Genomic DNA, 576,716 nt, shown 5'->3' on the forward strand with positions numbered 1-576,716 from the left:
AAATCCTAAAGTTTCATGATGGATTCCTTGGAACACTGAGCCAGGTTTTGGGCTCCAAAGGGCTAGGGCATTTTTACCTCTAGAGCTTTGCTGGTCACAACTCATGTTTCGTTTCTCACAAGATGGAGTCTTTTCTGAGCAGCTCCTCTAAGTGTTGCCCTAGTGGAGACTTTCTGTAGTGGCTCTGACCCTGTGACAGGTCTATGCATGGGCCCTCAAGTTTTCTGTGGTACCCTTTTAAATCTAATTGGAAGCCTCCAGGCTTCTGTGATTCTGTTGGTCTCTGTTCTCATGGCTGTCCTCTGAGGCAGTACACAGATGTCTGCAAATATCTGAGCAAGTATGGCTTGGTTACTTGTGCTACCTTCCTGATGTCTCCAAATTGGGTTCATTCCCATAATTTCACTTCACATTACTCAAACAGGTGCCCCAGGCAAAGGTTCCACCTGTGTGGTATAGCACCTGCCTTTCCAGACTTGCTTTCTGCAATTTTACTGGAAGCACAATGACCCCAAAACATTCTCAGCACCTGAAAAAACACCATCATGTGGATGAAGTCAAGTCTGGATGGCAGCAAAAGCTGCACCTGGATCTAGTTGAACCATTACCACAGCCACAGAGGACTTCCCTGGAGAAACAAATCCAAAGGAGGTTTTACCTGAGCCCTTGAAAAGTACCCCAGGATTCCATAAAACAATTCTGCCTATCTAAGTCACTAAGCCTTTAGTGGGAGAGGCGGCCTCAGAGATTTCTGAGATGCCCCCAAGGTTTTATCCCCATTGTTTTTGCTGACTAGCATAAGGCTCTCTTGTATCTGCACTAATCTATTTAACAAGCTGCTTTTCCACGGCTTTCTCCTGTCCCAAACATGGTTTTCTTTACTCCTCTCTCCAGGCTACAATTTTTCAAATCTTTCCATTCTGTTCTCTTTTGCTCCTTTTTCTCACTGTAGAGTTCTACAAGTGACCAATAACATTCATGCTATGGGCCAAAATCTTTTCTGCCTTGTAATTTATTCTGTGAAATGAATTAGTCTACCATCTTGAAGTTTGATTTTTCCACCAGTCTCATGGCATGGACACAATAGAGTCAGGTTCTTTACCTTCAGTTGTCTTCACTGCCCTCTGAAACCTTATCTGTGTGGTCTTTATTATCCATGTTCCTATCTGTATTCTGGTCTTCTAAGTACTCATCAGAATCACCTGTAACAATCTGCTAATAGTATTCTAGGCTTTCTCCAACCTAGTCCTCCAAATTCTCCAGCTTCTTCCCATTAACCAATTCCAAAGATAATACACTACCCTCAGGTATAGTTATATTACTGACCCTACTGCTGGTACCAATTTTCTATATATTTTTTTTGTTACTATAATGAAATACCTGAGGCAACTAACTTTATAAGGAGAAAAAGGTTATTTAGCTCATAATATTGTTGCAAATTCAATTGCAGCCTCATTGGTATGACTTTTTGAGTCTTGTGAGGGTAGCAATGGCAATGAATATGCTGAGGAAGAATCACTTGGTGAGCCGGGAAATAGAGCAAGGCTAGTCTGTCACATGAGGTTTATTGACAACACTTTTATTTTTATTTTATTTTTTTTGACAGGCAGAGTGGACAGTGAGAGAGAGACAGAGAGAAAGGTCTTCCTTTTTGCTGTTGGTTCACCCTCCAATGGCCGCCGCAGCTGGCGCACCACGCTGATCTGAAGCCAGGAGCCAGGTGCTTCTCCTGGTCTCCCATGGGGTGCAGGGCCCAAGCACTTGGGCCATCCTCCACTGCACTCCCTGGCCACAGCAGAGAGCTGGCCTGGAAGAGGGGCAACCGGGACAGAATCCAGCGCCCTGACCGGGACTAGAACCCGGTGTGCCGGCGCTGCATGGCGGAGGATTAGCCTGTTGAGCCACGGCGCCGGCCCTTGACAACACTTTTATAAAAACCACATTCTGAGTTATGCCCTTAATGACCGAAGGAACTCCATTTAGGACCTAACTTCTAGAGATATCATCACCTCCCACTAGGTCTACTGTAGTGGACAAAGCCTTTAACACATGGACTTTTGGGAGATATCCAAACTAATAGCCAAACCATAGCAACAGAATATCAATGTTTATCTAAACATTCCAGAAAGATTACTCACGAAGTAAATACTATTGTTGTGGGACATGCATTATTTTTATATAACTACTATGAATTAATCACAATTTTTTTCTTTTTTTTTCACTTTTATTTAATAAATATAAATTTCCAAAGTACAGCTTATGGATTACAATGGCTATTTCCTCCCATAACTTCCCTCCCACTCGATCCCTCCACTTTCCCACTCCCTCTCCCATTCCATTCACATCAAGATTCATTTTCAATTATCTTTATATACAGGAGATCAATTTAGCATATATTAAATAAAGATTTCAACAGTTTGCACCCACACAGAAACATAAAGTGTAAAATACTGTTTGAGTACTAGTTATAGCATTAATTCACATTGGAAAACACATTAAGGACAGAGATCCTACATGAGGATTAAGTGCACAGTGACACCTGTTGTTGACTTAACAAATTGACACTCTAGCTTATGGCGTCAGTAATCTCCCTAGGCTCTTGTCACGAGTTGCCAAGGCTATGGAAGCCTTTTGAGTTCGCTGGCTCTGATCTACTTAGACAAGATCATATTCAAAGTGGAAGTTCTCTCCTCCCTTCAGAGAAAGGTACCTCCTTCTTTGATGGCCCATTCTTTCCACTGGGATCTCACTCGCAGAGATCTTTCATTTAGGGTTTTTTTTGGTTTTTTTTTTTTTTTTTTTTTTTTTTTTTGCCAGAGTGTCTTGGCTTTCCATGCCTAAAATACTCTAATGGGCTTTTTAGCCGGATCTGAATGCCTTAAGGGCTGATTCTGAGGCCAGAGTGCTGTTGAGGAAATCTGCCATTCTATGAGTCTGCTGTGTATCCTGCTTCACATGTTGGATTGTTCTCTCCTTTTTAATTCTTTCAGTTAGTATTAGCAGACACTAGTCTTGTTTATGTGATCCCTTTGACTCTTAGACCTATCATTATGATGAATTGTGAACTGAAATTGATCACTTGGACTAGTGAGATGGCATTGGTACATGCCACCTTGATGGGATTGAATTGGAATCCCCTGGCATGTTTCTAACTCTACCATTTTGGGCAAGTTAGCTTGAGTTTGTTCCAAATTGTACATCTTCTCCCTCTCTATTCCCACTCTTATATTTAACAGGGATCACTTTTTAGTTAAATTTAAACACCTAAGAATAATTGTGTGTTAATTACAGAGTTCAACTAATAGTATTAAGTAGAACAAAAAAAATACTAAAAGGGATAAAGTATTAAGTTATACATCAACAGTTAGGACAAGGGCTGATCAAGTCATTGTATCTCATAGTGTCCATTTCACTTCAACAGGTTTCCTTTGTGGTGCTCGGTTAGTTGTCACCGATCGGGCAGAACATATGATATTTGTCACTTTGGGACTGGCTTATTTCACTCAGCATGATGTTTTCCAGATTTCTCCATTTTGTTGCAAATGACAGGATTTCATTGTTTTTTTTTTTTTTTACTGCTGTATAGTATTCTGTAGAGTACATGTCCCATAATTTCTTTATCCAGTCTACTGTTGATGGGCATTTGGGTTGTTTCCAGGTCTTAGCTATTGTGAATTGAGCTGCAATAAACATTGAGGTGCAGACAACTCTTTTATTTGCCAAATTAATGTCCTTTGGGTAAATTCCAAGGGGTGGGATGGCTGGATTGTGTGGTAGGGTTATATTCAGGTTTCTGAGGAATCTCCAGACTGACTTCCATAGTGGCTTCACCAGTTTGCATTCCCACCAACAGTGGGTTAGTGTCCCTTTTTCCCCACATCCTCACCAGCATCTGTTGTTGGTAGATTTCTGAATGTGAGCCATTTTAACTGGGGTGATGTGAAACCTCATTGTGGTTTTGATTTGCATTTCCCTGATTCCTAGTGATCCTGAAAATTTTTTCATGTATCTGTTGGCCATTTGGTTTTCCTGTTTTGAAAAATGTCTATTGAAGTCCTTGGCCCATCTCTTAAGTGGGTTTTTCGTTTTGATGTTGTGGAGTTTCTTGATCTCTTTGTAGATTCTGGTTATTAAATTTTATCAGTTGCATAGTTTGCAACTATTTTTTCCCATTCTGTCGGTTGCCTCTTCACTTTCCTGACTGTTTCTTTTGCGGTACAGAAACTTCTCAATTTGATGCAATCCCAAATGTTAATTTTGGCTTTCCCTGACTGTGCCTCTGGGGTCCTTTCCAAGAAATCTTTGCTGGTGCCTATATTCTGCAGGATTTCTCTAATGTTCTCTAATAATTTGATGGTGTTGGGTTGTAAATTTATATTTTTAATCCATGTTGAGTGAATTTTTGTGTAAGGTGAAAGGTAGGGGTCTTGCTTCATGCTTCTGCATGTGGAAATCCAGTTTTCCCAGCACCATTTGTTGAATAGACTGTCCTTGCTCCAGGAATTGGTTTTAGATCCTTGATCAAATATAAGTTGGCTGTGGGTATTTGGATTGATTTCTGGTGTTTCTATTCTGTTCCATTGGTCTATCCATCTGTTTCTGTACCAGTATCATGCTGGTTTGGTTATAACTGCCCTGTAGTATGTCCTGAAATCTGGTATTGTGATGCTTCCGGCTTTATTTTTGTTGTACAAGATTGCTTTAGCTATTTGAGGTCTCCTGTGCCTCCATATGAATTTCAGCATCATTTTTTCCAGATCTGAGAAGAATGTCTTTGGTATTTTCATTAAGTATCACATTGAATCTATAAATTGCTTTTGGTAGAAAGGGCATTTTGATGATGTTGATTCTTCCAATCCATTAGCATGGAAGATTTTTCCATTTTTTGGTGTCCTCTTCTATTTGTTTCTTTAATATTTTGTAATTCTCATCGTAGAGATCTTTAACGTCCTTGGTTAAGTTTATTCCAAGGAATTTGATTGTTTTGTGACTATTGTGAATGGGATTGATCTTAGAAGTTCAATCACAATTTTATTTTGAGCTTTCTAGCAGTCAATGCAAAGTAGAAGCATATTTTGATATGATACTCAGATATCGTAAAATAGAAGCTAAATAGTTGCTAAAAAATATGCTAATGCTATGATCAGAAAAAAGATGTCCCCTGAATGTCTCTAAAGAACACAGCAACAATAACAATACTTCAAAATCATCCTTACTGTGGATCCAGTGATATACTTTCCAAGGCTTTATAAAGACATGAAAATTTGGGTGAAATAGTGTAATGATAACCATTTAGACTACAAAAATAAATATATCAGCTGAAACTAATATTATGTCATGTTTCAATTGTTTTTCATGATCTCTTTGACATACTTTTATATGTAAATAAAAGTATACCTTTAATATATACTTTTGAATAAATGGTGATATTTTGCTTTTAGACATTTAATGATTTGTGGACTTTCTGGTATTATGTGTTATAATTTTTTTTTTGACAGGCAGAGTGGATAGTGAGAGAGAGACAGAGAGAAAGGTCTTCCTTTTTGTCGTTGGTTCATCCTCCAATGGCCGCTGCGGCTGGCGCATCGCGCTGATCCGAAGCCAAGAGCCAGGTGCTTCTCCTGGTCTCCCATGCGGGTGCAGGGCCCAAGGACTTGTGCCATCCTTACTGCACTCCCGGGCCATAGCAGAGAGCAGGCCTGGAAGAGGGGCAACCGGGACAGAATCCGGCGCCCTGACCGGGACTAGAACCCAGTGTGCCGGCACTGCAAGGCGGAGGATTAGCCTGTTAAGCCACAGCACCAGCCTATGTGTTATAATTTCTAAGGCAAAACTTGAGCACTTGCTATTAAAACAAACACTAGCAAAATTATTAGCATGCTTTAAAATGGTTTATAAAATACTTTATATAGACATTAATGCAGGACAAATATATAAATATATGGAAAGCATTTTATTTTTAACCCTTAGAGTTAAATCAATAATTACAATAAGGACCTGACCCAAAATTAAGAGCTGAAATACTTAGTAACCAATCATTAAGAACTCCATATAACCAGAAGCTCTTTTCTTTAGCAGGCTGTGTCTATGTTGAAATCTGTAATTGGCGAAAACAAAGCAGAACACAATTACATGTACAAGGGAAAATAGTCAGCCAACTGCGAGTCCTTTGTAGCTTACAGACTTTCACTCCCTTTGTTTTACATATCCTAGAGCAGAAAATCATGAGTTGGTAAAATTTCTGACTTGGAAATCCTAAAAACAAATAAGAAAACTATAAATAAACAAAAATAAATCATGCTAATTTAGAAATCAACTTTCTGGGAAAAGTAGATGGTGCTTGTGAATCTCTCCAGTGACACCAATACTTAGTTTGGCTTAATCCGATGTATAAATCAGCTTTTCCTCCAATCTAATCTTGTTTACCACCACTGAGATGGTCTTTTACCCTCAAAGCTAATACATCTCCTTCTCTTTATATCTTTTTACTACTACAGGTACCTTTCCACCTTTAGAACCAAGCCCCAAAATTACTTTTGTCAAGTAGTCTCTGACTGACTGTCTGTGACCCTTGCCTGTTGGTAGGTGTCATTTCAATTTTTATGGGTTCATAGTGCTGTTGCTTTGCAATATTTTTTATCTTTTTACCATTCTCATATCTCGAATTCCCTTTTAAATATGAAATTGAAAAATAGCATTTGAGAAGACAGAAAAAATGATGTATAGTTTAGTGAATTTTGCTTTCTAGGATTATCACTTGGTTATTCTGATTTAGCAGAATGTTCTTAGAATGTATTAGAGCAGTGGTTCCTGACCAGGCATGCTGGGAACACTAGAGGTTTTTTCCTTTCTTTCTTTTTTTTTCCCCTAAGATTTATTTATTTTCTTGTAAGTCCAGAGTTACTTGGAGAGAGAAGGAGAGGCAGAGAGAGAGAGAGAGAGAGAGAGAGGTCTTCCATCTGCTGGTTCACTCTCCAGATGGCCACAATGGCTGGAGCTGAGCTAATCCATAGCCAGGAGCCAGGAGCTTCCTCTGGGTCTCCCACGTGGGTACAGGGGCCCAGGAATTTGATGGTAAAAGGACTGACTATCATTTGAATAGGCCCTCTTCATGACTTTGTTATAGGTTTCATATATTCTGCAGTTTAGATATTTGATATGTAACAATTTGTGTTTAAAAAGATGCTTCAACTCAAAAATTGCTTTCTATAAACATAACAGAATAGAAACATGACTTTAAAGTGTCTTCTCTAATAATCATCACACGTTTAGATTCTTCTGTGTGATAGGTATTCTTAGACAACACTTCACTAACAGTCTCATTAATCTTTACAGTGATTTCATGAAGTTATTATTTGTGTTTCAGTATTATACCGATGCAAGCTGAGATGACATGTGTAACTTGTCCTAGTTTACTTAGTAAGTGAGAAGCTCTAGGATTTGAAAGCAGAACTGAATCGAGAATACTTACTCATTTAAGTATTCCACACTATCTTCTATGAAAAGTGAATAGAGATACAAATTATGATAAGATTTAGAAGAAATATAACATGCAAATAAGAGGACAATTTGATTAGCTTTAAACTTATTTTTTATATTTGAATTTAATATTGCTTTTCAATCAAGAAATTTAATTTAGAGTCTGCTTGTGCACTCTGAATGAACATTTTTTTTTTAAAATTTAATCTTATTTCAAGGCTGAGAGACACAAGGGGTGAGAGAGAGAGAGGGAGAGAGAGAGAAAGAGAATCTTTCATCTTCTGGTTTACTCTCCAATTGTTTCCAATGGCTAGGACTAGGCCAGGCAGAAGCCAGGAGCAGGAACTCAAACTTGGTCTCTCAGGCTCGGGGAAAGGACTTGAGCCATCATCTGTTGCCTTCTCAGGGCGTGCATTATCACTATGCTGAATTGGGAGCAGAGCTGGGACGCAAACAAGGCACTCAGCTATGGGATGCAAAATGTCCTAAGTGGCTTCTTAACCATTGTGCCAAACATCCACCCCTGATCTCTTTGTCCTTTAAAAGCAGTTTTCTTTAACTCTGCCTTTTCCTGGATTTAGAGCTCTAAGTGCATGAGTGATTATTTTATCCCCATACTCTTTCTATTAGTGATTGATTATATCTAGACCCCATGTATGACATTTTGTTCTCAGTTTTGTTCTCTTTTATATGAAAACTAAAAAAATAAAGGAAAAAAATGTGTTTGGTTTCAGTCTTTATTGGAGCAACTTTCATCAGTGTGATTATGTTCTCCAAAAGATTTTTGATTGTTGGATGACTAACACCCATGGAAATATGTATTTACCACCCAAAAGTACAATAATCATTCATTATAGTAACAGCACTCTCTTTCTCTCATCAACTCATTATGTCTGAGAAATGAAGCTCTGTCTAAAAATGAAAGTTTTCAGCCCATTTTGAGCTCAATGGTTCCAGTGTTTTACAATCTTTTTTTCTTCTTGTGAATTAAGTGAATTTTTAAAAACATTTATTTGAGAAGCAGAATGATAGAGGGAGAGAGAAGAGAGATCCTCCATATGCTGATCTCCACAAACGCCCTCAACAGCCAGCCAGGACTGGATCAGGCTGATTAACCCAAGTCTCCCGCATTGTGTCATCTTCCATTTCCTTCCCAGGCGTGTTCACAGCAAGCTAGATCAGAAGAGGAACTACAACCAGCACTCCTATATGAAACACTAGTGCTGCAAGTGGCAGCTAAACTGGTGGCACCACAACGTTGGCACCATAGGTGAATATTTTTTATGATTCCATTTCATGTTCATTTTGCCATGTTCTTTCACTTTTTAAGTTGATAGTTGCTTAAAGATTTACAGTATACAACTTTAATTTACATCAATCCACCTTAAATAATACTATTGACTTCACAGAGTGTAAAAAACTTGGAGATATATAATAGTATATTTACATTTCCTTTATTCCATACATAGTCCTGTTCATATATTTTACTATTATATTTGTTTTAAGCCATGGAATACATTATTTTTATATCAGAAAATTATCTTTTAAAATATTAAAATAAGAATGAAATATCTTCCTTATTTAAAATTTTTAGCATTTCCAAAATATTTTATTCTTTTGTATAAGTCCAAATTTGCCTCCTGTACCATATCTTCTGCTTGAAAAATTTTCTTAAACATGCCTTGTAGTGTAAGTCTACAGAGGTGAATTCATTCAGGTTTTATTTGTATGAATAAAATCTTTATTTTGAAAGATATTTTCCCTTGATGTAGAATTAAAATCAACTATGATTTATTGATTTGTTTTGTGCTTCAAAGGTATTTTTCATAGAGTTTAGGCTTTCAGACTTTCTTATGAGAAATATGTTGTCATTCCTTTATTTGTTTGCCTTTTATATAATGCTATATTTTTCTCTGGATGTCTTCACAATTTTCTATTTATTTTGGATTTTACTGTGCACAGATAGGGTTTTCATTGTGATTTTCCTTCTTTGAGTTCCCCAAGACTCTTGGAACTCTTGTTTGTTGATTTTTATTAACTTTTGGCTTTGGAACAGTATTTGTTGATTTTTATTAACTTTTGGCTTTGGAACAGTATTCTGAAAATATATTTTCTGTCCCAGTCTTTCTCCTTTTTCTTTAGTTACACAAGTTTAACTCCTTCTGATATTGTCCCAGAGAAATTGAATGTTAAGTTATAGCTTTTCCACTTGTTTTTCTCTTTGTATTTCAATTAGGGCTTTGGCTATTTTCAACTGACCTGTCTTCAACTTCCCTGATTTCTTTTTACTTTGCTTTGTCCAGTCTGCTAACAAACATAAGGAATTCTTCATTTCTGAACATGTCCATTTCTGTATTTTCCACTTCATTTTATTTTCTATCCCTCTGCTGAAATTATCCAAATTTCCATATATACTTTCCACCCTTTTTACCATTATTCCATTGCATGGGACATCTGGATTATTTTCTGTTTATTATTGTATCTATTAATATTTAGTGATTTTTCTTCTTAGTCTTTTTTTTTTGACAGGCAGAGTATATGTTAAGTAATTTTTGCTTAAGTTTCTGGCACTATCTATGAAATGACAGAGATAAAGTAAACAATATTTTAACAGAAATAGGAATACATATTTTCCTTTCAACAAAAATTTGAATTTATATAGTCAGGAGTTGAACAAGATTTGGATTTTGTTGTTGTTCTAGTTATTTTTAGGACATCACAGTCTTCATATTACTCATTGAAGATTATTCCTTCCATAGTAGGCTGCTGTTTCTTGTAACTTTTTTTTTTCCACTTGTGGACTACCTTATCTTAGTCAGGTCCTATGTGCCTAAAAATTGAGGCTCCTTCCACACACAACTCACTTTAAACAGAGTTGATTTCTTTCAAGGCCTTTTCTCCTCCTTTTGAAGCTTTAAAATGTAAAAATAATCATCATATTAAATAATAATTTGCATGTTCTTACTGGTTTTATCCTTTCCAAAAATCTGAAACTAGGTCCAGGCTATAGGTCAGTGCTTAATCATTCTTGGTTCCAAATACACAACTTTACCTCATCTGCTTTGTCACCTTTTTTTGTCTTGCCATTTTTCTTTTCAGCACCTTAATTTGGATGCTGCTCTGTGAAAAAAAAAAAAAAACCTTATATATTGGTGCCACAAATTTCATGAATTCTACGATTAATTGAATCCTTATCACGTCTTCTGTTATCATCACATATCATAATTTCTTTCTATAGAGTTCTGTAATTTTCATCATAGAGATCTTTTGACCTCCTGAAGAACAAAAATGATATGGTTATCTCAATAGATACAGAGGAAGCATTTGATAAAATGCAGTATCCTTTTATGATGAAAATCTTAAGTAAATTGGGATAGAAGGAACATTCTTCAACACAATCAGGACAGTTTGTGACAAACCCATGGCCCACATCCTATTGAATGGGGAAAAGCTGGAAGCATTCCCTCTAAGATCCGGAACCAGGCAAGGATGCCCACTCTCACCATTGCTATTTAATATAGTCTTGGAAGTTTTAGCCAGAGCCATTAGTTAAGAAAAAGAAATCAAAGGGTTACAAATTGGAAAGGAGGAAGTCAAACTATCCCTATTTGTAGAAGACATGATTCTATATACAGGAGATCCAAAAGACTCCACTGAGAGAGTTTGGTAAAGTAGCAGGATATAAAATCAACACAGAAAAATCAATAGCCTTTGTACATAGACAATGCCATTGCTGAGTAAGAACTTTTAAGATCAGTACCATTCACAATAGCTCTAAAAAAATAAATACCTTGGTATAAATTTAACCAAGGAGGTCAAAAGATCTCTACATTGAAAATTACAGAACTCTAAAGAAAGAAATTTCTTTAAAAAAAAAAAAAAAAAAGGGACGGCGCAATGGCGCAGTGAGTTAAAACCCCAGCTTGCAGTGCCGGCATCCCACATGGGCACCAGTTCGAGTCCCGGCTGCTCCTCTTCCTATCCAGCTCTCTGCTATGGCCTGGAAAAGCAGTGGAAGATGGCCCAAGTCCTTGAGCCTCTACATTGGCATGGGAGACCCTAAAGAAGCTCCAGACTCCTAGCTTCGGATCAGCTCAGCTCTGGCTATTGAGGTCATTTGGGGGTGAACCAGTGGAATGGAAGACCTCTCTCTCTCTCTCTCTCTCTCTCTCTCTGTCTCTACCTCTCTCTGTAACTCTTTCAAATAAATAAAATAATTCTTTAAAAAAAAGAAATTTAAGAAGACACTTGAAAATCTTCCATGTTCATGGATTGGAAGAATCAACATCATCAAAATGTTCATAATAACAAAAGCAATTTACAGATTCCTTGCCGTACCAATCAGAATACCAATGACATTTTCCTCAGATCTAGAAAAAAATATGCTAAAATTCATATGAAGCCGCAGGAGACCCCGAATAGCTAAAGCAATCTCATACAACAAAAACAAAGCCAGAAGCATCACAATACCAGATTTCAAGACATACTAAAGGGCAGTTATAATCAAAACCGCCAGGTGCTGGTCCAAAAACAGATGGATAGACCAATGGAACAGAACAGAAACTACAGAAATCAACCCACGCATATACAACCAACTTATCTTTGACAAAGGAGTGAAAACAATCCCTGGAGCAAGGATAGTCTCTTCAATAAATGGTGCTGGGGAAACTGGATCTCTGCATGCAGACATATGAAGCAAGACCCTTATCTTACACCTTACACAAAAATCCACTCAAAATGGTTCAAAGGCTTAAATCTATGACCCAACACCATCACATTTTTAGAAATCATTGGGGAAACCTTGCAAGACATTGACATAGGCAAAGACTTCTTGGGAAAGACCTCAGAAGCACAGGAAATCAAAGCCAAAATTGACAAATGGGAGTACATCAAATTGAGAAGCTTCTACACTGTAAATTGTTTTGTGATATATTGCTATTATAATATTAAAACTACCTTGCATAAACAAGGAGTGTCTTCATTTATTTAAGTCTTCTTCTTCTTTTTTTTTTTTTTGACATAGTTAGACAGTGAGAGAGAGAGACAGAGAGAAAGGTCTTCCTTCCGTTGGTTCACCCCCAAAATGGCCACCACAGCCGGCGCGCTGCGTTGATCCTAAGCCAGGAGCGAGGCGCTTCCTTCTGGTCTCCCATGCGGGTGCAGGGCCCAAGCACTTGGGCCATCCTCCACTGCCTTCCCAGGCCACAGCAGAGATCTGGACTGGAAGAGGAGTAACCGGGACAGAACCGGCGCCCCAACTGGGATTAGAACCCGGGGTGCTGGCGCCGCAGGCAGAGGATTAGCCTAGTGAGCCGTGGCGCCGGCCATATTTAAATCTTCTTTGATTTAATTTAGTAATCGTTTCCAGGTCCATTTAATGTATTTTGCTTTAATAATTGAGGTTTTATAATCAATCTAGTTTAATAATTATTTTTTTCCAGAAAATATTTTTAAAATACTAGTTATTATTCCTTTGAGGACCATAAGTTGATATTTTAGAAATTGATGTATAAACTCATAGAATAATGTAATTTATTACATGAAAGATAAATTTAGCTATAATGTGGATAACTAATCCATTGTTTGCATTCATCTCTGAAATTGGTTGCCTTTTTGTATTTAGCTCAAATTTGTACATTTTTCTTTCTTTTTTGAAGATTTTTTAAAGTTTTATTTATAAAGATTTTTAAAAACATTTATATATTTATTACTATTTATTTTAATGTTTTATTTATTTATTTTAAAGAGTTACCTGAGAGGCATAGGCAGAGAGAGAGAGAGAGAGAGAGGTCTTCCATCCACTGGTTCACTCCTAAAGTGGCCTAAATGGCCAGAGCTGGGCCTATCCAAAACCAGGAGCCAGGAGCCAGAAGTCAGAAACTTCCTCCAGGTCTCCCTTGCGGGTGCAGTGGCCCAAGGACCTGGGCCATCTTCCACTGCTTTCCCAGGCCGTAGTAGAGAGCTGGATCAGAATTGGAGCACCTAGGACTCTAATAGGTACCCACATGGGATGCTGGCACTACAGGTAGTGGCCTTACCTGCTGTGTCACAGTGCTAGCCCAATGCACCTTTTTCATGGCTTGTTTTCAATATTTCTTTTGTCATAAAATACTAATACATCAAATGATGATACAGTCACTTGGGTATCCATATCCACATATCAAGAAAACAAGTTAAAAGCCAACAAAACATGTTATTTGTACATTATTTGCATCAGTGAAGATGTACCTTTATATAGGCTCTTCTTCAAAGTGCTATTAAAACTGACTCATCAAATCACTTGCAAGGTAATTAGCTCCACAAAGATAAGAAAATAAACATGCCAGTATTGTTTCAGAATCAAGGTTAAAAGTGAAAGCCCTAACTGAATTGGACTCAGAAGATTTGAACTTCTCAGTATAGCTAAATGCTGCTTTAAAATAAATTAGGAATCTTTATAAAGGCTTCTTAACTTTGGGAAAACTTAAAAACAACACCACTTTCTTAAAATGGAAGGAAATCTAGACATTCTTTGTATTTCAGATTTAGGGCTTTTCTCCAGTGTTGTTCTCAGATGTGGGTCATGGGAGTCTTCAGCAGTGTCTTAATCAGTAGGACAATTGCCCAAATATGATCTAATTCCTAAAATTAAGACTAATGTAGTCTTTCTTTTCTATGTAAGACAAGTACAATATAGATATGAGTTCTTGCTGTAAGTTCAAGTGGCAAAATTTAGAAGACCTCAGAAAAATGCAGCAATCATTGCATATCTCCAAGCAGAAGCTGAGACTGGAGCTGGGCTTTCCAGGATGGATCAGATCAGTTTGGCAAGAAGACAAATCTGAGTAACATTCATGGGCACATTGGAGAGATGCAATGATGAGTGAAGATTAACTGTGAGGTACAAGTCAGGACAGAGAGCTCTGTGTTTAAATCATCGTAGAAGTACAATGTTGTACTCTTTAAATCTTATGGAAGATTAATTCTTTGTTAATTGAAAGAAACTCATATAGAAAATTCCTTTAAAATATGATCTTCAGATTTATAAAATCTTGGGAACGAATTATTATTATGTCTAATTAGATTTGCATGTATGCTACATATATCACAAGCCGCCTTTTACAGATACCAATATACTTCATATTCATTGGGACTGGTAACTTCATTTTTGACATTTAAATGCACTCTAGTTCATGTGATCTCACTCTCCTACAACTTTTAAATTGCTATTTACTTAATTAATTGTGGCATTTGCTTTTCAAATTTATTCTGTATCTTTACCATTATTTATATTTTCTTATCTCTTTGTGGGAATATCAGATGGTAGATTAATCTACCGGTGATTGATTTCTGTCCCCCTTTCTATAAGAGTCTCCAGATAGTAGAAGACATTCTTAGGAGTTGTAGGATGTGATCTGGGAATTGTGGCCTGCAAAATTTCCATAACTCATTAATATCCCTGTTAACATTTATTTTTATTACTACCTGGGACAAAAGAGCAATTTTCATTTAATTCTTGAATTACATGAGGAATGTGGGAAGTTAATCTTATTGGCAGTGATTTTCTGAGTATGATGAGATGATGAGAAAGATCTACAGATTAAAAAATAGAAATACCTTTTACATTTGATCTACTCTCAATACAAATTTTTAAAGTGCAGAGATCCTATGATGTTTCAGAGCTGCTACAATCAAACTAAAAAAAATAAAATAAAATCAGACAGAAAATGTGGGCCCGATTTTCTCAAGATGATTGCTCCCTGTAAAGATGAATTATTCGTGGACACATATTCAGTTGCAAATATATGTGCTGAATGTAACAGAATCTTTTAACCAGAAGGTAAAAGACGTCTGACTTGCCCTTGCATTCCCTGGGCTACAGAAAAACATTGTCAGGGCAATTTGTTAATCTTTCTCCAAGGTACACAGTGCACTAAATTCTCCTGGCTTTCTATACCTGACAACATGGCCATTCAAACCAGGGCACCTTTTATCTTCAAAGATGGTGCTAAGCAGATTAGAAGTAATTAAAAATCAGTAGGAGACATCTTCTGAGGCCATTGTCATGGGATAGAGGGTAAAGCTGCCACTTGTGATGCTGACATCCCAATGGGAGCCAGTTCATGTCCCAGCTGCTCTACTTGGAATCCAGCTACCTGCTGATGACCTGGGAAGTGCAGTGGAGGATGGTCTGAGAGTTTGGGCCCCTGCCACTCACATATTAAATCACGATGATTCTCCTGATTCCTGACATTGGCCTGGCCTAACCCTTGCTGTTGTGACCATCTGGGAAGTGAACCAGTGCATGGAAGATCCATCTCTCTCTAACTCTGATTTTCAAATAAATAAATAAAGCTTTAAAAAAAAAAAAGAGGCATCTGTTAGGTGTGTTCTTGGAAAACCTAATATATAGACATCCTCTGTTCAGACAAAGCCTCTTCCATCATCAATTTTCTCCCAAATTCTTTTCTTCTCTCTATTATAAGTGTGATACACACTGGCACAAACTTCACTATGATCCTCCAAAACTCTTTAGAGCATGATTTAGAGTTCTGAATCTAAGTTTAACAAGCTTCTTCCACTCTGTTTAAGTGCTCTCTTCCACCAAAAAAGCTGATGAGAAGCTTCAATGTTCATTGGATGCTTCTCAGTGCTATTTATTACAGAGTATTTTTTTTTCTGTTGGGGATCCTCAATATATGCATTTTTTGGCTTTTTTTTTAGCCATAAGATAATCTGAGAAACATTTTCCAATCCTCTTCACAGAAGTTGTAAACCTGGTCCATGGCCATATTGCCCTGAATGTGCCTGATTTCTTCTTGTCTGGGAAGTAAAGCAGGGTTGGGCCTCGTTAGTACTTGGCTGTGAGAAGATATAAACCTAGATGCTAAGTTTCAGAGATGAGTAGGGAAAGAGGGTACAGCATCAGGTGTCATCATTCAGGGAGTTTTCCCTTAACTTTTTTGTTTTTAGTCCGGGAACAACCCACTCAGCTATGCCTGATCTTTCCTGTCCGAACATCCTTTGTGTTACCCTCTCCAGAGAAGAATCTCCAGATCTTTCCCCCTATGTTGACACAAGAGGGGAGTTATACTTAATTGACTCTGTGCGGTCAGTGGGGACATTTGAGACTGTTTTTGAACCTTTCAGCTCATTCTCTGCTTTTTTAAATTTAAAATATTTTTGATTTAGCACACTTTTAAAAATAAAATTTTGATTAACAATAATTATACATAATAATGGGACACAGTATGACTTTCAAAATGTGATTGCACTATATATTGATCAAATCAGAGTAATTAATATTTCTTTCCTTTTGTTATTACTTTATAATTGGAGCCTTGGAGGTTCTCCCCTCTGTTTCTCAGGAAATATGTAATAGGTTATTGTGGCCCATAGTAGCCCCACTGTGCTGTGTAACACTAGGAACTTATTCCTTCTATCCTACTGTGGTTTGGCACTGGTCATCCAGTCTCCCTCCATAGTCATTAATAATTACGATTTTATATTCATTTTGACCTTTTTAAAGCTTCCATGTATGAGGGAGAACATAGAACACATATCATTTTGTGACTGGCCTATTTCACTTAACATAATGTCTTCCAATAAACGATGCTGGCAAAATTGGATATGTAGAACAAAATTAATTGGATTCCTATCTCTCACTATATTAAAAAATCATCTCAAAATGGATCAAGACCAAAATGTAAAACTCTTTAATTATGAGATTGCTAGAAGAAAACATATGGGAAACACTTCAAGGCATTGGCATAGGTAAACATTTTTTATAAGAACCCCAAAGAACAAGCAACAAAAGGAAACAAAAGGACAACTAGACAAAACGTATTATGTCAAATTAAGGATTTTCTGTATAGCAAAGAAAACCACAGAGTGAAGAGATATATTATGGAATGGGAGAAAATATTTGCAAGCTATTTATCTAGAAAATGATTGATATTCAGATTTTGTGAGGAATTAAAAAACTCAAAAACAAAAAAATCAATCCAGTTAAGAAATTGTGAAAGGCTCTGAATAGACATTCCCCCCAAAAAGAAATGCAAATGACCAATAAATACATGAAAAAAATGCACAGCATCACTAATCATCAGGGAAATGTAAATCAAAACCACAGTGAAAACCACCCTCTCCTAGTTAGAATGGCTATTATCAGAAAGACAAAAAGTAACAGATGTTGGCCAGGATGATGAGGAAGGGGAACTCAAGTTAACAGTTGATGGGAATGTAGATTAATACAACCATTACAGAAAACAGTATGGACACTCCTTAAAACTAGAAATAGAACTTCCATATGGGAGGCCAGCGCTGTGGTGTAGTGGATAAAGCCACTGCCTGCAGTGCTGGCATCCCATATGGCCACCGGTTGGAGTCCTGGCTGCTCCACTTATGATGCAGCTCTCTGCTATGGCTTGGGAAAGCAGTGGAAGATGACCCAAGTCCTTGGGCCCTGGCATCCACATAGGAGACACTGAAGAAGCTCCTGGCTTCGGATTGGCACAGCTCTAGGTGTTGCAACCAGTTGGGAAGTGAACCAGAGAATGGAAGACTTCTCTCTCTCTCTCTCTCTTTCTCTTTCCCTCTCTCTCTGTGTAACTCTTTCAGGTAAATAAATAAATCTTAAAAAAAAGAAAGAACTTCCATATGATCCAGCAATTCCACTATTGGGTATATGTTCACAAGCACATGAAATTGTTGTATCAAAGAGATAACTGCATTACCATGTTTATTGCAGTGCTGTTCACAATAGTGAAGATATGGAATCAACCCAAGAGTTCATCAACAGATGTGTAGATAAAGAAAATGTGGTATATATACAAGGTTTACAAGGTTATGTTTTTAGCTTTACCTTCACTTCTACTTTTAGAGAAATACCTGCTTTCAATTCTCAATCTGAGATCTGTAGGATATGCTACACTTTGTCATAGCCTGAAAATTGCTTATAGATTTTTCTCTTTGCAACCCAATATTTGACTTGCTTGAATCTTCTCAATCACTTGCCTCTCCTTCTTAAGCTCTTTGGCTTATTTTCTTTCCTGCTTTCTCATTTCCTGTTCTCCTTGCCTTATAGATTTGTGACTTAAAAGCTCCTTATTGTTACTTTAATGAATTCTATTGAGGGAACAAAATTCTATTGAGGGAACAGCGAATGTATTTGATTTTCTTCCTTTACCAAATTTAAACAATTTTTAAACTGGATTTTTTCTGTTACTTGTTAGTACTTAGGAAAGCAGTAGGACTTGGTGTGTTGGGATTATATGTAACACCTTTACTGAACTCTTTTTATTAATTCTGAAAATTGGTCTGTGAATTGCTTTGGTTTATTCTGTGACTAATTCATGATTCAAACTACTTCAGTCAGTCTGTTGCTCCCAATACTGATGAAAATTGCTCTTGTTGGGGCTCCTGATTTTCCCCATGTTGCTAAATCTGGGGGACTACTTCCTTTCAGTTGGTGTTTTGCTACAGCACTTTGTACAATTCATCTATTCCTCCTTAAGACACTCTTTTTTCTTGGCTTGCTTGCTTTCTGTTTTTTTTTTTCTTTTTGTAGCATCTTTTCCTTCCAATTTCTCTCCTTCTCTTTTTAAAGATTTATTTTATTTATTTGAAAGACAAAGTTACAGATAAAGAGAGAGAGAGAGAGTCAGAAAGAGAGATCTTCCGTCCGCTGGTTCACTCCCCAAATGGCCACAACGGCCAGGACTGGGCCAGGCTGAAGCCAGGAGCCAGGAACTTCCTCCACAATGTGGGTGCAGGGGCTCAGGGACTCAGGCCATCTGCAACTTTCCCAGACACATTAACAAGGAGCTGGATTGGAAATTTGGAAGCTGGGACTCAAACTGGCACCCCTATGGGATGCTGGTACTGCAGGTGGTGGCTTAACCCACTATGCCAAAATGCTAACCCCTTCAATTTCTCTTACACTTCTTTGGAAACTTAGACTCCTTTCATGGATTCTCGGTTTAAAGCACTTGGATTTTCTTAAATTTTATTCCTCAATTCTTTCCTGCCACCATTGTTAGCCTCACTAAAACAACAGCAACAGCCGTTAACATCATACTAACAAATAATTACTATTCACAACTCCCACAATCTGCAGCCCTTTCAGAATACCATGTTTCTGTGGATTTGAGCTTAAAAATCAATCCTGCAAAATTTTTATTTAGTCAAACAATTGACAAATCTGTAAGCATCAGAAAAATGAGGTGATATACACAAAAAGCTATTAAGTAAAACAAATGCAGAAGACTTCTAAGAAATTCTCATATTTTAATCTTCAGTAATTATTCTTCAAATAAGAATTTTATTTCAAAGCTCCACTCCTTGTTTATGGCTAGCCAACTAAACTAGACAGTATGATTTTCTGAGGTCAGACACCAGAATCAATATGAACTGTTCCAGCTATATTAATTATACAACATCATGTATTGATTATTAAGTACTTCTATGTAGAACTGGACTGACTGATTTGACCATGTAAAGGTCACCTAATAGAAATTTAACATATCTGAGTGTCTGATAGAATCTTCAAGTAGGGAAAAGAGATGTTATTAGTAATCCTGCAGAGCTTTTCTTTTTTTTTTTTTTCCAGGAAAAATTTGAACTTCAATGAACTACCCATACTAAAGGAACTGATTTGTTTCCACCAGATGCTACCTTTTCTAGTGCCAAAGAACAGCATTTATTACTAAAGAATTTGTCCTACTTGTCTTTACATAACAGAATCTATCATTACTGTTGAAAATGATTAGTCTACCAAACACTCTCATTTAATGCTCAAAATAACTCCAGCAGTGTAAAAATGATTTTCCCAAATTCTTGGTGAGCAATCTGAGATTTGGAGATATTCTCACTTTCTTATAGCCTCAGAAATAATATGTTGAGCAGCTGGGATTCAAACATAGTTCTGATCTGACTAAAAATCCTGTGCTTTTCATTTCATAAACACACACAGACACACACACAAATCTATGTGTACATATTCCCAGATAATCAATTTATATTAGAGGCTGTTTATCTTTTTTATACTTCTGATTCAAATCTGTAATTTGATATTAATTTTGTGTTTTGAAAATGATCTAAATTTCTCAGTAATCCTATTGGCATATGTATAAATTATACTACCACAGTGTTTTCCTTGGAATGAACGTTTTCTTTAAGGGTATTTGTAGAAGTATAATCCTAAATCTCAAACAATAATTACCATTTATGTTAAGGATCCTATGCACACATGCATGCACACATGTGTGTATATGTGTGTGCTTGCAATAGTTCTTAACATATTTCACTAATACATGGGTATATGTGAAAGGATTCAGATTTTGAAGACAGGCATGAGAGCACTTTTTCACATTCCCAATCTCATTTCATTCCTACTCATAAAACTGCTTTGGTACTGGCACACTGAGTTACTTTTTCTTAAGTGCAATACTATAGTTTTAGTCTCTGTGATCTTACCTCTCCCCTTAGCCCTTACTACCCTTAGTCTCTCCTGTTTTATTGAAGGACTCTTTCTCAATATTTCTTTTGTTTATTATTATTATTATTTGACAAGTAGAGTTATAGACTGTGTGAGAGAGAAAGACAGAGAGAAAGGTCTTCCTTCCGTTGGTTCACTCCCCAAATGGCCGCTACCGCCAGCGCTGCGCCAATGCGAAGCCAGGAGCCAGGTGCTTCTTCCTGGTGTCCCATGTGGTGCAGGGGCCCAAGCACTTGGGCCATCCTCCACTGCCTTCCTGGGCCACAGAAGAGAGCTGGACTGGAAGAGGAACAGCCAGGACTAGAACCCGGCACCCATATGGAATGCCGGCACCACAGGCAGAAAATTAATCAAGTGAGTCACGGCGCTGGTCCCCCCTCACTGTTTCTTTACCTTTACAATTGTTTATTTTCATCTATTTCAGTTCCTCCTTCTCAATTGACTTTTTGGGCCACAATCTCTCTGATTTTACCATAAATGGCATTTGTTTTTTCTTACTCTGGACACTCTGTAGGCCATCATATCAACTTCCGTGATTCACTTTATGTAAAGGCCCCCACAGATATTTCTTTGATACATATCTTAATTGTGACTCCTACTCTTGTATGCAAATTGCATTGCTTTGGAATTTCTCAAAAGCTCTTTAATGGATCTTGAATAAAATTCATCACTTCTCTCCACAATTGTTGCTTCTTCTGTGTTTTCTATTTTAGCAGATCATATTGCTATCTGTTAAGCTGTGCTTAATTCCAAACTACGGAACCGTATTTGATTATTCCTCCATGCTCAACCTCCGCAGCATCCCGTTTCTACGGCTGTTCTTCCGGTTTTTGCGTTTACCAGTTCTCACTGCTAATGCCTTAGTTTCGTTCATCATTCTCCACCACTTCTATGACTGCAAACCACATTTTAATTAACTAATTTTATAGAGATATAATTTACATTCAGTAAAATGCACAGGTCTTAAGCATATGATCTCTAGAATGTTGAACAATGCATACACACAATCTAAGTAACACTTCTATCAAAATATGGAACATTTCTATCATACCAGAACATTTTCCTATTTTCTTTCCAGTGACTCTTCCCAACCTCACCCAAAGGCAATAGCTCTTTTGATGTCTATTTATGTAGATGAGTGTGACTGTCCATGAACTTTATATAAATCAAATCAAATGGTTTGTATCCTCATGTCTTATATTCAAAATGTTTTTGAGATTCATTCATGCTGTTACATGTATCTGAAGTTTGTTCTTTTTCTTTTTCATTATAGAATAGTGTTCTGTTGGATGAAGATAATATAATTGGTTTATCCATTCTCTTGATTGTAGATATTTTGGTTTCCACTTGTTGTCAACTGTGAATAAGGATGCTATGCACATTCTTATAAAAGCCTTTCTGTGAAATAATTTTTATTTCTTTTGGATAGTTAAGAGTGAAACTGCTGGATTATGTGACATATATTTTTTAAATTTATAAGAAATTATCAGGGCTGGTGCTGTAGTGCAGTGGGTTAAAGCCCTGGCTTCTGGCACCAGCATCTCACATGGGTGCCTTTTCCAGTTCTGGCTGCTTCACTTCCTATCCAGCTCCTTGCTGGTGCACCTGGAAAAGCAGCTGAGGGTAGCCCAGGTCCTTGGGCCCCTGCAACCATGTGGAAGATCCTGAAGAAGCTCCTGGCTCCTGGCTTTGGATCATCCCAGCTCTGGCCATTGTGGCCACTTAGGGAGTGAACCAGCAGATGATAGACATTTTACCCTCTGTCTCTATCTCTCTCTGTAACTCTCAAATAAATAAAAATAAATCTTAAAAAAAATTTTAAGCAGTTGTTTTTTCAAATTGCTTCGATCATTTAATACTTTCTTCAGAAATTTATGACATCTCTGGTTCATAATCTTTTCACAATTTGCTTTCTGTCTTTAAAATCTTTATAATTTTTATAATTTCCATGTGTGTGAAGTAACAACTTATTGTGATTTTAATTTGCATTTCCTGATGACTCATTAGTCGTGTGGAGCACTATTTAATAAAATGTGTCTACTAGCAATTTGCCAATTTCTATATCTTTTTTAAAAAATAAAGTTGATGTGAATGGAAGGGGAGAGGGAGTGGGAAAGGGGAGGGTTGCGGGTGGGAGGGAAGTTATGGGAGGTTGGGAAGCCATTGTAATCCATAAGCTGTACTTTGGAAATTTATATTCATTAAATAAAAGTTTAATAAAAAAATAAAGTTACTATTCAAGGTTTTAGACCATTGTAAAAATATTGAACTATTTTCAGACATAGAAAGAGAAATACTAGGTTATCTTTTATACATGGAAGTTCCAAAAAATCAGTCTGAAATTAGAATAGTGATTACTAGAGACTGAGAAGAGTATAGGAGAGGGAAAAAGAAGGTTGCCTAATAGTTACCAAGCCATAGTCAGATAGTATATTAAATTCTGGTGTTCTATAGTGCAGATGGGGTGACCTAATATAAAATATACTAAAATGAAAATGGGTGAATAAATAAATAAATAAATAAATCATATACTGTATAGTGAACAGGAACAGTGATGTTGTTAAGCTCCAAACATGAAGAAGAGATAAGGAAGTAAAAATGATAATTGTCTATTTGGTCAGTTCATGCTGTATAAATGTGCTAAAAACCTGCATTCTACCATATAAAAATGTACAAATATCACATTAACCAAAAATTTTATAAATTAGAAGTGAGCTATTAGCCATGTTGCTATAGATTTGTGGAAATTCTGCACATGATCTAGGTACGAGCCCTTTATCATATACCAAAGGTTCATGAAAAATGTCTATTATGAAAACTCTATGTATGGTTTTCAAATTTTTTGCACCCCAAAAAACTTTTTAATCACATTCTTCATAAAGAACTACCTGTTCTTCTCTATATCTGTAACAGATTTCCCCCATTTGTTGCTTACATTTTTATTTTGTCATCGGTATCTATTGAAGAACAGAAGTTTTGAATTTTGGTGAAATCCAATTGTCAGATTTTTGTTTTATGTTTTGTGCATTTTGTGTCCTGTTCAAGATAAGTTTTCATATCTCAGGGTTACAAAGACACTCCTGTATTTTCCACTAAAATCTTATTGATGTCTTTTCAACTGATCTCTTTGAGTTTTATAAAATGCAGGCCCATAACTTCTCTTCAATTTAGTCTGTTGATTTTTCCAAATCTCAAATATTAAGATGTTATCTTTATGCCACCAATTTCAACCTCCTTTGTGGCTGTTTGCTGCCATCTCTCCAAACTCCTTAACCTTGTTCCAAAGTCCTTTAAGACATCGTTTTCTGTTAAAGGAACTCCTACTTACCATCTCCATTCTCTGCTAGTCTCAAGATTGTCTTTGTCAAATCATTTATATTTCTATTAAGGCACCAAAGTTTCTTTTCCTTCTGAACTGTTGTAGTTTGTTAGCCAATCCATTTCTCTTCTCATTTAGGCAACTTCTGTTTGTTCTCACTCTTGATTTCAATGTCTCTCTTTCATAGGAAGTCTTTTCTCTGAAGACAGGTGCCCATCTCACACAATCTCATAGCTCTTTGGGGATCTCCCTGATTATGGAAGTTTACTGATTATTCTATACTGGCTGTGTGCCAGTGTGTCTCTCTCTAGACTGCAAATTTCTGGAAGGCAATGGCTCTATCTTGTTTACTATGGTGTCTGCAGGACTCAGTGGGGTCCTTACTGCATAAAAGGGATAACTGAATATCTAAGTGAATGAATATGGTAGGAGAAGATAGCATATGTAGCCTAGCAAATCTTGATGCTTTGGATCCATCATCAGTAATAGAAGACATTTATTTCACACTTTATTGTAATATTTTAATACTGAATACATACATATTACAGAAATTTTAGGAGAGAATAGAGAAGAAGATGAAATTATTCCTTATACTGATTTGTATAGTTAATAACTTAAAATATTTTGAATTAACTTCCTAAGAGCCTTTTTAGCTCTCTATGTGCTCTGCATGCTATTTAAAAATAAAATAAACCAAAGTGTGTGCTTTGAAAATTTTAATAAATCTTTCTTAAATGACCATCAAAATAAATTCAAACACGAATGTAATGAGAAGCATTGATGGATTAACAAATAATCATATTTCTATATTCAAGATATTGTTGTTCCCTTAGAAAGCCAATGATGTTGCAATTGCTCAAATATTTTTAACCAATTTCCAGAATCGGCTTCAAGGCCAAAGAAATATAATTTACTCAGAATCACAAGTCATTTTTTTATCCAAAATTTGTCCATTTAATCATAAGTACTTATTGAATTCTGAACACTATTTTAGGATCTGGAGATTCAATTGTGAGCAAGATTCTGTTCTCTCTTTTCAAAGATCTTGATGACTTTTTGTTATTTAAGAATTTTGAGGATGAGTGCCCATTATCAGAAAATAAAATTCACACCAAAAGGGTGATTATTTGCTATAATTAGTGATACCAAAATTAATACATGCAAGTTATGAAAACATTTTTGTAATTATTCTAAAATATTTTCAGTAAAGGGAACTGAATAAGTTGGAACAAGTCACTCTTTTAAAAGTGATCATATTGTGACCATTGATTGTGAATTAAATTAGGTAAAATACAAATTTTTAAAAAATCAGTAATGTTGTTTTACTGCATCACCTCATTTAAAAGTGCTCAAAAACCTTTCTGAATGATTTTCTTCATGACTTGAAGCTTTAATTGATAAACTGTATTTGCAGTGATCTTTGAAGAAGGGCAAATATATATATATATAATAAATGAAAAATGAGTGTATAATTTTGTAGAGAAATATGAGATGAGGCACGGGAAAATAAGTTTGTTTACAGAAAGAATGAGTAGGAAATGGGATGAAATTTTATCAGTGGCTTTCTTTCTTCTTTTTTTTTTTTTTGACAGGCAGAGTTAGACAGTGAGACAGAGAGAGAAAGGTCTTCCTTTTCCGTTTGTTCATCCCCTAAATGGCCGTCATGGCCGGTGCGCTGCGCTAATCCAAAGCCAGGAACCAGGCGCTTCCTCCTGGTCTCCTTAGCTGGTGCAGGGGCCTAAGCACTTGGGCCATCCTCCACTGCCTTCCCAGGCCACAGCAACCAGGACAGAATCTGGCGCCCCAACCGGGACTAGAACCCTGGATGCCGGCGCTGCAGGCGGAGGATTAGTCAAGTGAGCCATGGCGCCAGCCTCATCAGTGGCTTTCAATAGAGGTCATATATAGAATTACGTAGGAAGGCCGGCGCCGTGGCTTAACAGGCTAATCCTCTGCCTTGCGGCGCCGGCACACCGGGTTCTAGTCCCAGTTGGGGTGCCAGATTCTGTCCCGGTTGCCCCTCTTCCAGGCCAGCTCTCTGCTATGGCCCAGGAAGGCAGTGGAGGATGGCCCAAGTCCTTGGGCCCTGCACCCGCATAGGAGACCAGAAGCACCTGGCTCCTGGCTTCGGATCAGCGAGACACGCCAGCCGCAGCGGCCATTGGAGGGTGAACCAACGGCAAAAAGGAAGACCTTTCTCTGTCTCTCCCTCTCTCACTTACCTAGGAAACTTTCAGAAAGCTTTGAACTGTTTCTCCAATCAACAGACTTGGGTGCCAAATTTTTGAACTTAGACATTATTTTATTGATGACTAATACGCATTGTAGGTTTTTTGGCTTGTAGTTGAAAGGATAAAAGCTTTGTTTTAGGTAGTTAAATGTTTTGGTGATGTGCTGGGTGAATGACGATCATGTTGTATGTTTTCTGTCCCAGTGAAGAAGGAACACAGTGTATTGCTGTTTGACCAGGAACAATTAAATTTGTTGTAAAGGTGAAATTGTACTAATATCAAGCCTCTTCTAATGAAAGTATTTATTGGAACTGCAAATCTAGATACTTTTCTTGCTTAATTGTTCAAAAGTTGCCTATGAGACTGTGCAAGTAGGTTACTGCCTTTATTAGAACTGTTATAAAAGATGGCTATTTTAAGCAAATAGAACAATCACCTGTAATGTTTATGCCCTCAACAGATAAAAGTCTTGAAGGAAAGGAATTCAAATTCATTTTCTTTATTACCCAAGAATTTTCAGAGAAAAGAGCATCAGTTCAAAGCTTAAGGAAAAATGAAAATAAATAATAGTTCAACTCACATATTTGGTTTTTTATTACACTCAGTTTATGAATTTGGAATAAAGGTAGTTTGATGTTACACTGTCCCCAGTTTGTCCTCTAAGATCAGGTAAGGCACAGATTCTTGGTGTTTCAGTTTTGCCTTCTTTAGAACTACAATAATATGACTATTTTACCCATCTCAAAGGATGGTTGTTTTCCAAAGATTACTTTCAAATCATAGAGCTACATTAGGTAAAAGTTAGTTGTCATTTATCTATTACTTTCTTTTTACTTTTATAAAACCTCTGTTTCATTTTTTATGGTTTAACATATACAGGACAGTAATAAAAATGATTTTTATCACATATAGAGACTATTTGGAAATGTAATAAAGTTTGTGGTATAAATATTATCTAAATGGTTTAAAATTAATTATATTAGTGCTTACTCTTGAGAAATAGTTGCAAAATAATTACTCTCTCAACAGTATATGAATGATAATTGTGAAAAGTCTGTAGACTCCCTGACTTTTATCTTCTAATAGGATGAGATTAACAATGGATGATAATATTAGTGTTCAGGGAGAACGGATTCATTCATTTATTCAACAAATATTTGTGCACATACTATGCACAAGACATTATTATAGGCATTGGGATACAGCAGGAAATAATACACCAATGATTATAGCTCTTTTTGTGCTTTCAGAGCAATTGGGCTTGCTTTATCTCCTCACTTATACTTTAATACTTTAAAAATAAGTGTTTGGACAATTGTGGCAGAACAGTATGTGGTCAAATGTATGTTCCCAGTCCATTTGCAGGAGTCCCCAGTAGGTCCCTTATGATTTCCAACTGCTTAGAAATTGATGTCTTTGTTTCTTTCTCTATATCTAGTCCTATATATGGTTACAGTCTAACTGCTAAGGCCAATAAAACAACTAAATATGTAATATATTTGCTTTTAGGTATTATCTTTGAAAGATGGTTGCCTTGCTTTGGAATCAGCCAAGTTTTATAAAAATATTTTAAGTTTCTAAAAGGAAGAGGTTTCATTTTATAACTTTTATTGCTATTGGTTCAGAGCACCAAGTCCAATGAAAATATGACAATTTCCCTCTTGATTTAGGCTATGTAGATAATCATATTTGATAAATGAACTGAAAATTCTCACTGAGGTTTGAAGTATCATGCTGAATCCATGAATTAAGTGTAAGAATGTAAGACAAGTAATAATGGATTCAATCAATTGTTCATGGAGCATAGTAGTTTATGGACAAGCATGATATTTACTCTATACGACAGTGATATACCTTGAACACCCATTACATTCCCTTAGTAATACACTACATGTCAATTTTCCAAAAATCAATTTTTCTACAAAGTTCTTCTTTGATTCCATTTCTGTTTTCAGTCAGTACTACCTCTTTAGTAATGAGTTTATTCTCTCTTGTGTATACTTTGCTTCCATATTCCAGTGACTGTGTAAATTTTGCTTTTAAAAAGACTTACTAGAATATACTATAATTTGGAATACATGTTTCACTCACTCATTTCTTTCTTTTATCTTATTCTTTCTTACTTTTAGCCTTTCTCATTTGAACTGTTTGAATTTTGAACTGGTTTCACATGGAAAACTGAATGTCCTTTTGCTCATTTATAACCTATACTTTTCTCTATCTTTGATACCTTTTATGATGGAAAACAATGAGAACTGTGCACATATTCTCAAGGAATCACTTGATCACAGTGCAGTTTGTGGATGCATTTGCTTTATTACCTTCTATAGATGATGAGCATTCTATTGTCCTGATTGTTATACACATTAAATCATTGTGTTGAGATAATAGTCACGTGTCAGAATTTCCTCTGCTGAATTGCCACTGTATTTTGCACTAAATATATTTCTTAATCTAAAATATTGTTGACGCTTATTACAATATTACAAATCACATACTTACTATAGTTTACTATCTATCAGTACTGAATAAATAAATATTCACAGTACTTCTGGATTCATGCACCTTTAATATTTTTTCAACTCTTAGTGCATTGAAGTATCTTTGATAATTTGTATGTAATCCATCCTTTTAATAATTCTCTTCAATTTTACTGATAGAATCATACGTTATATAACTATACATGTATCATGCTCTGTCTCCTTTGATAAAACCTTTATTTTTTTTCAAAAAAGTATGTTTGTGAGATCTTATCTCCTTTTGTGTTAATGCAATCTATTTTTCCTGTTTTTGATCCCATGTCATCTAAAGTTCAGTGTAAATTAATTATATGTTAATTTAGTTTATAATTTTATATTGTTACATTTGAAATTAAAATTTTCCTTTAACCCCTCTAGCATAAACTATGTATTGTTATGATACTAAAGTTTATCTTCATTAAAATTATTTATTTCAGATGGCTAAATGTGTAGTTTGTACTTGGACTGTAAAATGAACTTGAAAAATAATACATCTGAACATTTAATTATTTCTTCAATATCTGAGTCTTTTTTAAACCACAGTAATGTGAAATATTAAAGTATTCAAATAGCTTTCACTTGGACATTTGCCCCAGTGTTTGAGATGTCAACTGGAACACTATCATTCCATACAGAGTGCCTGAGTTTGAGTCCTGGCTCTGCTTCTGATTCCAGTTTCCTGTAAATGTACACCCTTGGCGGCAGCATGTGATTTTTCAAGTACTTGGGTTACTACCATGCACAAAGGGGACCTAGACGGAGTTCTAGGCTTCTGGTTTTGGTGTGGCCAAGTCCCAGCTTTCACAGGAATTTGAGGAGTGAACCAGTGGATGGAAGATATATCGTGTCTCTATGTATCTTCATCTCTCTCTCTCTCTCTCTGCTTTCAAGTAAAAATGCAGATAAAAAATAAAGAAATTTAATAAAGGCATTCAGTTTTGAGGAGTATATATTAAAGGTAAATATGGACTTCACAGACATTACTTTCTCTAATGTTAATTAATATTAATGGTTCATTTATGCACAGAAATAATGGCACATTTACTATATCTATAAAATATTCCAAGAAAATTATCTTCAGGGATCTTAATACTATAATAGCTTTATCCACTTTATCTACAACTGAACTTAAGTAGCTACTAGAGGAGTGAGATACTATGGGAAACTGTGAATACCCTCAGCTTGCCCTTCACCCAACACACACAGGCACAGAATCATTTTAGCCTGTATGGGCAGAAACTTAACTCTTCCCATTTTTGGTGAGTAAGCATGTAACTACTTCCAGAACTGATATCTTTCAGTTTAACAAGTGTGCACATGGTTCAGTGTATTATTGGTGGAAAAAGGAAAGAAGAATCTATTGTCTATAGATTGTCCAATAAGAAAAATTTGATACTTGCGAAAGAAGACCAGGGCCAGAATGAGAAAGATCTTCTGTTCCTGACTGGGGGCATTGTTTCCTTTCATGGAACACAGAGAAGAGTATTTGAAACTACTTCATGTGATTTGTGCCCTCCAGCCTTACATGGCATAATCCCATAGTGTAACAATGACATGAGAAGGCAATTACAAAGAGACCCACAAGAGCCAATCCCTCTGCTCTGTGGATGACATAAATAGAAAACTTTGAACAGGAGTGGAAAGGCACACTGTCATTTGTCTTTCCCGTTTGGAAAAGCCAGGACACATTCTGCTCAGCCAACATGTTCCCAAAGGAATGTGATTTAACTTCCACTTTTGACACACTAAGAAGCAACACCCATCAACCTGTCGGGAGGGTGGTGGCAGCCTGGGAGGAATGTAGATAGGTGTTTTTCACTCCAGTGTTTTCATGTGGCCTGACTCTCATTCTCAGTTTAGTTACATCTTGACCTGGAAAATGAAGCCACTGTTTACCTTCTCTTCCTTTGGTTTGTCTGGATTTGTGACAGGCATGTCCTTCCTTCCACTATTCTCACCCTACACCGCCTCTTCCTCTTCCCTTTGAGACCTGTGCAAGCAACCTACCTCTAGATGTAATGCACATGCATTGGCACTCTGCCTTTCTTGGTAGGGACCTTACTTCCAGAGAGAGAAAATATATTTAAGTCTCTGAGATGCATACAAATACATCCACCCAAAATCAGCGTAAGAAGCTCTCTACTCCTTTTGCTACATCTGACTGTTCATATATCTGACAGTTTCTTTAAGACCCCTCCAGTAGTAATGGAATACCACTTCTCCCCAGTTTTCTCCACTTCCTCCTCTATCAAACGACTGGCTTTTATGCATGAGATGATAGACAAGCCTTGGGTGACCTGTTTTTTTTTTTTTTCCTCCCCCCCCCCCCCTTCCTTTTTCCCTTGCGGTAAAACAGTGCTGAAGAAAGAGGGCACTAGTGTACAGCCCAGATCGCATCCTTTCACCGCCTGGATTAGAGCTGAGGCGTCTTCGAACCGAGCGCCGCCGCTGTCCTCTGGCCCCGGGGACTACAGCACTGTCAACCCCAACCAGGTAAGTCTCAAGTCCACATCTTCCAGAGTCAGGTGAGTGGACCTCCCTGCCCTGAATCCCACTCACAGCGGCCAAGTCTCAATCTATGGCATTTCCTCCACAGCTCCCAGGCGCATCCTCTGCTATTGCCTTTAGTCCTCCGTCCCCGGGGAAGCACTACGACCCGTGGGGGTATCTGGGCTGTCTGCCCTCTTTCTTAACCTGATCTGCACTCTCACACTCCCGGTGTGCTATCTTAGCCGCTTCCTAGTCCAACGCTCATCCTGAGAAAGGGATCCGAGGAGGGACAGGAGAGGGAGCCAACTTCAGCCTGCAGGCAGCTGAGATTTGGCGCCTCTGCCCCCGAAGAGGTGGGGTGTGAATGTGTACCTGCAGAAGAGCTGCGAGGCGCGGAGACTGAGGGTGCAGGGGTGGTGGGGAGGCGAGGGGAGGGGTAGGGAGGAGGTGTGTGTGTGTGTGTATGTGTGTGTGTCTGTGTGCGCGCGCCCGCGGGTGTGAAAAACGCGAAGGAGGGAGGATGAAAGAGCCAAGGACGGGGCGGGGGGGGGGGTGTCAAGGAATTGCAATTTACTGGACAAAGCGTCCCTGGCAGGCCCAGCGGGTAGGTCTCAGCGCTGGACCAGCACTGTCCAGGGTTCTGAACGCGGCACTGCTCAGGCTGCTTCTGCAGGAGCGACCCGAAGCCCCGCTCCGTTCCCTTTTTAGCAACCATTCAAAGTCAAAAGGTCCCAGGATAGGCAGGCAGGGGCAGGAGCCCCTCCACCCCCTCTCCCATCTGGGGAAACAGGTACCGCTGTCTGCACCTGTCCACATGACAGTAAGCCCGATTTCTTATGTTGGGAAACATATGAAACTCCAACGAGCGGAGACTTGGCCAGGCGTTGCCTTAGTAACTAATATGGGATTTCTTCAAGCTGGTAAATTTATATTTACTGCTGGTATTGTGGATCAGGGTCTCTCCAAGACCTCAAAATTAAAACAAAAGATGTGCCCCCTTGTTTATGTACGTTTTAAAGTGGCGCTTGCATCTTTAAGATGAGTTTCTAAATTTTCTTCTGGGAAAAAGTTGATTTCTTCAAATCCGGAAAGTTCTCTTAGGTTTGAGGACCTAGCTCCTCCCCTCCTCTTTTCTCCCTTCCTCCACCCCCCTTTTTCCTTCCCCCACCCCCACAGTCAGAAAGTACGGTGAGTATTTGGGGATGGAGAAAAGAATGGAGGCTGGAGGAGGGGACAGGTCGGCCGGGCTCTGGCCGCCAGGGACCCAGGAGCGCAGCCTTCCTCATTGACCAGAGCTGCATCTCTGGCTGGCCCTGCGGCCCAAACCAGAATGGGCTGAAATAGAATGGATGAGGCAACTATTAACATCATTGACCCCAGTGTTCTTACCCAGGTCCTCTGATGCTGGGGCTCTGATTTTCTCCCCCTCCCCCTTTTTTCCAGCAGCATCCAGCTCTCAGCTGCCAACAGAACGTTGTCTTTGTACCCTTGATCAATTTACCTTTATGCACCTGTGAAGAACGGGAACTCTGACTCTCCTAAAAACGCCCCCGGGGCGTGGAGGCTGCGGTGGAGGATCGGGAGGAGGTGGCGGCAGACGGAAGGAGGCGGTGGTGGAGGTGGCCAAGGCTTTGGACAAATCGCGCTAGCCTGAGCGACCAAGCCGGGAGCGGCAGCATCGCGCTGCTAGGTGTGCGCACGGGACCAGCGTGGGAACGCGGCTGGCGGGCTGCGGACCGCGTCTCCAGCACCATGGTCAGGCTCCTCTTGGTTTTCTTCCCAGCGATCTTTTTGGAGATGTCCCTTCTCCCCAGACACCCCGGCGGGAGAGTGTTGCTGGCGGGAGCCTCGTCTCAGCGCTCGGTGGCCAGAATGGACGGGGATGTCATCATTGGGGCGCTCTTCTCCGTGCACCACCAACCTCCAGCGGAGAAGGTGCCAGAGAGAAAGTGTGGGGAGATCAGGGAGCAGTATGGCATCCAGAGGGTGGAGGCCATGTTCCACACGCTGGATAAGATCAATGCGGACCCGGTGCTCCTGCCCAACATCACCCTGGGCAGTGAGATCCGGGACTCCTGCTGGCACTCCTCTGTGGCTCTGGAACAGAGCATCGAGTTCATCCGAGACTCTCTGATTTCCATTCGGGACGAGAAGGACGGCCTCAACCGGTGCCTGCCTGAAGGCCAGTCCCTCCCCCCAGGCAGAACTAAGAAGCCCATTGCGGGCGTGATAGGCCCAGGCTCCAGCTCCGTGGCCATTCAAGTGCAGAACTTGCTCCAGCTCTTTGACATCCCCCAGATCGCGTATTCCGCCACCAGCATCGACCTGAGTGACAAAACTTTGTACAAATACTTCCTGAGAGTTGTTCCTTCCGACACATTGCAGGCGAGGGCGATGCTTGATATAGTCAAGCGTTACAATTGGACCTATGTCTCTGCAGTCCACACGGAAGGTAGGCATTGCATCTGGGAAGGAAATGTATCGAGAAAGCCAGGGCGTTGCATGATGTGCTCTTGGGATTGTAGCACAGTCGCTGTCTATCTCTAGCACTCTGAGAAACACACTTCACCTCAGAACACACACACTCAGGCATTGCCTTTTGCCTTCATTCCCTTACAGTGACAGTGCAGGGAAACTGTATCCCATGGAGTTTCTGGGGACAGAGCAGAAACGATATCCAATTCTCCATGCAAGGTGTCCAGCTGTGGATTTGAGACATATGCTATTGTTAACCCCATATTTTGAGTTTCAGTTTGAGCGGTTCATTTGGCCGAGGGGTTATAATACCCTTCAGTGACTGGGTATGCTTTTCCAAGGTTAATAGGTCAATTCAGTGTGAGTAATCAGCAAAAAGAAGGCAGGGTCACATCAATTGGACTTGAACGTTTGAATCTGTCTTGAACAGCTAAAGGTGTTTCTTTGTCCTTTTGTACCCCTTCTTACACATCCTCAACTTCCCTGTGGATGTATGAGCATCAATCTCCTTCAGTGTATCAGACACAGGCTCTTAATTCTGAGGCACCTTAGATGCAAAAGACAGGTAAATGACTGAAACTATTTTTTCCTTACTTGAATTGTTAACGTTATCCAGAATCCCCCTTCCAACCACAGATAATTAATTATCTATCTATCTTATGAGGAATAGCAATGATGATCTCTTGGATCTGGGTTTTGGTTTCTAGTCCTTTTCTTCTAATACAATGATGTTGCTCATTAGGATTTAAAGTAAGACCAATTATAAATAAAAGGATAGCAGAGGTTAGGTTTAAAACGACTTTTTAAAATGAGATAGATTTACCTGAGGTTAATAGCTTTGAGTTTTTTTCTTGAGACATATAGAAGTGAATTCTCAAATAATGTCTTAAACAGTTCCCTTATTCTCTTCTCCTTGGCCAGTTTAGATTTTTAGGCAGAATGAGATTTTTGAGCTCATCTGCTCTCAAGTCTCGCAGTAGGTTTATGAAGACACTGGGTCCTGGTTATAAATTAAGGTCTGGGGCAATCCACATTTATTTGTGCATATGGAAGAGAATCTTGAGGGTATTTCTGCATTAAAATTTCATAAAATCAAAGTATTAAAGAAAAGGCCATAGGCATGGTTCCATATTCTTTTAATATTTGCACAATTTTCAGTTACTGGTGTGAGGTCTGTTTGTGAAAATTAACTAATATTTTTACCGAAGTGGTTCTATGGTTATTTTTAGTGAAAACAGATACTTTAACTGATAAAGGGGTCAGAATTTTCAGAATAACCAAAAACAATGTGGAATCATACATTATAATTTCAGATTTTGCTTTTGGGAAAAAAAAAAAAAACTCTTTTTGCTGCACTATTAAGACTTCTAGAACCTGAGTCATGTTTCTAAATCTTGAGTTTTAATGATGATCTGCCTACCTCTCTTACCAAAACTTCATTCCTGCCTCTGTGAACAAAACTTCATTCCTTTTACAAGACACAGATTTAAGTTCAGAAGTTAACTCCTTACCTTTATTGCTTAGTATTCACCCTATATTCTGGTGTCTAGTATGGATTTCTCTAGTCTTAGATGGAACATCCTGAAAGTACAAGTTCAAAATGTTTCAAATAACAACAATGTAGAGAGCTCTGCAAAAGAAATGATAAAGCATAGATTGACTGTGATTTATATAAATATTTAATAATTCTCCATCTATTGAGCTAGGCAATTGATTATTGATATCTGAATGGTAAAGTTTTTATTTAGGAAGAAATAATACTTCATCATTTTTATACAGTAGTTTTATTTTCTATATTTTATTACAAGTTTATGTTATTTTGGGGGAGGATAGGAGTATAACCATGATCCCTCAACCCCAAATTTGTTTTTTGATTGTACCACTTTGCAAAAAATAACTTCTACTAGGGGTTTCTGTCTAACAACTAGAATTATATTTTTGTAAAATTAGTTAGACTTGTGTTTGTTAATTTTGTTGAGGAAGGAATGATTATTTCATCCATGTATTAGTTTACGTTACTTTATTTCCTTCTTACCCTCTGACTAATGTTGTATGGCAGAGAAAATATCTTCATACAATTGTAGACATTGATTCTAGACTGGATTGCATACCTAGAATAGTGTTATCATTAATTTCAGTGTTTATTTTATTGCCAAGAGATTCCACCACTCACTGTGCCTTTCATATGTGATATGAATGTCTCTTCCCAAAGAGAATTAGAAACTTGTCTTATTAGACATAACATCTGTGAAAACTAGATTGTTTTTATTTTCTTCTATCTGCAAATAATTTTTGCAGTTTACACAAGCTACATTGTGTAAACTCCAACTAAAAATTCATTTTTCCTGAGGCTTTGCCTTCCTGCTTCTCAGGGACCCATGGTATACTGGCCTATAGGCATTTTCTTGGCTCATTTAGTAATTTTTCTGCCTTCAGACTGATGGGGTCACCTACTGGTGACAGGTCCCTGTCAACTAGCAGCTAAGGCCACATATCAATGTTGTCTCTGCCATCTGGGCACTACTCAGGAAGGAAGCCAGTTTGTCTGCATAGTGGCAATTTGGAGATAGGAAATTCTAGGACCGTCAGTGACCTTCACCTCTCCTTTCCAAATCCATCATTCCATAGTCAATTTATCATCATTTTTTTTATTAGAACTTAGCCTGGTATGATTACTATCAATAAGACTAAGTCACTAGACATATGAACCTTCATTGTTGTAGTTAATTTTCATGACTTTAAGATCTTACATGAGGTATCTATTCTTTGCCCCAATTGCTTAAATATTCCTGTATAACTTTATTTTATGTGAAAGAGAGATATTTTCTGTTTTTTGAAATGACTTAGAATTTTGTTATATTCTTTTACATTCTTTTCAATTTTGTGTTACAATATTTGTGCTACATTTGTTCTCTAGCCACAACTGGCAGTTTACCTGACATAAAAGACCATCAGTGCTTATGAAATTATCAACTGTCGACTCTTCAGAAATTGTTCATGATTGGTTCCTGAGGGGAGTATTGAGATAGACTTGTCAAAGGGGGAAGGGAGGCACTGAAGAAATAGCGTCTCATCTGCAAACAAAATTCAAGTGCACTTTGGAACAAGCTACTCACCTGGAATGTGTATCTTTAAATATGCTAAGCATAGAGCACAAAAATAGCCTACTTCTGAGAAGAGTATCTGGGCCAAGGACAGTAAATTCTAGTCTTCTGATACAATTCAGATTCCTCATCAAAAACTGAGTTTATCATTTAAAAAGGATACAGAAAACAACACTTTAAAATAATTCTGATTGATTAAAATTCAAAGCATTGAACATGTACAGTAAAGAATATTCTTTGGGTTTGTATCTTCAAAAAGATTTTTTTGGTTGTTATTTTCATTTAAGCCTTTCTTAGTCAAGTGAATATCAATAAGATAAAGGGTTTAATGATTCTAATTTTGTTTCAAACATATTCATACAAAGGTGGTCTTTTTGTTTACAGTTAGCTTTTCATTGTGGTGCAATTCTTCCTTGACATTTTCTTTCATATAATCTGAAATGGACGTTTTGAGTTCTTTTCATAATCTGATCCCTTTCTTTTTATAAACCTTATTTTGCTTAACATGAAACTTAATTTAAAAGTCTAATAGTATCAGATCAAAATCTTCCTAAGACATAAACACATAAGCTTACTAGGACTTTGGCTACTGCAGTTACTTATTCTCTACTAAATATCATATTTCCTATATTTGCACCAATGTCTTTCTTTGTATCTGTTTCACTTGATTGTAACCCATTTCACAGGAAGCTACTTTAATGAATTGCTCTATTTTATTACATAATAAAAAATGGGAATATGTTGTAAGACTATTTAGGTCATCCAATTAAGGATGCTTAAAACAATACTATCACATCCTTGCTCATGCCCTGTGTTTTACAATTCTGATTAGAGTTTCTAGGGAGCAGGGAGACTATAGTAGTTACATTCAAAAACGGAATTTCACCTGACTCTTAGTTTTTCTGACTCCCTCAATTTTCAGCCAATTCTCCTTCAACTACTGGGCTTCAACTAAAACAATTCAAACTCCCCTTCTTTGTGATATTTGTCATCAATGACTCTTGTCCTCTTTATACTGTATCTCACCAATTCCTTCACCTGTATATTATGATTTTTAGTCCTTCGCCATCATAGCTGACTCAAATACCTCTTGGATCAAATAATGTGCCAAAATCTTTTAAAAGTTGTGTTTTAGTGTTATGGCAAGCTTCTTTCCATTTATGCCTTGGCAAGAATTAATATTGTTATTATTGCTGGTGTTATTAAATCCAACAATACGATTTTAACTTGTTTCTTTTAATAGTGAAATGATTAACTTAAATTTGCCTTTATAACATATAAGTAAGTTCTAGGATTTTTATCTTATTTTATTTTAAAGATGTATTTGGAAAAGAGAAAGGGTCACATACATACACATACACACACACACACACAGAATGAGAGAGATCTTACATCTGCTGCTTCACTCCTCAGATAGCTGCAATACTGGGGCTGGGCCAGGAAGCCAGAAGCCAGAAGCCAGAAACTCCATCTTGGTCTCTCACATGGGTAGCAGGGGCCTTAGTACCTGGGCCATCCTCTGCTGCTTTCCCAGCTTCATCAGCAGAGAGCTGGATCAGAAGTGGAACAGCCAAGACACAAACCTGTGGTCCTAAGGATGCCAGCATCACAGGCAACAGCTCAACCCACTATGGCACACTTCCTGGCCCTGGAATTTTTATTAATTTGACTTAATATAGCAGCTTTGTATCATTAGGACTGAATAATATACATTAAGAACTGATTAATAGGGTCAAGGGCAAAGTCCCATACTCCCTCATCAGCAAACCACTTCCTGAATAATTCTGGTGATCACTCAGCATGTTATGAATTTACTTGACAATATGCTTCCCCTTGCCTTTTATATCACCTTGTACATTTAGAAATAACTATCAGATGATTAAATTAAAAGCTATCCAAGCAGATGTTCAACTTTGCTTGAAGATTTAATGCATAAAATCTATATATTAGAAATCTGAAGATTTAGTGTCAGTTACTAGCTTACACATGTGCAATTTGAACACATGTAAACATAAGTAAAACTAATCCATTACTATCTAGTAATGTGCAGACATTTAGAAACATGAATTTTTAATCAATGCTTCGGAAACATGGAATGATAATAGTGGTGGTGTAATTACCTAGAGAAAAGGGAATTTTGGTTAGTGTTTTGTTTAGGAACAAGGCAGTTGTGAAAATTAGAAGGTACATTGAAAGTGTCCCCATGGCAGGAAAAATAATCAGAAATGCTTAGCTGAAGTGGAGACTGTGAGCTAGGAACCAATATCAAAGACAGAGTGAGTTCTGATACATAGTCTGTGATTCCATGAGCATTATGTACATAAGTGACAAGTGCTGGCAAATGTAGAAGCATGTTCAAATGGGTTTTGTGTTTAAGAAAGATATGTCTAAGATGATTTAATTTATTTATTTTTACTTTTTAAATTTATATAAAGGGAACAAATTTCATATACACAGTTTTAGCAGCATAATGATACTTCCCAACCTATCTTCCCTCACTCCCTTTTTCACTTCCATCTTCCCTTCTCCTTTTTTCTTATCTTTCTTTCAATTTTTACAATGGCACACTTTCAATTTACTTTATAATCACAAGTTTAATGCTTGACTAAATGGAGTTCAACAAGTGGTAAGCAGCAAAACTGCTGTTCATCAAGACTATAGACAAGGGCTATAAACAATAATCAAATCTCAATATGTCTATTTTGCTAATATACATAACATTTTTGGTACTATATATATTACTACAAATCAGGGAAAACATATGATGTTTGTTGTTTTGAGACTGTCTCATTTTACTAAGCATAATGATTACCAGTTGCTCCATTTTGTTGTGAAAGACAGGATTTCACACTTTTTTTACAGCTGAATAGAGTTCCATCAAATATATATATATATATATATATATACACACATACACACAGATATATATGTATATATATATATATACATACACATATATATGGCATATATCCCTCAATTGTTTCTTTTTTTTCTTTTTGACAGGCAGAGTGGACAGAGAGAGAGAGAGACAGAGAGAAAGGTTTTCCTTTGCCATTGGTTCACCCTCCAATGGCCGCTGTGGCCGGTGCGCTGTGGCTGGCGCACCATGCTGATCTGAAGCCAGGAGCCAGGTGCTTCTGGTCTCCCATGCAGGTGCAGGGCCCAAGCACTTGGGCCATCCTCCACTGCACTCCCGGGCCACAGCAGAGAGCTGGCCTGGAAGAGGGGCAACCGGGACAGAATCCGGCGCCCCGACTGGGACTAGAACCTGTTGTGCAGGCGCCGCAGGCGGAAGATTAGCCTATTGAGCTATGGCGCTGGCCCCACATTTTTTTCTTTATCCAGTTATCAGTTTATGGACATCTGCTTTGATTCCATACCTCTTAGTGAGTTGAGCTGCTATAAACATGAGGGTATACTTCCATGCTTGTCAGCTTTTTCTATTTTCTTTTCTTTTCATTCCTATTTTTTTTTTTAAATAAAGGCAGAAGAGACAGAGACAGATCTTCCATCTGCTAGTTCACTCCTTGGATGCCTGCAATACCCTGGGCTGGATCATTCAAGATCTCCCATGTGTGTGGCAGGTACCCAAGTACTTGAGTCGTCATCTGCTGTCTCCCAGAGTATGCATTATCAAGATCAGGAGCAAAGGATCCAGGGACTTGAACCAGGGAACTCTGATATAAGCTGAGGACATCCCAGGTAGCTATTTAAAAGCTGTACCAAATGCTTGCTCTTGCTCATCTCCAAGAAGATTTTTACATGATTCAAAGATAATTAAAATAAAATGAATTCTTACTGAATTGTGCAGACTAGATCTATTGGGTGGAAACTGGAAAAATCAACTTTAAAAATGTCGCTTACTGTAAAACTTTAGGTGTTAAAATAATTTGGAAGTATGAAAAATGCTCCAAAGGAGTACTTCATAAAACTATTTGATATGGTAAAGACTTAGAGACAATCATAGAGGAATTGAAGATATTTTCATTTATGTAATCCAGGACCTCCTGGAGAATTTTGGTTATAATTAACTGGTGTGTGATAAGTAAGTTTCAAACACTTGATTTTTTTGGTTTAAAGAGTTCAATCATGGATTTAATAAATTCAATTTGATTGAACTTTGACCGAAAAGAAATGCCAAGGATAGTCATGAGGTATTTACTTTGTGATTAAAAAGTGTTCACCTCCAAGTAAAATCTTACTTACCCATAATCCTATATTCTTGATTTCTAAATAATCTATTTATTTGCTTCATACTTGAGAACTGACCTATTTAAACACCAATGTTTTGGGGTATGCATATAGCACAGTGGTTAAGTCATTGCTTGGGACATCCACATCCCATATTGAAGTGCCTGGGTTTGAGTTCTCTTTCAAATTCTGATTCCAGTTTCCTGTTAATGCCTACCCCTCAACCCCTGGCCCTGGAAAGCAGCAAGTAATGGCTCAAATAATGGTGTCTCAGCCACCTACATGAGAGATCTGGAATGCAGTCCAAGATCCCAGCTTCAGTCTGGCCCACTCCTGGCTATTGTGGGCAACTGGGGAGTGATCCAGCAGATGAGAACACTGTATTTTCTTTTCCTTTCTCTCCCTTTCTGTTTTTCTGCCTTTCAAGTAAATAAATAAATACACTCCAATCTTTCATAATGAAAATAGTTTTATATGGTGATCTTTACAAACTGTATTATATAGTTTCTTAACTTCTTTTAAAGAGTGTTCCATTTAATAGAGATTTTTGAATATACAAAATATTCATGAATATATATTATTATATTTGTCAGGAGATAGTGGTGATCCTGCTGCCTGAATAAAGGCAATTATTCCTATCCAAAATGGTCCTAGATTGTCAAATCTTTGATTTCTTATCTTAAATTGGTTAAATTCATAAAATTAATTTTCTAAGATATTAATTGGTATTTAGTGAACAGTGACAATGTGCTATAGAAGAATGATGTTTGACCCAACAGCTTCATTGTTGGGTCACATTGGCAGGAAACTGTAAGCAGAAACAAATCCAGGACTCTAACTCAGACACTCAGACATGAGATGTGGGCGTCCTAAATGGTGTCTTAATTTTTGCACAGAATGCCTGCTCCAAGTCAAGAAATGTGGGTTCTATATTATAAACATGCAGAGCTAGAGAATAATTAAGTGTGGAGGAAACATAATCCAATTTCTATGTTGGAAGGGGCACTCGAAACCAAGGAGGCCACTTATCTTTGGGGAAAATAATGAAGAAATATCAATTTAATCAAACAATCAACTTGATTATTAATTAATTATAAGTTTGGTGAGAGGATGATGAGAACTTGACTATAGGAAGTGTCAGTTGAAAGGTAAAGGAAAGAACTGATTTGACAATCAAGTAGAAGAGAGACTAGGATTTAATGACTAGTTTGCTGTGAGGACTAAGGAGAAAAAGAAGTCTAGAATGGCTTCCAGGTTTGTACTCTATAGCAATAAACAGAGAATAAAAAAGGAAGCATAAATTAGGGGACAAAGACTCTTAGATTGATTGAGATATCAATGGGGCAATGAAATTGAAAGATTTTATAGGACAAATATCTGGGAAAGGAGGTATTTTGAGATTTCTCAGCAAATAGCTGTGGTTAAAACTGGAAGTGTTGGTGAGATTGCCAACAAGCAGGATATAGCGTGATAAGAAAAGATCAAATGAAAAATTTTACAAAAGTGAAAAATGAGAAAGGACCCAGAGATGTAAAGAAGAAACGACAGTCATAACAGTAGAAAGACAAAGAGGAAGGACAAGGAAAGAACCAGGTGTCAAGGAAGAGAGTTCCAAGAGGAGAAGAGAGCAATGATCATGGAAGCTGTGAGGAAAGGGAGAAGAGACTACAGAGACGGTGTTCTGTATTGGTAACGTCTTAGTCTGTAGGTGGTGCTGTAACAGAACACTCAAGACCAGGTAATTTCATTTATTAACACCAGAAATTTATTTCCACTGTTTTAGAAGCTTGTAGTTCAAGATCAAAGCTCTAGATTGTCAGGTTTGGGGTCTAGTAAGCTCTCTCTGCTTTGAAGATGGTGCCTTGTTGCTGTGTCTTTACATGGCACAAATGGATAGGCAAAAAAGGCCTACCCCAGTTCCCTCCAGCCTTTCTACAAGCTTAACTCCATTCACGAGAGCAGCACTTTCCAAAAGGCATCACCTCTTTTTAGAAACACAATGGGAATTAATTTGTAACATGCATTTTGGAGAATATTCAGATCATAGCAAATAGTTTCTACTTTCTCCGAGCTTCTACTGCTCCAATTTCTAAATGCACAAGAAGGGCAGAGGCCAGGAGGGAGTGGTGAATACTAGTATGCACATTGTTCCTAGAGACTGAGAAAGGAGGGAGGGAGATATGCTATGTAGCTAGAGAAAGATGTACTTCTGAATGAGTGAAATTCTCTAGGATGAGAAAGTCTTACGCAGGTATTAAGACTGGTGCAAAAGGATGAGTAGAAAGAGGAAATTTGATGAAGTGAGATTGTTGAAGATGCCAGAAGACACCATGGCAGAGATGACCTTGAACACAAGGATGTTCTCAGGGTGGTGATATCATTACATCTGGGAAAGAGCCTGGCTACTCTGCTTTTGATCCAGCTCCATGATCTGTATATACTGTAGAAGGCACTGGATGATGACCCAAGTTCTTGGGCCCCTGTCACCCTTGTGGGAGACTCAGTTTCTGGCTCCTGGCTTTGAGCTGCTCAGCCCTGGTTGTTGTGGGCATTTGGGAGTGAAACAGTGGATGGAAGAATGATCTCTCTCTCTCATTCAAATAAATTCCTTAAACTGAATAAATAAATAAATAAATATTTAAAAAATACCAATAGAACACATTATGGGGCTCACCTGAGACTGGAAACTACGTATGTCTAGTAGAATCAGTTGATCCAGTTGATATTCTATCCAGTAGTGTGCTCTCCCAGATACAACCAAGGAGTATCAGCTTTCCCAGCAGTGCATTTAGTTGGCTACCTGCTTGCCCCATGTCCAAAATATCAGAATATTTCTTTCATTAATTACACAGGCTAACAGGTGCTCACCAGAAACCACAGCCTAAAATTTTCCTTTATCCACATCCTGCCAAAAAGCCAGATGGGGAAATTAATATTTAAAAAGATCTTCTAAAGGATCATTATCAACCTCTGCAAATTTTACATACCTTACTTTGCTGACTCCTTCTCTAGAATTGTCTTTTATAAATTGCATGTTAGTCGTTCCCTTTTCTCATTTCTTGAAGATCAGAACAAGAATTGTAAATGTAAATAATACTGTATAATTTTCACTATTTTTAGCTGAAGCTATTGCTTATTATCTTGTTGAATGCCCCTTGCATAAAGACTTTTATAAATAGATTCTTTTTCAATTTTAATTCTGGAAAGCCATTTGTTTCTCTTGAAGAATATATGTGGCTCATCTTAATTGATCATTAGAGTATTGGGTTTTCTGTTTTTCTCTTGCCTACCAGGAAGCTCAAAACTACATGTAATGCACAATAACAAAAAAAGTTCTAGCTTACGTGCAGAGCTTCTTCTCCCCCTTACTTCAGTGCCATTATTTTATTCTTTGTATGTTTTACTATTATAAAATGCCTCTATTTTGGGAACAGGCAATATATTAATATGCAAGGGAATCTTCAATAAAAAATTAATCCCATTTTTCCATCAACTTAAAAAATTATTTGTTTATTTGAAAGTCCAAATTACAGAGAGAGAAGGATAGAAATGGAGAGGGTTCTTCCATTTGTTGGTTCACTCGCCAGATGGTTGCAATGGCCAGGGCTGGGCCAGACTGAAGCCAGGAACCAGGAGCTTCATCCAGGTCTTCATATGGGTGAAGGGACCCAAGGGCTTGGGATGTCTTCTGCTGCTTTTCTCAGACACATTAGCAGGGAACTGGATCAGAAGTGGAGAAGCCAGGACTGGAACCGGCACCCATATGGGATACCAGCATCTCAGTACACCACATCGCTGGCTCCTGCATCAACTTTTTCATTGCTTTTGTATGTGAAAATGGAAATGACCCCCTTATAGGTAGAGATCCCTACTGAAATTTCTATATGTTGTTGAAGCAGATGGTAATGGCAGTTTGAAACATTTTTGTTTTTTAAATGTGGAAGGGAAGGCATATCTTGCACTTATTGTCTAATAGGCTGAAAAATGGAGAACAATTTTGTGGTGTACAGAAGAATCCCTGAGTGCTAGTCACAAAATTGAGAATTCATGTTCATTCAGATTGATGAAAAATTCCTTTCCCTGTCTCAATGCTGTGCCCATGACTCTGCGACTTGCAGGCGTTCTGCAGCCGGCTCTGCAGCCACGCTTGGGTATTTTTCTCCATTTTGGCACGGTGAATGTAGCTGAAATATTCTCTCTCTTTTCCACCTTCATTGCTGAGCAGGGCTGCTGTGCCCCTGGGAATTTTTAACAGCTTTCTTCCTGTTTTCCCCTGTTCTCATCCCAAGGGGAAAATAAAGCCTTTTGTAAAGTGACTGTGAGAAATGGAGAGAGAGCTTGCTTTCTGCCCACTTCTAACTTGTCCTGGTGCTCTCCTTATGTGCTTCTCAGACCATAATTGCTTCTAGTCTGGCAGTCAGTCTCGCTTCGGGTTCTGTGTGGGCTCAGGACATACCTATGCTGCTGTCTTAATCATCATCTTTCTGTCTGAGCTAAGGGCAACATGCTTTAACCTGATAAACTGAGCTTGATGTAGGATGAGTTGTGAAAAAGAAGCTTCACATCTTTTCATCCTGTTAATAGGCACTCATTAAATCACAGAGAATAAAGGAGGCAATATGCATTTATATTTTAAGAGAATTAACTACCCCTCCCCCCTTTAGCTAGAAATGTCAGATTTGAAACCATGAAAAAGCAAATTTCATTTTTTTTCTATGTGGGTACACACTGAAAGGGAAGTTAATGTGGACTATCCTTGATCTGACATTTTAATAGTAAAATCTTAACTGAAAAGAAATCTCTTTTTTTAAACAATGAAAAAAAATACCAAGTGATTGGTTTTGAAGTGCTTGGAGTCTCCTTTTCAGTAAGCTGTTTTTAGGTTCTTCAGGGTGCAGAAGAATGCACTAGAGGAGTCTGCTTCAACAGTGTGCATGCCAGTCAGCTGCAGAATTGTTACATTGCAGATTCTTGGTCCTGTTGAGCAGATCTATGGGGCTGCATTTCTTTCTTTCTTTCTATTTTTTATAAAGATTTTATTTATTTATTTGAAAGGCAGAGTTACAGAGAGACAGAGCCAGAGAGACAGAAAGAGATAGAGATAGAGATAGAGAGAGAGAGAGAGAGAGAGAGAGAGAGAGAGAGAGAGAAGTTTTCCATCTGCTGCTTTACTCCCCAATTGGCCACAATGGCTGGAGCTGTGCCGATCCAAAGCCAAGAGCCATGAGTTTTTTCTGGTTCTCCCATGCAGATGCAGGGCCCAAGGACTTGGGTCATCTTCCATTGCTTTTCCAGGCCATAGCAGAGAGCTGGATCAGAAGTGGAGCGACTGGGGTGCCAGTGCTGTGGTGCAGTGTGTTAATGCCCCAGCCTGCAACGCTGCCATCCCATATGAATGCTGGTTCTAGTCTCGGCTGCTCCTCTTCTGAACCAGCTCTCTGTTATGACTGGGAAAGCAGTAGAAGATGGCCCAAGTCCTTGGGTCCCTGCACCCATGTGGGAGACCTGGAAGAAGCTCCTGGCTCCTGGCTTCAGATCGGCTCAGCTCTGGCTGTTGCGGTCATTTGGGGAGTGAACCAGAGGAATGGAACACCTTTCTCTCTCTAGCTCTACTTCTCTCTGTAACTCCTCTGCCTTTCAAAATAAATAAAATAATTCTTTTTTTAGTTGTACTTTTTTAAACTTTTATTTAACAAATATGGATTTCCAAATTACAGCTTATGGATTACAGTGGTTCCCCCACCCCATAACATCCCTCCCACCCACAACCATCCCATCTCCCAACTCCCTCTCCTATTCCATTCACATCAAGATTCATTTTCAATTATCTTTATTTATTTGTTTATTTTTGACAGGCAGAGTTAGAGAGAGAGAGAGAGAGAGAGAGAGAGAGAGAGAGAGAGAGAGAGAAGGTCTTCCTTTTTCCATTGGTTCACCACCCAAGTGGCTGCTATGGCTGGCACGTTGTGGCCAGCGTGCTGCGCCGATCCAAAGCTAGGAGTCAGGTGCTTCCTCCTGGTCTCCCAAGCAGTTGTAGGGCCCAAGGACCTGGGCCATCTTTCACTGCCTTCCCGGGCCACAGCAGAGAGCTAGACTGGTAAAGAATAACTGGGGACAGAATCAGGTGCCCCAACCGGGACTAGAACCCTGGGCTGCCAGAGCCGCAGGTGGAGGATTAGCTTAGTGAACCACGGTGCCAGCCAGTTTTCAATTTTCTTTATATACAGAAGATCAATTTAGCATATACTAAGTAAAGATTTCAACAGTTTGCACCCACACAGAAACACAAAGTGTAAAGTACTGTTTGAGTACTAGTTATAGCATTAATTCACATTGTACAACACTTTAAAGACAGAGATCCTACATGAGGAGTAAGTGCATAGTGACTCCTGTTGTTGACTTAACAATTTGACACTCTTGTTTATGGCATCAGTAATCACCCTAGGCTCTTGTCATGAGTTGCCAAAGGCTATGAAAGCCTTTTGAGTTCTCTGACTCTGATCTTATTTGGACAAGGTCATAGTCAAAGTGGAAGTTCTCTCCTCCCTTCAGAGAAAGGTACCTCCTTTGATGGCCGGCTCTTTCCATTGGGATCTCACTCAGAGATCTTTCATTTAGGTTTTTTTTTTTTTTTGCCAGAGTGTCTTGGCTTTCCATGCCTAAAATACTCTCATGGACTCTTCAGCCAGATCTGAATGCCTTAAGGGCTGATTCTGAGGCCAGAGTGCTGTATAGAACATCTGCCATTCTATGAGTCTGCTGTGTATCCTGCTTTCCATGTTGGATTGTTCTCTCCTTTTTAATTCTTTCAGTTAGTATTAGCAGACACTAGTCTTGTTTATGTGATCCCTTTTACTGTTAATCCTATCATTACGATCAATTGTGAACTGAAATTGATCACTTGGACTAGTGAGATGGCATTGGTACATGCAACTTTGATGGGATTGAATTGGAATCACCTGGCATGTTTCTAACTCTACCATTTGGGGCAAGTCTGATGAACATATCCCATATTGTACATCTTCTCCTTCTCTTATTCCCACTCTTATATTTAACAGAGATCACTTTTCAGTTAAATTTAAAAACCTAAGACTAATCGTGTGTTAATTAAAGAGTTCAACCAATAGTATTAAGTAGGACAAAAAATACTAAAAGTGATAAAGTATTAAGTTGTTCATCAACATTCAGGACAAGGGCTGATCAAGTCACTGTTTCTGATAGTGTCCATTTTCACTTCAACAGGTTTCCTTTTTGGTGCTCGGTTAGTTGTCACCGATCAGGGAGAACATATGATATTTGTCCCTTTGGGACTGGCTTATTTCACTCAGCATGATGTTTTCCAGATTTCTCCATTTTGTTGCAATTGACCAGATTTCATTTTTTGTTGTTGTTGTTGTTGTTGTTTGTTTTTTTAATTTTTTACTGCTGTATAGTATTCTATAGAGTATATATCCCATAATTTCTTTATCCAGTCTACTATTGATGGGCATTTAGGTTGATTCCAGGTCTTAGCTATTGTGAATTGAGCTGCAATAAACATTAAGGTGCAGACAGCTTTTTTGTCTGCCCACTTAAATAAATAAAATAATTATAAAAAAAAAAGTGGAGCGGCTGGAACTCAAGCCAGCACCCATATGGGATGCCAGCACTACTGCCGGTAGTGGCTTTACCTACTATGCCACAGCACTGGCCCTGGGGCTGCATTTCTACAAAAGTGGTGTCCAGGCTGCTGGCCCATGGACAACAATGTGTACAGAATTTCTGGTAGTCCCATCTCTTAGCATACTACTTTTTTTTAAAGATTTATTTTTATTTATTTGAAAGACAGAGTTGTAGAGAGAGGTAGAGACAGAGAGAGAGGTATTCCATCCACTGGTTAACTCCCCAGATGGCTGCAACGGCTGGAGCTATGCCAATCCGAAGACAGGAGCCAGGAGCCAGGAGCCAGGAGCTTCTTCTGGGTCTCCCACGTGGGTGCAGGGACCCAAGGACTTATACCAGGCCATGGCAGAGAGCTGGATCGGAAGAGGTACAGCTGGGACTTGAACCGGCGCCCATATGGGATGCTGGCGCTTCAGGCCAGGGCTTTAACCTGCTACGCCACAGCGCCGGCCCCAGCATATTTCTTATGATAGAGCATTGTATATATTCTTTGTTTACAGTGTATAAAACCACTTATGAATAATTGCCTTCAGTCATTTAATTATGTCTAAAGGCTATGTTCTATATTTTTGACATATGCTGAGAAATGGCTTTTAAAATTCTATATTTATAAAATTATACTAAATGTGTTTACCTATTCATTTTGATATTCAATGATATTTAAAAATATGCATTACCTAACCTGAATAATTGCTGGATATGGTATTACAACTAAGCAAATTTCTGGTTATATAAATGCCTTTTTACACTAGAACACCTGCCTCAATGGACTGTCTCCCTAGGTGGATTTTAAACTGCTGGAGTGTGGGTCATGGCTTTGCTTGTTCACTGATACAATCCCAGCAATTAGAATAGCGCCTTGCGCAGTGCCTGCACTCAGTAGATCTTTGTTACATTGTATAAATAGGTAGGTCTTGTTTCAAACTCCTTTTCTGCTTTAGTAAGGAGTTGGTTGCAGGGTTTTAAATTAATTTTCATTGCTTAGTACTATAAATGCAAATGAAACAAGAAAGAGGGCTAATTATTCAATTTCAAAGAACCAGCAACCTTGAAAATATTTAACTTTTACTAAACTGTTTATAAATTATTTTCTCCTTTCTCATAAAAATGGAATACTATACAAATCCAATTAGTTGTGTGTTTTGTTAGTGGACTCCACTTAATTGATACTATTATTCACCTTTTATCTTTTTAATAATGGAGGAAAAACACTACATTTACTATCAATTAAGCTATCAGATTCAGGGCCAATGCTGTGGCTCAGTAGGTTATTCCTCCTCCTGCAGCACTGACATCCCATTTGGGCACAGGTTCTGGTCCCAGGCACTCCTCTTCTGATCCAGGTCTCAGATATGGCCTGGGGGAACAGTGGAAGATGGCCCAAGTTCTTGGGACCCTGCACCCATGTGGGAGATCCAGAGGAAGCTCATGGCTCCTAATTTTGGATGAGCCCAGCTCTGGTCGTTGCGGCCATTTGGGAAGTGAACCAGCAGATGAAAGACCTTTCTCTCTGTCTTTCCCTCTCTCTGTCTGTAGCTTTGCCTCTCAAATAAATAAATAAATAAATAAAATATTAAAAAGAAACTATCAGATTCTGATTTTTTCTCCTTTTCTTCCATCATATGAATATTGGTCTCCAGTTCTCAGGTTTTCCTGTGGACTTTAGTGCCCATATTTAATGGGAGGTATCTGAGTGAAGTTACTGGTTCTCTTCTATCAACTATGCTTATGACTCTAGAAAAGCCAGTTAACTATCATATCTTTTCATTTTTAAAGAGTGCATTATGCATTTTTCCATTGAGGAGCAGAGGAATCAATTTGATGTGTGTTTGAAACTGTATAATTTAATTTTAAAAAGTTTTTATTTATTTACTTAATTTGAGAGTCTGAATGATAAAGAGATGATGAGAAGAAGAGGGGGAGATAGAGATAGAGATAGATAGATACACACACACAGAAAGAGAGAGAGAGATCCCATCCACTGGTTCACATCCAAAATGCCCAGAAGCTGAGAACTCAAGTTGAATCTCCAAAGTGGGTGGCAGAGACACAGGTACTTGAATAATCACCTGCTTCTTTCTAGGATGCACACGAGTAGGAAGCTCAATTTAGGATTGGAGCTTAGATTTGAGCCCAGGTGTTCCAATTTGGGATGTGGCATCACAAGTGGCATCTTAGCTGCAGTGACAAATGCCCACCCAATTGTATATTTTTATATAAATATAATAGATTGCATTCCATTTACCACAGCTTATATTATTATTTTCTTGCTCTCATTATTTATTTTTGCCTCCTAATCTCTGTATTTCCCAGAAACATAAAAGCTATTACTATTAGTCAGCATTTATTTAAAATGGTAGATTTTGTTCCTAAGGAGATATACATCTAGGTCTCTGATTTGAAGAGGATAATTTGAGGTTAAGTGACTTAACTGAGGTTGCACACAGCTGGCTTCTACTAGATAAAAGCATTCTACGGTAATCCAGTTTTTACTCTACAAACCCTAGAGCTTCTCCCAACCACCGACATTTATCTCTTCCCATTCTCTTTCTACTCTATGGTTTTCATGCATTCTTAGTGTTTGTAGGTTGGCTTAGAGGGTAAGCCTCAGCACAATATCAATCAGCCAACCAATTCATCATCAACCTATCCAACAAATGAAAGCTCCCACTCATCATTAAGCAGTGTGCCAGGCAATGAATCTAGGGGTGGGTGTTTGGCACAGTGGTCAGGGCACTGCTTGGGGTATCCACATCCCATATCAGAGTGCCTGGTTTCAAGTCCAGGTTCAGCTTCCAATTCCAGCTTTTTTCTAATGTGTACCCCAGGCGACTATAGGAAACAGCTCCATGTGGGGAACCCAGATTGAGTTCTGAGCTCCTGATTTTCGCTTGGCCCAGCCCTGGCTGTTAAAGTTTGGGGAGTGTACAAGCAAATCTCTATTCATTTCTCTCTGCCTTTCAAATAAATAAAAGTAAATAAATTAATTAATTAGAAATGAATCCAGCTGTGCAGATGCGAGTCATGTTTAGAAACATAGACATATCTGTAAGAGATTACACAGGTATTGTATGTTGCTATAATATAGTAAGCTTATGTTATCTATACAGACTTCATGGATACCCTCCAGTTCTTGTCATTGCTTACAGCCCTAAAAGAGAGTGAGAGAAATGATTATTGCCTTATCCGTGTTTGAGGGCATTTGAAGGTCAAGAAAGGTAAGATTGCATTTAAACCCTCCCTAGAGGTATCAGGGAATGTCTCTGCTATCAGGGAGGCATCTGGCAGTAAACAAGATTTGCATTGTGTGTGTTTGGCACAAAGGTTAAGATGCCACTTGGGGCCGGTGCCGTGGCTTAACAGGCTAATCCTCCACCTTGCGGCGCTGGCACACCGGGTTCTAGTCCCGGTTGGGGCGCCGGATTCTATCCCGGTTGCCCCTCTTCCAGGCAAGTTCTCTGCTATGGCCCGGGAAGGCAGTGGAGGATGGCCTAAGTGCTTGGGCCCTGCACCCGCATGGGAGACCAGGAGAAGCACCTGGCTCCTGGCTTCGGATCAGCGCAATCCACCGGCTGCAGCAGCCATTGGAGGGTGAACCAACGGCAAAAAGGAAGACCTTTCTCTCTCTCTCTCTCACTATCCACTCTGCCTGTCAAAAAAAAAAAAAAAAAAAAAAGATGCCACTTGGAATGCCAACAGTGAAGTGCCTGGATTCAAGTCCTACCTCTGCTTCTCATCTGCATCCTGGGAGGAAGGAGGTGAAGGCTCAGGTGCTTAGTTTCTCTACCCACGTGTGGGAATTGGATTGAATTCCATTCTGGCTTTGGCCAGGCAGGCACATTCCTAGGCATCTGGGAAGTGAACCAATGGGCGGAAAATCTCCCTGCCAGTCTCTGTTTATTTTTATTTAATATAGACAAATAAAAATGTTAAGAATATTTTAGCATTGTGTCTTAAGTAATGACAAGTCTTGCAAATGCAGAGCTGGATAGAAACAGAATCTCACATTTATGAAATCATATGAATAAAGCCTCTGAGGTGAAGTACTAACAGCTACACAGGGACTGGAGAGCTGTTCAGTTTGTCAAGAGTACAGGTACCTGGAGGAGAATTGTGAAAGAATTGATTGAAAAGTGGATCCAGATGTTACAGAGCTGAGAATGTCAGAGTTTGAGTTTCCATCTGCTGTAGTAGTCAAAATAGAATAGACCCTCATTTGCAAATTTCTAACAAAGACAGATAAATGGGACCTTATTTTTAAGTTATTCCTGACCACTCACTTTCCTGGTCCTTTTTGCCTCAATGTAACACTTATGGTAGAAAGTGACACCCTTGAAATGAAGCCACTTTGTTTGTCTGGCAAAATGTCATTGATCATATATTCCAGTTACATTTCCAGAATGACATAAATATTTTATCATAAGGACAGTGGTGAGTGTATTGCAACATTTTGCAGCTAAGTTGCAGCCTCTGTGGGCATGTGGCCCGCCTCTCCGTGAAGCAAAAGGCATATCACAAGCTGGTTCCTCAGCTGTGAAATGCCACTTAGGTCACATGCCACAGCAGAAAAGCTGCCAGGAGCAACGCCTTCTCCTTGGCGGAGAGGCGTGCCACCTGTCACCCAAAGCTGCTGTCCCCTCTGGCATTATGCACGAGGAACTTTGCTTCATTTCTGCATGTGGGGAGGTTGTGTTCTCTACCTTTTGCAGTGTGTTCCTCCATGTTATTTGTCTAGAGTAAAATTCAGCCTGTTATTCATTGAATTGGGGATTACTGCCCATATTTATCAGGGCCAAATCTTAATCCGGGAGAATGGTTGTAACATTGGGGATGGCATTTTGATGAAAATATGAATCGTCTTTCACTTGAAAGATGGCATATGACAGGCATGTTTCCATGTGACGCCTAGACAGGATGCCACCCTAGTGACATGGCAAGATCACACCTTTGGTACTTCTTTATAGCATGCATAGATTATTGGAAGTCAGCCATAGAGAGTACACATTCTGGAATCAATAAAGAATGTGCTCCATCAACACTTAAGTCAGACAAAATAAGAAATATAAATTCAAGCAGGCAAAATACTCCTTAGAACATATATCTTATTTTAGACTTTCCTTTATCTGTGTAAGGTCTGACATGTTAAACACAAATTTCTTGGTTATATTTGTGGGATGAATAGCCAAATGGTGGTTCTGTTAAAAGGCGATCTAATAAGCACTGGGCTGGCCATGATATCAGGATACTTTGGCCCTCGTTTTCTTCTAAGAAGGACATCTTCAAAAACTGAGTTTGTTTTACCTCTATGAAGAGCTGCATTTTTCTACTGCCATAATAATGCCATTTTGGTACAAGTGGGCATTTGAGAGTTTAAAAAGCATTTCCCTTGCAGTTTTGACTTGTTCAGGAAAAAATATTAAAATGTATACTTTACAGAAATATCTTAAATATGACTCTTGTTTTTGCCATCTGTTCTTATTGTGGGTTTGAACTATGTCTCCCACAAAAAAGATATGTTGGAGTTCTAATTCATGGTACTACAGAATGTGACCATGGGCATAGGAGAGTGGAGATAGGGCACTCACATACGTCATCAACTTACAATGAGATCATTAGGATGGACTGAACCCTTCTACCAGTTCTCTTGTTCTCAGTTTGCAGATTGTTTATCATTGGACTCCTTACCCACCTTAATAGCATGGGCCGGTTCCACTAATAGATCACTTTTCATACATCTTTCTATCTATCTATCATCTATCACCTATCTATGTCCCCCATTGGTTCTGTGTCACTGAAGTACCCTGATGGCAGTAATTGTTATTGGAAAATAATTACAATGCCAGCACCATTGGATGAGCATTTATTGTGGGCCAATCACTATTCTGATTATTTTATGTACTTTACTACATTTAATCCTCCCAATAACTCTATGAAGTAGCTCTTATTATTATTCCTATTATTATGGAAAGATTCAAAATGATTTTATAAGTCACAGAGGAAAAAATGACAGACACAGGGTTTAAACCCAGCCAGTCTCATTTTTAAAGCCGAAGTGTCTGATTCCTATATAATTTCCTTTAGAAACAGGTACTCAAATACTTAACAACCTTGTGACTTTTGGGCTAGAAATAGTTAGCATTTTAATGCCTACTTAAATAGTAAAGAAAATTTGAAAATCCAATGCAAAGACTGTGTTATCATCAGCCAGAAAATATCTAAAAAGTCAGGTCCTGTTGCCAAATGGCATCTTCCATACCTGTTTTTGTCATCCAGGAGAACTACCTGGCTCAATCCATTTACCACTTTTGAACAGGATTAGATAAATTCATAATGGCTTTTTTCCCATTACTTTGTGTTCTGAAATGTATGTTTTATGGAAAAAGCAGTTTTACTCTAATGCTTGCTTTTATTTGGATACACAGTAATAGGCAGCAGGAGACATTGTCAGAGGGTGAGAAATGCTACACACTGATTTATTTTAAAGCACACCTGATTCTTCTTGAGAAACCTTCAATATAATAAATCCTGGAAATGATCACTAAAGTACATGCCTTCTCTTTTATGTATCCAGAAAAACTTTGTGATTGTAAAAAGAGAAAGAAATATGCCTCATATTTGTAACAGCAAGGGGCATCTTTCAGTGGAGAGAGTGGGAAAAAAGCGTTAGTCTCTCTCTGGACATTTCTTGGACTTTAGTACTGGAAAGTTTGCTACATTTTAAAAATTTACAACACTTTTTTTTTTTTTTTTTGACAGGCAGAGTTATACAGAGAGAGACAGAGAGAAAAGTCTTCCTTCTGTTGGTTCACCCCTCCAAATGGCTGCTACGGCCGGCGCGCTGCGCCAATCCGAAGCCAGGAGCCAGATGCTTCCTCCTGGTCTCCCATGCGGGTGCAGGGCCCAAGCACTTGGGCCATCCTCCACTGTCTTCCCGGGCCACAGCAGAGAGCTGGGCTGGAAGAGCAGCAACCGGGACAGAACCGGCGCTCCAGTCAGGACTAGAACCCGGTGTGCCGGCGCCAAAGGCAGAGTATTAGCTTAGTGAGCTGTGGCGCCAGCCTCGACAACACTTTTAAGTAAATTAATTTTTCTTTTTTTAAAAAAGATTTATTTATTTGTTTGAAAGGCAGTGTTGAGAGAGGAGAGAGAGAGAGAGAGAGGGAGAGAGAGAGAGAGAGAGAAAGAGAAAGAGAATCCTCCATTCACTTGTTCACTCCCCCAAATGGCCACAACAGCCAGAGCTGGAGAGAGAGAGAGAGAGAGAGAGAGAGAGAGAATCCTCCATTCACTTGTTCACTCCCCCAAATGGCCACAACAGCCAGAGCTGTACCAGGCTGAAGTCAGAAGCCTGGAACTCCATCTGGGTCTCCCATGAGGGAGGCAGGGGCTCAACCACTTGGGCCTTCATTTGCTGCTTTTCCCAGGCACATTAGCAGGAAGCCAAATCAGAAGTGCAGAGCCAGAACTTGAACAGATGCTCATAAGGAATGCTGGCATTATAGGTGGTGGCTTAACCTGCTGGATCACAATACTGGCCACATAAACAGATTCATTCTCAACAGCAGACTGTGTGCACAGTGCCATTGAATTTCCAGGCAGATGTTAGTTGATGCAAGAGCAAGCCTCCCTTATTTGGTCTCTACTGTGATTATAGGCATACGGTTATGGGAGCTTTTGATTATTGTAGGAAAAACTTGGGTGTTAAGCTCATTTGGATCCTGGGAAGTATCCTCCAATGAAACTGACTTATTAATGAGAGCTAGTAGCCTTTTGAATTTTGGCTCCTTCACTTGTAGCTACAGTACAAACAGATACACAATAAAACATGGGTAAGAGGAGGAAATTAGGGGTTAAGAAGGAGGTTTCTGGAGTCACATTGACCTGGATTTTTACCCCATTTCTCTCCCTTTGAACTGTGATTTTGAGAAAGTCACTTAATCTTTTTAAACCTGCTCCTCAAAACTGTCAACTGGGGCCTGGCACTTTAGTGGGTAAAGCTGCCACTTGCAGTGCTGGAATCCCATCCCTGCTCCTCTTCTGATCCAGATCTCTTCTATGGCCTGGGGAAGCAAGAGAAGATGGCCCAAGTCCTCAGGCTTCTGCACCCACTCGGGAGACCTGGCAAAAGCTCCTGGCTCCTGGCTTCAGAACGGTTCAGGTTCAGCTGTTGGGACCATCTGGGGAGTGAACCAGAGGATGGAACACCTTTCTCTCTCTCTGCCTGTGCTTCTTTGTAACTCTGCCTTTCAAACAAATAAATAAGTCTTAAAAAAAAAAAAGAACCCATACACTGAAGATTATATTTGTACTTACTTCTCATGTGATTATAAAGGAAAATGGTGTATAATAAGGCCTCAGTAGAGTATATAATATATATATATATATATATATATATATATATATATATATACACACACACACACACACACATAGGCTAATGAGGTGGTAATCTGACATGAGCTATCCTGCTATGGCTCGCTTCTGTTGGGGGTGACTTCCTCTCTTTACAATGTGATGCCACTCTCAACCTAGGCCTCTTGCAGACACCTCTGAAGTGAGCACAGAATTTACTGGCAGAGAGATAAAGAGAAATGTCCACATAAAGAATAATTTGAAGGAAAACTACAGAGTCTCTTAGTCATTGAACTGCTTTCCTCCCTTAACTGCTTTTCATTTGGGAAATTGTTGGGTGTTTAGTACAATTCTGTTAAAAGGTAGTATCTGTGGTTATAGCACAGCAGGTTAAGCCACCACCTCTAAGCCTAGGCTCCTCCTCTTCCATCCAGCTCCCTGCCAATGCACCTGGGAAAGCAGTAGCAGATGGCTCAAGTTCTTATACCCCTGCCATTCATTTAGGAGACCTGGCTGGAGATCTTGGTTTCTGGCTTCAGCTTGACTCAGCCTTGGAGGTTGAAGGCATTTGGGGAGTGAACCAGCAGATGTAAGATCTCCCACTCTCTCTGTCTCTTCCCATCTATCTGTAACTCTACTTTACAAATCAATCAATCAATCAATCAATCTTAAAATAAAAAGGTAGTGCCTTTGGAAAGTGTAACACTTAAAGCTATTATCAGTTCTGATGTCAAGGTTATCAGAGAAGAATTTGGGAATAGGCATGGCAGAGTGGTTCATGAAGGGCAGGCCAGTTGGAGGACATCAACTGTTATTCCTGTTTCATAATTTATATTTGACTTGAGCAATGAACACTTGTATAGCATTTCCTGAAGGTCTTGATGATCATCTTTAATAATCATCACTCTCACTTCCTAAGCACCCTTATGCAATCATCTTGGTTTATGTAATTTAGGTCTTCTATTCTACAAGGTTGCCATCTGAAATTGATAGCACTAGGATGCAAACGCTTCCTGCCTGTGGCAGGGGTGGGCTTACCCATGTCAATAGGATCATGAGTCTGAAAGTAGGTACTCGTCCTTCTGGTTGTGACTTTCTTGAAGGCAGGACGTATCTTAGCTTATAATTTCCTTATGATTCCTATAGCATCTATCACAACTCTGCACATAGACTACAAATGTTAAGTCATAAAGTAGGAATGATTTCTTCATTAGTGCTGGGGAAGGATTTAGATATTTGAAAGTGAATTCTGTACCCAAACGTTCCTCAACATTGTATTTACCTTATTATATTCCCATTCCTTAGTCTTTCCTGAGCCATAAATTCAGCATCTCTTTGGTTGACATCTTAAATTCTCATTTTTGTTTAGGATAATTGTTCTCACTTCTTGCTGCATATTGGAATCACTTAGGTAACTTTAAAACCTATCTGTAGATGTTTGGCTTCAACTGTGGCAGTTTCAATGAAAATTGGAATTTAAAGTATCCACAAACTTTCCCATAGAGAGAAGGATTTGCAAGTGTAAAGACAAAGGGGCAGAAAGTGGGGCTGGTGCTACAGAAGTAGAGGCTGGGCTTTCACTGGAATCATCCTTTATAACCAAAGGTATCCTTTCTTTTTCTTTTTCTTTTTCTTTATTTTTTATTTTTTTAAACTTTTATTTAATAAACAAAAATTTCCAAAGTACAAATTTTGGATTACCGTGGCTTTCCCCCCCATAACCACCCTCCCACCTGCAGCCATTCCATCTCCCACTCCCTCTCCCATCCCATTCTTCATCAAGATTCATTTTCAATTATCTTTATATACAGAAGATCAATTTAGTATATACTAAGTAAAGATTTCAACAGTTTGCACCCACACAGAAACACAAAGTGTAAAGTACTGTTTGAGTATTAGTTATAGCATTAATTCACATTGTACAACACTTTAAACACAGAGATCCTATATGAGGAGTAAGTGCACAGTGACTCCTGATGTTGATTTAACAATTGATACTCTTATTTATGACGTCAGTAATCACCTGAGGCTCTAGTTATGAGCTGCCAAGGCTATGAAAGCCTTTTGAGTTCGCCAACTCTGATCTTATTTGGACAAGGTCATAGTCAAAGTGGAAGTTCTCTTCTCCCTTCAGAAAAAGGTACCTGCTTCTTTGATGGCCCATTCTTTCCACTGGGATCTCACTCACAGAGATTTTTTTTTTTTGCCAGAGTGTCTTGGCTTTCCATGCCTGAAATACTCTCATGGGGCTTTTCAGCCGAATTGAATGCCTTAAGGGCTGATTCTGAGGCCAGAGTGCTGTATAGAACATCTGCCATTCTATGAGTCTGCTGTGTATCCTGCTTCCCATGTTGGATTGTTCTCTCCTTTTTAATTCTTACAGTTAGTATTAGCACTCACTAATCTTGTTTATGTGATCCCTTTTACTCTTAATCCTATCATTATGATCAATTATGAACTGAAACTGACACTTTGACTAGTGAGATGGCATTGGTACATGCCACCTTGATGGGATTGAATTGGAATCCCCTGGCATGTTTCTAACTCTAACCTTAGGGGTAAGTCTGAGTGACCATGTACCAAATTGTACATCTCCTTCCTCTCTTATTCCCACTCCTATTTTTTTATTTTTTATTTTTATTTGACAGATAGAGTTAGACAATGAGAGAGAGAGACAGAGAGAAAGGTCTTCCTTCCATTAGTTCACTCCCCAAATGGCCGCTATGGCCAGTGCTGTGCTGATTTGAAGCTGGCAGCCAGGTGCTTTCCCCTGGTCTCCCATGCAGGTGCAGGTACAGAAGCACTTGGGCCATCCTCCACTGCCCTCCTGGGCCACAGCAGAGAGCTAGACCGGACGAGGAGAAACTAGGACTAGAACCCAGCGCCCACATGGGATGCTGGTGCCACAGGTGGGGGATTAACCAAGGGAGCCACGGCGCCTGTCCCCCATTCTTATATTTAACAAGGATCACTTTTCAGTTAAATTTAAGTGACTAAGAATAATTGTGTGTTAGTTAAATAGTTCAACCAATGGTATTAAGTAGAACAAAAAAATACCAAAAGGAATAAAGTCCTTTCTTACACTTTGGTTATAGATTTGCTTGTCAGTCTTGAGCCCCTGAAGATGCCCCTTCATTAATGCCTTGTTGTGAGTTATTTCTTCTTGCTGAAATCCATTTCCTTCAGATCTTATCATGGTTGCCTACTTTTCGTTCTAATCTTAAATCAAATGCAGTCCTCAGGAAGTCCTTTTCTCTCATGGGTGGGGATCGTTCAGTCTATGGCTCTGTATTAGGTCCATGAATGCACTTGGTCTGGTCCTACCAAGGCAACTACAGATAGGAATCAAAATTCAATAAATCTATAGCAGGCTGATTTTTAAGTTGATGATTTTGTATGTCCCAAGAATTATGTTATAAAAATCCAAATGACCTTTGGGGAAAAAAAAAAAGTTCTTACCCCTAAAGCATCATCCTTTCTCATCTCAGATTGCTTTGTTTTATTTATTTTATGCCATGTTGTGCCATCAGAAAAATATCTGATTATGAAATTATTTATGCAATTGTTAATTTAACCTACTAACAGGAAACTATTGTATTTCCAGAGCCTAGAACACAACCTTGCATCTGAAAGCTTGTAATATGTATATTATTTACATTTTTATTTATTTATTTAATTTATTTGAAAGGGGATGAGCAAGAGAGAAAGAGAAAGAGAGGGAGAGTGAACTCCAATCTGCTAGTTCACTTCTCAGATCTCTGCAAGAGCAAGGACTGGGCTAGGCTGAGCCTGGAGCTTGGTACCCAGTTTTGGTTTTTCTTATGAGTGGCAGGGATGTGAGTACTTGAGCTCCAATATGGCACACCAATAAGGGATGTGGGTTACCCAAACAGCATCTTAATTGCTGTATTGAACAACTACCCCTGCATATAGCTTTTTTCTGTTTTCCATTCATTCTTTTATTCGTTTATTAAAAAATATTTATTGGAAATTTAGGTAACAAGAAGCAAGATTTGTGTTTTGACCAACATGTGCCATAGTTAGAATTCTGTGATATGCTGGGTCATATGTTTATACACACACACACACACACATATGTTAGTTTTTACTCAATAGGGAGTTTAAGACAGATACACCAATTACTTTATGTAAGATGATATAACAAATGTGAGCAGGATGATCATAGTGTAGAGTTTAGAGTAGAATTAGAAATTCAGTGGATTTTCATTCTACTAACATTTTACAAATGAGGAAGTTGAAATTCAGAAAAGATAATTGTTTCCTTTTTTTTTTTTCTACTGGTGGTTACTCTGTGGCACAGTGAATATGAGAACATAATTCCTAGTGCAGGATTCTTTCATTCCCAACCTCCCTCTGTGATTCACAAACATGTGTGACTAGAGCCACCTGGGGATATTGAGAAGCATGCAGTGATGGAGTTCTGAACTCAAACTTTTACAACCTCTTCCTCAGTTAATTCTATTGCACAGTCAGATTTGGAGACCACTATATACATCAAATTATTAATACATGAATTTCTCTCACATATAACTGCAGAGATAGGGAGATTCCACATAATGTATGGAAATTACCATTTGTAGGATTTTAAAAAAAACTCTTTAAATTTTGTCTTGCTGTGCAGTACCAGTCTTTGAGTTAAATCTTAGTAAACTAAAGACTTGCTTCTGACATTTAATTAAATTCAACAGTTATTGAGTGTGAGGGATAAAAAGTGAGTAGGACATGCTTCTTAATACAGACTGTTTAAATCCTATTAAAAATAGGGAAATAATTTACAGAGTTCTGATATTCCCCTAAATTTTAGATAACCATAGTTTTTCAGGTTGCTCACAATATGTCTTGTTCTTTGTAAAGTCCATGGGGACATTTAATTTGTTCTGATTTATTGTTAAATGAAAACATCAGCTTTTTGCTTACTCACACTATTGTGGAATTATCTAGTTGGTGGTAAGTACCTAAAATGCTCTTTCAATGTTTACATTCTCTCGGTGACTTAAGGGGAGGAAATGAGATCCAAGTACCACATCTTATTACTTTCATATTTTCAGTTTGAATAGTAATGAGTAGAGTTAATTATGTAATAGATACAATAATTATGTAACAGCTCTAATTATTCCATGGAGAAAGCAGAGAAAACTCTTTCCACAGCAAAATTTTGTTTTTTCTAACCAGCTTTCACTTTTTATCTCTTATATTTTATCCTAAGTTATCTGTTACTAGTAAGAAGCACTATCTAACAATTGTCCTCCATATGCCCCTGATAAAATGTTGGCCCTCATGTGTTTTATGTCAGGAGACATAGATCCATTTCCTACATTTATGGAGAAGAGAAAGGGAAAGACTTCAGAGACAGACTCAAAGAAGCATCGCAAGATTCAAGGTACCCTTGGGTACAGTACCCAGATACTCTTCAACTTGTCATTGGGCTATATATGTATAAATGCATGGCAAGTTGAAAATATCCTAAAATATGCAATTAATATACCCAACCCACTGAACATCATAGCTTAGCAACTCAACACAGTGCAGAGTGTTAGTTGGTTCATGGAGCTAGCTGGGAGCTACACTCCCTGCTACACTCCAGCATAGAGAGAGAGAAGATGAGACCACAAATCACTAGCCAGGGAGAAGATCCAAATACAAAATTGAACATGTATTTTACATGAATATGTAATTCTTTCTTGGCGCTATAATGTTGAAAAATTTTAAGTCGAATTCTCATAAGTTGAAGGCTGTCTGATAGATTTTTTGTTTTCTAACAACTTATCAAAAATGCAGCATAGAAGGTATATGACAAAAATTAAACTACCAGAACAATGGATGTGTATGTATTTTTCTCCTGATAGGTAAATGGGGGTTAGAGAGTTAAAGGAAAGGTCTTGTTCATTATTTATGTTGCTAATGGTTCTTTCTCTCATTTTCTATGGCAGGGGAGATGGGTAGGTAGCTATGGAAGATAAGTGACAGTCAGGGGTGATTGTGGTGGGTAGGCAAGGGTGTGGAAAGAGCTGAGCACTTGTTAGGTGAAGAGATGAAAACAAATTTGTCTTCCATCAGGTTAAGTTTCCAATAAATGTAGGAACCTGCTTGTCTTGTTCATGCTGTGTTGGGAACTAACATGGTGTCTGGCAGATGTCAACTACTTTTAAAAAAAGAAAGTATTAAAAAAAGAAAGTATTGAATATATGAACAATTGCTTACAGAATGATGTCAAGTCTTTTGAGGATGTATAATGTTTAGATGAGCTTGTTGGTTCCAGCATAATACCTTGCATATAATTGGCATATAAAGATGTTTTGATGTTGAGATAAATCTTGTAGTTTTTAATTTTTTCAATACTTCAAAAAGACTGAAAGCAATAGCTTTTAAAATTTTTGGAAGACACTTACTTTTGTTTTAATTTTTCTTTACAAATATTTTTTGAGAGATAGACAGATGGAGGGAGAGAGAGCTCTCAATAACTGGTTCATCCCTCCAATATGTATAATGACTAGGGCTGGGCTGGGGCCAAAACTGGGAAGCAGGAATGCAATCCAGATCTCCAATGTGGGTGGCAGGAGAATAATTACTTGAACCATCATTGCTGCCTCCTAGGGTCTTCATTAGCAGGAAGCTGGAGTCAGGAGCTGGAGCTGGGTGTTGAGCCCAGATATTCTGATGTAGGATGCAGTAGCTTAATGTCTCAGCTAAGTGGCCACCTTCATTTTCCATTTTTTAAGAAAAATAACTTTTCCTGAGAAGGTGAAGTCATTTCATCCAAAATTGAAGCTACTCTAATGTCATTATTCCCAGTTCCTACCATGTTAACTTGATTATTCTTTTTTTTAAAATACCAACTCTTGCATTGGAACTTTTAAGTACAAAACTAACGAATCTATCCTTGAGTTGTGTGTGTTTGTGTCTGTGGGAACAGACTTTAAGGGCTAGGGAGATGTGCTTATTTTCTGACAGCACCTAGGCAGGATGTAGAGCAATAAATAATTTCCCTCAGTGACTGTAAAGATGGGTAATCTGTGGTTTTGCATTTGTAAATAATAAAATGAAATAAAAATGATCGTCAACAAAAATAGAAACTCAACTATAGTAAGATAACTCAGGAAAATGGAAGTTGGATTGATGCTGGTAAAAGAAAAATAAATATCTAGTGAATTTTAGTTTGCATTTAAATCCATACTCTCAGTAAATAAAAAGGCAAAACAATGAATTTAGTCAGTCACTAAGCTGATTTGAAGGGATGCAGTAAGAGACTAATCAGTGAGAAGAATCCTCCAACTGAATCATTATTTTTTTGTCAACATACTTACTATTTATATGAGTGTAGTCTCTCAAAACCATATGAATAATGATTTCAAGCAATAGTTTACAACTCATACAAGTATTTCTTGTCATTACATTTGGAATATAGTATATTTCTATTTAATTGGTAACTTTTTAAATTTGTTCTTCTAAAATCATCTTGTACAGTGACAATCTGGGCATCAGAGACCACACACCCTGATGCTTACAGGGGATAAGCAGGTGAAGCTAAGAGGGTGATTCTGACTGTTGAAGAACCTGAATGAGCAAGAGTCAGTGCCTTCTCTTGTCAAGTGCAATTATGGGGTGATGTGAGCCAGCTCTTCCTGATTTCTTATTCCAAGAAAAGGTAGAATCTAAAAAAGCTCTGTGTTAAATGTTTCTGCCTTTAAATTTCAATTTCAGCTACAATTAGTTTTTTCAGTCACTCTGTAGACCAAACAAAGCCTAGCTGTAGCCTGGCTTCCAGTTTCAGGTCACTACTTTAGATAATCGGATGTATTGAGAAGGAAACATCCCTTAGAGTTGGATTACCTTGGGCCAGAAACTTGGGTCTAAGAACTAAAGGTGGGGCATCAGACAAGTCCCTCTTTTGATCATGGTATTCTCACTTTAAAAATCAGGAATTTGGGTCCGATGACATGACATGTGATTGTGTTTTTCAATTCTCCTATCATCTATGATTTTATAAGGAACAGTAACTACTATTCACATTCATTAATATTCTCATTTTCACTGTGAACTATGAGGTTTTTCTAAATACTTGAAATCTGCCTATTATTGGCCTCTCTGAGAGCTGTTTATGAACATTTGTTGAAACTGACCAGAGAAAATACTGTCAACTTGTCTCTGAGTCTATACAAATTGTTAGCCGAGTTTCAGTACTTGGCTATCTCCTGCTGTAGTAAACAGATTAATAAGCTCTCACCAAAAGAACTGTGAACAGATGCAGTTCTTGAAAACACAGTGTCCTTGTCACATTTACTTGTCTGTTTCTTATACAGAGACAAGATTTGCTTGTGGTATCCTAGTAAACATTCTCCTTTTTGCCATCACCAGATCATAGTTCATAAATGCAGTTGAAAAGTCACTGTGACTGGTATTTTTTATTCACAGAACACAAACCATAACAGAGAATACACAATAACAAGAGGTTTTTTTTAAAAAAAATTTCATCACATAATTTATTTTAATCAATTATACAGTTTTTTTGCAATGAGAAATGAGTAGGGTATTGCTTTTGTTGTCTTTTTTTTTACTTGAACTTTAGGTACTTTATTTACAATAAATGTATCCGCACAACATCTTTACGTGATGAACAGGGAATAATCTCCAGTGTAGCAGAACAACCTCGGCCACACACTCCAACGTCTTTGTTGATAACTAGCTGGGTAACCTTGAAAACTGCATACTTTTCTGAATTTCTATTTCCTCAGCTATAAAAATGCTGTTAAATAAAACATCTCGTAAAGTTGTTGTGAGGATCACAAGGAAGCAATTAGACATGAAACTGCTTTGCGAAACATAAAGCACTGTGTGTGGGGAGATAACACGCTTATCAATCATCTACTTCGTTCCAAATGAGGAGCGAAAGGACATATTGAATAAAGCAGCTTGTTGGATATGGCATGCTGGGGCTGTAATTTGCTGGGATTTGGAACTTGCCTCCCTGTTCTCGCCTCCCATTCTTCTTGCCCTGTTTCAAACCATGTATTATATCACAGCAGTTAGATTTATTTGTGTCACTGGAATCAAACTCAGAATCCCAGAGAAGAATGTTTTTGTCTGTTCCCTGAAGGACCTTAAAAATATGCCTTTGATTTCATTCTTTAAAAAGAGTCACATGTTTACTCTCTATTTTTCTTTCTTTCTGAATGTCTTCAAATTTTTCCACATCACTGTTGGAACTGAGGACCTTCAGTGACTGTGACGTCACATAAGCAATTGCATACAGAACACTTATGAACCTTTATTCTTGCACTAAATAATAAACAATTGTCCTAGTTTATATCCAGTCTTGGCATTTATGATTATGTTGATATGGTGGTCTACATTTGGAATTGCTAAAATTCCTGTCTTGTTACCCCTTTTACGATGTTTCTGGTTTTGTTTTTCCTCAAATCTATCCAGTAGTGTGCTAGTCTCCAAAAACTAACCCTTAAGCAATACAAAAACAACAAATAAGACAAAACAAAACAAAACAAAAAAACCCCACAAAACCATGCCAAGCAAAAAACACAAAAATAAAATTAAATAAAATTTAAAAAGCTCTGATTTGTAGCATTTGTAAACTTCCATTGTGTAAATTCCTCTCACCCTGGCTGATTTTGCGCTATAAATTTATGGCACCAAATGCAAAGTTAGGGTGAGATATGCCTGGGATTTTATAAGACAGTAAGAAGCAATTCCAGTACATCGCTACACAGCACAATGGTGATCATCTTTGTAAATATGGAAAAGAAAAAAATCTTTAAGTATCAGATTTCCTCAGAACTACCCTTTTATTTTTTATAAATGAAAATTCTTGCACAATATTTTATGCACTATATATTTCATAATACATGTATATAAGACAAAAGAGTATTTCAAAAATTCTTGAGAAATGGAATTAAAAGATAAATATATTTTGATGGAAAATTTTTGATATCTGTGCATATAAAAGTCTTCAAAAAGTTCCTGGAAAAAGTGTATTAGGAAAAAACTATGCATGAATTTCAAAATGTTTTGCACCAAAAAAAAAAAAAAACCTTTTTGTTTAGTTCTTTTTCCTTGAACTTTCTCACTTACCCAATGTGTTTATAAAATAACATATCCTTTAGTTAATTTATTTTTGCTTGTCAGTTTCAACCTTTTACTCATTTGTGATAATACCTTTATTAATTTACTATATTTTAAAAATATTCCAAAACTTAGCTTCAGTCATGTTTTATTGCTTCCCTCCTCATATTACAGCTCTTACTCTTTCTTGTGGCATATGTCAGTGAGTAATGTTTGTGTAGAAAAGGTATTTTGGTACCATAGTTTCTAAGATGTTATACATCAGAATCCCTCAAACCACTGAATACAGTCCTATTGTCCTTTTGTTGATATTGTTATGGGAGAAAAACTGTCAAAATCTTGATTTTATTTCTCTTGAAGATAAGTTTATGTCCTTTCTGCCTAGATTTTGTAGTATTCTTTATCTTTATGACAAACATAAAACTTACTAGTGTATATGTGTAGGTTGTGAAGGTTGTGTTTTATTTTTTCTTTCGTGTGTAGCTTGAGGATCCTGTTTCCAAGTCACCCTATGGTGTTGGCTTTTGCTCCTCTATTTGTGGCCATCTCTGTGTCCCTGTACCTCCCCGCCCCCACTGCCCCATGCCATCTGTTGGCAGACATTGCCATTCCAAGTGCTATTCTACATTTATTTTATAACCTTTGTGGCTCATTTTTCAAACTTCCTAATTTATTTTTTTCGACATTTAGTTTTGCCTATTCTATCACCGGTTTAAGTTTTGCAATGCCTGTTTTGCTTTTTTCTTTCTCCAATGTGATGTGGTGTGTGTGTATGTGTGTGTGTGTGTGTGTGTGTGAGACTTTACTTGACTGTTGTCTGTTCTTATCCTCGCCAGCCCTCTTACTCAGTCTATTCCTGTTTCATTGAAGTGATAGCCCTTTAAATACTTTCTAAAATTGCTACACTTGAGTTTCCCTTCAACCACACCATTGCCATCTCTAAAGAGACTTGATTCTTTTTTCTGTGCTATAAATTTTCTGTCATGGTACCATGCTGACTATTTCACCTTTGCTCGTCTTTGAGTGAGACTAACTCTGACCAAATCTAATAATCCAAGATACTGACCTCTCTCAGAACTGTCACTGTCCATTCAGTTTTGCAGATCTGATACTGGAGGACCAGTTGATTTCAGGGCACCTGACATAGACTCTGTGCCAAGAGCCAACCACCACTCAATACATTTTAGTTTATCCTCCTAGCTGTGAACAGATTGTTTAGAATTCTAGGTGAGAGTAAAATTCTTGGACATGAGTGAATAGTCTTCTGAAGGCTGTTTCTTAGTCTAGTTCCAACAGTTTGAGAGTTTGTGGATGCATTGAATGTATTCTAGAAGACCATTTTCTTTGTGTTAATTGACTTTAAAGTTTTTACAATATTTTTTTTCTCAAGTCAGACATTTTTCTCGGACATTTAAGTAGAGATTTGGGCAGGGAGTTTTCTGTTTTCATATTCCTATATACATAACTTGGTATGGTTTTATAATTTAAAAAATCACTGAAATTTATTTGGTTTTCCAACTCATAAATTTTTATTTATTCAGTTTACATACACAATGAATAAAGCTCATTTTTGAACTGTAATTTAGTTATTTACAGAATGCATGTTCATTATATGTATGTCATTATTATAGATACTTATTGTACCTCTCATGTTGCATGCTGAGATCAAGGACAATCAGATGTGCCACATTGGAATCACTGAAATTCCTGCATTAATAGGATAGAAACTAATGATATTTAAATACATCGCATACTCATGTACAGTTAACCTATTATCCATGCCAATTAAGAGGTTCAATGTCACAGAAATACAAAACAATCCAGAACTATTTATGGATTATTTTGGATTTATATTCATTACAACTTTTCCTTGCTGCAGATTTGTATAATTACAATTTCACTTAAACTTGTAAGCAAATTATCTTGGATTCTCTGAAAACATACTAATTTGCCTAGATTAGCATGCTAGTTTCACAACCGTCCTCTCTCCCCACAAAAGACAATCCAGGATACAAAATTTGAAGAAAGTAGTTTGTAAAATAGATAATCCACAAATAGTTCAGAATTAGCAATTCTTCCCGTATGAATCTGTAAAAGTTCCTGGGGTGATATACTCATGTACATTATATTTGCATACAAATGTATTTGTGTGAATTGAAGATGTAATTAAAATGAGAATTGAAGCTGTATTTTTTACATAGTGTTTATTTGAAGGATAGGATTATTATATGATTTTCACCTTCATACTTTGTCTATTTTTATGAGTTACTTTAGTCTCATTTAAAATTAGTTGGCTAATAAATGCTTTCGATAATTTAAGATTCTACACCAAACTCTGAAATTTTGTACTAATAATGTTCTGTTCGCACTTTCTCCAGTTTCAAAATATATTCAAACATGTGACAACATTTGCATATGAATCTACTTGGAATATATTTTACTAAAATGTGATGCTTTTATTTTGATTTTCAGTGTACAATATCTATTCTAATCCTTTATCCCTAATTTTTAAATTCTCACCAAAAAGAGAAGGGTGGATGGTCAAATTTGTCCTTTTTAATTCTTTTTCATAATGAGTATTCAATAATCTGATATTTGTACGTTTTTTAATTCTTCTCAGTAAGTCTTATGTTTAATAAACCATCAATATCTGAATACTGGGAAGCATTTGGATACTGTTTTACTTTATTAAAGATGATTACCAAAGTTGTTAGATGTATTTAAAGCCTTGAATTTTTATGTTAATTTATACTTTACCTTAAATTTTCTTATAAAACTGTTTTACTGTTGAAAATCCTATATGGAATCAGTTTTTAAGCCTGTGTCACTGAAGAAAGCATCTTCTAGTGCTGAACTTTTCATTGGTCTTCAAACAGCTATTTGAAATGAAAGAGAAAGCCTGCTTAATAGTATCCCTGCAACAAATGTATTCAATATTTCTTTATTATCAGGATCTGTATTAATTTTCAGAGATGATTTTTGAGGAAAACTTAATGCTCCTATGCTGACAAAGCCTCAGGCTGTGTGCACCACATTCAGATCTAAGGGCACTCTTTAAAGTGGAAGAGACCTGCTTCAGGAACCAGGCAGCCATTGATCCAAATCCTGACTCTGCTGCTTACTGGTCAATTCTTTAACTGCTGTGTGTTTCCATTTTCTCATGTGTAAAATGGGAGAAATCATCATATTTAACTTTCAGATTAATTAAATGACGTAAATGAAGTAGCAACTGACTCATAGTATATTGCTTTAGAATTTCCTGTAATTATTACTACCCATTCAGTGCAAGTAAGATATACTATGTAAAATATATGTCACAAAAAGGATAAGTATTGATTCATGCTGCTGGGCCTGATCTGTTTAGTCCTGTAAGTGAAAGGAGAGGCAGAGTCTACTGCTCCTACTCCACATGAAAGGAGATTTGCAAAGAAGGGAGTTATCCAGACAGGAGAAGGCAGAAGGAATATTGGGCAACAGGTGTCCTCTCCATAAGGTGTAGTGTTAAAGGACTCACAGAAGACAAGAAAGACTGATTGTCTCCACTAGCAGACTGTTCTGAGAAGGTCTCACTAGTCTTGTTCCATGCAGTTATAGAGATCAAGAATAGGACGTTTGGACAAGAGTTGTAGGAAGTCAGATTCCCATAATTCAGAGGAAAAACAAATCATGACTCTGAGACAGAAACAATTTTATTGTAAAGTTATTAAATGCAGAGTTCTCATGAAGTCTTTTAGATGGAGCTCCAAAATACCTCAGCAGAAAACATTTAACATAATTATAAATAGAGAGAGAAAATAGTAAATAAATCTAATTCTTTGAATCCCTTAAAATATGGAACTTCTAAGGAATGATCTTGGGTCACTGAGAGTTTGCTCTGTTAATAATGGTTATATGATAGTCAATCTTCCAAATTTCTAATGAAAATGTTGACATATTTATTCAGCATTTGACTTTTTTAAACTATGATTTGCATGTAAATTTATTTTTGTTTTTCACACTTATTTTCATTCAGCCTAACTCTTGTTAATCCATATGTACTAGACATTCAGAGTCCAGAAACAGCTAATTCTCAAAGCCCATTTTGACTAATAATTTCAACTATATTAATGATTTTTCTAATGTTGTACCCCTGACTTCGTCATTAATGAATTTAACAAAGAGAATAATATAAAGAGAATTTAAGAAATAAATAAATAACTTTAATTGATTTCAAATTGATGAAATAAATTTGCTCATCAGTAGATTAAATGGCTGGATTAATTCCTTACAAAGAATAGCATATGAATTAGAATCATGTTAATTGCTTTATTTGTTTATACAAGAATGTGTTCAATATGATTTATTCCTTATATATTCTGTGGAAGTAGTAGATTTAACAAAGCATATTGTTTTCATCTAGTAAATATTTGACAACACGGAGAGTCAATTACGAAAAATGTAAGTTTCCTTTTGGAAGGTTTAAAATTACTTGAGTTGCATAGCATGAACTAATAAAATAACTATTATGATTTTCCAGCAGAAAGAGTTAAATAATTAAACATACCCATAAGTGAAGTTATTTAAAAAATCTTTTTAAACTCTTTAAATAGTTTTTAAAATTTTTTATTTATTTGAATGGCAATGTGACAGAGACAGAGTAAGAGAGAGAGAGAGAGAGGGAGGGAGGGAGAGAGAGACAGAGAGAGATCTTCCATCTGCTGGTCCACTCCCCAGGTGTCAAGTTGAAAGCCAGGAACTCCATCTGGGTCTCTGACATGGTTGGCAGGGAACCAAGTACTTGAACTATCATCTGCTTCCTCCCACCATAAATATTAACAGGAAACTATACTGCAATTGGAAGTGGAACAGAGACCTGGATCCCAAGCAGCAACTTTACCCATTATGCGCAGTGCACAATCCTAATTTTTTTAAAAAATGGGTTATAATTAACATATTTACCACAAGTTCATTTTTATAAAAAGGAAATATTATAAAAAGACTGGGTTTAAGCTTTCCTCATTTTAAAAAACCCACTAAATTATTCATAAAAAAAGGAAACAAAACAATATTCCAAAAATTAAGGGCTTGGAAAGAGAATCTCATAAACTGCTCTGCAAACAATTTTCCAAGGGCATTTAGAAAAGTCAGGTTTTTTAAAATGATTTATTTATTTATTTGAAAGTCAGAGTTACACAGGGAGAAAAGGAGAGGCAGAGAGAGAAAGAGAGTCTTACATCCATTGATTCACTCCCCAGTTAGCCACAACAGCCAGAGCTGCGCTGATCCAAAGTCAGGAGCCAGGACCTTCTTCCAGGTCTCCCATGCCAGTGCAAGGGCCCAAGGACTTGGACCATCTTCCACTGCTTTTCCCAGGCCATAGAAGGGATCTGGATTGGAAGTGGAGCAGCCAGGACTCAAACTGGTGCCCATATGGGATGTTGGCACTGCAGGCAGCAGTTTACCTACTATGCCACAGCGCTAGTCCCAAAGTCAGGACTTTAAACCTTATGTGTTTATATTATGAGGTGAACAAATGAAAACTAAGCATAACTGTTCAAATTCTAACAGAGAAAACTGACTTTGTCCCTCTTTTCAATGACTTGATTTTGTTGAACTTTATATTAAGGCTTGAAGAGAAGAAGCAGTAAAACTCTATATTTTAAAGGTGACTTATAGCTTATCCTCAAACCAACTCAGTAATACTCGATTCATGGAATATGTAGCTTAAAAACCAATGCATCTCCAAATAACTTGTATTAGGTTTTATGATTTGTGAAATGATGTCATTTGCATACCATTTTCCTAGCTTTTTCCTTAGTTAAAGCTAAAATCTGTTTCCAAGATAGGAAGAAAAGATCAAAAACTTTGCTCTAAGTTGTGAGGAAAGTATTTTTGTCATGAAAATATAGGCCACAGATAATATACAGGATAGATGATTAGGTAAATTATAGGTTATACAAAAAATTTATTAAAACCCATAGTATTCTACGCTTATTTGAAAGTATTATAAGCAGAGGATCACCTATGTAGTATGTCAGAGAATATGTAAGATGAAGTGAGGTTAGTCATTCACTCGACTATCTTGAGATTCTAATACTTGTGATTGTAATCTTACCTGAACAAACTGCAGCTTTTATCTGATAGTGCTTCTTCACTAAAAAATAAAACATACTTGTTTACTTCAATAACTCTTAAATGTCACCTTATAGGAATATAATTTTAAAAACTTGTACTTTGAAATATAGGCCACACTTGCTTTGAAATTTTTAATGAGAAATTTATGCTTCAGGTAGAATAATGTTTGGGAACCCTAGCACCTTTACAAATCTTAGGAGAGTTATCATATCTTACCTTAGTGGTTAGTTTTGAACATTTTATTAATCTCCTTTATCAGACTGTAAACTGATGGGCGATGCTTATATTACATTACAACTTGCTGAGGTTTATATACTTCATCTTCTAAAGTAACTTTCCACATGTTAAACATTTAAAATATGTCTATGACTGACTCTAGATTGTGTATTGAGTGTTAGGAATATGAAGCATAAAATACATATGGATAAAATTTTAATGTTTCAGCCTTGGTGTTCTTTAAGTAGCAGCAATGACAACAAATTAAATTTAAACACTACACAATATCCCATAAATGTGTACAAGCTTTATAATAAATATGTGAAGTTCTTTCTTTTCAATACTGTCTTATGAAATTTATATTGATTGTGGAAACCATATGAAGCCATCTGCACTGTTCTAGTGTGGTTTCTTTTGTGCCACCTTTACCATTATCTCTACTGTCTTCACTACGACCAATGCAGACTATATTATTAATATAATACAAGGTGTTTTAAGCACATAATCCCACTTGAGCTTTGTAGCAACTCTATTGAGAAGGAGGAATGGGAGCCCTATGGAGTTTCAGTAGCTTGCCCAAGGCCTTGCAGCTGTAGAGGAGTTGGAACTTAAAATGTCATCTCCATGTTTGTCTTCATCTTGTGTGTTCTTCTATTATGACAGAAACGTGAAAAAAGCCCACCCAACAAAAGTGTTTATTTGCTATATGCCGGTTTGTGTTTGGCCTTGAATAAACTGAGATAAATAGGATCTGTTCACTGCCCTTAGGAGATTATAATTTCAGAAAAGCTCCTCAAAACACTTCTTCACCTTCTCACCACTGCTCTTTAAGTTACCAGTTTCTCTAACAGTTTTATTCCTTAGTGGTGGTCACCAGTTTCAATTTTTGATGCTATTAAAAATATCCAAGACAGCTGTCATAAAGCTGAAAGCATAAAGAATATAACTTAGAGAATACATTAAGAAAGGAATGAGCATATTTTAAGTGCTTAATCTACATTATTTCATTTATAATAATCCTGACTATGGAGAGATTTGGGCAAGGTATTTAAACTGTAAGTAAATATTCAACAAATTCAGCTTTATTTGGAGCATTTAGGAGCTTCACATTTCCTTTAAATCACACTGTCTCGGGACCGGCGCCATAGCGCACTAGGTTAATCCTCTGCCTGTGGCACTGGCATCCCATCTGGGCGCTGGTTCTAGTCCCAGCTGCTCCTCTTCCAGTCCAGCTCTCTGCTGTGGCCCGAGAAGGCAGTGGGGGATGGCCCAAGTCCTTGGGCGCCTGCACCCGCATGGGAGACCAGGAAGAAGCACCTGGCTCCTGGCTTCGGATTGGCACGGCACCAGCCGTAGTGGCCATTTTGGGGGTGAACCAACAGAAGGAAGACCTTTCTTTCTGTCTCTCTCTTTCACTGTCTATAACGCTATAGGTCAAATAAATATATTTAAAAAATTAAAAAAATAAAAAAATTAAATCACCCTGTCTCTCACAGGAGTTTGGTGCTTGATTTTTAGTCTGTTAACTTTGAAAAAAGAGGGTTTTCAGGAAAATTAAGGTTTACAGAACAGCAATCTTTTCCATTACATACCAGACAAGTTAGTAGAATTTAAATTAAAATTAATTCACTTTGAAAAGACATGAAAGTAAGAGGTAATCAGACTTAAATAAACTTTATTTGATACTTACCTGGTAAAGTGTCTGCTTAACTTGTTCTGTTGATTCTTGACGCAAAATCCCAAACTTCTCAACATTCAGGCAGGACCCTGTTCACGTGTTCCTCTAAGTGATTACCAGGAAGAATTTATTAGCCCGGGACCTTATAACACAAATATTATTTAAAAATGGCTATATCCAAACAAACAATGGGAACCACAAACAGTTAGGCATAATGATGTGTATCAGTTATACAATGGTACTTCAAAATGTTTGAGGACAAAAGAAATTAAAAGTTATGTTTGTATTGGTGCAAACATTTTTGGAATCCATGTACAGGTTCTTCATAATGCACGTGTTGTATCAAAACTAGAAGTACACTGATAGATGTACTGTAAGGCTGGATTTGACATAAAATTTGAGTTCCTCTTCACTGAAGAAATATTGAAATATTTAGCCTATGGAGCTGGGGAATCAACTGCTTTTGAAATCTGGATTTCTTTTGCAAATGTGCCAGTCATTCTCTTTGTTTATGCTGTGCTTGTCTCACTCTGGGCTGCTTCTTTACATCGAGGTTATTATTACATTGACAGGAAGTTCTTGGGCTCTGTCCATGTGATTATTATTCAAAGGTCACTTCACTACAGATCCCTCTCTATTCGTTTTGTGGAGAACTCTTCTAATACATGTTGTTTGAGGTAACTTTCCTTTTAGATCCTCTTGTTAGTGCTGTGCCCTAGCCCTGCTCTAGGCTGTATCCGACAGCCTCTATGTTGTTGGCAAAAGCAAGGAGTTTTATTTAGCTTATTTTCTATTGAAGAGGAAATTTGGAAAAGAACTCTAAGCTAGAAACGGAACACATGTTATGCTGAACTATGGGTAGTATATCATTTCATGTTTAATATTATATATTTTCATTCACATAGATGGTTCTGGAGTTACAGACTTTAATCATATTTATTCTAAAATTATGTGGGCTCAATTAGCAAGACTTCTTGGAAGTGATAGCATGGTTTCCTTAAAAACAAGAGGCATCACTAAAACCTATTACTTTTTAGTTGTCTCATGATGGGTCCTCAGGAATCAGACTCTGAGACTGATACTAGCCTGTAGGACTTTTTTTTTTTTTAAAGATTTATTTATTTATTTAAAAGGCAGAGTTACAGAGAAGCAGAAGCAGAGGCAGAGGCAGAGAAGGATAGAACTTCGTTGGCTGGTTCACTCACTAAATGGCCACAATGGCCAGAGCTGTGCCAATCCAAAGCCAGGATCCAGGAGCTTCTCTTGGGTCTCTCGTGTGGATGCAGGGGCCCAAGCACTTGGGCCATCTACTACTGCTTTCCCAGTCCGTAGCAGGGTGCTGGATCTGAGTTAGAGCAACTGAGTCTTGAACCAGGGCCCATATGGGATGCCGTCATTGCTTTACCCACTACACCACAGCATTGGCCCCCTGTAGGAAATTTTTCAGGGTTACTCTTGAGACCCACATGCACGTAGAGTAGGGATAAAAACAGAATTGGATAAAAACTGAACTATAATCACAAGAAAGCCTTGATCAACCCAGTGGGGAAGAATATAATTAGGGCAGGGGCTTGGGCCATTATACCTCTGCATTGACCTGTTGTGGGATGCAGGCTACTCTGGAATTCGGCATGACCTTGGCTGATACAACTCTTTCAGTGGAAGCAGTTCTGGGAAAATGTTGACACCTTACAGCTGTCCTGGTAGCTGAGGAACAAACCAATTATTGCTAGAGATGGGATCCTGGCAGCACAACACAGCATCCAAGACATTCATATTTCATAAAGAGGAAATAGTGACGTGATTAAACCAATATTTCTCACTCTTTTCAAATCATTCCTCCTTTTTTTTTGACAGGCAGAGTGGACAGTGAGAGAGAGAGACAGAGAGAAAGGTCTTCCTTTGCCATTGGTTCACCCGCCAATGGCCGCGGTGGCTGATATGCTGCAGCCGGCACACCGCGCTGATCCGAAGCCAGGAGCCAGGTGCTTCTCCTGGTCTCCCATGGGGTGCAGAGCCCAAGCACTTGGGCCATCCTCCACTGCACTCCCTGGCCACAGCAGAGAGCTGGCCTGGAAGAGGGGCAACTGGGACAGAATCCGGCACCCCAACCAGGACTAGAAACCGGTGTGCAGGCGCCGCTAGGCGGAGGATTAGCCTAGTGAGCCGCAGTGCCGGCCAAATCATTCCTCCTTTTGATAGACATAAAACTCAGTTCAGATGTATCTACCTGAAATGTAAGTGACCTGATCCTAACTGATTCTCTGTGCATTTTGTATCTACCCACTAGACCAGAATGTGTCCTGAGCCATGGTATTCATTAAGATAGAATTCTATTCCTTTGCTTTCCTTCTTATCTGATTGCTCTTTTCAGCCTCCCCCATCAGAAATCTGAGCATTAACATTTCTGCACAGCAGTGTTGTGATAACCCTCCACCCTTTTGTGCAGATTCTGTAACATCTTGCATTGAATGCTCACAAAAGATCAAGTAATTGATATGGAAAATCATTGAAGAACTGTATTTGTTCTACTCCTAAAATTTTTAAGCATATTCGCAATAAAATTTAGGTAAATTTCTAAACAAACCATGATTTTTCCCTGAGTAGGACACTAATTCTTTTTTTAAGGTATACATGATTCTGGTCATAATTTTGAAATTAAATAGCATATATATCCAATATATATCACGAAGGAACATTAGATGAAATATGGGGATTATAAATTTGTGCTAGATACAAGAAAGAAGAGATGAAGTAATTAATTCTGATTCCAAAGATGAAGAACAATTCAAGCATCAAAGAAATAAATGTTGATAAAAGTAGGAACTCTTTCTATATATTTTGGAAGATACATATATATATATATATATATATATATATATATATATATATATACCAGTGAAAATTCATTAAGTGTTTATGATGTGCTGGGTTGTATGCTAAGTGCCTAGGATGTACAGATGATTATGGAATTATGTCTACTGTCAACCAAATTTTGTTTGGTAGTAATGCACAGAGAAATGTGCCTAAGGGTTTTAGTGGCTTCAGTATATCTGGATGCTTGATGTCTTAGATAACTCTATGATTCTCCCAGCTCCTATGCTCTCCATTTTTGAAATAATCATTATAGGTTAGTTAAATAGCTATTGAGTAAATGCAGTTATATGATGTAAAATAAATTTAATCACACATCTCAGAGTGTTATTATTGTGACTGTAGATATTTTTTACACTGATTCGAGGGACTGGAATGAAATTGATGGTTTGGTAAGGAAGAGGATAAACTTAACAGGTGCAAAACCTATGCTTGTTGACCTTGTTGGCTAGAAAGAAGTGTATGGTGTCAAATCTTAAGAACTCAAAACATTTTCTTCCTTTTTGATTGTAAGAACCAATTTATTACCTGTGGTGCCGGTACCCCGGGTTCTAGTCCTGGTTGGGGCGTTGGGTTCTGTCCCTGTTGCTCCTCTTCCAGTCCAGCTCTCTGCTGTGGCCTGGGAAGGCAGTGGAGGATGGCCCAAGTGCTTGGCCCCTGCACCCTCATGGGAGACCAGGAGGAAGCACCTAGCTCCTGGCTTCGGATTGGCGCAGCACACTGGCTGTAGCGGCCATTTGAGGGATGAACCAACAGAAGGCAGACCTTTGTCTCTCTCTCTCTCACTAACTCTGCCTGTCAAGAAAAAAAAAAAGAAAAAAAAGAAACTTGATCCATTGTGTGTTGATTTTTGATGAAGGTAAGGATCTTGCTTTATACTGTGCATGAGGAGATCCAATTTTCCCCATACCCTTTGATGATGAGACTGTTCTTTTTCTAGGAACTTATTTTAAGATCATTTGTCACAGATTAGTTGATTGTAGACATGTGAATTAATTTCTGTGGATTCTATTATCTTCCATTGGTCTGCATGCATTATAACATGAAAATTTAGAAGGAAATATTTTTAAGTATACTTTCTTACACAGGGACACTTCTAAAAGTTCATGGAAGTGGAATTTTTATTTTGGCAAGAGAAATTTTAAGTCTGTTTATAGTTATTTCATAATACATAATTTCCATGAACTTTGGGAAGATCACTTGCATGCATGGCTTTAAAATTTTTTGGTACCAAGATGAACTTACCATTTAACTTCATTTTCCATGAACTTTGTGAAGTATCCTCATACAATGAAAGACTTGGACTTTTGAGTAAGGCATGGTATACTAAAATGTAGAACTGAGGCAAGAGTCAAAATATTCCACTGCTTTTTAACTATGTGAATGGGCAAGTTATTAAACTTTATTTGTATTTTGAGACCAATAAACTCACAGGGCGTATGAATATACTTCGTAAACTGTAAAGCACATGAGAACTTAATAAATTATTAATAAATTATTGCATGTAACTATCAAGTTAAATAAAATTTGGAAATCCAGGAGTCATTGTAAATTATTGCCTTTGACACTGGTGATCATGGGAGAGCAACAAATAAAAACTTTACAAGTATTATAATTAATAATTTAAATGGCCAGAGGAATGCTAAACATCTGGAAAAGCTTTGGGAAAAATAACTATAACTGAACAAAATCTCATGCATCATAGCAAAATGAAATTATAATATTAAATTTTGAGAAAAAATAAATATATGGATTTTAAAAGTAACTCACCATGAAGAGACTCAAGTATATATAGAGATTCCCATGTATGTAGAGAAAAGAAATGGTGATATTATTTTGAAATATTGATACAAGTAGCTGAAAGTTAACAGTTAGTATACCCAAGTATTAAATTCTATAAAATCATAGTATGCATAGAAGATTGAAAAAGGTGCCAAGATAAAAAGATGAAAACTTCACTTTTCTCAGGAGGTTGTTATCCTGAGAGCATTTGGACTAAATATTGATGCGGTAAGAGATGTTGAGGGCAGATCCCTGCACACTCTTTCCTTTCCAGAGTGGAGTTTGAGTGGCTGGGGCCAGGCCATGAAGCCGCTATCTTACAAAGGCTAGAAGTGAACCATTCCTGTATTTTTGCTTGGTAGCCTTGCTAGTTACCTGCTTTTTCCCTTGGAAGTTGAAGAAGAGAATACGGCCAACAATGTGTGGGCTACTCACATGCCTGAGATCTTGCAGCATTGTAGGCATTCCTTTGAATTAAGGGCACTATTTTGTTCTGGATTAAACTGTACCCAGAGACCAGGAAATGTTTTAATGAATGAAACACCCAGTCATGGGATATTTTCTCCTGCCGTGGGTAGTGCTTGCCTTTGACCTGAATAGCTTGAGAATAGTTAGCCACTATGGCAAGTTTCTTTATTGTTACTGTTTGCTTTTGTGTCTCAGCAACAAAGGAATATTTTCCAAAAACCCGTTATTATTACTTATTATTAAAATATTTTGGCCCCTTTTAACTGTAATACTTGGCTTTCTCTTTCTTTTCGTCAACAACAATTTTTTTATTGAATAGTTAAGAGTAGTAAATTTGACAAAAAATATCTTTGGGCAGAGACGATTTACTTTCACATATTAGTTTAATGACCTCAGACAATGGTTCTGTGACAGGTAGAGATCTGGAATACCTGCCACAATCACACATAGTTAAAGCTGCAGAAGCTTAGGAAGACAGAGTTCTCTGCAATAAGAGGTTTTCATTCACAGAAACTATAACTTGCTTTTCTTTCATGTCTACTTACATCATTTTGCCTCTTATTTAAATAAGGCTCTATTTTCCAGAATTTATATACTTTACTCTGAAATTATTTAATAATACATACTCAGGTGAAGTTCCATTTATCTCTGATGCCATGCTCTGATGGCTTCCTGATAGTGTTCTGTATGGAAGAACTGTTAGCTCTTTGTAAATGATAGAGATACTTTATGCACTCCAACCAAATCATAAATGATGTATTACCACCTTGATTAACAGAGCAATCCCATAGAACTTGTCATTCAAAAGTCCAATGCCAAACACTAGTAAAAGGAGATACAACTGTTTCTCATTTGTCACAAACATTAATTGATCACCTACTATGTGTCAGACAGTGTGCTGTGCTGTGATAATTCATCAGTGAGCAAAATTATTCTCAGAGAGCTGATATTCCACTGGAAAAAAGACAATGATAATAATAAATAAATAAATTACATGATATTTTAGAAGGCAAATGCTATAAAATTACAGAGCAGGATTGTGGTTATGGGAAGAAACAGTGGGTTATATTTTAAGTAAAGTGATACAAGTAGACTGCATTGAAAAGGTTAAATCTGTGCAAAGTGGGCCAGCATTGTGACATAGTAGGTAAAGCTGCTGTCTGTAATGCCAGTATCCCATATGTGTCCTGCTTGTGTCCTGGCTGCTCCACTTCTGATTCAGCTCCCTGCTAATGGCCTGGGAAAAGCAGCTGAGGATGACCCAAATGCTTTGGCCCCTGTTACCCAAATGGAAGACCTGGAAGAAACTCTTGGCTTTGGCCTGGCCCAGATGTGATCATTGTGGCCATTTGAGGAGTGAGCCAGTAGATGGAAGATCTCTCTGTTTTTCTATTTCTCTAAGTTTCAAACAAATAAATTTTAAAAATCTGGACAAATAATTGAAATTGAGTGCATTATTTTTCCAAAGTTGCCATATAATATCAAGAACTGAGAGTCTTAAAACAACAGAAATTTATATTCTTACTGTTCTGGAGTCTGGAAGTCTGAGATCAAGGTTTTTGGCAAGGCCATTCTCCCTCTGAAACCCTTAGGAAATAAACTATTCTTGCTTCTTCACAGCTTCTGGGGCCTCCTGGAAATCACTGCTACTCTCTCCTTGACTTGTAGCTGTCTCACCACAGCTTCTGCCTTCATCTCTTTAGATGGTCTGCCTTGTCATTTGTGTCTCTGTGCCCACTCCTCTTTTTGTAATCACATTATCTTTTTTGATTATGGCCACTCCCATGACCTCGTGTTAACTTGACTACATCTACAATGATCCTATTTCCCAAAAAGGTCACATTTACAGGTCCTTTGGAAAAGCAATTAGGACTTCAAATATCTTTGTGGGGACACAACACACCTGATCACAAGGAGATAATCAGTCATTCAAATACTAGTGTTTGGAGCCCAGGGGCAGAAGTTCAAAGACTCTAAGCAGAAGGATTACTGGTGTGTGTGTGTGTTTGTGAAACAGCAAGGAGACCGTTTTTCTGGTCACAAGTGAGTGAGGGGAAGAGCGGTACAAGATGAAGTCAGAGAAGAACCAGAGATGATGTATCCAAAGTCTTTTAGGCCATTACTGAGACTCTGCTTTGAAAGATTTATTTTCATTTTGTTTGGAAGGTAGGGAGAAGTGGGAGGTGAGAGAGAGAGAGAGAGAGAGACAGACATAGAGAAAGAGAGAGAATATCCTATTAGCTGGCCTACTCCCTAAATGCCTACAATAGCCAAGACTGGGAAAGCAGAACAAAGCTGAAAACTCAACCTGAGTTTCTCACATGGGTGGCAGAGACCCACTTACTTGAGCCCTCATCTGCTGCCTCCCAGATTGCACATTAGTAGGAAGCTGGATAGGAAGCAATTAGCTGGAAATTGAACAAGGCATTCTAATATGGAATGCAGGTTTTCCAAATGGTGTTCCGATAGCAGTCAAATGCCTATCCTGAGACTTTGCTTTTTAACATCAGGTAGATTTGAAGTCTTTTGGAATTGGATACATGTCTTAAAAAGTTGATTTTGGCTGGTGTGTTGAGAATGAATTACAGTGGAAAAGTAGGATACAGAAAATGTGATTAGAAACCTATTCAACAATCCAGGTGAAAGGACAATGCCTTGGATCAGGGCTGTTACATTAGTGAAAAGTTGCTGAATGTATTACAGATGTATTTTAAATACACAGGTCAAGAAATTCTTGATAGTTTGGATATGAGTGTGAGGAAGATGCTCAAACATTACTCCAAGGATTTTGGCATGAATGACTGGACGGCTGGAGTTGCCTTGGAGGACATAGGTTTTTAGTGAGCAAGTTTAGTGTCTGCCTTCAGCTTGAGATGGAGATGTTGGATGATCAAGTTGTATATGAAAGACAAGTTCAAGAAAGAGAGCTGACAGAAGAGCCACCTCTTCCAAATAGTACCAATGCAAATTAGAGAAAAGCACCATTTCTCTACCAGTAAACTCTCTATCGGGCATGTGAGCCCCTACTTCTTTGCCTGGCAGTTTCTGTCAGTGCTAGCTCTGTTTACACTATTTGCAGGAATGTTTCCAACCTGCCGATTCTTCCCTTCTCTGTAAGAAGCCAGGCTCCAAGTGCTCCTCTCTCTCTGTCAGAATGACCCTGGACTCATGGGGGGAGGGTAGGAGTGTAAAGGCAGGAGAAGAGGAATGTAAAGGCTGTCCTCTGATTTGATCCTGCCAGGTGAGGAGAGATTCCCAATGAAAAACAAATACCCTCCAGAAGACTGAGGATCCAGGTCAAACATGCAAATCTTTGTTCATGCCAATGACACACAGAGTTCCGTATATTCATTGTAAACTATCTGACAGGTTATTTACCAACTGTTAAAAGTATTTTTGAAAATAACACTGGAACTTCTGGGTTTCAGTGTTCATTGGGAACTAATACTCTGTATTCTGCTAAGAATGGTGGTGGCCACTGAACATGTGGTTTCCCTACACTGTCTTTCAGCATGGATTGTGGGGTTTACCACAAATTTAAAAAAAGAAGCTTTGTTATGATTGTATTATTCATGTTCTGAGCTTGTTATGCTTGTCAGTAGCTGTTCTTTTGGCATTTGCATGAATAATAACCATTAATTTGCCTTTCTCACTTTCAATTAAATTTATTATGGATTTTATGATTGAAGCTTCAGTACAGTCTGGAAGATACATATTTAAAACAGAAATATTTAGGGATCAATTTTCCAACAAGTAGACTTGAAGACTGCTGACCATTCTGGCTTAAATACAAATATGAGTTATCCATAGCACCATTGCTAAGGCGTGCAGAAACAGATCCACACAATATACCAATTCCCTCCATGTTTTATTTGGACAGTGGATCTTCATGGGATCACAGGAGGGAGAAGAGGGAACAAGATATTTCACCGTCATCCGGGTATATTTCAGTTAGTTGTTGTCATGTTCCAGCACTAAAGAGATAGATGTTTTCCTCAGTACCAAGACTGAGGAAAGAAGCAGGGTAGTGCTACAGAAAAAGAACTAGGTGGACTGAATGTTAGAGATGTTAATAGATTTCTGTTTATTATAAAAGACTAAAAATGACTACCAACTGCTTATAAATTTTTTTAAGATTTTATTTATTTATTTGAAAGAAAGAGTTACACAGAGAGAGGAGAGGCAGAGAGAGAGAGAGAGAGAGAGAGAGAGAGAGAGAGAGTTCTTCCATCCAGTGTTTCACTCCCCAAATGGCTGCAACGGCCGGAGCTGCGCAGATCTGAAGCTAGGAGCCAGGAGCTTCTTCCAGGTCTCCCACATGCGTGCAGGGGCCCAAGGACTTGGGCTATCTTCTACTGCTTTCCCAGGCCATAGCAGAGAACTGGACAGGAAATGGAGTAACTGGGTCTCGAACCGGCACCCATATGGGATGCTGGCGCTTCAGGCCAGGGCGTTAACCCACTGCGCCACAGCGCCAGCCCTTATAAAAATTTTTTAAAATTGTATTTAAGTTATACAAGTTTCAAGTACTTCATACATGCATATTTAGGAACATAGTGATACTTATCCTCCACCTTCCCTCCTGCTCATGCTACAACACTTCATCCTTCCTGTCATGTTCCCCTCTTAATTTTTACAAAGATCTATTTTCAGTTTACTTAATGATCATTTAGTTAACACTACACTAAGTAAAAATGTTCAACAAACAGTATGAAGTAACAGAAGATACCCTTCCTCAACAGAAGAGACAAGGGCCATAAACAATCATTGAATCTCAAAATGTCTATTTCACTATAACACATTACATTTTAGGTGCTCTATTAGTTACCTAGGATCAGGGAAAACATGATATTTGTCTTTTTGGCACTGCTTACTTCACTAAGTATAATGGTGTCCAATTGCATCTATCTTGTTGCAAAAGATAGGATTTAATTTTTTGACAGCTGGGTAGTACTTTGTAGTGCATATATAACCATAATTTCTTTATCCAGTCAATAATTGATGAACATCTGGGTTGATTCCATATCTTAACTATTGTGAACTGTGCTGCAGTGAACATGGGGCAGATAACTCTTTAAGATGCTGATTTCTTTTGGTTTGGGTAAATACCCAGGAGTGATATGCCTAGATTATATGGTTGATCTATATTCAGAGGTATACCCAGGCTGTCTTCCACAATGGATGCACCAGTTTACATTCCCACCAACAGTGGACCAGAGTACCTTTTTGTTGACATTTTTGCCAGCATTTGTTCTTTGTCAATTTCTGTATGAGAGCCATTCTAACAGCAATGAAGTGAAACTTCGTTATGTTTTTGTTTGCATTTTCATGATGGCTAGTGATCCTAAGTATTTTCTCAAGTTTTGTTGGTTATTTGAATTTCTTCTCTAGAAGAATGCCTGTTCAATTACTTTGCCCATTTCTTAAGTGGATTGTTTTGTTATTGTTGAATTTCTTGAGCTCTTCATAGATTCTGGATGCTAAGCCTTTATCAGTTGTATAACTTGCAAATATTTTCTCCCATTCTGTTGGTTGCTTCTTCACGTTGCTGAGTGTTTCTTTTGCAGTGCAGAAGCTTCTCAGCTTGATGTAATCCCATTTGTTAATTTTGGCTTTGATTACCTGTGCTTCTGGTGTCTTTTCCAAAAACTCTTTGCCTATGCCAATATCTTGCAGAGTTTCTCCAAGTTACTCTAGTAATTTGATAGAATCAGGTCATAGATTTAGTTATTTGATTCATTTTGGGTGGGTTTTTGTGTAATGTGCAAGGTATGGGTCTAGTTTCATATTTATGAATGTGGATGCAGTTTCCCAGTGCCATTTTTAAAATTTTTATTTAATAAATAAAGATTTCCAAAGTACAAATTTTGGATTACAGTGGCTTTTCCCCCCATAACCTCCCTCCCACCCACAACCCCCCCCCATCTCCCACTCTCTCTCCTATCCCATTCTTCATTAAGATTCATTTTCAATTATCTTTATATACAGAAGATCAATTTAGTATATACTAAGTAAAGATTTCAACATTTTGCACTCACACAGAAACACAAGGTGTAAAATACTGTTTGAGTACTAGTTATAGCATTAATTCACATTGTACAACACATTAAGGACAGAGATCCTACATGGGGAATAAGTGCACAGTGACTCCTGATGTTGATTTAACAATTGACACTCTTGTTTATGGTGTCAGTAATCACCCAAGGCTCTAGTTATGAGCTGCGAAGGCTATGGAAGCCTCTTGAGTTCACCAACTCCAATCTTATTTAGACAAGGCCATAGTCAAAGTGGAAGTTCTCTCCTTTCTGCAGAGAAAGGTACCTCCCTCTTTGATGGCCCGTTCTTTCCACTGGGATCTCACTCAGTGAGGTCTCCTTTGCCTCCATGTGAATTTCAGCATCATTTTTTCCAGATCGGAGAAGAATGTCTTTGGTGTTTTGATTAGTACTGCATTGAATCTATAAATTGCTTTTGGGAGAATGGACATTTTGATGATATTGATTCTTCCAATCCATGAGCATGGGAGATTTTTCTATTTTTAATGCCATCTTCTATTTCTTTCTTTAGTGTTTTGTAATTTTCATCATAGAGATCTTTGACCTCCTTGGTTAAGTTTATTCCAAGGTATTTAATTTTTTAAGAGCTATTGTAAATGGGATTCATCTTAAAAGTGCTTTCTCAGCCATGGTATTGGTTGTGCACATAAAAGCTATTAATTTTTCTGTGTTGATTTTATATCCTGCCATTTTACCAAACTCTCTTATGTATTCCAATAGTCTTTTAGTGGAGTCTCTTGGATCCCCTAAATATAGGATCATATCCTCTGCAAATAGGGATAGTTTGATTTTCTCCTTTCCAATTTGTATCCTTTTGATTTCTTTTTCATGACTAGTGTCTCTGGCTATTATATTACATTTCAGTGTTGTAAAAGTGCATCCTTGGCTTGATCCTTATCTTAAGGGGAATGCTTCCAGATTTTCCCCATTCAATAGGACATGGGGTGTGGGTTTGTCATAAATTGCCTTGGTTGTGTTGAGGAGTATTCCTTCTATACCCAATTTGCTTAATGTTTTCATTATGAAAGGATGTTGTATTGTATCTAATGCTTTCTCTGCATCTATTGAGATGATCATACGGTTTTTGTGATGTTTGTTAATGTGATGTACCACAGTTATTGATTTCTGAATGTTGAACCATCCTGGCATCAGGGATAAATCCCACTTGGTCTGGGTGAATGTACTGTTGGATTCAATTAGCTAATATTTTGTTGAGGATTTTTACATCTATGTTCATCAGGAATATTGGTCTATAGTTCTCTTTTTCAGTTGTGTTTTTTTCTGGTTTAGGTAAGGTAATGCTGACTTCTTAGTATTTATTTTTAGGCATTTGAGAAATTGACTGTTGTTTTTCCTTTTGATGACTTTTATCCTTTAGCTATGCCTCTGTGGCTTAGTGGAATGTCTGTACTTTCAGTGAGTTATGCAGAACTGAGTGGTGGGTGTTGCCATGGAGCTCTGGTCAGTGCTCCAGCATGGGGTTAGTATCCAGGGTAACACCTAAGCTGGGCGTTGTATATCCCCTCCACCAGAATCTCTGGATCACATACCTACACAGGAGCCAAATGTTGCTCTCTCCCTGCCCCTGCCACCAGTACTGCTGAGAATATAGTGTCCTGTCTCAGCCAGTTGAAGTGTGCATGCACAAAGTCTTCCACAGCTCCCACCCAAACCCAAAATGGCATCTATCCTTTCTCAGCTGGGCAGCAGGTGTTGTTGTGGGCATGCTGGGACAAGATAAATGTGCCTTTTCTACTTCCACTGGGTCTACAGATAACCACTAGCAACCGCTAGTCCCAAGGTCTCCAGTCCAGACTCTCACACAATACTCTCCCTCCAGCTATATCACCATGGTTTGCTGCAGTCTGGTCTCACCCCCATCTCCAAGCAACCACCTGCTCTGGCTCTCAGTTGATGCACTGTGTTTGTGTTCATGCCACTCCTCTGAATCCTCCATACAGGTCCATGGCATACCTCTTTCTCTTGTAGAATTTCCAGTGTAGTTTCTCTCCAATTCTCCCCAGGGAGTGCACCTCCTACATTTTTTTTTAAAACTATTTATCCCAAGTGTAGTGCAGTATGTCATTCCCTAATTCACTGTCTTGGAATCTCACACAAGAACTTTTATTAATTTCAAAAATTCTTAATTATTATCAAGCTCATTTAAAAAATTCCTGCTAGTATTCAATAATGTCCTCATGTGCTAGTCACCAGAGCTAATTCTCTACTTTACTTTTGCAAAAGGAGTTGGTGCAAGAGGTCAAGGTAAGGCAGAACTCCTTCAATGGGTTGTGCTGCCTCAAATGAGTCAAAAGTGCAGCTAATGAAGATGGCAGATCAGGAGCAGGTTTAGAGCAGAGGAGAACATGGCGACTGCATGACAAAGGTACTCAGTGTTAAGATGAGGCACCAAGTTGTATTTATTTCAGTTCCAGATGCCAGATTATTTGACACACGCAACAAAATGCAAGCAAATGAACATTAGGAAAAAAGGATTTCCTTCTTTGCTCTGTGTTCTGAGAGGAGTCAGCAAAAATCACATCCAGCCTGGGCATGTTTCCTGGTGTTTGGTGCAACATCACATCTAAAGCATCTTCATTACTATTCAAGTTGGGATCTGCTAGTGTGATGGAAGATGAAAGACAGGATTTTTGTTGCTAAATTCTTTTCCTGTGCTGTGTCTGAACTGCTTTCTTTATGTGTTGTTTTTAATGGCTGCCTAAAAGATCTCAAGATGAATAACTCTCTTGAGATTGCAGCTGTGGAAATACATTGTTAAAAAGAAAGAAAGAAAGAAAAAGAGTGATTCTGACTGTTCAGCACAAGTGCTAAGACTGGCATTTAGATATGCATACATTCATCCAATGTCTACTGGGAGTGGTTGATAGCCCTTGAATGCTAAGGCAGAGATGTTGAAGAAAATTAAGGAAATGGGTTTATTAACATTCCGCTAGCATAATATGCAGACATGGAGGTAAAGCAAGATTTAGGGTATCACTAGATTTAATATATTTGAATGCACTAGAAGGCACAATTATTTATTTTTCTTTATGTTGTGCTGTATTGAAAACCAGAAATTTCAGCCAGAAGTTAGAAACATAGTGTGGTTTGAGCATTTTAAACCTCCCTGTCTTATCTTGTATTTCAAAGCAACTGTCTTGTGATTTTAAGAACATGATACCATGTCCATTTTCATTGCTATTCCGCAGAAGTCATGGTGGCAAATATATGGGTTAGAATTCAGCGTGAGTATCGTGCAACTTCAGAGGTGATTTTTGCTTTGAAAAGCGACATCCTATTCCATGCCGTGCCTTGGATATGTGATTTGTCAAAGTTTGAGGTGACATGCAGAATAAGAGGACTATCTGTGAGTTAAATGCAAGGGAAGGAAAGGGGGAAAAAAAAAAGGAGCATTTTCTTTTGAAGAAAGAACCAAAATTTCTCTTTCTTACTGGAGTCGACTTGAGAATAGTTTTTATATTTATTTTTAAATCATTAAAATTTTAAAGGAATACTTTGTTATTAAAATTTTATCTCATCACAGCTGTCTAGAAGATGATCATTTAAAAAAATATTCTGTGAATAAAAACCAAGGTACAGATAGGAATTTGTCCATCATGCCCTTGTCCCATACCTATGGTACCTGGAAATGGAGGGCAAGGAGTGAAATGCAAAAGGCATTATAGTAAATGTTTTGTCCTAAGCGATAAAAGTTGGGGCCTTTTATTCTTTCTCAATTGTAAGCATACATACAATTGATAACCAATGGGTAATCCAAAATGAAAACCAGACTGAAATGGGCTATGAGCAGGAATTTTTATTTTCCTGGTGGGGCACATCCATCACAATTTTAAAGGCATGAGTGGGTTAATAAGGGGTTAAAGGTTTATTTTATTTTTATTTTTATTTATTATTTTTTTGACAGGCAGAGTTAGACCGTGAGAGAGAGAGAGACAGAGAGAAAAGTCTTCCTTCTGTTGGTTCACCCCCCAAGTGGTTGCTATGACTGATCTGAAGCCAGGAGCCAGGTGCTTCCTCCTTTCTCCCATGTGGGTGCAGGGCCCAAGGACCTGGGCCATACTCCACTGCACTCCCAGGCCACAGAAGAGAGATACCTAGATTTCACTTTGCACCTGTTGTCATTCTCTCCAGTGCAATCAGGGCTTGGGAGGCTTTCAAATTCTTCACTAGACATTTGCCACAGTATAAAGTGAGCATAGCACTGGCTGAATGTCACCAATAAAGCACCTAAGTGTTCCATTTTGGTGACCAAAGAATCAAAGAATGTTCAAGAAATTATTAAAGGCAGCATTTTAGTTTTTACTGGGGATGGTGATTTACTTTGTTTCTGTGCAGAGAGGCTTATGTTGAGGTTGCTGTAGCAATTACATTTACCCACCATTTTAGATATTACTCATATAAGAATTACAGATGTACTATTGTGTGGGTGGTGTGACAATGCAATACTTTGAAATACTAATGGATTACTTTTCTCTCTTTTCCTCTTATGGATATCCAAGCTTCTGTTTTCACTGCCTTAAGGCAGGGAAAATACAATAAAACATGAAAACAAAGAAATAAAATCTCATCTTTTGTGCTTCCAAAACCTAGGTCCTGGGGGGACACAAGATCCACAGAGAGCCAGCTCTTCACTGCTGAGAATAGAAAGGGTTCTAAGTAGTGATACATTTGATAGTCACAAGGTAAACAGAAGAGGCAAATATTGAGGGTTGCTGAGACAAGGGCCCCTACCCGGCTGTCCTGGGCCAAACCTATGGCCCTCAGGTAGGTTGGGGGGATGTGAGAGTAGAGATGATCCAAACCATGGTGAGCATGGAAGGGCAAAGGTGGAGGTGGAGAAATAGGGAGGAAATGTAGGCAGCAAGACTATTTTTTGCATTTCAAGTTGTGTGTGGCGGCAGCAGAGAGGAAATAGCTAAGGGTGATCAGGCAGAGCCCGCTCAGTTCTCTGTACTGCAGTGTGAATGAGGGCAGCACATTGCTGTCTTTGTGCTCAGACACAGCATGGAGCTGCTTTACACATCCCCTCCCAATTTTCCACAGTCCTCAGAGGAGTGAGCACAGCTGAATATTTCCCTAGCATCTCAGTATGTGAATGGGGGATAATATTTAGGGTTCTGGGGGATGGTGTACACAATTTCTTTGTATTTTCTTTAAGTCTGAAATTATTTTAAAATAAAAATTTGGAAAAGTAATGAGAGGGAGAGAGGAAGAGTGAGTGAGAGAAAGAGAGATAAAACAGAAAATAACATATATAGAGAGGTCTAGGCCATATCAAAGATCGACTGAATATCACTTATTCAAGAAGAGCAGTCCAGCAATGTTGAATTATTGATCGCTGGCAGCCATACTCTGCACATCTGAAAGGAGAAGAAGAAAAGATGGAGAGAATACAATGACAAGAGGTGATGATGAGTGTCAACTTCTTTTCAGATGAAATTAAAGTGAGCTGAAGAGCCTTAAGCAATCCATAGTTTACAGAAAAATTAATTTGGGAAACTTGAGTTTTTGTTGAATTAGTAAAGCGCAAGATGTCTTTACCTAGAGGTATTTATTTGAAATTAGATATGATGTCTTTACTAATTATTTATTCATTGAAGCAATGCAATGTATTTTAAACATTGAGTGCTAGGTGTTGTGGGGCTAGGTTGAAACTATGAAGATATATTTTCAAGGTATCTGCCTATGACTCTTTATGGATAATAAACATAGAAATACAACCATGGATAAATATAATGTAATAATAACTATACAAACTATGAGTATATACTGTAAATAAAATGCCATAGAAACAAAATTTATTTTCGTTGGTGGATAAGAGACTTTTTGTGAGGAGGTGGGATTTTAACTACAATTTGAGGTCTGTAGGACTCTATAGTCACTGAATGAGAAGTTAATGATGGTCCTTATGGAAAGTTGAGCTCAAGCATGTGTGGGAGTTTAGAGCCTCAAGTGGATGAGATATACTTCACAATGCTATTTTGGAGCTAAAAAAAAAAAAAGCTATATTGGGGTAAGTTTTAAATTGGAGCACCTTCTAAAGATTCATGATTCCTTAAAGGAATTTTGTAGTTTCATCTTTTCAGACATTTATTTGTTTTCTTTTCCCACTTGGAGTTTATTTTGATATCTGTTCTGAATTAATTTCAATGTTATATCCCACCACCAATAGCAACATCACCAATGTAAGTAAATCAGTATCTTTCACTATTTTGTTTCTCTCACACATCTAGTCCTCAAATTTAATCAAATATATCTGTAAATATTTATCACATAGTTACATTATCTCTATCCTTATCATCAATCCATCAAGCTGTGATCCTTTTCTACCTGAAATACTCTAATAGCTAGTTCTGGCACCCACATTTCTCCCCCTCTCTGATCTCGTTCTAAAAAGCATGTTTGACCAAGTCATTCACCTGCTTAAAATTCATCAATAGCTTTCGTTTGTCCTCAGATAAAGTTAAAAATTCCCAATTCTATAACCACAGAACCCAACATGCCGTTGCTCCTACCTACTCTGCAGATTCATTTCTTGCTACATTCTGGTCATTCTATGTATTCCAGCTACAGGGAATGTAATTCAGAGCATCATGACTTTCTCTCAGCCAGGAAGAGTCTTCCTTAGCTACTCCCTCAGAGTTCAGTTTCTAAGTCACTTGTACAAAAGCTTTCCCAGATTCATAAATGCAGGTCAGTTCATCCTTTAAAATACCCCATGAGTATCATAAAAATCTTTAGCATGTGCATAATCATTTGTTTTATGGGGTTGCCATCCCCATTAGTCTGTGCTCTCCACAAGGGCAAGACCTTTCCCGTCTTCTCTTTCCAGCATCCAGATTGGCTTCTGGTACATAATAGGTGATAGGGATAAATTAATTGACTGATCAGAACTGCCCATTCCTCTATTGTTCGTGATCTTGTCTTTTGTCCTATGTTAAGGTCTTGATTTTTCTAACATCTGTTTCTGGGTCACCTTTTCCAGCGGTCATCTATCTGTGTATCATCTAATGCATTTATTTTTCTGACAATATTATATCTAGTCTCATATTCTAGATTACCCTGTAAATCCTTAGGATTTTTGACTAAGATTATGGGAAATTGCCTTTGAAAAGAATACCTGCTTTTCCCATCTAGAAGCATGGTAAACTTCTCCATTGGATCCTGCCTTTCCTTAAAACTTGAGGAATATTTTTAAGAACCTGAAAGAAAATTTAAGTTTGTGCCTAATCTTAGATAGAAAATGATTTCCTAAACATAAAGCAATGGAGAAGATAACAATGGAAATGGCTGATTGATATAACTAGGCAGTGATAAAATAATAATATGTTTAGACACATTATAAATGAAAGGGAGAAATTTGGAGAGTGATTGAATCAAAATGCTGAATAGCTTCTATCTTTACCACATAAATAAATGACACAGAATAATGAGAGATACTAATATCTGTAAGAAAAATGGGCAAAGAATTTGATCCATTTTCAGAAAACAAATTTTAAAAAGCATAGATTACTTTTTAAAGCAATTCTGAATCACTGAGTTGTTTGTAGGTCACTTGTAAGGCGAATGAGTCTCACTAGATTTTTAAAGTGGCTAGGCCTTTGGCTAAATATAGATTATAAGCCATAACAGTTTTATTTTAGGCCAGTGCTGTGGCTTAACAGGCTAATCTTCCGCCTTGCAGCGCCAGCACACTGGGTTCTAGTCCTGGGTGGGGCGCCGGATTCTATCCTGGTTGCCCCTCTTCCAGGCCAGCTCTCTGCTATGGCCCGGGAAGGCAGTGGAGGATGGCCCAAGTGCTTGGGCCCTGCACCCGCATGGGAGACCAGGAGAAGCACCTGGCTCCTGGCTTCGGATCAGCACGATGTGCCAGCCGCAGCGGCCATTGGAGGGTGAACCAACGGCAAAAAGGAAGACCTTTCTCTCTATCTCTCTCCCTCACTATCCACTCTGCCTGTCAAAAAACAAAACAAAAACAAAACAAAACAAAAAAAAACAGTTTTATTTTAGTATGTTATCAATGCTTTTTTATTTAGAATTTCAAGTAAAAATACATAAAAGAGTGACATCTTCTGTATTTCATAAATAGAAGAGAAACGCCTTGGTAGGTAATCAGCTGTGAACATGTACAAATCATTGTTCTTTTCCATTGTGTGTTGATGTAAATATGCTATGAGTCTATGAATATTAGTAAATATTATTCATTTAGCCACTGAATATTGGAACCTGGGTTTTCTTGGACAATTTCTATTTAAATGTACTTTTTAAACTGAGATTGATACTTCAGTGGTAACTGCTGAAAACTCATCATGAAATTAGTGAGATTAACAAAAATCTACAAGTATTTACTTTGTGCTGGCTTGGTCTATATGCCAGTGTTGTTGAAATGGGTGGGCAGTTACCAAGCATGCTGCGTTGTGTGAGTGGTATACTGAACATTGTTATGATGTGTGATATATATCAAGTTTGAAAGGAGCCAACACATAACACACCTCTTCATCCTTCTAGTTCAGAAATGACAATGGAGAAATAAAAATGATAGTAATCAAGCTCTCACTTTTCTTTCTTTAGAGTATTTGGTTTGACACAGGGTGAGAATTTATTATGCAAATTCTGATTTGTCATTCATGCCTATCTTATTTTACTGAATTGAATATGCCCTTCTAAAGCTGCACCCTTCTCCTTGAAGGACAAACCGTAAACCTGTTAGTTTATAGTATACAACAGAACCTTAAACAAATTACCAACAAAGTTTGTATTCCAAGGCCACACTATTCCGGAGAGAATTTGGTTGAATGAGCATGCTCAGTAGCTCCTCAAAACCAGTAATTAAGTAAGTCATCATTCTTACCTTGAAATGGAGTTTTGTCTTTCATATAGAAGTGTAAAAAGTATGAGAGTATGCATATTGAGTTTAATACCTAAGCTTGTGATCCTCCAGTGAGGTGACTGCCTTTTGCAAAGGGAGGAGATCTTACCTCCCAAAACCAAGCATTGATCCTTTGTTTTCCTGGGTCCACCAGTGGGCAGTATAACTATGCCATAGATCAGAATTGCTCATCAATGAGATGGTTCGGAGGTCTTGCTGCTATCTAAGGGTAGTAGTCATTTCCTATTCTTATTTTCACTCCAAATTATATCTAGCCTTGTGATCAACACAACAGGGAGATCAAATGAAAACATAGATAAATTGCAGTCATATTATGATAATATAAAAGTGCCTCCTGCTGGGGATTTTTCTCCTTTAAGAAATTCCTATGTTAAGAGGAAACGCAAACCACCATTGATTATTTGAAACAACGATGTTCCACATTTGTACACTGAAACTTAAAATGGTTTTCAAAAATGATGCCACCCAGTTTCTCTTTCTGTTTATTCTCAGATAGAAGCAGCTATCTACTTCACAGCATGGACAGAGTTGAATTCTTTTCATCAGTTTCTGTTTGAGCTGTCTTACACATTGCAATGAATGAGGTTCTTCCAACTGTCGGCCTCTCCTGTGTCTCAATAATTTTGGCATTTTATTTTGAAATTGTTGTAAGTTCACACGTAGTTGTAAGAAAAAATATGGAGAAGTGCTTGCATGCTTCATCTGGTTTCCCCCAGTGATAATCTCTTACATGACTGGAGTGCATTTCAGAACCAGGAAACTGACATCGACTTTGGTAAAATCCATGGATATTATTCAGATTTCACCAGTTTTACTTGCACATTTGTGTGTGTGTGTGGGTGGGTGGGTGGGTGTAACTCTGTGAATTTTGTCACTTGTATAGATTCATGTAACCACCACCAAAATTAAGACACAGAGTTTTATATCATACTAAAGATCCCTTGTGCTATCTCTTTACACAAACCATGATACTTCATCCTTAGCTTCTGCCAATAATTTTCTCAATCTTTAACTTTGCTAAATAATATCACGTAAGTGAAGTCATACAGAATGTAACCTTCTGAAACTGGAGCATTTTATTGTTCTTGAATGAAATCCATTCAATTTGTTGTTTATATCAATAATTTCTTTTTTTGTGGTCATTTAGTTGGTATTCCAATGTATGGGTGTACACAGTTTGTTTACTTATTCCCCACAGAAGGGCTTTTGAGTTGATTCATTTTTGGCTAGTATATATACAGCTGCCATGGAGTTTGTGTCTCTTTTTCTGTGTAGACAAAGTTTTCACTTCTCTAGACTAGACACCCAAAAATATTGTTGCTCATTCACATGGTGAGTATGTGTATGTCTTTTTAGAAACTGCAAACAATTTTCCAGGTAACTATATCATTTTACATTCCCATCAGAACTGTAGAAGTAATGACTTTTATGTAGATACTCAGAAGTACTTGGTGGTGTCACTATTTTTATTTTAGCTATTTGATATGGTTGTTAATAACTCATTGAAGTTGTGCTGCTTTACTTCTTTTTGGGATGTATATCCTCTTCAGAGTAATGAGTTTTCACATATTTCCCATTTCTAATTGGATTGTATACATATGTAGTACACATATTTGTATACTATATATTGCATATATACTGTATATTACATATATACGATATTATATATTTCATACACATGTTTCATTATATATCCTTATATATTTCATATATACTCTTTGATAGTAAATATATATGTATATATTTATCATTAAGTTTTTGAAAATTTGTTATAAATTCTAGATGAGACATTGTCAGATAAGGAGTTATATACCTCATTTTAAAGCCCAAAATTATTAATAAAGCACCATTATTTTTTAACTTTTATTTACTAAATATAAATTTCCAAAGTACAGCTTATGGATTACAGTGGCTCCCCCCCCCATAACTTCCCTCCCACCCACAACCCCCCCATCTCCCACTTCCTCTCCCATTCCATTCACATCAAAATTCATTTTAAATTATCTTTTTATACAGAAGATCAATTTAGCATATATTAAGTAAAGATTTCAACAGTTTGCACCCACACAGAAACACAAGGTGTAAAATACTGTTCGAGTACTAGTTATGGCATTAATTCACAATGTTCAACACATTAAGGACAGAGATCTTACATGAGGAGTAAGTGCACAATAACTCCTGTTGTTGACTTAACAAATTGACACTCTTGTTTATGGCATCAGTAATCACTCTAGGCTCTTGTCATGAGATGCCAAGGCTATGGAAGCCTTTTGGGTTCGACGACTCTGATCTTATTTAGACAAGGTCACAGTCAAAGTGGAAGTTCTCTCCTCCTTTCAGAGAAAGGTACCTCCTTCTTTGATGGCTGGTTCTTTCCACTGGGATCTCACTCACAGAGATCTTTCATTGAGGTCTTTTTTTTTTCCCAGAGTGTCTTTGCTTTCCATGCCTAAAATACTCTCATGGACTCTTCTGCCAGATCTGAATGACTTAAGGGCTGATTCTGAGGCCAGAGTGCTGTATAGAACATCTGCCATTCTATGAGTCTGCTGTGTATCCTGCTTCCCATGTTGGATCATTGTCTCCTTTTTCTATTCTAACATTTAGTATTTGCAGACACTAGTCTTGTCTACTAGATCCCTTTGACTCTTAAGCCTATCATTATGATCAATTGTAAACTGAAATTGATTACTTTGAATGCTGGCACTTGTACATGCCACCTTGATGGGATTGAATTGGAATCCCTGGCACATTTCTTTTTTTTTCGTTTTTTTAATTAAAAACTTTTGTTTAATGAATGTAAATTTCCAAAGTACAGCTTATGAATTATATTGGCTTCCCCCCTCCCATAACTTCCCTCCCACCAGCAACCCTCCCCTTTTCCGCTCCCTCTTCCCTTCCATTCACATCAAGATTCATTTTCAAGTCTTTATATACAGAAGATCAGTTCAGTATATATTAAGTAAAGATTTCAACAGTTTGCCCCCACATAGCAATACAAAGTGAAAAAATACTGTTGGAGTACTAGTTATAGCATTAAATAACAGTGTATAGCACATTAAAGACAGAGATCCTACATAATATTTTTTTAAAAATTAATTAATTTTCTATGCCCTTTCCAATTTAACACCAGGTTTTTTTTTTCCTTGCAAATTATCTTTATATACAGAAGATCGATTCTGCATATACTTAGTAAAGATTTCATCAGTTTGCACCCACACAGAAACACAAAGTGTAAAAACAGTTTCAGTACTAGTTATAGCATCACTTCACATTAGACAACACATTAAGGACAGATCCCACATGAGATGTAAGTACACGGTGACTCCTGTTGCTGACTTAACAATTTGACACTCTTGTTTATGGCGTCAGTAATCTCCCTAGGCTCTAGTCATGAGTTGCCAAGGCTATGGAAGCCTTTTGAGTTCGCCAACTTTGATCTTATTCTGATAGGGTCATAGTCAAAGTGGAAGTTCTCTCCTTCCTTCAGAGAAAGGTACCTCCATCTTTGATGGCCCCGTTCTTCATTTAGGTCTTCTTTTTTTTTTCTTTTCCATGGTGTCTTGGCTTTCCATGCCTACAATACTCTCATGGGCTCTTCCGCCAGATCCGAATGCCTTAAGGGCTGATTCTGAGGCCAGAGTGCTGTATAGAACACCTGCCATTCTATGAGTCTGCTGTGTATCCCGCTTCCCATGTTGGATCGTTCTTTCCCTTTTTGATTCTATCAGTTAGTATTAGCAGACACTAGTCTTGTTTGTGTGATCCCTTTGACTCTTAGACCTATCAGAGCCATCAATTGTGAACTGAAATTGATCACTTGGACTAGTGAGATGGCATTGGTACATGCCACCTTGATGGGATTGTATTGGAATCCCCTGGCACATTTCTAACTCCACCATTTGGGGCAAGTCCGATTGAGCATGTCCCAAATTGTACATCTCCTCGCTCTCTTTTTTCCCACTCTTATGTTTAACAGGGATCACTTTTCAGTTAAAATTTAAACACCTAAGAATAATTGTGTGTTAATTACAGAGTTCAACCACTAGTACTAGAACAACAACAACAACAACAAAATACTAAAAAGGATAAAGTATTACATTGTACATCAAGAGTCAGGACAAGAGCTGATCAGGTCATTGTTTCTTATAGTGTCCATTTCACTTCAACAGGTTTCCCCTTTGGTGCTCAGTTAGTTCTCGCCGATCAGGGAAAACAAATGATATTTGTCTCTTTGGGACTGGCTTAATTCACTCAGCATGATGTTTTCCAGATTCCTCCATCTTGTTGCAAATCACCGGGTTTCATTGTTTCTTACTGCTGTATAGTATTCTTGGAGTACATGTCCCATAATTTCTTTATCCAGTCTACTGTTGATGGGCATTTGGGTTGTTTCCAGGTCTTAGCTATTGTGAATTGAGCTGCAATAAACATTAAGCTGCAGATGGCTTTTTTGTTTGCCAATTTAATTTCCTTTGGGTAAATTCCAAGGAGTGGGATGGCTGGGTTGTATGGTAGGGTTATGTTCAGGTTTCTGAGGAATCTCCAGACTGACTTCATAGTGGTTTAACCAGTTTGCATTCCCACCAACATCCTCTCCAGCATCTATTGTTGGTTGATTTCTGAATGTGAGCCATTCTCATCGGGGTGATGTGAAACCTCATTGTGGTTTTGATTTGCATTTCTCTGATTGCTAGTGATCTTGAACATTTTTCCATGTGTCTGTTGGCCATTTGTATTTCCTCTTTGAAAAATATCTATTGAGGTCCTTGGCCCATCTCTTAAGTGGGTTGTTTGTTTTGATGTTGTTGAGTTTTTTGAGTTCTTTATAGATTCTGGTTATCAACCCTTTATCTGTAGCATAGTTTGCAAATATTTTTTCCCATTCTGTCGGTTGCCTCTTCACTTTCCTGACTGTTTCTTTTGAGGTACAGAAACTTCTGAATTTGATGCAATCCCAAATGTTAAATAGGGTTTTGACTGCCTGTACTTCTGGGGTATTTTCCAAGAAGTCTTTGCCTGTACCTATATCTTGCAGGGTTTCTCCAATGCTCTCTAATAATTTGATGGTTTCGGGTCATAGATTTAAGTCTTTAATCCATGTTGAGTGGATTTTTGTGTAAGGTGAAAGGTAGGGGTCTTGCTTCATGATTCTACACGTGGAAATCCAATTTTCCCAGCACCATTTATTGAATAGACTATCCTTATTCCAGGGATTAGTTTTGGATCTTTAATCAAATACAAGTTGGCTGTAGATGTTTGGATTGATTTCTGGTGTTTCTATTCTGTTCCATTGGTCTATCCATCTGTTTCTCTACCAGTACCATGCTGTTTTGATAACAACTGCCGTGGAGTATCTCCTGAATTCTGGTATTGTGATGCCTCCGGCTTTGTTTTTGTTCTTCCTTCCCAATTTGTATCCCTTTAATTTCTTTTTCTTGCCTAATAGCTCTGGCCAAAACTTCAAGAAGTATATTGAATAGCAGTGGTGAGAGTGGGTATCCCGTCTGGTACCAGATTTCAGTGGAAATGCTTCCAACTTTTCCCCATTCAATATGTGGGTTTTTCATATATTGCTTTGATTGTATTGAGGAATGTTCCTTCCATACCCAGTTTGCTTAGAGTTTTCATCATGAAAGCATGTCGTATTTTGTCAAATGCTTTCTCTGTGTCTATTGAGAGAATCATATGGTTTTTCTTCTGCAGTCTGTTAATGTGGTGTATCATGTTGATTGTTTTGTGAACGTTGAACCATCCCTGCATACCAGGGATAAATCCCACTTGGTCTGGGTGGATGATCTTTCTGATGTGTTGTTGCATTCTATTGGCCAGAATTTTATTGAGTATTTTTGCATCTACATTCATCAGGGATATTGGTCTGTAATTCTCTTTCAATGCTGCATCTTTTTCCGGTTTAGGAATTAAGGTGATGCTGGCTTCATAGAAAGAATTTGGGAGGATTCCCTCTTTTTCGATTGTTCTGAATAGTTTGAGAAGAATTGGAGTTAGTTCTTCTCTAAATGTCTGGTAGAATTCAGCAGTGAATCCATCTGCCCTGGGCTTTTCTTTGTTGGCAGGGCCTTTATTACTTTTCAATTTCTGTCTCTGTTATGGGTCTGTTTAGGTTTTCTGTGTCTTCCTGGCTCAATTTAGGTAGGTTGTATGTGTCCAAGAATCTGTCCATTTCTGAAAGATTTCCCTGTTTGCTGGCATACAAGTCCTTATAGTAATTTCTGATGATTCTTTTTATTTCTGTGGTGTCTGTTGTTACGTTTCCCTTTTCATCTCTGATCCTATTGATTTGGGTCTTTTCTCTTCTTTTTTTAGTTAGTTGGGCCAATGGGGTGTCAATTTTGTTTATTTTTTCAAAAAACCAGCTCCTCGTTTGGCTGATTTTTTGTAATTTTTTTTTGGATTCAATCCTGTTGATTTCTTCTTTGATTTTAATTATTTCTCTTCTCCTACTGGGTTTGGGTTTGGTTTGCTGCAGATTTTCTAGATCCTTGAGATGACTTGAAAGCTCATCTGTTTGGTGCCTTTGCAATTTATTGATGTAGGCACCTTTTGATATAAACTTTCCTCTTAACACTGCTTTTGTTGCATCCCATAGGTTTTGGTATGTTGTGCTGTTATCCTCATTTACTTCCAGAAAATTTTTGATTTCTCTTTTAATTTCTTCTATGACCCTTTGTTCATTCAGGAGCATGTTGTTCAATCTCCATGTGTTTGCATATGCTCTACGGATTCCCGAGTTGCTAATTTCCAATTTCATTCCACTGTGGTCTGAGAAGCTGCATGGTATGATTCTAATTCTTTTGAATTTGCTGAGACTTGCTTTATGGCCTAGTATGTGGTCAATCCTAGAGAAGGTTCCATGTACTGCTGAGAAGAATGTAAAGTCCTTAGATGTAGGATGAAATGTTCTGTAGATATCTGTTAGATCCATTTGGGCTATAGTGCCGTTTAAATCTACTGTCTCCTTGTTGATCTTCTGTCCTGATGCTTTGTCTATCTCTGAGAGTGGAGTATTGAAGTCCCCCAGAACTATTGTACTTGGGTCTAAGTATCCCTTTAAGTCCCTTAACAAAATAAACTGGTGCCCTGTAATTAGGTGCATATACATTGATAATCGTTATATCTTCCTGTTGAATGGATCCCTTAATCATTATATGGTGCCCCTCTTTGTCTCTCCTGACAGTTTTTGTGGTAAAGTTTATGTTGTCCGATATTAAGATGGCTACGCCCGCTCTTTTTTCATTTCTGTTGGCATGGTATATAATTTTCCAGCCTTTCACTTTCAGTCCGTATGCATCGTTGTTGGAAAGATGAGTTTCTTGTAAGCAGCAAAAAGATGGGTTTTGTTCCTTCACCCAATCAGCCAATCGGTATTTTTTAACTGGACAGTTCAGGCCATTAACATTCAATGTGACTATTGAGAAGGAGTAACTTTGCCCTGTCATTTGCCAAAGATTTTTTCTAATATATGGTTTGAGACTCCTGTGATCTTTTGCTGTGAGATTTCCTTCCTTTATCTTCTTTCATATTGGTGACCGTGTTTCTGTGTTTCTGTGTGTAACACATCTTTAAGCATCTTTTGCAGGGCTGGACGAGTGGCGACAAATTCTTTCAATTTCTGTTTGCTGTGAAAGGTCTTTATTTCACCTTCATTCACAAATGAGAGCTTTGCAGGATATAATATTCTGGGCTGGCAGTTTTTCTCTCTTAGTACCTGGGCTAAATCTCGCCATTCCCTCCTTGCTTGTAGGGTTTCTGATTTGAAGTCAGCTGTGAGTCTGATTGGAGATCCTCTGAGAGTAATCTGACGTTTCTCTCTTGTACATTTTAGGATCTTTTCTTTATGTTTCACTGTGGTGAGTTTGATTACGATGTGTCGTGGTGAGGATCTCTTTTGGTCATGTTTATTAGGGGTTCTATGAGCTTTCTGTACTAGGATGTCTCTGTCCTTCTCCAAACCTGGGAAATTTTCTGCTAGTATCTCACTAAAAAGGCCTTCTTTTTTTTTCTTTCTTTTTTTTTGACAGGCAGAGTGGATAGTGAGAGAGAGAGAGACAGAGAGAAAGGTCTTCCTTTTTGCCGTTGGTTCACTCTCCAATGGCCGCTGCGGCCGGCGCATCTCACCGATCCGAAGCCAGGAGCCAGGTGCTTCCCCCTGGTCTCCCATGGGGTGCAGGGCCCAAGGACTTGGGCCATCCTCCACTGCCTTCCCGGGCCATAGCAGAGAGCTGGCCTGGAAGAGGGGCAACCGGGATAGAATCCGGCGCCCCAACCGGGACTAGAACCCGGTGTGCTGGCGCCACAAGGCAGAGGATTAGCCTGTTAAGCCACGGCGCCCGCCCTAAAAAGGCCTTCTAATCCTTTCTCCCTCTCCATGCCTTCAGGAACTCCTAGAACCCGAATGTTGGGTTTTTTAATAGTATCCTGTAGATTCCTGACAGTATTTTTTAGATTTCTGATTTCCTCTTCTTTTCTTTGATTTGACTGTTTCTATTCCTGTTCTCTGTCTTCTAATTCCGATATTCTCTCTTCTGCTTCACCCATTCTGTTTTTAAGGCTCTCTAATGTGTTTGTCATTTGATCTATTGAATTCTTCATTTCATTATGGTTTCTTGTCACTATCACAGTTTCATGTTCTACTAGTTTTTTCATTTCATTTTGATTCCTCCTTAATATTTCATTTTCGTGCGACAGATTTTTCTATCTTGTCCATTAAGGATTTCTGCAGTTCAAGAATTTGTTTTTGAGAACTTCTTAATGTTCTTATCAATTTTTTGAGATCTGCTTCTTGCATTTCCTCTATCTCTTCTTCTTCATAATCTTGAATTGGGGTGTCTTGTTCATTTGGGGGCATCATAGTGTCTTCCTTACTCTTGTTACCTCAGTTTCTGCGTTTGTTGTTTGGCATGTTGGAGATAATTTATGGTGTTTTTTTTTGTTGTTGTTTTTTTTTTGCTGTGGTGTTGTTTTCTGGTTATACTATGCCTCTAAGTGGGCTGTCTGCTTTGATGGATCCTTAGGCTGTGATGAGTGTGGCCAGAGAGCTCTGTTTGATTCTTCAGGTTTAAGCGTGTGCCAATTGTGACTCACCCAGATTGTTCTCTCCCTTGCTCCTTGCTCAATCTTTCTCTCTCTCTCTCTCTTTTTTTTTTTTTTTGACTCAGTTGGGAAGTAATTCTGCACAGCTGAGTGGAATTGAGGGTATTTGAAATCTGGCCTCTGTGAGTATTCGTTTGATCTACCCCTCCCCTGGCACATTTCTAACTCTACCATTTGGGGCAAGTCCGATTGATCATGTCCCAAATTGTAAAGCACCATTATAAGAGCAACTCCATAGCCATGAAATTTTTTTTTTTTGACAGGCAGAGTTAGACAGTGAGAGAGACAGAGAGAAAGGTCTTCCTTCCGTTGGTTCACCCCCAAAATGGCTGCTATGGCTGGCGCAGTGCACTGATCCGAAGTCAGGAGCCAGGTGCCTCCTGCTGGTCTCGCATGCGGGTTCAGGGGCCCAATGACTTGGGCCATCCTCTACTGCCTTCCTGGGCCACAGCAGAAAGCTGGACTGAAAGAGGAGCAACCAGGACAGAACCTGGTGCCCCAACCAGGACTAGAACCTGGGGTATCAGTGCTGCAGGCAGAGGATTAGCCTATTGAGCTGTGGTGCCGGCCAATAGCCATGAAGTTTTAAAAACCAAGCAAAATTTGGGAGCCAAAGCAGTGTGATTCCAGATCCCAGAGTATAGCCCAAGGCAGATCTTTATTACTGTTACCAAATATTCTGATGGAAATTCTGCAATGTTTGGTGAATAGAAGTTGGACAAAGGCAATCTTCCTTTAGCTCTTATCAGTATGCCAGTACATGTCAGTGAGCCAAACACCAGGTTCTATCAATTTAAACTCAACTGTGATAACATTTTCATCCAGATTTAGCTTGGCAGTGTTCATTTACCATAGGTGAGGGAAAATGTACCATGTATGAACAGTTCTCCTGCCCCTGTGCCCCTGGCTATGAAAGAGGCCTATGAAATCTAATTTGTAAGGGCAGGTTTACCATCCCCAAATCTATTTTTCCCTTAGCTAATATCTTAGGGAAAGGTGCTGTTTTTTCCTTCTAAGAGCTGGGGCCTTAGCAGTCCATGGGTGGGGGGCTATGAATTTGGGAAAATATTATTCTACTCTGTTGTATTTACTTTTCTGTTGCACTAATACTTTTGGAGATCCGGTCAAATCAAATGTGATAACCTTAATTCATCTTTTATAGTGACTGCGTAATAATACAATAGTGAATGGTATAAACATATGACAATTTATTTAGCCTTCCTGCATCAAAGAAATTTAACTTTAGTTGGAGATACAGACCCATGATAATTACACTTGATATTCAGACCTTTGTGTAATACTCTCCTTGAACGCTGGCAGGATCTGTGATTGGCTTCTAATCAGCAGAGTAGGGCAATGGTGATGGGATGTCATTTCTGTGATCATCACATAATGTTAGACTATTTTGCTAGCAGAGTCACTGTAGGGATGGTCCTTGCAGCAGTAATAATAACTGGTATATTGAAGAAGCCCATCTGGCAGACTATAACAGGTCCTACTACTGTGGACTTGCTTTAGGTGATCTTTGAGAGATGAAGGTAGCCTCTGGCCAAGAACCAGCAAGAAGCCAGAGACCTGAGTCCTACCATTCCATTTGTCAACAAACTGGGTGAGGCTGAAAGTAAATTCTTCCTCCGTCATTCTCCTGCCTGAGAATGCAGCATGGAGGACACTGTAATTTTAAGCTTATAGGACCCTAAGCAGAGGATCCAGCTAAACTATGTCTTCAGTCCTAACAGAAGCTATAAGGAATGTTGTTTCATTTCACTAAACTTATGGTGATTTGTTATCAAATAAACTTTCTCCTCCTAGATTTTATTTACTTTTGCTACTAGAAACAACACTGAACATTTGTTTGTTCATATGGTCTTATTTATTAGTGCTTGTATTTTATAGGACAGATTTTTAAGGGTTTGATTACTATATGTTCTTTTTAATTTTAATAGGTAATGCTATATCGTTTTCTGAGGAAATTCTTAGGATTCACATTGCAACAGCAGTATGTGAGTGCATACCTCTTTTGGTGTTCTCATTAGCCATGGGCCCTAATAGAGGTTTCTAATTCTTGTAGTCTCAAAGATTTGAGCATATTTTAATATTTATTTATGACAGGAGTTAACTCTTCGGTGAATTTCTTTTTCATATCCTTTGTGAATTTTTCCTCTCCAGAATTTTTTTGGGGTCTTCTTTTTATTTTGTACTATAATAAATCTTTGTGTATTATAGATATTAACTTTCAGGTTTGTATGTTGTAGGTTTTTTTTTTTTTTAAATCCTAATCTCTGATTGCTATTGATTGTGTTTATTAACAACTTTTGATGGTAAGAATTAAAATTTTTGGCAAAACAGATATTGTTTTCATTAATAACTTCTGAGTTTCAACATCACTTAAGAAGGTGCATTTTTTGAAAATATTTACAATTTTAGGTTTTTATTCTGTTTGGGATTTGATTTTGTATTGTGCATTATTAAGGCTGAGCTTGATTTTTTTCAAAGTGTATAGCCAGTTGTACTTACAAAATATAAGTTGCCAAAGTAACCCAAGAAAATGTAGAAAAACTGAATAACTTAATCCTAATGAAACATTGAAAACTGATTTTTAAAATGTACTATTGAAAAGGATACCAGTCCCAGATGTATTATAGGTGCATTTAATCTAGTAAACCTTTATTACTCAACATGTAATTCTAGGACTAGAAGTACTGATATCATCTGGGAGTTTATTAGTGATTATTGCAAACCCTCTGCTACCACTCTGACCTAATGAATCAGAACCTGCATTTTTAACAACATCCAGGTGATTTGTATAGTCCTGTCTGAGAACAGTTTGAAACTACTGCAGGTGGTAAAACATTAGGAAAATAGAGCTCCAGTGTTCCATGCCATGTTTGTTTGTTGGTTTTCATTGCTCCTGTATTATTGGTATGTTTCATTTCTATTTCCATATTTTGATTATTTTTGCTTATTATTATTTTTCTTAATTATGCATCTTTCCTTAACTATGTTTATAATAAGTTTTATTTGTTTTTCTGGTCTTTTTGAAAGATCCAGCTTTTCTGCCGCTGTATTCCCTCATTTATTTTTAACATTTTCAGTTTCTTATCTAAATAATTATCAGGTTTTTTATTTTACAACAAAAGCTTATGATTGTATAATTTCTGATTTTTAGAATACGTTTATTTTATTTAATCGAAAGGCAGAGTGAGAGTGAAAGTGAGAGAGAGAGGGAGAGAGATCTTTTATTCTGTGGTCCACTCCCCAAATGGCTGCAACTGCTGGGACTGAGCTAGGTTGAAGCCAGGAGCCAAGAACTCCATAGGAGGATCCCACATGGATGGCAGGGGTCCAAATCCTTGTTCCATCATCTGCCACTTTCCCAGGTACAATAGCAGGGAGTTGGTTGGGAAATACAGCAGCATGGACTTGAACTGGTGCTTTGATACTGCATGTTGGCACTGTTGCCTGTGGCTTAAACTGCTGAGTCACAATGGTTGCTCCTTACACATTACTTTGAGCACAAAAGTGTTTTTTTGCTCTTAAGATTTAGCCAGCTTTCATTTTCCTTTGATTTTCTCTTTTATTTTAGTGTAATCAAGAATTATGGACTATAAATTGTAAGTGGAAGAGATATTTTATTGAATATCCTTGTATTAAAATTAGACTATGTCCTTTAACTTCACAAATTTTGAGATCTTGTATGTGTCCAGTTACATAGTTGAATTTTGTCAATATTGCTTGGACATACAAAAATTGAGGTTTCTTTATATTTGTTGAATTAGTGATTATTTAATTCTTTCCTGTGTTTACTTTTTAGTTTTTTAGTTTGTCTCAACTATATATTAAAAGAAGCCTTTTATTTATTACTATTTAAAATTTACTACAAAATATATACATAATTCAAGCTTTGCTGATAACTATTTTTTCTTTTGTCCCGTGATCTCTGCCTTTGTTTTCTGTTAAAGTTTGTTTTTTTCAGTCAGATGGTAACCTTATTGACAAAGCCTCATCTACTACGTTAATAAAAGTGTTTTTTATTTTTTAAAATTTTATTTAAGTAATAAAAATTTCAAGTATTTTATATTTATAGATTTAGGAACATGGTTGTACTTCCCCTCCCTACACTCCTCGCCCATGCTGCAACCAGTCTTCATCCTACCTCTCACATTCCCACTTTTAATTTTTATAAAGATCTATTTTCAGTTTACTTAGTGATCATATAGTTTACCCTAGACTAAGTAAGAGTTCAACAAATAGTATGACAAAAAAACACTGTTCATCACCAGAACAGACAAGGGCTGTAAACCATCATTGAATCTCAAAATGTTCATTTCACTCCGACACATTACATTTCAGGAACTCTATTAGTTACCTTAGATAAGAGAAAACATATGATATCTGTCTTTTGGGGACTGCTTATTTCACTAAGTATGATGGTTTCCAGTTGTATCCATTTTATTGCAAAAGACAGGATTTCATTTTCTTTTTACAGCTGAATAGTATAATTTCTTTATCCAGTCTTTCAGATGGCCATCTGGGTTGATGGACATCTGGGTAAATTCCATATCTTAGTTATTGTGAATTTTTCTACAATGAACATGGAGGTACATTTAACTCTTTTATGTGCCAAATTCTTTTGGTTTGGGTAAATTCCCAGGAATTGGATGGTAGGATCATATGGTATTTCTACATTCAGATTTCTGAGGTATCTCCATACTGTCTTCCACAGTGGCTGTGCCAGTTTACATTCCTACCAACAGTGGATTAGGGTGCCGTTTTCTCAACATCCTTGCCAGCATTTGTCATTTGTTGATTTATATATGGCAGTCATTCTAACTAGAGTAAGGTGAAAACGATTTGTATTTCCCTGATGGCTAGTGATCCTGAGCATTTTCTCAACTGTCTGGTGGCCATTTGAATTTCCTCTCCTGAAATATGCCTGTTGAACTCCTTTGCCTATTTCTTAACTGGATTGTTTGTTTTGCTGTTGTTGAATTTCTTGAGCTTTTTGTAGATTCTGGATGTTAAGCTTTTATCAGTTGTGTAGTTTGCAAATATTTCTTCCCATTCTGTCAGTTGTCTCTTTTCTTTTCCTGAGTGTTTCTTTTGCAGTGCAGAAGTTTCATAGCTTGATGTAACCTCATTTGTCAATTTTGACTTTGATTGCCTGTGTTTTGGGGTCTTTCCCAAGAAGTCTTTTCCTATGCCAATGTCTTGCAGAGTTTCCCCAATGTTTTCTAATAAATTGATGATATCAGGTCATAGATTTAGGTCTTTGATCCATTTTGAGTGGACTTTTGTGTAAGGTGTAAGGTATCAGTCTAGTTACAAACTTCTGCACATGGAGATTCAGTTTCTCCAGTACCATTTGTTGAAGAGACTATCCTTGCTCAAAGGATTTATTTTAGCTCCTTGTCAAAGATAAGTTGTTTGTAGATGTGTGGATTGATTTCTGGAATTTCTATTCTGTCCCATTGATCTACATGTCTGTTTTTGTGCCAGTACCAGTCTGTTTTGATTTTAAGTGCCCTGTAGTATGTCTTGAAATCAGGTATTGTGATGCTTTCTGCTTTGTTGTTATCGTGTAAGATTGCTCTGGCTATTTTGGGTCTCTTGTGTTACCATACGAATTTTAGCATCATTTTTTCTAGATCTGCAAAGAATGTCATTGGTATTTTGATTGGGATTGCATTGAATCTATAAATTGCTTTTGATATTATGGATATTATGTTGATTCTTCCAATCCATGAACATGGAAGATTTTTCCATTTTTTAAATGTCTTCTTATAGATGTAAATGTCTTCTTTCCTTTCCCTTTTTCTATTTTCAGGCCCAGCTTCTGTGTTTTCTAACAGATTGTGCTTCCCTGTGTCCCCGGGTGAATTTCTGCATCTAATATCAGGGTATGTTGTCTCATTAGAACCATGTCTGGATGCAAGTTATTGTCTCACTGAGCTTCCCTTTACTACCACTTATCTTTCCTTGGTCATTGCCAAGGGTCCAAATTCCATCCATTTCTAGGGCTTGTGCCTTTAGGGCATAAGCAACCATTGCTTTTCTAGTATAATAGCTGCCCTGTTATTGTATAATATTGCTTAATAGGTAAGCAAAAAATGTACTTAAAATAGCTATCACAGTTAATGTGATACTTAATGTAGCTACAATAGTTATATCTTCATATAATAGTTATATTATAGATACACTTAAATAATGGTTAATATATTTCTTAATATTGCTATACTATTTTCTTTAAACCTCACATATCTAATTTTCTATAACCACTTAAGATTGTTTAGGTCTTGGGGATGAGTGCCTTCCTGCTTTTAGCGGGTCCTTTTTACCTACATCTTTAAGAGTCTTCTCAGTAGTTTTCTGGGTCATAGTACTTTGTGCGGTAGGCTTCCAAACAGCTCTCTGAGAACTTGACTCTTGCTCTGTCAGATTTCAACAGGCTTGTTATGCTGTCTGATCTAGTAAATGCCAAGACACTTCTTCCTCTGCAAATCCTCTCCTTATGATAATTTTGACTCAAGTTCATCTTTTTTATTCCATGTCTCACTAGGCTTGCCTTTAAGATCTCATTTTTTTTTTCTTGTGGTATCTGGCTAACTTGTACTCTAAGATCAACATTGCATCTAAGGAAATTTTGCTCCTCCAGCTGTTTCAGCATCTTGCTTTTCATTATCATATTGCCTCTGTCCCAGTACTAGTGCTGAAGTGCAGTAAGCTAATGCAGCCCCTCTCTGGCTTCCTCCATCAGTGATTCTTAGCAACAGTGTGTTCCAGGATCAGGCATTTTAAATTGCTTCTCAATCTAAGAGCATGTGGTCATTTCATCTGTGGTTAATTTTTCTTCATTTATGAGGTACTGCTCCTTTTTCCTGTTGGTTAATAGCATTCATATCGCTTCTGAGTGTGACACCACAGTAAACCTCTAAAATCTGAAGTCCTGTTTCCTGGTTATTTGGGGAATTGTGTTTGAGCAGGAGGTTATTCTTTAAAGCTTGTGATTAAATTCCATGAAGACAATAGGTTAGTTTCTCCATAATTTTATTTTAAATTCTTTTATTTCAAAACATCATTGAGAGAAATGCAAGTTTAGGGAACATACTTGCTACTATTTCCTTATACTAGGCATGAGACATATGGTAGTTGAATTCCTTATCCTGACTAAGCTGCCTATGGACCTGAAAGAGAAATTCAATAAAATAAGACATGCTTGATCTCCCTCAAGTGCCTAAAAAGCCTTTCTATTAAAGCTTTGCCTACTTGAAGGTCAGCTTTTGTTGTAGCAAAAAGATTTGCTCACCTATAATGTAATCTGTCTCATTGCCTTGCTTTAAACTATAGCTGCACCTGCATAAATCAGGTCAGTTTCAGCTGCAGAGAACCATACGGACAATGATTACTAAGCCGCCAAGTAACCTCAACAACTGAAAACCAGCCACACCGTGACAATAAAAGCCAAAGAAATCTGGTGCTCTCTAAACCCAGCTGGCCTAGATGACCCAAGGCTTTAAGTCTCCTTCCTTGTTTTTCCATGCATTGCCTACATTTCTGGTTCAGTAACCAATAAGTTAGGACTATAAAGGGCCAATCAATAGCATTTCTCTCACTTCCTGATTTGGACAAAGCTAAAAAGTACATACAGGCATCAAAAAACAGGTGATGGGAAAATATTTTATTGATAACAATGAATTAAAGAATGTTGCTTGATCTATAGCCACTTGCGGTCTGGCTCTCTGCTATGTTCTCCAGCTCCCAACATCTGGCAATGTAAATGCACTCATCTTGTTAATGGTTGAAAAGACAACACATGTATCCTAAGCACTTTGCATTCTGAGAAAGAGAAAGGTTTAAGCTATCTGTGTTTCTCCTGTCTATTGTCAGGTCTCTAATTGGACAGCTGTAGATGAAGGCACAGAAAGGTTCCTACTGGCTGTGGAGGTCCCTATCCACTATTGGAATGTAAGAACTAGGGATTGGGCAAAGGCTACTCAATATTATGAGGCTGAGACATCCAAGATTAAGGTTCCCATAGGTCCTGTGTCTGGTGAAGCCCCATTTCCTGGTTTGTAGACAACTGGCTTCTCCCTGGATCCTCACATGGACAGAAAGTGAGCTACTGCTTCCTTTCTATAAGAACACTATCCCATGGGGGATCTCCATACTTTTGACCTTGTCTAAACCTAAGTATTTCACAAAGGCTCCACCTCCTGTACTGTTCTTCTGAAGGTATATTTTTAACATAAATATATTTAGGGAGACACAGACATGGAATTCATAACACCAACTATGTCCATCTTTTCAGGGCACTCATTACCTCACGTCTTGGTGATTTTTGCCTATGTCAATCATTTGACAGTCTTAACCTTCTTACATGGTTTTGGTGTTAGGTTTTTGGGGATCATATTCATGGCATAGTCTCTCCTCCCCCCATAGACCTGGTTTTGGAGTCTCATGGGCATGGAGTGTTGGCTTGAATCAGGTGTGTACTTGGATTGAGGACTTAAGCACACAATATGACTATTGCTGTGTTGAATTTAACCATCTTGTGACAGGTGAGATACTGTGATGCACATCTGAGAGGGCTTACTACATGGGAATGCCTGCTGCATCAGAAGTAGAACCAAGAGGAAACAAGACAAGAGCATTAGTCTTCCTTCCAACTTTCAAGGCAACATGATGACACTGCTCAAAGGAATTCGGGTTCTTATCAATTTCCCTAAATTGACCTATTTGTCCTCTTCAAGAAGAGAAACAATTTACAGGGTCAAATCTGCAACACTTCTAGTAATACCATCCTTCCTCTTCCCAGAAATCAGAATAAAAATGTCAAGTTCTAGTTGTAGAGAAATAAGGGGTAAACTGAAATAAGATCTTCTACCCCCCTTATTAATCTTATGAAGTCTTTCATAGAATTTTAGGGCATGGCTTTTATTTTTAATGTGTAATCTCCTGGAGGCTAGTGCCTATATATATTGCTTTAGTTTATTCTCACATCAATGAATATTAGGAATAGAATCAGATATAGTGGGGAAATCTGCAAAATGAGCTGTCAGGTGGGAAAGCATTGCTGCCACTCAATATCTAGGTAAGATTGAATTGAACCCAATCATTCCCTATCTTTGGAGATTCCTGTCAATTTTCATGGCTTTAAGTTCTCATGGCCTTTTCTGAATGTTAGCCTCCTGCTTATATACGTTCAGAAACTTGGTTGTGCATGCAATTAACTTAGGGATAACTCTGAGAATATTTCTTGATTTATGTATATCTCAAGGCATTTGCAAATACACAAATGTTGAGTTCCTATTGAGTTCATAGTCCTTGGAAGAGGCCCCTTGATGCATAGTTCAGTCACAAACAATCCATATTTTACTTTCCTATTCTCCAAAATACTTGCATGTCAGCTCTCATTGAAGTTTCCTGTATTAGTCCCAGGCCCATGAAAGATCATGTTTTATATCCTTCTGTGAGCATTGTTTTTTATCCCCTTTTTTGTTTCCCACTTTCTCTTCCTATATTTTTCTAGAAATTGTCAATATTTTAGTATCCCTTTTGCTAAAAATTTCAGCTTTCTTTGGCTCCTTTGCACAAATATGTATATACAAATCCAACAAGACACTCAATAAAGACTATCAGGTACCAAGAGTGAATATCGTTAGGAACTATTTATAAGTAGAAACAGCAGGGTCGTTTTATTTTTTTCTGTTAGAGTTAGGATAATATTCTCTTATTTCTATGCTGATTTGCTCTTACTTGAATAATAAAGGAGAAAACATAAAAATTGTGTTAAGAAATCTCAGTGCTCATATCATAGTAAGCTTCCTAAAATACAGTATAAAAATAGATAAAACTGTGCTAAAGGACTCAGAAGAATTTAAATGCTTTCTTCTGTTGATAGTGCTTATAAAAACTAGCAATAGATTGTAAGTTCTTCTGATATTAATTGGCCATATTCCTTTCCTGAATTTAGATACATTTTGGATACATATAAATAAAGTCTTTAACAGAATAGAATAATTTATTAACCTAATTAAATAAAGGTTAAACATAGTGAATACTAAGTTTCTGCAGACATGAGAGAATGCCAAGTATGAGAGTGCTGCACTAAACTATGGAGGGAGTCATAGTAATGGCTGAGAATAATAAATCTGTGGTGAATATGCCTTTTCCTGACCTGCAGAACCTGCTCCTTCTAGGCAATTGAGGTCAGGGACATAGCCTTTTCTTGTCATTACTACATTAAAAGAGACCTGAGGCCTTGCAATTCTTTTCTGTCATACTTGTACACTATTAGCATTTGTATGCCATAAGTTCCTGGAATTAATTATAATAATATCTTTGCATGACTGCTGCAGGACATATTACTACATTTTCTATACTATATTAATGATTTCATAACTTTGGTAATACTAGGACTTTGCAATTTTGAATAAGATACTTAACTTGCCCTACATATGCATAATTCATCATTTCATTGTTAATAATATAATGTCAACTATGGAAAAATTTATTCCACTTGGTATGTAATCAACCATAGCAAAGATTTGGAAACTCATTTCAGATTATAATTACTTGCAATGGAATGGGAGAATAGTCAGTACTCATTGTTATGTCATTGAGATTCTACTATTGAATTATGACTTAAACCCTCCAATCTCAGTTGCACTAAGAATCATGCAGTAGTTTAAGAGGGAACCCAATACAGTGATTATTTTTTTTTTAAATGTTGAGATCACTTATGTGTTGTAATAAGACAGTTCCTCCAAAGAGCTAAAGGTAAAGTTTCGTAGATAATCCAAATTAAAATTATTGAATCCAGATGTTCAAATAGTATGTTATCAAGCAGATGGAATGCCCATTACCTTGAACATATGACCAGAGATAACCCTATGATGTCTTTATAGAATTTTGTCTTTCCATTACCATAGCATATGAGGCCTTAAGTTTTCTTTCCTCACACAAAGATAATCCACACCCTGTGTTGCTCCAACTTCTCATGATGGCAGGGTGTACCCCATTTATTCTTGTCTGGCTGACTATTGAGTCAAATCTGTGGGCAGATTTAGCAATTGTAGTCAGAAGTAGAAGAAACAACACACATTGTGCTCATTTTCATGCATCCTTGACCAGTGAAGCACATGGAATCTCAGGAATCACAGGGTCTTTTAAGTTTTTATTTTTTCTGTGACTCCTTGTCTGCCTTTAGGTGCTGCTCCCCTTCCCTTCTCCATAAACTTGACATTTGTGTTTCAACTTTGCTTTGATAAGCTCGAAGTAACCTCTTTTCCCTCAGAAGTTCCTCTGTATTTTGTCTGTGTTTCTTCTGGATCACTATGTGCTATGGTGTTCCTGTTTTATCCCTCAGCAGTAAAGTGTGTTATTGGAATCATCGTTCTATGCCTGGTGGGATTTGCACAGTGCCTGGCCTGGAGTTGAGCTCAATAAATGTGTTGAATGAATGATGAGATGCAACTCTTACATAAGCCTCATGAAAGCAAAAGACAATAGACTCTGGCACAATAGCTTACTTTTATGCTCTAAGATTGGAGGGAGCTTAACTTACAGGCTTTTTGGCCTGTCTTTTCTGTCTCTGCTATGTGACCTCCCAGCCTTTCCTTAAACACCTGACATGAGGGTGAATTCATTCTCCCCAGAAGCAGTGCATTACATTTCAGACAGCCTCACGTGTGAGTGTCTTCTCTACCGACAACACTGAGACCTCAAGGCCCAGGTGTCTTATCACCCAGCTAAGGCCTCTTTAGCTTGATTAGCATAAAATATTCTCATTTTAATCAGTTTGAAACCTAGAATTGTCCAGATTCTACCTGCCTTTGCTGAAATCTTCAGATATTTCTTTTTTTTGTCTTAAACAGATTAAAAATAACTGCACATGTTTAAAGTAGGCAATTTGGTGATTTAGGACACTTGCACACATGTGTGATGCTATCAACATTCTTCTTTTAAAATTTTAAAATAAAAAATGTTAACATACATATAAAGATGTGCATATTTCTGGGGTACTTTGTGATGTTTCAGTAGATGTATGTACATTGTGTAATGTCCCACAGGGTACACGTATAGCATTCAAAATTTAGCATTGGTTTTTAGTGAAAACAACCATACACCTATATTCTAGATTTTTTTTCTGACAGGCAGAGTGGACAGTGAGAGAGAGACAGAGAGAAAGGTCTTCCTTTTTGCCGTTGGCTCACCCTCCAATGGCCGCCGCGGTAGGTGCGCTGTGGCCGGCGCACCACGCTGATCCGATGGCAGGAGCCAGGTGCTTCTCTTGGTCTCCCATGGGGTGCAGGGCCCAAGCACCTGGGCCATCCTCCATTGCACTCCCTGGCCACAGCAGAGAGCTGGCCTGGAACAGGGGCAACCGGGACAGGATCGGTGCCCCGCCCGGGACTAGAACCCAGTGTGCCGGCGCCACAAGGCGGAGGATTAGCCTAGTGAGCCGCGGCGCCAGCTTAGATTTTTTTTTTTTTTGACAGGCAGAGTGGACAGAGAGAGAGAGAGACAGAGAGAAAGGTCTTCCTTTGCTGTTGGTTCACCCTCCAATGGCCGCTGCGGCCGGCGAACCGCGCTGATCTGAAGGCAGGAGCCAGATGCTTTTCCTGGTCTCCCATGCGGGTGCAGGGCCCAAGCACTTGGGCCATCCTCCACTGCACTCCCGGGCCATAGCAGAGAGCTGGCCTGGAAGAGAGGCAACCGGGACAGAATCCAGTGCCCTGACCGGGACTAGAACCCTGTGTGCCGGCGCTGCTAGGCGGAGGATTAGCCTGTTGAGCCACGGCGCCGGCCTATTCTGGATTTTTTAATAGAAAAATATATAGTACATTAACATTATCTACAGTCATCCTACTGTGCAACAGACTATTTTACTACTATCTAGCTAAAATCTAGTATCCATCAAGCAAACTTTCCCAATTTCTACCATCTCTGTTCTCTCCCTAGCATCTGGTAACCACCACCATTGTATATGTTTAAAAATATTTTTATTTTCTTTTTTAAAGATGTATTTATTTATTTTGAAATTCATAGAGTTACAGAGAGAGGAGGAGAGACAGTGAGCGAGAGAGAGTTATTTTCCACCTGTGGGTTCATCTCCGAGATGGCCACAATGGCTGCCAGGGCTAGGCTGAAGCCAAGAGCCAGGAGCTTCATCCAGTTCTCCCATGTGGGTTGCAGGGGCCCAAATACTTCTGCTGCTTTCCAGGTGCATTAGTTGGGATCTGGATGCAAATGGAGTAGCCAGGACTCAAACCAGTGCCCATATGGGATGCCAATGTTGCTGGGGGTACTTTATTGCTCTACCACAATGCTGGCCCCTAAAAATATTTAGCATTTAAACTGCTGGTATAGCTTATTTTTCATTTATTTTTATTTTATTTTAATTATTTTAGTATTTAATTAGTTTTTAACAGATTTGATGTGATTTGTAGGTACAATTCTCTTTTTTTAAAGATTTATTTATTCTTTTGACAGGCAGAGTTACAGAGAGGCAGAGGCAGAGGCAGAGAGAGAGAGAGAGATCTTCATCCCTGGTTCACGTTCCAAATGGCCACAATGGCCAGAGTTGCGCCTATCAAAAGCCAGAAGGGTCTCCCACGTGGGTGCAGGGGCCCAAACACTTGGGTCATCTTTTATTGCTTTCCCAGCCATAAGCAGAGGGCTGGATTGGAAAAGAAGCAGCCAGGACACAAATTGGCATCTATATGGGATGCTGGAATCTCTGGCAGATGTTCAAACTTCTGTGTCACAGCGCAGGCCCCGTAGATACAGTTCTTTCTTTCTTTCTTTTTTTTTTTTAAAGATTTATTTATTTATTTGAAAGGCAGAGTTGCAGAGAAGCAGAGGCAGAGAGAGAGGGATAGGGACAGTGGGGGTGGGGAGAGAGGGAGAGAGAGAGAGTGTCTTCCATTCACTGGTTCCCCAGATGGCAACAATGGCTGGAGCTGTGCCAATCTGAAGCCAGGAACCAGGAGCTTCTTCCAGGTCTCCCACGAGGGTGTAGGGGTCCAAGGACTTGGTCCATCTTTCACTGCTTTCCCAGGTCATAGCAGAGCTCAATCAGGAGCAGCTGGCACTTGAACTGGAGCCCATATGGGATGCCAGCACCGCAGGCTGCAGCTTTACCTGCTACACCACAGCGCCGGCTCCTAGATACAATTCTAAGAATGTAATGCTATTCCCTTCCACCCTTCCTCCCTCTCACTCTTTTCTTCTCTCTTTTCTTTTATTAAATTAGTGTTTGAGATAACATATTTTAAAATTACAATACAGTAAAAAGTCTTAATACTTTGGTATAACTTGAAGATTTGTTTATTCTTTTTTTCTTAGAGATTTATTTATTTATTTGAAAGGCAGTTAGAGAGTAGGACAGAGAGACATAGAGAGTGACAGAGAGAAAGAGGGGTTGAGATTCATTTGGCATCTGCTGGTTCACTCCCCAAAAGGCCACAACAACCAGGGCTGGGCTAAGCTGAAGCCAGGAGCCCAGAGTTCCATATGGTCTGGTAGCAGGAGCCCAAGCACTTAGGCCATCCTCCACTGCCATACCAGGTGCATCAGCCGGGAACTGGGTCAGAAACAGAGCAGTCGGGACTTGAACTGGTGCTCAGATATGGAATGCTGGCATACTAAGTGGTGGCTTAATTGTTGGGTAACAATTTAGGGCTCCAACCATTGTTTTTAAAATATCGATGCCATTACCTTCACCTTTTATTTTTCCAGACTCCACATGTGATCGAGGTCATGTGATGCTTGTCTTTCTGTTCTTGGCTTATTTCACTTGATATAATGACATCATCCATGTTGTTGCCAGTGATAAGATTTCATCCACTTTTCCATTGAGTAATATTCCACTATCACTGTACATTTACTTTACCCATTCTTCTTAAACTATTGTTTCCCTCACAGATTCAGAAGGATGGAAGAGATCTGAAGCCAACCTAGTTCAATTTGCTCACTTTTCCAAAGATCAAATTTGCCTTTGAGAGAGGAAGGGGCTTTCTGGAGTTCACATGCCTTAATTGCAGTCCTCAGCTGCACCAAAAAGCAAGGGTGCATGCCCAGTGGCTGACCTGCTTGAAGAATCCAGTGTCTCCTTCTACCACACATCTTGTATGCAGCAATATCACAGATCTGCCATGAAAGAAGCTTGTCATCTTTGACATCGTTATTAATGGCATGAACTTATTCACAAGTATAAAAAATGTATCTCTCCTCCCACGCTCTTCCTCATTCACTTAATGGTATATCATGCATGACCATACACAGAATTGTTTGTCTTCTGTCAACTGAGTGAAGAGTGATATTGGGTGGATGTTAATTTTTATGAAGAGGAGAGAGTAGAAAATTTCTCATAGGAGTAAACTTGAGTTATACGATTTATGATATAATTGTTTAGCTATGAAATTGTTTTGATTCTCAAAAAAAAGGATGATTTTTATAACAGTTAGTAGCATTGAATGTTACACATGAAATGCATTTGATTTTAGTACAGGAAACAGATGATATTTGGTCTGAAAACACTCTGAATTTACTTTTTTTTTCACAGATTGTTGCTTACTTTTAAAAAATTTTCCTGTTCTATGCCAGGGAGTGACAGTTACATTAGATTCTGTAACTGACAATAGTAAAGTGGGGAAATCAAATGGTTTGGGTTGAAAAGTGGTTATGATTTTGGAGAACATTTTTAGGAATATTAATGTACATCTTTTATACACTACACTTTTTTCAGAAAGTAGCATATAGATATTCTGCGGAATAATATGTTAAATTTTAGGGAAACTTTTGCTTGTTGGAGAATTTCCAAAGTAAATTTTGATTTTGTGTTTTTCCTTATCTCTCAGATTTTCACTTTGGAAAACTTACTATATATGCATATAAATTATTTTATTTTAAAACCATGCTTTTTTTTAAAAAATTTTATTTATTTGAAAGAGTTATGGCCAGCGCCGCGGCTCAATAAGCTAATCCTCTGCCTGCGGCGCTGGCACACTGGGTTCTAGTTCCGGTCGGGACGCCGGATTCTGTCCCGATTGTCCCTCTTCCAGGCCAGCTCTCTGCTGTGGCCCGGGAGTGCAGTGGAGGATGGCCCAAGTGCTTGGGCCCTGCACCCGCGTGGGAGACCAGGAGAAGCACCTTGCTCCTGGCTTCAGATCAGCGTGGTGTGCCGGCCACAGCGTGCCAGCCGTGGTGGCCATTGGAGGGTGAACCAATGGCAAAAAGAAGACCTTTCTCTCTGTCTCTCTCTCTCTCACTGTCCACTCTGCCTGTCAATAAAAAAGCCAGAGTTATACAGAGAGAGGAGAGGAGGAGGAGGAGGAGGAAAGGAGAGAGAGAGAGAGAGGTCTTCCTTCTGTTGATTCACTCTCCAATTGGCCGCAACAGCTGGAGCTGCGCCGATCCGAAGCCAGCAGCCAGGAGCTTCTTCAGGGTCTCCCACACGGGTCCAGGGGCCCAAGGCTTTGGGCCATCTTCTACTGCTTTCCCAGGCCCTAGCAGAGAGCTAGGTCAGAAGTAGAGCAGCCGGGTCTTGAATGGGTGCCCATATGGGATGCCAGCACTTTAGGCCAGAGCGTTAACCCGTTGCACCACAGTGCTGGCCCCTAAAATCATGTTTTCATTAGTTAATTTGTGGTGATTCCAAAAATTTTTAAAAAGATTTTCTTATTTGAAAGTCAGAGTTACACAAAGAGAGGAGAGGTAGTGAGAGAGAGAGAGAGAAAGAGAGTTCTTCCTTCCGCTGGTGTACTCCTCAATTGGCTGCAATGGCCAGAGCTGTGCCCATCTGGAGCCAGGAGCCTCTTCCAGGTCTCCCATGTGGATACAGGGTCCCAAGAACTTGAGCTATCTTCTACTGCTTTCCCAGGCCATGGCAGATAGCTGGATAGTAAGTGGAGCAGCCAGGACTCAAACTGGTGCCCATATGGGATGCCAGCACTGCAGGCGGTGGCTTTACCTGCTACACTGCAGCACCAGCCCCCTAAAATGTTAGTTCAAAACAGTTTTATTCTTATGACTAGAACAAATACATGAAATCTAAGATAGGTATTTGCTGGTGGAGGGTAGGAAGTACTCAAAATAACAAGTAAGTATGAGGGTTAAATTTGTTAAATAGGATTTCATAGAGCTTAGTTTTGGAATGTATTTGAAGAACTGTAAGATGGGTTATATGTTTCAATCTCATGTTGAAACAAGTTTACCTTGGTTACTGTGTAACAGTTAAAGCAATTTCTATACTCTCAAAGATGGATTCTTTTGTAGTTTGAATAAGTGTTTGGTAGTGATGCCTAGTAAGAGGTGGTTTGATGGGTTATTGTTGTCATGGGAATGGGTTAGTTGTCACAACCATGAATTGCTCTAAAATCCAGTTCAGCCCCCTTTGGCTTCCTTGCGTTCCCTCTCTCTGATCTTCCACTTTCTACTATGAGATGATGGAGCATGAAGGCCCTCACCAGGTATCAGCACAGGACTCACTGATTTCTGTTTCTAGAACTGTAGCCAACAAATCTCAGTTCTTTATAGGTTACTCAGTCTCAGGTAATTTGTTGCAGCAGCAGAAAACAGTTGAAGTGGAGTTCTAAATTGTTATCTAGTATCTTCTCTGCCTATCATCCTGCATAAAATTAGGGCTCCAGACTCATCAATCTCCTTTACTACCTTCAAACACACATAGGATTTGTATCCCTTGCTATTGCCGTTCCCTCATTCTGGGGTACCCAAGGGACTTGTGCAAATTCCTGCACTGAGCCAAAGCCTAACGTACCTTTCAGTCTCCTTCAAATGATGATTGGTACTGATTTATATATTCTGAACTAAATATTCCTACAACTCATTGTTTATTCCTCCATTTGTGTCTATATCAGTTTTGCTGATAGTTTCATAGTGATCTATCTTGTTGATTTTCATACTGATATAATCAACCTAATTTTTGTGATTTCCTTATTTGCCACTCCTTATTCTCTTGTTTAACAACCTTTACTCTTATAAACTTTTTTGATGAATTAAAGTGATTAGTTCAGTTGCTTTGAGCACCAGAGTAAAATCCAGTTTCTAAAATTGGATATTAAAACATATTGGAAGAAAATGAAGTATCTAGGACATGATAAATTTCGATATATTTGGCAGGGAAACCTTTAGATTATATGGACCACAGCACTTATTTTAACAGAGTGTAGGTAACCAAACGCCTTGGTATACTGCACATCTATCTAGAAAGGATAGTGAAGTTATTTTTCTACTGTAGAAAATCTATACAAAAATACCATGATTACTGGTAACTACAAATAGTCCTAGGCAATGAAAATATCATTGTTTCTGAAAGAAAATAATTAGCATTTAATATTATCTTTCTTATTAGCTCTTATTTCTAGACACTGATATTATAATTGCCATGCCTTTTCTTAATGTCAGGTGTATAGCTAATCATGTTTGATAGATTATGCTAAATTTTCACAACTTACTAAGTGTTATTTTCTCGCTATTAATTATCTTAAGTTAATGTTACAACCCTCTGTTTTCATTGTTAAATGTCAGTTGCATACAGAAAAGTGTGTAATATCCATATGGACAGCTTTACAATTCATCATAAAGCAAATATAAGGTGAAAAAATTTCATATATTTCACACATCCAGATTTAGAAGTATAGTGATCTTCCCACCCTACATTCCTTTCTGCCTATGTTCCCACCCGCCTTCCTCCTCATTGACTTCTTATTCTTTCTTTTAATTTTTACAATGACATACTTTCAGTTTATCTTATGATAATAAGCGTAGTCTTCCACTAAGTAAAGAATTCAACAAATAGTAAGAAGAGAAAAAGCACTTACTCAACACCAGACACAAGGACTATAAACAATAATCAAATCTCAAAATGTCAATTTTGCTCATACACGTTACATTGTTTTTTACTCTATTGTTACCACAGATCAGGGAAAACAAATAATACTTGTCTTTTGGGGACTGGCTTATTTCACTAAGTATAATGGTTTCCAACTGCATCTACTTTATTCCAAAAGACAGAACTTCATTCTTTTTTTTCAGCTGAATAATAGTCCATATATTTCTTTCCTTTCTCTCTCTTTTTATTTATTTTAAAAATTTTAGCTTCCACAGATAAGGGAAAACATGCAATATATGTCTTTGTGGGTCTGGCTTATTTCACTCAACATTACGTTCTCTAGTTGCAGCCATTTTGCAGCAAATGGTAGAATTTCATTCGTTTTATAGGTGAATAATATTCTGTCATATATATACCACATTTTCTTTATCCATTTATCTGATGATGGGCACCTTAGATGGTTAGAAATTTTGGCTTTTGTGAATAGTGCTGTTATAAACATGGTGGTGCAGGTATCTTTTTGATACATTGTGTTCAAGTCTTTTGGGTATACACCCAGTAGTGAGATTGCTGGATCATGTGGCAAGTTTATTTCTAGTTTTTGAAGAAATCTCCACACTGTTTTACACAGTGGCTGCACTATTTTACATTCTCACCAACACTGTATAAATGTTCCCCTTTGTCCACATCCTCCCTAGCATTTGTTACTCTCTGTGTTTTGGATTTTAGCCATTCTGACAGGGGTGAGGTGATTTTGATTTGCATTTCCCTGATGGCTAGTAATATTGAACATTTTTTTCATATATTTGTTGGTCATTTGTATTTATTCTTTTAAGAACTGTCTATTGCTGTCTTTTGCCCATTGATCAACTGGATTGGTTGTTTTTCTGTTGTTTTTAAGTTGCTGATATATTCAGGATATTAAACCTTTGTCATATAGATGGTTTGCAAACATTTTTTCCCATTCTGTTGGATGTCTCTTCTCTCTATGGATTGTTTCCTTTGATGTGCAAAAACTACTTAGTTTGCTATAGTCCTATTCATTTAGTTTTGCCTTTGTTGCCTGTGCTTTGGGGCTCTTGTCCAAGAAATTGTCTGGTACATTAATGTCTTGGAATATTTCCCTTGCATAGTGCCAGGTTTTTTTGCTGTTGTTGTTAAAGATTTATTTATTTATTTGAAATTCAGAGTTATACAGAGAGAGAAGAGGAAGAGGAAGAGAGAGAGAGAGAGAAAGAGAGGTGTCTTCCATTTGTTGGTTCACTTCCCATTTGACCGTAATGGCTGGAGTTGTGCTGATCCAAAGCCAGAAACCAGGAACTTCTTCTGGGTCTCCTTCAGGGGTGCAGGGCCCAAGAACTTGGGCCATCTTCTACTGGTTTCTCAGGCCATAGCAGAGAGCTGGATCAGAAGTGGAGCAGGCAGGAATTGAACCAGTGCTCATATGGGATGCCAGCATTGCAGGTGGTGGCTTTACCTGCTATGCCACAGTGCTGGCGCCAGTGTCAGGTCTTAAATCTAGGTCTTTAATCCATCTTGAATTAATTTTTAAATATGGTGAGAGATATTGATCTAATTTTATTCTTCTGCATATATGCATCCAGTTTTGCCAGTAGCATTTGTTGAAGAGATTATCAAAAACATTTGTTGAAGAGATCACTGTTTGGTCTGAGCACTTTTGTCAAAAATAAGTTGGCTGTATGTATGTGGATTAATTTATGGGCTGTCTATTGTATTCTATTGACCTATGCATCAGTTTTTATTCCAGTACCAAGCTGTTTTAATTACTATAGGAAAGCTCACTCTCTTGATCACTATGGCTTTATAGGCCTTGATATCAGGCAAGTCTTTCCTGCCTTATTTTCCTTCTTCAAGTGTGTCTTGGTACTTTTTGCCTTGTACATATGACATTTTTTTTGACAGGCAGAGTGGACAGTGAGAGAGAGAGAGACAGAGAGAAAGGTCTTCCTTTGCCATTGGTTCACCCTCCAATGGCCACCGCGGCCGGTGCGCTGCGGCTGGTGCACAACGCTGATCCGAAGCCAGGAGCCAGGTGCTTCTCCTGGTCTCCCATGTGGGTGCAGGGCTCAAGCACTTGGGCCATCCTCCACTGCATTCCCAGGCCAGTGCAGAGAGCTGGCCTGGAAGAGGGGCAACCGGGAAAGAATCCGGCACCCTGACTGGGACTAGAACCTGGTGTGCCGGCGCCGCTAGGTGGAGGATTAGCCTATTGAGCCACGGCACCAGCCTACATATGACATTTTTAACAATCTATTTTTTAACCTGCACGCTCATATACAAGAGAGAAATAACCTGTCAATAATATGAAATTCATTGAATGTATACATTAATTTCAGGAGAAGTATTTATACATATAGTTTTCCAATCTGTGAGTTTGGTACATATTTTAGTTTTTGGAGTCTTCTTTAATGCAATCCAGTAATATTTATTGGACTTCTTCTAACTTTTTGTTACTACCATAAATCAACCTTTGCTCTGGATTATACTCCATCTGAATCCTCCACGATCTTATTATTTCTTCCAACTTGTTTCCTCGTTGTTTTTTAAATCACTTGGTCCATTTTTTATAATCACAATTTTTACCCATCTTAAAAATGTTCTTCAAAATTTTTTAGAGGTAGAGGGAATGGGAAAGTGAATGTGACAGAGAGTGTGTATGTGTGCAGGAGCGATCGAGAGAGAGAGAGAGAGAGAGAGAGAGAGAAAACACATGTGTGGTACACAAGCTAGTTCACCCTCTAAATGGCTGCATTAGCCCAAACTGGGTTGGTCCAACACCAGGTGCCAGGAATTCAACCTGAGGTCTTTCTTGTGAGCCACAGAAAACAAACTACTTGTGTCATCACCACTGCCTCCTCGGTCTGCCTTAGCAGGCAGCTGGAGTTAGAAACTGAAGCCAGGAACTAAGTCCAAGCACTACCATATGACCTGTGTGCATCTTAACCAGCATCCTATAACAGGCCACGTGCCCACCCTGTTACAAAGTCCTCCAGCAGCTCTTTTCATGTCCTTCCTTTCATGACTGAAGTTTTAGACACTGTAGTCTGCACTGAGGCCTGTGGTCTGGTTTCTTCTGCATCTGCTCTACCAGAGGATCTCCTGTGCAGCAAAGCCAGAGGCCATTCTCCAACGTCCTTATACTGACTTTCCTGGATGGCAGAACATAGCTGATAATAATACAGTATTAATAATAGCCATAGCGGTAATAAAGTAATAGCATCAATTAAAATTGATTTGGCTCATTGAGCGTATTTTGTGGGACAGCACTTTTTATTATTTTTACAAACTGAATATTATTACCACAGATGCTGTGGCAGATTCCATTGTCCAAGGTCATGATGAATAAATTCTACAGGGAAGTCTGCCTAGTGCAACAGTCCAGCTCCCACAATCCTTGTCTGTTCCTGGTTCTGGGCTCTTCTCTCCTGTTTCTGCTCTTATCTAGTTAGCCTTTGAGTTTTATTCTTGAATTTCTATCCCACTGCTCATATCCTCAATCTGACTCCCCTAAGGGGCTTGCCATTGGTTTTCTTCACACTCTTTCTTTCCTTCCCAAGATGATTTCATCTGCTCCCACAGCATAAACTGTCACATGTCACAACTCCTTTATTTCCAGGACACGGCATGGTGTCTGGCCAAGTAAATGAAAGGAAAAGATGAAAGAGTCTAAAATTGATGTCTCCAAAATTCAGGTACCTAGCCCAACGCTGTCTTGTATTTTCATTGAAAGGAGTCTGTACATCTCAGTTCAGTATTTGCAAAATTGGGCTCCTATTCGTATCCTCTCAAACCTGCTCCTCCTCTTATACATCTTTTTTTAAATTAGTTTTTTTAACAGATTGAATGTGCTTTGTAGATACAATTCTAGGAACATAATGATATTTCTTTCCCCCCTCACTCCCTCTCTCCTCCCCCACCCTCCTTCGTTCTCATTTTTATTTTAAGTTTTTGAGATAACATATTAGAGTACCACCTTCCATCCAATTGTTCATTCTAGAAACCTAGAACCACAGAATTCTTTTTACCATGCTAACTTCAAAAATCTTTTCTACCAATACAGACTACTTGCATTCATGTCTTTGGCAACCCACCTTCTGCTGTTGTCTCTTTTGGCACAAAAAAGCATATACGCTTGATATGTTCTTTATTTGATGAAGTGTTATAGAAGGAGTAGAATAACTGAAGATGGCTAACTTTTTGGAGTAGTGCAACTACTTTTCCATATAAAGATAAATAATCTTTCTAGATTAGTAGTTTTATTTTTTTTAAAGATTTTATTTATTTATTTGACAGAGTTACAGATAGTGAGAGAGACAGAGAAAGGTCTTCCTTCCATTGGTTCACTCCCCAAATGGCTGCAGTTTCTTCCTGGTCTCCCATGCAGGTGCAGGGGCCCAAGCACTTGAGCCATCTTCTACTGCTATCCCAGGCCATAGCAGAGAGCTGGACTGGAAAAGGAGCAACCGGGACTAGAATCAGTGCCCGTATGGGATTCCGGCACCACAGGCAGAAGATTAACCCAATGCGCCATGGTGCCACCCAGTTATTAGCTTTATTATGAGATTTTCCGTAAGAGAGTCCCAAAAGTACTCACATTCCTGATGTATATCTATATCCATATATGTTTTATAAACAAACACTCATATTACACTTTTAGCTATGTAAAATAATGAAGAGAAAACTTATGAAAAAACTGACATTCAATCAGATGCTTTGGAACTCTGTAGAAATTTTGAAAAATTTCCTTTCTAATTTTTACAGAAATTTCACTCAGAATTATGGGTATAATCAAAGATTGAATTTTCTGTCACCACAGTATTTAAAAATGACATCACATGAAATTCTCACTGCAGGTATATATCTGTGCAGCTTCTTGGATGTCCTTAGGGAGACTTTTAAGTGGGTTCATTGTCCTTTTGGGGTGCCTGCAGAAGGCCAGAGCGAACAAAAGTGGTGAAGTTAGAAAGTTTTATACCAAATATGGTTCAGTATTCAATCACCATTTTTCCATATTAACAGATCTGCATTTAATTAATTGGAAATCCTTAGTAACAGGTATTATACGTAACTTAAGAAAATGTTTCGTGAAAATATTTTTTCACAGTACTTTACATTATGGTGGACAGTCTAGTGTTGTATCTATTGCTGGTAATATCACATTTACCTGTCAGCATCCTTCAGCCAAGGCCCAGATCACAGACACTCCATCCCCCTTCTGAGACGATGAAAGATACGAAGACCTCACTTAGGCACACCCCCAGCTCAGCCATCCTCAGAATTCCCTGTAGAATCAGCTAAGGCTGCTGTTGAGAATGCGTCTCAGCTCCCCATCTCCCTGTCCAGTCTTCTTGTTCTTTCTGTTTCCTTTCACAAATGTTGATTCCAAGAGCATTTGGCAATAAACATCCCCATACCTTCACCTTAGAGTCTGCTTCTGAGAGTCCAACCTGCGACACTCACCGTGTAACATTTGGTTGCAGTTTTGCTAGAGAAGTATAGCATGAATTCTGTGAGGCTTCTCCCTAATATAGGAAATTCACAAAGGTTACCAGGTAAACAGAATCTTTCATTCTGGCAACATTTACACATAGAACACTCTCAGGGGATACAGAGATGATTAAGAGAAGATTGCTGTGCTCTGGTGAGGGAGATGAATATTTGCAACATAATAAGGGCTATAGCAGAGGATTGCACAATGTGCTTAGAGGGGCAAATAACATGCCCAGTTGTCCCTGAAGTTTTCACAGGCAGGAAACAAAGACAGAAAAGAGAATTCCAGGCTGGGAGCAGAGGGCATGACAAGACACAAAGACGAAAAGGAATGGCATGACTAGGGTATGGCATTTTTTGGCAGCTGTGTAAAATGAGGAGCAGGGAAGGGTCATCCTCAGCGTGGGGTGAAGAAACACAGGACACAGTGACAAATGTTTCTGGAAAGTAAGCCGGGGGCTGAAGCCAATGAAGGGACTGATGCTAGAGATCACGTATAAAATCAGGAGACTAAGGATACCTAAGGAAGACCAAAATTTCATAAGGGGAGAACTGAAGTAATTAGTGAAAACCACTGAAGGACAATCAAAGTGGTAGAAGGAAAGCTATGAGTACATTGCTGGAGAGAAGAGGTTTTCAAAGAGGCAAGAGTCAATTCTATTACTATGTTTCAGAGACATTCAAAATAAGCCATTGAGCCCCTAGCAGAATTTGTTACTAAATGGTGATATACAAGCAGATGGAATACCAAAATTGATAAGCTACAGTTCATGCAAGAAAAAAGGAAAAAGGTTACCACCTGGTGCTGTGTGAACAAAGTTAAACTACAAAAAACAAGTTTACTAAAGCTTGAGTGCTTAGGGACACTTTTTTAGGTGAAAAAATGTAAAAGAAATCTAAGAAACTTGGCTGTTAACCCTAGTAAAGAGATGAGGATAATGGTTACAAGTGGGCATTAGGGGATCTGCTAGGTTCTGGGAATGTTCTTTTTATTGACCTGAGAGATGTTTTAATGGATGTATCTCTTGGGATAAGTATTCGGGTTGTACTTTTCCATTTTGTAAGGTTTTCTATGATGTCATTTATATCTCACAAGAAGTAGGGTTGAAAGTTCAGCAATTGGAATTTCAGAGTTATTGTCGTTTGCTAAGTGATTTCAGTAGAGTGGTCAATGACTAGCCAAATCATCCTGGGCTGAGAGACTGAAAGAACACCATTTGGACTTTTGGATGATCTGTTTTGTGTATTGATAGAGAACATAAAGAGAGCAAATAGTACTTTACAGTAAGTAGCCTCTAATCTAGATTCATCTAAAGTACATACCTTTGCTTAAAATTTATGAGTTGCAGAGGTCAGAAAATTACTGGAAAGCCAAACTAAATGCAAGGTTTCTCACTTTCAGTCCAGTGAGAATTGCACTACAAACTCCTAGAGAAATATCTCACAGGGCAAATTCTCTCACTGCAAAAGATTCTAAACAGGACCCAGGGCTTCATTAAAATATGATTCACCTCCGCCTGCGGCGCTGGCATCCGGGGGTTCTAGTCCTTGTCAGAGCACCAGATTCTGTCCCGGTTGCTCCTCTTCCAGTCCAGCTCTCTGCTGTGGCCCGGGAAGGCAGTGGAGAATGGCCCAAGTGCTTGGGCCCTACACCCACATGGGAGACCAGGAGGAAGCACCTGGTTCCTGGCTTTGGATTGGCACAGCTCGCTGGCCATAGCGGCCATTTTGGGGGTGAACCAACGGAAGGAAGTCTTTCTCTCTGTCTCTCTCATTGTCTAACTCTGCCTGTCTATCTATCTATCTATCTATCTATCTATACGTAAAATTCGATTTGTATCAGTACAGGGTGTTCATTACTTGGAAACTCTTTTCCTTCATGTTACAGTTTTAAAACGTTTAATACATGCTTTAGGGAAATTTATATTCTCTTGGGTTGCTAACATTTATGTATGGTGAACACAGCTCTTTTATTGAATTTGATTAGGAAGTGGTTTGATTAATGGAAATTCTCTTTAAATGCAACTCATCCATTCTGAGACAGAAGGTCAGCTGCATAATCTTGGCAGCTCCCATTAAAATATGAACACAGCTGTGTTGCCTTATTAGAGACTCTTAGATATCTTGTGGATGGTAAGTACTTCTGTTCTGATCATGGAGTGGGGTTGGAGGAATATGGGGGTGAATCCCTGGTTCCTTTGGTGCTGGACCCAGGTTATAATTTTCATGCAAACCTCAGCTTTCAGGGAGCCTATTCATGGTCTGCTTATAGGGAACTTTTTCTGAAGGGAAAATACCCTCTTGGCAGAATGGTATCCTCTGTGACATACTTTGTGATGCAGGACAAAACTTACCAATTTCTTTCTCAGGAGAATTTTTTTTTTTTAATTTAAACCATTGATTCTGTCATGAGGGTTAAATCTCCCCAAATGAGGAGAACTTTGTGTTCAGACAGCCTGCAGATCTTTATAGCCTTGACCTTGACAGAGACTGTCAATGGAGTCTTTTAGTTTATCACTGCACTGAGCCACTTTCAACACTTAAAGCTCTCTACTCACTTCACTCTCTGTGACCTTGTTGTGTCATTCCTCATATCCAAGGATCTTTATCGGACTGAATTGTTCTTTATGTATAAGACCTAACCCTTTTACCAGATCTGAAGGTAGATTCTAAGACTGCGTAATTTTTATGTTTCCCAATGTACTTAGCATGGTAATCTGCACAGAGTACGTTTTCTACAACTATTAGTCAAAACGCATTGTATCACTTCATTGATTCTATACCATGAAGGGTAGCTAACTTGCTTTTTGACCTCTGAGCAATATTTGATGATATGACTAAATAAAGCTTTCTCACCCCAGCCTCAGTGGCCTCTACTCCAGTGGTCTGTATTAGCAAGGCTGCCCCGGCACCATCCTGCAATGTTTTGTGGCAAGGGAATGACCTTTTATGACTCCTTCTTTGCTTCTCTGAATATTTGTGTTAAGTAGTGTTACTATTCTATATGAGACAGAATACAGAACTATAAAAAAGATGTAACACATGCAATAAATAGGAACATTCAGAACAAGCATATTGTATACTAGCTTACCCATATATTTTCCTGTTGTCTGTTTCTACATAGTTTTCTTTCTGGTTTTAATGTTCACTTACCCACCTACAATGTTTCCAGGCACTGAAAAACAGCCTTAGGTCTTCTTTAGGCTGAACCTCCTGCCCCCCGCCCCTCCTGCCTCCCGTTCCCACCCCTTAGAATCCTCCTGCAGCTTAGCTTCTTACTGGTCCAAGGTGACTGTTCTTACTAGAACCATCACCTTTTAAACTTGAAATTGGTATTATCCCAGAAATTCTGAGCTGTCCTTGCAACTCAAAGTCCCTCTCTGTGTTTTCTGATCTCTCCTCCCTTTAGACACCCATCCAGTATTTTTATCTCACCAAACATAAATTTGCACGTTTGCCCAGTAGATTTTGGGAAAATGGTTCCTTAGAATATTTGAAAGTATAGAAAAAAGAGGTACTTTTCCATCTCTTTGATGAGGGCCTCATTTTCAAATCAAGATTTAGGATTGTCTGAGTGACTACTTTACTAAAACATGGAGATGCTTTTTTCCCCTTGAAAGTCTTCCTCCTGAGTTTTCTAATTGTTGGGTCTTAATCAGAGAAGTTTCTTGTTTATGAAATTGTTTGATTATATTTTAAAGTTGTAGTTAATTTTTCTGGTGTCTAGCTACAATATACTTGCCTCATTTTATGCTGCTGATGTCTTTGGTTTTCAGAGAGATTTACATTTTTAAAATCTTTTCAAATACATATTTTATGAGAATAGTTTCATTAGACACTGTGAAATAGGTAGAGAAAATTTTACAAATGTGGAAACAGAGAAAGTTTGATTGCTTAAATCACCTAGACAATAAAATGGCAGTGTTTCCCTGAGACCCAGCCTTGCTAACACCAGATGAGGAGCTGTGCAGGCAGATAGTCTCCATGTTCTAGAAAGGTTGGCTTATTAGAGGATCAGGAATATGCCCATGTGGTTGAGGCCTGGTGAGCCAATGCTGTGGTCATACTGGTAGGGTGAGATTGCAGCAAGAGTGAGTGATCACATCATGTGGAGATTTTAGGCAGGGGTAAGGAGTTTGGGTTTATTTGAATTGCCATCAGAAGACAGTGGAGAGGAGTGCAGTCTCTCTTACTGTTGTGTTCTGAATGGATCAATACAAAAAACCACATATTTGGTGCTTAAAATATTGTTATTCCTCTTTCACATATAAATTTTGTTGAGGTAACTAAACTGTAAGTTCCTCAAACACAGAGGCTACATATATGTCACACTACTATCTTTGTATCCGGTGTGGCACACTGTGACACAGATCACTTGAGCAGGTTTGTCAGTTGTGAGCATTAACCTCATGTGCCACTCAGCAAGATCCTGTTCTGTGTAGACGACTTGCCTTGTTCTCTGTGATTTGACTACGTGGCTTGTTTCTGCCCCTTTCACATCACCTCATACACATGCAGTTATCTGATGAGTTCTGTGACAGCAGATTGCACACAGTGGACTGTATAAGTGTGCATAATTCTCAGCTTGATCTATATTTAATTGCCATTCCAGAAAAAACATTAACTTTTGTGTGATGATCCAAAAATAAAAAAATTTAAAAAGAACAACATGAATATAAGGGTTGAAGAAGTCACTTAGCATTTTGGAAAGGAAGTATCTTCAGAGAAGTTCCTTTCCTTTTTATTTACCATACCATCTGCTTTTCAGATAAGCAGAACCAGTGAGTTATTTATTGAGATATGTACTGTTAGTTAGACCTTGAAAGTTTATTTTTTTCTTGCAAATGCTAAGCATTAGGATTTTTTTCATGCTTTAGAGCCTGTATTGTTTTTCTTCTGACAAAAGAGAGATCTAGATAGAGACCCTTCTATCTGGACTTCTGAGGTAAAGGCTTTTTCTCAAATGGCAGTTTCCTGAGAGCCATTTGTCACTGTTTTTGTGCATATAATGTAGGAAGATTTTTGTGTTTTTTTTTCTTTGTATGTTTGCATTCAGATCACTCACTCAGGGACATGCACTGATTTTTAAATTGTCTGCTGTTTGGAATTAGAGCTACCTCTTGGGTTTTATGCAATTCCAAACCTGAGCCAATTTAGCTCTCCACTGAATTGGTGGCCCTTTTTGTTGTTTCTTCTCGTTTTCTTCATAGAAGGTCACCTTCAGATGATTAATGGGTGCACTAGCTACAGCTTCAGCACACATTTAAAAACATTTGCTTGATTTTCAGCCACCCAGCTCACTTTGGAAGCAATCAATAGAGAGGGTAAAACATCAATAAGCAAAAGACAATCCATTATTTCATGAAATTCTCTTTCCATTTTTTTGAGTCTTCTAGCCCCATGTTTCTTTTTGACAAAACCATCAAATTAAGTCCAGTTGCAAGAGAGGAACAAAGATATTAAATGAAAAGTACACATTTTCCTTTGATATTCTAAATCTTTAATCATTTTAAGTGTGACTTAAATTTTGCCGATCAATGGAGATGGAAACTTTTTTGGGGAAACAGATCATGCCATGTGGTCCTTTCATCTCCATACTTTCAAAACCTTGATTAGACATCCAACAAACACAGTCAATCAAAGGGATACTTTGAGATGGTTATAGTTGCATTGTTTGATGACTCTCTCCTGCAACTTATCACCTCATGAAATTCTCCCACATGTCACATTTATTAAATCATGACTACCAAGACCATTAAAAGATGGAGTACTAACAGGGCCTTATCTTAAACAGATTACACAGGTGTATTTCTGTTGTACAATTCTAGCTCTCCAGAAAAAAGAATGTATCTCTTCTTTTAAAGATGGAGGATTTCAAAGGAACAATGCAAATAGGATAGCTTAATTTCTTTTCCTCTTACATCTGTGTAGTGCAGCAAGCATCTTTTGAAGCTTTTCAGTGAAGGTCGCAAGTGCAATGCTAGCAATACTTTGATGTCTAGGACGCTGGCAGCTTTTCTTTCCAAGTTTTAACAACAAAGGTTACAAATGACAGTGAAACAAATTATACTTTTCAGAGTAAGGTTTTATGAAAATAAAATATGTGATTCATTTCTCTCAGGTAGATTGTGATATATTTTGACAAGCCATTAGGCTGTAAACATTTCTCACAAGAACATGTGAGAACTGTTGGAGGCAGGTGCTTTGAGCCATCAGTCTTTGGTCCTTTCTCTGGACTGAGAAACACTCTGTGTCAGTTATAATTTCTTATTTCAGTATCAGATTAAGTCATATACTCTTCCAAAATCACCCTCTTTAATAATTTTTAGAATCTGGGTGTGTGAACTCTTCTATATAATAATTATATTTATTGACAGCATGTTGAAACTAGGAAGAGAGTTAGAAGATGTACACTTAACACTTTGACCTGTGGACTTAGCTGCTTAATTTTTTTACCCCAAGAACTGGGAAAAGACTCATGTTTTTACAGCAGATATACTGTAAGAAACATTGTCTTGAGATTTTAGTATAATAATAATTGTTTAGTGTCCATTAAACTGGCAATGGTAACTTTAATAAATACTTAAAGCTGCAGAGGTTGAAACTGATATTTTTTTACATTGCTGGTATGATGGCTTTCAACTTATTGGAAAAGCAATCTGGAATATATTTTATAAATAAAAATGTATAAAATCTTTTTTCTTGGAATTCCATTTTTTGAGAAAATAATTGGAAGTATGGAGACAATTATATGCATGAACAAACTCATTGATTGAGGTTTATGCATAATTATGAAAACCAAACTAAACTGAACCAAGCCCAAATAAGTGAATGGTTATGTAAATTAAGATGTGTTCACTCAAGGGACTTCAAAATCAATAGTTGGCATCATTAATTGGGAAAAATTTTTGTTTTATGGTAGTGAACAAACAGCAAGCTGGCTCCAAAATTGTATTATGCTAGTATTACAACCATCAAACTTGTTAGAAAAGAATATTTTAAAATTATAATATTAGTATAATGTTTGGGTGATGAGATTATTCAGCTAAGAAATAGGCTATAAAATCATGTATATTTTCTTTCACATTATAATAACTGTATTTTTTTCAATTCTCTCCCCATTATAAAGCTTAGCAAAATCTGTAAATAATAAATAGTTTAACCTGCTAAATTTAGGCTCAAAACTTGTCATTTGTTGTTCAAACATCATTCCAATACATGGAAACTGAAGCCATGCCAGGTTCGTTATTTTTCCATAAAAGTGTAATAGTTTTATCAATTGTGTAAATAGGATCTTAAGCACAAGAAAATTGTTTTAGACAACCCAGAAAATCTGCACTTCAGGTACTAAGAACATAGTTCTGATCAAAAACCTGACTGAGGCAATTGCTATTGAAAGAGAAAACTGAATGAACTCCTTCAGCTCTGAAAACTTTTACAGTTCCAGCTATGCCACTGTACATGTGTGACTTAACCTCTCTGTGGCTCTACTTCCCTGTATTTCTTTTTCACATTTATTTGTTTACTTATTTATTCATTTGTTATTTTTATTTAAAAGAGATGGGGAGAGAGAGAAAGAGAGGGAGAGAGAGAGGGGGAGGGAGAGTAAGAGATCCTTCAGTTGACCTCCCAACAACTGCAGCAAATGCCTACTCCCAATTTCCCATATTAAGAGGGTGATAATAATCACAGAGTTGTTGTGAGGATTAAAAATGTGCAGTCACACAGGAACACACACACACACACACACAGAAGAAGGACTTTCAAAAATTCATGGCAAGTGCATGTTATGAAATAACTGCATGGATTTCAAATTTTTTGTTCCAAAATTAACTTTTTTTTAAACCCCATTTTCTCTCAAACTTTAAAAGGTGTATATTAATCATACATGTATGTACATATAGACTCATATATAGAGGATGAATTACCTATGTGTATATATAAAATCTCACACATGTAGAGTACTGCTTGACATAAAGTCTCATAGTTGTAGGTTTTTTTTTTAAGATTTATTTATTTATTTGAAAGTTACAGAGAGAGAGAGAGGCAGAGGCAGAGGCAGATACACACATACACACACACACAAAATCTCCATTCTCTAGTTCATTCCCAAATAGCCTCCAAGGCCAGGGATGGGCCAGGCCCAAGCCAAGAGCCAGGAGGTTCATCTAGGTGAACGTCATGTGGATGCAGGTGTCCAAGGACTTGGGCCAACTTCCACTGCTTTTCCAGGAGCATTGGTAGAGCACCAGATTGGGAGTGGTGCAGCCAGGACTCCAACAGGTGCCCATATGGGATGCTAGGGCTGCAGGCAATGGCTTTACCGGCTGTGCCACAGCACTGGCCTCATTTTTGATTGAGGGCTGAGTTTGGTGAATAATGATCCACAGAACTAGTCTCCCTAGGAAGAAGAGTGAAAACAACAATTCCCTCCAACAATGAACTTAAATTGCAGTTGTAGAGGAGCTCCGTGTAGGTAGTGATGGTGCATTTTTGCTACCAGGCAGATTTTCTTAAAGATTACCCAGAGAGTTTGCTTGATGGAAGGAGGGCCTGAAGTCCTCTCTCTCTTCTGTCCCAATAAAGTCTGTAAATTTGCTATGACAGATCTCCATTTTATTTAGAGAGCTCTAGGCTGGAGGCTCATGGTACAACCATTACAGGATTCCATAGCTCACCCTTTGCTACCCACTTGTGCCACCTGTCACTGCAACCTTTCATCTTAGTATTCTTCTGGGTCCTGAGAGCAACACTTTCTTCTTCAGTAGTCTCCTGTTAGAACCATTGCAGTGCTCTAGGCTCAGCTCTATCGGATTTTTACAATCAATCGGATCCCATCTGCCTTGTGTCTTCTAGAAATCCCCCACTGTTCTGGTCTGTAGCTGGCATCCTTCCCAGGTTTCTAGTGCTACCATGGATTCATTCTTATTTTTAAATCTCTTCTGTTATTTGAGTGGCATCATGGGAGGTAGGAAAGATTGATGCATATGCTCAGATATCCATCACGAAGCAGCAGAACTTAGTTTTTAGCGTCAACAGTAAAAGTCTCTTTTGTCTGAAGAGTCAGCATAGTTTCTACTGCAAAACACATCATTTTTCTTTTGGATTGTACATTGAGTAATCATTTCAGAAATATTAAGTGCTGGATATTTTTGCTACGTGCCTCACACACACTTTTCTATATCTTTATAACCACATAAAATCAATATTATTTTTCCATTCTATCCTCTAAAGTATAAATGTCTAGGGAATTTTTAATTAGTAAGTGCATTTTTATAAATTGTGCCTTCCAAAGTCATACTTTAAAAAAAGACAGCTTGATTTACATATAAAATACTAGAGACTTTATAATGTAACTTAAAATAACAAGTTTTATGGTTTTGTAATTTGGTTCAAGATTTATGTCACATGTAACACTTTCCTCCTTGTTTATTTGTAAGAAGACTTGGCATATTTATACTGATTTGGAAGAGATTTCCTGTAAATCTTCTATATATTTAATTTATATGAAATATATACATATATCATTTGATGATCAGTTTTCTTATTCCTTTGACAACAACAATCATTAAAATACTTTAGCAATGTATAGATGTTTGCAGCATTTATCTCTGAATCAATTATTTGTTAAAATTACTTTTATGACCTATGTAACTGTTAAACCTATTTCTTTTGCATAAGGATTAGCTGTACTGTAAAAACACTTCTAAAAACAAAAATGGTTAAATGATAATGTTTATGAATCAAGATGAAAGTTTTATAACTTCAATACCTGCTATCTTTTTAACAACTCATTTGTGGCCATCTATAATTTTCAGAATTCAGTGCAATGTATTTCTTCAGGCTGATATTTTGTACCACCATGCTCTGGGAGAGAAAAGTTAGGGGTTTTGAATTAAGGAAATTGAAAAGAAAATCTAGTTCAACTAAGCAGTAAGAGACAATTGTTGTCTAATGCCAATGACATCAGTTACGTGACTTAAAAGCATTCTTTAGATGATTTACCATTGGTGTAACTTGCTTTATTGCACCTGGGTCTGAGCTTTAAGACTGATCCAGGCTTGTTTTTGCATGTCATTGGTAACTGGTAGTTGCCAGATTAGGGGAGCCTAGATTTAGATTGAGAAACTGAGGTAGGTGTTTGATGCAGCACTTAAGATTGTATTGGGAATATTCACATCCTGAATTTGAGTGCTTGCATTCAAATCTGAGCTCTGCTTCCAATTCCAGCTTCCTGCTAATGTGCACCCTAGGAGGCAGCAAGTGATGGCTCAAGTAGTTAAGTCCCTGCCATCCATTTGGAGACCTGGATTGAGTTCCTGGCCCGTGGCTTTGGCCTGGGCCAAACTTAGCCATTATTGCAGACATTGAGGAGAGAACTAGGGGATAGAAGATTTGTCCTTCCTCCTGTATCCCCTCTCTCTCTCTTTCATTCTTTACCCTTCAAAATTGAAAAAAAGTTGTTCAAGAAAGAATACATTAACAAAAATACATCTTTACCATTCCCACTCCATAAATAGTCAACTTCACTTTTTTTTCAATTTATAATTCTTTTTTAAAAAATGATTTATTTACTTGAAAGGCAGAGTTGCAGAGAGGCAGAGGCAGAGAGAGAGAAAGAGTATTCCATCTGTGGGTTTACTCCCCAGATGGGCACAATGGCTGGAGTTATGCTGATCTGAAGCCAGGAACCAGGAGTTTCTTTCAGGGCTCCCAAGAGGGTGCAGGGGACCAAGGACTTGGGCCATCCTCTAATGCTTTCCCAGGCCATAGTAGAGGGCTGGAAGTGGAGCAGCAGGGACTCAAACTAGTGCCCACATGAGGTACCAGCACTGCAGGTGGCAGCTTTACCTGCTATACCACAGCACCAGCCCCTCAATTTATATTTCAATTAGGGCAATTAAACATACACAAATAGCATTGTATTTTATTTCAATTGTTACATAATATTTTAAATTTCTACTTTCTGGGCATTTTGTCCATTTTGTAAACTTTACTGGTGGTATATCTGGACTTTAGATTATAGAGATAATTTTTTTTTTTTAGGTTTATTTACTTAAAAGTCAGATTTACAGAGAAAGAGGGAGATGCAGGGAGGGAGAAAGAGACAGAGATTAGAAAGATATCTTCCATCTGCTGGTTTACTCTACAGATGGGTGCAATGGCCAGCACTGGGCTAGCCCAAAGTCGCCAACCAAGAGCTTCATCCCAGTCTCCCATGTGGGTGGCGGTGGCCCAAACACTTGGAGCATCTTCTTCTGATTTTCCAAAGCCGTTAGCAAAGAGCTGGATTGGAAGTAGAGCAGCTGGGACCTGAACCGAAGCCATATGAGATGCCAGTGTCCTGGCTTTACCTGCTATGCCACATGGCCCTGGGGGGATAATTATCTAGATTCCTCTCTTTCCCCTTTTTCCTCCACTCCTCTCCTCCCCTCTGTTTTGAATTCTTCTCCTTTCACTCCTCTTTCCTTCTTTCTACTTTCTGACTGTTGTACTTTATTCTTCGACTGAAGGTATAATTCATATATTGAGCATCTAAGTCTGTATTCTAAATATGTCTGAGGCAATAATTTGGTCTTTATTATCTTCCATAACTCTTTAAACAATTAGGCTCTTGTTATTTTACTCACTCTGAATTGCTGTTTCTCATATTTGCATCTGTTTTTTTCTAATTCACTTATTCAGACTCCTAATTAGTGGTGAATTACTCTTTCATTTTATCAACTGGTTGTTGAAGGAGGCAGCCTGTTTTGAAAATGTTTAAAAGTAATAGAAATCAAAACATAACATGAAAGTAAATTAATGATTTAATTTTACTACTCAGAGTATTTGTCTTAGCTTCTTAAAGTTCGGATTGCTTTTAAGCTTGCTTTCTTCTATTTTCATTCTGAATAAAATAATTTAATCATTTTAAATTATAGTCAGATGAGCGAAAAGCAGTTTTCAGTTCCAAATTTTTTTTGCTTTATATATTTGTGTATACCCTCAGGGAGAGATCTTTCAGTGGAGGGATCAAAAGTTGACAAAAATTATCAAATGGAATTAATTCTAATGAAGCCTCAACCAAATACAAATACTTTAATCACATTCTTGGCAATGAATGTTTGTCTTTTATTTGTGATTAAATGTAATCTACTTTCACTACTTAACATTTCTAAAATAAAGGGTAGACAAAAACTTATCACCAGAATGATACTTAATATAACATTTTGACATGTCACCTTCCTCAAGTTTCTGGCTCAAACATGTTTGTACACAAATGTACACTTTTAAAAACATATTATGCTCATGGATTAAAATGTTGTCAGTTTTGTTGGTTCAAACTAGAACCATACTCATTATCCAAAATGACTGAACTAGAGCATCAAAATGTTCCATGAACTAAATAATTATCTAATTTGAACTGATCTGCTGTGGATGGGCTTTGAAATTCTTCACTGCTCTAAATGGCCCACTAATTGTTCATATGATTTTAATTTGTGATCATCAAGGAAGAGGTGAACAACTCCCCTATGAGTTTAGTTATTGAAATCCTAATTTTATTCATTAATTTGGGAGGCTAGATGAAGTACACTATGGAAAAAAGTTTTAAATACATTCTAAAGACTTGCTTTAAATTCACTGCTGCCAACTATTTTCAGATCACCAGCGAAGCAATAACACTCCAATAGAAATAGTTTAATAGATGTAATGTGTGATCCCTTTCAGAGTAGACATTCCCAACCGCAGGGGCAGATCTATGGCAGTTGGATCTGAGTTGGAGGGCCTTGTTTAAGAAAAAGAACTATAAAATATAATATAAAATTATATTATGCTTATAAAATTTAATAAAAAGATATTTCCATTAGTATACTGCTAGGGCTCTAACAGGGTCTCGGAAAGAGACAGTATCAATGGGTAGTCCTGAAGCTTAAACTTCAGTAACTTCATATTAAATTAATTGGTCTTGGTGCAGCAGTTAACATCAGTTTTCATTTCAGAAGCTAGTTACATTGCACAATAACATGTTTCTTCTTTTAAAAATTTATTTATTTGAAAGAGTTAAAGGGAGGAAGAGACAGAGAGAGAGAGAGGTAGAGAGAGAGAGAGAGAGAAAGAGAGACATCTGCCATCTGCTGGTTCACTCCCCAAATGGCTGCAAGATCCAGGTCTGGGCCAAGCCAAAGCCAGGAACCTGGGACTCCCATGTGGGTCATAGGGGCCTGAATACTTGGGCCATCTTCTGCTGCTTTGCCATGCACATTAGCAAGACACTATCAGAAGTGGAACAGCCAGGACCCCAACCAGGGTCCCTTTGGAATAATGGTGCCAGAGGCAGTGGCTTAATCCATTGTACCACTGCAGGGGCTCCAACATGTTTATTAATATGGTTTCACAGTTACAGTGTCCCTGGGTATCCACTAGGGATTGGTTTCAGGATCCTTCTCAGACACCAAAACCCCCAGATGCTCAAGTCCATTATATAAAGTGGCTTAGTATTTGCATATGAGCTGTGCGAATCCTCCCACATATTTTAGATCATCTCTGGATTCCTTACAATACCTAATACAATGTAGATGGTATGTAAATAGTTGTAATGCTGAATCATTTAAGGAATAATGAGATGAGAGAAGTCTACATATTCAGTACAGATGCATTTTTTCTAATATTTTTAATGGAATGTTCATTCAATCTGTAGATGAGGATCATATTGATGTGGGTAGATACGTGACTGTACTTATTTTCATAGAAAGAAATGGTGAGGCAGGAGTAGGGAGAGCAAAGGCTCTACTGAAGTTTCTTTTTTTTTTTTAAAAAAAAAAGATGTTATTTATTTATTTAAGAGGTAGAATTATAGACAGTGAGAGGAAGAGACAGAGAGAAAGGTCTTCCGGGCCAGCACTATGGCTCACTAGGCTAATCCTCCGCCTGCAGCACTGGTTCTTCGTGTCCTAGTCCCGGTCCGGGTGCCGGTTCTGTCCTGGCTGCTCCTCTTCCAGTTCAGCTCTTTGCTGTGGCCCTGGAGTGTAGTGGAGGATGGCCCAAGTGCTTGGGCCCTGCACCTGCGTGGAAGACCAGAAGGAAGCACCTGGCTTCTGGTTTCAGATTGGCGCAGTGCGCTGGCTGTAGGGGCCATTTGGGGGGTGAACCAACAGAAGGAAAACTTTTCTCTCTGTCTCTCTTTCACTGTCTCTCTCTGCCTGTCAAAAAAAAAAAAAAAAGAGAAAAAAAAGAAAAAAAAAAAAAAGAAAGGTCTTCCATCAACTGGTTCACTCCCCAAATGGCCGCAGTGGTCAGAGCTGCACAGATCCAAAGTCAGGAGCCAGGAGCTTCTTCCGGGTCTCCCATGTGGGTGCAGGGGCCCAAGGACTTGGGCCATCTTCTACTGCTTTCCCAGGCCATAGCAGAGAGCTGGATGGGAAGAGGAGCAACCAGGACTAGAACTGGAGTGCCGCAGGCAGAGGATTAACATACTGCACCATGGTGCTGGCCCCTCTACTGAAGTTTCCATAGGCCAAGTGAAGGCTGGGACTATTGTTTACTGGCATTCCAAGTGAAGGCTGAATCAGTGGCATATATTTAGTGCATGATTAATTCAGGTTCAGAACTCAAAAAGGAGGTCTAAGCTGGTAGTGAAATGAAGGGACGGTTAGAAGTAAAAACAAAAATCCCCATTTTGGCTGCCAAATGATCAGAAACATATTCCTAGAGGAAGGTTGGATGCAGGAGCAGTCTCCCATGGCTGCTCCTTGTTCCAGAAGTCTGGGGCATGGGTGGCAGCTGGGCCCAAATGATCAGAGGTGGGATTTGGTAGACAACAACATGACCCTGAGCCAGACATCTCCTCATTTTAGCAGCACTCTTTAGTGTGACCACTTTCCAAATTTTAAATTGTGGAAGGAACAAGTGATTTGGAATCTGAACATCTGAGTCTGAGATTTTTTTTTTCTCTCCCTTAATAGCTGTGCAATATTTGTCAAAGTTTTAATCTCCCTGAGATTTAGTTTCCTAATTCATAAGGTAATTATATTAAGGATTTTTCTGTTTATTGATATTGCTGTGTAACAAACCACACCCCAAATGAGTGGCTTGAAAATTACCACATTTATTTTTTTCCATGAGTCTGCAATTTGATCAGAGCTCACTAGAGACAGCCAGGATAGCTAAAGGTTGTGGGTTAGAATCATTTTCCCACACTTAACTAGCTTTTATATCTGGTATAAATGCTCGCAAAATCTGGATGCCTTCATGTGGCTTCTTGGCTTCCTTGCAGCACAGTGGCTAGTTTCAAAGAGAAAGCATCTCCAGGGAGCAATCTTAGCTCCAGAAAGTCATCCAGGGTTATTTTGGCCAAACCACAGGCCCATTGGGATTCACAGGGAGAGAACACAGACTTCATTTCTGAATGGAGGAGTGATAATGTCACATTGTAGGAAGAATGTGTGGGATTGGATATATGGCTGTGGCCATCTGCAGAAAACACAATCTGCTGCAAGGATAATAATAGTGAATGTTTATCAAGAGCACTTAATATGTACCAAGTGGTTAGAAACTTAAATATATCACTTCACTCAATTTCTCACCTAATGCTCTGAGGTAGGTACTATTCTTGTTCCAGATGACAGATATGTGATTTGGGAGTCTCATATCACAGAGAATATAACTGATAGACATGTGGTTCAAATTTGAATCCATGTCTATGGAGTCTATGTTTTTAATCCTTCATAACAGAATCATTTTCAGGATTAAGCAAAAGCGTATTCATAAGAATGATTTGTGAATTATACATTTTCTACACATATGTAAGTCTTTTTAATTAAAAGAACCTTGGGAAATTTTTTGGAAATAATAATAGTTTTAAGGCATAGTGGATGTGCCTGGTTGGCTGTAAAATTGATAATATTAATAATTCTATAAGGGAGTTCCCAGAGGGGAAGCTTCCGAGAATTTCTTTTTAAAACATTCTCTGTGATCTTTGGATTCCCTCATGCCAGCTTTCTTGGCCAGCCCTGCCTTCACGATTATAGCCAACTTCCTTTTGTATTCCTGGGGTCATTAGGTGAGGTCTCCAAAAAAAAAATTTAATGGCTTTTAAGAACAAACATTCATATAGAATTTTTCCTGTGACATTTCCAAGTATAAGTATTATCTATAGCAATTTGTGTACAAAGTCCTAAAGAATGAGAGATCTAGTGTGCTATGATCCAAATATGTTCCCCAAAATTTCATGTGTTAGAAATGGAATCCTCAAGTTTACATGTTCATGGTGTTTGGAGGTGGAACCTCTAGAAGGTAAATGATACCAGATTAAGTCTAATAAGGGTGAGCTCCCTACCATCTGGCATTAATAAGGAAAGGAAGACCCAAGTGGTCTCACTACATAGGGCATTTTACCATGTGGAGTCCTTCACCATGCTGTGATGTTCCAAGAGAGCCCTCCCCAGATGGTAGAGCCAGGCTCTTGGGCTTCAGAGCCTCCAGATAATGAGCTAAATAAACCTCTATGCTTTATTACTTACCTGATTTCAGATATTTCATTAAAGAAACAGGAAAGAGTCTAAGACAAAGTGAAAGGTTTATTTTTTATTTTCATTGTTAAGTATTTCAGCATTTTCACAGAAATTTTGTGTTTATAAGTCTATAATATTCAACCTAATAGCAATATCTGCTTAAAGCACATATTTCCTGTAGCTTGCATTGCTTAGGAATAAGCCTGAAGGAACAATGACTATTTCAAAGTGGTAAAGACTTATTATCTAGGATATATGGCTGTTACCTTGAAGGGTAGTGTTTCATTAAACAAGACAAAGGATTCCCATGTGTCTATGTGAGCATGTTTGTGGCAGGGAAATCAATTTCAATTATTCTGTAAAACATGATTCAGCATGGTCCTGCACAAAGGCTTCTATAAAGAGGCTTTGTGCAGGACCAAGCTGGACCTCTCTCGAAAGCATTAGTGTAGATCACTGAGACAGGCTACACAGGCGACTTGAGATGATGGCAAGGATTCATCTTGGTCTCAGCTCTTACTTAAGCTAACCCACTCGTGCCTGTTTGAGATAGGTCATGTTTTGATGACAGCCACATACTGCTAAAGGTCCCAGCACTAGCCCAGGCCTGTCCTACGTGGCCAGTGTTAGGATCCCTATACTCAGAGGCTTCTTCTGCAACACGAGGGCCCTGTTTTATCTCTGAATGTGTGTGTATGTGTGTGTGTGTTTTGTTGGGAGGAGGTTCTTTCTGACTTCTCAGGGAACTTAGGTTATCAGTTCAGAATCATGATTTGGCCTCAGGTAGGACTCTTCAAGGTAGAGTCATAGATGTCAAGTTTTTCTTTTCTTTTTTTTTTTTTTTCCTTCCATTCAGAATCAACATATCTCTCAGAGAATAGGTATCCATTTTGCAAGCTAGACATTTGTGGTGGTCAGCCTCTAAGATATCATATGTAATGGCTTTTGGAAGAGAAACTTAAAGAAAGGGACATCAACCATCAGGACACAGTCAGTGGCTTAGGGATGTAGGAAAGATGGCTCTGGTGCTGATGTCACGGAGAACCCTACCCCAGGACAATTTCAAAGTGCACTGTTGTGGCTCAAGTTCTTCAGACTTGGTTTTAAAAAGTTTAATTTGTTCCTACGGTTGTCTTCCGAGAGGTGAAAGTTTCATTTTGCCTCTGTCTGTTCCTTCTCTTTCTTCCTTTTTGTCCTTTGAAAAGAAAATAAGTTTATCAGGAATCCTATCAGTTAATGAACTTAGGAGTTATAGAATTTGTGCATGTTTATTTCCTGAAAATAGTGAAATAAAATTTTTCAAGAAAAAGGCCGGCGCCACGGCTCAATAGGCTAATCCTCCGCCTGTGGCGCTGGCACACAGGGTTCTAGTCCTGGTCGGGACGCTGGGTTCTGTCCTGGTTGCCCCTCTTCCAGGCCAGCTCTCTGCTATGGCCTAGGAGTTAAAGCTCTCTGCTGTGGCCTGGGAGTGCAGTGGAGGATGGCCCAAGTACTTGGGCCCTTCACCTGCATGGGAGACCAGGAGAAGCACCTGGCTCCTGGCTTCAGATCAGCGCGATGCGCAGGCTGCAGTGTGGCGGCCATTGGAGGGTGAACCAACGGCAAAGGAAGACCTTTCTCTCTGTCTCTCTCTCTCTCTCTCACTGTCCACTCTGCCTGTCAAAAAAAAAATTTTTTTTTTTCAAGAAAAGCTGGAGGATGGGAAGATAGTCAACAGAAAGTGAATGTTGAATATCTGGTAATTAGTTAACTGTTTGATTTTATATTCTTCAGTTTTAATATTATTTAAACAATCATGGTAGATAAAGCCAAAACTATGCTAATATTTAACAATAACTTATGATATGCTAGTTCTTCCCTTCAGTGAACTCACCTTTCACTCTATTTTATTAGTAATGAGTTATGTGATGTTCCAGAAGGTGAAATCCAGAGACTCGTATTTTCTATATTTTAAGTAATCATTTTTCTCAGTAAGAAACATCGGAAACAGAAGGGAAGTAATGTCTGAGAGGTTGAATACTAGGAAGCAAGAGGTTTTATGAAAGCATAGGATGTGACAATATGGTACAAAGAGGTGACATTGCTGGCTAGCTTCCCTCTGAAGTTGCTTATAATTCCAAGAGGGAGATAAATATTTGTGCAAAAATGTTTCTACCATCATAGATCTTTAAATTTCTTGCTCTGAAATGCTTCTTAGAGGAGGACTAGTGCTGTTAGCCCCTGGGACTCACAGTGAAGTTCTTGCCACTTTTCTTTTCTTTTTTTTTTTTAATTTTTGACAGGCAGAGTGGATAGTGAGAGAGAGAGAGATAGAGAGAAAGGTCTTCCTTTGCCGTTGGTTCACCCTCCAATGGCCGCCGCGGTAGGCGCGCTGCGGCCGGCGCACCACGCCGGTCCGATGGCAGGAGCCAGGTGCTTCTCCTGGTCTCCCATGGGGTGCAGGGCCCAAGAACTTGGGCCATCCTCCACTGCACTCCCTGGCCACAGCAGAGAGCTGGCCTGGAAGAGGGGCAACCGGGACAGGATCGGTGCCCCGACCGGGACTAGAACCCGGTGTGCTGGCGCCGCAAGGCGGAGGATTAGCCTATTGAGCCGCAGCGCCGGCCTCTTGCCACTTTTCTTGTGTACCTAACAAGAGGTGATCAGAAGATCCAAGGGTACTCAGTTTCCTCTAAAGTCTAATTTTTCTCCCTGGAAGAAAGTTTCTCTGTAGTAACAATTACAACATTAAGTCATGCTTCAGGCATTACAGAGTTAAAGCCTATCTGCTTCTCTAAGTACCTCTTGGATCAGGAAAGACCTGAGCAATAACAGGACAGCACATGTTCATCACTTACCCCACTGAGCAGTGGGGAGGATATATTTGTCTATACTCTCTCAGAATCTTATGCTCTCTAAGTAGGTTTCAGGACTGGCTATTTTCCTCCTGTTATAAAGCAGAATTCTCAATTGTAACCTGAAGTGTTGAATTCGGCCATGTAGTGTAAAAGTTGGTGTCCCCAAAATTAGGAGCCCTAGGATGCAGCATGGTGCTGCCTTTGTGACCTCAGGCAGGTGGAAAATTGGTGTTCTTAAAATTAAGAGCCCTGGGTTTCAAACTGGTACTTCCTTTGTGACCTTGGATGAGTTCCTTGAATTTTCTTGACCTCTTAGGTATAAAATGAGGATTATGGACAAAACAATCTCTAAAGTTCCCTACTTGTTGACATTTTACATATATACAAATTACACATGCCACTTACACAGGATATAGAGTGTCAGTGAAAAATAACTCCAGAAATCTGATATAATCATACGCCAATGGGACAAAGCATTTGTCAGGCAGACTATTTATAAATTTCCTAACTGAATTGGTCAATAGTTACTCCTGAGTGAATCTATCCATACAGTAAGAGTTATTGAGTTGACACATTGCCCAGATACTGTGTTGGGAAAAGATGATTTAGATATGGCCCTTACTTTCAGAAAGAACATTTACACACACACTAAGGCAATGTGCAGAAGAAAGCACATAACTATACTAATAAATACATGTTTATGTATGATTGGACTTCAAAAAAGTTAGTAGAAAAATAGCATTAAAAGATAATTTATTTTGGTACAAAAAATTGGAAATTTTTGCTTTTTTAATAATATGCATTTTCTGTCACTTTTAAAATACCTTTCACATACATATATTAAACAACAATTTTTATTCTAAAATAAATATTTAATTCAATTTTACATGGACTTTTGAAGTATCTTAATATGTATCCATACATAACTGTTAATGTTATAAAAGTAATTAATAGAGTGTAGTGATGGAAGGCCACTTTTATTCCTCCCTTCCGGTGGCAAGTAGGTCTTGAAGGAAACAGAACTCACTGAGGGCCACTTGATATAGGATGATCAGGGAAGATCTCCATGAGTAAGAGAGAATGGACAGACTGAAACTTAGATGATTATGATGATGGCCATAATTTATGTATTTATTTGAGAGAGTGAGAGGGAGCTCCCATCCCCTGGGTTCACTCCTCAAATGCCCTCAATGGCCAGTACTGTGCCTGGTTGAAACTGTGAGCTAGGAGCCATTTCTAAGTCTCCCGTGTGGGTGGCAGGGACCCACTCACCTGAACCATCACCACTGCCTCATAGGGTCAGTATTATCAGATATCTGGAATCATGAACTGGAGCCAGGTGTTAAGCCCATTACTCTGTATGGGATGTGAATGTCTTAACTGGCACCTTAACTACCAGGCCAAACACATGCCCCAGTGAGGATTAGAAGTGAACCTGGCAAAAGCAGAGGAAAGTCAGTGAGTGAAGGTGCTGAGCAGGGCTTTCCTTACCATATTTGCAAATGGAAAGAAGTCCAGTCACAGTGTGCAACTGTGAACTACTGAAGTGACAAGAAATAAGGCTGCTTGCGGGGGGGTGGGGGGGTGGGGGGGCTGGAGGTCACAAGGGATGCTGCAAGCCATGAAAGGGTTTTAGATTTTCTCCCAAGTGTAGGAGAAACCACTAAAGAGACCTGAAGTGGTATTAAATTGATTCAATTATGTTTACAATAACCATGGTTTCTGGGTTGAGAATGACTGGAGCTGTATTAGTGGATTTGAGAAGACCACATGGAAGGATATTGCAATAGTCAAGGAAAGAGAAAATTAAGACTTTGGGTAAGGGTAATAGTAATGAGCAGATTCAAAATACAATTAAGGTGGTGATAGATTATAGGGGAGCAAAACAATAAAGAAATAAAATGGTTCTATCATTAATCAGCATTCAAAATATATATGAATTAATTTCCAGGAAAGACAACCACTTTCATGTTTCATGCACACACACACATACATACATACACATGTGTGTGTATTTGGAATTATCATACATTTTGTTTATCTCTTTCTTATGTGTATGTTAACTGAAAAGGTCTACAATTACTCCTGTTTTAGAATGGGTGCAAGAAACAGCCATTTATTGAAGACATCCTTTGATGCTCTTACTTTCCGATCTAGTTTTTGTATATTTGCTGCCAAAGCTAGCCCTATTTTCTGATCCTTTAGAATAAAAAAACCTCACTTTTTTAAAAAAAAAACTAGTATAGGTATTTCTTCCTTCAGCATGTCTTTCTTATCCTCAACTCCCTCCTTTGGTCTGCACTTCTCGTACCTGGCACACATCTCTAATAATTCCTTTGCATATCTTTTAGGAACTCCTGACTTTCTCTGGTTCATGAGCTCTTTTCTGTTAATTTGTTTGCCGTAAAGGTCTAACCCTGTCTGGCATGTACATGCTGGAATACATTGAACAATGGAGAGGACATGTTCTCTGATGAAGATAGGAAATTAGGAGTGCCTTATTTGACTTTCTCTAGAGACATTGAGGGCTATGACTTGGCAGTTATAGGGCTTGGCAAGCAAGTCATTGGAAGACCTAAAACACCAATACACATAAGGCTCATTGATTTAGATTTCTTGGAATTGGAAGGAATCTTAGAGGAGATCTAGTCCAACAAAAGATCCACTCTGCATTGTAACATCACAGCCCAAACTTGTGTAAAATGCTTTATTCCTGATACTGTGTTTCTCATAAATAATGTCTTATTTATCAGTTTTTACTGGAGAAAGTATGATTTAATAAAAATGGATGCTGGCATGTTTTCATTATGAGCTATTAATTAAAGTATAAATCATTGATAGATGGGGTGGAATCTTGTGTATAGAGAATGAGCGATAACACAGGCTGGTTTCCACTCAGGTTCTTTGTGAACTCTTCCTTTCTATTTTGTTTATATCTTTAACCCTGGTGTTCTCACAGATTGTGCCCATCTGCAATGCCTGTCCTCTGTGAGGACTCCTAATGCCAAAATGTGCTATGAAGATTTTAAATCATGGAAATAAGGAATAATTCACCTTCAGACAAGGTTTATAAATGATACAAGGAAAGTCCTAGGAAAGTGCCTGGGACTCAGCTATGCTACCTTTGATGCACTGTTTTGCTTTGCTGCTCTGATCGCCAAGGCATCATAATGCCCCTAACTGCCCCTCTGCTTTCAGAAAGAACTGCAAAACTAAGACATGTTAGATGTTAGGGCTTTAAAGTGTTACCTCTCTCAGGATCTTTTTTCAAGAGAAAGAAATGGAATGTCTTGCTAATGGCAGAAATTCAGGTATTGCAAAGGATTCATCTTGAGTTAGATGGGCTGATGCCAGCACTTTTAATAGCATCATGTGTAAGGCTTATTGTGAACATCCTGGCCTGAGGAGCAGAAAAAATGCCCACTGACATTTACTTGGTTGTGTTCTTGGCACTTCATTGACTCTGTCTTGCTCTGCATCACACATAGACAGCTGGCCACTCCTCCTTGCAGTCTCCCTGACCCATCTGATTCACCTCTGCAGGCTCACAGCCTTGAGTCTTATTCCTCTAAAGCACAGTGAGTGAGACTACGTAGTCTGGAATTTGACTGTCGAGGCTATGTTCCCAACCCTCCGTTCACTGCGTATGAGAACAGAAGCAACATTTGCAAGCCTCAGTTTTATCATATGTGAAATGGAAACAGTGGACATACAAGGCTTCACTTGTTGCTTAGCACCTAGAATTCAAGATATTACCTAAATAAGAAACAAACTTGTATAGTGTTTAGATTCTTTAAGTCTTATACCAACTCTAATAGGTGTTTAGTATTGTCTTCATTTTACAGATAAGCAAACCAAAGCACAGAGGAATTAACCAACTTATCCAAAGTCTCATTCCTAGGAGAGTCAGACTTTGAGCCCAGGACTCACTCTCTGGTTCCATTGTGGCTCTTTTTTCCTTTTTTTTTTTTTTTTTTTTTAACCATTCTGCAATGCTACCTCTTCCATAAACTAACAATGTTACTCCAAGAGCATTGGCACAAAGCCATTAGAAAACTCCGCATTATCTGATTCTGGGTGAAATGCAAGTCAAAGTGAGGTTCTGGAATTCAAACTGGTGTCGAACTTTTCCTAGCAAGTTGCAGGAAACCTAGACCAAACGTACAGACCCATAATAAGGGGCCTCAGAAATGATCTAGCAAATCGTTTCACCTTATAGAAATGGAAACTCTAAGCTAGGGCAGCTCAGGAACTTGCAAACTGTCAGAGTTAGGAAGAGGCAGTTTTCACGGACTAACCCAAGGGCTTTTGAAATTTACTACATTACTTCAAGAGATTCTCATGTCCTTTGTATTCAAATAATTTTAATACTTTGATTCAAGGCAAGATCTATCTTGATTTGGTTAAATGATGTTTTTTCACCAGTAACCCAAAAAGATATAAAACTGGGGTTAACTAGAAGGAGACCCAGGGCCTAGTAATGGGGTTTGGTTAATTCTACTGAACTAAATGTGGCTAAAAGTAGCTACTTGGAGGGGTGAAGGGAACAGCTGACTCCTGCTGAATGTCAAGCCAATGTTGCTGGGCAGTATGTCTTTCTATTAGTTCAGGTTCACTAATGAGCCTTTGCTGTAAGTTGCTTTGTTTTCTCTTATGTTGGCTGTTTCTGCAGGGCAGTGTTCTTGCTTTTCAGTGACTACATACTGAGGAGTATTGGCAAAAATGAATCTGCAGGCAAGATAAAATTTAAATGGTTGCACAACAAATGTTTCTCTTCCCCTACAGTAATATACTTGTAAAAAAGAAATCAGATTGGGAAAGAAAAAGCTGTTGAAAAAAATCTGTTAAACAGATGTCTACTTTGAATACTGAGAATATGAAAAATGTTTTGACATGAAGTTCTAGATTATGAAAGAGTGCTGACTCATTCTGTTCTAGAATCACCAAATGCTTGTGCTGTAGGGAATCTTCAAGATCTCCTAGTATGAACCCCACATTTTAAACATGAACAAATAAGATTTATCAATTGCTCAAGGTCACAGCCAATTAACAGCAGTCAAGACGTATGCCTCTCACCCTGGAAATTTTATCATGAAATGTTATATGAAATATTGTAATATTGGCTTGGACTTACATAACAAAATATCACAAAATAGGTGGCTTAAACAATAGAGAATTATTTTCTCACAGCTGGGGCATCTGAGAAGTCCAAGATTAAGATTTTTAGCTGATTTGATATCTTTTCAGAGCTGTCTTCCTGGTTTATATAGATGGTTGCCTCTGGATATTACCTCATACAGTTTTCTCTTGGTCCATATTTGCAGAGACTAAGAGGGAGCCTGAACTCTGGGGTCTCTTCTTAGAAGGACATCAATCTCATCAGATCAGGGTCACATCCTTGTAGTCTCACTGAACCTTAATTACCTCCTTGTTGGCCCCATCACAAAACAACCATATGGGGAGTTAGGACTTCAGTAAATGAGTTTTGAGGAGATACAAACTTTCAACCTAGAATAAGTATCAAGAATATGCCTAATGGCTTACCAGATAACGTTTCATTTTCCTCACTTAAAAAGATACTTACGGACAGGAAGTACAGAACTGGCACACAGCTACAGGTTTCTGGGTTGTCTGTCTTCTGCCTCTCTTGTTTATGTGTACAGATTTAATTCTCGTACTTCACCATTCATTTTTACAACATGGCAATTGCAACTTGAAGCTCAGGTCCATATACTGTAACAAAAGAACAAGGGACTGAGACCTAAGATACATATCTATTTTCAAACTTTTTCAAAACTTGCCCAGCAGCTCCACCTGGAAACTGGTGCTAAAATCTCATTTCTTGGAAGTAGGCCACTTTGCTTCTATAGCTGCAACGAAGTCTGGCAAGATAAGCATTTTTGACCATGCACAACCACACCAAATAAGATTGAGTATTTTTAGTAAAGAAGAATAGGGGAATTGGTAATGTATAAGGATGTATCCACATCTGAGACCAAATAATATGCTATAATAGGCTTCATATAGGGTCAGGCTCATCTGAATTCAAATCTCAGCTGAGAAATCGTTCACCTGCTGGGTCACTCCCAAATGACTACAACAAGCAGAGCTGGGCCAATCTGAAGCCAGGAGCCAGGAGCTTCTTCTGGGTTTCCCACATGGGCAAAGGGGCTCAAGGACTCAGATCATCTTCCACTGCTTTCCCAGGACATGGCAGAGAGCTGGATTGGAACTGAAACAGCTGGGACTGGAACTGGCACCCATATGGGATGCTGACACTGCAGTCACGGTTTTACCAGCCATGCCACAGCTCCAGTCCCTGTAGCACTGTGGTTGTTTTTTTTTTTTTTTTTACAGGCAGAGTGGACAGTGAGAGAGAGAGACAGAGAGAAAGGTCGTCTTTTGCCTTTGATTCACCCTCCAATGGCCGCCGTGGCTGACGCGCTGCGGCCGGCGCACCGCATGTAGCACTGTTTTAAGTTCAGGCAGTATTAGTGTAGTGTATTCTCTCTGGAGTAGATCATAATTTGATTGCTTTAAAACTCCAATGACACCAAACGTTCAGGATATCAGACACAGAACTGGTTAAACAAATTTTGTTTTATTCACCATTATTCCCTATCACGCCCAGATAATATTTAGACATTGTTCATGCTGCTTCTAGCCCTTTGCTCAAAGAGAGCGTCTTCAATGAACCACAATCCTGGCCTCAACCTGAAGTGCTTCCTGGTGATGGAAGAGAGGTGGCCACACTTGCAGGAGATTCCTACTGAACAGAGATGGTGTTCCTAGTCTTTTTCTATCCTTTCTTAGGGGAGAGGACCAGAGGATAATACAAACTTACATTTCTTAGGCTTGATTGGATTGAGTTCTAAATTTAAAAAGAGAGAGAACAAGAGAAGACAAGCTACTTTTTTTTTTAATAGATTAAGGAGACTCAGATCAGATTAAAATGATCTCTCAATCCAAGAAGGTTGATATCACAGGATTTAGCTAACTTTGCTAAAGGGCAGTCACTATAACATTAGTGTCTAATTTTCTTTAGGAAGAAAGTTTGTTACCTGGATGCTATGAGAGGTTCATTTCTATTCTGAAAAATTTCTCAAAATATCCCAAAGTAGCTATTCTTGCCATGGCCTTCAGTTTTCATCCTTATTCATTTTTATTTCAAATTTATTTTTTGTTAGCAAAGTAACATGTGATTATTGTAGATAAATTAGAAAATAAAGATAATAAAATATAAGAGCATAGTTACATGTAATTGTATCATATAAAGAAAACAACTATCAAGATTTTATGCATATTATTCAAATGTTCTCTTTATATATAAAGGTATAAAGATGCATTTTAAAAATGGTTTTATATTCTGCATATTATTTTTAAACTAATTTTTGCACTTATGAGACTGGTGAAACTGGTTACGATTTTGCATCATCCTTAAAAAGTGTTCGCATGTATTCCTCTTAGAATACATAGTGATCATTTATGATCATTCAACCAATTTCCTATTGTTAACCACAAGGTTTTTTTTTTTAAATTTTGTTATTTGAAATTGTATTCTGTGATGAAGATCTTTTTAACTGAAATTTGGACAATTACATTATTTTCTGAGTCAGTCAAAGGGTATGAACATAGTTTAGCATAATTTTAACAATATATGACATTACTAAAAGTGTGAACAGTTCATAATGTCATTGCATGAACACTTGCCAACATTGTATATTCTCCTTAAAAAGAATACATAGTTTATGTGGATGTGTGTATATTTTGAGATGATTTTTCTGAACATATTGTTGCTAGATACAACTGGCAAGGTTTCAATTGTCTATCAACACCACATAGATAGGGATAGTGGACAGGTATGATAAGGGCTGCCTCTGTGGACCTGTTTCCTGCTTGTGGAAACTGCATTGGAAAACATTTGTTTTTACAAGATTGATGATTTCCTTTTGTATTTTTATATCACTCACAGGTTGTCTTCTCTTAACTTTTTTATCCATTTCATAAAGAATTCAAGATAGGGAATCAACTCATTGCATGAAGCTCTAAAATTGATACAATGAGGCATGTAAGACTGTAACTTAAAGACGACTCAGTGACTGAGACTCAATATAGACAAATATAGACTTTAAACACATTTAAAAATACAAAGCCCAAAACTCCAAAAATAAAAAAGGAGGACTTTCTTTGTGCAAATTGGGCAGAAAAAAAAAATCTAAGGACAACCTGGGCACAAGGTGACCATGAGTGGAGAGTGACGCACTGCTGCTAAAGAAACATCGTGAGCTTAGGTTTATAAATAGGAACATGGAAAGAAAGGAATCTAAAGCCCTCTGGTCAATGCAAAAGCCTTATGTCTAATTTTAGTTTACCCAACTACAGAGAGACATGAATATTCCCTGCATTTTTCTACATTCTGGGAAAATTATTTTCATTAACAGATATAAATGAATAATCATGACAAGTCTTTGAGATGCATAATGTGACCTCTATTTTACACAAGAGGCAACCAAAGCTTCAAAGAAGAAAGTACTTTCAGTTGAACCAGTTTCTTCTCTGGGATCCAGGATTCAGACTATGTGGATATTCCTCCAGTGCTCATCTTCTTCTTCAGTCAGCTATGAGGCATAGCTGAGAACACAGTGAGAGTCAAGGACAAAGATCACTTGGCCTCAATCCTACACACATGTTCTTAGCTGAAAGGCAGAGCTGCTGTTGAGCCTAAATCTTATTGCATGGAGAAGACGGCCACTTTGTGGTCCATCTCCTTCTGTCAGGGTGCTATACTTGTACCTGCCCAAACTGGGATAGTTTGGGGAGGGGCTGGGAAATTGCTGGAATGGTAATCCTCTTTGTTCTCTCTGACTGCTCTTGTGAGACAGCTCCTTCACTGACCTTGCAAATAAATTTTCTTACAGGCTCCCACCTGGGGACCTGGAGGCAGGTGATGACTCACTCACCTCTCACTGACCAGATCCTGCTGATGCTGTGTGTTAGAGTGCTCAGCAGGTGTTCGCATGGAGGCAGGGGAGCTGTAACATTTTCTAGGTATTAAGTGAGTGAGCCAGGCAAATCAAAACAAATGCCAGAAAAAGGTAAAGTAATAGTGATTGTTTCTCTGCTGGGAGAAGAAATGCTGAATTCTGACTTCCAGAGGACTCTTCCTGCCCAATGGAAAAATAAGGATTCAAACAAGCTGACTTCTGTCTCCATAGAGAACAAAGAGGAAATGGATTTAGATTTTATCAAAAGGAGTTTAGGCCAGCATGAAGAATGTCCTGATGGTGATAGCTATTTGATAGTGCAAAAGGTTCCCAGATGGTGGTGTGAAATCTATTTCCTTATCAAAATTTTTACTAAAATGGGCTGTTTTCTTTTTTGCCCAAGATGGCCCAAGGAGGTAGTCATTTGACAGGGTCTAGAGATCAGGGAATGAAGGGATTCATCATCTGTGGAGTCTGAGATTGTATGAAAAATAAGACAAGAATTAAGGATTTCTAAAATGTAAGACCAGTGAGTCTTCCAAAGTGAAAGCACTTCTTAAGTGAAGAAAGACCTACATTTCTTCCCTGTATGGACGTAATGGATGTTTTCCTTTTAAAAACTGATATATGAACATAGTTGTTTGAGCAAGAAAGTATATGAAGCTGCAAAAACAGGGTTTTAACTATGTTACTCATGATAGCTGAATTGTTACTTCGGCCACCAAATGGAGTTCAGGTTGTTTCTTCAACATATCCACAATATTTTAGGAGTAGGAGAATGTAAGGCCTAATTTTCAGTGTCTCCTTTTTGCCATGTTGGCCATTCATACAGTTAATTGCAAAATCCTGTACTGTTTCATCCCATGGCTTGCTTGCTCGATGATGCTTAGGCATTAAATCATGCTTTTGTGAATGAATTTGTTGTTCTGGCTGCATAATTATCATATTAGACTTCTTTGAAGTAGTATGTAGCTTAGAAAAAGCAAAGCTCTAATCATTGTTTTTTTCTCTCCTGAAATATTTCCATTTTTATGGCATTTTGATGCCTTTCTCAATTTTGCCCTTGTATAGGCAATAATGTCCATTTCTATAACTTTAAATACTTTCATTATTATTCACATAATAGAAATTCTTTGTAAACTCCATATTCTCCCCAGTAAATAGCCGCATCAGATCTGCACACAAATTCAATTTCATTGCATATCTTGATTTTCTTTCTGTACAATCCACTCAACCCTGAGCTTATCCTCTATTCTACCTCCTCCCCGCAACCAATTAGGATCGAAATTAAGATTTTTCAGGGCTGGCATTGTGGTGTAGTGGCTTAAGCTGCTGTATGCGATGCTGGCATCCCAAATGGGCACTTGTTTGAACCCTGGCTGCTCCACTTCCAATCAAGCTCCCTGCTAATGCACCTGGATATAAGCAACAGAAATGACCCAAGTGCTTGGGCCCTTGCACCCACACAGGAGACCCAAAAGAAGCTCCTGGCTCCTGGCTTCGGCTTGGTCTAGACCTGGCCATTGCAGACATTTGGGGGATGAACCAGTGGATGGAAGATCTCTCTGTCTCTTCCTTTCTCTATGTAACTGACTTTCAAGTAAATAAATAAATCTTTACAATGTGTTCAAATGAGCATATAGTTTCAAAAAGCATTGTCCTTCATCCTTAAAAAATGAAATTGAGATTTTTCAATATATTAAGTTTTATATGTCATGGAAGCTGTCAGATGCCATTCTTCCCTTTCTGTCTTGCTCTCTAGGTTTTGGGCAACATCATGAGCGGGATAAAGTCTGTTATAAAATCTGTTACGACACAGCGACATATAGCACATTTTCATGTTGCTATCTTGTAGTGCTATGCCAGATGCCTTACTAGAGATCATCACACAGAGTTTCATTCTATAAACCATGAACCTTCTGCTCCAGTAAGACTTCTCTACTCACTGCCTCTAAAAATACCTATTGTGGAGTCTTACTCACTCCCATTCACCCTGGAGGCTAGCCCTTTGGTTACAGTCTTCCAGCCCAGGTGCATTCTTAGTTTTCTCAAGAAGTGTTCTCTGAATATCCCTGCACTCTTACCCTAAAGTTAGTATTACAATGTATTTTGTTTCCGATATACCATACACAGCTCAGCATGGTTGCTGTATTTTGTGTGCAAGAGGTGGCATCAAATAGTGGTTATCAGCAGTGGCTGTCAGGTGTTAAATCCTAGATCCACTACTGGGTCACTTTGGACAAGTTACTTAACCTGTAAGATTCTATGTCCTCATTTGTAAAGTAATGTTTTTTTTTTTTTTCATATTTTTTTTTAAACAGAAAGTTGCTAAAGCACTCTAGCAAGACAGTGGATAAATATTTTTAGCAAGTGTTTCTCCACTTTTTATTTATTTATTTTATTTTTTTGACAGGCAGAGTGGATAGTGAGAGAGAGACAGAGAGAAAGGTCTTCCTTTTCGCTGTTGGTTCACCCTCCAATGGCCGCTGCGGCCAGCGCATCTCGCTGATCCGAAGCCAGGAGCCAGATGCTTCTCCTGGTCTCCCATGCGGGTGCAGGGCCCAAGGACTTGGGCCATCCTCCACTGCCTTCCCGGGCCATAGCAGAGAGCTGGCCTGGAAGAGGGGCAACCGGGATAGAATCCGGCGCCCCAACTGGGACTAGAACCCGGTGTGCCGGTGCCGCAAGGCGGAGGATTAGCTTGTTAAGCCACGGCGCCGGCCAAGTAATGGTTTTAATTTCTATGGTCCTGTTATGATGAATGTTTAACATTCATAACATGTTATGATGAATGTTAGGTGTTTAACACAGTGCCAGATACACAATTGCTATTCATCAAATTGAAGGTAGAAAGTTTCCAATATTTCTTAGCAACTCTTAAGGTGCAACTCTGTTTATTCATGACCTGGGAAATAGCTAGAATGCAAGTTCCCAAGTTTTCTTTCAGGGTATGGAAAAATCTTCTCACACATTCAAAGGTTTGGGAAACTGGAATTAAAAGATAAGTTTATTTTGGTGCAAAATTTTTGACATCCATGTATCTGAGGGGGTCTTCAAAATGTTTATGAGAAATATAGATTATGAAAGAATACATGGTTTTAAAATATTTTGGCTGAAAAATAAGCTCGTCTTTTAATTCCAGAAACTTTTTGAAGTGCCTTGTGTTTTGAGAGTCAGAATAAGTATCACCTCCTTTGGGCGCCTTTCCTGCTTCTTTATCCACAACACCTACTTCAAATACTTGTCCTTGTCATTGTCCTTGTTAATGTCATTAGCTCTGTTGCTAGTTAATGAAACCAATTTGTTTCAAGCTTGTTGGAGGTGGTTTCATTCCCACTTTGTTTGCTTTTGGAATAAAGCACTATTATCAATATATGGCTACCATAGAATTATTTTTGATAATATATATGAAAACAACTTTCAGAGTCTAAAATTTGTAAAAGTACACATTACTGTAGTTTTTCTCCCTACACTACTGTCCCCTCATAGAAATTATTTTATTTGAGAGTCAAAAAGAGAGGTAATGAGGGAGAAAGAGTGTGCACCTATCTTCTGGTTCACTCCCTAAATATCTCCAACTGCCAGAACTAGGCTGAGGTGCAGGGTGGGAGCAAGGAGCTCAATCCAGTCTCCCATGTGGGTGGCAGGAACCACATTACTTAAGCCATCATCTGCCATCTCCTAATGTATGCATTAGTTGTAAACTAGAATTGAAAGTGGAGCCAAGATACAAACACAGACATTCTGCTATGTGACATGGCTGGCTTAAACAATGGCCTAACCTCTAGGCCAAACAGCGGCCCCACTCTCGGGGAAATCTATATTCTCATTTGAAGCATGTTAGGCATCACAAAAAATGACAAATTTAAACATATCCAATGCATATTTTTCAGCTATCAATTTTTACTGAGGATTGCTGTCAAAAAAAAAACACATGAGTACAGAAATCAATATAATTTCATGGAGTTAATTGACTTACCTAAATATTACTTTAGATCATGAAAACATATATTTTTCTTGCCTTTTGCTACCAAGAGAATAAGAAGTGATTTCATAGTCAGAACATGTAAAACTGGTCTTGTTCTAACATCCATAAGTTTCATTCATGCCATTCACCTCTCTGTACCTCAGTTTCCTTCTTTGTAAACTGAAGGTTTGGAATGAGTAAGATGTTAATGGATTTACAACCCTCAAATGTTCTCATTGTAATGCAAAGAACATTCTCACTCATTTATTCTAGATATAGTTTGAAAAAAGCAATAAAATAATTTTTGGGATTGAAGTCCATGGGTGGACACCTGAGCAATAAAGTTTTTCTCTGGTAACATCATTTTGTGACAGACTGACAGTGACTTTTTCTGAGAGAGTCTACTGGGGATATGTAGTTACCTTGCAGATTCCTGATCCTGGGTTCTTGGGACAAAGCAGCATCTGAGGACCTTCCCCATGCCTTGTTCTGCAGATGAACAGGGGATTCACTTGCCAGCTGCAGTTTTCTCCCTTTTAATCAGTCAATGCCTCCTGTCTGAGTGGTGACATGTTTCCACAGTCCAGATGGCTAAGATTCCACGATGTGCTAAAGCTTCTATTTGTGTTTCACTTGACTGAATTAGGTCACAAAAGGTGCTTGAATTAAGACACAAATACACTAATTTAATAATTTAATATTATGAAGAAGGAAACAAGATGTTAACTTTTCAAAAATATAGGAAACTCCTACTTGATTTCATTATGGTGCTTTTCAAGAGGTTGAAAATTTCTAGAGACTGAAATGTATGTCCCAAACCCTCTTTGAATAATACCATTTTACAACTGTTATGGCTAAATAATCTCTCTATTTACCTTAAGAAAATTTGAAAACTAGTGTCAAATTTCCCACTGAAATTTGAATTTCATTTGCAATAGTGAATGTATTTATGACTTGCCTACAATGAATATTATTAATATACCTAATTTTTCACTCTGATAATTTAAAAATCTCATTTCATTTTCACTTAATTATTAAGAGATTTCAATTATTTTTATATGCTTGTTGCTGACTTTTAATATTTTTGTTAAATTTCTTTTGTTTGCTCATTTTTCTCTCAGGCTATTCCAACAAATATACTGTTTACTTAGGTGTCTAGAATTACCCTAAGTAGTAAAGATACATCAATGGATGTCATAAAAAGTCATAAAAAGGTATTGTCTTAGAGATTATACACCATGGGGAGAGAAAAACAAAAGGCCAATTTCATATATATATATATATATATATATATATATATATATATATATAAGAGAGAGAGAGAGAGAGAGAGAGAGAAACACCAGGGGATGTGACCAGGATTTACTGGAAGGCTTCTTTGAATAATTAGGAAAGCTACCTTTTCAGAAAAGGCTTTTCAGAGAAGACAATTGTCTTGAGATATGACACACAAGAATATCTGGCAAAAGAGCATCTTTTTTGGTGATAGAAACAGTTAATAGAGGCATGGGTGAGTGGGATGTTTGAGATTGCCATAGGGCTAGAGAAGATTAGGGAGGAAAAGTAGGAAAGATTAAGTAGGAGAAACTAGAAGGCTCAGTCCATGTACAACTTGGTAGCACAGAGGACGGAGTTTCATTCCAAGCATGTTGGGAAGCAATTGGTGATTTTTGCAAGGAGTGACAAAATCTGATTATCTTAATAGATCACCTTGGTTGTTAGGCATGTCAAGAATCATTGAGAACAAACATGCAAGTAAGAAGACCAACTAGGAGGCTAAAGCATTTGTCTAGGTAAGAGCTTATAGTTGTTGGTATAGACAATGTTGTGGATGCCCCCGTTAGAATTCATTTATCTGTTTGGTGTATCAACCTCCTAGCCACCATAGAATAGTCTTTTATGAATCTTGGCTGCTCCCTTCTTGGAAGTTCTCCTTTCTTGTGGACCTTAGCCCATGACTGACCAAAGGAGCTCCTTTTGTTCAAAGTTGCGGCTAACTCCATGATGTAATGTGTTCTAGCATATTGTTGGCGGGGTCAGCGTCAGGCTAATCTTTAGCTGAGATGACAGTCCTGCTCAGCCTTTGTCTCTATCCTTCTTGCTTCTCTTGTTCATCTTCTCCTCAATACATTACTTGGATAAGATTAGATCTGCATCGCAGACTCCATTTTTAGGGGATGTAATGTAAGATATGTTTTAGAGTGACAGAGATTAAAAAATAGAAGAGAATGGATTAAGAATTTTCTAGAGGTAGGAAGTACTGGAATGAATTTGAATGTGAGAAAAAGACAAAAGCAGTTGCTACATTTTATAATTGAACAACTTGGTGGATAAAGGCACAATTTAGTAATAGATGTCCCAGAGGAATTCATTTGTAAGAAAGATGAAGAAAAATTTAAATTCCATATATGTGAAGTTTGGGATGTCTATAAATGGATATACTAGGTAGGCAATTGAATATACAAGTCTTTTGTTCCAAAGGATAGTTCACTCTGAGGATCTATATTTGGAACTCAACTGTCATATGCAAATGGTATTTAAAGGGATGTAACCGGCCAGTGCTGGGGCTCACTTGGCTAATTCTCTGCCTGCAGCACCGGCACCCCAGGTTCTAGTCCCGGTTGGGGCACCTGGTACTGGTCCCGGTTGCTCCTCTTCCAGTCAGCTCTCTGCTGTGGCCCAGGAGGGCAGTGGAGGATGGCCCAAGCGCTTGGGTCCCTGCACCTGCGTAGGAGACCAGGAGGAAGTACCTGGCTCTTGGCTTTGGATCGGCGCAGTGCCGGCCATGGCAGCCATTAGGGGATTGAACCAACGGAAGGAAGACCTTTCTCTCTGTCTTTCTCTCACTGTCTATAACTCTCTCTGTCTCTCTCTTTCACTGTCTAACTCTACCTGGCAAAACAAAACAAAACAAAGGCAATTAACTGAATGAAAATAGTTAAGCTAAGAGTATAGATGAAAAAAAAAAAAAAGAGTTTCCCAGGACTAGGTACTGATGTGATGATATTTAGAGGTTTAGTAGAGAAGTAAAATCTAGAAAATACAACAAGAAATGGTCAATGAGCAGTGTGGAAACCTGGATAGGACTTTGTCACAAAAACCAAGAGAATGAAGTAATTCATATATGGTATAACCAAAAGTTGATTGCAGATTAGTGCCTAATGAAGTGGAAGACAAAGAATAGATCACAGAATATGGCCAAAGGGAGATCATTGTTGACCTTGATGAAAGAAGATTTTGGGAAGAGAAGATTATGATATGATGGGCATGCATATGTCTAAATCCATCTATATATATATATATATAATATATATAAAATATATTATATATATAATTTGTGCAATTTTTTATGTCAATTATATCTCAATTCTAAAAAAAATGACAAAAAACAAAGAATGACAAACCAAGAGACAATATCATATTGAATAAGGAAAAGCTGGAAGCATCTCCCCTCATATCTGGACCATGAAAAGGATGTCCACTCTTATTCAATATAATGTTGGAAGTGTTAACAATGGAAATTACAGAGGATAAAGAAATAAAGGGCATCAAAACTAGGAAAGAGGAAGTAAATTACCCGTGTTTTCAGATGACATGATATTGTACATGGAAAAACCTAAACATTCCATCGAAAAGCTGTTAGAATTGATCAACCAACTCACTAAAGTTGTAGGTTACAAAATAAACATACACTCCACAAATGCAGAATGATAAAGGTGGGTGCAGGGGCCCAAGGATTTGAGCCATCTTCTACTGCTTTCCCAGGCCACAGCAGAGAGCTGGACAGGAAGTGGAACAGCTGATTCTCGAACTGGCGCCCATGTGGGATGCTGGTGCTTCAGGCCAGGGTGTTAACCTGCTGTGCCACAGCTCCATACCCACTATAATGTATATTTAAAATGTTATCTTAAAAACTACAAAAAATGTAGAAAGAGAAAGGTAGGAAGGGAAGGAGAAAGGATATATTTATTATATTCTTAGAATTATTGGCCGGCGCTGTGGCTCAACAGGCTAATCCTCCGTCTTGCGGCACCGGCACACCGGGTTCTAGTCCCGGTTGGGGCACCAGTCCTGTCCCGGTTGCCCCTCTTCCAGGCCAGCTCTCTGCTGTGGCCAGGGAGTGCAGTGGAGGATGGCCCAAGTCCTTGGGCCCTGCACCCCATGAGAGACCAGGATAAGCACCTGGCTCTTGCCATTGGATCAGCGCGGTGCACTGGCCGCAGTGCGCTGGCCGTGGTGGCCATTGAAGGGTGAACCAATGGCAAAAGGAAGACCTTTCTCTCTGTCTCTTTCTCTCTCACTGTCCACTCTGCCTGTCAAAAAAATAAATAAATAAAAAATAAAAAGAATTATCTATATCTAAAAACTATATTGAATCTGTTAAAAGTAATTAAAACTTTTAAAAACCTTAATAAAAAAGAAACAATGAGAAATGAAGAAGTAAATACATTGTTCTAGGCAACTATTGTTGCTGCAAAGAAGAGTGGTAAATGAAATAGTAATTCAAGTGGAGCAATGCATCCAAGGAATTTGTTGTTGTTTGACATGATTCGAAGGGAGAAACTGAATATCCAAGAAAGACAAAGCAATTGTGGGAGAAATTCCCTGAATAGACTGTGATGGTATCTAGCGTCTGTGAGAAGAGGATGATTCCGTTTTGAATTGGACACTTCAAATGTGCAAGAGGAAGAATTCCAGAGAATGTTAGTGTCAATGAAGGAAGGTTCATGGATGTTGTAGTGGGTGGCTGAGAGCAGGTGATTGAATTAGTTTTTGTCTGACTATTTCTATGTACTTACCTGAACTTAGCCTCCTAGTTGAGATGGAATGTTGGGGTAGGGTAAGTAGTTTGGATATCTGAAGACAAAAGAGTAAGGGTGAAATAATAATGTTAGAAACTAAGAAAATTTACATACAGAAATGATGCAGTATAATTTCCCTATACTACTGAGTGTCTCTTTTGGTGTGTATGCTGGTGCATCTTAAAATTGGTCAGGAAAGTTGTAAGTTTCTTCATTAAAGTTTGTGTACTTAGGCATAGACATGGAATGGTAGAAGCTTGAATTTAAATAGCATTATGATTTTTTTCAGTGAATTATGAAAGATGTAAGGACTTTTCTAGAAAGGATTATGAAGATAGGACATGAGATCTAAGCAGGGCTGAGAAAGAGATAAAATGTAGGATTGAAGGAAAAACATGGAGGTTAAATGAGTGGAAGTTTCTATGAAGTTGAAGAAATACTGTAGCAGAAGCAGTAGAATATGAGGATACTTCAAATATTTGTAGAAAAATGGAGTTAAAAGATAAGTTTATTTAGGTAAAATTTTTTTAAATCCTTGTAGAAATTTTTAAAATAATATTCTTTTTTATGAACTTATTGAAAACCTCTTATGTCTGAGGTAGAATAATAAGATGAGATAGAGAATGAATATTTGATGTCCACATTCAGAGATATTAGAAACATCTTTGATAGCATGGTGACAAAGTTAAATGTGTGGCCATGGAAATAGATATGGTACAGGAAATGTCAATGGGAAGAGGAAGTCAAAGAACTGTGAGAACATTTATGATATTAGAGGCATCATCCATATGCATGTTAAAATCTCCAACTTCAAGATATAAAGGCTTCTAAGATGGGAGCTAAATTCATCAGTGAAATAATGAAATTGGGAATTTGATAATGGGTTTTGTTTTAGGTCATCACGTTATGTCAGTTCTTAGTTTTTAGAAGTATATGTTATTAAGAATGACATAGTCATAGAATGAAAATTAAAATACAAGGAACAGATCACTAAGACTTTTGTCACTTCATAGAGGATGATAGATTTTGACTAAGCCCTGTAGCTATTTCTGGTATGATTGTCTCTGGCTTGACCAGGTGTTCATTTGCTTTGCTTATTCACCCTTCATGGAAATGTTGCAGGGCTTTTTAATCACAATGTGTGTCTGCCTCTTGACCTGGCAACAAGCTGAAGCAGGCCCTCAGACAAACAGGCCTTCTCTTTGTGTGGTTTGACCTCCTTAACCCAGTGTGCTGATCTCATGTAGTTAAGATCTGGGACATCCACTGTTAGTTATGGTTGTAAAACAGGGCCACAATATTTCATTTCACAAGACTTGTTTCATTGTGGACACCCTAGCTCAGAAATATTTCTATTATTTTCATAGAGTTGATTGATCACATTTGATTGCTCCCCTTAATTCATCCAGATCTTTGCTCAGTCCCAGTTATATTTTCAATTTATGCAGCAAATCAGTCTTCTCCATTCCCTCTGACAAGTTCTTATTCCAGTTTGTAAATGTGCATGCTGCCACAGCTTTCTTGAATATCTGCTGATTGTTTCTGGACAGGGAATTATGGGGAAAGCGGAATGGATGCTTTCAAAGAGCTGGCTGCCCAAGAAGGCCTCTGCATCGCCCATTCAGACAAAATCTACAGCAATGCTGGGGAGAAGAGCTTCGACCGACTCCTGCGCAAGCTCAGAGAGCGGCTTCCCAAGGCCAGAGTAGTGGTCTGTTTCTGCGAAGGCATGACAGTCCGGGGACTCCTCAGCGCCATGCGGCGCCTCGGTGTTGTGGGCGAGTTCTCACTCGTTGGAAGGTAAATCAATCAAAACTCTCCCTCTCTCTCTTTCCCTTTCTCCCCCCACCCCACATACACACCCCATGTTTGCACATATCATTGCTGTCACATAACTGAATTTCCTAACTCCAAAGTGAATGGAATGTGCATTGCTGAAATAGATATTAGTTCTGGGTCTCATTGATAGTAGGACTATTGGCATCTTCCTGATAGACAAGAGCAGAACAGTCGACAATAAACCAGTAAGACTAGTAAGATGGTAAGTTGTTTGCCAGAGTGTGTCATGTTCTGAGGAATTATTCATTTCCTGTGCTTCCCCTACTACACAAGCTTATGTTGCCATACCTCCCTCCTTAGCATAGACATCTTAATGGGATACTGATAGACAGAGGGCAGCAGTGGAACTGGAAAACAGATGTAAATATTTGGCCAAATATAAAGGAGGACATGCAACTGAACTTTAGAACTTAGTGATCTAATTTCCTTGCCACACTTAGGAGATGGTTAATAGTGCTACCTTCAGCATGTGATTTTTAGAATTGCGGATGGTGGGATACAAAAATGTCTGCTCTCTTCCTAGGTCCCATGCACTTGTGTAATGATAGGTTTTTAGTGTCACTGTATTTTAACAGATTTTTGACCTCTCAGATATATTTTTTAATGTGCCATCTTCTCATATTACACCAAGAAAATGCTCAGTTTTTGTAAGGAACCTACTGAGTTTTTCTGAATGAAAAACTCCATTGGACTTAAGGAGTTTCACAATCACCTCCAGATTCCTTTGGCCCCTCCCATCTGGTCTACTATTTAGGTTATAATAAAATTGTGTCTACTGAAGAATTATAACCACTGAAAGCTGGATGATAGTGGGCGTTCTCACTATGCTGTGGTCTGTCTTTGTGCCTGTAGCAGTAACTTCAATAACAGACTAATCTTACTATCATCTGGAATTAAAGTTATAAGACACTCAAAGATTTTTGCGATGGTAGGAAAGAAATAAAAATATATGAAGAAAGAAACAGAGATATCCTCCATGCCTGGAGAGTTATGGAGCCAATGTCAAAGTATAATTCAAGATGAAGACAATTATGGAATTTAGCTAAGATTGGCCCAAAGCATTGACTCATTTGAGCTTCTTCAGTGCAGCTGTGTGAAACCACTGGAAATTTTCCTAAGAAGGAAGGCCTTTTAAGAAGAAATATTTAAAGAAAGAACATTATTTCTTTTATGAGGGAAAATGATGTAAGCAGAATTGTTGAAGTATTTCTTGGAGTAATGTTCTTAATATAAGCACCAGGACAGATGGTATACAGATATTCTGTCCTTTCAATTGCTTTTGTAAAATGACTGCTTTTATGAAAATTGCTTGTGCTTAAAAAACTTCTCATATTTATCATTTTCAAAATAATTGTCTGTTTCATGGAGTTTATTATCTTTAATATTCTCAAAGAGGCTCTCTACCTGGGTTGTGGAGATCTTGAACAGATGTGGAAAGTATGTGAGCTTTGGAGTATATGGACTGCCTAATTATGAAATCTAATGATACAATTTGCTGTAATGAGTAATTGGAGTATAAATAATTCAATCCATCATCATTATTTAAAAGCTGGGCAAGGATAATATGACAGCTTAAGCCTCTTTGTTTCTTCCTACCTGCTAATAATGCAACTGAGCTCATACAGATATTTCGGGGGATCTCACATGTGCTTGGAGATCCTCTCTTCTATTTACTCAGAAAATATTTAATAAGTCACTGTGATCTTAGTTAGCCCACTATGCTGTGAAACACTAGGAACTTATTCCTTCTACCTAATTCTGATTTGGAACCTATTATCCGAAATCCCTGTATCTGCTCTACCCTTCCCAGGCTGCAATGATTATTATTCCATGTTCAGATTGGATTTTGTAAACTTCTATTCATAAGGGAGAAGGTGTGTTATTTATCTTTCTATATCTGACTTATTTCAATTAATATGATGTCATCTGGCTCATCCATTTTGCTGTAAATAAAGGATTTAATTGTTTTCAAGGGTAATAACATTTCATTGTGTATCTATGCCACATATTTTTATCCATTCATCTGTTGATGGACAACTGTTTTGACCCATGTCTTAACTATTGTGACTAGTACAATAAACATGGCATGCAGGCATGTCTTTGATATGATTTCAAGAGTTTTGGATATATGTCCAGTAGTAGGATTGCTGGGTTATATGGTGGTTCAATGTCCAAGATTTTTACAAAATATCCACACTGTTTTCTATAGTGGCATTTCTGATTTGCATTCCCATCAGCAGCATGTAAAAGTTGCCTTTTCCCCCTATCTTGCTAGTGTTTGTTATCTTCTGTCTTTTTGGTAATAGCCATTCTAGTAAGGGTGAGGTGATATCTCCTTATGGCTTTGATTTGCATTTCTCTTATGGGCGGTGATATAGAGCATTTTTTCATATGTTTATTGGCCACTTGTATTTCGTTTTTTTTGAGAAGTATCTATCCCAGTCCGTTTCCCATATCTCACCTGATTGGTTTTTGTGGTTGGGTTTTGGAGTGACTTCATATCTTTTGTTGGATAAGAAGCTTGCAAATGTCTCTTTACATTGTTGATTGTTTGCTTTGCATTGTAGAAACTTCTTAGTTTGATATAATTCCATTTATCTAGTTTTTCTCTAGTTACCTCTGTTTTTGAGTCTTATTCAAAAAAATCTTTGCCTACACCAGTGTCTTAAAGTGTTTCATCTATATTTTTTCCAGCAATTTCATAGTTTCAAGACTTGCATTTAGGTAATTTTTCATCTTGAGTTGGTTTTATATATGGTGAAAACTAGGGATCTAATTTCATTTTCTCTTTTTTTTTTTAAAGATTTATTTAGTTATTTATTTGAAAATCAGAGTTACACAGAGAGAGGAGAGGCAGAGAGAGAGAGAGAGGTCTTCCAACCGATGGTTCACTCCCCAACTGTCCACAATGGCCAGAGCTGCGCTGATCCGAAGCCAGGAGCTGGGTGATTCTTCCTGGTCTCCCAAATGGGTGCAGGAGCTCAAGGACTTGGGCCATCTTCAACTGCTTTCTCAGGCCATAGCAGAGAGCTGGATAGGAAGTGGAGCAGCCAGGCTTCAAACTGGCACCCATATGGGATGCCAGCACTTCAAGCCAGGGTACTAACCTACTGCACCACAGAACCGGCCCCGAATTTCATTTTCTTACGTGTATATATCTCTAGGTTTGCAAACAATGTTTATTGAAGCAACTATCTTTTCTCTAGTCTATGTTCTTGGAAGCTTTGTCAAAAACAGCTGGCTATATGTATATGGATTAATTTATGGCTTCAGTATTCTGTTCCATTTATCTCCATGTTGGTTTTTACACCAGTACTATGCTGATTTAATTACTAGATCTTTGTAATAGGCTTTGATATCTGATATTGTGATGCCTCTGGATTTATTTATTTATTGCTCAGGATCACTTGTGTTATTCTGGGTCTTTGTGGTGACTTAAGAATTTTAGGATTCTATAGAGTACATATTCCATAATTTCTTTACCCAGTCTACTGTTGATGGGCATTTAGGTTGAATCCAGGTCTGAGCTATTGTGAATTGAGCTGCAATAAACATTAAGGTGCAGACAGCTCTTTTATTTGCCAATTTAATTTCCTTTTGGGTAACTTCCAAGGAGTGGGATGGCTGGGTTGTATGGTAGGGTTATATTCAGGTTTCTGAGGAATCTCCAGATGACTTCCATAGTGGCTTAACCAGTTTGCATTCCCACCAACAGTGGGCTAGTGTCCCTTTTTCTCCACATCCTCGTCAGCATCTGTTGTTGGTAGATTTCTGAATGTGAGCCATTCTAACCAGGGTGAGGTGAAACCTCATTTTGGTTTTGATTTGCATTTCCCTGATTTATGTTCTCCCTGATTGGTGACAACTAACCAAGCACCAAAAAGGAAACCTGTTGAAATGAAATGGACACTATGAAAAAGAGTGACTTGATTGGCCCTTGTCCTGACTGTTGATGTACAAATTAATAATTTATCCCTTTTAGTATCATCTTCAGTTCACAATTGGTCACACTGATAGGTCTAAGAGTCAAAGGGATCACATAAACAAGACTAGTGTCTGCTAATATTAACAGGGTGAGGTGAAACCTCATTGTGGTTTTGATTTGCATTTCCCTGATGGCTAGTGACCCTGAACATTTTTTCATGTGTTTGTTGGCCATTTGGATTTCCTCTTTTGAAAAATGTCTATTGGGGTCCTTGGCCCATGTCTTAAGTGGGTTGTTTGTTTTGTTGTTGTGGATTTTCTTGATCTCTTTGTAGATTCTGGTTATTAAATTTTATCAGTTGCATAGTTTGCAAATATTTTTTCCCATTCTGTTGGTTGCCTCTTCACTTTCCTGACTGTTTCTTTTGAAGTACAGAAACTTCTCAATTTGATGCAATCCCAGTTGTTAATTTTGGCTTTGACTGCCTGTGCCTTTGGGGTCTTTTGCAAGAAATCTTTTCTGGTACCTATATCTTGCAGGGTTTCTCCATTGTTCTCTAATAATTTGATGGTGTTGGGTCATAGATTAGATCTTTAATCCATGTTGAGTGGATTTTTGTGTAAGGTGTAAGGGGTGTTGCTTCATGCTTCTGCATGTGGAAATCCAGTTTTCCCAGCACCATTTATTGAATAGACTGTCCTTGCTCCAGGAATTGGTTGTAGATCCTTGATCAAATGTAAGTTGGCTGTGGATATTTTGATTGATTTCTGGTGTTTCTGTTCTGTTCCATTGGTCTATCCATCTGTTTCTGTACCAGTACCATGCTGTTTTGATTATAACTGCCCTGTATTATGTCCTCAAATCTGGTATTGTGATGCCTCTGGCTTTGTTTTTGTTGTACAAGATTAAATTTTCTATTTTTTGAAATAATGTCATTTTATTTCTAGGGGAATTATATTGACTTTATAGATTAATTTCTGTAGTATGGACATTTTAAACACTATTGATTCTTCCAACCTGTAAACCTGAAATATTTTTCATTTTTTAATGTACTATGATTTCTTTCAGCAGTGTTTTATAATTTTCGTTGTAGAAATCTTTCACTTTTTTAATAAATTGATTTTATTTATTTGAATGGTAGAATTAGAGAGATAGAGAGAGAGCGAGCGAGTGAGCTCTTTCATCCCTTCATCTGGTGCTTCACTCCCCAAATGGTCTCAATGGCTTGGGGGTGGACCAGACCAATGCTGGAAGCCAGGAGCTCCAAGCACTTGGATCATCATCTGTTGCTATCCCAGGCATATTAGCAGGGGTCTGCATAGAAGTGGAGCAGCCAGGACTCAAACAAGTACTCATATGGGATACTGGTATTGCAGGCAGTGGCTTAACCCACAAAGCCACAACGATGGCCTCTTGCCTCTTTGGTTAAAATTATTCTCCAATATATGTTGTGGCTCTTGTAATTGGGATTGCTTTCTTGATTTCCCTTTCAGCAATATCTTTGTTGTATAAAAATGCTACCTTTTTTTTGTATGTTGATTTTATAATCTGAAACTGCTGATTTGTTTGTCAGTTCTAACAGATTTTTTTTGGTGAATTGTTTAGGTTTTTTGTGAATATAATCTTGTAATTACAAACATGGATATCTTGATTTTCCTCCTTTTCAATTTTGATGCCCTTTATGCCTTTTCACACCTTATTGAGCTAAGACTTGCAATATTATGTTGAGTAAGAGTGGTAAAAGTGGAATTCATGGATCTTTAGGGAAACACTTTCAGGTTTTCCCCATTCAATATGATATTGGTTGTGAGTTTGTCATATATTGCCTTTATTATTTTAGATATGTTCCTTATATATAATTTTTGTTTTTTTAAATAATGAAGGGATGTTGTATTTATTTATTTATTTATTTATTTATTTATTTTTTATTTATTAAACTTTTATTTAATGAATATAAATTTCCAAAGTACAGCTTATGGGTTACAATGGCTTCCCCCCTCCCATAACTTCCCTCCCACCGGCAACCCCCCCCCCCTTTCCCGCTCCCTCTCCCCTTCCAATCACATCAAGATTCATTTTCAATTCTCTTTATATACAGAAGATCAGTTTAGTGTATAGTAAGTAAAGATTTCAACAGTTTGCCCTCATATAGCAACACAAAGTGAAAAAAAATACTGTTGGAGTACTAGTTATAGCATTAAATAACAGTGTACAGCACATTAAAGACAGAGATCCTACATTATATATATATATATATATATTTTAAATTAATTAATTTTCTATGCCATTTCCAATTTAACACCAGGTTTTTTTTTTTTCATTTCCAATTATCTTTATATACAGAAGATCGATTCAGTATATAATTAGTAAAGATCTCATCAGTTTGTACCCACACAGAAACACAAAGTGTAAAAATACTGTTTCAGTACTAGTTATAGCATCACTGCACATTAGACAACACATTAAGGACAGATCCCACATGGGATGTAAGTACACAGTGACTCCTGTTGCTGACTTAACAATTTGACACTCCTGTTCATGGCGTCAGTAATCTCCCTAGGCTCTAGTCATGAGTTGCCAGGGCTATGGAAGCCTTTAGAGTTCGCTGACTTTGATCTTATTCTGATAGGGTCATAGTCAAAGTGGAAGTTCTCTTCTCCCTTCAGAGAAAGGTACCTCCTTCCTTGATGGCCCCGTTCTTTCCACTGGGATCTCACTCACAGATATCTTTCATTTAGGTCTTCTTCTTTTTTTTTCTTTTCCCTGGTATCTTGGCTTTCCATGCCTACAATACTCTCATGGGCTCTTCAGCCAGATCCGAATGCCTTAAGGGCTGATTCTGAGGCCAGAGTGTTGTTTAGGACATCTGCCATTCTATGAGTCTGCTGTGTATCCCACTTCCCATGTTGGATCCTTCTCTCCCTTTTTGATTCTATCAGTTAGTATTAGCAGACCCTACTCTTGTTTGTGTGATCCCTTTGACTCTTAGACCTATCAGTGTGATCACTTGGACTTGATCACTTGGACTAGTGAGATGGCATTGGTACATGCCACCTTGAAGGGATTGTATTGGAATCCCCTGGCACATTTCTTTTCTTTTCTTTTCTTTTCTTTTTTTTTTTTGACAGGCAGAGTGGATAGTGAGAGAGAGACAGAGAGAAAGGTCTTCCTTTGCCGTTGGTTCACCCTCCAATGGCCGCCGCGGTAGCACGCTGCAACTGGCGCACCGCGCTGATCCGATGGCAGGAGCCAGGTGCTTCTCCTGGTCTCCCATGGGGTGCAGGGCCCAAGAACTTGGGCCATCCTCCACTGCACTCCCTGGGCACAGCAGAGAGCTGGCCTGGAAGAAGGGCAAGCGGGACAGGATCGGTGCCCCGACTGGGACTAGAACCCGGTGTGCCGGCGCCGCAAGGCGGAGGATTAGCCTAGTGAGCTGTGGCGCCGGCCCCCTGGCACATTTCTAACTCTACCATTTGGGGCAAGTCCAATTGAGCATGTCCCAAATTGTACATCTCCTCCCTCTCTTTTTCCCACTCTTAAATTTAACAGGGATCACTTTTCAGTTAAAATGTTAACACCTAAGAATAATTGTGTGTTAATTACAGTGTTCAACCACTAGTACTAGAACAACAACAACAACGACAAATACTAAAAAGGATAAAGTATTACATTGTACATCTAGAGTCAGGACAAGAGCTGATCAGGTCATTGTTTCTTATAGTGTCCATTTCACTTCAACAGGTTTCCCCTTTGGTGCTCAGTTAGTTGTCGCCGATCAGGGAAAACAAATGATATTTGTCTCTTTGGGACTGTCTTAATTCACTCAGCATGATGTTTTCCAGATTCCTCCATCTTGTTGCAAATGACTGGGTTTCATTGTTTCTTACTGCTGTATAGTATTCTATGGAGTACATGTCCCATAATTTCTTTATCCAGTCTACTGTTGATGGGCATTTGGGTTGGTTCCAGGTCTTAGCTATTGTGAATTGAGCTGCAATAAACATTAATGTACAGATGGTTTTTTTATTAGCCAAATTAATTTCCTTTGGGTAAATTCCAAGGAGTGGGATGGCTGGGTTGTATGGTAGCGTTATGTTCAGGTTTCTGAGGAATCTCCAGACTGACTTCCATAGTGGCTTAACCAGTTTGCATTCCCACCAACAGTGGGTTAGTGTCCCTTTTTCCCCACATCCTTTCCAGCATCTATTGTTGGTAGATTTCTGAATGTGAGCCATTCTAACCAGGGTGAGGTGAAACCTCATTTTGGTTTTGATTTGCATGTCCCTGATGACTAGTGATCTTGAACATTTTTTTCATATGTCTGTTGGCCATTTGTATTTCCTCTTTCGAAAAATGTCTCTTGAGGTCCTTGGCCCATCTCTTAAGTGGGTTGTTTGTTTTGTTGTGGATTTTCTTGATTTCTTTGTAGATTCTGTTTATCAACCCTTTATCTGTAGTATAGTTTGAATGGGATGTTGCATTTTTTAAAGATTTTATTTATTTGAGAGGTAGAGTTACAGACAGAGAGAAGAAGAGACAGAGAGAAATGTTTGCCATCCACTGGTTCACCCCCCAAATATTTGCAAAGGCTGGAGCTTGGCCAATGTGAAGCCAGGAGCCAGAAGCTTCTTCCAGGTCTCCAACTCAGGTGCAGGGGCTCAAGTACTTGGGTCATCTTCTACCGCTTTCCCTGGCTATAGGCAGAGAGCTGGATTGGAAGAGGAATAGCTGAGACACAGACCATTGCCCATGTGGGATGCCGGCACCAGAGGCAGAGGCTTGGCCCACTATGCCACAGAGCTGGCCCTGGGATGTTTTCATAGCCTTTTCTGTATATATTGAGATGATCATATAATTTTTATACTTCATTCTTTTGTAATTTTATTTGCATTTATTGATTTGCAAATGTCGAACCATCTATGCATAACTGTCATAAATCCCACTTGATGATGGTGTATAATCTTTTTGAGGTATTGTTTCATTTGGCTTGCTAAGACTTTTTTAAAAAGATTATTTATTTCAAAAGAGTTACAGAAAAAGAGGGAGAGAGATAGAGAGTATCTTCAATGCACTGATTCACGCCTCAGATGACTGCAATAGTCAGTGCTGAGCTAGGCAAAAGCCAGGAGCTAGAAACTTCATTCAGGTCTCACACTTGAGCCATCTTCTGCTGCTTTTCTCAGGCCCTTAGCAGGGAACTGGATCAAAAGTAGAGCAACTGGGACATGAGCCAGCACCATGTGTGATGCCTGTGTTGCAGGCATTTGCTTTGCTTGCTACACCATAACATCAGCCTTGGTTTGCTATTACTTTATTGAGAATTTTTGCATCTGTTCTCATTAAGGATATTAATCTGAAGTTTTTGTGTGTTTTTGTTTGCTTTACTTTCAAAGTAATTCTGGCTGTGTAAAAAGGGTTTGGGAGAATTCCATCCTTTTCAAACCTTTGGAATACCATGAGAAGTATTGGAAGTAGTTCCTTAAATGTTTTGTAAATTTCAGTTGTAAAACCTTCAGATCCTGTTTTTTTTTTTTTTTCTAGCAGTTACTTCTTTTATTTTGTGGAAGAGGTTTGCTGAAATTATATTTTCATTTAAGTGAGATGTGGAATGTCAGATGGTTAGTGGCTTTGGCTTTGGATTTCGTTGAGCTAAGAATTCTAACCTTCATGTGATTTCTTTAGCTGTGCTTTATCAGCAGTGCCTTTGAGTCCCACAATTTTCAGTCTGTAGCAGTTTATAAAAGCATGTGCATTGGCTATTGCCAACACTGGGCTCCAAAGAGCAGAAAGGAACTTGTGTGTAAAGTACAAAGTGAGCGAGCGTGACTCCAGGGCTTATGAACAGCAATCTTAATGCTATAGAGTGCAGGTGAGCTTTCTTTCTGTCCTGTAAATGCAATAGTTCTGGAGGTCTTTGTCAGCAACTAGGGCTGCCTACTGGCCCCCAAAACAAATTGGAGTCTCGTATTAGCTGTGCTGTAGCAACTAAGGTCTGGGGCTTTGGGTAAGTGTGCAATGGTAGTTCATTTTTAAAAGATTTATTTATTTATTTATTTTTGAAAGTCAGAATTACAGAGAGAGAGGGAGAGACAGAGATTTTCAATCACTGGTTCACTCCCCAAATGGCCAACCTTCCTTTGTTGTTCTGGTTTTCCATGGCAGTGGTGAGGGCAGGGCCACTCTACTCAGTCTTCTAGGGGCCTCTCATTTCTTTTTGTTTTTAAATATTTATTTTATTTATTTGAAATACAGTGTTACAGAGTGAGGTACAGACAGAGAAAGAGATCTTCCAACTGCTTGTTCACTCCCCAGATGGCCGCAATGGCCGGAGCTGCACTGATCTGTAGCCAGGAACTTCCTCTGGGTCTCCCACATGGGTGTAGGGGCCCAGGGACTTGGGCCATCCTCCACTGCTATCCCAGGCCACAGCAGAGAGCTGGAGCAGAAGAGGAGCAGCCGGGACTAGAACTGGCGCTCATATGGGATGATGGCACTTCAGGCCAGAGTGTTAACCCGCTGTACCACAGCACTGGCCCCATCATTTCTTTTTTAATTTGAAAAAAATTCATTTGAGAGAAGGAGATTTAGATAGAGCACTCCCTTTCACTCATTCAGTTCCCAGATGCTGGCCAGGGCTAGCCACAGGAGTTGGGGATACAATCCAGGTTTCCCACTTGGGTGTCAGAAACCCAGTCATTTGAGCCATCATCTGTGGCCTTTCAGGTTCTGGTTCAGCAGGGATTGGAGTCTGCAGTCAAAGCTGGGTGTAGAATCCAGGTCTAAAGAAGACCTTAGGGGTCTTAACCAGTATCTGTTTTCCCTCAATTCCAGAGATTTATTTCATGGTTCACATTAACCTCCTTTGGGAAAATGAGCTAAAGTATCTTCTAGATAAAATTATTTTACACTTCTAGTTGTTTCTCATTTCTTTGAATCTTTTTTTCTCTACTGGCATCAAATATTTTATATGATTATTCAATGTGAGTGGGACATTCCACCTGTTTTAAAGTTATTTTTAAAAATCCGAACACAATTCCGCTATTTCTTTTTGTATATTAGCTTTTATCTGTAGAACTGAACTTATGTAGAAGCCAATTTGGAATAATTGAGGGATATTTCTCTTAAATCATGTCATAATTATTAAAATTCTGGTAGTGATCTGTTCTCAATACTCCATTGTTAATTTATTTAAAGAAATTATGTTAAAGAATTTCTGTGCATAAGCACAAAATAACAGCTTTTATTTATTGAAAGCTTGATATTCTGCAGGCGATTAGTATGTGATATCTCCATCCCTAACAAAGACTCTGAAATGTTGGTTTGAAAGGTGGAGAATTTAAACAAGTAACCCAAATTTTCGAATTTAATAAGTAAAGCAAATAAAATTCAAACTTGGTACTATACTGTATCATCATATTGATTTGTAAGTATGAAGCTATTATCTCCTTAAAATCTAATCAGATTTTATATAAAGATGGTACCTAACCAGGAGTTTTCTACTTTACAATACGTGAAAGTGATATGCATTAAGTAGAAACCTTATTTCATATTTTGAACTCGAATCTTTCTACAGGCTATTGATATGCAGTATGATCTTGGAGATACTGGGTAGTGGCAGCAGGTGCAGGTCCTGGTCCACCCAATAACAAAGGGAGACAACTAAGAATCTACAGTGTTCTATATTGCCAAGCTGGGGTGTTTGGTAGGTTATGTTGTATAAAATGAATTTTTGATTTGCAGTGTTTTCAACTTACTGTACATTTAGAATGATGTAGCCCCATTGTAAGTTGAAGCACATCTATAGTTTTTTATTTCCCCATCATTCTTGGCATATTGTTTTGCCTTAATAACTGTCAATAACTATGTCATACAGTCTGGAGAATAGGACAGGTGGTCTCAATTTGAGGCCCAAGATTTCCCTTTAATTTCTAGAATTAATAAATTCTACCTGGTTTGGTACTCTTCAATCAGCTTCTATGTCTAGAGCGCAAATATAAAACCTGAGCTTTTGTTTATCAACCACTCAGCTTGTTGTGTTTGATCACTGAAGGTTTGCCTGGTAAATCATGGCTGGGTCACAGTAGCAGATTCCTAGCATGCATCTTAAGTCTCCTAGTGGCACCCTCTTCTCAGGGGATGAGTGAGAGAGCCTCCTGGCTTCAGTCCTCTGTCTAGTGCTATCCTGACCTTCACCTGATTTCCTCACCTTGGGAGGCCCTGATAGCAATTCTTACTCTACACTCTTACAAGTGTCTGATTAGATATCTGGCCCAAGGTACATCGTATTTATTTATATTATTTTTGCTTGCTAACCCAGCTTATTGAATCATGACTACATCTTCTAATTTCTCAACAGTCTCAAATAAATATCCATCAAAACAATGAGGTCAATGACTTCTCATTTTATCGCTTCTTTCTACTTCATACTGGCCAATAAAAATATAAGTCTATGGTTCTTACATTTAAAATGCCAATCCCTTATGTTTTAGTATGGGCTGCTGCTGCTTTGTGATTATTTTCACCCATTTCACCAACTTTTCATCATCTGTCACTACCCTTGCCCTGTGTCTAAAACTTGATCCATGGACATGCTGGCACCATGCTTTTTTAAATTAATTAATTAATCAATTAGAATGAGTTACACAGAGAGAGAAGAGGCAGAGAGAGAGAGGTCTTCCATCCGCTGGTTCACTCCCCAGTTGGCCACAATGGCCGGGGCTGTGCCAATCAGAAGCCAGGAGCCAGAACCCAGGGGCCGGGAGCCAGGAGCTTCTTCCAGATCTCCCACACAGGAGCAGGGGCCCAAGAACTTGGGCCATCTTCTACTGTTTCCCAGGCCATAGCAGAGAGCTGGATTGGAAGTAGGACAGCTGGGAATCGAACTGGTGCCCATATGGGATGTTGGCGCTGCAGGCAGCAGCTTTACCCGCTATGCCAAGCTGCCAGCCCCATGCTTTTTGAATCAAAAATATAAAAAACACATTAAGCACACATTCATAAAATGATTTGAATGGAATAATTCCTTTGTTTAAAAAAAAAGGCTCCAGTAGCATTTAAAAATGAATGAAATGCTTGAGTTTTGTATGTAATTGTTTGGTTTATTTTCTTAAAAAAAAAACTAGACAGAGTATTTGGAAAGGTGACCTATATACCCTTGAAATATAATTTTTAAATGAAAAATGAGTTATTTTAGGCTTAATATTTGTATTATGGAACAATGAGGAAAAATCTAAACTTTTCAAGCTTTGGGCAAAATTTCAAAAGTCATACACTTTAAAGTAAATGTGGACTTGCAATGAAGCATGACATCCCCCAAAATGGATTATAATCAGGAGGCCAGCGAGACTGATAAGCATTTTATGATGGGTAATGGTCATAACTTGAAGATACATAACCTCACCTCCTCTTGGATCTCAAGGACAAAAATAGATTACAAATCTGCTGACAAACTGCCTTTTCTTTTAAACGACTCCTGTTTTAGAGGCAGATTAATGAGAGCTTTGTGGAAGATTACACTTCTAGAAAAAGATTGAGAAATGTGAGTTAGACAAGGAGAGCAAATATAGTTCAAGCACCCTGGAGAGCACCTTTTTTGTAAGCTATCAAAAGATATTTTGAGCATATATCTCAGATACAGAAATGCTTGGGATTTTAGAATAATTGGGTGGTAGATTTGCATTAAGGTGAGTAATTATTAATCCTTTCTTATATTTTATACTAATACCTGTTCTCATTTTTTTCTCCTTTTTTCCCAGTGATCTGGCTTCCTTTATTTATTTTTTCTTCCAGAAATCTTTTATTTAAGGTGTATAAGCTTCATGCATTTCATAAATAGAACTTTAGGAACACAGTGATTCTTCTCACCCTACCTGCCCTCCCACCCCTACTTCCACCCTTCTCCCTTCTCCCTCTCCTATTTCCATTCTTATTTTTATTAGGATTTATTTCCAATTAACTTTATACACATAGATTAAATCTGTGCTAAGCACAGAATTCAACAAATAGTATGAAAGATACTGTTATTCAACAGTTGAGATAGAGGCTATTCAAAGTCATTGCATCTTAAAGCATCAGTTTCACTTTTACAAATTACTCTTTAGGTGCTCTACTAGTTACCATAGATCAGTGAGAACATATGGTATTTTGTCCTTTTGGGACTGGCTTATTTCACTAAGTATGTTGTTTTCCAGTTGTATTTATTTTGTTGCAAATGACAGGATTTCATTTTATTTTTTACTGCTGTATAGTATTCCATGGTGTATATATGCCCAAATTTCTTTATCCAGTCTTCAGTTGACAGGCATTTGGGTTGATTCCATATCTTAATTATTGTGAATTGAGCTGCAATAAACATGGGATTACAGAACACTTTCAAATGCTGATTTCATTTCCCTTTCATAAATTGCCAGGTTTGGGATGGCTGAGTCATATGGTAGGTCTATATTCAGATTTCTGAGTTAGTGCCATACTGACTTCCACAGTGAGTATACCAGTTTACATTCCCACCAACAGTGGATTAAGGTACCCTTTTCTTCACATCCTTGCCAACATTTGTTGTTTGTTGATTTCCGTATGAAAGCCATTCTAGCTGGGGTGAGGTAAAACCTCATTTTGATTTTGCTTTGCCTTTCCCTGATGACTAGTGATCCTGAAAACTTTTTTTCATGTGTTTGTCAGCCATTTGTGTTTCCTCTTTTGAAAAATGCCTGTGTAAGTCCTTTTCCCACTTCTTAACTGGGTTGTTTGTTTTCTAATTGTTGAGTTTCGTGAACTCTTTATATATTCTGGATATTAATTCTTTATGAGTTGCATAATTTGCAAATATTTTCTCCCATTCTGTCAGCTGCCTCTTCACTTTGCTGAGTGTTTCTTTTGCAGTGCAGAAGCTTCACAATTTGATGTAATCTCATTTGTCAATTTTGGCTTTGATAGCCTGTGCCCCTGGAGTCTTTTCCAAGAACTCTTTGTCTATGCCAATGTCTGACAGCATTTCCCCAAGTGCTTTCTAATAATTAGATGGTATTGCATCATAGATTTAGGTTTTTACCCATTTTGAGTGGATTTCTGTGCAAGGTGTAAGGTAAGGGTCTTGCTTTACACTTCTACATGCAGAGAACCAGTTTTCCTAGTACCATTTGTTGAAGAGACTGTCCTTGTTCTAAGGAGTGATTTAGCTCTTTTGTCAAAGATAAGTTGGCTGTGGATGCGTGGGTTGATTTCTGGAGTTTTTCTTCTGTTACATTGGTCTATCCATCTGTTTTTGTGGCAGTACCAGGCTGTTTTGATTACAATTGCCCTGAAGTATGTCTTGAAATGAGGTATTGTGATGCTTCCAGCTTTGTTTTCATTGTATAAGATTGCTTTAGCTATTTAGGGTTTCTTGTGTTTCCATATTAATTTTAGCATCATTTTTTTCTAGGCCTGCAAAGAAAATCCTTGGCATTTTGACTAATATAACATTGAATCTATAAATTACTTTTGATAATATTGACATTATGATAATGTTGATTCTTCCAATCCATAAACATGGAAGATTTTTCCCTTTTTGAGTGTCTTCTTCTATTTCTTTCTCTGGTGTTTTTTAATTTTCATAGTAGAGATCTTTGACATTCTTTGTTGAAGTTATTCCAAGTTATTTAATACTTTTTGGAGCTATTGTGAATGGGACTTATCTGAAAAGTTCTTTCTCAGCCATGGCATTGTCTGTGTATACAAAAGCTATTAATTTTTCTGTGTTGATTTTTATATTCTGCCATTTTACCAAACTCTTTTATGAATTCCAGTAGTCTCTTAGTGGAGTCTTTTGGATCCCCTAAATATAGGATCATGTCATATGCAAATAAGGGTATTTTGATTTCCTCCTTTCTAATTTGTATCGCTTTGATTTCTTTTTTTGCCTAATGGCTCTGGGTAATATTTCCTGGACTACATACATATATATATATATAATATATATAATATATATCTTTAATATATATTAATATACCATTAATATATATTAAAGATATACAGTATAAATTATATATAATTATATATAAATAATATATAATTATATATAATATATAATTATATATTATATTAATATATATTCATATTAAAGATATATATTAATATAATATATATTAATATACTATTAAGATATATATATTTTAAAATTTTATTTATTTATTTGAAAGACAGCATTACAGACAGTGAGAGAGAGAGAGACAGAGAGAAAGGTCTTCTGTCCATTGGTTCACTCCCCAGGTGGCAGCAATGGCCTGAGCTGGGCCTATCCAAATCCAGGAGTCAGGTACTTCTTCCTGGTCTCCCATGTGGGTGCAGGGGCCCAAGGACTTGATCCATCTTCCATTATTTTCCCAGGCCACAGCAGAAAGCTGGATTGGAAGAGAAGCAGCCGGGACTAGAACCAGCACCCATATTGGATGCTGGCGCCACAGGTGGAGGATTAACCTACTGCGTCACGGTGCCAACCCCTCCAGGACTATATTTAATAGCAATGGTGAATCTGGGCATCCTTACCTGGTTCTAGATCTTAGAGAGAATGCATCTAGCTTTTCCCCATTCAGTAAAATGCTGGCCGTGGGTTTGTCATACATTGCTTTGATTGTGTTGAGAAATGTTCCTTCTATACCCACTTTGCTTAATGTTTTCATCATGAATGGATGTTGAATTTTATCAAATAATTTCTCTGCATGTATTGAGATAACTATATGATTTTTGTTCTTCAGTTTGTTAGATAACAAACCTCTGAAAATGGAAAAATTGCACTTTCATTGCCCCTACTTGCATTTAGGGTGTTAGAAAAACCAAGGGAAAAGATTTCTAGTGCCTTCTCTATCTGTAAAGTACTGCTCAAGTTAAATGGATGAAAAAGGATATCATCATGATTCAATCCCTCTTGTCTTTGAGGCTCATTGGAGAAAACAGGCAATTAGTTGTATACCATTTGTAGTCCCTACTTGGCTGCAGGGGCACTTAAAGTACAGATCCTAGATCTTATCTCAGACCTTTAACAGAATTTCTTGGTGAGGAATTTGGATCATCATCCTCTTTATCTTTAACTTCAGATGAATTAGCTTTCAGAATCTGTACTCTATGATGCCTACATAGCATGGTACACTCAGGTGGAATTTGCTACAAGCTAATTGCTTAGAGGACATATTCAAAAGGAAGACAAAATGAAATTTAAGTCCACAGCCTGTCGTTCTTCCATTTTAGCTATGATTTTATTTTTGCGAAATTTACTTGCCTTCCCATATATATGTTTTATAGTACAGATATATCAGACAGTATTGTCAATAACATTAATAGTTATACTATTTCTAAACGGTGTTTGCATATCTGCTTATTTCCTGTGTTTCTGTGTTCCTTTTGCTCAAACTGGCCTATTGACCTGTTCCCTGAAAATATAATCTGCTATGCTTCAGTTTTCAGAATAATTGAGAATAGAAAGAATTTAACTGTGCAGAAGTTTCAACCCCAGCTGTTTTAGAGTCTAGGATTGACTAGGGCTGACAGATGAACTACTCTCTCCTACTAACAACCAAAATTATAGTGATGAGAGAGTAGCTCCTGAAATTGGCTTCTTTCCAATTTAGCTACATCATAAACCTTGGGAGTTCTTGTTTTTTTAATTTAGCTTCTTGGACTCCACTTCCTACCGAACTAATTCAGTATGTCTAGGAAAGGACTGAGACTTTATATATACTTTTCAAATTAGCTTTAAAAATTTTCTAATTTTTATCTGAAAGTATTTATAATAAAGAGACCAAATTTCATGTGATATATATATATATATATATATATATATATATATATATATATAAAGTAATGATACTTCTCCCAACCCTGCCTCCTTTCCTTGCTTCTACCCTCCTTTGTTTTTTCTTTCTTATTTTTCTTTTAATGTTTGCAATGAGGTGCATTCAATTTGCTTTGTAATCACAAGCAAACTTAACCCTCCATTAAATAAAGAATTCAACAAGTACTAAGCAGGAAAAAACATTGTTACTTAGGAGTATAGAAAAGGGCTATAAATAATAATCAAATTTCAAAATGTCAATTACATTCATATACATTATATTTTTTGTACGCTGTATATTTGTTACCACAAGTAAGGAGAAACATTAGATATCTATCATTTTGGGACTGGCTTGATTTCACTAAGCATAATGGTCTCCAATTTTGTTGCCAAAAAAAAGGGATTTCATTCTTTTTAATGGCAGACTAATATTCCATCATGTATAAATGCCATAATTTCTTCATCCAGTCATCAGCTGATGAGCATCTGGATTGATTCCATATCTTGGCTATTATGAGTTGAGCTGCTATGAACATGGGGGTACAGATAGCTCTTTAATATTGCAGATATCATTTCCTTTGGGTAAATTCCCAGTACTGGGATGGCTGAGTCATATAGTATATCTACTTTCAGATTTCTGGTGAATCTCCTTCCTGTCTTCCATAATGGCTATACAAGTTTACATCCCTAACAACTGTGCATTAGGGTACCTTTTCTCCACATCCTTGCCAACATTTGTTATTTTTGGATGATAACCATTTTAAATGGGGTAATGTGAAGCCTCAATTTGATGTTTATTTGGCTAGTGATCATGAACATCTTTTCATGTGTCTGTTGGTCATTTGTATTTCATCCTTTGAAAATACCTATTCATATACTTTGACCATTTATTAACTGGATTTTTTGTTTTGTTGAATATCGAGCTTCTCATATATTCTGGATATTAATCTTTTCTCAGCTATGTAGTTTGCAAATATTTTCTCCTATTTTGTCAGTTGCCTCTTTACTTTGTTGTGTGTTTCCTTTGCTGTGCAGAAACTTCTTATCTTGATTTAATCCCACTTGTCTATTTTTGCCCTGATTCCCTGTGTTTCTCAGGTCTTATCCAAGAAATCCCTGCTTATGCAAATATCTTGCAGTGTTTCTCTTATATTTCCCTCAAATAATTTGATGGCTAGAGAAAGAGAACGATAGACCAGCATTCTTGATGAAAATAGACCTAAAAATTCTCAGGAAAATACTAACTTATTGGGGCTGGTGCTGTGGCGGGTTAACACTCTGGCCTGAAGTGCTGTATTCCCATATGGGCACCAGCCTGGGAAAGCAGTAGGAGAAGGTCCAAGTCCTTGGGCCCCTGTGCCCATGTTGGAGACCAGGAAGAAGCTCCTGGCTTCAGATCAGTGCAGCTCCAGCTGTTGTGGCCAGCTGGGGAGTGAACCATTGGATGGAAGACCTCTCTCTCTCTGTGTCTCTCCTCTCTGTGTAACTCTGACTTTCAAATAAATAAATAAATCTTTAAAAAAAAGAAGAAAATGCTAACTTATCAAATGTAACAATACATGAAAAAGATCATGCACTCTGACCAAGTGGAATTTATCTGTGATATGTAGGGATGGTACAACATATGCAAATTAATAAATGTGATACAACATATTACCAAGATGAAGAATAATAATCATATGATTATTTCAATAGAGGCAGAGAAAGCATTTGATAAAATAAAACATCCTTTCATGATAAAAGCCTTAAACAAATTAGGTATAGAAGGAACATACTTGAACATAATCAAGGCAGTACATGACAGACACACAGGCAGGATCCTATTGAATGGGGAAAAGCTAGACACATTTCCCTAAGATCTTGAACCAGACAAGGATGCCTTACCACTACTATTCAATATGTTCTGGAAGTTTTAACGAGAATCATTACACAAGAAAAAGAAGTGAAATGGATATAAATGGGAAAGGAGGAAGTCAAATTATCCCTGTTTGCAGATGATGTGATCCTTCATATAGGGGAACCAAAAAACTTCACTAAGAGACTATTGGAACTCATAGGAGGGTTTGGCAAAGGTATAGGATATAAAACCAACATAAAACATAGCATTTGTATACAGAGACAATGCCATGGCTGAGAAAGAACTTTTTTTTTTTTTGACAGGCAGAGTGGATAGTGAGAGAGAGAGACAGAGAGAAAGGTCTTCCTTTTTGCCATTGGTTCACCCTCCAATGGCTACTGCGGCCAGCGCTTTGTGCCGATCCGAAGCCAGGAGCCAGGTGCTTCTCCTGGTCTCCCATGCGGGTGCAGGGCCCAAGGACTTGGGCCATCCTCCACTGCACTCCCGGGCCATAGCAGAGAGCTGGCCTGGAAGAGGGGCAACCGGGATAGAATCCGGCGCCCCGACCGGGACTAGAACCCGGTGTGCCGGCGCCGCAAGGCGGAGGATTAGCCTGTTAAACCACAGCGCTGGCCTGAGAAAGAACTTTTAAGATCAGTCCTATTCATGATAGCTACAAAAATTTTTTAAATACTTTGGAATAAATTTAACCAAGGATGTGAAAGATCTCTACAATGAAAATTACAAAACACAGAAAGAAATAGAAGCAGACACAAAAAATGGAAAAATCTCCCATGTTCATATATTGGAATAATTAATATCAAAATGTCCATACTACTAACACAATTTACAGACTCAATTCAATCACACTCAAAATACTAAAGACATTCTTCTCAGATTGAGGAAAAAAAGACCCTTAAATTAATATGGAATTATGAGACCCCCACATAGCTAAGTCAGTCTTAAAAAATAAAAATTTAGCTGGAGGTATCACAGTACCAGGTTTAACTACATTTTACAGGCAAGTTATAGACAAAATAGCACAAGAATATACATTTGCAACAATGGAACAAATTAGAGACCCCAGAAGCTAATCCACACATCTACAAACAACTTATACTTCACAAATGAAGTAAAAATCAGTCTGTGGATAAAAGACAGTCTCTTCAACAAATGGTGTTGGGAAAATTGGCTCTCTGCATGTGAAAATATGAAATAAGACCCCTATCTTACACCTTATACAAAAACCAACTCACAATGGATCAGCGAAATTCACTGATTTAAAAAAAATATTATTTATTTGAAAGAGTTTTAGAGAGGGAGAGACATAAAAAGAGAGAAATATTCCACCTGCTGATTCACCTGCAATGGCCACGGCTGGGCCATGCTGAAGCCAGGAGCAAGGAGCTTCATCTGATCTCCCATGTGGGTGGCAGGGTCTCAAGCCCTTGGATCATCTTCTGCTGCTTTTCCCAGGCCATTAGTAGGGAATTGGATCAGAATGGAGCAGCCGGGGCATGAACCGATGCCATATGGGATGCCAGAATCACAGGCAGCAACTTTATCCTCTACAACCCCGTAGTGGCCTCCAGATTGACTAATTTTAAGTATATAATTTCATGAGTTTTGGTAACTCCTTATCATGATGTAAGTACTGTAGCAATCATGACAGCAGAAGATCCATCACTGCCTGTACTTTTCTTCCCAGACCCTGGAAACAGGCAAGTGTTGATCTACTTTCTATCATTACACTCTGCCTTTTCTCAAAATTATATACAGAATCACACAGTGAAATCACTTGTGCCTGACTTATTTCAGCTGGCAAACATGGTTTGCCAATTTACCCGTGCTGTTGTTTGTAGAACTGATTTCCTCTTTATCACTGAGTAGTAATCTGTGCCATGCATATACCTGATTTTGCTTAAATAAAGATTTAGTGATGCGTTTTTGGATTTTTCCAGCTTGTGACTATTGTGAATGTGTTTTATTTCATATTATAGTTGTTGAAGGCAGGAAGGCACCATTTTGCATTTCTACTATCAGTGTTGGAAGTCTCAATTTCAATTCTCCACATCCTCACCAAAACTTTTTATCACTCCTTATTATCATTCTTAATTTTTAAATATCCTCTTCTGTGTCATTGGAGAGTGTTTTTAAAATCATAACCTGGGATTATTAAATCTTCATGAACAGTGTTCCAGGGAAAGAAAATAAAATATGAATAGTATATTTTTCTAGTAGAAAAAAAAAAGGCCAAATGACTTTCCTATAGACATGGTGTGAATTGCTTTTTGAAAATATTCTGGGTACATTTTACAGAACATACTGTAATAATTTGTTTATCTAAACCTATATGTTTAAACCCTCCGCAAAGAAAGAATTAAAGTAGTAAGTAGAAAACCACTGTTCCTCAGCCCTTGTCTCGAATGGTGAGGAACAGTTTTTTTTTTTTTTTTTCTTCCATACTATTTGTTGAACTCTTTACTTAGTGTAGGGTTAATCTTATGAGTGTAAAGTTAATTGAAAATAGACCTTTGTAAAAAATAAGAATGGGAATAGGAGAGGGAAGGGGAAGAATGGTGGGAGGGAGGGTAGGGGAAGAGAATCACTATGTTCCTAAATTTGTATATATGAAATACATGAAGTTTGTATACTTTAAATAAAAGGTTTGTAGATAAAAATAAATAAAATAACTTACCTAGTGCTATGAAAATAAATTTAAAAGAAATAAAAACTACTGTTCCTCAAGAGTATATGCTGGGAGTTGGAGAGCTTGGATCTCTATGGCAATCAATGCAATTTTGTATCTGTTCAGTGGGCCATAGGTGGCCTACCCTGGGCTGAGTTCTCAGGCTGCAGGGCAAACTAGAGGGCCACAGCCCAGCACAGCAAAGCAAAAGCCCCTCACCCTTGCAAGTTGCCAGCCAGATCTGGCATGTTGCTTCCTGGATGTTAATCCCATTAAAAACAAATCTCCCCACCTCCCAAAATAATCAAATCTCAAAATGTCAATTAAGGTTTTTAAAGATTTACTTATTTAATTATTTTTTTTTCAATGTACAGCTTATGGATTACAATGGCTCCCCCCCCCCTTATTTAATTATAAGTCAATATTAGAGAGAGAGAGAGAGAGAGAGAGAAAGAAAGAGAGAATCTTCCATTTGCTAGTTTACTCCCCAATGGCCACAACCACCAGAACTGGGCCAGGCCACAGCCAGGAGGCTGAAGCTTCTTCCAGGTCTCCCATGTGAATGCAGGGGCCCAAGAACTTGGGCTGTTGTCCATTGCTTTCCCAAGTGCATCAACAAGGAGCTGGATTGGGAGAGGAGCAGTTGAGACTGGAACCTGAATCCACATGGGATGCCGGTACTGTAGACAGCAGCTTAATCCATTCTGTCATGGTGCCGGCTTCTCAAAATGTCAATTTCACTCATAAACATTACAGATCTTTAATATTAAATAATATGCACAATTCAGCACTTGGTACATAAAATTCTCAATAAATATTTGCAATTTTTATTATTCTATAATAAAATAGATTTCTCAAGTTGTCAAGAGACATTTAATGAAAGAGTCAAGCCATCTATCAGAAAATGGAAATGGAAATAAAAGATAAATTTATTTTGGTGGGGAAAAATTTAAAGATTCATGTTTTTTTCATAAAATGCATTTTTCATGAAATTTTTGAAGACCCTTTAATATTAGGTGATTTTTTGTTTATAATAGTTTTCTTATTTTCTTTTTTTGACTTTTTATCAGAAATGTTTACATTTACAAAACAAAAATGTTAGTACAGAGTTCTCTTGTACCCTGAACATAACTTCCCCTATTATTTATGCTTATTTATATTTTATGCTACTGTTTACATTTATTATGTTAGTATATGTGTCAAAATTAATGAACCACACTCAGCTTCCATTTTTTCAATTCAAATTCCTTGTCTAACTTCCAAGTCTCTTAGACTCTGGTATCTAACACTATTGGTGTGCATAACTTTAAGCCATAATATACTGCAATTGCTCTTTTAGAATTGATGGATCAATCTACCAACATCTATTCGAGGATAAAAGAACATAGCTGTAATTAGAATGTCTCTTCACGAGTTTTCTGGTCAATGGGGTAAAGCAATTAGTTTTAAAAAAAGTCTCACAGGTCTTGATTTGCTAGGATTTTGGCTGTTTACTTGGCTCTATTACCTCTACAATCAGTACTTAAAGAATTTTTGAAAGAAAAAAAAAATCCAAGTTCCTCTTTAAGAAACTTCCCTTTCAGGTTTTTGAAGCAGTAATGAAGTTGTATCTATTATATAGTAAAATAGTTAATTCAGTGAATTTTTGGAATAAATGGTGAAATCTTTTAAGTTCTCTAAATTACTAATAAAGTACATAGTTATTTTACTTTAATGGAAGAGTTTTTGACTATTAGCCCCAATAGTTAGGAACACATGCCTCTCTGTCTTTCTCTGTCTCTGTCTCTCTCTCTCTCTCTCTCTCTCTCTCTCTCAGAAACATTTATTTGAAAGTTGTGGTGTGATGGGCCAGTGCTGTGGTGCAGTGGGTTAATGCCCTGGCCTGAAGTGCCATCATCCCCTGTGGGTACCAGTGCAACCTGGCTGCTCCTATTCTGATCCAGCTGCCTGCTGTGGCCCTTTGCAGCCAATTGGGGAGTAAACCAGTGGATGGAACATCTCTCTCTCTTTCTCTTTCTGTCTCTCTTCTCTCTGTGTAACTCTGACTTTCAAATAAATAAATAAATAAAAATAAATAAATAAATAAATAAATAAAAATAACTACTGTTATTTATTTATTTATTTATTGACAGGCAGAGTGGACAGTGAGAGAGAGAGAGACAGAGAGAAAGGTCTTCTTTTTGCTATTGGTTCACCCTCCAATGGCCGCCGCTGCCGGCGCGCTGCAGCCGGCACATCGTGCTGATCCCAAGGCAGGAGCCAGGTGCTTCTCCGGTTTCCCATGGGGTGCAGGGCTCAAGGACTTGGGCCATCCTCCACTGCCTTCCCAGGCCACAGCAGAGAGCTGGCCTGGAAGAGGGACAACTGGGACAGAATCCGGCGCCCCAACCGGGACTAGAACCCAGAGTGCCTGTGCCGCAGGCGGGGAATTAGCCTATTGAGCCACGGCTCTGGCCAAATAAATAAATATTTAAAAAAAAAAAACACAAAGTCATAGTGTGAGAGGAAGAGAAAGGGAGATATCAAGAGGGACAGAGAGAGAGAGAGATTGAGATATCATCCATCCATTGGTTCATCCCTCCCCTAGCTTCCCGGTGGTCACAATGGCTAAGACTAGTCCATCTGAAAACCAGGAACTAGGAACCCTATTTTGGCTCCCACATGGGTGGCAGTCGCCGAAACACTTGAGCTGAATTCTCAGGCGCATTAGCAGGGAGTTGGATGGGAAGTAGAGCATCTGAGACTGCAACTGGTGCTCTGATAAATGATGCCAACATTCCAGGTGGCAGCTTCACTCACTGAGTCACAGCGCTGTCCCAAATACCTGGTTTCTAAATACAATTTCTGTACTAATTGGTGAAATCTTGAGTTAGTTACTTAACCTTTCTACAAAGTGATTATCAGTACTAGCAGCTACAACACTAGGGCTGTTGCACCCATAGTGAAGTTGGAATTTAGGTGCTTACCACAATTTCTCTGCATGTCATCAGAGAGGTGTTCTTTATCCTCAATACATATTAGCTGCAACATGTTAGTCACATTGCTCAGTGGGCTCAGTCTGAACTTTCTTTTCTTCCTTAAGCATTAAGTATTTGCCTTCAAATCTGCATGATTTTGTGCTGGGGCACCAGGAGAGGAAGCAGTCGAGACCTTTACTGATCTTTAGACTATCGTTCCAATATATGATTTCCTAATCTCTACCCAGTGGAGTAACAAGAGCGGACATGTATTCCCAGAGGAAGTTCCTCTAACTCAAAGCAGGTTAGAGTAGAATACACTGAGTCATTCTTTTACCTAAAAATTTTAGATTCTCTTCATTCTCTTTATGCTTCATTTGTTCTGAAAATAGTTTGCACAAGTTATATGCCATTTCTTTTCTCTAGGCCACTATTAAAGGTGTCTTTAAAAGCTTATCTATGTAGCTCAATGAATGTATTTTACATATGTTTAACATTCTTAAGTTTGCAATATTCAGCTCCAGAATTTTTTCATCACACTAAAATACATTATTGACAAATATGCAGTTATTCAAAGCTGGACAATTTATGAGTGATATTTTGAAAAAATTAATTCTATTCTTTTCTGTTGTCATTATTTATATGGCATCTATGCTTTCACTGGTTATTTTGCTCCAGCTTTCAATAAATACATCTTTGTAATCTTTGCTCAGCAATTCCTTGTTCCTTCCTTGAAAAATGTATTTTAAAAGCTGAATGGGATCCAAGAAAAATGACTATGAAAGACGACAGCCTTTTAGTTATATAAATACTGCTCCTCATATATCTACAAATAATACTTTTAATAATAGGCCTTTGAAGCATTTCCTTTTTTGTTTATTATTTTGATAAGCTTTACTTTAGAACAGTTCTGTTTTTACAACAGATTTACAGAAAAAGTAGCTAAAATAGCACTGTATAGACAGTTCCTTTATACCTCATGCCCAATATCCTATATTATTAAAATCTGAAGTTAGAAGGGTAGGCATCTGTTACAATTAATGAATCACTACTGTTGAAACTTATTGTTAATAGATGTGCATTTTTTATTCATATTTTCTTGGTTTTTAACCTCAAGGTCTATTTTCTGTTCCAGGATACCACTTTGCATCTAGTTGTCATGTCTCCCTAGATCACACTGGGATGTGACAGTTTCTCAGAACTTTCTTGTTTTTAATGATTTTGTTTTTAATGAACAAAAGCGAACTATTGGGATCTGTTGTAATATGTCACTGGGATTTGTCTGATGTTCTGCTCACAATCACGCTGAGGTTTTGGGTTTGGGGAAGTAAGATCACAGAGGCGAAGTGCAGTTCTCATCATACAATATCATCATTATTGATCACTACTGGTGTTTATTTTGAACATCTACTTTTTTTGTGTATTTTAAAGAAATAATTTGCTCATTTAACAGCCCTTCTCACTTGGATATTATACCAAATGTTTATGAAGACACATTCATATTTTGAACTATCTGCTGTAGAACAAATTTCCTACCGTTTCATTATGTCTAACAGACGCTGCTGCTGCCAAGGTGAAGCTGGATGAGGGTGATCCCCATGGCCTAGTTCATCACCATTAATCCATCTAGGGAAGCAGCCTCAGCTGGTGGTATGCTGTGAGAATGGGGGTTGAATATATTGCCTTGGAAGAGGGTCCTGTGAGAAATAGATGGAGGACAGAATTCAGACATGGACTCCTCATCCTATAAGTAACTTATTTTCACATAGGAAATAGATTAACTGACTACAAACCAGTAGAGAAACTCTGTTGTAAAAACTGTGTAAAATTGAAAAAAAATATTTAAAATAAAATGAACATCCTTATATATACATGTATTTTCAGTGTTAACTACTGATAATGGAATCCAGATCAAAGACTGCAAGACTAATGTCAGACCCCATGGACAGAAATGCATTGCATGCCCTGGAGAGGATAACACTTGGCCGGGATTGCAGAAAGATGAGCTTATGGTTGACTCCAACTAATCCTTTGGAGAAGGACTGGTTGGCATGAGTAGAATGTTAATGGATTAAAAATTCTGCTTTTTGGGGCTGGTGCTCTGGCGCAGCAGGTTAAGCCACCATCTGCAGTGCCTGCCTCCCATATGGGCACTGGGTCAAGTTCAGGCTGCTCCACTTCCAATCCAGCTCCCTGATAATGTGCATGGGAAAGCAGTGGAGGATGGCCCAGGTGTTTGGGTCCTTGCACCCACATGGGAGACCTGGAAGAAGCTTCTGGCTACTGGATTCAGCCTGGGCCAACTCCAACAATTGTGGCCATTTAGAGAGTAAACCAGCAGGTGGAAGACTTTCTCTCTCTGTCTCTCCCTGTCTCTGTAACTGACTTTCAAATAAACAAATAAGTCTTTAAAAATTCAGCTTGTTCATTTGCATTAGAGAGAATTGAAGGACAGGGTTTAAATTTTTTAAATTGTACAGTCAAATTTTAACACATCTAGAATTAGGCCTTAGAACCCCAAATTTTGTGTTCTTTTCCTTCTCCAGTGAGATTTTTTTAAAACTCCACGTTGTTTATATTTTCTATCATTTCTTAACTTTGTTATAGTATTTCTTTTATGTAGCTATTAACTAATTTTTAACTTTATGAAATCAAATAATATAAGGAATTTGCTAGATTTTATTGTTGCTTATGTTAGGTAAAAGATTTACATTTAAGCATCAGTTTATTTTTGCTGATGATGAAAAGTCAAACTAAGCTTTGGTTCATTTCTGCTGATTATGTGAGAGGGAAAATAATTTTCCCTGATTCTTATACTATGAGTTTATGCTTAGAATATTATCTCTTTTAGAAAAAGAAGAACTATTATATCTCTATTAAAAAGAACCTCTTTTTGCCTTTCTCACAAAGCAAATAAGATCTTAGAACTTTTGGGGAGATAAATGTGAAATACATAAAATGTGGGATAATAATAAAATGAAATTCCTTTTTAACTCTATTTAAGAAAGAACTAAAATCTTTTCTTTTTCTGTCACATAGGTTTTGAAACTTTGATCAAATTCATTTCTTATCAAAATGGACTATAGCTTCTAAATGTCATGAACTTAAACTTTTTAAAATTGGCTTTCTTTGCAGAATTTTTATTAGCTCTTCACGATTTACTCTTTCCAGCCCACAGCCTGGTTGTTCTTTTAACACACTGTAATTTAGGTTTAAAATAATCTAATAAAATAGCACTGCTCTAATATATGACTTGAGGCAAAATTGACTCTTGAATAAAAGCCCACTTTCAAAGAACATTTTAAAAGGTGACTTTTCAGATTAGTTCTTGAGCTAACTGTAGAAAATATAACTTCAGTTTAGCTAGAAATAATCTCGTCTTATTCTGTTTACTACTAGCACAATAAAATACTGGAGCCTGGATAATAAATAAATAAAAGGAATTCGTTTTGGCTCATTATTCTAGAAGCCCAAGAGCGCAGTGCCGGCATCTGCTTGACTTTTGTGAGTCTCATGCAGTGTCAGTTCATGGTGGGGAAACAGAGAGGAAACAGGTGCATGCAGAGGAAGCAGGGGTAGGAGAGAGACTGAGTGAAGTGTTAGAATCAATTGGTAGCAAGCTGCTCTCCTCAGAGTTAATCCATTCTCTTGAGAACTAACCCAGTCTTGAGAAAGACTTTAATGTGTATATGAGAACACAGTCCTCATGATGCAAAATGACTAGAAGGGCTCCACCCCTTCTCAACTTTGTTACTCTGAGGGCCAAGCCTCAACATGCATGTTGGTGAGGGAAAATTAACATTCAAACCATTGTGTTCCACACCTGGTATTCTAAAATCCATGTCCTTATCAATTACAAAATTCAGTTATTCCATTCTGAAATTCTTGCTTTAACATCAACTCAAAATTCGGAATTCGTTAGTCCCACCAAGGACTCAAGGAAAATTCCTTCCAGCTGTGAGCCTGAAACTGATAAACAAGTGATGAATTTCCATATGCAATGGTGAGATAAAAGTAGGTTAGCCATTCTTTTCAGAAGAGAAAACTTGGCTAAAACAGAGCAGTAACTGGACAAAAGCAAGCAAAACAGATATTGAATGTTAAAGCTAGAGAATAATCTTCTACTCCATGTATCACCTTCTAGATCACAGGGTCAGTACTTTGGACCCTAAGGCTTTAGGCAAACACTGACCCCATAGCATGGCATGGCTTCACTTAGTACATATGACTGCTAACTCTGATCAGAACTGCAGTTGGTGCTTGAGGTTTCTCAGGACTGGGCCTCCAGGTTTTTTAAAAATATTCTTTGAAATCTAAATGGAGGCCCTCGTACTTCCATTGTGCTTGAATTCTGTGCGTCTGAAAAATTACCACTATATGCATACAGATGCCATTAAGGCAAACTGCCTGTGCTCTCTGGAGTAGCAGACTGAGCCACACCTGAGGTCACTTGAGCCAAGACTGGAGCAGCAAAGTGCTGTAGCAGGGTGCAGAACATAATGTCCCAAATTGGCACAGAGTAGTGGCATTCCAGGCCTATCCCCTGAAACCATTTTATCCTGCTACAGCTCTGGGCCTTTGATGTGAGGCACCACCTAAGGATTTCTGAAATACTTTGGGGACTTTTTCCCATTGATTACACATGAACTCCTATTCATGCTAATCTCCTTAATAACCAATTGCTGTGCCACACTCCTGAATGCTTTTTTATTTATATGGCAAAGTTATGAATGTTCTAAATATTTCTGTACTACTCCTTCCATTTAATTATAAATTCTTTTTCAAAAGACTTATTTATTTATTTGAAACACAGAGTTACAGAGAGGCAGAGGCAGAGAGAGTGAGAGAGTGAGCTTCCATCCACTGGTTAATTCCCCAAATGGCCGCAATAGCTAAGGCTGGGCCAGGCCAAAGCCAGGAGCCAGGAGCTTCTTCCAGGTTTCCCACGTGAGTGCAGGGGCCCAAGGACATGGACCATTTTCCAATGCTTTTCCAGGCACATTAGCAGGGAGCTGGATCAGAAGTAGAACAGCTGGGACTCGAACCAGAAATTTCTTCTGCCAGAAGAAACTAACATAACAATACTGTTATGTTAGACTGTTCATAAAAGCATAGTTCATAGTCAGTGTGGCCAGTTTCCTTGCTACTTCAAGCAAGGATGTCCTCTACTCCAGTTCCCAATAAGATCATCATTTCTATCTCTGATATCATCAGAATGGCCTTTACTCTCCATATGTCTATCAACATTCTGGTCATGACCAATTAACCAATCTCCAAGAAGTTCTAGACTTGGTAATCCTTTTAATTTTTTCCTTAGCTCTCATAAAAAAAATTACCCTTAATGCTTACTTTATATTATCCTAGGATTTTCTAGCTTATTCTTCAAGAACTCTTCCCATTTCTGCCCGGCTCTTCCAGATTTTCAGGTATTTTTGTAACAAGATCACATGTCTCTCTACCAGTTTTTTATATGAATCCATTTTATGGTTGCAATAACAAGATACCCAAGACTGGGTAATTTATAAATAAAAGGCATTTGTTTTTGACTCACGGTTTTGGATGTCCTAGAGCATGGTGCTGGCATCTTGTTGGCTTTGGGTAAGGGCCTCATAAGAATCAAAACATAGCAGACAGGAAGAAAGTGGAAAGGGCATGTGCAGAAGGAGTGTGTTTGTGAGAGAGACTGAGGACAGGTGCCAGCTGTACGCCATAACAGCTGGCTCCCATACGAACTAATCCATTCTCATGAGAGCGAACCCAATCTCAAGAGAATTAACCTAGTCATTGATTAACACATTAATCCATTCATGAAGGCAGCTCTCTCATGACTATCAATACCTATTAAAGTGGTGAGCAGCAAATTTTAAATAAGTTTTTGATGGGGAGGAACCAGATTTCAAACATGAAAAATCTCGATGTGATGGCACACATAAAACCCAAAAGGCTATGTAATGTACACTTATAATAGGACATCTGTTGAGGTGCATTTAGGCCAAGGAGGGGATAACACTATTTTCACTTCCCTTCAACCAAGAATAATTTGCAGTAACACACCTTAGATACACAAATAGATGTGTAGTGCACATGGATAGCAAATGCATTTCAGCAAGAGATTGCAATGAATACAGAATGAGCTTAGGAGGCTAGGAAACTTGAAATGTTCACACATAACTTGCTACTTCTTAAAACAAAACAAAGATCTAGAAATCTTCAAAGAGCAATGATGAGAAATGAAGTGTTTTGAGGCACTGAATAATGCAATCTTTGTTATAACTTCACTAAACAGAATGTCTTATGTCATTTTCTTAATGTAAAACATGTATAAGAGAAAGAACTCAAAATAACTTTCATATTTCAAATGAAAATGCAGAATTAGGAAAATAGATGTATACCTTCAACATTGTATTGAATAAAAGCTCACTGTTCCACAATCACTTTGTATTCTGAGTATATCAACAGCACTTGATATATAGCAGCTTAAAGTATTTTTGTTAAGTGACTTTAGAAGGAAAAATATTGGTATAGAACTGAATTATGGCAGAATGTTAAAAAAAATAGGTGATTTAAAGTATTGTAGTTCAAGCTGAAAATCTCTTAATATCTCAAATCACTGCTAACTAGGGTAGTTTTGTCTTATTGTCCAATGCTGAAGCCTAAATGCATGAGTCTAGTAACACTGAGAAGATGGAGGTGGACAAATATTGGGTTGGATGATTGAAATGCAAACTGATCTGTAATCATTTTTCAACAGATAGTATTAAGTAAATAAAGCAGGGAAGAAATAATATAGCCAATGAAGGAACACAAAAGTTGTATTTGGATGAGGTGGGCATTTGGCACATCGGTTAAGACTATTTGCGAAGCTTGACTCCCATGTAAGAGTGTGTGGATAAAAAAACAGAGTGTGTGGGTTTCAGTTCTGATTTCATTCTCCATTCCAGTTTTCTGCTAATGTGCATCCAGTATCCTGGGAGGCAGCGGGCAATGGCTCAAGTAATTGGGTCTCTGCTACACACATGGCAGATCCAGATTGAGTCCTGAGCTCCTGGCTTCAGCCTGGACCAGCTCCAGCTGTTGTAGGTATTTGGAGAGTGAACTGGAAGATGGAAGATCTCTCTCTATCTCTGTTCTTCCCTCTATGCTTCTCTGCCTTTCAAATAATGTTTTTTTTTTCATAAAAGATCATTCTTGGAACACACAGTACTAAAATTTTAGGAATATTAAAGAAGTCAGGAGTTCATTAAAAAGAAAAAGCCATCAAACAGGGTGATTGTTTTAGTCATAAAAAGGTTATGGAATGTTCTATGAAAATTTTGTAATTTACCCAGGAAATTCTGTTTTTATTGAAAGCAAAGGAAAGACAGATGTTTTGACCTAATGGTTAAGACACTGATTAAGGTGCCCACATCTCATATCAGAGTGCCTGGTTTTGAATATCACCTCTTCTGATATCAGCTTCCAGCTAATTCACAGTTTGGAAGGCTGTGAATGATGGTCCAAGTAGTTAGGTTTCTGTCACCCACATGGGAGACCTAGGTTCAATTTCTAGCTTCTGGCTTTAGCCTGACCCACTACCCACTGCTGGAGGGATCTATCTGGGGAGTTAACAAACAGAAGGAAGCTATCTCTCTGTATTTCTGCCTTCAAAATAATATATAAATAAATACTTTATAGAAAATACAGGAGACTGGACAAAACATGAAAGCTATTGGTCTACTTTGTTATTGTAAACTTTAAAATCTTTACTGACATCACATTGGGATATACAACTCATGAGATATACATTAAAATTCATTTATGACAAACCATAAAGTTTTACAACAAAGAGTTTATTAATATAAGCCAGGAAGACAAGAAGCTTGATTACTAGACTTATTTTTCTGTAGCAAATTGTTTGTCCCTGAAATATGTTATTTAGGGTTCTCCTTAGTAGAATCTCCAAACCACAGGTGGGTAAAACTTTTTTCTATTTTGAATTTATCTTAATTGTAATAAATCAGCTAACTTCATCCCTTAATTCTGCCTAAGTCACTTACAGCAGTAAGAGCTGCATTACTGTATTGGAAATATACTTCAAAAGTCATTCATTTGCATGTCCAATTAGGATAACAGGCAAAAATCTAATGGTAACAATTACTTGCCCTTTTCTGGTGCTCTTTAAATTAATACTTGGAAAACTTTACAGAAATCTGCCTTAGACTTTCGGATTATCCATGTAGGATCCATTGTCAGAAAAAATTCTTGGATTAGCTAGATGGAATACTGTATATAGCATTGCAGATTTGGAAGATTTAGACATCAATTTATTTTTTCTAGAGCAGATTGAGACTTGATAGTTCACAATATGAAACAAGTCATACCTGCTGTGGGTTAGCTCAATAAATCATTCTCTCTAAAGCCTTCTTTAAAGACAGATAGTAATGAATGGCCAAGTATTGTAAGCAAACTGAATAACAATTTTCCTCATAAAAATTTGTAATAAAAATGCCTTTTTGCCAAATCAATTAGAGTATGAGTTTGGTTACTATAATAGAAATGAAATTAACACTTAAGAATTTGGAGATATCTAATTCATAGCCGGAAGATCAGCTCTCGTCTATGCTGCTTTCTAAAAATTCAAGTTCCTCTGCTTTTTTGTTTCATAGCCCCTTCCTTCTGATGTTATGCTTCTTAGACGAGATCAAGACAGCATACAACTTCACTTATTTCCAGTCATTGGAAAGAGACAAGTAGATACTCCTTTTTATAAGACAAGGACACAGAATTTCTGTATGTCTATCGCTTCTTCTCTAATTCCATTGGCAAGAACTTGTTAAAATGCCACATTTAGTTCATGGGAGATGGAGAAGTTTGTTATTTCCTCTGATTGGCTATGTCCCCAACTAGGAACCTTATGTATGGAGGGGAGAATGAATTTGTGGTGACAATGATCATTTTCTATCCTGCTTCCTATCTCTTAGGAAGAGTGTTGAGAGCCAGATAAAGTGATGGATAGAGAGGAGGTGTGAATATTAGCTGGTGTCACAGTAAAATTGATAGTTACTGGTATTGAAACCTGTTCCTAGGACCTGAATAGAAAAACAGTTCAATGGCCTTAAATAAATCTCTGAATTTTAGTTTTTATCTATAAAAAGTACCTGAATTAGATAATCTCTGTAGTCTTTTTCACGCCTTTTACAATTTTAATTTTTTTGTGTGTCTTCCATAAGTAATTCTGATTGCCATCTACATCCTCTGTTCGTTGGAATATTGCTTGGTGTTATCTTGTTCAAACCCAATACTTGTCTGTCTTCAATGTGTTTTCCCCCTTAGTGTGACTTCTATTATTGATAGCTTCAATTTCTTGCCTGACTTCTGTCTTGTGCTTATGGCCTAAATATTCACATTCTGATAAGTTCTTTATGTGCTTTCTGTAAGGATAGGAACACAGTTGAAAATAGGGAGATATACTTCAGGAAGTATGGCAATAATCAGGCCACTTAGTCTGTAAATCACAGTTGGAGTGGGCAATTAAATAGGTCTCCTCCCCACTGAGAACCCTGAAGCACTGTAAAATGTAGGACCTGGAACACTGCTGGATTTAGCAGGAATTCAGTAGTAAAATGGGTCACCTTGGAGATATAATAGCACTTGTAAGATGATAAAAGAGAAAAGTTTGACAGGAGTACCATAAATCCTGGTTTCAGCCTGAGCATTTAGCTTTTACCTATCTTGTTTTAAATTAGTTTGAAAGAGTTAGAAGGGAAGATAATTACGATCACAAAATCTTTGAATCAAAAGAAAATAAAAAGGCCATTTCACTCTACTTGCTTTACAAATTAGAACACTTTTTAAATTAAGTATGTTCATTCTATTTTCTCTTGGTGGGAACACCGCTTTTTGAGAAAGTCTTTTGTTCTCTCTCTCTTTTTTTTTTTTTTTTTTGGACAGGCAGAGTGGACAGTGAGAGAGACAGAGAGAAAGGTCTTCCTTTTGCCGTTGGTTCACCCTCCAATGGCCACCGCGGTAGGCGCAGTGCGCTGACCGATGGCAGGAGCCAGGTGCTTCTCCTGGTCTCCCATGGAGTGCAGGGCCCAAGGACTTGGGCCATCCTCCACTGCACTCCCTGGCCACAGCAGAGAGCTGGCCTGGAAGAGGGGCAACCGGGACAGGATCGGTGCCCCGACCGGGACTAGAACCCAGTGTGCCGGCGCCGCAAGGCGGAGGATTAGCCTAGTGAGCCGCGGCGCCGGATTTTGTTCTCTTTTTTATAATATTGAGAAATCCCCTAATCTGTGCTTATATATCTTCTATTTTCAATTACCTATATGTAGATCACTTAAATTGAGGTTTATTGAACGCTGTGAGGAGTCACTAGATTGCAGTCTTCTTGACTCCAAGTTCAGGTACTTCACGTTGGTTCCATTGACCAAATATTTATTTAGTCTAATAGTAAGCAAAGCACTGATTTCATATGTATATGCACATTGTATAGTCAGAATATGTTTTGCGGAAAAATCAAATAATCCTAACACCTAGTGGTGTAAAACAAACAAAAAATTGCTTATTTCTCATGCTATTTATCATCTCCAGTATATAGGGCTCTGTTTCACATCATCCTCATTCCGGGATGTAGCCTGATGAAGACTTTATGATCTGGAAGATTGTTGGCTAACACAGAAACCGAAAATGAATGTATTTAATAGAATACTTCTCTTAAAATCTTTCTCCTTGAAGAGACCACATAACTTCCACTCACATTTCACTGGATGAAATTCTTAAGGAAGGAAAGTAAAACTTAACATGAGTCTGAAAGGAGAACCTAAAATACTCAATTGCAAAAAAAAATAATATTCATGGAACATGTACTAATTGTTTCACAAATGATAGGTTTATTTTTTTTCCCTTGTGCACAACACTTTTATCTCTTCACAAGGAGAAAACCCAAGTCCTATCCAGTGACTGCAGAAATCGCATGTACCATGATATTTGGATGATAATAGTGGTCTTTATATTATGGTTAACTATGCATCCTTTTGAACTGGAGACATAAACTAAAACTAAGAGTTAACTTCCTCTTACAGTACAATACATGTTGGTCAAAGTAGAATAGGATAATATCAATGAACATTGCAAATTGAGAAAGGGATAATACAAGTCATATGGCAGCTTCCTGTCTCCCATCCCAAATGGCCATAATTGTGAAATCTGCCTACTTTAAGGTTAAGAACTATTCTTTGCACAATACCTTGTTCCATTATCTGAAAGTAGCTCACTTGGCCATTGCTCTCTGTGGTCTTTGGGAGAATCTGTCTGTTATAGCCCTTTATGGTACAACTGAGGAATGGGTGTTGAGAATATTATATCTTTGGGCCTGTGAGCTTTCTAAGTGCATTTTTTGTTTGTTTGTTTTTTGCTTACAAGGTGTTGATAGTGCACAGGGGTTCATTTAAACCTAGATCAATGACACTGTCTATTAGTCCAGACTGGTGATTTGTAATGGCAGTAAGACTCTGAAAACTTTGTGGGAATCTTATCTATTTAATGCCTGTCAGTAGAGCATGGTAGCAGTCCTAACCAGAGTTCCTAGGAAATCTGTGTTCTTTAACTTTCTCATCCACATATGTCTAAATCTTGCTTTCGAGTCAGTTAGGCTTAAAGTAGAGAAACCCCCTTAAGCTGATTTTCTGGGAGGTACAACTTAATTAGATCTCACTCTGAGACACTGTCACCCATTCACAAGTTTATACAATGAGTGCTGCAGCAATATTCTTAATTTGACTATTGCTGGCAAGACTCAATTTTATTTTACTTTTGTTGCTCAAAGACTATGGATTTATCTTTTTATATTTGGGTGGGAAGCAGCTTACTCTTCTCTATATTTCTGAATTTAGGAACTCTTGATTCTTTTTTCTTTTTTTTATTTATCTTTTTCTTTTCTTTTTTTTTTACATTCAACTTGATTTATTTATTTATTTTTTATTAAACTTTTATTTAATGAATATAAATTTCCAAAGTACAGCTTATGGGTTACAATGGCTTCCCCCCTCCCATAACTTCCCTCCCACCCGCAATCCTCCCCTTTCCCGCTCTCTCTCCCCTTCCAATCACATCATGATTCATTTTCAATTCTCTTTATATACAGAAGACCAGTTTAGTATATATTAGGTAAAGATTTCAACAGTTAGCCCCCATATAGCAACACAAAGTGAAAAAAAATACTGTTGGAGTACTAGTTATAGCATTAAATAACAGTGTACAGCACATTAAAGGCAGAGATCCTACATAATATGTTTTTAAAAAAATTAATTAATTTTCTATGCCATTTCCAATTTAACACCAGGTTTTTTTTTTCCATTTCCAATTCTCTTTATATACAGAAGATCGATTCAGTATATAATTAGTAAAGATCTCATCAGTTTGTACCCACGCAGAAACACAAAGTGTAAAAATACTGTTTCAGTACTAGTTATAGCATCACTGCACATTAGACAACACATTAAGGACAGATCCCACATGGGATGTAAGTACACAGTGACTCCTGTTGTTGACTTAACAATTTGACACTACTGTGCATGGCGTCAGTAATCTCCCTAGTCTCTAGTCTTGAGTTGCCAGGGCTATGGAAGCCTTTAGAGTTCGCTGACTTTGATCTTATTCCAATAGGGTCACAGTCAAAGTGGAAGTTCTCTCCTCCCTTCAGAGAAAGGTACCTCCTTCTTTGATGGCGCCATTCTTTCCACTGGGATCTCACTCACAGAGATCTTTCATTTAGGTCTTCTTCTTCTTTTTTTTTTTTTTCTTTTCCCTGGTATCTTGGCTTTCCATGCCTACAATACTCTCATGGGCTCTTCAGCCAGATCCGAATGCCTTAAGGGCTGATTCTGAGGCCAGAGTGTTGTTTAGGACATCTGCCATTCTATGAGTCTGCTGTGTATCCCGCTTCCCATGTTGGATCCTTCTCTCCCTTTTTGATTCTATCAGTTAGTATTAGCAGACACTTGTCTTGTTTGTGTGATCCCTTTGACTCTTAGACCTATCAGAGCCATCAATTGTGAGCTGAAATTGATCACTTGGACTAGTGAGATGGCATTGGTACATGCCATCTTGATGGGATTGTATTGGAATCCCCTGGCACATTTCTAACTCTACCATTTGCGGGAAGTCTGATTGAGCATGTCCCAAATTGTACATCTCCTCCCTCTCTTTTTCCACCTTTATATTTAACAGGGATCACTTTTCAGTTAAGATTTAAACACCTAAGAATAATTGTGTGTTAATTACAGAGTTCAACCACTAGTACTAGAACAACAACAACAAACCATTCTCGATTTCAAGCCAATTAATTTTTTTCTAACCAAGTGTCCTTCTTATAATGCCTTTCTAAATGCAGCCAATGGCTATCTACACAAATCACAAATATTTTTTACCTCTATATTGAGAGGTTGTAATTTATTTTTACATGATCTGCATACCTTCTTATTACAGATGGTGGTTTTACTAGATGAAATTTTCCCCACTGCTTAAATGATAACAGTTTTTTCACTCCCTACTGCCCAATTGCTAAGCCAATGCGACATACTGTATCTTGATTTTGTTGTTGCTTTTACAATTGCCTAATTAACACACAATTATTCTTAGGTGTTTAAATTTTAACTGAAAACTGATCCCTGTTAAATTTCAGAGTGGAAAAAGAGAGGGAGGAGATGCACAATGTGGGACATGCTCAATCGGACTTGCCCCAAATGGTGGAGTTAGAAATGTGCCAGGGGATTCCAATACAATCCCATCAAGATGGCATGTACCAATGCCATCTCACTAGTCCAAGTGATCAATTTCAGCTCACAATTGATGGCTCTGATAAGTCTAAGAGTCAAAGGGATCACACAAACAAGACAAGTGTCTGCTAATACTAACTGATAGAATCAAAAAGGGAGAGAAAGATCCAACATGGGAAGCGGGATACACAGCAGACTCATAGAATGGCAGATGTCCTAAACAACACTCTGGCCTCAGAATCAGCCCTTAAGGCATTTGGATCTTGCGGCGAGCCTTGACCAGCAAGGCACAGAATTAAAGGCACGAAGATCCTTCTCCGATCACGGTTTATTGAGACGCCACTCGGTTGTCAATACAGATGTAGGCGGAGAGGCACTGAACACATTTCTCTCACTGCTTATATCCCCATCCCCTTGTCCCAGTACATAGTCATACATTATCTTAAGTCTAAACCCATCCCCTGTCCCAGCACATAGTCATACATTATCTTAAGTCTAAACATAGTGAAAGAGCAATAAACCCATAAAAACAGGGAGCTTCAAAATAAACAAGCCTTGCCATAAACTGGCCTTGTCAAACATCAGTGCCTTCACAGACACTATCTAAGGCTCCTGGAAGATCACATAAACAATCTTTACTCAGCACGTAGGCATGCAAGCAATCTTTACTCAGCACGTAGGCATCTTGCCTTACAAGCCTTCCACAGGATCTGGCTGAAGAGCCCATGAGAGTATTGTAGGCATGGAAAGCCAAGATACCAGGGAAAAGAAAAAAAAAAAAAAGAAGAAGAAGACCTAAATGAAAGATCTCTGTGAGTGAGATCCCAGTGGAAAGAATGGCGCCATCAAAGAAGGAGGTACCTTTCTCTGAAGGGAGGAGAGAACTTCCACTTTGACTGTGACCCTATTGGAATAAGATCAAAGTCAGCGAACTCTAAAGGCTTCCATAGCCCTGGCAACTCAAGACTAGAGACTAGGGAGATTACTGACGCCATGCACAGTAGTGTCAAATTGTTAAGTCAACAACAGGAGTCACTGTGTACTTACATCCCATGTGGGATCTGTCCTTAATGTGTTGTCTAATGTGCAGTGATGCTATAACTAGTACTGAAACAGTATTTTTACACTTTGTGTTTCTGCGTGGGTACAAACTGATGAGATCTTTACTAATTATATACTGAATCGATCTTCTGTATATAAAGAGAATTGGAAATGGAAAAAAAAAACCTGGTGTTAAATTGGAAATGGCATAGAAAATTAATTAATTTTTTTAAAAAAATATTATGTAGGATCTCTGTCTTTAATGTGCTGTACATTTTGATTTAATGCTATAACTAGTACTCCAACAGTATTTTTTTTTCACTTTGTGTTGCTATATGGGGGCAAACTGTTGAAATCTTTACCTAATATATACTAAACTGGTCTTCTGTATATAAAGAGAATTGAAAATGAATCATGATGTGATTGGAAGGGGAGAGGGAGCGGGAAAGGGGAGGGTTGTGGGTGGGAGGGAAATTTTGGGAGGGGGAAGCCATTGTAACCCATAAGCTGTACTTTGGAAATTTATATTCATTAAATAAAAGTTTAATAAAAAAAGTGTCTATTTCAATCAAAATATAGTAAGTTATTTCCTGGTAACAAATAACCACCAAATTTTAGTGGTTTAAGCTGATAAAAATTCATTTATTATCCACATTACATATACTACATTGTGCTCTCTGGAGCTGTATGTGAGGGACTTGATGTTTGGAGAAATACAAGAGAAGATACAAAGGAAGATGCAAGGGAACTTTAACTCCTCCTTTTCAGAGATAACAACTGCCAGTAATATTCCAATTTTAATGTTCTAAGCAAGTCACATCTAACTTACATGGGAGAAGAAATGCAATATTGATGTGTGTCTAGATGGAAGAGAACCAGAAATAGGGTTAGCGACATTAATGACTATCTTGCTCCTTTTGGTTTCTATAAAAGAATGATTGTGTTTGAAGTCTGGAAGGACTGAAGCTGTGAATATGCCAAATTTTGCGTATGTAGTATCAAAATGTTATTTAATGATTAAATGTTTGTAGGGCTAGAATATATTAATCAACTTACTATAATAAAATATTGGTGTATTGGCTACATTTCAGAGTAAATTAAAATTAATCCATGATAAAATAAATGAAAATGCTGTATTAAGAATTTTTTTTTCACTGATAGGAACAGAAGATGTTTTATTTTCCCCATGAAGACATTCTTAAGTCCTACTGCACTGTGAAGTCTTTGATCAACTAGAATTTGCTGCTAATTTTCTGTTCCTCTCCTTACTTGTATGTGAGCCATGCATTTGTGAAGATGTCATTGAAGGGCTTTGGGGAAAAGGGAAAAGATCATATTCTTTTAGAACTTCACTTCAACCAATGATGCACTGGGTCCATAGGGAGCAGAGACATAACTTCATGAACAACAACAGCAAAAGCTGATGCTTTATTATTGGGCTCAATTTCACTGAAATATGTATGTTCCCTAAGAAGGGAGATGAAATACTCACACACACACGCACACACATATTTAAAACAACAAGGCACAAAAGGCTTATATAGTTAGCTATTTGCTTAAAAAAACAACTAAATAAAACATACAAAAAATGAATAGAATGATTTGGGGAAATTATGTTCTACAATGAGTTAAGGACAATGTGACAAACGCATGTGGCCTCATTTGCAGTCAAATAGAAGAGTTTTTTTACTTATTATTTATGTTTTTTTACCATAAAAAAAACTCTCAAATCGTAACATTCTATTGGTAAAATGACAAGCCTGTCTTATGCAGAGTGCCTTCTGAAATCCAGCATGTTTATCTCTGCACAGAATTAGCCAGCCAGTCAGGGTGTTTCAAAAAGAGATTAGTTTTACTCTAAGTTAAAACCCCGGTAGTCACTGTACCACTGAGATGACTGGAATATTCTTTTCTCTGATTTCCTTTCTTTCAGACATCTTCTCTTTCAGATACAACCTGCACCACACTGCTGAATCGATCATTCTAGAAACTCTTTGTGTCCACATCGGTCCGAGACACAAATGACTTTGATTCCCTGTTGTTTGTAGGGTGGAGTCCAGATTTCTTCTGGTAGCACTCAAGATCCTCCCCAGGCTTCAGGAGCAATTCTTTTCACATCTGAAAGAATATCAGTTCTCTTTATCATTTCCTCTGTGTGCCAGGCCTGAAACAATCTCCCTGCCTTGGTAATTTGTACACCAAAACGCATATGACTCCTTAGAGATTCCCAGGAATATTATGTTACTCTTAAAATTTAGTATTAGAACTTTTTGTCCCTTACACTTAACTTGCAAACTTAAATATTCTGTTTATACAATGAGGTATAATTATCAAGTGTGGGTATGATTTAATGAGACAAATAATATACTTGTAGTATGTTTTAAAAAAAAATTCCTCTCACAAGATCAAGTTTATAGTAAGCACTGAATAAATGCTTGCTACTTCACTGACCTTAAGATATTGGTTACATTTCTATCTCTCACCAAATCCATAAATTAGTCAGGTAATTAGACTACCAATTTTAGAGCTTAGAAACTCTAATGATGGAATCACTTGCTGTCTTATTTACAAATAGCAACAAAAGATTATTTTAAAAGCTCCATGGTTAGTTTTGATGAGAAATTACACCTGCTGAGAACCACGGCTGTAATAACTGGAAGTTCTGAGCTATGACTGTATTTTTCTAAATATGAAAGAGAACAAGCTAGTTTTGATGTATTTAAGAGTTCATTTTAACCTTTAGCTGCTTCATTTTGTTTTACTTTTCATGCAGTGATTCATAATACACTGAATTTTAAGAATTTTTATTAATATAAGGAGAACAGATTTCTTGTATTTCATAGGTACAGTTCTAGATAAGTATCTTCCCTCCCTTCCCTCTCAATCCCCTTCCTTCCTTCCTTCCTTGTCTTTTCTTTAATTTTTACAAAGACATAGTTGAATCTACTCTATAATCACAAGCTTAATTTGCCACTAACTATAATATTCAACACACTGGTTTCAGATATAAAGTATTGTTAACTCCAGGAGAAACTCCCATCAGGCATATCTTAAAGACCACCTCACACAGAATCACACAATGATTTTGTAAATATGCAAATTCTTAAGCAGCACCATAGACTTATTTATTATAATATATACTGATGTTCAAAAACCACTCCAAACAATTATTAAGCATTTTATGATGTAGTCAGACACATTCATGATGACAACCCTAAATCATAGAAAGGTATGAAGACATTCCAAAGAAAAACCTTGAAATAGTGAATCATTATAACACATTGGCTTAATTTTGTTTTTTACTTAAGGTGCAGGCTAACCAAGAGGATGATGTAAAATTCCCACAGCTGGAATAAGGTGGAGACTTGATTCCCCCTTACTTAGAGTTGAGTGGACCAAAGCTGGCAGGGTAACTGTGCCCTGCAGGTCATCCAGAAACTCAGGCTGTGTAGTTGTATCTGTCCCTTGGACATTTTATGGAAAGATGGAATTAAAAGATGTTTATTTTGATTTAAAGCAGTTTGAAATCCATATGTAATTTTTTAATAATATGCATTGCCCATGAACTTTTTGAAGACCTCTTTTAATATATAAGCATATTTAAATATTTACTCTTGTTATTTTATTAATAACAAATAGTTATATGTATTTCTTGCAGTTTAGAATATTGAAAAAAGTACTCAACTGGTAGCTATCTGTGATGAGGAACCAAAAATATTTTAAAAGCATTAATAATGTTTAGTTAAATTACACTGTTCACTTCTTTTTTAAAAGAAGTCCTTCTATCACAAAGTAATTTAATCTGGCTTTTTTTTTTTTTCTCTTCCCAAAGCCATCATTGCTGCTCTATTTAAGTCTTTTTTGAAGATCTCATTTTTGCTTTGTTTTTTCTCAGGAATCTAGTGGACCAGGATGTGTTGCTTGAGTTTTTCTATCTCACTGCCCTTGAAAAACAACACTCATTACAGAGCTTTCTTCCACTCTCCTCCTCTGCTCCTTCTGTGCACCCAGAGGGCGGACTTAAGTCTCTGTAACGTCACCTGCCAATTCCAAGGTGCCAAGAATTCTTAGTAAAGAACCAACCCTGTTGGTTTGCATAAAACTTGATCTTCTTTAACATAGCACATTCCTCTTTTCCCTGTTTTTTACTCTCACATTGTGTCAGTTTTCTCATTTCTCCATTCAACGCTCAGTTGTTTAAAATGCAGTCTGTGCTACGCCACTGTGCCAAGAGCTGAGAGTCGAGAAACCGTTTATGACCTTCAATAGTCCATAATGCCACAGTGGAGACAGAAACTGAGCGGGCACACATGATGATGTGATACAATTGAAACACAAATGGGTGCCACGGGAAATATTGGAAGCTCAGTAAGTGCTTTGCTTCTTAATTGTTAACTTTCTCTCCAAGTATCATTTGCTCATTGCTTTTCCTGTTCAACTTAATTGAATAAACTTTTCCACTTACTTTTTCATCTCTTAAACGGTAAGATCCTTCATCTGGTTCTCACGTGAGTGGAACCTCATCCTGTGTTCCCACCCTTTGTGGGATTTCTACTAATTTTTTAAAATTCTCCGGGTTGAGCCACTCTGATATCCCCTTGCTTTTCTCATTTGTCCACATTCTCGTGGAAATTCCTCTTCTAATTCTGGGATAACTATGAGCTCTCTATTCTGACTCTTCTCTCTGAATGCTTCCTACACAGATCCTGGTCTGTCAGCCTGAAATACAATTTCTTCCCTTTCATATCCTGATTATGATACTTTATGTTAGAAGTTATACATCTCAGAATCATTTGTTCCCCTCATTTTATTAATGAAAAAACTGAAGGACTGTGAGGACATGAGGTTTGATTCTGTGTTATAATTAGTATGAGAGTCAAACTTTAAACCCAAGTGCTTTGATTTCAGCTCCATAATTGTACAGTGTTCTTTGCGTAAGCAATTTTTGGAACTTTTTGCTTAGATTCTATCTGTTGTGAAAAGTTATCCAGATATTTCTATTCCACTGAGGAAGCATAAGCCTTTCTGCTGCTGGCAGCCTGCAGAAATGCTGGATGCATTTTAATTAATAAAAATTCCAAAAGTTAAGTAAAGGATGCAACTTTCTGGGTGTCAAAATGGAGGGGGAATTTAAAGCCAGAGTAGCACAGTATTTGCTGTAGAACTCTAGGATTAGGCGGTACAAGTGTCAGATTAAAATGGGTGTAAGGCCTTGGAGCTAATGGCTATGGGAATAGGACCTGTGACCTTGGATTTTGTTCAAGGAAGGGAATTAATAACCATGCTAATGTTGCACCTTTATGAGGAATAGAGTGAAAGAGGACATGGGAAAGTTTGCTCATCTGTCAAGGAAGCAACAAAGAAATTGACTCTGCCATATTGAAGTCCTTGAACAGAGGTCCAAGTGGACTTGGACTCTGAAGTTGTTTTACAAATATTTTACTGGACACCTTAAGCTAAGCTATTAATTTGAAAGCACTCTGATTCAGTAAACACCACGAGAGTATATGAAACTAGGTAACAACCAAACCAGGGTGCCTAAAATTGCCACTAAAACTGAATTCATAGGAAAAACTAGGAAGCACACAAATAAATATCACAATTTAAGGGACTAGCTCTCTTGGAACTTGAGATAGTGGGGCAATTACAATGAGGCTATGTAATAGTCCCTACAATGTTAAAATGATTAAAAAACAAAACAAAGACTAGAGTTTTAAAGAATAAGGAAGGGGAATTAAACGATTGTTTGCAGATTTGAAAAAGAACAAATAAGATGCCTACCAATGAATCTACAAGGCATTAAAACCAAAATTCATGAAACAGGCTCATATAGAATATTGTAGATTCTTAGAGATTTAAAGTGGGATAAATCTGTGGGAAGTACCTAGGATGCAGCACAGAAAATAGAGACATGTGGATTTGAAACAAAGGTTAAGCAATGTGCAGGAAAGAATGAGAATGTGGTGATCAATGTCAAGAGCGAGAGTGTGAGAATTAATGTTCAAATGCCTGGATTGACCCCTTTGTCTCAGATTCCAAGATTGTCATGGAAATGTTTGATGCAGTGCAGCAGAAATGGCTGGGTAGCTGAAATGAGCGCTTAAGTGCATCTGCTTTTTAGGGAAGGGAATGGGGAATGGATGGGTTGAAAGGAAGGTGCCAGAACTGACTCCTTTTATTTTATAATTGTAAACTTTAATTACCATAATGCCCTAATATTAGTTTTATTTTCCATCTAAGTCATAAGATCATGTGTATGTATGTGTGTGTGCACATGCATCTATTTCAAGTTTATTTGACGGGCTAATCATGCCATTTTGGGATTTGATGTTTTAAAACTACTATTTTATGTACCTAATGATTAAGTCACCTTTTTCTGCCAGTTAGACAAGACTGGCCAGCAGAGTAGCCAAAGATGTCATCTATCCCCTGACAAGGGCTTTTGAAGCATTCTTTCCCCCTAAATAACAATGTTCCATTATATGTAGAAAATACTCTCACTTCCAGCTTAAACTCCTTTTCACACAGCAGTAGTTAGTTACAAATATATTGATATAAAAGGCCAAATCTTTCTGGTAGAAGGGTGACAGGACTTAAAGAGGCAGGGCAGGTAGCTTTTGCCCTCTACCAAACGTTGGCTCAGTAATTCAACAAGCATTGTTTGAGCATAATGGGGCATAAACTGTTCAGTTTTGGAGATATAGCTAAAACTAGCCAAAAGCAACAGGTTAAAGAAGACACATCTTCCTGAAGATTTAGAAATGCATGGCATTTGCATAAACTGTTGTTTCTTGGTAGCTAACTCAAACTATCCAACTGCCTTCGACATTAGACATTGGAACAGTCATTAGCTCTGTGATAATTAGGTATACATCACTAGATATTCTCCAACAAATTCTAAGGCTGAATTTCACTTTTACTTCCTTCTTATACACGTTGACAATAAACTGATATACTTCCATCCTTTCTTTATTTCTAAAGAAACTTATCTGATGAAAAACTACCCACTTGTATTCTAGATCCCATTTCCTTCAGGTTTCTGCAACTTCATTCCTCTTCCTGAATTTCCTCCTGGTTGTTTGTTCATAGCATGCAAGCCTTCCCTTGTGTAAATCTGCAAAATAAAGCAAAGCAAAACATCAATAACAGCATCAATAAAAATACAGTCATTCCCATTTCTTCTAAGTCACAGTTTTCGTGAAGGAGGCATCACATTTTAGTGTTTTTAAAACTATTATTCCTAGTTCACTCTTCAGTCTACTGCAATTAGACCTTTGACCATCCATTATCTGAACCTGTCTGGATATTGACCTACCAGTCAATCATTCCTGTTTCTTCCAAGCCACAGTTTTTTGTGAAGGTGTTAGCACATTTTAGTGTTTTTAAACCATTATCCCCAGTCACCTCTTCAGTCTACTGCAATCAGACTTTTGACCTCTATACCTGATCCCTGTTTGGATATTGACCTACCAGTTTGTATATGCAGCTGATAATTTCCCTTATTGTTCTTTATTTGATTCTTTGCTCAGCGTATCACCATTGAACACTCTTTGTCTCATTTGATTCTATTTTTCCTCTCAATTCCCCTCTATTCTATACCCCCTTTCTTTGGCAGTTCTTTTCAGTCACTATGCCTTTGCATACTCAATCTCTGATGTTTAGAAAGGCTTTCAAGTCCTCTTTTCCTAGGTCAACCCTCTAATTAAGGAAACATTGCTGATTCGCTCCCCACATTCATCCCTCACACGGATTAGGTTCTCCAACCATCATGTCCCTATCCTCTTAAATATCTTTTTCTGTAGCACCCTGTGCATTCTCTGTTACAGCAATACCACAGTGTGATGTAGTAGTCTACAGACTAATATGATTTCAAGAGGATTGTTGGATTTTTGAGGACAAGGCCAAGATCTTTTTTTTTAATTTTAATTTTAATTTTTTTTTGACAGGCAGAGTGGACAGTGTGAGAGAGAGACAGAGAGAAAGGTCTTCCTTTGCCGTTGGTTCACCCTCCAATGGCCGCCACGGTTGGTGCGCTGCGGCCGGCACACCGCGCTGATCCGATGGCAGGAGCCAGGTGCTTCTCCTGGTCTCCCATGGGGTGCAGGGCCCAAGCACTTGGGCCATCCTCCACTGCACTCCCTGGCCACAGCAGAGAGCTGGCCTGGAAGAAGGGCAACTGGGACAGGATCGGTGCCCCGACCGGGACTAGAACCCGGTGTGCCGGCGCCGCAAGGCAGAGGATTAGCCTAGTGAGCCGCGGAGCTGGCCCAAGGCCAAGATCTTATTGGTTTTTGTTTCCCATGCATTTAGCACAGTGTCTGGAACAGATTATGAGGCCTCAGGAATTAGTAAATGAGGGGATTTATAGTTTATTCCTCTTGTTCCAATTTTAGTATATGTGCTGCCAAAGCAGGCACAGTTTATTCCTCTCTATTAAAGCTTTTGTTTCCAACTTAAACTAGAGGTTATCTCATCTATCTTTCTTAAGTTACTTAGAATATTTGCTTTGCTTCTAATAGTCCTCCAATTTCAGGGTCACATCCTTGTCCCTTTAGATCCATCTACATGGGGGAAACTTTGGTAGTTTCATCTAAATTGGGAGGGAGAAAATATAGAATTTTTTAAAATTTGCTTTGTTTCTCTATACTTTGATTCATCCTCTTTTTTTTTTTTTTCTGACAGGCAGAGTGGATAGTGAGAGAGAGTGACAGAGAGAAAGGTCTTCCTTTGCCGTTGGTTCACCCTCCAATGGCCACTGTGGCCGGCGCACCATGCTGATCTGAAGCCAGGAGCCAGGTGCTTCTCCTGGTCTCCCATGGGGTGCAGGGCCCAAGGACTTGGGCCATCCTCCACTGCCTTCCCGGGCCACAGCAGAGAGCTGGCCTCGAACAGGGGCAACCGGGATAGAATCCAGCGCCCCAACCGGGCCTAGAACCTGGTGTGCCAGCGCCACAAGGGGGAGGATTAGCCTGTTGAGCCATGGCGCCGGCCTCATTCTCTCTTGATTTTTTTGCATTTTTTGTTTTCTTTTTGCAGGTATTCTCTTCACTTCTCTATACTTCTTTGGTTGTTTCCATTTTTCTTCCCTTTCTTTCACACTCATACTAAAAGCAGCCTGTCACCTTTTGTTCTTTCCTGTCAGTCAGTCTCAGGCCCATGACAGATTAATGTTGACAAGCTTTTCTATTGAATATAAAATGGTTTCTCTTTGTGCTTAAAAGGGAACAGAATACAAACAAGTTGGAGAAAGGAATATTTATCACAAAAGAAGTTGAAAAAATTGGAATAAACATATTGATCTATTGCAATCTTTTCATTGTGCTAAAATCACACCGAGTATCTAATCATTCAGAATACTTACTAGTCTCTTCACATTTATGATTTCTTCTAGCATAACCAAGATTTTTTGTGCTCCAAGCCAATTACCCAGTGTGAGCATTCACTTTATTTAAGAGGCAAAACCTGTGAAATAATAATGTTCTGCCATAGTCATTTTAATGAGAATGCCTATAGTTAGAAGTTGAAATAAATATAAATCACAACAATTATATTAAAGTAAGTTGAAATAGGGGAAAATAAGTTATTATCTTGAGACTTCAAATCAATGGTTTAAAATACAACTAATACTTTCTTCTTATATTTCCTTAACTTTCTTAGATTTGTTGGCCAGATCTATAATTTAACCAATAGCATGTGTGTCTTTTACAGCTTTCTGCATTTAATCTTTCAAATTGAGAGATTCTCTCTCTGAATACAACTATTTTACCTTCCTGCTGGCCCAGCTTTGAACCCCCTGTTAAACTTCATAATACATAGGCCAACATCCATCAGTTCCCACTTGGGAAAGCTGCAGATGCAGTTCTGTCCAGGGAGAATTTAAGGACCTCTAAGATAAAAGTTTCCCTCTCCAGCAAAGCACACGAACTTTCTCTGGCATTCATCTGGTATTAAGGAGATACTGCCCTACATTGCACTCTTTGTTTCTAGCTTAATCTACTAGGTTGTAAATTGTTTGAGGACAAACATGCTATCATAAATCATTATAATCTGAGAATTATGAACTAGGATTTGGATCTGGTGGTCTTTTTTTAAGATTTATTTATTCATTTGAAAGAGTTACTTAGATAGAGGAGAGACAGAGAAAAGAGTGAGAGAGAGAGAGGTCTTCCATCTGCTGGTTCACTTCCCAATTGGTCGCAATGGCTGGAACTGTGCCGATCCCAAGCCAGGAGCCAGGAGCTTCTTCCGGGTCTGGGTCTCCCAAGTGGGTGCAGGGGTCCAAGGACTTGGGGCATCTTCTACTGCTTTCCCAGGCCGTAACAGAGGGCTGGATTGGAAGTGGAGCAGCTGGATCTTGATTCGGCGCCCATATGGGATGCTGGCACTGCTGGTGGCAGCCTTACCCATTATGCCACAGTGCCGGCCCCGATCTGGTGGTATTGGGTCAACTTCTGACTCTGCTACTTGACAGCTTTACTTTTAGGCATGTTATCTAACCTATTGGCGCCTCAGGGTTTTACACAATTGTAGTGAAAATTAAATGGGTTAATACTTAGAAGAATGGAAGATTGTCACTGTTCCATATATGTTAATCATTATTATAAACATTGATGTCTGCTCTACTTCCAGTTGCTTGCTGCAAATATTAATTATGCATGCTTTTTCAATGACTTCAATATGAATGCAATATATTGCAACTAGTAGGAAATATGAGGATTGGGAATAGAAATGTGAAGATGTATGTGTAACCATTTTATGTCACTCCTTTTCTGTACTTCAGCTTTTACTCATAAAAACAGAAACTTTAAAAATACTAGGAAAGGCCGGTGCCCTGGGTCAGTAGGCTAATCCTCTGCCTGCGGCGCTGGCACCCCAGGTTCTAGTCCCTGTTGGGGCGCCGGATTCTGTCCTGGTTGCTCCTCTTCCAGTCCAGCTCTCTGCTGTGGCCTTGGGGAAGGCAATGGAGGATGGCCCAAGTGCTTGGGCCTTACACCCGCATGGGAGACCAGGAGGAAGCACCTGGCTCCTGGCTTTCGATCAGCGCAGCACGCCGACCATAGCGGCCATTTTGGGGGTGAACCAATGGAAGGAAGACCTTTCTCTCTGTCTCTCTCTCTCTCACTGTCTAACTCTGCCTGGCAAAAAAATAAATAAACAAAAAAAAATAAAAAAATACCAGGAGAAAAATTTTCACCTCTCCCTCTAAATCCTCAGATTGTCCAAGAAATCTCAATTGGTTGGTGAGATTGAGAGAAGTACCAATAATCCTCACTTGAGCCTTGTTTTTGTTCTTTCATTCTACTCAGCTTTCTTGCAGATCAAATCCTTTTCCCTCTTTCCAATGATGTACAAGGGTATGCCTTGTCCCAGTGAAGGGAGGTGTTCATTTCAAATGAAGTAGGACAGTCTGTGTTTGCCCTGTGCAAACTAAGTTCTCTAACACAAATTTAAAGCAATAAAGCTGATCCTTTGATTCTTTTTTAATTTTTGTATTTTTTCACTTACCCTGTCCCCAGAGAAGTCCTAGTAAAAGGGATAATACACAATGCATTACAATTAAGAGATGTGATTGGCTGGCGCCACGGCTCAATAGGCTAATCCTCCGCCTGCGGCGCTAGCACCCCGGGGTCTAGTTCTGGTCGGGGCGCCGGATTCTGTCCCGGTTGCGGCTGTGGCAACCACTGAGGGGTGAACCAACGGAAAAAGGAAAACCTTTCTCTCTGCCCCTCTCTCTCACTGTCCACTCTGCCTGTCAAAAAAAAAAAAAAAAAAAGATGTGATTGACAGGGAGAATAATTACGGAGAGAAAGATAGACAAGGAAATAGACATTTGTAAATGATAGAAACTTACTTGTTTTTAGAATAGGAAAGTCCAGAGGGTGGCAGTGCTGGTGACTGATGAAGTGAATTGAATCAAGGACAGAAGGTATTGAGAGAGGGACAGCTATGAATAGGGACCATACCAGTTTCTGAGACAGTCATCTTTATGTATTCAGTCCTGTTACTTTGTCCAGTTGAGCACTTTTCTGGACAAGGTATATTAGTTTGGATAATTAATTGCATGATCACTACACGTAAGATGGAATGAAGCAGGCTATTTTTGGTGCATGCTATTAGAAAAACAGATTAGCAATTTTGTGGCAATGTGATTTTTTTAAGTGATGGATAACAACATGTTTCTACATTCATATGTCACCTGAAAATTATATGTCATACAGCTTCTGTGAGGAAATCTGGCAATTAACACAAGTATTCCTGAAAGACTGTTCTCTAGGTTTGTAATTCTCAAAATGTGTTTTCTTAAACATCAGTGTTAATGTCACTTGGGAACTTATTAGAAATGAAAATTCTGGGGCTGGCACTGTGGCATAATGGGTAAAGCCACCCACCTGCAGTGCCAGCATCCCATATGGGCAGCCCATTTGCAGTGCTGGCATCCCATTTGAGACTTGGCTGCTCCACTTCCGATTCAGCCTCCTGTTATAGCCTGGGAAAGCAGCAGAAGATGGCCCAAGTCCTTGGACCTCTGCACCCACTTGGGAGACCCAGAAGAAGATCCTGGCTCTTGGCTTCAGATTGGCACAGCTCTGGCCATTGAGGCCGATTGGGGAGTAAGCCAGCAGATGGAAGAATTCTCTCTCTCTCTCTCTCTCTCTCTCTCTCTCTCTGCCTCTCCTTCTCTCTCTGTGTAACTATTTCAAATAAATACATAAATCTTTAAAAAAAAGAAATGATCTCTTCTCAGCCTTTTGGCTAAGATCAAGTGTAAAAAAAAAGAAATAAAAGAAATGAAAATTCTGAGGACCTCTCCAAACTTACTGCTTCACAATCTTTATGGTTGGGGTCCAGCTATCTGTGTTTCAACAAGCTGTCCATGTGAATCTAATGCACATAAATATTTGTTAACCAGTATTCTAGTTTATATGTAAAAATTGTGAAGGCAGGAATATTATTGTGCTCTAATCTATTAGTCAATTATTTGTTTAAGAATTTATACGAAGCCCTGTCTTGTGTATTTTATCCCAAGGAAGGTAAAACATCACAAAAATGTAAAAGAAGCAGTTTCTACTCTTGAGGAAGATATAATATATTCAGGAAGATGCAGCTACACTCACAAGAAGTTGTCTAGTAATAGAAGGTGGTAAATTGTGATACAGGCTAAAATATCCATTGGCCCTCAGTAGAAAATTCCCAGTGGAAGAGAACTGTCAGGAAATACGTTTTGGAGGACATCGAGCCCAGAGAGGGAAAGAAATGGGCAATGGCAGGAGCAGGAGAATCTAATGGGGATGACAAGTTCTCACCACAGCAAGAAGCAACTGAAGAGAATAGTGTCAATGTCAATAGGGCAATGGGTTGGTGTTACTGAAAAAGATTCAATATGTATCCAACAATATTTTTGGAAATTTGGGATTAAATAAAGTTAAAAAATTTCTTTTCCTGGATATAGTTCTCCATGCCTTTGAAATACTAAAGAGCAACTTAATGATGCCGGTAGGGATTATGGTATTTATTATTTGTAGCTCTCAGGGAAGCAGGTGCCAAAATGAGATTAGATCCCTGAAAATTTCCCTGAAGTAGAAAGCCCCTAAATCATGGTGAACTCATGTGTCCCGCATGATAGCCACATCTCGCTTATCCTACTGAATCCAAATTATAGCATGGAGGAAATAGATCAAAGCGAAGTACCCTGGGGTGTTCAGACAAAACAGATCATTTTGGACTTCATTACAATAGAGGATGAAAGAGATCGCATAGTCTATGTTTTTTATCCTCTGTGAGTGGCATGTATTAGTGATCCTTTTCTGTTTATGATAAAAAAACAGCACATTTGTCAAAATGACAGTGTACCATTTTTAAAGATGTGTCCTTAATAGTCTGTCTTTTATTACTTTAACCAAAATTCCTGAGAAGAATTTCTTGAGAAAGAAAAGATTTATTTTACCTTACACTTTGGAGGTTAGAGTTTAGAAATTAGCAGCCCCAAAGATTGTCATCTGTGGAGGCTGACCATAACAGGTATGGAGGAAGGATTGAATGGTCAGCCAGGAAGGATAGAGAGGCTACCCAGAACTTGAACTTAAATAATCAACCCTCTCAGGAGAACCACCCTCCAAGGCCTCAAGACTTCCCATCAGACTCACCTCTCTAATATCTTAATTAGATCAAGTCTTCACCCTAAGTCCATCAATCATCAACATTAAGACATCAGTTTAGGGTCTGCAGCGCGGAGATGTTGCACGTGGGATGCCCTTCATGGGGTTCACCGAAATAGCGACCCTGGGTCATGTGAAGGGGCACCTTGGAGGTGACGATGTGGGTCCCAGCGGCGGGACTTCCTTTGCGGTTGGCGCCCTTAGCCCTGGCGGGCACGGGTCGCTTTTGCATTTTGAGGACCCGAGCGACGACGCGTGGAGACCCGCCTCGCCGTGGCTTGTCTGATTCATCCCCGCAGCTGTTGCCCCATCCCGACTTCGGGGAATCGCCTCCGTGGGTATGCAAGCAACGCTTGGACCCTAAGCGTTACGTAAACAGTCGGGGATTGGCTGAGACCTTGGTGCAGGTCCTGCGGGGGAGTCAAAAAGACCCTCGCTCTCTCTTCTTAGAGTGCAATCCAGGTCCTGGAGTGCTGACTCAGGCATTACTTGAAACTGGTGCCAAAGTGGTTGCCCTTGAAAGTGACAGAAATTTCATTCCGCATTTGGAGTCCTTAGGAAATAATCTGGATGGAAAACTAGAAGTGGTCTACTGTGACTTCTTTAAATTGGATCCTAGAAAGTGTGGACTAGTATTCCCTTAAAAATAATTGGAATCTTCCCAATTAGAAATGAAAGAAAGGCACTATGGAAGCTTGTATATGACCTGTATTCCTGCACTTCTATATATAGGCATGGACGAGTAGAACTAAATATGTTCATTAGTGAAAAAGAATACCAGAAACTAATGGCAAATCCAAGAAATCCAAACTTGTATCAAGTATTAAGTGTGCTCTGGCAAGTTGCTTGTGAGATTAAGGTGCTCCATGTGGAGCCTTGGTCATCATTTGATGTATATACCCAAAATGGGCAGCTGAAAAAGCCAAAGCATAAGGATTTATTAGAACAAATACAGCAAAACTTGTATTTTATTCGAATGACTCCTCGTCGAAATTTATTCACAGAAAACTTAACTCCTATTAACTATGATGTATTTTTTCATATGGTAAAGCACTGTTTTGGGAAGCGCAATGCAAGACTAATAGAACATTTAAGGTCATTGAGTCCAGTTGATGCAATGGATATATTGATGCAAACAAGAAAAAATGAAAAAGTGAAAGTAACTGGCATGTATCCTCAAGACTTTAAACGCCTTTTTGAAGCTATAGAGTGTTCCAAAGATTATACCCATAAATGGCTATATGATGACAGCATGGAGAACACATATGCAGAAAACTAGACTGTCAAGACATCAGCTGGAGCAGTTTTTAACATAGATGAAAAAGAACTGAGTTTGGAAACCTTACCTCCTTTCAACAGAAAACTGTTCTTGTATTGCACAGATTAGGCAGATCATTCTGCTAATTCCACTGGTCTGTTGGCTAAAACAGGACTGCTATTTTATTTACAACGGAATAAAATGAAAACTTCAGTTAAAAAAAAAAAAAGACATCAGTTTAAACATCTGCGTAAGTTTGGGAGATAAAATGTCCTTTGCAATCCACAGCACAGTTAAACTCACAAAAGCTAAGAATACAATAATTGCCAGGGACTTTGATGGAGTTGTTCAATGGGTGTAAGATTTCAGTTATATGGCTTAACACATTCCAGAGATTACTGTACAACATGGTGCCTATAGTTAGCAATGCAAACTTTACATGTCAAAAAATTTTAGAGGATATATCTCAGGTTAAATATTCTTACCACAGAAACAAATAAAGGCAAAATAAAGCAACACAAGGAAACATTAGGAGGTGCTGGAAATAGAAATTACTTTAACTTTGGTGATGGTATTGTGGATGTTTGTATGTCCAAACTCATCAACTTGTACATATGAAATATATTTCATTCTTTGTGTAGCAAAGAAAGTGTATCTAAATAAAGCTATTAATAACATTTTCTCTGATGTTATCCCCTAGGAGTTCTTCTAGTTTTGTTTTCTATATCCAGGTCTATAATACTGAGTAAATATTTGTGATAGCTGTAAAATAATAAGCAAAACCTGAATAATCTATTTTAACAATGCCATCTTCTGCATAGGAGATGAGATGAGGGCTATTAATTAGTTTGGTCTGTGGTAATATAGAGTTATTTTCTGGGTTCATTATGGTTTCTGCAAGAGTTAGTTCAGACAGTTAAAAACAGGGACAGTAAACTATCTCTGTGGCCATTAGGACTTTAACAGTGGTGATGACCTCTGTCTCCCATCCCGAGGATACAATATATTTTTATTGACTATTTTGTCCAGAGGTAGGAAGAAGTTTTCAAGGACTCCAGATGGTCTTTACCATAATCAACATTCTAAAGCAGTGTTGACTCCACCTGCCAAATGTATCAATTCCAATTATACACACAAGGACAAGAGAAATTACCGAGTAGGAACATATGGCCTAGTGATAAACTACACTTGAGCCAGGACTTCATTTATTACTGGACCATCAAAACTCCCACTTCAGCAGAGAGATCATAGTGAAGCATCGGGTTTCTTTTTTTCTTTTTTTTTAATTAAACTTTTATTTAATGAATATAAATTTCCAAAGTATAGCTTATGGGTTACAATGGCTTCCCCCCTCCCATAACTTCCCTCCTGCCCGCAACCCTCCCCTTTCCCGCTCCCTTTCCCCTTCCATTCATGTAAAGATTCATTTTCAATTCTCTTTGTATACAGAAGGTCAGTTTAGTATATATTAGGTAAAGATTTCAACATTTTGCCCATATAGCAACATAAAGTGAAAAAACTACCATTGGATTACTAATTATAGCATTAAATAGCAATGTACAGCACATTAAAGACAGAGATCCTACATAATTTTTTTTCAAATTAATTAATTTTCTATGCCATTTCCATTTTAACACCAGGTTGTTTTTTTTCATTTCCAATTCTCTTTATATACAGAAGATCAATTCAGTATATAATTAGTAAAGACCTCATCAGTTTGTGCCCACACAGAAACGCAAAGTATAAAAATACTGTTTCAGTACTAGTTATAGCATCACTTCGCTTTAGACGACACATTAGGGACAGATCCCACATGGGATGTAAGTACACAGTGACTCCTGTTGCTGACTTAACAATTTGACACTCCTGTTCATGGCGTCAGTAATCTCCCTAGGCTCTAGTCATGAGTTGCCAGGGCTATGGAAGCCTTTAGAGTTCGCTGACTTTGATCTTATTCCGATAGGGTCATAGTCAAAGTGGAAGTTCTCTCCTCCCTTCGGAGAAGGGTACCTCCTTCTTTGATGGCCCCGTTCTTTCCACTGGGATCTTACTCACAGAGATCATTCATTTAGGTCTTTTTTTTTCCATGATATCTTGGCTTTCCATGCCTGCTATACTCTCATGGGCTCTTCAGCCAGATCCGAATGCCTTGAGGGCTGATTCTGAGGCCAGAGTGTTGTTTAGGACATCTGCCATTCTATGAGTCTGCTGTGTATCCTGCTTCCCATGTTGGATCTTTCTCTCCCTTTTTGATTCTATCAGTTAGTATTAGCAGATACTTGTCTTGTTTGTGTGATCCCTTTGACTCTTAGACCTATCAGAGCTATCAATTGTGAGCTGAAATTGATCACTTGGACTAGTGCGATGGCATTGGAACATGCCATCTTGATGGGATTGTGTTGGAATCCCCTGGCACATTTCTAACTCCACCATTTGCGGCCAGTCCGATTGAGCATGTTCCAAATTGTTCATCTCCTCCCTCTCTTTTTCCACTCTTAGATTTAACAGGGATCACTTTTCAGTTAAAATTTAAACACCTAAGAATAATTGTGTGTTAATTACTGAGTTCAACCAATAGTACTAGAACAACAACAACAACAACAAATACTAAAAAGGATAAAGTATTACATTGTACATCTAAAGTCAGGACAGGAGCTGATCAGTTCATTGTTGCTTATAGTGTCCATTTCACTTAACAGGTTTCCCCTTTGGCACTCAGTTGTCACCGATCAGGGAAAACAAATGATATTTGTCTCTTTGGGACTGGCTTAATTCACTCAGCATGATGTTTTCCAGATTGCTCCATCTTGTTGCAAATGACTGGGTTTCGTTGTTTCTTACTGCTGTATAGTATTCTATGGAGTACATGTCCCATAATTTCTTTATCCAGTCTACTGTTGATGGGCATTTGGGTTGGTTCCAGGTCTTAGCTATTGTGAATTGAGCTGCAATAAACATTAATGTGCAGATGGCTTTTTTATTAGCCAAATTAATTTCCTTTGGGTAAATTCCAAGGAGTGGGATGGCTGGGTTGTATGGTAGGGTTATGTTCAGGTTTCTGAGGAATCTCCAGACAGACTTCCATAGTGGCTTAACCAGTTTGCATTCCCACCAACAATGGGTTAGTGTCCCTTTTTCCCCACATCCTTTCCAGCATCTATTGTTGGTAGATTTCTGAATGTGGGCCATTCTCACCGGGGTGAGGTGAAACCTCATTGTGGTTTTGATTTGCATTTCTCTGATTGCTAGTGATCTTGAACATTTTTTCATGTGTCTGTTGGCCATTTGGATTTCCTCTTTCGAAAAATGTCTATTGAGGTCCTTGGCCCATCTCTTAAGTGGGTTGTTTGTTTTGTTGTTGTGGATTTTCTTGATTTCTTTGTAGATTCTGGTTATCAATCCTTTATCTGTAGTATAGTTTGCGAATATTTTTTCCCATTCTGTTGGTTGCCTCTTCACTTTCCTGACTGTTTCTTTTGAAGTACAGAAACTTCTCCATTTGATGCAATCCCAAATGTTAATTTTGGTTTTGACTGCCTGTGCTGTTGGAGTATTTTCCAGGAAGTCTTTGCCTGTGCCTATATCTTGCAGGGTTTCTCCAATGCTCTCTAATAATTTGATGGTTTCGGGTCATAGATTTAACTCTTTAATCCATGTTGAGTGAATTTTTGTGTAAGGTGAAAGGTATGGGTCTTGCTTCAAGCTTCTGCACGTGGAAATCCAATTTTCCCAGCACCATTTATTGAATAGACTGTCCTTATTCCAGGGATTAGATTTGGATCCTTGGTGAAATATAAGTTGGCTGTAGATGTTTGGATTGATTTCTGGTGTTTCTATTCTGTTCCATTGGTCTATCCATCTGTTTCTGTACCAGTATCATGCTGTTTTGATAACAACTGCCCTGTATGTCCTGAAATCAGGTATTGTGATGCCTCCGGCTTTGTTTTTGTTGTACAGGATTGCTTTGGCTATTCGAGGTCTTCTGTGTCTCTATATGAATTTCAGCATCGTTTTTTCCAGATCTGAGAAGAAGGTCTTTGGTATCTTGATTGGTATTGCATTGAATGTATAAATTGCTTTTGGGAGAATAGACATTTTGATGATATTGATTCTTCCAACCCATGAGCATGGAAGATTTCTCCATTTTTTGGTATCCTCTTCTATTTCTTTCTTTAAGGTTTTGTAGTTTTCATCGTAGAGATCTTTAACGTCCTTGGTTAAGTTTATTCCAAGGTATTTGATTGTTTTTGTAGCTATTGTGAATGGGATTGATCTTAGAAGTTCTTCCTCAGCCGTGGCATTGCCTGTGTATACAAAGGCTGTTGATTTTTGTGCATTGATTTTATATCCTGCTACTTTGCCAAACTCTTCGATGAGTTCCAGCAGTCTCTTAGTAGAGTTCTTTGGGTCCCCTAAATAAAGAATCATATCATCTGCAAAGAGGGATAGTTTGAGCTCTTCCTTCCTGATTTGTATCCCTTTAATTTTTTTTCTTGCCTAATACCTCTGGCCAAAACTTCCAGAACTATATTGAATAGCAGTGGTGAGAGTGGGCATCCCTGTCTGGTACCAGATTTCAGTGGAAATGCTTCCAACTTTTCCCCGTTCAATAGGATGTTGGCCGTGGGCTTTTCATATATTGCTTTGATTGTATTGAGGAATGTTCCTTCCATACCTAGTTTACTTAGAGTTTTCATCATGAAAGGGTGTTGTATTTTATCAAATGCTTTCTCTGCGTCTATTGAGAGAATCATATGGTTTTTCTTCTGCAGTCTGTTAATGTAGTGTATTACGTTGATTGTTTTGCGAATGTTGAACCATCCCTGCATACCAGGGATAAATCCCACTTGGTCTGGGTGGATGATCTTTCTGATGTGTTGTTGCATTCTGTTGGCCAGAATTTTATTGAGTATTTTTGCATCTATGTTCATCAGGGATATTGGTCTGTAATTCTCTTTCAATGTTGCATCTTTTTCTGGCTTAGGAATTAAGGAGCATCGGGTTTCTTGGTATCAATACCAATTTTGACCCTACGCCCAATGGTCCATAAAATGTGTGGGGTCCGGTACTGTGGAATAGCGGGTAAAGCCACCACCTACAGTACCGGCATGGACCATCCCATATGGATGCCGGTTCAAGTCCCAGATGCTCCACTTCCTATCCAGCTCTATGCTATGGCCTGGGAAATCACTGGATGATGGTCCAAGCCCTTGGGACCTTGCACCCACATGGGAGACCCTGAAGAAGCTCCTGACTCCTGGCTCCAGATCGGCACAGCTCTGGCCGTTGCAGCCAATTGGGGAGTGAATCACCAGATGGAAGACCCCTCTCTCTTTCTCTCTCTGCCTCTCCTTCTCTCTCTCTGTGTGTAACTCTGATTTCAAGTAAAATAAACAAATCTTTAAAAAAACATAAAATGTGTGGACATTTCTTTTCCTAGGGCACAGTTTCCTGAATATACAATAGAGCGTGACTTTGAGGTAGGGAAATGAAAGATATTATCAAGATTTTCAGTAAAATATTTTTAGATCTGAAAGTTAAGGCAGGTCTGTGAACTGTACAAGGAATAGTGACTTTTAGTTGGGTTGTTCCCTTTGACCTTCCAATCTTCCATTCTTACTTTTTTTTTTTTGGCTTTAAAAAGCATCCTTGTTAATTTCCTGCCAATTTTGACCCAGGAACACCATACTTGATTCAACTCTTAGATCCTTCATCCACTTTGGTTGTTACCATAATGTTGGCTTCCTGGAGACTAAGAGGTACAGCCCTCTTCCATGGCCTCTGTGATTTGGACTCCTGACATCACCATAGATATTAGTAAACCTATCTCTGTGACATCTCTCCTGGACTCAATCAGCACAAGAGAGGTGTCACTGTTCAGTTTTGTCCCTCTCATTTGTGTATTTCTGACAGCAGTTGGCATGTACAGCTATGAAAAGTAATTCTCTGATGGATTCTCTGACCACACACAACATGTCTATTACAGCACTCCTGCTTTCCTCACTACTTTATACCTTCTTCTACCATTTACCAAGGCAACCTTAGCATATCTATTTCACTCATCATTGACCATTGCTTTATCCAGGCTTCTGAGAGCTACCCTAAAGTGAATTTCCCCATCCACTGGCACGCTTTATAATGTATACATTCCAGATCTCCAAGTCAGTGAATTTTTCCTTATCCATCTTCAATTATGATCCTCTTAATTAAGTCACCTAAAATTAAATCCAAGGGCAGTTCTCAGTCTCCTGCCCGTACATGCTGGCTAATGCTTGTACATTTATAAAGTCTGTGATCTCTTTCTCCCCCTATTAGACCTAGTATTTACCAAGCAGACATGTTCTATAATTTATCCTGTTACTTATTTGATATGAGAGAAGATGTGGGGCAACTCCTGAAGGAGGTGTTATTGCATTTTGTTAGAGGAGGTCTCTGAAGCATTTTAAGTATGAGAGATGCACTTGTTCTTTCTCAGTATGAGTGGGCCATTTTATCAATCTTTGGGAGTTCAGAGGATCTGCAGAGTCTACATCTTCAGAGGCATCCATTCCTACCATAAACATCTTGGCCCAGGATTGAAACATTCTGGGATGCTGCAACTCTAACAATTACGTATTCAGCCTTCTATTCATCTGTATGCACCCTACTCTGTGGGAGGTAAGGTTCTCTGTGCAAGCCACCACTAAGGTATGTTAGTCTTAATATACTTTTGTGAACCTCAGTTTCTCATTATCTGTCTTGTGAGCACAAATTCAATTAGGTAAGAGCCTAACAACTACTTGTCCTCCTAGAAATTGTTCCTATCATCTCATTCAAATGCCTCTGCCCCTAAATTTGGAGTTTCCCCTATGCATTTTTCTAGGTTATCATTAATAAAACCTCTAGCTATTGGGATATCACCCTTTTCCCAGGCACTTGTATGGGTCATACACCATGCGGGAGGGTATACTCTTTGTGTTTTGGTAACAAATTAGCTGGTAGCCACACTCAATCCTTCCATCTGTTTTCTCAGATTACTCCTACTCCACGCTGACAGTTCAGATCCTCCAAGAAGTAAATGCTAAGATTGGATTAGATGAGCAGAAATATTTTCGGGGTGTGGTGGCAAAAGCCTGTGGATGATTAAGGGGAGAGAGCATGAGCAAATAGAGAGCTATCAAACCTCAATGTAAATCTGATATGTATTAAACAAGAGGGAAAAGGAGGGAGGGTTAGAGAGAATGAATCTCAGATTGCAATACAGGTCCAAAAAAGTTGTAGTCAGGTTGGTGTGGAGTTTTGAATTAAAGCCTTTCATCATGAAGGTCCTGAGACTTGCATTAATATTTTACTGAGCCCATCCATTGATGTGAGGAGCTCATGGGAAATATGTCAGTGCAATCAGTGGTGGATCTATGTCCCCACAGCATATCTGAGTGGTGCATTTCATTACCGCTGAGTGTCCTGAATTTCCAAACTTACTTGATCATGAATTTTTCTTGTAAAACATCTTCAGGTAAGGTTCTGTGGAATATACTGTTAAAAACCCTGGGCTTTTTATTTGTCTTAAAATCTGAGTTACTGAAGTGAATCACTTCATGAATACATGTTGCTTGTTTTCACTGCTTTCCTTTGGTCAAGATAATGTGTGTTTTAACTGCATTTTATCATATACTAAAATGTAGTAAATTTATATTATATATTCATATTATTTAATATGTATATTAAGTACATATTAAAATGTATATATAGCAGATTGCCATGTGCCAGAAACTTTTCAAGTCTTCTTGTCTTAGCCCAAGTTGCAGTAATAGATAGCATCAACTTGGCAGTTTAAATGTCATTCATTTATTCCTCACACTTCTGCTGCCTGAGAAGTCCAAGATCAAGTGGCAGGTGACTTGGTGCCTGATCAGAGCCCTCTTCCTGGTTGCAGATGACTGGCTGTCTTCTATATCCTCACATAGTGGACAGAGATATTTTCTTCCTCATGTCTCTGTTTACAAAGGCACCAATCCCATTTCTGAAGACTATACTCTCATAATCTAATTACCTCCCAAGTGCTATACCTCCAAATATCATGACATTGTAAATTATCATTTGAATTTATTATCATTTGAATTTATAATTTGAATTTTAGAGAAACACATTCAGTCCACATAAACTTAAGTGAGTATTAATTTATATCAATAAACTTGAGATAGACACTTTCACTATCTCCACTTTACAAATGTCAAGGTTACATGATTTGCTCCAAATCACATAAAACTGGTAGGTGTCTGTACTCAGGGTCTACTTCCAATTTTGGGCTTTTAATTCTTGCTGTGCAGTGATGTTGTTATCTCTGGGTTGTCTGAGACCCTGTAAAATAGCCTTTGTATGCTAACACCCAAACTGCAGTCAGCAGCTCATTGTTAGTGAAAGACTTTGACTGGTGTGATGTAACTTGGGCGGCCTATGTAAAAAGCACTCTGATAATCAGAGAGGGCATTCCTCAATGGAAATGTGCACACAGATGTGTTTTCTGAGCACCCATTATTTGTACTGTGTGTCAATGCCTAAATAAACCTGCACATGCATGTTCCTTCCACATCAAATGAATTACACAGTTATGCCATGTATTATATGCTCATTATAAATATACACAGTGAGAAATTTTTTTACTATGCTCATAAATGCATTAGTATTTGGTCCCTATGAGGTTCACTCTTATTAGCATTGGTGTCTTGAGCATGTTTCTTTACTTCTTGTCTTATCAGCAAAAGCAGCTATTCTGATATCTAACAGGACTGCTCTGAAGATCACATAAGATAAGAAAAGTGAAAATTCATACACAGACCCAGTACTCAGAAGTGAAGTGAAAGTTTTTTTAATTGAACTGAATAAAATGTTATCTAAAATTCTTAACTCAGTGTGAGTTTCTAATGATTGTTATTGACATGAGCATGCATTATATTAACCTGAGCTGGTTTCAAAATGTACAAGAGATCCAGATTCATTGTTCTTTGTGAGGCTGAAATCATCAAGAGAGATAAATCACTTGCTCTCCCATTAGTTAGTTATTAAATTGCAGACAATGATTTTTTTTCTGTAGGCACCAATTTCTGCTCTTGTTTCTAGGTGGAGAGTCCTAGATTCAGGACCATGGATAGATACCTGGTTAGCTATAGAAGACTCAAGAAAGGGCCAGCTCTCTGCTGTGGCCCGGGAGTGCAGTGGAGGATGGCCCAAGTCCTTGGGCCCTGCACCCGCTTGGGAGACCAGAAGCACCTGGCTCCTGGCTTCAGATCAGAGTGGTGCTCCGGCCGCAGCAGCCATTGGGGGATGAACCAACGGTAAAGGAAGACCTTTCTCTCTCTCTCTCTCACTGTCCATCCTGCATCTCAAAAAAAAAAAAAAAGAAAGAAAAAAAAAAGAAAGAAAGAAAAAAAAGATGCCCATATCCAATATTGGAATTCCTGTGTTTAATTTCTGGCTCCAGCTCCAGACTCCAGCTTCCCACTAATGCAAATCCTGGGAGGAGGTGATGATGACTCAAATAATTGGGTCCCTGCCAGCTGTGTGGGAGACCAAGACTGAGTTCCCAATTCCTAGCTTTGGCCTGACACATCCCTGTCCTTTATGGAGTGAACTGGTGGAAGGGAAACTGACTGTCTCCCAAATAATAAAAAAACAAAATGCAAAAACCTCAGTTATTCTGGTTTATTGTATTTTGTTCAGTAGGGTAACACTACCTATTATAAAAAGTAAATCCCTTGGCCGGCGCCGTGGCTTAACAGGCTAATCCTCCGCCTTGCGGCGCCGGCACACCGGGTTCTAGTCCCGGTTGGGGCGCTGGATTCTATTCCGGTTGCCCCTCTTCCAGGCCAGCTCTCTGCTATGGCCCGGGAAGGCAGTGGAGGATGGCCCAAGTGCTTGGGCCCTTCACCCGCATGGGAGACCAGGAGAAGCACCTGGCTCCTGGCTTCGGATCAGCGAGATGCACCGGCCACAGTGGCCATTGGAGGGTGAACCAACGGCAAATGGAAGACCTTTCTCTCTGTCTCTCTCTCTCACTATCCACTCTGCCTGTCAAAAAAATTAAAAAAAAAAAAACAAACAAAAAAAGTAAATCCCTGAATCATAGTGGTTTAATGCAAAGAGATTATCTCCTTGTCTAAAGCAGGAAAATTTGTGGTATCTGTGGGGTTCTCCCTATGGGAATTTGATTTTTAAAAAAAATCCTTTTTCTTTCTCATTCACCAGAATATTGGAATCTTATGCCCCCAGGTAGCAGACAAAGAAAGTACAAGAGTGTGTGCACAGTGATGTCCATCTCTACTTCTTAGACCCCAATGAGTAGAATTACTTAGGTATATGGTTCAAGGAACTGTGGAAGTGTACCCTGTGCATAGAGAGCCACATGCCAGGGAATGCTTTAAGCTGGAAGAGGGAGAGCTCGTTTCTTGTACAGGTAGTTAGCCTTCTCTACCACAGCAAGCTTGTGAGTCCGTGGGGTTACTGGCACCTAAACTCCAGGTAAGATTAGCTGATTGTGTAGATAAGGAACAGTACATGGAAAGGCATCTTTATTTGTTCAAGACTTTTTTTTTTTTTTTTTTTTTGACAGGCAGAGTTAGACAGTGAGAGAGAAAGAGGCAGAGAGAAAGATCTTCCTTTTTCCATTGGTTCACTCCCCAAGTGGCCGCTACGATCCGAAGCCAGGAGCCAGGTGCTTCCTCCTGGTCTCCCATGTGGGTGCAGGGCCCAAGGACTTGGGCCATCCTCCACTGCCTTCCCGGGCCATAGCAGAGAGCTGGACCGGAAGAGGAGTGACCGGGACAGAATCTGGAGCCCCAACCAGGACTAGAACCTGGTGTGCCGGCGCCGCAGTCGAAGGATTAGCCTAGTGAGCCGTGGTGCCGGCCTCTTTAAGACTTTTTAAAACTCTGAAGCTTTAGTCTGTATCCTAAATTTCAATTCCACATGGAACAGAAAACCAGAAAATAGTGTGGAAAAAAATGAATATCTTGTCCAAATTCTCAGTTTTGGATATTGGAGCAGTTTTCACTGTTACCTTTTGTTACTTACTTTATCTTGTATTTAGATAGTAAAACAATCTTTCAAATCAAAAGGAAGTCTTTTTCTCCAAGTCATCCTTTATCCAAACTTTTTATTAAAATGAATTCCCTTGTTCTTTAACACATGTAGATGATGTGTTATTTTTGAATAATGTTCTTATTGAGTGTTAATTGCATGCACCTACAGCTTTCAAAGAAGTGATAACTAGATACTGTGGAGCTGATAGTCCTCTCTTTGGCATTATGCATGTGCTAATTTAAAAGGTGGGTTATCAGGGACTTCTCCATCCCTTTATTTTGGGACTGCTTAATGGTGTGTGTGAAGAAACAAAAAAAAATGCCGAGATACTGCTCCTCTTTCAGAGTCTGTAATAAGACAATGGGGAGCAATGCTCTATTACAGAGGTTTTTATTGATAAAAGCATTGATCATTTGCCTTAATGTCCTGAGCTTTTAAGAGTTAACAACAAAGTACATGTAAGCACAGCTAAATCAAAGCATGCTTCCCCTTAACTTTCTGAAAACACATTCTTATTTGGAAAAGACCTCCTGTAGCTGTGCTCATGATTATTTGCAGACAGGGAGCTCAGTCTACTCTATATATTTTTTGTGATTTCATAGGATCCCATGAGGTGGTTTGCATGGTGTGTTCCAGATCATCCCCGGTGGGTCTGCTTCAATAGTGTACAATATTCTCAATGTGGAGACCTTCATCGGTAACATACAGTTCATTCATTTTTGTGATAATTCAGATTTAATTTTCTACACTTTTCTTAATTTTTTACATTCTTTTCTGAGAATTCATTTAACTTGGTATTTATATTTCAGAAAGGTGAATATTTAGGATAAAGTTTTTAATGGCTAACAATGTGACAGTGAAATATTCAAAAAAGAATAGAAATAGTGCGCTGAAAATTGCAGAAAGCTGATGAATTCTTGTATGGAAAATTTTTGAAGCTTTGATTTTCTGTTAAGTCAGTCCGAACTTAAGTTGTTATAATAATGCTGTATATCCTTCTGCCTGAGGAATTCAGTGCCAAAACACACACAAAAAAAAATTCAGAGAACTATACTTATGAATGGCACATTAATTTCTTCATTTTTATTCTTTTATACTGAATCCAGCCCTTTCTTGCAGTCCTGTTCAAGAGCACTCAGGATTTCTTTTTCTTTTTCTCTTTTGCCTTTAAAAATTTTAATATCTTTAATAATATATTTAAACATACATTTTCCAATTAGCATACATGATTAAATAGTACATATAAGACATTCCCCCTTTTTATACAGCCAAATCAGATGGGACCATTATTACCCTCTCCTTGGCTCTTGATCACCTCTTTCCATGTCCACAACCATCTTGAATCATCTGGAAGTTTTCAGAGTTTTATTTCTTAATATATCTAGTGTATTTTTCTTTTTTTCTCTTCTTTTGAAAATTATTTTACATTTAATTTTATTTAAGGTTTACAAATTTTATGTATATCATATATACAGATTTAGGAACATAGTGACACTTCCCACCTTACCCTCCCTCGCACCCACACTCCCACCCATCTTCTTCCTTCCTGTCTTATTCCCTCCCCTAATTTTTATAATGATCTACTTTTAGTTTACTTATAGGTTCTCTAAAGGCAAACTGAGAGCCTTGGACAGTCTTTGCATTGCCACCAAACTGAGAGAAGCTTCCCTTTGCCCCTGTTGATATTTGACCCTTTATCTGATTCTGCTCTTCCCACATGTTCCATGCAGGCATCTGCAGAACTGTGGGTGTGCTCTTCCCAGGAGGCAGGCATAGAAGTAGATATATGGGAGACAATCAGGCCCTCCCTCCCCCAGTCTCTGTTGGATGTGGGTCCTTTGAATCCTAGATGGAAGGAATTGAAAGAAAGGGGCAAGCCTACATGTTCCATAGAAGAGGAAAAGAACAGGGGACTCCCGTAAAGGACAGCTAACATGGTTTTCTACATCCTCTGAATGAAAATTGTTCTAGTACCTATCATTCTAGGACTCTTACTAGGGACCTTTTTCTGCTGTGAAATATAAGGAATAGGGGTATGATCAGGAGTTAGTGGCAGAGAAGCAGAAGGGAGCACCAATACCACTCTTGGGAAGACAAGGCCTACAATAAACACCTGATAGAGAATGGCATTTTTATGCCTGTGTTCCAGACCAGTCCAACTTCTAGTCTGTTACTTTGTTCACACTGACGGGGAAGAGGAGTTGCTATTCCAAGCCTGGGATCTTGACACTATCAAGGAGCAGGGTTACTTCTCCATAAAAGGTATGAAGTCATGCGTGTTTATTCCTTTCCTGATTTCATGTGGCTGTATGGGTATATGGTCTCAGACAACTTTGGAACTTTATTCCCTCTCTTCCTCCCTCCCTCCTTCTGTCCTTCCATCTGTGCCTCCCCATCTCCCTTCCTCCCTCTCTCTCATTTAAGCATACTTGATCCTGTTGGCCCTACGAGACACTGACTTGGAAGTGGTTTGGTCCTTCAAATAATCTTTTGTCAGAGCTCTATGCTAGGTACATGTATAGTTATTAGTTAAGTATTATCTCAATTCCTATTCATGCACAGAGAAGGAATGAAGGACAGGACAATATATAAATGCTCTTAGATATTTGATCATAGCACCACCAAATCCCCATCTAGTCAAAGTAGAAAGGCAACTACAAATACTGAGAGGCAACTTGTTTTGGTGAGAGGGGAAGAAACAGAGCGTTTGGGGTCAAGCAGACATTCATTTGAACCTTAGTCCAAATGCTTAGTGACTGTGGGACGGTGACAAGTTTTTTATTGTGTATTGTTTGAGCTTGGGTACTTATTTACACAGTGGAGTATATAACATTTTCCCCGAGTAGTTATTTCATGTGTTACCCATAATGCACAGTCTTTGGCATATACTAGATATCAATACAACAGTAAAGTACTTTTATTTAAATCAGCTTCTTATGATGACTTTTCCTTCCTTTCCCCTGTCTCTGAAGATGTCTTTCTCACCTTTGGAGTCAGCCCTCAGGTTGTCTGCCATATTTCTGTGACTTTTGTATTTTTCTTAAATGTTTTCCTAATTCACTGTATTCAGGCTTCAGCTGTACAAGCTTACGGGCAATTGAGGTTTGAATAAAGTAGAAGAACATCAGTCCTGTGGGGCCACAGTTTTAGATAATGCAAGTGCAGTAGCAGTCAACTACTTTGTCAAGTGACTTTATGGTTCTCTTTGGTGATTCCAGAAGGTTAAGACCAAGACATTCCTTCAAAATATGGTTCTTAAATATTTTTCAACTTTTATTTAGCATGAGCACATAGAGTTGCTATTTGAAAAATATTGTATGCTTCTGTGTGGGGGCTATAAATAAAAGGCTTGCTCTCTATTTTGAAATCATAAAGAATTAACTTTTTAGAGTTATATTTCATGTCACAATTTTTAAGTCATGAGTAAACAGATGGCATTGGTTAATCACATGGATGAACAGTATTAACAAGACTAACATTCTCTAAATATGTTCCCCTTCCCCTCTACCTGGCTAATAAACATATTATTTAAAGAATTAGTGCTTTTGTTTCTGGTCCTTGCCAATCTTTCTTCTTTCTAATCATTTTGGAGTAAAAATTGATTGGGGGTTTCATTGTTATTGTTATGTATTTGGGAGTTGATAGGACTTTTATCTTTTTACTTCAGATATGTACCTATCTAAATTTATATCTGCATCCATATGTATTTCTCCCTAGAAAAAGATGAATAACTGGCATTATTTTTTCAATCACAGTAATTCATTTTGTGTTACAATTTTAAATAGTCTCCAGATCTTCAGTTCAAATAAATTTTCATCTTAAATTTTATATTTTTATGAATGCCAGTAATTATGAACAGTGTAGTTTATTATTTTTAATCCAAAGATGACTTGACTAAATCAATGACGCTTTAGGGGGGAGGCATGGTGGTGCAGCAGGTTAAGCTCCCACCTACAATGCCAGCATCTAATATTGGGGTGCCAGTTTGAGTTCAGGATGCTCCACTTCTGATTCTGCTCTCTGCTAATGTGTCCCTGTTACTCACATGGGAGACCCAGATGGAATTCCAGGATCCTGGCTCCAGCCATTTATGGCTATTTGGGGAGTGAACCAGCAGATGAAAGACAGCATTCTCTCTGTACCTCTCCCTGTCTCTGTCACTCTGTCAATTAAATAAATAAAATAAATCTTAAAAAAAACATGCAATTTTGAAATGCCATAAAGTAATATAAAAGTATCATCTGTGAGCAAAAATCTTAATAGCATTATTATCCTTTATATATTAATTTATTATTTATAGTTTACAAAATATTTTCATACTCAGTATTCTATTTCTGACAGAAACCCCATATTCAATTATTGATATTATATACAAAGAATAAACATTCAAGTTATGGGGGGGCCAAAATGTGGCATAGCATTTAAACCTCTGCCTGCAATGCTGGCATCCTACATGTGTGCCACTTCGAGTTCTACTTCTGATTCAGCTCTCTGCTAACTGGTTGGGAAAAGCAGCAGAAAATGGCTCAAGTGCTCGGGTACCTGCACTCATGTGGCAGACCCAGAAGAACCTAAAGAACCTATGGACTCCTGGCTTCAGTATGTCCCAGTCTGGGCTGCTGAGGCCTTTTAGGAGTGAACCAGTGGATAGAGGATCTCTCTCCCTTTTGTCTCTCCTACTCTTTCTGTAACTTTACCTTTCAAATAAATAAAATGTAATCTTTTTTTTTTTAAAGTCACTTCATTTATCCAAGATTAACAAACTACAATTTAACCAAAAATTCAAATCTTAATACTTTACATTCCACTCCAATGTTCATTTCTGTGACTGTATTGTATTAACAGATAATTTTATTTTTAGAAAAGTTGAGCAAATGTTCTAAATCTTAGGTTAAGTGTCAGTGAGGCAGGAATAGAAAATCATTCACTTGGGATCATTTGTCCTAGAGAGTGCAATTAACATGATCCCAAAGTGATTTAAAGATCTGGGACATTTTGATTAAGTAGGTGAAGGTTGGTAAAATTTGTCAACTTTTTCCATTCTGATTTCATTCAGTTCTTTTGTACTTTAAATGTGATTTTGTAGAAACAAGAAGTGGAGCACCACGAAAGCGCTCATAGAGCATGGCACCATGCATTTGAAATATTCTTTATTCTACTAAATGGGCTTTAAAGGGAAAATACAGATTTAGAAGATTCATAAAAAATTGATTGAGGCAAATTACACTCAACAAAATGATGCCTTGGCATTGAAGGGTCTATTTCATTCAAGGAAGAGAAACTTTAAAGTGAATAAGGCATTATCATTGATGTGTGAGTATTGGTTAATTAGGATTTTATTCATTTACATTATAAATCCAATTTATATTATTATTTTGAATTCAGTTGTTTGCTTTACCTTGGTATTGTTGATAAATAAGTGAGGTTTCACTTTCAAAACATTTTTTAAAACATTAGGATACAGGGAAGGTATGTAGTGATTACATGGGTTGAAGTCAGTCTTTTAACTTGGTGGATATTAATGCCCTTAAGAAATTTGGTGATATTACAATTGCATTTTTTAAAGATGTATTTATTTATTTGAAAGTCAGAATTATACACAGAGAGAAGAAGAGGCAGAGAGAGAGACATCTTCCATCCACTAGTTTACTCCCCAATTGGCCGCAACAGCTGGAGTTATGCAGATCTGAAGCCAGGAGTCATGAGCTTCTTCTGGGTCTCCCATGCGGATGCAGGGGCCCAAGGACTTGGACCACCTTCCACTGCTTTCCCAGGCCATAGCAGAGAGCTGAATCGGAAGTGGAGCATCAGGGACTTGAACCAATGCCCCTATGGGATGTCAGCACTGCAGGGGCAGCTTTACCTGCTACACCACAGCACTGGCCTCTACAATTGCATTTTAAATGGAAGGGAATCTTAGAAAGCACACTGACATTTTGCACAACGTGAATACATGCAAGGAACAACCATGCTATATTTTTTGGAGGAACTGTTGTTTTAGGATGAAGGTTTGTGGCAGAACTACAAACTATTACATTTTCAGCTGTAAATCATAGGGATACTCTTGGATCTTATACTTTCAGAATTTACAGTTATCCAGAACAGATTAAGCTGACATATTTGGGGAAGAAGAGAGAAATCTAAAGGAATGAGCTGAGAAGGATAGCCTTAAGGGGCAGAAGGCAGAAAACCAAGTCATGGAAGCTTTGCAATTTGCCCAACAATTTCACAGCTGCTAAATATGTGTTCTAAAATCTGTATCTGCAGAGTTCTATGAAATCCATGAAGTAAAAAAAAAAAAATCAGAACCAAAATCTACAACGTTGCTATAGTATTAAAGTAGAAAATAAATGTTAAGTGCTTAACACAGTATGAAGCAGACACACTAAAAGATGCTATAAGATTATAATGAAAATAATAGCAATAATTCCACATCCTATGATTTCTTTATTGTACCACATGGTGGTAACATAGATGAGTCAGTGCTGGGACGAGATTTGGCAGAAAAGCTGTAGCTCCTTTGTTCAGACAACATTAAGAAGTGGCCAGGATCTGAGTAGCTGTGGCAGAGACAAGGATGAGGTTAATGGTGGGCAGAGGAAGGAAGAAAAAGTCAGCACAAGACCCAGGAGCCTGCTTTAGTGCTGTCGTGAAAGTTGACATTCTTTTCATAAATGTCTTGAGTCCACCTCCTACCGTAGTGTTAGAAAAGTAATTGAGAAGGGCCCATTCACTTACCAATTCCTTATTCTGAATAGATCATTCCCCACAATAGAGACCCACTTCACAGCATTCTCTGTAATACAGGGGTTGCTGACACGACATTGAGAACCATGTCTCTCTCCTGCAGCACACATGCAGGCATGTGTGTGCAGAACAATAGAGATTCCTAGCAGGAATGGGAAAGAACCTTTTGAATCTCACAATAGTTAAACACTTGGGTTGAAAGAAAGTGCCTGATATACAACACCCTTTTGATGTGACCCTTTCAGAGAAAACTTCTCAATATAAAGTAATTACAACCTACATATCACTCGAAACAACCATCTCCCTGCTTGCAACTCCCTTGACTCTTATGGTTTCTACCAGTATTGCTTTCTGTTTGAGTTATGTAGAGGAAGGCAGGGGGAAAGCTGTTGTTCAACTTTGTTAGAGCATTTTTTTTTCAAAATCCAGGATTCCTAGAGTTCTGTGAAACTAATGAGTATTGAATTTGTCTTTGGTCCAGAGAGTTTTTATCCAATCTCTGAGTAGAAGTTGACAATTCTGACATTTGGTTATTAGTATTTTGTGACCTATTTCCAATGAAACTTCAGAAGACAACCCAGCCTCTGATGATAGTAGGAAAGCAAAGGGAAACCAAGACAATGTAATTTTTTACCACCTGCTATAGCAAATGGACAATTTGTATTATAAGATAAAACACATAAATTTTTAGTGAGTGATATTTTTTCTTGGGTCTCTTAGATGGAAGCATTCTGATATTTAACCAGGCTAAAATATAATAAACTAAAATTAATTTGATTATCAGAAGATTTTTATTATATGATATTCATTTGCAGTTCTGTTCAATGGATGGGTAATGTGCCACGTGGCTAGAAGAGAATCTGAGATTTTATTTGAGAAAGAATTTAAAAACTTCTATCAAACAACTCAAATTATATGTTGCAAAAATCCATTACTAAACTTAACTCTTTACAGGCTAATATCTCAGATAATAAATTATATTAAGCTAATGAATAACAGCATTTTTATTTTAATTTTTTCCCAAATATTGACTATACAGTATTTTTTAAATCTAGTTTCATTTTTACATTCCACTGATTAGCCTATCTCCCGGGAACAAGAATACCCAGAGAAAAACACGATATCAGTCACAACTCAACCAGAGAAACAGAAGCATACATACTAAGAGATTTATTGCGAAGATTTGGTTTATAGGGGTAAATGGTTGGCCTTGCATTTAAAATGCAGCTTAAGACACTCTTGCGCCTTTTGGGATATCTGGACTGGATTCCTTACCCTTCCTCCCAATTCCTGATTACAAATCGAGACATAACATTGAAGACGAGGTGTTGAGTGTCCAGAAATGAGACTGAGGAAGCAATTGAAGGCTTCATGAAAACATCCAGGGAGTTCAGGTCAGGGAAGAGATAGCCAGAAAGTCTGGGGACTGATTGGACCTTGAGTCACACCAGGTAAACAGAATATGCACTCATAGTGCATGGTTGGTGTTAATTCCAAGGACAGCATATTTGGATACTTCTGGAATTTAATATTCACACCTTATCCTGTCCTTTCTTTCATTTCACAACCATGTACAGAACTCAGAGACAGAGATCTGGATATTGTCCTCAGAGAACTCACAATGAGGTAGGGGGTGGGAGTATACTAGGGAAAATAATTGTGATTACTAGTAATAGAATCATATCCAAAATACTATGGAAGGATAAAGGAAGAATTAAGTTTTTTGAATATATAGAAAAGAAGACTTCTTAGAGAGGGTGAAAAGAGATCTTGTTTTTGAAAAATGGGTAGGACTGGGGCTGGCACTGTGGCTCAGTCAGTGGGTTAAAGCCCCAGCCTGCAGCACTGGCATTGCATATGGGCACCAGTTGGAGTCCTAGTTGCTCCACTTTGGATTCAGTCCCTGCTAATAGGCCTGGGAAAGCAGCGGAGAATTGCCCTAGCACCAACATGGGAAATTCCTGGCTCCTGGTTGTGACCAATTGGAGAGTAAACTAGCAGATGGAAGAATGGAAGACCTCTCTCTCTCTCTCTCTCTCTCTCTCTCCCCCTGTGTGTGTCTACCTCTTTCTTGTTTTTTTTTTTTTGTTTGTTTGTTTTGTTTTTTTGGACAGGCAGAGTGGACAGTGAGGGAGAGAGACAGAGAGAAAGGTCTTCCTTTTCTTTTGGTTCACCCCCTAATGGCCGCCGTGACTGGCGCGCTGCGGCCCGCGCACCGTGCTGGTCTGAAGCCAGGAGCCAGGTGCCTTCTCCTGGTCTCCCATGCGGGTGCAGGGCCTAAGGACCTGGGCCATCCTCCACTGCACTCCCTGGCCACAGCAGAGAGCTGGACTGGAAGAGGAGCAACCTGGACAGAATCTGGTGCCCCGACCGGGACTAGAACCTGTTGTGCCGGCGCCTCAGGCGGAGAATTAGCCTACTGAGCCGCGGCGCCGGCCATGTGTCTACCTCTTTCTATAGCTCTTTCAGATATATTAAAAAAAAAAAAAGAAAGAAAGAAAAGAAAAGAAAAATCAGTAGGATTTTACTAGAGAGAGAGTTGGTTAGGGTACAGTTTTATCATGAAGGCAGAGCACATGCAAGAGAGCGAGAAAGGCAATGGTGAACATGATGTTCAACAGAAATAGTGACAAGACAAGATGGACTTTATTAAAGAGCTTGTAGGAGATGATTCAAGGAACTGAGACAGGGAACATAGTATAGGGGCTGTCTGTGATTTATCCTGCCCTGACAAGGTATTCTGATTCTGGTAAACCAGAACTCCCTCCTATAAAGAATTTAGACTAAAATTGTTCCATTTAATGGTGCCCCTATTTGACTTTTCCATGGTCTGGCTTTGGCAGAGTTTTTATTCAATAATCGTTACTCTTTCCCCTGATGCTCATTCAAATCATTACTGCCTGTATCTAGTTGTCTGGCTTTCCAGAAGGCAAGCATAAGCTGTTCATAAACATGACTCTTAAGAAGTTTAGTTTCATTTTAAGAATGTGAAGAGATCTCAAAGTCTTCTGATTTGGTCTTTTAATGGCAGCTGGTCCTAGTATGTTCAAGCAAATATTTAGTTTTTCATATGCCATTATTTCTCTTTGTATATCTTCTCTATCTGACCCTTATCTCTTTTTTCTCAATTATTTTCTGTCCCCATTTTTGTATTTTTTTTCTGCAGCATATCCTCTAATGTTCAGATGTATTACTGATCCCTCAAATGTGTCTTTTCAGCAAGCAAGAAATCCATGTGAATGATGTTGTAGAATCAGCAGTGACTTTAAAACAAATATCATTTACTATTACTGATATTTTTAAAATGTGTTTTCCCATTTAAAAAATTACAAAATCCAAATTCTACCATTATCAATGTTACTGTATATTATGAAACATATGTATTCTTATACTGTTCCGTAAGTCTTATTTTAGCATATTCAGTTTTTCCATATGAGCAATGCACTAATATCTTTCTGCTTTAAAGTTTTCTTTATCTCTTTTTAGGGAAACATTACCAATTCTAGGGACTGAAAATCAGTCATTCCACCACTAAGACTTTCAATGCTTTTTCCTTTCATTTTAAATTTGATTTTCGATAAACCTGTATCCAGTTGTTTATAACCATAGTGTGGTTAATTTAATGACAGAAAAACAGAGTGGAATGCTCTATGGCAATGGCAATCAAACACTGCCATCTCAGAAATGCCACTTAAAATCATCTGGTCTACGTTGTCATCCCTTGAATGGCGAGTGCTTTCGTTGCCATGTCAACAGCTTGGTCTAAAGTTCAGTCTTCCCTGGCCTCCTGTGAAAAGCTATTCCTCAGCTGACTACTTCTCTTAGAGAAGTTGATTGAAGCAGAGTGGACACTTCGGCAGTGTAACAGAAGCTGGAACTAACTGAAACTGTGGCTGAAAAGCACAGCATTTAACACAGAAATATGTGTTTCTTTAAACTGCAGAACATTCACAGCAAAGTCACTGTGTACTCTCTTGAGCTGCTTCACATACTTAGGTCAAGTTATCACTCAATAAATAGTTGAGGGCATTTCATTGGCAGCAAAATCTTTTAAGGAACTTTTCCCAACTACGAACCCCCTGCTGGAGGCCACCTGTTTTCTGAGCAACGTGGTACAAAGACAAATGGCCAGTCACTGTTTGTTTTTAAAGCATCTTCCTAGATCCTATAGGAATGCGGAGCTAGAGAAGACTTGGTGCTGGCAGAGCCTAAATATTATGAATCATAACCAAGTATCAAGGATTTGTTATCATATGCCAGGCCCTATGTTGGACACTGGTTACCAAATATGAACACAACTAGGGGAGCCATATGGTTTATTTTTCAGTTAAGAAGGCAAAAACATGTCACTACCTAGTGATGGGGGTTCTTCTATTTAAAGAGTGTGAATAAACTGTGATCCAGTGAAGTAAGGAGGAGAAAGAAAGTATCAGAAATCTCTCATTCATTGTGACACATAGAAGCCTATAACAAGCTAATCTTTGTGTATGTTCTTATTGAAAATCTGTAGTGTGGCTACTACCTACATGTAGTTTATTTGTTTACTAATTTATCACTCAGAGAGCAGTGATTTTGGTAGGTATGTTGACTTCATGAGACAAGATTTCTTTGGAATATTTTGTTGAAGACTTTGATGATTTGGTATGACTCTCATTTGACAACTATTTAAATTCAAAATGAGTTGATGACTCCTGATTTTTTTTAATTTAATTGATATTTATTTGAAAGGCAGAGTTTCAGAGAGGCATGGGCAGAGGGAGAAAAAGAAAGTCTTCCATTGGCTGGTTCACTCCCTAGGTGGCTGCAATGGCCACAGTTGTGCTGATCTGAAGACAGGAGCGAGGAGCCTCTTCTGGGGCTTCCGTGTCTTCCGCGTTGGTGCAGGGGTCCAAGGACTTAGGTCATCTTCCACTGCTTTCCCAGGCCACATCAGAGAGCTGGATTATAAGTGGAGTAGCTGGCACTTGAACCAGCACCCACATGAGATACCAGCACTGCAGGCAGTGGCTTTATTAGGTATGCCACACCGCCAACCCCAAATGTCTCCTGATTTAACAGCTAAAATAGCATGATGAGCCTTTGCAGTCATGAAAAGGTTAACTCTGTGTCGTAATTACAAGAACTTATAGTTTGTAAACTATAAACTGATGACTAAGTTATATGCACATTTCCTTTGTGTCACAATACCAGTAAGCTTCAGGTAATCTCATTTTTGGATTTCAGATTCAAGTTGGTATTGTAGCACAATACTTCATAAGCATTCTTAGTGCATCTTTCTCAACTGATCACATCATTTTGTTTACAGATAGAATCATGATTCCTTATCATTAGCAGATATATAATAAAGCTCTTAATTTGTAATGGTGTAAGGCATTTATCTGAGGATAATATAATATAATGTAAGTCTTATTTTAGCATACTCAGTTTGTCCATATGAACAACGCACTAATACCTTTCTGCTTTAAAGTTTTCTTGATCTCTTTTTAGGTAAACATTACCAACTCTAGGGACTGAAAATCAGTAATGTAATGTAATGTAATGTAATGTAACTAAATAATGTAATGGAACTAGATAATGACATGATCTGTCAGGAAAGGTCATTAATGTTATTGTATTCTCATAAATTACGGAAGTAGATCATCCAAACAATAGAGTTCATTAATTTATTCAATCTGGAGGGGAATATGGATGCTCACTATGGGCCAAGCACTGTGGTAGGGGCTGAAAATGAAACATTTACTAAGATATAGTTTATACATTCAAGGACCAATTGTCTATATGAAGCGATAAATATACTCTTAATCATAATACAAAATGAAAGTATAATAGACACAGGTTAAATATGTTTGGGGCATGTCGTTTTCCATTTTGTGTTGCTATAATGATACTTCAGGCTGGGTAATTCAGGAAAGAAGTTTATTTAGTTCACAATTCTGGAAGGTCAAGCGCATGGGGCTGGTATCTGGTTCTGGTCAAGGCCTCATGGTGAATGTCATGGTGCTGGCAGAAGCAGGTACAACAGATCCCATGGCAAGAAAGGAAGTAAGACACCTGCCCAGCTTCTACTAGGCCCCACCTCTAAAGGTCCCACCACTAACATTTCCATGCTAGGCCCTAGCCTCCAGCACATTAACTTCTTCAGAGCAAACTATCTCCAGTCCATAACAGGTAGCAAAGATAGTTGAATATCTGCAAAATGGAGACCTCCCAGAGAATGTGACTTTAAAACTTAACTTTAGTTTTTTAAAGGCAGTTAGACTGTGTTATAATAGCAAATTATTTTTTCCTAAACATTTTGCTATGCATGTTATTTCATTGCAATACTGCTTATTATTCATAGTAATATTACTGTGAGTCACATCACGTTATCATCTCCAATTCTGGGGTGGAAAAATGACCAGGCTTAGAGAAGTCTGTGATTTGTCAAGGCACACCAGACAGTGTGTCATGGGGAATCATTTCACAACTCGATCTCTTTTGCACCAAAGCAAAATCAATGCTCATTGTAGTGGAGAGATGAAGAGACTCTAAGGTCGTGGGAAGCTTAAGACCATTTTATAGTTCTGAAGATTTGAGTTTATCTTTAGGGAAATTCTGAGGTCTTGAGAATTAGACTCAGTTCATGTATTTCTTTCATGGTCCTTGCAATGCGCTAGATGAACTTCATAGGTAATTATAGAGATGGACTCCTTTGTGTGTGAGTAAAAAATATTTTTGAAGCATAATGTCATTTACAAATATAAACTACCACTCTTAGAATATTGGGAATAAATATATTCTTTCAAGCAAGGGTCATGCCATTGATTCTTGAATACTGAGTTTTTACTGAGGAGATGCAAAATCATAAATGATGTAAAAATCAATGGTGTGCTTGCAGGATTCTGACAAAGTCAGTTAGTATCAAAAGAACAGGCATAAATAAATTAGTTCCTCACTGAATAAAACATATGAATAAATCAAAAGAATGAACCTGAAAGGATCCAGATCCTGTTGTAATTAAACAGATATTTCCTGCTTTAATTACATATGTGGTAGAATATATTTGCCTGTACATGTTGGCATCTCTGAATATGTTCACAACTCCAGATGTAACATTCTGCTTTGGCTGTGATGTTGTGTATCAGTTTCTGGAGGATCACTAGGTATATTTACTATTTTAATACAAGGAAATTGAAGGAAGGAGACATGCTTCTCACTCCTCATATGGTTTTTGGCATATCTTTCTACAAAATAATTATAAAGATAATTTCATGGCTGTACCATAGTTAAATCTATTTTCTTATTTCATGAGTGGAAAGATTTGGAGCCACCTACCCATAATTTGCTTGATTTCTGCACGTTGGAAGAGCTGAATTACATTATGTTTTAGAAATATTTTTTTTTTACTCCATTTTTCTCTATATCCCTTGATTGCTCAAACTCTGGCTATTTTTAAAAGCTTTAGATTTTTCTTTGCACTTGTTTCTCATTTAGAGTTTGAAGTGATATGATCGAATACATCTGCCTTACAAAATAGCTTTCAAATCAGGATCTGGGTGGATGGATTTGAAATACTTTTTTAGTAGAAAGCGTTTTATTAACTAAGTTGCTGCCTATGGGAATATTTTAACTGTGTGAGGATAAAGGGAATGTTATCTTCCTAGCAGCTGGTGTGAGAAAGCTTTTGTAAGTTTATTGAGCAGAGGCTTTGATAAAGCCACCAGAGGGTGAGAACAAGACTCTGGTGTCTCAGGTACAATTCATGTCACAGTTTGATGAAAAGAGTGCAGTTCTGATAAACAAGAGTGAATGAAACAGGGATTACAATGGTCAGTCTGTGGGAGAGTCTGGTGTGATGACTTTCAAACTGTAGGACACATCTTATTAGTGAGTCATGAAGCCAATTATTGGACAGCAATATGTCAGTAAAATAATGAAGTAGAAGGATATAAAATAGGAAATATCAGCACACAATACATAGTGAAGATTAAGTATTTTCACAAAATATTAGGATGTTAGTGTAGTAAAGATTATTCTTTTGTAAAATGTTTAATTCTCTGTGTGTGCATAGTGGGCAAGTATAGTTGTTATAAAATCTTGGTAAAAATAAATAATGAAAAAGAGCTAAAGAGAAGGGGAATTCTAATTAGTGATGGGATAGGAGTTGTCTTTGGGGGAAGAATAAAGCTGATAATGTGTAAATCCACTCTATCTCCCTTGCTAAAACCTCAGTAAATTCTATTTTGTTTATAAACACTTTCATTAAAATGAAGTTGATTGTTGTTTTGTGTTTGCTGTATGTGTGTACAACTGGGTACACAGGCAGGAGTATATAAGTAGAGCATTATGAACAGGGAAGTTTTCCAAGAATGCAGGAAAAAACAAGTGATCATGGATATATAATCTGTGTGTGTGTGTGTGTCTATGTATTCATTATATGTAGATACTTTTAAATGAATCTACACAAAATACATACTACATTTAAATTGTTAAATATATTTAAATAATATGATTGATAGGTTAGAAACTAATAAAATTCGAATTGTTACATTAGGAATGCAAAGCAAATAGATGCATATGGTTACTTCATTAAATTATTCAATTTGATTACAAATTCCCTCAACCAAAATGAAATCTATAATTAACTGAATATGTAATATCAATTTCAACGCTAAAAGTCACTTTAGTTTTAATGAATTTTTCACATTGTTGAATTTTAATGTACCATGAGAAAGTTTGTCAGAGTATTCTATTTTTAATATTTTTTCCACAGAACTTAAGTCTAAAAAGTCTTTACCTATGTTAGTGAACATATGTCCCAACATTTTGTGTTAAAGAATAACAATTTTTAAGTCTGTCTTCTTTTTTATTTATTTATTTATTTATTTTTAATTTTTTGACAGGCAGAGTGGACAGTGAGAGAGAGACAGAGAGAAAGGTCTTCCTTTTTGCCGTTGGTTCACCCTCCAATGGCCGCCGCGGTAGGCGCGCTGCGGCTGGCGCACCGTGCCGATCCGATGGCAGGAGCCAGGTGCTTCTCCTGGTCTCCCATGGGGTGCAGGGCCCAAGGACTTGGGCCATCCTCCACTGCACTCCCTGGCCACAGCAGAGAGCTGGCCTGGAAGAGGGGCAAGCGGGACAGGATCGGTGCCCTAACCGGGACTAGAACCCGGTGTGCCGGCGCCGCAAGGCGGAGGATTAGCCTAGTGAGCCGTGGCGCCGGCTCAGTCTGTCTTCTAAAATTCTCAATCTATTGATTTAAATATTTTAGAAATAATTCAGAAATTACTGAGGTTCCCCTGGAGTGTCTGCATTGAAAATAGTTTCCCCCTTTCCTTATGGAATCAGGAAAGACCCCCTTAAATTTTACACTGAAATGTGGCCCCTTAAATTTCCTAGAAATGCTATCCTGGTTGCCACATGTGCTGCCGGAATTTGGGGTGCCTTACGATTTCACTATGGGCTTATTACTAAATCCCCAATATTAATAAGCCCAAGAGAGTTCTTGCCTAATATTTAGAGAAGAATTCTAAATACCGGCCCAGATTAACGAGGCAGCATGGTACGTTTTAAGCTTTTATTTAGTGAGAAAGATGCATAGAGAGTGAGAGCTTTATTTAAGAGAGAGAGGTGAATAGGGATTCATACCAAGCACCAGGAACCAGCCACATGGAAGAGTATCTAGGCCAGGAAGCCTAGAGCACTTGGCCCGAGGGCCATGCGTCCTGGAGGCGCTGGGCTACAGCAAGTCCCTTCCTAGCAAAGGCCAGGGAAAAAGAGCAGTCCGGGCCACACCGTGTTCCGGCTTTTAACCCATTTCCAAAGGGGAGTGGTTAATTAACCTGATTGGCTGGTGGGCACCCAGGTGTGGCCAGGTAGGGGAATGAGGCCACACGGGGCATGGCAAAGGAGTGGTCTTCCAGTTCACAAATCTAACAATTTTAACCTGTATGCCTGCCTACTTCAATCCCACACACCATTTCTCCCTTCAGTTCTTCCTTTCATCTTTCCATGTGTGTATCATACTCCATCTATGTGCTGTTTTCTGGAATAGTGGTAAAAAACAGTGTACCTCAGCCTTCATAAAGCTATAGCTAAGAGGAAGGGTAAAGCTTAGAGTACATGCAACAGATGCATCTGGACTAGATTTGGGATGTTGCAAAAGATGCAGATCAAGTTATATATAAGATTTCATATGAAACATGAAAAATGACCAGATAGAATAGAGCTGGGATGAGGTTCAGATTAATACAGATTGAGGTAACAGCCTGATGTCTCATGGGTAAGATGAACCTGGGAGGGGCAGTTCAGAGCTAACTCTAGAGAGATAGGAAAGGGCTGTCATGAATATTGATCCAACCAGATATTAGTCTGGGTAGTGTCATGAAAGCAATGAGAAATTGCTTATTGTATTTAAGCCAGTTGCCTTGGAGAAGGAACATATTTGTGAAAATAGCCCAAAGCCACTCAATGTGTCAGATCAGGATTCAACAAACTTTTCCTGTAAAGGAGTAGATAGTAAATGTTTTAGTTTTTCAAGGCCATATGGTCTCTGTCAGAACTACTAAAATCTTGTTGTGATCTGACCAAGGCCATAGACCATAAATAAATGAATGAGTCTGTGTTTCAGTGCAATTTTATTTATAGGCATTGAAATGCTAATTTCTTAAAATTTTCTTGTCTTGTAAAATATTCTTCTTTATATTATTTTTAACCATTTAAAATGGTTCTTAGGTCATGGAGTGTACAAAAATTAGCTCCGGGCCTGATTTGACTACAGGCTATCGTGTGCGGCCCCTTGCTCTAGAGAAGGCAGGTGTATAAACCAGGTAGTAGCATTTGGGTAAATATCTACAGGGTAAAGTACATATGGCCAAGCTGTGCTTCTAAATCTAACTGCAGTAACAGAATATAAAGGGACTTTAAGCATTATGTCTGATTTGAAAAACTCAGTTATGTTTCTGAGGGTAATATATACATATATTTTATATATATACATATATTGTAAGTGTGCATGTGTATCTTATTTGCATACATATATTTTTACATGTACACACACACACACATATATATATATATATATGAATATTCTGATACAATTAAGGAGTCCACATTGACAACAAAAGAGGAGTCCTCACAAACTAGTAGTGGAAACAGGCATTAAACATACATAATTGTTTCCACAAGTTTATTTGAAAAAAGTATAAGAAATACTAACATGGAAAAAAATAGTTTGGGTTCTTTAGGGAAATTGAATCAATAGAACAGGTGTGTGTATGTATACAAATGTACATTTGTGTTAGTTTCATCCAAAAACACCCTCATGGACATATTTCAAAACAATGTTGAACCAAATATCTGGATACCTTGTGACTCAGTCACGTTGATACATAAAGTTAACCAACACAGAAAACAAATGTGCTTACATCAAAATGAGACGACTACAAGGTCTGGGTAAACTCCATGGGGGAATAACTTAAAATTGAGAACTGAAAATCAGTTTGTGAGCCAGCTGAGTAGTTGTAGGTGGTAACAGCAGAGAAGAGAGAATTTTCTATGGGTGAGCTACATGGATTTGGACCTAGAACTAGAAAAGGTCACAGAAAAGACCAGAAGAATTTTTTTTTTCTACCTAGAGTCTTGTTGGCCTTCCCTAAGGAACAGAGTTGAGCAACCTACGTAGTCCAGGAATCCTCTATACACCTCCCTCTTCTGAGCAAAGTGGAGCTAGCTCGAAGCAGCTGCGGATCACTGGTGCTATTCACTTCTCTACAAATAGGCACAATGCATAAATAAGGGGCTCCTGGAACCTCTACACACCCCCTTGCTATGGCCTTCTAGAAATGACCTTGCAAGAACAAAGAGAATGATCTACAAAGAAAAACTTTTAATCTTAAGAACAAAGATCATATTTTATGTCTTTGATTTTGTCCTTGGCCCCCACAGAGCCCTTCCTCCTTGGGAGAGGCACTCTAGAAATGAGTCATGATGCTTCCTGCACTTAATCCTTGGCCTTAGAAAGAGGTAGGATAGACCTGTGCCAACCACACGTAAGTAGCTGAAAGAATTTTCATCTGCAAACTCTAACTTGGTTTAAGTAGCTTCAGGTTGTGTGTTTGAGTGGCCATGAATAAAAGATTTGATGCCAATAGAAAGGAAATATTTTTCAACCAAGGAAGCATAAAAAATCATCTATACAGCACTTTAAAAATCACATTTTCCTTGGGAACATCATTACAATTATTACTTGAACAAACATCATTCATGTATTGGAAAAGGCAAGCAATCCTGTTATTTTGGCAGCACGCTCTTCACTTGTGAAACACTTGCTTTCTACCACAAGCTATATGTACCACACTTGAAACCATCATGATACAACCTACTGTGACTCCAGGTTTGCATTTCCAATCTTTGCATTTAACATACACATTCTAATGTCCATTATAACCCATACTCAAGAACAAGGATGTATGTCCTAGCATTTTAAATATGACAAAAATTATAGTTTATGGTTGTAATACAGTTTTAGAATTGTTCATTAGGGTCCAAGCATAAGGTGTAGATTCCTAATGGTATGACAGATCTAGTTTGAAGGGTGGAAAACAACTTCAGCATCTTCACCACATGTGAATAGTTTGGGCCTTTCAGAAATCCAGCTGTGTTACTATAGAACCTCATGGCCTAGATGGAGTGCCATCACCCAACAAAAGCTAAAATTCAACTACTCTATTAAAAATTGGCAATTAAAGTAAATATTGAATCATCTAATTATTAGTTACAGATAACACTTTTTCAAAATATTATACTATAGGAGATTTTTTTAAAAATTCATTAAATACAATTGGTCAATAATGAAATATCAGAGTGGGAGTGGAGGGTTGGCTGAAATGATGAAATTTATTGTTTTATTTTTAAATGTAGCAAGCAACCTCTGAAAATATATCTTTGTTTCAAAACCATATTAATGATTTTTCAAAAGCTAAGTTCACTGCCTGCTAAATAAGTCCTATGCTTCTTATCCTAATGACAGAAGGGACTGGTAGCGATTGTGCTCAAAGAGCAAAGCTCAGAGGGTGCCATCATCCAGCAACTTTATTTTTCTCTACAACTTTCCCTTTAAATTTGCACTGGAGGGTGCCCATTTTCTTCTCACTTTGAATGACATTCAGAGTAGCTTTCATAATTTAGATAATTAAATGTCCTGTATACAGATCTAATCACAAGAAGGTCTCTGTTAATTAGTATGTTCAGTCCAGTGTATTAATAAACAATCCTTGGATTTTTATTAACTTTAAAACTTCTGCCCTGCCTTAGAGAGGACCTGATAACGATAGGTGTCTTCAGTCTGACTGGGGGAGGGCTTAGACTGGTTTTCTTCAGACAACATCTGCTCAGCCAAGAGCTACTACTTAGCATGAGAGAAAATGAGGGTGAAAATTCGAGAGAACAAAAGGTTTCATTGGCCTGAAATTGGTCTGTTTGTCTCTGTCCTATGGAAGGATATAAGGGAACAAAGCTGACTTGTCCTGCTGGGGCATGTTCAAGAGATGTAGCTCCTCCAACTGGTCACTTGTTTCCTTCACCATTCCTGGGCATTGAGAACACTTCCAATTTCTCTCTGCTCCATCTATTTGGCTTGCTAGGTAAGGAGAAGGTCTCCTGGGAAGATCTAAGACAATCCTAGCCTTTTTTTCTCTCTTTGCATGTGGTTGAAAGACATCATGGTGCATTTGATTCCTCATCTTTTCTTTTTGCAACTTCTTCACAGATAGCTCAGCTGCTTACCTATAAGAAGTCTCAGACAGTGTCTAGCAAAGTCCTTACATATAGCAAGGCCTCCTGTAGTTTTCTTGAAGCTCTGCCACTAGTTTAGGAGAAAGACCAGACTGATGAGGGAGGTACTCAATATAGTAATCTCCAAGAAAGTTTCCCCACTGATGTTCAGCCTTCTCTGGCCAGTTCAACTTAAACAATATCAAATACCTGAGATGAGGGAGAGGTGAGGGTAACAAAACCGGCTCTAAACAACTCTTTTTAGAGTCCTATGCAAGGACGACCTTATTTGGTATCTTGCAATAATTAACATCTATTTTCATGGGACTTCAATAAGAAATACTTCACCATTTTATCATCTGAGTATCATACACCTTGATATTTTCTCTATTTGACAGTAATTACATCCTGATAAGTTAACACTGAATTTAATATTAAAAGGCAATTAAAGTTCTGTGTAATTATAAAACTTTAATATGTGTGCACTCAGTGCGTTCTCAAATGATGGTATTGTTGGATCATTTTATTGTTCCCCCAAATATTAGGAATTATATATAATTAAACCAAACTGCAATAACAAAAATAAATCAATAAAAGATCATTTTAGGTCATAAAATATATTAGTAATGGCAAATCTGAACCAGATAAATTCACTTCTGTTACCACCAATTATCTAGCTTATGCCTTGTTATGACATGTAGTGTACTTTTGCTTCCAAATGACTTCATAGTAACTATATTCTGAATGTCCTATGGAGAACAAATTAGGTAAGAATGTCTCCATCCTGAGACACAAGGATATGTTCTCACTCATTTAAGCCAATCAGGAAACACATTTCCTAACTTCATAACTGGATGACGGATACAGTTAACAGATACAATTTGGAGATCCTGCAAGGGCTCATGGAGGTGCTATGGGGCTATGTGGTGGAGATGCTGCAGCAGCAGCCTCCCGACCTTGTCGACTTCATGGTGGACTACTTCACCCACCTGCATGAGGCCTGTGTCCACGCCTTTGCTCCATCTGCCCCCTCCTTCAGCCCAGCCCAGTCCCAGTAGCCCACAAGAACGCCAACAGCGACTCTGAGGGAGATGCAGACTTGGAAGTTCTGATTCCTAGCACATTTGATAGACGAGCATCAGTCTGTGCTAAGGTGTATACCCCTTATGAAGAGGAAGAAGATATAGACCCAAGGGTGATTCATCCTAAAACTGATGAATAGTGATGCAGACTTCAAGAACCTTTCAAAGATAGTATCCTTTTCAAAAACCATGATCAGGAATAACTTCCTCAAGTTCTTGATGCCATGTTTGAAATGATAGTCCAATTGATGAACATGTCATTGATCAAGGAGATGATAGAGACAACTTTTATGTCATAGAAAGGGGAACCTATGACATGTTGGTAACAAGAGATAAGCAAACATGCTCTGTTGGTCAATTTGACAATCATGGCAGTTTTGGAGAGCTAGCTCTGATGTACAATACCCCAAGAGCTGCTACCACTTTTGCTACTTCTGAAGGCTTCCTTTGGGGACTGGACCAGGTGACTTTTAGAAGAAACATAGTGAAAAATAATGCAAAAAAGAGGAAGATGTTTGAATCATTTATTGAGTCTGTCCCCTCCTTAAGTTACTAGAGGCGTTGGAATGAATGAAGACTGTAGATGTCATCAGAGAGAAGGTCTATAAGGATGGCGAATGCATAATTGCTCAGGTGAAAATGCTGATAGCATTTATATCACAGAATCTGGAGAAGTGAGCATCTTGATTAAAAGCAAGATTAAATCAAACAAGGATGGTGGGAACCAGGAAGTTGAGATTGCCCACTGCCATAATGGGCTGTACTTTGGAGAGCTTGCACTAGTCACCAACAAACTCAGAGCTACTTTGGCTTATGCAGTTGGAGATGTCAAATGCTTAGTTATGGATGTACCAGCATTTGAGAGGCTTCTAGGGCCCTGCAAAGACATCATGAAGAGAAGCATCTCACACTAGAAGAAACAGCTGGTAAGATATTTGGCTCCAACATGGATCTAATGGACCCTAGGCAATAGGAATGCCACATGCTAGAGCCTTTAGTGTGACACTAAAACCTTCCAGTCAGCAACAAAACACACGGAAAACAGATGCAACAGAACTGTTTCTGCTGTTGCCACAGCCATTACCACTTCTGTGGTTATGGCCATTTAGAAAACTTGAAAAGTCAGTACTAAAGGATGGACAGAAGTTCGACCCACACCTCCACTTTGCTTCTGAAAGCCCATTATTAGACCAGTTGTAATGATTATTCCAACCCAGTTTTCACATCTTTGTTTCAGAATTCCATTTCTCTCCAACAAGTTAAGTGCCTGATACAAAGTCCAAAGTATAAACATTCTCCTTTCCTCTCTTGCTGCTACTATTGCTTTTAGAAGTTGTCACAAGGTCTGCAGAAACCTTTTGTTTAACTGTAGACATGCTCAGCCAGTCTTTCTCAAGGGAAGAAATGCTTTAGCCTTCAATCTCCTCATTTATCCTTTGGGAAAATTGACATTTGTTCACAATTGCAGCCTTGGAAGTTTTACTGTAGAGGACGGCAGCAGATGTGATCAAGGTGTATGCTCCAGTGGCACTGTATTGTCTGCTGACAGCTGCACACACCACAGCTGCCTCTAAACCCACAGTGACGCCCAGGGCCCAACAGGCCAGCTCCCAGAGCACTGATAGGTCAGTGGGACCTATGTTGGAACAGAAAATTTGAGGTCAGCACATTTTACTGGTAGTAGAGAGCCAGGAAAGTTTTTCTGAGTTAGGGCTTTTGTTTTCTACTATGTTTAGTAGGTTTTTGTTTTGTTTTGTTCTGTTTAACCTCTGTGCAGTTTGTATGAATGAATTGCTATCCATTTATAAAGGGCCATGGTCTGGAGGTGCCATCACTTTGTCTAACCCCAAAACTTTCCCGGGTAACCATTGCCATTTCATGTATCCGGTTGCCCTACCTGCTGATGGCAGTATGTTGGCAAGAGGCCATACTGCAATGAGCCCTTACATGCTGCTCTAGGATTGTTGCATAGCTTTAACAGCCTTCAGTTTTTAAATTGTTGAAGGATCTTTTTTAAAGTTCTCTATGGAATTCTCCTTAGACGTATTCATGTAGATAGAGTTTGTCAGTTGACCCAGACATTCATCTTAAAGATGGATTCTGTTATTTTCAAAAATTGGCATCATTTACAATTTCATAGAATTAAAGTTTTTCTTATTAAGATGTTGAAATAGTTGGGCTTCTAACTGTTAATCCAAGAAGAAGTTAATTTAGCTTGTATCTAAAACTTTTTTAACCTTTTAATTATATCAGGTAGAATTCTGGTCAGTTATCCTAATTAGTTGGCATGTGAATTTTCTTTATTCAGAATGATTTAAAACCAGATGCTACAAGGAAATCCTAGGATCAGTATAAGATTTACATACAGAGATATCAAATATTATAGTCAAATTTATATTGAATCAAGAGGCCCTTTCCAATATGATTTTCTGTTTCTGTTTAACTTGTATAACTCAATAAATCCAAAGAGATCATATGCTGAAGCTTGGGTCATTCCTGCTGTGGATAGTGATGGAGCCCAGTCAGTTATCTTCCATGTCCACATAATTTAGGTACTCTGATTTTACCATGGAGTGTGTGGCCAAGAGATTTCCAGAGTAGGTGGTCCACTACACCTTGACAGTTCCTTAGTTTTTCTTGTTTTCCATGAAGTAAAAGCAGAAAGACTCTTTTCAGACTACCCTAGGTAGCCTACATTGCAACTTTCAGAATCATGAAAGATTATAAATAGTGCTCCAAAACAGTCAGCTAGCACTGGGAAAGCCCATGTGGTGATCACACATTTTCCTAAGGTTCTACTTTTCTATGGCATGGCTTTATTATGGAATACATTCAGAAAGTATATCTTATACTTTAACAGAGAAGAACCACACATTTCTTGTAAAAGTAGCAGCTTCATTGGGCTTCAGGAGTGACACCAAATCTGGCCCTAGGCCCTGTGAAGACATTGTTTGAACACTGAGCAGATGTCCCATCCCCATCCCCTATACCAGCGTTAATTAGGGTTGCATGAATTCCATGCCAGAGTCACTCCTGTAGGCTTGCAAGGCATGGGCCTTTTCATCCCACCTCCTCATACATCCCAATCTAGTCTTTCCCTTCACAGTCCCCTCCTTGTTTTTTTGAGTAGAATTTGTCAGGTTTAAGTTCTCCAGCTCGAGCTACTCACTGACATATGGATCATAAGTCTAGACCTTGAGGAGGGTGAGTTCTAGAGTTCTATGAAGATGAGAGACTTTAAAGGAACCAGTGTGAGTCAAATAGGACGTAGCCATTACCACAGTGCCAGGACCTGACAGTATTTCAGTTCTCCTTGAAGCATGAGGAACTAAAGGTGGCAGGTCAAGATCAACTCAGGGCTGTGGAGTCCATGTTGGAGCAGGCAAGCCTTGCACTGGTGGTTGGTCACCATAGGAAGGAGCATGTGTTTGGAAGAGATCTCTTTATTAAATGTTTTATGTTGCTCTCTTCTATTAGTTAGGGCTGCATGCCCTCTTTTCTGGCTTTGCTGTTGTTTTTGGATGGTAGAGAAGATTCCTAGAAACCCTGAGGTCCAATCTGAAGTGATCTCCTTCCTTTGGGCCTCTAGCTTACCCCATCCACTCTTCTCAGAAGGAATGGTTCATGTATTCTTGTCCTCTTAGTCAATATCTTCATATAGAATTGCTATAGGTTCTCACAATCCAGGGGAGAACTTTTCTTTGAGCAATTTAGTGAGCAAATTCAACAGCAAAGTACCAAGAGATGGTTCTCCAGCAAGGACAAGCTATGTTGCTCCTCTGCTTGCCCAGACTCTGCTCACAATGGTGTAGTCAGTGAGAGGTCCCAGTGGTGCACAACAGCACCCTGGGCACACAACGTTTCATGTTGTGTCACAGCGACAGTCCACTCACTTAGAAAAAATGAAAGAGCATTTTGCACAAAGAAAAAAGAAAAAGACCCATTGATGTCATCTTATCTTTTGTTTTTAGTTGGCCAATGTAATTTTTGTTCTTGGCATGCACTTGTAAACCAATCTGGCCAATATAAAAGTCGTTTTGGTTTTTCGCTACGCTTAGCTTTTGTTCCTCCTGTCTTGACTGCTTACGTTCCCTCAATGATTCTAATGTCTATTTTTTGGGAAGCAGCCTTCCCATGGGTTTCCTTTTACAAACTGCAGGGCTATCTTTATACTTAAAAATAAAAGACAAAAATTGTCACTAACCTCATGGGGGATTTGCAGAAAATCATTCAGCCTGATTTGAGTAAAGGGTAGATTTCTCCTTGTGTTCTTTAAAGCTTATTATAATTGTAATAAAAGAAATCAAGTTCAGCATTATTGTGCTACCTCATGGTAAAATGTTTTAAGGTCTTCTTTGGGTCCTGAGTTCTAACATAGTGTTTGAAATTTCTTTCAATTGGAATTATTTTTTAAATCATTGGGGTAAATCTTATTTTAAACTGTTTTACACTTATATTTTAATCCCAGAAGAATAAGTGATTAGAAAATAATCAATTATTGCTCTGTGTTATTAACATAAAATTAAAAGTCATTAAGAAATCATTGTTTTCCATAAACAAAGTTGTGCATTTTAAAAAGAAACTCTAGGCTTGGCTTCACTCTTGGTTAATAAAGGCTAACAAATAGAAAAAAAAAATAAAACTCGGTTCATTGATGACTTTTGGGAAACAAACTTCTTCATTGTTTCTGATGAGAAATTCTATAGATTCAATTCAGTTTCAGAAGTTTTTGACAGATCTATTGAAATATGAAGAGCCAGCATAACATGAAATTGATATTGTAAGAAACAAGAAAGAGGCCGGTGCCGTGGCTCACTAGGCTAATCCTCTGCCTGCAGTGCTGGTACCCCAGGTTCTAGTCCCAGTTGGGGTGCCGGATTCTGCCCCAGTTGCTCTTCTTCCAGTCCAGCTCTCTGCTGTGGCCCGGGAAGGCAGTGGAGGATGGCCCAAGTGCTTGGGCCCTGCACCCGCATGAGAGGCCAGGAGGAAGCACCTGGCTCCTAGCTTTCGATCAGCGCAGTACGCCAACTGTAGTGGCCATTTTGGGGGTGAACCAATGGAAGGAAGACCTTTCTCTCTGTCTCTCTCTCTCTCACTGTCTAACTCTGCCTGTCAAAAAAGGAAAAAACAAACAAACAAACAAAAACAAGAAAGAGATGGAAAGAAACGGAATTTTCATCCCATCTTTGAATCACTGTAATAAAAAGGAACCCAAAGTCTGTCTGTCCTTTGGATTTCTTGGTTATCTGAGCAATAAGTTTCCCTTGTCCTTCAAGAAAGATGTAGTAGATTTTTGGTTACTTGTAAATGAAAGCATCTGTGCTGATGTATGTGGCCTTTTGAGAACATTATCTGTGTATCACATGCAACACAGCTTTTGGGAATACAATTGGGTGTTCATTGTTACCACATAGCACTTGGGCTGTCTTATTGAATTGGCTACTGTTTTTGTGATCCTATCATTTATTTTCTCTACCATTGATCTGCAGGAGGTTGGTTTGGCCAATTACTGTTCATGCTGTTTCTTCTTCCATAGTCATGGTTAAAGATGCTATAGAGAAAGAAACTAAAAACATTTTATATGGTTGTGCTTAAGTTTACTGGTTAAACAAACTACACCATGTTAGATATTTAAGAGGTGTTTCCAAATACATGATTCTTAAAATTTATAGAAGGCATTGGACCTTCTGGTAAATGTTTTCTTAAGTTGTTATCTAATGGTTGAAACGGTTTGCTAAGTATTCATGTGACATTGCTATTGTCAGCAAGCGATCTAGGACGTGCTCCCTCATTTCTCTATTCTAAGCCCAACTTGTTCTTTCATTTCTCTATTCTCTTCAAGGTAGGAAACTAATTCTATTATGAAGGAATCTGTAGGATGCACAATTTAATCTTCAGACCTTATAAAAGAGATGGCTAACATTTTTCTGTAATAGCATAGCTAAAATAAGAACTTAAACTATAATCTCATAGCTAGATTTACTTCGCCATCAGCGAAGTATACAGTAAGTAGAAAAAAACCTCCCTTTCAGACCAAAGGGAAGGAAAGTTTTAAAGTGAGAATATAATTTTCCTCATGGGCATTGTCTACCTTAGAAAAACTACTACAGAACATGCCTGTGACTATAGACTTGTAGTTCAGGCCACCGAAGATTAGAGATGGGACTTGGGCACTCCCTTGACTTGCATCCTCTGGTCTGCTTTAACACAAACCAGGAGGAAAAGAAAGCTAGGCATCAGAAGTAATGGGTGGCAGGCCTATTAATGGCTGATCTGTACAGTGATCTGCCCTCAAGGACACCCAACAGGCCAGTCTACTGCAGTGGCTTTCAATGTGGTAAGCCTGGGCTTCAGCAGAAGTCAGCTTGTGAAGAGCCCTGGCAGCTCTGCCAAGAGTTGGATCACTGGAAATGGACCTGCCCTGGAGTCGAAGGATGCCCAGGTCAGAGCCACAGATCTTCTTGGCTCTAAGCTGAAAAGCCCTTCACTCAGCCCAACTTCCAAAGTGACCACTGCAGCTGAGGGGACAGCCAAGTAGGGTCAGCAACATTGCAGGCAGAACTGTAAATTTCTTGTTAGAGATGCCCCCTGCCTTTACCTGGCCAGCTCTCCTCCCAGGCCAGCTAAGTAATGAAAGTCAACAGGGTGCCTTCCACCAGGAGGTTCATACCTCCCTTAGGATGTACCCCATGTGAAGAGATAGGTAGGTCTGGGCCTCTTAACTTACAAGGCCTAAAGCCCAACAGATTATTATCAAGCCCCTTCTGTCAGGTTCTATTTGCCTCTTAATCAGGAAACTTAATTGTAGCTTAGACAGCACCTTTCTTAGCTCCTCTAATAATGACTCTGTCCTTTGTTCTAGGCCCTGTCTAACGTACTTGGGCCTCATTCCTTTGTAATCATAACCTCTACTCTACCACCAATGGCTCTACTCCCAACCGGTGTGTACTGATGGTCCTCTTCCCCACTCAATGCTGTATAATTGTTCAAACCTGGAAAATGCCACTCTTAGGATCATTGGTTACTATCCTCACTCTGTCTTTTATGACCTTGTCTAAATATGATCAGAGTCAGCAAACTTGGAAGGCTTCCATAGCCTTGGCAACTCATGACGACAGCCTAGGGTGGTTACTGGCGCCATAAACTAGAGTGTCAATTTGTTGGGTCAACAACAGGAGCCACTGTGCACTTGCTCCTCATGTGGGATCTCTGTCCTTAATGTGCTGTACATTGTGATTTAATGCTATAACTAGTACTCAAACAGTATGTTTCACTTGTCTTTCTATGTGGGTGCAGACTGTTGAAATCTTTACTTAATATATACTAAATTGATCTTTTGTATATAAAGAGAATTGAAAATGAATCTTGATGTGAATGGAATGGGAGAGGGAGCAGGAAAGGGGAGGGTTGCAGGTGGGAGGGAAGTTATGGGAGGGGGAAGCCATTGTAATCCATAAGCTGTACATTGGAAATTTATATTCATTAAATAAAAGTTAAAAAAAAAGATGCTATAGAGGATATACTTGTTACATGTTTGCCTGTGATTCTGAGCTAACTTTGTTGTAACTCTTGACTCTGGTCCTAGTTGTACCAATGGAGTAAAAGGGAAAAGCACTTCACTGAGGAAAAAAAAAATTCTGGTAAAAGAACTTTACTCATTCCCAGGCTGTGCCATAGCATCTATTGCTGTTATTGCTCTGTCCCCAAGATTGCCCCAACAACAGATGGAGTAATAAGAGTAAATAGAAAACTTATATATCTATAGAACAATACCCCAAGCTTATATATAACTGGTGCTTCATAAGATTTAAAAGAAAAAAGACTGACATTCATCTTAATATACTATTTATTTTATTTCTATGTTAATAAACTATTACATGAGAAACCTCATCTCATCAGTCACATACATGAAATCCCTTTTATAAGTTTATAGAAAATATACACAGAAAAATGATTAGATTTCATAAGATTTGAAAGCTCTGTGATAATTGTTTCATTCTCAGTAAAGATTAATTGAAAATCAGAGTCTAAAATAAGGATTTGATAGTGCTGGTAGCTTATATAGGAAATGATTCAAGATGCTAGAAAGAGGGAGTAAGGATAATGAGATCGGGATGAAGGAAGGTCAAAAAAATCTATTGATCTGATTATTATTGTTGACTACGGAGGCTCAACATAATTTGGAGAAACATGAAAAAATGGTGTTATTGTGTTTCAGGTAACTGTTCCCAAAATGTTCACATCCATTTTTATAATTTTTTAAATGATTCTCCAGGAATATAGTCATTAGAGGTCACTTCCAAAATGACCCCTGGAGATGTGTCCAGTAATTTGATGATGTTTTTTATAGTAAAAAATGCCAGCATTAATAATATTTATCACAATCAATAACATGTTCATATATATATATATATAGAATTTATAGTTAAAACAACTCTCCAAAAATAGTTAATTGGTATCCATTTAAATTCCAGGTGAGAAAAATAGCTCCATGAATCAAATTTTAAAAACTACTTCTTCTGAAAATCTGTTTTGATTTTTTATTTTATTGTTTGTTATTTTGGCAATTGAAGCTGGCTGTATATACATGTTTTTGATCATTAACCTTTTGAAAAGAGGTAGCTCTTTAACTTAGCAGGAAATAATTTGAATTCCTGCATCAAAGTGTTTTGTAGTGAAATTTTTTGTTGTTGTTTTGGTAAGAAAAAACTTTTCTACCTACCAAAAATGAGAATCCCTAAGTGATTCTCATGTTTAGCTCAGGAAGATTGCTTGGTTTATTGTATTATTGATACCAGTAAGCCTTAATGCTCCATCAGTTAGAGCTGAGAAGCACTCTTACAGAAGGAGAGCAAAGAAATCTTGAGAGGGGAGATGTACGTAGTTGTTAATATGAGTGGATCATCTCTGCTCCTGATTCTTGGAAGTATACCATAGGAAGAATTAAAAACACTTGAAAATTTACCAACACCAAAATAATTCCATTTCCTAAAAGGAAGCAATTAGCAACAGCAAATGTGATAATAGTTAATACAATTTCAGAGGCTAGACAGGTAGAAAGATGATAGATATATAGGCAGATAGAAGATAGATATTTTGTGGAAGACTATCAAAAATAACTATATGTACATAATAAAATGATTTCTTTCTGGCTTCATGGTTACAGTGAGTTTTGGGGGTGAGTCTACACAGACATATTATCAACACCTGCAATCCATGTTTTAGGGTTTATTGTAGGTGTTGTACATTCTACAGGTTTTGACAAATATATTAATACATGCATTCATATTATGGTATCATACAGTTTCTTAGCAATATTTTAAAATGGTATCAATTGCATCAGTTAATCCATCTTTCATTTCTGACTCAACAAATAGACATTAAGCAATTAGAAAAAACCTTACAGATTTTTTTTTCATTTTTTTAGAAGAATTAAACTCCACCAACAGTGGAGTTTATTTATTTATTTATTTTTAACAGACAGAAATAGTGAGAGAGACAGAGAGTTATAGACAGAGAGAGACAGAGAGAAAGGTCTTCCTTTTCATTGGTTCACCCCCAAAATGGCCTCTACGGCTGGTGCGCTGTGCCGATCTGAAGCCAGGAGCCAGGTGCTTCCTCCTGGTCTCCCATGCGGGTGCAGGAGCCCAAACATTTGGGCCAACCTCCACTGCCTTCCCGGGCCACAGCAGAGAGCTAGATTGGAAGAGGAGCAACAGAGACTAGAACCCACCACCCACATGGGATGCTGGCACCGCAGGTGGAGGATTAACTGAGCCACAGCGCCCACCCAGAAAAGACCTTACAGATCTTATCACTGACTATGGCCTGATCCATGAAGGATTACTGTGCTACCAACCTGCAATGCTCCACTGGGACCTGTCTCCATAATAAATTGTATCAAAGGTCAGGGAATGGCAATTAAATTCATTGCAGCCATGGCTTCTTGAGACAGGAAACAACTCAGACAGCCTCCTTCACAGGCTGATGTATTCTTTTGAGAGGAAGACAGCTTATCTAGAAGGAACACAAGGAAGATCCATTGCATCCAAACTGGAATTATTATGTATGAAAGCTCTGCACTATTATTTATTTTGAAAGAACTGAATAGTTATTCCAGCAAAACAATTTATTCAGTTTCAGGGCCTATGGACCTATTCTTTATGGGTCTATCCACCTGTAGATAGCTGTATTTCTTAGAGATTTATTTTTTCTTTTGTTGTCAAGTCAGACCAAGAATTGAAACACTTATCCTAAAAGTTTTCTGTGATGTATATCTCTTAGTATATCTCATAGCTCATATTGAACTATGCAATAGTTTGAATCCTCGTATGTACCTGCAAAGTACTTGCCAAATCAACTTGACTGAAACTCAAAGCTAATATTGGTCATTTTAGTTTCACACTATACCCACACCTTTACTGAAGTGTTAGTATTTTTCAGGAATCCAGGGTTGAATAATGCAATGTAGTTGTAACTCTGAAGGACACCTTCAGTTGACAACATAAATAAACTGCATTATAGTGCATGTATAAGGATTCAGTCATAAATTTATTACAGTCTTGACACTATCCAAGGTTCTCTTGAGATGTCTGATAGTTGATAGACATTCCACAAGGCATGTGAACTATTTATTTTTGTAGCTTCTGCAATTTCTCATCTACTTATTTTACATTATCTATAAACACATCTAAACTTGATTATCTTTGTTCCAATCCCATACCACTACCCATGTTCCATTGAACTACTTATTCTCCTCTTCAACTCCAATGAATATCTAGTTTTTAATTTCTGTCTGCCAAGCTAGAATGCTTATTTGTAATTTGGATTTAGAAAAAGAGATTTAAGTATATGGTGAGGGTATAGAGAATTCATAAACATCTTATCATTGCAAGCTTGCATTTGAAGGAGAAGATGAATTTTATTAGCAGAGAAAGATTTAAAATTTTATGTATTATTAAAAAGTTTGGAAAGTTTTGCTTCTGTGAAGCAAATGAAACAATGAAGTTTTAGTTTCAAGAATTATAGATCTGGGCCGGCGCTGCAGCTCACTAGGCTAATCCTCTGCCTGCGGCACCAGCACTCCGGGTTCTAGTCCCGGTTGGGGGCCGGTTCTGTCCTGGTTGCTCCTCTTCCAGTCCAGCTCTCTGCTGTGGCCCGGGAGTGCAGTGGAGGATGGCCCAAGTGCTTGGGCCCTGCACCCCATGGGAGACCAGGAGAAGCACCTGGCTCCTGGCTTCAGATCAGCGAGATGCTTGTTTATAATCTTTTGTTCATATGTGGGCTGCAAATAATATACTAATATACTAACTATTATATATATATCTGTGTATATATATATACACACATATATATATAATATATATATAATATATTATATATCTGTGTATATATTATATATCTGTGTATATATATAATAAGTAGAATATATATATATTATATCTGTGTATATATATAATAAGTAGAATATATATTATATATATATATATATTATATATATCTGTGCATATATATATATATAATCACGTCAGATTCTGTTGTTTGTCACCAAGAACTCTGGTTGATTTAGAGTTTAACCTTCACACTATATGGAGGAAATATGAAATGCACATACTCATTAAAAAAGTTCCTGGGGAGAAATTTTAACTCTGAATGATATTCTGAATAGTGTATGGTGGAAATGGATTAACTTCCCTACATACCAGTGTCTGCATCTATGAAATCAGAAGTGTGGATAGTGGTGATTTTCATATCAGATCAGTAACTTCTGTGCCTTTTGGAACCATAGGTATTCAGTTGAGGTCTCTGTCGGCTACTAAGAGACAGTCAAGGGGGCATGACCAGAGGCTACTATAGAGCTTAATTTCCTCTTTACTCTTACAAAAAGAGTAATCAAGGTAATATTCAGTTCTATTCTCTAGGTTACTTTGAACAAAGAATTCCTCAATGTTAAAAAGAAAATTATGAAGGCCTTTTGCTGCAGAAGTAAAGATGCTGATTGGGATGCCTGGATCCATATCATATTGCCTGGATGCAAGATCCAGTTCCATACCTAATTCCAGCTGCCTGCAAACACACACCCTGGGAAACAGCAGGTGGCAGCTCAAGTAATTGGGTCCCTGCTTCCCATATCGGAGCCCTGTATTGAGTTCCTAATTCCTGACTTCAGCCTGGTCCAGCTTGGGGCCATTATGGGCATTTTGGGAATGAATAAGTGAATACAAGCCTCTCTCTCTTTCCTTCTCCCTCTCCTCCCTCTCCTACTCCCCTGTTCCTGTCCCTTTCCCTCCCCCTCTTCCTCTTCCTCTTCCCCTCCTTCTCCCTCTCCCTTTTCCTCTCCTCTCACTCTCCTCCCTGTCCTCCTGCCCTCACAAAAAGAGTTAAGGAAAATTTTAAAATGTAATAAAACCTGTCTCACATTTCTTATAGCTCCATTATTCAATAAATCTATGTTTCATCTCAGAATTTTTTTTCTGCATTGTATTTTCCAAAAATAATGGGCTGAAGCAAAATGTTATAGGGATAACACCTACACACAATAGCACATATTTCAAATAAAAATAGCTATCATCTATTGAGTGGTTGCAAAAATTTATTTAAGTGCCTAGTGAACAAATTCATTTAATTCTCACAACAACCCTATAAGGTTGGGATTATTCCCAAGATCAGATAAATATAGGAGCTAAGATTTCAACCCAAACAGACTTGCTCTGGAGACGAAATTCTTAAATTAAAATTCTGTGTCTTATATGTTAAAAGATAAGACATTAAATGCTTAGTGTTTCTCTGGAATAAATGAATGAATTGTATTCTTTAAGATAGCTATGAGAGGGGGTTAGCATTGTGGCATGGCAGGTTAAGCCCCAGTACACATGCAAGATGAGGCATCCCAAATGGCCACTGATTCGAATCCCAGCTGCTCTACTTCCCATCTATCTCCCTGCTAACACACTTGGGAAGGCAGCAGAATATGGTCCAAGTATGTGGGCCCCTGTACCCATGTGGGAGACCAGGATGGAGTTCCTGGCTTCTGCTTTCTGCCCGGTCTAGCCCCAACTGTTGTGGCCATCTGGGGACTGTACTAGTGGATAGAAGTGTTTCTGTCCGTCTCTCTTCCTTTCTGTAATTCTGCCTTTCAAATGAATAAATATTTTTGTCAAAAAATTGAAAGATCTATGGTATGCATTTATCAGATCAAGTGTGATTTTGATCAAAAAACTAAAGAGTGGTTGACACATTGCTTTCAACCATTTGTATATTGTTTTCTGTCAGGCTACTTGCAAGCAAAAATAAAGTTTAAAGATAGATAGGTCTGGGCCTCTGAATTTACAAGGCCTAAAGCCCACCAGATTATTATCAAGCCCCTTCTATCAGGTTCTATTTGCCTCTCAATCAGAAAAATTACTTGTAGCTTAGACAGCACCTTTCTTAGCTCCTCTAATAATGACTCTGTCCTTTGTTCTAGGCCCTGTCTAGTGCACTTGGGCCTCATTCCTTTGTAATCATAACCTCGACTCTACCACCAATGGCTCTACTCCCAACCTGTGTGTACTGATGGTCCTCTTCCCCACTTAATGCTGTATAATTGTTCAAACCTGGTAAATGCCACTCTTAGGATCATTAGTTACTATCCTCACTCTGTCTTTTATGACCTTGTCTAAATATGATCAGAGTCGGCAAACTTGGAAGGCTTCCATAGCCTTGGCAACTCATGACGACAGCCTAGGATGGTTACTGGCACCATAAACTAGAGTGTCAATTTGTTGGGTCAACAACAGGAGCCACTGTGCACTTGCTCCTCATGTGGGATCTCTGTGCTTAATGTGCTGTACATTGTGATTTAATGCTATAACTAGTACTCCAACAGTATGTTTCACTTTGTGTTTCTATGTGGGTGCAAACTGTTGAAATATTTATACTTAATTGATCTTCTGTATATAAAGAGAATTGAAAATGAATCTTGATGCAAATGGAAGGGGAGAGGGAGCGGGAGAGGGGTGGGTTGCGGGTGGGAGGGAAGTTATGGGAGGGGGAATCCATTGTAATCCATAAGCTGTACACTGGAAATTTATATTCATTAAATAAAAGTTAAAAAAAAAAAGAAAATGAGTAGATAAGCAACATAATTGGAGGAAATACAAAAGAAACACCTGACAAATGACCTGTTACCCAAAATGTACAAAAAGCTTTTAAAACTCAAAAAGAGAAGAACACAAATTATGTGTCTAAAGTATAAACCAAACCTTAGCAGATACATCATTAAAGAGATATACAGATGGTCAATAAGCATATATAAAACAAACAAAATCCTCCACATTAAATGTGGGTGTTGCTATGAGGGAGACTATGCATGTGTGGCGGCAAGGGTATAAAGGAAGTCTCCATACCTTCCACTCAATGTTGTTGTGAATCTAAAATTGCTCAGAAAATTAATGTCTTTTGAAAATAGTTGATTTAAAAATCACTTTTAGTGTCTTTCTATAACAATGCCAAGTCAAACTCCTCTGGCTAGACTTCTAATATATTGAATTGGAGTGATGAAAGTAGACAATCTCATACTGTTCCTGACCTTAGCATAAAGATAATTTCAACAAGGAGATAAAATATTAGAAAAATGTTAATTGGTAATGCAAGAAATAAAATACAAGGTGTCAGACTTAGTTTCTAATTATTAAATTTATATTCTTTGTGGTCATATCGTATACTCTATCAGATTGAACAAATTGCTTTCTATTCCTAATTTACTGAGACTTCTTTTTATGTGTTGATATTGAATTTTGTTTAAGTTTTTTTATGAATCCATGGAAATAATCATATGTTTCTATTTTATCTTTTGCCTATTTGGTGAATAATAGTGATCATGTCTGAATGTTTAATTAGCCTTAGATTTTCATATTGTATCCCACTTTTGCCATGATATATTCTCCTTTTTATATGTAATTAGATTCAATTTATTCATGGTTTATTGAGGCTTTTGCATCTAGGTTCATTAGGGAAATTGGTAATTTTACTTTCTTATGACATCTTTGTCTGGTTTTGTTATCAGAGTGCCCCTTGCCTCATTTAAGTAAGAATGAAAGTATCCCTTCCTCTTCTATATTCTGAGAGAATTGGTATTTTTTTATATAGAGATTTATTTATGTATTTGAAAGGCAGAGTTACAGAGATAGAGAGGAGAGACAAAAGGAGAGATCTTCCACCCACTGATTCATTTCTCAAATGGCTGTAACAGCTGGGACTGGGCAAGGCTGAAGCTGCTGCTGGCACTGAGACACAGAGTGACTAAGTGTGGCTCTGGGGCAAGTGTCATGTAACCCTACAGCTGCAGGATACAGGGGATCTGCTCCTTGCCTTGTAAGATGCCCTGGCTCCAGCTCTGGGTGCTTCTTCTTTTTTTTTTTTTCCATTTGTAATGAGTGTCAAATGTTAACATACTTAAACATAAATGAACCCTTACAATTCACAACAAAGAGATTAAAGCTGTATGAAGATGACCTCACTCAACATTTACATGACAAGAAAATTGTTATGATGCATTATTATTAATATATATATATATGCAATTTTAGGAAATGAGGAATTATCATCCAAATTCTGGGAAGAATTTCTCCAATTAGTGGAAAACCACTTAAATATAGATGTTGTATATGTTTAGCCCTGGAAATTGCAACATGCAAAAATTGAGACTGCTCGCTACATAGAAACTCTGTAGTTAATACACAGCTCACACAAAAAATTAAACTCCCCAATGATATGCACAAAACTCATCAATAGTAGATATCACCAGGGAGTAGAATTAGAAAGAAAGCAAACACTTATAACGTATAGGAATACTACATTCCATAAAATTCTATCCCCTTTGAGTTCACCCTGTGGTAACTGATAATTATAAACACATGCATTTCATACTTATGACAGCAACAGGGCCACTTGCTGTCCCCAACGAAAGGAGTTTAGCATCAGCTTTGCTCAAGAAGCTCAGGTCTGGGGCTTTTGTGGGGGAGGGAGCAATATAGGTTCTTGTTTGGAGCAAAGCATTTGCTCAAAGCTCACTCAGCTTTCTAGACTGATTTAAGGCCAGTAAGAATTGTGGAGTTCTCCTGTAGTAAGCACTGCCAGTTTGTGGCAGTGGTGAGAGACATGGAGATTTCCGATCACCTCTGCCTGGCAAGGTGGAGTCCCCCTTGCCAGCAAGCTGCAGTCTGCTTTGCTTCTCTATCAGTGTGGATGTCCCAAGTCTCCATGCTGCTTCCAGTTGCTGTTACTGCATAACTGAAGTTTGCTCTCAGTCTCCTGGAAGCACGGCCCTTTGCTATTCTGGTGCTTCTCTGTGGCACAGGCTGGGGCAGGGCCTCTCTATTCAGCCCTCTTGCATCCTCCTGCTTTGTATTCTGGTTTGCAAAGTTTAAGATGAAAAACCATCCATTATTCTTCATTCCTCTGAATGTGATATATCTTTTTCTCTTTCTCTGTTGTTCTCAGAAGTTTAAATATAATACGTTCAGGGATTTGCGTATGTGTTATGTGTTTATTTTAGTTGTTATTCTCTGAAATTTTTGGATTTGTGGCTTTATATATATTACAGACTTTAGAAAATTCTTTGCTGTAATATCTTCAAATGTCCTTTGCTTCATTCTCTCCTTTTTCTGATATTTCAATTATGCATACCTTAGGTGATTTGATATTATTTCACAACTTGTAGATATTCTGTTCCTTTAAAAATTTACTTTATCCTTGTATGCAGTTAAGCATTTTTATCCTTTATCATCATTGTTATAATTTCACTTTAGTTTCCTCTCAATTAATAAATCATCAAAAACTTTTGTCATCTATATCATGTAATTTTTTAAAAAGCTTTATTAATTTATTTGAGAGGCAGAGTTATAGACAGAGAGGGAGAGAGAGAGAGAGGTCTTCCATCTGCTGGTTCACTCCCTAAATGGCCATGGTGGCCAGAGCTGGGCTGATCTGAAGCCAGGAGCCACATGAGTGCAAGGGCCTAAGCACTTGGGCCATCTTCCACTGCTTTCCCAGGCACATTAGGAGGTAGCTGGATTGAAATGGAGCAGCCAGGACCCAAACCAGTGCCTATATGGGATGCTTACAACATAGGCGGTACTGCCAGCCCTATATCATGTAATTTTTTTTTTAAATTTCTACTCTTTCTATTGATTTTTTTCTTACATGTTGCTTTCTTCGTTGAAATTATCCACCTAATCATATTTGTTTTATACCTTTTCCTCTAGAACTCTTTAGATGTTAATTATACTTAGATTAATTTTCATGTTTGATGGTTACAAATCTGAGTCACATCTCTGCCTTGTTCCCTTGATTGTTTATTCTTGATGTTGTTAGTTCCATATATATATAGTGAACTTTTTTTTGTAAGAAGTAGGACAGTGATAAATAATATCATTATCTAAACCTGTCTTGTCTTTTGCTAGCTTTCATTATGATGTGTTGTGTCACTCTTATTAGATGTTCAATGGGGTGCTGGCTTCCAGTTCTAATATAGCATTCCTTAACAGAAATATAACATTCTTAATAAAAATATAACAGAAACATGATATATAATTTTAATTTTCAGAATATTATTTCAATAGTATAAAAGTGAATTCTATCTTGGTAAAATATTTAATTTAACCCAACATATTTAAAATATTGTGCTTTCAATATAGCTCTAACACATTTCTAGTGTTCAATATCCACATATGTTTTTTTAACTACAATACTAGATAATAAAACTTGAAGTTTTTGGTCTATATTGAAGGTTAGTTTGCCAGAGTTTTTCCTTAATGTTTTTTTTTTTCATCCTCATGTTTAGATTTTTCCCTATTGCCTGTACATTGGGGAAGTTTCTTTATGCTTTTGACCTTCCACTACTAGTGTACGTTTGTTACTTGTTACTCTTTGACTGGTGGTAGGCACTAGAGAAACACCCTTGGTTATTCTAACTTAGTTTCATTCTTAGGCAGGCACCTTGTCACTGCACTGCAGGAGTGGACTGTTCTCCATGATTCTTTTCCTCTCTCTAATCATCTAGTCCAGTATATATTTCTGCCCCTTCTTCTGGGTTAAAGATTATTTTCATTCCTTTCCTGGATCTGCATTGTGTCATTACTTGTGCCTTAATGTTGATGATGTTTACTCTCCTTCAGAGACTTGAGGCTTTTGTTCCATAGAGAGATGGGGAGAATAATCCAGGGAGGGCTTCATTCTTTTCCTATTGGCTTGTTTTTTGCATTGCTTAGGATCAATAAAGACAGGCTCAAGACTCTTGTCCCAAGTCCAGGGTGGTACCATTCAGTGAAGTCTGCCGAGAACAATCTGTGAGTTCTGCTCTCCTGATGTTTCTTGTTCCCAAGAACTATATGCGGTCATAACAGCTTATACTTTACATTTATGGAACTGGTAAATTTTAGTAAAATCACTCTCTGGCCTCTAGGGCATTGGGTTTCCAGCATCTGCCTTAGGTAATCAGGACCAATGTGCCATCTCTGATGTAAAGAATTGTTTTTCCTTATCTTCAGATTGTTTGGTTGCTCTGTTATTAAGTAATCTTGTGAATTGTCTCTACTCTGGCACTTTTCACCTCCATGTATGGGTTGTTACAAATCATAGCTACTAGATAATGGGCACACTAAATCTAGGACTTCATGACATTATCATTCTTTGTGTGTGTTTTATGTGTTTGCTGGTGCTTGCTGTGATAAGCTAGATTCCATCTGTCTGCTCAGTACCAAGGATAATGGCAAATAGGACACAGGAAACATTTAGAGCTGATAAATGAAGGAAATATGAGTGGAATCTTGAAGTTGGGATGATCTTTAAACTGCAAGGGAACAGCAATATTCTTAAATGGACAACTGTTCACCTTCACTTTTCTTGTGCACTGTCTATTTAATGCAGTTACCTCTCTCCAGAATGAATTAGCTGTCATATTTTGTATCAGTAGGGAGTAAAGGATCTGTCTTCTTTGGAGTTGGATTTTAAAGAGATGTGTAGACATTCGGTAGAGCTAGGGTTGTTGTTTTTTTTTTTTTTCAAAATCTAAATTTTTTAATAAAGAAAAAAGATATCACCTCTTTGCTAGACATTTTTACTGTTTTTTATCAGATGCCATGATAGACAAATTTCTCTAAACAATAGAAACAGATTTATATACATTTTGTGTCTTTAATTATTCCTATTGGTTCTGGGAGGTTTTCTGTGCTATGACTATTCATTGTCTTTTCTACAGTGGTGCAGCCATATTGGTGAGGCCCTCTAATTTTTTTTTTTAATTGTAGTCAATTGGACTTATTTTGGAATTTGAGAAGATATCATAAGTGTAAGAAGTTATATATTCAACACATTTTCTGTTTTTTCCATGTCATACCTACCGTTGTTGCTCTCCAGTTTTCTCAAAATACCTTGCAAATAATAGGTTAAGTGTTAAAAATGCTCAATAAATGTATTTTGATTAAGAAAACTATTCCTGCTGACTGTTAGATTCTCCTCTAATTATGATAGCTAGCTTTTGATATTCCCCTCAAACATCATTCCAAAGTAATTACCTAGATATTCTGAAAGCCTCTTAACTTTGACTCCAGAGAATGCATAAACTAAAATATTATGTAGTTCATACACAAAAGATTTATAAATATTCACCATTACTGCTATTATTAATATTCTTTGTTTTAAAAAGAAAAAAAAAACCAGCTTCTCTCCTTTCAGAGCAATAACACAACTGTAAAAGCTGTTGCCAAGCAACCTGCATTCACAGCTCAGATGGGCTGAATTGTTTATATTCATATGTGGATGAAATTGACCCACTCCTTCTCTAAAAATGAAGTCTTTGAGATATTTTACCAAACTTTCAGGGTGTGGGTCATGGTATTAACTATTCTTCAGGGGATTCTTAAACAGATACAGCTGCTGTATATATCTCTATCACTGCATGGGCCATGTTCCATTATGGATATCTAGTTTGATGTCTATTTCTCCATTAGACTGTGAATTCGTTGAGGGCAAGTACTGTGTTCTCCTTAATATACAGGAAATGTCTTATACATAGGCAGCACTCTATTAGTGTTTGATTGATGTGTGAAAAATGATTTTATGTAAGTGTCTGTGCTATATGCTTTGTGGAAAAATTTCCTACTTGAACTTAGAATTTTAGAAGAAAGGAATTAACTGTTAGTTAAAATGCCAGCAATATTAAATTATTATAAGCCCAAATTAAAGTACTAATTTTAAAAATACTAGAATTATAAAATTTTAGAATTAGAAAAAACGTTATAGGGATTTGTCCAAAGCTTCTCAACTCAAGTTCTCATTGGATTCACACACATTGTTTTATTTTTTATTTTTATTTTTTTTTGACAGGCAGAGTGGATAGTGAGAGAGAGAGACAGAGAGAAAGGTCTTCCTTTGCCGTTGGTTCACCCTCCAATGGCCGCCGTGGCCGGCGCGCTGTGGCCGGCACACCGCGCTGATCCAATGGCAGGAACCAGGTGCTTCTCCTGGTCTCCCACACGGGTGCAGGGCCCAAGCACTTGGGCCATCCTCCACTGCACTCCCAGACCACAGCAGAGAGCTGGACTGGAAGAGGAGCAACCAGGACAGAACTGGCCCCCCAACCTGGACTAGAACCCTGAGTGCTGGTGCCGCAGGCAGAGGATTAACCTAGTGAGCTGCAGCACCGGCCACATTGTTTTTCAAAGGTGGCTGGTCTAGGGTTTTGAACCAGCAGATCTTCTCAAGTTTCCTAAGTGGTTAAACTACAGAGTCAAGGTACTTTTGATGTAGTCTAATAGTCCACTCTGATGGTGAAGAATATGACTCCAGAGGAATTAAGCTATGAGGTTGTAAGAAGAACGTAAGCTCTGGAGTCACCTGCCAACCATTTGACATCCAACTTTAGCCATCTTTTCCTCATTGTCTATAAAATGGAGACAATAATACTTACTTGTGGGATGCCCTCTGAGATGAAATTGGATGATATATGCAGTATACCTAGAACCATGCTAGGTGGGCATGACAAAGACCATCTCTTCCCTTAACACTTTTCTCTGAGTAAATTAAGAAAGTGAAGGAAGGAACTTTTTCCATAGGTGTGTGGCAAAGTTAAGGGAATCATCGGGGTACTGTGACGCAGGCAGGGCCTGCCAGATCAAAGGCTCAGAGTAGTTTATGGAATCCGCTGCTATCTGTGGCTGGGAAAAGACAGGTTCACTTGGCAGAAGCTGATTCCAAGTTAAAGGAACAGAGCTACTGGCCAAATTACAGCCTGGCAGAAAGGGAGCTTGTAAAGAAATCTCTCTCTTTTCTCGCTCTGCTTTTTTACTGGTGATCATATATATTGGTAAGTCAGAGGAGGAGGAAACCTAGTTGGAGAAATTCTGAAGATCATTCCCTGGGAACAGAGCAGGATGATGAAAGAAAGAGAAAGCTATGAGGACCACACAGAAAACATCCCGGTAACTGCTTGACCTCTACTTTATGGTGGACACTTCCTATACATGGTGTCTTTAATGATTATGTTACTTTGAAGATAATCCAATTGAGCCTAAATTATCCTAAAATGAATGATATTGTGATACAATCTTCATAGCCAGGGCTCACATATATGCCAGTAAATAAATGTTCCCAAGCAGGGAAATCTAAACTTGATGACTGAATGTGAGTCCACTACAGAAGAGGCACAGCTTTCATTTCAGCACACACTCCCCTGGCTGGATTCAGGATGGAAATCAGCCTGCTGGGTCTAACAGCCAGACACAAAATAGCCAAAACCCACCCCCGCCTCAGCAGCTATCTGCATTCCTGTCCTGTCTGTTCACCTCCTGGTTTTCTAATCTATCCATCTAAGAAATGAGAAGAACATCTGCTTCTCATCACAAGCTTGAGATGTTTTGTAAAAAAAAATGGAGATCATTTTTATGGAAGAAGAAATGGTATGCACTTACATGTAAAGTTGAGGTTGGTGGCATAACAGCCAGGGCAGATATAAGATACCAAAGATTTTGTTTCTTTTCCTAAACCTTACTTGAAAATTACTTGCAAGCTTAAATGTGAAACTCCTGCCTTTGAGGAGTTTATGTTATTGTGGATCAGAAATTAAGCATTTCTTAAAAGGAGTTAATATTGAAGTAGGTAAAAGTTTTGGTGATCTTCATCATTTGCATTTTCAAAAAGAACTTTGAGAATACTGGGCAGGTGAGACCTTGCAATTACTCATCAGAGGTACAGAAATTACTTAACATGGAGAGGAGGAAACTTCCTGAAACCAAGTGAGCATTCTTTATTCATTGAGAATATTTTGGGTATTATTTCTCTGTTATTTAGGTTATGCTTGAACCATGTACTATAAGCATTCTAATCACTTATACTTCATCCAATGGAAGTCTCCCAATCTTTAATCAAGTAATACAAGCCAGCAACAACAACCTTTCAGCAATCCAGATCCCAATTAACATAGGAGACTTTGCCAAAATATATTGCTGTGGCTCACTTGGTTAATCCTCCGCCTGAGGCGCCGGCATCCCATATGGGCACCAGGTTCTAGATCCGGTTGCTCCTCTTCCAGTCCAGCTCTCTGCTGTGGCCTGGGAAGGCAGTGGAGAATGGCCTAAGTGCTTGGGCCCCTGCACCCGCATACGAGACCAAGAAGGAGCATCTGGCTCCTGGCTTCAGATCGGCGCAGCACCGGCCGTAGTGGCCATTTGGGGGGTGAACCAACGGAAGGAAGACCTTTCTCTCTGTCTCTCTCATTGTCTAAATCTATCTGTCAGATTAAAAAAAAAGTATATTGAGGGCCATAAATGTATTTATATTAGTGAAACTGTCATCATAATTAGCATGATGGGACTTAGAAATGGGTTTCATCAATGAAGTAAAATGTATTCGCAGTAACTGGATCCACCAGAATATTTTAGAGGTATTCTAGGGTTATGAACCTGCTAATATCTATGGTCTACAGTCTCAGGAAAGCTCCACAGTCAGTCGTATCTGACTCAGCCACTAATTTATGAGGGTTTCTATTTTACTAATGACAACCATTGGGATAACAGATTCCTATACCTAAAATGTTTATGTACCTGCCTTTAGTAATCTGTTCATGCCAGGTGTAGTTGGAGCACTGAAAAAATGACATAAAACTAGGGCATCTTTAAACTTATTGAATGTGCCCCCTTCCTAATAAAACACTGTTCATTGAATGTCTATGATTTTCACAGAAGTAGCTAACCCTCAAGCAGCTCAGATCTTTTAGGGACACTATTAGAAGTAAAAATAACTCTATTTGCCTCTCAATCAGAAAAATTACTTGTAGCTTAGACAGCACCTTTCTTAGCTCCTCTAATAATGACTCTGTCCTTTGTTCTAGGCCCTGTCTAGGGCACTTGGGCCTCATTCCTTTGTAATCATAACCTCTACTCTACCACCAATGGCTCTACTCCCAACCTGTGTGTACTGATGGTCCTCTTCCCCACTTAATGCTGTATAATTGTTCAAACCTGGTAAATGCCACTCTTAGGATCATTGGTTACTATCCTCACTCTGTCTTTTATGACCTTGTCTAAATATGATCAGAGTCGGCAAACTTGGAAGGCTTCCATAGCCTTGGCAACTCATGACGACAGCCTAGGATGGTTACTGGTGCCATAAACTAGAGTGTCAATTTGTTGGGTCAACACAGGAGCCACTGTGCACTTGCTCCTCATGTGGGATCTCTGTCCTTAATGTGCTGTCCATTGTGATTTAATGCTATAACTAGTACTCCAACAGTATGTTTCACTTTGTGTTTCTATGTGGGTGCAGACTGTTGAAATCTTTATACTAAATTGATCTTCTGTATATAAAGAGAATTGAAAATGAATCTTGATGTGAATGGAAGGGGAGAGGGAGCGGGAGAGGGGAGGGTTGCGGGTGGGAGGGAAGTTATGGGGGGGGGGGAAGCCATTGTAATCCATAAGCTGTACTTTGGAAATTTATATTCATTAAATAAAAGTTAAAAAAAAAAGAAGTAAAAATAACTCAAGATTTCTTAGATCAGTAGGTAACAGTTAACTTTCTTTCTATTACAACTACTTTCTTGATAATACAGTTATTTTTTGGATAGCTGGGGAAGCAGACTATTATTGGTAATTTCTTATAGATATATTTATCTAAGTTCTAATTTACCAAGGCAATAATAGGACTTTTGAATCAAACTTCTAGGTTGGAAATAGCCCATGTTTGAAAAAAACGTATTCATATTTATTTGAGATAATTTTTTAAATTTACATTGTAATCAAAAGCTTATTGGGTGCCTCTACATAAAATGTTCAACAAAGTTAAAATATAATAGTCCACTAGGAAAATAGGTAAGGTTATACTCAATAATCAAAGGAAAAATGTTAAGTTTCACTCAAAAAAGCAAATTTTTTAAAGAATTATTTTTACTTTGAAAGACAGAGTTACAGAAAGAAATAGAGCCAGAGAGAGGGAGGTCTTCCATTCTGCTGGTTCACTCCCCAAATGACCACAATGGCCAGAGCTGAGCTGATCCAAAGCCAGGAGCCAGGAGCTTCTTTCAGGTTTCCCACATGGGTGCAGGGGCCCAAGGACTTGGGCCATCTGCTACTGCTTTCCCAGGCCACAGCAGAGAGCCAGATCGTAAGTGGAGCAGCCAGGACTTGAACTGATGCCCCATATGGGATGCCGGCATTGCAGGCCAGGGTGTTAACCCAGTGCGCCACAGTGCTGGCCCCCCAAAAAAGCAAATTTTAAAATAATCAGAAAACCATTAAAACCATAGTAGTATATAAGTCCTATCAAAGTTTGACAAAACATGTATTTACAGCAAAGAAAATACTCTCAGGCATTTCTTTCTTTTTAATTTTAGTTTTCCTAACAACTCTTAATGATACTGATTAGTGACCTCTCATTTATTTAGTTTGGGAAATGGAAGTAAAATCAGAAATGCAGCCTTGAATTTACAATAATTCTTCTCTGCTGTGGCTATCAGCAAACCTTTGAATGTTTCTTAGCTGTTGCTTATACTTCAGAGGTAAGCAGTTAGCTACTGCAAGTTTGATTACTGCGTCCATTTCCCCATTTCTATTCTCAACGTGATCTTATCCCCAAATTGATAGATGCTGCTGCATTATGAATTATTAACAATGAGTAGATTTTATAGTTTGGTAAAGTGATAAATTATTATTTTGTTCTTAAGGTTAATTGCAGTCCCTTATGCTCCACACATTCTTTAGCATTTCCTAGTGGGTGAAATCAAACATATTATTGAAAACATAACTTGAATTGTGTAGAAGAAAAGTAATCTAAAATAAAGATCACAACTGCATTTGTGTTTGGGAACAACAATGGTGATATAAATGTGCAAGAGGTGATAGAAAACATTGGCACTTCTTTGCTTTCTGAGCTGTCCTAGTAAAACTGATCTCAGGACTTAGCAGATTACACCAATCAAAACATTGGATATGGAATTGATGTTTTCTAAAATTCAAGGCTTTTACAAATAAACATATTTACAAAGAAATTAATACCTTATATGCTTAAAACACTTGCCATAGTCTTTACAATATTTACTCTATTACCAAAAATGTTACGAGGATTGAAATAGGTGGTTTTTAAAGTCAAGGGCATGGTAGCAGATTTTACACAGGATGAGATGATTAACAAGATCATACAGAGTGACTAAATACTCAAAACCTCCTTTTCCCCATCTCCAGCATATAGTAAGTACATTCACTTTCTCAGAATGCCTACATTTCATAATGTCAAGATTAATGCTCATATAATAATTAGTCGTTATCACTAAAAGTACGATGTAATTGAGAAACCACTAAGGAACAAAATGCTTCTCGGTACAAGTGAAATGTATAAATCTTAAAAGACAGAACTTTCATCTTCAACTGTCTAATATTTATGGTCTTAGTGTCTTCAAAGGATGTGACTTGTCAATATATATCTTAGTGATATAAGAATATACAGTGGCCAGCTCATTGAACTGTGTTCTGCAAGCCCTATTTCAATAACTCAACCTGTCTCAATCTCCTAAATTGTCTCATATGAAAAATATGTAGCATCTGTTGTACACTTAAGTTTTAAATTTTTTATTTGCATTTTATTTAAAGGCAGAGAGAGAGTGAGAGAGAGAGAGATTTGCTATCTGCTGGTCACTCCCCAAATGAGAGGCTGTGCCAGGCTAAAGCCAGGAACCTGGAATTCAACATGATTTCCCATGTGAGTAAGAGGTACTCAACTTTTTGAGCCTTCACCTGCTGCCTCCCAGGGTATGCATTAGCAGGAAGCTGTAATCCGAAGCAAACCTGGAACTGGAACTCTGGCACTCTGAATGGTGTTTTAGCCTCTGCAAAATGTACACCCTCTTGATGTTTACTTTTAAATTCAAACATTTAAATTTTGCCAATTCTGCAAATATTAGAGTCAAAAAAATAACAAGTGCACTGGATAATATCTTTGTGCTTGGAGTCTTTTTTTTTTAAAGATTTATTTATTTATTTGAAAGAGTTACACAGAGAGAGGAGAGGCAGAGAGAGAGAAAGATCTTCCATCCACTGGTTCACGAGTGGAACTGCGCCGATCTGAAGCCAGGATCCAGAAGCTTCTTCTGGGTTTCCCACATGGGTGCAGGGGCTCAAAGACTTGGGCTGTCTTCTACTGCTTTCCCAGGCCATAGCAGAGAGCTGAATCGGAAGTGGGGCAACTGGGACTCGAACCAGTGCCCATATGGGATGCTGGCACTGCAGGTGGTGGCTTTACCCACTACACCACAGTGCCGATCTTATCCCAAAACATTGCAAGAGAAAATTGTCACACACAATGTGTGTGCGCTCTGTGCTGCTCAGTTGACACTACCAGTATGAATAGGAATAGTTTGTTCTAGTTAGGAACTCTGCTGAAACATTCTTCTGGTGAGAGATTTAGTAGCATTCTTTTATTGAGCTGCTATGGAAGAGCAAGCCTCAATGGGGAGCTTGCCAGCCAGGTGAGGAAGATGACTCTTTGTCACAGAGAACTAATGATCCATGGGAGTCAGGCTGAAGAGGCACATGTACAGCAAAGAAGGGACCAGAGGAATTGTGCTGAGGGATCATGGGATAGTATGATTTATTAGCTGTTCTATGTAGACTAGATTCTCAGAAGAGTCTGGACCTCAGTAGGCACCCAAATGGACATGAGCAGGATCAATCTCCCAGTGAAAACACATCTCATTCCCAGTGCTAAGTCTTTCTTGGGAAGGATCAAGTGCCCTCTGTAAGTCCACTCATATCTGAAAAGGTACTGGTGTCAACTGGCTGCGATATAGATGCATGGAGCACAGATACAGAGGCAATTTTTCAGAGATGGCAAATGAAAATTCAAACAATAGGTTGCTTGCTATTTCAAAGGAAACAATATTAAATCAGTTTAAAATTTATATAGGTGAAGATGGCTGCATAGGGCAAAGATGTGCTGAATTTAATCTTGGGAATATAACAGAAGAAAAGCAGAGTGACTGCATTCCCAGGGGAGATTTGGAGACAAGTTTGCAGTGGAAATTTTACAGAAAGAAGAGAGATGCCATGGATGCCACCAAAAACTCCTGCACTGGGGGCTGGAGGAGATGCCATCTTCTTGAAGCAAGCTGAGAGGAGTATATGGCAGCCCATGTCACTGGTGATGTTGCTGCAGGAGAACCTTGTTGACCACATTGACTTTCAGATTTGCCTGGAGCACTGTGGAGGACAGGGTGCCCACCTAGCCCCATGAATGAAGAGCACATTGCTATTTTCTTATCCCCAACAAGTTTGCCTGATGACTAGCAGGGAGGAAGCAACATCTTAATAAGGTTAGTAGAGGCTATTACAGCTCACTCGGGTGTGAGACCAGGGGATTTTATCAGAGAAATAAATCCGCAGTCCCTACTGACTTTGATTCTGGCCTGGAGGATCAGCAGGGGGTGGGGTGCCCTCTTCCTCCTGTGCAGTACTCCCCTCTCTTCACTCTATCATAGGCTTACAGAGTCGAGCTGCCAAGACAGAGCACCAGCAGGCAAATGGTTTTAGGAATACTCTGCTCTCTCTGTGGACAGGGTAGGCTCATGGGGCTGAGAGTGGATCCCCTGCTGCCTATGACTGTGGGAGCCCTGCGCTCTGTGACTGGGAGTTCTGTGACTGCACGACAGCATGTGGAGTGTGGCTGGCTCTGTGGGCAGTCGCTGTGTCTGGCTCCAGAGTCTCAGAGTTCCCTGAGTGCCTGTGGTAGGTCATTACAGAGGGTTTCATGCTTACACTGAGGACCATATGGATCCTTTGTGTGATGCATATGTCTTTGTTTGGGTGGTGTGCAGCCACTCTGGGCTCACCCAGGGCATTGGTCAGCTTGGGAGAGAAGAGGTGAAGTTATGAGCATGCCAGCTGATATGACCATATCCTCCGAATGCTGACAGCTTCCAACTTTGGTGTCACCCTGGATTCTTGCTCCACCATTGAGCACTAACTGGAGCTCCCCAGCCCTACCCAGCACATGACTCTAGATATCCCCTGAAGGTCAATGCCTTCATTCCACTAAGCCACAGAAGCATATTTCAAAAATAAAAGCCATCAGAGGAGGGAACTAACAGCTGTTTTCACAAATGCCTAAAAACAAATGTAGAAATATAAGAAACATGAAGACAACATGACCCCCCCCAAAAAAAGAACACTGCACCACTTAAATGCGAATATGAAGAGATTGTTGAAATTGCTGAAACAGAACTCAGATGAATGATCATATGATTACTCAATAACACAGAAAAGCAAATACAGGAGATAAAGAAAGAAATCCATGCACAATATGGATGAAAAATTCTGCCAGGAGATAGAGATATTGAAGAGTCATTAAACTGAACTACTAGAAATGAAGAATATATGTCACATAGAAAGTGAAGTGGAAAGCCTTAACAACCAATGTGGTAAGACAGAAGACAGAAAATCTGAGCTAGAAGACAAATCCTTGGGAATATCTCAGTAGATGAAAAAATAGAATAAAACATTAGAAAAACTGAAATAGTGTTTGAGTTTTATGGAATATTATCAGACAATTATAGGCTATAAACAGAGAAGAAGTAAAATTGAAACCAAAAAATACAAAATATCAGTAAAATGAATAGCTGGTTTAGTGATAAAATTGAAACACCACTGTCCCAATTAGCTAAAATATAAAATAAAAAGGGAGAAGACACAAATTACTAAAATCAGAGATGAAATGGAGATGTTACAACATTTATCAAAGAAATAAGAAGAATCATCAGGAATTACCACAGCTATATGCCAACAAATTGGAAAATCCAGAAGAAATACTTAAATTTCTAGATACAATCTATCAAAATTTAGTTACAAAAACATAGAAAGCCTACATAGACCAATAACCAAGACAGAGATTGAATCAGTATTGAACATCCTCCCAAAAAATGAGAGTCAAGGACTGGATGGCTTCACTGCTAAATTCTAAAAATAGTTAAAGAAGAACCAATTTCATTTCTTCTCTAACCATTCAAAACGACTGAAGTGGAGGGAACCCCCCTGAACTTCTTCTATGAGGCCAGAATCAACTTAATTCCAAAATCAGAAAAAAATACAACAAAGAGAGAAAATTGTAGAACAACATCTATGATGAACATAGATGCAAAAATCCCTCAACAAAATATTAGTTAATTGAATCCAGCAACACTTCAGAAAGATCACCAACCTGTAAAGGTGGGACCTTGAACATGGTGTACAGAGATGGTTCAACACACACAAATCAATAAATGTGATCCATCACATTAACAAATAGAAGAATAAAAACCATATGATAATCTCTATATACATAGGGGAAGCCTTTGAGAAAATACAGGATTATTTCATGATTAAAACCTTAAGGAAATTGGGTATAGAAGGATCATTCCTCAATATAATCAAGGCAATATGTGACAAATCCACAGCCAGCATCATATTGAATGAGGAAAAGCTGGAAGCATTTCCACTAATATGAGGAATATAAGACAAGAATTCACACTGGCATCATTGTTATTCAATATAATTCTGGAAGTTTTAGCTATTATCTATTGGTAAGAAAAATAAACCAAGTGATACAAATTGGAAAGGAGGCAGTCAATGTATCTCTATTTGCAGATGACATGATCTTATATACAGAGGAACTGAAATTCTCTTCTAAGACATTATTGAAACTCACAAGAGAATTTGGCGAAATTGCAGAACATAAAATCCACACACAAAATCGTTAGCCTTTGTATACCCAGACAATGCCATGGCTAAGAAAGAACTTGCAAGAGCATTACAATTCATAATAGCTAGAAAAAAATAAATATCGTGAAATATATTTAACCAAGAAGGTGAAAGATCTCTATGATGAAAATTACAAAATATTAAAGAAAGAAATAGAATAATGCACAAAAAATGGAAAAATTTTCCATGTTTCTGGATTGGAAGAATTAATATCATCAAAATGTCCATAATATCCAAAGCAATTAATAGATAAATGCAATCCCAATGAAAATATCAAGGACATTCTTCTCAGATGTTTAAAAACCTACGAGGAAATTCACATGAAAATACAAATGACTGTGAATAGCTTAAGCAATTTATAGAACAAAAGCAAAGCCAAGGGCATCATAATACCTGATTTAAAGACATATTATGGGGAAGTTATAATCAAAATAGCTTGATTTTGGCACAAAAATAAACATGTATACCAATGGAACAAATTAGAAACCCAGAAATTAATCCATACCACTCTATAATCAATTAATCTTTGACAAATGAACTAAAATCAATCCCTGAAGAAAGGACAGTTTTTCCACAAATGGTGCTGGAAAAATTGGATCTCTGCATGAGAAGTATGAAACAAGACTCCTACCTAACAACTTACACAAAAATCAACTCAAAATGTATCAAGTATCTAAATATACAACCTGAATTCTCAAATTACTAGAGGGAACATATGGAAAACTCTGTAAGTCATTGGCATAGGTAAAGATGTCTTGGAAAAGTCCCAAGAAGCACAGGCAATCAAAGCCAAAATTGACAAATGGGATTACATGAAATTTATAAGCTTCTTCATTATGAAAGAAACACTCAACAAAGTGAAGAGGCAACCAACAGAATGGGAGGAAATATTTACAAACTATGCAACTGATAAAAGGTTACTATCCAGAATATATAAAGAGCTCAAGAAACTTAACAACAACAACAAAAAAATCAAACAATCCAGTTAAGAAATGGAAAAAGAACACGAACAGGCATTTTTCAAAGGCTGTAATTCAAATGACAACAGATGCAAGAAAAACACTCAGGAAAGCTAGCCATCAGGAAAACTAGCCATCAGGGAAATGCAAATAAAAATCATTGAGGTTTCACCTCACCCTACTTAGAATATCTGTTATCCAAAAATCAAAAACAATAAATTCTGGCAAGGATGTAGGGAGAAAGGTATACTAATACTCTCTTCTTGGGAATGTAAACTAGTACAACCACAGTGGAAGACAGTATGGAAATTCCTCAAAAATCTGAAAATAGATCTACTATATGACCCAGTCATACCACTTCTGGGAATTTACCCATATCATAGAAATCATCATAGTTGTAGTCCTATGTTCAGTGAAGCTCTATTCACAATAGTAAAGATATCAAATCAACCCAGATGTCCATCAACAACAACTGCATAAGGAAAATGTGGCTCATATATGCTATGCAATGGTACTCAGCCATCCAAAAGAATGAAATCCTGTCTTTTTCAGCAAAATGGATGCTACTGTAAACCATTATGGTTATTGAAATAAGTCAGTCACAAAAAGACAAATATATGTTTTCTCTGAAATTTGACAGTTAATATAGAATGCATAGGACATCTTGTGATATGATTGCTGCTTTTAGCTCTTGTGATTGTAGAGTGGATTGGAATTATGTCTTTGAAAGAATTAAAGAAAAAAAGGAAATTAGGGAGGGAGAGGAAGGAGGAAAGTTATGGTTGACTTCTTGGAACTATACCTATGAAATATGTTCTTTTATATTAATATTTTTATTTTTAAAGATTTCATTTATTTATTTGAGAGGTAGAGTTACAGACAAAGAGAGGGAAGGACAGAGAGAAAGGTCTTCCATCCATTGTTTCATACCCCAAAGAAATGCAAAGGCCAGAGCTGGGCCGATCCAAAGCCAGGAGCCAGGAGCTTCTTCTAGGTCTCCCATGGGGTGCAGGGCCCCAAGAACTTAGGTGGGTCATCTCCTACTGCTTTCCCAGGCCTTAGCAGAGAGTTGGATTGGAAGAAGAGCAGCTGGGACTAGAACTGGCATCCATATGGAATGCTGGTGCAGCAGGTAGAGGCTTGGTCCACTATGCCATAACTCCATCCCCTATAATAATATTTTTTAAAATTTATATATGTATGTATTTGTAATATAACAGACACACATATATATAGTAAAAACAAATAACACATATTATGCTAATGTTATAATTTGATGGTATTTCATAAAGATCAAGGAAAATGATACATTTATTTTGGTACAAAAATTCATAATACTCATTTCCATGAATTTTTGAATACCTATTATACGCATGGATTTTCTTTTACTTTCTTTTACTTTCCATGAACATTTTGAGTCCCCTCATATATACCATGTACATATACTGTACATAATATATGGCAACATGTGTGTGTATAACACATACACACACAGAAATCAACCTACTTTTTAGGGACTCATTCTAGTCTTAGTTAAGTTGTAAAGAGTGAAAGAATGTATATTATGTTTCCCTAGCAATCTATTGTTGGATGTTGGGTCTTGGCAGTTGAAAAGGAAGTAGGCACTTTGTTCTAAGGAATAGCTAGATCTTCAGAAAAGCGCTCACTCGTTGCTTAATATAGGCCTCCTTCTTTGTTTCCACCTTTGTCCCTGCCTTTTTCTTCTTTCCTTCTTAGGTAGATGTCATATACCAGTGTAGCTGCTTCCAATCTAAAAAGCCTTGTTGGAAATAAGAGCTTAAATCCTATGAGAGGAGTTGCAAAGACATAACTAAAACTCCATAAATTGCTGCCAAGATAGGTGACTCAATTTAACAGTAAATATGATAGATACAGGCAGATGTGAAAAGGATTCAATGCATTTATTTTCATTGATTTTTAGACATTGATGGATTTATATGCACAAACACTGTATTGCACAGGTATTTTGATTTCACATGTAAAGTTTTCTATGTGTTATTTATAAAATTAACATTGGGGTGGTTAAGCTTTTTTATTGTTCCAGGCACCGTCCTAAGCATTTCACTTATTTTACAATTTATTTTGTAAAATAACTAATGAGGTTAGCTCTTTATTTAACACAGGCAGAAGTTGAGTCATGGAGAAGTTAAACAATTTAACTAACATCTTACCATGTGGTGGAGCGAGACCTGGACCCAGTCTGCCTGGTTCCAAAACTCCCACTGCTATGTGACACTCCTAATACTCCTAACTTCTTTGTGCATGCATGGGCTGCTAGAGTCAAGGAACACATATTACCAGAAAGATTTGAATAATGAGGACTACAAAATTACATAAAGGTGAGGGAAAGCATCCCATAACTCTCTGTACTTCTCTCTGTTCTAAGGAGACAGATGGGATAATTTTAGCAAGACAAATGTCTTCAAGAACTTCAGAGTCTCTAACATTTTACTTTCCAGTCCAGATGCAATCCTTTGATTAATGAAGTACTGCTTTGAGTTTCTCTAATTTTCAGACTTACACAGGCGTTTCTTGAAAAAAATATATGATAAGCCTAAGGGGAAATTCTAGTGACCATCCATCTCTTTCCAAATAGGACCATAGACAGAGAATTGGCCACATTAAAACCATAAAATATGCTGTAAAACTGCCTTCTTTAATCCACTCACAGTCAGGATCTTCACTACCAACACCAGTCTATTGTCTCTTCTCCCACATAAATCCCTGCAGCCCTATAGTAAAATGACTTCCAAATTATTTTATCAACTCTTTCATAGGCTTTTCTGATTCCAAGATGCTTTTTTGTGGTCCTGTATTAATCAAATTTTCACATTTCATTGTAATGTTCATAAACACATAACCCTGGAGAAAGTAGATCACACAATATGCCCCTTTGAATTATTTATGAACTAAAATTTAGATTTTATAAGTGAGGGCCAGATTTGCTGTATGAAGCTGTCAGGTCATAGTTGGAAAGTACCTTAGACAAAATTAGCATGTGATCTGTTTCACAGTCATTCAGAGGCATCACCTGACAGTAAAGGTATCTTATCTGTTCAATGTAAGCTCAGCATCAGGCTTGGTTACGTAGACGGAGAAGCACTTCTGCAGTGGAGTCTTATAAATCAGCTCTGTTGCATCCTCTATCTACTTCAATCCCTCCAATAACGTCCCAACTCATTCAAAGCAAAGTTCATGCCAAATCCTTCATGAGCTGATGCTCTTTGACAGCATCTTTTTAACCTCAGTGACTTTATTTTGCTCAGCACGTTCCTACCCTTGCATTTTCAAATTTATAGTTCAACTTCATTAAATGATACTCATCGGATATTCCTAGGATTCATAAATTCACCCCTTCATGTCCTTTTTTAAATGCATTTCAATGAAACGTTCCCTGACCAATCTTAAAGAATTGTAACCTCCTCTCCAGATCCTTCTTTCCCACCTCCCTCTGTTTTTTTTCTAAGAATCCCTCTCTCTCTCTTAAATTTTATGTAACTTTCTTTTCTTTTTATTTTTCCTTCATAAAGGTAGATACTTTTGTCTGTTTTATTTGACAGAATATCCCCAGAGGTTTAGAACAGTGTCTTGAAAGCAGTAAGCTGTAAAATGTTTTTGAATAAATGAATGGCCAACTGACTATATGTGCAAAAAGTAGAGATAATAAAGGAAAGCATGAAAACTCTTTATTAGTATTTGCAGACCATTTGGGAAGACTTCTTGTATAAGGGGGTCATCAAAACTACATATTTTTTATGATAATAGGATCTATTCAGGAGGGTAGTGTTGAAGATGAAATCCCACATAGCCAAAACAAGAAGTATAAAGACACAGACCCAAAGCCATATAATGCAGTTAGAAAATTGTGAATTCTAAAACGTTGATAAATGTTTCTGTATTCAGAAAAGAATATTGTATGTAATTTATCATTTAAATAATGATTAGGAGTTTTAATGCTGAATGGCAGAGTATCATGTTCCACTCTGGCTTCATAGACATCTGTATGCAGCAGTGCGAAGCATAGATTTGAGGAAACCGAGGATTAATTTAGTGAAGTAAATGACAAATTCTACAACAGTAGAGTCTAAAGAATACGAAGAAATACACTATAGGATGGGGGCAAGGATGATAGCAAAAACAATGAATAGAGACAAATGACAAAGCAAAAGCAAGAACCAGAGTGAGACCGAGCAATAGTGAGAGCTACAGATGAATCTGGGGAGATTTAGAGTAATGGAGGAGCTGAACTTTTGCTAATGAGAACTAGGGTTGTTCATCTAAATTATTCAGTCCATGTCTTGTTAACTTTGATATATTTCTCTCTCTCTCTCTCCCTCTGCCTCTGCCTCTCTGTAACTCTCTGCCTTTCAAATAAATAAATAAATCTCAAGAAAAAAATAACATTGATATTTTTCTCAGGATAATTCCTAAGCTGTTAGTCTTCATTTTGTGTATCTTGAGAGCTCCAGATATATATTCATAAGTGGATTCAATTAATAGGAAGATATACTTTCTTTCCTAAAATCAATGAAAACATCAGCAAAATACCCTATACTATATTTTCTCTCAACATGCATAACCTTAAAACCTTCTGTAAAATCTCACGACTGCTGAACTTCCTCTTGAACTTAATAGAAAACTGTTGACTCTGATTCATTCAAATAAATAAAAACAAAGTATTCCCTGGCAAATCCGCTGCACAGAATTATTCTGCATGTGAAATATATGTTTTTCTTTTCTACCTTTATGTGCATTGTTCTGTAGAAAGAACATCAAATTTGAGTCACAGAAACCTGGCCTGAATCCCATACTTGTGAGATTAGTAACATGGCTTGGCTATGATGAAATCTTACATTTCCCTTTATCAAAATAAAAAGAACACATCATATGATACTTAGGTTGTTTAGATGAGAATATATGTATTCAGTCCTTTGACTCTAAATATAATCAACTCTGATTAATGATAGAAAGAATTGATTGAAATCAGAACTTAAAATATTGACCTGAAGTTGGAGAAGAAGGAGTAATTATGGTAACAGGAATCACAGAATGTTCTCATGGCCTGAGCCAATTGGTCTGGTTGCAAACCTACAAAGGATCAGTGCCAGCTATTTCTGGATTTCATCATGTATCGAAAGCTCAAGTCTCAGTGTCTCAGGATAAGATGTCCAGTTAGCAGATTTGGCCCATTTCAGCTTCCATACAGAGCAGTAGGCCTTAAGATCTCTACCTCCACAACTGTATTCATTAAGAGAAAGTAATTCCTTAAAAGGAAATTGAGATGCTAAGAAAAGAGGAGTGAATTATTTTCAGGCACAAATTTGAAAATTATGACTTAAAAGTGATCCTTTCAGCCGGCGCCAAGGCTCACTAGGCTAATCTTCCACCTGCGTTGCCGGCACCCCTGGTTCTAGTCCTGGTTGGGGAGCTGGATTCTGTCCCGGTTGCTTCTCTTCCAGTTCAGCTCTCTGCTGTGGCCTGGGAGTGCAGTGGAGGATGGCCCAGGTCCTTGGGCCCTGCACCCACATGGGAGACCAGGAGGAAGCACCTGGCTCCTGGCTTCAGATTCACGCAGCACGCCCGCCGCAACGCGCCGGCTGTAGCGGCCACTTGGGGGATGAACCAATGGAGAAAGGAAGACCTTTCTCTCTGTCTCTCTCTCTCTCTCTCTCTCACTGTCTAACTCTGCCTGTCAAAAAAAAAAAAGTGATTTTTTTCAATGACTTTTGACCTACTTTGACTATAATCTACAGCAAGAAAGACTTTTTACAATATAGCCCAAGATTGACATATGTATATGAAGGAATATGTATATGTATACTAAGACAAAGTTTCTTTAAATTAAACTTAGTGCTACCATGTGTCTTATATTTTTTGTGTTATTTTTATTTCACTTCGAAATAGTTGTGTATTCTTTTTTGGAAAAGCAAAGAGAAAAGGAGGGGAGATAAATCTTCCACACACTGTTTAAAGTCCAAACACCTCCAGCAGTTGAGGCATTTGCAGGAAGGTGGCATCAAAACTGGAGCTGAGACTTAAACCCCTGGTAACATATAAACCATGGAACAAACACATGGCCGTCTATTTCATTCTAAAAAGATTTATCATAACCCACGCAATTGATTCCATGACTTGTGAAGGGGTTGCATTCTATAAGTGGAAAACCTTTTCTTATGAGCTAAATAATATTAGAGATTTTAGCAAATATTGAGAAATTGTAAATGTCAAGTTTTTTTTTGTTTTGTTTTTTGACAGGCAGAGTTAGACAGTGAGAGAGAGAGACAGAGAGAAACGTATTCCTTCTGTTGGTTCTGAAGCCAGGAGCCAGGTGCTTCCTCCTGGTCTCCCGTGTGGGTGCAGGGCCCAAGCACTTGGGCCATCCTCCACTGCTCTCCCGGGCCACAGCAGAGAGCTGGTCTGGAAGTGGAACAACCAGGACAGAATCTGGCGTTCCAACCAGGACTAGAACCCAGGGTGCTGGCGCTGCAGGCGGAGGATTAGCCTAGTGAGCTACGGCACTGGCTGAGAAATTGTAAATGTCAAGTTGTCCCATATTATTTTCTTTATGTATTGTGCTTCCAACTCCTCCATAAAATAAAATTACAGACAGTGACTGAATGACCAAGACACATGAAGTCTCTTTCATTTTATTGGTTCAGTGGCATATTGTTAATAACATTTTCCTAAATAATTGAATTATATCAATTTCAGGATTTTTAAGAGACATAGAGTAGAAAGAAAGTATGGAAGAAGAAATCACAAAATGAAGAATGTGACATGGCTTAAGACTTAGTAAAGTTATGATTCTTTTCTTGAAATATCATAGAAAAATTTTCTGTTCTAAACACAACATCTGCTGCTGTCTTCTGAAATAAGATTTGGAAGGTTAAACACATCTTTTCTTAATTTTGCTCTCATTTAAAGAACTATTAGGCCTTTTTAAGTAAAAATATATTTCAGCCTAAAATAATGAGTTAATTGTTTTAGAGGCTTAGCGATGTCACTTAATAAGCTAGTTGGCTAAATTCTTTATTTCATTTTTGTGGTCAATTTATCAACAAAGTACTCATTTCATAACATAAGGGATCATCAAAGAGTTCATGGAGAATGCATATTTTTAAAGGAACTATGCATGGATCTCAAAATTAATGATTACACCAAAATAAACTTATCTTTTAATTCCATTTTCACTAGCTTTTTAAAATACCCTTGTAAGTTTGACTGAAATGATTTTAATCTGTAAGTTAAAACAAAAGATAGTTAGGGTTTGGGGGGATTAAAATATTGTTAATTATTGTGTGGTCACTGTATATTTTTGCTTAAATTTACTCAAATATTCTCCTTTCCCCAACTGAGGAGGCCACAATTCATGTTGATTGGTTTCCCACTTCCCAATTCTCAAGAGTTTATTTTTGTTTTTACTGGTTCCCCATCCCTTTTCCAAGGAGAACTGTGGAGTCTCCCTTATCTAAGCCTTCAATCCATCTAGCCTCACTGAAATCTTGGTTGATCTCTGTAACTTGCATTGAGGCCTTTCCAGCTTAGGCTCATCTATTTCTCTGCTTCTGAAACCCCTCTGTGCCTACACATCAGAAGAAGTTCTCTGATTTCATGGTATACCATTTCACTATTCTCTTGTCTTTAGATGTCATTCCCTTCTGCTGCTCCTGGGGCACAAGTTTCTTAACTTTTATAACTCTTATTATAACTCTTATTTTCTTCATCAAATTATCCTCCATTGGCAATCTCATGTTCTTGTATAAATGTTCTCAGGTCCCTTAACAGACTATCAAAAACCATTTTGCTCGTTTCTTGCTCTTGTGAGCTACCACCCTGTAACTCCATCTTCCTTCAAATCTTAAATTTCTTGAACATATATGTTCATTGTTTCCACTTATTTTTATGTATTCTTTCCTGTGCCTTAATCAAGCCGTGGCTTCCACCAGTCTACTGAAACTTTTCTCTGAGTCTTTAAACCAAAATCAAGAAGTGCTTCCATTTTAGTTAGTTTTCCTTTGCGGCACTATTCTGGTTTTGACTCCTTCCCTGGATCCTTGCATTCGATCTGTACCCTAATCATCAGGGTGTTTCCCAAAGTCCTCTTCTGACACCTCTTGTTGCTCTAGATGTTAAGTTCAAGTTCATGGACTTTGGAATGACCTTAAAATCATTTTGGGGCTTGTGACTGTGAGCAGGGCCATCTTATCCAGCTTATTTACCTCTTTCAACAGTAAAAAATGAAAAAAATAATAGCATCTGTATCTTAGGGTTTTTTGAATATGAAATGAGATATTGTTAGTAAAGTGCTCAGAGAGTCCTGGGATGGTAGCAATTCTCAATTGCCTTTTCTCCCAAGGAAATAGAAGCCCTTTTCTTATCATTAGGGAACATATTTGTCCAACTTCTTGAAGAAGGAGTTTCTCCATTGTACCCACTAAAGTCTCTGGTCCTTTACGCTCCTTGCCAGGTGTATGGGTGAAAGGGTCTCTGCATTAAGTTTCTCTCCTTCCATCTTCTTTCCTCTCTGTTCTTTCTGTCTGGACTTTTGTAGAGCAGTCTGCATGCAGTAAGTTTATCTCAGTCCAGGGTTCTGTATTAGGATATTTGTTGTTGTTCCCTAAAAAATGGTCTTCAAATCATTTGTATTCATCTTCCATGTCGCTTGTCAGTATTAGTTGATTCTGAACTGGAGCAGAATGAAGAGGGTGGTGACCCTTTGGACCCCCTCAAATCCCAATACTTACTGTTTCTTTTTTCCTATTGTATTAGATTCTAAATTATAGGGTTTTCCTGCCGTACTCCATCCTACACATCGCTGCCTATAATCATCCTAAAGAAAAGCTCTCATGATGCTATTGGTTTTTATCACAAATGAAATTGCTTTCCATTATGTTCAGAATTGTGTGCGGATTTCAGATAGGCATTCACGGCCCTCCAGCAGGATCCAGTCCTCGCACTGCTGCCATTGTGTTGTGCTGGGCCCCAGAGGAGCTCCACTTTCCCCTGAACAGCATGGGGCTTTTCTGCTTCTGTGTTTTGCTTTTGCTGTTTCTTCCACTTCATAATGGTCTCTCATCTCTCTTTATTTTTCAAATTTTAGTAATATTTTAGGGGAATATCTGCTACCATTATTTCAGTAAAGGCTTCCTTGATCTCTCCCCACCAGTATATATTTTTGTATATATTTTTCAATTCTCTAATAGAGCACACACACACACACACACATTGAGAGTCTTTCAAGAAGTTCACAGGAAAAGGAATTAAAAGATAAGCTTATTGTGATACAAAAACAGTTTTGAAATCTGTTTAATTTTTCAAAATACATATTTTCCATGAATTTTTGAAGACCCTTCACAGATACACTTATCTGAAAATTTATAATATATATTCTTCCCCATACACATTAAAATTATAATCTACTGAAGGACGAGAAAAAGGAGTAGCCTCACCTTCTGTTTAAATTCAGTAATGTGTTTTGGGTATGGGGCCCTGTAGTTAGTAAATGCTAAGTATTATTTATTTAAATTAAAAATAATAAGTAATCAAGTATATCTGGTTATTTAGAAAAACAGAACTAATAGAATATATATATACATACTATATATATATATATACACATGTATTTATGCACACACACATATATGATTTATGCTAAGGAATTAGTTCATCTGTTTTCTGGAAGCTGATAGTGTGCTTCTGAGAAATATTTGATGCCAGAAGACTCATGTCTCAGCCCAAGCACTCAACTCTCCCTTCCTCTACTTTTTGCTTCATTCAGGCCTCAGTGGATTGGATGAACTCTATTTCTTTAGAGAGGGCTGTGTGCTCACTGAATCCAATGCTTAAATGCTAGTCTCATCCAGAAACATCTTCAGAGATGCACCCAGAAGTAATATTTAAGCTAGGCACTAAATGGCTTATCAAATTAACTAGTGAATTTAACCAACACATCTAGGATATCATGAAACAAATTTTCCACCTATATGTTCTTTGGTTAAAATATTTTATCAAGACTATAACTGTCATTTTGATATTGTAATAAGCTGTTTCTTAACTAAAATGCACAATGGTTAGCATTGTGTGAATAATTTTCTTCAGGTTTTTAGATTGAAGAAATTGATTTAAGAGCTTAAAATTTATAATATAATTAAAGGCAAAAAGGAGAATTGGCATGCTGCTTTGGATATTTACCTGGTTTTTATTATATCTGTGTGATTGATGCAAAGTTTTCTTTGCAAATGAACTACTAAACAGTCTAAAATGCCCTGGTTACTTATTTCCTTTAATTTGTCCCATAAAATATTTGTCATGTGCCTCTAGGCACAAGGCATTGAGCTAAGCACACTATGGTGTACAAACATAATTTAAAAGTTTTAAAGATAGGCAGCCTGTCATACCTAAGGGAGCTGTTCATGCTACTTTGCCTTTTCCCACCATAAATATGTGATTTCTTTTTCTCTTTATCCATTATTTCACTTCTTTTTTGTCTGTTTGTATCTCAGTCTCTTTTATATCCCTCTCCCCTTCATAAGTATTTTATTTTATTTTTCACATGCCTACCTGAGAGTTTATTCAGAAGACCCATGCGTTAAGTGTTTCATCTTTTTAAAAGGACTTCTAAAGCCTGTGAGAGGATCACAGAGATCACTGGACCAAAACAGTCCAGAGGTTGGCCTGATTACATGCAGACAGTAGTTAGATCCATGAGAACTGAGGCCATGCCCACCCTACTTGTTATGGGTGAATGCTGATGCCATTGTATTTTTGCTTGCCAGTGCCTATCACTGTTCTTGTTTTTTAATTGTAGTAAGATCCATAAAAATGAGTTCTACACTCTTATGCATTTGAAAGATACACACACACACACACACATGGTGGGTGGGATGGGGGGAGATGCTTCTGGTTCACTTGTCAAATGCTCACAATTGTCACCATGAGGCGAGGATGAAGCCAAAATCCTAGGATTTAATTTGCTCTTCCATATGGATAGCACTGATCCAAGTAGATGAGCCATCATCTGCTGCCTCCCAGAATACATATTAGCAGGAAGCCACATCAAAAGTGAAGCCCAGACCCCAAGGACTCTGATATGGAATATAGGGTGGGATCCCAAGTGATGACTTAAATCCTGCTACCAATACCCACTACTTTTAACACATTTCTCAATGAACAACATAGTACTGTAGGGTACAGGAACAGCACTAAACAGTAAATCTGTAGATCTTATTCTACTGTGTCTAATTGAAAGTTTCTACTGTTTCTAACTGCAAGTTTCTAACTGCAAGTTCATGCCTGTTAATAGAAATTCCCTATCTCTGCCTCCTCCCGGCCAATGACAACCATTGTTTTACTTTCTTTTTCTGTGAGTTTAACTGTTTTAGATACTTCACATGAGTAGAATAATGTGCCAATTGTCCAGAATCTGTGTTTGGATTATTCCATTTAGCATAATGTCTTCCAAGTTCATCTATTTTGTCACAAATAGATGAATTTCCTTCATTTTCAAAGCTGAATAAAAATCCAATGTATGAATCTTCTACATTTTCTTAATACACTGATGGACATTTGAGTGGTTTCCATATCTGTGATAAACATTGGGGTGCCAATGTGTATTAAAGATCCTGGTTTCAATTCTCTCAGGTTTGTTCTGACTAGTTGGATTAATAGATTGTGTGTTAATGTTTTTTTTAGAAAAGATGAGCAGAAGAAGATACTGTACAATGGCAGCTTAAACTCGAGACTCAGTGAAATTGAAAATGAGTAGGAAAGGAGGGTAAAGAGCTCAAATCTAGCTTGAGTCTTGTTTTATATCCTACTTTCGTTCCTATGTATCTTGCTTTGTTCTTCATATACCTGCCTGAGGTTTTTTTTTTTTTTTTTTTTTTTTTTTTTTTTTTATGAATTTTCATTATTTATGTTTGGAAGGCAGAGTGATAGAGACAGAGATGTTTTCATTACTGGTTCACTCCTCAAATGCCCACAATACCTAGGGCTGGGTTAGTCCAAAGTCAAGACAGAGGAATTCCATCCTGGTATCCCACATGGGTGTCCAGGACCCAAATCTTTGTATCATCTTCCGCTGGCTTCCCAGACACATTACCAGGGAGCTGCACTGGAGCTGAGCAGCTGGGACTGGAACCAGCACTCCAACATGGGATGTCAGCTTACTAGGTGGCATCTTACCCTGCTACACTATAATGCTTGTTTCTTCACAGAGAAGTTTATGAAACTTTTGACCTAGAACTAAGAGTTGTTTAAGTGTGCCAGCCCATTTGCAAAGAAGTTTCTGTCCTCAGTTTTCCACAAAATATCCTTTAACATAGATTAAAAAAAAAATAGGTTACCAAATTAAATCTAGCCATAAACCTAATGTCAATGTTGGATGAATTTCCATTACTTTAACAGTTAAGGCTAATTTTTTTTTTCCTTTTGGCTAAGATCAAGTGTAGTTAAGGCTAAGTTAAGAAATATTTGAAAACTAACATATATTTTTTCACTTGCCACTGATCAAATTCTAAAAGCAAATAGTTCCAAGCCTAGCTTTCTTTTGTTATTAATGTTTAGTTTCACATAGTATTTGACCAAAAAGTCAAGGTCGAGGTGAGCGGCACATATTCTCATTTGACCTCCCAAAATGCAGAGGGAAAAGCAAGTAAAATAGAATGAATAAAGCTGAATATTGATGCAGAAAAAATAGAAAAGAAATGCAAGCTAAGAATTACAGGTGGTCTAATAACAGAGGACATAGCAGTAAGAACAGAAGTAATACTTAAAGGATAAATTATTAACCTTATAAAGAAAGCTTCCCTTGAAAGGACATGCCACATTTCAGGAAAAATGAACTTTAAAAATGGGTGCCTAGATGCAAAGATGCAAATATCTGTGGATTTCAAAAAAATGGAAAATATTAGAGTTTAAAACAGAATAAAGACAACTGGAAACAGAAATATAAACTAGTGCTGGCTTCAAGCTTTATGATGAAAAATAGTCCAGAATGAAAAATGAAAAATAGTTCCAAAATGAAAAATAGTCCAGGAGGAGACAGTTTGTTGTTATCTGTGCAAAGACGTTGTCTTCACATGAAGGCAATAGGAAAACATTTTTATTTAAAATCTTGTGTATGAAAGAAATATCTTACAACTTCTGAGAAATTACACAAATATATTTTCCTTCTGACTAGTTTTCAAGTCATCAAGTTTTTATTTCATAACATAAAACACATTTATGTTAGATATTTGTTTATAGTGCTCTTTATATACAAAATGGTAGTGAAATGAAAATATAGATAAATATTTTAAGGTAATGGCATGAATATAAGCAAAAGTATTTATGACTGAATTTTTCGACATCTTATTATGACAGAATATATCATAAATCAAATTTAAAGAAAAACAAGCTAGGAATATATACCCAGTATGAGAATATATGTGACTCCTTTATGTGTTTTATATATGTGTTTATATATATAATATATATTCATGTATGTACACATTTATATTTATATGAATACTTTTCTATACAAGCTGTAAAGATATAAGAAATATGAAACAGATTTGAAAACTAAACATGGGCAATTATGATCACATAGAAAATGATCTTATAAAAATTAACTTCATTCATAAAAACTTTGTAAAAATTTTGTAAAATACATATATATGTATATCTGTCACACAGTTAAACTTCTAATAAATAAAGACAAAATAAATCAATGCTCTGACACAATTTTACACTTTATAGAAGGTGATCCCTTTTAAAGCTTTTTTTGTTGTTGTTCTACTTAATAATATTGGTTGAACTCTGCAATTAACAATTATTCTTAGGTGTTTAAATTTAACTGAAAAGTGATCTCTGTTAAATATAAGAGTGGGAATAAGAGAGGGAGAAAATGTATAATTTGGGACAAGCTCAAGCTGACTTGCCCCAAATGGTAATGTTAAAAATGTGCCTGGAGATTCCAATTCAATCCCATCAAGGTGGCATGTACCAATGCCATCTCACTAGTCCAAGTGATCAATCTCAGTTCACAATTGATCACACTGATAGGTCTAAGAGTCAAAGGGATCACACAAACAAGAATAGTGTCTGCTAATACTAACTGATAGAACCAAAAAGGGAGAGAACGATCCAACATGGGAAGTGGGATACACAGCAGACAAATAGAATGGCAGATGTCCTAAATAGCACTCAGAATCAGCCCTTAAGGCATTCGGATCTGGCTGAGGAGACCATGAGAGTATTCTAGGCATGGAAAGTCAAGACACTCTGGCAAAACAAACAAACAAACAAAAAACAACAACAACAACAACTAAATGAAAGATCTCTGTGAGTGAGATCCCAGTGGAAAGCACGGGGCCATCAAAGAAGGAGGTACCTTTCTCTGAAGGGAGGAGAGAACTTCCACTTTGACTATGACCCTGTCTGAATAAGATTGAAGTCGGCGAACTCAAAAGGCTTCCATAGCCTTGGCAACTTATGACTAGAGCCTATTGCACATAGAACAATCAGCTCACCCTCATCACTCTGTAGCATGCACTTACATGAACTATAATAGCACGTATTGATCTCTTATTTTTCATAAATATTCAAGTTGCTTACAGTTAAAAACACATGCTGTGAACATTATTATTCATGTCTGATGTATATATGTACATATTTATGGTGAGTATATAAATAGGTATATAAATTCTGTGCTGTATTATACACATATATCAAAATATGGGGTTTTTGGTATAAATTTCTGATACCCATTATCAGTTAAGGAAATTTTTCTCAATTTCATTTTCTATGCATGTGTGTGTGTGTGCTTTAAATTTTGAACAAACATTAAACTTTATGGAACTGCTTTTCTATATCTATTCAGATAGTCATAGCAGTTTTGCCCTTTACTATGTTATAGTGTAATCAAAAACTATAAATAAATTATAAAACCTAGATGAAATGGAAAAATTTCTAGAGAGACAAATTACAAAAACTGACCCCCCAAAAAGACAGAAAATCTGGATAAACTGCTACAGAAATGAAGATATTGAACCAATGATTAAAAGCATCCCAACAAAGAAATGTCCTAGACTAGATGGATTTACTGGTTAAGTCTGCCAATCATTTAAAGTACAGTTAACACAAATCATTCTCAATCATTTTATTAAGCCAAAACGGCCATGGCATCAAAACCAGAGAAAAGTATCAGAAGAAAAGAAAACACAGGCCAGTATATTCTATAAATGTAGCTGAAAAATCCGCAATAAAACCCTATATAATTAAACCTAATAGCATGTTAAAAATGTCATATACAATGACTAAGCATGGTAGTTCAAAAAGAGAAAATAAATCAATGTAATCACTTTAAGAGAACAAAGGGGAAAAATGTTATGATTATCTCAATTGAAAAAGAGAAATGTTCTGAAAAAAAATTAAAGTCCTTTTCACCCTAAAAACTAGTATACTCATGAAAGTAGCTTTATAAGGGAACATCCTCTACATGATAACATGGGTTTCCATGAAAACACCAAAGAAATAACATATTCAGTGGTAAAAAGTGAATCTTTTCCCTTTAAGATCAAAGCAAGACGATGATGACAAATGTCATTACTACATTCAACACTGTACTGGAAGTTTTGGCCAAAGCAATTAGAAAAGAAAAATACGTAGAAGTCATCCTAATTTGAGGAATCTCCTGACTGACTTCCATAGTGGCTTAACAGTCTGCATTCCCACCAACAGTGGGTTAGTGTCCCTTTTCCCCCACATCCTCTCCAGCATCTATTGTTGGTAGATTTCTGAACGTGAGCCATTCTCACTGGGGTGAGGTGAAACCTCATTGTGGTTTTGATGTGCATTTCCCTGATTACTAGTGATCCTGAACATAATGAACATCCTGAACATAATGTTGGCCATTAGGATTTCCTCTTTTGAAAAATGTCTATTGAGGTCCTTGGCCCATCTTTTAAGTGGGTTGTTTGTTTTGATGTTGTGGAATTTCTTGATTTCTTTGTAGATTCTGGTTATCAACCCTTTATCTGTCGCATAGTTTGCAAATATTTTTTCCCATTCTTTCCATTGCCTCTTCACTTTCCTGTTTCTTTTGAAGTACAGAAACTTCTCAATTTGATGCAACCCCAAGTGTTAATTTTGGCTTTGACTGCCTGTGCTTCTGGGGTCTTTTCCAAGAAGTCTTTGCCAGTGCCTATATCTTGCAGGGTCTCTCCAATGCTCTATAATAATTTGATGGTGTCAGGTCGTAGATTTAAGTCTTTAATCCATGTTGAGTGAATTTTTGTGTAAGGTGAAAGGTAGGGGTCTTGCTTCATGATTCTGCACATGGAAATCCAGTTTTCCCAGCACCATTTTTTGAATAGACTATCCTTACTCCAGGGATTGGTTTTGGATCCTTGATCAAATATAAGTAGGCTGTAAATGTTTGGATTGATTTCTGGTGTTTCTATTCTGTTCCATTTGTATATCCATCTGTTTCTGTACCAGTACCATGCTGTTTTGATAACAACTGCCCTGTATTATGTCCTGAAATCTGGTATTGTGATGCCTCTGGGTTTTTTTTTGTTGTTGTTGTTGTACAAGATTGCTTTAGCTATTTGAGGTCTCCTGTATCTCCATATGAATTTCAGCATCATTTTTTCCAGATCTGAGAAGAATGTCTTTGGTATTTTGATTGGGATTGCATTAAATCCATAAATTGCTTTTGGGAGAATGGACATTTTGATGATGTTGATCTTCCAATCCATGAGCATGGAAGATTTTTCCATTTTTTAGTATTCTCTTCTATTTCTTTCTTTAAGGTTTTGTAATTTTCATCGTAGAGATCTTTAACATCCTTGGTTAAGTTTATTCCAAGTTATTTGATTGTTTTTGTAGCTACTGTGAATGGGATTGATCTTAGAAGTTCTTCCACAGCCATGGCATTGCCAGTGTATACAAAGGCTGTTGATTTTTGTGCATTGATTTTATATCCTGCTACTTTGCCAAACTCTTCTATGAGTTCCAATAGTTCCTTAGTAGAGTTCTTTGGATCCCCTAAATAAAGAATCATATCATCTACAAAGAGGCATAGTTTGAGTTCTTCCTTCCAAATATGTATCCCTTTAATTTCTTTTTCTTGCCTGATGGCTCTGGCTAAAACTTCCAGAACTCTGTTGAGTAGCAGTGGTGAGAGTGGGCATCCCTATCTGGTACCAGATCTCAGGTACTAAGAGAGAAAAACTACCAGCCCAGAATATTATATCCCGTAACACTCTCATTTGTGAATGAAGGTGAAATAAAGACCTCTCATAGCAAACAGAAATTGAAAGAATTAGTACCTGGGCTATGTCTTGCCATTCCCTTCTAGCTTGTAGAGTTTCTGATGAGAAGTCTGCTATGAGTCTAATTGGAGATCCTCTGAGAGTAATCTGACGTTTCTCTCTTGCACATTTTAGAATCTTTATGTTTCACTGTGGTGAGTTTGATTACTACGTGTCATGGTAAGGATCTGTTTTGTTCATGTTTACTAGGGGTTCTATGAGCTTCCTGTACTAGGATGTCTCTGTCCTTCTCCAAACCTGGGAAGTTCCCTGCAAGTATCTCACTAAAAAGGCCTTCTAATCCTTTCTCTCTCTCCATGCCTTCAGGAACTCCTAGAACCCAAATGTTGGGTTTTTTAATAGTATCCTGTAGATTCCCAACAATATTTTTTAGATTTCTAATTTCCTCTTCTTTTATTTGATTTGACTATATACTTTCCTGTGCTCTGTCTTCTAAGTCGGATATTCTCTCTTCCGTTTCACTGACTCTGTTTTTAAGGCTCTCTAATGTGTTTGTCATTTGATCTATTGAGTTCTTCATTTTATTTTGATTTCTCTTCACTATCACACTTTCCTGTTCTACTAGTTTCTGCATTTCATTTTGATTCCTCCTTAAGATTTCATTTTCTCGAAGGAGATTTTCTATCCTCTCCAGTAAGGAATTCCGTAACTCAAGCATTTGTTTTTGAAAACTTCTAATTGTTCTTATCATAAATTTTTTGAAATCTGTATCTTGCATTTCTTCCTTCTCATCATCTTCATAATCTTGGCTTGGGGTGTCTTGTTCATTTGGGGGTGTCATAATGTCTTCCTTGTTCTTGTTTCCTTGGTTTCTGCGTTTGTTGCTTGGCATTGTAGAGATATTCTTTGGATTCTTCTTCCCTCGCTGTGGTGTATTTTCTTGTTATACTATGACTGTATTAAGTGGACTGTCTGCTTTTGATGGAGCCTTAGAGACTTGAGATGGTTGTGGCCTGAGAGCTCTGTTTGGTTCCTCAGTGTTAAGGGTATGCCAAAAGTGATGCTCCCAGGCTAGGCGTGGTAAATCTCTCTCTCTTTCTTTCTTTCTTCTTTTTGATTCAAAAGGGAACTAATTCCCCACAGCTGAGCAGAATTGGAGGTAGTTAGCAGGCGAATGATATACCCACCGGAGCCAGGGATAGGAAGCTCTTTCCCAAGGACCACACAGGGAATCTGTGCTGCCCTCAGTGTGGGGTCAAATTCTCCTGCAGTCTCCCACTGGCTTGCCAAGGTTACCGAATTGTAGCATCTCTGGAGAGTACTCATGTGAATTCCATGAGTTCTCTTCCCCACCGTCTCTTTTTTTCACAGTCTCAGTTCATTAGCACCACACATGTATTGAAAATTACAAAATAGTGGGGAATAATTATTCAGTAAGATGTATTGATAAATATAATTTAGAAGCAGTTTAAAATAGATCCTTCTACTTACCTTGCATACAAGAATGAATTTGTTTATCTCTTTGGCATAATAGTCTCTATGCCTATTTGAATGCTAGCACTACTTTGGTAGCCTCAGTATTTCACATTTTGACGACTAAAGGCATTATAATGCATAACATTATTAATATTAATCCTGTTCCTATGTCATCATTTAATCCCAGTATGTCAAGAAATTCAATTTTTGCTATATTAAAATTGTGAGTATAAATGTATGATGCTGCAAATGAGCATTTGCTGTTTTGCTGTACACCTGTTAGAGACATTGTTAAAGTGAAAAAAAAAAAGAATGATTAGTTTAATCTACTCTACAAAAACTGGGTATGCATATATAGAAAAATCAAGTCTTTCATTCACATGTGGATCTCGATTTTATCATGTAAAAAAAGATAACCCAGTGCATAACTTCTTAGCCTTTTGCTATATTGCCATTATAAATCAACTGGAGAGAATGTGTGCAATTCTTATGCTGTTGAGAGTATGTAGCAATTACATTTCTTCAGAATGCTATTTGTTAGAGAATATGTACTCAATGGAGAGATAAGTAATGTTAAATAAATTAGCATCTTAATGAAAATCATATTTTAATATTGTTTCTGTTTCTGTCATCATTTAATTCCAATAGATCAAGGAATTCAATTTTTGCTAAATTAAAATTGTGAGTTCAAATGTATGATGCTGCAACTGAGCATTGCTGTTTTGTTGTACTCCTGTTATTTAGAGATTTTGTTAAAGAGAAAATATATTCATTTTGAGGACTTTATGGTTTGGAAATTTTGCTAGTTGCCTTTTGGAACAAATCAAATAAACAATCTAAATGGTTTTCTTTTTAAAGATTTATTTATTTATTTGAAGGCAGAGTTACAGAGAGGAAGAGGCAGAGAGTGAAAGAGAGCGAGGTCTTCCATCCACTGGTTCACTCCCCAGATGGCCGCAGTGTGTGAAGCTGAGCCAATCCGAAGCCAGGAGCCTGGAGCTTCTTCCAGGTCTCCCTCATGGGTGCAGTGGTCCACGGACTTGGGCTGTCTTCTACTGCTTTCCCAGGCCATAGCAAAGAGCCAGATCAGAAGTGGAGTAGCTGGGACTAGAACCAGTGCCCATGTGGGATGCTGGCACTGTAGGTGGTGGCTTTACCTGCCATGCCACAGCGCCAGCCTCAACAATCTAAATGTTTTCAAATAAATATTAGATCATGTGGCTTAAAGAATGTGATAATTACATACTATATTACTTATATGATAGGAGTTTAATGACATTTATATCATAAATTTAAGTTCTTTTTTTAAATTTTTTTAATTTTATTTTTTAAATTTTTTGACAGGCAGAGTGGACAGTGAGAGAGAGAGAGAGACAGAGAGAAAGGTCTTCCTTTGCCGTTGGTTCACCCTCCAATGGCCCCCGCGGTTAGCGCGCTGCGGCCAGCACACCACGCTGATCCAATGGCAGGAGCCAGGTACTTATCCTGGTCTCCCATGGGGTGCAGGGCCCAAGCACTTGGGCCATCCTCCACTGTACTCCCTGGCCACAGCAGAGAGCTGGCCTGGAAGAGGGGCAACCGGGACAGAATCCAGTGCCCTGACCGGGACTAGAACCCAGTGTGCCGGCGCCACAAGGCGGAGGATTAGCCTAGTGAGCCGCAGCGCCGGCCTAAATTTAAGTTCTTTAAAATGCTTAGCCCAACTTTGAAGACTTGACAGTAAGATTCCTAATGTACAATGTAATTGTCAGATGGTAGTTTTTAAATAATTCTTTAACCCATATGAACTTAAATTTTTCAATGAAATTAGGTATGACTTTTAAAAAATAATATTTGAATGTCTCAGTTTGAGTACTGATTTTACTCATTAGGCCAGCTTCATGATATTTGTATAACCTGTGAAGCAGTAGCTAATGGCTGTAGTACTTGAGTTTCGGTGACCCATCTGGGATAACTGGATTGAGATCCTAGCTCTTGGCTTCAGTTTTTCCCAGCCACAGTTCTTGTGGCCATTTGTAGGATGAACCAGAGGAAGGGAAGATCTCTCTGTCTTTGTTTCTCTCTTTGTGTCTTTGAAATAAATATAAATAGACAAATAAAAATGAAAAAAAATTAAATGATATATATTAAAGCTTTAACTTCAAAAAGTACCATATATGTTAGTATTATAATCCAGCATGAACTGAGTAAAGAATCTTCAAAATAAGATGTAAATATTATGACATATATAAGGATAATTCAGTATATTTGTGGAGAAATGGAATGAAAAGGCAAGTTTATTTTACTGTGAAAAAATTATAAACTAATGGATAATCTTCTCATAAAATGCATTTTCCATAACATTCTTAAGATCCCTTATATGCATGATCTCAAAATTTTTCTGCACCAAAATAAACCTCTAAGTCCATTTTCCATGAACTTTTGGAAGTATCCTTGTATATATATACTTGTGTGTGTGCACATATCTATAAGTAGATGTATATGGAGTTCATACAATTTAGTTTCCAAAGGTCTTCAAGTTTTATTTTCCCATTTGTTCTTTTTTACCTTTGAGTCCTCAAAATTGTCCTTGTCTTAATTAATTCCTTAATTTCTTAAAAAAGATTGTATTTATGTATTTGAGAAGTAGAGTTACAGACAGAGAGAAGGGTCTTCCATCCAGTAGTTCACTCCCCACATGGCTGCAATGGCCAGAGTTGAGCCAATCTGAAGCCAGGAGCAAGGAGATTCTTCTGAGTCTCCCACATGGGTATAGAGCCCCAAGGTCTTGGGTCATTCTCCACTACTTTCCCAGGTGCATTAGCTGGATTAGAATTGGAGCAGCCAGGACTAGAACAGGTGCCCATATGGGATGCTTGCACTGCAGAATGTGGCTTTATCCTATTCCTTAATATTTTGCCCCTGGCATCAGTTATCCTACTAGGGTGACTCTTTTCTTCACTAACTGATCACCAGGATCCTGAAACTCTGTCTTTAGCAGCTTTCCAGTTATTCATGTATTTCCAAACATGTTCCCAGTGACAAATCTCTCTTTGCAAGTTATTTCAAATTTAGTAAATTTAGCAATTTTATCAGTAGCCAACTCCAAAGCAGTTTTGAATTCTTCTCCAATTTTACAATTCACCCCATAGCATACTTTAAATTCTAATCATTCTTACAATCCACCACCTTCTTTGACTACTTTGCTTTCCAGTTCTATTAAACTCACATCATTTCCAGGATTTGTCTTGTTTTTCCTTATCCCCAGAGATTTTTACTTATTAAGGTATAGGTGATCTGCTAAATTTTTTGAATGATAGAACACATAAAGATAACCTTTCCACTGCCTGCTCTCACCACTTCACCAGACTGAATCCTGTTGTGTGAACTCATCTTTAAGAAGTTGATTTTCCTTTCTCTCTGTCTCTCTCTCTGTGTCCACTCTGCCTGTCAAAAAAAAAAAAGGGGGGGGGGGCGGTGCCGAGGCTCACTAGGCTAATCCTCCGCCTTGCAGCACCGGCACACAGAGTTCTAGTCCCGGTCGGGGCACCGGATTCTGTCCCGGTCGCTTCCAGGCCAGCTCTCTGCTGTGGCCCGGGAGTGCAGTGGAGGATGGCCCAAGTGCTTGGGCCCTGCACCCCATGGGAGACCAGGAGAAGCACCTGGCTCCTGGCTTCGGATCAGCGCGGTGGGCCGGCCACAGCGCGCCAGCCGCGGGAGCCATTGGAGGGTGAACCAACGGCAAAGGAAGACCTTTCTCTCTGTCTCTCTCTGTGTGTCCACTCTGCCTGTCAAAAAAAAAAAAAAAAAAAAAAAAAAAAAGAAGTTGATTTGTTCATCATTTCTTCTCCAAAGTCTTTCTTAATCCACAATACCTCTTTCCCTCAGTCAGGGGAATATTCTCCATTTTTATTGAGTACATTGTATTATCATCTGTTCACTTATTTGTTTCTCTGTGTTCCTTGATAACAAGTATTTATCTTTGTCCAAAGTGCCAACCATGTGCTTAAAGTAGATACTCAATACATATTTGAATAATGGAATAAATTAAAATTCTATTTTTGGATATTTATAAAAGGAGTCTACTTGCAGCTCAATTCACAACAGCTAAGATATGGAATTAATTCAAATGTCCATCAACTGAAGATTGGATAAGCAAATTATGGCATATGTACATGGAATGCTACACCGTGGCAAAAAAAAAACCCAAAAAATGAAATCCTGTTGTTTGCAACAAAATGGGTAGAACTGGAAGATATCATACTTAGTGAAATAATCCATTCCAAAAAGGACAAATACCATGTGTTCTCCCTGATCTGTGATAACAAATAGAGTATGTAACAGGTAATCTATAGAAGTGAAATTGACGCTTTGAGATGCAATGGCTTCGAACAGCCCTTGACTCAACTGTTGAGAAACATTTTTTTTATTACATGCTTTTTGTTGAACTCTTTACTTAGTACAGAGTTAATCATGTGTTTGCAAAGTGAATTGAAAACAGGTCTTAGTAAATATTAAGAATGGGAATAGGAGAGGGAGGAGGAAGAGGGGTGGGAATGTGGGTGGGATGGCAAGTACAGTGGGAAGAATTGCCATGTTTTTAAATTTGTACTTATAAAATGCATAAAGTTTGTATTCCTTAAATAAAATGTTTCTGAGGGAAAAAAAATCTACTAAAGGGGCCAGCACTGTGGCACAGCGGGTTAATGCCCTGGCCTGGGGTGCCAGCATCCCATATTGGGCCGATTCAAATCCTGGCTGCTCCACTTCTGGTCCAGCTCTCTGCTTTGGCCTGGGAAAGCAGTGGAGGATGGCCCAGATCCTTAGGCCCCTGCACCCACATGGGAGACCCAAAAGAGGCTCCTGGCTTTGGATCAGCACAGCTCCAGCTGTTGCGGCCAACGGGGGAGTGAACCATAGGATGGAGGACCTCTCTCTCACTGCCTCTCCTCTCTCTGTGTAACTCTGACTTTCAAATAAATAAATAAATCTTTTTTTAATTTTTATTTTTTGACAGGCAGAGTGGACAGTGAGAGAGAGAGAGAGACAGAGAGAAAGGTCTTCCTTTGCCGTTGGTTCACCCTCCAATGGCCGCCGCTGTTGGCGCGCTGCGGCCAGCGCACCGCGCTGATCCAATGGCAGGAGCCAGGTACTTATCCTGGTCTCCCATGGGGTGCAGGGGCCCAAGCACTTGGGCCATCCTCCACTGCACTTCCTGGCCACAGCAGAGAGCTGGCCTGGAAGAGGGGCAACCGGGACAGAATCCAGTGCCCCGACCGGGACTAGAACCCGGTATGCTGGCACCGCAAGGCAGAGGATTAGCCTAGTGAGCCACGGCGCCGGTAATAAATAAATCTTAAAAAAAAAAAAAAAAAAAAAAGTCTACTAAAACTATTCCCAATTATCAAGACTCTGTACACAGTCTGCCTCCTCTGGAGTTTTTCTGATCCTCCCCACTCTGTCATTTGGATATGCTCTTTCCCTTTGGGCCTTGAGAGCACATGCAGCACCTACCTGTCTCAGAACTATGTTCTTTCTTGAGTAGTTTGCATATGTGTGTGTGTGTTCTACCTCCCTAACTCCAATTTTAAACTCCTGGTGTGTATGCAGAGGGTCTAATCTTACATTTTCATCCTCTTTGTACCCCTAGCATAGAAGTAGGCCCTCTGTGGCAGGAAATCAATTATGTTCCTTGGATTTTCAATATATTTGACTGCTATATTATGGTTAGGCCAAAGTAAAATGGATAGTACCACCTACTAGTCTTGTTTTAGATATACTTAAAATAAAACTTTAATTGCTTAACTATTTTATTAAAGTATATTCCCAGTACAAACCAGTGGGCCATGTTTTCCATGAAACAAAAATGTGAAATCAAAATGATACAATAAAGTGATCTCTTCTCTTCTCTTCTCTTTCTCTCTCTTTCTCTCTCTCTGCCTCAGAACAGTGTTTAAATGTTCCATACAGGAAATAATACAGGATAATAATTATTTCATGATTTAAATAATCAAAATAGAATTTCTAGAATGTTTTCCAATATGATTTATAGCTTTCTGATGCCTTTATCAATGACTGGGTAGATATCAAAAGTTCTTCAATAAAATCATTGTTCTAATTTTTTCAATTTCTTCAGAACCTCCTATCAGAATTTTATTTTATGCAGTCTTGAGGTGATTTGTACCAAAACTGTGTGATTGTAAGAATTTTTTTAGATCCTCATACTATTTCCCAAGAAAGAAATTAACCTTTGAATAATTTTCAAATGACTTTACTTTAAAGAATACATAATACCCATTAGGCACAACCAGAAATAATCACAGTGGAACATTTAATGGGTGCCCTTTCCAACACTGTAACCAAGACTATTATTACATTCAGCAAAAAAAATTTAAAATAGTTACTCTGAATAAGATACTATGCAGAGTATTTTGAAGGAAGGATCTATGAGAATATTATTTTATAATCCAACATTTCTAAAGCTGTAATTGCAGATTTTATCTTTCTACTCTGCTGTGTTTATCTAAGTAAAGTGATGATTTCTGTGACAGATAATATAAACTAACTCAGAAGCTTTAGCATCAGAAGCCCCATGTCCTTTCTAACATGAACATACATAAAGGTGTCTTCCCTGCATTGTTTTATAAATAAAAAAAGTTGGAATAATAACAGAACAACTAGTTATTTTTCTTTTTGTGAGTGCATGTTCTTTGTTGAATGTGTTAAATTCATTACCTCATTTACAATGAGGCATAGAAAGGTTAAACAAGCTACAAAATAACTGTTGAGATTTCAATCCAGACAGACTCAGGAAGCTACCATGCAATATAGGTATAGCAATTTTTTTCACAAGACCAAATGTGAAATGCCCATCTTCTAAAAATGGGCTAATAGTCCAGTGTTATCATTTTCTTTAAAAACATCTTTATTTATGTTAGGGTTAGTTTTTAAATATTATACTCATTTCATAGCAGTAGTTTATTTGTAACCTCAGAACTTGTATTTTCTTTCACTATAGCGAGGCTTCAGTACCAAAATCAATATAACATTTATCTTATTTTGAGAACAGATATGTTGTAGTCTGCCACACTTAATAGAATACGCATATGGATATGAATAAATGTACTCCAAATACTCCAAGTAAGGTAATAAAAAGTGGATAAGAAACATCATGTCACCCTTTCGCAAAATTTGACTAGATTTTTAACACATTTGGTTCTTATACTTACCAAGGCTATTCAGCAATAAGCACAGAAACAAACAAATATGGATTCCTTAAGGAGAGAGCTTTCTCCTCTGTCCACCTGGACTCCTTCTGAGGCAGGTCAGTTAAAAAGAGGGCTTGTGATGTAAAATAAACCACATTGTGATTCTATCAGCTGGCCTGGAAGATTAATGTCCCCATCACTCAGCTCAGATTCTGAAGGGAAGCATCATGGCAGATTCCCCATTACCATTGCATAAAAATACAATAATAAATATATAAATATATATGTATATATATATATTATATTGTGTGTCTCTAATTCCTATTTGCATGTCCTCCTACATTGTTTCAAAGTGGAATCATGCTTCCTTTTTCATCTTAGCCTCACAAAACCCTGTGTTAATGTAGAAATTAAAAACTGAAAAAGACAACAGAGGTAGTGTAATCTGCTTATCACAGATAAGCAAACCTGGATTTCAACTAGGGCACATTTCAGAGGACAATGACAGGGATGATGAGCAAATTCACACCCTTAAGAAACTCTTTAAACACATGTTCCATAAGTACTTGCTAAACTGGATTATGTGGAGCAATGTAACATATAAAATCAACCAATCAGGTCTGGCCCTGTGGAGTAGCAGGTAAAACCACAGCCTGCAATGCCAACATCCCATATGGACATCGGTTCATGTCCCAGCTGCTCTGCTTCCAATCCAGTCCTCATGTCATGCTGATGGCCTGGAAAGCAGTGGAAGATGGCCCAACACTTTGGGCCCCTATAGCCACGTGGAAGACCCGAAAAAAGCTCCTGGCTTGGAATCCAATCAGCTCTGGCCATTGTGGCCATTTGGGGAGTGAATCAGTGGATGAATGATTCTTTCTCTTTCTCTTTCTCTCTCTCTCTCTCTCTCTCTAACCCTACCTTTCAAATAAATAAAAAAAAATTAAAAAAACAACCAATTTAAACACAAACTAAGAAATGGAGAAAAAGGAATTTTTATGATATTCAGACACACACTGATGTTGAAGAAGCCTACATTTACATATTTATATTCATTGTATGCAGTAAATTAAGTTTGTGTATTTTGGTCTATCTCAAGGGCTTGCTAGATAGCTAGAAAAGTTAGAATATGATGGGCGAATTCTTTCCTGAACAGTACACATTTTCAAGAATTCAGAGAGAGATACAGAGACAGAGACAGAGAGAGACTTGTTAAGATAATTTCTCAAACAAGCAATTCAGGATTCAACATCTTTCCTATTGCAAAAAGACATGATTGGCACATAAAATATTTTGAAAATAAAATTAGGCATTGCAGAATACTGCAAGGATGTTGTGTGTGGTTCAGTGTTTTTAAATCCCTCATTAAATCTTTGTTTACCTTAGATGGAAGAACCTTCTACATCATGTCAATATTTCCAGAACAACATTGGAAGGAAATAATGTTGCTTTTTAGTGATTTCTCTCCCTAATTAATTTTTGTGGAAAAGCCTTCCAGAACAAATGCAGAGAGAAAAATCTGTCATTGAATGATATGTTGCCCTCTGGACACATGGCAGGAGTTCCTAATGACCCTAGAGGGTTTACATCATTACCCTTCCTTTACGCATTTTCTCCTTTGGTGACACCAGTGACAGTTGTGCATAGTCTTGGTCCAAGGAATATTTAACTGCAATAACATATGGAAATTGAAACTACAAACTCAGTTTGACAAACAGCCTTTTGTGGAAGAATATACTTACAGAGTTCTCAATTGTTATTATTATTTCTTTAATATATTTTAGCCCCAAAAGAACATTAGGAAAAACAAAAAGCATTAGTGAGATCCAGCTGGGAGGTTGCCAATGTTCCCTGGCCTTGAACTTGGAGCAGATTGTGAGTAATGAGGTAGGAGGGATTTACTATGGCTCAGCAGGGAGCCTTGTTGGGAAGCTGGGATGGGGGCAGGGAGGAGGAGATGCTGGTGGCTGGAAGACAGAGTAGCTGAGTGTGGCATTCTGGAGTGGGAGAGGAGGGCTCAGCATTCAGAATGCTTCTGGTAGGCAGGGGGGTATCTTGAGTACTTATCTCTTTCAAGCCTAATTGCTGAATATTTTGAAGTTTTCCTGTAATTTTCTCTGCGTGAGAAAATATTCTACAAGGTGGCCTTTTTCAATTGAATCTTCAGATATTGCTGCCTTATGACTTATGAGCCATTTCACTTATTAGGAAAATGAAGCTCCAATGGAAAGATAAGAACAATTTCTTACATCTAAAATCTGGTAGACTTTTCTCTCGCTAGTAGTTTGCAGCTTTTGCAAGAATGTACTTGCTTGCCTTTGGCCACAGTTCCAAAGAAAACACTAGTTTCTTCCCAGTTTGCCCAGTGATCTTCCACTTTGCTGCCTTCTATCAGCTTCTATTCCAAGGTGGGATCCAGATACACAGTACAGTTGGCTCTGCCTTCTCTTATGGCATCATTAGGTTAAATCTTTTTTTTTTTTTTTTTTTTTTTTTTTGACAGGCAGAGTGGACAGTGAGAGAGAGACAGAGAGAAAGGTCTTCCTTTTGCCGTTGGTTCACCCTCCAATGGCCGCCGTGGTAGCTGCGTTGCGGCCGGCACACGGCGCTGATCCGATGACAGGAGCCAGGTGCTTCTCCTGGTCTCCCATGGGGTGCAGGGCCCAAGCACTTGGGCCATCCTCCACTGCACTCCCTGGCCACAGCAGAGAGCTGGCCTGGAAGAGGGGCAACTGGGACAGGATCAGTGCCCCGACTGGGACTAGAACCCGGTGTGCTGGCACCGCAAGGCAGAGGATTAGCCTAGTCAGCCGCGGCGCCGGCCTAGGTTAAATCTTTTATGGATGTGGATAAATAAAGTAGGCATTGGCTGTTTTGTGTAATTTGAGGACATTAAGAATGCCTGTCTTCCCCAAAATATAATACTTGAGAGCACTTGGGGATTATTTTAGACCCATTATTTTTTAAAAATGCAAATTATCCTTAGTTAATTAATATTTTAATCTACTAGTTCCTCCACTGAGATTTATTTTACAATATGGATTTCAGTTCAGCAAACATTTATGTTGGAAATAATAAGTTTTTACATTTTGGGGCACAGATATTAGTAAGGGTTATCCTGGAACCCAAATAGTTTTTAGGCTACCATAGTTTCTGACAGGAGACTGTCTTTTATGGTGCCTTCGTGAAAATATTAATGAGCAGTTTTTGAATAAATATACTACTGAATGAATCCAATGGGCTTCTCATACACACAGGGCTATCTCTGACCAGCATAGTATATTATGAGAACCGTGAGAATATTGAAAATGTTTGGACAAATAGAATAGGTGGGAGAGGTTTAGCAGAGGCTTTGCAGGGGACGTTTCGTTGAGTTAGGTTATTGTATAGGATTTAAGCTGTTTGTGGAAAAGTGTTATGAGAATTTCTCTTAAACACTAAAAACAGAGTGTTTGTTTTTTTTTTTTTTTTTTTTTTTTTTTTTGGAGAGTGATTTTATTTGGAAAATTAGCTACTGAAGCACAGCTTAAAGTGAGAACAAGACTGTAACCGTGTATGGAGTTATATGGATGGCTTGTAAAGGAACAGATACTATTCCTAAAATAAGCAACAGGAAGCTACTGAAGGCTTTTAAACAATACCCTTGCTATCATAGTAACATAATCAAATCTGATCTTTAGATACTTGAGATGAAGACAAAATACAAAATGGTTTGAGGGCAAAACGTATGTTTTTAATTATAGCACCTTAAAGAAGGTTAGTCTAGTATCAAAGGACCCACATTTGTATGTATTATTTTTAAAATGCTAGCTGCCTGCATAAGATTATATTTTTGTGATAGATATGCTTCCTGACAAAAATATAATGCCTGCCCTCCTTGGTCCTCTGGTATTCCATTCATCAAAGGCATTTGGCAAGTGCGCTCTGATCCTCCTGTGAACAGTATGGTGCTAATTCAGCATACAACTGCTCAGGTAAGGTCCTTCAGCTGATGGGTCAAAGGGCAGGCAGAAGACTCAAGGTTTGCCCTGCTGGAACGACATGGCTCCAGTAGAGGAGGAGAAAAAGTCCGCAGAATCTGTTCATATGAAAAAATAATCAGTCGATAAGGTGTTTTTTTCAAACACAAAGCATAAACAGTATAAAATAATCTGTGATTGTATCTTAAATAACTTATAATTCACACTATTTCCTGTGTCTAACCTACATATTTTGAAACCTGGCCACATTTGTCATAGAACAGAAATAACCATACAGTTGATTCTTCCTCTTCTAAACTCTAAGTGGTGTGCAGGGCTTAGGATGCACATTCTCACAGATTTTTAATGGAAGTCACATGATGATCTGTCCTTTGATTTTCCATCATAGTGATTTGGAAAGGATTGCTTGTATAAATCATAGGGTAAATGCAAAATGTGCCCTTTAAAGGAAGCTGCTAGGCAGTACAAAGGGTTGCATTCAATGTTTTAGAACTTGCTCTTTTTGTTCCAGATGGATAATTATTAGAGGCTTATTACAAGAGTAAAATGAAACGGCAATTATGAGGAGACTATGGACAAATCTGTGTTCATTTTGATTTGAATGTGGGAGCACTCACAGTATTTCTTGTGTGTTTCTGGTAATGGAATTCAATCCTTTATCTTTTGTTAAAATGTTCTTCAATAATATATGATTATGCAGATACATGGGAATAAAATGTGCATTACCAAGTCAGTCTTTGTAATCCTTGAAAGTCTCTCCTACTTTATAAAACTACAATGAATTTTGATTTGCTAAAGATATGCATATGAGTGTTTCTATAAGCCACTCAAATAAAGAGGAACCCAACAGTAATATCACCAAGATGTCTATTGAACAAATGAATATGCCCTTTGCCCTGGGCCGCTCACCATCAGTTAGACAAGATAGCATTGTTTTTTGCTTTTGAGGGATTGACCTTGAGATTCGAGGTCAGTCATCCAGAAGCACCATGACTCTATGACTGGCTCTCAATAAAATCTACAGGTCACCAAGGCTTGGGTGGGCTTCCCTGGTTGGCAGGACTTTGTATGTGTTGTCACACATCCTTGTTGGGTGAATGAAACATGAATATGCTACTGCATTGGACAGGACACCTGGAGGCTTGCTTCAAGTTTCTACTGGACTTTAGGTCTTTTATTTTTTCCCTTTGATAATTTAATTCTATATCGTTCGCTATAATAACTAGTAATCTTGAGTATAGCAGTTTTTTTTTTTCCAGTGGAATAATACATTTATTCAACATAGAGCTAAGCAATATACAAAATGTTCTGAATTTTTAAAAATTGATATAGGGTGAAAAATTTTCACATATTTCATATATGCAATTTAGAAGCATAGTAATTCTTCCCATTCTACCCTTCCTCCCACCCATGCTATCACATTCCCTCCCCCTTCCGCTCTTAGTCCTTCTTTTAAATTTTACGACATACATTCAGTTTATTTTATAATCTTAAGATTAAGCTCCACTAAATTTTTCAAGTCTTCTGAATTTTTGTACTAAATCATTGAGCCTAAGGGTGATTTTGGAACCCCCAACAAATTATGATTCAAGAAGATCTATCTCTTAATTAATAATCACACTCTAGAAAGCTTTAATAAAATGCTTCTAAAGTGAAATAAGATTTTTTATTAAGAAGCTAATAATTAACTTTATTATATTAAAATGGGACTAACTAAAAGCATACTACCTATCTTTAAACCATCTGAGTGAGTTTTTAAAAAATATCTATTTTGGCTGGTGCTGTGGCTCACTAGGCTAATCCTTTGTCTGCAGCGCCAGCACCCCGGGGTTCTAGTCCCAGTTGGGGCACCGGATTCTGTCCCGGTTGCTCCTCTTCCAGTCCAGCTCTCTGCTGTGGCCCGGGAAGGCAGTGGAGGATGGCCCAAGTGCTTGGGCCCTGCACCCGCATGGGAGATCAGGAGGAAGCACCTGGTTCCTGGCTTCGGAGCGGTGCAGTGCGCCGGCCACAGTGCACTGGCCATAGCAGCCATTTGAGGGGTGAACCAACGGGAAAGGAAGACCTTTCTCTTTCTGTCTCACTGTCTAACTCTGCCTGTCAAAAAAAAAAAAAAATAGACACAATGTTACTGTCATAAGATTGGTTATTAAAAAAAAGGTCTATTTCCAGTTTTTTAACTTTCAGTGACTTCTGAAAATTTGGAGTCAAATTGAAGTGATTACTTTTTCTCCAATTAGTTCATTATCACAATAGCCATTTGATAAAAAATAGGGCAAAAGGATCATTATATGTCTTCAAACCATATTGATTTGGAAAGATCCAATAAATGTACAAATCTACGCCATGCATGTGAGCACAATCCCTTTGGTATTTCATTTTCAGTATAAGCAGATAACAATGAAGGTACTTTAACAGAGCTGAGGAAAGGTCAGGGTACTAGAGAGAGCTTTCATTTGGATGTTAAAATGGCCAACAGTTATGACAGGGGTAGTGGGCTAAGTAAGCATAAATGTCTCCAATAACAAAAGCGGGGGAGGGGCTGGTGCTGTGGGGCACAGCATCCCATATGGGCACTGGTTCTAGTCCCAGCTGCTCCTCTTCTGATCTAGCTCTCTGCTATGGCCTGGGAGAGCAGTAGAAGGTGGCCCAAGACCTTGGACCCCTGCACCCAAGTGAGAGTCCCAGAAGAAGCTCCAGGCTTCAGGTCAGCTAAAAGCTGTGGCCGTTGTGGTCATTTGGGGAGTGAACCAGCAGATAAAAGACCTCTCTCCCTCTCTGCCTCTGTCTCTCTGTAACTCTGCCTTTCAAATAAATAAATCAATCTTTTTTAAAAAAAGAAAAAAAACAAAAACAAAAAACAAAAAAAAAGTTTGTGAAAATAAAATATATTTATTTCCTTGCAAACTTTTTCTAAAACTCCAAGCATAAATTTTTATAATACTAATTTTCATTAACGTTTTGAAGAGTTGTCATACACATGGATTTGAAAAAAATTTTTTATAATATACATTTTTTCTGACCTTTTGCCCTGAACCTAAGTCACTGCATGTTTAGGACAGCTTATAGTAGCAGCTTACTTCTTTTAAATCAAAGTAACAATTATTTCTTATTAATTACAATGCAAATGTCTATGTGGTTTAATGTAATTTCTGATGTAGTTTGGTTAAAATCTACTACTGTTTCATGTTTTCCTATCCACTTTACTATTACAGTAAAATATACATAACAAAATTTATAATTTTAATTATCTTCATGTCTTCAATTTTTGGTTTAAATATTTTAAAACTTTATCTCCTTTGTAGACTTTTTGTTGTATCTATTTTAACTGATTGTTTGAGAGACTACAATAGAGTCACTTTTAATTTTTCAGAGTCCATCTTAACTTAATTTTGTATCACTTCTTGTGAGCACACACAACCTTAGGACTATATGACTTATTTTTCCATATCTGATTCTTCGTGCTACTTTTGTCATGTGATCAAGTCACATACGTTATAACTGCTTTGTATAAATTGTTACTATTTTTGTTTAAACAGTAAATTATCTGTTGGTGACAAAGTCTTTCACCATTCAACTTACAAAAATATCTTTAATTCACCTTCATTTTTAGGGTTATTTTGCTGAGTATAGAAATTTAGACTGATGGGATTTATTTTTATTTTCTTTTGCCACTTTTTCTCTGGTCTGCAATATTTTCCTATGGCAAGGACATACGTATTTTAATTATTGCTTGTCAATATCTAATGTGTCTGTTTTTCTCTGGCTGCTTTTTCTTCTTCAGCTGTGGTTTGCAGCAATTTGATGAGAAAAATCTTTTAAATCTGATTTTTCTTTGTATTTATTCATGCCAAGATTTTGTTGAACTTCTTGGGTATATGGGTCATTTTTTAAATCAAACGAGGTGATTTTTTTTATTAAACTTTTATTTAATGAATATAAATTTCCAAAGTACAGCTTATGCGTTAGAGTATTGTAGGCATGGAAAGCCAAGACACCATGGAAAAGAAAAAAAAAAAAAAGAAGAAGACCTAAATGAAAGATCTCTGTGAGTGAGATCCCAGTGGAAAGAATGGGGCCATCAAAGAAGGAGGTACCTTTCTCTGAAGGGAGGAGAGAACTTCCACTTTGACTATGACCCTTTCGGAATAAGATCAAAGTCAGCGAACTCTAAAGGCTTCCATAGCCCTGGCAACTCATGACTAGAGACTAGGGAGATTACTGACGCCATGAACAGGAGTGTCAAATTGTTAAGTCAGCAACAGGGGTCACTGTGTACTTACATCCCATGTGGGATCTGTCCTTAATGTGTTGTCTAATGTGCAGTGATGCTGTAACTAGTACTGAAACAGTATTTTTACACTTTGTGTTTCTGCGTGGGTACAAACTGATGAGATCTTTACTAATTATATACTGAATCGATCTTCTGTATATAAAGATAATTGGGAACGAGGTGATTTTTAACATTACTTATTAAATACTTTTCTTATTCCAATCTCTTCCATGTCTTCTTCTTGAACATAAGTTACTTGTTTGTTGTATATCCCAGCAACAAGCCCCTTTCTCTCAGGCTTTCTGTCTCTTGTGATATTTATTCTATCCATGGTTTAGCTTACCTTTGAATTCTTGTTTTCCCCTTTTGCAATATCTAATCTTCTGGTACATTCATCCAGTATTTTTTTTTTTAATTCTCATGTAGTATTTTCAGTTTTAGAATTTTCATTTCTTTCTTTGTTGTTTCCATTTCCTCCTGAATTTCTCCTGTTTTTTCACTGTGGCTATTTTCTCTTCTAAATACTCTGAGATCTTTGTCTATAGAGTCTAATGTTGATATCATTACAGCTCTCTGCTTATGTGTCACATTTTCCTGCTTCTTCACCTATCTGGTAATTTTGGTTTTTATTGTAAGCAGGCTTTCTGAATGTTACCTTGAAAACTGATGAATCAGTTTTATACTACCATTGCTTTTGGGCTTCATTAAGTTATATATAGATCAGTGATTCTTGACTGTACTAACATAATGGGGTGCATAATATTTGTTCTGTGCAGTGTAACATGCTCAATCTCTACCCATCAGATACAAGGAGCACACTTACCTCAATGGAGCAAATTATATGGTCTCCAGACATTGAAAAGGCCATCTCGGAGCATGTCAAAATCCCTGTAGGTCAGAACAGCTTGTCTGGGCTAGTCATTTCTAGGCATCTAAGAGAGCCTTTCTAATCTGTGACCTCAGCTGAACATACGAGATATCTCAATGAGTGGTCCTCATTCTGACTGGTTAGAACACTACAGCTTTTCAGCACTGCCTGCCTGTTGAAAACCCCTCAGTAACTGTGTTCTGCTAGGCCCAAAGAATCTTGCCTTATGCATTTTTAGTTTGGTTACAGCCAGAAACTCATGGATAATGCTTTACAAATGCATGAAATCACTTCTCTTTGTTGCTCCTCCATTAATGTTAACCTATTTTGAAAATTCTACCAGCATCTGCAACCTTAAATTCTAAATTTTATTTCTTCCATTTACTGAGACTTCGGCTCTCAGTCTGGGCTCCACAATCCAGTTAGTGCTGTCGTTTGGATAATGATCCCTGTAGAAAGCTAAGATCAATGCAGGGTCATTTTGTTTCAGTGGTCACAGCCCTGAATTATCTATTGATGTACACTTGAAAATAATTGCTGCGTGTTTTTGTCCAGTTTTAATGCTATTTACAGTGAAAAATCTAGGGGATGGTGACCATTATTCTTTCAGAACTTTTATTCTATTTGGAATTTGAATGTTCCTGGTTTGCTAATAGGGTCACAAGATCATTTTCATTTGTTTGTTGTCACATTTAAGAAGCTACACGTCAAGGTGTTGTCTGGTTTCTTTGAAAATAGTGGATTAATAGTTGTATCTTTTAATATATGCAGAAGATCTTGGGCCCAAGATTATATAATTTTTCTACCTGCAGACATGAATATTTATATAATGAATTATATATTTTTTCTCTTAATTTTATTCATTATTTCCTTTACATTTTTTATCTTCATTTTCTTTTAATACCAACCCTACCTACTTTTTTTTTTCTTTGGGAGATAGCCTTATATTAAAGAAACTTCTTTCTTTGATTGTAGGTGACTTAATGTCTAGGTAAGAATGGAATCATATTTCTAAATAACATTAAAACTTTATCAAGATACCTAAGAATGAATGTGTGTTAATTAATACCTAAGAAAATTAGGTGTTGCAATTTAACTGAAAAGTGATCCCTGTTAAATATAAGAGTGGGAAAAGGAGAGGGAGGAGATGTACAATTTGGGACATGCTCAATCGGACTTGCCTCAAATGGTGGAGTTAGAAATGTGCCAGGGGATTCCAATACAATCCCTTCAAGATTGCATGTACTAATGCCATTTCACTAGTCCAAGTGATCAATTTCAGTTCACAATTGATGACTCTAGTAGGTCTAAGAGTCAAAGGGATCACACAAAAAAGACTAGTGTCTGCTAATACTAGCTAATAGAATCAAAAAGGGAGAGAACGATCCAACATGGGAAGTGGGATACACAGCAGACTCATAGAATGGCAGATGTCCTAAATAGCACTCAGAATCAGCCCTTAAGGCATTTGGATCTGGCTGAAGAGCCCATGAGAGTATTTTAGGCATGGAACGCCAAGACATTCTGGCAAAAAAACAAAAAACAAACAAACAAACAAACAAAAACAAAACAACCCTAAATGAAAGATCACTGCGAGATCCCAGTAGAAAGAACGAGCCATCAAAGGAGGAGGTACCTTTCTCTGAAGGGAGGAGAGAACTTCCACTTTGACTATGACCCTTTCGGAATAAGATTAAAGTCAGCGAACTCAAGAGGCTTCCATAGCCTTGGTAACTCAAGACTAGAGCCTAGGGAGATTTCTGACGCCATAAACAAGAGTGTCCAATTGTTAAGTCAACAACAGGAGTCACTGTGTACTTACTCCTCATGTGGGATCTCTGTCCTTAATGTGTTGCCCAATATGAATTAATGCTATAACTAGTACTCAAACAGTATTTTACACCTTATGTTCTATGTGGTGCAAACTGATGAAATCTTCACTTAATATATACTAATCGATCTTCTGTATATAAAGATAATTGAAAATGAATCTTGATGTGAATGGAATAGGAGAGGGAGTGGGAGATGGGAGGGATGTGGGTGGGAGGGAAGTTATGGGGGGGGAAGCCATTGTAATCCATAAACTGTACTTTGGAAAATTATATTTACTAAATAAAAGTGTTTATAATAAAAAAAATTAAAAATAAAAAAAAACTTTATCAAGATACAACAAGGTAAACTTCTCTAAGAATTATTCTCTCATTAGCACTTTTTCCACATTCCTTTTGCTTGTAATTTCTTTTGAGTTGAATTTTTGTGATTGACAGTTTTGTCATAAATCAAATTCTGAGTTTATTTCATGGCTCTCTCTAAGTAAACTAATCAGTCAAAGACCAGGATTTCAGCCATAGCATTGCCCCACTAGCTGTGTGATAATTAGCAAACGATTTACTTGGTGCATTTTATCTCAATGTCCACGTCATTAATGAGTTATTTGCTCCCTAATATCCCTTTCACCTCTAGATTCTACCTTGGGTTTTGAGTCATCTGAAACATCTCTTTTCCCAATCTAATTAGCTTAGATTCCTAAATAATATATAGTTATTAAGAATGATCTTTTACTAGGGTTGATAAATGACAAACTGTAATAAGTATAAAGGCAATTTGAAAATATTTAAAGTGCTTTGGAAATGTAATTTTATTATATGTATTATGGTTTTATTATTCTGGTATTCATTTATTGTGTTCCTCATGGTATTTTGGATGTGACAGTTCTTAAATACTATCATATTTTTATGATATCTTTATTTCTGGAAAAGGAGAATAAAAGCTGAAATCACTTTATGAGGCAATTTAAATGTGGCTTTCTTTTTCCTAAAATATAACCGTATCAGTCCCTTCTACCCATTCATTTGAATTCCAAGTCATTTGATCTTACCTTGGACTAGCACCAACATTAATTCTCAAAGTATCGAAAGCTTGCAAGTGTGTGTATGTGTGTGTATGTGTGCTTTTGAATGAAGCTCTTCATTAACGTATTGTGGATGAAGAAACCAATAAGATGCTATATTTGCATATTAGGAGTTCAAATTACTTTGAAGAGATTGGCAATGCAGTCAATATTATAAATACAAGTATATTAGCTTTATATTATTATACTAGAATACCTGAAGCTGCCTAACTTTATAAAGAAAAGAGGTTTACTTTGGCTCATAGTTCTGGAGTTTCACATTTTAAGATTGGGTGAGCCCCATTTTTCCACCTCTGGTAGTGATGTCCTTGCTGGTGGAGTCCTTAGGTGGCACAGGGCAGAACAAAGCAAGAGTCAGAGTGGACAAACATATCTGTGTCTATGTCTTTTATAAAGTTACTAGGATTCAATCATGAGGGTTCCACCCTAACAACCTCATCAAAATTTATCCCTTCCCAAACACTCCACCTCTATATGCCATGATTAAATTCAGTTTATGTTTTTCTTAGTGCCATTAACATAAGACTTTGGGAACAAACTCCTGAGTTGGGAGAACAATTATTTTTAAAAGATTTATTCATTTATTCAAAAGAGTAACACAGAGAGGGAAGGAGAGGCAGAGAGAGAGGTCTTCTATCCGCTGGTTCACTCTCCAATTGGCCATAACGGCTGAACTTGCACTGATCTGAAGCCAGGAGCCTGGAGCTTCCTCTGGGTCTCTCACGTGGGTGCAGAGGCCAAGGACTTTGGCCATCTTCTACTGCTTTCCCAGGCCATAGCAGAGAGGTAGATGGGAAGTGGAGCAGCAGGGACTCAAACTGGTGCCCGTATGGGATGCCAACACTGCAGGTGGCTGCTTTGTGCTGGCCCTGGGAGAACAATTATTTAAACTATAGAACCAGGTGACCCATTCACAGAGTACTAGGGAGTCACATGCAAAAATTATGAGTGAGTTTTGCATTTTAGATAGGAGCTGAAATTATTGTCAGCACGGGCCTCTTTCTATGCCTTACAGAAGCTGAGCTCTTCCCTAATTCAAGCTGTTGCATCCACCACCCCTTCTACACTATAATGCTCTTTCCCTAATTTTCACTTTCTACCATCCATATTTCATTGAATTATTACCTTCTAAGGGCTTCTTTGTTCCTTTTTCAAAAATAGTCTTACCTCAACAATGTAATTTCCTTAGTATTTTACACTTTTGCCATTTACCTCTAACCACAATTAAATTATTTATTTGTATCATTGTTTATAGCCCGTCTCCTCAAAAGGTAGGGACCTGTTCTGATCTATTATATGTCCTATTTAACCTATAATATATCTGGTTTGTAGCAGTTATTCAAATAACAAAAGTTTTGCTGAATGAAAGCAAGGACATATTGATGAAGAAATTAGAAAGTGGATATCTCTCTTTTAATTCTCTTCCCTACTCCCCTCTAAAATGTTGGGCAATTAATACAATTACTCTCAATTTTCCATGTTTACTTAATTCAGAAAGTGTTTACTGAGCCAAGTACTATTCTAGTACTGGATTTCTAATGTGCAAAATTAGCACTGTCACTGAGAAAAACATTGCTTATTTATGTTTATAGATGGTTAGCAAGCTTGAATTAGATGGATTAACTATATAATAATGTATAAAAATTATGTCTCAAATCATTTAAAATATAAATACATATGTAATATTGATTTACATCATTTTATAGCAGCACAATCTAGCCTGTTAGATTACTGTTAGATTAGGTAACTGATAGGAAGTATTATTACTGGCTTTCCCCTGGGTATGGTGGATTGTCTCTCTTCCTTGAACTGGAGCTTAGCTGTATTATTTTCTTAGGCCAATGAAACAATAGCAAACCCAATGCAAAAAGATTTGTGAAATAAGCCTGTGTAGCGGGCCTGGTCTCTTGAGTTTCTGCTATTAGTGCAAGCTTGGCTTCTCACAATGAGTGCTGTTCCCTTGCCCCCAAACAATGTCTAATAAGGACAAGACAGACCTGAGCCTATGCATTGCAAGTCCAGCTTGAAGCCATGCATCTCAGCAGTGTCTGACTTAAATCAGCCAAACCCATCCCATCTGCAGATGTGTGACTGAAGATAAACAGTAGTTTTATGCAACTGCTTTTTTGGTGCTTTGTTATAATTAAAAAGCATAAAAATCAGTCACATGTAATCCTCAAACCCCTGCTGAAATCCTGAGTTAAGAAAGCCAAATTTATATGTAACCATTGATTTTATGCTGCTGGATATGCAGAAATTACTTAGGAAAACCAGCAGTGGTCCTGTGAGCTAACGGCATAAGAAAACAGGCTTTTATAACTATTTATGCAAGAAAAGGAACAGGTTTTGTTCTTACAAGTCATATTTACCTTGTAATTTAGAACCAGCTTAGCATATCATAGAAGGGTTTTAGGAAGGCATCTGTTTATCTCCTGTGTTAACTCATTTATTTTTGGAAAATCCTGGAAGAAAATGATAACACTTCATATTTATTGAGCACATACTATGACAGAAACAATTCTAGGACCTCATCATTTATTTAATACTCTGCAAAGATATGAGATATATTATTCACATTTTAAAGATGAGAAAAATAAGGCCACAGAACTTGACAGTGGCATAGCTGACATTTCTTACAGGCAATATGGTTCTAGACTCCACATGTTTAGCCTCAACACAAGGCAGCATTAGAGTATTTCTGTCTTATGACTCATCTGTTGCTCACACATGATAGATACAGAATCATCTGGCTTCTCTGTACTGTTTCCTTCAAAAATTTCTTCAAAAAATAGCTCAAAATTGATTTTAAACACTGAAATTTTGGCAATTCAAGGCTTACTAAGAGCAAACTGCTCAGGGTCTGTCCCTTGCATTGATCCCTGTGGACCATCAGCATGGACTTTTGTCTGTCAGAGTAGGGCAGCCAGCAGACATCAGTGGTCAGCATATAGCTGACCAGAACCTTGAGGTGCAGGGCCTGAACAGGCTATAGAGGATGTTAAGGAAAAGCTGATAGTCATATATCTATAACCTGCTTGATAGCTTATCAGAAAACATTGCTCTAAGTGAAGTCATAATAATAATCTAAAGATATAACTTTATCAATGATTGACAATGATAATAACCTATTATTAAGATGGGCAATGATAATTTTTGAAGATTTTTTTAAAGAAAGAGGGAGAAAGGAAGAAAGCAAGCAATTCAATGTTACTAGTTTTCTTTACTGAATGAGCACAACTGTTTTTATTTATAAATATATAACAAAGAAAGTACTTGTGCACAATGTAGTATTCTTTGTCCTTCATTGCACCAGGAAAGTAAAGATGGCGTTTTTGAGGTTAATTTCTTTCGGGATACATAGATATAGGAAATATTAACCTCAGACAACCTGCTTTTTTCTTTTTGACAGATAAGTCCTTAGACAGAAGGATGGTATAAAAGGGACAAATCCTAGTTCCTAGCACCTCACAAAATGAGAACAAATATAATAGTTCTTGATGTACCATTCAGATTATTCTCTTCTTGTCCTTTCATGCATTAAAGAATTTTAAAGATAGAAGAGAGTTTCATGTCATCAAGATCAATGTCTATTTGAATCTTGAATTTCCTCTGATGGAAGAAGGTACCACTTCTGGGGTACTTGATACACTTATTTGGCTGACTCAAATTTAACACACCCTCAAGTAAACTCTTGGCTCTCTCATCTCTGTTTATGGTTCTGCCATCCTATCCACCTGTTGCTCAGTCAGAAATGAGGGTCTTTCTTTCTTGCTCTACTGGCTTGTCTCTTGTGTCTAGTCTATCATCAAGTCATGCTGAGTGTCACTTCAAATATCTCTCAGGGGTTTCCTATTTTCTTTATTTACTGTCACTCTCAGAACTATAACCTGTGTGTTCTAGATCTATTCAAAATGTTCTGGTTTCCCTAATCTACTCTGGGATCTTTTCTTCTGTTCTCCTTAGAACAGCCAGATTATTATTTTTCCTGATAAGAACCACATCCTTTATTCTCTTTTGCAAAACCCTTTAATAGGTTGCTATTGTGCTTAGAAAAAGCTATAATCTTTAGCCCTACCTCTTGTGCTATCTTCATCTTATGTACAGGATTTATCTTTGGTGATCTTTTTTTCATTGCACTAGTTACCATTCCCATTCACACTTCAGGTTGTTGTAAGAGTTAAATGGTAAAATACATGCAGGTAACTTACAATAGTACCTAGCAGATTGATGTACACTTAGCCATTTTTATTATGTTGTTGCTGCTGTTTATTAATTTCATGCCTGCTCTTGTGTTGCGATTTGAGAGTAAGAGCTGTGCCTATTTTGTTCACTGGCTTATAGCACAATAGTTGGAAAAGTATGATATGCATATTTCATACTTTCAAACATATGTTAAACAAAACCTATACTTAGAGAGTTCTAGACTTTAGGAAGTTATTTTTATATTGAGTTGAAATTTGATTCCCATCCAAATGTTAATCTGATACTATCTTCAAGACATACCAACTAAGTTATACTCTCAGGTATTTATAATTAGTTTTATCTATCCTAATCTGTCTTTGCTATCACAACTGAATCAATACTGGGTCCATCAATTCCTCTCATAAAAACACTTTATTTAAAGTGTTTTAGATTTTAAATCCTAAAATTCAAAAATTCTGTTAGACTTAGGTGTTTGAAGAAGTTATTATTGACATCTAACTATATGATTACTATTTTAGATTTCTATTCTAAGAAACAACAACACCCAAAAAACTACAAAATAGAAAAGGACTAAATATCAAACTTTTATCTTTAAACTCAATGAAAGCACTGTTATTAATACAATCTTCATGTCCTTAAATGAATCACAGGATATTTGTAAAAACAGATTCCTTTTTTTATTTTAAGAAAATAGGCTGCTTTATTAGACTTCAACTTTAAAATTGAACACAATTACCAGATATTTTACTGGAAAAATTCTCCTGTATATAAGACAATTTCCTAGGCCTTCAGAATCATAATGCAAAGACATTTCTATATACCTGCTGGATCAGCCAAGAAACCCCCAGAGGAGGGTATAGTTTCCTTCTCAACACACACAAATAAGAGATATGGACGGTGATGAGTGAGAATTTAGAATATTGCATTTTTGAGTATCCTGGTCCCTATGGGAATATTAAGACCATGGAGAGGAGCTGGCGTGATACAGTGGGAGGAGCTATCACCTGCAATGCCAGCATTGCATATTGGAGCAACAGTTCAAGTCCTGGCTGAATAATGGATTCTTTAGCTTTAGCCAACATGTCCTAAGGAAACACACTATTAGTTGAATTGTAAATGTGTAACTGAAAGGACTCTGTGGTTCCATACAGGGAAAGATAGAAGAACTGTTAAGTTTTTGCTGTAAAGGACTTGAAAGCTGGCTTTTAAAAACCTGACTCAACTCACTCTGATGATATCAGAGATTCAGGAAAGAACTATAGTAATAAAAAGTCTAGCAGAACATGATGTCCTTACAGAAATATCTCAAAACTGGCAGCCTCTTGTATAGATTTTTATGAAACAGTAAACAACCCCAATTGAAAGTAATGTTAAATGGCAGTCATATGAACCCTCTTGGGGAAATTATAATAAAAATCAAATGTTTTAGCAGTGTATAAACATTAAATGAAGTGATGCAATGAACTACTATTCTTTATGCTTGATTAGTATAGACAGGTAATCCAACCATTTAACAAAGAATACACTTCAAAGGTTTTATGAGAAAGTTTTGCTCAACTAATCTAGATTATTGCTTCAATTTTTATTATGAAGTTTTGAGTATTGGTGAAAACAAAGTATTATTTTTACAGAAAAAGGAGTTTTAAGAGATTCTTCCCATAATTTCGTCTGGGAGCTATGTTGAAACCATTCCAAGGCAACCCCCTGGCCTATTCTACTGGTGACAGTCTACCTCTTCTTGAACTCAAATAGGTCAGGATCCCATATAGTTTATCCTTTGGGGTCTTTTACTTTTTTTCTGACTTCAGTCAACCATTTAAGTATACCATTATTTTACCACATTTAAAGTTAAGGCAAAGGTATAAAATTATATTTTTATGAACTGCTATGGCTGCTGGTGTAGACTTCACTTTTCACACTCTTTTATCTTCTATGTTGCTACTAGAGCCATCTCTAAAAGAAAATTTGTTGTGTTCCTCTTTTTCTTCAAAATACCCAATTACCGGGCCAGCGCCGTGGCTCAACAGGCTAATCCTCCGCCTTGTGGCGCCGGCAAACCGGGTTCTAGTCCCGGTCGGGGCACCAATCCTGTCCCGGTTGCCCCTCTTCCAGGCCAGCTCTTTGCTGTGGCCCGGGAGTGCAGTGGAGGATGGCCCAAGTGCTTGGGCTCTGCACCCCATGGGAGACCAGGATAAGCACCTGGCTCCTGCCATCGGATTAGCGTGGTGCGCCGGCCGCAGCTCGCTACCGTGGCGGCCATTGGAGGGTGAACCAACGGCAAAGGAAGACCTTTCTCTCTGTCTCTCTCTCACTGTCCACTCTGCCTGTCAAAAAAAAAAAAATACCCAATTACCCACTGCATGCAGTATAAAGTGCAAGCTTCTTGGCCTAATGTGCCATTAATTTGATAATATTGACCCAACTGATATTTATGATATAACTATAGTCTCTCAGCTTTACAGCATCCTCTTGAGCCTTATTGGCCCTCTAGAAATGCTTTCCCCTTACATAGTCTACTAGTCTACTAATTCACACTGTCACCTCCTTCTGACTTGCATGCCCCCCAAATTTCTCTGTTGGACAATTAATACTCCTGCTGCAACATCCACCTCAATAATAACCACCTGCTACTTACCCTGTGGGTAGGTAGAATTAGATGACAGCCCCAAGGGTGTTCATGTAGACAAACCTGGAGCATGTGAATATGTCATTTTACATGGCTAAGCAAAGAAAGAGGAAGAGAGAGAAAGGGAAGGAAGCAAGGAAGGAAGGAAGGAAGGAAGAGAGAGAAAGAAAAAGAAAGTGAAAGGAAGGAAGGAAATTTTACAGATGTGGTTAAGAATCTTGAGTTGGGAAGATTATCCTGGATTTTCTGGGTGGGCCAATTTGGTGCCCTTATTAAAAAAAAAATTGAAGGAGGCATGAGTCAGACTGAAAGATGATAGAATAGGGAGGGAGCTTACTACTGTAGTGTAGGTGGAAGATAGTTAAAAAAAATGGAGAGAGTACAATCTCAAAGAAGAGTTAGGGAGAAAACGGCAGAGAAAACTCCACAGAAATTAGAGGGAAATGTTGGATCTATGTGAAGGGTGTGGACATGCACAGATCAGGATCCCAGCAGCCAAGAACTTAGCACAAGCTTTGGAGAGTGAGGTGAGACCTGACACAGCAGCCCAAGCCACTGGTGATAAATCTATGGGAAGAGCCTGACATGAATCTGGCTTGGGGCCAAGTGGGGGACAGTGTACCTGCCGACCTAAAGAATAACAAAACAGGGAACACATTTCTCTCTCCCCAGCCACCCAGCACTGGCATCCTGTAACTAACTGAGAAAGGATAGGTGCCATTTTGGACACATGTAACAACTGTGCCAGCTTGTGTCCATGCAGCCAGCAATCCACTGAGAGAAGATGCCTGAATCTGGCTGAGAGAATTGACAAGGGGCTGGGCACTTGTGACTATGGAAGCCTTGTGTACTCGGATGGACTGTGAAAACACTGTAGCTATGTGGGAGAATGCAGGGTGAGGCTGGGTCTCTGAGCAGTCACTGTGAGTGGCTCCAGATGCTCAGGACTCCCTGATTGCCAGGTGAGACTCAGTGCTGCAGGATCCATGCTCACATTGAGGACTGCATGGATCCTTTGTGGCAGCACGGTTGAATACTGCACCCACAGGGGATAGTGCCTAGACATTAGACTCCTTGGAGGAGAGGAAGTGAGCATGAGACTTCATCAACAAAGTTGCTCAAACCCTGCCCTCTGATAAAAAAAAAAAATAGAGGAGATTTACCATGCCCAACTTGGGTGTTACCTTGGACACTCCCTTTACCTTGCAGCACTGAACAGAGCTTCTGGGCCACACTCAGCACAGGTCTCTGAGTATTCACTGAAAAAGTAGACACTCCACTAAGCCACAAAGGCATAGTCCAAAGATAAAAGCAATCACAGGGAAAAAACAAAATAAAACTAATCTCCAAAAAGTGTCTCCACAAATGCCTAGAAGTAAATGCAGAAATTAAAGAAACAAGAAGATTGAAGAAATGCCAGAAGCAGAATTCAAAACAATGATCATAGGATTACTTAGAAGTAATCAGAAGCAAACCTACAAATTAAAGAAATAAATATGTGACATGAATGAAAATTTTTCCACTGAAATTGACATTTTAAAGTGAAATCAAAATAAAGCATTGGAAATGAAGCATTCAATAGATTAATTAAAATGTTAAGGAAAACCTTAACAACAGATTAGGTAAGGCAGAAGAAAGAATATCCAAGCTAAAGGACACATCTCTGGAAATTTTCCAGTCAGACCAAAAAGAGAAGAAGAAATTAGAAAATAAAAAAGAGTGTTGGAAATTTATGGGATACTATCAAATAACCCAACATATAGGTCATAAGAGTTCCTGAAGGCGTGGAAAAGAGAATGGATTAGAAGGGATTTTTAATGAAACAATTACAGAAAACTTCTCTAATTTGGAGAAAGAACTAGATGTCTAAGTACAGGAAGCACATAAAACTCCTAGTAGACATGACCAGAAAAGATCTTCACTACAACGCATTGTAGTCAAACTATACACAGTAAATCATAAAGATTCTAAAATGTGCACAAGAGAAATGCCAGATTACTTTCAGAGGGTCCCCAATTAGAATATTACAGCTGATGTCTCATCAGGAACTTTACAGGCTAGGAGAGAATGGCAAGATATATTCCAAGTCTTGAGAAAAGTACCGTCAACTCAGGACACTGTATCATGCAAAGCTCTCATGTATGAGTGAAGGTGAAATAAAGACCTTCCTTAACAAATACAAATTGAAAGAATTTGTCACTACTTGTCCAGCCTTACAAAAAATGCTTAAGGATGTGCTACACATAGAAACATGGTCATCACCATTTAAAGTGGTGAAGGCAGAAAATCTCGCAGTAAAAGTACAAAGGAAATCCAAAGTAAAAAATAGGAATATTTATGGAAAAATGGCAAGACCAAGTCTTTACTTATTGATAGTCACCTTGAATGTAAATGGCCTCAACTCTCCAGTTAAGATACAGACCGGGTTAATGGATTAAAAAAGCAAGACCCATCTATTTGCTGCTGACAAGAAACATATCTCACCAACAAAGACACACACAGACTGAAAGTGAAAGGATAGAAAAGGATGTTCCATGCTAAAAGAAACCAAAAAAGAGCTGGTGTAGCCATTCTAATATTAGATAAAATAGACTTTAACACAAAAACTGTTAAAAGAGACAAAGAGGGGTACTCTGTAATGATTAAGGGATCAATTCAACAGTAAGATGTGACTATAATAAATGTATTTGCACCTAATTACAGGGCACCTGGCTATTTAAAATAAATGTTAATAGATCTAAAGGGAGACATATACTCTAATATGATAGCAATTGGTGACTTCCACACCCTACTTACAGCAATGGACAGATCAATCAGATAGAAAGTCAGCAACGAAACAATAATCAACACTATCAAAATGACCGAATGGATACCTACAGAATTTTTTATCCTACAGTTGCAGAATACACATTCTTTTCACCAGTGCATGGAACTCTCTCTAGGATAGACTACATGCTAAGCCATAAAGTAAGTCTCAACAAATTCAAAAAATCAAAATTAAACCATGTATCTTTCATAACCACAATGAAATGAAACTGGAAATCTACAACTCAAGAATCTAGAACATATTTGAATACATGGAGACATGCTTCTGAATGAACAGTGGGTCATAGACAGTGTTGCAATAAAGTCAAATTATAGGACATACTGTTGGTAGATGCTGGGAAATTGAATTGTGGGGAACATGCCATATGCTTTGTGCCTGGAAGTGTTGGTGTGAATCTTAGAGAAAACACTAGTTTTTTCCTATAGCATATTTAGCACATGTTTTAAAAGTTAGTTTGCCACGCTCAGAAATTGCTTGCTTATTTTTTTTATGTATATGTCACTGCTGTGACTGCATTACTAAGTAATAGTTGCTCACTGTTATTTATAAAGCACCTATACCCACTGTTTCAAGAACTTTGTAGTAGGGCCAGCACTGTGGGCAGTGGGTTAATGCCCTGGCCTGAAGCACTGGCATCCCATATGTGTGCCAGTTTGAGACCCAGCTGCTCCACTTCCTATCCAGCTCTCTGCTATGGCCTGGGAAAGCAGTAGAAGATGGCCCAAGTTCTTGCACCCATGTGGGAGACCTGGAAAAGGCTCCGGGATCCTGGCTTTGGATCAGCGCTGCTCCAGCCATTGTGGCCAATTGGGGATGAACCATCGGATGGAAGACCTCTCTCTTTCTCTCTCTCTCTGCCTCTCCTTTCTGTGTAACTCTGACTTTCAAATAAATAATCTTAAAAAATAGGACTTTGTAGTATAAATACATTAATTAAATCTGCAAATGCCAAAAATCTCAAGGAATCCGTTGTTGGAAAAATTTGCAATAAATAATATTTGGGGGGTGAACCAACGATAAGGGACGACCTTTCTCTCTGTCTCTCTCTCTTTCTCTCTCACTGTCTAAATCTGCCTGTCTGAAAAAAAAGAAAATATGATTAGCCACACATAAATGAAAATTAGCCTGAAGTTGACTATACACTTACTCACAGCTACATATATATTGCCATGCATTAATAAGTCCCTCCCTCCAATTATAGTACAAAGAAAAAAGAGTTGGAGTAAGAAGTACAATGATGGAAGAAATTAGCATGAAGTAATTTACTGGCTTTGGAAATGGGAGGGGGTTTATAAGCCAAGGAATGGAGATAATCTGTAGACGGTGGAAAAGAAGGGAACAGATCCTTTCCTATATCTTTCAATTGAAATACAACTCTGTTGACCCTTTGGTTTTAGTTCACTGAAACCCGTTTGGAATTTCTGGCCTGCAGAGTTATAAGATAATGAATTTTTTGTTTGTTTGTTTCAACCCATCAAGTGTGTGGTAGTTTTGATAGCAACAATAGTAAACTAATACAGACTTTGCTACCAGTAGGTGGTGGCTTCATGTGACAGGTTTGTGGGTGTGTGGAATGACATTGGAATTGGGCAATGGTCATAGGCTGGAAGAATTTTAGGCACTGCAAAAGAAGAAAGCCTAGGTGGTCTTGAAGATTTTCAGTAGAAATATGACTGTTAATGACTCTGATATTAAAGAGCAGGATAGAAAAAATATATATTGTCCTTGATAATACCTGAGTCATTATAAACAGTGTTGATAGAAATAAGAATATTAAAGGCACTACCAGTGATGACTGAAATGGAAATGAGAAAACTATTCTTGGAAAGTACAAGAGAGGGGATCCTTGTCTAATGGTGATAGAGCATAACTGCATGATATCCAATGGTCATATGAAAAACAAATCTTGAGAATTATGAACTTGGATGTTTAGCTGATGTAATTTCCAAGCATTGTATCAAAAATACATTTTTGTTTCTTATGGTTACTTATAGTAAAGTGTGACAGAAAGGAAACAAATTGAGTGAAGGACTGTTAGACTAGAATGAATGAATGGAGAAATTCTCAGCCAATCAACATTGTGACTATACTAAAAATAGGAGACTCATTGTTAGGAAAGTATGCTGTAGAGAGAAAAGCAAGGATGTAGATGAACGACCTTTTGTTACTGCAGTAGGAGGATCAAAATGTCAGTCTTTTCAGTCATACGGAGGACTCTGAAAAGATCAGAAAGCAATTTATGGATATATTCAGCCATTTCTAGAGAAGGCAAAAATAAAGATAGGCTTATCTAGGAAAGATCTGTGGAGGATCCTCTTGTTTAATGGGATAAATGTCCATGACATACGCAATTGAATCATAAATTTTTGAGAATGTTTTACCATGAAACACTGATAGCTCTGCCTGGGTTAATTAAAGATTTTATAAAATGAAAGAAAACGGTCATACTCACAAGATTATATAGTAGCAGGTAGATTGATGAAGCTAATCAGTTGTACACATGTGCTACCCTTCATTAAAGAAAAAAAGTGTGATGCAGAAGGCAAGACCCCAAGTCCAGATGGCAGAAATGCCAACCACAGAGGATTATTGAGACCCAATTTTTTTGGCTATTCAGGTTTTGCAATTGTTTAGGGGAAGTAACTCTTTTTTTTAATTTCCATTTTCTCCCCTTATGAGTGGGGATGTCTATATCATCAGTACCTCATTCCTGCCTCACTATTGTGTTTTAGGAACAGAAAATTTGTTTTCTAATTCATTGCTTCATAAAAGGAAAAAAGTAATTTTGCCCCAGGATGCATCATTTTTCACTCATTTCTGCTGTAGTTGATTGAAGTGGTGAGACTTTAGAATATTGAACTGAAGATGTTTAGAGATTTTGAAATTGGAGTTTAGGATGTAATGGGTGGAGATTTTTGGAGATGATTGAATGCAGTGAATGCATTTTGCATGTGAGATTGATGTGCATCTTTATGTACTAAAGAATAAAATACAATGGGCAGAATACAGGTACCTAAAGATGTACACAACCTAATTTCCTGAGCCTGTGAATATGCTGTTGCATAACCAAGGGGGAATTAATATATCATATGTAATTATGGATATTAAGCAGCTGAATTTAATATAGGGTTTTGTCTTAAATTATCATTTTTCTCAATATTAAAATATTACCTGGTTTCTTTTTGTTTAAATTTCTCTGAGAAATTAAGTTAATATTCCTTTTTGCTGAAAATGATAGATATATTTAGTTCAATTTCTGCTACATTATTGTTTTGTTCATTTTTTTTTCTTTTTAAAGGCCTTTCACTAGGTATTTTAATTATTTGCCTACTTAGTGTTATTGTACATCTGTGGGTGTGCAAGTCAAGTTCATCTGACATTTAGGAAAGTTTTCATAACATTATAGCAGTAGATTTTATGTTTCATTTTTCAATACACTTATTTCTTAAGTATAACACTCATACAGAAATGAACACAAAATGTGCATAATTCAATGAATTTTCACGGAGAAAATACCAATATATTCATTACACAGAGTTTAAATAGCCCAGGCACAAAGACATGGCCCTTAGGTCTGCTTTCAGATGCCACCACATTTCCTTCTTAGATGTGATTCTGACCTTTAAAATTAGAAATTACTTTGTCTGTTTTGGACAGTATTAAAGCAAAATATACAAAATTTAATCTTTTGAGTCTGTGTTGCTTTGATCAACATTAGGTTTATGTGATCCATACATATTGTTGCACATAGAACAATCAGCTCACTCTCATCACTCTGTAGCATGCACTTACATGAACTATAATAGCACGTATTGATCTCTTATTTTTCATGAATATTCAAGTTGCTTACAGTTAAAAACACTGATGCTGTGAACATTATTATTCATGTCTCATGTATATATGTACATATTTATGGTGAGTATGTAAATAGGTATATAAATTCTGTGCTGTATTATACACATATATCAAAATCTGGGGTTTTTGGTATAAATTTCTGATACCCATTATCAGTTAAGGAAATTTTTCTCAATTTCATTTTCTATGCATGGGTGTGTGCATGCTTTAAATTTTGAACAAACATTAAACTTTATGGAACTGCTTTTCTATATCTATTCAGATAGTCATAGCAGTTTTGCCCTTTACTATGTTATAGTGTAATCAAAAACTATAAATAAATTATAAAACCTAGATGAAATGGAAAAATTTCTAGAGAGACAAATTACAAAAACTGACCCCCCAAAAAGACAGAAAATCTGGATAAACTGCTACAGAAATGAAGATATTGACCAATGATTAAAAGCATCCCAACAAAGAAATGTCCTAGACTAGATGGATTTACTGGTTAAGTCTGCCAATCATTTAAAGTACAGTTAACACAAATCATTCTCAATCATTTTATTAGGCCAAAACGGCCATGGCATCAAAACCAGAGAAAAGTATCAGAAGAAAAGAAAACACAGACCAATATATTCTATAAATATAGCTGAAAAATCCGCAATAAAACCCTATATAATTAAATCTAATAGCATGTTAAAAATGTCATATACAATGACTAAGCATGGTAGTTCAAAAAGAGAAAATAAATCAATGTAATCACTTTAAGAGAACAAAGGGGAAAAGTGTTATGATTATCTCAATTGAAAAAGAGAAATGTTCTGAAAAAAAATTAAAGTCCTTTTCACCCTAAAAACTAGTATACTCATGAAAGTAGCTTTATAAGGGAACATCCTCTACATGATAACATGGGTTTCCATGAAAACACCAAAGAAATAACATATTCAGTGGCAAAAAGTGAATCTTTTCCCTTTAAGATGAAAGCAGGACAATGATGACAAATGTCATTACTACATTCAACACTGTACTGGAAGTTTTGGCCAAAGCAATTAGAAAAGAAAAATACGTAGAAGTCATCCTAATTTGAGGAATCTCCAGACTGACTTCCATAGTGGCTTACCAGTTTGCATTCCCACCAACAGTGGGTTAGTATCCCTTTTTCCCCACATCCTCTCCAGCATCTATTGTTGGTAGATTTCTGAACATGAGCCATTCTCACTGGGGTGAGGTGAAACCTCATTGTGGTTTTGATTTGCATTTCTCTGATTGCTAGTGATCTTGAACATTTCTTCATGTGTCTGTTGGCCCTTTGGATTTCCTCTTTTGAAAAATGTCTATTGAGGTCCTTGGCCCATGTTTTAAGTGGGTTGTTTGTTTTGATGTTGTGGAATTTCTTGATTTCTTTGTAGATTCTGGTTATCAACCCTTTATCTGTCGCATAGTTTGCAAATATTTTTTCCCATTCTTTCCATTGCCTCTTCACTTTCCTGTTTCTTTTGAAGTACAGAAACTTCTCAATTTGATGCAATCCTAAATGTTAATTTTGGCTTTTACTGCCTGTGCTTCTGGGGTTTTTTCCAAGAAGTCTTTGCCAGTACCTATATCTTGCAGGGTTTCTCCAATGCTCTCTAATAATTTGATGGTGTCAGGTCGTAGGTTTAAGTCTTTAATCCATGTTGAGTGAATTTTTGTGTAAGGTGAAAGGTAGGGGTCTTGCTTCATGATTCTGCATGTGGAAATCCAGTTTTCCCAGCACCATTTATTGAATAGACTGTCCTTACTCCAAGGATTGGTTTTGGATCCTTGATCAAATATGAGTTGGCTGTAGATGCTTGGACTGATTTCTGGTGTTTCCATTCTGTTCCATTGGTCTATCCATCTGTTTCTGTACCAGTACCATGCTGTTTTGATAACAACTGCCCTGTATTATGTCCTGAAATCTGGTATTGTGATGCTTTGTTTTTGTTGTACAAGATTGCTTTGGGTATTCGAGGTCTTCTGTGTCTCTATATGAATTTCAGCATCATTTTTTCCAGATCTGAGAAGAATGTCTTCGGTATTTTGATAGGTATTGCATTGAATGTATAAATTGCTTTTGGGAGAATAGACAGCCACCCCACTCCTTGGAATTTACCCAAAGGAAATTAATTTGGCAAACAAAAAAGCCATCTGCACATTAATGTTTATTGCAGCTCAATTCACAATAGCTAAGACCTGGAACCAACCCAAAAGCCCATCAACAGTAGACTGGATAAAGAAATTATGGGGCATGTACTCTATAGAATACTATACAGTAGTCAAAAACAATGAAACCCGGTCATTTGCAACAAGATGGAGGAATCTGGAAAACATCATGCTGAGTGAATTAAGCCAGCCCCAAAGAGACAAATATCATTTGTTTTTCCTGATCAGTGACAACTAACTGAGCACCAAAGGGGAAACCTGTTGAAGTGAAACGGACACTATAAGAAACAATGACCTGATCAGCTCTTGTCCTGACTGTTGATGTTCAATGTAATACTTTATCCTTTTTAGTATTTGTTGTTGTTGTTGTTGTTGTTCTAGTACTAGTGGTTGAACTCTGTAATTAACACACAATTATTCTTAGGTGTTTAAATTTTAACTGAAAAGTGATCCCTATTAAATATAAGAGTGGGAAAAAGAGAGGGAGGAGATCTATAATTTGGGACATGCTCAATCGGACTTGCCCCAAATGGTACATTTAGAAATGTACCAGGGGATTCCAATACAATCCCATCAAGGTGGCATGTACCAATGCCATCTCACTAGTCCAAGTGATCAATTTCAGTTCACAATTGATGACTCTGATAGGTCTAAGAGTCAAAGGGATCACACAAACAAGACTAGTGTCTGCTAATACTAACTGATAGAATCAAAAAGGGAAAAAACGATGCAACATGGGAAGCGGGATACACAGCAGACTCATAGAATGGCAGATATCCTAAATAGCACTGTGGCCTCAGAATCAGCCCTTAAGGCATTCGGATCTGGCTGAAGAGCCCATGAGAGTATTGTAGGCATGGAAAGGCAAGACACTTTGGAAAAAAAAAAAAAAAGACCTAATTGAAAGATCTCTGCGAGTGAGATCCCCATGGAAAGAATGGGGCCATCAAGGAAGGAGGTACCTTTCTCTGAAGGGAGGAGAGAACTTCCACTGTGACTATGACCCTATCGGAATAAGATTGAAGTTGGCGAACCCTAAAGGCTTCCATAGCCTTGGCAACTCATGACTAGAGCCTAGGGAGATTACTGATGCCATAAACAAGAGTGTCAAATTGTTTTTTTTTTTTTTTTGACAGGCAGAGTGGACAGTGAGAGAGAGAGAGACAGAGAGAAAGGTCTTCCTTTGCCGTTGGTTCACCCTCCAATGGCCGCCACGGTAGCGCGCTGCGGCCGGCGCACCGCGCTGTTCCGATGGCAGGAGCCAGGTGCTTCTCCTGGTCTCCCATGGGGTGCAGGACCCAAGGACCTGGGCCATCCTCCACTGCACTCCCTAGCCACAGCAGAGAGCTGGCCTGGAAGAGGGGCAACCGGGACAGGATCGGTGCCCCGACCGGGACTAGAACCCGGTGTGCCGGCGCCGCAAGGCGGAGGATTAGCCTAGTGAGCCGCAGCGCCGGCCAAGAGTGTCAAATTGTTAAATCAACAACAGGAGTCACTGTGTACTTATGTCTCATGTGGGATCTGTCCTTAATGTGTTGTCCAATGTGAAGTGATGCTATAACTAATACTAAAACAGTACTTTTACACTTTGTATTTCTGTGTGGGTGCAAACTGATGAAATCTTTACTTAGTATATACTGAATCGATCTTCTGTATATAAAGATAATTGAAAATGAAAAAAAAAAAAAACCCCTGGTGTTAAATTGGAAATTGCATAGAAAATTAATTTAAAAAAAATATCATGTAGGATCTCTGTCTTTAATGTGCTGTACACTGTTCTTTAATGCTATAACTAGTACTCCAACAGTATTTTTTCACTTTGTGTTGCTATGTGGGGGCAAACTGTTGAAATCTTTACTTAATATATACTAAACTGATCTTCTGTATATAAAGAAAATTGAAAATGAATCTTGATGTGAATGGAAGGGGAGAGGGAGCGGGAAAGGGGAGGGTTGCGGGTGGGAGGGAAGTTATGGGGGGGGGAAGCCATTGTAACCCATAAACTGTTTTGGAAATTTATATTCATTAAATAAAAGTTAAATAAAAAGAAGTCATCCTAATTTGAAAACACAAAGTAAAGGTATTATTCAGAGACAAAATTCTATTCATAGAAAATCTCAAAGAATACACACACACACATACAAACCTACTAGAGCAGGTAAGCAAATTCAGCGAAGTTGCAGGCACTAGTTCAATATGCAACAATCAGTTCCATTTCTCTTTACCTGCGATGAAAATCCTAAAATGATATTAAGGAAACAATTCCACTAGGGTGAGCATTGTGATACAGCAGATTAAGCAAAGACTTGCACCTCCATATCCCATATCCAGCTGATCCAGCTCCCTGCTAAGGTGACTTGTAAGCAGCAGATGATGGCTCAAATACTTGAGCACCTGCCACCCACACAGGAGACCTGAATGGAATTCCGGCTCTGGCTTCAGCCTGGCCCAGCCCCAGCCCCAGCTGTCCAGCTGTTTCTGCCATTATGGATGGAAGATAGATCTCTCTCTCTCTTTCTCTCTCTCTCTCTGTGTGTGTGTGTCTCTCTCTCTCCTTTCCTCTGTCTCTCTCTCTCAAATGAATAAGTGAATAAGTCTTTAACAATAAAAGAAAACAGTTTCATTGATAAGCATTTCTTTCTAAAAAAACAATAAACAAACAAGGAGGTGAAAAATTTATACTAAAAACTACCAAATATTTGCTGAATAAAATTAAAAAAGGTACAATCAATGGAAATGTATTCATGGATTACAAGACTTAGTATCTAATATTCATAGATTGGAAAATAATATTCTTGATATGACAGTATTATCCCAAACAACTTGTAAAGTTATGAAATCCCTATAAAATTATAGCAATCTTTTTTTTCAGAAAAGTAGAAATTCAAATTACCAAATTCATATGCAATTTCAGGTGACTCCAAATAGCCAAAACAATATTAGAAAAGAAGAATAAAAATAGGACTCACACTTTTTTTTTTTCAATTTCAATACTTAACTACAAAGATACTGTAATCAAAACAGTTTGGTTTCAATATAAGGATAGATATAGAACAATTCCATAGAGTTCACAATTCAGAAATGAACTCATATTTATGCTCATTATTTTCTTCTTAAATTTTTTATTTCGTTGTCTGATAGAGAGGGAAAGAGAGAAAGAGAGAGAGTGGAGTGCACAGTAGCTTCCATCTCCTGATTCATTGCCAAATGTATGCAATAGCTGGTTGTGGGGCATGGAAGAAGGTAAATGCAGCAGCCGTGAACCCACACAACATTTTGAATGTTGTAAGTACTAGTGAAATATTCATTTTAAGATGATTGCTTTGTGTCGTGCAAATTAAACCTCAATTAAAAAATAATAGATTAATTTCAGAGAAAGGAGGTAGAGGTGACACTGATGCAGGTAAACTAAAAATATCAGCCTTAGTTGACAGCTCTCTGACAGGACCAAACTTTGAAGCTAATCAGTTACACATTAAAAGAAATCCATACATTACTTAATGCAATATGGTTTTGATATATTATCTTGCTTATCTTCTTGAATTGGTTTTACAATACATTTTTGCATCTATCTCATAAATAATATTGGAGAACATTTTCAAAAATTTTCTACCTTTGTCTAGTTTTGATGTTATAACTTAGTAGCCTCAATGAATGAATTACAGAATGTTCATCACTTTATGTTGCTATATGGGCAAAATGTTCAAATCTTTACCTAATATATACTAAACTGATCTTCTGTATACAAAGAGAATTGAAAATGAATCTTTATATGAATGGAAGGGGAAAGGGAGCGGGAAAGGGGAGGGTTGTGGGCGGGAGGGAAGTTATGGGAGGGGGGAAGCCATTGTAACCCACAAGCTATACTTTGGAAATTTATATTCATTAAATAAAAGTTTAATAAAAAAAAAGGTAGAGATTATATGTTCTTTGAGCAGTTAGAAAATCATCTGATAAATCTAATGTGTTTAAGTGGGTACATTTTAAACTGCTGACTTAATTTTTAATCAACTATGTGGTAGTTCTGAACTTGCATTTCTTCTAAGATGGATTTGCTATTTAATATTTTCTAGGAAATTGTCTATTATATGCTTAGAGTTAAAATTTATTAATGTCAAGGTTTTATAGTATTTTCTAATTTTATTTTAATTTTGGACATATAATGTTCTATTTTTATCTCAAATATTGTTCATTTGTGCCTTTTTTCATCCATGTTGGCAATTTCAGAGGATGGCATATTTTATTTGGTGTTTATAAAATTCAGTTTTTTATTCACTTGTTCACCTTTATTGTATCTTTTCTCTAATGCCATTAGAAGTTAAAGATTTTTAATGTCACTAAACCTATTTTTCTGAGAATAGGAAATTTGATCCTATCCTTTCAGTTATTTCATACAATATTTTTGGTATTTCTTATAGCATGTACTTTTAATCTGATAATAATTTAGTACTCAGGTGTATGTGTGTGTGTGTGTGTGTTATAAGTAGAACTCAGTAGGATTGTATCATTTATATATTTGAAAGGCAGCCAAAGAGAAAGAGAGATCTCTGATCTGTTGGGTTGTTCCCCAAATTCCCACAACAGCCGGGGCTGAGCCGGGCAAAAGCTGGCAACTCACTCTGGGTCTCTCATATGGTGGCCCAAGGTTTGAGTCATCACGTGCTTCCTCCCAGGTACATTAGCAGGAAACTGGAAACAGGAGTAAAGTCAGAATTTGGACTCAGACCCTATGATATGAAATGTGGGTGTCTCAAATGCCCACTTCTCTTTTATTTTTAATTGAAAAACAATTATTTATTTCCTTATGGGGTACAATGTTACAGTATAAACATGCACATTTTTATAGAACAGTCCAATTAGAGTAATTACCATATCTCTCACCTAAAATACTTATCCTTACTTTAGGGGGAAATATTTAGCATCTGCCCTTTTAATAATTTTGAAATGTACGATACATTACTATTAACTATTTTCCCAGGCTGTTCAAACAGATCACTAGAACAGATCTCATAATTAAACTTTAAAAAACAGGGAGGTAATGGAAATAGGTAGCACCATCTAGATCTTATTTTTTACTTTGTTTATTTATTTTTAAAGTTTTTATTTATTTATTTGAATAACAGAGATGTAGAGACAAGGAGAGAGAGAAAGAGAGGGAGAGGGAGAGGGAGAGAGAGAGAGAGATAGAGAAAGAGAGAGAGAAAATGTTATGTTCCATCCACTGGTTCACTCCCCAAATAGTTGCAACATCCAGTGCTGGGCCAGGCCCAAGCCAGGAGCTCAGAGCTTCTTCTAGATCTCTTACATGGATGGCAAGGGTCCAAGCATTTGGGGCATCTTTTGCTGCTTTCTAAGGCCATTAACTAGGAGGTGGATTGGAAGTGGAACAGCCAGGATAGGAACCCACACTCATATGTGATGCCAGAGTCCCGGGTAGCAATTTAAACTGCCAAGCCACAAACTGACTCAGTTTTACCCTTTGACTTAGATCACCTCTTTCTCTGTCTATCCCACCTTGCAGTGAAATAAGGATTCCAAGTTCCCTAGATTTTTAAGGTATCTTTAAATATTGAGTTCCAGTGGCATTTAATTGGATTGTATGTATTTTCAGTATATAGATGAATTTTTATGGTAATTTCCGTGCTTATGGCTCTTGTACAATACTTACATAATATGACTATGTAATTTCATACATTGCACATGTTTGTTTTCTTCCCCTTATTATTTTTTTTTCTGCTTGAGTCCCTAGATTGACATCAAGCTTGCTTAAATTGGTGGGCTAATTTTTGGATATTGCCTGATTTCTAAGCTCCCAGCTTCTGAGTTTCAACTCTCCAAGTTCTGTGTTTCACAAGACCATTTTTTCCATTACTACATAGATGTTGAGGCCCATTTCCAATCTTCTAGAAGCTTCTTTACAGAGTCCAAGCCCTTTTGGCTTCTGTTGTAGTCTCTTAGGCTCACCATTTGGCTTTGATTTTCACCACCATTTCTCACATGTGGATATTACTTTTTGTTTCTTATTTATATTTCATTCTTTGCCTTTAGGTAATTTTGTTAAGGGAATATATGTATAAACTTTTTTAACTCACTGTGGGGAGTTTTAGATATTTTTAAAAAATATTCTACTTTTAATGAAAATGAAACCAGGAGGAGTTTTGACACTTAGTATAAATTAATAAATCATATAGCTTTTCACCCCAACCTTTTAAGGGCAGTTTGGTTTCAAAATGGTAAGATCTAGAAATCTGAGATTAAGATAATTTGGGATATGTTAAGGAAATTCATTAATGAAGTCACTAAACCATTGAATTCACTCTCAAAAAGCCACAAATTGATGTGCTTTGACCTTTTGTTCAAGTAAAAAAAATCAGTTTTAAAAGATTACAGAAAAAAAATTGACAGTCTGGTTATCTTCTCAAAGCACAAGAAACAGCATGAGGAAATTCACCAGCTGTGTCCTGCTGCCTTTGTAGCCACTGTGAACCCAATATACTCTATGCTTAGTCCTTCTGTTACTTCCTCCCTGCATTCTTTCCTTTCTTCCTTTCTTCCAAGAAGTACTGAAGACATAAAATTATGTTGCCAGTAGGGCTGAAAATGTATTTCTGTTGCCTGAGGTCTCCCAGCTAAGAGTTTCATTGTCCCTATCACAATGACCCTTCAATACAAGAAGCTGCCCGCCACACACTGCTACAAAACATCCTCCCAACTGGTCATAAGTCATTTATTCTCCACTTTCAGTCTATAAACCTCTCACTCATTGCTATTCAGGGCAGCTAACTTCTCTTTCTCCACAAATACTTACTTGCCCTTTCCAACTGGTGACATTTAATCAACTGAGGGTCAGAAAATCTACTCACCAAAGATGTTCTCAGCAAAGAACATTTCCTTTTTGTCTCTCACATTATTGTGCATAGCTCTTGCTTCCAGCCTACTGTCTCCAAGAACCATCTTCTCAGTCCCAGGACTTTTTTTTTTACAGTTAGAGGTCACTAAAATTAGGAAATTTTGGCCGGTGCCGTGGCTTAACAGGCTAATCCTCCGCCTTGCAGCGCCGGCACACCGGGTTCTAGTCCCGGCTGGGGTGCTGGATTCTATTCCGGTTGCCCCTCTTCCAGGCCAGCTCTCTGCTATGGCCCGGGAAGGCAGTGGAGGATGGCCCAGGTCCTTGGGCCCTGCACCCGCATGGGAGACCAGGAGAAGTACCTGGCTCCTGGCTTCGGATCAGTGAGATGGGCTGGCCGCAGTGGCCATTGGAGGGTGAACCAACGGCAAAAAAGGAAGACCTTTCTCTCTGTCTCTCTCTCTCTCTCTCTCTCTCTCTCTCTCTATCCACTCTGCCTGTCAAAAAAAAAAAAAAAAGACAAATAAAATTAGGAAATTTTAAGGAGCAGATAGAGCTTATTAGATGAGGTCAGTTTTGACCCAAGAAGCCAGTCTCAAGTTTCAAATTCTGCTAAAACTTTGAAGAATTTCAGCTTGAAAGGAAACACTTCTGAACTAGTCCCAGTGGAATCCTATGGCCAACAGCTTGCTCTAACACAGGAAGGTTGTTTGGGGAACAAATTCCCTCAGGCTGTGATTTTAAAATTTTTCTAGAATACAATTGAGATGCGTCCATTAGATGTTGGAACACTGAGGACTTCCTGAGATCATAAGGACAGAAAAATTTGCTAAACAAGGTGCAAAGAAGGGAGCTGAGGCTTGCTTTGCTGCCCGGTGGCCTTGCTGATTTCTCTAGTTTTGACAGCAGAAGTAACGCATTAATCTAGGTCATCAAAACGGGAGTACTGTCTCATAGAAAATGTCATCTCCATTTCCTAACTGACTTGAAAAGGCTGTGGAAATAGTTCAAAAATATACAACATCTCAGAGAAAATCCAATACCCAGTAGATAGCTGAAGAATGTAAATTATATATTCAAACACCATCTCTTCTGACAAATGTAAATGTTGTACACCAAGGCTTCTGTGGCAGTGGATAATGTTCAGGCTCAGCTGCTTGTTTTTATCTTAGGGCATTTTCGTGGCTTGTCTAAAATGCTCTTTGCTATCATCCTCACTTGATTCATACCTTTCTGCAGCTCAGATCTCAGCTTAAAAGTTTTCCCTTCAAAGTTGTTTCTCGCCAGCACCGTGGCTCACCTGGCTAATCTACCGCCTGTGGCGCCGGCACCCCAGGCTCTAGTCCCGGTTGGGGCACCAGATTCTGCCCCAGTTGCTCCTCTTCCAGTCCAGCTCTCTGCTGTGGCCAGGGAAGGCAGTGGAGGATGGTCCAAGTGCTTGGGCCCTGCACCTGCATGGGAGACCAGGAGGAAGCACCTGGCTCCTGGCTTTGGCACAGCACACCAGCCGTGACAGCCATTTTGGGGGTGAACCAACGGAACAGGAAGACCTTTCTCTCTCTCTCTCTCACTGTCTAACTCTGCCTATCCAAAAAAAAAAAAAAAAAAAAAAAAAAAAAAAAAAGCTGTTTCTCTAACCACTCAGTGTTTTTCCTGGAGATCTGTTATTCATCACCTTCCATTACTATAACAAAATACTTGAGGCAGGCCATTTTATAAAGAAACGAGTTTTATTTTGGCTCAGGATTCTAGAAATACAAGGGGCCTCATCTGGCAGTGACAGGCATGTTGGCAGAGCCCTGAGGTGGGAGACGGCATCACATGACAAGAGACAGGGAGCACCCATGTCTGTGTGTGTCCTTGCTCTCTCTCTCTCTCTCTCCCCCCTCTCCCCCCCCCCCCCCGCCCCTTCATCCCTTCCTCCTTCCCTATAAAGCCACAGGATTCAATGATGGGGCCTCCGCCTTAATGAGTTCAACTAATTTAATCACTCCCCAAAGTCCTATATCTAACACTATAGTCAAAATAAGTATTCAACTTCTTAATGCCTTACAGTGGGGATTCAATTTCAACATATGAAGACTTGGTGGACACGAACTATATCCAACCCCAGCATCATCCGATCTAAAACACTCTCCTTTCATATCACTTGAATCACAAAAATCCCATACCTAGGGGTGAGCTTTGTGTTGCAGAGGGTCAAGCCACCATTTACAACACTGCTTTCCCACACTGGAGCAACAGTTCCAGTCCCCATTTCTCAGCAGCCAATCCAGCTGCTTGCTAAAGCACCTGGTAAAGCAGCAGATAGTTCCTTGCACTTGGTCCCCTGCCACCCTGCTACTCAGGTGGGAGACCTGGATGGAGAAACAGGCTCCTGATTTCAGCCTCTCCCAGCCCTGGCTGTTACAGCCATTTGGGGAGTTAACCAACAAATGGAAGATCTCTTTCTATCTCTCCCTCACTTCTCTGTCACTCTAGCTTTCAAATAAATACATAAACCTAACACACATACACACACACACACACACCACACCTCTGTGTAATTACAACACTATGTGATAATTGGTCATAATTGTCATTTTTTTATTTCTTTTTCCCTCACTCCACATGTGGATTTCTATGCCTAGTAATTTTTTTAATTGGATGCCATACATTGCAAATTTTACCTGGTCAGGTACCTAATATTTGTATTTCTAAAATCATTCTTGAGCTACTTATGAGAAGCAGTTAAGTTACTTTCATCTTTTTGTTTCCTGTTTTTAAGGTTTGTCAGGCAGATTAAGAATAGCATTTAGTCTGGGACTAATTTTTCTGTACTACGAAGGCAAGACCATTTTTAGTACCTTGAATCAATTCCTGATGATTTATGAAATTTTCTATCCTGGCTTTTCATAGTAGTTATTCTTCCCAACACTATGTTACCCTGGGCACTATTCCTTCAAATTCTTTTTATTGGTTATTTCACCACATTTTTTTGAAAATTTCACCACATGCATGGGCTATGTGAGGTATTTGAGGGAGGCATACTGCATACTGTTCTCTCTCTCTCCATGGCTGTCTCATTTCCAGTACTTTGCCTGTGAACTCAGGTCACCCTGGCTTTTAAGGCTTTTGATCCCCCTGGAAATCCACTGGACTGTACCTGTCCCTACCTTCTTGTGTGATGGTTTGGAAAACTTCAGGCAGTAAGCTCAGAAACCTGTAGGGCTCACTTCATTTATTGCTCAGTAAATAAATTTATTCATCTGATAATTGTCAAGTGAATAAAGCCAGTCTAAATTATGATTGAAAAAGGTGCTTTACTTCCCTGATATTTCCCACAATATCAGCTGATAAAAATTACATTATAACACATTTCCTCATTCCTTGTAAATATAACTAACATTGTAAATTAAAATATTTCATGTGTATTTGTTTGTGGCTTTTGAAGATATGGTTTTATTATGTTTTTCTTCTTTTCCTGATTATTTGATAGTCTGGATATTTCAAAAGAATTACAGTTTATTATCAGATATATGCAATTACTTGAACTCATATCTATGCAATTACTTGAAGTCATATTGCTAAATAAAATTGCTTTAGTGACTATATTGTAATTATTTTAATTGAGTGCAAATAGATTCCTTAAAAATGATTTTGCACATTTAAAAATTAATACTATTATATTTGTGCTTTTTGCTTTCAATTTTCTGATTATTTTAACTAATATCATGTAAATATAACATGTATGCAGCTTGTAACAGTTATAATTGATGGAAGTAGATATCATATCTTCCTGTGGTTAAAAGCAGAATTTGTTAGAAGTCACCTTATAATTCAAGTTTAGAATATGGAATGTTAGAGGAAATGATTTGATGTGAAGAAAATAGTTGTGTGGGCAATTGCTATACAAAAACTGAGAGGAGATCGGTAATAAGGATTCTTACATATTAGTGAGAAACAGTTAAAATATACAGCTTCTGTTTACCCACTTTCCAGTTCCTCCACATTAGGCAGTTCTACTTCCAGACTCTAGTCAGGAAAAGGAACTCATAATTGGGAAACAGATGGAGTGGCAGAAGCTGCTAGAGGCTGTGAATGTGCTTCAGAGTCCAGCACCATCTGAGGCTGGGTCATCACCCAGCACAGCAAGGTTCACTCCAGACCCTTGAGGGAGTCACAAGGTGTCTGAAGGTCATCTCAGGTCAAACACAATCTACACTACCACCAACACCATCTTCTAAGAAACATCCCAGATAATTAAATGAGCTACTTGCACCCTTTTAAATACAGGATCAATTCACCAAAATAATATTCTCACCCCGAATTCCAGTATAATTCCTTTTAAATTCTCATCAAATGTGTTTGACATGGAATACATAAAGGAAATGTTGTAATAGAATAAAAACAAGGAGCAGCTTTACAGTTGCTTGGCACAATTGTGTTTTGTTAACAGCCCTAACACCTTACCTGTGATGGATTTCAGATCTCATGCAAAATTCTTGCAACTAACTCTTTAGAAGACATTCTCCATGTGGATTTGTTGAATAATTCTATTTATATTCTGGTTCTCTTTGAATGTAACAGCAGCTATAACTTCTGGAAGGGGAATCACGCTCAGTGACGTGAAGGGCTTTGATCAACAGTGAAGAGAATTTCTGACTCTAACCCTTGAGACTGCAGAGTTCAAATCTGTCTGTGTTCACAGACAAAGCATCATTCTCATGATGTGACTTCTGTGGGCTCAAGAGCAGGATGATCACGCTTTAATCTGCCTCTAGCATTGACACATGCTGTTGTCTTCACATACTAAGCTTGAGCAGAAATGAAAATAAATATAGAAAGCTTATTTCATACATTTATTTAAAGCTGTGAGATGGTTTCTTGTATAAACTGTAAATACAATAAATCTCACATAACAGTTGACCTTGGGGAAAACCACACTTCAAGCTTAACCTTTATATCAAAAAGTAATTCCTTTCTTCATGTGATAAGTCATTTTAAGTATTTACTCATAAGCAGAATTTCTTGAAAGACTAACTAGTTTTATTTTGTCCTTTTTTACCATGATACAAATTATTGCTCAAATATCCAAACTGCTATAAGAAGTTAAAACATAAATATAAATAAATTTAAATGTAAATAATCAAGTGGAGACATTCTAAGTAGATTAAGCATACAAAAAGATGGCTGAATGGTTCTTTTTTTTTTTTTTTTCTTATCCATTTGACTGGCTGTCTCATTCATTACTGGTGAGCAAAGAACGCTCCAGAACCACATTCAGGCCACTTATCATGAGGGAGGGGAGCGGACTGACTTTGTTGAATAATAGGCTTATAACACTAAGTTATTATAGTCCCTAAGCTAACAGTACCTAGGATATATGCATATACTATCATGTCATGCTGTTAGTAAAATAGTGCCATCTAATCTGTGGTGCCATCTCAGGCTCTGACCTCTGACGCCATCTTGCACAGTAAGCTTCAGTCCTGAGTCCAACCTGGCTTCCTAGTTGTCAGGTGACTAAAAGGCCCAACCACAAGTGTCAGCTCCACCCTCCACCCTAACAGCATTCGTTACTCCCACTTTCCTACCCCCTGCAAGAGTCTAACAGGGCCTGCTTCCTGCACACATGCTCTCTCTCTTGCTCTCTCGCCCTCTCCCTCAGGCCTGTTGGGTTTTCCCCACCCAACAATAAACCTTTCCCTTAATTTCGTTGTTTGGTGTATTTCACGGTGGCCTTACTCATGTGCCAACTGTACACTCCCAACATTTCTTAAAGATGCCATGCTCTATCTTCCATATTAACCTAGAAGAGATCTTCTGTACCAATCCTTCCTCTTCCCTTCACCTAAGTAAAACTGACTCTACCTTTGGATCTCAGCTCAGACACCACTTTCCTAATGGAGCCATCCCTAACAACCCCAACTCCACACACATAGCCACACCCCAGAATAAGATGAATTCCCAAGTCTTCTCTCTCTTCAGCCCTCACCTGAGTTTATAGTTGTATTTAATATCTGTTCTTCCTACTAGTATGTAACACCCTGGAGGTAGGCTGTTGTGTGTCTTATGCTCAGTTATATTCCTAGTAAAATGTCTGACACACATTGGTTGATGGGTAAATGCAAAAAGAGTGATGGTAGAAAGGAAGAGAAGATAGAGAATGAGAAAGAAGTAGAAAAGAAAGAAGGAAAGATCTGTGTCAGCCTATAGAAGGTTCAGAAGTATATGAACATTCTCTGGTCTGACAAGGTAGACAGATTGTGCCTCAAATTCCCATTACTCTGGATAAAATCAGCTCTATTTCCTGCAACTCTCAGTGTCTTAGAAACAGAGCTCAATGATTCACTGGGAAGATTCTAGAGAGCAACTAAATCATTTAGTCTGGCTAAGTGGAGAGTACATTTATCCTAATTAATCTCAGTTAACAGGGGCTGCTGAGCCATGCTCAGTCTCATGTATTCGGTTGACCTGGTTCCCTGCTCTGTGCGAAGCAGCCAGTTGCTTGGTTATGTCCCACAAGCTGCAGAGCACAATATGTGACAAGGAAGAAAAATGTACTTCCTGATCACAGCAGCCTTGATGCTCCCCTCAGCATGAATCACCTTTACATAAGTTTCTTCCTGAGTTGGAGCACCTGACTTTCCTTTTCATACCATGTGTACCTTACAAAACTTGCAGCTGTAAATTCTTTATCTTGAGATGTAAACCTTCTCCCAGCCTCTGGCCTGTTTCACATCTCAGGAATATCTTTCCCAAAGTCTTGGGAGCCATTTCTTCAAAATGCAATCATTAGGAATGATGGTAAACCCTTAAATCACAGTTCTGTGGGAGGATCGGAGCCTAAGTTAGATAAGTGACTATCAGCAAATGCAGACAACATAATTAAATTGCCCAACACCCTCCCACACCCATCATCATCACCTGGTGCTTTTCCACTAGCTCACCTCAACATTATATAACCCTCCAAACTTTTGTTTCAGCAGATTTGAATTCAAAATGTCTCATCTGTTGCAATAGTCTAGAGTGAAGCCTTCATTGTCTGTTAATTCTGTCTGGCACATATTTTCTTTGACACCCTTTTAAGCCTGATTTCCATGTACTTCTTAGTCAAATGGAAGTAATATCACTAATAATAGATGTAAAAGTTCCAGAAAATAACCAAGTATTGTTTATCATTTGTATCCTTTGTCTATACTCCTGCAGAATAGTGGCCTTTTACTTTCTAGTTGTTGAATTCTTTATTTGGTGGAAAATTAAGCCTGAGATTGTAAAGTGAATTGGAAGTATGTTATTGCAAAAAAAAAATTAAAAAAAAAGAAGAAAGGAAGAAGGAGGGAGGGTGGAGAACCTCATTATGTGCTTAAAACTGTGTATATATGAAATCCCATTCTCTTTATAAAATTAAAAAATTCTAATGGAATAAAACATTAAAAATTCACATTTAATGTGAGTGACTCTTTTCATACCTGGTAATGAGACTTTATCTTTAAGTATATTATTTTGTAATAGCATTAGTGGGAAAAAAAATAAAAAACTCATCTGATCACTTTTGTGGGAGGAAGGTTTGAAGATTGCCCCAAGAACAAAACCTGTTGTTGCCATGTTTCAAAGCTAAAACAGTTTTCCTCCCCATGGAAGGCAGATCATGTAATGGTTTTGACTGCAATGGTGAGTGCTTATTTAGCTGTTATTTTGAAGGCCCTGAGTACCTAGGCTGTAATTTTCTATTTTGGGTAGTCATTGACAGGCTTTGCGGTTTGGTGGTGAAGACCACTGAACTTGGGAGCAGGACTGCCTGGACTCACCAGGACGTCAGCCGGCTGCTGAACATCTTCTGTCTCAGTGAAAGTGAAAAGCACGGGGTCTGAGGTTTAGTGAATTCTTAGTAAACTTTAGTTGTACCTGCACTCATATATAAAACAAACCAAGAATAAACATGATCTTACATTTCACAACTTTCTACTTTATCCAAAAGATAGTTGTTTATGGGTGGTATTGCTTACAATAGATTTCAGTTTTTGCTGGATTTCTTTTTCTTCATTCATACATAACTCTGAGCTCTATTTGTGAGACATTTGTCTTTCTCTCTCCCCACCCCAATCCCTGCATTTTTTAGTGATGGATGGGCAGACAGAGATGAAGTCATTGAAGGTTATGAGGTGGAAGCCAACGGGGGAATCACAATAAAGCTGCAGTCTCCAGAGGTCAGGTCATTTGATGATTATTTCCTGAAACTGAGGCTGGACACCAATACAAGAAATCCCTGGTTCCCTGAGTTCTGGCAACATCGGTTCCAGTGCCGCCTACCAGGACACATTCTGGAAAATCCCAACTTTAAACGAATCTGCACAGGTAACTCATGTTCACAAAATATTAAGTCAAAGCTTTTGGTCATCTAGTTTTATTATAGCTTATGAATGATAGGAGGTGCCAGGACTGAAGATTCAATGTCACAATTGTTATCTTTGTGTATGAGAGAGTTAGAGTGAGGTAGAAGTGTGTATTTCTCCATGTCCCTGCATTCTGTAAAGACTGCTTTGGTCTCTGGTGGATCAAATAATAAGAAGAGATAATGAAAGTAAAGTAAAAGCCAACTGAGAAATCAGGTATCTCCCATTCAAGCCAGTAGGAAAAGATTTTATTGTTAGAATATTTAGGAGATGTCAATCACAGAAATAGATAAGTAGCACTGGTTTGATCTTTTCTTTTTCCAGTGTGACTTGTTTACCTAGACAAGTCAGAGGAAGATGAGATAATCACCCTAAGTCACACTACTGACATGGGTGTTTACAACATAGCTGTCAAAAATAGCACTCTCCCTTTAAGCCAGAATGCAGGTTCCCAGTTCTTTCAATGCACTGCTCACTCCTGCCATGCTTGCAAAGGGTAGCACATTCATCCAATTCTCTCAGCAGCTTTGAGAAATCCACAACATATCTTTTCCCCCAAAGAAATTATCTTAACCTTTTTTTTTTAAAAAGATTCATTTTATTTATTTGAAAAGCAGAGTCAGAGAGAGAGAGAGAGAGAGAGAGAGAGAGAGAATCGGTCTTCAGTCCACTGCTGTACTCCCCAAATGGCCACAGTAGCTGGGGCTTTGTCAGGCTGAAGCCAGGAGCCAGAAACATCTTCTTGGTTTCCCACATGGATGGCAGGAGCCCAAACACTTGGACCATCTTCTGCTGCCTTCCCAGGCACATCAGCAGGGAGTTGGTTTGTAAGTGGAGCACCAGGAATTGAACCCATAGCAGGCGGTGGCTTTACTGGCTATACCACAATGCAGGCGCCTTAACTTGGTATTTTAAACAATGGGCCCTTCATGAGTATTATCATTACTGATCAGGGACATCACTGCTCCCTGTACTTTCACAGTATTGTCTATGTTGCAAAGATGGATCATCTTCGGTTTATCAGAGTGCCTCTCAAAGCTGCCTTGGGAAGATGATTAAAGATGTGACATGGATGAGAGTGGAAGCCATCCCAACCCTGAGGGAGGGCTTTCCAAACAGGGGTAGCAGCACACATAAAGAGGCACAAACATGCCTGAAGGCACAGTGGCTGGACCCAGGGAATATGCAATGCATAGGAGATGTAGTCAGAGCAGCACGTAGGGGCACAGAGCACGCAGGACTTCATCAGCCATTGTAAGAACTCTGCCTTTGCTTGGAGTGAAATGAGAAGACAGGGGATTCAGCACAGTAGAGACATCATCGGCCTTACTTTTTCTGAGCAGAATCACTCTTGGTACAGCATTTAAGCATTGACAAAAGAAAGAGTGTGGGGAAGGAAATCAATGAAGAGACCGCAGAAATAATGTAGACATAGCGAAATGTGCCCTGACCCTGGCAAGAAGATCAAAAGAGATGTGCACTGTTGAGTATATTTTGGGTGAGAACTAAGGGGATTTGTTGGTAGATTGTCAAGAATGACTCTAGTTTGAGCAAGTAGGGGGATGGAGTCATCATTGACGGAGACAGGAGGAGCTCAAGAAAAGCCAGTTGTGGAAGGATCCAGAGGTTGACTTTGGAGAAGATAAATTTGTTATGTCTGTTAGTTGTCCTACCATCTATGTCACTTTGTCATCATATTTTATTAGTAAAATGCAAAATACTACTCATTAAGCATGCTTAGAAGTCTTTATTTAAAGGTTTATAGGGAAGTATTCTGGGTCTTGGGCTCTCAAAACAGAAGTTAGAACTCTGCTGCCAGGTACATTAATAGTTTGGGGTTTCAATTGCTTTAGTACGTGTAAATGTCAAGGTTAGAGCTTGAACTTGGCTGATGTTCACAAGAATAATTCAAATTCATGAATTATTCTTGCATTGTGCTTGAATCTCAGAGCTATTTTTAAGAGCTCCTTATGTGATTTCAACCTCTCATAAACATGTTTGTCTTTGCATTTCATTCTGGAGTCAAGTTCAGCACCTATTTTCCTTTGTTCTTAGTTCCAAGGAAGGCAGAAGACTTACTTATCTACTTATTTAGAACTTACTTATCTATTTAGAACTAATTCACAAAATATTTGATCTTTTCTGCTGCAGAAATCTTACAATTTATCTCTAGTAGTTTACCTATGTTATCAATGTGTATATACATTTATTCAAATGTATCTTAGACTTCAGTTTTAATCTTTATATTTTTGTGAAATTGGCATCAATGTTTTTGAAGAACAATATAAACTTTCACTTCAGATGTTATTATTCCACTGGGCTTCTTGACTATCAACTTAATTCCATAGCCTTATAATGAATATGCAGACACATTTATGAAAATTAGAGTGAGGAAGTGGAATTAACGTTTCCATACTATTGATAGATACTATTTCTGTCACTCATTTTTACCTCTTTTAATTGGGTCATTTATGGTGTTTTGAAAAAATTTTAAATTGCCACTACTTTCCATAGAATCTTTTATTGAGCTTAATCTCAGATGTCACTTTTTAAATAAAGAGTTTACAAGCATTAAGTGTCCTGAGCCCAGACTGAGTAATTTGGGAATCATTGTGATAATTAAATAGTACTTCATGCAAAGTCCACATCACTGCTTAATTAGTTGAGTGTATCATGGGATTGGAGATGTTTTGGAAAAGCACTAACTGAAACATCAAAGCCTAACTTCTAAAAAATCAATCATTATAAGGATAACAGAAAGAATAAATATAAAGCAAATCAAAATTACTCTGTTTCACTGTCTTTGCTACTTAGAGGATTTGTATCATGTTTGCAGTGGCATAATGTTTTATCATTCTTGGTGAGAATCATTAGAAAGAGAATGTAGAAGCTGAAAGTATACTACTGGATCCAGCACTGATTCAGTTATAAGTATATGCCATATAACCTTGATGACCTCACTTAACTACTATGTCAGTTTCTGCATCCCTAGTATAATAGCTACTTCTTACAGATGATGTGAGCATCGAATGCATAATACAAATGGACTATTTTGTAATCTGTAAATACTCACATAAGTGTAATACTTACATAAGTGTAAAAGGCTATTACTAGTGTCATGTCTCATGAGAAAATAAACTATGACATAGTTCATCTCATAAAATTTAGTTTTTAAAGTTACAAATTTAGCATAACTATATTCTAGGTTGCAGAAATCAGAGAAAGGAAGCACACACCTTTAATCAGTTGACCTTACACAATTGGTGTCAATTTAACTGTTTTCTTTTATGTTTTTCTAGATAGATTACTAAAAATTTTGGGGTTAGCTAGCCATGCTTATTACACACATCTTAAAAATACAGAAATTCAAGAGAAAGATTAGGAGCATTAATAACTTGTTCTTATTACCACCATTAACTCCTGTTAAAATTTTTGGTATAGTCTCATCATTTTCTACACAGTTTTAAATTACATACTTAATATTATATTATATATTGCTTTATAAAACAGAATAATACCCTTTCTTATAAGTTTATAAATTTCTCTTTGTCATCACATTCCTTAATTCTTAATAGCTACATAGCATTCTGAGTACATGTAATCCATAATTTATTTAACTATTTAATTTTTCCCACATATTTCGGTTGTTTCTGATTCTTCACAAACTAAAAAAGAAATGCTGCCAAGAGACAATAAAAATTCTTCTTTCTAAACTGTTACAACTTTTGCATTTTACATAATTTTGTTATAGTTCAATCAAAAAATAAACATATTTCTAAGGCTTTTGAAAATCAGAAGTTTAAAAAGGCAATTCCTACCAGCAAAGTATGAACCTGCACATTTTTACATAGTTATAATCATACTTTGCATATAATTCTGTCTGTGAGCTTCATTCAGGAGTATGCTTTGTATGATGTTGCTGCATGACCTATATATTTAGCCACTCATACATTACTGGAAAATTAGGCTGGTTCCAGTTTTACTTATGAAAACAAACAAAACAAAAAGAAAAGCAAAAACGAAACACTGACTATGGTCCAGAAAGTTTTCATTGTTATTGTGGGTAAAATTTTTGAATTGTTACTTGTTCCCTTAAAATAGTCTCCTAAATATATAAGTATTTGGTTAAGAATATAGAAAGTTGGAGGTCCCTTTAAAACACCTATGTTAGGACAAAGTGGGCATTTGATGCATCAATTGAGTTGTTGCTTGGGTTGTCAACATCATATATCTGGGTACATGGTTTGAGTATGGCTACTCTACTTCCTATCCAGCATTTCTGCTAATACTTACCACAGGAGACAGCAGTTGACGGCTCAAGTATTTAACTACTATGTCTCTGTGAACCATGTAGGAGAACCAGAGTAAGTTCTGGCCATGTAGCTTTGGAGTGGCCCAATCCGGGATGTTTCAGACATTTGGGGAGTGAACAAGCAGATAGAAGTTATCTCTCCATTTCTCTCTCTCTCTCTCTCTCCCTCTCTCTCTCTCTCTCCTTTCCTTCTTCCCTCTCTCTTTCGCTTCCCCCTTTCTCTCTCTCCCTATCTTTCTCATAAAATGAAAAGAAATTTTAAAGACCCACATATGGCAATATTATTTGCTATGGCTAGGTCTATTAACTGTAACAGAGTTTTGAGGTTAACTATGGGTTTCCAAGCCTTTTTAACAACACAGTGAATTTACAGTTACGATTTTACTTTCCCCCTTATTCTTTGAAACAATTGGAAACAGATGGACACAGTGCTTTTTAAAGCTGGTATGTATTTGTATCTGGCTGTTATTCAAGACATAAGGAAACAATTTGGCTGGTTTCTGTAATGCTCACCAACACCTCAAGACTAATAAGATAATGACAGCTAACAATGTCACCTCCAAAATTTATGTTGAAATTCATTTTCCATTATGATAATCTTGGGGGGTGGGACCTTAAAGATGCAATTAAGTCATGAGGGTGCTTCCTTAATTTATGAATTATTTCCAGAAGTAGGCTTCTGATAAAAGAATAATTTTGGACTCCATTATCTCTTTTGTGCACTCCCTTGCCCTTCTGCCTTCTATAATGGAATGACTCAACACAAAGGCCCTCACCAGATGTAGTCTTTGGTCCTAGACTTCTAACTTCCAAGGCCATTGGTCAAATAACTTCTGTTGTTTAAAATTTGTTCAGTATGTGATATTCTGTTATGGCATCAGGAATCAGACTAAGCTATCAAGACTTTAAGGAAGGAAAATTCCCCCAGTAGCTTGAAGACTGCCATTCACAATTTTTAGACTTGTACTGATTTTCATAATATACTTGCCTTGATCATCTCCTAATTTTGTAGACTTTTGGATTTTCAATTTTTAATTAACTTATTTTTGCAAGGTCAGATAAGATTAGTCCAATATAATTTGATCCATGTTAAGATTATCCACAATCTGAAATAGGTACTAATTCATTTCAACCCTTTGGATCATAGGTAACAAATTGTCTTTAGACTTGGAAGTTTACATCACATGCAAATATTCATTCCAAAAGAAAATAATCTACCTTCAACCAGGAACCAGGCACTCTTAATTAGAATTTGCGGAAGACAACACATTTTTTTCACTCCTTTGTATCCATGCTATTTGAAACATGACTTTGCAGCTCCTCTAAAGAGATGGAATTTTGATCTCTACTTCCTGAATCTGTATTGACCTTAGAACTTATTAGCACCAAGTCTGGGCCTCAAGAGGCTTGACCTACTTCCATTCTCTTTTTTTTCAACCCTTTCTCAGCCATAAAACAAGATGAGTTAGTCTACCAAGAGATGAGAAATAAATGGATCAGACACAGGATGATCTCCCAATTCAGGATGTCCTAAATCAACCAGTCCCCAGATAATCTTTTGACTCTTAATGCATGAGAAAAGTCATATCCAACTCATGGCAGGATGATGTGACAGTTGACTCCTACATTCATTAACCAAGCAAATTCTTGTTATTCTAAGCCATTAAGCCATGGTTGTGGTTTGTTATGCAGCTTCATTTTGAAGGTAGGTAATTGATAAAGGGTCTTCACAGCCTTGTATCCATGATCCTTACATGGGTCAATAATTGGTTTAGTTAAAGAACATAATTCTTCAGCCAATGCTAGTATGCTCATTTTTCCCCTCCTAAGAGAAATGATAGAAGTATATTCCAACTCTCATGGAACAAAGTTAAGCATTTTTATAGATCCTTCAATTAAGAAGGTTTTCAAATCCCTTGATCCAACTACAAGAACTTAAAGGTAAGATAAACAAACACCCTTAAATGTAGCAGTAGTGCACTCTCATATAGTGATGGTAGGGGCTGCTTTATGGAAATATGTTTCAAAAGCTTCAGATATATGTATTTCTTTTAGCTAGAAAAATAAAGGCAAACTGACGTTGTTACATCTGGACATTATAATTTTTCAGACATATCTTATTAATTATCACACGCATATAAAGCTCAAAATATTATGCTATAAACACAATGTTTGCCTATCTTTTGGTTAACACTTTTGATCTGCATGGTCAAATATAGTAGCCACTAACTTTGTGTCTATTTATATGTAACTTCATTAAATTAAAATTAAATTAAACATTCAGTTTCTCATTCTCACTAACACAGTTCTTGTGTTGTTAGCCAAAAGTGGTTAGTGCCTCCCATATAGGACGTCACAACTGCAGAAAATTTCCACTATTTGTTCTATTGAACAAATCTGCCCTAGACAGGATTCTACTTTTTTTTTTTTAAAAGATTTTGTTTATTTATTTGAAAGGTAGAGTTACAGACAGTGAGAGGGAGAGACAGAGAGAAAGGTCTTCCATCTGTTGATTCACTCCTCAAATGTCCACAACGGCCAAGCTGCCCGGATCCGAAGCCAGGAGCTTCTTCTGGTGTCCCATGCGGGTGCAGGGGCTCAAGCACTTGAGCCATCTTGTACTGCTTTCCCAGGCCACAGAGAGAGCTGGCTTGGAAAAGGAGCAGCCAGGACCAGAACCAGGCACCCACATGGGATGCCGGCGCCACAGGCAGAGGATTAACCTACTGCACCACAGTGCCGGCCCCAGGAGTCTACATTTTTACCCTTATAAATGCAAATTCGATTGTGTATGCAGTTATTTTGACCTAATTTACAAGTTATCACTTTGACCATGACCAAATTGTTGAACATATTTATCAACTACTACAGCCAAAATTTGGCTTGCTTTTATGGTATAAGTTGTTTGTTCCCCACACTCTGCTGCCTTAAGAAAGGGTGAACCAGCTCCTGTAGAGATGAGGCATGTCCTCATTAGCTTGTTAAGTTCCATATAGTCCCTTATTTCACATTGTTTTTAATACTAGATTGACTTAAAGAATTATGTCCATGTTCTGTTATATAATCATCATAAAGATTGATACAGGAGCAGAAATTTTCCAATCTTTTACTTTAATATATATCTTCATTCTATTCCTATGAGACTTACATGATTTTTAGTTATAAGAAGATATAGACATGAAATATAAACATGGAAATACTTTAGAAATATAATACTTATTTTAACAGTGGATCATTATTATTTTATCTTTTAATGGAAACATTAAATCTACAGTTGCATATTAGTAGATATGTCTGCAAACCAGTTACCTATAGATTAACTTAAGGTTTATATACTCCATTTCTTACTGGAATTTGGTTCAATTCATTAACAAAATATTCAGTTAAATCAACTTCATCTTTATTAAACAACTTACATGTTCCTAAAGTTGAATGTTACTTTAGTGGTCCACCTTTCTCATGAACAAGTTTGAGTGGCTGTTTTCAATGATTCTTCACAAAGATTTCACCCTGACATGTATAGCTGGTATATATTGGTTTCAGATGACTACTTATGGGATTACACTATATTCCATAAGTTGTATTGCTTCTTTCCAGGGGAATAATTTATCATTTCATGTTCTGTACACAATTGCTGCTAGGGACATTCATATGGAGTAAAGTCGTAATCTCAGCCATCTTTTAAAAAGTAAAATTTCTTTAATAGTGGATATTATTGAATAGACCTGGGATTTGGATTATTTACACTATTTTTACTATTTCTATAGTTTAAGATATAATTGACATACCATAAACTGCATGCATTTGAAATGCACAATTTGATAAAATTTGACATATGCTTATACCCAAGAAATAATGACTATAGTTAGGATAATAAACAATTCCTTTGTGCCTTATTGAAAGTTCTTTTCTCCTATCCCTCTGCATACCTATCCCCAGGCAACCAATTATTGATTTTCTGTCATTATAGTTGATTTGTAATTTAAAATTTTAATATAAATGGACTTTTACACCATTTACCTTTTTCTGCCTGATTTTGTTCATTCAGAGCAATTATTTTTGAGGTTCATCATTGTATGCATGTTATCAACAGTTAATTCTTTCTAATTGCTAAGTAGTGTTTCATTATATCATAAATTGCTTGTCTATTCACCTGATGATGAGCAATTGTGTTCTTTCCTGGTTTTGGTTGTTATAAATAAAGCTGCTAAGAACAAACATGTACAAAGCTCTCTATAGATATGTCCTTCAGAATTTTATTAAATCAATTCCAAGAATGGAGTGGTTAGAAGTATTAATGGGTATATTCTCTTTTTACTCACTTCTTGGTTGTTTAATGGAGGTATACAATTGAGAAAAGGGCATCATTAATGAGCCAATCACTGAGAGGATAAATGGATTGTTATAGTTCAAGAGCCAGAAAACTGCTTGTTGAAGAGTAGATGCCATCATCCCATTATTTCTTCTATTTGAAGATGGGAGTTAAGGTGAAGGAGATATTTTCTATCTATATGATGAGTCAGGCCTTAAGTCATAATAACTATTAAGCATGATTTCTTATTAGATAATGTGGAACCAAGTTTGCCATATCCCTGAACAATTTCCTGAGCATTTCCCCTGTTGGTAAGTTCTGTAGAGACCACTTTTTCTGGAAAAAACTTCATATCCCAAGTTATAATAAACAAATGTTTCTTGATGAATGGGGTGTGGCCCTGTGGATTTAGCCTACAAGTTACAACTGCAGAATTGCAGTATATAGTTCCTTCATTTTTAGGGAATACTGGGGAGTCACATTTCATAGCCAGGATGTTCTTGTCAAGTCTCACATAAATGAGTTGTATGGAGTGGTATTGAATATGCTGTGATAATTACCTGGGCCTGTGTCAATACAATATCAGAATCCGATGTCGCCATCCTATTTACTAGTGCATCTTTGTTTCAGTATGATTGGCTGGTAAGCAAAATTTTCACAACACAAATCCTTGTTTTAAGTTTAGTTAACAACCACAGGAACTATATGAGAAAAAAGTGTTTAAAATGTGTGAAAGATGCCATTAAAATGAACTAATAGGAACTTGCCTCCAGTAGATCTGGATGCAATTCTTCTTTCAGATTAATATTATCTATTTTATTTAGCCCAAATCCTGAAATGCTGTAAGTAGTTATCTTGTTCTTGTGAACAGTGATTCTCAACACTGGATCATTAAAATTACCAAGAAAGCATTTCAAAACGTACATCCTCATGCTAATCTGGAGCCTACATCATGCCAATATTATCAGAAATTCTTGGTGGGGAATGCATTTATTTTAAGTACAGAGAGAAATTCATCCTTAAAATTTATGAACAGTTGAAGCCAGCACTGTGTGCAGCAGGTTAAAGCCACAGCCTGCAGTGCTGGCATGCCATATGTGTGTCAGTTCTAGTCCTGGCTGCTCCACTTCCAATCCAGCTCTCTGCTATGGCCTGGGAAAGCAGTAAAACATGGCCCAAGTCCTTGGGCTCCTGCACTCAATGGGAGACCTGGAAGAAGCTCCTGGCTCCTGGCTTCGGATCAGCTCAACTTTGGCCATTTCGGTCATTTGGAGAGTGAACCAGTGGATGGAAGACCTCTTTCTCTCTCTCTGGCTCTACCTCTCTCTGTAACTCTGTCTTTCATATAAATATAATATTTAAAAAAATTTATGAACACATTAGCTCTTTATTTTTACATTTTCAACTTTGGAACCATATATTACCATCTAAATAGAGAGCTAGCTGAAGTTTTGGCCCAGGCTATGACAGTTGAGAAGCTAATTAGAGTTTAGTAATTCCTGATGCTAAATCAATCTCTTTGCTTTGCTTTATTTATTTGTTGGTAGGCTTGTTTTGCATTTGAATTGTTGGCATTCCAAAAACAGTAACTCATTGCCAAACACTATGTTTTCCTATGTATAGCTTGAATAATTAATAGTTATATTAATTTCCTATTGCTCCCATAACAAATAAACACAATTTCAGTTAGCTTGATGAAAGGAAAATTTATTATGGTACAAGTCTGTAGGCTTAAAGTCAGACAAGGGTCTCACTTGGCTAAAATAAAAATGTAAGCAGGTCTTTATTCCTTTAAGAAGGCCCTAGGAGAGACTATGTTTCTTTGCTTTTTCCAACATAGAGACTAACCACATTGTTTAGCTCATGGTGCCATTTCTCCATATTCAAAACCAGGAATATTGCACCTGTCTGAACTTCTTTTCTCAGCAGAACCTTTCTCTGAACATGGCCAGGGAAAGTTCTCCACTTTTAAGGACTGTGTTACATAGTGTATCTACAAACTCAGGAAATAGGGTGTGGACATCTTTTGGGGATTATTATTTTTTCTTCCACACTAAGTATCCAGAGCAAAGGATTGGCATCACTGAGTTCTTTCCACTACCTGCTTCTTTAGCTCTTTTTCTTATTGCAATCTTGCTTGTTGAATATCTGGGAGAGAATAGTATATTACTCTGTGAGAGCAGACTTTTAAAGTCATTTAAATTGTGTATCTGTGACAGGTAAAACATCTAGGCAGTTGAGGAGATCTGCCTCTTTGCATTCAATCTCAGGAAAGTCCCTTCTTTGCCTCCATCCTCCTTTGCTTCTGATGGGGGCATTGGGAGGGGCCACATGAGTCTCTTACTCTGTTTCCTGACCCTAAAATGTTGGGGGCCCAGGGACCAACCTATGTCTCCAATATAGTTGTTTTTTATTTTACCTTGCTAATTTGCTCATTTCCTTACCAAAACTCTTCCCCCAAAATTTAGGTTCCTTTTTATCAAGTTTACATCACATGTGCCAATAGCCATGCTTATGATCTTTTTTAGACAAGTTATACCACATAGACCTAATTTTTGATATTGAGCCTGACAGACTTCGAATGAAAAAAACAGTTTTATTCTTTGCTTTCTTATTTTCTTCATCTGAAAGGTTTAAGAGTGCGGAATTAGTTCGTTCTGATATTTAAATATAAGAGTATAAGTCTTGATTTGGTAATTCCCATGGATCTGAGTTTTCATTGCTCTTTTGTTGTACAAAGAGTTTCTCAGGTTGATCCTTAACAGTTGGAAATAAAAATCAATTTCATTTTTTGTCATTCCACATTTATTTTTTCTGTCCCACTACATAAACTTGCAAGCTTATTTGATAAAAATATCTGACTTCCAAGTTATTGCAGGTGATAGTATCACTGTTTTGCCATTGCATAGTAACAAATTTATGTCCTTGTAGACCATGATCACAGTTTCTTTGCCATCTGCTGCATATTTCCATATGCCTCCTGTTTTGTTTACATTATTAGTTTTTCTGTTGTTACAGCATCCATCTACTTTTAGGAACTAATTTCTAAATTGGTCAGGATAGACAAGGATGCACTATGATAAATATGACCTCCAATTTTATAGTTTATAACAATAGATAATTATTTCTCCCACATGCCATATGTCCATTATGTTAGTTTAAATTCCCCTCTGTGTCTTTTTTTTCTCCAGATGCCAATCTATAAAACCACTTCTACTGCAACATGGAGAATCACAGTAAAGGAAACTGACCATGACCAATGGGCCTGGGTTTAAAGTTTCTGCCAGAAGTTTTAAACATTTCTATTCAAATTTCATTGCCTAAAGCAAATCGCATGATCAAGATAAACATCAATGGAGATAGAAAATAGAATCCACCCCAACGGAAAGGCACCTAATAATTGGGAGCAATAATTCAGTGTATCAAACAAGCCAGAGTTACTATTTTATTCAGTCTTTTATTCACCAGAGGGCAAGCCTTTTGATTAGAAGTTCTAGAATTTTGAGCTTATAACTGGCAGAATTCCTTCATCCAAATACAGAGGGGAATTATTTTTCAGAGATGAAGGGAAATTTCCTGCTTTTTTACTAGGGCTCCATTAAATAGATTGTGAGAACTTTTCATTAAGGTGTGAATGAAAGATCCAAACTCCAAGACAGAGAGAGATTTGTCAGAAGGGCTTGTCAACAAAATTTATTTTTAATCAAGCTAAGATTAAGCACTAGTCAGGTACAGCCATGGTAAGTTTTATTTTTCTTCTACTAAAATCTTCTTTATTAAAAAGGTTCGAACAGAACTAGAAATTCTTTCTCACATAAAAAAAGACAGAGAGAAGGTGTTCATGCATACTTTGACATAGAGACTTTCTCTCTTTCTCTTCCCCACCTTCCAGGTCTAAGCTAAGATGATTGACATTGAATAGCAGTTATAGTGTTTCTCAAATGGGGATGAGAAATCAGCATCACCTCTGTCACAACTCCTGAGACAAAGCATAAAGGTTGTTGAGCATCTCAAACACTCAAGTTCCCCCTTTATAAGTGACTTATTTGCATCATATCCTGGGACTGGCTGTCATGCTCTCTTAGTGGTGGTTTCCTAAGCCCATATGTTCAGAGGTTAAGGAAACACAGGAAGCATATGGCTGAGAATCTCCATTCTGTGCTCTGATATCCTTCACAAGTTTCTCCAAGAATTCACAAACACTGTGATTGGGCATTATACATTTTAAAATTTCTAAAATAATCTGTGCAAATTAGTGCCTCATTTTAATTTTTACCTTTTTTATTATCCATGGGACTGAATATTTTATCTTTTTCTAATTTTGTTTTGTTCTTCTGTGACTTTTTTGTTTATATCTTTTTTATGAATACATGTTTAAAAGTAAAATTGTTTTTTTTTTAATTTCTTTTTTTCTTTTTTTTTTTTTTTAGTGGGAGGTAAAATAGCAAGGTTTATTAGGGAAGGGACATCCGTAAGGACAGATGGGCACCTCTCCAGACAGGACCTGGGAGAGAGTGCCATCGCTCGGACTGGGGTGGGGGGGAAGGAGTGAGGTTATATGTTGAGTGGAGAGACTACACCTGACCAGGCCAGGCGGGCGGCTCAGCAGAGAGGCAGAGGGCTGAGCTCACAGTCCAGTTGAGGCCGGGGGTTTTTAAGGAGATGGGTCTTTGTCTTCACACACTTCCTCCTGAAACAAAGGACTTTATGGAAGAAACTTCTCCCTGAGTTTTGTAAATGTTAAGAAGCTTCTCCCTGAGTTTTCTGAAAGGACTTTATGGATGCAAATGTTATCAGACAGGAGGAAGGGAGCAGGGTGTTTGAGATGCAGATACTAGGCTGCACTTGGGAGATTGTGGAAGATTGTCAGGCAGAAGGGGTGGGGACTTCTACCTGGCAGGTTATCAGGTAGAAGGGGGCAGGGCAGGGCAGGATGTGAATACTGGGCTGCCCCTGAAACACAATCAGGATGACCTTGAGATGCAGCTGGACATAGAGGTCTTCTCTTTAGGCCTGTATGTAGCACACACATAAGCTCATAACTGACTTCCTACATAACATTCCCCCCTCAAGAGGTAATACCCAAAATTCTTCTTTGGACTATGGATGGAGTTCGTTTTTCTGTAACTTCTTCAAAGCTGGCATGTGGGCGTCGAGGGGGATTTGGGTATTTCCTCTTGCTATCTGTCTTATGGTGTGCGACAGTGGCCTTGGAAAGACTGTCCTGCTCGGTCCAGAGGGATGCTCAGGTCATCCAGTGGAATGGGCTGGAAGCCTTGTCTGATGACCATTTGGAGTTCGACAGCTTTTAGTCTGTTAGAGACAAAACGAACAAGGGCATTAAAAACACTTGGTGCAAAGAGAAGCATCAAGATTACAGAAGTTATTGGGTCAAGGAGAGGAAATAGCCAGGATTTCCAGAATCAGATGTCAGGCCAGAAATCCCAACCCTGGGATTTGGAGCTTGGCCTGGTCCTGGAGCTGTTTGGCTTTGTCCAGGAAAAGTATGAATTTGGATTTGTACCTGTGTAGTCTGATTGACCCAGAGACAACATGGCACAGATACCTCCTGGAGCAGCAGTTAGCATGTCCAATATTTCTTTCATAACCTTTTGTGACTTCCACACACCCTCTTCAACTTACTTGAAACATTCCATCATTTCCATTCCAGTCTAGAGTAAACTAGCCATCAGGATTCTTACAAACCATGTCCTTTCCTTTTTTTTTTTTTTTAAAAAAAAAAAAAAAACCTCTTTCCTTCTTAACCTTCCTTACCAAGAACACTCTTTACTTCCTAACCTTTGTTACCAAGCACACATTTCTATACTTATGATGAATTCCATAGAGCCTGGTTGGCTTTTTCTACTTTACCAGAAGACTGGGGTCTCCATGCAGAGTGAAGGGCTGGGTTATTCCTAGGGCCTTACAAATCCCTTGTGTAGCCTGGGAGATATTTTCTCATTTTAAAACTTTTACAAAACATTAAGTCATTTCAGGCTTTGAGTCTTTAACACCATATTATTAGTGACTTTCAAGTTTGTGAGTAATAATAAATTTGTATATGGGATATCAGCACTGCAGGTGGAGGCTTTACCCACTACACCACAGCAACGGTCCCTTGGTCACATCTATTTATAGTGCAAGGTAGCCAAAAGTTTTTGAAGTCGCTATTTTTAAACAAGACTAATATACCAAAAAACAGATGAGATTTACTGTAATTGTAGATGTTTATAGCATTCTTTGGATTTAAAGTTCCTTTGTGAACAGTGTTTCTAATTAAACCATTGCTACAATTAAAATGAAAATGTTGTTCACTGTTCTCAAGCTCCTTTCATGTCTCTGTTTATCTCTGTCTCTCTGTCTCTTTTTCTGTCTGTCTCTCTCTCTCTCTCTCTCTCTCTCTCTCACACACACACACACACACACAGAGAGACAGACAGATAGAGACAGAGAGAGATCCTATCATTGACCTGGATCTATACTCTGGATTAGTCAACCCTAGTTTGATTTCTGGCTTTACTCATTGATAGGTGTGGTTTTAAAACATTTTGAACATTTAGTTGCCTCCACTATAATTGCTATGGCTTAGATATGGTTTGAGTACCTCCCCCAAAGTTTCATGTCCTGGAAACTTGGTCCCTAGTGTGGCAATGTAGACTGGTACAACTTGGAAGATGCCAGCCAAATGGAAGACAAATATGTCACTAGGGGTAATGCTCTAGAAAGTGATAAATAGGCATCTGGTGGCATGTGCATGAGTTCATTCTCATGAGAGTGGATTGGTTATAAAGGAATGTCACTCCACGTGCTTTCCTTTCTGCAAACAGCTGTTCCCTTACCATTTCTCTACCATATTATTATACAGCCAGTGTGTGTGTGTGGGGGGGCACATGAAAGAGGTAGAACAGATAGAGCAGTCTGATCTTGGACTTTTAATCTTCAAAAGTATGAGTTAAATAAATCTTTTCTTTATAAAGTATCTATTACAAAGCTATTGCAACAGAAAAAGGACTAAGGCAAAAATTTAAATAAAGTGAAATGCATATAACATTCTCTTAGTCATATTCTATATCATTATATGCTATTTATATGTATTCAAAACTATTTTACTTATCTAAACATGACATGATACCTGTTTCATATATCACTGTAAGATTGATGTTCTCTTTTCTTCATGATGTTTGCCATAAGCATCTGATATTTCCTTGTACTCTCTCTATTTCTTCATCTTTCTAGTTGTCAGATATGTTTATAGGATCCCTGAATATTCAGCTCAGAGTAATTTTTATTGACTCTGCAATTGGGAATTCTTCATTTGGTTTCTTATCTAAAGAGAAAGGATTTGATGGTCTCAATTATCACTTATCCCCTGTAAAGCAGGCTAGGTGAGTGGCATGGGCAGCCTGATCTTTCTTCAGTTAGTATCACGAAAATGGTTTCAGTGTAAATTGTCCCAGCCCTACCCCACCTAACTTTGGGCCATCTATTTACATCAGTTACATGATCTATTTACATCAGTTATGTGCACATCTTTTTTTTTTTTTAACGAGAGAGAGAGAGAGAAAGAGAGAGAGAGAGAGAGAGTGAGGTAGACTAGGCTCAGACTGAAGCTGAGAGCCCAGAATTCAAATCAGATTACTCATGTGTATTGTAGAAAAATGAGTCCTCACCACTATTTCCCAAAGACTATGTCAGTGGGATTTTGGAGTCAGAAGCTGGAACTAGGACTTTAACCCAGGTATTCCAATGTAGGGATACAGGTATCTTAACCACTAGGCTAAAGGTCTGCTCTCACCTGCACATATTTGAACTCACCTTGGGGACTTTATTTTTTCCAGTCATTGTTAACTTCTTTCTCAGAAGTTTCCTTAATCATAATAGATGTGGAAAACATTTTTGCATCTTCTTATCTACAAGCACAATTACAAGGTGTTGAATGAATGAGACTGTGTTGAATGAATGGAGAAGCAATGGCATTGAATGTCCTTCAGAAATTCACTGGCCCAAAGCTCTCAGTGCTTCAGATCTCCTATTACCTAATCAAATTCAAGTGGTATTTTGAATCAAGGCACATGGCAATCTATAAATGCTGCTAAAAATTCCATAATGGAGGACAGGAGTCTGAGTCAGTTTTGTGGAATTTTGGGGTCATGTACAGCTAGGATCTTCGGACATCCCTATTTAAAGACCTCTCTGAATTCATCCTCAGCTCATCTAAGTTGTTGGCCAAATTCTATAACTTGCAGCAATAATTATGTGGTCACTATCTTTTTCCTGCCAGTTTATTCCCGGAACTTAAATCTCTGATTCTCTTCTGCTGCGTTTAGCTGACTCCAAGCAGAGGGAGTCCTCTGGTTTCCATGGTTTGCATGGAATCCAGACTGACCCTTGTATATTCCTTAATCTTAATTACATCTATAAAGAACATATGCCGTGATCATGGCATTCATACATTCCAGAGGGCACGGACATCTGTTGGGGACCATACTTCTTACCATAAGATGTTTAAAGCTATTATTTACCTATTTTCAGAACATAATCTCCTTCTAAAAGATACTTTCTTATTTCATGTAATTGAACTTGGCCACTACTGTTATCTAAAATGCCTGAAAGCTAACCTCTCTGAGGGGTAGTTGCTGGTATCTCAACACATTGATTGGTTTGCTTTAGAAATGTGTGTCCTCATTTTCTGGATTATTTTCTAACATGAGTTGTCAATCTTCCCTCTTATCCCTGTTAGGTTTCTTAGTTATAGGATCTGTTTTCGAGATAACCAAGTTGGAGAAAGTGTGGTTTTTATTGATAGCTATAGTTTTTTAGACCTAAGTGTTTACCTTGGACGTATTATTTGGGGCAATGATTAGGAAAAGATTCCACTACATTTTCTGGTATGAGTCTGGGGAAATGTTGATGATAAATTATCTCTCCTCATGTGGTAGGATTCTGCAGGGTGCAGAGGCTCAGTTGACTTATAAGAGACCGTTCCTGTCACTGAGGACTTGTAAGTGTTGATCCTTTCCTCCAGTGTACACAAACAAAGGCTCCTGGGATGTGAGTGATCTTCAGAAATATCCGGAGGTAAAAGCCTAAATACTAAATCCTGAGGTATTAATTCTTATGTCTATATTTTTATTACTGTTCACATTTCTTTTTTGGTCCAGTATAAGCAAATGGATTGAATCTTTCTTTTTTTTCAATATTTATATCCTTTTTGTCTAAAAAGATAAATTGAGTAACAATCAAATTGCTTGTTACTTTTATAAAATCCTTTTTTCCCACTCTTCTTCCTCCTTTTGGCTTATTTGTCCTTCAGTAACCTCACTGCTAAGTATTTCTTACCAGAATGTAACAGTGAGAGAAAAATGGAATACTATTACATCTGATCCTCATTGTCAGCCCTGATGGAAGGTTTGGAGAATGAGAGTATGAATACCAGTAACCAGAAGAGCTGAGTGCTCTGGTAATTTTTATTAGCTCCCAGAACTCCATGACAATCAAAGAAAACTAAGCGATCTTGTTCCTACTCTGTGGAAGGCCTTTACCATACAGATCTGAGCATGCATAACCCATTAGAGCTATTGGGTTCTACTTCACATACTCTTTCTCATTTCACAGGATGAAGAACCTGGACCAGATACAATGCTTTGTTTTCTCCTAATAAATCATCATCAATTTGAGGCCTTTGTCTTGACAACCTCATTTTCTCTTAGCCCAAGACAATTCCATGGTGCTGATGATATATGGCCAGACCTTATCCTTGCTCGAATTCCCATATAAATATTTTTTTCTCATTATATAGTCTTTTTTCCTTTTAAGTTCAGCTAAAACCTAAGAAAAAAGTTGTACATTTTGCAGTCTCACTACTAAACTTAACATAACTCTCCAGTTGTGGGTATTTCTTCAGTTAGGAATGATTTAGATATCAATTAAGAAATCTCTTTCATTGACTGATGCCTTGCAAATGAAATGCGTAGCCTCTTGAACTTCATTAGAGCTTCATGAATATTGTAAGACTTCAAAACCAGGCTGTGGTTTTGGGAGTCAGCCAGAAAGGTATTAGTGGTGTTATATTTTATTTATGTAATTCCTTTTTTTCCAACTTTTTTGAAGTACTTAGCACACTGCTTTAGTTTATCTCTGTAATGTGCATATCATTTGTTTAGGGGAAGGCCTTACTATCTCCATTTGATGTCATTTTTATAAGCTCGATGAAGTTACATGAACTAAAAGAGTTTTCATAATCCTCTAGTGAGTATCTCTGTGCTCTGAATCTCTCCTGGGAAAGTTGCCTTTGTCTCTAAGATGCCTTTTATTTGTGTTACATTGTGCTCGCTAACCATTCAGCATCAACTTCTGCTTCGCCTCTCAATCCCAGCTCTTATGGCTTCTCTTCTTTATTTTCCTCTTGCTTGATAGTTATAAATAACTTCATCCTACTCTAATTCTTAATGTTTAAAATGCATGACACTTCCCCAGCACTCTGGGTCCCAAGAACAGTAACTTTTGTTTTATAGGCTGATGTTGGAGTCCAAGAGTCTGAATTTTAGACCATTTTAAGGTCCAATACTGATAGAGATTGACAAAAGTGTCTCACAATCAAATTTGAGTGTTATAGTAGGAAAGTTGGGAACAGGGTAAGAATCCTCCGTCTATGAACTACAGTGTGGTAGATTCCAGGTTATCTTAGGGTAAGTTCCTGAGAAGCAGGGTCAGAGGTCAAAATTCTCTAATGACTTACTGAGATATGTTCTGAAGAAAAGAAGAAAGGCCTGGAAATAACCTAAGAAATATCTTAAGATATCTTAAGATTCTGTCTGATCAAATGAAGATGCAGTGGAGCACAGACTGACCCCAGAATTAGCAAGAAGGCCAGGTTTTGTACCACAGTGTCAGTCATTGAATTCTATGGGATCAAGGGTGGGGAGTTAGGGCCTGCCTGCTGAGCATCTCCAGTTTTCCTTGGGGTTCTTCTGCATAAATGATGGCATCTGTGATTTGCTATTAGCAACTCCCCACCAGCTGGGTTGTGGTGTGCTCCTGGTAAAGTTGACACAGATAAAGCGCCAAGATTGTCTACTACTTCTTACCACTAAACAGGAGTCACTTTGCTTCATGTAATCTTGACTTGGTTTTACCCCCTTCTCAGTAATGCTAACTCTTCTGCTTAATCTTGAGCCACAGTTCCACCTCATGCCCAGTTCCAGTACCTGTTTTCTGTATGTCCACTGTGATTGAGTCCTTTCGTGGTGGATTTTATAGTACTAGACTTGGTCTTAACAATCCCTTTTCTAGAGAGTGAAGTCCTGCCCTGTATCCTGCCCATTAAAAGGGTTCCCACCATGGGCATTATCGGGTTACAGATATCTGTGTGATGTTTCTTTACTTCCTGTTTTAGAGTTCTCTGTCTTGGCTCTCCCAATTTATGTTCCTGACCCTGGCCCTAGTTCCAGGTAGGGCTTCTGTTACAAAAATCCAAATGTCCATTATCATTTTGTTCTCTGATAATTGTGTGTCCTCTAGTGATGTAAAATGCAGCAGCCCAGGCACCTGTCTAATACAGACCCCAGCCCAACATAGTCTAGGGTCTGGAATTGAATTTCTGAAAAAAAAAAAAAAAATTCTGGCAAAAACTCCCACACCCAGCCTCCCTATGTCCCAGATTTCTACTACATTCCCCACTTTAATAGAAAAAGATTGTAAGATCATAAGTGACCATCAAAGACTCTGACATTTAAAAAAAATAGTAGTAAATTAAATGTTCATTGGATAGAATAAATACAAAAACTAAAACTAAACTAAACATGTAAAAGTAAAAGACAAAGGTATTAAGCCAGCTTCCTAGTCCCTGATATTGCTATTTGCACATGACATAGCTTTCTCATGGAGCTTGGTATCTGTGTTAAGGCAAAAATTCAAAAACCACTGTTTGAACTACTCCTCCTATTTGACAGACATAGCACACTTGATAAATCAGACATATTTTGTGTTTATTATCAACAAATTTCATAATGAAGAAAAAATTGTAACTACTTAAAATAATATACTATCATAAATTTTATCATTATTAATTGAATGGCAATGAGGAAACAGACAGGGATATATAAATCACAAGAAGGAAAAAGTTTACTGCCAGTTAGCAAATGAAGCTAACAAAAGAAATTATTTTCCACTTGTCATATATTGACATATATTTCACAAAATTATAGTGTCTAATATTGGTTAGGATGTGATAAAACAGAATTAAGATATGCAGCTGATGGTAGAACAAATCAGGAGGGCAATTTTTCAAAATGTATCAAGAATCTAAAGAAATATCTCAGGGGGCTGGTGTTGTGGTACAGTTTACAGTAGATTAAGTTGCTACTTGCAAAACCAGCATCCTGTATCAAAATGTTGGTTTTGATACTCCATTTCCTATCCAGCTTTCTGCTAATGGACATGGGAAGGCAGTGGAAGATGATTCAAGTGCTTTGGCCTCTGCCACCCATCGAGGAGACCCATACAGAACTCTTGGCACCTGGCCTGGCCTGACCCAGATCTGGCTATTGCAACCATTTTGGGAGTGAAACCACAGATAGAAGACATCTCTCTGTGTCTCTGCCACTGTTACTTTCAAATAAATACATCATTTTAAAAGAAATATCTTGATTGAGCAATTTATTGCAACAGAGCTTTAACAACAAAATAATCAGAAATATAGTAAGGTAAACACTTTTTGGGCAAACATGAAAAATAAATTCATCCTTTATTCCTAACCTCCACAAAAATAGGAAAACATTAGAGTAAGTCTAGAAGATAATGTTTCCATTTCACTGGGCTATGTCAGTATAACATTTTCAGTGGTGATATAATTCAAGTTCTAGGTTGTTAAAGTTTTGGTTGAATGGGAATGGAAAAGAGGGAACAGGTTAACATTGCTTGAGTCTAACAAGCTCGGCTGTAACAAAGTTACCATCTAGTGATAACATTCTGTTTGAATTCTGAATTTGTCTGGGGTCCAAGTTTCAATTAATAATAGAGTATTGACTTTGCCTTCTGCGCCTTCTTGGTTCATCCATATTCTTCAGGACTACATGGGTGTCTACAGATTAGAGTAAACCTTGTGAGTTCAAGTGTGTTTAGAATATTCATTGTGGACTGGATGCCATGCAGGAAATGAGACCTATATAGGTGTGATAGTTCCCTGAAATGGCTTCAGCCTTCTATGCTGAAGATTATAGGGACTTCCTTTGACTTACTGCTTCAGATCTAAACCTCCCTGTCTATAAGGGCTCTGAGTATTAAGTTCAATAAAAAAATGCCTGTTATTATAACCTTTATTAACCATGGCCACTCCATTCTTGGTATTTCATCTCTGTTTTACACTTTTATTAATATTATGGCATAAGGACAATTGCCTTATGTCCAACCCCTTCTGTGAATATCTTGCATAGAGTGGAAGGAAACAGTGACTGGTTCCTTTCTATGCCCCTGCCCTTACACTTTGACATGAATAATTTTACTCTTCATTTTATGCAAATAGCACAGAGTAAGACATATGAAACATGCTCCATGGAAGGCTGAGTGAGCAATTTTCAAAATGAGACTCCAATCATTGAATTACTAAATTTTTTATTCTTTTGAATAGCCTCAGTGAATGACCTGGTATTCTCACTTTAATTTTATTCTAAAAGCTATTGAAAATCCCTATCATTTCAGTTATTGATGTCTTTATTACATCAGAGAACTAAGCATACAAGAGCCTTAAACAGTTCTCTTCTAACCACTCTCAGTTCACAATCATAAACTGGAACATAATGTTGATTCTGCCTTTAAAATATTTGAAGAACATTCTCCTTTAGGGCCTTAGACTGGAATAATTGCCTGATCCTCCCATTTCATTTTTTTCCTATTTTTACATGCCTTCTTATTTTATTTCTATAGCATTAGGAACTTCTGATTTGAATAATATGTTGAATAGACACTTCATCTTGTATTATATTTTTATTCAGTAATCTCAACTGATAGCCAGCAATCTTCATATCAGGTTTCCTTTTGAATATAAAGTCATTCTCTCAATGAGAACGACTGAGATAATACAGAATATAACTGTCTAAATGACACATTACTGAATGAATGCAAATAGTCTGTGCTTATGTTTCAAGTTGAGTCTACTCTGACAATGCGACAGTAGTTCTGTCATTGGCAGGAATAGGGGGACTGCTGTGGTGGGATTTCTGGCAGCAAAATTGTCCTCAGTTATACTTTTCTTTTTGATCAGAAACTTCTCTTGGCTTCTATAACTGGTATAACAATAGCATTCAACTTCAGAAAGTCAGGGACAATAGAATGTCATTGCTAAACCACAATATTCTTTGGCACACAAAACAAGACTTTCCCTGGACTAATCTAACTTGAAAAAAAAAAAAAATCCTCCAAAGAATACTGTGTGCTGTTCTAGTTTGTGTTAGCAGTTGGAGATGTACCTGGTGATTGTGATTATTGTGATTTAGTAACTGTTAAGGCAAAGGAAAATCATTTCTGCCCTCACTTTACAATTCTTTAAGTGCTCTGGGAACACAGCTGAAAAATCAGTGCCAGGTCTGTGGGTTTTTTTAAGATGTATTTATTTGAAAGGCAGAGTTACAGAGACAGAGGGAGAGAGTGAGAGAGGTTTTCCATCTGCTAGTTCACTCCCCAGATGGCCAAAACGTCCAGAGCTGCACTGATTCTAAGCTAGGAGTCAGGAACCAGGATCCAAGAGCTTTCTCTGGGTCTCCCATGTGGGCTGGGGCCCAAGGACTTGGGCCATCTTCTACTGCTTTCCCAGGCCATAGCAGAGAGCTGGATCAGAAGTGGAACAACCAGGACTCAAACCAGTGCCCCTATGAGATGTTGGCACTGCAGGTGGTGGCTTTATCTGCTATTCCATGGTGCCAACCCCTGGTATGTCCTTAAAGAAGCTGATTTTAATCATTTTCTTTTTGATCTCACCACTAGAAGAAGCTATCATATTTGATCAATGCATCAGTGTCATGCTGACCAATCTTCTCCCTGCTTTCCCTTTCTCAAATATTTGTGATTATATACAGGGTGAATATACATGCTATGATAACAGTAATCATTTCTCAACAAAGTAATCTCTGAAATGGCTTTCTTATCCCTCACTCAGGGTGGAGTTCAACTCTGCTGCTACCTTTTCATTCCTAGCTATTTAATAAATCAGTGCAGAGGGACCAAAACCATATCTCTAGCCTCACCAACAGTGCTGTGGCAGCTCAGCATGCCCTGTGTTAATGAGAAGGTTTCTTCTTTCTGTGTTCAGTTCATTTGGAGGTTTCTGAAAAACAACAGGCCCTCAAATAATATAGTGCTTTGCATTGCATATATAAGCTATTTAACTCAAGTCATGTAGAAGTACACACACACAAATGATAAGAAAGATTCTGCTACCTCTGGATTTTGCACCCAGAACCAAAATTGCCCTCAAATAATACATGCTTTAGTGTAAATGTAATATATCAGTCTAGACGTTTTCTTCCCTGGTGGTGAATTACAGCTGCCCATCGTTTATTTCTTCAGTCTTGGTTGTGACAAACCTTGGTCCATCATCTCTGCTTTGTTAGTTTGGAATCTTATTGGTTAATAGAATGGCAAGATCGCTTCCATCTTCTTTCTAGAATTAGACCCTTATTTAGGTGGTTTTGAGAATCAAATAGACACACTGGGTAGAGTGAGGCACACTTAATTCATCTAAATTCCAAGTCCCACTTGAATATGTTTGTCTTGCTATATGAAAAAAAAAAAGTCTACTTTAAAAAAATTTAGCACTCAGATATAAGGGAGAACTTGCATATGTATCAGGTTTTTTTTAAAGATTAATTTATTTATTTGAAAGTCAGAGTTACATAGAAAGAGAAGGAGAGGCAGACAGAGAGAGAGAGAGAGAGAGAGAATTTTCCATCTGCTGGTTCACTCCCCAATTGGTCGCAATGGCCGGAGCTGCGCCAATCCAAAGCCATGTGCCAAGAGCTTCTTCCATATCTGCCATGGGGTACAGGGGCCCAAGGACTTGGGCCATCTTCTACTGGTTTCACAGGCTATAGCAGAAAGCTGGATCGGAAGTGGAGCCGCCAGGACTTGAACTGGCACCCATATGGGATGCCAGCACTTCAGGCAGTGGCTTTACTGCTATGCCACAGCGCTGGCCCCTGTATCAGTTTTAATTCAAATACAGTACTTTGTCAAGCTTTCTTTTAGCTCTCTGACAAGCAAACTGATAGGAATTATATACTAATGAAGTTGTAATTATTTGTAATTATTTTATAAGTTATATTGTATGAGTGAAGTGTAACATCTTTTCATCTGGCTATTGTTTATACCCTTGCCTATATTCCTTTTTCCTTTTTAATACTTTAACTCTTTGCTTAGTAGAGCCATTAAGTCCTTAACTATCATGTAATTCTTAAAGTGTTATCTAAAAATGAATAAAATATTAAGTTTAAAAAAGGCAAAGTCCACTTTGGAAATAAAAATGAACAAGGAGTAAGTGTAACAGTGAAGTGCTTTGACCACATTTGTTTTTGTCCCATATATCTTCATCTAAGAATAGCTAGGAACCATCTGCGAAAATCTGGCCATGTTGCCCAATTAGTATTTCAGTAGGGCTGAATCTCATGATGAAGATCTAATCCAAAAAGTGTGTACTACATGTCATCCTAGAAAGCAGATTTCCCTAAGTCACTAAAAAAAGTCCCACAATCAACAGAACTATTGTGCCAGAGATGCTGAATTCCATATACTTCTTAAACACATGTTTGACAAGTATGTTTTCATAAGCTGAAACATGGTCAGTTTGCAAAGACCTGCCTTCAACATTATAATCTGCCTGTCTGCAGGTGTAGGGCACAGGTGCTGCTTGAAGAGAGCTCCTTATGATCCTGTAGATTCTCTTCAAAATTCATTCTTATCATTTGCCTCCAAACCAACAGCCACGACTATATGCCTGCCTCAAGGTCTGTGTGCTTGAATAGATGGCTGAGTTACTCTTCTGTGGTTATTTCCCATTAGAACATAAGATTCCTCCAGTGGAAGTTGAACTTCAAGCTTTTAAGAAAGAGGCAACAGCTGTTGTCAGAGGAAATGACTTGGGGCAGCATGGTACTTCAGATACAACCTTGTGGGGATTTGTTATCTATTTCTTGTGCATAGGAGAATCTGAGGGTCATCAAATTTAGAATACTGGTTCTTAGTGGTGAGTCTCTGCAATTTTTAAAAAGAAATCCCCATGTATTTATTTGAGAGGCAGAACGAGCCTCCATCTGCCAGTTCACTTCCTAAATACTATCAACAGGCAGGACTGTAAAGTTGGGAGCCAAGAACTCGATCTTAGTCTCACACACATTTGACAGGAACACAATTACTTGAGCCATCACCACTGCCTACCAGAGTCTGCATGAACAGTAAGCTGGAGTTAGGAGTTGGAGGCAGGAGTTGATTCCAAGAATTCTGATGTGCCAGAGGAACGTCTTGCCCACATCCAAATTGACAGGCCAAATGCCCATTCCAAATATTTCTGTTTGTTGGTTTTGATCCCATCTATGCAGTGATGTTTTGGAGAATTATATGAAAGATCCAAGAAAAAAATCTGTCTCTATATCAATATCATTCATTAGAGATAAACCTCATGTGGCAAACTTACAATGTGATAAAATGTTGTGGGTTTCCTTATAGATTATGTGGTCTGTGATGAAGGACAAAGTTTATGTTACACACACAACTATTTATTAACATGGTGGCAAATACCACATCTTTCTTCCTGCTGCTGAGTGTAATGTCACTTCTGGCTGAAACTAAAGAAGAGGCAGTGGAACACAGTACTTAAAAGTGAGAGTTCTGAAGTTAGACAGACTGAGTGTTAATCTACAGACTACCATTATCCAGCATTAGGTTGTGGGCAAATTACATATACATTAGTCCTCAGATTTTTCATCATTGTATGAGAGATAATAAAGCCATGCATATTGCAAGTCCTTGTGAGATTAATACGATAATATAGATAGAAAACCTAATTGAATTTCTGTCATATAGCAAGCATTGCATCATGTTATCACTTAAGGGGCCAGATGTGATGATAATTCTTTTTCATTTGAAAAATAAACTGCATTTTAGAATACGTTTACGGAAAACTTGCAATGATACTACAGAGAGTTCTCCTACATTCTGCATCCAGTTTTCACTATTAACATGTTGCTGTGTGATATTTGCCACAATTAGTGAACCAACATTAATAAATTAATATGAACTTAACTCCAAACATTTTTCCAGATTTCATGAGTTGTTTTTTTTTTTTTCTTTTTCTGTCTAGAGTCCTATCTAGGAAATGACATTGCATTTGTTTTCACTTCTGTTTAGCCTGTTCAGGGTAAACAATCCCCAAGATTTCTTTGCTTTTGATGATCTTGACAATTTTTGAAGTACTGATCAGGTGTTTTGTAGAATTCCTCTAAATTGTGATCTAGCTAATGTGTTTCTCTTGGTTAAACAGGGAATCTAAGCAGCAATACCACAGAGCTGAAGCACCATTCTCAATAGAGTCCCCAAATAGCTAACCAATGTTAAAACAAAGCCAGAGCCATCAAAATATCAGATTAAAATTGAAACAGCCTAGTATTGGCCCAAAATAGACATATAAATCAATGGAACAGAATAGAAACTCCAGAAATTAATCCATGCATCTAAAACCAGATAATCTTTGACATAAAAGTTAAAATCACTCCCTGGAGAAAGGATAGTCTCTTTAACAAATGGTGTTGGGAAAGTTGGATCTTGGTGTTAGAAAAGTTGAATCTTTATGGGCAAACATATGAAACAAGTCTCCTACCTTGCACTTTATATAAAAATCAACTCACAATGGATCAAGGCTCTAAATCAATGATGTGATACCATCAAATTACAGGAGGAAAACATTGGGTAAAGTCTGCATGACATTGGCATAGGTAGAGACTTCTTGGATAAGATCCCAGAAGCACAGGCAATAAAGAGAAACATAGACAAATGGGATTGCAAGAAGCTTTCTGCACAGCAAAGCAAACACTTAACAAAATGAAGTGGCAACCAAGAGAATTGGAGAAAATATTTGTAAACTATGCTTAGGATTAATATTCAGGATCTGTAGAGAGCTCAAGAAATTCAACAACAACACAACAAACAATACAGTTAAGAAATGGGCAAAGGACATGAATAGGCATTTTCCAAAGGATGAAACACAAATGGCCAACAGACACATGAAAAAATGCTCAAGATCACTAGCCATCAGGGAAATGCAAATAAAATGCACAATGAGCTTTCTATTGCACCCCAGTTAGAATTGCTATCAACCAAAAATAAAAAAAAAATAAAATAAAAAGGAAACCTGCTGAAGTGAAATGGACACTATGAGAAACAGTGACTTGATCAGCCTTTATCATGACTGTTGATGTACAATTTAATACTTTATCCCTTTTAGTATTTTTTTTTGTTCTAGTTAATACTATTGGTTGAATTCTGTAATTAACACACAATTATTAGGTGTTTAAATTTAACTGAAAATTGATCCCTGTTAAATATAAGAGTGTGAATAAGAGAGGGAGGAGATGTACAATTTGGGACATGCTCAATTGGACTTGCCCCAAATGGTGGAGTTAGAAATGTGCCAAGGGATTCCAATACAATCCTATCAAGGTGGCATGTACCATTGCCATCTCACTAGTGCAAGTGATCAATTTCAGTTCACAATTGATCACACTGATAGGTCTAAGAGTCAAAGGGATCACACAAACAAGACAAGTGTCTGCTAATACTAACTGATAGAATCAAAAAGGGAGAGAAGGATCCAACATGGGAAGCAGGATACACAGCAGACTCATAGAAAGGCAGATATCCTAAATAGCACTCTGGCCTCAGAATCAGCCCTTAAGGCATTTGGATCTGGCTGAAGAGTCCATGAGAGTATTGTAGGCATGGAAAGCCAAGACATTCTGGAAAAAAAAAAAAAAACCCTAAATGAAAGATCTCTGTGAGTGAGATCCCAGTGGAAAGAACGGGGTCATCAAAGAAGGAGGTACTTTTCTCTGAAGGGAGGAGAGAACTTCCACTTTGACTATGACCCTATCGGAATAAGATTGAAGTTGGCGAACCCTAAAGGCTTCCATAGCCTTGGCAACTCATGACTAGAGCCTAGGGAGATTTCTGACACCATAAACAAGAGTGTCAAATTGTTAAGTCAGCAACAGGGGTCACTGTGTACTTACTCCTCATGTGGGATCTCTGTCATTAATGTGCTGTCCAATATGAATTAATGCAATAGGTAGTACTGAAACAGTATTTTATACTTTATGTTCTGTGTGGGTGCAAACTGATGAAATCTTTACTTAATATATACTAAATCGATCTTCTGTATATAAAGATAATTGAAAATGAATCTTGATGTGAATGGAATGGGAGAGGAAATGGGAGATGGGAGGGATACAGGTGGGAGGGAAGTTATGGGGGGGAGCCATTGTAATCCATAAACTGTACTTTGGAAATTTACATTTACTAAATAAAAGTTAAAAAAATAATAAATGCTAGAAAGGATGTGGAGGAAAGTACTCTAATACCCTAATACACGTTAATGGGATTGTAACCTTGTACAAACAGTATGGAAAACATTATGGAGATTCCTCCCAAATCTGAAAATAGATCCATCCAGCACATCCCATTCCTGGGAATTTATCCAAATGAAGTGAAATCAACAAGTGAAAGAGTCATCCGTAACCCCATGTTTATTGCAGCTCAATTAACAATAGCTAAGATATGGAATCAGCTCAAATGTACATCAACTGATGACGAGGTAAATAAAATGTGATATACTATGGAATACTAATCAATCACAAATGAAATGAAATCTTGTCTTTTCAAAAAAATGAATACAACTGGAGACCATTATGCTCAGTGAAATGAGTCCTAAAAAGACAAGCATGTTTTCTATGATATGTGATAGTTAATAAAGAATATAAAAAAACCCACCCCAATGTTTAAGAATGTAATTAACAGCTTATAATTTGATTATTGTTTTTAGACCTTGTCTATATCCTCTTGGAACAGTGGCCTTTCTACTTTTCACTTGTTGAACATCATGGCGAGTGCTGCTTTGAGTCTGTGATTATAAAGCAAATTGAAATTATGTTACTGCAAAAATTAAAGGGAAAGAAGGAAAGAGGAGAGACTGAGAGAAGGAGGGAAAGAAAGAAGTTCTTAGAACTTTATGAAATATATGAAATCTGTTCTTTTTATATGAATAAAAATTAAAAAGAAGAGAGTATGCCATCAACTTATCACTGATGCTGTTATTAACACCTGGCTAATACTGTTAACCAGGTCTCTCCAGTATTAACTTCCTTTTTATATTCTTCTTTTTCCTGTACTCTTTGAAAGCAAGTCACTAAATGTATCTTGTACTTAAAAGGTAGGAGTTAGTTTCCACCTTATTGAGATTTAAATATCTGCATCGATTATTTGGAATTATTTTGTAGAGTAGATTTCTTTCTTCTCTCCATTTATTTTCTTATTTAAACTTTTATATCAATATCAGTATTAATATTATAATTTGGATTATGATTTAATACTACATTATTTATTTTGTTCTAATTGTTCTTACTTTGACCATTGGAAATCCTTCAATTGGCTCTTGTGTCCATTTGACATATCTCCACTGTTTTGTTAAGTACTTCCTCACTTTCTGACAAGGTAAGGTACTTAAAGCTTATTTTGTACAATTACTGCCCCTGCTTATAATTGATTATTTCTCCAAAAGGATATGGATACTTTTTTATTGGAGAATGGTGTTAGAAAAGTAAACTGAAAGTAGACCATTGTAAAAATTAAGAGATGAAATAGGAGAGGAAGGAGGAGGAAAAGTGGGAGTGTGGGCAGCAGCAAAGAAGGGGGAGTGGAATGAAGGGTATGGTGGGAAGTATCACTATGCTCCTAAATCTGTATACATGAAATATATGAAATTTGTAAACATTAAATAAAAATATAAAAAAGGGAAACCAAGATCTGAACACTGGATATACCTGTTGCTATTGGGGTGTTTGTTTCAATAGACAGAATTTGGGAAATGTTTGTATACCAATTCATATGTAGACACAGATCTATAATAATTTCTGCAGAAATGCATCAATTTATATATTAAACTAATCCTAAATTCATGTTGAGTCACCACCTCCATTCCTGTAACATTCCAAGTACCAGTAGTAAACTTGGTTTCTAATATCTGCCATTCATTTATTTATTTGTTCAGCCTTGTTACACAAATGTTCAGCTATTTCAGAATTGTTAGTAGATAACCCATGAAAAATACATTTAACAACTAGTATATAGTGCTTATATTCCATTTTTGTATTAGCCCTTTGATCCCCCTTTGGTCTCTCAATGTGATTTTTCTCATTAAAAGATTATATTTACCATTCTTGTTTCTGTAAGTATGCTCTTCACAGCCAGCATAATTTGGATATTCAAATAGATTTGCATGAAGTCTGGACAATACATTTGCTTTTTCAAAAGATCTGCTAACAGCTCTTTGCCTTTATATTCTTGACAGTATTAATCTTAGTAGCTACACTTTTAAACTCTGTACCAGATATTGGCTAAAATTTCACTAACCATGAGAATTGTATGATTTTATTGGGCCCTTGGACATTTTAAATTTGATTATTTTGAAAGACACTGTTGGGAGACACCATAGAAAAGACAACATACCATTCAAGAAATTCCCACAATTGCAACATTGGTACAGATATTGCAATGGTCTACCTGGGCTGATATATCTAAATAAATATCAATGTAAAATATCAACCAACAATGCCCCATGGAAAGGAATTTTAAATGGAAACCCAAAATATATATATCCAGTAGACAAATGAATTTCCAGAAGAGATATGAAACTATTTCATCTCACTGTAGACATTTTTATGTGCCACATTTTGTAAAATTATACAGACTGTATTGAATTGATCAGAAATCATTTGTAAAACTGGCTCTGCAATGCTAATGTCATATGACTTGTATGGTTTTGCTTTTGTAATAAGGAAGACACTATCCTGGTTACTAAAGGGTGTTATATTAGACTAAATAGAATACATCAGAGAAACTTAGCATTTTCACATACAGCTCTTGTATTTCTGAAAAATTCATGCTGTATTATTATCTCTGCTAAAATCAATGCTGTATAAAACTAGAGGTACTCAAAAAGGATAAGCCACTGATATGAATTCAAAGCAGAACATAATAACATTAAACTATGGTGCTCACTTATATATCTAAAATAAAACACCCTTCCTATCACCCACAAAGAAGTGGAGCTATAAGCATAGATCTACCCTTTTAGATTATGAAGAAATCCAAGAGAAATGAACTTGGCAAAGATTCTGACCCAGCAGGCTGGTGAGAAGGAAGCTAGCTGGCAATGATGAATTTTAACAATTGAATTTCCCACATTGGCCAAGCTGCCAAATCCCAGTAACATAGTCTATCTCTTTGGTTACCTGCCAAATGCTTACTGCAGATTAGTAACTGCAAGGAGCATGGTTTAACTCCATGGCACTGTTTTGTGCCAGATCAATAATAAAAGCAAAGGCACACAGCAAGCTGTCCTCATTTACTTTCTTTAGTGAAACAAAGACCCTTGTAGTAGAATGTTACTGACAGATTGGCAACATCACTGAAACATACCTACAATTGTCCTTGTTTGTTTTTCACATATAATTACTTGAAATATGAATTAGCTAAATGCAATAGTATTTTCAAGGAATTGAAGGCTTACCATGGATTATCAACAGTTTACAAGGGGCATGCAGTTTATGTGTTGTGTAACTGGAAAATTTCTCTTTTAACAATAGATTCTGATGATGTACTTAGAAAAATGTATTGTTTGCATATGTTAAGACCAAGTGAATTTAAGCAATAGAAAATAAAATAATAATACTAAAGTTAATAACATGTGCTTGATTGAAAGATCCTTTCCTTCTTCATTTCCATCCTACATAGGACTTAATGTACATCTTAATAAAATGAATAGAAAATAATGAAAGAGTCATATTTTTCTATGATGTGAGTAGAGAATCCTTTAGAGGATGAGTAAAACATGATGTCAGAGCAAACAAAAAATTCACAAAACCTAAACTTGAGCATAGTCTAAGCTAAACTCTTCTGAATCTTATCACAAATTCTCCCTAGAAAAGCTTAAGGGAAATTTACCAGACCAGGCCTTCAAGCAAAATTGAGGGCACTGAAGTCCTTTGAGGTTATCATTTTTTAAAATGACCTGGTTAATCCTGCTTCAATAACTTTAATACTTGGACAATTTAAAAGAATATGAATCATTTTTGCTTGATATGTTAACAAATTAAAATAACTATAGTTCTTCCTATTTTGATCTGAATCGGGACTGTATCAAGTTATGTATTGAATACATAATGATTTGGATAAAATAAAGCATTGGGAAGCTACAAATGCCAAGAAATCAGAAATGTTTATCTCCAGCAAGAGTCATGTTTATGAATGTTTCCCAAATGCTTCCTTGTTTTATGAGACAGAAGAATGCTTGTTGTGTTGCGTGTGTGTGTATTTTAATTGAAAATTAACTCCAGGAGCCTAGATTGGAGAAGCCATTGCCACCAGAACAGCTGGCATAGTTGTAGGGTTGCAGGATCAAATCGCATACAGCCATTGTGTATATTCCCACTAAACTAGGTTCTTTTTGCTTTTCACTTGTTAAATTTCTTGTTCAGTGACGTATTAAGCTTTTTTACTGTAATGTAAATTTAAAATACGTTATGTCAAAAACTAAAAAAAAAAAAGAAAGGGAAAATGAAAGAGGACGGGAGGGAAGGAAGGAGGAAGAAAGTATTATTATTTTCTTAGACCTATATGTATAAATCATATTAAATCTGTTAAAAATTAATTAAAATTTGAACAAAAATGAAACTAAAATTGTTATACCAGTCATCAACAAAGGTACTTTACTGGACATAAGCATTCTTTCAATCTATTGCCTATATATTTCAGCTTTAGATATTCAAACTGAAACATTGAATATAATTTATAAAGCTCAGCTTTAATATGTAAATTTAGCAATCTTTCAAAATGCAGTCTGGTATACAAATATTAATATGTTTATATAGTTGCAACAGAGGTTTTTTTTTTTTTTTTTTTTAGAAAATATATCAATTATAGTAGTACCAGAAGAATAAAATGCATAGGATCTGCATATTGCAAGCCATAAAATATTGCTAGGATAAATAAGGATGGCCTAGATAAATGGATGAGTTTTTGGAAATACTCCCATGATCTGGGCAATCTTTACACAGGTGTATAGATATATGAGAATGCACTGACCTTATACAGTAAAGATCTCTGCACCTTAATATTAGAAAAACATTTCTAAAATGTTTATGGAAAATAGAATTATTTTACCAGGAATTTTTGGAAGACCTCTTTGTATGTGAGGTACACCTCACTGGATTTAAAAATTGGAAAAGATGACAAAGGAAGCACCAAACTGGATTCAGAACATTGATTAGATATGTGGCCACCACACACTCTTGATGCCAGAACTAAAGATTAACCTGTCCAGTCACTGCTACAGCTGAATAGCTAAACACCACATAGATTTCAGCAAGAGAACCAATCAGAATCTTCGAGTCAGTTGCCTGGCTCCAAATAAAGGAGGGACAATTTAGTTAAGCACACCAGTTCTTTCCTAAATCTTCCAGCAAGGTGTACATGTCCTCTCTCCGGGAGATGAGTCTCAGCGGGAGTCTCTGCACAAAGAAGCAGAGTGGGAAGGGAAGATAAGGTGTCCCACCCAAGTCTGGTGTAGGTTTCTTGCACTTTATTCTTTATATTTGTAAAATGATGGCAGTAGAGTCTATCTCATATTGTCACGGAAAAATGGAAAAGATAGTATACATGAATGATTTTGCTAAGGACCAATAAATGTTGAATTGGAAAAGGAAAGAATAGAACTTCAGAGAGGAAAGTGATCTTTAGGAAGATAATTGGCTCCATCTGCTCCATTTGAGGGAGTAGGAAACGGGCCAGGCATGTCAAGGCCTTTGTCTATGGCTTGCTGGATATCTGTTGTTTATGTATCATGAGAACTGCATCTAGATCTCAGCTGTTTTATGCAACTAGTTCAGAATTCTTTCTGTTGCATGGTAGCAGAAGTGCCTATCCTTCTCACAACCAGAATTTGCTGTAATGTAGACTGTCTGTTCCTATCCCTGTGGAGGTCCTGTGTGCTGCTGCACTCAGGTAACAATTTATAGCTCTTGTTGTGCTTTTGCAATAAGAATAAGATTACTATTTAGAATTAAGGTAGCTATTTTCACAATCCACCATGAAGCAGTTCGGCAGACATTCTTTTGAAAGTAAATAAACACAGTCAACCTCAATTATTTGTTTCCATTTGGCCTATTAGAAAAGGTAATGATTTAATGACACCCTAGTGGTCTATAATAGTCAATACGCCACAAAAAATAAATCATAAAATCCACTTTTCAATATTAACTCTAGAATGAGTGTTATGAAAAGGCACCGAGCCCCAGGGAATCACATTGTTTTACTTCCCCATCAAGAGGCAATATTATTAGTTTTCAATTATCTATTCACTGGTCAGGAAAAATATAGGATCTGTATGGAACAAGGGAGGCTGTGATATGCTTTGTTTTGTTAGATGATGGACACTTGAAACATTATCTGGGATAGTTGCTATGCAAAATTAAATGATCCTGTAAAGCCCACATGATTTTCTAACTATGTCATGCATTTTGAAGTTCAATTTTATTAGATTAGAGCCAGCAAGGGTCAGAGGGAGTGGTAGCTGAAGGGACATTATGACCCCTTTTATCTATAGAGCCACTGGACTGCCAGGGCAGGGGAATATGTGAGCTCATTCCAGATTGACACAAACACACCCATTGTTTATTTTGGAAAGGGATACAAACTGCTATGTTGCAAATAGTTGCTAGGAGCTTGTGTCTAGCCTCCTGGCTCTCTGTTAAGACAAATGCTGATAGGAAGAGCTTCTGTTCCATGATTTTCTGTTCATAAATTGGCACCAGGACTTGTAATCAGAAAGGAAGCTGTACACATCTGGAATCATCCCAGGTAGAGTCCAAAACCAGGCTTGGCCATGATGGTGAGGCACAGCAGGATACTCTTTTTTTTTTTTTTAAGATTGATTCATTTATTTGAAAAGCAGAGTTACAGAGAGGCAGAGGCAGAGAGAGAGAGAGAGAGAGAGACAGAGACAGAGACAGAGAGAGAGAGAGAGGTCTTCCATTCGCTGGTCCACTCCTCAAATGGCTGCAAAGACTGGAGCTGTGCTGATCTGAAGCCAGGAACCAGGAGCTTCTTCCAGGTCTCCCACGTGGATGCAGGGCCCCAAAGACCTGGGCCATGTTCTACAGCTTTCCCAGGCTATAGCAGAGAGCTGGATCAGAAGTGGAGTAGTTGGGACTCGAACTGGCTCCCATATGGGATGCCAGCACTCGCTATACCACAGTGCAGGCCCCAAGATACTCTATGCTATACCAACAGAAAAATAGCTCCTCCCTGGATTTCTCTGTCTCCACCTGCATCGCCACTGAGGGCAACAGAAACAACAAGGACCTGGGAGGCATTCGGACCTGGATATGTCACAGATTTTCCTCATCTGTAAAGGAATGAAATTAGCATCTATTTGGCAGAATAATGGTGAACATTAGAGCTATTTATTGAGGACTGTACATAGCGAACACTAAAAATGGTAGTTGTTTTTATTGTTGGTATACATATACACCAACATACATATATACATATATTGTTGGTATGCATATATAAATATATATCTAAATTTCACCCACAGTCGATCAGTCAATAGTCAATAGAAAATTCATGGCTGGGCCACCACTGTGGTATAGCAAGTTAAGCCAGCGCCTACAGTGCCAGCATCCCATGTGGATGACAGTGTTGTGGATCCACTTCTTATCCAGCTCCCTGCTAATGTGCCTGGGGAAGCAGCAGATGATGGCCCAAATACTTGGTCCCTGCCACCCACGTGGGAAATCCAGATGAAGCTCCTGCTACCTGACTTTGGCTTGGCCAAGATCTGGCTTTTGCAGCCATTTGGAGAGTGAACCAGTGAATGGAAGATCTCTATTTCTGCCTATCCCTCTCTCTCTGTAAGTCTGCCTTTCAAATAAATAAATACATCTTTTAAAAAAAAAAGTACATGGCTTAGAAGATAGGTATCCTTTTTCCCCAGTTGTCCTTGTTTACACCTGTGTTTCAGAATAATTATTTCTAGCACTTATTTTCACCCTGAAAAGTTACTTAGTTTGGAAAATAAGTTATATGATCGCCTGAAATAATAATCAAAATGAGAACACTGATTTCAGAGAAATCAGAGTAGCTATTATCCTGGTGCTAATGAATGAGCTATCCACTCATTTGAATGGATGAGACAACCACTGCTTAAGACATTTATACTGGGAACACCATAAATTGTTTTGTTTATATAAAATAAATCTTAAATGATAGTTACAAAAGCAAGAACAGAAACTCAATGACCTTAAGGTTTGTCCCTAAAATATCATTTTCCAGTGGGTAAGGAACATTACGTGTTTATTCTCACATTATTGGCTACAGTAGCTGCAACTTCAGGGGGATGACTTTGGTACTGACAGGACCCTTTAAGTGTTTACTGCATTGCCAGTCTCTCTCTCTCTCTCCCTTCCCCTATTCCTTTCTCTCCTCCCTCCCCCATCTTCCTTGACTCCTGTTAATTGCTCCGATTCTGGTAGCCTTCATTTTTAGCTCCAGTACTTGGGGTTTGGGGGTAGCCTAAAAATAAAACTTACGTGAGAGATGGCACTAATTTATCGCTTATTATCCTGGCAAGTTTGGAAAGGGAGAGAAAGAACACTATGGACAAAGAATGCAAGTCTGGGTGATAGACATAGCTTATCCTACTTAATGGATGTTAAAATTTTTGCAAGAAGGATTTTCACTTTCTTCTTCATATAACTTCCTCTTATCCTTTGTGTTCTGATTTTAAAGTGTCTTTTGTGTCTCTCTTATTCTACATCTCCTCGTGAAAAAGTTCCTTTCAAATTGAAAAAAAAATTACTTTAATAAATTATACTCTTCAAAATGTTTCTTTTATTTTTTATTGATAAAATAGTTGCACATATCTATAGGGTACAATTTGATATTTCATACCTGTAATGTTGATACCATGTACAATGATCAAATCAGCCAAAAATAAAATGCATCCAATACCTTAAATATCTATCAAATTCCTGTAGTGAGAACATCTAAAATCCTCTGTTCTAGTATTTTAAAATATGCAATGCTTTATGTTAACTTTAGCCACCTTGGGGTACACTTTTAACAATGCCCTATGAGTCAAAACTGAAAGATGAGTTCAAGTTGAACATTTTTTCCCTTCAACCTGGCTTGACTATTTTAATAGTTTCTCACTCTTACAGTATATATATTTTCAACTACATCTAAACTGATCAGCCTTTAAACAGAACTTTTTAGAAACTTCTTTTTCAGTCTCAGATCACTATCAAAGTCAAAATCTCATTCCTTCTAAACATTCTAAGCTGTCTAATTTCTTTTCTTTTTCTTTTCTTTCTTTCTTTTTTTTTTTTGACAGGCAGAGTGGACAGTGAGAGAGAGAGAGACAGAGAGAAAGGTCTTCCTTTTGCCGTTGGTTCACCCTCCAATGGCCGCCGTGGCTGGCGCGCTGCAGCCGGCGCACCATGCTGATCCGATGGCAGGAGCCAGGTACTTCTCCTGGTCTCCCATGGGGTGCAGGGCCCAAGTACTTGGGCCGTACTCCACTGCACTCCCTGGCCACAGCAGAGAGCTGGCCTGGAAGAGGGGCAACCGGGACAGAATCCGGCGCCCTGACCGGGACTAGAACCCGGTGTGCCGGCACCACAAGGCGGAGGATTAGCCTAGTGAGCCGCGGCGCCGGCTAAGCTGTCTAATTTCTTAAATACTCTGTTATTTTTTAGCCCAGAATCCTTAGTGGCCAGTAATCTAGTTAGGCTGAAGCTAAGAGGCAGCTGACAGAGTAGACAGAACCTCATGTTGCTCCCAACACTATAAGCAGTTACACGTGCAACTTTTCTAACTTGTAGCACTTTGAGTATACTTCTCCTAGACTCCTGCTGACTTTGAATGGAGTAAAAGCCCACTGCAGAGAGAAGCAGAGTTCTGGAAGAAGTACAAAGTTTCTGAGTTATGCCAATGCTGTGCTCCAAATTGTTCTATTTTCCACGCTTGTTACCTTTGTTTCAGCATCCCAACTGGTGCCCCAGTTTTGCATCCATATGTCAGCCCTAATGTTTATCCTGACAATATGGAGTTTACATCCAACTCAATATTGTTCTTGTGCAACTGCTTGGCAATTAGGAAATGTATATTCACCTGTGGCATAGGTAGAAAGGATTGCAGGATTTTGAAATTCATGGGTTAAAAACTAAAAGCTGGGGCTGGTGCTGTGGCTCACTTGGTTAATCCTCCGCCTTGTGGTGCTGGCATCCCGTATGGGCGCCGGGTTCTAGTCCTGGTTGCTCCTCTTCCAGTCCAGCTCTCTGCTGTGGCCTGGGAGGGTAGTGGAGGACGACCCAAGTGCTAGGGCACCTGCACCCGCATGGGAGACCAGGAGAAAGCACCTGGCTCCTGCCTTCGGATTGGTGCAACGCTGGCCCTAGCGGCCATTTAGGGGGTGAACCAATGGATGGAAGACCTTTCTCTCTGTCTCTCTCTCATTGTCTGTAACTCTACCTGTCAAATAATAATAATAAAAAAAAAACCTAAAAGCTAAAATTAATGTGTGGTATGACTCTTCCATCGAGTAACATTTTACCCTGATTTCTAATAATTATCAAGTCTGATTTAAGTAATTCTGCACTTTCAATTTTAGACATAAATAAATCTAGACTACATAGTCCTTCTTCTAAGTGGGTTTCTGGCCCCACAGATTAAAAAAAAAGAAATCATCAAACACAAATATCAGGTGTTAGATAGTTTAGAAGTTGAATTACCATGAATTGTGGATTATCTTGGAAGATACAAAATATGCTTTTCTTATACCATGAAATAAAAAGTCTCTTTTTAAAAAAAAAATTAAGTCCCTGAGAAACAAGAGGGAATAAGAGTTTATTTCCATGGCTCCTTAAGAATTTCCTTACAGTACTTTAAAGTTCTTCATTTTCACCTCTATAGAGTTTGTTTCATACCTCATAAAACCATGATTGAATAAAGAATATGAAATAGAATGAACTGTTTTCAAATAGAATTCACCACAGCTAGTCACAAGTACAAAGCTTGCACAGGCAGGTTTGTTCTTTGCCGATGTCTCTGATGTTCCATTTCCTCTGAGAGCCCTGAAAAATATTTGAGAATTAAACATGCAGGTTTCATCTTCATTCTTGTGACCTTGGTAGTGATCTGTTTTTATTTTTACAGGCAATGAAAGCTTAGAAGAAAACTATGTCCAAGACAGTAAGATGGGTTTTGTCATCAATGCCATCTATGCCATGGCCCATGGTCTGCAGAACATGCACCATGCCCTCTGCCCTGGCCATGTGGGTCTCTGTGATGCCATGAAGCCCATCGACGGCAGCAAACTCCTGGACTTCCTCATCAAGTCCTCATTCATTGGCGTGTCTGGAGAGGAGGTGTGGTTTGACGAGAAAGGTGATGCTCCTGGCAGGTAAAGCAGTCTTGTCAGTATTGGGTATGAATAACCTTGTGAGCCTCCTGAGCCAGGCAGAAGGCAACTATGGCTCCATTTAGTTCTATGGTTTCTGGGTGTTGTGAGAATCAGTTAAAACTAGACAGCTCAATATAAGGACTGACAATACATGAAATTTACCAAATACCTCTGCTTTTTAAAAGATTGAAATGCTTCTTGGTAGACACCCGGAACCCTCACTTCTGCCTGTGCTACCACCTCCTATCCCAGATACTCAGCTCTTAATCAGAGTGCCTGGAACCTTGCTGCAATCCCAGGAAACCAAACCAAACAAACAAACAAACAAAACAAAACAAAACAAAAAACCTGGTTTGCGGATGTATTGAATGATCTTATTGATTGGTCACAGTACTGTTTTAGTCATGAACCATTTTGAATATTGTATCTGATTAAAGAACTTAATATGTGAAGAAAGCCAAGTCCTACACTTGTGCCCCATTTTCTCTGGCTAAATCATATTTCTGTCAACATAACCTTTGGGAAAAAAGAGAAGGATTTTGTTTCTGAGATTAAATCTGTAAGGCTTCATAGAATTAACCAAGAAACAAAGAAAAACATAACCTAAATATTCCCTTTAAGTCATTTTACATAAAGATTGTTTATTCTGCAGTACTTGTTTCGATACTGACAGTTAACTCATACATAATTGATACTCAGAAAATGATGTCAGTATCAAGAATAGCTGTGTTCATGCATACACATTTTCCAAGGAAAGGGATAATCAGAGTGGCAGGACAGGAATGAGAAACACCTGTAGCAGAAAGGAAAATTTCCTCAGTTTGGCTGCTGATCAATGTGCCCACAATCTTGTCAGCCTTGTTATCTTTTAGCCTGTGATTTTGCAGGGTTATAGCCTTTTAGGAAAGTATACGTTATGTTACAGTATCAGACAGAATCATTTAATCCTTACTACTTGAGGTGTATCACTATCCTTCTGCTACAGCTAATAAAACAGCATCAGAGAAACTAAGAAACTCGAAATCACAACAGAGAGCAAGTGGATGAACAGTGAAGTCTGACTCTAAGGCTTGTGATCTTCACCACATTACGCTGCCTTTTAGCTATTCCTAGAATTAGCAACATTGCCTACAACCTTCTTCTTCATTGAAGATTTATTTATTTGAAAGGCAGAGCTACAGATGGAGAGAGAGAGGAAGAGAGAGAGAGAGAGAGAGAGAGAGAGAGAGAGAGAGAGAGAGAATATCATCCATCCAATGGTTCACTCCCCAGATGACCACAAGAACCAGGGCTGGGTCAAGCCAAAGCAAGGAACCAGGAGCTTCATCTGGGTCCCACATGTGGGTGCAGGAGCCCAAGTACTTGGGCCATGTTCTATTGCATCCCCAGGCATATTCTCAGGGAGTCAGGTTGGAAGTGGAGTATCTAGGACTTGAACTGATGCCATATGAGATGCCATCATCAGAGACAGTGGAGTAACCCCCTATACCACAACACTGGCCCTTGGCAACATTTTAAATGTCATTTCAGAAGCACTGTAAGAGGCTGATCCTAAAAAATTCTCAGCAAATCTCATCTTTTCATTTATACATAATGTACCTTTAGAGAGTCCCCTGTGGGGGCTCAGTGGCTTCTCCCTGTAACATCTAATGGCTTTATTTTGGATAAGTGACATAAGTCATTATTGGTTAAAATGATGAATTTATCAGAGTCCTTCCAAGTCACCACTTAGGTGGGAGCGTGTTTTGATTGGAATGTGAGTGGGATGGATGGATAATCCAGCACGTGTCAAGTGCAATGCTTCAGGGCACTGAATACCTTAAGAAATGGTACAGAAGGAACAAGTGAGTCTGTGACTGAGTCACCCACCCCTTTGAACCCATAGTTATAATCCTGGGTTCTACTGGAAACTAGGGCTAGAAAGGGGTTGGATTTGCAATGTAAACCTTATTTCATGATTCCCAAAGCAAACACGCAAAACATGCTTAGCTCATGGCTAGATGCATTTTTGACACTCCATAAATACAACTTTCCTCCTCCTCACTCTCTTGTCAAATTATGCAAAAATGTAAGTGCACAAATTTAGCTTGTTTCTCTTTCATCTTTAATTACATATGCAAATTATGAGCTTTCCCTTGAGTCTCTTTTCAAGGATCATTTCCTCCTGCTTGAAATCAGGCATCATAATCTGTGTCCAATTCCTGTTTCAATCACATCCCTCTACTTACATCTCTTGTCACATCATCAAGCAAGCCTTTGGTCCCTCTGGTGATTATTTTAGTTAATCATCACACAACATAAATGCATTGAGAATGCATTGAGAGGATGCTGTGAAGATGTAACTTACAGCATGAGGATATTCAAAATAAAGCTGACATGTCAGGAAGAGACTCTGGGGTCAAGAGAGAAAAGACCAACATTCATTAATGCACATAGTACAAGGCAGCCTCTTTTCAGTAAGTCAATATTTTTCCCTTAGTATCTTTAAGCATTTATTTTTTCTCCAGCTTTTGGTGCTTTTTAAAAATGTGCTTTCATACAAAAATATTGTGAATTTTTTAGTCTCTAAATGCTAATGAAGTGTGAACTGATTTCTTCTACGAAATACCAAATAATGAGGTTGAAATAAAACTCTTAGGAAAATGATTTATAAGAAAAAGTTGTTCCAAATCTAGCGTTGCCGCAAAACTTTCATTGGAAGTATGAAAAGAGTGGTGATAATGTAATATCAAGTAAAACACAAAAATTAATGGAAACAAATAGGAAAGCTACTCATCATTAACATTCACAAATTCTACAGCCATGATGATTTTAAAATGGAAATATATTGGTGTACTATATCAGAGTCATTGATCTCAGGATGAGTGTCAGTCATTGGTCCACGATTACTATCCACTTGGATATTACTAAGAGAGCTCTTCTGAAGAATATTCTGGAATATCTCAGTAACAAGAAGGATAGTGACTCTGTTAGCTCAAAGTCAGGAAAGCAAAGACATGAATTCTATGCTCCAGGTGCACTATGTTGGTAAGTTTTGTTCACCAGGAACAGTGAAACTTCCTTGACTCTCTCAAAGTCATCTTCCCTTTAGGGTACAGATATTTGTAGAAATTGTAAGAGTCTGAATGTGGAGAAGCCACCAGCTGTCCTGTGGCCAACAGGATAATTTTCACACAACAAACAGGCAGAAAAGCCAACAAGCTTAAATTATTGGTCGAAACAAGTAGGCTACTAGATTTTAGAAGCCGATTTGCACTGACTGGGAGCAGTTTCCTGGAGTGCAGGGTGAGAACTGTGGGTCTGAGCCAGTTTAGAGAGGAGAATTCCAGCATGGATTGCACAGGGGAATGGGGATTGTGAGTGGGGAAGCAGGGCTCAGGAAGAGGAATGTGTGTATTTTGATTAATTGGCATGTAGTTTCTTCATTCATGTGCAAAGAACAAGATGCCATGACTCCTACTCTAGTCCATGAGGATGAGAACCCTGCACAGGTACTGCAGAAAAGCAACTCACTTTGCAGAGCCAGGCAAAGGGCACCAGGCATAGAGTTTTAGGAAACCACCACATGGGTTATAGTTCACTTAAAGTAAATAGTAACATGCAAATTAAATGTAAGACTATCAGAGTCTTCAGTAACTGAGAGACAAATGGCTGTGCCACCACACAAATGTTGTCCACTCTTCTTATAATACGAGAAATAATCGGAATAGTTAAGGGCATTCACATTAATACTGAATATCATTGTGATAGTCCCTCATATTTTGTTAGTCATTTTGGGAGGCTATAACAAAGTACCATAGATTATGTGGCTTATAAACAACAAAAATTTATAATTCTGGACTATGAGGAGTCTAAGAGCAAGTTAACAGATTTGGAATCTAGTGAGGGCCTAGTTTCTGGTTCGTGTGCGGCACTGTCTGTCTTTATGTGGTTAACTGGGTGGGAGAGCTCTGTTGGGCATTCTTTCAAGGGCACTAACCCCATTCCTGAGGGCTATGTCCTGAAGACTTAATCACCTCCCAAGACCTCACCTTCTATTACCATCACTTTGGGGGTAAGGATTTTCATTAATGGGATTTGGTAGATACACAAACATTTAGACCAGAAAACAAATGCATTTGCATCAATTGAAAAATAGTTTCTTACATGGCTTATTTTTAAAAATTAATTAATTGATTATTTACTTGAAAGACTGAGAATGCGGGAGAGGGAGAGATATATCTCTTCCAACTTCTAGTTCACTCTCCAAATAACTACAAAATATTGACAATAGCCAGGACTGAGTCTACAAAAGCCAAGAGCAAGTAACTCAATCTTGGTCTCCCACATGGGTGGCAGGGAACCAAGTACTTGAACCATTATGTGCCACCTCCCAGGATACATATTAGCAAGGTGCTAAAATTGGAAACAGCCAGAAATCAAGATTAGGCAATCATAGGTGGGCCACAAGTGTCCCAAATGCCATCTTACCCTGTCACCTTACGAGCCTTATATTACTGAGTCCCCATGAGAACTCCATAAAGCCTAAATAGTTTAGTGATAATTCCAAGTAGCATAATCTATCATTAAATGCTAGCAAAGACTCCAAATCAAATATTCTGATGTCAAGTCATGTGTCCTGTCCATTAGAATGGAGAATGCCTGCCCTGCAAAGATGAGGAGTACACTCTGGATGCAGCAAAGATTTTCCAGTGTGTGTATGTGTGTGTGCGTGTGTGTGTGAGGTACCATATGATGTTTATATGTATGTATATACATATATATACACACACACACACACATATATATATATATACATTCACATATATACACATGCTTTAAAAAATCCATGAAGCTGCTTGTACCGTAGCGTAGCAAGTAAAGCTTCAGTCTGCAGTGCAGGCAGCTGGTTTGAGTCTCAGCTGCTCCACTTCTGATCCAGATCCCTGCTAATGCTCCTGGGGATACAGTGGAGGACTACCCAAGTGCCTCTGCACCCACATGGGAGACACAAAAAAATTTCCTGGCTCCTGACTTCAGATTTGCCCAGCCTTGAACTTAGCGCCCATTTGGGGAGTGAACCAGTAGATGGAAGATATCTCTCTCGGTCTCTCTTTCTCTGTAACTTTATCTTTCAAAATACATATTTAAAAATGCATGAGAATAGAAGTAAAATGTATGTTTATTTTGGTGCAAAAATATTTTACATAGGTTTTTTTTCATAATATGCCCTTTCATGAACTTTTGGAGACCCCGCATATGCATGGATTTCAAAAATGTTTGCACACTAATGAAGTTATATGTATATATGTTTATGAAATAATATGTGTATATGTACAGTGACAGCATTACTGTAGTAAAATGCTCTAGTTATAGAATCAACCCTTGTGCAGCATTCTGACATTTAAAATCACTGAAATAATAGACAATTATGATTTCCTTTTAAAAATGTTTGTCCAAATCAGGGAAAACACCATGATGTTAAATGTCAATGATTAAGATGTTAAATTACCAACATCCTTACTAATTAAAGATGCTTTGTTCATATTTCTTGCTCTTTTAGCATCAAAAAAAGTTGCCAGACTTGGAAAACTGTCCTTTTTTAATCCACTGTAGCAAAAACACAGAAAAGAAATTTGAAACAAAAATGATCAAAGAAATTAATGTTCTCATGAATTGTTACTTTTTTGAATGATTGCTATAGTGAACAATGATTTGAAGATGATCAGCTCAACACACATAGCATTATTTTTTGGAGGATGGCCACAGAGAAAGTTACAAGAGTAACATTTTTTTTTTAGTAAATTTGAATGACACACAGAGAAAGGGAAATGAATGCACATTCTGGAAAACCAAAGGAAATATTAGCAATAAACTAAAATACTTATTGAGACTGGAATTTGTATATCTGAGGATACCAGCATCTATTTCATTTCTATTAACAACCTATTTATCAAGTTTCTTTGTCTTTATATAATGTCCATATCTTATGGAAAGTTTTCTGTCCTCTTTGTAGGTATGATATTATGAATCTTCAGTATACAGAAGCCAATCGCTATGACTATGTGCATGTTGGAACCTGGCATGAAGGTGTCCTGAACATTGATGACTACAAAATCCAGATGAATAAGAGTGGAGTTGTACGGTCTGTGTGCAGTGAGCCTTGTTTAAAGGGTCAGATCAAGGTAAGCTATAAATGTGTTTGTGTCTGTGCATTAGTAAAGGAAAACAAGGACATTCTTGTTATACAAGACTGTCTTGATAGGGTGTTCTAGGCTTACCGTTTTTGCTCTGTTTAGCTAAAATTGTAAAGATAAAGAAAGCATAAGAAACAGAATAGTTAAACTCTTAGAATATTTGGAACAGTTTTAATTTGAATCTCAGTGATGGATTAGGATTTTTAAATATAATATAAGCAGCAAGGGGATGATAATCAAATAAAAAAATTGAAACACAAGTAAATAAATCAAAACCACTAATGCTGCTTAGTCATCATTTCAGATATTAAAGAAAGTTCTTGGATCTAACAAACATTGTGGGTGGTATTGGATGTATTAATTAATTTGCTTATAGTGATCAAATTATATACTTAATACTTAATGCATGCATATATGAACTCACCATATTGTACACCCTGAGGCTATATGATTTTTGTAAACTAAATTTGTTAAAATTTAAGTGTTGAAACAAAGTAAATGTGGAAATTAAAACCAACAATACTGCTTAGTCATAGCTCTAGCTATTGTTAAAGAAAGCAAAATCCCAACAATGCTAAATAAGCGTGTATTTAAAATAACAGAAGTTGAAATGAGGTAACAGTTGCTTTCCTTTTCATTTCCCTTTTCTGTACTAGGTCTTTTGATTTTTCTGCAACTGGTTTTTGTTGTTGTTGTTGTTGTTTTCCCAGCTAAGAGAGTTCCTACTTTCTGATTATTTTCAGGGTTCTTTTGTGGGGAGGTGGTGGTAGGATTTGGGGCAAATAACCAGAACAATATTTTACATGGAAAATTAGGGTAAAGAAACATGAAATACCAAGAACGTGACTGAGTGTGCTGTAGAATTCTGGGTGAAGAAGGCCTGGAAGAACTCTCTGTGTCCTACACTATTTAAAAACCGGTGATACTTTAGGAAATAGAGCATAGGGGAGGAGTTGTGAACTGGCAGGGGTATGGATTAGATGACCTAATAGGTCTTTCCCATCTCTAATTTTCTGTGATTCATCTTGGCAAGCAGACAAGCTGTCACATAAATGTCACACAGCACAGCTGGAGCTGGAGCAGATCATGTGTGAGGCTCTGGCCTCTCACAATGTTGCCACACTGCTCTGCTGTTGTCTACTTTGGGGCTGCAGAACCACTCAGGCAAAGGAGATGCCCTGAGAAGTAAGCATAAGGGTCCTCAGAGCCAGTATCTGGTCATGCATTGCATAAGTTTGGTGTGGAAACTAGAAAATCCTTATCTCAACTGATTAAAGAAGGTAGAGGATTTGAAACTTGCAGCATTGGCAGCCCTGGTGGATTCAAACTCTTAGTGACTCCAGGCACCCTGAGGAAGTAACAAACTTCTGAGATGAGTCATTTAAGTTGCATATATCTTTTTCCCTCTCTACAGAAGTTATATTAAAAAATTTAATAACTGTGAAAGCCAGTTAATCAAAATGGAACAATGCTAGTCCTCACAGGGTGCCAGAGGCCTCCTGCCATGACCATGATTAATCCTTGATTTAGATCACAGGCGGATCTGGCCCAGGGGTCCTACATGGCTCAGTTGGTGTGGAACATTCAGAAAACATGGAGATGTTTTCAGTGAGTGCAGAAATATTTCAGTGGAGTAAGACTGGCTGCAGCCAAACTAATGTGCCTCAGCAGCCTGACAGTCTTGCTTCTCCATTTCTGATTCTTCTCCAGTGAAGTTCTTTCAGAAAAGGCAGCTGGGTGGTAGGTTAGAGTATGCCCTTTGAAATCCAGAGGTGACAAACTTCTCCTTGACTCTCATTATGAGATGTCACACAAATGGCTCTGGTAGCATCATCTGAAGACTAAATGCACATGGTGGAGAGAATGCAGAAAACCTGGGTTCATCATAGCAATGCAAAGAATGTCACAAGATGGACTCAAGTCTCCTTTCCAATGTGGGCATCACATTGGATCTGCTGTGGATAACTACTATGAAACAGTTTATGGAACTTCAAAGTTTGGTTTCTAAGAGAAGGAAGGAAAAAATTAGCAGATAGGAACAAACAAATTGTTCCAGGCATTCATTGTACTGCAGCTCCCTTTCAGAATGCCCTCCTGTCACTCTGAGTGCTGGCAATCCCTGAATGGGTGCTTACACACCATTTGCATTCCCATTGCATCTTTCCGAGGAGATGCTCCCCCACCCCGCCCCACCAGAGGTAAAACTGCATGCATCTCTTCACCTAGATACTGAAGCGTTGCTGGCATCAAGTTTGTGTTAGGCCCCAAGACAATGTGGTGTAATCAAAGGAAATCCCAAAAATCACTGCTGAGCCATTGCAGGGTGCTTGCTATACATGCAAACCTCTTGAGAGGATAAATTTAGAAATATTGTGTGGTCTGCTGGAGGAAAACATGCCTGTTCTCAGTAGCACCTGGAGTGCAGGGGAGAGGGAAGGTATTTGCTTGCTTCCCATAAGCACCATGGGAGGTATGTAAGCAAATGAAATCTGAATTGCTTTTGCCAAATAATGTCACTTATATTTGAACACCACTAATTTGCCACCGACCAGCCCAGGAGGCATAGAAGCAGATCTCAGTAGCCACTGAGTAAATGGAATATAGACTGATTCCAAGGCAACTAGAGGACATGTGCTTATTTTATCTGGGAATATGTTTTAGGAACAGATCAAATGATACATAAAAAGCTAAAATAATAATTTGATACTTTTACTGATAATCCATAGAACTTTTTTATAATAATTTCTTTTGAATTGCTTAAAAGTCCAGTCATCTCATGCTATTAACATTTAGATCTATAGGGGCCTGTGCTGTGGCACAATAGGTTAATCCTCCACCTGCAGCACCAGCATCCCATATGGGCACCAATTCATGTCCTGGCTGCTCAACTTCCGATCCAGCTCTCTGCTATGGCCTGGGAAAGCAGCAGAAGATGGCCCAAGTCGTTGAGCCCCTGCATGTGCATGGGAGATCTAGAAGAAGCTCCTGGATCCTGGCTTTAAATCTGCTCAACTCTGGCCATTGCGGAGATAAGGGTATCAGCATTTTAGGGTCTTGGTGAGGGCCATCATCTGGTTTTGAGACAGCCATCTTTCCATTGTATCCTCAAATGACAGACAGCCTAGAGAGCAAACCTCATTCTTATATTTGTATGAGGGCATTGATATCATTCATGAGCTCTCCCTTGGCGGTTTAATCACCTCCCAAAGACCACTCCCCCCAGTAACATCACATTAGGATAGGACTTCAACATATGAATTTGGGGGCAGAGCACAAACATTCAATTCAGTGTAGATGTCTACTGAGTCATCATTTTTTTCCCCAGGCTATGCTTTCTCAGGCAAATTGTTTAACTTCTTTGTATTTCAGGTATAAAAAATAGAACAATAACAGTACTTACTTCAAAGGGATTGTTCAGAGGCTTAAATGAGAAAATGTCAATAAAGAATGTAACACACAGGCTGGCGCTGTGGTATAGCAGGTAAAGCCACGGCCTGCAGTGCCAGCTTCCCATATGGGTGTTGGTTTGAGTCCTGGCTACTGCACTTCTGATCCAGCTCTCTGCTACTGCCCAGGAAATCAGTAGAAGATGGCCCAAGTCCTTGGGCTCCTGTACCCTCCTGGGAGACCTGGAAGGAGCTCCTGGCTCCTGGCTTCATATTGGCCCAGCTCTGGCCATTGAAACCACTTGGGGAGTGAAACAGCAGATGAAAGACCTATCTCCGTGTCTCTCCCTCTCACTGTCTGTAACTCTACCTCTCAAATAAATAAATAAAATCTTTAAAAAATGTTAGATAGGCCGGCGCTGCAGCTTGTTTGGCTGATCCTCCGCCTGCTGCACTGGCTGGCTGGGGTGCCGGATTCTGTCCCGGTTGCTCCTGCTGGGAAGGTAGTGGAGGATGGCCCAAGTGCTTGGGCCCTGCACCCACATGGGAGACCAGGAGGAAGCACCTGGCTCCTGGCTTCAGATCGGTGCAGTGTGCTGGCCACAACGCACTGGCTGTGGCGGCACTTGGGGGGTGAACCAACGGAAAAAGGAAGACCTTTCTCTCTGTCTCTCTCTCACTGTCTAACTCTGCCTGTCAAAAAACAAAATGTTAGACATATATATTACCAATATGGCATCTTATGAACACAGAATGATTTCAGTGTTAACAAAAACACAGGTAAATAAAATAATACTTTATTTATTTGAGGATAAGATGAAAGAGAGAGAGAGACAGAGAGAGAGGGGGAGGGAGAGAGAGAGAGAGAGACTCCCACCCATTAGTTCACTCCACAAATCCCTGCAATGACCAGGTCTGGGCCAAGGCCATAGCCAGGAGCTGGGAATGCAATCAAGTCTTCTAGGTGAATGGCAGGAACTCAATTACTTGAACCTTCCCTGTCATCTCTCATGGTCTGCCATTAGCAGGAAGCTGGAGTCTGGAGCCAGGGCTAGGAATAAAATTCAGGTACTCTACTTGAAGCACAGGCATCTTAACTGGCATCTTAATCACTGTGCCAGCCCCTTACTTTTTATTAAATAATCCAATCTGGAAAAAAGAGCCCATTCCAGTGGATTCAATAGAGGAAATTTAATATAAGAAATTGGCTATAAAAGTTAAAAGTAGTTATTAAGCAATTCAAAGACAGACAACAGCAAAAATTCTTTCCCATTCCAGAGCTAGGAGGATACAGGGAAATCTCAAAGCTCTGACCTGAAATACTCTCTGAAGTGGGGAGGGAAGAATATCTTTTTTCTTTGTCTTCAGTTTCTATTAGTTCATTCTATGGTGCCAAATCTATCTGAAAGAGAGTTGGCCTGATGGAACATTTGGTACACAGGTTTCTCAGCTTAGGCTTCTCTCAACCCTAAAAAGTATGCAAGACTGAAATACTAATGGGTTATTGGAAGAGTCAGTCTCAGAGAAGCAGGTGTGAGGGACACAGGGAGGTGAGATATGGAAGGATGAGGAAAACCAAAACAAACCCAAAGGAGGTGTTGCATTCTTGGGCAGGTCACTGCTTCTCCAGCATGGCTAGCTCTCAGCCACACAGACACACAGACATCCCTAGGCAGACTATTCAGATGACTAGAGGATGAAGGGAGAAGCAGCACACATGCACCCTCCTATTTTCTTCTTCCTCTGGTCAAAGTTTAATCCCATAGAGGTTACATCTTTTGATTGCTCTAAGTAGCTATAGAGGAAGCCAAAATCCACATCCTGTCATATGTCCCTTTAGATTTGGAACCACTGGGAGGAGCAAGGGGCTAGGTGTGTTCTGGGCTCCTGCCACGGTGGGTCCAATTGAGGAATTTCTGGAACCCAGGGAGTAAAAGATAACTGCAGATGCCAAAAGATGAAGAAACAATGACAGAAACTGATGCTGTCATTGCAGCAGTGGCCAGAATTCTCCAAGAGCTGTAGCCAAGGTCTCAAGAGACAGGTGAGGACAAGAATCTGAGGCAGCACATGAAATGTGGAAACCATTGCACAAGAAAATAGCAAGGGCTGGGCACGTGAGTCGGTCTCTCACATAGAGCCTGCCGCTATTTTCTATGTCATGGTGCAGGACAGCGAAAGGGGGACCTAGGATTTGAAGGTAAAGGAAAGGAACGTGGAAAGGAGAAAAGGGATTAAGGATTAGAAATTAACACTTACTAAGCATGTCTTTGTGCAAGTACAGTAGATACTGTGCATCCATCATAGCAGTGACTATTTGAAACAATGCTTTTTAAGCAGGTGTTATCTCCCCTGTATATAGATGAGGGATCTGAAACCTAGAGGGGTTGAGTCACTTGCCCCTGAGCATTCTCAGCTGGGACCTGCCAAAGCTGGGATTGGAGCCAACCCAAATCCTTTATCATCCCACAGCCACATGTTGTTCAACTATCTTTCATTACATGAACTGGTATATCTACTACAAATGCAAATTTCAATTTCAAAGCCTTATTTTATCAAAAGTTCACAATAAAAACATAAACTGTTATCCACTTTTAACATGCTAAGGGAGCAGAATCCACAATTAGGAGATGACACTTGGAAAGGAGGTTGGGAGAGATTACCAGAGACCAAGGAAGCAGCCCGCAAGTGGAGGAAAAGACTCTACAAGTTGCTCCCAGTGGCCTCCTATTCTTTCTTTTATACTCTCTCTTCTCCTTTCTTTTCTGTTTTCTTCATTTAAGTTCACCTTTGGTTTCTTTTCTCCCAGATGAGGGCTTGGGGTTAAAGAATTTGGGGTTGGAGAGTGAATATGGTTTCTTCCTCCTCCTCTCCTAAACCAGCAAATCAAGAGAGCTAGTATAGGTGAATATGGAAGAAATTAGGTGAATGTGTCATGAATCATGAGCACTTCTTCATTTACAACAGCCCTGTTGTCATATAGTAAAATGACACCCTAAAACCCAGTTATGCATATCTTATAAACTGTTAACATTAAACTTGAGTTAAATACATCTATGCATGACATAATAATGATTTCATCTTATTAGAGTTTTCTACAAGGTAAATGCAATTTTGGTTTCAAAAGTTATTAGATGTGACCTTCAAAAGACTACTTAATTTAAAGTGCTGGAGATTCCCTTGCTGTACTTGAACCTTTTGAGTTAGATTTTTCTAAGAGTGAGAAATGAGACCAAAGACATGCATGTTGTATAAAGGTATAAATGTAGAGGGAATATAATATTTTCTCTATGGTGAAAGATACCTTCAAAATGTAAGAAGGAAATTGATAAAAGTCCATTAGGAACTCATTCATGTTTGACTCCTTTGGTTCTTTCAGTGTCCCTAGATTTGTGCCATGAACATTATCAGATAATCCTTCTAGAGGATTTTGTCTAGAGAAAACTTAGAATTTCTCATAATATCCTTCTTTAAAATATAATAACTAATGTAAATTTTATATTGATTCCATTGCCTTTCAACATAAATCAATGATTTCAAAGTAGCCAAACTGTTTTTGTTCATGTATCTTCAAGACTGTAGAGACTGGGGTTAGGATCTCAGATTCCAACACTTTTGACATCTTATGCAACTTAAGATCACTCTTAGAAGGTGGGTTGTTAAATAATCCTCTCTTTAGATCTTTTACTTCAACATTTTTTCCTCTTCCTGTGTACATTTGCCTGCTCTTCAAATAACTACATATTTTCAGTTACTTATTTGCACTCAATTCTAGCATTATTTGAAAAGGATGCTTTCTTTCTGGAAGACTGATACCACTCTTGAGCAAAGTCATGAGGGAATTAATATCATCCTACCTTTCCTAATTGTAATAAAATGAATGTGAATGTGATGAGGATAATTTTGATACTCCAGAATGTATGAAGTAGGATATATGAAAATATATCTCTGTATTTGTGCATAGAGTTATCCCTCAGTATCTGCAGGATGTCTGTCAGTTTGATGAGTCCTCATAGATACCAAAATCCACAGATATTCAAGTCTTTTGCATAAAAGAGTATATATTTAAATGTCACCCACATACATCTTCCTTTAGCTCATCTCTGGATTACCTATTATACCTAATTCAATGTAATTGTTATGTAAATAGTTGTTGTACTGTATTGATTAGGGAATAATGGCAAGGAAAAAAAGTGTGTACAAGTTCAATACAGATACAATTGTACTGAATATTTTTGAGCTACAATTGCTTGAATCCCTAATACAGAACCCACAGATACCAAAGCCTGAGATTTGTGAGTGTGTGTGCATGTGTGTGTGTTTATACTATTTGCTAACAAGTTTTCTCACTGTTTCATACAGAGATAACCACAGGAAACAGATGTGCTTTAAGCTCAAGCCTTGCAGTAACAAGAGAACATGGGCACATTATAATGTTCCTATTCCAGGTTATAATACATCTGCTAGTATCACTCTCTAATGTCCTCAGAGAAAAAGACAAGATCAATATAATGGTTGAAAATGAAACTCAAATTTTTTGGAACCAACTACATGAACTTGGAAAAATATTATCATCAAATTTATTTTGCAATGTTTCTAGCATTGCAACATGTCTGTCAAAATATAGAATAACTAAAGATAGGATATAACACCATTTCCTGATAAAATCCACCACCTGATGAGATACTATGCCTTGATCTGACTGTCTACAGTTGAAGGATTTAATAGCAAACACTAAAAGGACAAGGAAAATGGGTTGGTAAATTTGTTTCGCATAATCATATTTTGATTTTGTTTAGCAAATACTAATTTTACATTGGAAGAAAGAGATGAAACTTATGGAAGTGATTTAGAATATATTGTGATTGTTCTTATTGTACAGCTTATCATAACTAAAATAAGAAAATGGCATTCATTTATTCGTTTTTTTCTTACATTGTTTAGAAAAAGATATCATTTATAAGGTGAATTTCCCATATCTATTCTGAGGACAGTTACGTGGTTTTTTAATTTTTATTTTTCAAAAATTATTTAACTTGGGCCAGGTCTTGTGATACGTTAGGACACTACTTAGGACACCTGCTTTCCATATCGTGGTGCCTGATTTGAGTCCCAGCCTCCCTGTGTTCAGATTTAACCTCCCGCTAATGCGTCTGGGAGACAGCCCATGATGGCTCAAGAGTTTGGGTTCCCAATACTCATATGAGAGACCTGGACGGAATTTCTGGCTCCTGGCTTTTGCCTGACAGCCCAGGCTGTTGTGGGCATTTGGCTAGTGAAGCAGTGGATGGAAGATCTCTGTCATTTTTTTTTCTCTCTGTCTTTCTCTCCCTCTCTCACTGTCACTCTTCCTTTCAAATAAATGAATCATTTTATAAAATAATATTAAATATGATTATACTTTCAAAAGTTATTTTGAAAGTAAAAGAACAAAGATTTGATTTTTAAAATGTGACTCTAAATAGTGTTATAAATTTTAAGCTAATCGGCCCATAAGAAAATATTTTTGTTTTCATGTAGGTTAAAGTTGCCATTATTTTAAAGTGTGACAATATTTACAGTATTATTTCTGACTCTACATATGGGAGTTTTGATCATTTTTAATATGATCGGGAGAGACGTTTGCTGCTAACATGAGGGGGTAACCGGGTCTATAATTAGCCTTCTTCTGTAAACAATGAGAAAACTTGATATAATAATTGAAGTAACTGTGTTGAGGACAGTAAAATAAAGTGTATGAGCTTGGTCCCAGAAATATGAAGGGAAACCCTGGAATCACTCAGGCTTTCTGTCTAGAGGCATTTTCCTGATTGTTGCTAAGAACACAAATAGCATTTGGTCATCTTGAGCATTTAAGGAGACAGAAACAAAATTTGGGAAGGCAGTTGAAATTCATAGTGAAGAGTATGAAAAAGGAGGGAATGATTTAGAAAAAAAAAAAAAGAACCCTATGAATTAGTAGGGGCATTTCTTTGAGTATCTGACTGAAGACCAGTCTATATGGAGTAGGATGGGATTCTCAGGGTACCGGTAAAGAACTGGTGCTAACGAGCTGGATTCCCAGAGCCTACCTGGAGCCAGGAACTCTCTCAGCTTCCACCAACTACAGAGGGGATACAGTAGAAGGGTCACACTTAAATCACGAGGCTAGGTGTTCCTGGAGATGGCTATCCTAGATTTGCTCTTAGAAACTTTAAACAAAGACCAAGAGGAACAAACTAAACTACGAATAACTTACGTTGTCTGCCAGAACAAAGGCCAACACTCCTTAAGGAAAGAAGAAAACAAATCCAACACTTCACACTTTAATGTCCAACATCTGTCCAAAAATTTTTAGGCGTATCACAAAATAGGAAAATGCAACACATTACCAGGAGTGAAGGCAAATCAGAGGACAGTTCTAGAAATTATATTGATGATGGAATTAGCAGTCAAAAACATTAAAACATCTATAGAGAATATATGCTAAAAGACTTTTAAAAACAAATATGGGAAGAAAAATGAAAATTAAAAAATAGCAAAACTGAAGTAGAGATAAAAATACTTGAGAATATTGCAATAAGTGAGATTAATAGCATGTTTGGCCAGCACTGATAAAAATGTCAAGAAAGTTCTTTAGAGAGATACTAAATCACATAACACAGAAATCTGTGTCTATACAAAGGGATTAAAAGCACCAGAAATAGTAAATGTATAAACTATAGTAATAGTTTTTCTATTTTAAGAATTGATTTCATTGAAAATTGTTTAAAGCAAAATTGATAATTCATTGTGTATGTGGAATGCTATGAAGTACATATAAGTAAAATGCACTAAAACAACAATCCAAAAAACAGGAGAGGAAACAGAAGTATAGTCTTGTGATACATTTGGATGTAGATTATAAGTTAATTATGTACATTGTCAATCTTAGAGGAATTACTAAAGCAAGATAAAAATTTAGTCAGTGAGCCCACTATTAGGAATAAAATGGAATACTAAAAATAAAGCAGAAAAAACAGAAAAATTCATGAAAAAAAAACAGAAAAAATAGAGATGATTTATATCCAAGCATTCTGATTATCATAATAAATATAAATGCACTAGACATGAGTAAAATAAATTGTTAGACTAGAGATGAAAGCGGGACTAAATCATATGCTATCTATAAGATATAGTTATCAAACTGAAAATATAGGAAGTTTAAGCTTTTCAGATAATAAGCACCTCTTCAGAGATCTTAGACAAGCAAATTTTCTTATAACAGTAAATGTGATCTTTTGAATTCAACAGAGCCAAACAAACGGAACCAATACAGGGTTATACTTTCTGGGTTATCATTCTGTCTCTGTGTATTTATAGTTGTTCCTGAGTGAAGTTTTTTGTTAAGTATTTATATTTTCTATAATTATAATTTGTATATATTAGTAAGGTTTTTTTTACATGAGAACCTCTGAAGTTAAATATAACCTGCTATTTCAGAGTAGAAAAATGTATAACTTTACAATTAGGAGAGAAATTAATAAATATTAATATAAACAATAATGAAATTAGGCTTTCATTTTTTAGTTCTAAAAATAATATAATCAATTCAGCCTATAAATTGAAATTCACAGTGAATTGAAAAGTCTCCAAACTCAGCATGGAATAAATTGACTTTCACATGTGCAATTCAATCTACATTCTCATGGTTTCTCACCATTTAAGTCCTTTCCCAAGGTTACTTTTAAAAAAATCATAGTATGAAGAAAATCATGGTATGTATATAAGTAAGTCCTCAGGAATAGAAGAGTTTATGAAAACCTGTGGAATTTCCCTATGCTCCAGGTCATACGTAAAGGAGAAGTGAGCTGCTGCTGGATTTGCACAGCCTGCAAAGAGAATGAATTTGTGCAAGATGAGTTCACCTGCAAAGCTTGTGACTTGGGGTGGTGGCCCAATGCAGATCTAACAGGTAGGAGCTGTCTCACATGTGAACTGTGTCCCTGCCTATGGCCTGTTTTCCAGATCAGCTCATGTCTTGTTAAAATTATGTCAGTGTTAGTTCTCATCAATGTTAAATTAAATACCTTTTAAAGCTCATATCAATGAGTATGCACAAACTGTATAAGTGTTCCATGATTTTTATTGAAATGAAAGTTTATTCAAATCTAAAAAAAGAGAACTGATATGTTTATGGTAGGATACTCTGTTTTAGATTTGTTTTCTGCTTTTCCTTTTTAAATTGTACTTGCAAGCATGCCTATATATCTGAATTTATATCTGCAATCATTTCTGGAACATATACTATGTGCTGGGCATTATTGTGTGCCTTCAAGGAACAAAGATATTTGAAACAGTGAACAAGTTTTTACTTTGGTTAAGATAAACAAGGTGGAGACATGTGGAAGTGTATAATATAACATAGTTATTAACATAAAAGAAGTATACATAAAGTACTATAAAGTTTATTAGACAGACAAAGGGATGAGTGGAATTCCAGACAGAAAGTAGAACATAGAAAACATGCAAGTTTATACCTTTGGGGAAATCCATGGAACAAGTACATTCAGAACAACTTCTGAAAATAGGTACCGTTCATCTGCGGTTTTCTTAAAGCCAAGATCCAAGCACATTGGAAGACGTTGCCACCATCACTTCAGAGCACTTATCTGATCTCATTTCTCAATCAAATTATTTATAATGACATGGAAACATAGGGATTTTGTCATCTAAATAATTTGGTCCCTCTTAGAAAAATGAAGCAAAGGTCTACATATGTAAAGTTATATGCCTAAGATCAGAGAAGTAGTTAGCAATGGATCCCAGTAGTTCACTAACTGCTAATCATAGTTCCTTGGGTGCTCCTTAAAATCACAGAGAAAGTGATGCACCTGTTGATTGTTTACTTTTTCACTTGATTCAAAATAAGAATATGAAACTAACTGATCATGTGATTTATCCAGAGCATGTCAAAAATGGCTCAGTAAGTAGAACCAGATAGCATAGTTAAAATTATACTTATTAAATTGCAGTTAGTGCCTTGTAAAGTGTTAACTTGTTATGAAAAAATAATGACTATCATACAAGAGTGGAAATTGTGGCACAACAGACTTAGCCACCACTTCTTGGGATGCCTGCCTCCCATATCAGAGTGCTTAGGATCAAGGTTTTGTTTGTTTCTTTGTTTCATAAATTTAGTTTTGTTTTAGTTAAAAGAATGAAATGCGATGTTTCAATTGAGGTATACATTTGGAATGATGATTGAAAAGCAATCACCATATCTGTCACTTCAAATATTTATTATTTCTTTGGGATTAGAACATTTAAAATCTTCCTTTAAACATTTTGAAATATGCATTATTACAGCTATATGCACCTTGCTGGGCAACAGAATCCCTCCTAATAAGTTATAATTTTATAATTCATTGGACCAACATCTTGCTTTCCTCATCCACACTCCCCTTCAGACACCTGGTAATCACTATTCTACCCTGCACTTCTATGAGTTCAGCATTTCTGGATTCCACAAAAGTGACATCAGGTGTTATTGGCTTCTCCGTGGCTGGATCCCTTCACTTACCATAATGTTTTCTAGGTTTATTCATTGTTGCAAATGACAGTATTTCTTATTTTTTTAAATTAAGGCTGAATATTATTTCAAAATCTATCTAGCTATCTGTCTGTCATCTAATATCCATCCATCTATCCATCCATCTCATACATAGATATGTGTATGTCTCACATTTTTAAATTTTTTCATCTATTTAAGGACACCTAGGTTGTTCCCGAATTTTGGCTATTATGAATCATGCTTCAAGGAACATGGGGATGCTTACATCACTTATGCATCCTAATTTCAATCCCTTGGTATATATACCAAGTATGAGAATGAAATGTTGGGTCATAAGGTTAATTCTATTGTTAGATTTTTGAGAAAATTCCATACTGTCTCACAAAATAGTTGGAATAATTTACATTCCTGCCAATAATCTATAAGGGTTTCCCTTGTCTCCACATCCTCACCAATACTTGTTCTCATGACCTAATAAAAACTGTTAGAACTAGTAAATAAATCCACAGTTAAGTCACAAGACACACAATCAGTAACACTTTCCAATTATTTAGTCACATTTCTATATGGCATCCTATACTAACAGAAGCCTGCAAAAGAAATCAAGAAAATAAATCCACTTGCAATGATATAAAAAACAAAATAATACTTAGGAGCAAATTTAAGCAAGGGAGTGAGAGATCTATATACTGAAAGTTATAAAACATTAATGATACAGCCCTTCTCTCTTCCATTGAAGAACAATGTTTGTTTTTCATGCTATTTGTTGAACTCTTATACTTAGTATAAGGTTAACTTTATGATCATTAAATAAACTGATAATAGATCTTGGCTTCTGGCTTTCATAAGGCCAAACTCCAGCTATTATGGGCATTTGGGTGTGAACCAGCAGATGGATGATTTCTGTCACTCCATCTTTCAAATAAATAATAAAACTTAAAGAAAGAAATGACTATCAAACGATTTTTCAAAATTGCCTAGTACAAAAGACATTAAGGAAAATGATTTTTAGTTCAGACTGTTTTTGAAGATACACACTGTAGCTCATTAATTTTTTTATTCTCAAAAAAACCCCACTTTCACTTAAATGTGCCTAAAAATTGTCAAGAAATTATCCCCCACCTCCAGATATTCCCAATTTCTATTTCTGGAGTGAAACTTAACAAATTCTAATGAGATTAGTCTCTGTCCCACCCATTGAGACATGCTACTCTGACACTCAGTATGACACCTTGAACATAAAAATTGTCTAATAAATATTTTTAAAGATTTTATTTATTCATTTGAGAGGTAGAGTTACAGAAAGTGAGAGGAAGAGACAGAGAGAAAGGTCCTCCCTTCGCTGGCTCAGTCCCCAAATGTCCACAACGGTGGGAGTTATGCAGATTTGAAGCCAGGAACCAGGAGCCCTTTCCAGGTCTCCCATGCAGGGTCTCCCTGCACACCATAAATGTTTAATATTTTAAGTGAAGCAGAAAGAAGAGACTCAATCAAGATTATCTGAGTCAATGCAGTTGGATCACAGAAAAGCTGAAATGAGAATCCCTATATTTGATGTTCTCTCATTGTGTAATTTATCCTATGGTTGCCTGCAATGGACTAACACAAAATTTTTTTTCAAAACTCCTTTTGGATTCTGTCTTATTTTCTCAATAATACCTTGTCTCTCTTCAAATCTTTATCTTGTTCATAGTGTGTGCTTCCTGTTGGGCCTTTTTATGTTAAGACAGAAGTGTCCCCCTTACTAATGTTGATCTTACAAGTTCAAAGTCCTGGTTTTGTGCTAAGAAGAGTTTTCTCTTTTCTACCGTCCTTGGAGATTTCCCAAACTTTTCCCAGTGCTCTGTTTAGATTTTAATTAGGGCTTATCTCATGCATGAAAATGAATTTCTACTCAATTTTAAGTCATTAAAATACAAAACAATTTTTGTCAAAGAGCTAACATGTTGTACTAATGGGACTCAGAGTTGTGCCTTTTGTTCCCTGGAAATCTTCTGTATTGTTTACCCTCCACCAAATGATCAACCACTACTGATCAGGGCATTTAAAGTGGCATAAAAAGTGTAAAAATAACCCAACAATGGGGCTGGCTCTGTGGCAGAGCAGGTTAAAGCCCTGGCCTGAAGCGCCAGCACCCCATAGAGGCGCTGGTTCTAGTCCCGGCTGCTCCTCTTCTGATCCAGCTCTCTGCTGTGGCCTGGGAAGGCAGTGGAAGATGGCCCAAGTCTTTGAGCCCCTGCACCCATGTGGGAGACCCAGAAGAAGCTCCTGGCTCCTGGCTCCTGGCTTCAGATCAGCACAGCTCCGGCCATTGCGGCCATCTGGAGAGTGAACCAGTGGATGGAAGACCTTTCTCTCTTGACTCTACCTCTCTCTGTAACTGTCTTACAAATAAATAAAATAAATCTTTAAAAAAATCAAACAAATAGGAGAATATTAATATAATAATCTTCCAAGCTTTATTTAATACATTTTGATCTATCATACATAGAAATCATTTTAACATTCAAATAGATTGAGCCAGGGCATAGCTGAGACCATGCTCTTAGCTGTTAACAATATGCAAGCAGCTGCTTTTGGATCATACAGACTATATTTCAAATATTATCTTTAAGATCTTTCAGTGTGTTTGTATATACGTATGTATCAAACTAATTTATACCTAAGTTTTAAGACACCAATTTTTTTCTGCATTCCTTTTAGTCTCATATGTCAATGGAAAACAAGTTCCCATTTGTCACTTGATGCCAGGTCAATCCCACAAGGGCACAGTACAGGGCAATGTGCTGTTGGTGTTGCTATGGTAGCAGTAGTTGTGAAAATAAAAAACCTACATGCATAGAATACCAAAAATCATCAGAAAAACACCCATCAGAGTAAATGTATTGCCTTTGAGTAGGTGTTTTATTTCATGGGTGACTATTTTTGACTAAATTTTAATTAAAATAAGAAACTGTTCTCTTTTTCTGAGAATATTTAATACTGAAGGTAAAGTATGTTAAAATTTACTTAAAATCACTTCAAGAGATAGCTAATTTTTATAAAGTCTCCAGAGATTCTAATGTTAATGAATAAAAACATGTTTGTAAATGACTTTTAAATTTTCATTACTATATGTTACTTTTTGTCTATGTGGAAAATTTAGTACATTTCTTAAAGGAAATGCTTTTGGTTAATAAGTTTATAAATAAGTTTAGTAAGTTTCTTAATAAGTTAATGTTTCTTGTATTTTCTTCTCAGAACAATGCACATTTTAATTCAGCATTTAAATCTCATGCTTTGCTTCTTATGATGAATAAATAGGAAACTCTCCTGCCATGTAATTTGTAGAATTTCACAACTCATGGAACAACTACATGTAATCTGAAAAAACTTCCTCAAAAAGACAGTCTACATTAAATTTACTCATTAAAAAACATAAAACATCAGGTTATAGAAATTAAGAATTTAATTTTAATTATTTTTCATTATTCCAACAGATGCTGTTATCTATTACACTGCTAATTGCTAATTTACGTAACTCTCAAATAAACTAGCATCCTTTTTTTTGCCAAAATATTTTTGAGTATATGGGTATACAGGTGAATAAAGCAAGGTCTATATACTGAGAGAGGAGCTTCTTGTGAATCTAGACATGTGAATGACAAACAATGGTATAAGTTTTACTGATACAATGTGATGTGCAATATGTCATATTAACAGAGAAAAAGAGTAATTATTTTTTCTTTAGAAAAGAAAAGCCTTCACAGAGGAAGAGACAATTGAGATGGAATTGAATTATAAATAGAAGTTCACCATGTGTGTAATTGATATTAATGTTAAAATATTAACAAAAACATTTACACGATGTCTTACACAGCCATAGAGTAGTATTTTTAAATATTATGATTTACCCAACACATTTAGAGGGAAATAATTGCTACCTTTCTCTGTTTCTTAATTCATGTTAAATTTTACTTTATCCAATTGGAAAGAAGTCTGATATTAGATTTTAGCCTCCTCAAATATATTTGGATCACAGAAGCACTCACAATATTTGGTTCAAAAATTACCATTGGTTCTTGATCCTCAGATCAGAATTATTTCAACTTTTTTCAGTTTTGCTGAGTATTTTGTAGTCTGCCTGAAGAAAACTGACATGTCTGATGGCCCTGATTCTCAAGGATAATTCCAACTATGGAGACCTCCCAAGTCCTCAAGTTTCCAGGAGGCTAAGATTTAATATGAATATGTTCAATTCTCTCTCTCTCTCTCTCTTTCTCTCTTTATTTGACCGGTAGAGTTACAGACAGTGAGAGAGAGAGAGACAGAGAGAAAGGTCTTCCTTCCATTGATTCACTTCCCAAATGGCCTTTACGGCCGGCGCTGCGCCGATCCAAAACCAGGAGCCAGGTGCTTCTTCCTGGTCTCCCATGCAGGTGCAGGGGCCCAAGCACTTTGGGCCATCCTCCACTGCCCTCTGGGCCACAGCAGAAAGCTGGACTGGAAGAGGAGCAACCGGGACTAGAACACAGAGCCCATATGGGATGCCAGTGCCGCAGACAGAGGATTAACCAATTCTCATAAAGTCTTCTCCTTTTGAATGTTAGTGATCAGATAGGCTCAGGACACCACTCATCAGTAGTTGAAGGTCACTCACATGCCCTCTAGTCTTGTAGGTTGGTTAACTCCTCTCTTTAAACCCTAATACCGGACCCAAACTCACTAAATTACAAATATAGACAATAAGGACATTATAGCTAACATCACCCAAATAGCAAAACTACTGCCTCTCAAACTTAGGATGTGTAAAAAGTTAAAACAGGGAAGAAAAAGAAGAAAAAGATTTCCAAGAAGTTAATAAAAATATAAATTGTCAGTCTCAATCTCCAAGTGATTTTTTTGTGGGTGGTTCAGGGTTGGTATGGAAGAGCTTAGTTTCCACATAAGAATCTAGTACCTTCCCAAGAGATAGAGCAGTCAGAGAGAGTTAAAAGTATGCTTCAGGTGTTATTGTGACAAGCTGATACTGTTGCAACACAAGAATGATTATATTTCCTCCTAGCATAAGGATGTTTTTCTCCATTTGTGTGTAGTATACTTGTAGGGTAGATATTTTACAGCTAGGCTTGAACCACCCATGATTATCTATGGAGATGCATTCGTATGTGTCTTTGATTTTGGCAATGTTATGAGAACTGGAATTTATGATACACAGTTTAAAATTTGAACATCACTGGTGACAACTAACTCCAGTTTTCTTACTGATGAATTTCACTTAGTGTAACCTATTTGAAATCCTGAGTCGGCTGTATGACTAGAGGGTAATAAAGAGACAACACTGGAAATTTCTGCCTCGAGCTGTCTCAAAGTGAATATTCATCATACAGTTGTTGGTAGTTCAATCTGCAAAGGAAGCATATCTCTGTATGAATAAAAACCCTAGAGTCTGCACCTGGCTATTTCTTGATCACTTGGTGGTAACATGCAGTGTCTTTTTCTCCCTATATTTTGCCTTTACCTTTAAATGACAGCGTTATATATGTATGTTCTGCAAATCTTCTGAATCATTTCAAGCTTCAGAAATTATGAAATCTCTTCATAAACAAAGCATATTGTAACAGTTAGAAAACATGCTTTATGCTATTTTTCTTTTTTTAAAAAAAGGTTTTATTTATTTATTTGAGAGAGAGAGTTACAGAGAGTGAGAGGGAGAGACACAGAGATAGGTCTTCCTTCTGCTGGTTCACTCCCCAAATGGCCGCAATGGCTGGAGCTACGCCAATCCAAAGCCAGGAGCCAGTGCTTCTTCCTGGTCTCACATGCAGGCGCAGGGGCCCAAGGACTTGGACCATCTTCTACTGCTTTCCCAGGCCATAGCAGAGAGCTGGATGGGAAGAGGAGCAGTTGGGACTAGAACCGGCGCCCATATGGGATGCCGGCACTGCAGGCAAAGGATTAGCCTACTGTGCCACGGCGCTGGCCCCTATGCTATTTTTCAAATTATCTGAACCAACAACAGCTCGATGTAACTAAATTACTGAATTAAAATGAATTTCATCTGTAGTAAAATCTGTACTTAAACAAAAAGCTATTACTACTAAGGGAAACAGTCAAGATGAACTCAATTTTCTGTAACTTTATTATTTTTAAATATAATTAGTTAATTTTATTGAAGAGGCAGGAAGACAGAAAGATAGATGTAAAAAAGCTACCATCTGCTTTTTCATTCTTCAATTCCTCTCCATACTCAGAGGTTGGCAGGTCTCACCTAGGAGACAGGAATCAATCTAGGTCTCCCAGGTGGGTAAACTACCCTAATTACATGAGCCATCACTTCCATGGTGAGCAGTAGTAGGAAGCTGAACCTGGAAGTACAGACAGGACTCAAATCCAGATACTCTGATATGGGATGTAAACATTCTAATTGGTAGCTGAACCACTAGGCCAGACACTTACCCCTTATTTGTACAACTTTAAATCAGTAAAGAAAAATATTATTGATATAGTAGACTATACAAGGGGGGGGTATGCTATATTCAAAAATTTTCTTGTGCAAACCTTGCCCAGAAGACCACTGTGTGGTCATCAGCTTGCTGTTGAAATCCTTGGGTTAGCAATCAGTTCTCATAGGTCTCCTGCTTCTGGAGGCTTTCAGGAGAACTTCAGTTTAAAATCACAAGTCTTTAGTAATACTAAGGTTTAGTTTCATGTTTCCCAGAGGATTGAGAATACTGAAGACAATGTTACAGAGTTAAATTCATAAACATAAACTTATCAGTGGATAAGTCCCCATATCACTGAATTCATAAGTTGTAATGTTCTAGCTAGACAAAATTTTATTTTATTTTAGCTGTTATGTCTTTTCAATCAAAGAATATTTCAAGCCATTGAGGAACTAGGTGTGGTGTTTGGCACAGGGCTTAAACTGCCATGTGGACAGCTTTATCCCAGGTTAAAGTGCCTGAGTTCAAATCCCAGATCCGCTCTCCTTTCAAGCTTCTGCTAATGTATACGTGGGAAGCAGCAGATGATGACAAAGTAGTTAAGTCTCTGTCACACCTATGGGAAACCTGGATTGAGCTCCTAGGTCCTGGCTTCAGACTGCCCCAATTGTGGGCATATGGGAGTGACCCAGCATGGGATTTCTCTGTCCTATGTCTTTTTCTCTTTTTGCCTTTCAAATAAATAATAATAAAAAGAAATCTAGGCATAAAATAAACATACTATTTGAATTAGTATGTATTCATAAATCATAAGGGGATAACTATTTGGAGCTATTCAAAGGGTACTTGTGCAATTTTAACAGTCAATAGCCCACGTTCACAATTTTTCCAGGTTAATCAAATAATAAATGAGGCATGAACCAGCCACCTCTTTGCCACCTGGCTCATTTTTCTTTACAGTTTAGTTGTACAGCTAATTTATCCTTCCTAGATGAGTTGTTTCATTTTTTTTTTATGTGGATTTTTCTCATTGTCCATTGGATATTTTATCTAATGCTACCATGCAGTCATTTCTGTTTTGCCATTGTTATTTCTGTGGATCTTACAACACAATAATCCTGGACATTTTTTTTCAGAATATTTTACGCCTTGATTTTGCATATTTATAAGTGAATTCTTGAATTTCTCTAGGAATTTCTTATATTTAATAAATTATTTTTGTGGTTTTTGGAGACCCTTGGATAAGAGCTTTTAGAGCAACTGTTTAGCATGGGCTTTCTAAACTATTTGTCTTGTATTTTTAAAGAATTTTTTATAGTACCTTTAAATTCTGTAGTACCTCTCTTACTCTGAGTGACATCCCATTAACTTTGTTATATTCAGTGCTAAAAGCAATCACAGGTAGTCTAAGCCCATTTATAGAAAGAAAGGACATGATCTTTTGTTATTGTTGAGTCAACCCCAGAACTACATAATTTTTTTTTAAATTTAAAATTTTGTTTATATTTAGTTTAAAACTTTGGATATTACACAAAGATAAATACTAAGAAGTTGAGATCATTAAGGATCATCTTAGGAGCTGACTACCACAATAAACAATGGTTCAGGTGCCATGCTGTTAATTCATGTTAATGCCATGTTGTTAATGGAGTATCTTTATATATGTATACAAAAAGCAAGATTCATGATAATCTAGATAACTATGATGATCTGTATATTTATCTGTTCTGTTCCAATCCATTTTTCTCATTTTCCTATTTCTATGGAGTCTTTTGTTAACAGAGATTCTAGTACAATAGGTGTTCCTTGGATAATTTCTTGAAAAACAATAAATAATTTAGATATTTTCATTTATAGAGCACATAAATAGGGTCATATGTGGTAACTATAATGTATCATGTCTGGAAGTATCTTACCAATTCAATTTTATCACAGAGAATAAAGAACAACTTCAATAACAGTTGAAGCCTCAGGTATAGCTTGGTACATAGGATTGCTTCCACTATTTTACTAGATTTACTAAAACAAGGTATATGATATTCTATTAATAGGATGATTATTGGTAGACATAAAGCCACTCTTTCTGTAAGAGATATTATTTCCTTTGGAAGGTTGGAGAAAGAACAACAAATTCATGGATATCAAGTCTCCTGGAGTGAAAAAAGTCAATAGATTTGGAGTAGTAGACCTGAGTTTTAGTCAATGTTGTTCAAATGAAATTTCTGATTATAGTATCTATAGGTTCTCTTTATCTAGAAGATTTCAAATCATAGAGAAATGAGGCTATTTTCATTTGTTCACTTAAACATCAATAATGTCATTATTTTCTGGCCTACTTTCATTGTAAGTCTATTTGAAAATGTCTAGCCGCATAGTAAATATTTTATAAATTGATAATTTTAAATTTCAGTGTTTTTTTTTTTTTAATTTCACTAATTCAGGAGGATTAAGGTTATTTACAGAAGGGGTATGGTCCTCTTGTTTGTTGTAGGGGAAACTCCAGAACTATTTAAAAGTTTTTTTAAAGTTTATCTTTCGTCTTTAGTTTACAAGTTTGAATATTTAATAAGAAGTTCTGAAAGTGTCTTATGTAATGCATTTCTATTTTTATGTTTTAAATTTATTCTGCTGGGTTATTTAAATCTTCTCTTTTCTACTGTGCTGCTTTTTAACATTCTCCTTCATGAGAAGCTAATAGTTAATTAATTATTTGTAAAACATACGTTAATATCTAAAAAAAATCCAGAATTACATAGCAAATATTTTGCCCTATATCTCTGAAATTTAGGAAAATCATTAATTAGAGCTCTTAATTTCACTCTAGGCCAGAGTTTTAATTCTAGCTTTATAGAAATGATTTATGTTTTAGAAATTTTATAATATGATATTGATTTCTGGACAAAACTCTGAGAACATAGCAACTCATAGGTAATATTACATAAAATTGCCCAGGAAATGAAAAGATGGCAGCTTTCAGAAGGTTACAAAAGACTTGAGAAAACTGCATTTGAGTTTGAAGTGGTTTTTTGCGGCCTCAGCATGCCTCCTAAAGGAGTTGACTACTGGCTATTTTGTGCTTTCTCCCACTCTTGAATATTTTAATTTATTGATTTTATCATATCATGATTCTCCATAATGGCCATTTTTCTCCTAAGTCAATCAATTAATCAATGAATCATCTATCTATAATCTCTATCTCTTTCTATTTGTCTATATCTATCATCTATCAATATCAGGGAAACAAAAAAAAATAAGATTAAAGAGTAACTTTACCTAAGAAGCAAAAATTATTTTATTAAGGTGTTGAAACTTAGATACAAACAAGTCCTGAAACGTAAGAAAGAGGCTGTTAATGTCAGTCCAAGAGCGTGTGCTTGTGAACCAATCTTCCATGGATACAAAGGAATAACTACCTGAATACAAAAGAAATCCAAATAGTTGTATTTATTGCTTAATATAGTAAGTGATTGGTGTGCAAGTCAGATAAATTTTCTTAGGCCAGAGTGCTCATCTTGAATGGTTTTGGAAAGAGGGAGATTCTGGACTGATAAACTTTCAGAGCATGAGCTGGTTGACACCATGTGTAGAAATGTGATTACTGGGGGCTGGCATCATGGTTTAGCAGGTTAAGCTACTGCCTTTGACACCAGTTCAAGTCCTGCTTTCCCTCTTCTGATCCAGATCTCTGTTAATGTGCCTGAGAAAGCATTGGAAGATGGCCTAAGGGCTTGGGTACCTGCCACCCACATAGGAGACTTGGATGAAGCTCCCGGATCCTGACTTCAACCTGGCCCAGCACTGGCTGTTGTGATCATTTTGGAGTGAACCAGAAGATGGAAGATTGATCTCTCTCTCTCTTTACCTCTCTGTCTGTTTCTCCCACTCACTCTCTAACTCTGCCTTTCAAATAAATAAATCTTTTAAAAAATGTGATTACTCACGTGAAACTGTTGGTGATTGGCTGGAACTGATGTAATGAAATAGTTTGTCACAACTTTCTGGTTTGTTAGAAGCAAAGACTGAATTGGTTGTCATGTAAAATATGTGCACTGAGGCAGGTTGATGCTGATTAACTAAATAGGCTCAAAACAGATTCTCATGTTTCCTTGCTACCATGGCGCTACAGAACAATGAATCTTTTCCTAAATTTACAAAATTGTTTTTGCTTTCACAACTTAGGAAATACATCCCCAGACCAAAAACAAAACTTTGTGAATTGGTTGTCTCCAGAGGCTAACAATTTTTTCTCTTATTCTGAAATGCAAAACAGATTTTATTCTCCATCTAGAGGTAAGAGATAGGCATTCAAGAACACATGCTAGCCTCTCTTTTCAAGAGATACATAAGGGGAGATTTCATTCTTTCTTTGTATGTTTGTATGAAATATTCAGATGCTAGACTCAGATCATCCCAGATCACCTACAACAAAAGAGATTTTAAATGATTAACATTGAATTATGTGGTAAACAGGAGAATGTAGATTCTTCTAAATAATGAAAATTAAATTTTTGCTTAAAAACACATGAATGGCCAATAACAGCAAGAACAAACATATTTTATGACCTGAATTTGCCTATGGAATGGATGATGGCTGCATAAAACAAAAAAAAGAAATGTTTGTTAGCTTATTTCTTACTTTTTCTACTAGATTATTACCACTCAACCGTCATTGGAAACAATTTTTTTTTTTTTTACTTTTTCTGAAAATGTAGAACTGAGCTCCATGGAATAGTAACTATCTATAATGTTGGTGTTGAAACAAAAGATAATTTTATAGGTTCATGTCACATTAGACTTATAATGGTGTTAGGTCTGAAGACATGATTGTCCAGGGTATAGATAATGGTATATCTTTACTTACATAATAGTGAGGTATTTTCAAGATGCAGAAACTAACAAATCATGAAGGACATAAATATAGTCATCTTTTTAAAAGATTTATGTATTTTTCTGAAAGGCAGAGTTACCCAGACAGAGAGAGAGAAAGAGAGAGAGAGAGAGAGAGAGAGAGAGAAGGAGGGAGAGAGAGATTCACTTTCCAAAAGGCTGCAACAGTCAGGGCTTGGTCAGGCCGAAATCAGGAGCCAGGAATTCCATCTGGATCTCTCATACAAGTGACAGGGGCCCAAGAAATTGAGCCATCTTCCAATGCTTTCCCAGGTGCATCAGCAGGGAGCTGGAGCAGAAGTGGAGCAGCCAGTACTTGAACCAGTGCTCAAACGTGATGCTTGTGTTGGCAGGTGGCAGCTTAACCTACAGCACCACAATGCCAGCCCCAGTACTGTCATTATTACTCAACAGAAATCTTGAATTCATGTTTCAATGACTTTCTTCTTATCACACTTGAGCCCATTCCTGTCCGCTATCTTGAATGGAGCAACATAGAATCAATCATAGCCATCGCCTTTTCTTGCCTGGGCATCTTGGTTACCCTGTTTGTTACTCTCATCTTTGTGCTATACCGAGACACTCCTGTGGTCAAATCTTCCAGTCGGGAACTCTGCTACATCATCCTGGCTGGCATCTTCCTAGGCTACGTGTGCCCTTTCACTCTCATTGCTAAACCTACTACCACATCCTGCTACCTCCAGCGCCTCCTGGTTGGCCTCTCCTCTGCCATGTGCTACTCTGCCTTGGGTGACCAAAACCAATCGCATTGCACGCATTCTGGCTGGCAGCAAGAAGAAGATCTGTACACGGAAGCCTAGGTTTATGAGTGCCTGGGCCCAGGTGATCATTGCCTCAATTCTGATTAGTGTGCAGCTAACCCTTGTGGTAACCCTGATCATCATGGAACCCCCCATGCCCATTCTGTCCTACCCAAGCATCAAGGAAGTCTACCTTATTTGCAATACCAGCAACCTGGGTGTTGTGGCCCCTTTAGGCTACAATGGACTCCTCATCATGAGCTGTACCTACTATGCCTTCAAGACTCGCAACGTACCTGCCAACTTCAATGAGGCCAAATATATCGCCTTCACCATGTACACCACCTGCATCATCTGGCTTGCTTTTGTGCCCATTTACTTTGGGAGCAACTACAAGATCATCACCACCTGCTTTGCAGTGAGCCTAAGTGTAACGGTGGCCCTGGGGTGCATGTTCACTCCAAAGATGTACATCATTATTGCTAAGCCTGAGAGGAATGTCCGCAGTGCCTTCACCACCTCGGATGTAGTCCGCATGCATGTTGGCGATGGCAAGCTGCCCTGCCGCTCCAACACTTTCCTCAACATTTTCGGAGAAAGAAGCCAGGGACAGGGAATGCCAAGTGAGTTGTCTGAGCTGGGTTTGTCTCTCTTCCTTCCCTTCTCTTTCCTTTACCCCTTCTCTTGCTCCTCCTCGCTCTCTTTCTCTCCCTCCCTCCCATTTCCTTCCCCATTTCAAAATGGTTTTCCTCTATTACTCCAATGACTTTTTTTCCTACTTTCTTAAGCTTTTCTAACCTTCTTTTGCAGTAAGTGTAGAACTAAAGAACACTTTGCTTTCATTCCTTTGAGAGGAAGGAGCATGAAGCAGCAGCCAGCTGAACACACCTTCATTCCTGCTAGAAGCTCCATCTTCAGTTCTTCCAGGGATTTTTCCTTTCATAAGGGTGCCCCTCCATGAGCTTCCACATCCTACTGGGTTCTAGACAGAGATGCAAGCACAAGTTCTGGTTCTAGATTATGCAGTGGTTGGAGGTGGCTTTCCATTTATTTTTATCACTCTGTCATTCCACCATCACTAATTTGATGTGGAGGAGAAGGAAACTAAGCAATTGGGCAAATTCTCATTTCAAAATGTTCATTCAGCCAAGTACCAAGTATGTCTTAAAATAAGGGACCACTGCTCTTATTTATGGAACTTAAATATGTATTGTGAAAGATGTTACACCATGCTACACCTGAATTAGGATATTTTTAAAGATATATTTATTTATTTATTTGAAAGTCAGAATTATACACACATAGAGGGAGGGAGGGAGGAATGGAGGGAGGGAGAGAGACACACAGAGAGAGAGAAAGAGAGAGAGAGAGAGAGATACTCTGCCATGTGCTGGTTCACTCCACAGATGGCTGCAATGGACAATGGATGGTGCTGGGCCAGGCTGAAGCCAGGAGCTTCTTCCAGGTCTCCCATGTAGGTGGCAGAGGCCCCAAAACTTGGGATATTTTTCACTGCTTTCCCAGGCCATTAGCAGGGAGCTGGATTGGAAGTGGAGCAGCCAGGATACACACTGGCAATCAGGTGGTGGCTTAACCTGATACACCATGACACCACCCAGAATTAGGCTATTACTACTCAGGGCCATGATCACAGTGGTTTCCTAGTAACAAAGCATTCAAAGAAACAAGAAACCAAATAAAGGAGATGAGCCCCCAAACTTGAAAGTCATTGTGAGCATCAAGGTCCAGTTGATTTCTATTCTGGGAATTATTCTGAGTAGATTGGATAATAAACACTCCAATATTTTCCCTGATTCTGTTTTGAGAAGAAACATGTGCTAAAGTCTGCATATGTAATCTCTTTCAGGGACCCATGAAAACAAATTTCATGTAACATGTACAATTTTTAAAGTGACATGGATGCTTGAATTTCTGAAGGTAATATAATTACCAAAATTAAACAACTTTTCACACTAGAAATTTGAATTTTACTCTTGGAAATAGTCCTTTGAAAGTGAATATTTAATAATAATAATTAGAATATATATGTCAATTTATAGCTATTATATCCATCTGAACCCATCAGCAAAGAAAAGAGGAATGAATGTTATTTTTCCTCATTTTTTAAGTTGTGGAAACTAAGCTCTTTTGAATTTTTGTGACTTTTAAATGAATTCTGCTTAGCCATTATTTGCCTTGGTCTTAACTGGTATGACATTTCATATCCTATCATGTGTCAAAAAATCTTAATGTTTTAAAATTCATAGTTTTATATCCTTATTTGTCAAGCAGAAATACAGGCAGCTTTTACAGGAATTAAATTTGAGGATAAATGAGAGAATCTTTGGGAAAATGTATCTTTGAAATTGATAAAGTTACTATTATTTTAAGTAAAGATATGCTAAGTTTTGTCAGTGTTAGGGTTCAAGACAATAATTGATGCTTACCTCTTGCTGCATAACTGAAAATCTTCATATCATGCTAATCCTACAAATTGCTTAGTCATATATTTTTTCCCTTACACCTGATTTTTTATGCTAGCCACTATACCCTCAGTAATACTTCCTGTTGTGGAGTTACCAGCAAGCATTAAAACAAAACAACAGTGCCATCAAATGAGAGGGGAAATAAAACAGACAGTTATCCACAGAGTCCAGATGTCAAATGGCATCATAACAATTTTCATTATGGGGATGGAATGAGAAGAAACAAAATGAAAAGAAAGAAGACGCTCTTTAAACTGGGATGTTTGTGGGACTGAAGACATTCCCTTTACAGCATCACATTTAGTTTTCTGAGTGTTCCATTCCACAATCCCCCAATCCAGCTCTGTATTTCTAACTTTTCTGCATTTATTTTAGTTCTTCAGAAACTTCCATGTGATTTTCAGTCATGAGTCATTTGTGAAAGCTGTTCTTCTAACCATTTAATGAAAAGAGGCAAACTATAGGATCAAGATATCTTGTGTTGGTGCCCAGGAATATGCTATTTTAGAAGCTCTCTCTGTGATTCTATGTATAGATGGATAGGGACACCTATCCAAGAGAACCATGACTAAAGAATGTATTCAGTGCTCACTGCTGGGGCAATTCAGAATTACCTTGTGTTTTGCTAGCCATGCTTAGCACTTCTCCAAAAGCAAGGCATTATTGTACATTCCCATACCTTGATGGCTTTCTTTTTACTCTGATAATTCCTTTCACTGTTATGAATTTATAAATTAATTTAATCTGAGATCTTGTTTTTGAGAGAAAATCAGCTTGGATCAAATTAACAGCTTTGGTTGTCTAGAAAAGTTGGATTCACTAGTAATTTGTTTGAGTTATTTAGCTGTAATATATCAAGTATTATCAGATTATCATAATATATTTCTAGTTAACAATTATAGCATGCAGCTTTCTTACTAAAATGTGCAGCTTCTTCAATGAGCACTAGGCAATTGAGTTGACCCACAGAGGATATTTGGGGTTAAATTTCTAGATAACCTATTCAATTGTTTAATCATTTTTCTCATTCGTTCTGCTTTTACTTCTGTGTCACTGTCTATAAAACTACATTTAGAATACTCTCAATGCCTATGTTTTTACATTTTTGTTGCCATTTTGTTTTCCTGGTTTGTCTCCAAATTTGTGAAAATCACAAACAATCTAATATTTTATACAGCAATGAGAAATAACAGAGTTTTGCCAACTAAAGCAAGGAACTGAAAACTCCAGAGAACACATCGCCCAATGAGTTTATTATCATTCTGGATGTGCAGTTCTTACGTTTATGGTGCACTGAGCGTGTTCAGCAGGCTGCATGTGCAGCTATAAACACAGAACAGATGCTGTAATGAAGAGCTTCCAACTGATCTATCCGTTGGAATATTGTTCTGAGGAGTTACAAGTCTGACAACATTTTCGTGATAGGCTGCTTCCAAGATACAACGGAGGAGTGATATTGCATGCCTATTTTTGAAAAGTTTGCTTCAAGTTTTTGTTTCATCCATTACCAAAAATCTGACACAACCAATGGTTTCGGCACTTGCTTTATGTTCTCTTACATATTACCTAGGAGGAATTTAAACAATAATTTGGGTGCTTGACTTATTTGAGCTATTTAGAGTTAGAAGTCATTTTAGACATAATCCTATCCTGGAAAATCAACTGAGGTGTAATTGCTTCTGACACCTCTAATTTCTCTAGCTGTTGTTTTAATGTATTTGAGTGGTGAAATGCTCACGTCTGGCAAGAGTAGTTAAAATAATTTAAATTTGTCTTTTTCTTTTTAGAGCTATCTATTTATATGAATATCAGAGTTACAAAGAGAGATGCAGAGACATCTTCATTCACTGGTTCAATCCCTAGATAGCCTCAATGGCCAGAGCTTAGATGGTCCAAATCCAGTAGCAGGAACTTCCTCTAGGTCTCCTTTGGGGGTGCAGGGGCCCAAGGATTTGAACCATCTTCTGCTCCTTTCTTAGGCACACCTGCAGGGAGCCGGATTGGAAGTGGGAGCAGCTAGGACCAAACTGATGCCACAGGTGGCAGCTTTACCCACTATGCCACAGCACCACCTCTTAAATGTAAATTTTTAACTTTTAAAATTAAAAAATAAAATCCATAAGCTAGAGCAATGTAATGAAAGCTGAACCCAGGGTATACTTATGAAAAAGGTTTCTAAGCTTGGTACATTAGAACTGAGTAGAAAGAAAAAAGAAAAAAAGAAAACAGGGCTTTTATGTTTCGTGGCTGGGTGATTGAAAAAATACAACTACTATAAGCCAAGTAGGAGATACAAGAGTTAGGGAAGCTGTTGATGAAATACATTTCAGACTTAGTGATTTAGAACCCATAAAATTATGGTCCTACCATTGTGCAAACTTTCTAGAAAGGGAACTGAAGATTTGACCAAGGTCACACAGATAGTAGATGGAGGAATTTGTGTTTGAACTCAAGCACTCTGGCACTTAAACCAGAAATAAGTTTATAATTAATAAACTATAGTTGCAACCTAAAATTTTCTATTCCTTTTAAACACATATAACATTTCTTTCTAACCCAAATATTTCTACCTAAGATAGCCAAGAAATATTAAGACAAAGCCTGTCTTTGTATGTAGCACACAGGATAATTTTATTAGATTATGTTGCCTTCTGAGAAGTAAAAAAGGCTAATTTGATAACCAAATATGAGAAAAACAGGAGAGAAAGAGACAGAATGTAAAAGGAGGAGGAGGAAAAAGAGGAGGAATGGGAGGAGGAGGGGGAAAAGAAATGAGAAGGAAAGGGAAGAAGAAGAAGGGAAGGGAGGAGCCATTGCAAAGATTTGGAGATTTAACCTACAGAAACAAATGCTCTCTCTCTTCCCCCCCCCCCCCATAAAGAAGGAGTTACAATGGCATACAAGCCACAAGTTTCTTCGAGAATGAAGTCTGAGCTCAAAAAAAGGGTCCAGGCAAACTCTTTTGACACTAGGCTCAGTTTTCAGAGTGCTTTTCATAATCAAGAAGGAAAAAAATAGAAGGGAAAACATTAGAGAGCACTTTCACTTAAGAGATAAGATAAAGATGGAGAGTCTGAGGCCAGTAGGCAAAAGTAATCAGAAAGAATGGGAGAAGTAAGAGGATAAAGCCTCATCAAAACCAAGGGAAACATGGTATCCTTTTCATCTGCTTGGGCTTCCATTACAAGTGTCACAGACATGGTGGCTAACTCAACAGACATTTATTTTCTCACAGTTCTGGAGGCTGGAAGTCTGAGATCCAATTGCAAGCTCAGTTAATTTCTGGTGAGGATTTTCTTCTTGGGTTGCAAATAGCTACATTCTTGCTATATGGCCACATGATGTCTTATTTGTTTGTATGGAGAGAGAGAGACAATGAGAATGAGCATGCTTGGTTGCTGATGTGCCTTTCCTCTAAGGACACCAATCACATACTAGAGGTCCTATGTCTATGACCTCACCACAATCTTATTAATTACCTAAAGACTTGATCTCCAAATACAGGCTCACTGGGATTTAAGGCTTCAGCACATGAATTTGGGGCAGCAGGCAGACTCAAATATTCAACCCATAACAGAGTGTTTCAATAGGATAGAGTTTGGGAATCCAAAACTGAATTACCAATGACTTGTGGTTAGCCTTGAAAAGTTTCACTGGAAAGATCAGAGTAGAAGCTATATTGTAATAAGTTGAGAAGTTTGGCATTAAAGGAAGTAAGAAGCTTAGACTGTATAGAAGGAGGTTGAGGGAGGGAAGGATGGTTTGGTAGAAGAGAATTTTAAGCAGGTTTATAATATATGAGAAAAGATCCAATGGGAAGAGAAAATGTGAAGATATAAAAGAGATCCTGTGATTTATGCTGGGAATCTGATCAAGTCCTGTGCCATTGCACTGGAGCCATTTGCCTCAAATTGACAACTGTGACAATGAAGTGTCAACTCTAAAGTACATGATGTGTGTGATTGACACTAGTTCTCACTTAGCTATTATGTAATGCTCAAACTTAAAACAAGACAAAATTAGGGTTGAACTTATAGGAATTAGAATTAGAATCCAAAACTAGAAATCTTACTACTGATTTTTGCAGGTCTCTGGACTTAAAGTATTAAATATAACATTTGAAGACAAATGAGAGAAAACCTGGCAAATAAATAGTGCTTTTCTCGAATTATTGGTTGCTTGAAGGATTCTCTGCCTATTAAATTAAGGGCTGTTTAGAGAAGGGCGCTGTGTATCCTGAGACAGAGTCACTTGAGATAAAGAAGGCACACTTGTTCCATAGCTACTGAAAAGGACTGGGGATCCTTGGATCACTCCTATGCTGCCAACATGAAGATATTTAATTTGGGGGTAAAGCTTTGTGTCCTCTGAAAACAAGGCCAAATGCCTTCACTCTCTGAAAGGCACAAAGCTTCATCATCACCTAAAGACACATTAGGCATAGTTTAGAATGAACATAGCTTAGTCAGCAAATTGTGTTTGGAGGAGGATGTTGTCATGCATGACGAACTGGAGAGGCCCTAGGCTCATATGCAGAGGGTGAATGACTTCAGGACAGCAGAAAAGACACAACTTGCTCCCTACTTGGTGCATCAAATTTCCAATCACCATCATTTACTTATTTATTTTTTTTTCTTTTGTAAATAACACACTCATTCTGCAAGTTACACAGAGATAACTTCTTCAAATACTCATCTAATTTAGGTACTAAACTGAGACTATAGGCACAGATGATGCCATAGCTTCAAAGAGAATGGAATTCTTTTTGACTAAAGATCACATCTACATTTCTCTCAATTTCAAAAAGCTTGTATGACCAACACATATTCAAGTCCTCAAACAATATTTATTCTCATATGATAATAATGTGTAATTTCTAAACTGAATTCTGAAATATTCTCACATTATTATCCATAATGGCTGAAGACAGTTACATTCATCATACCATTGTGCAAATAAAGAAATACATGCTCAGAAGGCAGCAGGCTGTTTTCATAAGAAAAAGAAATGGGAATAAAATCATTATTTCCACAATATCACTTAGGAGCTCCCTGTATCTTCATCAAATGAGATGAATAAGACACAGAGCTCACCCCCACAGGGTCAATAGTTTATTGGTATCATATATTGTTACAAGAAAATTGAGTACATGAAATGATAACATCAGTCTAATGTGATACTTCATGTGGATGGATAACTTCAGCCAGATATTATCATATTCAGGGTGAACTGAACAGTAGAAATTTATTTCTCACCATTCTGGAGGCTGGTTAGTCTGAGATAAGGGTCTCAGCATTTCAGGGTCCTGGTGAGGGCTGTCATCTGGTTTTGAGGCAGCCATCTTTCCACTGTATCCTCAAATGACAGACAGCCTAGAGAGCAAACCTCTTTCTTATATTTTTATGAGGGCATTGATCTCATTCATGAGCTCTCCCTTAATGGTTTAATCACCTCCCAAAGACCATTCCCCCAGTAATATCACATTAGGATAGGACTTCAACATATGAATTTTGGGGGCAGGGCACATGCATTCAATTCAATGTAGATGTCTATTGAGTCATCATTTTTTTCCCCAGACTATGAGTATTTCAGTTACAAAAATAGAATAATAATGGTACCTACCTCGAAGGGACTGTTCAGAAGATTAAATGAGAAAATGCCTGTAGAGAATATAGCACAACACCTGTTTTGTAACAACTCTGTAATTATTGTTAGCTAGTGACATTAAATTTATGAAAATATTAGAAGGTATATGGGAACTTGTATACTAACACAAAGCTCTATTTCACCTTTGAGTCAAGTTCCAGAAAGTAAAGATAGGTATGGTTATTATCAGCTCATTGTGTTCATGTTAGGTAGAGTAGTTGAATGTCTGTTGAAAGTGGAGACAATTGTGACTCCATATGAGATGTATATAAGGACACCTGTTTGACATGGCTTGGCAACTTAAACCAAACTTGGCCATAAGTGAAGAAGGATGAGGTCATTTGCACTCCATCTGTTGTCTTTGTGCCCTGTATAAAGTATTATCTACTCAAAAGAGAACAACATTCTTATAAAATCAGCTGAAGAGCATTTACAATTTATAGAATTAAAGAAACAAAAGAAAGTACCAGTGAGTTTGGAAGCTTTGATCACAGGAACAGAATCTGGAGTCTTATTAATTAGAACTCTTTGACTTCAGTATATAGGTGCCACTTAAACTACCCCAAGCAAAAAAGGGTGGGATACTTAATATAATTAATATAAGGAATAATATCAGGTAGCTCATGTTACAGGGTTCAGAATACTTTGAAGGCTTACAAAGGACAGAGCTCCTGAATAAAACGTTTCTAAGTCTCTTACCTCCTTTCTTTCTAGATACCTTGTTCATCTCCCACTTAAAGGCCTTCTTTCTCCATTTCTCAAGCACTCACAGAAGTCTAAGGATAACCATTTCACTATTTACAAGTTTATATGTTGTTACATGTCCACCTACTCAAGGAAAATATCTCAATTCCCTGTACCCCTGGTTCTATCTAACACAAAAAGATGGGTTGTAAATGGGGTGTGTGGTAGAATGTGCCATAGCTCAAATATAGCATTTATTATAAAGATTTGAGATGTATAGTCAATTAAAGGTAAAAATCAAGGCCATATCTTTGCTACTTTTACATAGATTTCTATCTATAAAAAGTTTCTCAGTTGCCTCAGGTTGAAAAAGAGAACTAAAGTTTATTTAGCTGGTGTTTTGTTTTGTTTTATAAGGAAAATGGACTACTATGACATTTTCTTCTGAATTAATTAAAATGTCATATAAGTTATGGCCAACAGTAAAATATTGGTTCTGAGCATTGTTAAAACTGGTTAATAGAGCAGAAAAAGAAAATCAATGCATATTTAATCAAGTTAACTGAAAGATGTTTCTATAATTTTGTCTTAATTTAAAGGGTAAGAGAAATCTTCCATAATTGAAGGTACCTTAATATCTCTATGCAGATGAATTTTGAGATATATGAGGACCTGGCTGTTAATAAAATTAGGCCCAGTCCCTAGATGATATGGGTAAAGGTTTTGTGACTATTTTAAAATTTATAGTATGTGAGTGAAATAGATATTTTTTTTCAGTTGGTTATTATTTATAGCCCTTGCCTGTATTCCTGCTGAACTGTGGTCATTTTATTTATTATTTATATTTATTATTTATTATTTATTGAACTCTTTATTTAGTGATGCATTAAGCCTTTGACTATAATGCAAATTAAAAACATGTTATCTCAAAAAGAAAATAAGAAAAATGAAACAAGGAAAACTGATATTATAGAAAACGATTTTGGCAGAACAGTTGTAATGAAAATGGAATTGATAATAATTTACAAAGAATATTCAATGTAAAAAAAGAAATCAATAAGATGAGAAATACCTTTCTTTCTCTTGTTTTCTAGTTATTAGAATTCAAAGATACTTCAAAAAGTTCATGAAAAATTGAAGTTCAAATATAACTTTATTTTGATGTACAATTGTTTGAAATTCATGCAGTTTTTTTCATAATACACATTATTCATTAACTTTCCTCATGTGCATGAATTTCAGAAACTTTAGCACCAACATAAGCTTATCTTTAAACTAATTTTCCATTAAGTTTGCTTCTAGTAAATCTGCCTGGGAATTAATATCATTTTCTCCTTGTATATTTGGCCTAGTTGTATTTGGAATGGAAAACAGGAAAGGTGTTAACAAAGAGAAAATAACTAGACCTAAATGAGAAAAATACAATAAAAGAAATTATTATAGTAGGGCTGGGTTGGGGGCAATGGAGGAGAAGGGGTGCCCCAGCCTTCTCTGTGACCTTAGGCTTTTGATTCTGGTAGTGTCTTATTGTAAACAGTATTCATTTCAGTACAGTTTCTGTAACCTAGTCCTTTGTTTGAAAACATGTGGAGAAGATAATATTTACAAACTATGGGCAATTTATTGATGAAGAAAACAGTATGGTCCGTGTCCTCACAGTCGAATGGAATAGAGGAAAATCAGCAAAAATCCTGCTTAGCTTACTATGCCACAGAACACTGGCCAGAACCTATTTGTCTTACCCTGATGATATGCCATTCTGATTGAGCAGACAAAATGAGTCATACCCTTGGTATTGACTGGGAGTGTGAGTGATGGGAAAGATGGCTGCAAAACTGATTCCCAGATCCTGATGTTTCCTAGAGATTTCTCTTTAGAAATGTGTGCTCTGTGTGGCTGTGACAGCACACTATGTTTTTCACATTTACTTTTTTTACAGAGTTCAGCTTCTCTATTGCTATAGCAGTACTTATATCCAACTTACCAGTCTACCAATGAACATGCTGTATTCATGTGTGTCATATTCTTCTACTATACTGAATTATTTTGTTGGTCAATTTTTCAGAACAGCTCAGAATTACTGTCCCATGGTCTACATATCTCAGGCTTTCTGATCCAGAAACTCAGTCACAGCTCATGGATTGTCATGTACTACACACATGCTTTCTTTCTCCTACAGTAGAAATACTAGCTACCAAGAAAACATGAGACCACAGAATTAAAATATGTCATCAATATCTAAGTCTATTATTCCACAATAATCATACAAGCATCCTTGAATAATTACTAATACTATCATTGCCAACTCCTTACCCAGAACACTTAGGATACTATTTGCATCTGGTTTCCCATCTCTCCCTTTTTAGTTAGTTGTGCTATATCTACATTTTATCTGAGTATGTAGTCATTACATACCATAATTTATTTTGCTTAACTCTCATTTAACTTTAATTGTACATTTCAGGATATGTTTAATGCTTACCTTCACTCATGATGATACCTCTGTAGTTATTTTAGTCACCTGAAGCCTATAAGCTCGTTCTAGAGTAGTCGTCTCAAGGGAAGAAAGCTCATGGAAATAATATTCACTTTGTTTTTTCTTGTTGAAGATATTTTAGCTATAACCTTTATTTCAAAAGTCATTTCAGGGTGCACATTTTTTTTTTTTTTGCTTAAGTGACTTCAAATTGTTGTTTGATTTAGATTTGGTATAAAACGTTGTTGTACAAAGTTTTGATGATAATCTGTTTTTCATTATAAAACATTTTCCTTCTTAGACTTTTATGACATTTATTTTTCTATAAATCGCCGTGATTTTGTTAGAATATTTATTTGTGTTGATTGGTCCGAGTCAATTTTCTCAGCTTCATGATATTCTCTTTCAATATGTGGTTACAAATCTTTTCAAATTTTAAGAAAATTTTGTTGAATTATAGTGTTTGTATTGATTCTGTTCTTTTGGTTTTGTTCTGCAAGAATTCCTAATTTTAACATAACAAATTTTCTTTTACATACTTCAGTAAGTTACATATTCTCTTGAATACTTTCATTCTTTCCTCTCATAATCTTTTTATTGAAGCACAATTACATATAGTAATGTGCATAAATGTTAATGATATTTTCTACAAAGGGTAAGGCAGCCATGGTTACAGCATATGATCAAGATGTAGAGCTTTGTTATCACCCTAGGAAGTTGCCACCTGTGCCTATCCCCCTTTCCAACTAGGGACAACCACTGTTCTCATTTCTATCAATTAATCTCCTTTCTCATAGATTAGTCTTCCCTATTCTTTTTTTAAAGATTTATTTATTTATTTGAAAGAGATAGAGATAGAGGTAGAGATAGAGACAGAGATAGAGATAGATAGAGAGAGAGAGAGATCTTCCATCTGATGGTTCACTCCCAAATGGCAGCAATGGCCGGAGCTAGAAGCCAGGAGTCTCCTCCAGGTCTCCAGCATGGGTGTAGGGGCCCAAGGACTTGGGCCATCTTCTACTGGTATGCCAGGCCATAGATGAGAGCAAGATTGGAAGTGGAGTGCCGCGTCTCAAACTGGTGCCCATATGGGATGCCGGCACTGCAGGTGGCAGCTTAACCTGCTATGACACAGCACGGCCCCAGTCTTCCCTATTCTTAAACTTCATAAAAATAGAACCAGACAGCAGATTTTATTTATGTTGCTGTTCTTTGATTCAGCATGAGATTCATTCATGTTCTTGTATCTATCACTAGTTTACTCCCTTTAGTTGCTGGGTTATGTTCCATTATTTGAATATAAAATGTTTGTTTTCCTGTTGTTGGATACGTGGGCTGTTTTCAAGTCTCATTGTGAAAAATACAGCTAAATCAATTTGGACATATACCTTCATTTGGTGTGGTTATACAAATATGCGTAGAAATAGAATTGCTGTATGATAGGGCAGATGTATGTTAGAAGAAAACTGCCAAAACACATTTCTACAATGGCTTTGCTGTTTTTAACATCTACAAAGAATGGATGAGATCTATTTAGTGTTGATAGTCTTACACTTTAGCCATTCAAATGAGTGTGTAAAGGTATTTAACAACTTTTCACTTGTATTCTGATGGTTAATAATCTTGAGAGTCTTTTAATTTGCTTATTTGCGGTTAATACATGCTCTTATTTGAGCTACTTCTTTATTATTGATTATATAATCTACATATTCTTTGTTACATATATGTATTGTAAATATCCTTTTCCAATCTTTGACTTTTCATTTTTAAGATGGAATCTTTTAATGAATGGAGGCTTTTAATTTCAATGAAATCCAATTTATCAATTTTTCTTTTATAGTTGCAGCTGTTTATATTTAGTGTAAAAATATTTTCCTATCCCAGGTCATAAAGATATTCTGTTTTCTTCTAGCAACTTTATGGTTTTGATTTTCACATTCAGCATGTCTTTATAATTTGACTTTTACATTTAGTGCATATTAAGTAACTTTTATGTGTCTTAGTTAGTAAAGTCTACTATAATAAAGTACCATAAGTCAGGGGCTTATAAGCCACAGAAATTTGTTTCTCACAGTTCTGGAGGCCAAAAGTCTGAGATTGGGTTGCTGACATAGGTGGGTTCTGGGGACGGCTGTCTTCTGGAATGCAGGCTACCTGTATCCTCACATGGAAGAAAGAGAAACTTGAAAGTTCTTAGGTGTGTTATAAAAGCAGCAATATCATTCATGAAAATTCTACCTTTGTGACCTAATTACCTCTCAAGAGCACCAAGAACCCCACCTGCTAATATCATCACATTTTAGATTAGGATTTCAACATATGAGTTGTGGGGAGATTCAAAGTTCAGTCCATAAAGTAATGGACAAATGTTCTTTGCATCTTTTCTTAAATAAAGACAGTTTTCCAAGCTCAATTTGGAAAAGAAAAGCATTGGATGACATTGGTACTTTGGTTGAAATTCAACTGAACATGCATGTGTAACCCCAATTATGAATCATTTATTCTGTTTTATTCCTGTATCTGTCTATATATCTGCAAATACCATTCTGTCTTGTTTATGGAATCTACTAAAGATAATCTAATACTAAGTTAAAACCAGATCATGTAAGTATTCCAAGTCTGCTCTTTTTTCATGATTGCTTTGTCCATAAAAGGTCTAGAGAACATTGCTGTCATTAATTAAAATTGTGTCATTTTGTATGACAAAAGTTTTTACATAGATCCCATTAATGTATCATTGAGGATATTTCCTTTTACTCCATGTTTCTGAGAAATTTGTAATGAGCAGATATTGAATTTCATTAAGTTTTTTTCTGTTTATGTTCAAACATGCTGACAAGGGAAATATATTGAGCTATTATCAAATATTAAATGACCCTTGAATTTCTGATATTAACCATCCTCTTCCTCCTTTCTATAGTCTACTAGACATGCAGCCTACTTTGTCTGATATTGGTATGCGTAGGCTATTCTACTTTGGGTTAGCATTTGCAGGATATGTAATTTTCCATTCCTTGATTTTCAGCTTTTTGTGTGTTGTGTTTAAGGTGTATTTCTCATAAGCTGCACTGTAGGCAGTCTGACAATATTTGTCTGTTAATTAGGATATACGGCTCATTTCCATTGGATGAGTTGCTAACAAAATCATATCTATGTCTAGCATTTCACTATTTTATACTTGTCTCACTGGATTTATGTTGTTATTTCTTCCCTTCCTTTGATAAATCTAATATTTTAATTTTCAATGTCCCTGCTATTTATTTGTTGATTTCCCATTCTTTTATTATTCTTTTTATAATAACCCAAGAGATTACAGAAATGAATTTACTAATCTTTTATGATCTACAATAAATTAGTGGCTTTATTCCTTTCCAAACAAGGCAAGACTTATAAAGCATTTGTATTTGTCATGTATTTGTCATTTATTGTATTTGTCATGTGTCAATTTTTTACTTTTTTTCTCATGCATTTTAATTCCACACATATTTTACATCTTAATTTTACATTACTGCTACTGTTTTGCAGTGCTAATCTATTTCTTGATTCATGGATTATGGCCTATTAAACCCCTGTAAATTGAAAATTTTATAAGTTGAAAATACAGGTAGTTTAAACCTAAGCTACCAAGCATAATTGCTTTGTCTAGCCTATCTCAAACATTCTCAGAACACTTAACATTAGCCCAAATTTGAACAAAATAATCTAACACAAAGCTTATTTTACAATAGAGTGTTGAATATCTCATGTGTGCACACAGTTAGATATTGTGTAGACAGTGGGATGCATTAATTTACCCAAATATATGCCCAAAATATTCTGGCAATACAGTACATGGTAGAATGTCAGTGGCTTATTCTCATGACTGCATGATTGGGATGATTGGGAGCTGTGGCTCACTGCTGCTGCCCAGCATCATGAGAGAGGATCATACTATACCGTACTAGCCTGGAAAAGATCAAAATTAAGGTACAGTTTTTACTGAACGAAAATCACTTTTACATCACCCTAAAGTCCACCAATGGTATGTGGAACCATTGCAAATCAGGGAACATCTACACGTACTTACATTTCCCTATGTTTTTCCTTTGTGCTATAAGACAATTATGGACTGAAGTAACATAAGTGTGAATTTTAGTTTTATAAGAATTATTCTGCACCCCCTGTTGTATCCTGTCTTAACAGCATAGCAATCCATGTTCTGATGGCTTGCTTGGACCCCCCTCATCCTAAGAATGAATGTAATCCAATTGTGATTGACTGGGACTGTGAAACCTCCAAAAACTTCATTCTGATTTTCAGCAACTTTCTGCTATGTTTTGTCTCCTTTCTTTGTACAGCCTAAGTTTGCAAATCTTTCTCCCAGGGAAACCAGCAAGTGTTGGTCTCACAGTTTTTCCCTCCCTTTCTCCAGAATCTTGGCTTCTCACTTCCTGGCTAACCTGGAAGACTTGAACTCAAATTTTCCATGTCTAAAGTTTTTCTTGCTTCTTTGCCTCTTTATTAAGATCCGCTGAATTCTCAGTCTGTTGTTCTATATTAAGAATCATCATATGTCCAATGGGAAAAGTAGCTTGAAGATTGTTTCCCACTTGTAGTTCTCTTCCTTCTGACTTACTGGTTCCTTGGATTCTGGTTGCCTTGAATGTCTCAATGTCTTCAAGGTTCTATTTTTTTAAAATATTTTATCTGGTTTTTCTCATTGTTATCAATGGAGGAGTTGGTTTGCCTCATGGTATTACATCTTAAGTGGAAACAAAAGCCTTTTTATAACATTTTAATTTCTCTTCTTCACCTTTCTCAATAGGCTATAATGTAACTATGATTTCTTTTAGGGCTGTGGTAACTATACTTCCAACACTGTGAGACAAGTTGTGTGATAATTTCTTGTTAAATTATTTTTCAGGTTTGATGGGTAGTGACTCTAGGATATTAATGTTTCTGGTTAAAGAGAAACAATGTCATAAAATGAATCTTAGTGAAAATATGTATTTAATAATAAAGTTAGTGCTATAAGCAAGAATTTCAGACTCCTCACAAAATTCTAAGTTATGTGATCTAAGTCCTTTTTGGTTTCATTATATCTTCATTTTTAAGACTTCTGCTTGAATAATGATTTCTCTTTTTTTGTTTTCAAAACACTCTGAAGTGAAAATTTTAGCTTTTGGTGAGTTGTTTTCATCTTCTGTCTCTTACTGTGATAAATCAGAGTAAAATAATGAAAGGTCTCACTTCGGTGTTTTGTCGCCTAAAGTCTATCTGGAAGCACAATGGGATATTTTTCTCTTTTGTGAAATGGGAGCCTAGATTTTGCTCTAATTTGAGCTTTTACTTTCCCATTTATAAAGACAGCACTATATGAGAACATACGTTTAAAATGTTCATGCTATTAAACAATGTATTTGCAATATAAAGGCTAACTATACTCTCCTACACAATTTTGAAGTTCCAAAGATTTTTGTACTGATTAAGATAACAATATCTCTATTAATTGCAAAGTTCTATCATTTACATTTGACATGTCGTCAGTAGTTGCTCCTAAGTTTTATACATATACATATATATATAATAGTTTCTACCCTTTATTTATGATTTATTTTATTTTATATTATTTTTTATTTGAAAGATAGTTAGAGAGATCTTCCATCCTTTGGATCACTGCCCAAATGGCTTCAACAGCAAAGGCTGTGCCAGGCCTAAGCTAGGAGCCAACAGCTTCTTTTGTTTCTCCCACATGGGTGCAGGGGCCCAAGCACATGGGCCATCCTCTACTGCTTTTCCAAGTGCATTAGCAAGGAGTTGGACTAGAAGTCAAGCAGCCAGGACTCAAACCAGTGTCCATATGTGTTGCCAGCATCGCAGGCAGCAGCTTTACCCACTATACCACAATACCAGCCCCAAATTTCTACCTTTTTAAGCAAAAGAAAATATGATTACTACTCCTGTATAATATATTTCCTATTAGGGTAACTCTTGAATTATAGGTTATTATAGATTTTTTCTAATAATAGTTATCACTTAGTTTTATATTTTAAAAGCAATAAATATTCATTATGGTTCATTAGAAGATATAGGAAAGCACTAGTATGTTAAAGGAAATTATCTACAATTATATCAGTATACGAATAAAAACTACCATTTTTATTTATTTGAGAGGTAGAGTTACAGACAGAGAGAGGGAAAGACAGAGAAAGGTCTTCCACCTGCTGGTTCATTCCCCAGATGACCGCAGTGGTTGGAGCTGGGCCAATCCGAAGCCAGAAGCCAGGAAATTCTTCTGGGTCCCTCATGTGGGTACAGGGGTCCAAGCACTTGGGCCATTTTCCGCTACTTTCACAGGCCATAATATAGAGCTGGATTGGAAGAGAAGCAACCAGGAGACAAACTGGCATCCCTATGGTATGTTGGCACCACAGGCTGAGCTTTAGCCTACTAAGTCACAGCACCAGCCCCAACCATTAACGTTTTTGTATATATAAATATATCCTTTTTTAACATATACACACATACATGCAAATTATTAGCTTTTTAAAATTTGAATTTGATCAGTGATTTTGGAATATTCAATATTGAATATTAAAATATTAAAATATTTAGACATCAATAATAAAAAAGTGCTATTGCAATCACCAGTGTTAATAAAGACTCTCAGGACTATTTATCACTTATTTTTACATTATAAATATTTTTCTATTTTGTGTTGATTTATTCAGTCACTCATATAAACTTTATGATAGAGTCATCATTGTATATATCGGCTTATCTAAGACAGTCCCAGTTAATGCCTTTTTTCCTTCAATCTTAAAAAATTGGCTTGCATAAGAAATTACATAGCTTCTTTACTTATTTGCACAAATGTGGGCATGTAAAAGATTGATAAGGTGGTACTTAATGGTAAATCTAATATAAATTTCTCTCTGGAGATGATTGCCTATCTAGTGGGAGATAAAATTAACATCAATAACATAAAATAAGAATTCATGTACATAAAAATAGATAGCATGTACATTGCAGTATGATCAATGTACAGGAACTTAATAAACATGTTACTATTGTAAAGGAAATATACACAGGTTCTATGAAGATTAAAGTTGTTTTACATTGAGGGAACCTGAACATGATCAAAGGAACAGAAATAGAAAACACACTAAATCATCAAGTGACAACCATGAATTGGTAAAAATTAAATAATTAAGAATTCCAAGAAGACTTCTGCTTCCTGAAATAGATTCCGGTAGAATGAAATATTTACCAACACAAATAATTGGAAAGGCAACATGAAAGGCAAAAACAATCTGTTTAAAGTATCAGGGAGCTGCAGGAATAAGGATAATGAGAATACAATTTCAGACATGAGAAGCGAATAGATGATTCGCACCTGCTTATCCACGGAATAATTTGCCAGTTCTGGACCCTGGATGGAGGTGGAGTCTCCAGACTTGGTCAAGGCAGAAAAGACACAAAGAACAGAGACGGCCGAAGAGAAGTCCACATAGGACTGGGTGGTAAAGCCAGGGAACAGAGAGGCTTTAACACAGAACCAGCTCCTCCCATAAAATATTTGCTGATATCTGCATTTGAGTTGGTCAGAAATGTTAAAAGATAAGCTGCAATTCTCTGACATGCAGGCTAAGAAGACACATCTGCTTTAAGCGAGAACTGAAAAACATTTTCAGTTTCCACATGAGACTGGAGTGACCACACTGGAGACTCCAAGATGCACAAACATGTGGTCAAGGTTCTCCATTAAGACATTTGCCAAATTTTGAAGTTGTGTAGGGTGGGGAGCCAGGAGTCTAGTTGGTAAATCTTTGAAAAGCAGAAGGAGAAGATAAAAACTCACCAGATGAAGCCAGTAATGCACAGCCAGGCTCTCTGTTGAAAGTCTTGAAGGGATATGCCCTGTGTTAGACTGATCCCTATCAAAATTGCCTAATTTTCACCAAACTTAAACATAAATTGGATTATACTGAACTGACTCTACCCTCTTCCAAGCAGAGAAAACGATAAGGCATCTCTTGTGGTGATAAAACCATTTGGAGCAATTAAATAATCTTAGTACATATATATGGAGCACAATACCTCATCTAATCCAAAATGCCAAGAGATAAGGCTATATAAAAGAGATCCAAAGGAAAGATTCAATCAATAAATACAGAACCAAAGATGACAAAATGATCACTCTTGGAGAATATGAGCAAACTAACAGCATTCTTAACACTGGATTTAAAAAAAAAAAAAAGGGAAAACAGTCATACATTTGGTTTGCATATATATATATATATATATATATATATATATATATATAACTTTCAGAGAAACCAAAGAGCTATGAGAAAAGATTCTTTAATTTTTAACTTTTATGCTTTTCATTTTATCTGAAAAGGAGAGAGAGAAATAGAGAGAAATACAGATACAAAAAGAGAAATATCTTCCATTTCTTGGTTACCTCCCCAAATGCTCACAACAGCTGGATCTGGGCCAGGCTGAAGCTGGGAGCTGGAAACTCAATTCAGTTCCATAACATTAGTGCTAGAGATTCATGTGCTTGACACATCATCTTCTGCCTTCCAGTGTAGGCATTAGCAGGAATCTAGAATCAGAAGTGGAATGAGGATTCAAACCCTGGCACTACAATATGGGATACATGTGTGCCAAATGATGCTTAATCACTATGCCAAACACGCACCCATCATAGGGAAAGTTCTTTAGGAAAAAAAAAAAAAGTCTAGTTGCAAATACAGAATAGATGGAAGAATTATATCATCATTTTATAGTATTATACTAAAATAGTTGACCGACGTTATGGTCATTAATGACTGCTAAACCAATGTATGAAAGACTTATAGGGAGTCTTATAATACATGCATTGAGATGACAACACCCAGTATCTTTGAAAATTTTTACAATAAAAGTTGATTTTAAAAGTGTTTAAAAACCAAAGTTGAGGCCGGTGCCACGGCTCACTAGGCTAATCCTCTGCCTGCAGCACTAGCATCCCGGGTTCTGGTCCTGGTCGGAGTGCTGGATTCTGTCCCAGTCCCAGCTCTCTGCTGTGGCCTGGTAGGGCAATGGAGGATGGCCCAAGTGCTTGGGCCCTGCACCTGTGTGGGAGACCAGGAGGAAGCACCTGGCTCCTGGCTTTGGATCAGCGCAGCGCGCTGGCTGTAGCGGCCATTTGGGGGCTGAACCAACGGAAGGAAGACCTTTCTCTCTGTCTCTCTCTCTCACTGTCTAACTCTGCCTGGCCCAAAAAAAAAAAAAAAAAAAAAAAAAAAAGTTGAAAAGAATAATACAGATCCTCACACACCAATGATAATATTATAAGCATGTTTACTAAACAAGCATTAACAATAGATAAATAATGCAAGCCTATTGCAGAGCAATTTGTTCATCTGTAAGGAAGATAAATTACAACTCACCAATTGTATGCCTAGGCACACACCATATAAAAAGCCAAATGTGCTGTGACCTAGTAGACTGAGCCTCCACTTGCAGAGCCAGCATCTCAGATGGGTGCTGGTTTGTGTCCTGGCTCCTCTTCTTCTGATCCAGTCCCCTGCTGATGGTCTAGGAAGGCAGTGGAGTATGGTCCAAGTCCTTGGGCCACTGTACCCATGTGAGAGTCCTGGAAGAAGCTCCTGGCACCTGGCTATGGATTGGCCCACCTCCAGGTGTTACAGCCGTTTGGGGAGTGAACCAGTAGATGGAAGATTCTCTCTCTCTCTGTCTCTCCATTTCTCTTTCTGTAACTCTACTCTCAAATAAATAAATAAATCCTTAAAAAATTAAAAAAAAATAAAATGGTAAATGTTATAGGAGACATGCCTAAGAATGTTTATTGCAGCATTGCTTAAAATAACATACTTTACCAAAGTAGAGGTTAGAGGGGAAATTTGTTTTCAAGAGTGTTTCACTTACTCAATTTTGTTTAAGCAAATGAACTACATAATAGTGAACCAACATAAAAGGGAAAATGAAAACATAAAAGCAAAACAGGAAATTGATGAATGGAAATGTAGTAAACACCATAAATACAAGAATTGATAATATGCTAAAATTATCATATATATTTATTCATGTATATGATGTTCATGTTGCAAAATTATTAAAATATGACCATTGATGATATACACTGAATTTTCTTTTTAAAAAGAGAGGATTAGTATAAAGAATAACATACAAAGGCTTCCAAAATATCCTTAGTGTTTTCAAAAAAAGCAAAATGTAAATATTTAAGAAATGTTTTGTAGCAATTAAACTGAATTTAATTAAATTATCCTCAATTGTTTCTAATTAGCTTAATAATTAAAAATTTTAGATTGGAGCAAGTGTGGCAGTAGATGGTGGCTCAGATAACTGGGTCCCTCTCCCCCATGTTGGAGACCAGGATTGATTTCTGGGCTCTTGGCTTCAGTACATACAAAGCCTGGCTGTTGTGGGCATAGGGGAGTGAACCAGTGAATGGAAGACATCTCTCTCTCTCTCTCTGTCCGTGTGTGTGTGTGTGTGTGTGTCTTTGTACCTTTTTAATGACATTAAATGAGTTTCTTAATATAAAAAAAGATTGAAAGGAATTGTCACTTACAGAGGATCTATACACAGAGTCCACTTTGTGCTTTGTTGAGCAAATGCCACAAATGCATATTAGAATTCAAAAAATGCAAAACATGCACTTATCTTTGGAAAGCAATCAAAGATACAGATTATCTATCTATCATAGTAATAAAAACCAGACCATACTTTGCTAATGTGGTCTTGCTGTCATTCTTTATGATTACTTTGGAAAGCTGCCACACTATCAGTCCAAATATGAGTTTTATGAATCTTTCATACTGGTCATCTGGATTTGTGGAGACCATTTTATCTCTGTTAAAGTAGATTCAACTTCACACCTACCACAGATGTGCAACTTTAGCACAACTAACTTAATGTGAAAGTAGCCTGTAGCTGCTTCTGATGCATCCATTCAAGCCCCCTGATGTTGCTCCCCATCCAATAAAATAATTTTTGAAAGAGAGAGAAAATGAAAGTTAGTTTATTTGCTATTAGAAGTTATGGCCGGCGGCGTGGCTCACTTGGCTAATCCTCTGCCTGCTGTGCCAGCACCCGGGTTCTAGTCCTGGTTGGGGCACCGGATTCTGTCCTGGTTGCTCCTCTTCCAGTCCAGCTCTCTGCTGTGGCCCGGGAAGGCAGTGGAGGATGGCCCAAGTGCTTGGGCCCTGCACCCGCATGGGAGACCAGGAGGAAGCACCTGGTTCCTGGCTTCAGATCAGCGCAAGCGCACCGGCCACAGCCTGCTGGCCGTAGCGGCCATTTGGGGGCTGAACCAACGGAAGGAAGACCTTTCTCTCTGTCTCTCTCTCTGTCTAACTCTTCCTGTCAAAAAAATTTAAAAAAATAAAGAAATAAAGAAAAGGTGTCTCATGGCTGGAGTCCACGAGTCAAGTACAGTGAATAAAATTTAAGATACCATGAATTAGACTGATCTAAATACAGGCCAAGATTTGCAATATCTTGGTCTTTAACTGTGTCTTGGTTTCTCTCTTCTTCAGAGGAAAAGTATGAATACTAACAGCTCAAGCCGGAATAACATTTTTGTTATTTAGAAGTATTTTCACACAAACTGTTTAGCAATCTCTTTGTGGATAGAAAACCTGAGTCTGAAAAAGTGATCATAAAATTAGAGTGTGTCAAAGTCCCTGGCTCCTTGTCCAGTGATCTCAATGGTAATACCACATTGAATAAAACTCATCAGTAACAATGCCTCAAGTTCATTTGAAGAATAAATCCTGACCTTGAAAATTATGTATGAGTGACATAATATAAACAAAATAATACATCAACAATGTCACATGGAGCTCAATACACCTTAAGAAAGATAGATTATTACACAAAGAGAGATTATTTGAGCAATGTAAGTGTATATATACCACTCATCAATACATGACAAGCAGTGACTTTATAAGAATGAGAAAGGAAGGGAGGGAGTGATGGGAGAAGAAAAGAAGGGAAGAAGGAAGGAAGGAAGGAAGGAAGGAAGGAAGGAAGGAAGGAAGGAAGGAAGGAAGGAAGGGAACGGGGATGGGGGGGGAGGGAGAGGAAGGGCGAGAGAGATTTCCTTGGACTTTTAGTAAAGAGGAATCAAACTACATTCCAGGGGTTCCTTTAAATCCAATTTCTGCCAAAAAATTCAAATGCAGATTTGGGACTTATATTTGACAAGGCCCCATATGCTACATTTTTCCTCCAAGCTTTTGCTCTGGCATGCTGAATCTGTGCTTGGTTGAATCCGTGGTTTTACAATTGCTAAAAATACATTGAAGTAAATCTCCTCTCAGTTTTTATGCAGTGGATAAAATGGCCACTCAGGCATCAGATTTTCCAAGTTTTGGACTAGAACCTTTAATAAACCACTAGTTTAATAAAAGCAAGGTCTGTACACAGAAGCCAGTTATATTTTGCATCAGTACAAAATGAAATTCAAAGACTTAAAAAATTGTACCGTAAAGAAAATGCTGTATTTTTTCAAATATCTAAACCAATTGCTCATTAAGGTGCTTTGGGATTATTTGGAGCTAGTATCAAAGCCAGCCCTGCCAGGGCCCCTGTACCCCAGCACCATTTAATCAGGTCACATATAGAGATTACCCCAAAATAGAATTCTTTACAAAAGTTGCAAGGCAGACCTAAGGGTTTTGAGTGTAATTTCTGTTGGCTTTTATGAGAAATCAGTTTCTTTTAATATCATTTTATGGATTAAATGCTCTTTCCTACTAATTTCTTTTATATAGTGAAACATACTTTTATTCCTTATTATCTTATTGCAAATGTTTTCATTGTTTTAATGATCTTTGCAATTTCAAGTGGGCACATTGAATGCCAGGAGGTTAATACTTTGACAAGTTTGATAGAAAATATTGTCTCTTTGACTAATTTTCTTAAATAAATGGATTATTGTATTAGTAATGAAATTGTGATGAGGTATCTCAAGTTCTTTTTTCTAGATGAGGATTTTAATTTGTTCTAAGTGGATCATGCAGCTTTCAATAGTTTATTGAATGGTCCAAACTTGATGACAAAACACATATTGATCAATTTTCATCTTTTTCTTTTACATCTAGCTAGGCTATGGGAAATCCTTCTGCATCCTAGGAATTCAGATCAGATCCCTTGCTTTCAGGTAGTGAAAGGCTATTTCAGTACATTTTTGCCTAAAAATTTCAAATTCACATCTGTTGTCCCCATACTTTTCAGGCATCAGTCTAGGCAATTTGGCCTGAGCCAGAACATAGTCCACTCTTATGATAGCCCCTCTTTCTTCTGAGTCTCCTCTTTCATTGTCTGCTTTGATAGCAAAAAGAAGTATGAGAAAGGGAAAGATCTTTGACTTGCTAGAAGATAGTATATTCATCTTCTGTCAAACACTGGGTAATCATCACTGGATCCTTAGGATGGGTATCTAAATTCTAACTCAGGTAATTTGTGGATTTGGGGGCAGCTTGACATGGAACTGTATCACTGCAAAGCTCTCTAATGTGGGAGATTTTCCACCAACTCAGTTCATCCATAATGCCAGCAGCATGTTGATGGTTCACCCTTAGCATCTTGTTCCAGAAATGTTTCTCAATGTTAGTATGTGGTATGATAGTAATATGGTTTTATCCAACACCTTCTAGAGTGCTACTATGTTTCTTATTCCCACAAATCATTAAAAGACCAACTACCTGTGGCTTTCCCATCAGCCTTTCCATGTCTAGCCTGTGTTTTTCCACTTACAAAATTGCAAAGATAATGGGTAGATCAACCTATATGCTGTATCAGGAACCATCCAATCAGAGGATGAGATGTCATTCTCTGTGGCTGATACCTCCAAGTCTCAACCACAGACAGTCCTTGCTACCCTTTCATCACCCTTAGCTACATTCGATCTTGTGAATACCAAGAGATAGATGTGACATTATCTGAAGTGACAGCCATGTTTTTATGGTGCTATCATATGGAGGAAAATGAGCAGGGCAATGCAAACCAATGGTGCCAGATATAAATCCTTGAACTTCCTTTAAGAGGAGGGATACATTGGAAGATTCACCAGATCTCAATGTTAAGTGCAGTCCATTGCCAGTAGGAATAAAATGTGTATCAACAGATGAGGAAAGGAGCCATACTGGGAAAGACATACACACCCACAGCAGGAAGAGCATCTGCCACTTGGAGAGATACAGTTCCACAGGTGAAAAAAAAATGCACTCCACTCATATGGCTTCTAGCAATGAGCCTGGCAACAAGAAACAGTCGGGCAGTGTAGGGACCATACAAGACCTGGAGGTGGAAACGACATGGAGGAAGGCTCAGGAGCCAAGCCTGGCCATGCCCCATGATCAGGTGCTGCCATTAACTGTACACGTGCGAAACCGCTTGCTCACTGGTGTCTTTTTCTTTTCCATCTTCAGGAAGAGGCAGCCAGAATTCTCGCCCACCAGCCAATGTCCGTCGGCACATGTGCAGCTTTGAAAACCCCCACACTGCAGTGAATGTGTAAGAGAAGCTGCATGGAAAATATAGTGGTTTGCCCTTGCTTTCTCTCTCCTGGGTTTTTCCAGTTTTTAACACGGAAACAGATGTGGTGCATGCCATCAAGAATGAGGAACTCATTGACGTGCCATGGTTTGCACGACTGCCTTAATTTGTCCACCGTTCTTAAAAGGACACTGTCAAGCTGTGAGTTTAGTCTGTTTGCTTTTTTTTATGTTTTGATGCAACACTTTTTCCAATTCTGGAGATTCACTTTTGTTTGTGACTCCCACTCACCAGCAAAGTGAATTTACCACCCCCCCCTAAGGAATTTGTCAGCTTCTCCATGGCAAGAAGAGCTTCTTTTTCTTTTCTTTTTTGCCTTTTTGCTGTTGCGCAAATGTTTGATATGATCTTTTCTGCATTAAAGTAAAAACTGTAGCTTAAATTTGTGGGGAGTTCTATAATGTAAGTTTGGGAGTATGGACACCAACATGAGCCTGTGCTAGGAGTCTCCCATGCCCCAGGGAGCACAAAACAAAAGTTTTGTGAGTCCCCCCCCCCAAAAAAAAAAAAAAAGCTCTAAAAAAAGGAAAAGTGATCATTTTCCCAACAATCTGAGTGATTTTTATCAGATTTCCCTATCTGATAAAAAAAACAGAAAACAAAAAACAGTGCATGTTCGGTACAAGTTTTGACCATTAGATCTTGACAGTGTCTCTTTAAGTTAACAAAAGAACATAGACCATGTTCAATTCATTGTGCACGGAGTCTGTGGTCATTTTCAGCTGTTTCTTTACAGCCCTTCAAACTCCTGGGAGAGTCAAAGGTACACATTCCTGCAGCAGGAGGGAGTCCACTGATGAGGGCTCTGTAATTTGTTCAAATGTTTGCTACTTATGCTGGCCATCCAGGCTGGTGAGTGGAGCCATAGTATCTCTTTCTTCACTCACTGAAGTGCCCGGGGGTCAGGAGGGAGGTGTAAGGTCTGCTTTTCTGTTTCCTCTAAAGAGGCCCAAATAGAAAGAACTTGTTCTCCGCCAAATCATACCGATTGTCACAGGAACAAAGACTGTGGTCATGCCATAGTGTTCCAGGTGGTAGTTGGGAGTCCTCTGCAGATCCAGTTCAGAGCCACTAAAGTGTAATTGGATGCATTCTCTGTAATGGTCCCAAGTCCAAAGGTATTGTACTGTGCGGTGGTCTGACCAAGGACACAGCAAGGAGATCCTAATTCTGACAGCTGTTGGCTGCCTGTCAAAAGGGATTGATGGAAATGGGTAGATGTGCTTGTCCTGTCATGACAGCAGGGCCAGAGAGAGAGGAGAGTCAACTGACATTTCCTGACTTAAAGGTGAGTGCCTAAATGCAAGTTAAGGCTGAATATGATACACCCTTGTGAGACAAAAAAAAATAAAAATAACGTAACAATAAGCAATGCTAACAAATTGTTACAAATTTTCAGCTGGGCTCTATTCAAGCTTGCCCCTCAAGACCACACAGGATCAGAAAGAGATATATAGCTTTAAAGCTGTACACTAAAACTAAAACTGGAATTTTTAGTCTTGGTTGTTCCTTAAACAAAATTTTTTTAAAGGTATACTATTTTTGTGACCTTCAGTTCTCACTGGTTTTGTAAACAAGCTAGGCACAAGGACCTGTGTTGTAAATATAGCTGCCTACTGGATCATTATGGTCTAGCTAGATCTATTCTGCCCTGGGGAATAATCACAGTAGTGCAAAGCAACCGCCCTATATTTCCAGGGCAAACTGTGAAGACTCCACATACAGCTGAAGTGCATATAATGACTCACAGTTAAAATTGCAGGTCTGGTAGCATGGAACATAGACAAAACGATCATGTTTGACCTGCAGCTCCTTCAAAGGAAACGTAATTTAGGCTCATCTACACTTTGTGAAAGAATATAATTACATCTGCTATACCTCTGTTAAAGCTATACTCTGGCACCAAAACAATGTATTAAACTTTGATGTGAGAGTTTCATCAGCCTCTAATCATGATTAGGCTAGACTGAAGACCATCTAAAATTCGCTTGAGAAAAAGAATACTAACCACCATAAAATGACTCCTTAGTCTGAAATATATTGGACAATTTTCTCAGGACATGAGACAATACCCAAAGTTTAGGGGACTTCCATACTTCACTGACTGTGATGAGGTATTCTTACATATGGCTATTTTTTTTATTGAGTCACTGAAGAAAGCACAAGACTTAATAATGGCAAATTGATTTACTGTATGTTGTCTGTTATCTTCTATTATGTAACTTGAAGATGTACAATGTAATTGATATAAAGATTTTAACAGGAGGATTATATATCTAGACCTTGTGTTATAAATTTCAGCAAGCCAGTAGTTCAGTTACTGGCTTACAATGAAGTTAGAATCAAAAGCGAAAAGGATATAATTCACAACGCTATTTAAGAGTTAATGTCAACAAAAGCTCCCAAGGTCGTCTGTAATTAGAAAGCATTTGTCATCAAAATCATTCAGAGATTCTCTACCTTACAACTAGTGGTGAGCTAAAAAAGGTGAGGAATTTTAATAACCTTCAAGTAGGCCCGAGGCTTTAGAATATATGGTAAATAAACAAATTTTTCTGGAAAGTTTTCATAAAGAGGAGCCAAATTCACTGGGAGTTCTTTATATTAAAGACCATGTTGGGGTTGGCTGGGAACAGAATTCAGCTCAACTTATTTCAAATAATTCTTATGTCTGAGATACTACAAGAATCACTTCTCAAATTGCATTCTGGCATCAGAAGGTAGCTGAAGCCCATGGAGGGGAGAATAAAATATTTAGACAGCTGCATTTCCAGCATTTCTTTTGGGGAGTCCATATGGGTTAGGGTCACTCCTTCATGAAAGGTTTTGTGTCCCAGCTATAGGTACACAGCAGGTCTGCCCCCCCAACTCCACCCCCAAGCCTGTAGCTTTGGTGTTTTCTTGGTGAGCCATTCTCTCATGTTGGGACTTAGTGTCATTTCTTATTTCCATTTTCACTCTCAGAGAAAACAAATGCTAATTTCCTTGGGTTCAAAGAGTGAGTCTTCCTTCCAATGGGAATGTCTTGCTTTCTCTGTGGGCTCTCTGGATACTGGCCTTGTCTGCTGTGAAGCGATTAAGCATAGTGGCAAAGACTTGAGTTGGACATAAGGGAGACAGGTGTTGAGTAAGCTTACTCTCCAGGGAGCTTGTGCAGGATGCTTGCCTCCTGATCTCAAACACCCACCTACTGCTATCCTGTTTTAGATCTCTTTGGAGCAGAGAACGGTGTATTCTGCAGATGTAACTAGTACTTACTGAAACAAATAAAACAGACAGAATCACTCCAAATGCCAAAGATGCACTAATCTGTTTACACCACCCACTCCCTACTATTCTCTGAAGTGCTGTAAATATTGTGTTTTTTGTTTGGGAGCAGGGGTGAGGAGGACGGGTACTGTGATCGTTTTCTAATGAAAGAAACAAAGCAAGTGCCTGAACCTGTTGTAGCTGGAAGTACAGCCCCAGGCCTGCCAGGCTCTGCACATCATAACTATATAACATCATAGTTATCCCTGGTTCCTTAAAGCCTCACAGCAATTTCCTACAATAATATTAAACTAATAAGTATGTCTAATCACTGAAGATATTTCTGCTGCATTTGATCTTCAAGTAGGAGCTTTTAGGCCTGAATCTATCTTTTGATGTTAGCAAAAGAGGATAGGGTGCTTCATTATTATGTGATATTGTTTAATCAGATTACTTTTCCTAAGATTAAGAAAGCAAGTAAAATTAAACAACTTAAGAAAGATGCTGATAGCTGATGCAGAAGCTATTAAAGTTTTCTAGGATTAAATAAAGTCTTATTTCATAATTATATTTCATTTTTACATGCACTTATTCTTTTAGATGCCCCATATTTTATTTATTTCTTCTTAATATGATGAGAATAGATTTGCAATCTACACTTGTTTCTGACATCACACTATATCATAACAGAATCCACATGTGTTAAAAATAGCATTGAATTGTTGACAAAGATAAAGTATATACTTTTCTAAAAACAATGCTTGGGACAGGCATTTGACACAAGGGTTAGGAAACTGCATGGAACACTCACATCCCACATCAGAGTATCTAAGTTTGAGTCCCTGCTCTGCTTCTAATGATGGCTTCCTGGGAATAAACATCCAGGTTCAAGAAGTTGGGTCTTTGCCATCTACATAGTAGACCTGGATTGAGTTCCTGGCTTCTGGCCAGCTCTTGCAGGCATCTGAAGAATGAAACTGTGGATGTGAGATTCTCTCTCTCTCCTTCCCTCTCTCTCTCTCCCTTTTAAATTAAAAATAATTTAAATATATATAGACTAGTTTTAATCCAAATAGAGATTAATGGACTGTTCAGGTTGTTTGTGGACCACAGGTGAGAAATGACTAATGCTGAAGTAGTGAGGTTTACACTGTGTCTCTGTGCTGCAATTTCAATGAAATGCCTCCTTTCATCTAGTATTACTGGTTTTTAGGAAGCAATTTTATTTTGCCCTTGAGAAGAAAAAAGATTATTCTTATTTTCATAATCTGATAAACACCCTGGGGCCTTGGGTCTGTTTCCTAATTAAACCATACTTTACAGCAAATCTAGAGCAAGACTCTGAGGGGAGAGAAACCTGCTAATTTTGACAGCCATTGTGAAAATCTCTCATTACAGGAATAAAAATTGGATTTGATTAAAACAGAACTAAATTGTGATTATATCTATCTGCCACATGATTAATAATACTGTTAACATATGGAAATGTGTGATTTAAAAATAGGTTTCCACAGGAAGGAAAACAGCCCATGTGATTGAGTGAGTGGGTGAACCAAGTGGAACAACCGTAGGATTTCCCAGGAATACAGGGATATCTTTTTGTTAGTGTAAGTGAAAACAGAGCAATGTTTTATTGGGGCATCTAACCCTGCTGGTTGAATTGGGTGTAAATTAACTCTCAAGGGTCTATTGTTTCTCACACACACACACACACACCTAAGTAAAGATATCAGATAGTATTTTTGTTTCATAATTCTCTTTGAGAGGTGGCCATTTGAGGAAGGAAAGTAAGTTTTGCTATTGTAACTGAAAGTGAGGAGAAACATTGGGTTGAATAGTATGGTAAGGCATATTTAAGGATGGTAAGAGGCAAGTAGGTGGTTCCTTGTTTTCTAGAAGAGGCATACTGAATGCCTAAAGAGAAAAACAATGTGTGCAGAGTCGCAGATGGAAACAATTGAGAAAGACGACAGAGGCAGGGGCTTACCTAGAATTTGATGCTCTGAAGAGGAGTTGTGGATTCTGCCTGTGCCTTTGGCTGCCTAGTTAACTCAGTTAAGTTGAGCTTTAGTTTTTCCAGTGCAAAAGGGAGTCAATGAGTAAAATATTCAGCATTTACAACCACTTATATATTCTCAGAAAATATATTAAAGTGAATAATATTGATATAACACATTAAAATGATACTTTTGTAAGACAATTAAAAATATTGCAACAATTACACTAAAATTATGTCTTTTCCAAATAATGAAGTCAAAATTTAGCTGTGATGTCTATTTTAGAGTCTTTATATTCAGAATACTCTATAGTCAATACCAGACTTTTTATATTTAGCTCTATTGATCGGGCTCACTTAAATTTTCAGGATTATAAAATATCCAGTGTCAAAACATTACCCTCATCATAAAAGTTACAGTCACCTATAATTGTTAAAAGATTCATTCATGTATTTTTGAAATTATTAAATATAAATTAACTACTGATCATTTCTTTCATTTTCCCAAATGAAATCCTATGATACTGAATAGTCTATTTCTCACCTCTGCCTAAGGAAAAAAAATTCTTCCTATTCCTTTAATACATTTTATTATTCTACTCTTTAGTTTGCTTTAATGGTTATAGAGAGAATGCAAACTCCCACAAACTTAGAAGAAAAAAATTATTTCCTGATGTAAGTATGAACACAGTTGTTATTAATATAATGCTTTGATGAAAACACTATCACCTATTAAAAGTCACATGGAAAACAAGTGGAGTCCAAATGTAATGCCAGTGTTATTACAATATACAGAACAAGATTGTGCTGTGTGCACACAACACACAACTCATTCGTTTCCTCTTTGATCAGTTCTATATGGTTGGTTTTATAAGGGCATGAAGGAGAAGACAAGTCGATAAAGGTGAAAGGCCAGCTCATACCGGAAATTTCTCCTCACCTAGGCTCAAGGAGGGAATATAGGCCAGAGTCCTTGTCTCAGAATGGCTGTTTTGTCTGAATCTTAATTTTTCTTTGTCTCAACTGCATCAAACTGTACTCAAAAACTAAATGAGGATGTGGGCACTTATAGTATGTGGGGCCTCCCCATTGTATCTCTTTTAGTACAAAAGTGGTTATAAACATTTCCAGTGTGAAATTCCCAAACTAGCTATTGTATATCTGACTCTTTATGTGAATTGTGTTTCACTGTATGTGTCAGGAATAAAATTTTTAACTCAACTGCGAAAAATCAAAGGTTTTGAAACTCTGACATCAATCATGGACCTGGGTTTTCTGCTATCTGCTTCTTTCTCTTGTGCACAGGTGTCACGTGTGTGACCATGTCATTGTGGGAACAGAAAATACTTGCCCATCGCCATGGACAACCGAGAAGACAATGAGAATAGTCTTCTATGTGGGACTTCATCAGTCCCAGGGGCTAGACTCATTATGTTCTGGTGTCCTTGTGTAACCAACACTGTTAAAGACATTTTGTTTTTCTCCATCAGTTTGGGAATATTTCAAAGACTTGCATTGAAGGGCAACAGTTGTATCAGTACCTTGGACAGTACATGGGTGTGTGTGTGTGTGTGTGTGTGTGTGTGTGTGTGAGAGAGAGAGAGAGAGAGAGAGAGAGAGAAGAGAGCTCCCAGATATGATCAGATCTGAATGAAAACAGCTGCTTCTACAACAGATTGGTTTTTCTCTGCAACAGACTTTCTCAGGGTCAATGTCTGCTTCCTTGGCTACAAAGTCAGCTGGATATTTGATGTATAATAAGGGGGCCTGGGTAGGGGAGGCAAGGCCTGCAAGAGAGGGGCAGTTCAATTTCACTATTCTTGCTTTGTGTATGATGTCTATGTATTTTATCCTTTGTGCGGGACCCACCTGTAAATAATCGCATCTCTATTTTATTCATAGTTCTAATGGCAAGTCTGTGTCATGGTCTGAACCAGGTGGAAGACAGGTGCCCAAGGGACAGCACATGTGGCACCGCCTGTCCGTGCACGTGAAGACCAACGAGACGGCCTGCAACCAAACGGCCGTCATCAAGCCCCTCACTAAAAGTTACCAAGGCTCCGGTAAGAGCCTGACTTTTTCAGATACCAGCACCAAGACCCTCTACAATGTTTCGGAGGAAGAGGACGCCCAGCCAGTTCGCTTCAGTCCTCCCAGCAGCCCTTCCATGGTGGTGCACCGACGCGTGCCTCCTGCCGCGACCACCGCACCTCTGCCACCCCCCTTGACCACCGATGAGACCCCTCTCTTCCTGGCCGACCCTGCCATCCCCAAGGCCTTGGCCCCTCCACTCCAGCAGCCGGCACCGCCATCGCAGCCACAGCAGCCGCTGTTGCAGCAGCAGAAGTCTCTGATGGATCAGCTGCAGGGAGTGATCAACAACTTCAGTCCCGGGCTCCCGGATTTCCACGCGGTGCTGCCAGGCCCCGGGGGCCAAGGCCCAGGGCTGCGGCCTCTGTACCCTCCCCCGCCGCCACCGCAGCACCTGCAGATGCTGCCGCTGCAGCTGAGCGCTTTCGAGGAGGAGCCCGTGTCCTCCCCAGCGGAGGATGAGGATGACAGCGAGAGGTTTAAGCTCCTCCAGGAGTATGTGTACGAGAGGGAGGGGAACACTGAGGAGGACGAGCTGGAGGAGGAAGATGAGGAGCTGCCGGCGGCGGCGGCGGCGGCAAGCAAGGTGACTCCGGAGGATTCGCCAGCCCTGACGCCCCCGTCTCCTTTCCGAGACTCGGTGGCCTCCGGCAGCTCGGTGCCCAGCTCCCCCGTGTCGGAGTCGGTGCTGTGCACCCCGCCCAACGTGAGCTACGCCTCTGTCATCCTGAGGGACTACAAGCAAAGCTCTTCCACCCTGTAGGGAGGAGGTGTCCACGTGCAAAAGCCAGACAAGCCCGAGAGCGCCAACCCCTCCAGAGATGCGCGAAGAGCTGGGAGAAGCTTGGGGGCAGGGGCTGAGTCGCAGCAAGGGAACAGAGTTCTGTTGCTGCTGCTGCTGCCTTAAAGAAGGAGAGAGAGAAAGACACCAAGCAAACAGTGATCCAGGCCAGGATTCTGATTCTTGAATTATTCAAAAGCCTTCTCTGGATAGAAAGGGATTCTGACAAAGCACAATTCCATATGGTATGTAACTTTTGTTGCAAAAAAATAAATAAATAAAATAGAAATAAAATAAAAAAAATGTCCTGTTTAGCACAAGTGTGTGTAGATACCTAGCCTACACATACTTGCCCAAGCTTGTGAAGGGACAGCGCATGTGGAAGCGCCAGTTCAATCATTAGCTCGTCTCATGACATTCGCAGTGAGCATGGTGGAGCCAGACAGAGCAGGTGAAGGAAGGAGAGGAGGGCTCCCACGATGGGACCAACCAGGGATAATGGGACAGCAGCTCCTGACTCATAAGCCCATCTCCTGCAGACTCCAAGTCTTCAGAGGACCCAAGTCTTCAGGCTCTCCTGGGAGCCTCTCTCCACCCTTGCTCCCTAGCCAGTGCCAGCCTTGCTGTGGCACTGAAGAAAGGTGCATGGGCACTCTGCAGCTCTGCAGTGTCCCTCTATTTAGGAAAACAGGAATAAGAGCTTAATCATCACCCATAAGTGCTTCATTGGGATTCCTATGGGATAAAAGAAAGAAGCAAGACAATACTAAGCGTGGGACTTTGAATAAAATCCATACAACCAGCTTCCCATATTCCATACTGGCTTCTTGGTGATTTGGGGAAAACGTCAGAATAAGAGATTGCTTTAAGAGTAGCAAAAGACTTTTGGTGGCTTCATTTGCATTTGTGCCAAGCAGGCTCTCCATTACTATTCAGTTAAACAGGACAAACCATGTGGCAAAAGTGTTACCTTCCATTTACTGTAGCAAATAATACTTACCAGTTGAACTTCTAAGATTCAGCATATGTACAATGTGGTGCCATTGTTTCTCCTATGTACTACAGAAACAAATCCATCCTTGAGCCTAATGGTCTACTCATAACTATTACTGGGTTAAATGACAAATAATCCTTTCCTATTGTCACTGAAGTCCATATACCTAGAGAGTGAATGTGACCTTGTGTCCTTACTGTATACATGTGATTATAAAATTTGTGCAATGTAATGTCAGCCTAGCTGCAGCTACAATATTGTCTTTTGGATATAGTATAGATATTTTTTATGTTCCAATAAAGTTTTCTATATCATTGTCACCAGTATCTACAGAAACTCTTTGAAGGCTTTAGTATTGCAGTCCAGTGCTTTTCATATGCAATTCAGGTGGCAATTTCTCTCCTGGGAGGGACCTTATTTTTCTGCTATTTTCTGATGTGGAAATATATTATTAATGAAGTGGTTTGAAAATTTGTTATATTGAAAGTTCATACAATTGAGGGTGACAATAAAAGGTACATTTTATAAACTTGCAGACATAATTATTAAAGCATAGGTTGAAAAGATAGTATTCAGATTAATCCAGGTTATTTTAGATTTTTTTAAGGATTTTGCAGTTACTTGAGCTTTATGTACTTGTAGTAAACAATAACATCTAAGTGTGGTCATAATTTCTCAAATATGTATTTATCAGTCACGTTTTTGTTCTTTAATTTATATTTTCATATAGTTTTATTTCTGCATTTATACTCTCATAAATTTTCTTCATATTTTGTTATTTGCTATTATATAATATTCATGTTCATGTAATCCACCTTTACCCCCAATAAAAAGAAATTTCTTGCTGTTTTGATTTCTAATATTATTTGTGAAATGAATCTACCCCTTAAATATCTTTGTTTATGCTTTATGTTCCATCTTATTTTAATATGCATCCTTTATGTGGAAGCTGCTGATTTCTCAGTGAAAAATCATCTTCAAATCTTTAAATATCCACTCTACCATTTGTTCAGAATTTAACATCAACTCCTCTGTTGGAGGCCTGCGTTTCTTATGTGCTACCATATTCTACTGCCAAGTATAGTCAGTTCCATATCGAGATTAAATGACTTTCCTTTAAAAATTATTTTTAAAACACCTTTAATGAAAAACTTATGACTGAAATGTAGATTTCAGTTCCATGTTTTCATTATAATGAAGCAGAATAAGGAAAATTGACAGTTCCAGTATCTAATAGATGAATATTTACTAATTGGAAAATCAGCAAGGGATAACATATTGTCTATAATTAGTGAGCCATTTTTCATCATAATGAAATAACCACTAACATATATCCTTAATATTGAAGGACTTGTGCATTCAGATTTTTTTTTAAGTTAGAGTAGCTAAGGAAAACTACTTTTCAAATTACATCACATGGAAGTATGCTCTGAGGTTTTGTTCTGAGACTTCTGGTGAAAAAATTCAACACCTATCACATATTACTCTGAATACCTACTACTATTATGATTACAAGTTTTCCTGAATAAATAGAATATTAGATCTTCTATTGTAATTGTTCAAAATTGGAGCTATATACATTCAAACCCTATCTTCAAATAGCAGAAACTCGTCACCTTAATGTATGTGCTTATAAAAGTTGTTAGCTTCTTGTAAAAGTGTTTTCCTTTGGCTTATTACTGCCTTTTGTCAAATAATCTTGATAATGCTGTATAATAAACTTTTGTATTTAATGACTGTGTATGTTACATCTCTGTAAAAGTTATCATAATAGAAATAGACCCATGTTAGAAATTATTCCAATGATTTGACTCTGCTTGGAACATGTATTTTTTGTAAAAGTTGGAGAATATCACAAAAGGTCTGTATATCAGGTAGGTGACAGAGTAAAACTTGATTATGAGAAAAGTGGTATCTCAAACCACACAAATTTTTAATGAGATTGACAATTGAAATTTCTAATTCCCAGGGCAAACATTCTCATTCATCTTTTTTGATAGAGTCTGTGCAGCTTAACAAACTCCTAGTTCTCCTACAGGGTTCTGAAGACAGAGGCATTCCAGAGTCCAACTTGTGTTTTGTTCTTGTTCTACAATGCCTCTCTGTACTTGGCTTACCACAGGGGAACCTGGTTTCCCACCTTGTCAATGTCATGCTCACCCCAAGTTTTGTTCCCCTACATTTTGATGACACTTCACCAGCCCCTGAAGAGTTCTGTTCACAATTTCAACTATGAGTTTCCTGCAAAGTATGGCATTTTCCAGGGATCACTCAAACAGAGAACATGGTGGCAATAGGGCCACCCCCATGAAATTATAATTTTTGGATGTAGAAGGAACAATTCCCGTACAAGAGGGTTGATGCTGAAGGAATTACCAGCAACCAGGGGCTCTTCAGTGTGTTTCGAAAACAGAATAAGAGATCACAGAATGGGAGTTGGATGCCTCAGGGGGAAAAAATCATAGGATTGTAGATGAGAAACAATGAGAAAAAGATGAATGAGCTGGCACCAGGGCTCAATAGACTAATCCCCCGCCTGCAGCACCGGCACACTGGGTTCTAGTCCTGGTCCGGGCACCGGATTCTGTCCCGGTTGCCCCTCTTCCAGGCCAGCTCTCTGCTGTGGCCCAGGAGTGCAGTGGAGGATGGCCCAAGTCCTTGGGCCCTGCACCCGCATGGGAGACCAGGAGAAGCACTTGGCTCCTGGCTTCGGATCAGTGCGGTGTGCCGGCCACAGCGCGCCAGCCACAGTGGCCATTGCGGGGTGAACCAACAGCAAAAGGAAGACCTTTCTCTCTGTCTCTCTCTCTCACTGTCCACTCTGCCTGTCAAAAAAAGATGAATGAAGAAAAGTGGTAGAAAATACGAAGGGAAATGTTTACAATGTGTAATTTGAAGATACACCGAACATCATGGCAGGTCACAAGAACCTGCACTTGGGAAGAGCCCAGAAGTTTCACCTTAAGGAAGATATTTGGAAGGGTAGCTTTGGAGTCCTGATAGTGTAGATTCTGTATGGACATTGTCCCCACAACCTCCAGAGAGAATATTCTGGGAAGGAATCAGAGAGAAGGGAAGCGACATTTTTATGAACCTGCTCCATGCTGGACACTGTGCTGGATCCCTAGCACTCTTTTCAGGACTGCTGCTACATTGGTACTTCAGGAAACTAACATGATTTGTCCCAGATTTCTCATTGAGGAGCTGGTCCAACAGGGCATAGGTCCCAATCCTTAGCCAGTGCACTGCCTGTGAATTCATGTTCTTCTCTAGCACCCAAAGCAATATGCAGGAGTCGACTCCTTTTTAATTAGGATCAATTTCTCTTCCTAATTTATGAGCTCTCTTGGGAAAGCAGATCTTCAGTATAGGTGTGGTGAGAAAGTAGTAACAGTAAACAAAAGTTATAACACCATGGTTTTCCTAGTTCAACTGACTGAAGATATATTCCTGGAGCCTTGTGGGTCCAGACTCGGTGTTTCCACCTACTGATCCTGACTCTGCCAGCTGGAACAACACATGCTTCCATCATGAAAAACAAGCTCTCTCCTTGGCATCAGAAATAGTTGTCCCACTGGGCAGCAGGCCTCCTTTCCTGCAGAAGAAGGAGCGATATTCAATGTTCACTGAACCCAACCAGAGTCTGGCAAGGGTGCAGATCTAAGAGACAGCATCTCCTGTAGGAAAACTGCAAGAAAGACATCAACTGCATAACTGCAGTGTCCAAATGAGAACAACATAAATCACCTGAAAAGCAGAGGCCTGAGGGTCCTTCCGAATGCAAATACTTTACGGAAGACAAAGTGAAAAGAACAACAACAATTAAAAAAACCAGTTACTCTGGTTGGGGGATCCCATAGGAAAAGAGCATAGTTAGGGAGTTGAATATCGTAACACCATTAACTGGAAACTGGCTTGATTTTCTTGGGAGGAGTTTGGGGAAGGAAGACCTAAGTTCACAAAACAAGAGAAAAGAAGCTTAAGCATAAGGAAAACAAAAACTGAAAGGGAAAATAATGGTAGAATATTGGAGCTGGAAGTGAATTTAGAAGTAATTTAAAGTAAGCTCTCACCTTGCATGGGACTCCATTCTCCTATTTCCTGTCTATCTTCCTAGAAGGCAAGAAGTCATGGGAGACTGGGGTAGACTAGATATAGCACCTGTTGCTTGTAGTTGATGTGCCAGTGGAGAAAGCAAAGAGCGCTGAATGTTGAAGGGGCAAATCCGAATCTGCATTACTAATCCACATAGCTCTCTAGGGAACATAGGTCAGGAACAGACCCAGAATAAAGTTACTGATTGTAGGAGCCAAGACAGGAAAAAGCAAGGACTAGCAAGGTAAGCAACATGAGGGTAGTCTGGCAAAGTTGCAAAGCCAAAATACTGGTGACCAAAATGAGCTGCTGGCAAGAACCACAGAGGATTACATACATGACCGAGGGCCCTTTAAAGTGATAAGATGGATTCAGGTGATTTTTGTATCTGCTTAAGTATTTCCAGGGACTAGATCCTTGCATTTGATAAGCAAAAGCTGTAACAGAAAAAAAAAATTCTTCATTTTCCTGAACAAATTTGCCTTTCTCTAACTTTTCCCTGAGGCTCTTCTCTGAAAATGATTGAACAAATTTAGTCTGCAGTGTGCATGACTTCCCTTCAGCAACTTCAATATAGTGATTATATCATTCTTTTGTGGTTCATTTTCCATGCTAAATAGCTTCACTTCCTTTAAGTGTTATCTTTGTCATTATGTTCCTAAATCCCTAGTCAGGCCATGATCATAAGCCAATTTTGGAATATCTTTTTTACAAAAGCTTACATCTGGAACTAGATATAATAACATAAATACACTTTCATTCTGTTTAAACATCCTACTATTTCTCCTTAACATTATGTCAACTTTTTTAGCAGTTTTGCCTCATTATCAGCTCCCCCATAGTTCAGGGCCAGCTAAAAAGTCTTTAGGCCATTTTTATAAGAACTGTAGGAAATGGATACGAATGTAAATTTTTCTTAAGTTGGGTTTCTCCAGAAACAGACTCTGAGAAGAGGCTGTAAGTGCAAGTGCTGTGCTGAAGAAATGATTCCTGAAAATTTCGGTAAGAAAGGGGATGGGGAGGCAATGACCAATATGCAGCTAATGAAGAGTTCATTCCCACAGAGGACAGCGCTCTAGGAAACAGCCGAGTTCTACTGAGAACTCTGTGAGTGAGAGATAACATAGCTAATAATTGTTCCCATTCCCCATGGGGTAGGGAATTGAGCATTTATCCACCCTTTCTTTTTTTAAGATTTATTTTTACTTATTTGAAAGACAGAGTTACAGAGAGAGGTATAGACAGAGAGGGAGAGGTCTACCATCCACTGGTTCACTCCCCAGATGGCTGCAACAGCCAGAGCTGCACTGATCTGAAGCCAGGAGCCAGGAGCTTCTTTTAGGTCTCCCATGTGGATGCAGGGGCACAAGGACTTGGGCCATCTTATACTGCTTTCCCAGGCCATAGCAGAGAGCTGGATCAGAAGAGGAGCAGCTGGGACTAGAACCGGCGCTCATATGGGGTACCGGTGCTTCAGTCCAGGGCTTTAACCCACTGTGCCAAAGCACTGTCGTATCCACCCTTTCATGTCAGTCATGGTTGAGGTCTGCTGGAAAGGAGAGTGAGTATGAATTCCTAATAACCCCTAGAGTGTCACATGTGCAGGCTTGGCTCTCCAGAGAGACGCCTTAGGCAAAGAGTCATAGACACCAAAGTTACAGATGTTGACAGGTAGACACCTTTATGTTGACACTGGGAAGGTGAGCACCGAGGAGATGTGCACAGGGGACTAGCTGTATCTCTACTGATATGATTATGGAGATTAAATATATGATAGCTAGATAGATGATGGATAAATGACTAGGTATAAGTAGATGATAGACAGGTGGCAGATAGCTGCATAGATAGGTAAATGATAGATGATAGGAGATAGAAAGGCAGATTCATAGAAACATAGATAGATAAATACATAAAAAGCAGAGATGATATACTTGTGCATTCAGATGTCCATACCAGTACAGATCTGTGGAAACAAAGAGCCGTAGAAGGAACAGATAAAGTGTACTAAAATGTTTTCAGTGAGAGCAAGCACTTCCAGAATCACTCAAATAGACTATTGTTGCCTCAAAACAAGAGAAAATCAAAGTAAAACATTCATTTATTTCTCTATATTCTTTAATTTTATTTATGAAAAGGGGGAAAATATATTTCATATATACAGTTTTAAGAGCATAATGACATTTTCCAGCCTACTCTCTTGCTCTCCCTCACTCCCACATTGTTTTTCTATACTTCCTTATTTTTCTTTTAATTTTTGCAATGGCATACTTTCATTTTACTTTATAATCACAACTTATCCCTCCATTAAATAAAGAATTCAACAAGTAGTAGGTAGAAAAACCACTGTTCCTCAAAAGTATAGACAAGCACTATGAACAATAATCAAATCTCAAACCATCAATTTTGCTTATATACATTATATCTTCTGTACTCTGTATATTAGTTACCACAAATCAGTGAAAACATATGATATTTTTCTTTTGGGGACTGGCTAATTTCACTAAGATAATGGCCTCAGTTTGCATCCAGTTTGTTGCAAAAGATAGGATTTCATTCCTTTTTTGTGATGAGTAGTACTCCATAACCTACATATATATATGTATATATGTGTATATATGTGTACATATGTATATATATGTGTGTGTGTGTGTATATATGTAACAATTTTTTTACCCAGTTATCAGTTCATAGATACCCGAGTTGACTCCATATGTTTGTTATTGTCAGTTGAGATGCTATAAACATGGTGGTACAGAAAACTCTTTGAATGGCCAAGTCACATGGTAGATCTATTTTCAGATTTCTGAGAAATCTCCATACTGTCATCTATAATGGTTGTATTAGTTACCCTTACCAACAGCAATGTATTACATCACTTTTTCTCCACTCCTTACCAGCATTTATTTGTTGACTTTTGGGTTACAGTCATTCTAACTTGGGGTCTTATCCAAGAAGTCCTTGCCTATGCCAATGCCTTGCAGGGTTTCCCATGTGTTTTCCTTCTATTAATTTGATGGATTCAGACTTAGCTTCAGATCCTTGATACTTTGTAAGTTGATTTTTGTATATGGTTTAAGGTAGGGGTCATTTCATCTTTCTGCATGCAGAGATGCAATTTTTTCCAACACCATCTGTTGAGGAGACCATCCTTTCTCCAAGGACAAAAGATTTGTCAAAGATTAATTGGCTGTAGATGCATGGATTAATTTCTGGGGTTTCTAATCTGTTATTTTGGTCCACATATCTATTCTTGTGCCAGAACCAGACTATTTTGATTATAACTACCCTGTAATATTTTTTGAAATCTGGTATTGTGATGTTTCAAGCTTTTTTTTTATTATTTAATATTGCTATAGTTATTTGAGATCTCTTGAGATTCCGTGTAAATTTTAGGGTTTTTATTTTTTTTTTTCAGATCTGAAAAGGGTGTCTTTGGTATTCTGATTGAGATTGCATTGAATCCGTAAATTACTTTGGGTAGTATGGAGGACATTTTGATGCTGTTCATTCTTCAAATCAATGAACATGGAAGATTTTTCCATTTTTTAGTGCCTTCTATTTATTTCCTTAATATTTTGTGAAGTTCATTGTAGAGATCTTTCCAATTCTTGGTTAAATTTATCCCAAGTTATTTAAATTTTTGTAGCTATTGTGAATGAAACTGATCATGCAAGTTCTTTCTCAGCCATGTCATCATTTATGTTTACAAATGTTATTGACTTTTGTGTGTTGAGTTTACATACGGCAACTTTGCCAAAACTCTTTTATGAGTTCTAAGAATCTCTTAGTAGAGTCTTTTAGTTACTTTATGTATAGAATCACATAATCTGCAGAGATAATTTGTCTTTGTTCTTTCCCACTTGTCTGGAAGTTTTAGCCAGAGACATTAGACAAGAAAACTTCCCTTTAAATAACTGTGTTCTTAGTCTTTGAATCATTTCTTTGCAATTCTTTTAACCTTTACTATTTTTCTATTATAATATTAATATCATACTCTGTATAAATCATCTAAGAAAAAAGGAATTGAGATAGTCTAAGGTCTTGCCTATGCAGCATATAAGGACATAGGGTAAATCATCAAAGTGGCCTGCTTACAATTCACAAAATTGAAGGTGTTAAAGGAATTTCTTACTGACATTAGCAAAAACACTGCATAAACTTAATTATGTGATTATATTATAATTTTATAATATTTCTCTACTGTTAGATACATTACAAATTACAGACTTTCTTCATGTTATAAGTACTATGTGGATTAACAACAAAAGCATTTTCTATGTGCAAAATTACTTATTTAATCTTCTTTCTCTGATTATCAATCATTTAATAATTATTTTTACTCCCTGTCAAACATTGCACATTTTACATCACATCTGAGCTGATTAACATCTTTTGAGATAGGATTTATTATAGAAATGTGAAAAGTGAATGTTAAAATTATCAAATAACTTACTTTAGATCACAAATGTAGTGGAGTATACCCACCGGGATCATTAATTACATTCTTAACCAGACTGTTAAAAAGCTATGCTAAAAACAAAAGTGCTCTGAAATTTCTTGATACAAATAAGCACACTCAGTCTAAATAAGACACTAATATTGCTTGCCCAAAATCTCAAGTTGGAAATAGAATGTGAATTTTTTCCCAAGGGTTTCTAGATTCTATGGAGTTGAGAAAATTGGACTAACTACCCAAGTACAACTAGTTACACACACATTGATACATGATGAAAGCTAGCATGGAAAAAACAATTCTAAAGCAAAATTACACTGTAAATTTTATTCATTTATAAAGATAACATAAAGATATTTGAGATAAAAGGATTTATATTAATAATTTTCTCTATGGTCTGCAATTTCATAATGTAGATGCCTTATAAAAGTAACAGGTATCTATAAAGTGTCATTTACTTTTTAAAGAACACTTTTAGACTATTTCTATAAGATTTTAAGCTAATAGAGAAAAATTTGAGAGGACCTAATCTCAACAAGTGGACATTCTGATGTGTAAATACAAAAATAGTCCATTAAATATCTAGCAAGAACCACTAAACAATTCTAAGACTGAGGTAAACATTATATGGCTATCACAAAATGCTCAACATATGGGATGCTGGTGTCTGGGGTGGGTGGCTCAACACCAATCCCCTGCTTGATGTTTCCAAGCTGCTCATCTAGAACAGTGGGGCCCTAACCAGAAAGTTGACTCTTCTTTTTTCCCTGGACCCTTCCCAGGGTCCAGAAAATTCAAGAAAGTACAAAGAGAAGACAAAAAGCTGCTGATAATCCTATCTACTGGCAGCAGTCAGTATCATAGTATATGTCTTTCCATTTTTCCTCAAATGGTTCAGATTGGGCTGTATATTAACTTTCCACCCTATTTTTCTACATTAAATAAGCATATGGATATTCTCAGTCCTTCCCTTGTTAAGAGTACAGGTGTTGGGGCCGGCACTGTGGTGCGGTGGGTTAATGCCCTGGCCTGAAGTGCCAGCATCCCATGTGGACGCCAGTTCAAGACCTGGCTGCTCCACTTCCGATCCAGCTCTCTGCTATGGCCTGGGATAGCAGTGGGGGATGGCTCAGGTCCTTGGGGCCCTGCACCCATGTGGGAGACCCAGAGTAGGCTCCTGGCTTCAGATCAGCGCAGCTCCAGCCATTGCAGCCAAATGGGGAGTGAACCATCGAAAGGAAGAGCTCTCTCTGTCTCTACTAATCTCTGTAACTGTGTCTTTCACATAAATAAAATACATTTTAAAAAAAATAGTCCATTAAATATCTAGCAAGAACCACTAAACAATTCTAAGACTGAGGTAAACATTATATGACTATCACAAAACCCTCAACATATTTACTATATTTTTATAATAAATTTTATTCTCATTTTTATTACATGCATCTCATTTAACTGATTCATGTATCTAAATGTTTCTGTCATTAAAGTGGTACAAAGAAGTTAGGGGAAATCTGAGAAAAAGGATTCTCTGCTGGAAATCTTAAGCTGTACAAAAAATTAATTGTTTGGTGATGGATAACTAATAAAAAATTTTTAAGCTCAGCTTTTTAACATGTAAAATAAAGTTTGATTTATATAAAATAATAATGTATCTATTAAGAGTTCAATATGTGTCTTATGTTCAGAGCATTATATCCTTGATGTTTGTTAATGCATCAGTTGGGTAAAGTAGTTTGGTGTGCTGTATTAATTAGAAGAGACTTTGTTACATTAGGAAGGAAAGAAAGAAAAAAGAAGGGAGAAAGAGAGAGCAATAGAGGGGAGGAAGGGTAAAAGGAGCACAGAGAGGAACGAGGAAGGACAGGAAGGAAGGGAGGGAGGGAGGGAGTGAGGGAGGGAGGGAGGGAGGGAGGAAGGAAAGGAAATCTCAACTGGGCTACTGTGCATTCTGGTGGAAATTCTAGGTGAAACCTGCTGGTTTCTAAGTCACTGGAGCAGGTGAATTTCATGAACTACAGGGGTGTGCAGGATGTTTGACAAGATCAGATCAGCAAATACCTGGCATTGAGAGGGTACCCTAGAGAAAGGATGGGCTTCAAAACCAGTGCTGAGAAAAGTAGCTGTCTATATGAAGAAGAGAGAAACAGGACTCCTATCTCTTACTGTATGAAAATCAATTCAAAGACTTAAAAGTAAAACTTGAGACTTTCATTATTTGAGGAAAACACAGGTAAGGCACTTCATGACATTGGTCTGGGAAAAGATACTTTGGATATCCCTCCAAAATCACAAACAACACAATAAATTGACAAGTGTATTACATAAAACAATAATGTTTTCTGTGGAAAAGGATCAAGAGAGTTTAGAGACAACTTATAGAATGGGAGTGTTTCCTAACTTTTCATATGACAAAGGACTAATATTCAGAATAAATAGCAAACTTAAAAAACCCACCAGAAAAAATGGACAAAACAAATGAAATCAGCATATGATAGAGTTATGCAGAGCTTTATAGCAGCTCAATTCACAATACCTGAAATATCAAATCAACGCAGATTTCCACCAACTGATGACAGGATAAAGAAAATGTTATACATACATATATATATATATATGAATATATATATATATATATATATATGATGGAATATTACTCAGCCAGATAAAAAGAATAAAATCCTGTTTTTTGCAACAAAATGGATGCAACTAGAGATAATTATGCCTAGTGAAATAGGCCAATCTCAAAAGAGAAAAATATCATGTTTTCTCTGATATGTTAATACAATATACCAAAAAAATATAAGACTGAAAGTGAAATCTTAGGTTTATTATTGTTTATAATCCTGGCCTATATTCCTGTGGAACAGTGGTCTTTCTATTTCTTACTTGTGGAGAATTATGACTAGTGGTGCATTAAGCATGGGATTATAAAGTAAACTGAATATATGCTAGAGCAAAAGTTAAAGAGAAAAAAATAAAGGAAGGAAGGGGAATTGAGGATGGGAGCAGAGATATGATTATCCTTTAAAATTTTATCTATGAATAACATGAAAACTGTTCTCTTTATATTGATAAAAAATTGAAAGTAGAATAAGCATTTTTTTAAATATAAAGGTGCATTTATTTGAGAATAGGCATTTTTTTTTTAAAGGAAAACACATAAGGGTGGGTGTTTGATTTAGCTGTTAAGATACTACTTAGAATGGCTTTTTCATCCCAAGTTGGTGTGCTGGTGACCAAGTCTTGGGTCCACTCCTGATTCTAGCTTCTCATGTACATCCTGGATAGAAGAGGTAATGGCTCAAGTTTTTGGATCTTTGCCAAAAGATCTGGGAGATCTGAATTTAGTTTCTGCCTGGACCAGCCTTGTTGAAGACATTTAGGTAATGAATTAGAAGATGATCTCTCTCTCTCTCTCTCTCTCTCTCCCTCCCTCTCAACTCACTCTGTTTTACTCTCTAATAAAGAAAAAAATAAAAGAAGAAACAAAGATGGGGGCAGGGGGGAGGGTTCACTGCCACTTAGCAGAGAAATGCAAATCTAAACCACACTGAAATGAAACTTCATCTCAGTTAGAATGGCTATTATTAAAAAGAGGAGGAAAAAGGGAATTACTGGTGAGAATGGAAATTACTATAGCCATTAGGGAAAACAGTATGCAGATTCCTCAAAAACTGGAAATAGAAATACTCTATGGGCCAGGAATTCCACTACTGGTTATAATACGAGGGTGAACCAATGGAAAAGGAAGACCTTTCTCTCTGTCTCTCTCTCTCACTGTATTAATCTGCCTATCAAAAAAAAAAGGGTCATGGGCAATGTTACTTGTCATCGCATACCCATACACATAAAAATCAGAACAAACATTTCTATACAGTTTGTGTCCTTACACTATTTTTCCATCAATTTAATAGGCATTGTGTGAAGTAGAAAATAAAAAATAAAATAATCTATAGCCCTATAACTATTTTGCCTTTCCTGCCATTCTTCCTATGAATAAGATGACTTAATTTATTATGAAATAATAAACACAACTGTATCCTTAATAGTTTCACATCAGAATTGCCTTCTGTTGTAATGTTAAACACTTCCTACCTTACCCCTGGAAGCCTTTGCCATTCTAAGTGCATATTCTTAGGATGTTGACTCTGTATTAGTTTATTCTCTTACCTCTGACTAAAGGAGAATTGTGAACTGTTTTAGACAAAAAGGATCTTGAAATGAGCAAACACAACTCTACCAACAGTGTACCTAAAGGAGCTATCACTTCTTGGACAACTGTTCAGTGCCATTTACTGTGTTGAGAAATTTTTCAATATTGTGTTCCTTAAACATCACAAGTACACTATGAAATATGTATTAAATTTTTAGTCAACAGTAAAGATAGAGTGGTTTCTGAATGTTACTTGTCTCATTCAAGTTCAGTCTATGAGTTGATTATTCTTCTGAATATCCGTGTGCTTTTCTTATTTTAACCTCAGTTTTTCTGTAAGGAACCTATCATGTCTTCTGTATTTTCAGTCAATAGAATTAAGTTGAGGTTAACTCTGCCGTGGCTCCAGGGAATAAAATCTGTCCCAGGCTTGCTCAATCAGAAACAGGCATTGAGTTAAGAGCAGGTGCATGTCATGAATTGGATCAGTTATAGTAAGTCCCAGGACTGATAATGGTGCTTTGTGAGACCAGATGTCCTCATTCTGTGGAGGTTACTGAACTGATGAAGTGTGAACTAAGAGCAACCCTACCACAATAATGTAAAAGGGATGAGAAAAATTCCTATTGACTTCAGTCATTCCTGAATTCAGGGATACTCTTGATCATATAAATGAGCAAATTATTATTTTTAAGGTCTAATCAGACTTATTTTCTACCTTTTGCACTGGAATGGATAGAGAATAATCCCATCCCTAAAATGACACATTGCAGAGATAGGAATTAAACAGGTTTCCTATTATATTCTCTTTCTATCACAGTACCTGTGTTTAATCTAATCTTTGGTTACCTCTAAAGAACTCAAACAAAGTAGAATTTAGTCCCAGAATAACTTTAGGTTATACTCCCTTACATCAGATCCTGAGTTAAACAATTTATGTGCAAATGCTTTATTGACATGCTACCAACTGTAACCAGCAGGGATGGGGGAAGCAGAGAAGGTACACAGAAGGAATGAAGCAAAGTTCCAGCTTCACTCCAGTTCTGGAAGGAGTTCTGGAACATAAATTGATTCACAGTGCAGTTTGTCCTGTCCCCAGGCAGGGTGTTTGTTGGACTTCTTGTTTATATTTTGCTCAGTCACTAGCTGATGAGCAGCCTTGGGTGGAGAGATCATACATTTCCAGGTATTTTGTTATCTCTGAAAGTTCTGGAGAGGAGATGTAGCTCCAGTAACCAGAGGGCAATGATCTGAAGAAATCCCACAAAAAGCAAAGCACTGGGCATTCCTACTGCCAAAGTAGGTCTGAATTAAAAGGGCCTCTAATTAGAATGCCTTCTAGCATGCTCAGTTTTTCCGGATTGGGATCTTTGGAGTAGACGAGTCAAGACTAAAGGAAAATTCTCACTACAGTGATGGGAAATTTAAGTGAAATTGTTTCCTTTCTTTCATTATCCATGAACAGAAACTTTTCAAAACCTGTGATTTTCTCACATTTCTCTTGCTTCCAGGGTCCATTTTACCACTGAAAAAGGCTTGATTCTACCAACTTACCATAGATTTCAATCACCTTAACATCATGTGGTATGAATTTTCTCAATATACAGTGGGTAAAATAATAAAGCCTGTATCAATAAATTATTTTAAAAATTAAATCATAAATGTATTATAATGCTATCTAGTGCTGATATATTTGCATGCTGTTATGGGCTTAATTGTATAACTTGCAAATCTCATGATGATATCCTAACACTCAGCAAATAGGAATGTGATTATATTTGGAGACAGAGTCTTTAGGGTGGTGACTTCTAATCCAGCTCCTTGCTAATGTGCCTGGGACAGCAGTGGAAGATGGCTCAAGTCCTATGGACCCTGCCACTCATGTGGGAGACTCCGTGGAAGCTCCTGGCTTCAATGTGGCCCAGCCCTGGCCATTGCAGCCATCTGAGGAGTGAACCAAGCTTGTGGAAGACTCTCTCTCTCTCTCTCCCTGTAACTCTGAATTTCCAATAAATAATCCTTCTTATTAAGATTGGTCCTAATCTAATCTGCCCAATGTCCCAATAAGTACAAGAAATTTGAGCACTCAGAGATACCAACAATGAGCATGTACAGAGGAAAGATTATGTGAGGATACAGCCAGAAGTTGGCCATTTGCAGGAGAAAAAAGAGTTTTTAGAAGGAACTGTACCTGTTGACACCTAGACCTTGGGCTTTCAATTCCAGACTTGTGATCACAAGAATAAATCTGTGTTGTAAGAGCCACCAAGTCTGCACTATTTTATTACAGCATCCCTAGAAAACTTATTCACAGGCATTTTATCAAAACTATCTCACCCCTAGCTTGTTATTCTAGTATCAATTTCTGAGCATGCATAAATAGATATTCATATGTCAGGGTAAAAATTTGTTTTCAGTGCACTGTTTTGGACCTACTGAGTTGGGTATTTCTGAAACAAACCCTGGAAGAAAATGGAACATTTGCTCAGAAGTGTTAAATCAACTCATTCCACATTCGCTGATACTGTGCTCCCAATAGGCAGGAAATCATGCTCAATACTACAACCTAGAGACAATAGTCATGTTACCATGAGGACTAGAGGGATAAAATCAGGATCCAAGTGCATTTATTTTTCAGAGCATTGGTAACCAATAGGATTAAGGGAAGATTGACTCTCCCTTTGTGTTTTGGGTCCAATTTGACTCATCAGATATATGAAAATTTCTTAGGAAAATTAGGTGCTTAACAGAACCTAACAATCTTTCCACATAATATCTATAATTCTGAAAAATGAATCTAGAAAATCAAAGTCATAAATATCCTTATAACTGCCTTCCAAAAGTAGAAATTTTTAAATGATTATTTATTGAAATAGTAAGTTCAACATAAAAATCAAAGGATGTAGTAAAGATTCACAAAACAGACATAAAAAATGAGTTAAAACATTAAAGCAAACAGAACTGTTATGTGGTCCTCTTTTTGAAATCCTAATAATGTCCATGAAGCAAATAAAATGTGTTACCACGTGCACAAATTATGTTTCTGGACATTATCCCATTTAAACTTCACAATAGCAGAGAAGATACAGTGAGAAAGAAACTTTAGGCTGGAGAACTCATCAAGTGTTTTGCCTGAGATAAAAACATTATGTAAATATCAGAGAATAAATCCCGTTTTGTAGCAGTTCTTATATGTAGGCATCTGAAACTAATATTCAGAAAGATAAAGGTAAATTAATTTCAAGCTAATGAACGTCCTGTCTATCAAGAAGAGTTTATTTAATGCACTGTTTTAAGAGAAACATATTTTCGTTATTCAATAAAACTTTAAGTAGTATTCTATATAATTTATAGATAACAATCAAATACAAGAAGCCAAAGGCAAGAATAGGGGCAGATTTTTGAAACAGAAGAAACTTTTTTTAAAGTATTCAAAGACAAAGCATCAACACTTTCAGTTAAAGTCCATAAGTAATCTAGTTTTGTAAATTTGTAGGCTAATTAGAAAGAAATTCTTCCAACAGTTTTTCTTTCTTGTCATCCCCTCAGCCAGAAAAATCCAGTAATCATATGCGGTAAGGTTATATATGAGTCACAGTAGGCAAAGAAACACTTGTGAATGTTCCTGTCTACATCAACTTGGTCATGCTACAGTCTCCAGTAAATTCAGCTAATCATTCATCTAGGTGTTTCTGTGAAGGTATTTTTTAGTGTGACTGAAGTCTGTAATCAAATTTCTCATTTATGATCTTTGTAATGAATCCCACATTACCTAATATTAATATTTCTACCTCTGCTTTCAAAATGTATACACACATACGTACCCAAGGAGATAAACAGAGAAAAACATTTAATATTGCTAATTGTGTGTGCTTATTAAATTCTTCTTTATACATTTCTGCATCCTTTGAATTTTTAAATAGACAAAAAAGTTTATGAAAAGTGGATATTATGAAAAATCTATGCATGCATTTCCTTTTTTGTTCCCAAATAAAACTCATATTTCAATTTTACAAAATCATGAGAGATTTTTCTAGATAAACTGGGTGGACCCAATTCAATGATGTAAAAGACTTTAAGAACAGAGTTCAGGCATTCCTGATGAAGAAATCCTCTCTATGGACAGCAGCTTTAGTCCAGGCACAGGATTCTCAGCTTGTCCTTTCTGATGGCTAGTATTATGAACTTCAGATTTACCTGGGCATGACTCCACAATCGTGCAAGTCAATTCATGTCTATAGCCAGCCCTCCACACCTGCAGCTTCAGCATCCACAGATTCCATCATCTGCAAATCAAAATATTTCCAAAACATTACAGTTATACTGACCACATATGAACTTCCTTTTCTTTCTTTCTCTCTTTCTTTCTTTCTTTCTTTCTTTCTTTCTTTCAAGCGTGAAATAGAGATCTTCCATCTATGGTTCCCTCCTCAACTGCCCACAACAATGAAGATTGGGCCAGGCTGGAGCCAGGAGCCAGCCACTATCTTGGCTTCCCAATGGATGGCAGGAGCCTGAGTACTTGAACTATCATACGCTGCCTCCCAGGCACATAAGCAGGAAGCTGGATCACAGACACAGAATAGCCAGGACCTGAACCAGGCATTCCAATGTGGGATTCTGAGTTTTTCTTGGTCATTACTCCCTAAAAAATACAGCATAAGTATCCGCATGGTATTTACTTTGTATTAGGTATCACCAGCAATGATTTGAAAAGTTCATGGAAAATGGAACTAAATGTTAACTTCATTTTGGTGCAAAAGTTTGAAATCCATGCAAATGACGTGTGTTCAAAAAGTTCATGGAGATATATGTTATGAAAAAACTATCCATGAACTTCAAAATTATGGATCAAAATAAACATATTTTAATTCCATTTTTCCATGAATCTTTTTAAATAGTCATATGTTAGAGGATATACATAGATTATATACAAATATTAGTGTATTTTAAATAAAGGTCTTGAGCTTCCTTGGGGGAGGGGCTAGAATGAACTCCTTGAAGATACTGCAAGATTACTATATATGTTTATATGTCACATATTTTTATAGATACACATATATATGCATACACGAGAGTACTTTAAAAAGTTCATGGATGTTAAAGTTAAAAGAGTATACTTTGGCATTAAACATTTTGAAATACATGTTTAGCTTTTTTGTAATATTCCTATATCATGAGCTTTTCGAAGACTCATATATGTATATGTATATATATATATACATATGCACATATAAATATAGCTGTAGAAGGATAGATAAATAGAACATATTGGTTCTGCATCATTGGTTGAAATCTGACACATATACCAATTATTTGAACAATGAAAACTTATATAAACAATTAGCTAGGTAAAAGGTTATTAAATAGGTACTAACAAGGTAAAAGAGAACTCTGAAATAGCAGAGTTAGCAAGTAGAGCCCACCCCTACTGCTCAGGGGCACAAAGGATTGAACTTGGATTTATGATAATTTAAGAACAAATGAAAGGTCCCATGGGCCTAGGGGGGCCCTCTAGGAGGCAAGGATAGTCCAGTAATGCCGGCACCTGTAAGTGCATACTGTAAGGCTGGCTCAGAGAAAATGGGAAAAACTGCCCATTGCTTTCAGCTTCTGCTACAGCAAAGCACTGCTACTGCCAGAGTGAAGAAGCCATGGCAGGGATGCCCACAAGAGCCACAATAGTCAGGAAGTAAGCAGGAAGGCTGTTGTCCATTCTTTTCCTGAAGGCTTTCATTTTCCTTCTAGTGCCATTATTGGAACTTAATAAGAATCTAACAGGTAAAACAAAAGTAAAGCTTGCAAGTCCCTGACCCAGCCAAGCAAAATGAAGTACAGAGTATAGAGGGGTGGGTTTTCCAGTGAGAAACAAGAGCTTAGTAATTGGAAGAGTTTTGCATTGCTCAGAATATATAGTATTAAATGCTTTGGAGGCATATTCACCAAAAAAGAAACCAAAATGATATGGGATATTATATCTATGGTATCTCACTTCTCAAGTCTTCTACTTTATTAGAAATAACTAAATGAAATCAATTTACTGCTAAATTTCATTCTTTTAAAGAAGCATCCACTTAAATTATGTTCTGCTTAAAAACTGATTTCACATCCAAGACCTTGTGAACTGATTTTTGCTTTAGTCAATTCCCTTAAACATCAACAATAATCATCCTAATTGCAAAAACATTTACTTTTTAAATTTCTCAACCAACCCATTATATCTTTTGAATATGGGTCAGAAATTGGGACAGAATAGGACTATGTATTTTTATTTAAAAGGTAGATAACATTGCAACCACACATAAAAATTGCTAGTGAGAATAGTGAGTAATACAGTAAGTGGTAGATACTAGAAAGCAAGAAATTATAAGAGTTGGAGATCAATTCAGTTTAAAGATGAGGATAAGAGAGAAATTTGAATTATCACAAGGTATTTCTTGTTGGAATTTTGAGATAAATTACGTAAGACAATAGTAAGAAAAGCTAAGGCCACTATAACAGAACCCTAAAACTGAGTAGCTTAGACAACGTTTATTTCTTCACAGTTTTTTTTTAAAGATTTATTTTATTTATTTGAGTTACAGAGAGAGGTGGGGCAGAGGGAGAGGTCATCCACCGCTAGTTCACCCCCAGATGGCTGAAACGGTCGGAGCTGCGCAGATCCGAAGCCAGGAGCCAAGAGCTCCTTCTGGGTCTCTCACATGGGTGCAGGGGCCCAAGGACTTGGGCCATCTTCTACTGCTTTCCCAGGCCATAGCAGAGAGCTGGATCACAGGACTAGAACTGGCGCCCATATGGGATGCCGGTGCTTCAGGCCAGGGCTTTAACCCACTACGCCACAGCACCAGCCCCTTTTCGCAGTCTTTGAGATTAGAAATCCAACATCAGAATGTTTTTGGGCTGTTTTCTAAGAAGTCCTCGTTTCCTGGCTTGCAGGTGGTAGTCATCTCATTGCATGCTCACACTGCCTTTTCCAGGTACTTATGGAGAGAGACATAATCTTACGAGGATAACAGTTCTATCATATAAAGGTGCTATAGCTATGATCTCATTTAAACTGAATTATTTTCCTAAGTTCCTACCTCTAAGTATAGTCACACTGAGGGCTAAGGGCTCAACATATCTGGGGGACTGCAATTCAGACTGTAGCAATATTTATTTGCACGTTATCCAAATCTCTCCTGGATTGCAAAGCTTACGTTGAAAAATCTGCTCATGCTCTTACAGAAGCTACCCGATACCTGACAAGTAGCTTCTCTCTTGCTGCTTTCAAATTTTTCTTTTGTCCTTGACTTTTAAGAATTTGATTCCAATGTATCTCAGTGAAAATCTCTTTCTGATTAGTCCTGCCCTCTGTGTGACCTCATGCCCCTACCTGACTCTACTTGTATGCCCACATGCCAATGAGACTATATAACCACTCCCCTTTGGAAGTGAATAAAAGGGCTGGAGCACAGTGGGCTCCCCCTCCCTTGTTGCCCATGCCTTCTGGTGTGGCTTTTTGTCCTCTGCCCTGCCTCCACTTTCCTGCCTGCATGCTTGTTCCTGGCCTGCTCTCTGCCTAGTATGAAGCCAACTCAGCTTCTAGACTTCCCTCTTACCAAATTAAAGCTCTCACCTTCCTGTGCATTTCTCTCACTGAATAAAATGCTTAAAACATACCATGTCACCTGGTCTATTTGAGCTGATATTCAGAGTTCTTATCTGAATAGATGGCAAGAATCCACAGTACTATTAATTCATAAAACTATTAATAAGGCTGGATGATATCAATGTTATTGAAGTTCTTAAAATCTATGGTGCAATATTTGTTGTTAATTGAATGCCTGGAACAGATTCTTTAGAAATCAGATTGAGAGATTGAGGTGTTCTGGATGAAAGAGGAAGAATTCAACATTAGAAATACTGATTTTAAGATAATGGCTTGAGAAGTTCTAAAGAGGAAATTAGAGTGAGGTACCAAGGCCAGAAAAACAAGCAGGAATGACAATACACTTGAGGCAGTGAAGAATCAAAAGTCAACATAGCTGTTGGCATGTAGGCACCATTAAAATAACAGATTCTACCATGTTCTTTCATTGTAGCTCATATTATTATTATAGCATTCAGTTCTTGAGATCTCTACTAAACTAATGTGCTTTCCTCTAATGAGGGCAGTAGGAAAGAAAATGAAATTGGCTTTGTGGAAATAATTTTGCATTAGTAGAGTTCTTTTCTTCATAAAAATTGAAATTTGGTACTCAGTTGTCGCTGATCAGGGAGAACATATAATATGATATTTGTCCCTTTGGGACTGGATTAATTCACTCAGCATAATGTTTTCCAGATTCTTCCATCTTGTTGCAAATGACCGGGTTTCATTGTTTTTGACTGCTGTATAGTATTCTATAGAATACATGTCCCATAATTTCTTTATCTAGTCTACTGTTGATGGGCATTTGGGTTGTTTCCAGGTCTTAGCTATTGTGAATTGAGCTGCCATAAACATTAATGTGCAGACAGATTTTTGTTTGCCAATTTAATTTCCTTTGGGTAAATTCCAAGGAGTGGGATGGCTGGGTTCTATGGTAGGGTTATATTCAGGTTTCTGAGGAATCTCCAGACTGACTTCCACAGTGGCTTAACCAGTTTGCATTCCCACCAACAGTGGGTTACTTGTCCCTTTTTCCCCACATCCTTTCCAGCATCTATTGTTGGTAGATTTCTGAATGTGAGTCATTCTCACCGGGGTGAGGGGAAACCTCATTGTGGTTTTGATTTGCATTTCCCTGATTGCTAGTGATCTTGAACATTTTTTCATGTGTCTGTTGGCCCTTTGGATTTCCTCTTTCGAAAAATGTCTATTGAGGTCCTTGGCCCATCTCTTAAGTGGGTTGTTTGTTTTCTTGTTGTGGAGTTTCTAGATTTCTTTGTAGATTCTGCTTATCAACCCTTTATCTGTTGCATAGTTTGCAAATATTTTTTCCCATGCTTTCCATTGCTTCTTCACTTTCCTGATTGTTTCTTTTGAAGTACAGAAACTTCTCAAATTGATGCAATCCCAAATGTTAATTTTGGTTTTGACTGCCTATGCTTCTGGGGTCTTTTCCAAGAAGTCTTTGGCTGTACCTATATCTTGCAGGGTTTCTCCAGTGCGCTCTAATAATTTGATGGTGTCGGGTTGTAGATTTAAGTCTGTAATCCATGTTGAGTGAATTTTTGTGTAAGGTGAAAGGTAGGGGTCTTGCTTCATGCTTCTGCATGTGGAAATGCAATTTTCCCAGCACCATTTATTGAATAGACTGTCTGAAGTGAAATGGACACTATGAAAAACAGTTACTAGATCAGCTCTTGTCTTGACTGTTCATGTACAATGTAATACTTTATTCATTTTAGTAATTTTTTTGTTCTAGTACTATTGGTTGAACTCTGTAATTAACACACAATTATTCTTAGGTGTTTAAATTTTAACTGAAAAGTGATCCCTGTTAGGAATCTGGAAAACATTATGCTGAGTGAAATAAGCCAGTCCCAAAGGGACAAATATCATATGTTCTCCCTGATCAGTGACAACTAACTGAGCACCAAAGGGGAAACCTGTTAAAGTGAAATGGACACTATGAGAAACAATAATATGATCAGCCCTTGCCCTGACTGTTGATGAACAACTTAATACTTTATCCCTCTTAGTATTTTTTTGTTTGTTCTACTTAATACTTTTGGTTGAATTCTGTAATCAATACACAGTTACTTTTAAGTGTTGAAACTTAACTGAAAAGTGATCACTGTTAAATATAAGAGTGGGAATAAGAGAGGGAAGAGATGTACAATTTGGGACATGCTCAATCGGACTTGCCCCAAATGGGAGAGTTAGAAATGTGCCAGGGGATTCCAATTCAATCCCATCAAGGTGGCACGTACCAATGCCATCTCACTAGTCCAAGTGATAAATTTCTGTTCACAATTGATCATAATGATAGGACTAAGAGTCAAAGGGATCACATAAACAAGACTAGTGTCTGCTAATACTAACTGATAGAATAAAAAAGGGAGAGAATGATCCAACATGGGAAGCGAGATACACAGCAGACTCATAGAATGGCAGATGTCCTAAACAGCACTCTGGCTTCAGAATCAGCCCTTAAGGCATGTGGATCCAGCTGAAAAGCCCATGAGAGTATTTCAGGCATGGAAAGCCAAGACACTCTGGCAAAAAAAAAAAAAAAAAAAAAAAAAAAATTACCTAAATAAAAGATCTCTGCGAGTGAGATTCCAGTGAAAACAACAAGTCATCAAAGAAGGAAGAATTTCCACTTTGACTACGACCTTGTCTAAATATGATCAGAGTTGGTGAACTCAAAAGGCTTGCATAGCCTTGGCAACTCATGACAAGAGCCTAGGGTGATTGTACTGATGCCATAAACAAGAGTGTCAATTTGTTAAGTCAACAACAGGAGTCACTGTGCACTTACTCATCATGTAGAATCTCTGCCCTTAATGTGCTGTACATTGTGATTTAATGCTATAACTGGTACTCAAACAGTATTTTTCACTTTGTGTTTCTATGTGGGTGCAAACTGTTGAAATCTTTACTTAATATATGCTAAACTGATCTTCTGTATATAAAGAGAATTGAAAATGAACAAAAAAATTGAAATTTAATTTTATATTGCTTTTCAAAATGACACCTTAGCAGTGAGTCAACATAACTTCCCCATAAGATCCTTAGCTCTATAATCTGGCAGAATGTCTCATGATAATGCCCGTTGATTTTAGGCGATAGTAGGGTTTATTATATTTTTAACATTTTAGGAAATGTTCATTTTATCATAGAAATATACTAAATCTAACATTACATGTATCCCTTCCAATTAGGGGTTGTGTAAATTTTAAACTATATTCAATAATCCCTAAGTAGTTTTGTGCAATAATAAAAATTTCAACTGGATTGGTCAAAATGCAAATAAACCACTGGTACAGGCTGAAGTTGGAAGCAAAGTGAAAAGTATTGCAGTCTGTTCAGTGACATCAAATTACAGTCATTTATGTGCAACTGAATATGATTAGCAGGCAATAAACAGATTTGCCCTACATTAGTCATGTAGGTTTTGTATTTTAAAAGTGATTAACATAAGTAAACAGAGCTTTCAGTAATAAATAGTTGTGTACTATTAACTATTTACAAAATGACATATGGCTGGAAAGAGAAGGGAGACCAGCAGTGTATTGAATAACTGAATTTCAAGTTATTTTCATTAGGCACCATTCAAATATTGTCCCAGTAACTAAATCTCACTAGTCTAATTCTTTACATTTATTACATATATCCTTACAATGGTATGCCATGATCTCACAGTAAGAAAGGACACTTCAAAAGCTGTCATGCATATAAAGTTACCATAATTCTAAAATTCAATGTCTTCTGGGATGTCCTTCATTGTGCATTTTACTTTTGTGTGAGTTCAGCTACAGACACACAGCTCCCAGCTACTGCTAATATTCTGTACTACATTAGGTAATATTCACCTATCTTTTTACGAGAGTTTACCATCCAATTGAAATCTTTTTTATGATATGTCTTCAGTGGTTCAGTGCAAGTATTGTTTCTCAAGTATTTCTCTGTTCTGCATTTACAGTCTTGAAAAAGTAGTAATATTTTGAACCTAAATTGCAGTATATCTCATTTTTACATCAATCTTTTAACAAGAAGACTGTAGCAAACAAAGGACATCAAGAACATTAAGAAATCAAATTATGGTATTATTCATCTGAGTCTGTTGAGAAAGCTGCCAGACCACCTATGTGTGCTAGGGTCTTTAGGATATTGTATGAGGCTCTGTGGCTAGCTAGCCTTTTGGGAGCAGATCACATCTAATTCAATAGACTACCCTTAAGAAGGTCACATTATTTTGTTTTAGTCAGGATTCATTTATTTACATTTCTGGAAAGAACCATAAATATTAATGCTAGCTTAAACTACACTTCAAATGTTTTAGAACACAAGCTAACCACTATTGGTCATAAGTATCATACACAAACCTCAGATAATAACAGAAGAAAAATTTTAAAAAAATTATTCATTTATTTCAGAGGAAGACTCACAGAAAGGCAGAGGCAGAGAGAGAGAGAGAGAGAGAGAGAGAGAGAGAACTTCCAAATGACCACAATGACCAGAGCTAAACCAGGCAGAAGTCAGGAGCCTGGAACTTCTTCTGGTTCTCCCACATGGGTCCAAAGAGACCAAGCACTTGGATCATCTTCCACTGCCTTCCCAGGTATACCAGCAGGGAACTGGGTTAGAAATGGAGCAGCCCATATGTCATACCAACATCTCAGATGGAGTATTTTATCTGCTGTACCATAACGCCAGCCTCAATGAAGAGTTTGAAATAGAATATACAAAAATACTTTTAAAATTTGTTTATAATCGGCCGGCGCCGTGGCTCAACAGGCTAATCCTCCGCCTTGCGGCGCCGGCACACCAGGTTCTAGTCCCGGTCGGGGCTCCGGATTCTGTCCCGGTTGCCCCTCTTCCAGGCCAGCTCTCTGCTGTGGCCAGGGAGTGCAGAGGAGGATGGCCCAAGTCCTTGGGCCCTGCACCCCATGGGAGACCAGGAGAAGCACCTGGCTCCTGCCATTGGATCAGCGCGGTGCACTGGCCGCAGCGCGCCAGCTGTGGCGGCCATTGGAGGGTGAACCAATGGCAAAAGGAAGAGACCTTTCTCTCTGTCTCTCTCTCTCACTGTCCACTCTGCCTGTCTAAAAAAAAAAATTGTTTATAATCAAGTGTGAAAGCTACATATGTAGCTATCAGTGCACTAATTTTCACCAGAATTTATAGATCCCTTAGAATCATTTTATAAATGCCTAGTCACAGACCCAATGAGTTTCACAGAGCTTTGAAGTATTGGTATGTAGTAAAATAAATAAAATTTCAGCAAAATAAATTTGTCACAAAATTTCATATCCTTAAAAGGAAATTTTTCTATTCAAATACAAATTATGATGGCATGAGTATGGTTTTTTATTTGTGTTTTTTAATGGTAAAAATTGGCAATCCAGCATCCATCCTCCTCTGTTTTCTTTGAGATTTTACTCATCTATAAAAGCTTAGAGTCTGGAAGTCACTTAGCGTGGGGATTCCTAACAAGCACTTTGAGATCTAATGGTGTCTTTTTTCCTCCACCCTTTGAAATCCCCCTTTCAGTGCATGTTCTTACACACATACACACAGAGCCTTAAAATGACTAGGAGATACTCTGCATGGAACAAACTGCCTTTTTCCATGCATTACATTTTCAGGTCCAGCAGATGGATAGAGTGTTATCTAGGATAGCGAGGCAAAGTGGGAAATGATGACCTTGGAAAGAAAGAAAGAGACAGAGAGAGAAGGAGGGAGAGAGAGAGAGAATCCATCTCTGTCCCTTGCAAGAACAGAAATATTTTAACTCTTATTACTCTCCTCAGTGCTCACCTCATTTATAGATAAACATAATAGAATTTAGAAAGTTCTCTGTAGTTTGGTTGTGCTCATGAAGCTAGTGGTAAGCTGGTTACACTCATGAAGCTAGTGGTAAGCTCAGAATTCGCAAACCAAAACTCTCAACTCTGCTGAGTTTCAAGTGGTCTCAAAATTAAAGAAAAGGATCTGTCTTAGGTAAGACTCAGGGATTATCTGCTGAGGCAGACAAATTACAGAGTTCAAGTAAAATTTATGGTGATAGTGAGCATGAGCATCTGATAGTCTAAATATTATTTGTGAAATGTAACTCTAACATATTATTTCATGACATGAACTTCGGTGTACCCATGTCTTGAAATGTTTGGTGTTCATTTGTCAATTGTTACCCTGCCAGAGATAAATGCATTCTACTCTCACTGCTTAGTCCCACATGGTTAAGTGGATCCTTCAGTTCACAGCTTATTTTTAATTAATGGAAATGCATGTTCCCTTCTGAATCTGCTTCTTAGCGCTGAAAAAAAGTCATCTAAATAAACTAGGAGAAGATTAACCCTCAAAATTAAGAGCTTTGTTATGGCAAATTTTTTTTAGGATATTGAGTTCAACAGTTCTGTGACTAATGGATAGGTGATGGCTTTCCTTAGGCAGGATATAGAGTTCGTCAGTTTTTTTCCTGAGCAAAAAAACAGCTGAGTAACACTAGTGGATAAGGTGGAATATGCCAAACACCTCTGTTTTCCCTGCCTGCTAATATTAGTGCCATGCCAAGAGTATTTTGAGCCACACCCATCAAGACGATTGGAACCACAGTCTGATTCAGAAAAAGATTTTGTCCTACTTATTTTATTTTATACTACCCTCTTCACCCTTTGATTTTCTTTCCTATTGTCAGATATTTCAAGCATTATTAATTTTTATTTTTAGGTCTTTAAGTTACTATTATAATACTAGTCTCAAATCTAAATAGGGCTTTAGATACCTCATTTCAAATCTCAATAACACTCTTCTATCCAAATTTTATTCTAGTAACAGATATCTGAAAAATCAGTCTTCACAATATGCCTTTTTATACATATTTACATTTTTGCCTTCTGAACTTACATCTGCTGCACATTTATTTGCCCTTTGCTGGGTGAACTTTTTATGACCAGAAAGTACAATACGCACATTACTGAGCCCCAGCGAGTTCTCTTCTGGAGATTTTAAGTTTGTCATTTTGTTTTGAACTAGAGTTTGAAAGCTGGAAAGAAGAGAATCATGTTGATATGTGAAAAATGTGTGGGAAGTAGCTGCCATGGAAGCCAACCATACTCAACAAGATAAAAATGTTTACATACTTAGATTAGTGAGAACCTTGGGTGAAGAGGTCTAAAAGCTGTCTATCTGTGCAAACTATTCTTTCTGTGACAAGATGAAAATGAGACACTTAAGACAGAATTGCTGGGAATTGATACCCCAAATACCCAAAATAGTCTAAGACTTCATTACTGTATCCCCAGGGAGTCCCAAGGTAGGCTGGCTACAGAAGGATCAAGAGGGAAATATGCTGCAAACTAGAGGTAATTTGTGGGTCCCATCTGGCCTCACTTGGGAAGTGAATATTGTAATACTGTGGTTATAAGCCATTTTGTGAGTCACAAGCCTTTGCCTTCTGCTGCCATCTGTGTCAGGTAAGCCCCCCAGCCTCACACCTCTCCCACCCGTAAGTCAGTCCTGTAAGGGGAGGGTCATGCAACAAGAACCTACTCCATATTTACCCAGTGGGACATGGCCTTCAGTTAAAGCCATCAATGTTGAATTCTATCATGTTGTGAACAGTTATTGAGCCCACTTCTTTCTAGGTTTGCATGACTGTCTCCAAACTGGAATGAACATCTGGGTTCTGACAGGGAGGCTTCAGTGTTCCTCACCTCACATTTGGCCCAGGTTCTGCTTGCAAGCTTTTGCCTTGAGGTCCACTCTGTGCTCTGCCAAGCTGTCCTACCTGGTGCCATTGCTTAGGAAAAGGAGAGTCCTCTGCCCCTGTCCAGCATGTTTGACCTGTGCCTTTTGCCAAGCACTGCTTCTCCTTGACCTGGAGAAGGGGCTAAGAATAGAGTTTGTCTCTGGCTTGAAGTTGGTGTTGGTGATAGTCAACATTAATTTTAGGTCTTTCACAGTGGTTTTGGCTCGTCACACGAGCCTTGCCTTCCAAAACTCTGTACTTACCTGGACCTACAGAAGCAGACTACCAGAGTGGCTATAACACCAGACTGACTGGCTTCAAAACACTGCTCCATAATTTACTAGAACTGCAACATAGAAAAAGGTATTCAACCCATATTGACCTCAGTTTTCTCATCTATAAAATAAAAATAATCATATGCTTAACTCCTCAGTGTCTGATAACATATACCACTTCCAAATTCTATGATTATTTGGAGTAACATGATTGTGCTACTGCAGCAAGAATGTGCCACTATACGGTCCAGCTGACTCTTTAGGCCCACAAGGAAATAAGAGCAAGACTGCAATTGGGGGGGGGGAGAAATGTTTTATTATTTTCAATTTTTAAATATACTTTTATTGAAAATTAGATTTCTGGGGTTTATAATCCACTCCATTGGTCTGCATGTCTATTTTTGTACCAGTACCAGGCTGTTTCGATTATAACTGCCCTGTAGTATGTCTTGAAATTTGGTATTGTGATGCCTCCGGCTTTTTGTTGTTTAAGGTTGCTTTAGATATTTGGAGTATTTTATGTTTCTACATAACTTTTAGCATCATTTTTTCCTAGATCTGGGAAGGGTGTCTTTGGTATTTTGATTGGGATTGCAATGAACCCAATGAACCTGTAAATTGCTTTGGGTAGTTCAGACATTTGATGATATCTATTCTTAATACATAAACATAGACGTTTTTTCCAATTTTATGTTTTCTTTTTTTTTCTTTCTTTAATGTTTTGTAATTTTCTTTGTAGAGATCTTTCAGTTTTTTTCTAGCTATTGTGAATGGTACTGTTCTTGCAAAGTTCTTTCTCAGCCATGGCATTGTCTGTGTATATAAAGGCTATAGATTTTTTAAATTTTTGTTTATTTATCTGAAAGACAGATCTACAGAGAGGCAGAGGAAAAAAGAGAGCATATGCGAGAGAGAGGTCTGCTATTCACTGGTTCACTCTCCAACCAGAATGAGCTGAGCCGTTCTGAAGCCAGGAGCCAAGAGCTTCTTCCAGGCCTCCCACACAGGTGCAGGGGCCCAAGCACTTGGGATATCTTCTACTGCTTTCTGAGGCCATAGCAGAGATCTGGATCAGAAGTGCAGTAGCCAAGACTCAAACTGGCACCCATATGGGATGCAAGCACTGCAGGCAGAGGCTTTAACTGCCCAACCACAGCACCAGTCCCCGGGCTATTGATTTTTGTGTGTTGATTTTATATCCTGCACCTTTGCCAAACTCTCTTATGAGTTCCAATTGTCTTTTAGTGGAATCTTTTGGTTCCCCTATATATAGGATCATGTTATCTGCAAACAGGGATAACTTAACTTCCTCCTTTCCAATTTGTATCTATTTGATTTCTTTTTCTTGCCTACTGGCCCTGATTACAACTTCCAGAACCATATTGAATAGCAATGGGGAAAATGGGCATTCTTGCCAGGTTCTGAATCTTAGTGGAAATATTTCTAAGTCATCTTCTGTCTACTGGTTCACTCTCCACAACTGCCAACCCTGGGTCACTCCAAAATCCAAAAATCAGGAGCTTCATCCAGGTCTCACACATGAGTTGCAGGGGCTCAAACACTTGAGCCATCTTCCACTGCTCTTCCCAGGCCAGTAGCAGGAAGCTGGATCAGAAGCTGAGCAGCCAGGACAGGAACCAGCACCCATGTGGGATGCCAGCATCACAGGTGTTGGCTTTACCCATGATACCACAATGCCAGCCTTAGTTACCCTTTTCTGGCAGCCTGTTTTACTTTATGACCTTTCTGCCAGATGAACTCATAAGAAAAACAAAGGATTTTAACCCTTTTTATACCATTTGTTGAATTTAAAAAATCAAGAAAGTTGTGAAAGTCACATATGAATTATTTGTTCTCTAATGAGATCCAGAATGGCTGTTCTCAGGTAAAAAGAGGGAGGAAATGACAAAGAAGAAAGGGGGAAAGAGTAAAGTAGATTGGTTTATTTACACCTGATTTCTACAGGTGCGAGCATTTTACTTCCATCTGTCCATGGAAGCATTCATTGTCGATAGGGAGTAGCCTGGTCTCACCAGAAGCCAGATAAGCCAAGACTTGGATTGAGTCGGTGAGTTTGAGAGTCTGCATCACTACTTCACAACCCTGTTGCCCCCTTCACACATAACTGGACTTGTGACCTCTCACTGAAGCATTCACATCTCATTTTCACATCTGATATCAACAATTTTCTGATCTACCTCACTTGTTAATTTTTATATTTTGTCACATTTTACATCCCATAGTCTCAAACTTCCTCTTTCCAAATATCACAGCTTTTGTACATTGAATTTTATATCTAGAACCTCAGGGCGCCAAATAAATTCTCAACACTCCCAAAGTATAATGACTATCTGGTAAGAGAGATTGGAACTTTACTTGCTCTTCCATGCTGAATTATAGAAATTAAAGAAAGGAAATATTCCCAAATGGATTATGGATTCTGTAAATCCAACTCTCTCTCTCTCTCTCTCTCTCTCTCTCTCTCCCTCTCTCTCTTTCTTTCTCTTTCTCCCTCTCCCCAGGTTGTCTCTCCATCCCTTCTATGCTGAAGTGAAAATGTTACATTGTTCTTAAGTTATCACATAGAAAAGTGGAACTGAAAAATATGTACACAGGAACATTAACTCCAAATGTGTTTCCCATGGTGCAACTGGATCATTTCCCAAGTAAAAACAAAAATTATTGATTACACTCACAGTATTAAAAGGATTACTTAATTGTATTCTATAATTTGATAGAAACAGAGAGACATGCAAACAGAAATAGTGTCCATGTGCTGATATACTCCCTCGAATACCTGGAATGGCAAGGGCTAGACTGGGCTGAATCTAGGAAGGAGTACCAGCTCAAGTCTCACACTTTAATAACAGGGAACTAACTACTTGAGACATCACCTGCTGCCTCCCAGGGCACACATTAGAAAAGAAGCTGATGTTAGGAGCAAAGCTAGAACTCAAACTCAGGGATATGGGATGCAAATGTTCTAACAGGTGGTTTAACTGCCTAGACTAAATGGACACCCCATAGATTATTTTTTTAAAGATTTATTTATTTTATTTTATTTTTTTGACAGAGTGGACAGTGAGAGAGAGAGAGAGAGAAAGGTCTTCCTTTTCCTTTGGTTCACTCCTCAATAGCCGCTGCAGCCGGCGCAGTGTGGCCCATGTACCATGCTGATCCGAAGCCAGGAGCCCGGTGCTTCTCCTGGTCTCCCATGCGGGTGCAGGGCCCAAAGACTTGGGCCATCCTCCACTGCACTCCTGGGCCACAGTAGAGAGCTGGACAGGAAGAGGAGTGACCGGGACAGAATCCGGCGCCCCGACCAGGACTAGAACCTGGGGTGCCGGCGCCGCAGGTGGAGGATTAGCCTATTGAGCCGTGACACCGGCCTGGATTATTTAATATTAAGCAACACTAATGCAAACTGAAACTGAGAGATGAGCACTTATCAATCAGCAAAGATAAATCGGGAAGATCAATTTTTTCTAATACTTCTCTACATTAGTAGTTATGGTTTCAGAGTTTATTTCCCTAATTCTCTGCTTGTGTAAACATATACTTATGCCCCATCATCAATTATCACTGCTGTATTCAATTATTGAGTGAGAAGTTTTTTAGTAATACTCACAAGAGCAGCAAAATTTGGCTCAAGGTAGCAATCATTTTCTCACAAAATGATGTGCTATTAAAATAGTCCATTAAGTGGGAAGAGTGTTTGCTCTAACAGTTAAGGTTAGTTAAGGTATCCACATTCCATATTAGAGTGTGTTGGGTTTCAAATCCCAGTTCTGCTTCCAATTCTAGCTTCCTACTAATGTGCACTTTTTGGGAAAGCAAGTGTTGAGTTCAGTATTCTGCTCCTTGCCATTAAATGGGAGGCCTGGACTGAGTTCTTGGATCCTGGCTCTGTCCCTAGTTCAACCCCAGTTTTCCTGGGAATTTGGGGAATGAGCCAGAGGAGAGACAGAGAATTCCTTGTCTTCTCCTAGCCTTACAACACAGGTAATAGAATTGTCCAGAAGGTATCTAGATTGTCTAATAGATTCTTCTTATGTTAGTTTTAGGCAAGAGAACCTTAGTGAGGGAAGTGTAGTTGAAACCAGCTTTACCACATTCTTGCTCAATCACTTTGGGAAAATTTCTTAACATCCTTGTGAATCACTTCACTCATCAGTCATTGGGAATAATACAAGTGCACACTTACAAGTGTGTTGCAAGGATTAGAGAAAGTTATATATATATATATATATATATATATATATATATATGAAATAAGCACTCTTTGGATGATATATTTTTAAAGTGAAATAAATAACTTGTTTTTATGATCTCGTAATGTTTAGGCTAGCTTTATAACCATCAGTTATATTACTAAACTGGGTTCTGTCATACTTTTGCTACTCTCCTACAGTAACTTCTGTTTCTTGTCAGTTCTCTCTATGAATTTGTTGTCAGAACCATGAAAAAATAAAAAATTAATTTGATAATTTCTCTTACAAAGAAAATCCATGCTATACTTTGATAAATGTTAGAAAGTACATATAGGGAAATCAACATTTTCTGAATCACTCAACATCTATACATTTATTCATGGTTTATATTGAAATTTCCCCTTTTGTTTGGAAAAACTTATGGCCAGTAAAGTACAATAATATTTTTAAAATATCAATGATTTCATAAACTTTTCAATCGTAAGAACCCTTTCAAAGACATAACAATACCACAGATCACCCTATTTTAATAGTCATCAATATTACATTGGTTGAATGTAAAAATACATAGGGATTATAATTATTATAAATTTATGGTTTGTAAGTGAACACAGGGAAAAAATAAAGTCAGAAGAAGTGGCTTCATTTTTTCTATTCAGCCTATAAATTGCAAAGTATGACTTTATTATCCACATTTCCAGACTTCTTGCAATAACTCTGTGAACCTCCAAGAGTTCTTATTCAGCTATTTGAGGAATCACATACTAAAAAGTCCTTTTCTTTATTGATTATGTAACATACTTTCAGCAGTTTTGAAACATTTTAGGTATTAAATTAGGGATTTAGCTTCACTTAGATTAATTAAATTATTAAAATATTGTATTTATACTAATGAGAAATAATACAAATGGCCATTTTCACTGCTAATAAAATAAGCAGTTTCTTTTTTAAAAAAAGATTTATTTATTTACTTGAAAGTCAGAGTTACACAGAGAGAGAAGGAGAGGCAGAGAGAGAGAGGTCTTCCATCTGTGATTCACTCCCCAGTTGGCTGCAATGGCTGCAGCTGCGGCAATCGGAAGCCAGGAGCCAGGAGCTTCTTCCAGGTCTCCAATGTGGGTGCAGGGGCGCAAGGACTTTGGGCCATCCTCTACTGCTTTTCCAGGCCATAGCAGAGAGCTGGATCAGAAGTGGAGCAGCTGGGACTCGAACCAGCGCCTATATGGGATGCCAGCACGGCAGGCAGTGGTTTTACCCACTATGCCACGGTACTGGCCCCAGCAGTTTCTTATTTGTTTACAGAACTATGTTTTAGGAAAAACCTTTTTTGAGCTCCAACTTTTAGGGGCTGGCATTGTGTTGCAGCAGGTTAAACCACCACCTGAGATGCCAGCATGCTGGCATGCCATATGAGTGCCAATTCACAACCCAGCTGTTCTTCCAATCTGGGTCCCTGCTAATGGCTTGGGAAAGCAGTGGAAGATGGTTCAAGTATTTGGGCCCCTGCCATCTACATGGGGACAAGGATGAAATTCCTGGCTCCTGGCTTCAACCTAGGCTACCCCTAGCTGTTGTGGCCATTTGGAGAAGAGAATCAGCATGTGGAAGATCGTTTTTCTTTGTCTCCCTCTCTCCCTGTAACTCTGTCTTTTAAATGAATAAGTAAACCTTTTTTAAAAAATAACTTCTATAAGTCAATGCATTGTAACTATGGAAGTAACATTTAAAATTTTTTAAACAAAACTATATTCTCATTACTGAAATATGAGTATTAGTAAATAGTTATCATCAACACTGAAAAAAGCAATAGATTGTCAGGCTAGATAAAAGATACAATGTAAGAATATGTACGCCTAAAAAGAATATAACAGTAAAATGTATTTTATGCAAACAATAACCAAATCGATAATAGTTGATGTTCCCCAAATAAATTTAAGATAATATTTATTAAGAAAGAACTACATCCATCACATATAAGTAAATACAATTAAACTGAAAAAAAAAAAATGGGAACAGATTTGAACAGGCATCTCATGTTTCACATTTCCATTTGGCCAATAAATATAGGAAAAAATGCCCAGCTGTATTAGTCATCATGGAAATGTAAATTAAAGCCATAGAGAAATAGCACTACACACCTACTCAAATAAAATTAAAGCATTTGATGACAGCAGCTACAGCAGGAAAGTGAGGAATTGAAACTCTTAGCAACTCTAAATGGTAAAAGAAAACAACTCTGGAATCACACTCACAGTAGCCATACCTTGATAAGCCTCTTACAGGGTCCAAATTAATACTGCCATTACGATGGAGGGTTTCTTTTCTTGACCTTAATTTTAAAGAAAAAACAAACAGGATTAGCATTTTGGCATATTTTGATAAAGCCGGCCCTATGATGCCTGCATCCCATCTGAGCACTGGTTAGAAATCCAGCAGCTCGCCAGGAGCTAGGAACTACATGTGTGATGGAAGTACTTGAGCCATCATCTACTACCTCCAAGGCAACCTTAGTAGGAAGCAAGTGAACATGTGAATAAAACCTGGGATTTCTATGTGAGATGTAGGCATCACAAGCAGCATATCAATCACTGTGCCACAATACCTGTCCCAATGTTTATTTCTTTTCTTAGTCTTATCCCTAAAACATTTTTTTGAATGGAAAAGTCTTGGTATTTGTTGTATGATTCTTCGCCAGATGAGTCTCAGACTTAGCATTTCCAAAGCTGTAAGGTGAAATAAACCCCTTTTCTTTATAAAGTTAGAAAAAAAAAAAAAAAGAAACCCAGCAGCTCCACTTCCAATCCAGCTCCCTGCTAATGTACCTGGGAAAGCAGGGGAAGATGGCCCAAGTGCTTGGGTCTCTACCATCCACATGGAGATCTGGAAGAAGCTCCTGATTCCTGGCTTCGGCATGGCCCAGCTCTGGCCATTGCGGGCATTTTGAGGAGTGAACCAGTGATTAGAAGATCACTCTCTCTGTCTCTCCCTCTCTCTCTGTTACTATGACTTTCGAATAAGTAAGTAAATTTTTAACATAAAGAAAAAAATATATATGCTATACACATATATCATATATATTTTAGTATACATTTGAATATATATTTCCAAGTTATATTTGAGTGTTATACACAGGTACTTGTATCTATTTTAAGATAAATATCTGGTGATCTTTATTTAGCTTTTATCATATGTTGACATATTTATTATTAAATGTTTTCTTGTAACCATGAATCCCAGATTTAATAACCCTTCTGTATTGTGAAATATGCATACTGAAGATTCAGGTGTCTCAAATATATATACAGGAAACTCACTAGTCTCTAGAACAGTATTTCTATTTTAGATGCCACCCTCAAAAATGTTGAAACAACCTCTTATCTCTTAACTGGAGAAAAAGTTGCAGTTTGCAAAGCATAATATATATTCTTTTAATTTCAATGCTGAACTTTTTTATATAATCTTTTTCCAATTCCAGAGTTATCTTTTCTTTTACTACCCAATTTGTTATTTACTATTCTATCTCAACATTTGTGAAAAATCATTAAACTTATTGAAATAAGCCAGACTCCAAAAGACAAATATCATGTTTTATTTGTAGTAGCTAATAGAGTACAAAAAGTAACGTATATGAATGAAAATGACATTTTGAGATTTGATTATTGTTTATAGCCTTTGTATATACTCCTGAGAAACAGTGGTCTTTCCACTTTCCACTTGTTGAATTCTTTACTTAGTGGAGGATTAATCTTGTGACTATAAAGTAAATTAAAAGTGTGTCATTGCAAAAATTAAAAGGGCAAAAGAAGGGAAGGAAAGAAGGAAGAAAGGAGCAGGGAGGGGGAGAGTGAGAAATATCATTATGGACTGAAAGTTGCATATATGAAATACATTAAATCTGTTCTTTTTGTATAAATAATTTTTAAAAGAAGAAAGAAAAGAAAAAGAAGTCAGCATGTGGCACAGCAGATAAGGCCACTGCCTGTGATGCCAGCATCTCTTATGGGCACCAGTTCAAGTCTAAATTACTCCACTTCTAATTCAGTTCTCTGATAATAGCCTGGGAAAAGCAGTGAAAGACGGCCAGGTGTTTGAGCCCCTGCCACGGACTTGAGAGAACCAGATAAAGCTCCTGGGTTCTGGCATCAGTCTGGCCCCATGCGGATGTTGTTGTCACCTGGGGAGTGAAACAGCAGATGCAAGATCTTTCCCTCTGTCTCTCCCTCTCCCTGTGTAACTCTGACTTTCAAATAAATAAATAAATTTTACATAAAAAAAGAAAAAAAAAACTGAAGACTTTCAAGAAATTTTTATGTTCTTTTGGACACGTCACACTGTTACTACTGCCCTTGCTGGATTTCCGAAAGGCCCTTCAGTATTTCAAGTGATTTCTTTTCATCTTCCAGTCTTTCTATCTGCATGGGTTTACTCCTAGCCTGTCATCCAGCCTTTTTCTCCTTTCCCAAGATACCATGTTTTAATCAGTCTAGGCTGTATAACAAATGCTACAAGACCGGGTATTAGGTACTAGGTTTATAAGCAATAGACATTTATTTCTCATATTTCTGGAGGCCAGAAGTCTGAGATTGGGGTGCTAATGGTTGGATTCCTGGGAGGGCCTTCCTTCTGGGTTGCAGATGACCAACTTTTTCCTGTATCCTCATCTAGGGGAAAGCTTCTCTGGCCTTACCTTATAAAGGCATTGATTCCATTCACGAGAACTCCACTCTCAGGACTTAATCACCTCCCAAAGGGTCAGCCTCCAAATCATCACACTGAGGGTAAGAATGCATTGTAGGAATTTGAAGAGTATATATTCACTCTGTAACACACCATCAATATAAGTTTCACTGACAATTTGGTAAAAATATTGTACCTAAAAAGTTTTAAAGTAAGTATCAGATATCAATGTTCACAAAAGTTTCTTAGTTTCCAGAGGTATTCTCCTTAAGGCCCGGTTTCCTGTTGGTCACCTTCTTTCTTCCAATGCCTTTCTATCACCTTAAACTCCAACTTGCTAACACCAAAAACAATTCCCAAATATTCATTACTCTACTGTACAGAAAAACGAATATCTTTTGTCTTCTTAATCATACTCCTCTAGAGCAACCCTAGAGAACAGGTGCCTCCAAAAATAGAACCCTGTGCAACAGACACATACTATGCAAACACACACATGCAGACACATACACGCTTATATATGTTTATCCATATATCGCAGTGATTTTATTCAAAGACAAACAATTCAGGATTTTCCTTTATAGAACTTCACATGCCTAGTAGATATTTATAAACTCTGAATAAGCAAAATACATTTATAGTTATTTGTCTTAACATTTTTCTGCATATTCTAACTTTGTCAGTTCTTGGTAGATTTTATTCATTTAATCCACACAATAATTATATGACATAGACTACCATTATTATTTCCTTTTCATAGATAAAAAAACCAACACAAAGAAAAATCAAGTGACCTGTGCTAAATCACATAGCAGTAAGTGATGGAGACAGGACATGAAGTCAGGCAGTCTGGCTCCATTGTATTAAAGGAAGTGTAGACAAAGTATTTGTCAATTTAAATTTCTTTTCTCATAGTTCATATGGGTGACGTTTTAAGTGTTTCAAGTCCCAGCTGCTCCACTTTCGATCCAGATCTCTGCTATGGCCTGGGAAAATAATATACAATGGCCCAAGTCCTTGAGCCCTTATTCCTGCATGGGAGACCCAGAAGAAGCTCCTGGTTCCTTGCTCCTTGCTTCAGATCAGCTCAGCTCTGGCTGTTGCTGCCATTTGAGGAATGAACCAGTGGATGAAAGATTCTCTCTCTCTCTCTCTCTCTCTCTCTCTCTCTTTCTCTCTGCCTCTGTCTCTCTGTAACTCTGCCTTTCAAAAAAACAAATAAATCTTTTAAAAATAATTAATCTAATATTTCTCTATATAGGTTAGTGATTGCAATTTTGCACAGTGTAATTCTGATTGAGGGCAAACTGTTGAAATCTTTATATATACTAAATTGATTTTCAGTATATAAAGAGAATTGAAAATGAATCTTGATGGGAATGGAAGGGGAGAGCGAGTGGGAAAGGGGAGGGTTGCGGGTGGGGGGGAAGTTGTCGGGGTGGGGGGAAGCCTTTGTAATCCATAAGCTGTACTTAGGAAATTTATATTCACTAAATAAAAAAAAATTAAAAAAAGAGAAGGGAGGAAGAAGAATGTGGGGTGCAGGGGAGTCCATATATTGATGCTAGCCACTCATTTCTTTTTTTTAAGATCTATTTATTTATTTGAAAGGCAGAGTTACAGAGAGGCAGAGTCAAAGAGAAAGAGAGGTAGTCCATCCATTGGTTCACTCCTCAGATGGCCGCAATGGCTGGAGCTGTTCTGATCTGAATCCAGGAGCCAGGAGCTTCTTCCCCATCTCCCACATGGTTGCAGGGGCCCAAGGACTTAGACCACCTTTTACTACTTTCGTAGGCCGTAGCAGAGAGCTGGATCGGCAGTGGAGCAGCGGGGACTCAAATCAGAGTCCATATGGGATGCCAGAACTGCAGCAGTGGCTTTACTCACTGTGCCACAGCACTGGTGCTGGCACTCATTTCTATTCAGAAGAAATTTTATGACATTTGATGATGATCTACTGGTTTCAATGACAAGGTATGTATGGAAAGGAGAAGACCTGGAAATTTGTACCTAGTTCATCTGAAGAAATATTTCTATAAGACAAAGTAATGGGAATCATATCCCAACAAATGGGTAGCATGGCATTAACATCTTAAACACTTTTCACAGCTAGGCTATACATAGAAAAAAAAGAATAAGAAAAAGTGCCTTTGCAGAGCAGATGGCTTGACACACATTACCAGTGATTTGTGTATACACAAAGTCTTTATTGTTCCCTGAACATGGCTTCTGATGACAGAAGCAAAGTCAACAGGTTTAAAAATACGCAGACATGTTAACAGAATTTTATGAATGGAGATTGCGTTTCATCTATTAAAAAAAATAAACTCAACACCCTTTCTTTTCATATGCCATAAAGACACCAGTTTTACTGATGGATGAGAAATGCAATCTGGAAAAAGCTGCAAGACAGCAGTTACCAACTTCTAAAATAGAGCCAGAGAGGGAGAGACTGAGGGACACTTATCTTGAAAAATGCTTTGGTAATCACTAGAATTAATTAGCCCTTGAAAACTCATTTCAATGTGCAGTGACAACACCAAAATATATTTTAAAAATAAAATGTTAAAAATTAGGAAGTAAAAACGTACAACATATGTCACAGTTTGAATAGTCAGGGTTTGATTGTTTTTTAAGAGAACTTAGTTGAAGACTTTGGAAGTGTTCTGTGGGAAATTCAGATGTAAACTGAAGTCTTTTTATTCTATTTATTAATATTAAGAAGACCTAGCCTATTGGGAAGAAAATAAAGCTAGTTGAAGCTTCCCTATAAGTTAAAAGCATATTTAGGGGGAGGGGAGAACTCAAAGTAAAGGATCTAAGGGTGTGAAGACTCAAAATTCCAGGAAATACAAAATGTTGTCACAAAAGATAATAGAACATGTAAATTACATTTTTCTTCTATATCATGTTTGGTTAAAAGAAAGACCCAGAGAATTCTAGAAAAAATAGGAGGAGTAAGAAAAAATCTTGGAGGAGAGAGAAAAATGGAGAGAAAAAGCTGATAGATTCTCACTCATGGACTAATAGTTGACTGATGATCAAATGGTGATATGACCTTCAGCTGGTTACCAAGTGGCTCAATGCAAAGATAAAGGGCAGAATCTTTTCATGTATTTCCTGTTCTAACACAGTGTATTCCCCTGAAGAACAAGACACCTACTCCACTGCTTGCAGCAGCTTACAAAGTTGGCATAAATATACGCCTGGACCCCCAGACCTCAAGAAATATCAATGCATTCGGTATCTGAATGTCTTCCTCCTTCAGATAATCTTGCAGAGATGGACTTGTGAATGGGCTTTGGGGAGTCCATGAACTCACTGAAATTACATGCCAAAAATTTTAAATCAGTAACTTCCTTTTATTTAATACAATCTTATTAATCAATAATGTAATTTGTTAATAATAATAAGTTTATTCATTCTTGAATTTACCATGCATATAATCATTTTATCGCACTGTGTTAGGGGTTGTGGTTGTTTTCTATGGTTCAAATGTATTTTTCTAGAAAGAGAGAGTTCATTTGCATCAGACTTTCAAAAGGAATCAATCACAATTTAAAAAATGTTAGGAAACACTGCTCTGTAAAATAAACTGAACTTTTTTATACAGCAGATGAAAAGACACAGTAATGACTACACATAGAGTATTACACTAAACCTACGAGTACCTCCTGTTATCTTATACAGTCCTCATAACAATCCCACATTGTATTCCTCAATTTATACCTAGTAAAACTGAAGCATGGTAAGTATGAATGTGTGTCAAATGTCATACAGCTGACTCTCACTTTATATCTCCATTGTAATTTTTTGAAAAATTGTTATTAATATAATATAAACAATATATTTCATGTGTTTCATAGATATAATTCTAAGAATTCTTGATGTCCTTCAGGGCTCAGTCCTAAGGCCTATCTCATTTTCACAACTTGTTGGGCATTTCTTTTCTCTCCTTTGATATAAGCTACTATTTACATATTGTTAGCTATTGAGAATCTGCCTTTTCAATGTACAGCTTCATCCTAACTTCAAAGTCAGTGACTGTAACTGTATTTGAGATTTCCCTGTTGTATTCCCCTTGCTGTGTTCAAAGTATAGTTGTTCTTAGTTCAAAACGAGATCATTTTTTTCAGCTTTCCCCTTCAAGGCATGTGGAATTATTATTATCCATTTCCTGATTGCATAGACAAGAAACTTGGGCGCTACCGCTAATATCTTATTATCTCTGACTGCACACAGCCAAGCAACCACTTGAACTGCTCATTCAGCTTCCTAAATATGTCTGTTTGATCTCATGGCCTGCTAGACTTCCTGGAGATTCTCTTTTCCCCTAAGGCAGAACCCAAATGATCTACTTCCAAGATCCTTCACAATACTGTCTTCTCCAGACTTATCTTTTGTAATTCCCAAAATCACATTTCAGTCTCAACAAAATATTTTCATTTCTTGATTAGTCATGTTCAATTTCATTCACTTATTGCTTACCCTGCTCCTTCCTGTAATTCCTACAAGTGTTTCAGTTCTTGTACGTTAGGAATTGTGTAGTATCAGATATGCTAAATGGATAAATTCTAGAAATTGAATATACAACCTAGTACCTATAGTTAACCATAAGATATTGTGCACGTCAAAATTTGTTTAGAGGGTAGACTCATGTCAATTTCTCTTACCATAAAAAAAAAAAAAACAGTGGGACACAAGGAAACATGGAAGGGGCAGGGGGATGTTGGTTATGTCTATTTCTTTGATTGCTGTGATGGTATCACATGTATTAAATATGTCCAAACTGATCAAATTGTACATATTTCCTTGCATATTCCATTGTTATTTCCTTGTATATCAATGATAACTTTATAGAGCTAAGTTTTTTTTTTTAAAAAAAGCCAAAATCACATTTTATGGAAGAATTTTCTAATCCATCTAGAATGCATCAGATATCCTACTGTTTGTATAACACTCAATTTCTCTCATTACAGAATTTATGAAATGATTGTATTTTCATGGCATAGTAACATCATGGAACAGGAAAGGCATGATTCACTGGTTCACTCCTGTATTCCCAAGGTTGAGCATAGTAGCTTACATGTATTAGAAAATTCTAGGGGCCAGTGCTGTGGCAAAGTTAAACCTCTACCTGTGGTGCCAGCATTCCATGTGGATGCCTGTTCATGTCCCAGCTGCTCCTCTTCTGATCCTGCTCTCTGTCTGTAACCTGGGAAAGCAGTGGAAAATAGCCCAAGTGATTGAGCCCCTGCTCCCACGTGGGAGACCCCGAAAAAGCTCCTGGGCTTCAGTTTGCCCAGCTCCAGCCCATGTGGCCATTTGGAGAGTGAACCTCTGTCTTTACTTCATTCTCTCTCTGTAACTCTACCTCTCAAATAAATAAAACTCAAAAAAAGGAGAAAATTCTATTCAATCCATAACCTTAACTTAATCCTCTGAATGGATCTCTTTTACAATCTCCTGGACAACTCCATTTAAGTTAGGAAGTTAGGTTGCAAGAGAAAAATACAACTTGCTAAGTTAACTTTGAATTTTTGAAAATTACACACACACACACACACACACGTGTTTGCCTTGGTCTATGCCTGTACTGCACTATTTCCTATCAGGAGTATCACAGCCACATTTAGTGATGAGACCTCATAAGACATCCTGTAATGTTCCGGGGCAGTTCTAATTGTTAGGAAATCCATCATTTTGTTATACCAAAATTGTCTTCCTCAATGCATTAACCTATTTCAGTTTCAATAGACAATTTGATTCTTGAGAGTAAAGCACAATCTCATTCATGTTGATCTATAGCAGTGACAGGCACATGGAAGGTTTTCCATAACTATCTGCTGAATATAAATGAATGTAATTGCCTCTGGAACTACATTGTGTAAAATGAGTCTCAGTCACAGTCAGTCTTTCAAATATGTTATGTCTGCATAAATCTTGTCTTTTTTATGGTGTTCCCAGTCCCTGAAGTAATTTTTTTTTTAATTTGAGAATCAGAATACCTGGCATAGAATAGGCAACTGATAAACATTTGTCTACTAAGAATTTCTGTGTACTCAGCTTAAAATGAAAACTATTGATACAGAAACTTAATCCCAGATGTGTCCCTCCCAGGATTCATGTGCCAGAAGTTTGGTCCCCAGTGCGATGAGGTAGTAGGGGTGGTAGGACATTGAAGATGTAGGCATTAGTGGAAGATGTTTAGATCATGCAACTATCGCAATGGGAAGAAATCAGTGCTGACCACATGGACTGAGTTGTCATGAAAGCCTGTTGATATAGAAAAAGCATGATATGTCCCTTCCCACTCACTGGCATCCTGTCTCACCACGTGATCTCTCTGCTTTGCATGTGCTGCTGCCATAATTCCATCTACAACGTTGTGGTGTAACTAGGAGACTGTTGTTAGAGCCAGCAGATGCCAACACCATGCTTTTAGGCCTCCAAAACTGTGAGGTAAATAAAACTCTTTCTTTATAAAGTCTCCAGCCTCAGGAAATTGTTGCAGTCATGGAAAATGGATTAACAGAGATAGCTTTAAAAGATGTAGACATCACCAGTGGATATTGGTAAAAATAAAATTATTTTTTAATATTTATTTATTTATTTATTTATTGACAGGCAGAGTTAGACAGTGAGAGAGACAGAGAGAAAGGTCTTCCTTGTTCCGTTGGTTCATCCCTAAGTGGCCGCCATGGCCAGCCCATTGCGGCTGGCGCACTGCGCCAATCTGAAGCCAGGAGCCAGGTGCTTTCTCCTGGTCCCCCATGCGGGTGCAGGGCCCAAGGACTTGGGCCATCCTCCACTGCACTCACAGGCCACAGCAAAGAGCTGGACTGGAAGAGGAACAACCGGAACAGAATCCAGGACTAGAACCTGGGGTGCCGGCACCACAGGCAGAGGATTAGCCTAGTGAGTTGTGGCGCTGGCCAAAAATAAAAATTACTGACAATGTATTCCACAAGAATGTATAACTTCTTTTTTTTTCTTTTTCTTTCTTTCTTTCTTTTTTTTTTTTTTTGACAGGCAGAGTGGATAGTGAGAGAGAGAGACAGAGAGAAAGGTCTTCCTTTTCCATTGGTTCACCCTCCAATGGCCACCACGGCTGGCATGCTGTGGCCAGCACAAGGCGCTGATAGGAAGGCAGGAGCCAGGTGCTTTTCCTGGTCTCCCATGGGGTGCAGGGCCCAAGCACTTGGGCCATCCTCCACTGTACTCCCGGGCCACAGCAGAGAGCTGCCTGGAAGAGGGGCAACCAGGACAGAATCCGGTGCCCCGACCGGGACTAGAACCCGGTGTGCCGGTGCCGCAGGCGGAGGATTAGCCTATTGAGCCGTGGCGCCGGCCAAGAATATATAACTTCTTAATCTTTCAGTGAAGAGACTTAACTATACAAATATATGTCTGTCTGCCTGTCTATCATCTATCTAATCATGCCCATAATTTGAGATGCTTTAATTTTGACATTCAATACTCTAATTTTTGTGGTATATTTTGCAAGAAACCAACAATTCTCAAACCTTATTAGTTGCCAATTCCCATTCCCAAAACAAATTATCTAGGCATTTTTGGCCTCTATATTTAACATGTATCAAGAAAGAGTTATCAATACCCCTTTTAATGAAATACAATTTTCCTTTTCCTATTGAAATAATTAACATGAGGAATGATTGTATCATCCTGTTGTTTTTGTACAAAGAAATCTATAGACAAAGAAATAAAATGAATAATTAATGATTAAATCTATTGATTAAAAAGAAAATTAATGGGGACAGGGCTCATATATATGTTAGATACACCATAATTAAGTTATTGAATGGTGAAGGAATTATCAATATATTTTCAAAAGTTCATACTTCCTTTCAGTTCTCTTACTAAACTTAATATAGTGATCATGTATAGTAACTGGAAAAAACTTTATTAAATTAAATTTTATAACCAGAAGCATTTGATGTAGAATGAATAACTCAATACTGCCTTTTATTTATTACTGTAGTTATTAAGATATTATATTGATTTGGTGTTCTATACTCAGATCTGGCATGGACTGGGGTGACAGTCTGCCATTTCTGTGTTTCAAGCAATGAGAACTGGGGAGGTAAGAGAATAAATATTATTCTAGATTGAAATTTGCATGTGGCCATACTACAGAACCATCAGTGCACCAGTTACTGAAAATATTTCAGGCAAAATTAAAGGGGTGATAACTAAAGCACATTCCTCTAGCTATATACCTGAAGGAGGTGTGTCTTGAACACATAAACAGAATAGAAGGGGCAGACATGTGGCACAGCAGTTAAACTGCTGGTTCAGATGGATGCCTACATCCCATGTCAGAGTAGCAAGCTTGGAATCATCTTTGATGTGCTCTCAATTCCAGCTTTCTGTTAATGAACATCCTGGGAGGTAGCTGGTGATGGCTCTAGTTTTTGGGTTCCTGCCTTCCATATGTGAGACCCAATTTGAATTCCAGACTCCTGGCTTCAGCTTGGCCCAGCCTAGCTGTTAGAGGCATTTGAGAAGTAAGCCAGGAGATGGGAGATCTTACTGCGTCTCTGCTTTTCTTTATCTGTCTGACTTTCAAATAAGTACTAAAATATTAATTGGAAAAAAAAAAAAAAAACAGAGCGGCAAGATGGAGGAATAGGCAGGGAGCACACTATTAGTCCGGGGGGAGAGAAAGTTTAATATAAGTGGAGATACTGCAGGGTCAAGGAAGAGTAGGGGATGAAACAGCATAGGAAACTCTTCCGGAACTAGTGATTCACAGTGGACCTGCATGGAGAGCGTGGGAGCCCAAGTTTGGACACCAGCGGCAGACTCAACACACCAGCGCTGGAACGCGAGGTGAGCCGAACCTCAATAGCCCGAGATACCAGCGGGCAAGCGGAAAGAGGAGGCTAGAGGGAACGAGGCTTGAAACTCCGTGGGGAAAAGTTCACCAGGCTAACTAGAAGAGAGATAGGAAAAAAATTAAAAAAGTGACCGTACAGACACAAGTTTCTCTCTCTCCGCTCACCTCTCAAAGGCGAGCAAGACAGAGCAGGCGCCATTTTGGACATACGTCATAAGCAGGGCGACCTCAGGTCTGCACCAGCCCTGAGCCTAGCAGAAAAACCTGACTCTGGGGGGAGGGGTGAAATAACAGGAGATTAGCATCTAACTTGACAACCCAGTGGGAGACTGCAGGAGAATTGGAGCCCACACTGAGGGCAGCGGAGATTCCCTGTGTGGTCCTTGGGAAAGAGCTTCCAATCTCTGGCTCCTGTGGGTATATCATTTGCCTGCTAACTACCTCCAATTACGTTCAGCTGTGCGGAATTACTTCCCTTTTAAATCAAAAAAAGAAAGAGAGATTTACCACACCTAACCTGGGAGTGTCATCTTTGACACACCCTCAACCCTGAGGAACCAAACACAGCTCTCAGTCCACACTCATCTCAAGCCTCTAAGGCTCCACTGAAAGCAGACAGTCCACTTAATATAGAGCCATAGTGTAACAAGAAAAAACACCACAGTGAAGAAACCAAATATCTCCAACATGCCAAACAACAAACGCAAAAACCAAGCTAACAAGAACAAGGAAGACACTATGACGCCCCCAAATGAAAAAGACACCCCAATTCAAGATTATGAAGATGATGAGATCGAAGAAATGCAAGAAGCAGATCTCAAAAAATTGGTAAGATCATTAAGAAGCTCTCAAAAACAAATTCTTGAACTACAGAAATCCTTAATGGACAAGATAGAAAATCTCTCTCGTGAAAGTGAAATATTAAGGAGGAATCAAAATGAAATGAAACAACTAGTGGAACAAGAAACTCTGATAGTGACGAGAAATCATAATGAAATGAAGAATTCAATAGATCAAATGACAAACACATTAGAGAGCCTTAAAAACAGAATGGGCGAAGCAGAAGAGAGAATATAAGACTTAGAAGACAGAGAACAGGAAAGGAAACAGGCAAACCAAAGAAAAGAAGAAGAAATTAGAAATCTAAAAAATATTGTCGGGAATCTACAGGATACTATTAAAAAACCTAACATTCGGGTTCTGGGAGTTCCTGAAGGCATGGAGAGGGAGAAAGGATTAGAAGGCATTTTCAGTGAGATACTAGCAGAAAATTTCCCAGGTTTGGAGAAGGACAGAGGCATCTTAGTACAGGAAGCTTATAGAACCCCTAATAAACATGACCAAAAGAGATCCTCACCACGACATGTTGTAATCAAACTCACCACAGTGAAACATAAAGAAAAGATCCTAAAATGTGCAAGAGAGAAACGTCAGATTACTCTTAGAGGATCTCCAATTAGACTCACAGCAGACTTCTCATCAGAAACCCTACAAGCTAGAAGGGAATGGCGAGACATAGCCCAGGTACTAAGAGAGAAAAACTGCCAGCCCAGAATACTATATCCTGCAAAGCTCTCATTTGTGAATGAAGGTGAAATTAAGACTTTTCATAGCAAACAGAAACTGAAAGAATTTGTCACCACTCATCCTGCCCTGCAAAAGATGCTTAAAGATGTCTTACACACAGAAACACAGAAACATGGTCACCAATATGAAAGAAGGTAAAGGAAGGAAACCTCACAGCAAAAGATCACAGGAAGCTCAATTTCTCTTTGACATAGAATTAAACTCTGATGCTCGGTTAAAGCAATGTGTTAAAGTAATCTATTATGTTCTCTTGATGTCTGTTAAATTCTAATTGTTCAAAAACAGCTGAATTTTTATTAAGAGCTATGGGTTATTTAAATATGTGCTTATTTTCAAAAATTTGAATAATCACCTTGTAACAATGATCACATTTGGTCTATGTTATGTCATAATTTTAAGGAATCTTATTTCAACCAGATAGTTTGGATTTTGAGCCTTCTTGGCATTCTTGACAGGCATTCAAAATATCAGTTTCAAACAATCTGGTCTCTAAAATTTCCAGTAAATCCTGGACTTTGGTTTTTCCAGTTTGGGCCCAACTGAAAAAATCGAAGGACCTATGTCTCTCATCTTATAGAGACACCAACTAATCAGTCTATTTGGATTATATTAGAAGTACTGTCAAGATGTGACATGGTACCAAATTTTAAGTTTCTATAATGGAAAATGCTATTAATACAAATAATTGAGAATTAAAAAGTCTAATGATCTTGTGTTACTAGACATGATAGTTATCTTAATGAGAAAGCCCCAGAGGCCTAAAGGGTTAAATACTTGTAAAATCCTACAGGTGCTTTCAAAAATACTGTGAAGTAAGCAAGTGCCTCTTGTTGGTTGATGAGTTTATAATTTTAAACATGGCGACTTAAAGTCTTTTGTCATCCACAGTTATACATGATTTGCTGCTTATAAAACTAAAGCATTGTTGGTTCTGTGTTTAGCTGTCCTCCTATAGGTTCCTATGGACTTTTTCCAGCCACTTCTATTGTAGTCAGTACTTTGGGATGGCTCTGTAAACAGATGAAGCCAATAATGTATTGACAGTACCAACTGAGAGAAAGTATGGTTAACTGAGGTTACTAAAAACAAAAAGCAATTCAAATCAATTGGCAATCTACAAAAAGAGTTAAAGATTTTAAAAGCTATTATTAAAATTGCTATATCGGACTATTATGCTATGTTATATGTGTGTATATATTGTATGTCCACATGGGAAAATTTTATTAAGAGTTTTATTTTAAATGGCTTATGATTGGATTGCCCATAAATTTAAGCTGCTAAATTTAAGCAAAGATACATTTTAATTTGTGTGACCTGAATCTGTGTATCATATGTTTTAAACTTGTTGGTAGAAAGAAACTAAAATCATTTTATATGGTTGTGCTTAAGTTTACTGGTTAAACAAACTACACCATGTTAGATATTTAAGAGGTGTTTCCAAATACATGATTCTTAAAATTTATAGAAGGCATTGGACCTTCTGGTAAATGTTTTCTTAAGTTGTTATCTAATGGTTGAAACTGTTTGCTAAGTATTCATGTGATATTGCTATTGTCAGCAAGCGATCTAGGACTTGCTCCCTCGTTTCTCTATTCTAAGCCCAACTTGTTTTTTCATTTCTCTATTCTCAAGGTAGGAAACTAATTCTATTATGAAGGAATCTGTATGACGCACAATTTAATCTTTAGACCTTATAAAAGAGATGGCTAACAATTTTCTGTAATAGCATAGCCAAAATAAGAACTTAAATAATAATCTCATAGCTAGATTTACTTCGCCATCAGCGAAGTATACAGTAAGTAGAAAAAAAACCTCCCTTTCAGACCAAAGGGAAAGAAAGTTTTAAAGTGAGAATATAATTTTCCTCATGGGCATTGTCTACCTTAGAAAAACTACTACAGAACATGCCTGTGACTATAGACTTGTAGTTTGAGCCACCGAAGATTAGAGATGGGACACGGGCACTCCCTTGACTTGCATCCTCTGGTCTGCTTTAACACCAACCAGGAGGAAAAGAAAGCTAGGTATCAGAAGCAATGGATGGCAGGCCTATAAATGGCTGATCTGTACAGTGATCTGCCCTCAAGGAGACCCAACAGGCCAGTCCACTGCAGTGGCTTTCAATGTGGTAAGCCTGGGCTTCAGCAGAAGTCAGCTTGTGAAGAGCCCTGGCAGCTCTGCCAAGAGTTGGATCACTGGAAATGGACCTGCCCTGGAGTCGAAGGATGCCCAGGTCAGAGCCACAGATCTTATTGGCTCTAAGCTGAAAAGCCCTTCACTCAGCCCAACTTCCAAAGTGACCACTGCAGCTGCGGGGACAGCCAAGTAGGGTCAGCAACATTGAAGGCAGAACTGTAAATTTGCTGTTAGAGATGCCACCTGCCTTTACCTGGCCAGCTCTCCTCCCAGGCCAGCCAAGTAATGAAAGTCAACAGAGTGCCTTCCCCTAGGAGGTTCACACCTCCCTTAGGATATACCCCAAGTGAAGAGATAGATAGGTCTGGGCCTCTTAACTTACAAGGCCTAAAGCCCACCAGATTATTATCAAGCCCCTTCTATCAGGTTCTACTTGCCTCTCAATCAGAAAACTTAATTGTAGCTTAGACAGCACCTTTCTTAGCTCCTCTAATAATGACTCTGTCCTTTCTTCTAGACCCTGTCTAGTGCACTTGGGCCTCATTCCTTTGTAATCATAACCTCCAGTCTACCACCAATGGCTCTACTCCCAACCTGTGTGTACTGATGGTCCTCTTCCCCACTTAATGCTGTATAATTGTTCAGACCTGGTTAATGCCTCTCTTAGGATCATTGGTTACTATCCTCACCCTGTCTTTTATGACCTTGTCTAAATATGATCAGAGTCGGCAAACTTGGAAGGCTTCCATAGCCTTGGCAACTCATGACGACAGCCTAGGGTGGTTACTGGCACCATAAACTAGAGTGTCAATTTGTTGGGTTAACAACAGGAGTCACTGTGCACTTGCTCCTCATGTGGGATCTCTGTCCATAATGTGCTGTACATTTTGATTTAATGCAATATCTAGTTCTCAAACAGTATGTTTCACTTTGTGTTTCTATGTGGGTGCAAACTGTTGAAATCTTTACACTAAATTGATCTTCTGTATATAAAGAGAATTGCAAATGAATCTTGATGTGAATGTAAGGGGAGAGGAAGCGGGAGAGGGGAGGGTTGTGGGTGGGAGGGAAGTTATGGGAGGGGGAAGCCATTGTAATCCATAAACTGTACACTGGAAATTTATATTCATTAAATAAATGTTAAAAAAAAAACAGAAAATTGCTTAAGAAAGCCAGTTACGTCTTGCCCTTAATCAAGGAGTTACCACTATAAATAGGTTTTCTGAATAGAAATTCATGTTTTGAAGAGAATATGTATAAACATATGTTTGTGTGTGCTTACACATGTGTGTTTGTGTATGCATTTATACAGAGAAAGGGAGGGAGTGATAGAAACTGATTTTATTCACTGCCATGCTGGTACCAAGCCATATAATAGCTCTATGAGTAATACTGGGATTTCAGAGTACATGAAATTGTCTTCCTACCAGCAGATGCCACAGTAGCTGCTGGCTGTGGATCCATGGGTCATCCCCATGTCCTAGCTGCACATCTTGTGTTTATCACCCCAAAAGAAGTAAGCAGCACTCCCTTATCCCTCCCCTTGCAATGCCTCTGCTCCATTTGCTCCCCATCTTCTCAAATACAAGAGTTGAGGGGAATCCCTGGAGTAGGCTATAATTGGCTGTCAGGGGAAAATGCTTCTATTTTAAAGAGAAAAACAGTTTAAAAAAAAAAGAAAAGAAAAAGAAGAAGAAGAATATTCCATGGCTGCAGAATACTTGTGGTGACAAGCTGCTGTTTGGAAAGCAAATCTCTGCTTCTGCCACCTCCACATGTATCTGGGAGGGAGTGTGCAAGAAAACACTCTGCCTCTGCACTGAAGATTTTTCTTTCTTTTAAGCTTTATTTATTTATTTGAAAAGCTGAGTTATAGAGATGGGGTGTGAGGAAGATAGTACGATCGTCAATCTTGTGGCTTACCCCCAGATGGTACCAAAGGCCAAGGCTGGGCCAGAACGAACTCAGGGGCCAGGAGTTTCATCCAGGTCTCCCATGTGAGTGGAAAAGGCCTTAACACTTGGACCATCCTCTGCTGTTTTTCCCAGGTATATTAGCAGGGAGCTGTATCAGAAGTGCAGCAGCCAGGACAGGAACTAGCACTCATATGGATGCCAGCATCACAGGTGGTAGCTCTACCCAATCTGTAATACTGCCATCCCCCTTAAGATTTTTCTACTCAGGAGATGCTTGGCCAAGCCCCTATAGGGAAATAAAATAGGCAGCCTATCCCAGAACACTCAAAATGAGAGAAATGCAGGATCCAGTAAAACAGAAGATACAACAGCCCTCCTGGGCCATATACTGTAAATGATGGTGGGATTTTAACTGCTAGGGACCCTAAGATACTTAAGATTTTCTTTCAAGGCCGGCACCGCGGCTCACTAGGCTAATCCTCCGCCTTGCGGCGCCGGCACACCGGGTTCTAGTCCTGGTCGGGGCACCGATCCTGTCCTGGTTGCCCCTCTTCCAGGCCAGCTCTCTGCTGTGGCCCGGGAGTGCAGTGGAGGACGGCCCAAGTCCTTGGGTCCTGCACCCCATGGGAGACCAGGAGAAGCACCTGGCTCCTGCCATCGGATCAGTACGGTGCGCTGGCGCAGCACGCCTACCGCGGTGGCCATTGGAGGGTGAACCAACGGCAAAAGGAAGACCTTTCTCTCTGTCTCTCTCTCACTGTCCACTCTGCCTGTCAAAAAAAAAAAAAAAAAAAAAGATTTTCTTTCTTTGAACTATAGCATCTGTTCAAGCTGTATCCCTAAATTCCTGACTGAGCTCCTAAAAATAGCATATCTCCTGAGACAAATGAGTAAGACTCTGAACAGTGCTACAGGATGGGGGGTAGAATGCTTGCAACTGAGATTTAAGAGAGAAGTTATCAGTGAGGAAAGGAGATCAAAAAGAAATCCAAGAGCTGATATAAGAAACTTCCTTTTCTTATGCAATCATCATCCACTTTGTTAAAAAAAAAAAAAAAAAAAAAAGAGTGTCAGTGTCAAATACAAATATATTGAAGAGGTTCTCAGAGAGTGGTCCTCGGATAGTTCAAAATTAAGAAAGAGAAATGTGAAATAATTCCTGAAATTTAAAAAATGGCATCCAGGAAAATTGTATCAGGTTATAATTGTTTAAAACATGATTTATTCTTGTAAATAGGAAAAAGCCGATTAACTGGGAAAGATGTTGTTATGATTTAGATAATTGGATGATGTTAGTGCCAAAAGGAACCAAAAATTTTGCCTTGGACTTGACTGAACACCTCTGAGAGCAGTGATAGTCAAATACACCCCCACACAGAGCATTGGATGAAACCCTCAGTTTTCACCCACTCCAAGACAGATGAAAAACTGTGGTATCTGCCTTTTGCTCCTTGTGGGTAAATTAAGCGTTAAATAAACAATGCCAAGCATCACTGACTAGGTCTGATTCAAATAGCAGATGGGATTATTTGGGTAATTGGCATAAAATGTTAGTCTCAAGCTAGACAGTGCCTGGTTTTTAATTCCTGAATTCTTTCAAGGGAAATAATTTAGATGCTATTTATTCCCATGCACTCTGTTGTTAATGGAATTTAGATATTTTTTCCATGTTAAAATAGGCTTCATAAAGTTAATGTAACTGTCATGGTTTAGGAAAGTGCAGCAAAGTGCAGCCTTTTCTATACAAGTGAGCAACATTGGCTTTCAGAAGTAAAATAACATCGACTTTGAAGGCACTTTTTAAAAAAGATTTTGTTTATTTATTTATTTGAGAGGTAGAGTTACAGACAGAGAGAGGGAGAGACAGAGAAAAAGGTCTTCCATCCACTGGTTCACTACCCAGATGGCCACAATGGCTGGGCTGAGCTGAGCTGAGCTGAGTTGAGCTGAGATGAGCCAATCCAAAGCCACAAGCGAGGAGATTCTTCTGGGTTGCCACATGGGTACAGGGGCCCAAGCACTTGGGCCATCTTCCACTGCTTTCCCAGGCCATAGCAGAGAGCTGGATTGGAAAAGGAGCAGCCTGGACATGAACGAAGGGCACCCAAATGCGATGCCAGCACCCCAGGCAGAGGCTTAGTCTACTATGCCACAGTAACTGCCCCTTTTGAGGGCATTTGTTTCAGGATCCTAAAATAAGTAAAATAAGCCCCCACCTCAACTCCGTAATTTAATTGCCATCAGGGTTTGAAACTTCATAATCAAAAACAGTCTCTAAATATGGCAATTGTCCCTAAACAATTCCAGGTACTTACTATTAATTTTTATCTTGTGGTAAGATTGAAAACTGATATTATAGGAAGTTCTCTCCCTCTTTCACTCCAAATGACTCTCCATAAATCACCTAACATTATTGTTATTACTTTATTTTTTAAAGGAAAAGAGAGAGAGAGCTTATTTCCCCAAACACTAAAGATTGATGTTTAAATCAGTGATCTGTTGGAAAGGCATGAGTGGGATGCTCTTCTCCCAAAGCATTAACTCATAGCTTCAAAGATGGTCAGAGAGCAATAAATCATTGAGAGAATGACAGCCTCAAGCAAAAGAAGTCATCTCAAGAGCCTCATTTCTCTTGAACATGTACAGGTACAAACAGGTTCAGGAAGCAACCATTATGTTAAGAGCTAGGTTCAGGAGAAGGACCGTTTTGTACATAGCCTAAGATGACCTCCTTGTGGTTTACATACGATGAAAAAGACATACTCTTACCCAGTCTAAAGCATTTGTTCCAGGCAATGGCATTAAATTCTGTTTAATTTGAGGATTTAAAAATAACCTAGCTCTCCCTAGAAGTATAGCCCATGAGATGAGAGTTGTTCTATTTCATCTGATCTCTGCCTCACACTAAGTTTTGGAGTCAGTCTCCAAACACAGATATATATACTGTAGGAGACAAGGACAAAATTAAAAAGTCAAAAGTTTATCAAAATGTACCCAGCGATAGTAGCAAGAGAATGTGGATCCAAGGGGAGCAAACATAATGATTTCTCTTCTCATAGGAACAGGAAAATGTCAGGCACTTCCATGTGTTCCTCTCAGAGCTAAGTTGCCTATGGATGGTGAGAGAATGTTGGGGATAGCTTATTTAAGGATCTTTTGTTCACAAATCATGCTTACTGCTATTTCATAATTCTATAAATGTTAGGGAAATGCACGTTCCTTTGCATCCAAATAAAGCAAGAGGAAATTATAATTGGATGTTTGCAATGACACCCAGATTCTCTCCAGGGGAATGTAGACAGAAGTGTTGAACCACCTATAAGCTTGCCTGCCAAATCTGACTAGAGGACCAGGACAAAGCAACTGTGCTTTTCCCTAGGCAATTTCACCAACTCTAAGGTGCAGAAGCACATGAATATTGAAGAATCTCACTTATAGCAGAGGGCTAGAAACATCACAAGACCTGGCTACACAGTACTTAGTATTGTGGTTATTGGGGAATAAAATAAAAGTATAAATAAGCCTCTGGTTTCTTTTTAGATACCTGCAAACAATCCAAGGATGGTCCTACCCACAGGCAGCATTTATAAGAGTTGAAAAACCTTCTAAGATTAGGGGTTTACCAGAAAAGACCTCCCTTTTAAAACAAAGGGAAATAAAGTTTTAAAGTGAAAATATAGTTTTCCTCATGGGCATTGTCTGCCTCAACATAAACTACTACAGAACATGTCTGTGACTACAGACTTGTAGTTCAGGCCACCGAAGATTAGAGATGGGACTTGAGCACCCCCTTGACTTGCATCCTCTGGTCTGCTTTAACACAAACCAGGAGGAAAAGAAAGCTAGGCATCAGAAGCAATGGGTGGCAGGCCTATTAATGGCTGATCTGCACAGTGATCTGCCCTCAAGGAGACCCAACAGGCCAGTCCACTGCAGTGGCTTTCAATGTGGCAAGCCTGGGCTTCAGCAGAAGTCAGCTTGTGAAGAGCCCTGGCAGCTCTGCCAAGAGTTGGATCACTGGAAATGGACCTGCCCTGGAGTCGAAGGACTCCCAGGTCAGAGCCTCAGATCATTGGCTCTAAGCTGAAAAGCCCATCACTCAGCCCAGCTTCCAAAGTGACCACTGCAACTGAGGAAATAGCCAAATAGGGTCAGTAACTTTGCAGGCAGAACTCTATATTTCCTGCTGGAGTTGCCACCTGCCTTTATCTGGCCAGCTCTCCTCCCAGGCCAGGTAGGTAATGGAAGTCAACAGGGTGCCTTCCCCAAGGAGATTCTCACCTCCCTTAGGATGTAGGCTATATGAAGAGATAGATGAGTCTGAGCCTCATAATTTACAAGGCTTTAAAGCCCACCTGATTATTATCAAGCCCCTTCAGTCAGGTTTTATCTGCCTCTCGATCAAAGAACTTATCTGTAGCTTAGCACCTTTCTTAGCTCCTCTAATAATGACTCTGTCCTTTGTTCTAGACCCTGTCTAGCCCACTTTGGCCTCATTCCTTTGTAACCATAGCCTCTACTCTACCACCAATGGCTCTACTCCCAACCTGTGTGTACTGATGGTCCTCTTCCCCACTTAATGTTGTATGATTGTTCAGAATTTCTCTACAGACAAGCCCAGCTACCTGCAAAAGCTAAGTGGCCTTTTCTCCCAGTCTTGGCTGGGACCATTTTTAAGCCACATCCATCAAACTGTCCCCACAAGGGTCCAGAGACCCCCAATTTCCTCTCCTCTATGAAATGGTTAATGCTACTCTTAGGAACATTGGTTACTATTCTCAACCCTGTCTCTTATACTACAGTGTCTGTTTAAGTGTTTACAGCAGGTGATAATGGAAAGAACAAAGGCCTTCAACAACCAGGCAGTCCACCAAATGCTGCTACAAGGATTTACTTGGCTCCCCACCCAGGAGACAGCGACTTGAGACATCACCCCATGCCAGCGAAGAGTACCTCATCGCCCCGTGTCAGCAGGAAGTAGCTCTAAAGACAGATCATCGTCCCTCTACCCATCCTAGACTTTTGGGACTAATATAATCCCATACAAATACTGCTTTATAAAAAACAAAAGGGAGGAATGTTAGGAAACTGGCACAGTTTTAGCCAGGTGGCCGAATGGCCCAGCTACCTGAGCCAGGCTCCACCCCCATCCTAATGGGATTCGCTGCTCCTGCTTCCCTGCCCGCCCTCAGGCAAAGTTTTAAAAGGGCCTGTTCCTGAACACGTGCTCTCTTGGCTCTGCTCCCTGCTCTCTTGGCCTCTCTCTCTTTTTTTTTTTTCTATATTTTTTGTTTGTTTTTGTTTTCATCTCTTTTGGCCTCTCTTGGCTTCTCTCCTCCTCTCCTCTCTTCTCCCTCCTCTCTGTCTGTCTCTCTTATAGTCTCCTTCTCTTTTTCCTTCGCCACCCCTTCACTCCGGTCTGTAGGGTGTTCCCCAATAAACCCTTTCCCTTAAAAAAAAAAGATTAGGGGTTTACAAAAATTGAATGACAGGGGCTGAGTTAATAAACACCAAAACAGTGAGACCAGGCAGATACATAAAGGGAAAATCTAATAAAATAAGTAATATCACAAAGAATAATTTGTTATTCAAAAAAGAAAAATATGATAAGAGTCTATTGTGCAAAAAGAAGCTAGGGATTTCTTCTAAGACATTAGAGAAACAATTAATGAACAGTCACTGAGTTTTGTAATTAAATTTTTTCTCAATATGTGAATGTTATCAAGAGGTATGAAACTAGGAATGTAGTTCTAAAAGGAAAATAAAAGCATTGTTTTCTAGCTATATCATGTGAATTACTAAGTAAGCCAGTCTAAAGTCTTTGCCTGATTTCTTTCATCTGTAAATTCAACCTGAGATGAAATACAAGATGGAAACAGCCATTTTTTCCCAACTTAACAAAGGAGAATGGAGGAGGGCTACACTGATGCCAATGTGGTGTTTTGAGGTCTTCAGCAGAAAAAAAGATGAAACAACATCATATTATTGATCATTTTGTAAACAAGGTGCTTAAGGAATGCTTACATTTTGAAAATTATTACTAGTTTCTATATCTGAAAAAGGAAAACAAGTTACATTGAAGTACCCTATTTAAATGAACAAATAAGTATTACATGAAATTCTAGGAACTTTGAGAATTCAAAATATACATGGAGCGTAATACACAAATCTGTCTTAACATGCAATAAGTTTTCAATATAGATAAAACTATAAGATGATACTTCTCTATTAAAGGATATTGAGGTAGATGCTGGAGATACAATAATTATGACAACTGTTGTCTTCAATGAGCCCTCAAGAATGGGGTAGAGGACCAGCGCTGTGTTGCAGGAGGTTAATCCTCCACCTGTGGAGCTGGCATCCCATATGGGCGCCAGTTCTAGTCCTGGCCGCTCCTCTTCCAATCCAGCTCTCTGCTATGGCCTGGGAAAGCAGTAGAAGATGGCCCAAGTGCGTGTGCCCCTGCACCCGTGTAGGAGATCTGGAGGAAGCTCCTGGCTCCTGGCTTCAGGTTGGCCTGGCTCCCATCATTTGGGGAATGAACCAGCAGATGGAAGACCTTTCTCGCTGTCTCTCCCTCTCACTGTCTGCAACACTACCTGTCAAATAAATAAAATTTTAAAAAAAGAATGAGGTAGAAAGTCACAATCAGGTCAATGCAATGAAATTCTCTAGTAGATATCTGTACAAATGGATGTGGCAACAGCAAAAGAAAAGCAATTGAACCCACCTAGGGACTGAAGAAAGAATTTACCAAGATCATATTAAACCAGATCTTATAGACCAAATTTTCTGTATATAAGCTATGAGGCAAGATCAGACCAAGCAAATGCAAGTGCATCTAAAATTCATAGATATCGAAGAAATGACAGGATGAAAACAAAACTTACTTCTTGGCTTGGGCTTGGTTGGAGTTGGGTCACAGTTGTAGCTAAATAAGAGACCTGTGCACCTTCTGCCTGGATGCTTTGTATTTTATTTAAATAATTATTTTATGCCCCCAAGATACTTTTTCTGACAGTGAAGGACCCCAAGTTTGGGAATCCAATGCGCTCGGGTGGTCGCCCAAAGACCCAAACTCCAGACCGGTAGATGCAAAAGCAAGAGGATTTTTATTAGGCGTTTGTGCAAACGGGCTCCCTGTCACCAGAGGTGAAGAGAAGCCCCAAGCAGCAGTTACAAGCATCTTTTAAAGGCAAAAACCACAGGATTAACATATTTCTCGGGGTTTGGCTTGATTGGCTAGTTTAAAGGATACCATGGGTACTCATTGGGTCCTTTTAGATGGGGAGTGGCTGCCCCGGGTGGGGGAAAAGGGGCTATTTTCTCGGAATACCCGAGGAATGTTCTGCCCGTTAATCTCGGTGGAACATCTGGGAAGGGCGTCTGTGAAACCTGCCTGAGATCGGGCCCTGTTTCTTGTTCTCAGGCCCGGTTCCTTGTTTTTAGTTTGGCAACATTCTTACCCCCAAGCGTTAGCAAGCAAAGCTGATGTGTACAGAAGCAAGAGATCTGCCATTAGCTCTTAGCCACACTCGCCATAAAGCACACCAAGCACCAGAGTAAGGGTCCCTCGCAAACACTGTTTGCAAATGCTTTTTCTTAGCCAGGATACTTCAGAGTAGTGTTCCAAATAGTTCACTATCTTAGGATCAAAGAGTATGCATTTATTTCCTTTCTACATAGTTTATCCAGCTTCATAGTTTATATACATGCCTAATTGTGAGGTGGTTAATTTGACAGCTATAAACTACTGAATGCTAATTATCTGCACTGCCTCCAAGGACTTGTAGCTGTATATTTAGAGCAGACTTTCTGTTTAATAGTTTAGCAGATATCACAAACCAGTCACAACAAAAATGTGGTATATTTAATTTGTAGTGTTGAAAGTTTACCACTAATTGGAGAGGTGAATGATAATGAGGCCACAAGGAAGAATTTCCTTGTTTCTGAGCCATAAATGACACACCTATCTAGAATTAGCTGGCTCACAAATGTAGAACCTGCACCTGAAAGGACTTTATGTTAATATCCTTGTAAGATATGAAATCATAGAATTCCACATTTAACAATAATCCAATACACGTGTATTTGGCCATAATATTTGTTAATTTCTGCTCTAGGAGATGCAGCTACAGTAGTGAGCAAAACTAAGTGTTAGCTCTCAAAAATGTAGGTTCTAGATCAAGAAGACTGCCAAGATGTGCATGTCTTCATACAAGCATAAAATGAGGTATGGAAAATAGAGAGCAAGGAAGGTATGGATACTATATTATTGTAAAGACCAAATGAGGTCTCTGCAGTATTGTGATAATTTAGGGAAGACCTGAATTATGTAATCATGGCAAAGAACAAGAGCTAAGGTCATGTGTTGTGGACTGTGTCTAACACTGGCGAAAGAGCAAAGCATTGAATGTAAATAATGTGGAGTCAACGAAGGGAACAGGGAATGAGGCGATATCACAGACAGAGCGGGGTTCAGATCACATAAAGCCTTGTGGGCTTTGGTAGGGACTTTGGATTTTCTGTGAGTGAGGTGAGAAGCCTTACAAGGGTTACAAGCAAGTAAAGGCACGATTGATTGATCTTTCAAAATGATCAGTGTATTTGGTGCAGAGAAAAAGAAACTATAGGGAATAGAGATAGAAGTAGGAATTTATTGCAATAATTCAGGGAGAGGAAATTGGTTTGTCTAGGGTGTTAACAGTGGTGAGTTGTAGGAGATTAAAGGTAGCTTGAGTGTGGATTTATTTTAAAGTCACCAAAATCTAAGAGTAGGACTTCATTCTGCTTTGTTCTCTTCCATGCCTGCGGCTTCCAGAAAGTACAGGATATAGAGGGTACTTAATAATCTCTTTAATATACAGAGTTAAGGTAAGGCTGGTAGACAAGACATAGGGAGTGAGAGAAAAAATGGCTTCCTCAAAGAATCTAAGATTTTTGGTCTGAACAATGTAAAAGTGGAAATAATATTTGTTCAGATGGTTAAAATTGTATAGGAACAAATTTTGGAGTGGAAATGGAGAATTTGGTTTTGTAAGTAAGAAGGTGGGTATATAAAAGTCACGAGTTCAGGAAACATTGCAATTCGAGGTGAACATTTTGTAGTCTGTAAAGTATAGATTATGCATAAAACTATAAGACTGGATGAATTCACATAGAAGTACTATACATGATTGAATACTACTCAGCCATAAAAAGGAAATGAAATCGTCTTTCAGAGCAAAATGGATAGAACTGGAGACCATTACATTTAGTGAAATAAGCCAGTCCCCAAAAACAAATATCATATATTTTCCCTGATTGGTAGTAACTAATAAACAGGATATTAAAAAATGTAATGTATATGAGCAAAATTGACATTTTGAGATTTGATTATTATTCAGAAACGTGTCTACACTCCTGAGAAACAGTGAATTTTTCTGTTTACTACTTGCTGAATTCTTTATTTAGTGGAAGGTTAAGATGGTGATCATAAAGTAAATTGAAAGTATGTCAAATAAAAAGAAAAATAAGAAAGGAATGAGGAGGGAGAGTGGGAATGATGGAGGGTAGAGTGGAGGTATCATTATATTCTTAAAACTGTATATACAAGGGGCCAGCATTGTGGTAGAGTGGGTAAAGCTGTCACCTGAAACGCTGGCATACCATGTGAGCTCCTGGCTTCAGGCTGGCCCAACCCCAGCCATTGTTACATATATATATATATATGTAACTCTGACCTTCAAATAAATAAATTTTAAAAAACTATATGTATGAAATATATGACATTTTTATTTTTATTTAAATAAAAATTTAATTTAAAAATTTGTATCAGCCAATAAAAAATAAAAGAAACTGATTAGAACTATAAAATTGAATATATAAAGTTCAAAATACTATATTACTATATAGAATAATAAAGATAGGTGCTGACTTTTGTTGGGAAAATAAAAGAAAACAAATAGTAATAGGGAGGGGAGGGAAGAGGAGAGGGGAGCAGGGGAGGGGAAGGGAGGGGAGACATGGGACGGGAAGGTCAGGGCAGGGCCAGGCTCTCTGAAAATTAACAACACATTTTGGTGTTGAGGATAATGGAAAACCACAAAGGAAGCCTGAGAAAGGGGAACCAACAGGGAGGAAGTGAATCACAGAATGCTGGCCCAGCAGGAAAAAAGGGGATGCATCAATCAGGAGGACTCCCAGCTGTGCAGGTGTAGTGACCCTAAGGCAAAAACTCAGCATGGACCAAGGGAAGAAGATTGTTACCTTTATAGCAGAGGATGGAAGAAAACAGGTGGGAAAATTGAGTAGAGGTGATTTTTTTAAAGGATTTGTTTTGTCAATGGGAAAAAAAGAAAGATGGGAACTGGGTGGGAGTTGAAGGGAATGCTGCAATATTAAGGAAAACCTAATGATCCAAGAAAAGCTTCCAAAAATCAAGCTGAAAATATAATAGTAAAATGTAAATATTGAAGTAATAATCCTTTGAGTTTCATAATTTTTCTTTATTTGAGTATTGCTGGAACAAAATTTATTCCAAATACATTGCAGGATTGGTTTCCTCTAACACCACCCAACACAATTCTAAAATATGCTTTTGCCTGTCCAATATTTAAACAATATCCTCTTGCTCTTCTATTGCTCATCCTTTTTTTCTCCTCTTCCTCTTGCATTAATGTGTAGATCAGTTCAGAATGATCCACCTGATCTCATTTGATGAAGATATTGGTTCCCAGTCCTTCCCCCTTTCACCCTTATTACTCATGTGTCTTTGGCTCAATTCCCTCCTTTTACTGGCAGTGATCCCTTCTCCACCCTGTGCTGTCATAGCCCTTCACTCAAAGAGGTAGAGGAACGCTCCTTTATTACTGCTCCTAACAGAAAGAAACCTCATCACCAACCAGAACAAAACACTTGGGAGGAAGATAGAATGCTGCATATTTGACTGAAACTAGTGTGAAAGATGAATTATTTAAAGCCAAGTAAATTGATATGAAAATTTAAAACTTCATGCTATTGTTATTTCTGAAACTCTGGCAGCAAGACATCTAAGCATACTAGCTGAGATGGCTCTATCAAATAAATTCATTATGCAAAGAAGGCAAAAACCTTAGGGTATTTGGGAAGTTAGCATCTAATGAGAAAACATCTTCAACTTAATTCATTTCATGTTAGCTTACCCTGTGCAAGGCAATGCCAAATTGTGTGGTATGTACAATTGAATGGGATGTAGTTCCTATCATTAAAGTAGGAATATTCAAAAATTAGAAGCAAGGTTATAATTATTTACAGCAACCCCAACCCTCAGGACCACAAACACACACATACATACCGCACACATCCGAAATCATTCTCCAAATATATCAAGCAGTTTCATAGTTAGTGTTGATGCACAACCACTCTAACTCCCTAAAGCAAACTTCCTCCAATTTTATGCCTTCAAAATGCTACTCATCTTTTGAGATTTAGCTTTCTGGGAACATGAAGATCTCTCTGCTGAGAATTAATTCTCCCTTCCCTCCTTTTGCAACTAGATCATTTTATTGCAAATTTATACATCTCTGCTCACCCAAAAGACTGGCAATACTTAGAAGATAAGCATTATATCTATATCTCTGAAAGTTCACTCATGGGGCTGGGCTGTGGCTTAGCGGGTAAAGCCACCACCTGCAGTGCCGTATCCCTTATGGGTGCTTGTTCGAGTCCCAAGTGCTCCACTTCTGGTCCAGCTCTCTGCTATGGCCTGGGAAAGCAGTGGAAGATGGTCCAGGTCCTTGGGCCCCTGCCCTTGGACCTGGAGGAAGCTCCTGGCTTCTGGTTTCAGATTGGCCCAGAGCCAGCTATTGCAGCCACTAAAGAGTGAACCGGTTGATGGAAGACTTCTCGCTTTGCCTCTGTCTCTGCCTCTGCCTCTCTATAACTCTGCCTACCAAATAAATAAATAAATCTTTAAAAAGAGAAAAGTTCACTCAATCTAGCTCAGTGCCTAACTCATAATAAGAATAATACATTTTTATGAAACTACATCATTTCATAAATCATGAGCCTGAGAAAGGTCAAGCCAGGACAAAAAGTCTATACACAAAACTCCTGAATCCCTCATTACATTAACTAGAATTTAATGTACTTCATCTTCGCAAGAAATATGCTGAGCTACAAATACAGTGTATCTAATCATTAATACTTATGATGCCACTTTTAGATATATTTTAAGCCTCTTTTAGAGAGGAGAAAGCAGACTTATAAAGGTTACCTAGCATAATCAAGATCCCACATTTGCAAGGAGCAGATCTGACTCCATTGTAGGTCCAAATCGGATCAGATTTGACTACAGTTTTAACTGCCTTACAGCCTGTGCTTTCGTATACTATGCACCAGCCCACAGCCACATCCTTCCTGTCATTGTAAGAGACTGGAAGAGCATGTCACTTATTGAGCATTCACTCTGTGCCAACTCTTGTATAACAACTCAGAATGCTTTTATTGGATGCTCAGGAGACTTCCACAGCACAGGGTTGAAGAGGCTTAGAGAGAAATTATTTCTCCCAGGTATCATTGATAGTTGTGCCAAAACTGAGCTTTCTGCCCTACACTGTGCTCTGGCTAGATACTGTACTGAGCCACTTGTCATTAAAGTCTGGTTGAGCCAGAGCCCTATTGCTCATTGTGTCCAATTTGCTTTCCCAGATTCTTCGGAGTGCCCTTGAAGCCGCTTCTCCTCTCTTCCCTCTTTGCTTCTTAAATGTTAAAAATTTTCCTCCACCTTTTATATCACTGTACTGTACTCACATCCATTTCCATATCTCAAGAAGTTCTCCAAATGCCTAGCTCATGGGACTTCCCTGGTACCCAAGGGGGAACCTCTGGGCAATTCAACTCAGAGAAACTTGTTTTTTCTCAGATAGCCACTTCTGCCTCATTCCTGCCCCAAGTCACAAGAAACTGAAAGTCTCTGTCCTCATCTCTTTCACCAGGTGCCCTACTTCTGTTGACATTACTTCTCCTGTGCATAGATTCCTTAACTTTTGAGTTTTCAAATTTTACTCTTACAATATTCATCAAATAGAGTCTGTAAGTGCTTCCCCTCTAACATTAAGTTTTTCTTTTCAGGGGACAAGGAGGGAAAAGAGATGGGAGGTGAGTCAGTCTGGAAAATTATTATTCTCAACCACAAGATATGCTACAAGTGCTAACTGTGACCCATGAATGGTAAGAGAGGGAGACAGCATGCCCTGATTTCTTTGCCTCAGATCAGGGAAAGTTGGGTAAGGGGTAAAGGTATTATCAGGTAAACAAACAAGAGCAGGTCTTTTGACTGTGGGTAAGAGGAACATGCCATAGGGACAGGAAAATGATGAGGGCCTGGTGCTGTGGTGTAGCAGATAAAGCCACTGCCTGCAGTGCCGGCATCCCACAATGGGCTCCAGTTCGAGTCCTGGCTGCTCCACATCCAACCTAGCTCTCTGCTATGGCCAGGGAAAGCAGTAAAAGATGGCCCAATTCTTTGGGCCCCTGCACCCACATGGGAAGGCCCAGAAGCTCCTGGCTCCTGGCTATGGATCGGCTCACCTCCGGCCATTGTGGCCAATTGGAGAGTGAACCAGCAGATGGAAGACCTCTCTCTCTCTCTCTCTCTCTCTGTGCGTAATTCTGACTTTCAAATAAATAAATAAATCTTTTAAAAAATGGATGAGCCACTATTTGTAGTTTGCAAAGGTTGGTGACAGAGGAAGCAGCATGATATGAGCAAAGGAGAACAGATTCCTATTGAAGAGTGAAGAACATTAAGGCCTGAGATGTTCATGCTTGAGAAAATGATCTTTTCTACTTCTCCAGTTTCAAAGCACGAAATTTAAAACATGTTTTTATTCTATAACACCGAGTATTATGAGTGGGAGTTGACAGAGCTAAGTATGTCTAGCATACATTGTGTAGCTTGTAGTCACATAATTGGCAAACTTATTAAATCATACGTTGACAAAGCATCATATTTATGCTAATGAACTTCTATGCCTTAAAAAAAAACTTCCTTAAACTGAAAAATAATTGAGCTACTTAAATATTAAGACAGAGTTGATGCAAAGGACAAAATTTAGATTCAGATGAGCATAGTTCAACACACGGACACATGAGCTGTGCATTGAGCCTCAAAACACATTTTAAAAATAATATTGTATATTATTTATACGAATCATGACTCTTCATATGGTTCTCATTCATCTACTTTATTCTGCTTTTTCATGTAGTTTGGACTTTTTAAAAAATCCTTGATCATTTTCTGTATAATGATTTCTCCTTTCAGCTTAGAGATACACTGGAATCCACATTATAAAACCCTATGAAGTAAGTAAACTCTTTAGATTGTACCTGCCTGCATGTTTAGGGCTTAGCAGCATTTTCCATAATTCTTCCCTCCCACAGCTCAGAATGCCATCTCTCCTTTTCCTCTCTTTCTCTCTCTCTTTTTTTTTTTTAAGATTTATTTATTATTTGAACAGCAGCATTAGGGAGGCAGAGGCAGAGAAAGAGGACTTCCATCTGCTGGTTCACTTCCCAATAGACCACAACAGCCGGAACTGGGCCAATCCAAAGCCAGGAGCCTCTTCCAGGTCTCCCATGTGGGTGCAGGGGCCCAAGGACATGGGCCATCTTCCACCAATTTCCCAGACCATAGCCGAGAGCTGGATCAGAAGTGGAACAGCAGGGACTCGAACCTGCACCCATATAGAATGTCAGCACTGCAGGCGGCTGCTTTACCCCCTATGTCACAGTGCCAGCCCCTCCCTTTCCTCTTGATCTGCCCCATGGTCGTCTGCATTTCAGTTCATTTTTTTCTGGGTGACTCAAATTAAATTCAGCATTCTTTGTTCCATTACTTCCTATTATTCCCTCCTTTGTGTTGTAGTGTTTTTATTGCTTTGCTGAAGTTTCTGTGGGTGAAGTATCTCCCTGTGAAACATTGTATGCCCCTCTATCATAGCACTTACTTTAATGATCTCCAATGTAATTTTATGTTAATGTCCCTCTTTATCCACTAGACTGTGAGTCTGCTGAGAACAGAGACCGGATATTTTATCTTTGTCTCTTCTGTAACTTATAACAGTTCCTGTTTCATAAGAGGTACTCAGTAAACATCTGTAGAGGAAATTTATGAATCTTGAGTGAGAGGACTTGGACTGAGTTGTCTCCCTGACATGTACTCATTCTGTAGCATTTCACCTTTTTCAACTTATTTCCTCACACGTTTAATATGAGAATGCATTTCTCTTTGAATTATTTCACTAACTGTGATGAAGTCCATATTTTGTAAAATATATACACATGTATATGTTACTGAGTCAGCAACATGATTTATTGTTGAATGTGGCATGGTGGATGGTTCCAAACTGTAATTTTCAACCGAGGATGATTGTATACTCCTGCCCAACACCCCAACCCCCCTCCAAGAAGCATTTGGCAATGTCTGGAGTTGCCTTTGGTTGTCAAATCTGGAGTGGGGGAAGGTGACTACTAGTATCTAGTGGGTAAAGACTAGCGATGCTACTATGCACCATACAATGTACAGAAAAGCCCCATACAAGAAAGAACTATCTGAAACAAACAGTAAATAGTATCAGGGTTGAGAAACCTTTATTCAAACTTAAAATCATATAATATGTTAAACACTCTCCTAAGTCTATTTTCCACTAGACAATTGTCTTAGTTTTAGCTTTTTTAAATGCATAAATAGGGTTCATAAAATCAATTTTTTCTAACTATTGGAATAATTCCATATTTTCTACTATATAAATACATGTGCCTGCTCCCTGTATAAGTCTGTTAGGAACAGTAATCTACAGAGGGTTGTAACTTCTCTTTGCTCTGGTTCCATGATTCCAGAAGCAGCAGTCGACATCACAAAAAGAAAGCAGCCTGGATCCTAGAGCATCACATGGTAGACAGCTGCCTAGGGATGTGCCGAAATTCACACTTTATTTTACAGGACCAAAAAAACAAAGCTTTTCCAAGTTAACCCACTGCAACTGACACCTATTTGTTGATTAGATTTACCATGGACTGATTTGATTAATACACTACATGAAAGACCAATATTGGTTATATTGAGCACTTTATAGTCAAATTGAATAATTCCTGGGATAAAATAGACACTCTAAAATAGTGTCATGCCCAATTATGACAGGAAGGAAAAGGAAATTATTGACCCAATTTATGGATTTTCAGAGTACCTGGCTCAATTTTGATAAGTATGGTGGATCTAGCCTCATGGTCTCATTTTCAAAGGATTAGTCTGGAAATCCGAGGCATTTTGTGATATGTAATCCTTCAACCACTCACATTTCAAAAATGTGTAACAAATTTTGAAATTCTTTGATCTTCTCACTAGCCCAAAATACCATTACCACATGCACTGGACCATCCAGTGTGGACACTTGATGGCCTTTTGCTACAAGTAAACTCCCAGGTCAGCAAGTTAAGAGTTCTAGGACATTTCCTATCACTGTTCAAGCAGGGCTGAAAATACAAAGCTTGCTCTCTTGAGGCCAAACATTTCCAGTCCAGAAATGCTTGTACCTGGACAATAAAAAGATTTCTCTATTTACCTCTTTTAAGCTACTGACTGAGAAGGGCTGGAATCTGCTGCACTGAGGAGCAAGGAAGAGCCGAGACTTTGGAACCAGTTGTTTGGCGTTGTGTCTGGATCCAGCCTCCTTCTGTCTGTGTCATTCTCAGCTTCCTTTCCTATACCCATAAAATGCAACAAAAGTGTCCATGTTATAGGTTTTCTCAGTTAATTGTGTGAGTATATGTATCAGGATTAAAATAGTATTGGCACATAGCAAGTTTTTAGATTAGGTGAACTAACTTTATGCACAGTGACTCTGAACTAGTATCTGCACATCTTTTCCTGATGGTGCTACATATATTATGGAGACAAGAAGTTGCTATTCTTAAAGAGATTACATATTTTATCTACCAACATTTTAAAGTATATGTGAAACAGATAAAATTTTTCAGGTTTTTGTTTTTGTTTTGTTTGTTTGTTTGTTTGTTTGTTTTTTACAACATGACTATACTCTAAATTGAAACATGCCTTCCAATCATGTTGTTCTAATAAAGTGCCTACCAATCCATGAAGATAGTCCCAGGAAGATGTGGGAATCCAAGATGTGAATAATATTCACATGCTCTCAGATTGCACTCTTGACTGATTCAGACAGAAAAATAATGTTTCTTAAATATTCTCTCTCATGTTTTCTGTTTCCTTTTCAAATTTCCAGACAATTGAATAAGCATTGTAATCACTAGTTTAGATATAAAAATCATATTGCAAATAAAAAAGCAGATAAATTGATTCATAAATGGTATTTGATGGATCCAAAGTGGATATTCAATGTAAGAATAATTGGTAAAATTGATAATGTGCATTCTGTGGAAATTGTGTGAACTAACTATGGGAAGAAATACTTAATGCATTCTGTCCACACATAATCATGTGGCCTCCAGAAAGAACATATAATATAAATTGTAATCTCCTAAACGGAGAAGGAATTATAATTGTATTTGGTTCTGTGATATCATGAATATTAAATTTCCCTGCATAACACAGAAACAGAAGGCAATAAACCGAATTATCTGTACTGGCTAGAATTTATGTTTTGCCAAACTGTTCTGCATTAACTGTTATACATATGAAATGAACATGGAATAAAAATTAAAGTGGTTAAATAAGACAACATGACCTATGAGAAAATATTTTAAAATTTCATTGCCTGATTCATTTAAATTATTTATTTCCTGTATCATTAATTAAAATTAATAATGGGGATATACTTTTGTCATTAATCATGTTATATTACTACAGAAACTTAAGAAAAATCAAAGATTGAGATTGATAATTTAGAAAGAAAATCACACAGGGGCTGGTGCTGCGGCTCAGTAGGTTAATCCTCCGCCTGTGGTGCTGGCATCCCATATGGGCGCCAGGTTCTAGTCCCAGTTGCTCCTCTTCAAATCCAGCTCTCTGCTGTGGCCCGGAAAAGCCATAGAAGATGGTCCAAGTCCTTGGGGCCCTGCACCCATGTGGGAGAACGGGAAAAAGCACCTGGCTCCTGGCATTGGATTGGCGTAGCTCCAACCATTGCGGCCATTGGGGGTGAACTAACAGATGGAAGACCTTTCTCTCTGTTGCTCCCTCTCACTGTCTGTAACTCTACCTCTCAAATAAATAAATAAAATCTTTAAAAAAAAAAGAAAATCTCACAGAACACACTATGCACACACAGCAATGAACATGGTAGGGAATTAGGCATTAAACAGCTCCTTAAAGTAAGTTTCCAGTGGTTTAACCCATCACTACTACACATGCTACTCATTAAGCATAAGGATAGTCTCCCACATAGAGTACAGAGACATAACAAAGATACATATACTCTGAAAACAAGAAATGTTGAGAGATTAAAATGTCAAAAAAGAGAAAACAGTTATTCAGTTAGATATGAGAGAATACTTTTAGTAGAAATAGCAACTAAAGAAGTTGTTAAGAGATGAAAAATATGATACAAAAATTAATAGGAAGTCATTAAAAAAAGAAACCAGAAAAAGTAATATGAAATAGTACGATACAGTCTCAAGTTCAAGATACAAGGTCAATATATTAAAAAAGCTGGATTTTTATATGTCAGCAATAAACAATAGGAATGTGCAATTTTACAAACTAGTACCATTTATTGCAGCATTCAGAAAATTAAAATTTAGGTATAAATCTCACAAACTATGTACAGGATCTGTATGTAGGCTTCTACAAAAGATTGATGAAAGAATAGAGAAACAACTAAACAAAGGAGAGGTATCTGCATTCGTGGATTGGAAGACTCTGTATTGTTAAAATATTAGTTCTTCCCAACATAATCTACAGACTCAATGGAATTCCATTAAAAATCCAAGCAAAATGTTTTATAGATATTGACAAAATTATTCTAAAATTTATACAGAAAGACAACAACTCTGGGTAGTCAAAACAATATTGTGGGCCGGCGCCGCGGCTCACTTGGCTAATCCTCCGCCTGTGGTGCCGGCACCCCGGGTTCTAGTCCCGGTCGGGGTGCCGGATTTTGTCCCGGTTGCTCCTCTTGCAGTCCAGATCTCTGCTGTGGTCCGGGAGTGCAGTGGAGGATGGCCCAGGTCCTTGGGCCAAGTACCCGCATGGGAGACCAGGAGGAAGCACCTGGCTCCTGGCTTCAGATCACACAGTGCACCGGCCATGGCGGCCATTTTGGGGGTGAACCAACGGAAGGAAGACCTTTCTCTCTGTCTCTCTCACTAACTCTGCCTGTCAAAAAAAAATTAAAAATTTAAAAAAAACAATATTTAAGAACAAAGTCAGAGGATTGACACAGCAACCTCAAAATTTCTGGCAAAGCTACAGTGATCCAGGCAGCAGGATGTTAGCAAAATAATAAGCATGTAGATCAGAAAAAGAATAGAGATCCCATAAACACAATGACACAAATATATCCAACTGATATCTGTGAAAGGGTTCAATACAATCTTTTAACGATATGGTATTGAAACAATTGGACATTCAGCAAAAAGTAAACCTACATATAGAGGATATGTTATCCACAAATATTAACTCAGGATAATCATTGTCCTAAATAAAAACACAAAAGCTGTAACACTTACTGAAGAAAATGTTTACGATCTTGCATTTGGCAATGAGTGTTTAAATATAACAGTAGAAAAATTGATGAAAAAATATGTTGGATTTTATTAAAATTAAAATGTTACGTACTACAAAAGACACTGATAAGAGAATGAAATATGAACCAAATATTGGGAAAATATTTGTAAGACATATATGTGATAAAGCAATTGTATCCAAAATATAAAAAGAACAAACACAGCAGTAAGAAAAATAAGTGTGGGCAAAACTGAATAAATACTTCACTACAGAATACATGCAGGTGACAAATAAGCATATAAGAAGATGCTTATGGGGGCTAGTGCTGTGGCACAGCAGGTTAAGCCAACACCCACAACTCTGCTACTCTAGTTCTGATCCAGCTCCATGCTGATGGCCCTGGGTAAGCAGCAGAGGATGGCCCAAGTATTTGGGTCCCTGCCACCCATGTGGGAGACCCAGAAGAAGCTCCTGGCTCCTGGCTTCAGGCTGGCCTGCCCTGGTTGTTGCAGCGGTCTGGGGAGGAAACCAGCAGATGCAGGATCTCTCTCTCCTCTCTCCTCTCTCTCTCTCTCTCTCTCTCTCTCTCTAATTCTGACTTTCAAATAAATAAAGATGTTTATCATCATTTTAAAAGATGTATTTATTTAAAAGGGTGACGGAGTTAGGGAGGAAAAGAGAGAGAAAAAGAGATCTCTCGTCTGCTGGCTCACTCCCCAGCTGGCCAGGACTGACTCAGTTGGAATCCAGGAGCCAGGAATTTTATTGACATCTCCCACATGGGTGGCAGGGACCCATGTACTTGAGATGATTTCCATAGCCTTCTCAGGCTCACATAGGAACCTGCATTGGAGTAGGGCAGCAGGACTCTAACCAGCTCTCCAAAATGAGGTAGCATCACAAGTGGCAGCCCAACCTCTGCTCCTCAATACCAGCCTCTGGTCATCATTTTTTGTTAGGAAAGTAAAAATTAAAACAACATATTAGAAAAAGGCACGACTGTGGAGAGGCTAAATAGATTGGTGGTTGCTAGGAAATCTAGGAAACAGTATTAAATATATCAAGCCCATCGCATTCCAGGGGTGGTAAAACTGTTGAGTATGATATTTTACTGGCAGATTCAAGGCACTGCATTTGTCAAAACTCACAGAATTTTACAGCATAAAAATGAAACTTAATTTTGTAAATTAAATAACTTAGAAACTGAGAATACTGCAAGACAGAATGTAGAAAATTGTTAAAGAATGTAATTGTATTTCAAATGAATGAAGTATTCTCACCAACGGTGGTGGGAGAAGATGCTTACTTAATAGACTTTAGCAGTGAATGGACTCTGTAACACTGAGGTCAAAAGAACTTTCTGTATGCACTGAACTTTAGTAGACAAAGCCATTTCCCAAAGCTGTGTGGATTCACAATTTTGAAATCACTATACACATATATTGGAATTACCCAATTAAGTGAACAGATGGAAGATGATAAAATTCAGGCTTTTCACTGATGAAGGACAATCTCTCTTTCTCTCTCCGTCACTCTCAGATAAGAAAAGGAAGAACGTCAGAATGATACATGTGATCATGATCAACAATATGAATTCACATTTAAATGATCATAGATACTGATAGACATACACATGTAAATACTGATAGATATGCATATATGCATGGATTAGTGTACACATACATATTTCTCTGCTCGGTCAGTTTACAGAAGTTCTTGAAGCAACAATACCAATGTATCAGTAGGCTCACAGAAAGCTTAGTTTCTGATGCTACTCTCCAGTGAAAGAATTAATAACTCCTTGGACAGATGTCTAAATTAGGACTGTAGCAGGAAGTATATAAGATGATCCTGGAGCATCTTGTAGTTCCATAGAGGAAGGGAGAACTCAAACACACATGACGAGGAAATATCAATGGGGATCAAGAGCCAACTTAAAGTGTCCAATGTCTAAACGACGTGTGCAACAAAATAAATAAAGTAACATTGGATTGTTAGCTAAAGTATAAAAGAAGTATCAATGAGTTCATATCAAAAGAAGTAAATAACTGAATATATAAATGAAAATAAGACTTAAATTACCATGTAGAAGAATTCAAAATAATTTATATAAAGATTTTTCTTCAAGGGGTGGAGCATCACAGATCAATTATGTGAGTGTTATCTGTGTACAGTGACTTTATTCCAAAGATAAAAATATGGAAAAGGATAAAAGATGTGGCCTTACAGTGGAGAAATTTGACACAAACATTACTTCCATCCAGTGAGTAATCAATAATGATGATGAGCAATATTGATAATATTTACTTTTTAACTTTTATTTAATAAATATAAATTTCCAAAGTACAGCTTTTGGATTACAGTGGCTTCCCCCCCATAACTTCACTCCCACCCACACCCCTCCCATCTCCCACTCCCTCTCCCATTCCATTCACATCAAGATTCATTTTCAATTATCTTTATATACAGAAGATCGATTTAGTATATACTAGGTAAAGATTTAAACATTTGCACCCACACAGAAACACAAAGTGTAAAGTACTGTTTGCGTACAAGTTATAGCGTTAATTCACATTGTACAACACATTAAGGATAGAGATCCTACATGGAGAGTAAGTGCACAGTGACTCCTGTTGTTGACTTAACAGTTGACACTCTGTTTATGGCATCAGTAATCACCCTAGGCTCTTGTCATGAGTTGCCAAGGCTATGGAAGCCTTTTGAGTTTGCCAACTCTGATCTTATTTAGACAAGGTCATAGTCAAAGTGGAAGTTCTCTCCTCCCTTCAGAGAAAGGTACCTCCTTCTTTGATGGCCCCGTTCTTTCCACTGGGATCTCATTCAGTGATCTTTCATTTCTTTTTTTTTTTCTTTTTTGCCAGAGTGTCTTGGCTTTCCATGCCTAAAATACCCTCATGGGCTCTTCAGCCAGATCTGAATGCCTTAAGGGTTGATTCTGAGGCCAGAGTGCTGTTTAGGACATCTGCCATTCTATGAGCCTGCAGTGTATCCCACTTCCCATATTGTATCATTCTCCCTTTTTTAATTCTATCAGTTAGTATTAGCAGACACTAGTCTTGTTTATGTGATCCCTTTGACTCTTAATCCTATCATTATGATCAATTGTGATCTGAAACTGATCACTTTGACTAGTGAGATGGAATTGGTTCATGCCACCTTGATGGGATTGAATTGGAATCCCCTGGCACATTTCTAACTCTACCATTTGAGGCAAGGTCTATTGAGCATGTCCCAAATTGTACATCTCTTCCCTCTCTTATTCCCACTCTTATAGATAATATGTACTTTTGATGTGATTTATAAGCCTAGTACTTTACCTGTGTGATCTTCCTCCAAAACCTACATTTACTTGTTTAATTGTGATGAAAACATCAGGCAATTCAGTTGAAGACATTTTACAAAACACTTAACCTGTACACTTTATTTTTTAAAATCTTTTATTGAATGAATGTATTTTTCATAAGTACAACTTTAGGAATATAGTGGTTCTTTCCCCCATACCCACCCTCCCACCCCGACTCCTGTCCCACATCCTGCTCCCTCTTCCAGCCCCTTCTTCATTATGGTTCATTTTTAGTTTAATTTTATGTACAGAGGACCAACTCTATGTTAAGTACAGATTTTAACAGTTTGTAGCTCAGCACAACGTCTCAGGAAACCACTGAAACGGTGCTGTCCCCTCGCCATCCCATGCACTTTCTCTGATGGTGTCTCCAGCTCTAAGTGGTGGCTGCTCAAGTCCCTCCACTCCCTGGTTTGAGCCACCTCCATCGACCACCCCCCACCAAAGTGCACGGTGGTTTCAAGACGCCTCCCTCCCCCCAGTTCCTTGCACTTTATTCTTCTGAGTGGCTCGGCTCACCCTGTTTCTCAGTGGCCATTTGTTGTGTCCCTTAAGGCGGCTAAAGGGTTCAAACTCTGATTCTTCTGCCTCGAGGACTCCCCGGTTTCAGTTCAGAAGTTGGGGATCCTAAGCGGAGGCATACACACACAAGTTGTACTTTGAGAATTAACTGCGAAATCTGCACATTTTAAAACAATTAAAGTCATCAGAAATGTACAAAGGCTAAGGAATGGTCACAGCCAAAAAAGATCTAAGAAGACATGTTGAAAAATGTTCTGTGGTATCCTGAGTAGAAATAGAGCATTGGGCAAAAGCTAAGGAAATCTGAATAAAGTATGGATCAGTTAATTGTATCAGTATCAGTTCATTAATTGTGACAAATGTGCCGTACTAACATGAGATGTTAATGGGAAACTACGTGTGGATATACAGGAACTCTGTCTGAAACTTTTCTGTAAATCTAATACTATTGTAAAATGCAAAGTTGAGGGACAGGCATTGTGGCACAGCAGGTTAAGCCATTTCTTGGAATACCCACAACCCAAATCAGAGTGCTGATTCATGCCCCAGCTACTCTGTTTCTGATAGAGCGTCCTGCTAATGTTCAGGGAAGGCAGTGAATGGTGCCTCAATTACTTGGATCCCTGCCACCCACAAAGAAGACCTGGATAGAATTCCTGGGCTCCTGGCTTCATCCTGGCCCAACACTGTTGAATCAGTGAATAGAAAACTTCTTTCTTTCTTTTCTCTCTCTGTCATTCTGCTTTTCAAAAATATAAATAAATATTAAAAAATAAATAGAATAGGGGCCAGTGCTGTGGTGAAGCAGGTGAGCTTCCGTCTGCAGTGCTGGCATCCCATATGTCTGCTGGTTCAAGTACCGATGCTCCACTTCTGAGCCAGCTCCCTGCTAGTTGCCAGGAAAAGCAATGGAAGATGGCCCATGTCCTTAGGTCCCTGTATCCACATGACAGACCCAGAAGAAGCTTGTGGCACAGCCCCAGTTGTTGCAGCCATTTGGGAATTGAACCAGTGGATGGAAGATACCTCTCTCTCTGTGTCTCTTCTCTCTCTGTAACTCTGACTTTCAAATAACAAATAAATCTTTAAATAAATAAATAAATAAAAGGAGTCAGCGAACTCAAAAGGCTTCCATAGCCTTGGCAACTCATGACTAGAGCTTAGGGAGATTACTGACGCCATAAACAAGAGTGTCAAATTGTTAAGTCAACAACAGGAGTAACTGTGTACTTACTCCTCATGTGGGATCTCTATCCTTAATGTGTTGTCCAATGTGAATTAATGCTATAACTAGTACTGAAACAGTATTTACACTTTATGTTCTGTGTGGGTGCAAATTGATGCAATCTTTACTTAATATATACTAAATTGATCTTGTGTATATAAAGATAATTGAAAATGAATCTTGATGTGAATGGAATGGGAGAGGGAGCGGGAGATTGGAGGGGTGCGAGTGGGAGGGAAATTATGGGGGGGGGAGAAAGCCATTGTAATCCATAAACTGTACTTTGGAAATTTATAAAAAGTTTAAAAAAATAAATAAAGTTGATTAAAATAAATTGATAACATCATGGTGAAAACTTTACATCTAAAATTAGGGTCCCCACCCTCCACTTTTGTTCAAAATTACATTGAGAGCCTAGCCAGTTAAGTAAGATAAAGGAGATTAGAAAATGCAAAGGGTTGAAAAGCAAGAACAAAATAGATGTATCAATAGAAATCACAATTATGTAAATAAATCTTTAGAATGATCATGATCTTTGAAAACCAATTCATTATACAGAAACCAATTTATTTTTTAAGGTTTTTAAAATTTATTTTAAAGGGCGAGTGATAGAGACAGAGGAAAGACAGAGGAAGAGATCTTCCACCCATAAGCTTACTCCCCCAAAGACTGGGCAGGCCAGGGCTGGGCAGACCAAGGCCAGGAGCCGAGAACTCCATCCAGATCTCCCATGTGGGTGGCAGGGTCTCAAGTAGTTGGCCCACTTGCTGTTTCCTTTTCAGGTGCATTAACAGGGAGCTGGATCTGATGTAGAGCAGCTCAGACTGGAACCAGTACTCTGATATCAAATGTTGAAATCACAGGAAATAGCTTAACCCCCTGTACTACAACACAGCCCCCATAAATCAATTTAATTTTAATTTTATACACTACTTACCAGATTTTTAAGATCTTTTCATATTGCTGCAGATATTAAGACATACATAAATCACAGATTAGACAATGGTGATATTTTTGAATATTCAATGATGTTTATTGAATATTCAATATATATGATATTTTGAATATTCAATACTTTACAGTTCTCATCAAATTCATCTATGGAGTAAATGCAATCCCAACAAAAGATTCAGTAGGTGTGTTTGTGAAAATCAAGATGCTGATTCTAAAATGTATATGGCAATATAAAGGAACTAGAATGGTTAAGGCAAACTTACAGAATTTCAGAATGAGAGTATTTGATTTCTCAGGAGACTTACAATCAAACTTCAGTAATTAAGAATTAGTGCAAACAAAGACACATAGAATAAAGGAAGAGAGTGCAGAAACAGAACCTTCTTGTGGGAACACTTGAATTAAAATGATGGAGGCATTGCAGGGGTATAAGAAATAGTCATTTCAATGAATAGTCCTGGACCAACTGATTTGGGACAACAAAGGAAAATTGGCACCTAGTTTTAACATTTTTTCTACTCAGAGTTGGTGCTAACTAGTATAGCTTTTATTCTTCACTCAAGTTCATTACTAAATGATATTTTCCTATATTATCGTCCATAAAATTTATAATCATCTGAAATTATCTCATTTATTGGATTGCTTTTAAACTATATATCCCTTTCCCACTACAATCCAAAGTCCTAGAGAGCAAGAACTTTTGTCTATTCTTACTCATCATTGTACTGGATTGTCTAGAACATTTCCTGGCAGAATTGTAAGCTTTGGAATAAATAAACGAATGTGCCTATCTGCCAGGAGAATTAGGAGTGAAAAGAACAGAAGCATTTGGTCTAGCATATGAAAGATGAGGAGAGTTTACTCAGGAGAGGTGGGGATAGGGTGATGGTTTGAGATATATTCCACGCAGGGGATAGCTTATGTAGCAGGCACAACATAAGGGTAGTTGAACATCATATGATGACTGTCTAAGTGGGTCATCCTTTATGAGGACTAACATGAAATAATTGCAAATGTTTATTTAAAATTAAAGCAGTCTTATTTATTCAATCACCAGGTTCAGATTACTTGTAAGTTTTCCCTTTTAATGCCTAGAGGGAAAAGCAAACAAACCTTCTTGCCCCATTAAAATATCAGCCCATGGTTTCAACACACCCATTCTTCCTCTCCACTTCTCAAACTTCTCCAATTCAGAGATGCACAAGAGACACTGTTCAATACTGACTTATATTAGGTGTTATTACATAAGTTTGTTCAACATCATGCTTTCTGAGATTTGTTTGTTTTAAATACATATTCCTGGGCTTTCTGTCTGACAGATTAGACTAAAGGTTTGGGCTACAATAGCTGGCTCCCCAAGAGAGGCATATACACAGTTGATATGGGAACTACTCAGTTCTAACCTGAACCCTTGCTAGCTTACATGTGGTTCATCAGCAGTATTTACATCATCTAGAAGTTTTCTAGAAATTTTGATATTAAGCCCTACCCAAATATACTAAATCAGAATCTGAACTTTTATGATTCTGGATAATTCATATTAACTGAAACATTCTTTTATTGTGGTAAGAACATTTAACATGAAATCAAGTATTGGTAACTACAGGCACACTGTTGTACAGCACATCTCTGGAACTTACCCAGCTTGACCAATTGAAATGTGTGCACACTCATTAGTAAAGTCCCATTTCCCACTGCCCCAAGATCTTGGAAACCACCACTTCCCTTTCTGATTCTAGCGGTCTATTTCATATCCCTCATATTAGTTGAGCCATGCAGTACTTCTCCTGTGACTGGCCTAGGTTAGCATGTTTTCAAAGTTCATCCATGCTGTTGCATGTTGTGAAATTTTATTCTTTCTTAGGGCAGCAAATATTCCATTGTATGAAGATTAAAAACAAAAGACAAGGTTTGGTGAGGATATGCAGAAATGGGAAATGGTGGAAATGCACAGTGGCCTAACCTTTATGGAAAATAGTACAGAAGTTCCTTAATAAATAACAAAAGAACTACTGGAAGGCCCACTTCTGAGTATTTTTACAAAAGAATTGAAATAAAGATTTCCCAGATATACTAGCATTCACGTTTGTTACATACTGTTATTCACAATAGTCATGATGTGGACAATCCAATATTTATGGTAGGACAAATAAGAAGAATGTGGTTTACAAATAAGGGTATTTTATGTTTGAGAAGAAAGCTCTGGTCCATGTTACTCTGCTCCTAGACTTTCTGCTTTAGTATCCCCTGGAAAGTTACCAGAAAAGCAAATTAGTTGCTCTACCCCAAAACTACTGAATCAGAATCCTTCTGTTAGTTATGGATCTAGGAATCTGTTGTAACATGGTTTTGACATTCAAATTTGAGAACTATTGATGTAAACTATAACCTTGTCTGTAATTTGAGGATCATTTGTCCAAACCCCTTATCCTACCTTCAGCTGTGACCACTTAGAATTTTAAATCATTGACAGTATGTAATTTATAACATCACAAATTCCCCTAAGGTCAGCAGAAATCCAGTAAAATTAAAGCAGGGACCAATAAGAATCCATGATATTATGTACAAATGGAGCAAAATGGTGCTCATATTGCAAGCATTGGAGGAATTCCTCTTTTCCTAAGCTGGAGATGTTTTGGAAGAGCTCTGTAATTGTGTGAACATAAAAGTCAGGTGCTAGTCAGTCATAAACTTCCTTAAAGACATATCCATGCTTTTTCAATAGCTATTCTAGAAAAGATTTTACTCCCACCTTGACTTCTAAATTTTGAAACGCCTCCACCTCTCAAAAACACTTTTAATGATTGTCAATTAGAGCGAGCATAGCAGGGTAACAGGGTAAGCAGCTGCTTTAGTTTATTTAAGGAAGATGCCAAAGAATATCACTCCAGGTGTTTGTAGATATGAAGATATGTAGATATGTAGATATGATGTGGGTATTCCTGTTTTATAGGTACAGAAAGCAAGACAAAGATTCTTGTTTCTTCTTCAAAATAAAAGCTCACAATATTTCCACTTTTTAATCCATTTCCTAGGATTTACCTTGAGCCTTTAAATCTTTTCTAAACATTGACAGCTGAAGGCTTAGAAATGCTCGCTTGTTTTTTAGAGAAACAAAATAAATTAACTTTATAGGCCCTGTGTTTTATCAGACTCACTTTATTTAAATCATAAAGTTATCCATTTTTAATAGATGAGTATATTATTTATTTGCATTGTATTATACAATATGATGTTTTGATATACATAATGAAATAATTACTGAACTCAGGAGGTTAATATAGTCATCATCATACAGGGTTGGTCTTATTAATTTGAAGAACATCAAAATCTTTTTCAGCAAATTTCTAGTATACAATACAAAAATAGAACCCTCATGGTATATATTTGATTGTTAAATTTATTCACCCTATATAATTGCAACTTTTTAACCTACATCTCTCCACTTTCTTTCTGTCCCTGTAAATATCATTCCTTCTTCTTAAAAAAGATTTATTTACTTGAAAATCACAGAGTTACATGGAGAAAGAGATCTACCACTGTTTCACTTCCCCAGATGGCTACAATAGCCAGGATTGCACCAGGCCAAAGCCAAAAGCCAGAGGCTTCATTAGGTCTCCCATGTTAGGACAGGGACCCAAACACTTGGGCCATCTTCTGCTGGTTTTCCCAGACCATTAGAAGGGAGCTGAATCAGAAGTGGAGCAGCAGGGACACAAACCTGCAACGACAGTTTGAGCTACAACACCCAGCCCCACTATTTTCCTAGTCTGTGTTTTTATGTATATCAACCTTTTTTTTTTTTCTTTTTAAAGAATCCACCTAAATGAGATATGTAGGTTTGTTTCTGGCTTAATTCAGTTAGCATATTGTCCTCCAAGTTCACCCATGATTTTGCAATGGCAAAATCAACTTTCTTTTACAATTTGCCTAATATTCTATTATATTTATATACAAGGGTATTTAAAGTTTATACAATATTGGATCAAGCATTAATTTTGGTGTGAAAATTTTGAAATCTATGTAAGATTTTTATAATACATATTCTCCATTAACTTTTTAAAGATTCCACATAATACATATATAGAGATTATTTCCACTTATTGGCTAGCATGAATAATACTTCAATGAATTTGGGAGTATATATACCTCTACAAAGTATTTATTTCATTTCCTTTGGGCATATATCCACAAGAGTGATTGCTGGATCATATTTTGACGTTAGTTTTAACAGTCTTATGTAAAATAATATCAAAGCTCTGACAACCAAAGCAAAAAGAGACGAAAATGAGGTTTAATTGAACTAAAAGGCTTACGCAAAGTAAAGAAACAACAGCCTAAAGTTTGGGAGAAACTGTTTGTGACCACGTATCCGACAAAAGATCAATACCTAAAGTATAACAGAAACACACAACTGAATAGCAGAAACAGCAAAATGCCTAATGAGAAAATGGCCAAGAACATGAACGGACCTTTTCTCCCAATAGGACATACATATGACCCACAGATATGAGAAAAGGAGCTCAACTTCTCTAAGCACAGGGAAATGCAAACCCAAACCAGGATGCGGTAGCACCTCACACTTGTTAGGGCAGCTAGTATGTAAAACACGTACACCTCGCACACTCTTGATTGTACAGGTAGGAAAACTCAGAAAACTGCTGGAACTCCAGTGACCCAAGGCAGTCGGTGCTCAGAGGCGTTCAGTGTTTAGGCAGCCGCCTCTCACTTCCTCCAGAGAGCTACTGGAGACCACTGAAAGTGTTCTGGGCGCTGCACTCCCTCTGGGCGGAGTAGATAAGGCCGTTTCTTCCCTGGCCATCCCCCTTCCAGGCCGGGGCCGCCCCCTCTGACCAAGGACTGCCAGGCCCTTGCGCCACCCCCCACAGCTGGTCAGGGACCTCAGGACAATCTCAGGCCCACAGTGCGGACCACTCCCAGCCCGTTCTCCCGGGGCCCGCCGAGGGGCGGCCCGCCACCCGCTCCCCTGCGCTGCCCGGCCCCGCTCCGTCCGGAGGAAGTGTCCCGAGGCCGTCCCCGCGGGCAGCAGCCTGAGCGGCCAGGCCCTCCCTCGGCCCGCCCCGCCCCGACCGCGAGCGCCGCCGTTCCGGGTCCTGTGACCCATCAGGCGCCGGCCGGCGCGGCGCTGGGCGGGTCGGCCTCCGGGAAGTTTCCGGGGGGCCCCCGGCGGGCGGGCTCGGGCGGCCCCCAGAGCGAGGCGGGACTGCGCGCGCCTGGGCGAGGGCCGGACGCCGAGCCCCAGTGCGCCCCAGAGCCGCGGCGCTCATGGCGGGCGGGGGCGCCGGGGACCCCAGCCGGGGGGCTGCGGCCACCCCCGCCGCCGCCACCGCCGGGGCGCCTGAGACCCGCGAGCACCTCTTCAAGGTGCTGGTCATCGGCGAGCTCGGCGTGGGCAAGACCAGCATCATCAAGCGCTACGTCCACCAGCTCTTCTCCCAGCACTACCGGGCCACCATTGGGGTGGACTTCGCCCTCAAAGTCCTCAACTGGGACAGCAGGACGCTGGTGCGCCTGCAGCTGTGGGACATCGCAGGTAGGCGCCCAGCGACCGGACCCTGCTCTCGGCCCGTCTCTGCCTTTGGCTCCAACTTTCCACTTGCTGCGAAAGTTTGAGAGGAGGGAGAGAGGCCCAGTCAGATGGGGAGGGAGGTGCAGTGGGACTTCGTAGCCGAGGAGGCGGCGAACGCATAAAGAAGTAGCCCTGGTCAGGTGGCTTTGAGAATCTGGGGGAAGCCCTTTTATTTTTCGGAGATGGAGGGAGCCCCCTTCTCCTTCCAGGGCTCCCCCTCTTGGACAGGAGCTCAGGAAGCCCAGGGGGCTTTTCCAGAGCAGTGACAAGCACACAACACTCCGGGAGTCCTAGCCCAGGGGAAGTAGGCATGGCAGCTCTGCAAGGGACGGTTTCTGGCTTTCAGTTGTAACTCGAGTTCAGCTTGATTACAGAACTTACCCAGAGCTGCACCCGCAGTGAGTGACACGACCAAGACTAAAACCCGGGTTCTTTTTCCGAACTGTGTTTCATCATTTGTTTTGGATCTGAGGCTCGCCTTTGTTTGGGAAGCTCTGTCCCTCACATTCTTTGCTGTCATGGGGAGGCCAGGTCTCCCAGTGAAGAAGTGGGGAAGCTTCTCTGGACCTTATGCATTGGCCCCCCTCTCCAAACCCCCCCAAGCCCCCCCACCCCTCCCCTGTGCGCCCCCCAACCCTCCACCCCCGCTCCTCCCAAATGTGTTGTGTCCTTGACATTTGCTTTCAGTAGTCATCTTGGAGCTTAAGTATTGTTCTTTCTGAAGGGGTGTGTTTCCTCTTGTCCCAATTTAGGAAAACTTGCACTCTGACTGGTTCGCTGGGAGGGGCGATGGAACTTTTGGAAAGTTTAAGTATGGAAATTGTTGAAAGTTGCTCCGTTCAGTCACTGCAGGTTTAAGAAATCCGGTGGGCGACTGGGCTTTAGAATGGGAGCTCAGCTAGAGTTGGAGGACTCCACACTTTCCCACATAGCACACACGGAGCAAGGTGTGGGGAACCTGCCCAGTGTTCGTATCTACAGCTTCTTACATACGCAGGAGAAAGTGTTCAAGGAAAACCTTTACATTCACGTATTTAGGAGCTGATTGCTCAGTATCAGATAAGAGAATAAATAAATGCACACGAGTCCTTCGGAGAACGGGAGTAATCAGCCTGCACTCAGCTTCTTTTCTTTCCCTTTTTTTGTTACCAAAAACCAAACGAACGTTTGAAAAGTCATCTTCTGAAGCCAGGGGCTTGTTTCGTAACACTTCCTGCAGTTGCAAAGAACGGTAGTGAACAGTAGCACAGCTTCAGGGCTTCAGGACAAAGTCTGGATTGCAAAGGTTGCCTGGTCATGTGACTCATCGCCAGGACCCTTCACTACAGACAGGGTGATGCTAAACCGATGCCTGGAAGGCAGGTTGACTTTGCCTCATTCTGCAGGTGAAATCATAAGACACTTAGCTATTAAATCATGATTGGACCCCACGGCAGGTAATGAGTATGAGTAACCATTTCATTACGCAGCTGTGTTTTGAAGCTTCAAGGTAAAATGTTTCTGTGCAGTGACCTGAGGTGACAAAAGCAGTAGCAAGAGTTTTCTTCCTGGACATCACTTCTTCCCTTTTAATCCGTCTCAAACAGACAGATTCAGCCAGGAAGGGGACACAGTCAGTGTGTAGCAGACTGGCACACATATGCCTACTTGGGATCGCCTTGTACTTTTGCCTAAATCCAAAGCTTGAGCTTTGCTGGGAAGAAAAGCAGCAGTTTGAAATCTCCAAGAAGATTTTCGCATAGTAGACACTGTTGCTTGACAGGTACCGTTTTCGGCAAGTACATGCCTGCAGACAACAAATTAGAGGAAAATGTAGGGGGTAACTAGGAATTATTAGGCTCACTCTGTGATTTTTAAAGATGGAATCTTAATAAGTATAAGGGAATTATGAAACAAAAATAACTTAGTCTTTAGTGTAATGTTTGGAGAACCACATCATTAATTATGCTTCATTTGAATATTTGAGCTACTTGTGATTCACAACTCATGCCACTTGAATTAAATAGAAAGGGTATAACGAAGACAAATTGAAGGCCACTTCAGAAATTTCCCCAATGACTAAACATATTTGCTTTACGTGATAATGAAGTTAGATCATGTCGAATTCTCACAGAACAGAAATAATCCCTGATTGCAAAACAGTAGGCGGAGCCAGCTTGTTGATATGACTAACCCAGTGGTGGAGTTATTACTAGTTTCTTGTTGATGGTGGAGGTGGTAACTGTAGCAGTGGACAAAGTTGTAAGGAAGTTGACATTCTGCCACTCTTGAGGATTTTTCCCAGTGTGATAGGTAAGGGTTGTTGAAGTTTACCGTAAATGTAGCCAAGCAGATTCAGCTAAACTCTTCAGATTAAGAAACTGTAAGGAACAGACCTTAAGTCTTTTTTCAGGCCATTGAAAGAATTTAGATTTAAAATACAGATGCAGGTCAGTGCTTTTTGGGAGTAAAACAGTGGCTGTCTTAACTGATACCTGCTTTGAGACTGGTACTCAACACATAAATATACTTGCATGAGATTTTAAAGAGAGCTTAATTCATGTACATTCATAAATGTATTAGGAGGTGTCTCTGATCCTCCTTTAACATTTAATGCAGATAAAGTAGTATTTAGTTTACTACTTTTTGTAAATTTATTTTTCATTAGCAGCAATAAGATTTTCCAAGCAGGTTGAATTGCTTGTCTGTCTTAAATCTTGTGAATTTGCCTACTTAGACCTCATATACTTGTCTAAGCTAAATCTCATACTAAATTTGATCAGATCTGATATGCATTAGTCCTCATGAATTGATTGATTTTCCTGTTTACATTCATCAGGTCTTTAATATCTGAATGAGTTATACTCCTCTGAGCCAAAGGGCACAGTGGAAATAATCTTCTCTGAAGTTCATATATGTATAAAATGCAGGCTTGGAAGAGATTACAAATTGTACAAGCTGCATTGGGCCCTATTATAAAATGCCGTGTTGATCTTGATTTTCTTGCTCCTTCTTGTGTTTTGCTAATTATGATAGCAAGTCTCCCCTCTTGTCATCTCAGCTCACTCTCCTACAAGCCTTTGTGAGAAACAATTTGGAATATTTCCCTCTGATGCTCTCCTGACCTGATCAGACTGCAGTTATATTCAAATATCTTCTGAATATGAAGAAGCAGTGCTTGTCTGTTGTCTCTGTGGTTAATTATAGTCTGTGTCTTAAACAGGGAATAGTCCAATAAGATTCCTTATGTTTATTAGTAGCCTATAAAATGCATTGATTTACATTTTACATTCTCTGTTGTGTAGGGGTGATGTGGCTCATGCAGCCTTGCCCTCCTCAGCCTTTTCAAGCTCAGTTAATGAGCTACTTCCCATTTTATTATTTTAAGTTTTATTTATTTCAAAGACATACTGGCAGGAAGAATGTGAGACACAGAGAAAGAGAGAGAGAGAGAGATGTTACATCCACTGATTCACTGCCAAATGTCTGACACAACCAGGTCTGTGCTAGGTGAAACCAGAGACCAGGAACTCCGTCCAGGTACCCCACGTGTGTGGCTGGGACCCAACTGCTTGCGCCATCATCTGCTGCCTCCCAGGTGAATTAGCAGAAACCTGGATTGGAAGCAGAGGCAAGACTTGATCCCAGGTACACTGATAATGGGATACAGGTGTCCCAAGCACTGGCTTAACCCACTGCAGCACAATGCCTGCTTCTTACTGTCCTGTTCTAGATTTTTAAGTCTTTCTCAGTTCTTTAGTATGAGACACCTTTGGGAGCCAAAGTATGAACTATGAATTCACTATTGTCCGGTCAAGGCAACCAGTCATCATAGCAGCATGTTTGTATTAACTGCACACAGAAATTCTTCTGATAATGATATGGCTATTGCCTTTCTCTTTTGAATATATTATCATCATTAGTTGCTTCAGTTAGCCCATGTGAGCTAAAACATGCTCTTGTTAGCAGGAGAGAGTCCAGTGCTGATAGGCAGATCTAAAACTTGCCTTTGTGCTCAACCATTTGCCTATTTTACCTTCTGAATTCAATTAGAGGCTTTAAGAGGTTCTATAGCCTAAAAATAGAGAGCTGTAGGACCTTGACCAAACAAACATGTGATGGCACTGTATGGAAACGGGTTTCATGATTCTAAGATACGAAAACTGTAAGTTTTTAATGAAAATTCAGGTTTTTAGTTCACTGGCATCAAAGTAACAGCACAGATTAGATTCTTTTCTAAATTTCAAATGTTCTGGTTATTCCTAAATTAGAACATGTAACTCATATTTTATGCTCACTGTAGCAATTACTGTCCTTTACAATTATCAGTCTAGAGATTCCAGTTTTTGTAGTTTGCATACTTGTGAAGCATAGGTTTTCCAAGGCAGACATTGTTGACTGACTCCATTATTTCTTGTGCATTTGAGAAGAATGTTTCTCCACTATGGTTTTTTTCTGTATAAAAGCAAACCTGTTTTATCTATATAAGGTTGCAGAGCATAGCATGCTATGGGCAAGCAATAATTACAGATAGACTGTGAGACCTCACTGATTAAACCTAAATGCCATGTATTATTCCAGGGAGGTAGTTTTTTTTTTTCAAATATATTGTAGGAGAAATTTTATACATCATATATTTACATAATATATATATACATAATTATTTCCTTTCAATGTTCATAAGTTTTCAACATGAAAAATGAGGACAGTAGTCCTCATTCTCTTTTAAAATATATCTAAGATTTATTTTTATTCAGAAATGATGAAAACAACATATCAGGAGATAATTGAAAAGATCATTTGTTACCAAGGGGAGCAACAAGAGAAGGGAGCACACCAGGCCATACAGTGCCATGGGGAAAAGCACCAGAGAGAACTACTAGGCAGAAGGAACAAGGCAAACTCATGGGCAAGAGCCTTTATTGGTTTGGGGAAAGCAATGAGTAGAGGAGGATAATCAAGCTTTAAGTGTGTTCTATGCTCAGGTCCCTGACTCTGAGGTGTTTAGGGCAGGGAGATAGCATGCAGGTTTTGAGGAGTCTAACAGTAAGAGACAGTAGGGACTCAGAACTGGTTGGATTGCATATTAAGGAGTGCTCCCAGGACAGATGTTATCTCTACAAATTTGCTAACCCTTGTAGGGCAACCCCTTCCCAGGCCCATGAGACCCCTAGTTGCAAATATAGAAAATAAAAGACTTGATACATATTGCTAGATACTTAAATAGACTGAAATTGGAGCCAGCATTGTGGCATAGCAGGTAAAGCCGCCACCTGTGATGCTGACATCATATATGGGCTCCAGTTCAAGACCTGGCTGCTCCACTTCCTATCCAGCTCCTTGCTAACAGCCTGGGAAAGCAGCAGAAGATGGCCCAAGTGCTTGGGCCGCTGCACCCATGTGAGAGATCCAGAAGAAACTTCTGACTCCTGACTTCGGCCTGGCCCAGCCCCAGCTGTTGTGGCCATTTGGCAAGTGAACCGGTGGATGGAAGATTGGTCTCTCTCTCTGTCTCTCCCTCTTTCTATAACTCTGCCTTTCAAATAAATAAATAAATCTTAAATAAAAAAAGGAAATATATTGAGATCAAGACAAAGTACTCTTTCATAGGAAGGAAATTTAAAGGCCTTAGATTTGTAGCCTAGGAATAACATAGTGTTAAAACAGTGAGGGTTTCACACCTTGTTAACATGAGTTATAGAGAGTATGTTCACACCTAGTTAATACGAGTTATAGAGAGAATGCTAAGTCAATGAAATTAAGTTGTGTAATAGGTTTAGAAGCCTTCTCTTGGATGGTGACTAAGACTGGACATCAAGAAACCCAAATGGACTAAGGCTGATCACCTACCATTCAGCTATCCCTAGGCCATGTTCTTTGACATTGTGGTCCAATCAAATGCACATGCCTTGCCCCAAGGACAGCTAGGAAATCTAAGGCTTTGGTTTTAAGCTGAGCACTTTGCCTTCCCAAATAAAATTCTCTTGAAAGATATTGGGATAGGCAACTAGCAATCTTCCATACCTAGCAAATCAGAATACCCAGAAGTAGGAGCTGGCATTTGATTGAGTAGTTAAGATACTAATTGGGATGCCCACATCCTATATTGGAGCAGCTGGGTTAGAGTACTATCTGTACTACTGATACTAGCTTCATGCTTATGCACACCCTGGGAAACAGCAGATGAGGGCTCAATCAGGGGACCTCTGCCACCCATGTAGGAGGCCTGGATTGAGTTCCTGGTTCCCTGCCTTGGCCTGGTCCAGCCCAGCCATTGTGTCCCATTATGCAATGAATCAGCACATTGGGCTCGCTCTCTCTCTCTCTCCCCCTCTCTCCCTAACTCTTTCTGCCACTCCAAATAAATGCAAATAAAATAATTATTTAAAATAACTTCCAGAGGTTGGGGCAGTAAAGTTGCAATCTGTCAAGTACCATGGGTGATTCAGGTTTTCACCAGATGAAGATGAGAAGTCTTGTTCTGCCCTTGGCTTTGATGCACCCTGGCCCACACCCATCTTCTCACTGTGCTCAGGAGTTCTCCATTCCACTAGACGTCTGAAGGACTCTTCAGAAAGCTCAAAGAAATTGCCTATTATGAAAAAACTATATATGAGCTTAAAATATGAGTCAACTCATCTCCTTGGACTTTATTTTCTCATGTATAAAATAAGAGAGTTGAATGAAATGAGTGTTGTACCTCCCAGTGTAGTAAGTAACAACTACAAGAATACCACTGTTGCCTAGAGTTCTCTCTGAGCTAGTCTGAACTAGTTCAGCAGACCCATGGAGAGGAGGATTCCCCTGAGTTCTGATGAATTCCAGATTGTGGCAAGCTTTAACTCTTCACACGCATACCACATGAAGCAAAACAAAGCTTGTCTTTGTATTTAAATTGACAGGATTCTGATGTGCTACATACTATGGTTGCTAAATAAAGTACAGGCTAATGTGAGGATTTTCAGAGAGTTTTTGATCCCAGCCTTGTTAGTATCTAAAGAAAAATTAGTATTTCAAAGCCTCAGGATCCTCCACTAAATTTTCTTATCATGGACATTTTTAAGTGGCATATGTTTTACCAGAAAGTTTATATGAGAAATATTTGAATATGACTTAATGTTGCTGGTAGAAAGAAACTACTTGAGATTTACTTTAAAATAGTCACTAACACTTACTGCCTACTTGGAACTTCTTGATTTCTGTACTTCCCTTTTTTAAGAAACAAAAAGTATTTATTTGAAACATTGAGTTAAAGAGAGAGAGGAGAAGGAGAGAGATCTTCCGTCCAATTGTTCACTCATCAAATGACCACTACAGCCAGGGCTGGGCCAGGCCAAGATCAGGATCCAGGAGCGTCTTCCAGTTCTCCCACATGGGTGGCAGAGACCCAAGTAATTGGAACATCTTCTACTGCTTTCCCAGGTGCATTAGCAGGTAATTGGATTGAAAGTGGAGCAGCCAGGATTCGAACCAGTGCCAATAAGAGATGCCAGTATCACAGGCAGCTGCCTTACCTAATACACCAGAACACTAGCCCTTGTACTTTTCTTCTACTAGTTCTTCTCTAAGTTAAGACAGTGATAAAAAAAATTCTTTCTTATAACTATATAATTATACTGAAATTCTGATCTTTCAATATCTCTTAATCTATGACTTTGTTAATTGAGAGTAATTTCTCTATGACCATCATCTTTTCATATTTAATGAAGAACCAACATTCATAAAAATAGATGCAGTTGTTAACATGTGTTTCTGCAGTTGAAGTTAGAATTCATACATTAAAGTATTTGATCAGCCTGATGGTAATATTGGCTTTGAAGAGTTGAAATATCTGTATGTTTATGGAAAATGATAAATGAAGTACAAAATTGACTGATCAGATTCATATTGCCAAAAAAAGATAAGATGAATATGACAGTGTGATTTCATATGTGAATATTTGTTACAATAAAATTTAGACCTTTAAACTATCATAATATTGTTTTAGATAAATCCATACTAGGAGTTATCATAAAACAAATGAACTTTTAAGTTTATCCCTGTAAGCTGACTATTGTATTCTTTCTTTAGTCCACACAGTATAGAGTTTGCAAGAGGAAAAATGTATTTTGGGATAGTTTTGCATTGGAGCAAATAAAATGTGGATTACAATATGTCAATAAAACAGAGATGAAGCTTGTTTTTATTATGTGTTTTGATAGGAAAGCATCTTATCACATTGTTTCTATCTTAGATCAAAGAGCTATAAATCTAGATTTGCACTGACCATCAGTCATTTTTCCTTATCTCTGCAAGTTGACTGCCTGAAGAGTTTAGATGGCAGTGCTGCTACAAAACAGTTCAGAATAGCTGAGATCATATTTCCACAGGCCTGTGGAACTCAGAAGACCTGTATTCTACCCTGTGTTCTTTAGTCAGTACCACTGTCACGCTAGCCACACATTATCTTCACATAATGGTAGTTATGTGAAGATAAAAGTGTTTCCTGTGTTAAAGATTAATATGATAGCAGATGGTAAGAGAATGTTTTGCAAATCCCGTATGATACATGGAGTAAATTGTTCCCAAAGTGTTGCAATTTAAATAATTTTAAAAACACAATTATATTTGAAGATCTGTAATTGATCCTTCATGTGATAGTGCAACCAGTTGCCCCACATTTTTGTTCTCAGTCGGCTTCCATGTGTCTGCTTCTCAAAGGAAAGCAGTCTTGTTGTATATTGAGTCATAGTGGATATAGGCTAGAGATGTGAAGGAAAGATCAGTTGAGGACAGGAACTGGTTTACCGCCTCTCCAGCCCTAATCTGTTTGACTAGAATTTTACACATTGCATTTATCTCCTTCCTGCAGCTCCATGTTCTTTTTTTTTTTTTTTTTCTGGTCTCTTCCTCCACAACCAGCCTTCTTTTTCCCTTGTTGCCCCTCTTATCTTAGGTCAAGAGAGAGGAGGAATAAATGATAGGCTTTTGTAGCCATCAATCTGTCCTAGTGATGTTGATGGAGAATGGGTTGGGCATGAACAGAACTGATTCATTGTGGACTCAGATGAAATCCTCAGCCACCTCGATTTATGGATGATAGTTCTGTAGAGATGACATTAACTCCAACAGTTAGTGTTGCCATGGAATTGGAAACAATTCTCTATAGAATTATCCTTGGGGTCTATAGGGCTGTAACTAAATAAGACTGTGTCGGAACTAGACGTTTTTAATCTCTCATGATATTTATTTCTAGGGCAGGAGCGGTTTGGCAACATGACCCGAGTGTACTACAAGGAAGCTGTGGGTGCATTTGTAGTCTTTGATATATCAAGAAGTTCCACATTTGAGGCGGTCTTAAAATGGAAAAGTGACCTGGACAGTAAAGTTCACCTTCCCAATGGCAGCCCTATCCCCGCTGTGCTCCTGGCTAACAAGTGTGACCAGAAAAGGGAGGGTGGCCAGAATCCTCCCCAGATGGACCAGTTCTGCAAAGAACATGGCTTCACTGGATGGTTTGAAACCTCTGCAAAGGTGAGATCTGCTTTCCTTGTGAATCTGCTGTTGTGTTTACCTTGTAAACCAGAGCTATGGCTATGAAGAATTTATAAGTGGCTTTAGGAAGTCTAGGAAAAGCAAAGAATAGCATTGATTTGGCATAGCTTCTTTCAACCTGTGGCAGAATTGCATTGCACATTTGCTAATGGGGAGGTGCACAGAAGGGTGGATTTGACATTAGAATAAAACTGAATTATTTTTTAGAGCAAAGTGCAAATGCCATATTCTTTGAGTTTATTTAACTGAGGTACTGTTCATGTTTCTGGAGTATATGGGTTTCAAGTGTATTGTCAAGCACAAGGATTTTAAATTTGCACATAAGACTTGATAAAATACATGAAGATGCCACTGGCAAAGAAGTTTGTCACACATTGGCCTAACAGAGGCATTGTAATTATCAGAGAGATGTATTCAGATATTGCTTAGATTAACAATATAGGAAAGGGTTGAACGAGGAAAATGCCAACATTTGTGTCATGCTTCTTCATGAATAGTTGAGAAGTTTTTTTATCCATTTTGTGAAGCTGGTCAAAATATTTTTCCAAGGGAAGAAACCTAGGAAGGTAGCGTCAAAATGTTAATTTTGCTATGTATGAAAGAAAAGGTTAAAATGAGTATAAAATACGAGGTGTGGGGATCAGTGTATGATAGTGTTTATGTTCTGCATATTTCATGTAAAAGGGTAAAAAAGAATCAGATGTACGTAAGAGTGAGGGAATGTCTGAGAAATTCTGTGATTTCAAATAAACACTAAGCTATAAATGTGGTGGAATCATAATGCAGTCCCAGCTTTTGCTATGCAATTTGTGGATTTCTTTTGTATACATACATATATGTACTACTGTTCTTACTTCGAGATTACTTTTACTTTTACTTTTACTAGAAACCCCAGAAGTGAAAGGTGCTGTTTTTTTGTTAACTTTTATTTAATGAATATAAACTTCCAAAGTACAGCTTATGGGTTACAATGGCTTCCCCCCTCCCATAACTTCCCTCACACCCGCAACCCTCCCCTTTCCTGCTCCCTCTCCCCTTCCATTCACATCAAGATTCATTTTCAATTCTCTTTATATATAGAAGATCAGTTTAGTATATATTAAGTAAAGATTTCAACAGTTTGCCCCCATATAGCAACACAAAGTGAAAAAAATACTGTTGGAGTACTAGTTATAGCATTAAATAACAGTGTACAGCACATTAAAGGCATAGATCCTACATGATATTTTTTAAAAAAAATTGATTAATTTTCTATGCAATTTCCAATTTAACACCAGTTTTTTTTTCATTTTCAATTATCTTTATATACAGAAGATCGATTCAGTATATACTAAGTAATGATTTCATCAGTTTGCACCCACACAGAAACAAAGTGTAAAAATACTGTTTTAGTACTAGTTATAGCATCACTTCACATTGGACAACACATTAAGGACAGATCCCTCATGAGACATAAGTACACAGTGACTCCTGTTGCTGACTTAACAATTTGACACTCTTGTTTATGGCATCAGTAATCTCCCTAGGCTCTAGTCGTGAGTTGCCAACGCTATTCAAGCCTTTAGGGTTTGCCGACTTTGATCTTATTCTGACAGGGTCATAGTCAAAGTGGAAGTTCTCTCCTCCCTTCAGAGAAAGGTACCTCCTTCTTTGATGGCCCCGTTCTTTCCACTGGGATCTCACTCGCAGAGATCTTTCATTTAGGTTTTTTTTTTTTTTTTCCATAATGTCTTGGCTTTCCATGCCTAAAATGCCCTCATGGGCTCTTCAGCCAGATCTGAATGCCTTAAGGGCTGATTCTGAGGCCAGAGTGTTGTTTAGGACATCTGCCATTCTATGAGTCTGCTGTGTATCCTGCTTCCCATGTTGGATCGTTTTTTCCCTTTTTGATTCTATCAGTTAGTATTAGCAGAAAGGTGCTGTTTTTTAATGACAGTGGTGATAAGAATGCTATAAGCAGAGACTGCACACGAGCAGTGTAAAGATATTGGGCAGTGATGGAATCCTTAGAAGCAATGACTGTCTCCTTTAGCAAGAATTATGTACTCCTAAGCTAGTGACCGCTTGTTTCTATACAGATAACATCTTAAAATGTACTGCCATAAACAAAAAATAGTGGTGGAAGACAGAGGAAGCTCTGAGGTGCGATGTTAGCTTTTAGCAAGGCTAGAAGAAGAAAATCCCAAAAGGAGAAGCTTCCCACAGAGACAGACCATACTGCAGACACCAGGGCTCTGTCTGCTTTGTGTGTATGGACTGTATTTCAGCACAGCCATGCTCTGTGCACCTTGTGTGTCTGTTGGATGTCTTGCTTTACTTCTCAGCTTTTGGGGGAAAAATTTATGTAAATTCTTGTGTCATCATACAGTTTGATGAAAAAGTTTTCTGTATTGCAGATAAAGTTCCTCTTTCAGTTTGAATTAATCTTTCAAGTAATTAATAAATCAATTTTCCCCAAGAGCCTATATATAAAATTCATAACTGCTGATGTCACTTTAGCTGTAGCCTGAACCTGTGTGAATCATAAGCTTCATTATCTTTGTAGCCAGGATCAACTGTAAAAATGAGAAGGAAACACTGAACAAGAGTCAAAGTTTCAGGTCTGTTCTGTGCTTCCCTACAAATATATTGGAAATGGCTCCTGTGGAGTTTCCCTAATAATAAATAAAGAATGTTCCAACATATTCTATAATAATAAAATTTACATGAAAGTTTTTAAGCTAAGTTTTAAAGTACTGCCTAAGGTCACTGATAATTCTATTTTCTGAGCTTCCAGTGCTAACTTAATCATATTTTTAGTTGTATTCCAAGGTTCTGAGTTCCTGTAGGAACTTAGCCAAAAGAAATCTTGAATTCATGAATTTCATCATTTCACCTTTAGACAAACATGAGGGTACTTCAGAGAGGTTGTTGGAAGATGAAATTAACTGATAGATTTATTTTGATGCAAAAGAACACTTGAAATCCATGCATAATTTTATCATATATGCAATTTTCCTTGAACTTTTTGATGATCTTTTGACTGGATGTCCGATATGAAATTTTGCAGTTAATTTCATTACAATGTGAGAAATTTTGTTCATAATCCTTTGACACTATATGTAGTTAAAATATTTTATGATTATTTCTCACAATGGTGATGGTAGGGACAGAATTAACTTGGAAATTCAAAGATCAATATTGAATTAATATTGATGCTAATCTTGAAAATGGAGGTAAAAAAGTTTCTGTTGATGCTATGAGAGATACCTGAATAAATGGTATAGCTCTTCAAAGTTTCTCACTGTCTGAAAAGTATATTATAAATAAGGGAGAATTCGGTGAAACCATAGTGTAATATTGGAGATATCACTATGAGCTCAAAGTTTCATATATCTACATCTATAAGTATATATATAAAGTTTAATATATATGCATAATTTGCACATACATGTATACAAAGACACACATAGATATACATACACACATATATACACATATATGTGTATACATAGACAGCTAAAGGAGATACAAATATGTAGATGCATAAATGCAAATATTGGCCACGTGGTATCTGCTGAGACAGCTTAGAAGCAACAAAACCACCAAACAAATGAACTTATGTAGTTCACAGAAATATATTTTTGAGTACCATTCGTTAGTAAAAAGAACCCTGAAGCCATGGATCCATGACTGACGGCACAGATAGTAAAGATGTGCCTTGGAATTTTGTGCGGCCAGAAACTAAGGAAACACTTGCAAAGTGACAGAGGCATGTCACCAACACTGGGAGCCTACTCATAGGAGCTCCAAAAATCTATGACAGCTTAAGCAACAAAGCAAATTAGTATATAATTGGCTTCATAATAACCCATGTTATACACAAACAAATGAGTAGATATGCAGAAAAGAGAATCTCTTCCTAACAATAAAATTCCAACTGGTAAGACTTTCAGTAACTAACTTCCTACGCTGAGAAGGACATGACACACCTGTCTTTTTTGACATGACACACCTGTCTTTTTTTGGTAACAAATCCATAACTTGAATTTAATGATAAGAAAATATCCAGCAGATCTATACAGAAAGATGTTCTCTGGCCACCGTCCTCCAAAAAAATAAAAGCCAGGAGGCTAAGTAACAGTTGGAGATCAGGAGACCTGACAACAAAATACAGACCATGATCCTGGGTAAGAAATGGGGCAATAAGGTCACTGGTGAAATTAGAATAAGATCAAAAGTTAACAGCTATCCAATACTACAATATTTTCTAATTTTTCTGATTCTGATAGTTGTACTCTGATTATCTGCGATGTAAGAATTCATTTACTAATTTTGCAATGTTTTTGTTAATCTGAAACTAGTTAAAAGTGAAAAATTGAAATGACTTTAAAAATAAACACAGTTTTTGCTATGTATTACTTGTGCATATTTAATCATGACTTAAAAATCAGTTTCAAATGTGCTGCGATACCTTATAATTTCTTAGGGGATCATTAGTGCACATCAGAGGGACATCATAGTTTTAAGCTAATTTATGAGAGATGACTAAATGTTAGTAAGACTTTGTACTCAAAGACAGAGTAGCAATATGGCACATTTATCATATTTTAACGTGTTGTTAGCCTTTTCACATTTTCCATGGCAATGCATCCTAAATACTTGGATGAGCATGAATTTTTTAATCTGAGTGCTTTCCTTTAGTAACAACCCAGAGCAGAGTGAAAATTTCATTTTCAGTCATCAAGATAGCTAATTAAGTTCAGAGGCAAAAACTGAAAACAGGAACACCAGAAAGGGAGTGTTTGGAAAACAGAGAGGGTTCTGTCCATAGCCACCTTAGCCAGTAGCTTTGAACTCTCAGGAGGCAAACACTTTAGTGTTATTGAAGAGATTGGTAAATTATATTGGGCCCTTTGACAAATTAGTCCACTTGCCTGTAATACCCTTATTGCTTTCCTCTAAGAACTCATCTAGAATTGATCCATTCTTCCCTTTGCATTACAGGATAACATAAACATAGATGAAGCCGCCAGGTTCCTAGTGGAGAATATCCTTGCAAACCACCAAAGCCTTCCTAATGAAGAAAACGATGTGGGCAAAATTAAACTGGATCAGGAAACCTTGAGAGCAGAGAGCAAATCTCAGTGTTGCTGATGTGGTACCTGCTGCTTTTCTGCCTGCCTGGATTCTGAGCGAGCTCCAAAGGATGGGCCGTGGAAGATACCCTGGAAGGTGAATCTTCCCATGGGGGCCTTTTGTTACAGCAGCACCATTTCATCACTTGAAAATGGAAGGCATAGGAACGTGCCCTCGTGGCTCTGCAACCTAGGAGACATCACTTAGGCTTGTGGTGGTGTTGCCATCATATCGAGGACGACGTTTATGTCCTTTCACAGGGCCTTCTTTGACGGCAGTTCCCCAGGCTATGGTGGAAATCCAAGTAGTAGTTTTTGGGATGAGTGTTGAGTTGGTAATAAATCTGTACCTGCAGTGTTACGGTCATTTTGAGTCTGTCTCTTTGTCTCCCTGTTCCATGCTTTACTTTGCAATGAGGTTTTTAGTCTACGTCTGCCACAAAGGCTGGCAGTTCCTTTTTTATTCAAAGGGTTGGTACTTCATATAAAATTGTTATCCTTACTATAATCCCAACAGTCGCGGCTGGTGTGGCATGTGGTCACTCCTCTTAAACATACTGAAGTACCCTCCCTAATTACTCAGTTACTCTCCCCTGAGTTATGGGAGCTCCTCTGGATCCAGTTGCTAACACTTGGACACAGTAAACAGGAATGGTCTTCTCTCTCCCCTTCTTCCTGTACTCACGTTTATAGCTGTGAGGCTAATTGACATTACTGCTCCAATTCTGTCTCACTAGAACTAGTATGTTCAAATATATAATCATATTTGTCAAGAAATAAATTGTTTCAAAGCACACACACATAAACCGAGTTTACATTTTATGTGTTGTGAGAGAAACCAGGTCATGTATGCCTCTGTGAACATTAAAGTGTAATCCCTGGGCAAAAAATTGAAGGCAGATGAGTAATATCTGTGTTATCACTTACTCCAGTGAAGGAAGAGGATAAATGTGACTGAAGCCTTCATTTTGAATATATGTGGTCCTAGAAAGACAATGTGTTGGAGCCAGCACTGTAGCATAGCAGGTAAAGCCACCGCCTGCAGTGCCATCTGATCCCATATGGGCACCAGTTCCAGTCCCGCTGCTCCACTTCTGATCCAGCTCTCTGCTATGGCCTGGAAATGCAGTAGAAGATGGCCCAAGTCCTTGGGCCCCTGCACTCACGTGGGAGACCTAGAAGAAGCTCCTGGCTCCTGATTTCAGATAGGCTCAGCTCTGACGGCTGCAGCCATTTGCGGAGTGAACCAGCAGATGGCTTCTCTCTCTCTCTTTCTGCCTCTGCGTCTCTGTAACTCTGACTTTCAAGTATAAATAAATCTTTAAAAAAAGAAAGAAAGAAAGACAATGTGTTATATACCTTTGTGTCCCAGAAAACTTTACGTTTTTTAACTTTTGTCTTTTATGAGGCTTGTATTCTGTGCAAGGTCCAATTTATTTCCCTCGGTGGAATTTTAAGGGTTTTTTTTTTTTTTTATGACATAATCAAAAGCTAGTGAAATAAAAGCTGTCTACAAAACTTATCCATGAATCCATCTTGATTTTAAATATCCATGAAGTTAATGAGAGCAGAAAAAATGCTAGGATAGAATTCTGTTTGCTCTGACAGACGTGTTCTAGTAATAAATAGTAATTGTCATGAGCTATAAAATATACCAGTCTCTTCTCATGATACCTGAGTCTTGCCTAGAAATCATAGATATTATCTATCTGTATCTAAATAAATTCTTTGACCTCTTTGGACATGTATGAGGGGACTTTTTATGTAGATAAGCATGTCTTAAAGCTTATTAATGACCAATTTACATCAGAAAAACCAAATCTACTTTTATAATTTATTTATTTTTTAAAAATTTTCTATACAAATCTCATATATTTCACAAATACAGATCTAGGAACATAGGGATATTTCCTACCCTACTTTTCCCTCCTTCCTCTCTTATTCCCTCTTTTAGCGTTTGTAATGATCTACTTTCAGTTTACTTTATACTCATAAGATGAACCCTACACTAAGTAAAGAGTTCCGCAAATAAAAAAAAAAAAAAAACACCATTGTGTATTTCTAAAAGTCTGTAGAAAATGGAATTAAAAGACAAGTTTATTTTGGTATAAAATTTTCAAATTCATGCAGATGATAGGATCTTAAAAAAAACATGAAAATGCCTATTATAAAGAACTATGAATTTTAAATTTCTGAACCAAAATAAACTTATCTTTTAGCTCCATTTCTCATGGAATTTTTAAAGTCATTTTGTACTGTACAAGAGCTACATTTTCTGAAGTAAAAGAATAGGAACCCCTGGCTCAAGTAATGATCAGCATCAGATTAAAATAACTTCTTAATTTTTTATAAAAATTAGGCATGACTTTCTTTTTTTAAAATTTATTTAGTAAATATAAATTTCCAAAGTACAGTTTATGGGTTATAATGGCTTCCCCCCCCCCATAATTTCCCTCCCACTCGCACCCCTCCCATCTCCCGCTCCCTCTCCCATTCCATTCACATCAAGATTCATTTTCAATTATCTTTATATACAGAATATCGATTTAGTATATACTAAGTAAAGATTTCATCAGTTTGCACCCACACAGAAACACAAAGTGTAAAATACTGTTTCAGTACTAGTTATAGCATTACTTCACATTGGACCATAATTTAAGGACAGATCCTACATGAGAAGTAAGTACACAGTGACTCCTGTTGTTGACTTAATAATTTGACACTCTTGTTTATGGCATCAGTAATCTCCCTAGGCTCTAGTCATGAGTTGCCAAGGCTATGGAAGCCTTTTGAGTTCGCCAACTTCGGTCTTATTCCGACGGGGTCATAGTCAAAGTGGAAGTTCTCTCCTCCCTTCAGAGAAAGGTACCTTCTTCTTTGATGGCCCTGTTCTTTCCACTGGGATCTCACTCGCAGAGATCTTTCATTTAAGTCTTCTTTTTTTTTTTTTTTTCCCCAGAGTGTCTTGGCTTTCCATATGCATGACTTTCTAAGCAATTTATATTATACTCTAAATGTTTTTTTTACTGTAAGTACAAAGTACAGCCTTTCTATCTTTTATTATATTTCAAAGTCTGCTAGTGTAAGTATTAGGAAAAGTTGATGTCAAACTCCAAATATTAGAAGTACAAAGCTTATCCTAAGTAGTTACTGGAAGAGACTGAATTCTTGGAATTTTCTTTTATCTATATATTCATTACTTTAAAAAAAATAAGGAATCTATTATATTTGAATTGATTTAGCCAAGTATTCCAAGTCAGAAAACTTGTACTTTTCTTTAGCTGTATTTATGTGCTATGTTTTCTTAGTGTAATTTTAGGGATGACAATAACTTAAGTAGTTGTTTTTCTGTAAACATTCAGGATTCTCTTGTTGCTGTGAAGTTTTTCATTATATTTATCATTATCTACAATTTAGAAATAAAACTGAGAATTTACATTATTCCTAAACTCTTGCCACAGTTTGTTATTGTAACTTGAACATAAAGTTTGAACTTATAGTAAGCTATATAAATGATTAGGGAAAAAAGAGAATGCTATACACTTTGAAGAAACCACACACACACACACACACACACACCACTAGCTGTGATACTCAAAAAAAAAAAAAATAGAGACTATATCATCAATCAAAAGAGTATGTATTTTAAAAAAGGATATTATCACATCTTTGTGTGAGTATCAGGCATCATGAAATTGCCAATTCCATTCTCAGTTATGCCTGTATATATCAGTAACTCAGTAATATTTCTGAAACTGATTTATATCGTGGACTATAACTTTTCAAGGTGTAGTTCATTTCTGAAAAGCTATGTGTGAAGTACCTGAGCTGCTTGATGAAACTCCCGAGTCTCATTTCAGACTTATTTTGTTTTTAGGGATGAAGTTAAAAAATCTTCCGTTTACAAAAAAAAAAACTAGGGTAGTTCATTTTGAAAACCTCCTACAGTAACTTACAATAATTAAAGTGTTAATCAGTTTGGACTCTATGGTGTCACTCAAAACACACTTAAATATGGCACTTTCATTTCTTTATAAAGTGTTGATAGGAAAAAGTCTGAACACTAAACAGTGAACAAGCAGTAAAACTTTTCTGTTATACACTGAAGAAAACAGAGGTTTAAGGTTCTAACAGGGTGGACTAGCCTACAACTAATATTGCTAGAACTGTTTAGCTGTTTTGAAAAACCAGAAGTAGCATTTCTAACTCACAGCTTTCCAAAATGAAGCAATATAGACATTACATTAACCTAAATGTAAAAATGAAAAAATAAAACTACAAAGATTTCAACATAAATGGAAAAATATTGATTTTAGCTGAGAAAATCCTTTTAAGCTCTCAAATGATGAAAACCAATAAGAAAAGAATACATCAAAATATCTCATATGATAAGAGAGTACGATCCCCAACTTAGTATGATTTGACTTAGGATTTTTCAGTTTTACCATGATGCAAAAATCAATACATATTCAGAAAAAAACATACCTCTAACTTCAAATTTTGATCATTTCCTGGGCTCCTAGCAACCATAGCAACCAGTCAACCATGCACTCACAAAGGTAAACATTTGATACCTCACATTGAAACGTGGTGAAGGGATGTGGCTACACGTGGTAGTGATGGTAGGTTAAGTGTATTAAATGTGCTTCTGACTTACAGTATTCTCAACTTTTGAAGGATTTATTGGACTGTAACACAATTATAAGTGGAAAAGCCCCTGTATAAGCAAAATTATAACATGCAACAGACTAAAAAAGTATTTGTAACCATTTAGTAAGCAAAATAGGAAAGGTTTCTGAAGGAGAGAAACCTTAGTTTCCTAAAATTAGAACAATTGACAATGCTTATCACAAAATAGTAAGATGAGAAAATGCAGAAAGACCACAACAAAATCAAAAAAAGGAAAGTTCATATGGGCATATATCTCATGTAAGAAAATCAAACCCAAACTTACAGAGTACCTGAAAAGTAAATATAATGAAAATAGCATATATGTAAACCTCTGAGCTGCATGTAATACAATGCCCAACTAATATGTTCTAGACTAAATAATTTAAAATGAAACAAATGGATGACCATCCTTTCATAATAAATGTGCTTACCAAATTTGTATAAAGGTAATATATTCTATATAATAAAGGGAAATATGACAAAAATCGCCGACATCTTGGTGAAAAACAAAACTGTTACTCTGCAAACAGAAAAAAGAAAAGAATGCTGACTCTATAAATTTATTTTAAACATAGTACTGGAAATTTCACCCTGAGCAATGAAGGCAAGAAAAGGAAATAAAAAGTCATTTAAATTGGAAAGGAAGAAATGAAAGTGTCTGTTTGTAGATGACACGATCTTATGTATAAGAAATGTTAAAGACTACACATATATTTTAACACAAAACATGTTATAAATAAAAATTAATGCAGCACACTGAACAGATGCAACATCAACACACAAAATTCAGCTTTATTTTTATGCAGTAACAATGAACTCTGAAAAGAAAATAATCCCATTCACAATAGCATCAAAAATAATAGACATAGAATACTTAGAAATGAAAAAATAATAATCATGGAGGTGAAAGACTGGTACAATGAAAAATTATAATAATGAGAAATTAAAGCAGATGCAAGTAAATGCAAAAGTATCTTGTGTTCATGGATTAAAAGAATTGATACTATTAAAATGCTATGTACCCAAAGCAATGTACAGATTCAATGACATCCCTATCAAAATTACAATGTGATTTTGCACAGATATAGAAATTAAAATAGAAAATAAAAGATCCCAGATAGCCAAAGAAATTGAAAAGGATCAAAACTGAAGACATCACTTTTTCTGACTTCAAAATTAAAACAGCAGGATATTGGCATGAGAAACACGCACAGACCAATGGGGGAAAAAAATCCAGAAAATACTCCATGCATATGAGGGCAACTGATGTTTCAGAAGAATGCCAAGAATTCACAATGGAGAATAAATAATCTCTTCAATAAATGAAGAGAAAATCATATATCCACTTCCAAAAAAAAAAAAAGAGGACCTTTATCTTACATCATCCACAAAAGTCAAAATGGATTACATCTGAAGCTTACAACTCAGAAATCACAGAGGAAAATCTTTTTGACATGGTCTTAGCAATGATTTCTTGGATTTGACACAAAAACACAGGCAACAAAACTAAAAATAGACAAGTAGCCCTACATTCAACTAAAAGGCTTCTGCATAGCACAGGGAACTGAGTGAAAGGGCAACCTACTGATCTGGAGAAAATATTTGCCAGCCATCTGATAAAGGGTTAATATCCAAAATGTACAAAGGGCTCACACACTCAATTTAGGGGCCATAAACAAAACACAAAATCCACAAATCTCTTACTAGCAAAGGTACAAAGGATTCAAATGGACATTTTTCCTAAGAAGACATCCAAATGGGTCTTCAATATTCCTAATGATCAGTGAATTGCAAATCAAAACCACACATATTAGGGTGGCTATGATCAAAAAGACACGAGATAGGAGGGACAGGGTGTGCAGAAAAGGGTATCTTTGTGTAATGTTGGTGGGAATGTAAATCAATACAATCACTTAGGAAAAAAAACATTAAGGGTCCTCAAAAAAAAAAAAAAAATGCATATGGAACGATCAGATGGCCCAGCACATGAGTCCTTTGTTCAGAGAGGTTGGGTGCTCCATTTCACCACGTCTGTCTCGGACAAGGGTTCCACGTGCTAACCTCCCCGGGGGCAGTCAGGTCATTTATCCCCAGGCCAGCGCCTTCCAGGATGGGAGTGCCCACCCATGCTACCACCTCTGCCCTTCCGAGCTTGGAAGGAGCTGGCTCAGTAGCTACAGCAGTGTAAGGGCCCATGAACTTGAGAGTGAGTGGGCGGTAAGTGCCCGCCAACGCCCGCAATTTTGGCATCCAGAGACCTTTGGGAAAGGCGGTCCCCAGGGCGAGGTGGGGGCAGCACGCGACTGCGCCAGAGACCCGCAAGCACCTCTCCAAGGTGCTGGTCATCGGCAAACTCGACGTGGGCAAGACCAGCATCATCAAGCGCTCCCAGCTCTTCTTCCAGCACTAACCGGGCCACCATCCTGGGGTAACATCGCCCGCGAAGTCCTCAACTGGGACAATAGGACGCTGGTGCGCCTGCAGCTGTAGGGCGTCGCAGGTAAGCGCCGCCGCCTCTGAGCCACCTGACCCCAGCCCGGGGAACCTGGGCTCCTCTCGGCCTCTGTCTGCCTTTTTCTCCTCCTTTCAACTTGCCAGGAAAAGTTTAGGATGAGAAAAAGGCCCAGATGGGGAGGTGCAATGGGACTTGGTTGCTTGGACTCTAGTGAGGTCGGAGCATTGGAATGGGCAGAAGCAGTTGAGGAGGGGCTTTTTTTTTTTTTTTGAAGATTTTTTTTTTAATTTGAAAAGCAGAGTTGCACAGAGAGGAAGAGACAGAGATCTTCCATCCGCTGCTCCAAATGGCCCCAACAAGCATGGCTGGGCTAGGCTCATGTCAGGAGCCAGGAGCTTCTTCCAGGTCTCCTACATGGGTACAGGGGACCAAGAATTTGGGCATCCTCTGATGCTTTCCCATGGGCATTAGCAGGGAGCTGGATCGGAAGTGAAGCAGCCACTGGCTGCTGGCTCCTGTATGGGATGCAGGCGGTGCAGGCCGGGGCTTTCCACTGTGACACAGTGCCAGCCCCAGTTGAGGACTCTCAAAGCAGGAGGAGGTGAACACACAAAGAAATAGCCCTGGTTAGGTGGCTGTCAGATTCTGGGAGAAGGCCTCTTATTTTTCAGAGATGAAAGGAGCCCCCCTGCTCCCCACCTTCCAGTGCTCCCCCTCATGCAACAGTGGATGAGGAAGCCATAGGGTCTGTTCCACAAGGGCCAACTCTGAACAGTGGCGAGTGTGTAATAAACCTGGAAGGCTATGAGTAAGAACGGCTTGGAAAGTCCCCGCCTTTGCAAGGGAGGCTCCATCCCAGTTTTCTTGTCCTCTTGGGAAGACTAGGTCTCCCAGTAAAGATTTGAGAAAGTTTTTCTGAATCCTGATGCTCCTTCCCCCCTCCCCAAAACAATACCCACCCTTACACCCTTGGTGGTTTGCCTGTGTCCCCCAAATATATTATGTCCTTGGTATTCACTGTCAGTTGTCATGTTGGAACATAAATATCATTCTCTTCCAGGGGGCAGTGTTCCCCTGGGTATAATGTAGGAACACTTACACTCTGGGAGTGAGGTGTAAGGTGTGGGCATTTAAAGAGAGGTGACATTTTGGAAAATTTAAGTTTGGAAATGATACCAAAAGTTATCCTACTCAATCATTGAAAGTGTTAAGAAGTCCATTGGGGACAGAGCTTTAGAATAGAGTTTATTTGGAGTTGGAGGACTCCTGCCAGTCCCACATCCTACATAACTCACATCCTGAACCATAGAAGCTATGGTTGTTCACTGGCAGCAAGATGTGGGAAAAACATGACTACTGTATTCCCTATTTGTAGCCCTTTATGTGTGAGTTTGTATGTATTGAAGAATTATAAATTCTATGCTCACTTACTTAAGAGCAGAATTTTTCTTAATTTCAGGTACAAAGATAAGTCTGTGCACATCAATCCTTCAGAAAAGGGGTAATCAGCCTTGGGTTTGGCTTTCAGGTGTGTGTGTGTATGTGTGTGTGTGGTGGTGGTGGGGTATCCAAAACAGATAGTACATTTGAAAAGGTGTATTTGGTATATTGGAAGCTAGAGGCTTCTTTGGAAGCACTTCCTGGAGGTGCACAGAGCAATAATTAACATGAGTAATGCTTCAGGCTTTAGGACAAAATCAAGTTTCGCAAAGGTTGCTTTCTCATGTGACTCATCTCCAGAACTCTTCAGTATAGCTGTGGATTTCCACAAGGGTGATGTAAAAATCATGCCTGGAAGGCAGGTTGAGTTTGCCTCATTCTGTAAGTAAAATAATAGAGCACTTAGCTATTAAATCATGATCCGGGGGCTGGCGCTGTGGTGCAGTAGGTTAATCCTCCACCTGCGGCACCTGCATCCCATATGGGCACCAGTTCTAGTCCTGGTTGCTCCTCTTCCAATCCAGCTCTCTGCTGTGGCCTAGGAAAGCAGTGGAGGATGGCCCAAGTGCTTGGGCCCCTGCACCTGCATGGGAGACCAGGAGGAAGCTCCTGGCTCCTGGCTTCGGATTGGCACAGCTTCAGCCATTGCAGCTATTTGGGGAGTGAACCAACTGAAGGAAGACCTTTCTCTGTCTCTTCCTCTCACTGTCTGTAATTCTACCTCTCAAATAAATAAATAAAATCTTTTAAAAAAAATCATGATCAGATCCCACTGCAGGTAATGAGTATGCATAACTAAATTTTGTTGCACCATTGTGTTTTGAAGCTTCAAAGCAAAATGCTTTAACATGGAGAGGTGACAAAAGCAGTAGTAACAGTTTTCTTCCTGACATCGCCCTTCCCTTTAATCCTTCTGAAATATATTCAGCCAGGAAGGAGACACATTCAGTGTTCAGCAGACTGTGGCAGACACCTGCCTACTTGGGATAGCCTTGTACATTTGCCTAAATCCACAGCTTGAGATTTGCCAAGAATAAGAGCAGCAGTTTGAGATCTCAGAAAAAGGATTTCTGAGTGTTAGAAACTGTTGTTTCAAAGTTACTGTCATGTCATTCAGCAAGTACATGATAGCAATTAATAGAATTTAAGGTTAAATTTATAAAGTAACTAGAAATTTTCAGGTTCACTTTATATGTAATGATCAGAGTTGAAGTCTTAAATAAAAGGAAATTGAGAGACAAAAATAACTTAGTTTTAAACTAAGATTTGGGGGACTGTGTTATTAACTATGTTTGATTTGAATAACTGAGCTACCAGTGAATGCCATCTCATACCAGTTGAATTAAGTAGAAATGATGTAATGCAGACAAGCTGAAGGCCACTCCAAAAATTTCCCTATGACCACACACATTTGTGTTATGTGATAACAAAATTGAATCATATTGAATTCTCACAGAATATTCTGAAAGATAATTGAAAATGAATCTTGATGTGAATGGAATGGGAAAGGGAGTGGGAGATGGGAGGGGTGCAAGTGGGAGGGAAATTATGGGGGGAAGCCGTTGTAATCTATAAACTGTACTTTGGAAATTTATATTTACTAAATAAAAAATAATAAAAAATTAAAAAATTTCAAAAATTTAAAAAAATTGGTAGCTAAAAAAAAAAAAAAAAAAGAAAGAAACATTCCTTGATTACAGAACAGTAGGTAAAGCACCCCCTAGAAATGACTAACTCATGTGTGATGTTATCACTAGTTGCTTGGTCTGGTGGTAGCTTTAGATCTGCGAAAAGTGGGAAACAAATTGTCAACAATGTCTATTCTTGAAGGCTTTTCCATGTGTGATAGGCAAGGATTTGTGAATGTTTACTGTAAATATAGCCAAGTAGATTTAGCTAAATTCTTCAAATGAATAATCACAGTGTCCCATTATGACCAAATCTTAACAAATCTTTTCTGAAGTCATTGAATGAATCTGGCTTTAAAGTTCAGCTGCAGATTAATTCTATTTTGGAGGTAAAGCAGTTGCTGTGTATCATTCATACTTCCTTTGACACTGGTACTCAATACATAACTGATAGATACTAAAATATTTGTCTTCAGTAAGATTTTAAGGAAAATCTAATTAAAGCACACTCATTAATGTTGCAAGAGATGTCTCTGATCTTCCTAAAATGTTTAGTACAAATAAGGTAGTATTTGTTTACCATTTATAGTAGGCTTATGGCTTATTAGCAACTGTTGAATTTTCTAGACAGGTTGAATAACTGCTGAATGTTAAAACTAATTTGTCAATTTAGATATAAATTGTATTGGCTGCAGTGATTCACATTCTACATTCTACAGTTGAAATTTTATTTTATTTTATTTTTTCTTTTTTTTCATTTATTAAACTTTTATTTAATGAATATCAATTTCCAAAGTACAGCTTATGGGTTACAATAGCTTCCCCCCTCCCATAACTTCCCTCCCACCCGCATCCCTCCCCTTTCCTGCTCCCTCTCCCCTTCCATTCACATCAAGATTCTTTTTCAATTCTCTTTATATACAGAAGATTAGTTTAGTATATATTAGGTAAAGATTTCAACAGTTTGCCCCCATATAGCAACACAAAGTGAATAAAATACTGTTTGAGTACTAGTTATAGCATTAAACAACAGTGCACAACACATTAAAGACAGAGATCCTACATAATATTTTTTTAAAAATTAATTAATTTTCTATGCCATTTCCAATTTAACACCAGTTTTTTTTTTCATTTCCAATTATCTTTATATACAGAAGATCGATTCAGTATATAATTAGTAAAGATCTCATCAGTTTGTACCCACGCAGAAACACAAGGTGTAAAAATACTATTTCAGTACTAGTTATAGCATCACTGCACATTAGACAACACATTAAGGACAGATCCCACATGGGATGTAAGTACACAGTGACTCCTGTTGCTGACTTAACAATTTGACACTCCTGTTCATGGCGTCAGTAATCTCCCTAGGCTCTAGTCATGAGTTGCCAGGGCTATGGAAGCCTTTAGGGTTTGCCGACTTTGATCTTATTCCGATAGGGTCATAGTCAAAGTGGAAGTTCTCTCCTCCCTTCAGAGAAAGGTACCTCCTTCTTTGATGGCCCCGTTCTTTCCACTGGGATCTCACTCACAGAGATCTTTCATTTAGGTCTTCTTCTTTTTTTCTTTTCCATGGTATCTTGGCTTTCCATGCCTACAATACTCTCATGGGCTCTTCAGCCAGATCTGAATGCCTTCAGGGCTGATTCTGAGGCCAGAGTGTTGTTTAGGATGTCTGCCATTTTATGAGTCTGCTGTGTATCCTGCTTCCCATGTTGGATCCTTCTCTCCTTTTTTGATTCTATCAGTTAGTATTAGCAGACACTTGTCTTGTTTATGTGTGATCCCTCTTAAATATAAGAATGGAAAAAGAGAGGGAGGAGATGTACAATTTGGGACATGCTCAATCGGACTTGCCCCAAATGGTGGAGTTAGAAATGTGCCAGGGCATTCCAATACAATCCCATCAAGGTGGCATGTACAAATGCCATCTCACTAGTCCAAGTGATCAATTTCAGTTCACAATTGATGGCTCTGATAGGTCTAAGAGTCAAAGGGATCACACAAACGAGAAATTTTATTTTTTTTTTATAAAATTTTTATGAGTAGCACTCCTTCAGGCCAAAGTACAAAGTACAAAGTACACTTGGTTCTGAAGTTCCTGTAAATATAAAATGCATACTTGGAAGGCATTATAAACTATATAAGCTATGTGCAAATTTATTCTCTCCATCTTCAATCCTTCCCTCCGTGGAATATGGAAATTTACTTCTTCATTCCATCTTGTATTTTACCAGATATTATACCAAGTATCTCCTTTTGTCATGTCACCTAACTCTCCTATAACCTTTCATAGGAAAGTGTCAGGAATATTACCTCTGATGCTTTCCTGACCTTATCAGTTGAGATTATATCTTCTAAATATGATGAAGCTATAGTTTAGGTGTGTGGTCTCTGTCTTAAGGAAAAGTGCAGTAAGTTTTCTTGTACGTATTGGTAGCCAATAACACACTGATTTAAAAAAAGTATTTTACAGTCTATGTTACATATGTGTGATCTGGTGTTTGTGCATTCTTGCACCCCTCAACCTTATTTAAGCTAGATTGCTCTGATGAATTTCCAGTAAATGCAATTTTCCCATTTTACATCTTTAATCTTTCTCAGTTCCAGAGTGTGAGACAACTTTGTGTGCAACAGTCTGGGCTATGCAGCCAAAATTTCCCAGACAGACAACTGGTTGTCATAACAGCATCTTTTTGTTAACTGCATGCAGAAATCCTTCTGATATTGACTATGTTATCTTTTTTTTAAATTTATTTGACAGGTAGAGTTATAAACAGTGAGAGAAAGAGACAGAAAGAAAGGTCTTCCTTCCATTGATTCACTCCCCAAATGGCCGTTACGGCCAGCGCTGCGCCAGTCGGAAGCCAGGAGCCAGGTGCTTTTTCCTGGTCCCCCATGCAGGTGCAAGGGCCCAAGCACTTGGCCCATCCTCCACTGCCCTCCCGGGCCACAGCAGAGAGCTGGACTAGAAGAGGGGCAGCTGGGATTAGAACCTGGCGCCCATATGGGATGCCAGCGCCGCAGGCAGAGGATTAACTAAGTGAGCCATGGTGCTGGCCTATGTTATCATTCTTATCTGCCTCAATTAACCCATGTAATCTGAAAGTTGCTATGTATAGTGTTAGAGACAGTCAGGTACTGAGTGCAGTTCTAAAAATTGTCTTTGCTCCATGCTATTTGTCTCACCATTCTACCTTATAAATTCAATTACAGGCTTTTAGAGGCTCCATAATATGTATGAAGAATGGAGTCGTAACTTTACCAAAAAAACACTTATCAAGAACCCATCATCATGGCAATGATGGAGATAGGGTTCATGACCTGGAGTATGAAGACAGTAAGATTTTAATAATAATGCAGATTTTCACTTCACTGGCTCAAAAGAACAGATCTTTCTTTCTAATTTAAGTATCCAATTATTCCTAAGCTATAGTATGTAACATATTTTATACTATCTCTTTCCATTGTCCATCCTGTTTTTATTCTTCTTATAATTGTGAAGCACAGTGATCCCAAGGTGGACTATTTTGATTGGCTCTGCCATTTCTTTTGCATTTTGAAAAACTGTTTCTCAGCTGCAGATATTTTGCAGTTAACAAGCTGTTTTATTGGTATACGGTTGCAGAGCAAAGCACTCCCTAGAAACACAATTACAGCTCTCAGCCTGGTGTACTCTTAAGACCTCACTGATCAGTCCTATAATCCATTCATTATTCCAGAGATGCCATGCTATTTTCAAATATATTTTAGGAGGAATTTTAGCCATCATTTATATGTCATCCTTCCCTTCAAATAGCGTTGGCTTTTAAGAATTTATTTATTTTTATTTATTTGAAACAGCAGCATGAGAGAGAGAGGGAGAGGGAGATCCTGCTGGTTCACTACCTAAATGTGAGTGACAGTTCAGGCTGGGCCAGGCCAAATAGGGAGCCAGGAGCCAGGAACTCCATCAGGGTCTCCCATGTGGGTGGCATGAACCCAAGTACATGGACTGTCATCTATTGTCTCTCAAGGTGCACATAGCATGAAGCTGAATCATTGAAATTGCAGGTCTGATTCTATCCCAAACACTGATGTGGGATGCGGGTTTCCCAAACAGTGGTTTAACGTGCTGTGCCACAAGACCTATCCCTATTCTTGGCTTTTGATAAGGAATTTTTGGTGGTGAACTTTGGATTTTTTAAATGTATGTAAGATTTTATTTTTATTTAGGGCTTATAAATTCAACACATTTGGAGACAACATCCATTGAAAAGACAGTCTGTTTCTCATAGTTTCCTAGGGAAGGGGACACACACCAGACTACTCAGCACCACTTATAGAAGTACCAGGGACAGTTCCTGGATAGAACAAGGGAAATTCATGGGCTAGAACTTTTATTGTGATTTTTGCAGAAAGGAATACATGAGATATGGTAGACAAATTTACCAAGTTTTGGAGTGGAGTCTTGAAAAATTCAGGTTGCCTCTATGCGACAGAAGTAGTCTCAAACTGTCTAGTGTGTTTGGCCCTTGGGTAATTTGGAGAGCAGAATTATCTAATATGGTATGGGCAGTTTCTCACTATGCCTGCAAGGAGAACATGATGAAGGGGCAGGCATTCAGCACAGCATTTGAGGCTCTGCTTGAGATGCCTGCATCTCATATTGGAGTGTCTGGTTAGAGTTCCTAGTTCTGCTTCTGAATCTGACTTCCTGCTAATGCCTCCCTGGGAGGCAGCAGTGATGGCTCAAGTACTTGGATCCCAGTCACTCATGTAGGAGACCTGGATTGAGTTCCTGGCTTTCTGCTTCAATCTGGCCCAGTCCTGATTGTTGTGGCCATTTGGTTACTGAACTAGCGGGTGGAAGATCTTTCCTTCTGTCTCTCTCTCTCTCTCTCTCTCTCTCTGCCTATCAGATACATATCTTTTTAAAAATAAACATCCTGGGGGCTGGTGCTGTGGTGTAGTGGGCCAGGCCTCTGGCTGTGGCTCTGGTATCTCCTATGGGAGCCAGATCAAACCCCAGCTGCTCTTTTCTGATCCAGCTGTCTGCTTATGACCTGGGAAAACAGTGGATGATGGCCCAAGTGCTTGGGCCCCTGTACCCATGTGGGAGACCCAGTGGAAGCTCCTGGCTCCTGGCTTTGGATCAACTCAGCTCCAGAGGTTGTGGCCATCTGGGGAGTGAATGAGCAGATGGAAGACCTTTGCTTCTGTCTTTCCCTTTCTCTCTCTATAGCTCTACTTCTCAAATAAGTAAATAAAAATATTAAAAAAAAAAACTATTATGACTTTGGACACAAATAAGATATTTTTTATTCTATTTTCTACTTTAAATTGATTAAAGTCAGCTGTTCCTTTAAGGAAGAGTTTAGATATTGTCTTAATTACCATAAAAGCCCAGGTATCTCAAGTCAGCAAAAGGAGAAAGATCTAGAGCTTGAATTGGCATGAATCGGTGAATAGATAATTTTGATATCATTGTGGCCATGTGAATGCAGCTTGCTTATTTTAGGTATTTTTCTATTTTCTCTTTATTCTTTTTGTTCCTCTTTCACTTGACAAACAGATTTCTTTACTCTCAGTCTCAGTCTCAAAAGGTGGTGATATGAGCAACAACCATGCTCTAAACATCAACTTTGCACATCTTTTCCTATCAATACATTGCCAGATACAAGCATAGAACCCTAGAGATGGAAACTTTTAGTCACTGACTCTCTCATAATAATAGTTAACATTTCTTACAAGATGTTCTCTAGTCACCATCATTCACTTAACTTTGATTCTTATTTATATTTAACAACAATCTGGAGAAGAAAAATTAGTCACAGTTTACATGTGAGTAAATAGATCCAGAAAGGCTGAGGGCTTGCCTAAGCTCTGTAGGAATAAATCTTTTAGAGTTGGAAACTGGAACCAGATGTGTCTAACACCAAAGGAATAACTGCTTCTATTCTTGCATCTCCACCTCATTTTGCCTATGACAAATGGGAAATCCAGACAAGTGATTTGAATGGTGTCAAGTGACATGACTCCTTTTGCCGTCTTAGTAATATGGTGCTACATAGTGAAATTCAGTGCACAACAAATTCCCCTCCTCAGATGGTGCTAAATACAGTCACTTGGTTTTTGGAAAATTGTGCAAACTAATGAGTGGGGGAAGATGATGCCAGCATTACAGTCTGATTGTGGTTAAATTGCTCTATTGGTTAGTGATATGGTAGTTCTTTAGTTTAAGAAATTGTTGTAC

At 38.0% G+C, this 576,716-nt stretch overlaps 2 protein-coding genes and 3 pseudogenes across 2 annotated transcripts; all 5 read left to right on the forward strand.

Moving 5' to 3' along the window:
• The first annotated feature begins 33,267 nt into the window (after nucleotides 1-33,267).
• On the forward strand, nucleotides 33,268-461,575 carry GRM1 (glutamate metabotropic receptor 1). The gene is given in 10 exon segments (XM_062187757.1): nucleotides 33,268-33,967; nucleotides 167,605-167,854; nucleotides 355,766-356,001; nucleotides 396,194-396,440; nucleotides 402,436-402,604; nucleotides 413,809-413,936; nucleotides 427,301-427,595; nucleotides 427,597-428,191; nucleotides 428,194-428,230; nucleotides 460,624-461,575. Coding segments are annotated over 10 exon segments (3,609 nt in total).
• LOC133757145 (dimethyladenosine transferase 2, mitochondrial-like) lies at nucleotides 222,127-223,525 on the forward strand (annotated as a pseudogene).
• Nucleotides 255,729-283,715, forward strand: LOC133756371 (cAMP-dependent protein kinase type II-alpha regulatory subunit-like; annotated as a pseudogene).
• An 83,763-nt stretch (nucleotides 461,576-545,338) lies between the features above and the next one.
• On the forward strand, nucleotides 545,339-560,654 carry LOC133756243 (ras-related protein Rab-32). Its single transcript, XM_062186889.1, has 3 exons — nucleotides 545,339-545,621; nucleotides 554,872-555,149; nucleotides 560,157-560,654. The coding sequence occupies exons 1-3, from the start codon at nucleotides 545,354-545,356 to the stop codon at nucleotides 560,304-560,306; spliced, it is 696 nt and encodes a 231-aa protein (XP_062042873.1). The 5' UTR covers nucleotides 545,339-545,353; the 3' UTR covers nucleotides 560,307-560,654.
• A 6,278-nt stretch (nucleotides 560,655-566,932) lies between these two features.
• LOC133756684 (ras-related protein Rab-32-like) overlaps nucleotides 566,933-576,716 on the forward strand; it is a 14,401-nt pseudogene continuing 4,617 nt past the window's right edge.

Source organism: Lepus europaeus, chromosome 3 (assembly GCF_033115175.1).
Source record: "Lepus europaeus isolate LE1 chromosome 3, mLepTim1.pri, whole genome shotgun sequence".
NCBI classification, from domain to species: domain Eukaryota; kingdom Metazoa; phylum Chordata; class Mammalia; order Lagomorpha; family Leporidae; genus Lepus; species Lepus europaeus.

What these genes read in the sequence shown, in the direction of transcription:
- LOC133756243 (XM_062186889.1), top strand. Translation starts at nt 545,354, where the DNA reads ATGGCGGGCGGGGGCGCCGGGGACCCCAGCCGGGGGGCTGCGGCCACC. An exon ending in GCAGCTGTGGGACATCGCAG is followed by an intron (nt 545,622 to 554,871) that starts GTAGGCGCCCAG and finishes ATTTATTTCTAG; the next exon opens with GGCAGGAGCGGTTTGGCAAC. An exon ending in GGTTTGAAACCTCTGCAAAG is followed by an intron (nt 555,150 to 560,156) that starts GTGAGATCTGCT and finishes TTTGCATTACAG; the next exon opens with GATAACATAAACATAGATGA.